At 45.2% G+C, this 576,716-nt stretch overlaps 8 protein-coding genes, 1 long non-coding RNA gene and 2 pseudogenes across 23 annotated transcripts in view; 5 read left to right on the plus strand and 6 right to left on the minus strand.

The window, feature by feature from the left end:
* Nucleotides 1-38,061: 38,061 nt before the first annotated feature.
* brk1 (BRICK1 subunit of SCAR/WAVE actin nucleating complex) lies at nucleotides 38,062-69,516 on the minus strand. Its single transcript, XM_038812300.1, has 3 exons — nucleotides 69,349-69,516; nucleotides 41,495-41,577; nucleotides 38,062-38,698 (listed from the first exon to the last, which is right to left on the minus strand). The coding sequence occupies exons 1-3, from the start codon at nucleotides 69,464-69,466 to the stop codon at nucleotides 38,672-38,674; spliced, it is 228 nt and encodes a 75-aa protein (XP_038668228.1). The 5' UTR covers nucleotides 69,467-69,516; the 3' UTR covers nucleotides 38,062-38,671.
* A 4,516-nt stretch (nucleotides 69,517-74,032) lies between these two features.
* On the plus strand, nucleotides 74,033-87,689 carry LOC119974013 (FANCD2 opposite strand protein-like). Its single transcript, XM_038812787.1, has 2 exons — nucleotides 74,033-75,036; nucleotides 86,672-87,689. The coding sequence occupies exon 2, from the start codon at nucleotides 86,672-86,674 to the stop codon at nucleotides 87,203-87,205; it is 534 nt and encodes a 177-aa protein (XP_038668715.1). The 5' UTR covers nucleotides 74,033-75,036; the 3' UTR covers nucleotides 87,206-87,689.
* Nucleotides 87,690-93,247: 5,558 nt separating this feature from the next.
* Nucleotides 93,248-213,354, minus strand: fancd2 (FA complementation group D2). 4 transcript variants are annotated; one of them, XM_038812302.1, is made up of 44 exons: nucleotides 213,274-213,354; nucleotides 203,876-204,016; nucleotides 200,692-200,759; nucleotides 199,185-199,288; nucleotides 197,873-197,933; nucleotides 197,729-197,781; nucleotides 195,561-195,639; nucleotides 194,974-195,098; nucleotides 193,713-193,800; nucleotides 192,208-192,312; nucleotides 187,530-187,630; nucleotides 186,382-186,490; nucleotides 179,521-179,556; nucleotides 178,248-178,394; nucleotides 176,543-176,677; nucleotides 173,914-174,045; nucleotides 169,237-169,344; nucleotides 168,556-168,665; nucleotides 167,102-167,162; nucleotides 157,852-157,971; nucleotides 155,808-155,881; nucleotides 154,047-154,193; nucleotides 153,830-153,930; nucleotides 146,198-146,313; nucleotides 145,827-145,935; nucleotides 144,367-144,468; nucleotides 141,571-141,689; nucleotides 140,671-140,811; nucleotides 139,740-139,856; nucleotides 137,458-137,586; nucleotides 134,536-134,654; nucleotides 124,144-124,254; nucleotides 119,524-119,651; nucleotides 118,624-118,723; nucleotides 116,616-116,738; nucleotides 115,557-115,650; nucleotides 114,937-115,008; nucleotides 114,268-114,306; nucleotides 110,730-110,804; nucleotides 107,685-107,759; nucleotides 106,223-106,369; nucleotides 104,102-104,188; nucleotides 96,267-96,359; nucleotides 93,248-93,875 (listed from the first exon to the last, which is right to left on the minus strand). In XM_038812302.1, the coding sequence occupies exons 1-43, from the start codon at nucleotides 213,335-213,337 to the stop codon at nucleotides 96,267-96,269; spliced, it is 4,365 nt and encodes a 1,454-aa protein (XP_038668230.1). In that variant the 5' UTR covers nucleotides 213,338-213,354; the 3' UTR covers nucleotides 93,248-93,875. The 4 variants fall into 4 exon arrangements, with proteins under 4 accessions (XP_038668230.1, XP_038668229.1, XP_038668231.1 ...); XM_038812301.1 differs by having other exon boundaries at nucleotides 93,248-94,417; XM_038812303.1 differs by lacking the exon at nucleotides 213,274-213,354 and adding an exon at nucleotides 211,250-211,378 and having other exon boundaries at nucleotides 93,248-94,417.
* Nucleotides 213,355-213,946: 592 nt separating this feature from the next.
* emc3 (ER membrane protein complex subunit 3) lies at nucleotides 213,947-253,333 on the plus strand. The gene is made up of 8 exons (XM_038812305.1): nucleotides 213,947-214,139; nucleotides 228,813-228,870; nucleotides 231,220-231,313; nucleotides 234,309-234,413; nucleotides 235,546-235,627; nucleotides 238,302-238,381; nucleotides 242,363-242,445; nucleotides 247,467-253,333. The coding sequence occupies exons 1-8, from the start codon at nucleotides 213,985-213,987 to the stop codon at nucleotides 247,593-247,595; spliced, it is 786 nt and encodes a 261-aa protein (XP_038668233.1). The 5' UTR covers nucleotides 213,947-213,984; the 3' UTR covers nucleotides 247,596-253,333.
* Nucleotides 227,366-284,405, minus strand: LOC119973836. 2 transcript variants are annotated; one of them, XR_005462387.1, is made up of 3 exons: nucleotides 284,093-284,405; nucleotides 232,965-233,143; nucleotides 227,366-227,880 (listed from the first exon to the last, which is right to left on the minus strand). It is a non-coding gene; the product is annotated as an uncharacterized LOC119973836 (long non-coding RNA). The 2 variants fall into 2 exon arrangements; XR_005462386.1 differs by lacking the exon at nucleotides 227,366-227,880 and having other exon boundaries at nucleotides 233,001-233,140.
* Nucleotides 284,406-284,597: 192 nt separating this feature from the next.
* Nucleotides 284,598-382,572, plus strand: usp4 (ubiquitin specific peptidase 4 (proto-oncogene)). 4 transcript variants are annotated; one of them, XR_005462388.1, is made up of 24 exons: nucleotides 284,598-284,783; nucleotides 293,210-293,337; nucleotides 298,741-298,871; nucleotides 301,818-301,944; nucleotides 309,087-309,232; nucleotides 314,011-314,072; nucleotides 317,121-317,585; nucleotides 325,643-325,798; nucleotides 327,817-327,943; nucleotides 328,354-328,527; nucleotides 335,683-335,841; nucleotides 339,064-339,285; nucleotides 340,322-340,405; nucleotides 341,740-341,834; nucleotides 345,145-345,345; nucleotides 352,696-352,799; nucleotides 361,298-361,549; nucleotides 362,743-362,813; nucleotides 366,190-366,305; nucleotides 371,360-371,509; nucleotides 377,631-377,734; nucleotides 377,834-377,922; nucleotides 381,512-381,741; nucleotides 382,252-382,572. XR_005462388.1 is itself a non-coding variant. In XM_038812306.1 (23 exons), the coding sequence occupies exons 1-23, from the start codon at nucleotides 284,695-284,697 to the stop codon at nucleotides 381,650-381,652; spliced, it is 3,393 nt and encodes a 1,130-aa protein (XP_038668234.1). In that variant the 5' UTR covers nucleotides 284,598-284,694; the 3' UTR covers nucleotides 381,653-382,449. The 4 variants fall into 4 exon arrangements, 3 of the variants coding, with proteins under 3 accessions (XP_038668234.1, XP_038668235.1, XP_038668236.1); XM_038812306.1 differs by having other exon boundaries at nucleotides 381,512-382,449; XM_038812307.1 differs by lacking the exon at nucleotides 317,121-317,585 and having other exon boundaries at nucleotides 381,512-382,449.
* An 8,057-nt stretch (nucleotides 382,573-390,629) lies between these two features.
* LOC119973839 lies at nucleotides 390,630-410,173 on the minus strand (annotated as a pseudogene).
* Nucleotides 410,174-410,271: 98 nt separating this feature from the next.
* Nucleotides 410,272-433,511, plus strand: LOC119973840 (uncharacterized protein C3orf62 homolog). 5 transcript variants are annotated; one of them, XM_038812313.1, is made up of 6 exons: nucleotides 410,272-410,315; nucleotides 410,441-411,642; nucleotides 414,821-415,245; nucleotides 421,909-422,012; nucleotides 422,100-422,218; nucleotides 432,562-432,648. In XM_038812313.1, exons 3-6 carry the CDS (start codon nucleotides 414,830-414,832, stop codon nucleotides 432,613-432,615), a joined length of 693 nt encoding a protein of 230 aa, XP_038668241.1. In that variant the 5' UTR covers nucleotides 410,272-410,315; nucleotides 410,441-411,642; nucleotides 414,821-414,829; the 3' UTR covers nucleotides 432,616-432,648. The 5 variants fall into 5 exon arrangements, with proteins under 5 accessions (XP_038668241.1, XP_038668237.1, XP_038668239.1 ...); XM_038812309.1 differs by lacking the exon at nucleotides 422,100-422,218 and having other exon boundaries at nucleotides 432,562-433,511; XM_038812311.1 differs by lacking the exon at nucleotides 422,100-422,218 and having other exon boundaries at nucleotides 410,441-411,087; nucleotides 432,562-433,511.
* Nucleotides 433,512-433,688: 177 nt separating this feature from the next.
* Nucleotides 433,689-443,385, minus strand: LOC119973841 (annotated as a pseudogene).
* A 26,845-nt stretch (nucleotides 443,386-470,230) lies between these two features.
* Nucleotides 470,231-525,346, minus strand: LOC119973842 (transforming protein RhoA-like). Of its 3 annotated transcripts, none has more exons than XM_038812315.1 (5): nucleotides 525,037-525,346; nucleotides 479,329-479,486; nucleotides 478,062-478,182; nucleotides 473,811-473,941; nucleotides 470,231-471,361 (listed from the first exon to the last, which is right to left on the minus strand). In XM_038812315.1, exons 2-5 carry the CDS (start codon nucleotides 479,482-479,484, stop codon nucleotides 471,188-471,190), a joined length of 582 nt encoding a protein of 193 aa, XP_038668243.1. In that variant the 5' UTR covers nucleotides 479,485-479,486; nucleotides 525,037-525,346; the 3' UTR covers nucleotides 470,231-471,187. The 3 variants fall into 3 exon arrangements, with proteins under 3 accessions (XP_038668243.1, XP_038668244.1, XP_038668242.1); XM_038812316.1 differs by lacking the exon at nucleotides 525,037-525,346 and adding an exon at nucleotides 524,415-524,516; XM_038812314.1 differs by lacking the exon at nucleotides 525,037-525,346 and adding an exon at nucleotides 482,386-482,409.
* A 42,933-nt stretch (nucleotides 525,347-568,279) lies between these two features.
* Nucleotides 568,280-576,716, plus strand: part of tcta (T cell leukemia translocation altered) — a 16,409-nt gene continuing 7,972 nt past the window's right edge. The window contains exon 1 of one of the 2 annotated variants that reach the window (XM_038812318.1): nucleotides 568,280-568,843. In XM_038812318.1, coding sequence (XP_038668246.1) covers nucleotides 568,627-568,843 — 217 coding nt within the window. In that variant the 5' untranslated portion in view covers nucleotides 568,280-568,626. The remainder of the gene's footprint in view (nucleotides 568,844-576,716) is intronic. The other variant, XM_038812317.1, reaches the window with a different exon arrangement.

Raw genomic sequence — 576,716 nt, forward strand, 5'->3', positions numbered from 1 at the left:
TGACTAGGGGATTTTCACAGGAACCTCATTGCAGTGTTAATATAAGCCTACTTGTGACACTAATAAAGATTATTATTATTATCACTGTCCATGCGCTCCAGCTATTGACTGCCAACGCCAAACTTGTTCATCATCTGTTTGAACCGTGTAAGATATCAGACCTGCCTTGGCCAGAATGGTGACGGGAGTCCATTTTTCACTCGTGGTATAATTTCTAGCTAGGACACATTCCCAACGCTTAAAGACTGTACTCTTTGAGTTTTGCTCTCTTCTAACCATTTGTGCTTGATGCTGTCGCCGGACAATTTACAAAGTTGTAGGTGTGTCAAGAGATTCTCAATTCCTCTTGAATAGTCACATCGCCAGTGAGTTTTGCATTGTTGAATGCGTGGAATTTCTATACAACATTAGAAAGTTGTTTACACGTCTGGATAAAGAACCTTGATCCCTCGATGCCTTTACAGTGTGTTTGAGCGAGTGCACAAATCGATCGGCCTACCCGGTGGGGGATACAAAGCCGATTTAATATGGTGATTATTAATTCTCTTTGAGTAATCTTCCAACCCTGTTGATGTCAACCGTGTCCCATTATCATTCACAAGTTGTTCCTGCCTTCCAAACCTTGTGAGTATGTCATCTAGTCTCACAATTGTCTGTCCGGTTGTTGTGGACTTCATGATTGCAACTTCTGATTAGTTCACTATGAACTAATGCCCCTCAATTGACCCAGCATAGTCTATTGGATTCTCTGCTATGTCTGTGTAGGCCACTCCCACAGATACAAAGGTTACAGGTATGGAGTATTCTTTAGTGTAGCGCAGGATTGGCATAGTCCCACCTTCTCCTCAATTTGGGCATCTAATCCCAGCCACCAGAAGTGCCTTTTTGCATCAGGGGCTGTTTAGCACAGGGCTAAATCGCTGGTTTCGAAAGCAGACCAAGCAGGCCAGCAGCACGGTTCGTTTCCCGTAACAGCCTCCCCGAACAGGCGCCGGAATGTGGCGACTAGGGGTTTTTCACAGTAACTTCATTTGAAGCCTACTCGTGACAATAAGCGATTTTCTCTGCTCTTTTCTCATATCCATAGCCTTCCCCATCACTGGAGCGGTTCTTGCATACTTCGGTACTTGAGATGAAGTTACTGGTACGTTTTCAACATGACAGAGAGATCATGGGCGGAATTCTCCATTCGCCGTCTCCGAAATCGGGAAAGGCGATTGGGTAGAGAATCGGTTCCAATGCCGAAATCGCAATGCTCCAGCACCTCGACAGCGGCGTCAGGGCGTTCCAGAACTCGCGAATAGTAGACACCGTTTGCATATTATTAGCGGGACCGACTCGGTATTCTCCGGGACCTCCCCGATTCTCTGCCTCTGATGGGCCGAGTTCCCGACGGCGCGGTTCACTCGTGCTTTGAAAAATCTGCTGAGGAAGAGAGAGGAGGTAAGGATCCAACTTTGCCATAGTTGGTTGACAGTTGTGCCGCTGGCCAGAGGGCTTCTGCCAGGGCCAGGGGCAGGGGGTGGCCAGGAGGTGGGCTGTGGGGTCAGGGTCGTCGGGCACAGAACACCGTTGCCGCAGCCGGCAAGATAGCCTTGCAGCTGCGCAAACCGCAAACAGTCCACTATGAACCTAGTGCCACGGGTCACATAGGTGTCTCCCCAGGGCACCCCCCTGGGTACCCTCTGGCCCAGCCAACCCATCAGCTGTATGGATGCCAGTGCCATCATTTTGACTGCGATAAGTATCTGTGGGGATTTTAATGTGCATGTGCGGCTGCAGCTTGTCAACCTCCCAAGTGTCAATCACGGACCCAGCGAATCCCGCACCGTTTTTCATTGGAATCGATTGTGTTCCACGTGGCACCAGTGCTAGCCCCTCAACGTTAGCAGAACCAGGTGCGACGCCGGTTTTTCTGTCGTAAAAGTCCACGCATTCTGGGTTGGCGTCAACATTTAATCTCAGAAACGGAGAATCCCGCCCAAGAAATTTACAGAATTTTCACTAGATTCTTGTTTGACTTCCTGATCTTGTTTGACTTGTAGCGACAGTCTAAATAAAGCATCCGCATTTGCAAGCTGGTCTGACTTGCAATACCGGATGTCATAATCGTGTGCCGACTAGATCACCTTTGCAATCAACTAGCTGCTAAAGCAGGAATACCCTACTACGGCCCAAAGGTTGTAGTTGAGGGCCGATGGTCAGTCGAAAGTGTAAAATTGCCTCCAGAATGTGAATGGTGGAACCTTCTAACATTTTCTCTAGTTGAGCATAGTTCGACTCAGCGCTAGCTAATGTTATGATAGCAGCATTTCTCTCCTGAGGGCATTATGTGAGAGACAACTGCGCCAACCCCATAGCGTGATGCATCGCAAGCAAGCTGTAACTTCAGCTGTGGCTTGCAATGGGCCAATAATTCCCACTTCTTCAAAACTTCTTTGACTTTTTGATCAGCATTTTAACATTTTTTGGTCCAGTGCCAAGCATGTTTGACACAAAGTGTATAGATGCATCAGCCTCATTGCTAATTTAGGAACAGATTTGCCATAATAATTGAGCAATCCTAAAGATGATCCCCACTGCGTCACAATTTGTGGACATGGAACTTCTAGGATCTCAGCCATTTTCTTTGGTTCTTAATGTAAACTATGGTTGTCCATGATATGACCCAGTTCACACTTTTCTTTCTTGACTCTAAGATTGTGATTTTGCAAATATGCTAGCGTAGCTTTCAAATTCCTAACATAGTCTTCATTATTTAAACCTGCGATAAGAATATCATCGAGGTAACACTGCACAGCAGATCGCCCACTCAGAATTTGATCCATGCATCTCTGAAAAATACAAGGTGCCGACGTTATATTGAATGGAAGTGTCTGATAACGTAAGAGTCCTTTTTATGTGTCATTATAGTAAATAACTGGGCAGCACGCTGGCACAGTGGTTAGCACTGCTGCCTACGGCGCTGAGGTCCCAGGTTCGATCCCGGCTCTGGGTCACTGTCCGTGTGGAGTTTGCACATTCTCCCCGTGTTTGCGTGGGCTTCACCCCCACAACCCAAAAGATGTGCGGGATAGGTGGATTGGCCACGCTAAATTGCCCTTAATTGGAAAAAAATAAAATATTGGGTACTCTAAATTTTAAAAAAATTATAGTAAATAACAGTTGTGAGTCTGCATCTGTAAACATTCATCTGTAGATATACTTGAGAAAGATCTATTTTGCTAAATGTTGGCCTCCTGAGAGTCAAATATTCAATGAGCTGTAGAAGATAATGGTCAGCACACAATACTGAGTTAATTGTGGTTTTAAAATCCCAACATATTCTTACTAAACCATCCCTCTTTAGCACAAGAACGACTGGTGTCGCCCAATAACTGGTGGTAACAGGCTCAATGACACACATCTCAATGAACCTCTCAAGTTCTTCTTCCACTTTTGGCTGGGTGGCATAGGGTATAGTACACACTTTGAAACACTTAAGCACACTGTCTGACTTGACCTTGACCACTTCCACTCCAGTCATGGATCCATGGGACTCTTAAAATACCTTTGCCTACTTATTCAGAAGTGGCTGGAGATCATTTGTAGAATTAATGAGTTGGTTCACTACAGCCCAGTTGAACTTCATCTTCCTCAACCATCAGCTACCAAACAATCCTACAGATGCTGCCAGACCTGCTGAGATTTTACAGCATTTTCTCTTTCGTTTCAGATTTCAGCATCCGCAGTAATTTGCTTTTATTTAATGCTGGAACGTTTCCTTGAAGAACGTGGAGAGGCAGCTCCACTTTTTGACTGCAAACTTCCACATTCTCCTTGATGCATCTCTTCAGTAGTCCGACCTCTTCAGTGTATGTCCTCCGGACAATATCTGATGGTTAAAAAGTTAGATGTTTAATATCTGACTGTATATTGTTTCAGGTATGAATGATGCTGTAACTCCCATATCCACTTCCATCTTGATAGTGTTTCCATTAAATTTTGCATCAACCCAAAAGCGTTTCTGATCTCCTTTAACTGATGAGACACCGAGATTGAATTCTTTAAGCTGACTTGACATATTGTCCCCTAATAGGCCTTTAGATACACTTGACCAGCAGACTTAGCTGTGTTTTTCTTGGTACGTTTCCTTCATGCTGATGAAGGTTGGCGTGACCAACATGCCTTGGCGATGTGGCCCTCTTTACCACCATTTTTGCACTTATTCTCCTTACTTCAACATTTTCCTGCTGAATATCCCTCTTGAGTACAATGATATTTTTTGCAGTCCTGTTTATAATAGTCTCCTTCTTATGAACGTTTTCTCACACGCCAATTAACAAAGCCTCTTTTTCTGCAAATCCCATGGAATTAGCGTATTCCACAGCAGATTTCAGTGTTAAGGCACCTTCAGTCAACAGTTTCCTTTGGATGGCTTCATTTCTGAGACCACAAACCAGTCTGTCTGCAAGTGTATCATCAAGTGGTTGACCAAATTCACAGCTGTTGGCTAAATTATATTGTGTTGCTACGAATTGCGAAATGCTTCCCCTTTCCTCTTGCACATGACGATGGAAGCTGAATCTTTCTGCTATCAGCAGCGGGCAGGGAGAGAAATGTCCTTACAAGATTGTCATTAACTCTTTGTAGGTCATTTCTCCTTGTTTAGCTGGGTTTTCTTCACCTAAGCGAGCTGAGAAAAGTCGCAGCATGCAGGTTTTCTAGTGTCTGATTTTCACAAGATACAATTGGAACCCTTCCTCAAAAGAATTCCATGTCTCATAATCTTCGTCAAACGCATCCATAGCCCCACTTTTTCCCACCCTTTTTTGGATCCCAGTTCCCTGATCTGTGCTTCTTCAGCCTTCAGCTTTTCTTCCTTCCATTTGTTTCCTGAAAGCCAGCAATGTCGAAGCCCACAGGCAAACCAGCTCTTCACTCACCTGGACTACTGGATCCTGAGCACTAGGGGGCAGAGTTGGCAGCTTTCGAGGTTCTCGTTCCCACAGCCTGTTTACGGTGCCACGTGCGCAGTCTCCGCAGCTTCTACCTGGTACAAGCAGTAAGTATGCCTGAAACTGTGATCCTTTTGTTTAAAAGATATGCCCCAGTGACTCACAGTTGTGTCCCGATTAATTTTCGAAACCCTTATTCCGCACTAGTAGCTGTCGCGGGCGATTGACTCGCCAACACCGCTCCACGAACTGAACGTTGTTTTTTTACTTGCCACAAACCCGTCGATGATTTTCAGCCCGAGTGTCGATGGTGGTTTTCTTCAGGTCTACAAATCGTCTTGGTTGGTTATTTATGGTAAGGTGGTGAACTCGAAGCCCACAAAACACTCTGCTGATGTCACTGTGTATCACGTGACTATTCACCAGCCTATAGTGTTACCTGAATACATAACAGTTACAATTATATATTTAGATGGGAGGAGGCTCGAGTAGAACATGAATGCCATTAGAGTTTGGTTGGAATGAATGGCCTGTTTCTGTGCCGTACATCCTTTGTAATTTTATGTGTTTTTGTGCCATTTGGCAAGGTGCATGGGAGGTCTTCACCATTAGCAGCCAGTGAAGTAAAGTGCTTCTGTCAACATTAAAGAGAATAGGGGCAGCACGGTGGCCTAGTGGTTAGCACAACCGTCTCACGGCGCTGAGGTCCCAGGTTCGATCCCGGCTCTGGGTCACTGTCCGTGTGGAGTTTGCACATTCTCCCCGTGTCTGCGTGGGTTTCGCCCCCACAACCCAAAAATGTGCAGAGTAGGTGGATTGGCCACGCTAAATTGCCCCTTAATTGGAAAAAATAATTGGGTAATCTAAATTTTTAAAAAAACATTAAAGAGAATAATAATAATAATCTTTATTAGTGTCACAAGCTTACATTCACACTGCAATGAAGAGCCCCTAGTCGCCACACTACGCCACCTGTCTGGGTACATTCAGGGAGAATTCAGAATGTCCAATTCACCGAACAGCACGTTTTTTTGGGGACTTTTGGGAGGAAACCGGAGCACCCGCAGGAAACCCACGCAGACACGGTGAGAACGTACAGACTCCGCACAGACAGTGACCCAAGCCGGGAATCGAACCTGGTACCCTGGCGCTGCGAAGCGACAATGCTAACCACTGTGCTACCATGATGCCCATACAAGATAACCACTAGAGAACTGGGTAACCATTCTTAAATAAGGCAAATGGAAGGACAGAAGATGATAGAGTCATCTGTGGTTCAGCTGCTTGTGCCCCCATCTGTCCCACTCCAAGAGATTTGATGCCCCAGTGCAACATTAAGAGACTTCTGCATTGCTAGAGGTGCTGCCTTTCTGCTGAGGTATTAAACCCAACGCCACGTCTTCCCTCTCTGATGGACATAAAAATGAAAGTTCACGAGGTTGATCCCCGGTATGGAGGGATTTTCTTATGAAGAGAGGTTCAGTAGGTTGGGTCTGTACTCATTGGAGTTTAGAAGAAGGAGAGGCAACCTTATCTGAGACTTATAGGATTCGCAGAGGGCTTGACTGGGTAGATGCTGAGGGGTTGTTTCTACGTGTGGAAGAGTCTAGGACCAGAAAGCATAATCTCAGAGTAAGTGGTCACCCATTTAAGATTGAGATGTGGAAGCATTTCCTCTCTCGGAGGGTAATAAATCTGGAATTCTTTACCGCAGAGGGCTGTAGCGGCTGGGTTGTTAAGTATGCTTAGACAGATTTTTAATCAGTAAGAAATTCAAGGATTACGGGGATATGGCAGGAAAGTGGGGTTGAGGATTATCATCAGATCAGTCATGATCTCATTGAATGGCGGAGCAGACTCGATGGGCTGAATGGCCTACATTTGCACCTGCGTCTTATGGTCTGATGGTGTATAAGCCCTCGCCATTATTTTGAAAGACAGAGAAGTTAACCCCGGTGTCCCAGCCAATATGTTCTCCTCGGCCAACATCGAGACTAACTAGTTATTGTCACATTGCTGTTTGTGGGATTTTGCTGTGGACAAAAATGGCTGCTGCATTTTCTACATTACAACAGTGACTACACTTCATTAAAAAAAAGTACTTCCTTTTGTGTAAAAAGCCCGTTAGGGTATCCTGATGTTGTAACGCGCTCCATATGAATGCAATTCTTACCTTCACAGGGAAAGCATAAGGAAGTACAATTGAAAAATGAAATGAAAATCGCTTATTGTCACGAGTAGGCTTCAAATGAAGTTACTGTGAAAAGCCCCTAGTCGCCACATTCCGGTGCCTGTCTGGGGAGGCTGTTATGGGAATCGAGCCGTGCTGCAGGCCTGCTTGGTCTGCTTTCAAAGCCAGCAATTTAGCTGTGTGCTAAACAGCCCCTGTTTATTAGTTCTTGTCAATGAGTTCTTGTTCTAGCAATGAACCAGCACAAGATATCATGAGCTAAAAGATCTCCTGTGCTGTAAAATCGCACGATTATAATTAGAAGGGCCACCTCTAATTGAACACAAATACAATACATTGAAAAGACTTCCCTCACACGTCTAGTGAGTAAGAGTATCAGCCAATGAAACATTAAGCCAAACAAACCAGAAGACACCACATCCAATCCCTAGGCTTTTAAGTTTGTTAAAGGTGTGACCCCCCCTCCTCGTTAACATGGAGAGGCATGAGCAAGGAATTCCATTTCAGGTCAGTGACCCCCCTCAGCTGAAAGTATGAATGTACAGACCGTTGAGAGCAGGCAACGAAGACCAAAGAAGAGCAACTTGCATTTATATAGTGCCTTTAGTGTAGAGAAATGACCCACGGTGTTATCAGACAAAAACTGACACTAAACCAAAGGAGATATTAGGTCTCCTTATCTCTGTGACCCCCTAGAGCCTGCCAGGTAACAACATGTCTTTATACAGAATTTTTAACATTGTAAAATATCCCCCTGTACTTCGCAGGAATGATCTCAGGCAAAATCTCTGAGAACTGTACATTCCCCCAACTCTTACCTCTTGTGAAGTCCCCACTCCTTCAGCCCACGATTAGCGGCCGCTAATCAGTTGTCTAGGCCGTAAATGTTGGCATTCCAACTGCTCTGCTTTTCTCTGCTCTTTTAAGACCCTGCTTGACCCCATCGTTCTGACTGTAACATTTGGGAAAAGGAGCAGTGACCCCTGTGAGGCATGCCCTACGACAGGAGAACCTCCTGCCGGTGATTCTGAGTCGCTGGCTGTCCCGCGGTTTGAGGATGACGTTTCATCAGGGTCGAATGTGTCTGCCGTGGGGCTTCATGTGAGTGAACAGGACAATTCCGACCTTTGGGCACATGGGGCAGGGCGTCCCATGAGGTAGTGGATTCCAAAGGATTTGCTTCCATCCATTTCTTTCCTTCTCCGCCACCGCTCTGCCTCAAGGCCTTGGTACCCGAAGCGTGATGTGGTTCGACAGGCAAATTATTGCTATTTTGAAGAATTGACACCAGGTTCTCCCTGATCATTAATGTCAATGCTGTCACGCTACAAGGAGAGCTGGATAGCTTCAGAACTGTAGAGAGCACTTGAGCAAAGGTGGGGTTCCAGAGGGCAGCACGGTGGCACAGTGGTTAGCATTGTCACCCACGGCGCTGAGGACCCGGGTTCGATCCCGGCTCTGGGTCACTGTCCGTGTGGAGTTTGCACATTCTCCCCGTGTCTGCGTGGGTTTCACCCCCACAACCCAAAGATGTGCAGGCTAGGTGGATTGGCCACGCTAAATTGCCCCTTAATTGGAAAAATTAATTGGGTACTCTTTAAAAAAAAATTTGAAAAGAAAAGAAAAGGTGGGGTTCCAGATACCAGAAAAACTTTATCCAGGTGGATCAACGAGAGAAAGGAGAGAGAATGTGGAGGTGCAGAGAAAAATATTTGGTGTAAGTACATCTGCAGCAATGGGAAAAATGGTGACTGATGATTGTCCCGGTCGAATTTTCAGGCTTTGGTCTTGTGAACTGCATTGGAAGCCTTTCCTTGCACCCTGCTTGCTGTGTATAAATGAGGTCTGAGCCCCAAAGTGACGAGGGATTGGGATTGACTGGGGGGGAAGGGTACCTCTTTCCTGCCATAGTGGACTGGCTGAAAACATACCCCCCAACTAATGGGTGCAAACGGGAACTAATGTTGTTTCTCCAGGAATCCCGCCAATCAGTTGCCAAAGTGATAATGGGAAATTTGAAAAAAACACGCAGTGGAAATGTCTTTTAGAATGTCGAGCAAGATGGAGAGAGAGTGAGAGAGAGGAAAGAGGAAAAACAGAAGTGAGTGGAATACAGACAATGTGAGTGAGAAACCACAGGCAGATCAAACACAGAGTCAGAGTAATACAGAGAAAAACAGGGCGAGCGACAAGCAGCCAGAGAATATCAATCAGCTCTGGACTTTCCTGACATTTACTCGATGCGAGAAACCACAAAATATAACATTGCATCTGCCTTGAACAACATCTGTTGATTAATAACTGGTTTCCGTGATTTGGTGACGCCAGGTACCTTCAAGCATAACTGAGCCAAACATACAAAAACAACTTATTGTGCCTTTAGTATATTGAAAAATCCCAAGGTGCCACGCAGAGACATTATAAAACAAAATTTGACACCGAGTTACATAAATTCATATTAGGTGGCGGACTAGTAAGGCTTGGCCAAAGAGGTAGGTTATAACATTTGGCGATTAATTTTCATTGATAAAATGACTTTTTTTATTAATACGTTAATTTTACTACATGGCAGCTAAACTAGCCTCTCACCTTCTACTGAATCACGGAAATTAGTTGAGAAAATAGCCATCACCTATTGGTTTGCTTCATGCAAATGGCCAAAACAGGAATAGCACCAGGTTAATCATTCATAGGAATCATCGAATGACAAATATCCGGGCATTAGAATATTTGTGAGTGCCATTCTCATGGCTGGGACTGGAACACACGTGGGGAACTAACAGTCAATTGTCCTGAGTGCATCTGGACTAGTGGGAGGGCAGGGATTCCAACTCGTGATCACTATTCACTAATCCCTGCCACAAAGTTGCACTTGTCAGTGCTGGGCGCTGGGTTGGGCTCGGTCGAGATGTCCCTCACTGTCCAACGGTTTAAAGGCATCCACTGTCACGGCAGCAGCGCGAAGAATGGCCATTTTCTGATAGCGTAGCAGAGGATCTAGACAGCGGAATCAATGGGTTAGATCCTGACTTTGTACGATTGAGTACACAGCTCATAACCCAAGTGATTTCACTGGAAATAAGAAGCAGGAGAGATGGGCTGCTGACTCACTATCCGCCCTGTTACCCTACCTCACAAAATGAAGATCATCCCCCAAAGTCTTCAGGACAGGAGGGCCGAAATGGGGCAGGGGGTTTGGGATGGGTGGGGGATATTACAACAACGTCCCTCACCCAATTAGCATACTGCACCTTTAAATTGAAAAATAAAGCTTTGATAAGAATATTTATTGTCACAAGTAGGCTTTCATTAACACTGCAATGAAGTAACGGTGAAAAGCTACGAGTCGCCTGTTCGGGTACACAGAGGGAAAACTCAGAATATCCAAATTACCTAACAGCATGTCTTTCGGGACTTGTGGGAGGAAAAACAGGAGCACCCGGAGGAAACCCACGCAGACACGAGGAGAACGTGCAGACTCCGCACAGATAGTGACCCAGCCGAGAATCAAACCTGGAACCCGTGAAGCCACAGTGCTAACCACTGTGTTACCGTGCTGCCCACATGGACATTTGCATTTTACAGTGTGAGGAGAGAAAACAAGACAAAATTCTGCTGTTGTGTTTTGGGATAGGCTTTAATTGGTTACAACATATTAGATTAAAGATTAAATGTGTAGCTGACTGCCTCTTGTAACAGCTAGTTTAATGTATTAGTTCTCCCTGGAATGTAGGCATAATACAAAGTTATTTTAATGTCTTCATTGCTAAATGTGTGTCGGGCATAAAAAGTTGATTGACTTCACGGCGCTGAGGTCCCAGGTTCGTTCCCGGCTCTTGGCACATTCTCCCCGTGTCTGCATGGGTTTCGCCCCCACAACCCAAAAATGTGCAGAGTAGGTGGATTGGCCACGCTAAATTGCCCCCTTAATTGGAAAAAATAATTGGGTAATCTAAATTTATTAAAAAAAAGTTGAGTGACTGAACTAAGAGCGCTATTTTTTAACCTTTCACATTTTGATCTTTCTAACAATTGTTTTTTAAAATTCTTTATTTCACAGTAACTTAATTGAAGCCTACTTGTGACAATAAGAGATTATTATTATTATTGTGTCTGGCGTGTGGGTCCGTTAATATTTTTTAAAAATTGATTTATTCAAATGTTTTCAATTTTACGCATAACACCAAAACAACACCACGCCCCCAATTACAATGCTCCCTCGAAAAAAAACATAGGAACCAACCCCCAAATTCCCTCCCCTCCCCACCCCCAGCCCCCCAGCCCCCCCCCCCCCCATTACCCCACTAGCAACTAACGGTCAACAGCTCTTTGAAGTACAAGTTAAACGGTTGACATATTTGGTAGAACCCCTCAATTGCTCCCTTCACTTGACTTTCGTGAGGTACAGAAACTCCATCAGATCCCCCAGCCATACTGAGGCACCGGGTGGAGAAGCTGACCTCCATCCCATCAACACTCTCCTCCGAGTAGTCAGCGAGGCACCGGCCCTCACCCCTGTCTGCAGCTCCAGCAAGTTTGACACCCCAAATATGGCCTCGAAGGGACAGGGCTCCAGTTCAATTTTCAGAATCGCCAACATGGTGCTAAAGGAGACCCAGAACCCCACGAACTTAGAACATGACCAGAACATGTGCACATGGTTAGCCAGACCTCTGCGACGACACTCACACTTGTCCTCCACTCCCGCAAACAACCTGCTAATCCTAGATCTAGTCAAATGAGCCCTATGCACTACCTTGAGCTGTATTAAGCCAAGCCTTGCATACAAGGGCGTGGCGTTCACCCTCCGCAAGGCCTCACTCAACATCCCATCCTCCAACACCAGCCCTAACTCCTCCTCTCACTTGGCATTAACTCCCTCCATCGATATTGCGTCTTCGGCCACAATCCTTCCACAGATAGCCGAGGTGGTCCCTCCTCTGACCCAGCAAGTGAAAGAACCCTCTCCATCAACGAGATTGACGGTGCCACAGGGAATGTCGAAAAGATCCGCTTTGCAAAATTGCGAACTTGTAGGGATCTGAACGAGTTAGACCACGAGAGCCTAAATTTCTCCGACAACTCTTCCATAGTTGCAAACTGTCCCTCCAAGAATAGATGCACCATTCCTTCCACCCCCTTCTCTTCCCACCCCCCGAAAGTGGCATCCAATGTCGCACGCTCAAACATATGGGGTGGGATTCTCCGTTGGCTGACGTCGAAATGTGATTGGGCGGAGAATAGGTTCTGATGCCAAAATCGCGGCGAGCGCCGATTTGACGCAAAATTGCAATTCTCTGTCACTTTGACAGCAGCGTCAATGCAGTCCGAAACGCAGGTACAGTAAAACCGTTTTCATATCATTAGAGGGCCTCTAGGTAATCTCCGGGACCTCAGCGATTCTCTGCCTCCGATGGGCTGAGTTCCGGGCGGCATGATTCACTTGTGCTTTTAAAAATCGTGAAACCGACATCGTGGCGGCTGAGGGAGAGAGAGGGGGTGCTGAAAGTGTCCAACATCGCCATGGTTTCTGACAGTTGTGCCGCTGGCTGAGGAGCTTCTGCCGGGGCCGGGGGGGAATAGTGGGGGGTGGTCAGGAGGTGGGCTGTGGGGTCAGGGTGACCGGGCACAGAATACCATTGCCGCAGCTGGAAAGGCAGCCACGCCGCTGACAGCCCACGGTGAGTCTAGGGCCACGGGCCGTATAAGTGTCCCCCTCAGCCCCCCCCCCCCCCCCCCCCCCCCCCCCGTGTGCCCTCTGGCCCCAGCCGACCCATCAGCTGTATGGGCACGCTCCAGCACAACCAGTGCCACCTTTTTGGCTAGGATGAGTGTGTGTAGGGAGTGAAGTGTGTAAATGCGGCTGCAGCTTGTCAGCCTCCCGAGTGTCAATCATGGGCCCGGCGAATCACACCGACTTTCATTGGAATCGATTGTGTCCACGTGGCCCCTCCTCGTTGAATCAATCTAGGTTCAGCGCCAGTTTTGCTGTCGTGAAAGTCCACAAATTCTGCGCCAGCATCAACACTTAGTCTCAGAAGTGGAGAATCCCCGTGGAACAAGGCAGGGGTGCCCCCTCTCCCCACTGAAAATGAAATGAAAATCGCTTATTGTCACGAGCAGGCTTCAATTAAGTTACTGTGAAAAGCCCCTAGTCGCCACATTCCGGCGCCTGTCCGGGGAGGCTGGTACGGGAATCGAACCGTGCTGCTGGCCTGCTTGGTCTGCTTTAAAAGCCAGCGATTTAGCCGAATGAGCTAAACCAGCCCCATACTGCTGTTTGCGTTAGCAGTAGAGCCGCCGGCAATTTCCCTAAGAGCTTCTAGGGGCTGGAAGAGGGGGGGTGGAACACAGAGTTTCATTGTACGCTGACGACCTGCTCTTATACATAACGGATCCAGTGGCTAGGATGGATGAAATCATGGGAATCCTGAAGGAATTCGGCTGGTTCTCGGGGTACAAACTGAACATGGCAAAGAGTGAGTTGTTTGTAGTCCAGGTGAGGGGCCAGGAGGGTAGGTTGAGGGAGCTGCCGTTCAGGTTAGTGGGGGACAGTTTTAGATACTTAGGGATACAGGTGGCGCGGGACTGGGGCCGTCTGCACAAGTTGAACTTGTCTCGGTTGGTGGAGCAAATAAGGCTGAGTTCCGGAGGTGGGATGTGCTCACACTGACACTAGCGGGGAGAGTGCAGACGGTTAAAATGAAAAAATAAAAATAAAATGAAAATCGCTTATTGTCACGAGTAGGCTTCCAATGAAGTTACTGTGAAAAGCCCCTAGTCGCCACATTCCGGCGCCTGTTCGGGGAGACTGTTACGGGAATCGAACCGTGCTGCTGGCCTGCTTGGTCTGCTTTCAAAGCCAGCGATTTAGCCTTGTGCTAAACAGCCCCTCCCGAGGGGCTCCCTCGACGATCCTCCCGAGATTCCTGTTCGTTTTCCAGTGTCTCCCCATTTTCATTCCGCGGTCTTTTTTCAAGAAGGTTAACAAAATGATTGTGGGCGGGAAAGTCCCCGCGGGTGAAGAGGGTGATGCTCGAGAGGAACCGAGGGGAAGGGGGGCTGGCGCTGCCAAAATTCAGTAATTACTACTGGGCGGCCAATATAGCTATGATAAGGAAGTGGATGGTGGGTGCGGGGTCGGTTTGGGGGCGGATAGACGCCGCTTCGTGAAGGGGAACCAGCCTGGCAGCCCTGGTTACGGCACCCCTGCCACTCCCGCCGGCGCGGTACTCCGCCAGCCCCATAGCGGTGGCGACTTTGCAGATCTGGGGCCAATGAAGAAGGCACGTGGGGAGAATGGGAGCATCGGTTTGGTCCCCAATTTGCGACAATCACGGTTTTCCCCGGGGAATATGGACGGTGGGTTCCGAGCATGGCGGAGGGCTGGGATTGAGAGGATGAGGGATCTGTTCTTGGAAGGGAGCTTCCCGAGCATGAGGGCGTTAAAGGAGAAATTTGGGGTGGCGAGAGGGAATGAGTTCAGGTACCTGCAGGTGCGGGAGTTTCTACGCAGACAGATTCCGTCCTTCACACGCCTGCCACTCAGGGGGATCCAGGACAGGGTCGTGTCCAGTGGATGGGTGGGGGAGGGGAGTGTCTCGGATATATATAAAGAACTTATGGGAGCGGAGGAGTCACAGACCGAGGAGCTGAAGCTTAAGTGGGAAGAGGAGCTCGGAGGTGAGATAGAAGAGGGCTTATGGGCGGGGGGCGTTGAGCAGGGTAAACGCAACCACAACATGTGCCAGGCTCAGCCTGATCCAATTTAAGGTCATCCACCGAGCCCACATGACAGTGGCCCGGATGAGTAAATTCTTTGGATCAGAGGAGAGGCGTGCCAGATGTTTGGGAGGGCCAGCGAACCATGTCCACATGTTTTGGGCATGTCCAAAACTCAGGGGGTACTGGCAGAGGTTCGCGGATGTTATGTCCCGGGTACTGAAAACAGGGATGGTGATGAGTCCAGAGGTGGCTATTTTTGGGGTTTCGGAGGACCGGGGTGTCCAGGGGCAGAGAGAGGCTGACGATTTACCTTTGCTTCCCTGGTAGCCCGGCGACGAATTCTGCTGGCAATAAGGGACTCCAAACCTCCGAAGTCGGAGGCCTGGCTATCAGATATGGTGAGCTTTCTCGGTGTGGAGAAGATTAAGTTCGCTTTGAGAGGGTCACTGTCAGGGTTCGCCCGGAGGTGGCAACCTTTTATCGACTTTTTCGCAGAAAATTAATCGTCAGCGGTGGGGGAGGGAGGGGTTAGGGTAACGTAGGTAGGTTAGGGGGGTAGTTAGGCTGGTCGTTGTGGGAGGGGAGCTGGGTTTCTTGCACTATAACGATTGTTTTTTTGCACACTGTTTTTTATTATTGTTGTTTATTGTGCCAAAATGTCTTAATAAAATTGTTTATAAAAAGAAGTGAAGAATCCCGCCCATTATTTGCTCAGATCAGTGCCAGCTTCGACACCGCCCCCAACTTATAACGTTGCCGAAATTACCTCCATATCTTCAGGTTGGAGACATCACCGGATTTGCCGAATATTTCACCAGTGAGAATGGGAGCGAGGCCGTCGCTAGTGCCCTCAATCCTGACCCCCTACATAATTCCATACACATCTATCCATACACATATAGCCTCCGGATCCCCACACCACCCCAACACCTTCTCCGCATTCGCTGCCCAGTAATAAAATATCAAGCTCAGCAATGCCAGGCCCCCTGACTGTCGGTCGCTTTGAAGGGCTGTCCTTCGAGAATTCGCATCACTTTGTCAATTATTATAATTGAAATATTTTTACACTTTGGTCGCCGGCTATCGACAGGAAGCACTGGCAAATGAAGAATACATTGATCTAATAATGCTTCTTAACCCCATCCGGGCGCAATTCTCCGCACTCACGACGGTGCGGAGAATAGCGGGGGTCGTAAATTTTTACGGCCACGCTAGTCTGACGCCCTCCCGCTATTCTCCCCCCCCCCCCACGCCTGACTCACGACACGAATCGCTGCCGCCGTTTTTTTACGGCGAGCAGCGATTCTCAGCTGGCCGATGGGCCGAAGTCCAAGCCCTTTACGGCCGTTTTTACGAACGGCAAACACACCTGGTCTGGCCGTTCGTAAAAACGGCCGTAAAGTCTCGATCTTGGCAACCATGGCACCGATTGGCACGGCCGTACCATGGCCATGCCAAGGGTGCCATGGGCCCGCGATCGGTGCCCACCGATCGCGGGCAGCGGGTCCGATTCCCGCACACTCTTTGTCCTTCCGCCGCCCCACTGTATCAATTCGCGGGACGGCTGAGGGGCATCCCGGCCCGCGCATGTGTGGGTTTCGCGCAAATGCGCGATGACGTCATCCGCGCATGCGCGGGTTGGAGTCTTCCAATCCGCGCATGCACGGCTGACGTCATGCGACGCGTCAGCCGTTGCAAACTCTGGCAAGCGGGCTTAACGAAATTCGTTAAGCCCGCGATGCCGGAGTTCACGGCCGCGGCATGCTAGCCCCGACCGGGGACCAGAATCGGTTCCCGGTCGGGGAGGGGGAGGCTGGCGTCAAACCGCCCGTTTTTGACGCCAGCCTTACGATTTCTCCCTGTTTGGGAGAATCGCGCCCAACGTTCCCCAATTTCTGTGTTACTTACCTTTTCCCATCCAAGCTATTTTTAGTGCCTGACTGTTGGCCCTGGCTCAGTGTTAGGAGTCCCCACCACAGCATCAAAAAACTGTGGGCGCGATTCTCCCAAACAGGGAGAAATCGTAAGGCTGGCGTCAAAAACGGGCGGTTTGACGCCAGCCTCCCCCTCCCCGACCGGGAACCGATTCTGGTCCCCGGTCGGGGCTAGTATGCCGCGGCCGTGAACTCCGGCATCGCGGGCTTAACGAATTTCGTTAAGCCCGCTTGCCAGAGTTTGCGACGGCTGATGCGTCGCATGACGTCAGCCGCGCATGCGCGGATTGGAAGACTCCAACCCGCGCATGCGCGGATGACGTCATCGCGCATTTGCGTGAAACCCGCGCATGCGCGGGCTGGGATGCCCCTCAGCCACCCCGCGAATTGATACAGCGGGGCGGCGGAAGGACAAAGAGCCCCGATCGCGGGCCCATGGCACCCTTGGCACGGCCGTGGTAGTGCCGTGCCAATCGGTGCCATGGTTGCCAAGATCGGGACTTTACGGCCGTTTTTACGAACGGCCAGACCAGGTGCGTTTGCCGTTCGTAAAAACGGCCGTAAAGGGCTTGGACTTCGGCCCATCGGCCAGCTGAGAATCGCTGCTCGCCGTAAAAAAACGGCGGCAGCGATTCGTGTCGGGAGTCAGGCGTGGGGGGGGGGGGGGGAGAATAGCGGGAGGGCGTCAGACTAGTGTGGCCGTAAAAATTTACGACCCCCGCTATTCTCCGCACCGTCGTGAGTGCGGAGAATTGCGCCCTGTATGTTCCAAATTCCCTTTAGCGACTTAAGCACTTAATCTAGCAATATTCATCCCTTAACCAAGATCACCAAAACTCTCCTTAAAAAAAATAAATTTAGAGTACCCAATTCTTTTTTTCTCAATTAAGGGGCAATTTAACGTGGCCACTCCATCCAGCCTGTACATCTTTGGGTTGTGGGGGTGAGACCCACGCAGACACGGGGAGAATGTGCAAACTACACGCAGACAGTGACCCGGGGCGAGGATCGAACCCGGGTCCTCGGTGCCGTGACGCCGCGGTGCTAACCACTGTGCCACGGTGCCGCCCTGTGTTTCATTCGTTATAACGGTGAGTGCCTGTCGAAAAATATTCCATTGTCTCCAAAGCACTTTGGGGGACCGGAGATTGTAAAAGCATCACAAGTTAATTCTTTATGTAATGGGGCACCAGACCTCTCTTCTGGGGCACCACTGAGAAACTGTGTGACTTTCTCAAGCTTCCCGGAACGGTAATCACTGCGAGAAATGTTTAGAAAGTTGTTTCCGCAAATAATAGGAAGGAAGAACTTGCATGTACGTAATGCCTTTCGCAACGTCAGATTGTTCCAAGGAGCTTTCGAAATACTTTTGAAGAGCGACCACTATTGTATGGTCGCAGACACATAAATTGGGTGATGAGTGATTGGAAACCGAAAATGTTTAAAACACATATTCCACATTTGCCTCAACTCAGTTGGGTGAGTAAGCAAGCATTCTTAGCAATTTCTCCACTGAACTCAGAACACAACTGCTGGATAAGAACCTCATAGCTGCATTAAGTTATGCTGTGTCTGACTAATTCATGAAAGAATTCTAAACGTGGTGATAGAGAAAGTCTGTAAAATCTTGCACTGCACGGTGGCAAATCTTCATCAGAAATTATATGGGCGGGGGGGTCACGTGATGCAACCATGGGAATAGCTGTGTTTCCATGAGCTCTTGCACTAATTGTTTTATAATCTCTCATTTATCGCCCGCACACAACTCATGCTTAACTAATCCAGGAGTGAGAAGTGTTCACCATGGTGGCCGATACCTGGTAATCAGCAGGAGGTTTCCTTGCCCATGGCCTCCTTCTGCACTGTAAATTCTATGATAATCTAAGGTTCGGCACAACATCGTGGGCCAAAGGGCCTGTTCTGTGCTGTATTTTTCTATGTTCTATGTTTAGCCTGAAGCCATTAGACTTCATGGCGTCCAGAGTCGACGTTGAGGACTCCCAGGGCAACTCCTTCCCGATTGTATCCCACTGTGCCGCCGCCCACATTTGCTGGGTCTGTCCTGCCGGTGAGACAGGACATACCCAGGAATGGTGATAGCGGTGTCTGGGACATTGTCTGTAAGGTATGATTCTGTGAGTATGACTATGTCAGGCTGTTGCTTGACCAGTCTGCAAGACAGCTCCCCCAGTTTTGGCACCAACCCCCAGGTGTGAGTAAGGAGGGCTTTACAGGGTCGACAGGGTTGGTTTTGCCATTGTCGTTTCCGGTGCCTGGGTCAATACCGTGTGGTCCCTTCAGTTTCATTCCTTTTTTTGTGTTTTCGTAGCGGTTGAATACAACTGAGTGGTTTGCCAGGCCATTTCAGAGGGCATTTAAGAGTCAACCACATTATGGAATTTACAGTGCAGAAGGAGGCCATTCAGCCCATCAAGTCTGCACCGGCCCTTGGAAAGAGCACCCTACTTAAGCTCATGCCTCCACCCTGTCCCCATACCCAGTAACCCCACCTCACCTTATTGGACACTAAGGTTAATTTAGCATGGCCAATACACTAACCCGCACGTCTTTGGACATTGCATGGGTCTGGAGTCACATGTAGGCCAGACCAGGTAAGGATGGCAGATTTCCTTCCCTAAAGGACATTAGTGAACTAGTTGGGTTCTTATGACAACCGACAATGGTTTCACGGTCATCATTAGACTTTTAATTCCAGATATTTTATTGAGTTTAAATTTCACCACCTACCATGGTGGGATTCAAACCCAGCTCCCCAGATCACTATCCTGGTCTCTGGATTACTAGTCTAGCGACAAGACCACTACGCCACCGGTCCCCTAAAGTGGCGGGAAATACGGAGCTAAACGTGCTTGCTAGGGGCCTTTGTTCCCTTTTGGGAGAATCGTGCCCCTCTTTCATTCAGATGGCACCGTGACTCAGAGATCCTAGTTACACGCCTGTCTGCTGGCATAGAAGAGGCACTACTGTCATTTGGATCTGCAGCATTTGCCGTGGTTCCACTTGCCAGTGATTACATCTTTTCCCAAAGGTGAAACATCGTGACCTGTTTGGAGGCTGCTGGCCCGTGCAGTTGGTGCAGGGCGCCTCCGGAACTGAAAATACTTCAGTGTTCTGCCGAAATGGTGCCCTTTCCCACCGAAAATCTTTCGGTGATGTTTCAGATTGTTCATCAATTGTGCACCCAGACTGCTGCAGTGGGCACAGAGCACATGCATCTGTGTCCCTCCTAAACCGTGCTGCTTCCTGCCTGAATTCTCTGTTCGATCTCTCGGACTGCTGGTTTCAAGATGCACATGTCTAAAGCAGACTGTAAAGCCTGGCCCCTCTGTTTCAGTACCTGTTTTCGGACTACATCGTTTTCTGTGCCCCTTACCAACCCATCTCTAGCCAATTCTTCAGTAAAGGCTCCAAATGCACTTTTTCCCATTAAGACTGTTAGTGTGTCCACACGGTATTGGATTGATTTGAACGGTTTCTGCTTAGTATAATGGAATATGTGGTGGTCTGAAATGATGTTTTTAAGTGGGGAGCATATTTGGCCGAAGTTCTGCAGGATAGTTGCTGGGTCCTCTTTATGTTCTTCCAAATCAAATTTAAATGATCTAAACTTGCCGACCGCTGCAGGTCCTGATAAATTCAGCAGGGTATAGGCTTGTAGCTTTTTGTTTTTTTGACAGACAGCATCACAGAAGATGAACTATTCCTGCTTGAATCTGTCCCAACTTTCTGCCACATTCTCATCGAGGACAAGTGGGTCAATGTTTCAAAGTCCCTGTGCCATGCTGCCAGTCTTGCCACCATGTGGGACAGCATGTCCCATTAAATCAATAACTAGACAAGGGACTTTCTGCTAATGGGAGATTTATTAACCAAACATACAAACTCTCATTAACCACTTCCTCTGCCGAGGTCCCGGGCAATTCTGCCAAGCTCCATCCCCAGGACGCTCCATGTGACTGCGTCATCACGTGTTCACCTGAAGCCCCAGTCTATAATTTTCAACTTCCAGGATGAAGCAAGACCTGAGAAACCTTTAAATAGTTCAGTGGTCAGAAATTGCCATTGGAAAAACTCCCAGCGGGGAAAATAAACACCCAGGTTGGCGCCTGAACAGAGCTCACTCTGAGAAGTAAAAACAAATTAATTTGGGGGAAAATTGCGAATGGAAAAAAAAAATCAGCTTTGAAGACCGGCAAAGGCCAGAATGCGATGCTTTCGTGAGGCTCAAGCATAGCGTTGAAACAAGAAGTCTGCGGCTAGTCAATCCAAGCAGCCATATTCAACACTGAGCACAAGCTCCACTGCAGCAGGGGCCGACCAAAAGTGGCGAGCACGGGTAAACCATTCGTCTTCAAAGGAATAGCAGTGCCATCTTGAATTTCAGCAACTTCTTAAAGCTGAATCTACTCTGGACCAGGAATCCACTCTTCCAGATCAATTTGGACTTATCCAAGGCCCTGATCGATCGCATAATTGAGCAGAAGTTTGGAGAGATAGATTCCTTAGGGTTTATTCAGGTCTGCATAAACGAAAAAGATGCTGAGCATGTTACTACCCTGCTCTGTTCGGTATGCCCAATAACAGGCAACATTATTGCTGGACAAAGAATCAACAAATTATCTGCTAAATTTGAAGGAGTACTAAAATTATTTGATGCTCGTTTTAACCTAAGAAGCAACAGAATTCTTGAAAGGGCTAAATTTAATAAACGTGCCCAGCAGCCAGGGGAACCTGTTGACTCTTCCATCAATGAGCTCCGCAGAATGATTGAAGGTTGTGACTACAGACATCCAAAAATCTGAACTTACCAGGGACAATTGTAGGCGTAGCAGACAATGCTTTCTCAGACATGCTGAAAGCGAAGGAAGATCTAACCCTTGATAAATCTATCGAGATTGTTAATGTCTGAACTCCATGTGCAACATAGGTCCATATTAAGAGAAGGAAAAAAATGCAGTGCAAAGGAAACCCCACAGTCTAGTTTGTTAAACAGAATGGAAACAGAGACTCTCCAGGCGAAAGGAAGCGATACCCCCTAACCTAACTGTTGAGCAATGCGCACCTGCAATCAACATCCTTGGAGTTACCATTGATCAGAAACTGAACTAGACCAGCCATATTAATACTATGACTACCAGGGCAGGTCAAAGGCTAGGAATCCAACAGTAAGTAACGCACCTCCTGACACCACCCCTCCTTCAAAGCTTGTCCACCATCTACAAGTAACAAGTCAGGAGTGTGATGGAATACTCTCCACCTGCCAGGATGAGTGCAGCTCCAACAACACTGAAGAAGCTCGACACCATCCAGGACAAAGCAGCCCACTTGATTGCTCCCCCTTCCACAAACATTCAAACCCTCCACCACCGATAAACAGTGGCAGCCATGTTACCATCTGCAAGATGCACTGCAGTAACTTGCCAAGGTTCCTTAGGCAGCACCTTCCAAACCCACCACCACTCCCATCTAGAAAGACAAAAGCAGCAGATATCTGGGAACCCCACCACCTGGAGGTTCCCCCCCAAGTCACTCACCACACCGACTTGGAAATACATCGCCGTTCCTTCACTGTCGCTGGGGCAACGGCCTGGAATCCCTATCTAACAGCACTGTGGGTGTACCTACCAAGGACTGCAGCAGTTCAGGAAGGCAGCTCACCAGCACCTTCTGAAGGGTAACTAGGGATGGGCAATAAATGCTGGCCTAACCAGCGACGCCCACGTCCCATAAATTAATTTTTAAAATGTTTTCGATGCAATGATGCAATAAGCAATGTTCTTCCAGAGTTGGAGCTTGGCATCTGGCAATCAAGTGGAAGAGCTTTAGTTAATGTCAAACTAAAATGACAAATCTCTGCGTATTTATCCTTTCACTGACAAGTTTTTTTTTGTCAGCTCAAATACTCAGGTGTCAAGGAGGGTCAGGTTCTAAATGAAATGCTTGATTGGTACCAATCATTTTCGTCGACAGTAACAGCTTGCAATTTAGAAGCAATAGAGCCGCATGAATCAGACTTAGGTCAGTTATTCATAATGGAACAATGTGAATTATCACCCCCTCCCCCAGTCCCCCTCTTTTTATTTCACAGACATTTGCTTGACATTGTGAGTCATTGCAAAGTACAAAACGACTGCCTTTGAATGCAGGCAACTTCCCGGCTGCCAATCATGTTAAAAAGATTTTTAAGAAAACAGCCAATGCCAAAAATAATCAGAAGAAAATGCTGGAAAAACACTTTACATCTATCCACCACTGAAAAGGGGACCGACAAGACTCATATTTCAGACCTGAGTCCTTTCTCACGATTCAATCCGAATGAAACATGGGTAATCTTGACTTTTCTCTTTTTTCGATTCTGTTCGATGCGCCTGTACATTCCAGCGCTTGCTATTAGAAAGGTTCATCTTTTTAACAGTTCAGGAAGCTGTGTGGGGAAACGGCTACATTTATTTTTTTCAAAAAAAGAAACGTTTCTAACCTTCATGAATCTATCCTTCATCCAGACATCCACTTTCCAATCTGTCGGCTGACCGCACAATGCCAATTCTTTGTGTCACAGAATTGTTATGGCGCAGAAGTAACAGCATGCAATTTACAAGCAATGTGCCACGAAGGGCGTCAACGCTGGAAGACAGACTGATCTGTCAGGAATATCACAGAAACAGAACTTTAAAAATTAGAGAAAGAACTTTCAGAAGGAAGTCAGGAAGCACTTTAGTAGACACAGTGTAATAGGAATCTGGAATTCCCTCCTCCCGAAGCTGTAGAGCTTTCAAGAGATGGTTATATATTTTTTTTGTTAGGTAAGAGTACAGAGGGATAAGAAGCTAAGGTGAGTATACAGGGTTTGGGGCAGATCAACCATGATCTGATTAAATGCCAGAGAAATTTGGGGGGATTTAATGGCCGGCTCCTTTTATTATTCTTCCAGGGAGCAGTTTCACTTTTGAGATCTTTTTGATAATTTTCTGATAAGTTTGTTTCAAAGATGTCTCTGAAACCTAAATTAAATTCATATAACATCTGCTTCCAAAGAAGGGAGACCATTCAGCCCATCTGGTTCATTGCCCATTGAATGATTCCAGAGCGTTTATTTTCCCCTCCACCATCTGACCAAGCCCATTCCAGGCGCTGCACACTCATTATGTACATTCTGATACTCTTTGAACAGTTTTTTATGTCCCTCAGTTATAGTGTAACATCAATTAAGCTTTCCAGATTTCTCTTTTCTGTTCCGCATAGTATAAACCTCCACAAGGAAGCCCTATGTTCACCTTTGTTCATGGTGGGGGAATCATAGAATAGAATTTAGTACAGAAGGGGGCCATTCGACCCATCGAATCTGCACTGGCCCTCGGAAAAAGCATGCTACTTAAGCCCACACATCCACCCTATCCCTGTAACCCAGTAACCCGACCTAACCTTTTGGACACTAAGGAGCAATTTAGCACGGCCAATCCACCTAACCTGCACATCTTTGGACTGTGGGAGGCAACCAGAGCACTCGGAGGAAGCCCACGCAGACACGGGGAGAGACAGACAGTCACCCGAGGCCGGAATTGAACCCAGGACCCTGGAGCTGTGAGGAAGCAGTGCTAACAACCACTGTGCCGCCCGTGAATTTGCTTTGGTCTGTGGTGTAAAACATGTGATAGCAAATTGGTGCCTAGTTTAGATTTTAGATTTAGATTTGGATTTATTGTCACGTGTACCGAGGTAGAGTGAAAAGTATTGTTCTGTGTACAGTCCAGGCAGATCATTCCATGCATGAAAAACATAGGTCATACGATAAATACACAATGTAAATACATAGCAGACATCGGGTGAATTAATTGAATTTAAATTCCACCAGTTGTCATGGTGGGATTTGAACCCATGTCCTCAGTTCGAATCCTGAATGAGAACCCAACTATTTTCAATTTGTAAAACTATGGAAATGTTACTGCACCACAGGAGTGATAATACTGACTGACCAATAGGTATCTTTTCTGTTAAAACTAACTTTAATTTAATCACAGAATTAACCACATTAACAACAAAGAAATATATTTACAGTTAACAGTTGCAACAGTTCTTAAGTAAAAGTTGAAACCTTAATTTACTTCTTAAACCTGACACTATATTCCAATTAAGCAAATATATATTATATGCCACTCATGAATTAAGTTAACAACCAGGGTTTTACTTTTTTTCCCTGTGCAGAACCTTTGGAGCGAGAACCTTTCAGGACCAACTGAAACACCTGTTCAAATTAGAGTTTTAGTACTGACTGACTCTTCAGACAGACCTGGCTCCTCCCATTAAATGCATAAGCATAAGGCATTCTTTTGTCTCTTCTCACAAGATGTCCCTTGACTTGTTTAGTCAGGACCAAACACAAAACCCCTCATAAATTATCTACACCCCAGGGGCACTTCAAACCTAAATAATATTCCATTAGTTAGCTATCTGCAAACATATAAATGGTTCTAAATGTATATTAGCTGAACACTTCACCTGCAAATCAATAGGTATCTCACTTTTATGGCACCTTAATCACTATTCTAGTAGTCATACTGTCTATATGCATCTTTAACTCAGGTTGTAATAACATTACTGCAAAAAAATATAAAATATGACGATATATTTCATTCATCACACCTGATAAATTCAGCCAGGTTTCTAAATTACCTATCCAGGGACATTACGATTCTGTCACTGTCTCCCCACGGGAGTATTATAAAATGAAATCTAGCACCAAGCCACATAAGGAGGAATTAGGCCCAACAATGACAATCTTGGTCAAGGGGATAGGTTTTAAGGAGGGTTGCAAAGGGGGAAAAGAGAAGTAAAGAGGTGGAAAGGTTTGGGACAGAATTTCATAGCTTCTAGGACCTGGCAGCTGAAGACATGGTCGCCAATTGTTAGGGATGTTCAAGAGGCCAGACTTCGAGGAGCAGAGATATCTTTGAGAGTTGTGGGGCTGGAGGGAACTACAGAGATGCAAAGAGGCGACGCCATTGAGGGATTTGAAAACAAGGATGAGAAATAAAATTGAGGCATTGCTTGACAAGGACTCAAACTAGGTCAGGGAACAAAGGGCGAAACAGGACTTGGTGCGAGTTAGGACATGGGCAGCAGAGTTTTAAACGATGAGGGTAAAATGTGGGAGGCTAGTCAGGAAATAAAAGGGATTCATCCTATTTTGGGGTTGGGGTCGAAACATTCTTGGAACAGAGCATGGGAAACTTTAGCCCAGTTCATGTGTGATCTGAATACATTAGGTGCTGATGCACAGGATGAGTGAAAACATTTCCCACTCACCCACCTTAAAAGCACAACATATACACTAAAAATGAAAGAGAAAAGACAATGTAATACTGTACTTGCGAATACAGTCTTTGTATGAAGTATATAAGCAAAATCTGACTGAGTTTAATTCACACTCTCCATGTGTCACAGCAAGTCAAACTCCAACTGAGTCATATTTGCCATCTTCTGCAACATTCACGTCCACTTCAATCTAAAAGCAGTTTTCTTGCAGATAATTATAATCAGCTCATCGTGATGAGATCACAAAAGAATACATACAACTCAATCCAGAATGAGACTGAATGTAGATCAACATTTAACTGCAATGAAAATATGACCATGATCTTATCGAATGGCAGAGCAGGCTCACAGGACCAAATAGCACACTCTACTCCTGCTCCTAAATCCCGTGTTCCTATATTCTCCCGATCACCTTTTATTGTCTGACCGCTCTTCTCCTAAAGCAAGCAATGATGCCAGCCTCGGCTATTCCTGATAACAATAAGAGTTCAGTAACCGCAGTAACCAGAGGGCACAGGTTTTTGTTAGTTAGCAAAACAGAGGTGACTTGAGGGGGAAAAAATAAATTTATGCAGCAAGTTCCTGTAACCTAGAAGGCACTGGCTGAAATGGTGTTGGAAACAGATTCAGTAAGAACTTCCTTACGGGAATTGGATTAATAATTCAAAGTGAAGGGCAGCACGGTGGCCTAGTGGTTAGCACAACCGCCTCACGGCGCTGAGGTCCCAGGTTCGATCCCGGCTCTGGGTCACTGTCCGTGTGGAGTTTGCACATTCTCTCCGTGTCTGCGTGGGTTTCGCCCCCACAACCCAAAAAAAAAATGTGCAGAGTAGGTGGATTGGCCACGCTAAATTGTCCCTTAATTGGAAAAAATAATTGGGTAATCTAAATTTTTAAAAAAATAAATAAATAAATAAAAATAAAAAAATAATTCAAAGTGAAGAATTTTCAAGGTGATAGAGCAAGAACAGGGTGTGTGAGATTAATGGATAGCTCGGTCAAACAGCTAGCATAGTTCTAAGGGGCCAAATGGCTCCTTCTGTGCTGTATCATTTTATGTTTCTATGATAACTTGTCGAATATCGAATAATATTCATATATATATTTCTCTGCTTTCAATTTGCTCTTCCAGTAACAGGTTTAAATTTATGATCACTTGTTACTGATTACCCACCTGGGGGTTGGGGAGGGGGGGGGGGGGGGGGGGGGGAGTAGAATTTTCCCTGTCCATCAAAATCTTCCACCATTTTCAAACTCCTTACTAAATCGCCTCTTATCCTTTTGAATGCAAATAGCCTCAATGCCAAAGCCGCTCTCCATTATTATTGTGTTACATCCCTGGCACCATCATGGATATGAAAGCCATTTGTTTATATCCACCAAGCCAAGTGCAAATCTTTGACAAAGAGTCATCCAGACTCGAAACGTTGGCTCCTTTCGCTCGCCACAGATGCTGTCAGACCTGCTGACATTGTTCAACCTTTTCTCTTTTCGTTTCAGATTCCAGCATCTGCAGTAATTTGCTTTTATCAACTACAAATCTTGTCAATCAAGCACACGCAACATAATCCAGGCGGGTATGAATATTAGTCCCACTGTGCCAGTCAATTAGGTGGGGCGAAACTTGTGGCTTTAATTTACAGATTCTCCAACCTTATGATCTAAAGTACAACAGCCTCCCAATAAACGCAGGACTATTTCTAAAGCAAAATGCAATAAGCGGAGGTTAGCGACATAATGCAAATTTTGTGCACAAATCAATCCTAGTCACTTACTTCTTAAAAAATTTTTTTTAAGAGTACGCAATTCTTTTTTTTCCCATTAAGGGGCAATTTAGCATGGCCAATCCACCTACCCTGTACTTCTTTGGGTTGTGGGGGTGAGACCCAGGCAGACACGGGGAGAATGTGCAAACTCCACACGGACAGTTGGGATCGAACCCGGGTCTCAGCATTGTGATTGACGAAGAACTTTTACCCAATTATCCCCATACTACGCGAGCCTCACATACGCCACTAATCTGGGATGATACTCCAATATACAGTACTGGGTGCTGCATTGTCGGCCCTGTGAATAATTTGACCAAGGTTCTCTCTGCCTGGACAGCAATACATTAAAGATTACATGGTATTATTCTAAGAAGGTAAAGACCTTCTCCAGTGCCCCAGCTAATGTTCCTTCTTCAACCCCATAAATAAATCATTAACCAGTTATTAATTTAATGAGATGTTGCTGGCACAGATTAACTGTTGGTATTTACCTATGTGACGCACTTTGAAGCATTTCAATACCATAATAAGGAACTTTAAAGCATTATGGTCGATTAAGCCAAAGAGCAAATGAAAATTAAATGAAAATCGATTATTGTCACAAGTAGGCTTCAATGAAGTTACTGTGAAAAGCCCCGAGTCACCACATTCCGGCGCCTGTTCTGGGAGGCTGGTACGGGAATTGAACCCACGCTGCTGGCCTTGTTCTGCTTTATAAGCCAGCTATTTAGCCCACTATGCTAAATCAGGGTGGTCTTAAAAAATGAGCAAAACGGTGCTGTAATCAAGGAGGGAAAATCAAATCACAGAGAGAGTTTTGTTAAACAATCAAAGTCAGATCACTGTCTCAGACCGGACATGTCTCTCCAGCTCAAAGCACTCAATTTAAAAGCAGGCAGCCTTTAAAGGAAACATCTCAGAACATAAGCTACAAAAGGATTTTATGTAATTATGATCATACATGAACAATGACCAGTCGGCTAACTACAGAATACTCCAGAGTTTTTTTGAGAATGTTATTTTTTTGTTGTTGATGAGCAACCAACTTACCAGAATTTAAGTCCTCAATGAATGCAAACCACTGCGACTCACACAATCAGGCCAGTGTTCAATGGTACAGATAATCTTCTCCATATCCAGGAAGTGAATAATTTGCGCTAACAGCTGCTGTGTGTACTGACCTCTCTCTCCCGCCCTCCAGTTTACACTTTCACCTCGCTCTTATTTCACAATCATTTCAAGATTGCGATTGAAAGCGGCAGGGTGAAACTACTTTCTGGATTTTGAGCAATTACTGGAGGAAGAGACGTTTCCAGAAATACGATGCTGAGAAAACACAGAAAGCTCCCCATTGTCCCACCCAACCTATCAAATACGTCTCTAAAGAAAATAATTTTACAAAAGCAAATCCTTTCTGAATTATCCTTTGGGTTCTTAACAAAAGTCATGTGTCAGGCATTGAAATTTGAGCTAGTCATGAAAAATGCAAAACAACATTTGGCCGGGACATGGTTTCATTCGTTTCTGTTTCCTCCTTTCCCAAAGGCCCGAGTCATGCTGAAGTGAAGTTCAGCAGCACATTTGATACCTTTCCAAAGGAGGGTCTCAACAGTGAGCGCTGTTCAACCACAAAGGCACCACAACTGAGACAGTCTTTCTTTTTCCCCAGTGTCCACGCTTTGCAACAGGAGTGGCTGGGTAAGCAATTAGGAACAAAATCTTGAACTGAGTTGCACCCTCATCACAGAGCGCCCCACCCAACACCCCTTCCCTAACTGAGAGGCTCTGAAAAAAATCGTAGCAAATCCAACTTGGCCCAGGGCGGTACGCAGCACAGTGGTTAGCACTGCTGCCTACGCTGCTGAGGACCTGGGTTCGAATCCCGGCCTTGGGTCACTGTCCGTGCGGAGTTTGCACATTCTTCCCGTGTCCGCGTGGGTTTCACCCCCACAACCCAAAGATAGGGCAGCACGGTAGCATTGTGGATAGCACAATGGCTTCACAGCTCCAGGGTCCCAGGTTCGATTCCGGCTTGGGTCACTGTCTGTGCGGAGTCTGCACATCCTCCCTGTGTGTGCGTGGGTTTCCTCCGGGTGCTCCGGTTTCCTCCCACAGTCCAAAGATGTGCAGGTTAGGTGGATTGGCCATGATAAATTGCCCTTAGTGTCCAAAATTGCCCTTAGTGTTGGGTGGGATTACTGAGTTATGGGGATAGGGTGGAGGTGTTGACCTTGGGTAGGGTGCTCTTTCCAAGAGCCGGTGCAGACTCGATGGGCCGAATGGCCTCCTTCTGCACTGTAAATTCTATAATAAAAATATATGCAGGGTAGGTGGATTGGCCACGCTAAATTACCCTTCAATTGGGCAAAAATAAATAATTGGGTACTCTAAATTTATAAGAACAAAAATCCACCTTGGCCCTCGTTGAAATAAAAACAGAAAATGCTGGAAATACTCTCTAAAGATGCGCGACAGCAACATCAAGCCTTCTTCAACAGCACTTTCCAAATCCGCAACCCCGCATGTTCTTCTCCCAGGCACACACCATCCTGACTTGGAACTATATCGCTGATCGTTCGTTGTCTCATTTTGTTCTTCTTCTCTTGGCTTCTCCCATTTTACTTGGGGTCGTCTCAATGCTGGTTGATCACCTTTCTCCATCTCCTCCTGAGAGTCACCCAATACTCTTCCAATCCCGTTACGTTAAAGTATCTCGCCACCGCATCTTTCCACCTGGCCTTGGACCTTTCTCTTCCCCTTCTACAGTCACTCACCTCGCCACCCATAATAGATGACCATATCACTTCAAAATTGTCTTGGATACTTTCTTCAATGCTCCCACAATCTCCACTGGCCCCCTTGATGTGTGTTGATTGCTGATTTTGACCTTTTTCATTACTCCACGCTTTCATCTCAGCATCTGCATCTTATACATAGAATCCCAGCATGCAGAAGGAGGCCATTCGGCCCATTGAATCTGTGCCGGCCCTCCAAAAGACCACAATACCCAGCCCCCCCCGACCCCCCCCTCCCTATACCCACCTAACTTTTGGACAGGAAGGGCAATTTAGCATGATCAATCTACCTAACCTGCACATCTTTGGACTGTGGGAGTTAACCAGAGCACCCGGAGGAAACCCAAGCAAACACAGGGAGAAAGTGCAAACTCCACACAGATGGTCGCCCATTGTTGGAATCAAACCCAGGTCCCTGGCGCTGTGAGGCAGCAGTGCTAACCACTGTGCTGGCCCCAATTTATCAGTAAAATGTCATTGTTCTTCTCTTCTTGGTGTTGCTCAAGTCCCTGCACCATGGCTGGTCACGTAGAGTTTTCCTTTCAGTCTTACTTTTCTATGACATAACTCTGCACTACAGTTCTTCCAATTACTCCAACCAGAGCCGTTCCTTCACTGTTGCTGGGTCAAAATCCTAGAACTCCCTCCTTAACAGCACTGTGGGTGTACCTACACCACATGGACTGCAGTGGTTCAGGAAGGCAGCTCACCACCACCTTCTCAATGTCACTTAGGGATAGGCAATAAATGTTGGCCTAAACAGTGACACCCACATTCCACAAATAAATATTTTTTAAAACAAGGTAGGAGTGCAAGGGATGATGGTTCATGGTAAAGGATGATGATAATGAGGCCAGGCTTGAAATATAAATTGGATTCAGAGGTGTAAAAGTTTACAGCAGAGTACCTGACAGGAGGGAAGTAAACAGGTGAAAAGGGCCATTGAATGAACAAAGTTAAGTGGACTCCAAAGGTGCTGGAACTCCATTGGCCATGTTCAGATGGAGGAGACTCCACCGTCAACACAGATCCTCTTCGAATGGCTGTGTGGCAGCCATCACCCATCACCAGCTCCTGCTTTCGGCAGCAGAAAGTGGGAGTGGTGAGGGTGAAAGGTTGTTAATCTCAAAAGTTAGGGCCGGAAAACTGTGAAGTTCAGCACGGACCCGGCTATCAAAGCAGGCACCTTTTCACGACACAGAGCTGAGTATCGCCTTAGGTGATGGCCACTAGCTAAGCCACAAGGAAACTGGCACCAAGGGGAGAGATATCCATTTGAAATCCCCCTATCATTTCTGTTATCTGCATTGTGGATCTTGGATGGAGATATCCACGTTCTGCATTTGCAGATACTGCTGGAGGTAAGGCTGATGGCAAACTCCGCCTCTTATTGAATATTCCACTATGTACAATTCTGACTTAGCATGAGGCTCTACATAGAACTCTCTCTCAGCATACTATTTTCATCATATATCACTGATGATGTAGAATATCCATTTACGTATTTTGGATGAACCCTTTATACTACTTTGCTCACTATAACTTTGAGGTAAGAGTGGTGGAACCCCCAGGAAAATGGTCCAGATGCTGTTGACAACACTTTCCCCAGGATTTCCACAGCTATGGGAAAATCTAAAGGACAATTGGGATAATCCCGACAGAAACACATGCTCCATTCCTCCTAAGAGTATATTATTTTATTCCAGGAGGTGCCAATGAGCCCACCTTGTTGCCTGTACAATGTACAGAATTAAGTTTGCTTCTTTTGGGGTGGCAGTGGTCACAGGACTATTTGTGGCACAGGTTACATCACCACATGGTGAAGCATGGCAAAGAGATTTCCCAGCTGTATTCCTGGATAAACAGTGTCCCCTTAACAGCAAAGCTTCAGGGAGAGCTAAGGGGCAGAAAGTGTAAGGTGTAAACACCACATATTTTCATCACTAATCAAATGGCTCCCCAACTTTTCTGAATCTTGGAGAATGTCAAAAAAAAAACTGCAAAACCTCCAGGAAACACCATTCAAACCAGATGAATCAGAGACAGTCAGAGTTAAAGGAGAGCTGTCAGAGACGGTCAGTTAAAGGTAAGGTGCCAGAGAAAGGAGGAGAAAGAGACATGCCAGAGTTAAAGGGGGAGTACAGAAACAGAGTTAAAGGGGAGGTACCAGAGAGAGGAGAAATTGAAGGGGTGATGCCAGAGACACTCGAGCGTTAAAGAGAATGAATGGGAAGAGGATATTGAGTGCATGGATTTAGAAAAATGAGGAACTGATTTTTTTTTTTAAGGAAATGGAAGCGAATTTCAAGGTAGTTTGAGGAGTGAGTCTGAAGACAGGTAAATCTACAGAGAATGGGACTTTAAAATTACAAAATTGGTAGTCATTAAATGTTAAATGGATGAATTTGATGACTTGGGGTTAGAAGTGGAAGAGGAAGAAATTCAACTGTTCACATGCCACAAAGGGTGGCACAATCAGAATGCATACCCAAAGACGTCAATAAGAGGTCCAGGGACTTGGAGCTCACTGGAATTAGAACATAGAACGGTACAGCACAGAACAGGCCCTTCGGCCCTCGATGTTGTGCCGAGCAATGATCACCCTACTCAAACCCACGTATCCACCCTATACCCGTAACCCAACAACCTCCCCCCTTAACCTTACGTTTTTTTAGGATACTACAGGCAATTTAGCATAGCTAATCCACCTAACCTGCACATCTTTGGAATGTGGGAGGAAACCGGAGCACCCGGAGGAAACCCACGCACACATGGGGAGGACGTGCAGACTCCGCACAGACAGTGACCCAGCCGGGAACCAAACCTGGGACCCTGGAGCTGTGAAGCATTTATGCTAACCACCATGCTACCGTGCTGAGCAAGGTACAGATGTCAACTTGTTCTGATTCAGCTTCCTGATTGGAAGCATAGGAATTTTGGCCTGTTAAACCGGCTGTAGGGGAGAGGGAGGAAGGGCTGGGGAGAGTTCTAAACAGTGGGGCTAAGTACAGGCTGGCAATGACCTGTGGTATACATGTGTGTGACCAAGTGGACAAGGCTCACCAAGGAAGGCACCAGGCTCATGGAGAGACTTTGCAGGAAGTTGCAGGCATGGGAAATGAGTGCACAAACCTCCTAATAACCCACCTACTCTTTCCTTCAACTACCACCTGCCCCCTCATGTAGCAGAGTCTGCAAATTGTACATTGGACCTATCAGCCATCTGAGAACTTGTCAAACTGGAGTAGAAGCAAGTCATCCTCGATCCTTAGGGACTGCCTAAAAAGCGTCTATTTGTGCAGCCAGGAGAAACACTTCTGTTTCTCCAGGCTCCACAGAAATTAAACTTTTAAAACCTTTTCTTACTTTAAAAAAAAACTGACCCGACTCCGGTGACTCTAAGGTCAAGTCCTAGGACAACTCTGCGAAGCTTATGGAAGCTAAATGCTACCCATTTGCTGATCCCAACTATGGTCAGGCACCACCATGGGCAAGAGTACACCAACTCGCTGTTGCAGGGTGTCCCATGCCTGTTCCAGGCAGGCACCTGTAACATGGGGAGGCAGTGGCCTAGTGGAATTGTCACTGGACTAGTAATTCAGCGACCCAGGGTAATGTTCCGGTGTCCCGGGTTCACCTGAGCAGGTGGTGAAATTTGAATTAATTAAAATCTGGCAATGAATGCCGATTTGCCGTACAAACCCACCTGGTTCACTAATGTCCTTCAGGGAAGGAAATCCACTGCCCAAGAGTACCCAATTATTTTTTTCCAATCAAGGGGAAATTTAGCGTGGCCAATCCACTTACCCTGCACATCTTTATGGGTTGCGGGGGTGAGACCCACGCAGACACAAGGAGAATGTGCAAACTCCACACGGACAGTGAGCCGGGTCCTCAGCGCCGTGAGGCAGCAGTGCTAACCACTGCACCACCGTGCTAATCTGCTGCCCTAACTCTGTTTCGCCTACATGTGACTGCAGACCCACACAGCGATGCGGTTGACTCTTAACTGACCCCCACTGAAATGGGCTAGTAAGCCACTCAGTTCAAGGGCAATTAGGGATGAAAACAAATGCTGGCCCAGCCAGCGACGTCTTCATCACAAGAACGAATAAAAAGGGAACATCTAAAGTCGTCAGCCAGCATGCGTTGAGGACAAATTAAGCCCGAGAGGTCACAAACTAAAATTCAAACTTGTGAAGCAGCTGCGCTTCACACAGTAGGCGATCGTCATTGGGAGTGAATTTCCTGGAAACACGATTGAAGCTGGGACTCATTTACAAAACAGTCAGATGCTGTAAGAGCAAGAGGGCTGAAGGGACTTCTTCATCTGGTGATCTTGCAATGCATGAGCACAGCACATGATATTTGCAGTGTAAAACATTTTTAACACAAATTATAAATAAAAAGAAACAGCCACAAATCGAACTACAATTTCTGAAACTTATATATGCATGAATTTCCAATGAACTTTTGTTTGGTTTGGCTATTTGTGGTTTGTAGGCTGGAGATGGGTTGCCTGTCCAAATGTTACTAGTTTTTAAATTAGGAAATATCACACTTTTCTAATTGTTTTCTGAGTTTAGCAGCTACTCTGGTTGCCAACAGTGATTAAACGTATTCCTGGAGGATTCATCAGATAGCTTTTTAGAGGACCGAAATTCGTCTTGAATCAAGACCAGCTGTAACTAGCTACAAATGGGGAATACTGGGCAAGCATTATTCAGTGGTTATTAATATTTGAGTATTTTGGGTGCTTTTACTAAATTAAAAATTGTCATGTGAAACTCAGGAAGCATAAATCATGCAAATGTGGATCACAATTTAACTGGGTTCGCTACTCGTTTACAAATGCAAATGAACTAGGTTTGTCCTTCCAGTGCACAACTTGGAAAGTTTGCTAATGAAATCAGAGGATATAATGGTTTTTTGTAAAGGAGGAATTGTTAACCAAACATACTAAAATCGATTCAGTTTATAGGAATTGTGTTGATGACAAAATAAGTTTACTTGCATCTACCCATTTTAAACACAGTAATTGTCCATTGCCACGGCATTGACGCATTGAAAGGATGAATAAAATGGACTGTGGTGCAAAATGGCAACCAGCTGCTTTGCATTGCGATAGGCTGAAGTACGGTTTTGTGTCCAAAGCAATTATTAATGCAGCTGGACTAGGGGGTGCTCCTTTGTAACAGTTAGGGTTGCCAACCTTCTAGACTTAGCCTGGAGTCTCCAGAAATCGAAGATCAAAGTCCAGGACACTGTTGTGTGCAACCCTGGAGAAACATCATCGTGACTTTGAACATCCCTCTTTATCGGGTATAAAAATACTAAAAATGTGGGCCGGGGGGGTGTGGGGGCTGTTTGGCGGAGAGTCAAATGAGTCCTTTTGCTTTCCAATTGGTGTAGGAAGGCAGCGTGTCGCAAGGGTGATGTGTTGGCCGACTAATGGCTGGAGCGTGAGAGTGAGTCATGCGATGAATCCTCCAGGAATACATTTAATCACAGTTGCCGACCAGAGTCGCTGCTAAATTCACAGGAAACAGCGTGTAAAATGTGGGTATTTCCTCATTTAAAGACAAGTAACATTCGGACAGGCAATCTATCTCCAGCCGACAAACCACAAATAACCAGGCCACAAAGAACACAAATTCCACTGGTTATGTCTATAATCCATTGCAACATTTTAATAATCTTTATCTTTATTATTGTCACAAGTAGGCTTACATTAACACCGCAATGAAGTTACTGTGAAAAGCCCCTAGTCGCCACAGGATTTCTTCTCAGGAATTATAAGCACCTTTGAGCATTCACAAATCAACGGGAAAATGAATAGTATTTTTCTAGCTCTTTTCCACTAGGCCAACTCATCAATTAACACGTGAAACAGGAATTCTCGAAAGCAGCCTCGATTCGAGAAACTATTTAAGTAAATTGAGCGAAAGTTCAAAAGGACACCTGCTTCCATTGTCAAACTGCTCTGTCATGAACCTTTTCTTTGCCCTGGTCTTGAACCCCCATATCCCTCATTTATTTCCTCAGGCCCGCTGCTTCTCGTTTCCCGGTTCGACAGCAGAAACATTTGCTATTATAACATACCGCTGAGCGTTAACAAGGCCGCAAGTTACTTTGTATTCAGCGAGAAATCTATTCATGTAGTTGGAAGAGCATTAGTTGTATATTTGTCTCTCTCTTTTCACAACAGAACACTTTCTGGGTGCATTCTTCGCACTGTAGTTTGCACATGCTCTCAAAAGGTCCGGAAGTTTAAAAGTAAACCCGAAAACTGTACTTTGAATACCTTCGGTGTTGGAATTTTCTGACAGCGGATTGGATCTAGAAGTTGACGGCAGAGGCAATGTAAGATGGAGAGCCTGAAAGTGACCCTACACAACTGCTCGCACACAGTGGTTAGCTCAAGTCAATTATTTGCCCAGTTTCCTCCCGAGCTTGTTGCTACTCCACGGTTTTACATATTTCCTAACATCAGTGTACAGTGGTTAAATCAAAACTTCCCCTTTCTGCAGCTTGAGTCTGGATTACCTTGTGGTAACATACAGAGGTCCTGCAAAATTAATACATTGAACAGCCAAGAGATGAATTCCCTCCTCGTCATAATATTCCCAGCCTTTCATTCCGTTGTGCTCCGTCCCAATCCCAAGGATAGCAGCCTGTTGCAAGGCCTGTGCCACCGTTAACTGTTGAGGTCTGCTGGCTAAGTCAAGGGCCAGTGACTTATTTTCTTCCCTGTGGAAATGAATGGAGACTCACCGTACAGCAATATCCCAGGTAATCACAAAGAGCTTAGAAATGAACTCAAGTCAGTGTTGCGAGGAACAGGAGAGTTCCCTCGATGACCTGGACAATATCTATCCCTCAGCCAACACCTAAAAAAAGATTCTGGCTCGTTATCACATTGCTCTTTGTGGGAGCTTGCTGTGCACAGATTGACAACTGCATTTCCTACATTACAACAGTTTACTGCGCTTCAAATTGTAAATCGATTTTGAAGCTTTTTGGGGATGTTCAGAAGTTGGGAAAGTAGCTTTATTCATTGTAGAATCACTAGCACTACTGTTTGACTTCCAAATGAAGTGTAGTGTATAGAATGTTTTGCAAAGGTAGGGGTACAATACTAACTAATCAGTCATGTTTGGATACCAAGGCGGGATTAATAAACTACAGCTATGCAACTGGCCTACTTGCTAAACAACCCTACGTAGTAACAAAACAGGGCATTCTAGCGATTGAGAGGAAAGTGCATTAAGACAGGTTTGGAGGTGCACGAGAACTCTTATTAATGCCATTCTCATCCCCTATCCCAACCTAATTAAATGTTTCAAGTACAAAATACTCCTTTAATGACGCCAAAAAGACTGTTTCATTCCACATATTTATTTTCAATATACAAATGAAGCACACTGGAGCAATGAAAATAAACCACAGAATGATAACATGTGTGTGATACCCATTAGCCCCCAAAACATTGTTGTTAGGTATGTAATGCTAAGAAACACTGTAGTTATTCTCTCATCCAGGAACTAGCTGGATAGCTAGCAGGCTGAACAGTACAAATGGTTAAGACATTATTTAAAGAATAAAATGGAAAGGCAGTACTCCACTTATGTTACATTTCAGTTAGAACACAGTTCTAGAAACCTTTGAGCATCTCAAATGGGGGTGGGGGGTGGGTATGAAATATATCACCATAAATACAGTTGGCACAATACCCCTTCCCCCACTCAACCCTACCCATTCATTGTTTTATTAAGTGCTCCCTCCTTATAAATGTGGGAGTTTACCAAGTTAGTTCTGAATTTGCAGTCTTCATTATTTCAAATTGGCTCATAAAAAGCTTCTAATGATTAGAGTTAAGGTAGAAAGGGACAGAAGTTTGATGGCTTGACTTGGTGATGGTTGCTGTTCATCACTAACATGATTACATCAAGTCCATACTCCAAGCAGTTCTTGGGACGCATTTGTTTTAAGTCAGGGTCTCCCCTTTGGTTACCTACAAAACAAAACCAAGAGAGTATACCATTAACGGCAGGTCCTCCTCACAAACAAGATCACTTCACTGCTTAAGCTGCACCCCAGTTCATCCAGGGACTCTCCATATCACACCCAAAGTATGACCATGAAGGTGAAGTAGGTAAAACCTTCACTTGGAGTAGGGGTGGAGAAAACCGGGAAAAAAAGTCAGAACTGAAAAAGCCACAGAGCGAATCGTCTTATTCTGTCAATTCAACAACAATAAAAATAATCACATAGAAAAATTATTACTTCCCTACAGAATAGCATTCCTGCTACTAGGTTCACATTACTGCAACACCTACATGTCAGACCATCCCTCTTGGATCCACTCCTCGGGGAGTTGAGGAGCTGTGGGGCACACAATACATTTACCATAGAAGCCTTTACATTTTGTTTCAGCAGTGGGGGTTTTCTGGGGCTTGGGGCAGCAGCCAATAGCGCACACCTTTTCTCTGTTTGTACACTGAAGTAGAAACAGCTTCGGTCGAGACAAGCTTCGGAAGTACCTGTTGCGTCCTCCAGATGCAAGGGTCTCATCCAAGAGCCTTTGAGCACTGGGCGTCCATAAATGGTCAACATCGTGACTATAAAATGATCACTGTTGGAGGTTCGGCAAATTGGGACCATTTGAAGTTTTAGATGGAGGAATGAGCTAAGGAACTGCATGTTCCTTAATGGGCGGCACTGTGACACAGTGATTAGCACTGCTGCCTCACAGCGCCAGGGATCCGGATTAAATTCCAGCTTGGGTGACTGAGTGGAGTTTGCGCTTCTTCACAGTGTCTGTGTGGGCTTCCTCCGGGTGCTCTGGTTCCTCCCACAGCCGAAAGGTGTGCAGATGAGGTGGACTGGCCATGCTAAACTACCCCTTAGTGTCCAGGGATGTACAGGTTAGGTTATAGGGCTAGCTTGGGAGAATGGCCCCAAGTAGGGTGCTCTTTTAGAGGGTCGGTGCAGACTTGATGGGCTGAATGGCCTCTTTCTGCACTGAAGGGATTCTATGTTATAAAGTAGTGAGTGGATAGGTACAAAAATTTAATATTGAACCTCAAGTGCACAGAACGTCAAAACAGGTGAAAGTTACACTGACCTGTAAAGTGCAAAGTTTAACATGTGCCACATTTTCTCTTCTTAAACTTTAAATTTGCAAATCTATAGTTCTTGAGTAAACTTTTACTACGATTAGCCAATGACTCCATTATCAATATAACATTTAACAAGCAGGATAAGTGAACTAAATCCACTTTTCCAGTTGTGCAAGTCCTATTTTGGACAGTACATTATCAGCAGGATATCACTCAATAATTTGTCAGAATAAAGTGCACTAATATTGTATAACTAGGCTCACGAAATTGGCCATGCTTCACATACTCCGTGTCAAGTGGCAATCACTTTTCCAGGCTGTTAAAGCGAGCTTGAAGCTGAGCATTTACCGGCAGTGATGCTCTTTGAAATGAAACGCTTTCACTTCTGGAATTGGAGTTTGAGACTGACTCAGGCTGCAGAGTTAAAAGGCTCTTCAGTCTGTTGGAGATCAGGGAACCGTTGTGAAATTAGGTCTGAGCAGCTGTTAGTGGGAAAGCATAAAGCTGTCCTGTCAGAGTCAGGGCTGACAGGGGGTAACCAGCACAGGAAATGGAGAATTCCACATGGTGCAGGAGAGACGTTATTTAGAGGGTGGAATCAAAACACATTGCTAGGGCTCCAGATGCTGCACTTTATCTGAAAACATTCTGACGTTAATGCCGGCTGTCCGCATGAAAGGTTTCATTTCAGAGTCCAAATTTCAAGGAAAAACTGGTTAGAAGATTCACAAGGGCTAGACAGGATAGATACTCGGGGGCTGTTGTCAGTGGCTGGAGAATCTAGAATTGGGGACGGGACGGGGGTACATGGGACATAGCCGCAGGATCAGGCGTCATGAATGAAAAAATGAAAATTAAAATCGCTTATTGTCACAAGTAGGCTTCAAATGAAGCTACTGTGAAAAGCCCCTAGTCGCCACATTCCGGTGCCTGTTCGGGGAGGCTGGTACGGGAGTTGAACCGTGCTGCTGGCCTGCCTTGGTCTGCTTTAAAAGCCCGCTATTTAGCCCAGTGTGCTAAACCAGCCCCTAATCCATTTCAGACCGAGATGGGGAAAATTATTTCTTCCCCCCCCCCCACGGAGGGTTGTGAATCTTTGGAATTCCCCAGTCCAGAGGGCTTTAGCTGGTCAGTCATTGAATATATTCAAAGCAAAGATTAATTAATTTTTGGACTCTTTAGGGAATCAGGAAATTGAGAAAGTGAAGTTGAATTCGGAGATGAGCCATGATCTTATTGAATGGTCCAGCGGGCTCAAAAGGGCCATAGAGCATCCTGCTATTTCTTAGGTTAAGAGTTTTTTAAAAAAGGTAAAAATAATTCCAAACTTATATGAAATTGTACTGAATCACAAACTCCATATCCTGAATTCCTTAACACATCACAATGAAATGTCCATAGCATCATAGAGTCATCGAGGTTTACAGCATGGAAACAGGCCCTTCGGCCCAACCTGTCTATGCCGCCCAGTTTTTTTTAACCACTAAACTAGTCCCAATTGCATACAAATGTCCTTGGTTTATCAGAACAGATTTCACCCAACCACAGATACCAGACTGGTGAAATTGAGGGGGGGGGGGGGGGGGGGGGGAGAAACACTGCTGAAAGCTGTAATTAACCAAAGAATTCAGTATTTTCTCACAATATAATTTTCCAATCCACAATAAATTCAACCAGGTCCCTCTTACCCTTGCTTCGATGTATTCAATCCTCCGTTCTAGTGCTGTCAGTTTTTCATTCAGTGTAGCTAGCCGGGAACGGCAGGACATGTCTGCAAAAGAAAACGCCACACTTTACCTTTCAGTGGACATGTAGTATTCCTTTTGACAGCACAAAGCTGTGAATTAACACCACCCCTAACCACCAAGTTTCTGTGTACTTTGTGCCGGATACATCAGCAATACTGCAGCAAATGCGTTGGATACTTTAAGGCAAGAAGTTTCAGTACGAGGAAGCAAAGATTTCTGGTGCCTTTCACAATGTCAGGATGAGATAAAGCATTTTACAGTAAATCCAATACTTCTGAAGTATAGTTGCTGCAGTAATAATACAAAACATTCAACGAGCTCCCAGAAACAAGGTGATAACGACTAGCTCATTTGTTTTAAAGATATTGGTTGAGGAAAAGCTATTGGCTACAGCACCATGGAGAACTGCCCTAATCTTGTATGAAATAACATTCTCTCCAATTTATTTTAGGATGCGATCTACCGGCCGTGCCTCACCAAAATCGGGACAGGCCACCGCCAGGATTCCCGATGGCCATTTCGCCTCATGAGCTCTAACCGGCCATTGGTCTTGCACGTTTAAGTGAGTTTAAAAATTCGCTTAGCCGCGCTAACACCGGATGGAACGGCCACCCAGCATCAATCGGCCTTGCCGAGGAGACCCCAGTCGACCGCCGATTACTACCGGTCACCGTGCCTGCACGGGGGGGGGGGGGGGGGGGGGGGGGGGGGGGTCTCCCAAGCAATCGGAGGCCCCTGGGCACCCTGGCACTGCCACCTGGGCACCCTGGCATTGCCACTCTGGATGTTCCACTCTGGCATTGCTAGGATGCTAAGGTGGCACTGCCAAGCAGGGGCACTGTCAGGGTAGCAGTGTCAAGATGCCATGCTGGCATTCTGCCCACACCGGGGAGCGGGCTTAGGGTTGTCCTGCCGGTATATGGTGGGGCTTGAAGACCCCACTCCTAACAGATGAGTTGGGACATTGGGGATGGGTTCAGAAGGGGGGGGGGGGGGGGGGGGGCGGCACAGTGTCGAGAGATCGGGTGTCATTTAATAATACCGCCCCTTGCGGAGGAGCCGGGAGTGCAGGAGGCGAAAGAGGCCGGTGTTCTGGCCTTTGCGTCCCTGGTAGCCCGGCGGAGGATTCTTCATCAGTGGATGAACGCAAGGCCCCCAAGCGCGGAGTCCTGAGCCAACGACAGGGTTTCTCAAGCTAGAGAAGGTGAAATTTGTCCTAAGGGGATCAGTGCAGGGATCTTCGGGTTGCTGCACAGCCGCACTACTCAGAGAGAACATTGTCCGAGGGGGCAGGTGAGCCCTCAGTTCGACAACTCGCCCAGAAGGCACGTCCCACTAACAGTGAACAAAGAGAATCCGGCAAGTTTATTTTGTGCCGCCATTCTAATTGCGAAACCAGCACTAGTTCTGGAGCACTGTAAAAACAGCTAGAGGCCATTGACTACAGAAATGCAGCTTGTTTAAATACACTGCAGCTCCACTCCCAGGCTCACTGCACACACTACTGGGACTGTGTGTGTGCATGTTACAAGACAGGCAAAACATGCAGCACTGGTTACTAAAAAATTTGCACATCAATAATTAGTAATGTGGTTTGAATTTCAGTTAAATGCAGTGGTGCGTGTATAAAATTTGCATGCAATGTTCACCTGCACAGTGAAAGAACGAAGACGGGGTGGCGGGGAAGATAATTTGAGGTGAAGAATATCACATTTTAAGCAGCATGACACAATGCATTCCCGCAGTTATGACTCTTCTTACTGAGTATGGGTGCTGATGTACTAAACTGGTTGTTGCTGTCAAGTAGCACTGTAAGAGCAGATACCAGAATCTCCATTCAGGAATATTGGGGGGGGGGGGGGGGGGGGGGGGGGGGGGGGGGAAGAGATCCCTTGGATGATTAATGTGCATCCTTAGCATTCTTGTGGCTGGTTGCATAGCAACATGTGCCTATAAAGTACCAATTAAGATGACTCGAGCATCAAAAGAAATCAAAAGTGGCCACTTTTTCCAAATGGGCACAAATAATAAACTGCAAATCGTAAGCAAAAGGAAACTTATTAAAGTATAATTTGTTCCTTGTGTTAGCAATGCACTCAACTCCTCCGCTGCCCCCACCCATCCCCCAGTTGCATTAATCAAACTTCCCCCAGGCACTATGTACCCCCTTCTCCAGGGACACCGAGAGACAGAATCAAACACACAGCTGTGGGAGAGGGCTAGGCAGTCGAGCCAAAGGAGACCCCTTGGCTGCTTGCTGCTGGACAGCACAGCCACAGCGGCATAGTCCAGGGTGGGAATTTACGGTCGCGTCGGGCATGGAGGCGGGGACGTAAAATGCAGCGAGCCGTTCAAAACTCCATTGACTTCAGCGGGAACGGAAGATCCGGCCGGCCTTTCCATGCAAAACTGAAAGACGGAAAAATAAATGTCTACAATTCATTCAGAAGTCTGGCACACACTGTGGCACAGTGGTTAGCACTGCTGCCTCACGGCACCGAGGACCCGCGTTCAATCCCAGCCCCGGGTCACTGTCCGTGTGGAGTTTGCACCTTCTCCTCGTGTCTGAGTGGGTCTCACCCCGCAACCCAAAGATGTGCAGGGTTGGTGGATTGGCCATGCTAAATTGCCCCTGAATTGGAAACTCTGGAGCAATTTAATAACAGTTCAATCTTCATGCCTCTCCCCGAGCCCTTTAAAAGTACCAAAATAATCCATTCACCTTGATCTTTTAATGATACGCCCTTTTCAAAGTTTGAGATTCCTTTAACCAGCAACTGAGCCTGTGAACAAAATGTAGCCAATACACGGCTGGCTGGTCTGCATCTGAGTTTAGCAACGTTAGCTTCATCCCGCTGAACACTGTTCAGTGTTCAACCTCAAGGGACCAGAAACATGAACATTTAAAATGGAAAGAAAAATTCTAATGGGAGTTCCGGAGACAAGGGTTCGATCCCGTTGAATTTTAAATCTATCTGTTCGCTTTCTAGAAAACAACCAATCTGTTCTTTACCTCCGGCAACTTTATGTTTTTGATTCAGATTGCGAATGTTGGTATTTTTTCTAATTTTAACTGTGTTCTAGAAAGTCACTCTGCAATCAGGCACATCAATCTGTTCACCGTGGCCTTTCATTTCCCTTCTAACCGTCTGAATCTGCAGGACGTGGCCGTGTTATCTAAAGCCACTGTGTAGAAAACTATTTTCATTCCAATCCTCCATCTTGCTCCTCTGTAACTCTCTCGATTCCTCCACACCTCTGAAATCTCTGTGCTCTTCCAATTGTAGATTCCTACTCAGCCTGGTTTTCATTACTCTGCCATCGGTGGCCGTTCTTCAGCTGCCTGGGTCCCCAAGCTCAGGTATTCCCTCCCCAAATCTCACCCACTCCTCCTGAAAGACACCCTTAATAAACCTCTCTTTGTCCAGGTTCTGCTTGTCTCAATTTCTTGTTTTGTGTCTCGAGAGACAAATTTTGATTGGTAATCTTCTGTGAAGCCCTTACTCTGTTAAAGGCGCTATATAAATGCAAATTCTTTCATGGGCTTATTACATCTTTTAGTGTATATTATTTAGAAAACTTTCCTCACCATGTTAATTTGCTGTCTTTAAGGTTATGCGTTTTCTTACAATTACCTATACATTTGTGTTCAGCGACATAATCAATCAAAACCCATCTGCAAATCATTAACCGTTACCTATTATTATTATTAACCTAGAGGCTGCACGGGTGGCACAGTGGTTAGCACTGATGCCTCACAGATCCGGGTCCCAGGTTCGATCCCGGCCCTGGGTCACTGTCCGTGTGGAGTTTGCACATTCTCCCCGTGTCTGCGTGGGCCTCACCCCCACAACCCGAGGGATGAAATTACACTGGAGTGCCGGTCCAAATAATGCTACACTCTGTGTGAAGATGACATTAGGTCTGGTCTCCCTCCATGAAAGAACCACAGAGAGGTGACTTTTAAAGTTTGTTTCAATTTTTGACCTTATTTCTTCTCACCGAGTTCTCTTGAAGAACACTCTTCCTTGAAAGGCTGTGGGCAATTAGAGTTTGGATGGAGAAGGGCGATAGATTTTTGTCAGGCGAAGAAGGTATCAAGGAACATGGAGCGAAGGCAGGGAAATGCAGTTGATTGGTAGACCAGCTATGATCAACAGCCAGGTTTCAAGGGCCTACTTGCGTCCCTACTCCCAGAACAAGCTGTGACCAGTTGCATTTTAAAAAATTCTTGCATGGGAAGCGGATGCAGATGTCATTTGCTGGGCCAACACTCATTACCCATTGTGACTTGCCTTCAAGAAGAGTTGACTGCTGCTTATCCCCTGGGTAAACTTTGGATTTGCTGGGGGCGGCATGCGGCGCAGTGGTTAGCACTGGGACTGCGGCGCTGAGGACCCGGGTTTGAATCCCGGCCCTGGGTCACTGTCCGTGTGGAGTTTGCACATTCTCCCCACGTCTGTGTGGGTTTCACCCCCACAACCCTAAGATGTGCGGGGTAGGTGGATTGGCCACGCTAAATTGCCCCTTAATTGGAAAAAAAATAATTTGATACTCTAAATTTATTTTTTAAAAAGCTTTGGATTTGCTTTGTGGCCAGTTACTGGGGAAACAAAATTAAGTTTCTTAAAAAGAAAACTCTTCTAACTCGGTGAACTTGGTACGATAGTTAGTAAAGCCACCTGGAAAGTTGTCAGACTGAATGCTCATTTAGACTGCATTAGCTGATCTTAGTTCGGACACGGACAGGGGGAAGAGGCATGTAGCTTGATCAAGTAAATCAGAGCCTGTAGTATGATAGGGCAAGTAAATCAACCTCTGGGACATATACACAGATGGGGAACGATTAGCATACGTTTGGCAGAGATAGTGGCAGAGTAGTACTGTCACTGGACCAGGAATCCACAGGCCCATGGCAACTGGTGGAAATCAAATTCAATTAAGAAATCTGGAATTCAAAACCAGTCCTGGGGGGTGGGGGTCACATGATGCAAGCACGGAATTGCAACGTTTCCGTGGTCCCTGGTTCTACTCACAGTTTAATCCTCTCACGTGCTTACATGACCCATACTTACCCAATCCAGGAGTGAATGCTCCATATTATGTCCGCTGGAAGATTTCTGGCTAAGCGTTGGTGGCAAAATGCCGAGGAATCTTAAGAAAATCATCGACAAAAGAGAACAGCCAGAAGCAGCTGGGTGGAGCAGGCTCTGCATCGTGGCGGACTGGTCCTCAGATGGGCTCTCGAAGGTATTACAGCTGATGACTGCTCATATTGTTAAAGTTATTGACGATAAACTTGGCATGTTGGCACAGAATATCAGTGCTCATGAGATTGAACCGCAGAATACTAAGAGGCTCGCTGAAACGACAGGAGAGAATCCTGACTGTCGAAACTGGAACTTCCTCAGTTGAGGCCCGCTTGCAATCCTTGGAAAATCAGCCACGTGGTGGGTCAGCGGAGGGCGAGATTAAATTATCTGGGAGCTGGCTGCCACGTATTCTTAAACTGGATACGAAAGCTGGGCGTCTCAAATTAGAAAAGGCTCATTGTATCCTGTCTGTGATGCCTAGGGGCAATCAGCATCCCCATGATTATTCATTTTCATAACTTCGGAGATCACCAAAGAGTACTGGAAGCGACAAGGCCTGATGGGACCTTGCTGTATATGGGGCAACTGTCCCTTTCTTTCTGATGAAGGCTGTTGGAGTGAATTATGCCCTGCTTGATCCCACTGCACCGACGGTGGTATCCGACAGCTCTGTAAAGACATTCATCAGTCCTGCTCATGTCCTGGCTTTTGTGAGCGCCGTGGAAGGCAAAAATTTTGAGTAACAATCTGCAGTCCACTGTAAAACACAGACTCTATCCCTCGTTATTATACTTCCTGCCTGATCTTATGTTGCTATATATCGTGTTAACAGGGATTTGTTGGCAATCAAGCTATGTAATGAATGTTTTATCCTCAAGAATCACAGGGACTTCCATTTATCTTGGGTGACAGTGGCTAGCACTGCTACCACACAGCAGCAGGAACCCGGATTCAATTCTGGCCTTGGGGCACTCTCCGTGTGGGGTTTGCACTTTCAACGTTGTCTGCGTGGGTTTCCTCCAGGTGCTCCACTTTCCTCCCACAGTCCCAAAGATGTACAGGTTAGGTGGGGTTATGGGGTTGCAAGGGATCGGGCCGGGGCCTGGGTAGGGCGGTGCAGACTCGATGGGCCGAATGGCCTCCTTCTGAACTGTAGGGATTCTATGATGATCTTGAATGGAAAACACCCTTCAGCATGCTTCTTCGTAGTTATGATGTGGAGATGCCGGCGTTGGACTGGGGTGAGCACAGTAAGAAGTCTTACAACACCAGGTTAAAGTCCAACAGGTTTGATTCAAACACGAGCTTTCTGAGGAAGGAGCCGCACTCCGAAAGCTCGTGTTTGAATCAAATCTGTTGGACTTTAACCTGGTGTTGTAAGACTTCTTACTGTCTTCGTAGTTAAGGGGTGTTATGGTACGAGGGCTGTGTGATAGATATCCACCTTTTCTTCTTCTTATCCAGACGTTCGTTTATGATGGTAGACTATGTTTTATGGTCTTCTTGCATTAATAATGATAAATATTACTAGCAGTACTGCTGGGAAAGGATGGGGCGGGTGTGAGTGGATTATCTCCTAATGGGTGGGGTCAGAATTAGAGAAGGCATTCAGTACCCATTCCTATTCTGGCATATCTTATCTCCTCTCTTGAGGTGCCATGAAGGAAAGGTTGTAGCTCTACAGGTCCTCAGACACGTTGGGGAATGTCTCTTTAAAACTAATGTTGTTGCGAATGTTCAGTGTTTTTTTTTCTTTTTGGGTTAAAGGATTCTTAACTGGCTCCAGCAATGGTCCAGGCAAGTCTCCTTTCTGAGAAGACATTATAATGTGTTACTGGTACCTCCCCTGTCTCCAGTAGAGGCATGTTTATATACACCCCTGAACGGGACACGTAAATCTGATCCTATGTTTTCTTTGGCTGATTGAGCAATGGCAGTAACTACTTTGAAAATTTACCCCTGGAATGTGCAGGGAGTACATCATCCTATTAAGAGTAAAAAAGGTCTTCCCTTTCCTTCAAAAGAGAAATTGACATAGCTGGTTGCAAAAAAAACACTCATTTAGATAACAAGGAGTACTTAAAGTTGAAATGGAACGAGGTGGGGCAAGTGTTTTCTGTCCCGTTCTCGACCAGTAGCCGGGACGTTGCAGTGTTAGTTAATAAAATGTGAGGATTGTATGAAGGACAAGGGAAGTAGGTAAGCGATTGTCAAGGGGCATTTATATGGGGAATTTGTCTCGCTACCATCAAATTATTCCACTGGTTTTGTTACTAAAATCTTCACGGATTCTGATTTGGCGTCGGCTAATTCCTTTATAGGTGGAATTCAACAGTCACCGTATCCCTTTGGTGGACAAATTCCCAATAACCAGAAATCCCCCCACCCAACAGGCAAGGGTGCTAGCATCGGTCTATGAGGAGGTGGGGCATTTCAGTGTGTGGAGAACACAGAATCCTACGGATAAAGAGTTCACTTTCTTTTCTGCTCCCCATCAATATCATATGAGAATCGACTATTTCTTCCAGCCAAAACTCAGTCAATTCCCTCTCTGATATTAAGCCACTCTTATCCTGTGGGAAACCTGTAAGGCTTTTTCTAAAGGGGGTGTGGGGGGAGGGGGGGGGGGGGGGCACTCTAGTCATTTCTTATACAGCCAACAAAAGGCATAAAGTGCTGGGGTGGCAGCACTGGCTGGAAGTAAAATTGGCTGAAACAGAGAGGGAGTTCGGCAGGAATCCTGAACTGCGATTCATCCTGGAGTGGTTTGGTTTTGGGCCAAAATTTATTTCATGGCTTAGGCTTTTGTAGAGGGCCCCCGCAGCGAGTGTGCTAACTAATGCCCTGAACCCGAGTTATTTCCAACTGAACAGGGGTACAAGGCAAGGTGTCCGTCCTCTCCGCTATTGTTTGCCTGAGCAATTAAGCCGCTGGCCATTGCTCGGAGGTGATTGACAGGGTGGAAGGGGAGGAAGCATAGGATGTCTTTATATGCGGACAATTTGTTACTATATGTCACAGACCCACTCTCCCACATGGGGGAGGTAATGGAGTTGCTCAGGAGGTTTGGCTCCTTCTCAGGGGTACAAGCTGAATCTAGGCAAGCGTGAATATTTTCCGGTGAACCCCCCCTCCCCCGGACCGGGGAGGGGAGCTGATCTGGGGAGGCTGCGGTTTTGTCCGGCCAGGACTAGCTTTCGGTATCTAGGAATCCGGGTGGTCCATGACTAGTCCGGTGAAGGGCGTAAAGGCCAATTTGATAAGGTGGGGTGCCCTCCCTCCTGCCTTAGCGGGAAGGGTACAGACAGTGAAGATTAATATTCTCCAGAGGTTGTTTTTGTTCCAGTGTTTCCCAGTCTTTCTCACCAATTCTTTCTTTTGCCGGGTTAATAAATCGATATCTACTTTTGTTTGGGTTGGTAATACTCCTTGGGTTCGTAGGTCATTTTTGCAAAGGGATAGGCAGTCAGAGGGGTTTGGCACTATCCAATCTGTTGTTCTACTACTGAGCGGCAAATATCAGTAAAATGTGGGGCTGGTTCAAGCATCTGGACTATATATGGGAGCAGATGGAGGAGGTTGTGTGCATTGGGTAGAGTATTAGGACACTGGTCATTGTGCTACTCCACTTTTCCTCTGCTAGATTCTGTTTGAGCCTGGTGAGCACTTCTGAGAATTTGGAATCAGTTTCGGCAGCATTTTAAAGTGGGCTCTATGTCACTGCTGGTTCTGATTTTCAGGAACCATAGGTTTGTGCATTCTGGCTTAGATTCATTGTTCAGGGCATGGGGGAGGGAGGGGTGGAGAGGTTAAGGGACATGTTTCTGGAAGGTAGATTCGCCGGTCTGGATAAGTTCTTAGAGAAGTTCCAACTCCTGAGAGGGAACATATTCAGGTGAGCACTTTTCACACAAGGAACTTCCTTAATTTCCCTTGGTACCGTCGTCTTCGCTTACGGACAGGGTCCTGTCCTTGGCTGAGTTAGGGGAGGGTTAGAAGAGATAGAGAGGAAGTGGGAGGCCGAGCTGGGTTTGATCTTTGAGTGGTGTGTGTGGAGTTAGGCTCTTCACATTGTCAACTTCACCTCATGTGAGGTTTTGCCTGATTCAGTTCAAGGTAGTGCTTAGGGCGCACCTGACCGGGGCGTGTATAGAACATAGAACATACAGTGCAGGAGGCCATTCGGCCCATCGAGTCTGCACCGACCCACTTAAGCCCTCACTTCCCCCCTATCCCCGTAACTCAATAACCCCTCCTAACCTTTTTGCTCACTAAGGGCAATTTAACATGGCCAATCCACCTAACCTGCACGTCTTTGGACTGTGGGAGGAAACCGGAGCACCCTGAAGAAACCCACGCAGACACGGGGAAAACGTGCAGACTCCACACAGAGAGTCACCCAGCGGGGAATCGAACCTGGGACCCTGGTGCTGTGAAGCCACAGTGCTATCCACTTGTGCTACCATGCTGCCCTATGAATGGATTCTTCTCGGGGTTGCAGGATGAGTGGTGCTCTATGGGGCCAGTGAACCACACCACACGGTGAACCAGAAACCTTCTGGTGAGCTCTCCTTCTTTGATACAACGTCAGGGATTTTGGGCAGTGTGGGGAACATGCAGCAGTTTTGGCTTTGTTTTCATACTTGCCAAACTTCCAATTAATTTTAGAAAGCATCTATTTCTTCACAGTGCCGAAAGCAATCACCATCATCCTTCCCTTGCAATCTGAGGTTCAGTTCATTTAAAATTCAAAAGATGACTGCAAGGTAAGACAGTTAACATCCAACTCTCATTATCAGTACTCCCCTGCATATAACACACATGGGCTTGGCATCCCGATTTGCATTGGCACAATTAACAAAGCCATACCTCAAGAAATCTTTATACTGATTTCAGATTCTTCTTAATAAACTGTTCACCAGAGGCCACGGAGCTCTGCACACAGCACACATTAGCACTGCTCTGTCCTGCCATGAACTCTCCTGACAGCTCACACTAGCACTGCTTTGTCCTGCCATGGACTCTCCTGACAGCTCACACTATCACTGCTTTGTCCTGCAGTGGATTCTCCTGTGCAGCTCACACTATCACTGCTTTATCCTGCTGTGGACTCTCCTGTGCAGCTCACACTATCACTGCTTTGTCCTGGCGTTGACTCTCCTAAGCAGCTCACACTACCACTGCTTTGTCCTGGCGTTGACTCTCCTGTGCAGCTCACACTAGCACTGCTTTGTCCTGCCATGGACTCTCCTGTGCAGCTCTCTCCAACAGATTCAGTTGAGAGATCCTGGCCTGTTTGTGTCTCTGGCCCTCTTTTCCTTATAACAAAAGGATTGATCATCAATTCTTCACAGTCTTGCTTACTGACAGCTAGAAATGGAGGAATCTCTCCTCCGTGATTTTGCACCAAAAGCACAGACGTACAGGGCGTGAGCTATCAGTGTACGTACGGACGCATGACCTGCTCTATGTCGCCACTTCTGGCGGGAAGGCTGCATCATTCTCAACTTAAAAGTCGGTCAGGGCCAGCATTCTGAACTCAAAAGCTGGTTGCAGCTGTTGGGTACTTCTCCCACGATCAGGAACGCCGTGACCGATCGCTCCATGACTCTCCCAACACCTGCTCGCAACGGACCTGCGGGTTGCAACTTTCAATTTGAAAACCCCAGCTCTAGAGCTATTCCCTCTGAGCTAGACCTCAAGGGGAATAGAATGATCAAAAACAGAGGATATCAACAAGGCATTTAAAGGTTTTTATGCCGATTTATGTAAAACAGACCAGTCTGCAGATGCATTCACACTTATGGAGCGTTTCTGCTGCTCCCTTACACTCACAACAATCCCCAAATTCCAACAATCTCCGAGGATCAAAGGTTCGTCCTGAATACTCCAATTTATAAAGGAGAAGTGGCTCTTGCCTTGAAGGAGCTTTAATCTGGTAAGGACCAGGACTCAATGGTTTTGGATATGAATTTTATAAGGAATTTAAAGACTTGCTAATGGATCTGCTAATTAGCATGTACAGTCGCTCCTTTGAATCAAGTCTGCTGCAGCAAATACACACAGAATTGGATATTTCCTTAATTCTGAAGGCAGGCAAGAATCCTGAAGTGTGTGAATCCTATAAGACAATTCTGCTTCTGAACATAGATTCAAAGTTGTCTAAAATGTTGGCGTGGCGCCTGGAAGAAATTCTCCCTATGATACCCAGGACGATCAAACTGGGTTCATAAAGGGCTGTAATTTGTGTAACAACGTCAGGAGATTCTCCGGCCGGGTTGTGCTCACAAGAATACCAGGAGAGGTATTCCCGACAGGGTTCACGTCTCCCAAGATTCTCCGAAGTCCGCAAGATGGCGGAGTCAGAGCCCAGCCCCAAAATTGGCGGGACCAAATGACACTTGTGGAAGTAGGTCGTAAGCCTACTTAAGACCTACCTCACGGGATCCACCGGCCTCCCTCAATTCTTCGGCCTCCCCAGGGAGGTTGCAGCCAGACGACAATCAGTACTGTTCAACACAAACATGGGCCAGGTGGAACAATACTCGATTGATCTCCCGGTCCACCAGAACCCTTTGGGTGGTCATGGTAAATGCAGGGTGGCCACCTGGCCCTCCCCCTGGAACTTGGGCACCTTGGCACTGCCCAGCTGCCACCCTGGGACTGTCAGGGTGCCCAGATGGCACTGGCAAGCTGGCAGGTGCACTGGGTGTCAGCGCAAGAGTACCAGGGTGGCACTTCCACGGGCCCAGGACCAAGAAATGAGGATGGGAGGGGGTTGGAATGGTGGGGGAGTGCTGGGCAGGCAAGTAGTGGCCCCCGGGAGCTTGGGTGGGGGTTCTGGAAGGGAGTGGGTGCTGTAAGGGGGCTTGAAGAGGAGACCCCCAGGGACCCCATAGCTGGATGTCCTTATTTGGGAGGGTGTAGGGGAGTGCCCATGTGTGTGAGGGGTGACATTGCCATGGGTGGGGGGACCCACAAGCTCACTTAGAGACCGGGGCACCTTTTCAAAATGGCGGCCTGATCTCTGAGTTCAGCTCCCCAGTGCTAAAAAAAATTCAAAGTGTGGGCTAAACCGGTGAGAAACTCCCCCAGGGCCCAAAAAAAAGTGACTTAGTGTCATTGAATAGCGGTGGGGAACTCACCTAATTCACATCAAAATTTTTTGGGAGAATTGCTCCCTAAATGTCATTCAGGTTTTTCAAAAGTGGGCGTTAGATGTGGTGGTGATCTCTTCGGATGCAGAGCATGTATTTGACCAGGTGGAATGGAATTATTTATTTTATAGGCTGCAGAAGTTTGGGATGAGAGTAGAGTATGATAAGTGGATTCAAGTGCTTTATAAAAGCCCTCTGGTGGCAGTTCTTATGAGCAGTTATAGGTCAGAGAATCTTTGTCTCCAGCGAGGGACTAGGCAGGTCGCTCATTATCCTTGTTACAGCTCACATCAGCCAATGAACTCCTAGTGGAGACAATTAGACAAGATTCCTCAGTTTTGGGACTGTGCAGTGGAGGGAAGCATCATAAGATTACGTTATATGCGGATGATCTGTTGCTATTTGTATCTAAGCCAGACGTTTCTGTTCTCGCTATTATTGATGTGGGGAGTAGATTTAGCCTCTTCTCTGGTAAAAAAATCAATATTCCAAAGTCTGAGGCTATGCCATTGGGAAGGCTCTGAAGGAGACCGCCCCGTTTATTAATTTCCCGTTTAGGTGGTCCCCTTAGGAATTTACTTTTTTGGGTGATGTGGTTACCGTCCCCTTTAGACATCTGAATGGGGCAAACCTCCCCCATCACTCACGTCCACTAAGTGGGACTTGCACCGTTGGTGCTCCTTGACAATATTGTGGCTGGGCAGAGTAGCTCTGATTAAGATGAATGCGTTGCCTAGGTTATTGTATCCTCTACCAATTTTGTGATTTGTTAGGGCACTGAAGGAAATCAATGGGATGCTTTACTTGTTTATACGGAACAAAAAGAAACCTAGTTTGAAATTGCCATAACGGCAATAGCCTGGCTCCAGGGGTGGGGGCGAGGGGGGCCAAATATTAATATTTCTCAGTTAGTCTCTCATCTTAGATGCATAAGGGAATGGGACAGAACCCCGCCTCCATTTGCCTTGACACTGAAACAGGCCAGTCTGTATACTCCAGCTGTTTCCCGGGGATTTCAAGGTTGGGACTGCCAAGTGCGAAAATCCGATAATTATTAACATTCTAAGAGCATGGAGGCTGCTCGCTCTCTCCAATTCAGGGCAAGCCACATTTCCCCCAGGTCTTATGGACCATGGATTGGATATCTGGAGCGACAGAGGTATTGTAGGTTGGGCGACATATTTAGTGGTTCCGCCTCGTCATCTTTTTAAGCAGCTGGGTCAACAATTTGATATCCTGAGATACCCCTTTTTCAAATATTTGCAACTCAAGAGACTTTATCTTGAATAAGAACAATGCATTGACACGTCTGTCTTCCGGTGGAAAAAATCCAGATCTCTATGGAATCCAAACAACTATTCAGCTAGTTGTCTGGCACAATATGCTATAGATCTTGTATGAGTATATTAGAAACACTATGGTCTTTGGAGAAAGACTTCGCAGTTAGTATTGATGAGGAGACCTGGGGTAGTATATGGGACAATTCCAGTCACTTATACATATGGAATGGAACCAAATCATTGGGCCCAACTGGGACACATCATGTGGTGCTCCAAATGAGTCTCCTCTTTATCTAATCTCATCAGTAGAGCCACTTATCTCCCTGGTGTTTATCTAGTTCCCCCTTAAAAGAATCATCAATTCACCTCAACTAGTCCTTGTGGTTTCAAATCCCATATTCCAATCATTCTCTCGGTCAGGCATTGTCAAACTCGGGGGCGTGACCCGCGAGTGGATGTCGGGAGGGTCGCGGCGCTCCCCATCGCGCAAATCCGCACGCAACAGCCGGCTTCAAGTGACCTTCAAACTAGTCAGGAACAGATTTTTTAAAATTGGCTGCACTGCGCATGCGCACTGATGATCAGGCATGCATGCACAGTGCAGTCGCATTTTTTTTAAAAATATGGTCGCAGCCCTTTTTTTCCCAAGTTCGGGGGGCCCAAGGGACAAAGGGACCTTTGGAGCCAAAGGGACCCAAAACCATTTCCTCCATTTTTGTCAGCAACAAACAAGGCAAGAGAAACTGATGGGTCACGCCGGTAGGTCGGGCAGCGCAGGCCACGCAGGTAGGTCGGCCGGCGCGGGTCCGGCAGGTCAGCCGTTGCGGGTCCCGCAGGTCAGCCGGCGCTGGTCCCGCAGGTCAGCCGGCGCGGGTCCCGCAGGTCAGCCGGCGCGGGTCCCGCAGGTCAGCCGGCGCGGGTCCCGCAGGTCAGCCGGCGCGGGTCCCGAAGTTTGGCTAGTTGGTAAAAATGGGTATCCGGAAAATAAGTTTGAAAAACACTACTCTAGGTAGAGAAGCACCTCCTGAATTCTTGATTGGATTTATTAGTGACTATTGCCTATTGATGGTCCCTACTTTTCATCTTCCCCCACAAGTGCAAACCGTTGCTCTCATGTTATGAAAAGTTGACAGGATAGTCGCAAAGGCCTTGATCAGGTCACTCCTCAATCTTCTCTTTTCCAGTTCAGAGAGCCCAAGCCTGTTCAGTTTGTACCAATTAGTTTCGCTATCATCCTTCCAGGAGGTATTTTGGTGCATTAGGTAGCATCCCTGCCTCTGAGCAAGAAACTCAAGAGTTCAAGTCCCACTCCAGGGATTAATGGCTAAGGAAGATGCATTCATAATATGGCCAAAAAGGTGGATACAACCTTCCAACCCACACAAATGGCAGACAGCAACAGCAAGAGATTCCTAGTCAGACATGTGATGGCTGTCTACCATCATTAGTCATAGCTCTGGACCACAACATGCATGTAAAAGTGTACATTGCCACAGAAACAGACACCTTGAAGAGCACCTTGATACTTTGCATCAGTATTCACCAAAGAGAAGGAATTGGTGGATTTTGAGTCTGGAGAAAGGTGTGTAGATAGCCTGGGTCACATTGAGATCCAAAAAGACGAGGTGTTGGGCGTCTTAAAAATTATTTAGGTAGATAAGTCCCCAGGGCCGGATGGGATCTACCCCAGAATACTGAAGTAGGCTAGAGAGGAAATTGCTGAGGCCTTGACAAAAACCTTTGGATCCTCACCGTCTTCAGGTGATGTCCCAGAGGACTGGAGAATAGCCAATGTTGTTCCTTTGTTTAAGAAGGGTAGCAAGGATAATCCAGGGAACTACAGGCTGGTGAACCTTGCGACAGTGGTAGGGAAATTACTGGAGAGAATTCTTCGAGACAGGATCTACTCCCATTTGGAAGCAAATGGACGTATTAGTGAGAGGCAGCACGGTTTTGTGAAGGGGAGGGCGTGTCTCACTAACTTGATAGTTTTTTTGAAGAGGTTACAAAGATGATTGATGCAGGTAAGGCAGCAGATGTTGTCTATATGGACTTCAGTAAGGCCTTTGACAAGGTCCCTCATGGTAGACTGGTACAAAAGGTGAAGTCACACAGGATCAGGGATGAGCTGGCAAGGTGGATACAGAACTGGCTAGGTCATAGAAGGCTGAGAGCAGCAATGGAAGGGTGTTTTGCTAATTGCAGGGCTGTGACTAGTGGTGTTCCACAGGGATCATTGCTGGGGCCTTTGCTGTTCGTAATATATATAAATGATTTGGAGAAGCAGGGAGCGGGGTCGGCATTGGGGGAATGGTTGGGGGACACTGTGGAGGGTAATTGGGGTGGCGGGAGCAGCCTGGGTCAGCAGGAGTCGGCTGACTTACGGAAGTACAATGACCGGAGTTACGCAGCTAGGGAGGGCCCTAGCTTGGGGGGAGGGGATGGGTAGGGTTGGGAGGGGGGGGGGGGGGGGGGGGAGATACTGGGTTGCTGCTGGAATGGCCAAGAAGGAGCTGGAGCATGCAGAGGGGATCAGGATGGGGCTCTGTCGCTGTGGGGAACAGGCTGAGCAGGGGGCGCGGACTACGGAAGGGTGATGGCTAGTCGACGGGGGAGGGGGGCAGGTGACCATCCGATCCGGCTGATCACCTGGAATGTGAGGGGACTGAATGGGCCGGTCAAACGGTCCCACGTGTTCGCACACCTGAGGGGGCTGAAGGCGGATGTGGCTATGCTTCAGGACACGCACCTGAAGGTGGCGGATCAGGTCAGGTTGAGGAAGGGGTGGGTGGGCCAAGTGTTTCATTCGGGGCTGGATGCAAAAAACTGGGGGGTGGCGATCTGGGTGGGGAAGAGGGTGTCGTTTGAGGCGTTGACTGTGGTGGCAGGCAGCGGCGGGAGGTACGTGATGCTGAGTGGCAAGCTGCAGGGGGAGCGGATGGTGCTGGTCAATGTATATGCTCCGAATTGGGATGATGCAGGTTTCATGCGGCGCATGTTGGGCTGGATTCCAGATTTGGAGGTGGGGGGGCCTGATAATGGGGGATTTCAACACGGTGCTGGATCCGCCACTTGATCGATGCAGTTCCAGGATGGGTAGGAAACCTGCGACGGTTAAGGTGCTGAGGGGGTTTATGGACCAGATGGGAGGGGTGGATCCTTGGAGGTTCGCAAGGCCAAGGGCCAGGGAATTTTCATACTTCTCCCATGTGCATAAGGCCTACTCCCGGATCGACTTCTTTGTTTTGAGTAGGGCGCTGATTGCGAGGGTAGTAGACGCTGAGTACTCGGCGATAGCCATTTCTGACCATGCCCCGCATTGGGTGGACCTCGAGCTGGGGGAGGAGAGGGACCAGCGCCCGTTGTGGCGCTTGGAGGTGGGGCTGCTGGCGGACGAGGATGTGAGGGGCGGGTTCAAGGATGCATCGAGAGGTACCTGGAGGCCAACGATAATGGGGAGGTCCGAGTGGGAACGGTCTGGGAGGCACTGAAGGTGGTGGTTCGGGGGGAGTTGATTCCCATTCGGGCCCACAGGGAGAGAGGGGAGCAGAGAGAAAGGGAGAGATTGGTGGGGGAGATGGTGAGTGTGGACAGGACGTATGCGGAGGCCCCGGAGGAGGGATTGCTGAGGGAGCGGCGCAGCCTTCGTGCTGAGTTCGACTTGTTGACCACCAGAAAGGCGGAGGCTCAATGGAGAAAGGCTCAGGGTGCGGTGTACGAGTATGGGGAGAAGACGAGTAGGAAGCTGGCACACCAGCTCCGTAAGCGGGATGCGGCTAGGGAGATTGGTGGAGTTAAGGACCAAGGAGGAAATGTGGTGCGGAGGGGTGTAGACATTAATGGGGTCTTCAGGGACTTTTATGAGAGACTATATTGGTCCGAACCTCCGGCAGAGAAGGGGGGGGATGGGGCGCTTTTTGGACCGGCTGAGATTCCAGAGGGTGGAGGAGGGACGGGTGGAGGGTCTGGGGGCACCAGTTGAGCTTGAGGAGCTGGTTAAAGGGATAGGGAACATGCAGTCGGGGAAGGCACCGGGGCCGGATGGGTTCCCGGTTGAATTTTACAAAGCGTATGCAGACCTGCTGGGCCCCCTGTTGGTTAGGACCTTCAACAAGGCGAGGGAGGGGGGGGGTTTTGCCCCTGACGATGTCTCGGGCGCTGATCTCCTTGATCCTTAAGCGAGTCAAGGATCCCCTGCAGTGTGGGTCATACAGGCCGATCTCACTCCTGAATGTGGACGCCAAGTTGTTGGCAAAGATCTTAGCCACGAGGATAGAAGATTGTGTGCCGCAGGTTATCCACGAGGATCAAACGGGGTTTGTGAAGGGGAGGCAGCTGAACACTAATATACGGAGGCTCTTGAACGTTATTATGCCAGCGGTGGAAGGGGAGGCGGAGATAGTGGTGGCGCTAGATGCGGAGAAGGCCTTTGATAGGGTCGAGTGGGGCTACTTGTGGGAGGTGCTGGAAAGGTTCGGGTTTTTTGAGGGGTTTGTCAGTTGGGTGAGCCTGTTGTATGAGGCCCCGATGGCGAGTGTGGCCATGAATAAGAGGACGTTGGAGTATTTTCGACTATACCGAGGGACGAGGCAGTGGTGTCCCCTGTCCCCCCTACTTTTTGCACTGGCAATTGAACCCCTGGCTATGGCGCTGAGGGAGTCGGGGGATTGGAGGGGGCTGGTCCGGGGTGGGGAGGAGCACCGAGTGTCACTCTATGCGGACGGCCTGTTGTATGTTGCGGACCCGGTGGGGGGAATACCGGTGGTCATGGGGATTCTCCAGGAATTTGGGGATTTCTCAGGGTATAAGCTTAACTTTGGGAAAAGCGAGCTGTTTGTGGTACACCTGGAGGCCCAGGAGGGGGGGATTGGGAGGCTCCCAATGAAAAGGGCGGAGAGGAGCTTCAGGTACTTGGGGGTTCAGGTGGCCAGGAGCTGGGGGGCCTTGCATAAGCTAAACCTCACAAGGCTGGTGGAGCAAATGGAGGAGGAGTTTAAGAGGTGGGACATGCTGCCGCTGTCTTTGGCAGGTAGGGTGCAGTCAGTCATGATGACGGTGCTCCCGAGGTTTCTGTTCCTGTTCCAGTGCCTCTCCATCCTTATCCCGAAGGCCTTTTTCAGGCGGGTTAACAGGAGCATTACAGGGGTTTGTGTGGGCACATGGGACTCCAAGGGTGAGACGGGTGTTCTTGGAGCGGGGCAGGGATTTGAGGGGGGGGGGGGGGGGGGGGGGGGGGGGGGGTGGGGGGGGGGGGGGGGGGGGGGTGGGGGGTGGGGGGGGGGGGGTGGCTTTGCCCAACCTCTGTGGGTATTATTGGGCTGCCAACGCAGCGATGGTGCGTAAGTGGGTAATGGACGGGGAGGGGGCGGCATAGAAGAGGCTGGAGATGGCATCCTGTGTGGGTACGAGCCTGGAAGCGCTGGCAACGGCGCCGCTGCCGCTCCCTCCAACAAGGTATACCACGAGCCCGGTGGTGGCAGCTACCCTCAAGATTTCGGGGCAATGGAGGCGGCACAGGGGTAAGGTGGGGGCCTCGATGGGGTCCCCGATACGGGGGAACCACCGGTTTGTTCCGGGGAGAATTGATGGCGGGTTCCTGAGTTGGCACAGGGCAGGTGTCAGGAGGCTGGGGGACCTGTTCATAGACGGGAAGTTTGCGAGCCTGGCTGAGCTGGAAGGGAAGTTCAGGCTCACCCCGGGGAACACCTTTAGGTACATGCAAGTAAGGGCGTTTGTCAGGCGGCAGGGTTCCCCCTGCTGCCGCCGCGTGGGGTCCAGGACAGGGTGCTCTCGGGGGTATGGGTTGGAGAGGGGAGGATCTCGGAAGTGTACCAGGTGATGCAGGAGGTAGACGAGGCCTCGGTGGAGGAGCTGAAAGATAAATGGGAGGAGGAGCTGGGTGAGGAGATTGAGGAGGGGACGTGGGCGGATGCCCTAGAAAGGGTGAACTCTTCGTGTGCGAGGCTTAGCCTCATACAGTTTAAGGTACTGCAAAGGGCTCATATGACCAGGACAAGGATGAGCCGGTTTTTTGAGACCGAGGACAGGTGTATTAGGTGCTCAGGGAGCCCAGCAAACCATGTCCACATGTTCTGGGCATGCCCAGCGCTGGGGGAATTTTGGAAGGGTGTAGCAAGGACGGTATCGAGGGTGGTAGCATCCAGGGTCAATCCAGGCTGGGGACTCGCAATATTTGGGGTTGCAGTGAGCCGGGAGTGCAGGAGGCGAAAGAGGCCAGTGTTCTGGCCTTTGCGTCCCCAGTAGCCCGGCGGAGGATTCTTCTTCAGTGGAAGGATGCGAGGCCCCCAAGAGTGGAGGCCTGGGTCAACGATATGGCGGGGTTTATTAAATTGGAGAGGGTGAAATTTGCCCTCAGGGGGTCAGTGCAGGGGTTTTTCAGGAGATGGCAACCATTCCTAGATCTCCTGGCAGAACGGTAAAAACAAAAGGTCAGCAGCAGCAGCAACAGTTCCAGGCTCAATTCCGGCTTGCGTCACTGTCTGTGCGGAGTCTGCACATCCTCCTCGTGTGTGCGTGGGTTTCCTCCGGGTGCTCCGGTTTCCTCCCACAGTTCAAAGATGTGCAGGTTAGGTGGATTGGCCATGATAAATTGCCCTTAATGTCCAAATTGCCCTTAGTGTTGGGTGGGGTTACTGGGTTATGGGGATAGGGTGGTCTTTTCAAGAGCCGGTGCAGACATGATGGGCCGAATGGCCTCCTTCTGCACGGTAAATTCTATGATAATCTATGACAAAGGTTGATGGAATTGCGGATAGCGATGAGGACTGTCAGAGGATACAGCCGGATTTAGATCGTTTGGAGACTTGGGCGGAGAGATGGCAGATGGAGTTTAATCCGGACAAATGTGAGGTTTGGGCAGCACAGTAGCATGGTGGTTAGCATAAATGCTTCACAGCTCCAGGGTCCCAGGTTCGATTCCCGGCTGGGTCACTGTCTGTGCGGAGTCTGCACGTCCTCCCCGTGTGCGCGTGGGTTTCCTCCGGGTGCTCCGGTTTCCTCCCACAGTCCAAAGATGTGCGGGTTAGGTGGACTGGCCATGCTAAATTGCCCGTAGTGTCCTAAAAAGTGGGGTTAAGGGGTGGGGGGTTGTTGGGTTACGGGTATAGGGTGGATACGAGCATGGCTCGGCACAACATCGGGGGCCGAAGGGCCTGTTCTGTGCTGTACTGTTCTATGTTCTATGTAATGCAGGTAGGGAATATACAGTGAATGGTAGAACCCTCAAGAGTATTAAACGTCAGAGAGGTCTAGGTGTACAGGTCCACAGGTCACTGAAAGGGGCAACACAGGTGGAGAAGGTAGTCAAGAAGGCATACGGCATGCTTGCCTTCAGTGGCCGGGGCATTAAGTATAAGAATTTGCAAGTCATGTTGCAGCTGTATAGAACCTTAGTTAGGCCACACTTGGAGTATAGTGTTCAATTCTGGTCGCCACACTACCAGAAGGATGTGGCGGCTTTAGAGAGGGTGCAGAAGAGATTTACCAGGATGTTGCCTGGTATGGTGGGCATTAGCTATGAGGAGCGGTTGAATATACTGGGTTTGTTCTCACTGGAACAACGGAGGTTGAGCGGCGACCTGATAGAGGTCTACAAAATTATGAGGGGCATAGACAGAGTGGATAGTCAGAGGCTTTTCCCCAGGGCAGAGGGGTCAATTACTAGGGGGCATAGGTTTAAGGTGCGAGGGACAAGGTTTAGAGCAGTTGTACGTGGCAAGTTTTTTTTACACAGAGGGTAGTGGGTGCCTGGAACTCGCTGCCGGAAGAGGTGGTGGAAGCAGGGACGATAGTGACATTTAAGGGGCATCTTGACAAAAACATGAGTGCCCATCTTTCTTCCAGCACCTCCCTCACAAATATTCTATCATAAATGTTAACCTCAGTGTCCAACCATTTCATGGTGCAAAGAAAGCAGTGCGCCACTGATGTTATTTTTCACATCAAAATCTAAAGGAAGAATCACAGGAGACATACAATTTTTGAGGTGGTGGATGAGTGAAAGAGTAAGAATGGGAGACAGGGGAAGATTGGGCTCCACTCTTTGGGGCTACAAGGGAGTTGAAAAAGTACATTTTGAATTGGAGATTTGAAAGTTGAACTTATCAAATTTATTAAAATGCCTTTCTTTTACAATGTCTGATTGAACTTCTCCTAAAAACTGTGTGTGTGTGTTTGTAGGAACAAGATGAAGACAAGGGGGGGGGGTTGTTGGGTTACGGGTATAGGGTGGATACGTGGGTTTGAGTAGAGTGATCATTGCTCGGCACAACATTGAGGGCCGAAGGGCCTGTTCTGTGCTGTACTGTTCTATGTACTGTTCTATGTTCTACATCAATAGTTAACTGAAAAAGACACCGGAATTGTGCTACGGTGAAAATAACAGGATTTACGCCCTGGTTGCAAGTTTGGCATTATTTGCATCTGCTTTCCGGAGTTAGTCCTCAACACAACTATGAGGAACTGACCCATAATGGTCTATGAGATAAAGTAAAATGAATTGCTAGACTGAAGTCATTCCTTTCTCTGCTCACAGAGCAAACAGCACTTATTTACATGTGTCAAGAGTTTAGACAGGCGAATTGTGGGTCCACATAAGCGCACGTCATAGCTCAGCGAGTTCCTCACCCCAGCCATGTTTATAGTGAGGGGGAAGTCGGAGAGGCAAGGGAGAATTAGAAATAAGTCACAAATAATAAATCACAAATATCCAAACAGCATGTTTCAGAAAAGCTTGGGCAGATGACATAACACTTCAAAACTCAACCAAATAGGAAATATCATTACACCTAGAAAGTTAACCTTATTCTTTAAAAATAAATTTAGATTACCCAATTCTTTTTTCCCCAATTAAGGGGCAATTTATTGTGGCCAATCCACCTACCCTGCACACCTTTGGGTTGTGGGGGTGAGTCCCACGCAGATATGGGGAGAATGTGCAAACTCCACATCGTGACCCAGGATTGAACCTGGGTACTCGGCATCATGAGGCAGCAGTGCTAACCACTGCGCCACCGTGCTGTCCCTCGTTAACCTTATTCCAAGGCGTGCTTTGCAATGCATTTTTTTCCTATGCAGATCTGCCTTCATACAACTATCAGACCTCCGTTCAAATATAGAATCCAGAATTTGAGGCATTTATACCATTAACCTGACAAGCACGCTCAATTTGACATCAGTTGATACTATATAGAATCCCTGTAGTGCATGAGGCTATTCGGCCCATTGAGTCTGCACTGACCTTTTGAAAGATCACCTTACCTAGATACACTCTCCCACTCTACCACACCTAGGGGGAATTTAGCGCAACAAATCCACCTAACCTGCACACCTTTGAACTGTGGGAGGAAACCCACGCAGACACGGAACGATTGTGCAAACTCCACACAGTCACCCATGGAACTGAACCCGGGTCTCTGGCGCTGTGAGGCAGCAGTGCCAATGTTCACCTTGGCCGTGTTTACTGAAAGATGACTCGCAATCATCAGCACAGTACTAAGGGAATGCTGCATTGGTTGGGGTGGAGGCTGTCAGACTATCTAGTCTGCACTGACCCCGTGAAAGAACACCCGCCTTGGTCCACTCCATTGACCATCCAGCTCTATCCCCATAACCCCACAGCCTAACCTGCACAACCCTAGACACTAAGGGTGAACATATCATTGCCAATCCACCTAATCTACACATCTTTGGACTGTGGGAAGAAACTGGAGCACCCAGAGGAAATCAATGCAGACATGGGGAGAACGTGCAAACTCCACTCAGTCACCAACAGCTGGAATTGAACCTGGGGCCCTGGCACTTTGAGGCAGCAGTGCTAACCACTGTGCCACCATGCCGTGGGAGCCTTCTCATCTAAATATACCATCTTTTTAAAAAATAAATTTAGAGTACCCAATTATTTTTTCCAATTAAGGGGCAATTTAGCGTAGCCAATCCACCTACCCTGCACATCTTTGGGTTGTGGGGGTGAAACCCACACAGACACGGGGAGAATGTGCAAACTCCACACAGACAGTGACCCAGGGCCGGGATTCGAACCCGGGTCCTCAGCGCCATAGGCAGCAATGCTAACCACTGTGCCACCGTGCTGCCCCTAAATATACCATCTTAACCATCTATCCACTTCTCCCTCATATGCTTGTCTAGTATCCCCTTAAATGTACACGATCCACTCCATCCTCTCCCTGTGATAGTGAATTCCATGTTCTGAACCCCACATGGGGTTTCTTGGTGACTATCTTACATTGATGTTCTCGGGTTACAGCCTCTCTCTCTCCGTACCCAATCTATCCAAACATTTCATCATTTCAAAAAACCTCTATTTGGCCAACCCCAACCTCCCCTTCCCTCAAATAACAAAAAGAAACCCAGATGGTTTGAGTGGAAAAGAATCCGACATGGCTAATTCAGAGGTGGAGGGAGAATGAAAAGCAGATACAGGTGCTTTATAAAATGGACAAACCCACCCGATACCTGCACACAGCCATTAAGTCTATTCCGCAAATTTAAAACCCATTCAATGACTAGACCGCACTGAATGGTCTCGCCTTGATGGCTGGGCTGATTAGCAACCACTGTCTGAAGACCAGCTGAGAACTACTACTGCTGCCACGGTCAAACACCCATGGCTGGCTTAACACATGAAAAACTGGGCGAGGTTTCAGGGAGCGACTGATATCCAAGGAGTATGAAACAGTGCAGGAACTCAGCACATTGGAACAACCGTCCACATCCCCATCACCACGACAACTCTCCCCATCCCCATCACAACAACAACTCTCCCCATCCCCATCAAAACAACTCTCACCCATCCCCAACACAACAACTCTCCCCCATCCCCATCACAACCCTCCCCATCCCGAACACAACAACTCTCCCCATCCCCATCACAACAACAACTCTCCCCATGCCCATCACAACAACAACTCTCCCCATGCCCATCACAACAACAACTCTCCCCATGCCCATCACAACAACAACTCTCTCCATCCCCATCACAATTCTCCCCCATTCCCATCACAACTCTCCCCATCCCCAACACAACTCTCCCCATCACAACTCTCCCCATCCCCAACACAACTCTCCCCCATCACAATTCTCCTCCATCCCATCACAACTCTCCCCTATCCCCATCACAACAACTCTCCCCATCCCCATCACCACGACAACTCTCCCCATCCCCACGACAACTCTCCCCATCCCCACGACAACTCTCCCCCATCCCCATAACAACTCTCCCCATCACCACAACAACTCTCCCCCATCCCCATCACCACAACAACTCTCCCCATGCCCATCACAACAACAACTCTCCCCATGCCCATCACAACAACAACTCTCTCCATCCCCATCACAACTCTCCCCCATTCCCATCACAACAACTCTCCCCATCCCCAACACAACTCTCCCCATCACAACTCTCCCCATCCCCAACACAACTCTCCCCCATCACAATTCTCCTCCATCCCCATCACAATTCTCCTCCATCCCCATCACAACTATCCCCTATCCCCATCACAACAAGTCTCCCCATCCCAACTCTCCCCAATCCCCATCACCACAACTCTCCCCATCCCCATCACAACGACAACTCTCCCCCATTCCCATCACAACGACAACTCTCCCCCATCCCCATCACAACGACAACTCTCCCCATCCCCATCACAACGACAACTCTCCCCATCCCCATCACAACGACAACTCTCCCCCATCCCAACTCTCCCCATCCCAACTCTCCCCAATCCCCATCACCACAACTCTCCCCATCCCCATCACCATGACAACTCTCCCCCATCCCCATCACAACAACTCTCCCCATCACCACAACAACTCGCCCCCATTCCCATCACCACAACAACTCTCCCCATCCCCATCACAACAACTCTCCCCATCCCCATCACAACGACAACTCTCCCCATCCCCATCACAACGACAACTCTCCCCCATCCCAACTCTCCCCATCCCAACTCTCCCCAATCCCCATCACCACAACTCTCCCCATCCCCATCACCACGACAACTCTCCCCCATCCCCATCACAACAACTCTCCCCATCACCACAAAACTCTCCCCCATCCCCATCACCACAACAACTCTCCCCATCCCCATCACAACAACTCTTCCCCATTCCCATCACAACTCTCCCCCATTCCCATCACAACTCTCCCCCATTCCCATCACAATGACAACTCTCCCCCATCCCCATCACAACGACAACTCTCCCCCATTCCCATCACAACGACAACTCTCCCCCATTCCCATCACAACGACAACTCTCCCCCATCCCCACGACAACTCTCCCCCATCCCCACGACAACTCTCCCCCATCCCCATAACAACTCTCCCCATCACCACAACAACTCTCCCCCATCCCCATCACCACAACTCTCCCCCATTCCCATCACAACAACTCTCCCCCATCCCCATCACAAAGACAACTCTCCCCCATTCCCATCACAACGACAACTCTCCCCCATTCCCATCACAACGACAACTCTCCCCATCCCCATCACAACGACAACTCTTCCCCCATCCCCATCACAACGACAACTCTCCCCATCCCCAGCACAACGACAACTCTCCCCATCCCCATCACAACGACAACTCTCCCCATCCCCATCACAACGACAACTCTCCCCATCACAACGACAACTCTCCCCCATCCCCATCACCACGACAACTCTTCCCCCATCCCCATCACAACAACTCTCCCCATCACCACAACAACTCTCCCCCATCCCCATCACCACAACAACTCTCCCCATCCTCATCACAACAACTCTTCCCCATTCCCATCACAACTCTCCCCCATTCCCATCACAACTCTCCCCCATTCCCATCACAACGACAACTCTCCCCCATCCCCATCACAACGACAACTCTCCCCCATCCCCACGACAACTCTCCCCCATCCCCATCACCACAACTCTCCCCCATTCCCATCACAACAACTCTCCCCCATCCCCATCACAAAGCCAACTCTCCCCCATTCCCATCACAACGACAACTCTCCCCCATTCCCATCACAACGACAACTCTCCCCCATTCCCATCACAACGACAACTCTCCCCATCCCCATCACAACGACAACTCTCCCCCATCCCCATCACAACGACAACTCTCCCCATCCCCAGCACAACGACAACTCTCCCCATCCCCATCACAACGACAACTCTCCCCATCCCCATCACAACGACAACTCTCCCCCATCCCCATCAGAACGACAACTATCCCCCATCCCCATCACAACGACAACTATCCCCCATCCCCATCACAACGACAACTCTCCCCCATCCCATCACAACGACAACTCTCCCCCATCCCCATCACAACGACAACTCTCCCCCATCCCCATCACAACGACAACTCTCCCCCATCCCCATCATAACAACTCTCCCCCATCCCCATCACAACTCTCCCCCATCCCCATCACAACTCTCCCCCATCCCCATCACAACTCTCCCCATCACAACTCTTCCCCCATCCCCATCACAACTCTTCCCCCATCCCCATCACAACTCTCCCCCATCACAACTCTTCCCCCATCCCCATCACAACTCTTCCCCCATCCCCATCACAACTCTCCCCATCCCCATCACAACGACAACTCTCCCCCATCCCATCACAACGACAACTCTCCCCCATCCCCATCACAACGACAACTCTCCCCCATCCCCATCACAACTCCTCTCCCCCATCCCCATCACAACTCTCCCCCATCCCCATCACAACTCTCCCCATCCCCATCACAACTCTCCCCCATCCCCATCACAACTCTCCCCCATCCCCATCACAACTCTTCCCCCATCACAACTCTTCCCCCATCCCCATCACAACTCTTCCCCCATCACAACTCTTCCCCCATCCCCATCACAACTCTTCCCCCATCCCCATCACAACTCTCCCCCATCACAACTCTTCCCCCATCCCCATCACAACTCTCCCCCATCACAACTCTTCCCCCATCCCCATCACAACTCTCCCCCATCACAACTCTTCCCCCATCCCCATCACAACTCTTCCCCCATCACCACAACTCTCCCCATCCCCTTTACAACAACTTGCCCCCATCTCCATTACAACTCTCCCATCCCAACCCCAGTCTCTCTAAGAGGACAGTTTGATTTTCCCTTCCTGTCAGCGACCAGCTGAGGCGGGTTATGCGCTGGGCCAGGCCCGGCCAGCTGGGCTGAAGAGGAAGCCGGTGCTGGGGGGCTGTCTGGGCCGCCGCCAGCCGCTCCTTACCGAAGGAGTTGAGGAAGTCGGCGATCTTTTTGATGCTGCTGGTGATGACCTCGATGTACTCCCGGTTGGCCCAGTCCTGGTGGATCTCCCTCTGCACCGGGTCGCCCTGCCCCGCCATGGCCGCGTAGCAAATGAGCTCCGCCTCCCGCCGCGCGCGCAGCCGCCCAGCCCCCGGCTCCGGACCCAGGCCCCGCCCCCGCGCCACGCTGCGGCGCCGATTGGACGGCCGACGCCGGAACCCCAAGCTTCCGACAGGGGGATTGGCTGCGCCGCACCCGGAAGTGAGAGCTGTGCGACGCTGATTGGTCGGCAGAGATGCTGTAACGGGGTTCCCATTGGCTGAAGGTGAAAGGGAGACTCTGATTGTCCAATGGTTGAGGTCTGTGTTTCCATTGGCTCGGGCGAGGCTGCGGCGAGGTGTGATTGGCCAGGACAGTTGGCTGGGTCAAGGTGGATGGGGGTTGGTGATTGAAGCAGCTCATGTATGAGCCCCCCCCCCCCCCCCCGTTAGGGGCGGACGACCTCTACCAACCTCTGTATAAAATGTCAACGAGTAGGCTTGCACCAGGAACGCGGCAGCGATCTGCCGGGTAGTGTATATATCGTGCTGTAAATAAAACTACGTTTCTTTATTCTACCCAGTTGGCACTCCCGGTGTCCTTATTAAACTGGCGACGAGGAGCGAACTGGCTTGGTGTCGACGCTGCGACCTACTCGGCTCAGTCGCCTCCCCGATTTTCTGGACCCAGGTTTGGGTTTGCTTGCTTCATAGAACATAGAACATAGAACAGTACAGCACAGAACAGGCCCTTCGGCCCTCAATGTTGTGCCGAGCCATGATCACCCTACTCAAACCCACGTATCCACCCTATACCCGTAACCCAACAACCCCCCCCCCCCCCCCCCCCTTAACCTTACTTTTATTAGGACACTACGGGCAATTTAGCATGGCCAATCCACCTAACCCGCACATCTTTGGACTGTGGGAGGAAACCGGAGCACCCGGAGGAAACCCACGCACACAGGGGGAGGACGTGCAGACTCCACACAGACAGTGACCCAGCCGGGAATCGAACCTGGGACCCTGGAGCTGTGAAGCATTTATGCTAAATGCTTCGGTATGTCTCTCTTGGGGGTGGGGTTAAATTAATTTCACGCCGCTGTCGAAGACTCGGGCAGTACGCAGACAGGATGCGCTACAACATCACGGAGAAGGAGTGCCAGCCGGTCACACTGTTGGCGGCCTGCGGAGCGCACATGTTCGAGACGATCTGGGGCTCACGATCCGGCGGCACCAGAAATGCAATTGTTCGACCAACTCGTGCCACTTGAGGTGCTTCACTTTAACCCAACCCTCTGAGTAATCGTTCAAAGATGTTATTTTAATATGACGGAGAGGTCCCTCTGTGAGTCCGTCACTGAGTTTGTATTGTGGAAGTTAGCTGCGTTTTGTGAGCATAGAACTGCTTTGTCCGAATATGGTCTGCAAACGTTTGGTCTGCGGTATAAACAATATGTAAACACAGAATAAACTTTTGGGTGAAATCCCCCTGACCTTTCAGGCACTGCAAATCTCCTTGTCCCGTGAAAACACACAACGCAGCATCCAAGAGATACAAGGGATGGAAGTGAACGTATTGGAGCGTCACCCCTCACGTGGTATCCCCCACGGCCCGGACCGAACGCCACAGCGACTCCAGCCTCTGAGTGAAGAGCTGGCCATCAGGACGTGCAACCTCATAGATTCGGCTGAAGGCAATTCCGGTCCATGTGCAAAGTGTGGGCGCCGGTCAAGGCATACTCGCAGGCAGCAGGAGGGCCAGCACTGTGGGTCCCCGGTCGAGGTAGGCCGGGCCTTGCATCTGGATGATCCAGAAGATAACGAGGCTGAGATGCAGCTGAACTGTTTGCATCGCCCCTTGTGACTCTGTTCATGGTCCGATACGGGTGAATAGCCATATGCTCGAAATGGATTTGGGTACGGGAGCTTGCGTTTCTGTGGTGGCGCAGAGCACCATCTTATTAAATGGGATGTGCATACTTTGACTTTGACTGACATGGCGGCTCATTTGGCCACTTATACAGGGGAAACTACTGAATATTGTGGGGTCCACCCTTGCTCCAGTAGTTTATGGATGCCAATCAGTTCGCTTCCCCTCATTGTTGTACAAGGAAGCGCTCCTAGCCTGTTGGGCTGTGATTGCCTGCACCAGCTGCAGTTGGATTGGCAACATATTCTTCAAGTGGGAACTGGCCGCCTGTGTGTGGTACTGAGCAAGTTCACTGAGGTTTTCCAGCCAGGCTTGGGTACGATTAAAGGGGCCGTGGCCAAGAATCAGGTGGACCCGGAGGCCCAGTCACAATATTTTTGTGCTTCCCCAGTTCTTTCCGCTTTAGTGGAGAAAGTCGAGACCTAATTTTCTCATTTGGAGAGCGGACCTGTGCGCTTTGGCCGAGTGGGCAGCGCCACTTGTCCCCCTAATGAAGCTGGATAAGATAATCCGCGTATGCGGAGACTATAAATTGACAGTGAACAAAGCTTCGAGGTTGGACAGTTATGCTTTACCACGTATCGAGGATCGGTGTGCAACATTTTCTGGTGGCTGTACATTCACCAAATTGAACATGAGCAATACTTATCTACAGCTGGAGCTCGATGAATCATCACGGCAGGATGATTCACAATTCACGATCAATACGCACAGTCTCCTTGGCGTGTGCAGTGTTCCAGTGCCTCAAGGAGTACATCCTGCGCGGACTGCCTTGCATTGTGGTTTACTTAGACAATGTGCTGGTCACAGGAACCACGGAACAAGAACATCAAAGCGGTGTTGAAACGTTTTTCAGAGTTTGAGGTCTGCCTGCACCGGGCAAAGTGCGAGTTTCATGCGAAGGAAGTGGTATATTTGGGGTATCGGGTGGACCAGGAAGGCCTGCACCCAGTCACCACAAAAGTGAGTGCCATCAAATGGCCTGGTCCCGCGAGACACCACCGAAGCTCGCTCTTTTCTTGGACTAGTAAATTACTTTTGGCAATTTAGTCCAAATCTGGCAACTGTCCTGGTTTCCCTTCACTTGCTCCTCAAGCAGCACCAGCCATGGGAATGCAGCAAGGCCCAGGATGAGACATGTAAGGAGGGGAAAGGGTGGTTGTCCTCTTCGGGGGTTGTTGACGCATTTCGACCCTTCAAAACCGTTGTACATTACGTGCCATGCTTCTCCGTACAGGATTGGGGCAGTCCTGTCTGACCGGATGAGTACTGGCCGTTAACGTCCCATCATCCTTGCCTCCGGGACGCGAGCTGCGGCTGAGGGAAAATACCCCCAAATAGAAAAGGAAGGCCTCGCGATCTTATTTGGTGTAAAACGGTTTCATCAGTACATCTCTGGCTGCCATTTCTTTCAAGGGCCGTCATTTCTTGATCATTACGGATCACAAGCCATTACTGGGCTGCTTCCATGAAGAACAGGTGATCCCGTGAGTTAAGTGAGGATTCAGCATTGGGCCTTGTTGGCTGCTTACGAATACTTTTGAGCAACGCCCAGATATCCAGATTGCGCACGCTGATGCTTTGAGCCATCTTCCCCTGCAGACCGAATCCGCAAACCCCCATGCGGCGGACAAAGGGAAAAGTGAAAGTGAAAATCGCTTATTGCCACGAGTAGGCTTCAAATGAAGTTACTGTGAAAAGCCCCTAGTCGCCACATTCCGGCGCCTGTTCGGGGCGGCTGTTACGGGAAGTAGTCGCTGTCCTGAATTTTGTGGACTTGTTGCCCATCGCTGCATCGTGTATTTGTAATTGGATGCAGACTGACCTCATCCTTGACAAGGTGCGACATCTTCTGCTCCACAGCAGATTACATTGACTGCTACCAGGGGAACTGAAGGCTTTCTCCTCAATGTTCTCTGAGCTGCCCATTGAAGATGGTATACTCCTGTGGGGGACGAGGATTGTTTTTCCAATGAAGGGCTGGGCGATCGTGTTGAAAGACCTTCACAACAGGCAACCCGGAGTGTCCAAAATGAAGGTGCTGGTGAGAAGCTATGTCTGGTGGCCACGTTTGGACATGGATATCGAGACGTTGTCCCAACGTGCTCAATGTGTCAAGAACACCAGAAGCTCCCCACGTGCGACATCATCCCTATACTTTTGAGAGTGGCCAGGAAGCCTCTTGGCCCACGTGCAAGCGATTTCTCCGATATATTCCTGGGGGTGATGTTCCCCATCCTGGTGGATGCCCACTCCAAGAGGCTGGAGGTCCACAAGATGGCGATGATCACCTCCTTGGCGACCTTCGAGCGATTCCGCATTTCCTTTTCCACCCCCATAATCCCTGAAGTACTTGTGACAGATAATGAGGCTTCTTCCACAAGTGAAGAGTTGCCGCTTTTAAGAAAAGCAACGGGATTTTCCATGTCTGCTCTGCCCTATACTATCCGGCATCAAATAGCTCGGCTGAGAGGGCCGTGCAGACGGTTAAACAGGGGCTCAAGAAACAGACTTTGAGCTCGATGGACACCCCGCTGGCAAGACCTTTGTTCTCGTACAGAGTCTACTGCACGCAGTAGCTGGGGTGGCCCCGCTCAGATATTAATGGGTCGTAGGCTCTGTACACAGCTGAGTTTGATTATCCCAGACATTGACGCGAAGGTGCGCCATAACCAAGATTTGCAAGAGCAATGCCCAGTTCAACGTCGAGCTTTTTGACACTTTGCACCTGTTTGTAAGTTCAACGACAGTGCTCGCTGGCTCTCTGCAATTGCCATCTGCCAAAGAAAATCAGTCTCTTACCAAGTTTGCAGCCGGGGTCACCTGATGCGGCGGCATATGGATCAGATTCGCTCACGGAAGTTGCACCCTCATCAGGTTCCATGAAGGAAACCTGTCCTGGATCCTCCTGTGTGAAGGCCTGTTGTGACACCTTCAGTCTCTCTCGACGCCGACATGACCGACGTTGTGTCTTTCGATTCTGAAGTGAAGAGTCAGACATCTGAGGTCTCGGACTCCGATCGTCCGCCATGGCGTTCTTGCTGCAGACGGCGTTCACCAGAAAGATATAAGCCGATCGATCCGGCGTACCAGCTCAATGACGATTTGTCAGAGCCAAAAAGAATTCTGATGTCCTCCACCTGCTCCTTCTCCGCCTCCTTGGTTGTCAAGGGGGTCTATGGACTTTGAGAGGGGGGGAAGCAAGGCAATACCCTGCACGGGGCTTACAGGGTGGGAATGATTATCTTCCCGGTGTCCTTGTGGAATTCAAGCTCCCCCGCTAGGGCCGGGGATCTCTATTAACCTCTGTATAAAAGGTCAGCCAGTAAGGTACCGTCCAGAGCAGGAACCCGGTAGGGATCTACGTGGGCTGTGTATATATCATGTTGTAAACAAAACTATGTTTCTTGTTTACTCGGTTGGGGTCCCCGTCCTTATCAAAGTTCAGTTTCCAAAATGTAGTCTAATGTTCTAGAATGTTTCAACCGGTAACGTTCCATCCATTGTGACGCGGGGTCAATTATTGCTACATGGCTAAATATATGACACACTTCAATTCAGGTAGCTAAGCAACCTAACATAGTTGTCATGACTCACACAAACACACAAATCAGATCAAGAGTCCTGGAAGGTGGGATCTCAAAAATATCCCTACCTTCTGGCATATTTTCTCAACCCCAACCCTTGGATCGCAAAGGTGAGTGTTAACTAAAACACCCGTTCAAGACTAATCACTTCGAATCTCTAACTCTACTCTCCCTCAAACTCCAAACCTACCCCTACCCTCTAGTACTCCACAAATTACTAAAATCCCAGCACAGCATTACTCCACCCCCAAGCCCCCCCACCACCACCGCCTCTGTCACTTCATCAACATTCCAAACAGGACATAGGAACAGGAGTCGGCCATTCAGCCCATCGAACCATATCCGCCATTCAATACGATCACGGCTGACCAAACACCTCAATGCCTTTCATACCCACTATCACCATCACCCTTAACGTTATTGTTAATCAGAAATTGATCAATCTCTGCTTTAAATGTATTCAATTGGCTGAGCTTCCACAGCCCTCTGATGTAGAGAATTCCAAAGATTCACAACCCTCTGAGGAAAGAAATTTCTCCTGGTCTCAGTCCTAAGTCTTCCCACTTATTTTGAAATTGTGCCTCCTGGTTCTAGAAACATCTTACCTGCAATAACCGTGTCTATTCCTTTCAGCATTTTGTAGGTTTCAATGAGGTCACCTCTCTTTCTTTGAAAGAATACAGGCCCAGTTTTCCCAATCTCTCTTCATAAGTCAGTTCTGCCATCCCAGAACAAGTCTGGTGAACCTTTGTTGCACTGTCTCTATGGCAATAATATCCTTTCTGAGGTAAGGGACCCAAACTGCACACAATTACTCCAGGTGCGATCTAACCAAGCTCCTATCCTCACTACTCCTGTACGCAAACCCTCTTGCGATCAAGGCTAAAACTCTGCGAGCCAGCCTAATAGCTTGTCGCAACTACATGTTAGCCGTCAGTGACTTAAGGACATGGAAAGCCAGGTTCCTTTGTACATCTACACTTTCTAATTTATTACCATTTAGGATACACTCTGCACATCTGTTCCTTCTTCCAAAGTGGATTACCTCACATTTGTCCAAATTATATTCCATCTGCCATATTGTTGTCCACTCATAAAGTCTGTCCAAATCCTCCTGCAGCCACTTTACATCTTCCTCACACCACACATTCCTGCCTAGTTTTGTATCATCCGTGAACTTGGAAATATTATATCTGGTCCCCACATCCAAATCATTGTCATCTATTGTGAACAGCTGGGGCTCCAAGTACTGATCGTTGCAGTACCCCACCAGTCGTCAATGTGAGAATGGCACGTATATTCTTACTCCAGGGTTCAGGCAGTAGCACTTTACCCACTCCAGTGATGCAGTCTCGGCATGGCACGGTGGTTAGCACTGCTGCCTCACAGCTCCAGGGTCCCAGGTTCAATTCCAGCCTCGGGTGACTGTACGGAATCTGAACTTTCTCCCCGTGTCTGCGTGGGTTTCCTCCGGGTGCTCTGATTTCCTCCCACAGTCCAAAGATGTGCAGGTTAGGTGGATTGGCCGTGCTAAATTGTCCCCTAGTCTCCGAAAGGTTGGGTGGGGTTATGGGGATAGGCCATGGGCCAAGGTAGGGTGCTCTTTCGGAGGTTCGGTGCAGACTTTATGGGCTAAATGGCCTCCTATACTGTAGGGATTCCATTCCAAAATCTATTGAATGCTGGAAGATCAGCACTAGTGCATCCACTATCTTTATAGCAACCTCTTTCTTTTTTTAAAAAATAATTTTTATTGAAAAATTTAGAATTTATACAACAATATCAAACCATACTAAAATACCAACGATAACAGTAATGACAACAATCATGAACCTTCGCCCCTCCTCAATGAACAACCCAACATATTAACAACAACTTAAGTTAACACAATGTTAAGTTACATAACCGTCGCGAAAAAATATAGAAACTATAATAAGGAACACCCCCCCTTGCCCCCCCCCCCCACCCCGGGTTGCTGCTGCTATTGACCAAGGTACCTATCTTTGAGCCAGGAAGTCCAGAAAAGGCTGCCACCGTTTATAGAACCCTTGTACTTACTGATCCTCTCAGGGCAAATATGACCCTTTCCAACTTTATAAATCCCGCCATGTCACTGATCCAGGTCTCCACACTTGGGGGCCTCGCATCCTTCCACTGCAGCAAGATCCTCCGCCGGGCTACTAGGGACGCAAAGGCCAGGACACCGGCCTCTTTCGCCTCCTGCACTCCCGGCTCCACCGCAACTCCGAAAATCGCGAGTTCCCACCCTGGTTTGACCCTGGATCCAACCACCCTCGACACTGTCCCCGCCACCCCCTTCCAGAATTCTTCCAGTGCCGGGCATGCCCAGAACATATGGGCATGATTCGCTGGACTCCCCGAACACCTGGTGCACCTGTCCTCACACCCAAAGAACCTACTCATCCTAGTCCCGGACATGTGGGCCCGGTGCAGCACCTTAAATTGGATGAGACTAAGCCTCGCACATGAAGAGGAAGAGTTGACTCTCTCCAAGGCATCCGCCCAAGTCCCGTCCTCTATCTGCTCCCCAAGCTCCCCTCCCATTTAGCCTTCAGCTCCTCCACTGACGCCTCCTCCACCTCCTGCATTACCTTATAGATGTCAGACACCTTCCCCTCTCCGACGCACCCCCCCCAAAGCACTGTCCATCGTCCCCCACGAGGGCAGCAAAGGGAATCCCTCTACCTGTCGCCTAGCAAACGCCTTTACCTGCAAGTATCTGAACATGTTCCCTTGGGGAAGCCTAAATTTATCTTCCAGTTCCCCCAGGTCCGCAAACCTCCAGCCAATAAACAGGTCCCTCAATTTACTGATGCCCACCCTTTGCCACCCCCTAAATCCCCCATCCTTGTTCCCCGGGATGAACCGATGATTACCACCCAATGGAGCCTCCATCGAGCCCCCTGTTTCCCCCCTATGCCGTCTCCACTATCCCCAGATTCTTAGGGTCGCCGCCACCACCAGGCTCGTGGTAAACCTCTTAGGGGTTACCATGGCACCCAGGCTCGTACCTCTACATGACGCCATCTCCATTCTTTTCCACGCCGTCCCTCCCCCCTCCATCACCCATTTATGCACCATTGACACATTGGCCACCCAATAGTACCCCAAAAGGTTGGGCAGCGCCAGCCCGCCTCTATCCCTCCCTCGCTCCAGGAAAACCCTCTTCACTCTCGGAGTCCCATGTGCCCACACAAAGCTCAAGATACTGCTAGTCACTCTCCTAAAGAAGGTCCTGGGGATAAAGATGGGCAGGCACTGAAAGAGGAACAAGAACCTCGGAAGCACCGTCATTTTGACGGACTGCACCCTCCCCGCCAACGACAATGGCAGCATGTCCCACCTCTTGAACTCCTCCTCCATCTGATCTACAAGTCTGGTGAAATTATGTTTGTGAAGAGTCCCCCAGTCCCTGGCCACCTGCACCCCCAGGTACCTAAAACCCTCCCCTGCCCGCCTAAGCGGGAGCCTACCAATTCCTTCCACCTGGTCTCCAGGGTGCACCACAAACACCTCACTCTTGCCTAAATTTAGTTTATAAGCTGAAAAGGTCCCAAACCCAGCTAGCAGCTCCATCACCCCCGGCATCCCTCCCACCGGGTCCGCCACATACAGTAACAGGTCATCGGCATACAACAACACCCTATGTTCCTCCCCACCTCGCGCCAAACCTCTCCACCTCTCTGAATCCCTCAACGCCATCGCCAGCGGCTCGATTGCCAATGCAAACAACAAGGGGGACAGGGGGCAACCCTGCCTGGTCCCTTGGTAAAGCCGGAAGTACTCCGACCTCCTCCCATTCGTGGCAACGCACGCCATCGGGGCCTCATATAGCAGCCTCACCCATCTAATAAACCCTTCACCAAATCCAAACCTCCCCAACACCTCCCATAAGTACCCCCACTCCACTCTATCGAAGGCCTTCTCTGCATCCAGCGCCACCACTATCTCTGCCTCCCCCTCAATCGCAGGCATCATGATGACATTCAACAATCTCCGCACATTCGTGTTCAGCTGCCTTCCCTTCACAAACCTTGTCTGGTCCTCGTGTACAACCCCTGGCACACAGTCCTCTAACCTGGTGGCCAGGATTTTTGCCAGCACCTTGGCATCTACATTGAGGAGAGATATGGGCCTGTATGAACCACACTGCTGGGGGTCCTTGTCCCTCTTTAAGATTAACGAGATCAGCGCCCGCGACATCGTCGGGGGCAAAGTCTCCCCTTCCCACGCTTCATTAAGTGTCCGCACCAGCAAGGGGCCCACTAGGTCCACAAACTTTTTATAAAATTCCACCGGGAACCCATCTGGCCCCGGTGCCTTCCCTGACTGCATCTGCCTGATCCCGTTAACTAGCTCCTCCAGCTCAATCGGCGCACCCAACCCCTCCACCTGCTCCTCCTGCACCTTCGGAAAAGAAAGCCCGTCGAGGAACCTCATAGCAACCTCTTTCAACGCCCTGGGATGCAGAATATCAGGTCGCAGGGGACTTAACAACATTCAGTTCCATTAATTTCTCCAATACAACCTTTTTACTTATACTAATTTCCTTCAACTTTACATTCCCTCTTGTCCCTTGGATCATTACATCTGGGAGATTTATTGTATCTTCCTTAGTGAAAGATATAAAGTAATCAACTTCTCTGTCATTTCTCTATTCCCCATTATGAATTCTCCTGAATATGCCTGTATCAGACCCACATTTGTCTTAGCCAAATATTTCCTTTTTACATACTTATAGGGGCTTATACAGTCTGTTTTTGCGTCTTTTGCTCGATTGCATTCACATTCTGTTCTTCCTTTCTTAATCAGCTTCATGGCTTTCCTTTGCGGTATTCTAAAAAAATCCCAATCCACAGGTTTACTGCTGGTTCTGGCAACTTTATAAACTTTTGTTTTTAATCTTCTACAATTCTTAATGTCCTCTGTCAACCACTGGCTTTTTTGCACCTTGAAGTTGCTGTAAGCTATGCAGTAGTTCTTTGAAGATTATCACCTGCCGATGCACAGTCATATCTTTTAATGTATTTACCCAATCCACCGCAACCAATTTAGAACAAAGAACAGCACAGGAACAGGCTCTTCGGCCCTCCAAGCCTGCGCCGACCATGCTGCCCGTCTAACTTCAAACCTTCTTGTGGTGAATGTATAATGCTTAATTCACACTATATACCCTTGTGGGCTGTCTGTGAGCCGTTGTGCGGTTCTGCCCACAGGGGGAGATGAGGAGCTTGTACAGGGCTCCACCCTTGGCTCCGCCCATGGCGCCTCCCACTACCAGAAGTATAAAGTGCTGCGGTCTTGTGAGTCTGCCCTCAGTTCTTCAGGTCGCAGGCAGGCTCAGTTGTAAGTCTATTAAAGCCACAGTTTACTTCCTCTCATGTCTCGAGTGAATTGATGGTCACATCAATTTAATAGACTTAAAAAAAAACTCTATGGAATCAGCCCTCAAACCTGATCGACTAGAACTCGACCCGCAGGCTGCAGAATCGAAGGAATTCTTTCTACACTGGCTTCGGTGCTTCAAGGCCTACCTGGCTGCGTCGACTACCTCCGCTACTACTGCAGAGCAGAAACTCAGTCTCCTGCACGCACGGGTGAGCCATCGCATCTCTATGCAACTCGATAGTACCGACTCGTACACCGAAGCCCTCGCTATACTCGACCGACTATACGTGCGGCCTGTAAATGAAGTCTACGCGCGGCATATTTTCACTACCCGCCGCCAGCGCCCCGCAAAGTCGCTAGAGGACTACCTGCGCGACCTAAAAGCTCTTGCACGGGAATGTAACTTTCAGGCTGTAACTGCCTCCCAGCATATGGAACTCGCTGTCCGTGATGTGTATGTTGCAGGGGTCCGGTCTAACTACGTGCGCCAGCGTTTCCTCGAAAAAGGGGCCCAGAACCTGGAGGACACTGTAACGCTAGCAACCTCGCTGGAGGTCGCGTTTCAAAGTTTGAACTCATTCCCAGCTGACCACGCGACCCCGTCGTGGACCCCCGACCAGAGACTGCCCCAGGCCTGCACTGCGCGGCCACCCACCAACTATGGAGTGCCAGCGTGCCATTTTTGCGGTCAGCCCCAACACCCACGGCAGCACTGTCCGGCCCGCAACGCGACCTGCAGCAGCTGCGGTCGAAAAGGACATTTTGCTAAGGTATGCCTGTCTAAATCTAAACCCTCTAACTCTCCCGCTATCCCGAGCAATCACTCCCCCAACTCGCAGGCCCGCAGACCCCGCAATGTTGCAGCGTGTCTGCCGACTCCGCCTCCGCCCGACATGTGCGACTCATGGGGGCCGCCATCTTGGCAATTCTCCCCCATGCGGCCGGCCATGTGCGAGTCATGGGAGCCGCCATCTTCCTCGCCGCCCACCACGTGCAATCCATGGGGCGGCCATCTTGGACGCCATCTTCTTCATCACCCGCCACGTGCGATCAATGTGGGCCGCCATCTTGGCCATCACCCGATGTTCATCTCGACGACTACGACCTCTGCAGACAGTCATCACGGGGCCACTCCAGCACTGCTGATCAAGCCACCGACTACCCGCAACTCAACTTTGGACCAGTCGTGGCCAAAGCACCTCAGGAGCTCGATGACGTCCTTTCAGGTCAACGGATACAAGACACCGTGCCTCTTCGACTCCAGGCGCATCGAGAGCTTTGTGCATCCAGACCTGGTAAGACGATGTTCGCTCCCCATCTTCCCTGCGCGGCAAACTATCTCCCTCACCTCGGGTTCGCACTCGGTCCAAATACAAGGGCGCACCGTTGCGACATTAACAATACAGGGCGCCAGCTACTCTAATTTCCAGCTGTACGTACTCCCAGACCTCTGCGCCCCCTTCCTACTCAGGCTCGATTTTCAATGCAATCTTAGAAGCCTCACATTCAGCTTCGGTGGACCCCTACCCCCTGTCACTATATGCAGCTTAGCGACTCTAAAAATCAACCCCCCTCCACTCTTCGCTAATCTAACGGCTAACTGCAAACCCGTTGCCACTCGCAGCAGGCGGTATAACCTGCAGGACAGGGTATTTATCAGAGCTGAAGTCCAGCGGTTCCTACGTGAGCGAGTCATAGAGGCCAGTAACAGCCCCTGGAGAGCTCAGTTGGTGGTCGTCAAGACCGGGGAAAAGTTCCGGATGGTGGTTGATTACAGCCAGACCATTAACCGGTTCACATACCTCGATGAGTACCCCCTCCCCCGAATTGCAGACATGGTCAACCAGATCGCCCAGTACCGCATATTCTCCACGGTGGATCTGAAGTCTGCATACCACCAGCTCCCAATCCGCCCGGAGGACCGCCATTACACAGCGTTTGAGGCAGATGGCCGCCTTTTCTATTTCCTCCAGGTTCCTTTTGACATCACGAATGGGGTCTCGGTGTTCCAAAGAGCAATGGACCGAATGGTGGGCCAGTATGGGCTGCGGGCCACGTTTCCGTATCTGGATAACGTCACCATCTGCGGCCATGACCAGCAGGACCACGACGCCAACCTCCACCGATTTCTCCAAACCGCCCAGAAACTCAATCTCACATACAATAAGGAGAAATGTGTTTTCCGCACAACCAGACTAGCCATCCTCGGCTATGTCGTGGAAAACGGAGTCCTGGGCCCTGACCCGGACCGTATACAACTCCCTCTCCCTCATTGTTCCAGGGCCCTCAAGAGGTGCCTTTGATTTTTCTCCTATTACGCCCAGTGGGTCCCCCAGTGTGCGGACAAAGCCCGCCCACTATTTAAGACCACACTCTTCCCACTGTCAGCCGAGGCCCGCCAGGCCTTCAACTGCATCAAGGACGACATCGCCAAAGCCGCCTTGCGGGCGGTGGATGAATCCGTCCCCTTTCCGGTGGAGAGCGACGCCTCAGAGGTCACTCTCGCTGCCACTCTGAACCAGGCAGGGAGACCAGTAGCTTTCTTCTCCCGAACCCTCTCCGCTTCAGAACTTCGACACTCCTCAGTCGAAAAAGCTCAAGCCATTGTGGAAGCCGTACGGCACTGGAGGCACTACCTCGCAGGTAGGAGGTTTACCCTCATCACCGACCAGAGATCGGTTGCCTTTATGTTCGACAACTTGCAACGGGGCAAAATAAAAAATGATAAAATCTTGAGGTGGAGGATCGAACTCTCCACCTATAATTATGACATCATATATCGGCCGGGGAAGCTTAACGAGCCCCCAGATGCCCTGTCCCACGGCACATGCGCCAGCGCGCAAGACGACCGATTACAGGCTATCCACGATGACCTCTGCCACCCGGGGGTCACCCGGCTCGCCCACTACATCAAGGCCCGAAATCTGCCTTTCTCCACTGAGGAGGTAAAAGCCATCACCAGGGATTGCCCGATCTGCGCGGATGCCGCACTTCTATAAACCAGACAAGGCCCATCTGGTAAAGGCTTCCCAGCCCTTTGAACGCCTGAGCATCGATTTCAAAGGGCCCCTCCCTTCGACCAATCGAAATGTGTACTTCCTCAACGTCATAGACGAATTCTCCCGTTTCCCATCCCATGCCCCGATATGACCTCCCATACAGTCATCAGAGCCCTACACAGTGTCTTCACCATGTTCGGCTTCCCCTGCTACGTCCACAGTGACAGGGGTCCGTCCTTCATGAGGGACAAGCTGCGTCAGTACCTGCTCGAGAAGGGTATCGCCTCGAGCAGGACTACCAGCTATAACCCCAGGGGGAACGGGCAGGTGGAGAGGGAGAACGCGACGGTCTGGAAGACTGTCCTACTGACCTTACGGTTCAGGAATCTCCCGACCTCCCACTGGCAGGAGGTCCTCCCCGACGCGCTCCATGCAATTCGGTCCCTCCTGTGTACAGCCACTAATCAGACCCCTCACGAGCAATTATTTGTTTTCCCTAGGGGCACTACTACGGGGCTTTGCTCCCATCTTGGTTGAGGACACAGGGCCTGGTTCTCCTCCGGAAGCACGTCCGGATACGTAAAACGGACCCACTAGTAGAAAGGGTACTACTGCTACAGGGGCAGCAGGGTAGCATGGTGGTTAGCATAAATGCTTCCCAGCTCCAGGGTCCCAGGTTCGATTCCCGGCTGGGTCACTGTCTGTGTGGAGTCTGCACGTCCTCCCCCTGTTTGCGTGGGTTTCCTCCGGGTGCTCCGGTTTCCTCCCACAGTCCAAAGATGTGCAGGTTAGGTGGATTGGCCATGCTAAATTGCCCGTAGTGTCCTAATAAAAAAAGTAAGGTTAAGGGGGGGTTGTTGGGTTACAGGTATAGGGTGGATACGTGGGTTTGAGTAGGGTGATCATGGCTTGGCACAACATTGAGGGCCGAAGGGCCTGTTCTGTGCTGTACTGTTCTATGTTCTATGTTCTACTCAAACCCACACTACACCTTTATACAACACCCCGATGGCCGTCAGGACACCGTTTCCCTCCGGGACCTGGCGCCTGCAGGATCCACCACCACAGCCGAGGCACCCCTCAAACTACACCCCATCCGACCCCCCACACCCTGCGCCCCCACGCCTACAGGTTTACTGCGCCCCCCTTCGCCCGTCGCACCGGTCAGGAACGAAGCTCTGAATGAACCACCCCCGGAGTCCACCCTCAGATCCACACCGCCCATCAGCACACAGCCATCTGAAGCGGCTGCAACCCCAGTGCTCCGCCGATCCCAGCGGACGACTCGGCAACCGGACCGGCTCAATCTGTAGACCCGTCACCCTCGCCGGACTTGAATTTTTTTATAGGGGGTGAATGTGGTGAATGTATAATGCTTAATTCACACTATATATCATTGTGTCCTTGTGGGCTCTGTCTGTGAGCCGTTGCACGGCTCTGCCCACAGGGGGAGATGAGGAGCTTGAACAGGGCTCCACCCTCGGCTCCGCCCAGGGCCTCTCCCACTACCGGAAGTATAAAGGCTGCGGTCTTGTGAGTCTGCCGTCAGTTCTTCTGGTCGCAGGCAGGCTCAGTTGCAAGTCTATTAAAGCCACAGTTTACTTCCTGTCATGTCTCGAGTGAATTGATGGTCACATCACTTCTACACTTCCGGGGTTTGTATCCCTCTATTCCCATCGTATTCATGTATTTGTCAAAACGCCCCTTAAACGTCACTGCTTCCACCACCTCCTCCGGCAGCGAGTTCTAGGCACCCACTACCCTCTGGGTAAAAAACTTTCCTTGCACATCTCCTCGAAACTTTGCTCCTCGCACCTTAAACCTATGTCCCCTAGTAATTGACTCTTCCACTCTAGGAAAAAGCTTTTGACTATCCACTCTGTCCATGCCCCTCATAGTTCTGTAGACTTTTATCAGGTCGCCCCTCAACCTCTGTCGTTCCAGTGAGAACAAACCAAATTTATCAAACCTCTCCTCATAGCTTTTTTCTTTTTATAAATTTAGAGTACCCAATTCATTTTCTTTCCAATTAAGGGGCAATTTAGCATGGCCAATCCACCTACACTGCAATTGTAGGGGTGCGACCATGCAGACACAGGAAGAATGTGCAGACTCCATACAGTGACCTGAGCCGGGATCGAACACGGGTCCTTGGTGTGTGAGGCCTCTCCTCATAGCTAATGCCCTCCGTACCAGGCAACATCCTTGTAAGCCTCTCCTGTACCCTCTCCAAAGCCTCCACATCCTTCTGGTAGACCAGAAGTAATAATAATAATTGAATGCTATATTCCAAGTATGCCCTAACTAAGATTCTATACAGCTACAGCATGACTTGCCAATTTTTATACTCAAATTTGTCCTCATGCCGTCATAATTTATTTTATTCAACTGCCTTCAAGTTAAACTTCCACTTTCAAACATAATGTCTGTCCCAAAAATGGGGAGTGAGTGATATCAAACACATTTTGTCATAAGGAAGGTCAAAAGCCCACTCACAGAGGCAGATATTAAGGGGCGTCTTAAAATGAGGAGAGAAAATTAGAGAGAGGTGATTCGAGAGGGAACCACAGGGCTTCGGGGCGAGGCAGCTGAAAGCAGCGCCGCCAATAGCCGAGTGATTACCAGTGAGGCCAGAGTTAGAAAATGCAGAGATTGTGGAGGCGGTTACAGAGGTAGGGACAGGAAAGGCCACGGGGGGGGGGGGATTCGAAAATAAGAATGAGAATTTAAAACATTTAGGCTCGTTATAATGGGCTGCCCATGAGTGCACTATTCCTTCAACCATGACATACGGTAGGAGTGAGCTATAAGGTTAACAAAAGGCATTATAATCCAGTAGCAGAGTGGTTAGCATTGTTGCTTCACAGTGCCAGGGACCCGGGTTCGATTTGCGGCTTGGGTCACTGTCTGTGTGGAGTGTGCATGTTCTCTCCGCGTCTGTGTGGGTTTCCTCCGGGGGCTCCGGTTTCCTCCCACAATTCCTGAAAGACGTGCTGTTAGGTGATTTGGACATTCTGACATCTCCCTCCGTGTACCCGAACAGGCGCCGGAATGTGGCGACTGGGGGCTTTTCACAGTAACTTCATTGCAGTGTTAATGTAAGCCTGCTTGTGACACTAATAAAGATTATATAATATGCTGAACTATTTTTAAATATACACTATGTATATATTACATATATATTGAAAGAAAGAGCTTGAAACTAAAAATATTTTTCAAATGTAGCCAGTTGGATTTTTAATTGGAATTTATTTCTATTCACAAGCAATAAAAGTGAAACGCTGATAATCAACACTTTCCCCCCTTCTTTTCATGGACCTGATCTTCACATTCGAAGATGACTGCATTTCAGCTCTGGCATCCTTGGTCTCCGTTTGATGAGAATTTTCAGTGGGTCAGATACAGTACAAATCCCTTTGGGCAACTAGATGGAGCAGAGACAATACAGATGCCCTCACCGTCAGACCAGGAGGTGGCCCTCTACCTGCAAGACGACGTTGCAACCGATGACTCGAATCTCCTGCACCTTCTTGGTGAAACGGGAAAGGTTAATCCCGAGAGGTGTTACACATCAGAAGCCGAGTACGACACCACCGTGGTTATACATAAACCTCATCCCATCAAACTCAGCTCTGTTGATTCAGTGTTTGGAAGAGCCATCACCACCAAAGCACCAAAGCGGGCGGGGGACTTCTGTGCTTCAGAAGGTTCAGCTTTCACCGAGATCAACATCAGCCCCCCCATGCCCTCGTTAGCTGCTCAGTATAAATTTAACTTCATCATGATGATTTACAGGCAATTGTTAAGGGCCGTCGCCTTGATTTACACAGCTTACCAGAAATGTTTTTACCTGTTACAACAACAAATTTGATACTTCCAAAACTTGTTTCTTGAAAGAAATTTTTTTTAAAACTTAAAACTGTGTATTCTTTTATCCCCGTTACTCTTCTCTACGGATGCCTTCAGCCAGGTTAGCAGAGTAAACGCTGGACTTTTTCGCAACTGCTGTTGTCACTGGGTAGAAGTGGCTCTGTTTTTTTCCCTTAGAGGTACAAGCTTGGGAGGCATCACAATGGTTGCAACCGTGTCCTTTAAAACATGTTCCTTCAAACAAAATCATGCACTGGGCATAAAATCACTTAACGTTAAGTTTTGCCATTCCTGCTGCTTTGTGTGTATTCAGGAAAAGCTGAACGAATATCACGATGGAAGTGTGGAATTTCATTCATTCCTCTTGCGGCTGAGAATTGAGCGACTCTAGGCCATGATCGGATGTGATGACAAGTGTCTTTTCTCGGACACAACACAGTCAAATAGGGTGAAATACAACAACTTATTACGACACTATTTTCTTTTTTTCAAATCAAGTTTTAGAGAAATCAGAGATTAAGAATGACTAAAATAAAACTGACATTTTTTAATTACTTGCTGTTTCCAGCAGTTTTTATGTTTATTCACACAGTATTTCAAGACATTGAACTGTAGACACAGTTCAAAAGAAAGCTTGATTCACTTTTGCTGAGGCCACATTGCCAAGCACAATCTCCTTCCACTGGGGGCAGTTACCAGGTACCAGGTTTGGGGCCCAGGTGCCTCTGAGCAAAGGAAAGCGTGACAGGTTCTGCTGTTGTCTATTTATTTCCCGTGGATTGCCAACATGTCATGGTGAAGGGGCTTGAGTGTTCCGTTGATCCCGGGAACGATGCGGTCGGGAGTCTTAAACTCCTGGCAGGGTCACCCATGATGGTAAGATCAGAGGGGGAGGAACCAGACAAAGCGCAATCCAAAACAAGTCTTCAACGGCAGATATGGGGCAGAAGATACTCGTATGGTATCAATGGGCTGCGATGGCGGAGGAAGGTTGTAGCAGTACACAGGACTCCAGTCATCAAGGTTCCCTTGCCACAGGAACTATACCTGCCTTCTCAAAAAGAACCTTGGGCTGGATTCTCCATCAGCGGAATCCTCCGTTTCGCCGGCAGTGCTCTCACGCATGCGGATTTCCCAACGGCACGGGCGTGCCCATAAAAGGAAACCCCATTGTCCGGCTGGAGAGACAGAGGATCCCGCTGCCGGCGGGGGGGGGGCGGCGCTGCACCAGAAATCAGTTACGATGGGAGAGAGAATCCCGCCCCGTGTGTCTGCTGATGCGCAACCGCATACCCACATTAAATGACGTCCGGCACCAGGCGTCCACCGAGGGAAAACCACACCACTTCACACAGCTTTGGAATGACATGTAGGCGATGGAGTTTGATTCAGTTTGAATAGCAGCATATGCAGATAAAACACATGTGGCAGTACATTGCAATTTAACACCCTTCTTTCATTTGGGTGTATTGTCGGATATACGCCCAAGGCCTGCGGTGCATTGTGTTACGACACCCTGGGGATCAATTCCAGCCCCACTTGACCCGAAGCCTCAACACAATTGAAATTAACAATTAATTCTTAGAAAATATTCGAAGTCTTTGGCTGCCCATTAACTGCAGTCACCAGATTTGTAAATTTAAACACAAGTTTTATTAATAACAATACATATGAGTAAATAGACAGCAAACTCAACTTGGTAACTATTATCTAGTTCCTGACCCCCATCCCCCCTTTAACTCACCCACACCCTCCTCTATGGACACACAAGATTAACAAACACAGAATACAACATTTGGCCAATTCATTGACCACCAGCCAACCAATCAAACCAAAGTCCTCTGAGCTCTTGGATGCCAGAAAGTCTGAGTTCTGTTAAAAAGCTAAGCTCAATAACACAGTGCACTATTATGCAGCTTTTGAGTTCCTTATTTCGTCTGCTCGACTTAAAAAGGTATATGTTCATTAAATATCCATGGATCAAAACGATGACAACAAAGTAAAATAAAAGGGAAATAAGGGAATCAACAGGAGGGCCTTTACAATTGTAGCTCCAATGTCAGTCTGTACAATTCCCACACATTAATATTCCAGAAGGCATTTGATAAGGTGCCACTTCAACGATTATTGCGGAAAACAAAGGGCCATGGTGTAGAGGATAATATACTGGCACAGACAGAAGACTGGTTAGCTAACAGGAAGCAGAGGGTAGCCATAAATGGTTATTTTTCTGGTTGGCAGGATGTGACCAGTGGTGTGCCATTTAGATTTGGGTTTATTGTCACATTTACCGAGGTACAGTGAAAAGTATTGTTCTTTATACAGTGCAAACAGATCATTCCGTACATGAAAATAAAACATAGGACATAAGATAGAATCACAATGTAAATATATAGCCACAGACATTGGGTGGAGCATACGGATTGCAGTACTATTCAGTACAGAAGATGTGTGAAGAGATCAGTTCAGACGATAAGAGGGTCATTCAGGAGTCTGGTAACAGCGGGGACTGTATTTGAATCTGATACACGTTTGTATCTTCTGCCCGATGGAAGAAGTTGGAAGAGAGAATAACCGAGGTGGGAGGGGTCTTTGATTACCTTGCCCGCTTTCCTAAGGCAGCATAATCAAAAATCAGCCGGGTTATCAGGGTTAGGTTGGAGGTTAATTAGATCGATGGTGGGACAGGCTCAAAGGGCCAAGTGGCTTACTCCTGTTCCTAACTCATATGTTCGCATGATACATGGATAGTTCGTCATTGTTAGACTGAACATAGAATTTCACTAATAATACTAATTAATGGCCTGTTTCAATAGCACCCCATCACTTGCTGTTTGGAAGACCTGTGATATGAAGCCCTCATAGCATTTTCTACCTGTTTTGAATTTAGCTGTGTCAATATTATATAGTAAGGTGGCATGAGACCATGGTTCTGAGATCACGAATAGATCAGCCATGATCTTATAGAATGGCGGAGCAGGCTCGAAGGGCCGGACGGTCTACTTCTGCTCCTAGTTCTTATGAGTGAAGGCACATGTACAGACAGGCCTATCAATATGCATGGGGGAGGGGGGGGGGGGGGGGGGGGGGGGGAGAGAAAGAGAGGGAGAGAGAGAAAGGGCAGATCAATCCCTACACTGTATATGTGTCAATGCTTATGGAACAGTAATGGCCCCCATGCTCCTATATGCTTTGGAGACTATGGATAACCTACAGCATGCATCTCAAAGCATTGGTGAAGTACACACAAACTAGGAACAGGAGGTCACTTAGCTCTTCGAGCCTGCGCCGCCATTCAATAAAGTCACGGCTGATTGGATTGGAACCTCAATTCCACATTCCAGCCGACCCCTGATAACCTTTCACCCCCTTGGCAATTGAGTAACACTGCAAGATCTTCCAAATCTGGAGGCAAGAAGGGTGGTCCAACGTAAGCAAGGCAACATGCTAAGCATCGAGGCGTTGATCCTTCAAAAGCAGCTCTGATGGACATTTTGTTTTATTTATTTTTTTAAAAATCGCTTATTGTCACAAGTAGGCTTCAAATGAAGTTACTGTGAAAAGCCCCTAGTCGCCACATTCCGGCGCCTGTTCGGGGAGGCTGGTACGGGAATGTCATGACATGTCATGTGTATACCTGATACCAGAACCATGAACTCTGAACTCAGTCTCAGCAGGAGGACAGTGGAAATGCTTCAGGGATGTACTCAAAGCATCCCTGAAGGGGTCAAACGTTTCCAACAATTCATGTCAGACCCTGAATTGTGACTGATCAAAATGGAGGAAGTTCATTCGGGCGCGCAGCAAGCACATCGAGACTTTGTTGGGAATGTGCAGAGTCAAAGTTGAGGTGTCAGAGAGAGCATAAAACCCCCCAAACAAAGGGCAGCACGGTGGCCAAGTGGTTAGCACAACCGCCTCACGGCACTGAGGTCCCAGGTTCGATCTCGGCTCTGGGTCACTGTCCATGTGGAGTTTGCACATTCTCCCCGTGTCTGCGTGGGTTTCGCCCCCACAACCCAAAAATGTGCAGAGTAGGTGGATTGGCCACGCTAAATTGCCCCTTAATTGGAAAAAATAATTGAGTAATCTAAATTAAAAAAAAAAAACCCCAAACAATTGGGGGGCGCAGTGGTTAGCACTGCTGCCTCACAGCTCCATTGAGCCAGGTTCAATTCCGGCCTTGGGTGACTGTCTGTGGGGAGTTTGCACGTTATCCCCGTGTCTGCGTGGATTTCCTCCGGGCACTCCAGTTTCCTCCCACAGACCAAAGATGTGCAGGTTAGGTGGATTGGTTGTGATGATAAAAAAAAATTGTCCCTTACGGTCTAGAGACGTGCAGGTTAGATGGGGTTACAAGGATAGGGCGGGGAGTGGGCCTAGGTAGGGTGCTCTTTTAGTAGATTGGGGAAGACACGATGGGCCGAATGGCCTCCTTCTGCACAGTAGGGCTTCTATGGTTCCAATTTGTCATATGTGGCAGTCTGCAGATTGCACATTGGATTCATGAGCCATCCCTGAACCTATCGAACGGCAGTGGAAGCAAGTCAACCGTAATCTCATCTCCTAGACACACCCTAAGGAAGATAACAGGTGACACTGCTTCATGACTGAAAAGACTTGGGCAATGGCTAGATTTAGTTATTCTTGCAGAGCAATGTTTCCAGTAAAGAACACTGGATAATGCTCACACTAATTGTTTAACAAGGATGTCCCATAAAAAAAAATCTTTAAAAAAACAATTAAATTATAACTTTATTAATTTTTATACAGCAGAATAACATGTTAACAAAAATATTAGTTTACAATGGTAATGCCCGAACAATCAGAAACAAAGACACCTTGTTGAGCATCGTAAAAGGGACTGCAGGACCGTATCTATCAAAAGTAATTGTTCTGTATTTACAGTGACACATCTGATGTATTAGAGAGGGCCGTGCAGTGAACTTTGACCACCATTTCTGTCTAGATGCATAATTAAACCAACTCCCTAGGAAGAACAAGGTGGTGTTGGCAGATAATACAGTGCCAATGTACTACATGGAATCCCTCATTTTAAAAAATATATTCCGGTTCCCATAAGTATCCTCCCTGTTAATGCGCCTACCTGATATGACCTCTGATCCCCACTTCAAATTAAACTAGGAAAGTAACTCTCAACGGCAAAATCAGATACACTGTCTGATGATGAGGTGACAGCAATGTGACTTCTCCAAAGAAACGTCATCACTCTATCTTTACAATCTATTGCTACTGTGTGCGCACAGAAAATACTAATTACCCAATCATTTTGAAATAAGCAATGTAAATAAAACAGCTAAGTGGAATGCGGTGTCAAAATTTGAACTAAATTAGATAATTTGAAATGAACTGACTCTAGAGACAGCACAGTGGTGCAGTGGTTAGCACTGCTGCCTCACGGCGCCGAGGACCCGGGTTTGATCCCGGCCCCGGGTCACAGTCTGTGAGGAGTTTGCACATTTTCCCCATGCCTGCTTGGGTCACGCTAAATTACCCCTTAATTGGGAAAAATAAATTGGGCACTTCAAATTAAAAAAAAAGAAATTAACTGACTCTAACTTAACAGTAGAAATTAATGGGTGCAAGGGCTAGGATTCTCTGTTGCTCGTCTGCCCTGCTACTGCTGACGGAGGATTTGGCGTGCCGTCCATGGAGGCGGTATTCTCTGCTGTTGTCAATGGGATTTCCCATTGAAACCACCCCGCCACAGGGCCGCAGGCGGGGTTGCATTGCCGGCGGGACCAGAGAACCCGCCGCCAGCCAATGGCCGGAGAATTCCGGCCAAGACATATCGTACTTAGGTCACCTGGATCTCCCAATAACTTTGTTTTTGTGGAAACTCAGTAAAAATGGCTGCACCGTGTGTAAAACCCGATGATAGAACATAGAACAGTACAGCACAGAACAGGCCCTTCGGCCCTCAATGTTGTGCCGAGCAATGATCACCCTACTCAAACCCACGTATCCACCCTATACCCGTATACCCTATACCCGTAACCCAACACCCCCCCCCCCCCCCTAACCTTACTTTTTACACTACGGGCAATTTAGCATGGCCAATCCACCTAACCCGCACATCTTTGGACTGTGGGAGGAAACCGGAGCACCCGAAGGATGTTACTTCATGAAATCCAGGTCAGGGTGCAGGAAACACGTCACAAGTGGCTCAGCCTAAAAGTCTACAGATTTTTCTTCATTTTTCTTATACATCATGAGGTTAGGCCACAAACGGAATCAATTACTATGAAGTGTACTATTCAAGTCACAAAACAGCCACCTTTGACTGGTCATTCCACAGTTCAAAGCCAATGAGCATTAGCACGTAAGGCGCTCTGGCGGAGACAGACCAGCAGCACTCTACACGCCTCAAACTGAATGAATTAACAATTTTGTAATATAATGTTGTTTTAAGGGATCCTGGGAGATGGGCGTTGCACACAAATGACAAGTTATTGAATTTGCTGACTGAATCAGATTTATTTCCAGGACACTGCCTCACCATCCACGTTGAAAAGGGTCGGCAAGAGGCCTGCTCGCTCGCTCGAGGGCAACAGCTGGCTGGTGGTGTCTGAACAAAGAGAAGGGTTGACTTGCCCTTTCAATTATTCTTCACTTTGCGGGAGTGCCCGGCATTCACTGGGGTATTGTCCCTAAAAAGAAAGTTGAGAATAATTCTGGAGAACGTGGCCTGGACTACACACTTTACCACTTCATGGTGCTGTGCTTCCCATATCAGAGTGCACCGGCACTCTGTACCCCACGGCCAGTGTTCTGCTCACTTCGTCACAGTGCCCCAAAGGACTGTGCTGTTAAATGCAAATTTCAAACACAAAATTGATGGCACTAGTGCAACTGATAAACCAAATGTGAAATGCTCTCACCATAGGTGCATGAAAAAAAAATCCTAATTACCAGTCTGCAGAGAAAACAGAAATATAGCAGTATAAATATAAAAAGGTACATTAGGAATTGGAGCACCATCCATGCTGCACTATATTATTTTACAATTGTATTAATTTGCCACATTGACTTGTTTGAAGTGGTTTGGCAAATTCTCTTTTCTTGGGCACCAGGAGACCTTTTTGGCATATTTACATGGAGACCGTGAATTGCATTACAGAAACCAAAGATACTGCTGGAAACGCTTTGGCCTCACTCAGTCTGTTATACTCGATAGGATACCAATACGGACCTAGAATAAGGGAAGGAAGACAACTGGATTAGGGTAGCTTGTTGGTAACTTCGAACCAGCGGCTCACATAGGAGAAACCCATAGAACCCCTATAGTGCAGACGGAGGCCATACAGCCTTTCGAGTCTGTACCGGCCCTCAAAAAGAGCACTCTACCCAGGCCCACTCCCCCCCCCACCCTATCCCCGCATATTGATTATGGCCAGTCCACCTAACCTGCACATCTTTGGACTGTAGGAGGAAACAGGAGCACCCAGAGGAAGCCCACGCAGACACGGGGGAGAACGTGCAACCTCCACACAGAGTCACCCAAGGCCGGAACTGAACCCGGGTCCCAGGCCTCGTGAGACAGCGGTGCTAACTGTGCCACCGTGCCGCCCTAAATACATAAAACTGTATTTTGATTTCTATTCATACTAGAGGAGGAATTTAAGCTAACAGTCTCTTCTGTCCTCTTTCAACTTTCTCGCCCTAATAATTTTTGTTCACTCCAGGTTATTGCCTTCCTCAGGATTCACATCATTACCGAACCATGATGCTATACTGTTCCGCAACTGACCAGCAGGCTATGAGCAATTACGGGAAATTCCGCTACTGATTTTTCACTGTGCCCAGGAATGACTTCCATCTTATGTCCTTGCCTGCCTCCAGCAGAATGGGCAGAGACCGGCGCTTGCCAAGATGGGTTCTAAAAAACCTGCTTGTCAGTACATTAATAAACCTAGCCACTGGGCTTCCCCAGGCAGACCTCATAATGCTCCTAGCCCAATGTCTGTAGTTGGAGACGAGACACGGGGTGACTCGAGGTAAAACAGGGAAAATTTGGTCTTCAGGTGTGGATAGAGAGGGTGATGATCCATTTATTGCCTGTCCTGAGAAAGCGATTTATGTGGCTTGCTAGGACACCTCCAGAGGGCAGGAGGAATCAATCCATGGAATGTGGGGCTGGAGTCAAATGTAGGTCAGACTGGGTGGGGGTAGCAGGTTCTCGCCCCTGAAGGATATTAGCAACAATTACCATCTTTTCCTCCAATGTGGGCGGCACGGTGGCACAGTGGTTAGCATTGCTGCCTACGGCGCTGAGGACCCGGGTTCGAATCCCGGCCCTGGGTCACTGTCTGTGAGGAGTTTGCACATTCTCCCCGTGTCTGCGTGAGTTTCACCCCCACAACCCAAAGATGTGCAGGTTAGATGGATTGGCCACGTTAAATTTCCCCTTAATTGGAAAAAATGAATTGGATATTCTAAATTTATTTTTTTTAAAAATCTTTTCCTCCAATGCCAGCCTGCAGATTACTAGATTTATTGAACTAATTTCTCACGTTATCATGGTGGAATCTGAATTCACAATATCTGGGTTGCCAGTCCGATATAAAGACATATTAAACTCCTAACCTGAAGGAAAAAACTAATAACATGATATATTTTATCAGATGAAAAATCAACGTGTGACATGAAGACTAAAGTCAGATTATTTACAGGACAATTTGATGGTGCTCTGACACGCTCTACTGCCAACCACATGGTTAGATCAATGACTATGATCTCCCCCTGTAGAAAGGCACCCAGTTGAGGGCATGCAATCCAATGTGATATGGGAAGCAAGTCACCTGAGACCCAGAGTAGCTGTCAAGATATGGCTCAGGAAGCCTGTGGTTGGGAAGAAGTCAAAGAACTGTTAAACTCAAAATCCTCAATGTGAAGAGAAGATACCACTCCCACAGCCCAACCAGCCTCATGTGCTGGATAGTAGGAAGCAACCAGATGACATGTGCCAAGTGATACATGTGCATTTTGAAAACGGAATTTGTAAGGAGCTTCCCCTTACGTTGTGTACAATAAATACAGACCTAATCACAGTCAGTGTCTTCACTAATTCCTTCATCATCCTTTGTAGCTTTCCTTGTATCTGATTCGTCTCCATCCAAATCCTCCTCACTCTCCTACAAGGAAACAAACATATTCTGTCAAGCTTTCTCTCTCCCTATGGTGGATACAAAGAAAATCAAGCTTTTCGGAATAAACAAAGATCACAAGTAATTTCTGGATAAGAGCTCAGTGGGTAACACTCCCTCCAAGTCAGACGATTGTTCAAGCACCATTCCAGAGATTTTGTACTTGTCTCAAATTTCAGATGGGACGTTAAATCAAGTCTTCCATCTCAAATGGATCCCATGGGATTATTTTGAAGAACAGGGGCGTTATCTCGTGGTCTCCTATCTTATATCTATCCTTCAATCAAAGATTATCCAGTCATTATTATGTTCCTAATTGTTGGGCTTTGCGATGTGTAAATCAGTTACCATGTTTCCGACATAACAGCACCCCAAAAGCTCTTCATCAACAGCAAAGGGTTATTTTCTGAAACCATGAAAGGCGCTACATAGAACATAGAAAGATACAGCACAGAACAGGCCCTTCAGCCCACGATGTTGTGCCGAACCGTTGTCCTAGATTAATCATAGATTATCATAGAATTTACAGTGCAGAAGGAGGCCACTCGGCCCATCGAGTCTGCATCGGCTCTTGGAAAGAGCACCCTACCCGAGGTCAACACCTCCACCCTATCCCCATAACCCAGTAACCCCACCCAACACTAAGGGCAATTTTGGACACTAAGGGCAATTTAGCATGGCCAATCCACCTAACCTGCACATCTTTGGACTGTGGGAGGAAACTGGAGCACCTGGAGGAAACCCACGCACACACGGGGAGGATGTGCAGGCTCCGCACAGACAGTGACCCAAGCCGGAATCGAACCTGGGACCCTGGAGCTGTGAAGCAAGTGTGCTATCCACAATGCTACCGTGCTGCCCTCAAGAACAAATTAATCTACACTCCATTATTCTACCATAATCCATGTACCTATCCAATAGCCGCTTGAAGGTCCCTAGTGTTTCCGACTCAACTACTTCTACAGGCAGTGCATTCCATGCCCCCACTACTCTCTGGGTAAAGAACCTACCTCTGACATCCCCCCTATATCTTCGACCATTCACCTTAAATTTATGTCCCCTTGTAATGGTTTGTTCCACCCGGGGAAAAAGTCTCTGACTGTCCACTCTATCTATTCACCTGATCATCTTATAAACCTCTATCAAGTCACCCCTCATCCTTCTCCATTCTAATGAGAAAAGGCCTAGCACCCTCAACCTTTCCTTGTAAGACCTGGTAAATCTCCTTTGCATCTTTTCCAAAGCTTCCACATCCTTCCTAAAATGAGATGACCAGAACTGCACACAGTACTCCAAATGTGGCCGTACCAAGGTTTTGTACAGCTGCATCATCACCTCACGGCTCTTAAATTCAATCCCTCTGTTAATGAACGCTAGCACACCATAGGTCTTCTTCACAGCTCTATCCACTTGAGTGGCAACTTTCAAAGATCTATGAACATAGACCCCAAGATCTCTCTGCTCCTCCACATTGCCAAGAACCCTACCGTTAACCCTGTATTCCGCATTCATATTTGTCCTTCCAAAATGGACAACCTCACACTTGCCAGGGTTCAACTCCATCTGCCACTTCTCAGCCCAGCTCTGCATCCTATCTATGTCTCTTTGAAGCCGACAACAGCCCTCCGCACTATCCACAACTCCACCAATCTTCGTATCATCTGCAAATTTACTGACCCACCCTTCAATTCCCTCATCCAAATCATGAATGAAAATCACAAACAGCAGAGGACCCAGAACTGATCCCTGTGGTACGCCACTGGTAACTGAGCTCCAGGCTGAATATTTGCCATTCCACCACCACTCTCTGACTTCTACTGGTTAGTCAGTTCGTTATCCAACTGGCCGAATTTCCCACTATCCCATGCCTCCTTATTTTCTGAATAAGCCTAGCATGGGGAACCTTATCAAATGCCTTACTAAAATCCATGTACACTACATCTACTGCTTTACCTTCATCCACATGCTTGGTCACCTCCTCAAAGAATTCAATAAGACTTGTAAGGCAAGACCTACCCCTCACAAATCCGTGCTGACTATCCCTAATCAAGCAGTGTTTTTCCAGATGCTCAGAAATCCTATCCCTCAGTACCCTTTCCATTACTTTGCCTACCACCGAAGTAAGACTAACTGGCCTGTAATTCCCAGGGTTACCCCATTCCCTTTTTTGAACAGGGGCACGACATTTGCCACTCTCCAATCCTCTGGTACCACCCCTGTTGACAGTGAGGACGAAAAGATCATTGCCAACGGCTCTGCAATTTCATTTCTTGCTTCCCGTAGAATCCTTGGATATTTCCCGTCAGGCCCGGGGGACTTGTCTATCCTCAAGTTTTTCAAAATGCCCAACACATCTTCCTTCCTAACAAGTATCTCCTCGAGCTTACCAGTCTGTTTCACACTGTCCTCTTCAACAATATGGCCCCTCTCGTTTGTAAATACTGAAGAAAAGTACTCGTTCAAGACCTCTCCTATCTCTTCAAACTCAATACACAATCTCCTGCTACTGTCCTTGATCAGACCTACCCTCGCTCTAGTCATTCTCATATTTCTTACATATATGTGTAAAAGGCATTGGGATTTTCCTTGATCCTACCCGCCAAAGATTTTTCATGCCCTCTCTTAGCTCTCCTAATCCCTTTCTTCAGTTCCCTCCTGACTATCTTGTATCCCTCCAGCGCCCTGTCTGAACCTTGTTTCCTCAGCCTTACATAAGTCTCCTTCTTCCTCTTAACAAGACATTCAACCTCTCTTGTCAACCATGGTTCCCTCACTTGACCATCTCTTCCCTGCCTGACAGGGACATACATATCAAAGGCACGTAGTACCTGTTCCTTGAACAAGTTCCACATTTCACTTGTGTCCTTCCCTGACAGCCTATGTTCCCAACTTATGCACTTCAATTCTTGTCTGACAGCATTGTATTTACCCTTCCCCCAATTGTAAACCTTTACATAAACGAATGCCTTTTTTTTTCCTGATTGAAACGTCAAATATTCAGGTGCAAGCTTTACTGACAAGACTATTTCACTACAGTCGTTACACAAAAGGCCAAGGCACCTTTCTCGGATTTCCCTGATCTCCTCGCACTGATGGTCATTTTGCTGTCCAGGGTGAGGCGCGGCCCAACTGCAGCCCAGTGCAGGCATGTGTCAGCAGAGCCTTAAGCCAGAAAACGGGAGTAAAGTTCAGTGGCGCTGACTGTTGGTCTCAGGACCTTCTAGTTATTGTTGGAAATCAACATGCCACGATGTTGCAAGGCCCTAAAAACTAGTGGTCGCCTAAGAAAGAGAATCCTACCCACTTTTGATCTTCTCTCTTTGGCTTCTCCTCTGAAGAAATGCTAGGCACAAACAAGCCTATCTTCACACCTCTACAGATCAGCCATAATCTTATTGAATGGCAGAGCAGGCTCGAGGGGACCATTGGCCGACTTTTACCCCTATTTTGGAAAAAAAGTGCAGGAAACTGAGATGGAAGGCAGGGGATCTTAGAATTTACCGTGCAGAAGGAGGCCATTTGGCCCATCGAGTCTGCACCGGCTCTTGGAAAGAGCACCCTACCCAAGTTCAACACCACCCTATCCCAATAACCCCACCCAACAATAAGGGCAATTTTGGACACTAAGGGCAATTTATCATGGCCAATCCACCTAACCTGCACATCTTTGGACTGTGGGAGGAAACCGGAGCACCCGGAGGAAACCCACGCACACACGGGGAGGATGTGCAGACTCCGCACAGACAGTGACCCAAGCCGGAATTGAACCTGGGACCCTGGAGCTGTGAAGCCATTGTGCTATCCACAATGCTACCGTGCTGCCCCCATCTCATTAGCTCTGCAGTTCAGGCAAAGTCCTGGAAATATTCAGGCAAAATAAAAGGGACTGAGACCCGATCTTCAGCGTCCGTGTTTTCCTGACTGTCGCTCTTTGGAATATATAATTCCCCAGTGTGATTGTCCCTTCCTCTCTACATGTAAATAAATAGCCACTCCTTGACACTTCCCTTCCAAACATAGTCGAGATGAGAACCATAAATATTGATGGAAATCATACACAAGAACCTGCATCATTCTACTTCCTCATGGGTAAAGACTGAAACCAGTAGAGTGTTCACATCGTTACCTGGTTGAGAGCAGTTAAAATGATGACCAAAGGTCAAGGTCACCATGGCTCGTAATGTCTATTATCTCATTATAGGGCTTATTTATCTACAGACCAATTGGGGGAGTTAATTTTTAGCATTATTCTTGGATGAAGCAGCTAGCTGATATGACCCATTCTCATATGTTTAAGGCACCACCTGAACTTTTAGAATTTGCTCCCTGTTATCCATGATCACAAATACAAATCTTTGGACTCGACTGACTGAATTATGATCTGATTGCCAAAGTATTAATTGGTTCGAACTCTTTCACATCATCTGATTCAATATATGACTTGAATAGGACAAGTGTAATAAGTGCTAACCACTGTGCCACCATGCTGCCCTGTTAGCTGATAATGTTTTTTTTAAATGTTTTTATTCTCCATTTTCACATTTTCCTTCAAATTTTACACCCCACCCACAGACAGTAAACGGAAATAAATACAAAATCAATCCCCTTAACAATAACAACGATCCCACCCTCCCACCACCCCAAACAACGGCCCACCTGTCAATATATGCATCCAATAAAACAAACCCTCCCACGGTGGAAACAAAAAACAATGGAGAAAAAGACAAAAAGAGTCCATGGTCACCATTAACCTAGAGAGTCCACTCCCCCCACCGCCCCCCCCTTCCTACACTCAATGCCATCCAACCTCTGAAAGAGTGCCGTACATGATACCCAAGAGTTGTAAACCACTGCCTCTTGTAAAACTCCTCCCCCCAACCTCGGTTACTTCCCCCCCAACTTTCCACCCCAGCTAGACCCCTCGGACCCTGTTCTGCCAGGCTCTGATGGCCGCAGCCCTTCCCCCCACCTCACTCCCGTTCACTGGCCGGTTCAAACCGGCCAGCGTGGCGGCCCCCGCTCGGGTCCCTTTCCCCGGCCCTAGGAAAGCCCAGAAATCCCCTTTTAGCACACAAGCCCCGCATATCCACCTACCCCCCAAAGAGCCCTCACTTCGAGTGAAAGTCCCATCACTTCCCTTGTCCAAATATATCCAACATTGGCTCCTTTAGCCCATACACCCTCACGCAGTGAAACAAAGAAGAAGAAAATACAGTCATGAGGTTACATCGGCACATGGCAATTTCTCAGTTCTGCCACAGTCCTTCTGCCTTCGCAAACTCCTCCGCTGCTTCCATCGTTCCAAAATAAAAGTCCTTGAGCTTGTAAGTCACCCTCAGCTTCGCTGGATATACAATGTCGCACTGCACCTTGCTAATGTACAGTGCCCTCTTCACCCGGTTGAAGCCTCCTCGCCAGGTCCACCGTAAAGTCCTGGTATACACGTATACCAGCTCCAGCCCACTGCACCACCCGCTTCTGCTTGGCCCAGCACAGGAACTTCTCTTTCACACTGTACCTACGGAAGCACAGAGTCACTACCCTTGGCAGCTCACTCGCCTTTGGTACAGGCCCTCACGACCAATGAGCCCGTTCCAGTTCATATCGGGAGGGATCCTCCCCCTCCCCCAATAGTTTTGCCAGCATCGCGGCAAAATACTCAGTCGGCCTCGGCCCTTCAACTCCTTTGGGCAGCCCCACAATCCTCAAATTCTGTCGCCCGAATCTGTTTTCCAGGTCTTCCATTTTTCCTCGCAGATCCTTGTTAATCTCTATCACCTTCCGCATCTCCTTCCCCATCGAGGCGAGTTGATCACCGTGCTGCAATAATGTCTCCTCCACTTCCTTCAGTGCCTCCCCTTGCTCCCGCACCTCCGCCACTGCGCTCGCCACCGCCGTCGTCACCGGGGAAATCGCATCCTCCACCAGCACACTCAAAGCCTCCCTCATCTCCTTCCTCATTGTCCCCATGCATTTTGTAAACTGCCTTTCGAATTCTGCAGCCATTACCGTAGTCATTTCTTCAGCCGTATGCAATGCGGCCTCCCCTGGTGCTCCAGCCTCCATTTTCCTTGGCGACCCCGCGGTGACCTTTCCACTCCCCGACAGACCTTCAGCTGTTTTTTTTAATGGCTTTTTTTTGCTCACCCTCGACATTTTTACATAGAACATAGAACAGTACAGCACAGAACAGGCCCTTCGGCCCTCGATGTTGTGCCGAGCAATGATCACCCTACTCAAACCCACGTATCCACCCTATACCCGTAACCCAACAACCCCACCCTTAACCTTACTTTTTAGGACATTACGGGCAATTTAGCATGGCCAATCCACCTAACCCGCACATCTTTGGACTTTTCTTTATTTTCTTTACTGTGCCTTCACTGTGCCTCCTCTGTGCCTTCTCCCTGCTTTTGACGGCTCCGTGGACCCTGGGACCGGGCTTAAAGCCCCGAAAGTGCCGTTCCCGAACAGGAGCCCTCCATTGTGCAGCTGCCTCCCGCCCACCGTCACCGGAAGTCCGTTAGCTGATAATGTTAACAGTTCTTTCACTTCAGATCTACAACCACTTGTTCTGTAACTCCATCCTTGAATCCCTACAATACCCTTGCAACAGTACCGAAATAGCTCCCAAAATAACAAATTAAATTCGATAAAGTTAAACTATTGCTCCTTATCCTTCTAGATCTTTGAAAAGGTTGACCGCACGCACTCTCCATCACTGTCTAGTTGAGTGGGACTTAACTCTCCTAGTTCTGTTGTATTTTTAAATTCGTAGTCGGAGGGATTACTTGAATGGCTTTTTTGCCCAATTATGCTCTGATGTGCATGTCCTCCCCCAGTATTTCTTATCTATTTGCTACACCTCTGCAACATCTGAAAAGTGTTAGTTTTCACAGGAACGCCGATGACATCCAGCTCTACCGCGTCAGCCTTGACTGTTTGTCTGACATTCCTTACGGGATGAGCAGAAATTTACCTCAACTAAAAATTGAGAAGATCTTCTGTCCTTGCTCTAAAAGCCCATTCCCAAACTAGCGATTCCAGCTTTCCCCCAGGCAACAGGCTGAGGTTGCACCAGACTGCTCGCACCCTTGGAGTCACAAATGATCCGAAGATGAGCTCCTGACCACATAAGCGGGCCATCACTAAGATTGCCTACTTCCATCTCCATGATATTGCTCCACCCCTGCCTCTGCTCTGTGCTGCTGAAACCCTCACCTGTGCTATTGTTACCTCAAGACTTGACTATTCCAACACATTACTGACAGGCGTCTCAAATTCTTCCCACTGCAACTTGGAATCATCCAAAACATTGTGCCTGTGTTGTTACATGTACCATGTGCCAATCACCTATCATCACATGTGCTCACTGATCTACACTGCCTCGATTTTAAAATTCTTCTCTTTGTTTTCAAATTCCTCATCCTGATTTTAACTGTCCTTTCGGAAGCCTTGGTGTTAAGCTCTGGAATTTCCCTCCCCAAACCTCTCCATTTCTCTTTTTTACCCTTAAGACATTTCTTAAAACCTATCTCTTTGTCCAAGTTATGTACCAGCTGTCTTAATAGCGCCATATGTGGCTTGGTGTCAAATTTTAAAGTTCTGGTAAAGTATCCTGGGGTTTTATGTTAAAGGTGCTATAGAGATGCAAGTTGTTGTTAGTGGAGAGTTTCTTCTATAGTCACAGCAAGTGATTTTACTGTGACCAACACTCTCGCAGAGCTTACCTCTTCTGCATTATCTTCGGGTAACTCGGATTCTTCATCATCCCCACTTTCCTGTTGGGATTCTGCCTGGGACAGAATCTCTCCTCCCTGCGTGAAAACAACAGAACTGCTGAATTATTCACTCTGCTCCAGCGAAGACTTCACTCTGAAACGTTGCTCAAAACAAACATGCACACAATGTCTACTGAGTTGATAAGGATAATATATAATAATAATCTTTATTGTCACAAGTAGGCTTACATTAACACTACAATGAAGTTACTGTGAAAAGCCCCTGGTCGCCACACTCCGCACCTGTTCGGGTACACTGAGGGAGAATTCAGATGTCCAAATTACCTAACGGCACGTCTTTCGGGACTTGTGGGAGGAAACCGGTGCATTCGGAGGAAACCCACGCAGACACAAGGAGAACGTGCAGGCCCCGCAGACAGTGACCCAAGCCATGGTCAAACCCGGGTCCATGCTGCTGTGAAGCCACAGTGCTAACCATTGTGCTGCCGTGCCGCCCGATTGTTGCTCTGTAACAAGTCACCAGGACAGGTATGAAAGCAACACGATTTCACCCATTCCTGGATTTGCTCTGAATTTCTGACGTGAAACACAAACATTCAGCTTCATCTCCCCCCACGTCATGCCGGCTGCACTCGCCCCCTCCACCCATCCAGCATCAAGCAGTCACTTTCTACCTATGTCCTACTAACTAAGCTGCTTTAATAAAAATTTAACTTCACCCGGTACATTGAAGGGTTGCAGCGACCACCATAACTGGAGGTGCGGTAGTGATGGTGGTAATTTAGCCCCTCACCTGACTATGCACAACACAAGATATTTTCAGAAAAGTAAAATACTGCAGATGCTGGGAATCTGAAATATGACCAGAAAATGCTGGAAAACACTCAGCAGCATCTTTGGTGAGGGTAAGAGAGTTAATATTTCAAGTTCCACATGACATTGTTATATTGGACTCAAAACGTTAACTGTTTCTCTCCGCAAATGCTGCCAGACTTGCTGAGGTTTCTCAGCATTTTCTGTTTTTATTACAAGATATTTTCAATCATTAGTTGCCGCACTGTTACACATCTGGAGTGTCCAATAACAAGAGTGTCAAGGACACTGTAGCAGCCAATTCCAGACCAGTACTGATCCTGATATTGAACATTAAGGGTCTTAATTAAAATTGAGAATCTCGGGTAAGGGCTGGTTTAGCACAGGGTTAAATTGCTGGTTTTGAAAGCAAACCAAGGCAGGCCAGCAGCACGGTTCAATTCCCGTACCAGCCTCCTCGAACAGGCGCTGGAATGTGGCGACTAAGGGCTTTTCACAGTAACTTCATTTGAAGCCTACTTGTGACAATAAGCGATTTTCATTTCATTTTTCTCCCCATCTTTTTAGTTGTGTGGGGGGGGGGGGGAATGGAATTGGAACTGCTCATTAAGTAACTATCAAGGCTGCAAAGAATAAAACACAAGGTGAGGCACTAGTAACTAGGTTATGTGATCCCGAGATGTTAAATAAAACCTGCAGACTTAGGGAAAATTAATATTGAAAGGTGCAAGGAATTCATTATTGTAAAGCTCTTTGAAAATAACGAGCTGGAACAGAACACATCCCAAAGTGTTTTGCAGCCAATTCCCACAGACAGAAATGTGATGATAATCTGCTTGTATTGAGGGATAAAATATCGCAGGTCATGAAGAATGACCCCCTTGCTCTTCTTCGACGATGCCATGGCATCCTTTATATTCACCTCAGAGGACAGACAGGGCCTCTCATTTGAAAGACACCACCTCCAGTAGTGCAGCATTCCCTCAGTGACAGCCGAGATCTTTGTGCTGCAGTCTCTGGAGTGCGGCCGGGACCTACAACTTTCTGACTCAGACTGTTGCCATTACTGAGCCACAGCGGATGGGATCATTCCTGCATATCAACAGAATCCAGAAGGAGGGAGGGCTGTGCAGGAGGGAATTGTTATGGCTTCGGAGGAACGAGTCGAGCCCAACCCTCTAAGCCCTGCAATTTCTGAAGCCAAAAATATGGCAAATATGAGACAAACTGATAAGCGTGCAACACAATGCATCACTGCACTCTGTTAAACGTACAAACATAAATGTTTATAGTCACCTGCAGGTCTCTGTTTTTGAGGTTTCCCAGCCAGAATGCCACCTGGCATTTGTTGATGGTTAACATTGCTTTAACTCGACACACAAATAATTCCAACAGCCTCTTCAATGGTGGGACATGATTGGTCAGATTGGTGTCCTGGTTGAGCTACAAATCAATCCAGAAGAGAGAGGGAGAAAGATATTTAATTGACAGCAAAGCCCAGCAAAGTCCATGCACTCCTGATTGATAGTACAGTCAAAAGCATCTGAAAGCTCTGACAATATAAATGACCTCATTTTCACTTCCCATTCTCTATAACCTACAAATTCATTTCACACTCCCATTTTTGGGGTATCTTCATCATAAGGCCCGCGTGTTTTCAGCTACAATTCTTGCACACCTCTTGAAAACGTCAACTAGATTCTCACCATTATCTCGAGATGGATCTCCTCTTCAACGAGATGCTGTACAGACGTCTAATTAAATTACCCCTTCCAAATAGACTGGATTTTCTGATGCACGTTACAACTTCACTCAAAAATGACCACTGACATAAAACGAAGACGGACTGGAAAATCGAGGTTAATGCGGCCACAATTTACTTGTGGTTTATCCACCACAATATTCCAATTTCTTGTCAATTGCAGGCATCCAATATGGTGACAGCAAATGTTTAGTCTGCTAGAACATTTTTTTTAATATAGGTACAAAAATGTATTTACTCATTATAATGCAACACCAACTATGTTAACACCATCAATATGTATTATTCGCATTTCTCAACTGCATTTCAGAAAATCTATTCACTGCCAAAATTTGAACAATCCTGGGTCCATACTGAGCTCTTCCCCATCCAGCGCCAAAGATGACGTGTTTACAATAACTTTCACTATGATGGTGGCAAAGTTTAAAAAATGTTTTTTTTTTCTTTTTCTTTTAGAGTACCCAATAATTTTTTTTTTCCAATTAGGGAGCAATTTAGCGTGGCCAATCCACCTGCTCGGCACATCTTTGGGGTGTGAGAGTGATACCACCCAGACACGGGGAGAATATGCAAACTCCACATGGACAGTGACCCGGGGCCAGGATCGAACCCGTATCCTCAGCGGCGTGAGGCAGCAGTGCTAACCACTGCACCACTGTGCTGCTTCTGCATGTGGCAAAGTTGATATGGAAACTTCTTTCACTATTCAGGAGCTGAATTTCAATCCAGAATAACTGGATGTAAACTTGGTCTTCCCTGGCAAAACGCATTCTCAATTAAATGGGTTCTGTCATTCCAAATGCAGAGATATAGGGGAGAGATGCGCTTCAGTGGACTTCAAACTAAGTCCACTCTTGGGCACATTTGGCAGGTGTTTCTAAGCAGCTGCAGTCCCTGACTCCTGGCAATACCAATCTGGCACCTCAAATTTGTAACAAGAAGGCTCATCGATATGGTCTATTTCAAACTTTAACCATCTTGGTGTTACAGTCATACCTTGGTATGTCCACACATATGGTGCAACTGACGAGTGCTCAGCTGTAGGGTTTTCAGCAGGCTCTGGGCATCCTCCTTGCAGGAGAAAAATAGAGAATAGTTTCAGTCCACGGGCTACAGTTATGGCAAGAAAAAAAAAATCAAAGTTGTTCTAATTTAATAAAGAAAAAGCATTCTGAAAGTGAACTTGTAACATCACTCCCCTGATCTCCTCACCTCTACGCTACGGTAAAACTCTTGCATAAAATCAAAATACGAGCCAAGAGACGTTTTAGTCATTCCAAATGCAAGAGAAGTTCTGCAGCAGCACAATGAGGCAACACAGTCACTTCAACTGAGTTTGTACATGGTTCATAACTCCAGATAAGAGGCACTTCCGACAGGGGCACAAGGATATCTGCACCACTTTGCTCCAAGCAGACCACTACAGAGTAGCATTGTCAGATGCCCGAAGCAATTTTCTTGCCCGATTCCCGGCTGAGGGAACGGTACATTAAAATTGAAACAGTGGAGATGTAAAATAGAAAAACATAGTCATTCTAAACATTTCTTCAATTCTACTTTTTGATGTGGTGTAGAGATGGTTATTTATTGCCTAATTGAACATGTAGTTTTGTCTATTAATTTCCTCGGCATATATGCATTGACCACTGCATGCATGAACTCCAGATTCAATCCTCACCATCTCCATTACTTCAACTCTCAGAATGTATGTGTCAACCTGGCCTCAAAGGCAGAGCTCTCATTTCCAAGTCAAAAAGATTATGGGTTACAGTCCCACTGCAGAAACATGAGTGTGCAATTCATACTGAGTTCTGACAGCGTTCTGCGCAGTTGAGGTATCCTCTTTCAGATGAGGGGCAGAATTCTCTGCTCCCGGGAAAAATCGGGAGGACCGTCGTGAACTCGGCCGACGCTGACAGCTCGGACCCGCGCATGCGCGGTGGCCTTCTTTCCCCTCAGCCACCCCGCAAGACGTGGCGGCTTGATCTTGCGGGGCAGCGGAGGTGAAATAGCGCGTCCGATTGAGACGCCGGCCCGACGATCGGTGAGCACCGATCGCGGGCCTGTCCCCTCCCGAACAGTCGTGGTGCTCATTCCCCACCAGGACCCCTACAAGCCCCAAACGGGCATCTCCACACCCGTTTCACGACGGCAGCGACCGGGTGTGGTTGCCGCCGTCGTGAAACGGTCGCGAATGGCAGGCCGCTCGGCCCATCCGGGTCGGAGAATCGGCAGTCGTTGTGAAAAACGGCAAGCAGCGATTCTTCCGCTGGGGGGGGGGGGGGTGGTGGAATCGTGGGGGGCGCGTGAAATTTGTCGGGGGGCCCTCCCGCGATTCTCCCACGCGGCGTGGGGAGCGGAGAATCACGCCCGAGGTATTACACCGAGGTCCTAACTGCCTCTCAGGAAGATGTGAAAGATCCCATGATACTATTTCGAAGGGAAGCACGGGTTGTCTCTGCAGTATCTTAGTAGATATTTAACCCTCAATCAACATCATCATAACAGATTATTGAGTCATTGTTTCACTGCTGTTTGTGGGAGCTTGCTGTGTGCAAATTGGTCACCACATTTCCTACTCTACAACAATGGCGACATTTTAAATGCACCTAATTGTCTGTAAAAACACCTCGGGGCTTCCTGCGATTATGCAAGGCTTTAAACAAGTTTTAAAAAAAATTTAGAGTACCCTATTCAATTTTTCCAATTAAGGGGCAATTTAGCATGGCCAATCCACCTACCCTGCACATCTTTGGGTTGCGGGGACCAAACCCACGCATACATGGGGAGAATGTGCAAACTCCACAGGGACAGTGACCCAGAGCTGGGATCGAACCTGCGACCTTGGTGCCACGAGGCTGCAATGCTAACCCCTGTGCCACCATGCTACCCTAGGCTTTATATGAGTTAATGTCCTTTAATTATTTAATTCAGTTAGCAACTAATTAATTAGGTGCAGATTTGCATTACTTCTATTTCTGTTTATTCATAGAATCCTACAGTGCAGGAGGAGGCCACCTGGTTCATCGAGTCTGCACCAACCCTGCGAAAAAGCACTCCCCGGTCACCCTGTCCTATCCCTGTAACCTAACCTGCACACCCCTGAACCTTAAGGGGCAATTTAACATGACCCATCCACCTACCCTGCATATCTTTAGAATGTGGTCTCTTGGACATATGGGGCGGGATTCTCCCGTAGCCGGCGGGGCGCCGGGGGGGGGGGGGGGGTGGCACGGAGTGGCGTGAACCACTCTGGTGTCAGGCCGCCCCAATCTGCACCTTCAGGGGCTAGGCCCGCCCCGGAGTGGTTGGCGCCCTGCCGGCCAGCGGGATAGGGGCTTGGTGCCACGCCAACCGGCGCCGAAGGGCCCCCGCCGGCCGGCGCGAGTCGGCGCATGCGCAGGAGCGCAGCACGTGCTGGCGTCATCCCCGCGCATGCGTGGGAGGATTCGTCTCCGCATCGGCCATCACGGAGGACCACAGTGGCCGAAGCGGAGTAATAGAGTGCCCCCACGGCACAGGCCCGCCCGCGGATCGGTGGGCCCCGACCGCGGGCCAGGCCACCGTGGGGGCACCTCCTGGGGCCAGATCCCCCGCGACCCCCCAGGAACCCCGGAGCCTGCCCGCACTGCCAGGTCCCGCCGGTAAGGGACAGACTCTAACTTACGCTGGCAGGACTGGCTACAGGCGGCGGGACTCTGGCGCAGGCTGGAGAATTCAGGTGACCCCAGTGCCCATTGAGTCGCACCAGACCCCGCCATCCTCCGAGGCGGGCGGCGCGACTCACGCCGGGCCGGTTTTTTTTGGGGGGGGGGGGGGAATTGGGAGGATGGCGGGAGCAGGATTCCCCCCGACCCTCGGCAATTCTCCCACCCGGCAGGGGGTCGGAGAATCCTGCCCATGGTCTCTTCTGACCCTCTTTGAAAGTGTCCGCCATTAAAATACATTCACAACCATCTAAACCAACTGTTTAGATTGCGGCTTTCTTCTTCATTTCTACTTATTTTCCATTAAACTTGCATTTTGTCTGGAATTTCATACCCTGTGTTTCTTGAAGCTGTTGTCAAGGAGCGGCATGCCGTGCTTAAGAAACGATTCAATGAAAAGGCGTCCATGCTGCATCACAAAAATATAACCATGCATTACACTAAAATACTGTAGCAATTCCATCTCTGTTAAAATAATTTCTCTAAAACTATACATTATGTGCAAAGTCAGACTTTAATTTGATGTTATCTATGACATCCTGATGGCAACATACTTTGGCATTCCGGTATAAGTTACAAATAGCAGTTAGTACATTCCAATTTCATAATCCCCACAATCAAAGTCTCGGTCACACGCAATGAGGGGTAATCAGCAATCACTATCCTCCGTGGGTTGCAGGAAGATAGGTTATGTAATAGAAAGATACAGCAGTTATTGCATCCTGCCCGCCCATCCTTCTAAAAACAGGTTCAATACTAGCACTGGGATGTTACAGAACACATGTCCATCTTTTGTTTCAGACAACTTGATTTGTTGGATGTTAAGATTAGAATACTTCACTTCTTTTCTCCTTTTATTTTTGAACTATTGGCAGCATGGGTCACTACTGCGAGGCATTCGTATTAAACACATCCGCCACCCAATGTCCAGTTTGATCATTACATTTCGGGCAACAAAGATTTATTAGTGGTCCCAATTGCACAATTATCAGCAAGCTTACCTTTAATAAAAAGGTGGCTATGGTTTTGAGGCGGGACCAAGGCTGACACTCCAGAATAGTAGAGAGTGTGGGTGGTGTCACATAAAATCTTAAATTGTTCCCTGTTCAGATTGAGGTGAAAGGGGCCATTGAAGAATTACAGAATTGATTTTCTGGAAGAATAAGATCAAGTGGAACAACAGGCCCCTTCCATCTGAACCCATCGTGTGGCGGGCCTTGCAAAGTAACTCCTAAATTTTAATTTACAGGGCGGCAGAGAGGAGAAAGAACAAAATATCTCAACACTCTTGTTGGTCAATTCTCTTGAATGTTTCATTAAATGAAGGGTAAAATCCTAGCCACTTCCTTATGAGTCTTTTCAACAGCTTCATTGACACGGCTGTAAACTTTGGAAAGAGATTACGCTTTAAGTATCACAGCCGCAAGGTTGTCGTTCTGTAAACTGCGGAACTTCATCACCCGTGGGTTTTGTGATTACCAGAACGACAAAAGACATCTCAATGTCATGGATATGAGCTTGTAATCTGGTTGACACATCAGTCTATTACTACGGAAAGGATTTTTATTAAAGATGCACAAGGAAAGATTTGCATTTATATCGCATTTTGCATTACTCAAGGACAGCCCAAAGTGCTTTACAGCTAGTGAAGTATATTTGAAGTGCAGTCACTGTAGTAATGATGTAGGAAACTTGGAAGCCAATCTACACACAGCGTCCACAGACAGCAATCAGATAATGACCAGACTATTTGTTTTAATGATGTTGCTTGAGAAATAAATCTTGGCCAGTTCAGCTCGAGATCCCCTGCTCCTCTTTCAATAGTGCCATGGGAAAATGACGGTCCTCCCCAGATTTCTGTTTGTCTTTCAGTGCCTCCCCATCTTCATCCCGAAGACCTTTTTCAAGCGGGTGAGTAAGATTATTTTGGGCTTTGTGTGGGCGAGTAAAACGCCGCGAGTGAATAAAGTGTTGCTGGAGCGCAGTCGGGGGAGGGTGGGTTGGCGCTGCCGAACTTCTGCAATTACTACTGGGCGGATAATATAGCCATGATTAGGAAGTGGGTAGTAGGGGAGGGGTCGGCATGGGAGCGGATGGAGGCGGCGTCATGTAAAGACACCAGTTTGGGAGGATTGGTAACAGCACCTCTGCTGTTCTCGACGGCCCAATACTCTCCAAGTCCGGTGGTAGTTGCGGCTCTGAGGATCTGGGGGCAATGGAGGATACAAGAGAGGGGAAGAAACATCGATTTGGACCCCGATTTATAATAACCACAGGTTTGTACCGGGTAGGCTAGATGGCGGGTTCCGGAGTTGGCAGAGGGCAGGAATTAGAAGGATGGGGGAATCTATTTATAGTCAGGAGCTTTCCCAGCTTGAAAGCTTTGGAGGATGAATTTGAATTGCCAGCAGGGAATGGTTTTAGGTATTTGCAGGTGCGAGACTTCCTGAGAAAACAGGTGCCGGCCTTTCCGCTGCTGCCTCCACCGGGGATACAGGATAGAGCAGTTTCCATAGAATCATAGAACTTACAGTGCAGAAGGAGGCCATTCGGCCCATCAAGTCTGCATCGGCCCTTGGAAAGAGCACCCCACTTAAGTCCACACTTCCAACCAATCGCTGTAACCCAGTAACCCCACCCAACGTTTTTGGGCACTAAGGACAATTTAGCATGGCCAATCCACCTAACCTGCACATCTTTGGACTGTGGGAGGAAACCGGAGCACCCGGGGGAAACCCACGCAGTCACAGGGAGAATGTGCAGACTCTGCACAGACAGTGACCCAAGCTGGGAATTGAACCTGGGACCCTGGAGCTGTGAAGCAATTGTGCTAACCACTATGCTAGCATGCTTCCAGTACCTGGGTGGGAGAGGGGAAGGTATCGGATATTTACCAGAAGCTTTCGGAGGCGGAGGAAACTCCGGTGGAGGAGCTTAAGAGCAAGTGGGAGGACGGGCTAGGAGGAGAGATAGAGGCGGGGCTATGGGCGGATGCCCTAAGCAGTATTAATACCTCCTCATGTGCCAGGCTTAGCCTGATACAATTTAAGGTAGTCCACCGGGCACACATGACAGCGGCTAGGATGAGAAAATTCTTCGGGATTGAGGAAAGGTGTGCGCGGGAAGCCCAGCAAATCATGTCCACATGTTTTGGGCATGCCCGAAGCTTAGAGGGGTTTGGCAGGATTTTGCTGAGGCAATGTCCACGGTACTAAAAACCCGGGTAGTGCCGAGTCTGGAGGTAGCGATCTTTGGAGTGTCGGAAGATCCGCGAGTTCAGGGGGCGAAAGAGGCCGACGTCTTGGCCTTTGCCTGTTAATGTGGAGGGACTTGAAGCCCCCGAGTGTAGAGTGTGCAGCTGACAGCACAGCACTCCCTGGGTTCTCCAACAGAGCATCATCAAGATTTTCTGCTCAATTCTGTGTACAATTTACATCCCCAATCTTCAGACCTGGGAGCAAAACAGCTATCTCTAAGCTAAGGTGGGCACATATTGTTCACGTGAAATGCTAAATTCAGGTGTTGTCTATTTGTTTAAGCAGATATTAAAAATACAATGGCACTATTCAAGGAAGAGCGACAGTTCTCCAGTATCCTGGTCAACAGTCTCCTCTCACCTAATAACGCACATTCTCTTTAGGTGTACGTATCTTAAACATATATTGTAGGATGCTGCTGGTGAGGAATAGCTATTGATTTTGCCTGCGTGATAGACAATGTACCACTTCAAGGAACAAATTGATTACATTATAATGGATTAGCACTTTGAGATGTTTTAACGAAGAAATAATATACCACACAAATTATTTTTCTTTATACAGAAACATTAAAACCATCATTGCCAAACAAAAACAATTTTTTAAGTTGATTACCTTGAGACAAACAGCCAAGACAGGTCTGCTGTCAAACACCTGTATGGTTAGAAAACATTAATTAATGTAAGAACAGAGTTCTTTGAACTATGACCAATGCAAACAACATATACTAAAACAAGGGTTCACAATATAAAGCTGCATAAACAGACAGCTGTTATGCAACCTATTGTAGGCATGAGCATGTGGCACCATAGTAATGCTCCAATCTCCTACTCCCTCAGGCCTTTGATCTCACCTGCACTGGTGGAGGTGATACAGCGTAAAGAGAAAAACAGGAGTGAACATCCTTCAGATCTTTTAAGGATGTCCTTACAGGTGGTTCAGCGACGCTGGTAAGGAGGAGCTTAACCACGTGCTGTCTTAACACAACACTACTCTGTGAAGTCAGGGAGCTGTTCTACACACGGTGGGTGGCAGAAGTTTGGAACTCCCTTCCGCAAGCAATTCTTTAAAGCCAGCTCAAGTGCAATTTTTAAAACCGAGGGGGATAGATTTTTGTGAACCAAAGATACGAAGAGATATGGAAAAGGGCAAGTGAAAGGAGTTAGGTCACTGAATGACAGAACGGGCACAAGAGGCTAAACAGCCTACTGTTTGCCCTGTGTTCCTATCAGAAGGACAGTGGGACCGAAGCAAGGGTAATCAAAAAATACACCGCTTTGTTACCTTTACGAGATTTACTAGGATATGGAAATCCCGCACAGCTACATTCCATCGCAGCAGCTTCTCTGTCTGCACCTGAAACCAAATATAGGTCAGTTACAATAGAAGGCTTTAAAAAAATAAATATGTATCAAAACATCAACAACTTTTTCCCCAGTCCATGTCATGTCAGTTTATAATATCACGTTGCTCGTCAATGGCAGTTCCCAAGTTCACCAATGCAGTTTTTATGTTGCACATGTTAAGTGCAACTAGTCTTGCCCATTGTTCCAAATCTTTGTATAAACAGGTTGGGTAATTATTCAGTTGTCAATATCTACCTGGTGAAGACTGACCAAAAAATAAAGGAGGCAGGCACGTCTCATCCAGAATCCAAGACATCAAGTACCCATCAAATAAGTTGACAACTAAAAATGTTTCTTCCCTCTTCCCTGATGTCCTCTCCATGACATGCATTATTCCTGGACTGTATTATGAATTTCAAGTCAATCAGAAATCCTTGACATTATTAAAAGACGATCTACTGATGTTCATCGATTGCATTTTGCGACCGGTGACAGGTCTTATTCCACATTAGAACTGAAATGCTGCAAGGTAATGGAATATCGAAAGATCAACATTACCTCAGTCGGATCGGACTGCAGGCCAGCTGAAATGCTCTTTACTGACTTGTCCAATTCCCTCATCATCACCCGGTAGAAGACCAGGAACGTTTGCCTGTAGAGAAATTAAGCAGTTAATTTCACTGTTTTGCCAAGTTTTCCTAACTTTAATTTCTTAGTTAACATCGTTGGATTGGTCATCTTCTCCACTTCCCAGTTCATTAATCCCTCAATAGGGCAGCCAAGATATTCCTTGGGTCATTCCACATCAGTCACCAAACTATCCCCATAGCAATTCCACAGATAATTCACAGCATTGGACAATATTGTGCTGGCAACAGGCAATGAAAGATTAAGTTCTACCATCCCAGGGCAGCACGGTGGCGCAGTGGGTTAGCCCTGTTGCCTCACGGCGCCGAGGTCCCAGGTTCGATCCCGGCTCTGGGTCACTGTCTGTGGAGTTTGCACATTCTCCCCGTGTTTGTGTGCGTTTCACCCCCACAACCCAAAAGATGTGCAGGGTAGGTGTATTGGCCACGTTAAATTGCCCCTTAATTGGAAAAATGAATTGGGTACTCTAAATTTATTTTAAAAAAAGTTCTACCATCCCTCTGCTCAAAACCATGTTGCTTCATCTTAGCTTGTACGATTTGATATTCCCCTCCCGTTTTTTTTTGTTGCTGGAGGCATTGACTCAGAATGGGGTTCAATTTTAAAGGCACTTTTGGCTCTTGGGTACATCACCCAGGTGAGACCGGAAAGAGCAAGTGTTACTAAGCTGACAACATGGTTTTCATCAGAAACCTGAAGCAGGTAACACTGTACAATGGATCGGAAGCAATAAAATTGTCATCCCTCTCTGTACTTATGAGCATGGAGATCAATTGTAGCAGGCAATTAACTCCCCCAATTGAGAACTGCTAACTAAGCAGAGGTGGTTGGAGGAGAAGGCGGAGAGGGCGATAAGAGAGTGTTTTCAGCTATTGCAACATCAGGGAGCTGAATGGTCTGATATTAGCTAATGGTGGCGCGATAGCTTCGAAAGTGCAAATGTTGGCAAAATTGAAAATCCATTCGCACCTGGACAGTGTTGGAAATGTATGTGAGCTTCCGTCCTTGGTCGAATTCAACAGCTCAGGAATGCCCACGCCAGCGATTTCCTCCACAGATTTCAACACATCATCAGCATGCTTCAGGTAAATGCTGCAAACATGGCAAAAAACAAAATTTAGCCATCAGTTTACTCAAATGTTCACCCAACAGAGCAATAGTTCACATCACTCACAAACCTCTTTTATTCCATTCCCCTCCACACAACATTTCCTCGAAAAAGAGAAAAAGCAAACAACATTCCCCTGGGCCCGTTAATGCAGCTATTTAAAAGCAAATCAGCAATGTGTGAGTAACATAGAGTAATTCAGTGTCCAAAATCTTCTATTTGCTTTGGAAAATATATGGCCAACACATCACAAAAAGCACATTGAACATAGTTTCAACGAATGTTTCAGCCAAAAGTAAATTTATAGAACACGCATCTATAAATAAACTAACTCCTTGGTCCCAATGTATTCTATGGGCCCAAAACTAAATAGCCACTGACTCACTGGCACAATAACTAAAGGGATAGAGTATAAAAGTAGGGAAGTGTTGCAGCAACTGTACAAGCCATTGGTGAGACCACACCTGGAACATTGTGCACCGTTTTGGTCCTTTGTTTGCGGAGGAATGTAGTTGTATTGGAAGCAGCTCAGAGGAGGTATGCCAGATTGATTCCGGAGATGAAGAGAGATTGAGCAGTTTAGGCCTATACTCTCTCTCTCTCTCGAGATGATAAAAGATGTTGACAAACTAGAGACAAACTAGAGTTGATTCCTCTCGTGGGGAAATCTAGAACGAGAGGCCATAGTTTTAGGATAGGGGTAGCAGATTTAAAATAGAGATGAGGAGAAATTACTTCTCTGAAAGGGTCTTAAATCTGTGGAATTCACTACCCAGAGTGTGGTGGATGCCGGGACGTTGAGTAAATTTGAGGAGATAGACAGATTTTAGTTATGGCAACAGGCAGGAAAGTGGAGTTGAGGCTGAGAGGAGATCAGCCATGATCGTATTGATTGGCAGAGCGGCTCGAAGGGCCGAATTACCCACTCATTCTCCTAGTTCTTATGTTCTAATACACTGATGTATCAATATGCTGAGGTAAAGGGTGATACAATGTGGTTCTGCCTTGTAAGTAGCTATACCTGGCTAAATTGCTAATCCCTGTAAGATTATTAAAATGAGAGAAAGATGAAAAAGGTAGAGAAAAGGTCTGGAGTATTTGGGACTTCTTACTGGTCGGGGGAAAAAAAACAAGCTGCTATGATATACTGAAGCCCACAGATGCCATGGATTGGTTGGAATTGGATTATTACTTAAGAGTGTTGAACACTGATTTTCTGATCTCAGATAGCAGTGTTACTATAGCACCAACCAGGAGGTACTGTTGAAGGAAGTTTGGCGATTTGCTGCAGCACATCTTGTATAAACGGTATACACTCCTGTCTGCTTTGTGTGTTAGTGGTGGAGGGAGTGAAAGCTTAAGGTGGTGGAAGGAATGCCAATCAAGCAGGCTACTTTGTACTGGATGGTGTTGAATATTGTTGGACCTGCACTCATCCAAGGAAGAATGTTCCATTCACGCTCCTGACTTGTGCCTTGAGGAATCAGAAGTTATTTATCTCAGAATTTGCAGCATCTGACCTGCTCTTGTCCTCACAGTATTCATATAGTTGGTCCAATTAAATTTCCGGTCTACCCCCAGGATGTTGCGGATGGTGGGTTTAGTGATGGTTATGCCATTGAATATGATGGGGAGATGATTAGATTCTCTCTTGTTGGAGATGGTCAATGCCTGACACTTCTGTGACCCAAATGTTACTTGCCACTTATCAACGCAAGCAGGACATTGTTCAGGTCCTGCTGCATGTGGACATGAACTGTTGAAGAGTATCTGAGATGTCCCAAATGGTTCTGAACACTAATCAGCGAACATTCCCACTTTTGGCTGTATGGTGGAGTGAAGATAATTGATTATACTGGTTCCACTTACCATAGGAGGGTTTCCAGAGCTTCATTATATTTATTTCCTTTCTCTTTTTCCCCAGTGGGCAGAACCCAAGATTGGCACAAGAAGCCTCGTGCTATTGATGCTGAAAGGAAAATAATCAGTACAACCATTTAAACACATGAAATTGTTCTTTTATATATATATCAACAATACAGAATTACTCTTGCCATATGTATATATATATATATATATAAATTAGCTACTTAAGTTAAGAATATTTTAATATGCAATCACAGAGATGCAATGAAATGAATGTAAGGTCTGATTAGAACAGACATCAAAGTGATAGAAGAGAATGTTAAGATGTGGATGCTGTGTAAATCGTCGGTGTACATTTATAACACTGACAGCCACCAAAAATGCAGGATTATTCATAGTCGAATGGAGGTGAGTGTACTTAAAGAGGCAGAAGAAGCAAATGTTTGTACATTAGCATCCAGTCTCCAGCCTTCCAAGATTTCTGCGCAATTCCAATTTTATTTCCTCAATCGGCACTCGTGTTTTCAGCTTTCTGGGCCTTAAGCTCGAGAAATCTATCCCCACACCTCTCCCTCCATGTGGAATGCCTTGAGAGCTTTTACTGTGTTAAATGCCAGTTGCTACTATTGCACCGTGAAGTGCTTGTGTCGCGTACATCAGCCAAAATGAACAACCATGAAGAAACTAATGAAAACAAATTGAGACAAAGTCATTACCCCCATCTGAGAGGGTTCATAATTTCAAAGCACCATTGGCAGGGTGACATGGCTCTCAGAAATCGTCCGTGGCGGACAAATAAGTTCCAGCTGCTTTTTCATTCTTTTCTTATCCAATCTTGTCCCCTCCCACATCCCCAAGCCAAAACGTAAACATGAAACCAAAGGCAGAAAAGTTGAGACAAACCTATTTTCTCCTTGTACTGGTTATCTAGAGATTTCTTGGCTATGACCATCAGAAGCTGGGTCAGGGTCACTGCAGTGGCACAGCGAGGAATGCTGCTATGGAAATTCTGCAGGTACCGAAAAGTCTGCCTGTCGGGATTGAGAGAATACTCTGTCAGCTACAAAAGAATGAATTTCCTAAATGGACTAATAACAGATTTGGCTAGCTTTGTTATCTGCAAAACGTTCAATTTGAAAGTGAAATCGGAGATCTGGTCTGGTGAGCGAGGATTAAAACAATAATTAAAATAAAGAAGAGGGTCAGTGATCTCTAATCCATTTCCATGCAGCCAGATTAACAGAAACTTTTAAATCTGGCGAAGGGCGAGCGCAAAGGTTGAGAACATATCTTGGAAGGTGAAAACAAATCGGCTAGATTAACGGAAGGTTTTAAATCTGGTGGAGCGCGGTAGTAGGTGAAAACGAGTCTGTTTTTCCAAAGTCTTCAGTAGTTCTTTTCTATTAGATTTAATCTGGGTTTACCAGATGCCCTCAAATTCTCAGGTGTTAAAAGAACCAAAAAGAATGTTGAGATGCATATAAAAATGCACAAGTCCCAAGAGGTCATTTTATAAGTGTTTATTTGGCACTGGCGAGACCCACATTTGAAATGAAATGAAATGAAAATCGCTTATTGTCACAAGTAGGCTTCAATGAAGTTACTGTGAAAAGCCCCTAGTCGCCACATTCCGGCGCCTGTCCGGGGAGGCTGGTACGGGAATCGAACCGTGCTGCTGACCTGCTTGGTCTGCTTTAAAAGCCAGCGATTTAGCCCAGTGAGCTAAACCAGCCATGCACAGCTCTGCTCTCTCTACTTCAAAATGAAACATTATAGGAGGGGATTCAGAGAAGCACTGCATAAATGAACAAAGAATACAAGGGAAGACTCGCTACCCTGGAACTTAACTCTTCCGGCTGGACTGAGGTGGTACTCGATAATGGTGTGCAAAATTATAAAAGGCTGGGATAAATTAATAATCTTTGCTGCTGTAAACAAAATTTAAACATGAAAGTTCATATTTGCAAATTAAACCCTTAAGAAACAAAATGCAGGAGGAACAACATTTTAAATGAAAAGAGCGGTAAATTTTTGCTCTTTTAGATTTTTTTTCTTGGGATGTGAATGTCGCTGGCAAGACTGACACTTGCTGCCCATCCTTATTTATCCTCCGCAACTGGTAGTGGGCCACCTTCTTCCAACACAATTGCACTGACACAACGGAGTGACTTTGTAGGTCAGTTCAGCAGGCAGGTAAATCAGTCACTGTAGTGATCCAGGAGACATGGGCAAGAAGGTTAACTTTGTTTTAAAAGTAAAGCCGCTACCGTGGTGTACAACAATAGACCCAGCCGTGGACTACCAGAACTGCCGGTCCAAGTTAGGGCCGGCATTTTAAAAGGCTGAATAGAGTCCCAGCTGGGCAGGCCTCTGCCCATTACCAAGGAAACGCGCACTCCACAAGCCCCCAGGGAGATCTATTAGTGATCCTCCCACTATGTTCCCATGGGGGTCATCACATTCTCTCCTCCGCCCCCAGTCCAAATGTTCCCCCTCACACCCATGACTATGGGGTCTTCTCTGCCTCTTCGTATGTGTCTAGCGTCAGTGGCCGTATAGTCGATGGGGGACCTTCTTTTCCGTCAAAGGGCTGCCATTGGCAACTCTTCTTTGGTGGCTTCCGGCCAGGGCTCTGTCACCTCTACTGTCATTTCGGAGGCATGTCCTCTTCCTTTTGCTGAATGACTGATCCATGGTGGGCTGCAGCCCCTGTCTGAAGGCCAGTATGAAAGACGTTGAGGGTTCCCGGTTTCTGAGGTGGTCTAGATGCTTTCTTAAGGTCTTCTCTCTGGGTTTGACCTTGCGATACAGGCCCCGTTTTCTCTATCATGGCTCCCGGATTCCAAGGAGGCAGTCTCTGAAGTTACAGACTTGGACGGTGTCTCCCGGACTAAAGACCCTGTCTCATCTCTGGCTGTCATGGTTTTTCTTCTGGGACTCTTGCTTCAACTTTAGCTTCCCGTTTAAGTTGGGGAACATTAAGTTGAGTCTGGTCCAGAGGTATTAACTCACGAATAGTTCTACTGGCACCACTCCTTTTGTTGTGTGTGCCATGGTCCTACAATTGAATGGAATTGTGCTCAAGAGTGCCTGTGGTTTGCCTGCTCTTGAATGTTTTGGGCTACCCATTCAGCTAGGCTGGTCGAGGATGGATGATATGGCAACGTACAAATGTACTTCACTCCATTAGTCCCAAGTGCCTGGAATTCACTACTGGTAAACAGGGTTCTGTCCTGGCAGTATTCAGTGGGTGCTAAATGATGAGCGTCTCTCTACGGTGGCTCTGGAAGTAGTGGCAGGCCATCTGATGCACTCCCATCCATTTGGAAAGGGCATCAAATAAGATTAGAAACTTATAGCCCATGAATGGTCTAGCAAAGTCTGCGCCTACATCCAGGGTCTCCCTGGCCATTTCTGTGGATGCAGCAAGGCCGTCTTTGTGAGTTTCAGATTCTCTTGGCAGGGCAAGCATTGTCTTATCTTATTCTCAGTGTCTGTGTAGATTCCAAGCCACCAGATGTAGCTCCTTGCAAGCATCTCATTTTTTTCTTAGGCTCCTGGGGGCCGCTATGAAGATGCAGGGAAGATGTTCCCGATGGTGGGTGGGTCCAGAACCAGGGGTCACAGTCTGGGGATTCAGGGTAAACCATTTTGGACTGAGATGAGAAGGCATTTCTTCACCCAAAGAGTGGTGAGCCTGTGGAATGCATTACCACAGGAAGTAGTTGATGCTAAAACATTGAATATATTCAAGAGGTGGCTAGATATAGCACCTGAGGCGAGTGGGATCAAAGTTATGAGGAAAAAGCATCAGACTATTGAGTTGGATGATCAGCCATGATCATGATAAATGGCGGAGCAGGCTCGAAGGGCCAAAAGGCCTCTTCCTGCTCCTAACGTCTATGTATCTATGAATGTAGTTCCTGTAATATCGAGCACTGGCCTGGTCGTGGGACAATCATTTGGGCTCTCCACAGGATAATGCAGTCTTCCATACTTAAAACCCTTCTTCACAAAATATCAGGAACTAAGTCCTCTGCGGGGTATTCTTGTATTCCACCACTTGGGACGACATGGCATAGCTTTGCCAGCGTAGAGTCCTTATGGGTTCATGTCTGGATCTGTTGGGCGGATACAGGCAGAGTGTCCATGGAATTAGAGCCCTGATGACTTCATCCAACAATTGGAAGGGGGGGTGGGGGTGGTGGTGTGTGTGTGTGTGGTGGTGGCGCAGGCTCGTAGGCAGCGATAGGTGACCCGGGTCATCTGCATTTCTGGCTGATGCTCAGAAGTGTACTTGCATGCACCAATAACAGTGCCCAACATTGGGTCCGGGCTGTGGCGATGGGAGAAATTGCTTTGTCCACAATGAGGCCCAATGGAGGCTTGTGGTCCATGATGGTGGTAAAGTGTTGCCCGTAGACCTAGTGGTGACTTCTTTACCACAAATATCACTGCCAATCCCTCTTTTTCAATCTGGGCATATTTCCCCTCTGCGTCTGCCAGGGTCCTGGGTGCAGACGCAATTGGCCGCTTGGTGCCACTGTCTCATCGGGGAGATAGCACCGCTCCTACTCTGTAATGAGCGGCGTCACACATTAATAGGAGTAATCTTGAGAGGTCATAATGCACCACCATTTCTGATACTTTTCAACAGTGCGTGTGGGGGTGCCAGCAAAGTGGCTGGATTAGGTGTAAATTTCCCATAATAATGAGTCTGAGGATCGACTAGTTCTGTTGTGTTTCTTGCTGTCGGTGCTCCTTTTATGACCTTTACCTCATCTTCTACAGGGTGTAGGCCGTCCTTGTCGACACGATAGCAGAGGTGGGTTACCTCACTTGCCTGAAATACACAGGCAGACGCCTGCGTCAAGAATAGTCATAAGACGTCCTCCAAATTTTCCAGCTGCTCCTTCTCGGTGGCTCCAGAGATTAATACGTCGTCCAGGTAAACTGCCATTCTGGACAATCCTTGAAGGATGCTTTCCATCACCCGCCATCGTTCCTAATGACATCCGCTTAGTCTCACCAGCCATTTTTGCCTGGTTGTGCCTTTGAGTAGCACCTTGGATCATCTTTATACATGAAAAGTCTCTGTCAACTTTAAGTTGTTGGCGTTGCTACAATGTGCAAAACTGAACATGACAAGTAAAATCCAGAGGTACAGGATGTCGGGAAGCATTATTTTTGTCTTAAGGCCTCTATTTGCACCTCAGAGCTTTAATCATCATTTTGGACCCAAATCCACAAATAACACTATGGTCATAACATTGTAAAGTTTCCGCAGTGGGTTAGCCCAGCTGCCTCACGGCGTCGAGGTCCCAGGTTCGATCCCAGCTCTGGGTCACTGTCCCTGTGGAGTTTGCACATTCTCCCCGTGTTTGCGTGGGTTTCGCCCCCACAACCCAAAGATATGCAGGCTAGGTGGATTGGCCACTCTAAATTGCCCCTTAAATAGAAAAAAATGAATTGAGTACTCTAAATTTATATTTTTAAAAAACATTGTAAAGTCCCTCGTAATACCTGATGAGCTCTTCCAGTTCCAATTCACCATCTCCAGCTTTAAGTCTGTTTGCCAGGACACCAAGGGCCAACTTCAGTAACTTACGGTTTCCATTCTGAGCAAATCCACACCTGTACATTTAAAGAAACAATAAATCAAATTTGTTATTGTGCCATTCTACCAGCCAGTAAACGTTCCTGTTTCCAATTTCATCCCATCCCAGTCAGTAATCAATTGTTCCAATTTTTAATTACTCAATAGTAGAACCTCTATTTCCTCCTCTCTGCAGGAGTTTGTGCATAGATGGAATAAAGAGTCGGGGAGGATGTAAAGGGTTAACATCAGAAGCACTAATACTGATGCCACTGTGATGCAATGTCACATGACTAAGGCTGTTCTGGTGGGAAGCAGAAGTACTTGAGTAGAGTTACTGGATGTATGAAGATCTGTAAATAAACAACTTTTTAAACAAATAACCGCCCGTGGTAGCATTTTTAGGGTGACAGGCAAACCCTATCTAAACGTGGTGACAGCTGGTGGTTTATGTTGGCCATGTGCACCAGATGAAACATGGTGCCAGCAGATAGAACGCAAAGATCCAGAAAAACGCCGGAAGACTGCAGACCTAAAAGACCTACAAATCCGTGGAAAAAGGACAAGAGGAGGAAAGATTGAAGGCTCACCTGAGAACAGAGGACTCTGGGTGCTTCAGGCAGACAGGTCCAGGTAAGTGAGTACAGATCATAATCTGCTAGCCAAATTCCTGAAGCAACAACAGATTCAGAGCTTGGGTTAAGCATGGACTCTACATTGCCACTCCCAGAGCCGTTCTGAAGCTGTGAAAGTTTGTAACAGGCTCAACACCAAGACCATTGGAAGAACAGATTCTCTAGATACAGAGCAGCTTCAGGTTTGCATAAGGAGGAACAGAAAAATCAGGTCAGTACTCTACACAGTAGGGGCCAGAGTAGGCGATGTCATTGCAAGACAAGATGAAGTTTCAAGCTCATTAATAAGCCATCCAGGCATTCGGTGTTAGAAAAATATGATCATCGAGTGAGCAAAATGTAAGAGGCAAGAACCAGGTGAATCCATGGATTCCTTGATAATGACCTGTACAAATTTGTGGAGGACTGAGTATGGGATCTTCAGTTGAATTAATATGCAATCATACAGTGGTTGGGGTCTTAGACAAAATCCAGACCACATCAGATCTTTTGCAAATGATGGAAGAGTTAGCTCGCTCAAAGGCAGTACCAATAGCATGACAGACCAAACTGAGGAAGCAAAACAGAGCGGTTGTTTGCGGGGAAAGATGATATCCTTGGGGGGGTGGGGGGGGAAGAGAGAGAGAGAGAGAGAGAGAGAGAGAGGAGGAGAGAGAGAGAGAGAGAGAGAGAGAGAGAAGGGAGAATGAAGCCATTTCAATGACGGACAAAAAACAGTGAGTTCAGTGATGCAAAAGCGCACCAACCACCATCTTCAGATGGTGGGAAAACCTGACAAGTGGGAAGAATAGCACCAGTGATCTAAAGGTCACAAAAAGAGAGGGATAATAATTAAATCAAATCCAAGAAGTGGAAGAGCCACAGAAAAAACAAATGATCTTCTTAGGTTACGGCACAGAAATTATTATTGGAGCATTACATTAGACGTTGATTGTCACCCCACAGAATGCAAACTCGAAACTGGCACAGGTGTTTCAGTATTCTGATTAAGTACAATGGCTTAATGTGACACTTTGTCATCCACCATCAAGTAGCAAGGACAGGTGGATTAATACAAGGATAAAGAAATTGTGGAACACCTATAAGTGATAAAGAATCAGGAGTCATCAGTCCTGAGCAGAAAAGAGTGTTAGCAACTGAGGCTTATTTACAAGTTTCAATTTGCTGCCAAACAGTCCAGTGAGATGTTCAGGACTGACTTTCCTAATTTTCAGGCGAATGAACCTTCACACAAGATCACATAGGCTTAGGTTTCTTAACAGCATGAAAGGTCCATCACCATTTCTCAGACAATGAAAGCAAGTGGTTATCTTTCCAATAACTAAGCAATGTTCTGGAATGGTCACAGGGTCACATGTTTAATATAGAGCATTCTACAAATGCATCCCCACACCCACTCCCTCACCCCCCAACATATCCATCCGTTTCCAACAACACTATAATAAACATAAACCAGTAACCCAGATTAAAGACAAAGAATTAACAGAGACAAAGAAACCAACCCTCGGGTGTAACCAACAACTTCACTCAGTCTTCCCCCAGTCCATGTTTCGTCACAATTCGCCTCCTCCAGCATGTCGAAGTAATGGCCTCTGAATTCACCATTCCAAACTCCACTTTTCTCTTGTAAAGAGTCTCCTTAGTGAACCCCACAGCCTTTCTGCCAGTTCTGTTTGAATGTCCTGATGAATTCTGATGGGATAGCCCTCCTATCTACATTCTCTAGTGTCCTTCGCCCACCTCAGGATCATGCCTTTATCCAAACACCTGTGGAGGCAGACTATGATTGCCCACGGTAGCTCCCCAGATCTGGGCTTCTGTCACAATGGCTGGTGGGTTTGCGAAAGGGTTTGCAAAAACTCCCTCCCCCACCAGCTCCACGAACATCTTTGCCACAGTCCGCGGAGTCGGCACTTTCTCTGCCGTGTGGCAGCACAACGATCTTCAAATTTTGAGGTCTGGAGCAAATCTCCAGGTCATCGACTTGAGCCTTCAATGCCTTCTGCCCCTCCGCCACCAAGTGGCAATCTGGTGACCACGGTCCGTGACTGTCTCCTCCATCTTCCGAATTGTCGAGCTCTGTACCTCCAACCATTGCTCCACTCTGTACCAAGAGCTGCACAAAATGGGCTCAATCACCGTTGCCAAATTGTCCGCGACTGCCTGCTCGGTTTCCTGAACTCCTCCACCAGGAATTCCACCAGCCTCTCGAGAGGGCAACGATGACATAGAGTCCTCTGCCATTTTCTCCCCTCTTGCAACACGAGGGCCACCCAAGTCAGACGAGGACCCCTTACTCGACTTGTTCCTAGTGTTATAATCTCCAGACATCCCACGCCGGAGGTGGAACCCAGACACCCCACGCAGGAGGTGGAACTCAGACGCCCTATGCCAGAGGAGGAACCCAAACTCTCCAATGACACCACTTTTCCACCTGAACAGCACTCGTTAAACAGGCCAAAACCAAATCCCCAAGCAGGAGCCACCTGATGTGCGACCATTCACCTCATGGCTGCCACCGGAAGTTCCAGACGTGACTCAATTAAACAAGTCAGTAGAGCATGAAATACACCTGATGGTATCAGTGGATAAAAGTCTTGCCAAAGTAGCAAGAAATAAACATCCTCTTCACAAAACTGGATGCTAACAGCAGCTTTTGGCACTTGCCTCTGGACAAAGAATCCAGATTGTTACCTATTTTTGTCACCACATTTGGTCATTATTGTTTTAACGGGTTACAAGAACACAATAAATAGGAGCAGAGTAGATCACATTAGCATGTCGAGCCTGCTCTGCCATTCAATACCACCATGGCTAATTGTGGGCTTCCATTTTCCTGCTCTATCCCTACAGTGCAGGAGGCCATTTGGCCCATCACCTCTGCACCAACCCTCCAAAAGAGAACCCTACGAAGGCCCATTCCCCTGCCCTATGCACCTAGCCCCATCGAATCAGGACACTAAGGGTCAATTTAGCATGGCCCATCCACCTAACCTACACATCATTAGACTGTGGGAGGAAACCGGAGCACCAAGCAGGCACTGGGAGAATGTGCAAACTGTACACAGCCAGCCACCTGGCTCCCTGGTGTGTGAGACAGGAGTGCTAATCACTGTGCCACCATGTCGTTTAATTCCCTGAGACCAAAAATAAATCTATCCCAACCTTAAATCCCATCCCAGTGATGGGAGCATTTAAACCCCTCTGGGGATAGAGAATTCCAAAGATTCATAACCCTTCTTTGAGTGAAGCAATTTCACCTCATCTCATTCCTAAAATTGACCTCTTATCCCGAGTCTATGTCACTGTGTTTTAGACTCGCCAACAGCAGAAAGTCTTTTTTTTGTGTCCATCCTATCTAGCCCCCTCAGAATTTTGTTCAATGAGATTGGAATTTAATTCCAGAGTATATAAACCAAATTTATTTCATCCCTCATCATGGGACAACTCTCATATCCCAGGGATCAATTTAGTGACCCATCGCTGTATCGCCTCCAATGCAAGTACATCCTTTCTTAAACATGAGACCCAATTTGCACGCAGTATTTCATATGCACAGGGTTTTGTTGAGACCATAATTATGGATTTTATTCCCCTATTCTAATCCACTTGCAATTAAGGCTAACATTCCATTTGCTTTCCTAATTGTTTGCTGCACTTGCTTTCTAATTTTCTCCACTCCTTGTACAAGCACACCCAAGCCTCTTTGAACATCTACACTTGAAGTTTAATACCTTTTTAAAAAAAAAAAATTGCTTTTCTACTCTTCGGACCAAAGTGAATAACTTCACACTTCCCTACATTTCACTCCATCTGTCCTTCTAACATCTTACCTTCCCATCCAGCTTGCTATCATTAGCAAATTTTGATACATTACTCTCTATCTCTTTGTCCAAGTTATTAATATAGATTGTAAACAGCGGAGGCCCCAGCACAGGTCCTTGTGGAACTCCACTAATCACTGCCTGCCAACTGGAAAAAGTCCCACTTATGCCCATTCAGCGCCTTCCATCTGTTAACCAATCCTCGACCCATGCTAAAATACTACCCCAACACTTATCTTGCCTATTAATTTCTTGTAGGGTGCTTTTTTTTTTGGAAATAACGTATCTACGGACTCCCCTGTATCTACCCTACTAGTTCCACCTTTCAAAATCTTCAATAAATTTGTTGAATAGGATTTTCCCCTCAGCAAAACCATGTTGACTTTTTCTAATCATGCTATACTTTTCTAGGTGCAGTTAAAACTTCCTTAATAAAGTCCAAAACTTAGTCAATAATGCAGGGAATATGGCAGCCAATATGCACACAGCAAACTCCCTCAAATAGAACTGCATTGTAATTTTAAAAAAAATATATATAAATTTAGAGTACCCAATTAAGGGGCAATTTAGTGTGGCCAATCCACCTAACCTGCACATCTTTGGGTTGTGGGGGTGAGACCCACACAGACACGGGGAGAATGTGCAAACTCCACACAGACAGTGACCCAGGGGCGGGATAGAACCCGGGTCCTCAGTGCCATAGGCAGCAGTGTTAACCACTGCGCCACCGTGCCATCCAGAACCGGATTGTGATAACCCTCAAGAGGATCATTGACCTCGCTATGGGGCTTGTGTAGTAAGAGTTCCCATGGTAAAGGGCGGGGCCCATTCAGTTGGGACTCATTGTCGAGCCTTTTAAATAGCTACCCAGACCAGGAGTTCCTCTTAGTCCCGGGCTAGAACACTCGTGCGACATGCCTCGGATATGTCTTTACATTTGATTTTAAATAAATTTTTGTTTGACTTTCATTTTCTTAATGGATTACTACACTGGCAATAAGAAACAGGACCAGGATTCTGGTCAGCCCTGCTTAAAATAAATGTCTCTGGTAAGAAGTGTACAAAAGGAACCCGGAAATGCCGTTATTTGGGAAACTCGAACCATATGACGTGGATGTGAAGGATTGGCCAAAAGAATGCGCTACTTCTTTTATGCGAACGGCAGAGGGTAACGATCGACAGATGGTAATCCTTTTGACTGCCTGTGGAGCCCAGACATTCAGCATCATCGACTTACCCAGTGACCCCAGGCTCAAACCTTTCCTGAGCTGGTAGACGTAGTGGCAAACCACTACAACCTGAGACCATCAGTTGTTCTCCAGCGGGACAGGTTTAGTACAGCAGGAAGGTTCGCTGGAGGCCTGTAATGGAATACCTGGCTGGGTACTGCGAGTACAGGCCATCCCTGCCAGATATATGACAGGGCCAGCTGGTATGTGGAATAAACAACGTCAAGTGGGCAGCACGGTAGCATGGTGGTTAGCATAAATGCTTCACAGCTCCAGGGTCCCAGTTCGATTCCCGGCTGGGTCACTGTCTGTGCGGAGTCTGCACGTCCTCCCCGTGTGTGCGTGGGTTTCCTCCGGGTGCTCCGGTTTCCTCCCACAGTGCAAAGATGTGCGGGTTAGGTGGATTGGCCATGCTAAATTGCCCGTAGTGTCCTAAAAAGTTCTGTGCTGTACTGTTCTATGTTCTAAGACTCAGAGAAAACAGCTTGCAGAACCCACCCTTGATCTTAAAGAGCCATAGAACTGGCACTGTCCCTGGAAATGCCGAAAAGGGGCCCAAGAACGCCACGGTTCAATGCACTGCAGCGCGATACGTGTCGGACGCCCCCGGGTATCAGAAAAGCGGACTCCCTGTGGACAGCATCTGCACGCCCCGCCCACTACCTGGTCACTGCTCAACCAATGCACACAAGGACATGGGCTGACAACCGCAAGACTTCGCAGAGCAGTCAAGAGAGTGCTGTACCTGCGGCTAAAGGATACGCCCAAGGCAAGGCTGTCAAAATCATCAGTTCGTGTACCGCCCAGGCCAGACACCAAATCCACCTCAGGCCCGGGTCCTGCAAATCCACCAGCCCAAACAGGACAGACTAATGAAGTTGAACCGCATAACCCCAAAGTTGCCTCAATTAAAATTAAACTTCAGGTCAACTGTCACCCCTTGGAAATGAACACGGAAGTGGATGCGGGAGCTGCCGTCTCCATTGTGGGGGACAGACCTTCAGGCGTCTCCAAGCCAGCATCACACCCTGTGCCTGCGGGACACCAGGGCCAAGTTGGTCACGTACACAGAGGAGCCTCTAGGATTCGTAAGAACCACCGTGACCCAGGTTGCCCGTGGGCAACAGTCCAACATCCCATAACAGTCGTGCAAGGACCAGGACAGTCTTCTGGACAGAGACTGGCTGCAAAAAATCCAATTGGATGGGCAGCAGATCTTCAGGATGCAAACCAGTGGTCCATATGAAGTCGTCGGGAAATATCCCGAGGTGTTTCAGGAGAGCTTTGACAAGATCAGAGGAGCAAGGGCAAAGATCTACGTGGACCCAGAGACCATGCCTAAATATTTCAGGGCACGACTGGTCTCCTGTGCCGTACTCATCAAGTAGAGGCCGAACCTAGAGGTCTGGAACGCCTTGGCATAATACACCCAGTACAATTTGCAGGATGGGCTGCGCTGGTGGCTCCAGTATTAAAACCCGACAAGTTGGTCTGCCTTTGCAGAGACTAAATGCCGCGTAGCTGGAGGCCACGCATTTAGCAAGCTGTACATGAGCCATGCATACCTCCAGCTAGAGCTCTATACGGCATCCAGGTTTGACACCAACACACATAAGGGATTGTATGAATACACCCACATGCCGTTTTGGAGCCCTTCGGCCTCTGCGAGGAAACGCCGATCACCTATCTGCTTTATGCCACCAGATCTGACTCCACTGACGATGGACTCCAGGCCATCTGCGAAGGGGCGAAGGAGGCCTCATGGTCATGGGAACGAGGGGGAGGATCTGGACTGGATCTCTCAATTAATCTCCCCGTGGGGTTTATGGAGTAAGAGTTCCCATGGTAACAGGCAGAGGCCCATCCAGCTGGGACTTTTAGATACGTCTTTTAGATACCCAGACCCAGACACGAGTTCCAGCCCAATTGATTAAAATAAATTTTAGTTTCACCTTTTATCTTCGTGTCTCCTGGATTACTACACTGATAATGACCAGATAATCTACGTAATGCTGCCCTAGGGACAATCTTGGCGAAGGCATGGGAGGCACTCCTTTACTCTTCCCGAAACAGCACCACTGGATCCCTCACGTCCACCATAAGGTAAACAGTGCCTCAGATCAATTTATATAACCGAACAACAGCACCTCAAAACAGTGCAAAACAGCACACTCTCAGCACTGCACTGGAGCGGCAGCCTCAACTTCCATGCCCAAGTTTCTGGAGTGGGACTTGAACTTACAGAGCCCAAAGGGAGACAAAAGCAGAAAATAATTTTGAAAAACTTTCTTGGAAATATTCACAGAAACTTTGAAAACAAGCCAAAAAAAAATCACTGACGCTGATCTACTGTGTTGAAGTGTACAGCGGATCCAGAAAAGCATAGGTGCTGCCAAGTAAATGAATGACAAGTAGTCAATTAAAGCTTTTCTTGTTTATGAATGGAAACTACACTTAGCCTATAGCTCACTCTAATGATGTCTGGCCTTCTGTTCATTGCTGGTTGAGTTACCGTTCAGAATTGCTTCTGCGCCTGAGATATTCCAAAGAATGATGTCTCAGATCCTGGAAGGCAAGGGGAGGATAAATGTGCCAGATGGACGATATTCTGATATAATTCATCAAAGAAAAGACATGGCTTACAAGTCCTAAAAGAAGCAGGGTTGACATTGAACGACAAATGTGAATTTGCAAAACCGATGATAAAATTCTTCGGGCATATTTTGAAATTATGGACAACCTGCAGAATATCACAGAATTAGATTCATAGATTCCTTCATATGGTCAATCAAATAGGCAAGTTCCTACCAAAAATGGCAGAAATCAACAAGTTTTTACGACAGCAGTTGAGATGAGGTCACCAGTGGTGCTGGAATGTGGACCAGCAGAATGCTTTTGACGAGATGAAAAATTTCATCCCGATCCTGAGTTGTCAGCAAATGTAGCAGCGGGCGCATCATCTCCAAAGATGGACACAGGCGACCAGTTTACTACGTCTCAAGATCTCTCACCGACACAGAAGAGGTATGCAACCATTGAGAAAAGCATTAGCGACCACATGGGCCTGCGGGAGATTCTGATTTATGTCACGGGATTCAGGTTGAACATTGAAACTGATCACAAACCATTGGTTAGTCTTCTTGATCAAAGGGGAATTGCAAAAATGCCATCTAGTTTTAGACTAAGACCCATGAGATGCTATTCATTTGCGGAATTCATTAAGGAAGGTACCAGATGACAGCAGATGCATTATCAAGAATACCAGTGGAAGGAGTCAAACTGAAAAACTTTGAGGAAGTGGAAACATTTATTTTGCTCATTACTAAACACTCCACAGGCACTGAGAAAAGACTGCAAGAGAATAAGTAAGCACTACAACAGGATATCCTCGGTTGAATGAGAAGCAGAAAGAGGAATACGAACAAAGACATTAACTTAGCCCTTCTTAACTTACAGACCTCATCGCTAATAAACGGGTTCTTGCCATCAGAGCTATTGATGGGACGACAGCCGTGAACATAGCTCAAAACCTCTACAACAAACACTGCAACCTAAAAATACCTCAGATGATTGCGAGAAAGTTAGGAAGGGCGGGGAGCAACAAAAAGACAGTCAAGCTAGTAATTTCAACTACAGGTATGGAACAGACTTGAAATTTCGACAGCCTGGGGAGAGAGTGCGAATGAAATCAACAGAAAGAAGGCATAGTAACAGGAAGAGCTCCACAACTGAGATCTGATAGAATTTAGATGAACCAGGGCAATATCAGAAAAACCGAAGCGCCTTGATCTCATTGGGCAGGAAACCAATGGAACCTTGGACATACTACAGAGATCCAGATGGAGACGAGGAAAAAGAAACAGGCACAGTCGAAAGTTTACAACCATCCAGGTGGAAGACACTCCTATCGAATGATGAGTGCGCGCAATTCATCCTCAACCTTGAAACAAAATCAGGACCAGATCGGGGAGGTTGGTCCAGGCACCAGAGACTAACCCTGCGAAACCGGAGACTTTGTGGGGAGTTGTAGGAGTATGAATATCATCGGGATAAAGACTGGGGAGGTGGTAGTAGACCGCAAACCCAAAATGGCAACACTCCCTTGTTCAATCGAATGCTGTAGGAGGGATTTGCCTGTGTGTGCCAGTGACCCAAGTCAAAGTAACTTCCGAGATGATACATACTGTGGAAGCTTGATTATCTGATATAATGGAAAAGACCATAGAGTTTATGTTGTTCCGCTGTGCTTGAACCACTGATCTAATATCTGAAATCCCAGCTTATCACACATCCACGCCTCAACTCCAGACCCAAGCAAGCCAGCCAGAATCACAGCAACTAAAGCCCCCAAAATTCTGGGATGATTACTAAAGGCAGCCTAGCCTCACTCGCAGCAATTAAGTCTCCACACCACTGATCTCATCGAAGATGGCAACTTTAAACATTAATATATAACCTACCTTTTTATGCAAATGTGAATGGCACACAGGCTGAAAGTAATGTCAGCCATTACATGATTGAATTTTCCTAAACATCTCTGAAAGACCCATTTATTTCACTTCCACTGCAACCCATCAATTTCTTGCAATTAGTATCTATCCATTCTCCACGATCCCAGGCTCCGTACCTACCAAGCAAAGAGTGTGTTCAGGATCTGAAGTAATAACTGATAGCATGCAGCCATCTGCTGCTGCTCTTTCACATCAGCTCCTAGAACGTCTACCACACCATTGTTCTCAGCTGTCAGCACCTGCACACCAAAAACAGCAACAAATTAAAAGGAAAATGGTCAGTCTTCATTAACACACTCCACAAATCTTAAAATAAGGGGTCATCTTTCATAAGTATTCACTGAATTTCCAATAAATTAAATCAATTCCAGGTAACATCAATTCTTGAATGGGATGGTTTCATCGTGATTTATTTTTCTAAAAAATGTTTTTATTAGCATTTTGCACTTAATGTCAAAACTTTGCAGAACAATAGAGACAACAAAAATATTCAACATAGTAACAACATCAACATAGGTAACAGAGGCTGTCCCTGTGTCTGTGACAGTGGTCCCAGTTCTATCTTTTTCCTACTCACATTAGTGTATATCTTACAGTTTTTTTAAAGAAGTGTTCATGTTGGGGCTCTTAGCATTGAGTGATACCAGTTACTCACAACTTTACATATGCATTTACAACTATTATCAGGCCTCTTTACATTGTTCATTATCTATAGTTGTGCTAGCGAAGGAAATCCTGTTCCCTGTTCTGTCCCACCCCTCCCCGCCCTGCCGTCCAGAGTTCTCGGCGGGGGGGGGTTAGGCAGGTCCATTCTCCCGGTTTGGGCCGTATGAGAGGGATCGATATCCCCTCCTGTAAATGGCCTCCCTCCCCGTTCCTTCTCTGCTCTCTGCGGGCACCTTTTCATCCAGGTGGTGTTCCCTGCTCACCCACCCCACTTCCTATCTCCCCATCCCCTATTTGTTGCTGGTTGCGAACAGTCTGTAAAGATGTTTGTGAACTTTTTCCACGTGTCGTGGAATCGCTCCTCCGACCCCCTCATTGAGAATTTTATTTTTTCTAGTTGCAAGAATTCGGCCCGGTTGGAGGGCCACACCGAGATCCTGGGTGGCACTGCCCATTTCCAGGCCAGCAGAAGTCTCTGCCTGGCGATCAGTGAGGCAAAGGCCAGGGCGTCCGCCCCTTTCCCTGTCCAGAGCTCTGGAGGCTCCGACACTTCGAGGCACAGATGGGCACGTCTCCATCTCGACCCCCACCACCCTGGACATAGCCTCAAAAAAAGGCCGCCCAGAACTCCGAGTCTGGGGCAGGACAAGAACATATGGGTGTGGTTGGTCGGGCCTCCCTGACACCACTTGCACTTATCCTCCACCTCCGGGAGAACCTGTTCATGCATGTCTTAGTAAGGTGCGCTCTGTACATCACCTTGAGCTGCACCAGGCGTCGTCCAGTGCAAGAGGAGGTGGAGTTGATCCGTTGAAAAATAAAATGAATGAAAATTGCTTATTGTCACGAGTAGGTTTCAATGAAGTTACTGTGAAAAGCCCCTAGTCGCCACGTTCCGGCGCCTGTCCGGGGAGGCTGGTACGGGAATCGAACCGTGCTGCTGGCCTGCTTGGTCTGCTTTAAAAGCCAGCGATTTAGCTGAGTGAGCTAAACCAGCCCCGTTCCAGAGTCTTCACCCTATCTCCATGCCCAGCTCCTCCGCCCATTTACATCCAGTGGGGTCCTGACGTTTTCCATGAATCGTCCATAGATGTCGCCCCATTTGTCGTCTCCTAGCCAGTCCAGCCACCCTACCATTGTGTCCAGAAATGTGTGTCTGGGGGGGGGGATGTTTTTCTCCCCTTGCGGATTTCTCCGAGTGTTCTCCCAGGGTGGCCAGTCTAACGTCCACGTACATGTCCTTCACTCTCAGTGCCCCTCTGTCCTCCTTCCATGTCCCAAATGTGCTGTCTATCCTCGCTGGTGTGAACCTATGGCTGTGGCAGATGGGGGCCTCTATAGACATCCCGCCAAGTTTGAAATGCCACCTGAACTGATTCCATGATCCTGTGATTTCTAACTTGGTAAATCTGCACACTTTGCAGCAACTTTTTCCGACCTCTGGACTTTGATACACTTGTCACCTGCATGGTTAGAAAGTGGCATCGAGTGGGCCATGGCAGCCATTCCTTCTTGGTTCTGAAGTGGTCTTGGGTTACACACACCCGCAGGTTTTCTTCTTCATATCTTGATGGGTGATAACTCATGCTGGGCCCCGCTGCCAGTCTTCAGTGTCTGGATCAAGTAGTCGGGTTTTACGTGAGCCCAGAGATGGATTGTCAGATGGCTGTTTAACCTCGGAGACCTCATAAGCAGTCAGATCTCATTCTAAGCTAACATCGTGTGTGTATTTTCAAAAATAAAAATCACTGGAATGTAATCAAGATTGGAAATCTATCTGATCTTTCATGTGCCTAGCTGACTTGAGATCAAGTGCATGTGTTGTCATCAGGCTCCAACAGATTGCTTAGCACAGGGTAAGAAATTAATCTGAGACCTTTTGGAATGCACATTTCAGTCTGTACCATGTGTGCGCATAGCCAACCCAACAATATCAGTGGAGTGGAGTATTGTATCAGCTGTATTTTTAGGTGTAACTTTTTAAAAACTCTTCCTCCCTGATCCCAGCCACAAATACACGTTGGTGTTCTGGCCAGAGGTTTTTATAAATAGATGCCGTCATTTATACAAGAGGAATTTATGGCATCCAACCCTTTCATTTTCATCCTTTTCTGTGAGGCTTTGCCTTCAAAGGTTCAGCCCCTTACCAAAAGATCACAAAGTAAAATCACAGGAACAAACTCACATCTTAATAAAGGTTTCATTTACAGGGTTTATGTGCTGAAAATATATCCTATATCTTACTGATCTGGCATAAACAACTCCTGACTTAGAAAAAAGTGGAATGCTGCCTTCAAGGCTCTTGAGTTAACAAATTTCGAAATCTCATTGCATTGCCCAGGCTAATTATATGACTTCATTGACACCAGCCTTTACCTGAAAGAAATTGTGAGCATTTTCCAAATGGTTGCACAATGGATTGAGCAACTCTACAGCAAATTGAGCAAGGGCTTGAGGAGTCTTTTGACGCAAATGGGAAAATCCAACATCTCTATCTCCTTGAACCTGTGTGAAGAGAAGTAAACAGGACAACGGACTTCCAAAAATATACATTTAACCTTCATTTATTCACAGTGTTCCAATCACACTGCAAACAAGATAGAGACCATACAAGCACACTGAAAGAAATAGAGGCTTGCATTTATAAAGCATCTTTAAATACCTTAGAATGTCCCAAAGTGCTTTAAAATCAATGAAGGACTTTTTATAATGTAGGAAATATGGCAGCCAATTTATACACAAAATTTCACAAACAGCCATGTGATAATGACCGGATGATCTGTATTTTTTAGTGATTAGTTTGAGGGATAAATATTGGCTTAGTACACCAGGGAAAACTTCCTCGTTCTTCTCTGGAGTATTGCCATGGGATCTTTTACGTCCATCCGAGACAGCAAATGTCTTCTTGCATTAATGTCTCAACTGAAATATTTTTGGACACATTCCCTCAGTACTGCACCAATCTCAGCGGTGTGGTTAGGAGTACAGTGGACATATACAACAAAGCAGCTTGCATTTTTATAAGCCGCCCTTTACTTAAAGGAATGTATCGAGGCTTCTTTCCTGGTTGAAGAGATGTTTAGGTTTTGAATGGAGAGGTCATGAGAAAAGGCCAATTAGGTGGAGAGTTTCAAAGAATCAAGGGTTAGTGACTGAAACAACTATGAACACGATTCTACCCACTCCATCGTCCTTGTGCCTGGCGCACCTCCCGCTATTCCCAGAGACTGGTGGGAGAACCGCTAAACGAGGCTCGCACCAGGCGCCAAACTGAGTGCAATGCTCTCGACCTGCGGCACCCAACTCCATCTGGTTCATGCCATCGCTGGGCTGAGCGCATTTAAATGAGTCTTTAAACTCATAAATATGCTCAACTTGGTCGAAGTCAGGGTCCACTGGATTCCAGGGTTTGCCGCCCCCGCTGCCTGAGGCTGGCGGGAATCTCTACTGGTTTTCATAAACTGAGACCAAACGTGGGCTCAGAGGTCACTGAGACCCCGGGAGGTCATGGGCAAGGCAGTGCCCTGGTGTGGCCGGGGTGGGGGTGGGGGGGGGGGGGGGTTTGTACACATGCACCTTCGGCGACCCCAGAGTGGGTTGCCGGTCCCAGCGGGAGGGAGCAGTGGTACCAGTGATGGCAGGGGCCCTGATGCCTGCGAGTTGGGGAGGGCCTCTGCCGGTGATTAGGATGGGATAGGCCGGAGAGGGGGTCTCTAGATCGGGGCACCCATGATCACCGAGAAGCAGGTCCTGCCGGTGTCTTTAGGTCCTCACTTCAAAAAAAAATTCGCGTGAGGGGGGAATTAAGCGAGAATCTTCCCAAGCTCCAAGAGTGTGTGGAATGTGATGGGAATCGCACCGGAACAGTCGGTGGGATTCTCACCGGTTTTCCTGTCCCTCATGACACTTAAACATTTTTTGGGAGAATTCCACCCAAATCTGAGAATGTTCAGGATCCTCTTGCTGCAACGTTAAGGTTTTTCTACTTTATCCCATTTTCAAAGTTACTGTTGATGCTGCCTATACTTTCTTCCCTGTTATTATGTAATTCAACAACTGAGAAAAGGAGGCATCATGTGCCCGGATGATTGTTATTGTCGTTTGAGTTGGCTGCAACTACTGCTGGTTTTCTGGCTTCCCCATGATTAAGTGTCTCATTCTGACAGGAACTATCTTCAATAACACTCATTACTGTCACTCCCTGCCTCCCCTCCCTTCAGTCCCTCAGCAACAATTTGACTGAGATGAGGAAGTTATTGTGCGGGAAATATCAGGACGAACCTTTAATCTCTCACAGATGCATGGCATTAGGACAGCAATGTATTTGGCACAGAGTCGCCTTTAACTATGAGTGCAACACAGATTAAGTCAAATTCAAACAGTTCTTCAGTCGTAATGAAACAACAGATGAGCGATGAGAGGATTTCAGTCTTCCTTGTGTATCAAGTAAAAATAGAACAAGAAACATTTGGAAAAGATTTACAAAGCTGGGCACAAGAGTAGAGAATACTGTCTGTGTATTGGAAATTGTTTACGGCTGTTATCTAGCCAAAGATGACAGCATGTGAACTATTTCATTGTGTTTCCATATTCCAGAGAATTAACCTTAGCATTAAAAAGTCATAATACCCTTATTATAATGTATTTCAACTGCATACCTTTAAGAAGAGCATTTTATTAGTAGCAGTTGTGGCCAACATGTAATCCAATTTGTGATACAGGTCTTCCAGAAGAAATACTAGTTCTGGTGACGACAGCTGCACAACCTCAGTAGCCTACAAGACAAAACAACCCTCAATATTGATACTGACCGACGAGTCGACATGAAATTAGCAGCCCATTTTGGTCAATTTAGCTCATCACTTTGCATTTTAACTTGTACTATTAGTAATGTTGCATGGCATAGTTGCTGCCTAGGGTGCTGAGAACCTGGGTTCGATCCCGGCCCGGGTCACTGTCTGTATGGAGTTTGCACATTCTCCCTGTGTCTGTGTGAGCCTCACCTCCACAATCCAGAAATATGCAGGTTAGGTGGATTGGCCACGCTAAATTGCCCCTTAATTGGAAAAAAAAAATTGGATACTCTACATTTATTTTAAAAAATAAATGTCATATTTTCTTGCTGTGTTAGAAGTGTTTTATTATTGTACAACATAATAAAGTGGATAGAATAGAACATAGAACATAGAACAGTACAGCACAGAACAGGCCCTCGATGTTGTGCCGAGCAATGATCACCCTACTCAAACCCACGTATCCACCCTATACCCGTAACCCAACAACCCCCCCTTAACCGTACTTTTTTTTTAGGACACTACGGGCAATTTAGCATGGCCAATCCACCTATCCCGCACATCTTTGGACTGTGGGAGGAAACCGGAGGAAACCCACGCACACACGAGGAGGACGTGCAGACTCCGCACAGACAGTGACCCAGCCGGGAATCGAACCTGGGACCCTGGAGCTGTGAAGCATTTATGCTAACCACCATGCTACCGTGCTGCCCACAATGTTTTTCAAAACTGCTTTGTGAATTTGAAGGACAGCTTTCTTGATGGCAAACAAGCCAAGGACTATCCAAACACTGACCTTGGTGTGTAGCTCAGTGTCCAGCACCGATTTGGTTACCAGACCACACCGTAGGACAATAAATACATCCGTATCCAGTTCTCTAAAGTAGGCTCTGTAATTGTTCAAATTAATCAAGATCTTCCCTTCTTCAATGTTTTCCTGCAGAATACATAATTAATTGCATGAAACATCACCTAGATATTTAAAGAACACGCAGACACACAACATTTCTGAAAAGTGAATTATGGATCTTCACTTCTTAACTTTCACTCTTTTATATTGCAACAGTGCAGACGTCAATGACATCTAAAGCATTTGCCACCAACATCCACCAAGTTAACTAGCTGAGAAAGTCATTCTTGCCCTGACCCAAGAGCAAATATTTTCAAGATAAATTTAGACTACCCAATTATTTTTTTTCCCCCCAATTAAGGGGCAATTTAGCGTGGCCAATCCCACCTACCCTGCACATCTTTGGGTTGTGGGGGTGAGACCCACGCAGACACGGGGAGAATGTGCAAACTCCACACGGGCAGTGACCCAGAGACCGGATCGGACCAGGGTACTCAGCGCCGCAGGCAGCAGTGCTAACCACTGCGCCACCATGCCGTCCTCTAAGAGCGAATGTAACCACTCCACGTAATCTGTAACAATGGTTTTTTTTTAAAGGAGAAATTTCAAAAAGGTGCACAGATTTTGTGAGGACAAGCACCGAATGAGCAATACTTCACACGGTGGAATATTGGAGCAAAGATTTATATCTGCAGATCCTCACCTGTGAAGAGGTGCTGAGTGAAACACACATTATGACAACAGGAAAAACGAGATAAACAGAGAAAAGGAGAATGAGTCATTGCTTCAAAGGAGGGTACCAGTGAAGACCAAAGCCGAACACCTGCCTATCATTGTTAACTGTACCTTCCCTTGTGTATTCTCGGATTGCACTTGACTTTCTTCTGCAGGATCTTCAGTCTGAGAGCTGTCTGTAGAGGAATTCTTGTTATCCTCAGACTTCTGTTTCTTCTTACTCTTTTGATCTTGAAAGAAAAGAAACAAAAAACATTCAAACTAGAAATTCCGCTCCCAGATCGGCTCTGCAAATCCGATCCGTGGGAAAGTGCCCTGGAAGTTGGGATGTTCATTCTCCACGAGGTTCTCTGGGAGTTGGACTGGGCGACTCCAGAATGAACGCGAAGGTTGCAGAGTGTGAAGGTGGGCTGGGTGGAACGTCTGCTTCAGTGCACCGGCAGTTCGTCAAAGATCTACTACAAAGCAGTAAAACAAAAACGGCCCTCATGCACCTCTCACACCTGCTCAACCCCCACACCATTTCCACACCTCATCCATGCCAACTTGTGCCCCTCCACCCGACCCCAGGGCCCGTTATAGCCCCTATGCCAACTTAATGTTAACTCATGTCCCACCACCCTTTGCCCTTAAATCAACCATGCCAACTCACCCAGTATCTACCATGGGCAAACCTCAGGAGCCATGCAGAGATTAAATAAAGTTCCAAGTGTCTACTGCCAACTTTATTTTCAAAATATTCATAAAATCCATTCACTACAATTACATTCTTTATACTACAAAATCCCATATTAGAACAAACATTTCATTCAAGTGCTTAATTCCTTATAGAAACAAGCACTGGAATTTACAGTCCCACTTCAAAGAGTCCATACCCACTTGGACCTGTCAATCAAACTTTGAAATGGAAAGCACTCCATTGGAATAACGGAAGGATGTGAAATCAGCCATGCAGCACAAATCCAGGAATGATAGTCCCCCAGGGTTATAACAACAGTCACAGTGCAATAACAAGCAATGATTTTTTAAACACAGTTTTGAGTTATTCTGGACAGTTCCATTTGACAGTACCTTAACTGTTCTAATGAGTTAATGCACTTTTTACGTACATTCGTGTCTACCTTTTGTAATCCCAAAGGGTACCAGGCCTCCCCAAAAATGTCCGAGGACATTATCTGAAGGGGTACATTTCCCAAAAGGGTACCCCACCTCTCCAAATGACTCTGAAGAGTTCAGATCTGCTTTTACCAGGTCTAATTTGCACATGTCACGCTTCACATCATGGTCACCAAAATCAGACACAAGTGGAGGCAGCCGCTGGTTTATATGGGGAACATAGAACACACAGTACAGAAGGAGACCATTCCGCCCATCGAGTCTGAACCAACCCACTTAAGCCCTCAATTCCACCCTATCCCCGTAACCCAACAACCCCATCTAACCTTTTTGGTCACTAAGGGCAATTTATCATGGCCAATCCACCTAACCTGCACGTCTTTGGAATGCGTGAGGAAACCGGAGCACCCGGAGGAAATCCACGCAGACACGGAGCGAAGCTGCCGACTCCGCACAGACAGTGACCCAGCGCGGAATCGAACTTGGGACCCTGGCGCTGTGAAGCCACAGTGTTAACCACTTGTGCTACTGTGCTGCCCATGGGTTGTCTCAGTGAATGTCATGAAACATGACCTGCCCCATGAAAATGGTAGGTGCTGTGTTTGGGGGTGAATTTCCAGTTTTCTGCCTCTTCCACCATTTTTACAATGGCAGAGAGATTCTGTCATTGTGAAAATCCAGGATAACTTCCACCAGCCCTGAATTTATTGATATTAGATCCTTATACCCAGGAGTCTTATTGGTACTTTGTTTTTTGTTAATTTCCCCCCTTTTACTTCCACTGAAGACATTCATTAAGTTCCAAGGACACGAGAAACCTACTGGTAGGTTTAGGGCGTTACGGTGGTACAGTGGTTAGCACTGCTGCCTCAGTGCCAGGGACCCGGGTTCAATTCCAGCCGAGGGTCACCGTTTGTGTGGAGTTCACACTTTCTCCCTGTGTCTGCGTGTGTTTCCTCCGGGTGCTCCAGTTTCCTGCCACAGTGCAAAGATGTGCAGGTTAGGTGGATTGGCAATGATAAACATTGCCCCTTAGTGTCCAGAGATGTGATTAGGTGGGATTACGGTGTTACGGGGATAAGGCAGGGGAGTCGGGTCGGGTGTTCGTTCAGAGGGTCGCTGCACACACGATGGGCCGAATGGGCCTCCTTCTGCGTTGGAGGAATTCTATGGTACCCTGGTCAAATGGCCATTGCTTATCTGTAAGCCAAGGTAACAAGCACTGGCAGGCCATTCAGCTGAAACGGGGAGTCACGGCAGGGTTTGATCATTTACCAAACAACATCTACATTATTTTCCACAATAATCATTGAATTGCAGTCAGCAGCAGGAAACCTGGCAAACATTCCTCTTTCGTGCCACCTTGGCTGAAATAGTTTAACTCACTGTAGCCTGTGACTGAAGCTTCAGAACCTGCTGCTATGTTAAGCTCAGCTGTTCATTGGTTAAGACTAGCTGGCCCAGCAAGGAAACATGCTTTTTATTTAAAATTAAGTAGGTATTTCAGAACTAATCCAAAGCCTTGGTTATCCCCTCCCTCTCAGAACATTATTGGAGGGAAAGGAGGAACATGGAGACCACTTCACTGGAGTTGGTAAAGTGCTTCTGCCTGGACCCTGGGACCAAACCATGAATTACCTGCTTGGTCACAGATGCTTTACGGTTTGAAACAAAAAAATTGCAATCAGTAAGGGAGGTCTTCTTGCATTGGCTCTCAAAGAACTGTTTAATCCCATTTCCCTGCCTATTCCCCAAACTATTAGAAGCTATTTTTCCCCAAGCCTTGATCACCTTTCTTTCCTTTTTTAGCTGGTGCTGCAGGAGCTGTGGTCAGCGGAGCCTCAGTGATCTCCACATCAAAGTTTGCCAGCGGCGGAACATATCCAGGTGTTGCTGAAACATTAAAGGGAATGACAGCAGGTTAGAACCTTCAAACTTTTTTTTTTTTAAATAATTTTTATTGAAAGAGTTTTTCCATACAGACATTTACCCCTACTAATTTTAAAATTATTTACAACACAATCCCTCTAGGCAAATATCCCTCCCTCGCCCGCCCTCTCGCGCGCACCAGTCTTTCCCCCCCCCCCCCCCCCCCCCCCCAAGCAACAACTTAACAAACAAAGCAGCCTACAGTTTCAGACATGAGCAGCGAGCAGACTTGCCCGCGTTACAGTCGTGCATGTCCCCCCACGACCATTGCTGCCCCCCCCCCTTTTCACTGTACCTCGGTACACGTGACAATAAATCTAAATCTAAACCAGCAAAAAGAGGCTTTCAACCCAAGCTTCACAAATGTTCCAGATTTAATTCACTTCACATCGGCCACTCGGGGGCCGATTTTAATTTCCATTGCCTTTTTATTGGCTATTGGAACACAAAGTTCAAAAATCAGCATCCTGTTACTGCCATCACATCTTTGGTCCCTTCAGACAGGTGGTCAAGGCTCCAGCTGAAATCAGGCAGGGGTCTCAGTGTAAACGGAGGAAAGTCATGTTCCTAGAAATCCATGCCCTATTTAAGCACCAATGGGCAAAATGTGTGCTGGCATGCGATGTAGAGTAGCCTAACATAAGGTTCCTTTAAAAAGGCTGCTCAATAAAGGGGACAGGTAGTTTTTTTTCCAAATCATTGCAGAGTCATTAGGAGCTAAATTGCCGACCCTCTGTGGTCTGTGCCCCAAGACCCTAACCCACCTTCAACTTAACTTGCCTGGCTCATCTCTGCTTCCAGATTTCCTATTCCTCTCCTCAATTGATAACTGGCTTTGAATCTGTTGGCAACTCACCACAACTATAGTACCAAGGCCCAACAGAAACAAAATACTTTGGCCCTCCAGCTGCTTTCATTAACCATGCTCCCAACCTGCGTCTCATGCAATAAAATCAGAATCAACCCCACTATGCTCGATATGGAATTAGCCAACACGAAATTGGCAATTTTGGTTTGAGATCACGTGGCATGCTGAAGTTCAGCTGGTGGAACCAGAAAAAAATTACCATGTCTCACCTGAAATGCTACACTGACTTCAAAAGGAGAAGGCAATAAAAAAAATCGAGATTACTAACCTATTCATAGCATGTCAAGTATAAATGTGGCTTTCCAACCACCATATAAATGCGTATCTCCACCACACAGACTCACCCAGAAAACAGTACAAAAACATGTCTATAATAAAATGTTGTACACGCGACAGTGTATGCAGGTAAAATGGCCAATCATGCAGAGACCCAAGAGCATAAACTATACCAAACCTGCTAGGCACTTCTCCAATAGAACCTGCAAATGTGTAATGTTCTGCAACCGGAGAAGCACCTTTCCCTTCATCTCAGTATCCTGCTGCTTAGAGAATGCATTCACTACCTGAAAAGTAAACCGAAAAATAAATCACAAGGGTTAAAAACACCACAGCTAGAACAGTCATCCTGTGCACCTAGCTGGTCAGCCACACTGGACTGCAGTGTGCAACCATCCTGCCAACTTAAGACTTTGTAATTCAAGGAGTCTGATTAGCAACCAATTCTGTGCATGGCTCTCACAATTTTTCCAAAAGTTAAACAAGTTTTTAAATTCACCATAGACTGACACCAGACCCACTCACTCATTAAGTTTCTTGTTTTGTTACCTCTCTGAACCAGTTGAGGGCGTGAAAAAGCAGCGAGCATAAAAGTTCCTGCTCCTGTTTGGATAGCGACGCTATCTTCTCCACCAGCTCCAAGTTGGTCATGTAAAGTGGACAACCTGTAATAAAGATAGCTGAGTAAAGTCTGAGTCCCAACAATCATGGTGCATGCACTGATCTGTTATCCACAATAAATACCAGTTCACTTTTTTAAACATACAGCAAGATTCACTTATGTATTGTGCTATATGACATTCTAAAAATGATTCATCGTTTAATCAGAACAGCGACTATGCGATTCATATGTATTTTCTATCAAGTGTGCCATTCGTGTTAATGTGTGTTATTACACAATACTTGTTACTCCATATAATCTTCCATAAAGTACATTGTTACATACATTAAGATGCAAGACCAGGTTCCTGGTCTTAATCACTGCATGGCAATCGCTGCCTGAAGTAATCGGGCTTTGTGCAAGGACAGAATTATTGTTTCGCCCTTCTGGTAGCACTGTTGCTTCACAGCGCCAGGGACCTGGGTTCGATTCCCGGCTTGAGTCACTATTTGTGCGGAATCTGCATGTTCTCCCTATGTCTGTGTGGGTTTCCTCCAGGTGCTCGGGTTGCCTCCCACAGTCCAAAGATGTGGTTAGGTAGATTGGCCGTGCAAAATTGCCCCGTAGTGTCCAAAGGTTGAGAGGGGTTGCTGAGTTACGAGGGTAGGGCAGAGGTGTGGGCTTAGGTAGAGTGCTCTTTCAGGGGCCGGTGTAGAATCGATGGGCCAAATGACCTCCTTAAGCACTATAAATTCTACGATTCTAACAAATATGAATTTCTTGTGACGAAATATGGTTCCGAGCAGAAATGGAGATAAAAGTCCCAACAGAGCATAACTGAATCAGAAGACAGTACTGATCATAAGGAGGCCATTCAGCCCATCTGTGCCAGAAGTTTTCTCTTCGGAAAACGCAAGGCTATTTTCATGCAAGCTTAATGGCCAACCTGCTCCTGTTTGAGTGGTTTTACTTAGAGCAGCTACCCCACACTCATCTTAGAAATGGAAACTGCACGAAAACCCAAAGTGCTTTTTCAGTACATGTTTGAATAAGCTCCGAGGAACCCAACACTACCACAAGACTGATGATTATTTTTAAAGAACTTTCATGATGACGCATCAGGTAAAGGCAGTGTACAGCTGCATTGTACAAGCCACAGCCCAAGACACAAACGCCATATTAGGTCAGCCGATGTCTGTCGGTGGTAGAAAAGCAAAAGTAGCTTTGGTTCGTGCTGCTGTGTTTAAATTAAGCAGTACTCCAGCTATCACTCGACATGGGAGAACAGGTGCAGCTGAGGTAGACGATCAGCCACAATCTAACTGAAGGGTGGAGCATGCCCGATGGACTGAATGGCCAACTCCAGCTCGTATGTTCCTAAGCCTAAAATGCCTCCTTGCAACCGCAAGATCGGTAGGCAGCACAATTGGCTTTAGGAACGCTGGGCTACGGGGAGGGTGAAAAAAACCAAATGCCTGCTTCTGGTCTCTGACCCAATGAGTTACTGGAAGAGATGGTTGAAGAAATGGGAAATAATGGGACACGGGAACAGAGCCGGCACATAGGATTAGGACGAAAACAAAAAGTAGAATAACTGCGGATGCTGAAAATCTGAAGTAAATACAGAAAATGCTGGAAAACACTCAGCAGGTCAGACAGCATCTTTGAAAAGGGAAACAGAGTCAACGTCTCAGTTCGTTGACCTTTTATCTGAACAGGCATGAGCCTGAAACGCTAACTCGGTGCTTCTCTCCGCAGATGCTGCCTGATCTGCTGACTGTTTCGAACATCTTCTGTTGTAAATGAGGATCAGAAATACAGTTCAGGTGGAGGATAAACAGCACCACGACCAGGTTGGGCACAAAAGCCTAATTCTAATTTTTATGTAGATTTTGCGATCCTTGGCCAGATGCCCAAGTTGTTAGTGAGTGAGATCCGGTTTGCAAACCAGTAACATTTAGTTTGAAGTGGACACAGTTTGAAATTCAATGCACTTGCGAAGAGAATAAAGCCACAAGATTCCACGGGTTTTGAACAAACAAAAACAAACTTTGGGCCAGAAAGATAATGCAATTTAAAATGTTTACCTTGTACTCTAACATTCAGGGTCAATATGAGGTACATATGACTTGACAGGCAAACTGTGGTCGAATACACCACACCGCACGATGAATGCCAAAAGTGACCAAAACAGATTCCACAAAGTCAATTGGTATTAGAGTCAATTGACACCAATAAAGATCATTATAAGACTATTTCACTGATGAGAGATTTCTCTTATGAGGGATTCCAATCTTCACTTTCAAGGATCTCGCCTCGGAACTCTCACCAAACGTTGCTCCAACAATGGTCCACCTTGCAGGGTTTCAATCTCACCTTCCAAGATTCCACTCCTCTGGGTTTCCGGGTACTCTCGAACATCAACTTATGAGCACAATTTAAGCTCTTCTGTCGCGTCAAGCAGAACACTACTGCTCCAAAGGGATACCTTTGCCCCAAAGGCCTGCCGCATGGAGTCACTAACGTTTGGCTGCCTTCTTCTGAGCCCTCTTTGATCACCAGAGCTTCTCCCAAGTCTACTTCACTTCAGTCTACTCCTTGCAGACATTTCTCTAATTCTGAGTCTGTTTCACTGCCCCTCTCTTTCTCGTAACTTAACTGGGATCAGTTTCCGTCCCCTATCTGGGACTTCTTTTTGGGACTTCTCTCGGTTCCCTATATGGGACACTAGTCTTCCATAGCACTGCACTCCCAGTCAACTGACCTGGACTTTTGCACCATTTCTCCTCGGCACAAGCGCACTAGGCCAGTCCTCGGTGCAAAGAACTTGACGATGCAGCTCTGCACTAGCGGAGAAACAATGAAGGCTGATGGAACTTGAGTTCTCAGCCTCCGAGTTTGGATTTTGTCACAAATTCTAAGGAAAGCCTGTTCAATAAGAACGGATCATTGATACTCAATGTCCACAATCATGTGATGATGTGGAGATGCCGGAGTTGGACTGGGGTGAGCACAGTAAGAAGTCTTACAACACCAGGTTAAAGTCCAACAGGTTTGTTTCAAACACGAGCTTTCGGAGCACGGCTCCTTCTTCAGGTGACGTGCTTCAGGCTTTAGACAAGCCTTTCCATTCACCTGAAGAAGGAGCCGTGCTCCGAAAGCTCGTGTTTGAAACAAACCTGTTGGACTTTAACCTGGTGTTGTAAGACTTCTTACTACAATCATGTGAACATTGGTCACCTGGAAGAGATTCGGAACAATTGAATACTATTCACAGCACAGAAACAAGACATTCAACCTCACAGATTCATGCCAGAGTTCATACTCCCCAAGAACCTCCTCCCACTCATCTTCATCTAACATCATAACCTTCTATTTTACTCCTGTCTGTTTATCTAGCTTCTCCTCAAATGTAATCTACCCAGGAACAGGCTATTTTAGATTTGGTTTGTGTAATGAAGAAGGATTAATGAGGGATCTTGTGGTTAAGGGTCCCCTGGGGGGTAGTGACCACAATATGATAGAATTCCAGATATAGTTTCAGAGTGAACGCCATAGGTCCATAACCAGTGTCTTCAACTTAAATAAGGGCAATTATAATGGTACGAGGGAGGATATGTATAAGGTGAACTGGGTAAACAAGCTAAGACACGTCAGTAGATGAGCATTGGCAGATATTCAAACAGCTGATCCATAATGCGCAGCAGGAGTTTATCCCAATCAAAAAGAGAGATTCCACGAGAAAAAGGCAAAATCCATGGTTAACAAAGGAGGTCAATGGCAATGTGAAATTGAAAAATAGGATCTACAAAGTGGAAAGTCATGGGGGTAGATTGGGAAGTTTTTAGGGTCCAGTGGCAAAAGACTAAAAAGCTCAGAAAAAAGGAGAAAATGAATTTTGAGAGAAAATTTGCATGCAGTATAAAAACAAACATTAAGAGTTTCTGTGGATATATAAATAGGAATCGGGCCGCTACAGCAAATGTGGGACCTCTACTGAACAAGGCTGATGATCTGCGAAATACATTTTTTTGCATCAGTCTTCGCTGTGGAAGACATTGCAAAAATCCCCAAGATATTTGGGCAGCACAAGTGGACAGCACTGTGGCTTCACAGCGCCAGGGTCCCAGGTTCAATTCCCCATTGGGTCACTGTCTGTGCGGAGTCTGCACGTTCTCCCCGTGTCTGCGTGGGTTTCCTCCGGGTGCTCCGGCTTCCTCCCACTGTCCAAAGCGTGCAGGTTAGATGGATTGGCCTTGATAAATTGTCCTTAGTGACCAAAAAGGTTAGGAGGGGTTGTTGGGTTACGGGGATAGGGTGGAGCTGAGGGCTTAAGTGGGTCGGTGCAGACTCGATGGGCCGAATGGCCTCCTTCTGCACTGTATGTTCTATGTCCTATATCAGATGGGCCGATTTCAAACAACATGGTAGAACTTATAAACATCCCAATCACAAAGAACAGGGAATTTGATAAACTCAAGGGGCTAAAGGCGGACAAGTCGCCAGAACCCGATGAACTGGTGACTAGGAGTTTAATGGAAGTGGCTGCCAAGATAGCAGATCCATTGGTTGAAATTTTCTGTAACTCGCTAAATTCCAGGAGGGTAACAAAAGATTGGAAAACAGCCAATGTGACTCCCTTGTCAAAAAGGGAGAAAGGCAGAAGGGCAGGGATCTTTAGATCAGTTAGTTTAGTATCTATGAATGGAAAGATGCTGGAGTCGATAATCAAGGAGGAAATAGCTAATCATTTATGAAAGCTGAATATAATCAAACCTAGTCAGCATGGTAAATCATGTTTGACAAATTTACTCAAACTCTCTGAGGATGTAACAGGGAGAGTAGATAGAGCGGAACGTGTAGATGTGGTATATTTAGATTTTCAAAAGGCATTTGACAAGGTGCCACATAAGAGGCTGGTGCATGAAGTAAAAGGCCATGGTATTGGAGGAAGTGTGTTAGCATGGGTTGAAAACTGGCTGTCACATAGAAAATAGAGAGTTGGAATAAATGGCTCCTTTTCAGAGTGGTAAGATGTTAACGTAAAGTTGCCATAGTCCCAGATGACCATTGGCCTTTGAGGGGAGGAGCTGACTGGTGGTGATTTAACCTGAAGATCACACCTCAGGAGAGGGGAAAGGTTGAGAAGACGGGCCTCAGCTGGTACAGGAATTGAACCCGCGTTGTTGGCCTCGTTCTGCATCACGAAACTAGCTGTCTAGCCAACTGAGCTAAAATTAAATATTTTAAATCAGCTCTATAATGCTGCAGTAATAGGTTTTGCCACTAGAGAACCCTCTTGAGTCACACTGAAATTCTGTCAAGTTTCACATTAGATGACCTTTCTTCACAAATATTTTGAAGTAACCAGGAAAGAAGGGAATACTGTCAAACAGGTGCTTGAACACAATTTATGCAGACAGGAAACGGGATCTTAATCTAGGGAAATAGAACTTTTCTTCCCTCCGCCGTAGTCAGTACTCAATCCCCTCCTGGCTTATATTTTGCACATGCCTATCACCCATGGGGCTTCACCTTACTTTACCCCTCATTCTGGTCCTGCATTGTGGAATTCTCTATCGAGTTTCCTCCCTCAACTCAAAATCCTCCTCTTTGAGCATGCCTCTAATTTCCCATTCCAACATTCCCCTGCTTCCCCACAATATAAACATGTGAACCATATGAACCTTACTGTAAAGGCGTTTGAAGAGTATGACATACAGGCAAGGTGTTCTGGTCTCAGAGAAAGGTGTTCACCCGTGACTGGCAGGCCGCAGCAATTGATGCACTTTCCGATATAATGCCGCAGCAAATTGGAGCATTGACATAGTGACATAGTCCACACCTGCAAATCTCAATGAGTCTCCAACTGACCATGGCATATCACAAGATAGATAATAGGCAGTAACCAAGGAAAGAGATAAACAATTCAAATTTGGATGCGAGAGAGGGAGGTAAACTGGCCTGGATCACTTTAACAAACCTCCTAGTAGCCAAAGTTGGAGAGTGATATTGGTAAGTAGCCTCTTACACGTTAATTAGGGGCTGGTTTAGCACACTGGGCTAAATCGCCGGCTTTTAAAGCAGACCAAGGCAAGCCAGCAGCACGGTTCAATTCCCGTACCAGCCTCCCCAAACAGGTGGCGACTAGGGGCTTTTCACAGTAACTTCATCGTTATTACGACGAGGAGGATAGTCAGCATACAAGTCTGTTTACATTGGAAAATAAATAGGGAGTGAAATAAAAATAGGGCAGCACGGTAGCATGGTGGTTAGCATAAATGCTTTACAGCTCCAGGATCCCAGGTTCGATTCCCGGCTGGGTCACTGTCTGTGCGGAGTCTGCACGTCCTCCCCGTGTGTGCGTGGGTTTCCTCCGGGTGCTCCGGTTTCCTCCCACAGTCCAAAGATGTGCGGGTTAGGTGGATTGGCCATGCTAAATTGCCCGTGGTGTCCTAAAAAGTAAGGTTAAGGGGGGGGGTTATTGGGTTACGGGTATAGGGTGGATACGTGGGTTTGGGTAGGGTGATCATTGCTCGGCACAACATCGAGGGCCGAAGGGCCTGTTCTGTGCTGTACTGTTCTATGTTCTATAACACTCTGAGAATGGTTCAGCAGTCAAAAATTCGAAAGCTGACCCTCCAGTAATCAGTTCGGGCAGCACGGTAGCACAAGTGGATAGCACTGTGGCTTCACAGCACCAGGGTCCCAGGTTCGATTCCCCACTGGGTCACTGTCTGTGTGGAGTCTGCACGTTCTCCCCGTGTCTGCGTGGGTTTCCTCCGGATGCTCCGGTTTCCTCCCACAGTCCAAAGGCTTGCGGGTTAAGTGGATTGGCCATGATAAATTGCCCTTAGTGTCCAAAAAAAAAATGGTTAGGAGGGGTTATTGGGTTACAGGGATAGGGTGAAAGTGAGGGCTTAAGTGGGTCGGTGCAGACTCGATGGGCCGAATGGCCTCCCTCTGCGCTGTCTGTTCTATGTTATTGTATGTTATTTGAAGCCTATTTGTGACAATTAGCGATTTTCATTTCATTTTTCATTTTCAAATGCATGTTTAAATAACTTTTTCTTAAAATGGAGTTGAATCACATTGATTGCAAAATTAGCTTAGAAACCATATTGCAAGAAGCTACTAGCCACCGGACTGCAATAGTTCAAGAAGGCAGCTCACAACTCTCTCCAAGGATGGGTAACAAATGCTGGCTTTGCCAGTGAGGTTCACATCCGACTAAATAAAAACAACTTGGGGTAAAATACCGATTTCAGCTAAAATCAAGCACTGATTTTCTTCACAAAGATCTCACTTTTTCAAATTCAACAGCATTAAGTACCTTAAAGCATACCTTTTTAAAATAAATTTAGAGTACCCAATTCATTTTTTCCAATTAAGAGGCAATTTAGCGTGGCCAATCCACCTAGCCTGCACATCTTTGGGTTGTGGGGGCGAAACCCACACAGACACGGGGAGAATGTGCAAACTACACACGGACAGTGACCCAGAGCCGGGATTGAACCTGGGACCTCGGCGCCGCAGTCCTAACCCACTGCGCCACCGTGCTGCCCCCCCTCAAAGCATACCTAACAAAGCGTCAATCTCTTCCAAGTTCCCATTGTGCTGCACCTCCTCGCAAAATCTCAGTAGGCGGAAAAAGGAAGCAAGACTCACTGGAGAAATACACCTAAAGGTGACAAATAAAAGCAAATCATTATCCATGTTGTCATTCTTTTCTGATCGAATTCCTGTTGAAGCAAAGACGACATTATGACTAAAGACTATAAAAAGAAATATTCTTACTTTTTATTCCCCTGCTTGCCAGCCACATTTTCACTCTCAGTGCTAGTCATGATATTGGATAGCAGTGGCAGAAGATTGATAACAATCCCACCTTCAGTGTCCTCTTCATCCAAGTTGTACATGGACTTCAAGGGCAGCAGGTATTTACTGAAAGAATCAACAACGAATCAATCAACAACAGCCAAGTGTAGCACAATGGAAGAGACAAATGTGTCAGGTTAAACACCGACCTTTCACTTCTAGGTTCAAACCCAGACCGGACCAGTAGATTTTTCAGTAAACAACTTGCGTGAATTTAGTTTAGGCAGTCTAAATCCAGCTTCGAATGGATCATAATCCAAAAGTGCCCCTAATTCAGCATTAATTTGGAGTACTACTTTTGGAAAGAAGATGGGACGGGGCAGTAACCAGGAAATATCACTTGAGGACAGCTAACTTGCATATCGAGATCTCACAAACAGCAATGAGATAAATGATCAGTTCAAATGATTGGGAATGCCTTGTGGGATAAATGTTGGCCAGGACAATCGGAGACTTCCCTGCTCTTCTTTAAATAAAGCTGTGGGACATTTCGACTGAAAGGATAGATGAAGTGTTAGCCCTAGGGAAGTATACAGTGAGCCGGTGGTGGTGGCCACTCTGAAGATCTGGAGGCAGTTTAGGCAGCATTTTAGTTTGGGAGCTGGGTCGGGGAAAAGCCAGTCAGGGGGAATCATGGGATTGAGCCGGGGAGGATGGATGCAAAGTTTCAGGGACGGGAATGGAGGGGGATTAAGGAAATGAAGAACCTGTTTCTAATGATAATAATGTTTATTGTCACAAGTAGGCTTACATTAACACTGCAATTAAGTTACTGTGAAAATACCCTAGTCGCCACACTCTGGCGCCTGTTCGGGTACACAGAGGGAGAATTCAGAATGTCCAAATTACCCAACAGCACGTCTTTCGGGACTTGTGGGAGGAAACCGGAGCACCCGGAGGAAACACGCAGACACGGGGAGAACGTGCAGACTCCACACAGTGACCCAAGCTGGGAATCGAACCCGAGATCCTGGAGCTGTGAAGCAACATTGCGAACCGTTTGCGAGTTTGGAGGAGTTGGGCAAGAGGATTGGGCTGGTGCGGGCAAAAACTTGAGGAAATGTAGGTGCAGGTCTTTGCGGGGAAGGTCTTCCCAACCTTCCCAATAGCACTTGTCTCCTCATTGTTGGAGGCGGTGTTGTCAGCAGGTGGGGAGGGGTTCGCTGACTGATCATAGGCGGGTCTTGATGGGTTGGAGGTCAGTTTCTCCACACTGTGCCTTAGCGTGGAGGTGGCCTGCTTGAGTTTGACCCTGGAAAAGGTGAAATTTGCTTCGGGGGGGCAAGTGATGGGTTCTACAATTGTCTTTTTTTTGCGGGGGGGAGGGTTTGTTTTGTATTGTAAAACTGTTGACAATTTGTTGAATAATAATACTTTCAAAAAAAGTCTAAAATCTGAGCTAAAAGATGGCAAGAATGCACTGGAGCGTCAGAATGGACTGTGTGCTGCTGGTGTCTTGGGAGTGGGGCTTCATCTCACGACCTCAAAACTCAGAAACCAGAGTGCTACCACTAAAGCAAGCTGACACGTCATTGGAACTCATATATCATCAATTATTCTAACTGACGCCCACAGGGGTCGTTCATAGATGTGAATATACCTTGTCCTACTGAACTGAAATTTAACTTTGGCCACACTTGCAACAGCAATAACACTACATGTTTGTTCTCCATCGTTTACCTATCTGTCTCCGGTAGCAGATCTACAACAAAGTCCTCTTGAAAATCATCAAGTACACTTCTTCCAATCAATTCCTAAAAGATGAACAAAAACAGTAATGTTCAATGTTGACTATCTATTGTTGCAAATCTATTGTTAAAAGGTGAATTATGCAGACATACACATGGTGGCACAGTTCATGGATGCTGAATCACGAGGTTGCAGAACACAACTTTCCTAATTCCCTTCAACTTCACTATTCTCTGTAATTACACACACATTCTTGTTTTCCCTGTTTATTGGTCTTCTTAAACCATTTACAATCCTCAACTGAGGACACACAATTTCCATCCTCGATCTCAAAAACTGCCACTTGGAGCTGTGCTCAAATGCCCAGGTTGACTTCTCTCTGGGCGTAAGAACGTGCCTGATCTCAACTTGGCCCCTCCACATGAAACAGATTCAAAGGAAGTGGATGTAAATGGGGAGTGGGAATCGGAATCACGTGGAAACAAGGAGAAGTCAAAGCAGCCCCTCCTTTTAGGCAAATCTTTCAAGAATTTGGTGTACTGAGAATAGCTGGATGCCAGGACCAGCATGTACAGAAAACTATTACACATTTTTGAAAGCCATTGGCCCCACAGTATAGTTATAAGGGTTAGGTGAGGGAGAGGTTGGGCTGGATTCTCTGCTGCGCCGATAGCTCAGGGGTTTCCCGGCGGCGTGGGGCTGCCCACAATGCGAAACCCCATTGATTGGCTGGCGAGATGGAGAATCCCGGGGGCGCGCCGCACCAGATATCTGGTGCGTCGGGACGGAGAAATGAAAATGAAAAGAAAATCGCTTATTGTCACGAGTAGGGTTCAAATTAAGTTACTGTGATAAGCCCCTAGTCGCCACATTCCGGCGCTTGTTCGGGAAGGCTGTTACGGGAATCGAACTGCTGCTGGCCTGCCCTGTCTACAACCACTCGGCAAACACTTTTTTCCTTCTCCCATCTCTTTTTATTTCTCCAAGTCAATACATGTGAAACACAAAGGCATGATTTAAAAACTGTTTTTAATGCGAAACAGATAAAAATATCTTGTATTTAACCATTCCCATGCACGTCACTGGTCTATCAGCCCAATGATAAATATATTTCATGACCACAAGTATCACGTAGCAATGAACTATAAATAAATTGCATCAAGCATCTGACCTGGCCAGCTAATACTTCAACCATTATTCAATTTGACTCGGTTATGAAACCCATGTTGGCACATTAAACAGTATTCTAAAATGAAAGACGACGCATATGGAGGTGCTATAAGGTTGGTACTTGACACTCATGCTGTTGTTCCACTGTTGCTTCCGGTTACATAACCAAGTTGTAGACATCCAAATTAAAGATGTGGGCTGGGATTTTCGCGCTGGGTAGGGTTCAGCGAGAGGAGCGCAAAATACCACGAGAAGTACAAAGTCATGTTTGACGATAGCTTGAATGCATTGACCTGAGTCCCGTCTCCTCCCCCCCCCCGCCCCCGACCTGACCTAAGTCAGTGACTTGGCACGTTTCCCAATGTTGAACGTTGGAAACCACACCAGGGTCAATTAGTTTGCTTGCTATGTGCTGGGGCAGCCATTAAAAACGGCACCATGGATCCTTGAATTGCTAAGTGGCTGGCAGAGCGGGCAAATCAGAGGTCGTCCCGCCAGCAATACGTCATGGGACTGGTCACAAAGTTTTTAAGTCCCAGACTCTATGGCGGAGAGACGATATGGCAGAGAAAGTCACCACTGCAGTCAGCAGCTTCAACGCTGCTTTTCCCACCTGACACCAGCCTTTGACGATATCCAGGAAAACCCTGGCCCCAGTATTCCATAGACACGCATTGCAGTAATTCTTATGACCACTTTCCAGATTTGGTTGTGCAAACGGATTGCTTCAGCACTGACCAATCAGACACCAAATTGAAAACTTAAATCCGTATAGATACAAAACATTTTGACGGTCAAGATAGCGGGAGAGAGATTGGAGGACAGATCTGAGTATCCAACAGTGAACGAGTATTAATGATGTTACCTGCACTTGTGGATCCAGGTTTCCTTTCTGCACCAAGTTAGCCAATTCATCGTAGTAGAGAGCAGCAGCTTCTGCAGAATGCTCACTGCAGGTGCGCACCAGTTCAAGCAGAGCTGTGGCCTTAATATATAAATTGTTTCAGAAATTAGGGCAATGTCAAAACCAAATTAACCATCTTCTTGTTGGTCTTAGTGAAACACGTGCAGCATAAATAAAAAGGCACAATAAAACAAGAACACAACAATAATTACTTCTAAAGATAGAATGCTGAACAAAGTTAGAAAACCATCTTTCATACCCGCCACCTGTATCACTGTGGAAGGACAAGGTGATAGGAAATAGAGAGTTTTAAATTAAGTTATGTTTGCATTGTGGCTGTTCGGAGTAAGATATAGCTTTAAATTCAATTTATAACCCTTATTTATGGGGTAATAAGGTGAAAGCTGGGGCTAGTTTCATTTAGAGTTTTCACTGTGAGAGGGAGACAGCAAATCTGAAGCTTTGTTTGTATACATACATTTCTAATGAGGTTTTACTACTCTGGAAATGATTCAGGGAAGTTAAAACAAAGCAGAACAACTGGGCTGATGCCTAGCAACAGGAGACCCACAGAGATACAAGGTGACCCGAAGAAAGCACCACACCCAAGAAACTGTTACAATAGACAACGGGAACTGCAGACAGCAGATTTCCCCAAATAAAAGGGGGTTTCTGGAAGACCATCGACACGAAAGAAAACAAAATGGACAAGGCTGATAAGTGAAGTTCAGAATGAGTAGCAGAGGAAAAGGCTGCAGGCTGAAAGACGGAGCTGCAGGGAGCAGACTTGGAGTAAAGTAGGCTTGTGAGAAGTCAGATTAGAGCAGATAGTCAAAGGTTGTGACTCCTTACTATGGGCCTGTAAGCAGTAGTGGCTTCTGTTGGTACGGCTAGGTATCTGAGAGTGTGCATGGAAGGCAAAGTTTGAATTCACGTGGCAATCCAGAGGAGAGGACCATCAGAAGGAGAGATGAAAACTCTGGAGGCGGATCCACGTTGAAGATATTCGAGTGAAAGCATAATTCGGGAGAAGATTCCCAAGGCTTTGAGTTTTGAGATTGGAAACCTAGGGTGGCATCGTCACTTGGTTTCATAGAGTGATGTGCCTGGCCACAGGTCACCTATTGATTTATATGGACTGTACTTACGGTGAACAATGGAATACACGATAACTTTTGTAACTTGTGATGACCTACCGGGGGAAGGCCCCAGCGGCCAGGTCTCTGGCACTGAGTCTGGCTCTGGGGCTCAGAAGGGAAGGGGGGAGCATAGAAAAGCAATAGTAATAGGAGATTCAATGGTTAGGGGAATAGATAGGTTTGCACTGAGTGCTGAGCTTGTGGCATTTGAGTGCTACAGTGAGAGTTTGGTGACTGAGGGAGTAAAAGGGTTATTTAAAGTCTAGTATTTCTTTTATTTAGTTAATTAACTTAAAAGTTGCTGTTTGGTCTATAAGAAGGTGAATTTTGAATCAGCTTTAAACAAGGTTCTACTTGGACTTACTTGCAGCTGGAGCTTGTTAATTAGTTAATTGCATTAGGCCAGTTTTTAGAAGCTAGAGTCACAGTATAAATAGGGGCTAGATACAGTGCAGACTTTGTTTGCACTGAGTGCTGAGCTTGTGGCATTTGAGTGCTACAGTGAGAGTTTGGTGACTGAGGGAGTGCTGAGCTTGTGGCATTTGAGTGCTACAGTGAGGGTTTGGTGACTGAGGGAGTGCTGAGCTTGTGGCATTTGAGTGCTACAGTGAGAGTTTGGTGACTGAGGGAGTTAGGTGAGGAGGGAGTAAGGTACTCCTTTCATTTAATTTCCTATATTTATCAAAGAGCGTGAAGGGAACCAGGAGTTTAGAGTACAGCTGACTGGGAGCAGAGTCGGAGGGCGGAGGTCCAGTTGGTCCACAGGGCAGCTAATTCTGTAAAGTAAGAGGGGATGGAGGCTAGGGCAGTTGCATGCTCCTCCTGTAGGATGTGGGTGGTGAGGGATACCACTGGTGTCCCCGCTGACTATACCTGCGGGAAGTGCACCCAACTCCAGCTCCTCAGAGACCGTGTTAAGGTACTGGAGCTGGAGCTGGATGAACTTCGGATCATCCGGGAGGCAGAGGGGGTCATAGAGAAGAGTTACAGGGAGGTAGCCACACCAAAGATACTGGACAAGAGTAGCTGGGTTACAGTCAGGGGAAAGAAAACTAACAGGCAGACAGTGCAGGGATCCCTCGTGGCCATTCCCCTTCAAAACAAGTATACCGTTTTGGATGCTGTTGGGGGGGATGACCTACCGGGGGAAGGCCCCAGCGGCCAGGTCTCTGGCACTGAGTCTGGCTCTGGGGCTCAGAAGGGAAGGGGGGAGCATAGAAAAGCAATAGTAATAGGAGATTCAATGGTTAGGGGAATAGATAGGAGATTCTGTGGTCGCGAGCGAGACTCCCGAAAGGTATGTTGCCTCCCGGGTGCCAGGGCCAGGGATGTCTCTGATCGTGTCTTCAGGATCCTGAAGGGGGAGGGTGAGCAGCCAGAAGTCGTGGTGCACATTGGTACCAACGATGTAGGTAGGAAAAAGGGTGTGGAGGTAATAAACAAGTTTAGGGAGTTAGGCTGGAAGTTAAGGGCCAGGACAGACAGAGTTGTCATCTCTGGTTTGTTGCCGGTGCCACGTGATAGCGAGGCTAGGAATAGGGAGAGAGTGCAGTTGAACACGTGGCTGCAGGAATGGTGTAGGAGGGAGGGCTTCAGGTATTTGGATAATTGGAGCGCATTCTGGGGAAGGTGGGACCTGTACAAGCAGGACGGGTTGCATCTGAACCAGAGGGGCACCAATATCCTGGGGGGGAGGTTTTCTAGTACTCTTCGGGAGGGTTTAAACTAATTTGGCAGGGGAATGGGAACCGGATCTGTAGTCCAGCAACTAAGGTAGATGATAGTCAGGACGCCAAAGCACGTAGTGATGCAGTGGGGAAGGTAACAATGACAAAGGAGAGTACTTGCAGGCAAGGAGATGGGTTGAAGTGTGTATACTTTAATGCAAGAAGCATCAGGAATAAGGTGGGTGAACTTAATGCATGGATCGGTACTTGGGACTACGATGTGGTGGCCATCACGGAAACTTGGATAGAAGAGGGGCAGAAATGGTTGTTGGAGGTCCCTGGTTATAGATGTTTCAACAAGATTAGGGAGGATGGTAAAAGAGGTGGGGGGGTGGCATTGTTAATTAGAGATAGTATAACAGCTGCAGAAAGGCAGTTCGAGGGGGATCTGCCTACTGAGGTAATATGGGTTGAAGTTAGAAATAGGAAAGGAGCAGTCACCTTGTTGGGAGTGTTCTATAGGCCCCCCAATAGCAGCAGAGATGTGGAGGAACAGATTGGGAAACAGATTCTGGAAAGGTGCAGAAGTCACAGGGTAGTAGTCATGGGCGACTTCAACTTCCCAAACATTGAGTGGAAACTCTTTAGATCAAATAGTTTGGATGGGGTAGTGTTTGTGCAGTGTGTCCAGGAAGCTTTTCTAACACAGTATGTAGATTGTCCGACCAGAGGGGAGGCCATATTGGATTTAGTACTTGGTAATGAACCAGGGCAGGTGATAGATTTGTTAGTGGGGGAGCATTTTGGAGGTAGTGACCACAATTCTCTGACTTTCACTTTAGTAATGGAGAGGGATAGGTGCGAGCAACAGGGCAAGGTTTATAATTGGGGGAAGGGTAAATACAATGCTGTCAGACAAGAATTGAAGTGCAGAAGTTGGGAACATAGGCTGTCAGGGAAGGACACAAGTGAAATGTGGAACTTGTTCAAGGATCAGGTACTGCGTGTCTTTGATATGTATGTCCCTGTCAGGCAGGGAAGAGATGGTCGAGTGAGGGAACCATGGTTGACAAGAGAGGTTGAATGTCTTGTTAAGAGGAAGAAGGAGACTTATGTAAGGCTGAAGAAACAAGGTTCAGACAGTGCGCTGGAGGGATACAAGATAGCCAGGAGGGAACTGAAGAAAGGGATTAGGAGAGCTAAGAGAGGGCATGAAAAATCTTTGGCGGGTAGGATCAAGGAAAACCCCAAGGCCTTTTACACATACGTGAGAAATATGAGAATGACTAGAGTGAGAGTAGGTCCGATTAAGGACAGTAGCGGGAGATTGTGTATTGAGTCTGAAGAGATAGGAGAGGTCTTGAACAAGTATTTTTCTTCAGTATTTACAAATGAGAGGGGCCATATTGTTGGAGAGGACAGCGTGAAGCAGACTGATAAGCTTGAGGAGATACTTGTCAGGAAGGAAGATGTGTTGCGCGTTTTGAAAAACTTGAGGATAGACAAGTCCCCCGGGCCTGACGGGATATATCCAAGGATTCTCTGGGAAGCAAGAAATGAAATTGCAGAGCCGTTGGCAATGATCTTTTCGTCCTCGCTGTCAACAGGGGTGGTACCAGAGGATTGGAGAGTGGCGAATGTCGTGCCCCTGTTCAAAAAAGGGAATAGGGATAACCCTGGGAATTACAGGCCAGTTAGTCTTACTTCGGTGGTAGGCAAAGTAATGGAAAGGGTACTGAGGGATAGGATTTCTGAGCATCTGGAAAGGCATTGCTTGATTAGGGATAGTCAGCACGGATTTGTGAGGGGTAGGTCTTGCCTTACAAGTCTTATTGAATTCTTTGAGGAGGTGACCAAGCATGTGGATGAAGGTAAAGCAGTGGATGTAGTGTACATGGATTTTAGTAAGGCATTTGATAAGGTTCCCCATGGTAGGCTTATGCAGAAAGTAAGGAGGCATGGGATAGTGGGAAATTTGGCCAGTTGGATAACAAACTGGCTAACCGATAGAAGACAGAGAGTTGTGGTGGATGGCAAATATTCAGCCTGGAGCCCAGTTATCAGTGGCGTACCGCAGGGATCAGTTCTGGGTCCTCTGCTGTTTGTGATTTTCATTAACGACTTGGATGAGGGAGTTGAAGGGTGGGTCAGTAAATTTGCAGATGATACGAAGATTGGTGGAGTTGTGGATAGTGAGGAGGGCTGTTGTCGGCTTCAAAGAGACATAGATAGAATGCAGAGCTGGGCTGAGAAGTGGCAGATGGAGTTTAACCCTGACAAGTGTGAGGTTGTCCATTTTGGAAGGACAAATCTGAATGCGGAATACAGGGTTAATGGTAGGGTTCTTGGCAATGTGGAGGAGCAGAGAGATCTTGGGGTCTATGTTCATTGTTCTTTGAAAGTTGCCACTCAAGTGGATAGAGCTGTGAAGAAGGCCTATGGTGTGCTAGCGTTCATTAGCAGAGGGATTGAATTTAAGAGCCGTGAGGTGATGATGCAGCTGTACAAAACCTTGGTCAGGCCACATTTGGAGTACTGTGTGCAGTTCTGGTCACCTCATTTTAGGAAGGATGTGGAAGCTTTGGAAAAGGTGCAAAGGAGATTTACCAGGATGTTGCCTGGAATGGAGAGTAGGTCATACGAGGAAAGATTGAGGGTGTTAGGCCTTTTCTCATTAGAACGGAGAAGGATGAGGGGCGACTTGATAGAGGTTTATAAGATGATCAGGGGAATAGATAGAGTAGACAGTCAGAGACTTTTTCCCCGGGTGGAACACACCATTACAAGGGGACATAAATTTAAGATAAATGGTGGAAGATATAGAGGGGATGTCAGAGGTAGGTTCTTTACCCAGAGAGTAGTGGGGGCATGGAATGCACTGCCTGTGGTAGTAGTTGAGTCGGAAAATTTATGGACCTTCAAGCGGCTATTGGATAGGTACTTGGATTAGGGTAGAATAAGGGAGTGTAGGTTAACTTCTTAAGGGCAGCACGGTAGCATTGTGGATAGCACAATTGCTTCACAGCTCCAGGGTCCCAAGTTCGATTTCGACTTGGGTCACTGTCTGTGTGGAGTCTGCACATCCTCCCCGTGACTGCGTGGGTTTCCTCCGGGTGCTCCGGTTTCCTCCCACAGTCCAAAGATGTGCAGGTTGGGTGGATTGGCCATGACAAATTGTCCAAAATTCTATGATTAACCTAGGACAAAAGTTCGGCGCAACATCGTGGGCCGAAGGGCCTGTTCTGTGCTGTATTTCTTTATCTATCTATCTATCCTTACTAATTTGTATATATCTGTAAAAGCAAAGTTGTGCATGAAGGAGTAATGTAATATAGTTCTTTTTGTTGTTGAATCAATGATTTATTGTTTTGTTAAAAGTTCAGCTAGACTCTGTGACTCCAACAGTAGCCATCCTTCACGCTTCTAAACAAAAAATACAAGTTAGGATCTATCTGGCCAGAGTCCACCCAGGGATTGGACTTGTCCAGTAGCAAATTCAGTCGTGAAATTCACTACCACAAAACTAGTAGAGGCGAAAATGTTGGGTAATGTCAAGAAGGAATTGGATATAGCTCTTGGGGACCAAAGGATCGGGGGGGGGGGGGGGGGATCAGGGTATTGAGCTTGATGATCAGCCACGTTTATAATGAATGGTGGAGCAGGCTGGAAGGGCCGAATGGCCTCCTCCTGCTTATATTTTCTATGTATGTTTCCATGTAAAATCAGCTGGGATCACCACAAAGGGCAGCAGGTCAATGGGAACACCCACGTAAGTTCCCCTCCAAGTCACAAACAATCCTGACTTGAAACTGTATCATTGTTCCTTCACTGTTGCTGAGCCAAAATCCTGGACCTTCCTGAACAGGAATGTGGGGTGTCTATGCCTCATGGACTGCAGCTGTTCAAGAAGGCAGCGCACCATCACCTTCTCAAGGTGAATTAGGATGGGCAATAAATGTTAGCTTAGCCAGGCTTAGGGTACAACTGCAGTCAAAGATTAGACCACGGTGGCGCATGGTTAGCACTGCTAAGTCACAGTACCAAGGACCTGGGTTCAATTCCAGCCTTGAGAGTTTGCACCTTCTCCCGTGTCTGTGTGGGTGCTCCGGTTTCCTCTCACAGTCCAAAGATGTGCAGGTTAGCTGGATTGGCCCTGCTCAATTGCCCCTTAGTATCCAACAGTTAGGTGGGGGATACAGGGTTGCAGGACTAGATGGGGAGCTCTTTCAGAGGGTCAGTGCTGGCTCGATAGGCCGAATGGTTTCCTTCTGCACTGTAGCGATTCTATGATTCTATCTTTGGAATGATTTATTGTAAACTTGCATTGCTGCTTTGGAAATAAAATCTATTTTTCTGACCAAATATTTTTGGTTTTAAAATATCAGTTGATTCAGTGGGCAGCATTCCCACCTTGGATTCAGAAAGTCGGGACTTAATTTAAACAGGAACAGACAGTTAACAGCCTAGAACTGGAGCACATAATTTGCCTAATTTTCTTATGTTCTCCCAGTGTCCCAGTCAGCATCAACTCATAACAATGAAAATTTCACAGCCATTTATTTAATGTGAAGCGTATTGGGGATGTTTCTGAGCGCAATCCTAAAACACACTATAACTTCAAGTTCTTTCTTCCTCTTATGAAATAATCATAACACCAGACTGTCAGTAATAATGTTGCTGAAAAAAACCCATGTTTGCGTGGGTCTCACCCCACAACCCAAAGGTATGCAGGGAAGGTGGATTGGCCACACTAAATTGCCCCTTAATTGGAAAAAAGAGAATTGGGCACTCTAAATTTTAAAAAAAGTTGCTGAAAAATAGGCAACTCAAAAATGTTAAAAGGTAAGCATTTAATAGACATATTCCATTAAATAAAAGTTTTGCCAAAGCCCTTCCTCCTGTATATATTTTTTTAATTTAAATGATCTGGACATGAATGTGGGAGGTATGATCAGCAAGTTCGCAGATGACAAGAAAATTGGAGGTGTGGTCAATAGCGAGGATGAAAACCTTAGATTACAGGGCAATACATATGGGTTGGTCAGATGGACAGAACAGTGGCAAATGGAATTTTAACCCTGAAAAGGGTGAGGTGACGCATTTTGGGAAGACTAATAATGCAAGGGCATACACATTAAACAGTAGGACGCAGGGAAGTACAGAGTACCAGGGGGACCTTGGGGGGGGGCATGTCCAAAGATCCCTGAAGGCAGCAGGACGGGTAGATAAGGCATTTAGATTATACTAGAACATACAGTGCAGAAGGAGGCCATTCGGCCCATCGAGTCTGCACCGACCCACTTAAGCCCTCACTTCCACCCTATCCCCGTAACCCAATAACCCCATCTAAACTTTTTGGTCACTAAGGGCAATTTATCATGGCCAATCCACCTAACTTTCACGTCTTTGGACTGTGGGAGGAAACCGGAGCACCCGGAGTAAACCCACGCAGACACGGGGAGAACGTGCAGACTCCGCACAGACAGCGACCCAGCGGGGAACTGAACCTGGGACCCTGGCGCTGTGAAGCCACAGTGCTAACCACTTGTGCTACCGTGCTGCCCAAAGTAGCACGGATTAGGAATTGAATCGAAGAGCGGCGAGGTTATGATGGAGCTGTATAAAACGTTGGTTAGGCCACTGCATGCGCAGCCCTGGTTGCCACACTATAGGAAGGATATGATTGCACCAGAAAGGGTGCAGAGGAGATTCACCAGGATGTTGACTGAGCTGGAGCATTGGAGCTTTGAAGAGGGGCTTGTTTCGCTGGGGTTGTTCTCCTTAGAGCAGAGAAGGTTGAGGGGGGACCTAATTGAGGTGTTCAAAATTATGAAGAACATAGATAGGGCAGATAAGAAGAAACCTTTTCCCTTAGTGGAGGGATCAATAACCAGGGAGAATAGATTTAGTGAGGGACAGGATCTTTAAAACGGATTTGACAAAAGAATCTTTGCACCTAGAGGGTGGTGGGAATCTGGAACACGCTGCCTGAAAGGGTTCAACAGTTAAGAAGCATTTAGATGAGCACTTGACACGGCACAGCATACAAAGCTGTGGACCAAGTGTTGGAAAATGGGACTAGATTGGTGCTGGGTGGCTGTGCAGACTCGATGGGCCGAAGGGCCTCTTTTCTGTGCTGTATAGCTCTATGACATAATGTGACAAGTATTTTTGATTCCATAATATTTTGTAACAGAAACATTTTAAACACCAAGTGCTCAATACAAACATCATTGTTGCAAATAAATGAAAAAAGTGGAAGAGGAAAATATTTCACTTAACACTGCAAGTCACGTCACTTTGGATTGGTCACATGTACCCAGTAGCAGACACCTGAGAAAAGTAAGGCTTGTTCTCAGTCAAGCAGCGTTTTGCCACTCTGAAGACAGGAAAGTAAGGTCATACCTGTCTGAATGACTCCTTGCTCATTGATGGCAAATCTGATGATATGGGTTCAACTTTACTTCTGAAAAAGAAGCAACATTCAGGAATTTAGATATGGCACGTGGGTTTAAATCTAGCTACAGGGTTAACAATTTCATAGTATGCTTTGAAATTGTATACAGAATCCAGCTGCAGTTGGTTTATGCAGTTATAATTCCTCCTGAGCTTTACAACGGGCGCCACATAAATACATCATGAATGGGCATTGTATAGTATCAAATCTACAAAATACAAACTCATAAAGAACAAACCACTTATTTTCATTCCTGACAATGGCTTAATAAACTCTGGAATATAAAGTTAGGCTCAGCAATGGTGGCCATGCCAACTATCGTCGATTATCGTTAAAAACCCATCTCTACTTATGCCCTTTAGGACAGGAATTCTGCCACCACGATCCGACCTATACATGACTCCAGACCCACAGCAATGTGGTTGACTCTAAATGGTCATCTGAAAATGGCCTTCAAGTCACTCTGTTCAAGGGCAATTCGAGACGGGCAACAACTGCTTGCCTTGCCAGCGACGCCTACATCACACAAACAATTTTTTTAGAAACTGAGAACTTGCTACGAATGGCATCATTGGCATCAACTGTGTTCACACATATACACCATGCCGGATATATTGTACTTTCACGCAGTGTCTCTGCCACATCCAAGTGAAAAAAGGAAAGGAAGAACTTTCATTTATATAGCACCTACATAACTCCAGGATATTTCCAGCACTTTACAACTAATTAAGTACTTTTGAAGTGAAGTCACTGCAATAGAAACTTGTGCACATCATAGTCCCACAAGCAGCAATAACACAATGACAGGATTAACTGTTTTAGGGTATTGGTTAAGAGATACATTTTGGGAGCATTTCCCTGCGCTTCTACAATATAGCGCTTTGGAATTGTTTATGTTGGCGGACAGGACCTTGATTTAAAGTCTTGTACGAAATACGGCATCTTTGAAGTGCAGCACCCCCTCATGTAAATGTCACCACACTCCCGGAGGGCCATATGCTGCTCCCCGCTTTGAGAGGTGACTGGTGGTGATTTAACCTGGGGGTCACCACACCTCAGGCGAGGGGCAAGCTTGAGAAGATGGGGCCTTTATGAATAACCTCAGCCAGTATCGAAATTGAACCCGTGCTGTTGGCGTCACTCCAAAGCGCGAACCAGCCGTCCAGCCAACTCAGATAGAGTACTCCCATTGATCCATGGCTGACAAAGCACATTCAATGCCTGTGAGACACACTGCTGGCTGTTGTATTGGCTAAGGAAAGCATGTCCCACAAGAAGGTCACTGGTGAATTTAACTTTAGGAGGCTAATGTCTGCAAAAATCAGTAACAATGAAAAAGAGCCACCCATCCACTTGTTCAACAGCAATCATTAAGCATTAGACGATATGTATATTATAATACCTGTCATGAGCCATGCAGCCCACCATCATGACTGCCCCAATGATCCCAATGCGCTTGTATTTGGACAGTGTACTAGACAGCTGTTTCCTGATAACAATGTGCATGTCATCCTGTGGAATAGGACAAAGCAACTATTAGCAATCCCTCTAGTTAACATGAAACATTACTGCAGGGACTGGTCCATGTGCACAAAGAAAAACTTATAATGCCGACACAAATGCAGATTTGTTTTGGGCAGCACGGTAGCATTGTGGTTAGCACAATTACTTCTCAGTTCCAGGCTCCCAGGTTCGATTCCCGGCTTGGGTCACTGTGCAGAGACTGCACATTCTCCCCGTGTGTGCGTGGATTTCCTCCGGGTGCTCTGGTTTCCTCCTACAGGCCAAAGACGTGCAGGTTAGGTGGATTGGCCATGCTAAATTGCCCTTAAGTGTCCAAAATTGCCCTTAGTGTTGGGTGGGGTTACTGGGTTATGGGGATAGGGTGGAGGTGTGGACCTTGGGTAGGGTGTTCTTTCCAAGAGCCGGTGCACTCGATGGGCCGAATGGCCTCCTTCTGCACTGTAAATTCTATGATTCTATGATTTCAATCAAACCATTGATCCAAACATGCAAACGAGCACAGGGGTACAGGCAAGAGAAGCTGAAGAGTCTTCTGAGATTTTTAGATGTTCTCCTTTACCTGAATGTGGCTGCCATCCTGGCCTCTACTAAAAGCCAATGTGCCCAGGACATAAAACAACTTCCTTATCTGCTGGGGAGACAGGTTGTCCATGTAATCCAAGATACCCTGTTAATTAAAAGACAAATTTCCGTATGACATAATAACAGTCGCCACTATGACTATTTTAAAGCACTTCAGCTGTTGGATATCAAAACAGAAAATGCTGGAAAAATACCGACAGTGCAGAAGACGGCCATTCAGCCCATCAAGTCTTCCCCAACCCTCTGAAAGAGCACCTCACCTAGGCCCACTCTCTCACCCTATCCCTGTAACCCCCACCTAACCTGCACATTGTTGGGCACTGAGGGAATATTTTAGCATGGTCAATCCACATAACCTGCACATCTCAGCAGTTCTGGCAGCATCTGTGGAGATAGAGAGAGAGAGAGAGAGAGGGGGAGAGAGAGAGAGAGGGGGAGAGGGGCAGAACTATCATTTTGAATCTGTAGGACTCTTCTTCAGAGCTGAATAGAGGTAGAAATATGGTGAGTTTTAGTTGAAGAAAGGGTGTGGAGCAGGATAGATGGTCAAGGATCGGTGTGAGCTCAGGAGAGATTATTGCAGAAGCCTGGACTACCCTCATCATTTCTGTGTATGAGAATGTAATTCATAAAATGAAACATTTGCAAGCTCCATCCCTTATCTGATTTAGAACCTTGCAAACCTACCGAGCATTAAACCCTCATAAAGTTGCATGCATTAAACGGTGGGTAGTGCACCTTCTGCGATTGCATGAGAAGGTTATCTGGGAAGGGAATGAGGGATTTAGGATGATGGAAGTGTGAATCAGGGTGTTACAGAGGGGGCGGTCCCTACGAGCATTGACAGAGGGGGCGAGGTGAAAATGTGTTTCGTGGTGGAATCATGCTGGAGTTGGAGGAAACATGCAAGATGTTCCTTTGAATGCGGAGGCTGGTGGGTTGAAAAGTCTGTGCAGAGTTTGTACATTCTCCCCTTGTTGCGTGGGCTTCACCCCCGCAACCCAAAGATGTGCAGGCTAGGTGGATTGGCCATGCTAAATTACCCCTTAATTGGAAAGAAATGAATTGGGTACTCTAAATTTTTTTTTAAAATTGGTGGGAAAGCTCAGTTAAGGAAAAAGGCAGACATGTCAGATGCACCGTTTTCAAAGGTGGCATCAGTGGAATAGATGTGACGGAGGTGGAGAAATTGAGAGAATTGAATAGAGTCCTTACCCCACCTCTTTTCACCTCACCAGCCTCCGCATTCAAAGGATCATCCTCCGCCATTTTCATCAAATCCACCATGATGCCACCAAGAAACACACCTCACCCTCACCACACCCATCAGTCTCCCACAGTGACCACTCCCTTTGTGACACTTTGATGCACTCCTCCCTCACCCCCAACCCCTCATCCCCTTCCCACAACACCTTCCCATGCAATTGCAGAGGATTTGACACCTGCCCCGTTACCTCCTCACTGTCCAAGGCCCCAAACATTCCTTTCAGGCGAAGCAGCGTTTCCCTTGCACCTCCTTCAATTTGGTTTATTCTATTTGCTGCTCCCAATGGGGCCTCCTCCATAAGACAATAAGGCCATAAGATGTAGGAGCAGAATTAGGCCTCTCGGCCCATCGAGTCTGCTCCGCCAGTCAATCATGGCTGATATTTTTCTCATCCCTATTCTCCTGCCTTCTCCCCATAACCCCTGATCCCCTTATTGATCAAAAACCTATCTCTGACTTAAAGACACTCAGTGATTTGGCCTCCACAGCCTTCTGCGGCAAAGAGTTCCACAGATTCATCACCTTCTGGCTGAAGAAATTCCACCTCATCTCTGTTTTCAAGGATCATCCCTTTAGTCTGAGATTGTGTTCTCTGCTTCTTGTTTTTCCCACAAGCGGAAACATCCTCTCCACATCAACTCTATCCAGGCCATTCAGTGTCCTGTAAGTTTCAATAAGATTCCCCCTCATCCTTCTAAACTCCAACGAGTACAAACCCAGAGCCCTCAACCGTTCCTCATATGACAAGCTCTTCATTCCAGGGATCATTCTTGTGAACCGCCTCTGGATCCTTTCCAAAGCCAGCATTTCCTTCCTTAGATACGGGGCCCAAAACTGCTCACAATACTCCAAATGGGGTCTGACCAGAGTCTTATATAGCCTCAGAAGTATATCCCTGGTCTTGTATTCTAGCCCTCTCGACATGAATGCTAACATTGCATTTGCCTTCCTAACTGCCGACTGAACCTGCACGTTAACCTTAAGAGAATTGTGAACAAGGACTCCCAAGTCCCTTTGTGCTTCTGATTTCCTAAGCATCTTCCCATTTAGAAATTAGTCCATGCCTCAATTTCTCCTTCCAAAGTGCATAACCTCACACTTTTCCACATTGTATTCCATCTGCCACTTCTTTGCCCACTCTCCTAGCTTGTCCAAGTCCTTCTGCAGCCCACCTGCTTCCTCAATACTACCCGCCCCTCTACCGATTTTTGTATCGTCTGCAAACTTAGCAACTGTGCCTTCAGTTCCTTCCTCCAGATCATTAATGTATATTGTGAAAGGTTGTGGTCCCAGTACCAACCCCTGAGGTACACCACTAGCCACCGGCTGCCATCCTGAAAAAGACCCCTTTATCCACATTCTCTGCCTTCTGCCAGTCAGCCAATCCTTTATCCATGTCAGGATCTTACCCGTAACACCATGGGCTCTTAACTTATTTAACAGTCTTCTATGCGGCACCTTGTCAAAGGCCTTCTGGAAATCTAACTAAATCACATCCAATGGTTCTCCTTTGTCTAACTTCCTTGTTACTTCCTCAAACAACTGTAACAGATTTGTCACACATGACCTCGCCTTGATGAAGCCGTGCTGACTCAGTCCTATTTTATCATGCACTTCCAAGTACTCCGCGATCTCATTTTTAATAATGGACTCTAAAATCTTACCAATAACCGAAGTCAGGCTAACCGGCCTATAATTTCCCGTCTTCTGCCTTCCTCCCTTCTTAAACAGTGGTGTTACATTAGCCACTTCCCAGTCCTCTGGGACCTTTCCTGCCTCCAGTGATTCCTGAAAGATCATCACCAATGCCTCCTGAGCTATCTCTTTTAGAATCTTGGGGTGGTAGTCCTTAGTAATGGTCACTGCACTCACCTCTGACTCCTGGTTCTCCTGGTGCTCTGGCATCCCACTGGTGTCTTCCACCGTGAAGACTGATGCAAAGTAACTATTCAATTCATCTGCCATTTCTTTGTTTCCAATTATTACTTCTCCAGCCACATTTTCCAGTGCTCCAATGTCTATTTTTGCCTGTCTCTTACCTTTTATTTATTGAAAAAAACTCTTCCTATCTTCCTTTACAGTAAGAAGTCTTACAACACCAGGTTAAAGTCCAACAGGTTTGTTTCAAATCACATAGCTTTCGGAGCAGTGCTCCTTCCTCAGGCTCACCTGATTCACCCGAGGACAACTACCAACCTGACTTTCCCAGTCCACCTGCATATTGAAGTCCCCCATGATTATTGTATTATTGCCTTTTTTACATGCCATTTCTATCTCATGATTTATTTTCTGCCCCACATTCTGACTACTAGGGGGCCTGTACATAACTCCCATCAGGGTCTTTTTACCTTTGCGATTCCTCAACTCTACCCACAGAGATTCTATGCCTTCTGATCCTATATCGCTCCTTGTTATCGATTTAACTTCATTCCTTACTAACAATGGAACCCCGCCCTCTTTGCCCATCTGCCCGTCCTTTCGATAGGACACATATCCTTGGATGTTTAGACCCCAGCCCTTATCCCTTTGCAGTCACATCTCTGTGATGCCCACAACATCGTACCGGCCAATTTCAATGTGCGCAACAAGCTCATTTACCTTCTTCCGTAGACTACGCACATTTAGGTACAAAACCGTCAATCCTGCATTGGCCACCTCCCTTTTCACACTTGTCATCGTTTTTGCTCTGCTTGAGGGTGATGTTGTTCTCTTTTTTGGTTCTCGGTTTTCCCTTCAGTTATTACACCTTCTAAGCTCACATTCTGGTTCCCACCCCCCCTGCCATACTAGCTTAAATCCTCCTGAGTGAATCTAGCAAACCTCCCAGCCAGGATATCGGTGCCCCTCCAGTTTAGATGCAACCCGCTCAACAACTTTCTCCTCTATCTTCATCTTTTGAAAAAAAATACAATCCCCCATCCCCCAATGGGCCATCTGTCACTTGTTCTTCAGTTTTGCTTCACTGAGCACCGACCTTTATTCTGCTATTAACACATTGATATCTTACCGTTAAGCCACTATCAGCACCTTCTATGGTCCTCAACACTGTCGTTAACAATATAAAATCCATCACATTTCTCCCTCTCTTTAGCTCTGAAGAGGTCATATGGACAGGAAACATTATCTCCACGGATACTGCCAGACCTGCTGAATTTTTCAGCATTTTCTGCTTTTATTTCATAGATTTTGCTACATGTGGCAAAGACACAACTCAAATTGTAAACTCACGGGAGTGAGGCACAATGGATATTATTTATTTCTACAGCACATGACACCGGTATATTGAAATTGGAACTTTCCTAGCTAAGCCAGACTCCTCGACATTTTAACTGCTTCTCTTGAAAATAAATGCAAAACAGAGTTCGCCACAGAATTCCTTCCACCTACCTTGACAAATATGGCATAAACAGCCATTGTCGATAAACTTTGGGAGACCAAGTCCATCAGCACATCAAGTGAGATATCCACTTCTGTAGTGAAACCACTACACACGTGAGTCACCAGCGCACCGACAACCTCCTGCACAGAGATACAGAAATCAAAATGCTCTCTGGATTTCCCAAAGTGTGATAATTGAATGGCAAATGGGACTGAGCAAATTTAAGACATTTGTTATGACACTTCTTTGCATCTTGATTAAATGTCAAGAAACATGTTAAAAACTCCTCACAGCAAAATGCAGGAGGTCATTGCTTTTTGTAATAGGTGCTGGACTCTTAGCCAGTGACCCAACAGCACCTGTCAATTAGCATTACAATATAACAATGCCAGCTTGAACACAAAGCTGCGCTTCAACTTTGTTGCTTTAGGTCTTCATCTCCAACTCTGTAATACTGTAATATTATTCAGATACTCCTTGTTGTAGCTGACACTACCATAGTCTGATCAAGGACACTAGTCATAGTCTAGCGACAACCGGAAGGGGAAAAGTATCCAAGCACAATTTCAGGAGGATTCTATGATTCTATAAGCAAGAGTTCAGAGGTGTTAGAACCTGCCCGGATCCTATTGGCTGGGGACAATTGGTTACCCCGTGTTCTTGGGGAACATGAGCTTCCCCAATTGATGTGGGGGCAGCAGTGCAGCTGTATATTTAGAGTTGGCCAGTGTGGTACCGGCTAGAGAGGCAACCAGTAGTGAACTACTAGCCCAGTGCACATATTGTTGTAAATAGTTACTTTCTGTTTGACTTTACAAACCCCATGCTGGATTCTTCATGGCCCTCACTAAAGGATGGTAGCCATGATGTGGAGATGCCGGCATTGGACTGGGGTGGGCACAATAAGAAGCTCTTACAACATCAGGTTAAAGTCCAACAGGTTTCTATGGAATCACTAGTTTTAGAATTATAGAATTTCCAGTGCAGGAGGCCATTCGGCCCATCGAGTCTGCACCGGCTCCTGGAAAGAGCATCCTACCCAAGGCTAACACCTCCACCCTATCCCCATAACCCAGTAACCCCACTCAACACTAAGGGCAATTTTGGACACTAAGGGCAATTTATCATGGCCAATCCACCTAACCTGCACGTCTTTGGACTGTGGGAGGAAACCGGAGCACCCGGACGGAAACCCACGCACACACGGGGAGGATTTGCAGACTCAGCACAGACAGTGACCCAAGCCGGAATCGAACCTGGGACCCTGGAGCTGTGAAGCGATTGTGCTATCCACAATGCTACCATGCTGCCCACTCATCTATTCAGTCCTAACGAAGGAGCTACTCACCTGATGAAGAAGCCGCACTCCGAAAGCTAGCGATTCCAAAGAAACCCGTTTAACCTGGTGCTGTAAGACTTCTTTCTGTGCTCACTAAAAAGAGGCCAGTACTGCAGGAGATTAGCAAGAACCAGACAGCAGAGACAAAACTGCGCTATGTAGTCCGTGCTGCAATTGAGCCATCCGAAATTATGTAGTTGGGACATAACGATTCGGGAAATTTAGCTGATACCTGCTCTACCAGATTGCCACAGATTACCCTGCAAAACACAATCTGGGCTGGGGCATTCCTGTATGCAGACAGTGCTTCAGAATTATAATGATTTTTCATAATAATTAATTAAAATAATTATTTAATTTAAAGTGCCCAATATTCCATCATGTACTATGGTCAGAAATCATCATGTCTGAAAGTGCTTAGCTGTTAGGTGCTGTGTTACAGAGAAGTTAATTTAAGTGTCCTCATAAGAGGATTCATTCTTTTAAATTCATCCTATGGCTGCAAAGCTTGTTTTGGTCACTCCATTTCGCCACATTCCCTAATTGTACACATCCCTTTAAGTGTCACCGAACCACAATTTCCTGGTCCCAGCACCAGGCTGCCTCCTGTATTTACCCAAATGTACACAGAGAATTTTGAATAATTTTACAACAGTGACTCGGAAATATTGAGTGACGAGATTTGGTCCACTTCTTAATTATGCAGAACTGATTTACGCCAGTAACACCAACATTTGGCTCCCATGCCCTTAAGGACTGCCAGTACAAATTATCAGATAATAAATGCAACAAAGCTACATAGTCCAGGATGGTTCCAGGTTCAATCCATAATTTGTTTGGAGTTAGCAGATACATACAGGAGTGGGGTGACATCTAGTCTATCTCCCAAGGTTAGAGATGGGTAGAAAAAATAAATAGCTAGAAGTGCTCCTGTTTCTAATCACTACCCGATAAGAAAGACTTGCATTTTCTAGCATCTTCCAGGAGCTCAGGGCATACTAAAGCAAGCACTTCCGAAGTTTAGTCACCATTGTAATGTAGAAAACATGGCAAGCAATCTGCACACAGCAATCTCCCACAAACAACACTGCTCGAAAAATGAAGTCCCTGCATGTGACAATGGACAGATTTTGACTATGATGCTTCTTACAATCAATTATAATCATTGTTTAGGTTCATACATAACAAATCGACTGCCCAAGTGAGAAATCAGAAGATGCCACTAAAACCATGCTCCAGAAAAAGTCAGCTCCTCACAAGCGGAGGGACAAACACACACACACAGTCACTTCTCTTACCTGCTGACAGTAGGAGTCAAATGTCATAAAGGTATGTTTATACATCTGACTGCCAAATGACACCATACTCCCATCTGGAGATCTCAACAGGATCTGAGCCAAATAGAGCACAGAGGGAAAGTACTCACGGACAACCTGGAAATAAATCATGGGATATTTTAGCAAAGAACTTCCGACAGTAGGGAATAGCTGCAGCAAAATAATAGTGTATACCACAATGTGCTAATAATCAAAGCTTTTAGTAAACTTATTGCCTCAGTCAGTGTGGGGCTGCAAAATAGATATTAGTCTTCAGTTAGGAAGAATCACACTCTCACAAATGGCCGATGCTGTACAACTTCAACTTATGTTTTTATTTTCTCATGTTATTAGAAGGATTGTTGGTTTTAGCTAATTTGCTACCACGGTGATAAAATTACGAAACGTGACAGCTTTAAATCATCCAGAGTTGTTAAGCTTTTAATATTAAAGCATTGAATCAGAACGTTAAAACATAATGGTTACTAGGGCAGCATGGTGGCGTAGTGGTTAGCATTGCTGCCTCACAATGCCGAGGTCCCAGGTTCGCTCCTGGTCCGTGTGGAGCTTGCACATTCTCCCCGTGTCTGCGTGGGTTTCACCCCCACAACCCAAAGATGTGCAGGGTAGGTGGACTGGCCACGCTAAATTGCCCTCAATTGGAAAAAATTAATTGGGTAACTCTAAATGTATAAAAAAAAACATAATGGTTCAGTCGGCAGTTATGCAATTTTAGCATTCATGTCAAGAGGGCTAGAATACAAGACCAGGAATGTACTTCTGAGGCTGTAAAAGGTGCTGGTCAGACCCCATTTGGAGTATTGTGAGCAGTTTTGGCCCCTGTATCTAAGAAATGATGTTCTGGCCTTGGAAAGGGTCCAGAGGAGGTTCAGAAGAATATTCCTTGAAATGAAGAGCTTGCCGTGTGAGGAACAGTTGAGGACTCTGGGTCTGTACTCGTTGGAGTTTAGAAGGATGAGGGAACTTACTGAAACTTACAGGATACTGTGAAGTCTGGATAGAGTGGACGTGGAGAGGATGTTTCCAATTGGAGGAAAAACTCGAACAAGGGGACACAATCTCAGACTAAAGGGACGATCCTTCAAAACAGAGATGAAGAGGAATTTCTTCAGCCAGAGGGTGGTGATGCTGTGCAACTCTTTGTTGCAAAAGGCTGTGGAGGCCAAATCTCTTTAAGACAGAGATAGATAGGTTCTTCATTAATAAGGGGATCAGGGGTTATGGGGAGAAGGCAGCAGAATGGGGATGAGAAAAATATCAGCTTTGATTGAATTGTGGGGCGGACTTGATGGGCTGAGTGGCCTAATTCTGCTCCTATGTCTTATGGTCTGATGGAATGCATTCCTGCTGATTATGCGTTACGTGATGTGCAGTTTGTGCAGGCTTCTGCAGTTCACCATCTTTGATCGTGTGAGCACCATCTCTTAATAAACCTCTCATCGTGTTTTACAAGGATCCAGAGTGTGGGCACCTCCATAAATGTCTTTGTTGCCGCAAAGAGAAAAGGTAAGAAGCTCATGCAGACATACAATAAAAAAATTGAAAGCTGGGCCTGGCTCAAACATAACTTCTGCTGCTGGAACAGTGACCATCTCAGATTTCAGCAGAAGGTTTCTCACCCCAACAGCAGAGTACATAATGTCTACAGTGAACTGGTGGCACTAACCAGAGCATGACTCCTGAATGCAACCTGCAAAAGCTGATCCCCCACATGGCTGAGACGGATTTTGCTACGAAGCAGTTTCTCCACTTGTTTTTTGCCGTTGCTTGTGCTGGTTGTGTGGAGGATCAGGAGAACCAACAGATCTATAACCTTCCAAGGGAAACAAAAACATGACAAAATGTCAGCAGCTCAGTACCTTTAACGGCAAAAGAGTGGGAGATCTCTGCATCCCCTGGCTCACCACAGAAAGAAGCATTTCACTGTACGATCATTTATTAAGTACAGAAGCAATCACTTTGCATCCCAGGTTTCCAACTACAGCAAATCGTGCCAGAAAGGAAGAGGTATGTTTCAGGCGGTTGACAAAATAATTGGAGGCAAGCTAAGGTGAAGCTTTTAGATACAGAAAATTATTGTGGTCTGGAATGTGAAGCAGATCAGATAATTTTCAAAATGGAATTGGATGACTATTGGGAGAGAACAAAATTGCAGCGTGATGGGGAAAAAGTGTCAAGGAAATGAAACTCATTGGATACAAAAAAAAAAAGATAATGCTGGACAATCTCAGCTGACCCAACAGCACCTGTGGAGAGAGAACGGAGCCACCGTTTCAAGTCCGGATGACTCTTTGTCAAACTAATTGGATAGCTCTGACAAAGAAGCAGCACATGGAAAATGATCCAAATGGCTCCACCTGTGAGGAGTAGTTTTTTCATACTGGAATTTGAAAGACTGTGAGTGATAATCTGCCTGCGTTTGCTCTTTATAATCACCAATATTTTGCACTCACTTCAAGCTCCTCACCTATCACCTGATTAAGGAAAAAAAAATGCATTCAGTAACATGGTCTTGCAATCATTTAGACAGTTACTTCCGGGCTGTATAATGCTTTCAGGTGTGAAGCCACTATCCCTCACAGAGTTGGAGATGTGGTTCCAGTAAGATTCTCCCCTTCCATGGCCATGGTTGTGTACTGAATAAATGCTCCATGCTTTGTCAGAATTTTGTATTCCATTAATTTCCCATCACTTTCATAAAGAGCAAAGCCAATGAGCCCCCCTTTGTTTATAATCTTTTTTAACAGATGAAATAAGAACCCTATCGACTATACTTGGCAGGTTAACGCAGCTTATTTGCCTCTAATGAGGTGCTTGCCCTTTTAGTTCACTGGCATTTACGCCAACATATGACACAGTTAACCTACATGATCTATTCTGAAATGCGGAAATTTTGCAAAAATTACCAGAAACCGTAGATAGCGGTAGGAAATAGTTACCTTGTGCTCAGCAGCAGAATCTGCAATTTCAATAGCCTGCAAGAGAAAGTGATATCAGTCTTTATGTTTTCTTTCACATGGCTATCTTAGATACAAGTACTACTCCAGAGAGGTGGCAACAAAATCTTGGCTGACAGTCCAGTGCAAACTGACGGAAGACTGCACTCTCTGCGATGCTGTCTTTTGGGTGATGTGTTTAACTGAGGCCCCGCCTGCTCTTTCGGGTGGTCATGAAATGAAAAATAGATCCTATGGCAATATGCAAAGAAAAGCATGGGAGATCTCTCCGGTGTCCTGGCCAATGTTAATCTTTGAACCAACATCACTAAAAACATTGTCACATTGCTGTTTGCGGGAGCTTGCTGTGCATAGATTCGCTGCCATGCTTCCGACATTATTGACGTAATTACACTTCAAATGTACTTTATTAGTTTGAAAGTATTTTGGGACGTTCTGGGGTCTCAAAACGTACAATGTGAATGCAAGTCTCAGAAGCATTTTGGCAGAAGGCATAGAGCAAGGCAATACAGTCTCAATAGCAGTTTTAAAGAGTGTACAGGGACAAAAGGATCTGGCGGGGGGGCGGGTGCATGCGCCTAGGGATATATTGAAAGAGTGGTTGACAAAGTATACGCGATCTTGGGCTTCTTGGGCATTGAGTACTAAAGCAGGGATAAAAGTCTCCTCATAAGTGGCTAGATTCTGTTTGACTTTATAGGTGGTGCAATACTCAAACTATAAAGAACTGGCAAGTTTCACATTTAATCCCAGGACACCTAGAGTTAAGCAAACCCAGCTGCAGCAGTGGGAAAGGCACTGACACAGGCCTCTTCACATTTGGCTCATCAAAACATGGATGAAACCAGTTATAGCTCTGCTGCTGATCACACTCCATTCCGTCAAACTGGAAAAGCACTTCCCAAGGATGGCGACTGAGCTCCGCGGCGCTGTCTGCCGAAGTTCCGTCCCATTTTTTAATATCCTGAGAACATTCAGGATTTAGGCTCGGGTGCAAAGAGAAAGCAAAGAAAGCAGGAAGGATGCTGACATCCTTAGAATTGTGCCCCGACAAGAGTCAATAGCCGCAATTCTCCGGCCATTGAGATTCCCTGTTCCCGCCAGCGGCGTACCCCCGCCTGCGGGTTTCCCGGCGGCGCTGGGTGTCTTCAATGGGAAAATTACACTAACAAGCAGCGGAACATTGAATCCCACCACCATTACACGGCTGGGGGACTGGAGAATCCAGCCCAGTGTCTTCTAGGAAGGCAGGAGCTAATTAGAAAAATTTAAATTGAAATAAAATGAAGAATCCCCATTTCTACTTTTTAATTCTCTTTTTACTAGAACTCTCTAATGCTGCACGTTATGCTATGAGGGATGTATTACTCTCAACAATTCTACCACTGAGAAATATCTGACAGACACCGGGTCTGGTAAGATGCCGCAGAGAGGCACGTAATTATTAAATAATGAACCTTACTTTACTTTGGACTTAAGATGCCTTTCCAAAAAGAAAACCATACTTGCAAGTTTTTTATTTGGCATCTATTATTCTGTAGGCAAATGTTTCCTTGTACATTGGTCTATTTATAAAAACAGCTGACCGCACAATTTCAGAGTTCAAGATCAACATTATTACTGCCTTTATGCAGACGTTACGGAGTCAGGTAGTTTGCGGTGGAAAGAAAAGAGGGGTTCTTGTTGGAGACCCTGGAGAGTTGAGGGTCAACAGTCAAACTTATAATAGAGCGACAGACTTTCCAAGATAAACAGGATGGCTTATTTCTGCTTTTACAATTTGTAGATTAGATATGAAAAATATTACATGTGAAATAAGTGACAGTAATGATGTCAGCCATGAGTGATTAGGATGCAACTTTAGTGGTTCGGATAATAAATGTAGGTCGGATGATCCATTGACTGCAGCATGGAAAGGTAATAGTTAATGATGCTTATTTTTCTAAAGAGTTTCAGGAAATAGCTTTGGTGTAAACTACCACAACTGTTTACATAAACAGACGGTCTTCAAAGGATTTGGGGACAAACACATGATGATGTCCTATGTGTGACATGTATCTTTGATGTAGGAATTATGTGATCTATAAAGGAGCATGCTCTTCATCGTGGTTCAGAGTGCTTAAAAGGTACAAAAATCAAAAAGCTGCTCTGTCACTATACAGTTTGGTCAATTATTGTGCTGCATTTCGACAAAGCCCATTCCCTTTGTGTCACTGTCAAATGCTTACTTGAAGTGTGTTGCTGTGAACCAAAGAGATAGGGAGGCTGAATGCTAACCAATACTGGGCTGATTCCACAATAACAGCTAGGAGTTAAATTAAAAAGCAGAACCAAAATGGTAATAATCTCTGGATTACTACCTGAGCCACAAACTCATTGACACAGGGTCAATAAGATTAGGGAGGTGAATACGTGGCTTAAAGATAGTTGTGGGAGAAATAGATTTGAACTCATGGGAAATTGGCACCAGTGCTGGGAAAGGAGAGACCTGCTCCAATGGGACGATCTGCATCTGAATCATGTTGGGACCAGTGTCCCAACAAATCGCATAACTACAGCTGTAGATAGGGCTTTAAACTGAATACAGGGAGGGGGGGTTCAGTTGCAGGGAAAATTAGGAAACAAAAGGTGGTAGGAGAGCAGGTTAGTGATGTGGCAGATGGTTACCAGAAAATAAAGGTGAGGGCCAGAATGGGTGAATATCTTTTTGCAACAAGGAATTGTAAAAGAGTGATCAAAATTTGACAATTGAACAAATTTAAAAGCTTTTATCTAAATGTACAAAGCACTCGGAACAAAATTAATGAGTTAAATGCGCAAATAAAGACAAAAGGATATGGTTTGGTGGTGATTACTGAGACATGATTACAAGGAGACCAGGTCTGGGAACGGAACATCCAAGGGTACTCAGTATTTTGGAACAACAGATTTAAAGGAAAAGGAGGAGGTGTACCTTTGCTGGTGATGAAAGGGATAAACAACATAAAAAAGGGTTACTGAAAAAGTAATAAAGAGAGCTAAGGTAAATCACAAAGGAAAACTAGCGCAAAATATCAAAAAGGATAGCAAAAGCATCCATCAGTGTATAAAAGAGAAGAGAGTCTCCAAGTGATCGTTAGAACCTTGGAAGATGAAACTGGAGAGCTAATAGTGGGGAACATAGAAATAGAGGATATGCTTAATCAACATTTTGCCTCAGTTTTCATGGTGGAGGACACTAGTACCATCTCTATAGGAATGGGTTATTCAGAGGTAATAGAAAGGGTGGAACTTAGAATAATCAGCATCAATAGGAAAACAGCACTCAACAAACTATTGGGATTGAAGGGAGACAAGGTTCCAGGGCTTGATGGCCGGCATCCTAGGGTATTAGTATTCCAAAATTCCCTGGACACGGGAAAGGTTCCAGTGGATTGGAAAAATGCTAATGAATAATGCTTATTCAAAAAGGGAGAAGGAGTGCACGGTGGCACAGTGGTTAACTGCTGCATCATGGTGCTCAGGACTCGGGTTCGATCCCAGCCGCAGGTCACCATTCATGTGGTGTTTGTACATTCTCCCAGTGTCTGCGTGGGTCTCACCCCCACTACCCAAAATGTGCAGGGTAGGTGGATTGGCCACGTTAAATTGCCCCTTAATTAGAAATTTGTTTCTAAAAAGAGAGGGAATTACAGACCAGTTAGTTTAACATTGATCATAGAATTTACAGTGCAGAAGAAGGCCAATCGGCCCATTGAGTCTGCACTGGCCCATGAAAAGAGCACCCTACCTAAGCCCACACCTCCACGCTATCCCTGTAACCCCACCTAACCTTTTTTGGACACTAAGGGAAATTTAGCATGGCCAATCCACCTAACCTTCACATCTTTGGACTGTGGGAGGAAACCGGAGTATCCGGAGGAAACCCATACCGGGAGAAAGTGCAAACTCCGCACAGTGACCCAAGCCGGGAATCGAAACTAGAACCCTGGAGCTGTGAAGCAACTGTGCTACCGTGCCCCCTATGTTTTTAGGGGATTGTTAGAATCTATTATTAAGGAAGTAAAATCAGGACATGTGGAAAGTCAAAACGCAACCCATCACAGTCAGCCTGGTTTGATGAAGGGTAAATCATCTTTGACCAATGTCATGTGAGTGTCCCTTCAAGAAATGTTTTTGTCTTATCACATGGCTTCAGTGAAGTCATTGTGTGGTTGGGTCTGTGCTGTGGGAGTTGGTTTCCCCTTCACTTTGGTTTGGGGCTGGTTTGTGGATCTGAGTTTTTGCTTTCATTTTCACATTTGGCTGCTGTACTCAGAGAGAGAAGTATCTTGGCCTGTCTCTCTATCTTCATTTTAAAAGCTGTTTCCAGACCACTTGATACTTAAAAGAAATAATTGTTTTCTGGAACGAATTCAAACCTGCTGTTCTGGAAAGGAAACAAGGCTTTTAACACCAGGTCTTCAGTAATGTGTGCTGGGCCACACCTTTGAAAAGGGGTTTCTGGGATCTCATTATTAAATTGGAACAGTTAGGGGGAATTCATTAAGGGTTATCCATAGATTATTGTAGCCGTGTGGGGTATCAATGTTTGTCGTTGATAAAAGTGTTTACTGCATGTATTTATAAAAGTGTTAACTAAATTCATAGAATAAAGCTTGTTTTTTGATTACAAGTGCATAAGACTTCTGTTGAATAACATCTGAAAGGAAGGCTCTTGTGCTCATCGTAACCACAATCAATAAACAGTTGTAGGTCAGGTTAACTCCATGATATACTTTGGAGTTTTCTAAACCCTGACCCATAATACCAATTTGTTAACAGTTCTTCGAAGATATAACAAGCCAAGTGGATAATGGGGATCCTGTAGATTTAGTATATCTGGACTTCCGGAAGATATTTAATAAGTTGTTGTACAGAAGGTCGATACACAAGGTTAGATCACATGAGGTTAAGGGAATTTATTAACTTGGATAGAAGACTGGCTTATGGACAGAACCAGAGAGTCGGGATAAATGGGTCTTTTTCTGGAATAGCAATGTAACTAATGGGGTGCCACAGGATTCGGTCCTTGGGTTTCAACTATTTACAATCTATATTAACGACTTGCATACAGGATAAAAAGGTTCGATAGCTATATTTGCAGATGACACTAAAATAGATGGGGCAGTAAGTTGCAATGAGGAAATAAGAACCTTACAAATGGATATGAGTGGCCCAAAATGTGGCAGATGGAGTTTAACTTGGATAAGTATGAGGTCATTCATTTTGGTCGGAAAAATGGAACGGAAAGTTATCTAAATGGGGAGAGACTTTGGGGTGCTCCGGTGCAGAGGGATCTGGGTATCCTCGTGCATGAGTCACAGAAAACTAGCATGCAGGTACAGCAGATAATAAAGAAAGCAAATAGAATGTTGGCATTTATAGCTGAAGGAATAGTGTATAAGATAAGGAAGTGTTGTTGCAGGAGCACTCAATTTAGCTTCTCAAGGCCTGCTCCACGTTTCAATACTATCATGGCTAATCTCATTATGGCCTCATCTCCACCATACTGCCATTTCTCCGTAACCCTTCCATCCATTCGTAAGTGGTGTTGCAACTGTCCAAGGCATTGGTGAGACTGTACCTGGAGTATTGTGCACAGTTTTGGTCCCCTTATGTGAGAAAAGATGTAGTGGCATTGGAGGCAGTTCAGAAGAGGTTCACTAGATTCATTGCAGAGATGAAGGTTCTGTCTTATGAAGAGATTGAGCAGTTTGGGCCTATACTCTCTGGAGTTTGGAAGAATGAGAGGAGATCAAATTAAGGTATATAAAGACGATAAAAGGTATGGATAAAGTAGACGTGAAGTGGATACTCCCTCCTATGGGACATCCTAGAATGAGAGGTCACAGTCTCAGGATAAGGGGTAGCAAACTTAAAACAGATGAGGAGAGACTACTTTTTCCGAAGGGTCGTGAATCTGTGGAATTCGCTACCCCAGAGTGCGGTGGATGCTGAGACAGTGAGTAAATTTGAGGGGTTAGACAGATTTTTAATTACTAATGGATTGAAGGGTTATGGAGAAATGGCAGGATGGTGGAGATGCGGCCATAATGAGATCAGCCATGATAGTATTGAAACGTGGAGCAGGCCTCGAGAGGTTAAATTGCCTACTCCTGCTCCCAGTTCTTAGGTTTTAAGAAATAACTATTCTGTCTAATTCCACCTTCCAGCTCTTGGTCTACAGCCCTGTAGGTAACAGCATCTCAAGCACAAATCTGGTGTTCTTGATTGATGAGGATTTATTGATTAATAAGGGGAGAAAGCAGGAGAATGGGGATGAGGATCATATTAGCGATGATCGAATGGTGCAGCAGACTCTTTGGCCTAATTCTGCTCCTTTATCTTATGGTCTTATAACAGGCCTGTGCAGGACAAGAAATGTCCATGTGGGCGGCAAAGTAGCACAGTTGCTTCACAGCTCCAGGGTCCAGCTTCAATTCCCACTTTGGGTCACTGTGTGGAATCTGCACGTTCTCCCCAAGTCTGTGTGGCTTTCCTTCGGGTGCTCTGGTTTCCTCTCACAGTCCAAAGATGTGCCGGTTAGGTGGATTGGCGATGATACATTGCTCTTAGTGTCCAAAAAAGTTTAGGTGGGGTTACTGGGATAGGGTGGGAGTGTGGGGTTAGGTAGGGTGCTCTTTCTAATGGCTCGTGCATTCGATGGGTCGAGTGGCCTCCTTCTGCACTGTACATTCTATGATTCTATGTGCTTTGCAGGTGTCCACAAAACTAAAATGTTTGCAATTCACCCCCCGAACCCATTACAATTTTTGACCTTGAAAACTTCTGCAACATGATACAACAACACTGAGGAACCACCTTAATCCAGGCTTCAGCTGTTGCTTTCTGAAACCGTACAGCAGCTTTGATAACATTGAACATAATCGCAACACAGTCATGACCGCTGTTCTCCTGATTCGCTGAAGCCCTAAAATCAAAAACAGAACATTGATCAGCATCTGTTATCATCAATAAAACTTGTCTGCTGAATGAGTATCGAACAAACCCCTGATGTGGACTTGTTGTAGTGGCCAGTGACCACATTTTCTCTTATGCTTCGTGGGTTTCAACAAAATAGAACAATACAACCTTAATAATAGAGGAATACCAAGGTTTTGGATCATCAATCCTTTAAACAATTTTGGAAACTGGGAATTGGCAGGTTACAAGTGAGAAAAAAAGAAAGACTTGCATTTGTATAACACTTTTCACAACCAGTTGACATCTTAAAATACTTTATAGCCAATGAGGTGATTGTGAAGCATAGCCACTGTTGTAATGTAGGAAACTGAGCAACCATATTGTGCACAGCAAGCTCCCACAAAACAACAATATGGTAATGACCAGATAACCCTTTTTTTCTGTGATGAGGGATAAATATTTGGCAGGACACGAGGAATAATTCCTCCACTTCTTCAAAAGAGAGCTGGATCGGATTTTAACGTCCACCCGAGAGGGCCAAAGGGCCTCGTCTGAAAGGTAGCACCCCCAACACTGCTGCACCACTGCTCGTCAGTTCTACATGGGAATGCCTCAATCTTAGCATCCAGGTCCTGTGTTGGACTTAAACCCACAACTTTATGACTCAAGCGAAAATAATACGAACTGAGCTACAGTTGACATAGAATCCCGACAGTGCAGAAGGAGGCCATTCGGCCCATTATGCTTGCACGGCCCCTCTGAAAGAGCACCCTCCCTAGGCGCATAACCCCGCCCTATCCCCATAACCCCACCCAACCTTTGGACACTAAGGAACAATTCAGCATGGCCAATCCACCTAACCCTGCACATCTTTGGACTGTGGGAGGAAACTGGAGCTCCTGGAGGAAACCCACGCAGACACAAGGAGAATGTGCAGACTCCGCACAGACAGTGACCCTAGGCCGGAACTCCATACAACATTGCAGGAGGAACTGAAAATGACAGCTGGACCATTTAAGCTCAACGATACGGTTTTGGCATTGTACCCCATCACACTCTTCTGCTTCCGCTTGTCCTGGCTCGCCTGCATTTGCGAAGGAAGCACGCATGACTCCAATTCGAGATTCTTGCGCAGTTCTGTAATCACCTAGAATGAAAAACAGCAGTTTGTAGCGAACAAAATTCAAATGAAGGCTCCTTCACAACGGCACTTGCTGCGTTGATGAAAGTGACATTAAAATTGAAAACTGACAGAGGGCACTCTCTTACACAACCTCGCGTTACATCTCCAACTGTGAAATCCAATTATGCAAGAAAATGCAACATAGCCAGGCTGAGACACAAATAAAAACTTAGCAGCTGAAGGTGATTTTATATTACAAGAGTACAGCTGACAGCAACTGGAACATCAACGATAATTTCAAACAAACTTGCATTGGCTCCTATATTTTTGAGTCATTGCTAGGTTCAGCAATCTACTTCTGACCCACTAAACACATGGAATGGGACTTAAAGCACCTGACAGCATAACATCAACTGCATCAAAGCTGGCAAGGAAAATTCTTAGATTGAAATGGGGATACATTGGGCGTGATTCTCCAAAATGGAGACAAGAGTGTTCGCGCCGTCGCGTTTCACGACGGCACAAAATGGGTGCGAAGCCTACCAATTCTGGCCCTCACAGGGGGCCAGCACGGCGCTGGAGCGGTTCACGCCGCTCCAGCCTCCCTTCCCGGCACCATATGGGTGCTGCGCCAACCCGTGCATGCGCAGTTGGGCCGCGCCAACCCACGCTTGCACGGGGACTTCTTTAGCACGCCGGCCCCGATGCAACATGGCGTGGGGCTTCAGGGGCCATCCGCGCAACAAAGTGAAGCAGCGTTTTTCCCCGCCCCACAGGCCGTCCCTGACCCTTTGCACAGAGTTCCCGCCGGCAGCGACCAGGTGTGAACGGCGCCGGTGGGACTCTGCTGTTTCCGCGCGGCCGCTTGACCCATCCGGGCCAGATAACCGGCGGCCCTCGACCGGCGCCGCGCCAAACGCGGCGGCGCAGATTCTCCGCATCTCGGAGAATCGCGCGCCAGCGTCGGGGTGGCGTGGCGCGGTTGTGGCGATTCTCCGGCCCAGTGTGGGGCTGAGAGAATCGCGCCCAATACTTACCATTTTGCAAAAACCTATAATGCATTAAAATGTCTGGGACGCTTCACTTGAACATTATAAAACAAAATATGACATTGGGTTACATATTGGGGCAGGTGACCAAAAGCCTGTCAATGATGTGGGTTTTAAGGAACATTTGAAAAGAGAGAGTCGGAGAGAGATTTAGGAGGGCAGGGGGGCGGAGGGAAAGACTCCAGAGTCTAGAGTTCAGGCAAGCTGAAGGCACAGCTCAGCAACTAAATTCAGGAATGTTCAAGGCGACCAGAATTAGAGAAGCACAGTCATCTCAGAGGTTTTTGGGGGATTAAAAATGGGGAGGGACGTGACCATGGAGGGGTTGTAAACAAGGATAAGAATTTTAAAATTGAGGCTTTGTTTAACTGGGAACCAATGTAGATCGGCAAGAATAAGGATAACGGGTGAATGGGACTCAATGCAACTTAAGACATGGGCAAAATTTTGGACGATGTCAAGTTTCACGAAGGGTACAAAGTGAGAGGCCAACCAGGATTGCGTTAGAAATTTCAAATCTGGAGGCAACAAACACAGGAAGAGGGTTTCAGCAACAGAGGTGGAGTCAGGCGACATTAGAGCGGAAGTATGCAATCTGAGTGATGGTGCAGGTATCTGGTCAGGTCATCTTGGGACCAAACAGTTAAGGCCAAACGAGGATGTCACAGCTGTGCACATTTAAAAATAAATAACAAGTTTCTGTATTCCTCTTATTTGGCCCCTGTGAATCGATACCAAGTAACTCCAGGTACTATGGGGGTCATTGAGTTCAAATCCAATACATCTTGTAAAATCACCACAAAAGTGGATAGACTCGTTAAACTCAACAGATTCACTAAATCCTTCAGGGAAGGAAGTTTGCGCTTCTACCCAGATTAAATGTAATCCCAGTTGGAGACAACAAAATTAATTCTGAATGCCTTTTGTAACGAACTGGCTTCATAGCAAGCCATTCAATTGGTAAAAATCACTATAGTTCAAAATAAAAATTGGTCAGATCCATCAGCCACGAGGCAGACAATTACAACACAGTCAATCCTATAAAGTCACTCTCACTAACATTGGGGACTCGTGCACATACTGGGGCAACTATCCACAGCCTTAAATTGTTATACTCACAACATATCTCTCAGCCATCTTCCCAGCTTTCTAAATTACCATTGCTGGCTCTGTCTTGTCTCACTGGCACAGTGGAATACAGTTGAGTAGGATCGACCCTCCCACTGTAGCACAACTGATGAATCAATACTCCCACCGGTTAAATATCACTGACAAAGCTTCAAAGGAAGCAAGAGCACAGAATTTATCTGATGGGGATATCAATGTCCACTGCTAACATTGGCTCAGTAGTATACATGATGGTATCAGCTAAAATGATCACAGCACAACCCCACATTCTTGTCAAGACAAATCCCCACCGCCAATGCGAGGACATCACCAACGTGCGATGGGGCATTATCAATGTGCTAATGGGACGGACTAAGGAAAATCAAGAAGCACCCATGTTGCAGCGTGGACCATCAGTGGCAGAACTGAACACCACCAAATCAGTGACTTCACGGGCCTGTCCAACTCTTACTCCTTGATCACTACCAAATGGGGGACCAACCCTATTTCATTCAATAGGGAGTGTAGGAAGGCGGAAGCAGCATAGGGAACACTTTAGAATGAGGTACAACTTCTAAAGTTACAGAGAGGGTTACCTCGCCACATTCTACAATGCCAAGTCAACAGGATACTTCCCACTTGGATTGATGGGCACAGAAAATGTTACTCAGGAGGGCAAACAGCACCAGGGCAGAGCAGTTCACTTCATCAATGTTCCTAATACTAAATTGAATATCCTCCTCTTTATCACCATCATACTGCAGTATGTACGATTGACAACAAGCAGAACAACAATTCTCCAAGGTTATTTCAACAGCACTTCTTCTTAGAGCCGGCCATACTACCACCCCTTCCCATTCAGGAGGCCAGGGCAGCAATGCCATGAAATCATTTCCTCGAAATTACTCATCAGCCTGCTTGGGCATACATCACAAGTTCCTTTTAATTGTTACTATCTTATAATTGCTTGGCTAACGTTATGGAAGCACCATCATCGCAGGGGTTGCAGTGTCTCAAGGAGAAATCTTGTCATCAGATCCTCAAGTATCGAGTGATGGATAATAAATGTCTTCAATGAACCAGTCATGTCCCAAGAACAGGTAAGAACACTTTGAAGGAAATGTTGTTTGAATATGGTCCAGTGGAGTGGAATGTACCACTGCTAGAGTACTATTAATGAAGGGTCATTGACCGGAAACGTTAACTCTTTTTCAACACAGATGCTGCCCGACTTGCTGAGCATTTCTCTTTTCATTTCAAATTTCCAGCATCTGCAGTATTTTGCTTTTGTACAACTGTTCAGGAAGGTCCTATGGCGCAATGGGTAGCATCCCCTTCTCTGAGCCAGAGGTTCCGAGTACAAGTCCCACTCTGGGACTTGAGGGTGCGGAAGGAGAATTCACAACGTGGCCAAACAGGTTGATTTTTATCCCTTTAAATCTTTCCAATATGCCTGATGGCAGGCAGTGAGAGTGGGAGAATCTCGAAGGTCGGCCATACTGCAGAAGGCAAGGCAAACCACAGCAGTATTTTGCCAAACATAATCATGGTCCCTGGTTCAATCCCGGGTTTCGGCATTCCCACCGGGTGCTACGATTTCTTGGGGCAGCACGGTAGCATTGTGGATAGCACAATTGCTTCACAGCTCCAGGGTCCCAGGTTCGATTCCGGCTTGGGTCACTGTCTGTGCGGAGTCTGCACATCCTCCCTGTGTGTGCGTGGGTTTTCTCCGGGTGCTCCGGTGTCCTCCCACAGTCCAAAGATGTGCAGGTTAGGTGGATTGGCCATGATAAATTGCCCTTAGTGACCAAAATTGCCCTTAGTGTTGGGTGGGGTTACTGTGTTATGGGGATCGGGTGGAGGTGTTGACCTTGGGTAGGGTGCTCTTTCCAAGAGCCGGTGCAGACTCGATGGGCCGAATGGCCTCCTTCTGCACTGTAAATTCTATGATAATCATAGACCAACATACATCAAAGTGGTATGGTACCTGGAGAGGGACTACTGCTTAAGTTACTCATACAATACAATAACTAAAATAGTCAAAAATTGCATAACAAAGAATAACTTATTAATTAAAAACACAAGCCTAATTGCACTTAATTCCATGGAATGGTGCAGCCAAGAACTATCATAATTACAATCTGATTATTAATATGAATAGAGTCTTGCTATACAATTCTGGGAAAGTACATAATTGTCTCATCTCAATAGTTCGGCCCTGTTGGCCACAAACTCGCCTGCAACAATTTGAGGCTGGCACTTCGGTGCAGTGCACTGACAGTTTCACTGTTAGTGTTGTAGTCTTTCAGAAGAAATATTAAACCAAGATACTGCATACTCACTCATGTTCCTCAGGAACATGGCACATCGAGCAGTTCGTACGTAAGCCAATGGTTGATCATTGGCTGTGGAATTGGAAGAGAAAAGCGTATTTATGTGTTTTACCTCTACAGCATCTGCTGCTGTGATGGCATGAAGAATGAACTTGACAACTACAGGCAGATCGTCAAGTTTCACTGCAGACAAGGTTGACATGACAGAGTGACGTACCTGCAAGCAAAAAAAAAAGAGAAATGAACTACAAATTGTAATATTTTCCTAATGTGAAAATCCCCTAGTTCTTCTGTCTGAGAATATGCAAATGTGAAATGAAATGAAATGAAAATCGCTTATTGTCACGAGTAGGCTTCAATGAAGTTACTGTGAAAAGCCCCTAGTCGCCACATTCTGGCGCCTGATACGGGAATCGAACCGGGTTGCTGGCCTACCTTGGTCTGCTTTCAAAGCCAGCAATTTAGCCCAGTGAGCTAAATCAGCCCCTGACAAATAGAATTTGTCATCAATTTCTTGTCTTAAATCCATACTTCAATCTCAAGCATTTTCAAAGTACTAGCTTCCGATAATCTCCTCTTTCACAATGAGCAAATGCACCATATGGTGTGACTCTAAGTCAGTGGTTTTCAAACTTTTTTCCCCTGGGATCCACTTTTGCTAAACGGCCAACCTTCGCGACACACACCACGTTTGCTCACCTTTAATACAAAAGGCGAACCCAATTGGTGCTCACGATCTCACTTGAATCAGGTTCAAAGGAAGAGAGGGCAATGCCCATTTTAGGTGCAGGCTTCAGCCAGTTCCTTTGTGCCGTCTTCATCTTTATGAAAACGGAAAATCCAACCTTGTACATGTCGGTCATCATATAGGCAATAAAAACAAAATGTTTGTTTTACTCAGCACTGGATACTCCTGGGAGGTGCTACACCAGAATGCTGACAGCCTCATGGGTTTTCGGCATGTTTTTAATGTGGTATCACAGGTCAGCTACAGCAGTGTAGTCTTTTAATTTGAAGTCAGCTGTAAGTTAATAACTGACTCTCGGGTCTCAAGCTCAAAATGAATTTTTCACCCAACACTTCTCTTTCAAAATCTGAAACTTATCCTCTCCTTTGCCAGCACTTCACTGCATAAAGTTCCCTGGTTCATGGGGCAGGTTACATGATAATTATAGCACAAAGTAGTCCAAGAGTGCGACTTCAGATTTCGATCCAGTTGTCCGTGCTGGAAGGACATGTGTAAATACCACGAGGGGACTAGTACAGTTCCCGATAGTCAAAGTGCTAGGTGATAACCACTATCAAGACTCTCACATGAAAAATAACCATTGAACTGCGATAACTAATGCTATGTGTAAAACTGCACCCTCCCAAAGAGGTAGTTTAAAGAAAAAAGTTTCATTGCATTACACTTTGGGGAGGCAATGGCAACAGCGGTATGGGCAGAAGACTGGGTCCCAGATAATGTAATTATCTTGTCACCTCGGACATAAGAACTAAGACATATTACAATTATCAGTCTTCACATTTTATAGCTAAGCGAGTGAGAGAATTTCATACTTTATATTATAATCGGGGGTGGGGGAGAGAGAGAGAGAGAGAGAGAGAGAACCTCACCTCTATCAATAGCTCAGTGCACAGATTGAGGCTAGAGAGAGCATCCAGGATGGGCACCGTCAACTGAGTGTTCTGCTGCAACAAGCAACTGTCAGATAGAATGAAAACAGTAGGACTTACTGAAAGTATGAGCTCACTCAAAAATGAAAAAAAAAACACTGGAAGAACAGTTACATAATAAATTGAATATAATTTGTATTTCAAGACATTTGAGAATAACAGCATACACTTCACTTTCAATGTTGAGACAATATGGAAAAGCAATTGAAAAAGCATGTGGCGTGGATAGGCAAAACAGTGCACTGCAAGTATAGAGGCTATGTTGAGATAGTGTATGTATATATATATATATATATATATATATATATATAGGCCTGACTATACAGGGAGGGGGTGGGTTGTGCACTAGTGAAATTACATTAAAACGTTGGATGGAAAAAAATACATTGCTCTTCTAAACAAAAGGAGGAAACATATAAGCTCTTACTCAGTGTGGAGATTTATTTCCCCCCTTTGAGGTGCATTTTTCCCCAGGGCCTGATGAGATGCATCCCAGGCTGCTATAGGAGGCAAGGGAGGAGATTGTTGGTGCTGTAACCGATATATTAAAATTTTCGCTGGCCACAGGTGAAGTGCCAGATGGCTGGAAGATAGCTAATGCGGTACCTTTATTCATAAAGGGCAGCAGGGATAAGCCAGATAATCACAGGCCAATTAGTCTTATGGTGAGGAGTAAATAGTTTAGAGGGGACCTGAGGAAACATTTTTTCACCCAGAGGTTGATGGAAATATGGAACGCGCTGCCTGAGACGGTGGTGGAGGCAGGTAGTCTCGCAACATTTAAGAAGCAGCGGTCGAGCACTTAATCGCCAATGCAGAGTCGGCAATGGACCAAGTGCTGGTAATTGGGATTAGTACAGATTGGTATTTGATGGTCAGCATAGACATGGTGGGCCGAAAGGTACAACTCGATTTGTTTTATCTGGTCACTATTTTATAGTTTAGATTATCTCTTGGATACTTAAATCTGTACTCTTTGCATATGACTAAAACCTCTTGCCAGGTTAAGCGGTTATAAGATCCAAGTCACTATTCGGTTCACATCTATTCCAGTAATTTCTACAACTAGAAAACCTGCACTGTGAATATGAAATTTACTTTACCGCATAGAAGGAAAAACCTGTTAACTGTACCCCCAGAGAAGCTTAGCTCTCAACAATATTTTAAAAAGCATGCACCAAATATTCCAGATTGATCTTACTTTAGCTCTTTGGCAATTTCACTGTGTTGAGCATCTTCCAGTATTTCCGGCAAGCTGGTGATGATGTGCCGCTGGACTTCAAGAGGGGCAACACTAATAAGCTGTGTGATCTTACTAGTCAAATCCTGGAACAAAAACCATGCATTCAAGTTAAGTTCAGCACTTCAAAGCCATAAACAACACAGAAATACAATGAAGCATTTCATATACCCTCAAACCCCAAAGTAAGCAAACTAAATTAAATAAAAGAATACAGCAGGAATGCGCAAAATTACCAAATGGGAGGGATTACAAGATTGGGAGATTCCAATAATTAATTAGAATGTTAACTTCCAATATTCCCATAACATTCTATGCATTTTGTGGTTAAGTCCTTTAATAATGGCTGGTAACACAAGTATCCATCCAAATCACAGAGGTTTACAGTTTAGAGAGAGACCATTCGACCTGAAGTAACCTTTTTGTTTCCCCCTTTATTTTTTCATGGGATGTGGGCCTCGCTGTGGTGGTGGTTTGGGGGGGGGGGGGAAGAGAGAGAGAGAGAGAAAGGAGACAAAAGCATTAAAAATAAAATCTCACATTCCTACCTTACTATCTACGATCCTGCCCAACCATTTAAACTGATTGATGATGAGTCGCGGCATGTTAATTCCATCCTCTGGGACACTAAAATTGCAGAAAATGACATGAAGGAATTCTACTTTCACAAAAGTACTTGGCTGGTTATCAGCGAGTTGAGACTCTAATTGTAATTCAATAACTCACCTAATCAGTGTCCACACTGCTCTGCACTAATCTAAATCAACATCATTTTACAAGGAGCTATCCTATGGTTAGCCGAATGGTGCGACCACAGTAAAACAGCTTTGTGAAAAGATTTGCAAAGAGGAGTCATAATAGACTCAAAACATTAACTCTGTCTCTCCCGCCACGGGAGATGATGTGGAGTATTTCCAGCACTTTCCATTTTTATTTCAGATCTCCAGCATCTGCAGTATTTTGCTTTTAATATAAATCAATTTAATAGGTGATGTTTGTTACTTACATCTCAATCACTTATCTATAATAAAGAGAGAACTGCAGGCAGAACATTGTTACACCATTCAGATATCCCAAAGGATTTCACATCCCATTCATTACTGGCAGTTACTGGCATTATGTAGGCAAAAGCAGAACCAGGTTCCACAGCAGTAATGTGATGAATGACAGCCCAATTGGATTGGATTGGTTTTGTTTATTGTCACGTGTACCGAGGTACAGTGAAAAGTATTTTTCTGCAAGCAACTCAACAGATCATTCAGTACATGGAAGAAAGGGGAATTAAAGAAAATTCAAGAAAATACATAATAGGGCAACACAAGATATACAATGTAACTACATAAGCATTGGCATCGGTTGAAGCATACAGGGTGTAGTGATAATGAAGTCAGTCAATAAGAGGGTCATTTAGGAGTCTGGTGACAGTGGGGAAGAAGCTGTTTTTGAGTCTGTTCGTACATGTTCTCAGACTTCTGAATCTCCTGCCCGATGGAAGAAGTTGGAAAAGTGAGTAAGCCGGGTGGGAGGGATCCTTGATTATGCTGCCTGCTTTCCCCCGGCAGCGGGAGGTGTAGATGGAGTCCATGGATGGGAGGCAGATTTGTGTGATGGACTGGGCGGTATTCACGACTCTCTGAAGTTCCTTGCGGTCCTGGGCCAAGCAGTTGTCATACCAGGCTGTGATGCAGCCCGATAGGATGCTTTCTCTAGTGCATCTGTAAAAGTTGGTAAGGGTTAATATGGACATGCCGAATTTCCTTAGTTTCCTGAGGAAGTATAGGCGCTTTCTTGGTGATAGCGTCGACGTGAGTGGACCAGGACAGATTTTTGGTGATGTGCATCCCTAGGAATTTGAAACTGCTAACCATCTCCACCTCGGCCCCGTTGATACTGACAGGGGTGTGTACAGTACTTTGCTTCCTGAAGTCGATGACCAGCTCTTTAGTTTTGCTGGCATTGAGGGAGAGATTGTTGTCATTACACCACTCCACTAGGTTCTCTATCTCCCTCCTGTATTCGGACTCGTCGTTATTCGAGATCCGGCCCACTATGGTCGTATCGTCAGCAAACTTGTAGATGGAGTTGGAACCAAGTTTTGCCACGCAGTCGTGTGTGTACAGGGAGTAGAGTAGGGGGCTAAGTACGCAGCCTTGCGGGGCACCGGTATTGAGGACTATTGTGGAGGAGGTGTTGGTGTTCACTCTTACTGATTATGGTCTGTTGGTCAGAAAGTCAAGGATCCAGTTGCAGAGTGGAGAGCCAAGTCCTAGGTTTTGGAGCTTTGATATGAGCTTGGCTGGGATTATGGTGTTGAAGGCGGAGCAGTAGTCAATATATAGGAGTCTGTAGGAGTCCTTGTTTTCGAGATGCTCTAGGGATGAGTGTAGGGCCAGGGTCTTTTGTTTTAAAAAATTTATTGTCACAAGCAGGCTTACATTAACACTGCGATGAAGTTACTGTGAAAAGGTCTTTGTGGTCTTTGATGTTTGTGGAAGGACTGATGGTAAATACAAGGGAAGTACCGTGCATAATTAACTTTCCTCTAAGCAGTGTGGTGACAGGTGTGGTTTCAATAGTAATTTACTACGGTCTTGTCAAGTAATAACACTACCCCTTTAAAGCATCCAACCTGTATAGTGGGTAACTTGCGTTAGCATACTAATCATAAGCTATGGAGACTGTATCAACAAGGCTGAGAAACAAAAGTGAGTCTTACCCATCATACATAAATTCAGGAATTTTTTCAAATAATGTGTTCATAACAGGAGACTATGAGAAAAAGAAATATATTCATGAGTAAACCACAGGAACCATGCACTTGTTATTCACTGTGCTAACACGAATGTTGCAATTATTTTACCTGCAGAATCTCGATCCCGAGCAGCAGCTTTATGAGACTTTCCTGATAGCTCACATTGTTACTGTAATAAATAAATGAACATTTACACATAGAATATGAATAAAACTATTGCCAGCAACGTTGTAAAATGAAGATGGAAACGCAAAACTTCTTTCTTTTTCTCGCCAAATGGTCTAGCTTTTGCTAACGTTTAGCTCCACAGCGCTGACAAGAGACCGTAAGGAACAGAAGCAGAAGTAGGCCAACTGGTCCCTCAAGCCTTCTCTGTCACTCAGGAAGATCATAGCTTTTTAAAAAACAAATAATTTAGTGTACCCAATTATTTATTTATTTTTTTCCAATTAAGGGGCAATTTAGAGTGCCCAATCCACCTAACCAGCATATTTTTGGGTTGTGGGGGCGAAACCCACGCAGACATGGGGAGAATGTGCAAACTCCACACGGACAGTGACCCAGAGCCGGGATCGAACCTGGGACCTCGGCGCCGTGAGGCAACAGGGCTAACCCACTGCGCCACCGTGCTGCCCTTGGGAAGATCACAGCTGACCCTCTGACTCGACTCTACTTTCCCACTCAATCCCCACATTCCTGGATACCATTCATGCTCAAGAATCTGTTGATCTCAATACACTGGGCACCCTCAGCCCTCTGGGTAGAAAATTCCAAAGATTCATAAAACTGGAGTGAAGAAATTTTCCCTAATCTCAGTCCTAAATGGTCAAATGGTTTATTCCTGCTCAAAATTCGTAGGCATGCTTGCATGTATTTATTCTGAAATGATATCCTCTAGTTCTAGACTCTCTAGCCAGGGGAAAAAGCATCTGATCATCTGCCCTGTCAAGCCTTCTCAGAATTTTGTGTTTTAATCAGATCACCTATCACTTATCTGAGCTGGAGACAAGACAGGCCCATTGTGCTCAATCTCTCCTCACTGATTCCTTCGAGGAGAGGGTAGGCCAATGCCCGTTTTCCATGTTGGTCTACAATTGCTTTCAGATCCCTGGGGTCAGCAAAGGGGAAATCAGCTTGAGCTCCCATTTCTAATCACATTTCAGTGAACCTTGCTGTATTTAGGACAAGCAACAAGCTTGGCTGCACTGCAGTTAAACAACCAACATGCACTCGCTGTCTAAACATGCACAATAAAAACGATGACAAGCTGGGTGAGATACCGAAGAGTAACCAATGCCCAAAAGGTTAATGAGAAAAAAAGAACATTTCAAGATGAAGATCTTTTGTAAAAATACTGAAACATTTAAAACTCAACAGAGACAGCACTTTCAAAGCTTTTTTTGATAGAATTGTGATGTACCTGGATTCACCTTCTTGGGACTGCCCACAGGGAAAAAGACAGTTTCTGAACTTTTCTCTGTCCTCGATATGCGACTCCAAACCACTGATAAACTCTTGTACAACCTGCAAACAAGACTGCTCATATTAGTCTTAACAAAAAGCATTAAATTATCCTGCAGCCCAAAATGTAGCACGGTACCCAAGAACCAAACACAAGAGAAGCAGATAACCCAGCGTTGGGCAACCAGCGGCCCGGGGGGGGGGGGGGGGCATATGTTGCCCGTCAGGGTTCGGAGTACAGCCACAGGGCATTTTGTTGACCGTTGCCCACACGCAGGGCTGCCACACTCCAGTTTCCATCGACGTAGCTTTCCTCCTACCGGTATGACTGAAGTGATGCGCATGTGAAGCAAGGGCACATGAAGTGAGGTGCGTGCTGACTGCACACAACATTGACTGTGAGAGCCGTGTGCTCCTACGGTGTCCAATCAAGCGGAAACATTTCTTTTGTTTTTGTAATTTGAAGTTGTTGACCGTACTATTAATATTTTCTAAATATCGTTTAGAAACATTCGGCGTGTATTAAAATGTAATCAATCTTAACGAACATGCCTGATTTCAATCGAACAGCCCACTGAGATGCTGTAGGGCCACTTATGAGGGCCACTCACTCGCCTCAGATGCATTACTGAGCTAACCACTCTCCAATTTCTGAGAATGCCGCTTTCAAAGTTAACCATAACAAAACTACAAGAACAGCAAAAAGCTTTTTTCAGACCCTTGTCCTCTTATCCAGGTGCTGATTACTCACTAATGTACAGCTTCAGTGCAGTTCTTCCCCTATAAGAGCAGACAGTGAATTGTCTGCAATCTGGGCCGGAATTCTCCAACCGTTTGCTGGCTGGCCATGGGATTCTCAGGTCCCACTGGCAGCGCACCCCCCCCCCCCAAACTCTGGGTGTCCCGGCAGCGTGGGAGGGTGTGTTTTTTTTTAACAGTAGCTGGGAGCAGAAAATCCCACCGCCAGCGAACGTTATGCCCCTTCCCGGCTCCTGAGAAACACACGGCTGGGAGGCAGGAGGATCCCACCCCTGATTCACATTTTCACAGCTGAGTGCAATTGTGACTTCAACGCGTATCCACACTCCCGGGAGGTCACTGAATTACAATCAACAGCAGGCACCACAGCCAACTTTTCTCCTCCTTGGTGCAGGAATGTTACGTCTAAGTGGGGCAATTTGCCAGCTAAGACCAAACAACTCTATATCGACCAGGGAATGAAATAGGAATCTTCCGGCTAATGTACTTTAGTCTGCCACCAGGTAAAGGATTTACCCGATGATTCTACAAGGAGCCAGCCAGCCGGATAATTTACACTTGCATTAGAATTAAGTTATTGCTGGTGCGAACGTAACATCAGAAGGATTTCACCAACCAACTGATATTACTAACAGGTTCCTGCACAAACTCAAGCACTATATTAGAATAACAAATTATAACAAGATAAATAAGATAAAGATACTTACGTTGGGATAACGCGGATGTTTCCGTAAAGCTTGATAAAGCTTCTTTTGAAAAACTGCTTGGTCCAAAGCTACAAATTAAAAACAAAATCAGGACAAGGTTGAGTTGAAGGATGGTTTAAACACTCACAGAATATGACAAATATGAGTAAAGAATTCCTGTATTTTCTATGATTTTAGATGCAACAATTAGCCCCCATATTTTTTACTGCCCTTTTATGCTTGCTCACACTCTCTCTCCCCCGCCCTTTCATAACTGCAACACATCACACAAGCTGTTGGCGGCAATGTTAAAACAAGAAACTGATTTGTGTCCACTTCAAAAACTCGGTTGGGGGCATGCCCAAGTTAATTTTATAAAAACAAACAATACATCAAGGAAGGCTTTTATTTAGTCAGACCGGGCAGGATTCCAAGCCTGGTGCCAAAATTGGAAAAAAGCATCACCATTTAAGGGTCAAAAACACCATCAGACCCTGACCCCTTATGGACAAGCAAATTTAAAGTAATGCAGAATCGGAGGTGACTGTAATACATAGATACATAGGAGCAGGAGGAGGCCTTTTGGCCCTTCGAGCCTGCTCCGCCATTCATCACAATCATGGCTGATCATCCAACTCAATAGCCTAATCCTGCTTTCACCCCATAGCCTTTGATCCCATTCTCCCCAAGTGCTATATCCAGCAGTCTCTTGAATATATTCAAAGTTTTAGCATCAACTACTTCCTGTGGCAATTAATTCCACAGACTCACCATCTTTGTGTGAATAAATGTCTCCTTATCTCTGTCCAAAATGGTTTACCCTGAATCCTCAGACTATGTCCCCTGGTTCTGGACACACCCATCATTGGTAACATCTTCCCTGCATCTACCCCGTCTACTCCTGTTAGAATTTTATAAGGCGGGCAGCACAGTGGTTAGCATTGCTGCCTACGGCGCTGAGGACCCGGGTTTGAATCCCGGCCCTGGGTCACTGTCTGTGTGGAGTTTGCACATTCTCCCCGTGTCTGCGTGGGTTTCACCCCCACAACCCAAAGGCGTGCAGGATAGGTAGATTGGCCATTCTAAATTGCCCCATAATTGGAAAAAAATAGTTGGGTACTCTAAATTTATTTTTTTTAAAAAGAATTTTATAAGGCTCTATGAGATCATTCTTCTGAACTCCAGAGAGAACAATCCCAACCTTGTCAATCTCTCCACATACGACAGTCCCGCCATCCCTGGAATCAGTCTGGTAAACCTTCGCTGCACTCCCTCGAGAGCAAGAACATCCTGCCTCAGAGAAGGAAACCTGCTGTACCTGCAAGCTTATCTTCAGCGACTGGTGCACAAGGACACCCAGGTCCCGCTGCACACTCCCCTCTCCCAATTTACAAACATTCAGGTAGTAAGCTGCCTTCCTGTTTTTGCTTCCAAAGTGAATAACCTCACATTTATCCAAATTATACTGCATCTGCCATTGATTTGCCCACTCACCCAACCTGTCCAGATCTTGCTGTAGGATCCCTGTATCCTCGTCACAATTCACCCTCCCACCTAACTTGGTATCATCTGCAAACTTTTAGATGTTACATTTTTTTCCCTCATCCAAATCATTAATATATATTGTGAATAGCTGGGGTCCCAGCACCGATCCCTATGGCACCCCACTCGTTACTGCCTGCCAATTTGAAAAGGACCGATTAATCCCCACTCTTTGCTTCCTGTCTGCCACAAGTTTTCTATCCACCTCAATACATTTCCCCCAATCGCAAGCGCTTTAATTCTGCACAATAATCTCTTATGTGGGACTTTGTCAAATGCCTTTTGAAAGTCCAAATATATCACATCGACTGGCTCCCCCTTGTCAACTGTACTGTTTACATCTTCAAAGAATTCCAACAGATTTGTCAAGCATAATTTGCCCTTCATAAATCCATGCTGACTCTGACTGATCCTGCCACTGCTTTCTAAATGTTCTGCTATAAAGTCCTTGATAATGGATTCAAGCATTTTTCCCACTACTGATGTTCGGCTTACTGGTCTATAATATCGGAGTGACGTAAGCTACACTTCAATCTGCAGGGACAGTCCCAGAGTCTATAGAATCCCAGAAGATGACCATCAATGCATCCACTATTTCCAGAGCCACCTAGACAAGAACTCTGGGATGCAGATTCTCAAGCCAGGGGGATTTATCCACCTTCAATCCCATCAATTTTCCCAGCACCATTTCTCTAATAATGTCGATCTCCCTCAGTCCTTCCCTCTCGCTAAACCTTTCATTCTCCAACATTTCTGGTACCCTATACAGCTCATCAGATGCAGATGGCTGACACTTTAACATGGCAAGTGCTGAGCAAGAAAAGAGCTTCAGACCAGCGTCTGGGAACTTTTTCCCCAGACAAAGTGGAGTGGGAAATTTGGAACCCTCTCCCACAATTTGCAATGAAAACTTATGAGCAGACCAAAATTAAATATTTGTAATGTCAAGTGGTATAACATCACCTGATGCAGTTCCAGTAAAAATGTCACAATCCAAGCCTTCAGGGTGGATACCCACATTTACTGACTGTAAAAAATCATTTTAAAATCCCACGTTTTCAATATCATAGTTTAAACTACGGAGGTTTCACAGTTTGAGATGTCACCTGAATGTTTGGATATAATCATGCCCCACATCTAACAAATACCATGCTGCAAATAGACAACTTGACATCCTCAAGATAAAAGCAAAGTGCTGCAGATGCTGGAAATCTGAAATAAAAGCACAGGCAGGATTCAAGGAAACTTCCTTTAGAAGTCATATTGGTCTTGAACCATTAACTTGGTTTCCCTTTGCACAGATGCTGCCAGACCTGCTGTGTTTTCCAGCATTTTCTGTTTTTATCCCATCTGAAGTCCAGTTGAGACTATTGTTCCATTAGTATTCCTGGGTATCCACTATTGAATCGGCATTTCAGTAAACAAAACAGGAAAGCAGCAAAAATTCCAACAAACATCAACACGGGGTTTTGGATAGCCTCTTTACAGGGCTAATTCGCTGGCTTTGAAAGCAGACCAAGGCAGGCCAGCAGCACGGTTCAATTCCCGTAACAGCCTCCCTGAACTGGCGCTGGAACATGACGACTAGGGGCTTTTCACAGTAACTTCATTTGAAGCCTATTTGTGATAATAAGTGGTTTTCATTTCGTTCATTTCAACATACTTAGTTTATTTGGCTGGTTTCCATATTTCAGAGTCACTCCAGCTGATTTTAGGGACTGTACAAACACTGTACCATCATCCACCTCTTCTTCCTGTGCAGCTATAGTTTGCTTCCTCCCACCAACCTTCCTCTTCTTTGCTCCTGAGAAAAGCAGCACAAAAGGAATCGCTTTATTAATTAATGTTTTATGTTCTCTTTGTAAGTTATGGACTTTTAAAAAATATATAAACACACACACACTTCAGCAGCAATTTATAACCTGAACGCAGAGACACTAGCATCAGAAACTTTGCTCTTGTCCAGTTCAGACATGCTTCAGTTTTCTACGTTTCATAAACACAGGTGAGGGTTGGGCAATATTTCTGCTCTAGAATTATTCCTTTTGTCATGTAATGCCATTGCAGAGATTGCAGCATTCTCCAGTTTTGCTGTCCAGAATTAGCATTAAGTACTCAAGGACAGCAGCATTATTGCCACCAAGGTAGGAAAAGATTAATAGTTACCGAATTGAAATTACAATAGCTGACATTGTGGTCAAGTGTCAGAAATCTGACTATTCCTCATTTTTAAAGTTACAAGATCTTGGTGTGAACACTGTACTTTCTGTGTATCAATTAGCAAGAGTATAAAAGGGGCCAGTTTAGCTCACTTGGCTAGACAGCTGGTTTGGATGCAGAGCAATGCCAGCAGGCCAACCAATGAAGGCTTACCTTCTCACCCTTGCCCCTCGCCTGAAGTGTGGTGATCCTCAGGTTAAATCACCACCAGTCAGCTCTTCCCCACTCAAAGGGGAAAGCAGCCTGTGGTCATCTGGGACAATGGCGACTTTACATTTACAAGTTCCTCTACATATAATGTGCTTTCTTGGAACCTAAATAAGTTTGATTTCTCTACCCATTCATAGTTAAAAAAATAAATTAGAGTACCCAATTGTTTTATTTCCCAATTAAGTGGCCAATCCACCTACGCTGCACATCTTTAGGGTGTGGGGGTGAGACACACACAGATGCAGGGAGAATGTGCAAACTCCACACGGAAGTGACCCGGGATCGAACCTGGGTCCTCAGTGCCTTGAGGCAGCAGTGCTAACCACTTCGCCACTGTGCTGCCCTCCACCCATTCATAATTAATAAGCTAAGAAGAATCCAACGCAAATATTTTTTTTAAAATATTTTTATTCTCCTTCTCTTTCACATTTTCAACCACCAAATAATTAGCAATAACAAATACAATGGCAATCCCCTGACCAACAATCCCTTCATTCCACCCACCCCCAAAACAGCCCCAACATTTTAAATACAAACCACAAAAGAAAAAGAATCAGGAATCCACCATCAACCCATACATAATCAGCAATAACTTATACCCCACCCCCCACAATTCTTGAAAATGCATGATAAATAACGCCCATGAGCTGTAGAACCGTTCCATCCTTCCCCCTCAGCTACTTTTTCTAGCATTAAGAACTCCAGCAGGTCCCCCCACCATGCCGAGGCTCAGGGCAGAGAAGCCGACCTACACCCTAATAGGACCCGCCTTCAGGCGATCAGCGAGACAAAGGCTAAGACATCTGAGTCCGCACCCGCTTCCAACCCCGGCTGATCCGACATCCTGAATATGGCTTCGAGGGGATCTGGTTCGAGTCTCACATGAAACCACCTTCGAGATTACCCTGAAGACCTCCCTCCAATACCTTTCCCGTTTTGGACAGGACCAAAACAAATGGACGTGATTTAGCCCCCCCCCCCTCCCCCCCCCCTCCCCCCCACAGCATTCACACACATCTTCTACCCCATCCAAGGGTCAGCTCATCCTCGCCTTTGTAAGGTGCGACCTGTACACCACTTTCAACTGTATCAGCCCCAACCTTGCACACAAAGTTGAGGCATTCACCCTCTGGAGCAACTCTCACCACAACCCCTCCTCCATACCCTCCCCCAACTCTTCCTCCCACTTCACCTTAGTCCCCTCCAGCGATACCTTATCCTCCTCCAGAATCACCCCATAAATCGCCAACACCACCCCCTTCTATATTCCCCCTGTCGTCGGTACCTCTTGCAACAGTGTGGGGGCCAGCACTACCGGAAAGCTCTGTACCTCCTTCTTCGCGAAATCTCAGACCTGCATATATCTAAACATCTCCCCCTGCTCCAACCCATTTTTCTCCCCCAGCTCCTTCATCCTCACAAACCGGCTCCCCAAAAACAAATCCTTTAATACCCTAACTCCCCTCTCCTCCCATCTCCAAAAACTCCCATCCCAATTCCCTGGCTATTCAATGCAAACATAATCTTCAGAAGCACATCCACTACCGGACCAGTGAAATTTTCCATTTTTGACATCAGTCCAAACTTCTTTTTGCACACAATTACAATTAATAATAAATTAGAAACATTGAAACAGGAGTAGGTCATTCAGCCCCTTGAGCCTGTCCTGCCATTTAATGAGATCATGGCTGATCTGTGGCCTAACTGCATATACCTGTCTTTGGCCCATATCCCTAAATATCTTTGCTTAACAAAAATGTATCTATCTCAGATTTAAAATTAACAACTGTTCCAGATTCTACTGCTGTATGTGGGAGAGAGTTTCAAATTTCCAGCCCTTTGAGAGAAAATGTGCAGGTTAGGTGGATTGGCCATGATATAATTGCCCCTTTGTGCCCAGGGATGTAGAGGTTATGTGGGGTTACGGGGATAATAATAATTATCTTTATTGTCACAAGTAGGCTTACAGTAACACTGCAATGAAGTTACTGTGAAAAGCCCCTAGTCGCCACGTTCTGGCGCCTGCTTGGGTACACTGAGGGAGAATTCAGAATGTCCAAATTGCCTGACAGCCCATCTTTCAGGACTTGTGGGAGGAAACTGGAGCACCCAGAGGAAACCCACGCAGACGCAGGGAGAACGAGCAGACTCCACACAGACAGTGACCCAAGCCAGGAATCAAACCTGGGACCCTGGCGCGGTGAAGCAACAACCCACTGTGATACCTTGCTGCCCAACAGGGCGTTCTTTCAGAGGGTCGGTGGTGATTTAATGGGACGAATGAAATTCTATGATTCCAAGTCACACCTGAATGGTCAAGCCCTAATTTTTTAAATTATTTTTAGAATCTCCAACCAGTGGAAATAGTTTACCTTTATCTACTCTGCCTTTCCCTGTTGATATCTTGAATACTGGATTAGACTGGATTGGATTTGTTTATTGTCACATGTACCAAGGTACAGTGAAAAGTATTTTTCTGCGAGCAGCTCAACAGATCATTAAGTACATGGGAAGAAAAGAAAATACGTAATAGGGCAACACAAAGTATACAATGTAACTACATAAGCACTGGCATCGGGTGAAGCATACAGGGTTGTAGTATTAATGAGGTCAGTCCATAAGAGGGTTATTTAGTCTGGTAACAGCGGGGAAGAAGCTGTTTTTGAGTCTGTTTGTGCGTGCTCTCAGACTTCTGTATCTCCTGCCCGATGGGAGAAGTTGGAAGAGTGAGTAAGCCGGGTGGGAGGGGTCTTTGATTATGCTGCCCGCTTTCCCCAGGCAGCGTGTTGTGTAAATGGAGTCAATGGATGGGAGGCAGGTTTGTGTGTTGGACTGGGCGGTGTTCACAACTCTCTGAAGTTTCTTGCGGTCCTGGGCCGAGCAGTTGCCGTACCAGGCCGTGATGCAGCCTGAGAGGATGCTTTTTATGGTGCATCTGTAAAGGTTGGTAAGGGTTAATGTGGACATGCCAACTTTCTTTAGTTTCCTGAGGACGTATAGACGTTGTTGTGCTTTCTTGGTGGTAGCATTGACGTGGGTGGACCAGGACAGATTTTTTTTGAGATGTGCACCCCGAGGAATTTGAAACTGCTAACCACCTCCACCTCGGCCCTGTTGATGCTGACAGGGGTGTGTACAGTACTTTGCTTCCTGAAGTCAATGACCAGCTCTTTAGTTTTGCTGGCATTGAGGGAGAGATTATTGTCGCTGCATCACTCTACTAGGTTCTCTATCTCCCTCCTGTATTCTGACTTCGATCAGATCACCCCTTACATTGGTATAAAAGGGATGAGGTCCTGAAAGCAGAATATAGGGAGTTAAGAAGAAAGTTGAGAAGTCAGATCTCTAGTCAGAGTAGAAATAGCAGGATATATCAGATGAATATGTGGCTGAAGAGATGGTGAGAGGGAAGGGTTTAAGATTCCTGCGGCATTGAGACCTGTTCTGGGAGAGGTGGGACTTGTACAAATTGGACGGGTTACACCTGGGCAAGGCCAGGACTGATGTTCTTGGTGGGATACTTGACAGAGGGGTTAGGGAGAGTTTAAACTCATATGGCAGGGGGGTGGGACCTATGTAAGGATTCCGAGCAGGGGGAATCAAGAACAAGAGAAAAACACAGCAAGGAGAATAAGAAAAGTGATAGGCAGAGGAACCAAGGGCCATTATCAGATAACAACACTGTACAAAATAGTAGGGACCAGCCAAAGAACTTTAAAAGGACTAGCCTTCATGCACGGAGCATTCAAAATAAAATGGATGAGTTAGTTGCACAGATAGATGTAAAGGGATACGGTATAGTTGGGATTACGGGAACATGGCTCCAAGGTGAACAAGGATGGGAACTAAACATCGAGGGCTGTTCAGTTTTTAGGAAGGACAGACGGAAAGGAAAAAGTGGAGGATTTGCAATTTGATACAATACTGAGGAAAGTTATTAGCACAGACGTTGTGGAATCTGTATGGGTTGAGTTAAGAAACTCCACAGGGCAAAAAACATTCATGGGGTAGTATACATAATAATCTTTATTAGCGTCACAAGTAGGCTTACATTAACACTGCAATGAAGTTAGTGTGAAAATTCCCTAGACCACCAAACTGCAGTGGTAATATTGGGATAGCATTAGACAGGAAATCAGCGATGCATGTGTTAAAGCAACATCTGTGATTATGGGTGACTTTAGTCCGCACATAGATTGGGTGATTCAAATTAGTCACGGTACAATAGAGGAGACATTTCTGGAGTGTGGACAGGATTGGTTTTCTGGACCAATACATTGAGGAACCAACAAGGGAACAGACCATATTGGACTGGGTGTTGTGCAATCAGAAAGGGGCTGGTTTAGCTCACAAGGCTAAATCGCTGGCTTTTAAAGCAGACCAAGCAGGCCAGCAGCACGGTTCGATTCCCGTACCAGCCTCCCCGGACAGGCGCCGGAATGTGGCGACTAGGGGCTTTTCACAGTAACTTCATTGAAGCCTACTCGTGACAATAAGCGATTTCATTTCGTTTTCATTTTCATTTTCAGAAAGGATCAGTTGGCAACCTAGTTGTGAGAAACCCTTGGGGATGAGTGACCATAACATGTTAGAATTCTTTATCATGGTGGATAGTGAGGTAGTTGATTCTAAGGCTAGGGTCCTGAATCTCAATAAAGGTAACTATAATGTACTGGGAAACATAACTGTAAAGAAGGACAATGGACAGGCAATGGTAGGCATTCAAGGAACGAATAGGTGAACTCCAAAAGTTGTTTATTCTTATTTGGTGTAAGAGTAGAAGGGAAATTAGAGATAGTATTAGATTTAAAGAAGAGGCATACAAGTTAGCAAGAAAAAGCGATAGACGTGAGGATTGGGAACAGTTTGAAATTCAGCAAAGGCCGACCAACTGATTGATTAAGAAGAGGAAAATACAACATGAAAGAAAACGAGCGGAGAACATTAAAAACTGACTGTAAAAGTTTCAATAGGGACGCTAAGGGAAAAAGATTGATAAAGACAAATGTAGGCCCATAACAATCAGAAATGGCAGAATTTGTAACAAGGAACAAAGAAATGGATGAGGAACGAAAATTGTACTTTGCTTCTGTTTTCACAAAGGAAAACATGAATAATGTACCAGAGGATCGGAGAGACAAAGTTTTAGTGAGGAACTGAAGGAAATTAGTATTAGTACAGAGATGGTTTTAGGATAATTAATGGGTTGAAGGTGGATACATCTTGAGGGCCTGATAATCTTCATCCCAGAGTACTTAAAGAAGTAACCCTAGAAATAGTAGATCCATTGGGGGTCATTTTCCAAAATTCTTTGGACTCTGGAATGGTTCTTACAGATTGGAAGGTAACTAATATAGCCAGCTATTCAGAAAGGGAGGTAGAGACAAAACAGGGAACTATAGACCAGTGAGCAGTTGGGAAGTTGCTAGAGTCTACTATCAAGGATTTCACAGCATTTGAAAAGTAGTGGTATAATCAAACAGAGTCAGCATGGATTTATGAAAGGGAAATCATGCTTGACAAATCTACTGGAATGCTTTGAAGATGTAACTAGTAGAGTTGACCAGGCAAACCTGGTGGATGGTTTATTTAGGCCTTCAGAAGGCTTTCGACAAGGTCTTACATAGCAGATTGCTATGTAAAGTTAAAGTGTGTGGGATTGTGGGTAGAATGGCTTGAAAGCTGGTTAGCAGACAGGAAGCAAAAATTTGGAATAAATGGACAGGCAGTGACTAGTGAGGTATCACAGGGATCTATGCTAGGACCCCAACTATTCACATTATATATTAATGATGTGGACAAGGGAACTAAATGTAGTATTTCCAAATTTGCAGATGATACGAAGTTGGGTGGAAGGGTGGGCAGGATGCAGAGATGCCTCAGCAGGATTTAGACAAGCTGGGTGAGTGGGCATATGCCTAGCAGATGCAGTATAACATGGGTAAATATGAGGTTATCCACTTTGCTAGCAAAAATAGAAAGGCGGATTGTTATTTGATGGGTGTAAATTGAGAGAGGTGGATACACAGCGAGATCTTAGCGTCCTCATGCACCAGTGACTGAAACTAAGTGCGCAGGTACAACAGGCGGTAAAGAGGATAAATGATATGTTGGCCTTCATAGTGAGAGGATTTGAGTATAGGAACAGAGATGTTTTACTTCAATACTATAGGGCATTGGTGAGGCCACACCTGGAGTATTGTGTGTAGTTTCAGTGTCCTTATCTGAGGATGTTGTTGCGGTGGAGGAAGTGTAGCAAAGGTTTACCAAGCTAATTCCTGGGATGGCAGGACTATCATATGAGGAGAGACTAAATCGGTTAGGATTATAGTAATTGTAGTTCAGAAGAGTGAGGGGGTCGTAGAGACTTATAAAATTCTAACAAAATTAGACAGAGTAGATTCAAAGGGAATATTCCCAATGGTGGGAGAGTCCAAAATTAGCACATAGCTGAACCTTTTCATATTGCACTCCTCAGGCCAAACGTAAAAATACCAAATTCCAAAGGCACACAATTTACATTACAGGAGAAAAGGGTTTTACTTCTGTGTGAAAACAAAACACAAACAAATGAAACACTTCAAAATAAGTTCATGGATTTAGCTACTTGCAACGTCTTTGGTAGTGGGCTCATCGGTACACTTGGACAATCTTCTTTTTGCCACCATGGTAAGAAGCTCAGGCCTTATCCCTCCTCCACTCACTGGTAACCAAACTCATCCAGCCCGCCACTGAAGCCCAGGTACTGCGCAGGCGTCGGCGTGCCAGCCGTACGTTACTACGCATGCGTCCCCGCACCGCCCACACCGTCCGTGGGTGTGCAGTGCGCACGCGTCGTCGCTGGGCAATCGCGCTTGCGCAGAGGACAGGACAGGAAGCATCATGGAACCTGGAGTTCTTTCTCCCATTTGAACCTTCCCATTGTGATTCCAAAACAGCAAGTGCTGGACAATATCAGTCGGTCTCACAGCATCTGTGGAAAGCGAATGGAGCTAACGTTTAGAGTCTGGATGGCTCGTTGTCAAAGCTCATCATTGCTTTGATAAAAAGTCATCCAGACTCCAAACCTTAACTCCCTTTTCTCTCCACAGATGCTGTCAGACCTACTGAGATTGTCCAATATATTTTCTTTCTCTTTCAGAATCCAGCATCTGCAATAATTTGCTTTTATCACTGCGGTTCAAATTAAGAACATTTCATGCTGGAAATGCTTAGCATGCCTGGCAGCATTTATGGAGAAATAAAAGCACAGTAAGAAGTCTTACAACACCAGGTTAAAGTCCAACATGTTTGTTTCAAACACTAGCTTTCGGAGCACTGCTCCTTCCTCAGGTGAATGGAAATAAAAGGAGTTAACTTTTCATACCCCAGTTCCAGCATTTTATGTTATTATTTCAAATGTCAAGCCTTCCCTCTATTTTGCTTTTGTATTAGTGGCTTATTGAAATTCAAACTCCACATTCGATTTTTCAAATAAAAATTACAGGAAACTTTGGAAACATTCAGACAGCAGTAACAGACAAGTTGACATTTAAAGGATGATAGCTTCATCAGAGCATCTGCTGAATATTTCCAACGTTTAGTTTCAGGAAAATGCAAGGTATACTTAACAGGTCTGGCAGTATTTGTGGAGAGAGAAATAGAGTTAATGTTTCAGATCATGACCTTTCTTCAGAACTTTTGGATCAGAACTTTTGCTTTTAGATTCTGTTTGCTTCCCAGCCTCAGCAATTAATATTATTTAATAATCTTTATTGTCACAAGTAGGCTTACATTAACACTACAATGAAGTTACTGTGAAAAGCCGCTAGTCGCCACATTCCAGCTTGGGTACAAGAGGAAGAATTCAGAATGTTCAAGTTACCTAATTGTGGGAGGAAACTGGAGAACCTGGAGGAAATCCACGCAGGCACAGGGAGAACGTATAGACTCAGCACAGTCAGTGACCCAAGCCGGGAATCTAACCTGGGACTCTGGCACTGTGAAGGAACAGTGTTAACCACTGTGCTACCGCGCCGCCCATTGTTTTTTTGCCATTGGCTCTATTTACTCCATCCACCTAACATGTAGTAGGGTTCAACAAAGATTAACCTTCAGAGGTTCAACACTTCATTAAATTCAAAATAAAGCATGGCGGCATGGTGGTGCAGTGGTGACCCGGCCCCGGGTCACTGTCTGTGTGGAGTTTGCACATTCTCATTGTGTCTGCATAGGCCTCACCCCCACAACCCAAAAGATGTGCAGGATAGGTGGATTGGCCACACTGAATGGCCCCTTAATTGGAAAAAAAAATTGGATACTCGAAAAAAAAATTTAAATCATGATAAAACTTGAAGTTGTTGACATCTGTGTTGTTAAAACCTGATTTATCCTACCACCGTTGGAAAAATAATATAGCAATGTTTTTTTCCCAAAATATACATTGTCCATAAACTTTGTAAAAGTACATTAGACATCAACTCGAGAACGTGCAAGAAAATTCAACTTTTCTCCTGAAAGCGTATTCCCGTTTGAGGTGCCTCAGTACAGTTGCAATATGCCTGATATTTACAATATATATTCCATGTCAGGCATACAATCCGAGGGAAAACCATTTCAAATTGAATCTTACAGAAATTGCAATAAATTCACCTTGATTCCATAGATTATTGGGGGCCTCAATATATTTTTGACCCTTGATATTCACAATGAACATTCCTTGTCAGAGGAACCTGGATACCCTCGTACATGAATCAGAAAATGTTAAGTGTACAGGCACACTGAGTCATTCAGCTTGCAAATGTAATGTTATTTATTGTAAGGGGAATGGAATGTAGAAGTAGGGATTTTAAAATGGAATGTTTTGTTACATTTGTAGAGGCATTGGTGAGACCACATCTAGAGTACTGTGTATAGTTTTGGTCTCCTTATTTAAGAAAAGACATAATTGAATTAAAAGCAGGTCAGAGAAGGCTCTCTCAGCTGATTCCTGGGATAAGGCTGAGGAATGTTTGGACAGGTTAAACCTGCACCCATTACCATTTAGAAGAATGATAGATTATTTTACAGAAACTTTTTAAGATCTCGAGAGAGGGAACTTGACAAAAATGGCTGGTGAGAGGATGTTTCCCTTTGTGGGAGAGACCAGAACTCTTTTGGTGGATCAGTGCATGGTCGATGGGCCGAATGGCCTCCTTCTGCACTGCAGGGTTTCTGAAGTATCCAGTGCTCCAGGGTGGGCGGGGCCTGGCACATGGGAAGCCCGCCACACGACGTCCGCCTTGCGGAGCACGTTGCTAACGTCTGACGTACAATGGCACGTGCCGGTGCGTGTGGGCGGCGGGGCGTCATTTCCGGCGGAAGATGGCGGAGCCGGAGTTGCTGTTGGATTCCAACATCAGGCTGTGGGTGGTGTTGCCCATCGTCTTCATCACATTCTTCGTGGGCCTGATCCGGCATTACATCTCCATTCTGTTACAGAGCGACAAGAAGCTCACGGAGGAGCAGGTTTCCGACAGGTAGGCGGGTTACTTTCAGTGGCTAAACAAGGACCTGCTCCATTTCCATGGAGACCATCTTCTTTCTCAGAACCTCTGGAGTGGTTGTCAGAGAACATCCGTGTTCAGTTGGGTCTTTCTGCTTTTGCGTTGCTCGTCTGAATGTTCCAGCCATTGCAGCTTTTCAACTATTTATGTTATGCTTTGTTTTCCCTCACATTTCTGACATTTGCATGTCACTATATATACGGAAGGGGTTGAAATGAAGAGTTTGTCTGGTCCCTGGACCATCTCCCTGGAGGTGCTGATCCTCTAATTGAAACCCAGCTTATTCCAGGCTGTTTTTTGCCTGAGGGACAAATGGGGAAGGAACAATTTACGGGGGCTGTATGGAAAGGAGCAGTTCGCACACGGTGTATGGAAGGGTGAAGGTTAGCCTGCATCTGAGATGAACTTCCAATGTGTTGTCTACGTTTTGACTGAAGAATTGAGACTAGAGTTGCATAATACTGACTCTCCACTTGTAAGAGCCATGTAAATTTAAAGCCATGCAAATGTTGTTGCTGTGTTGGGTGAGCAGCACTATTTTGTGCCCAGAACAAATTGTGTGCGTGTAGAATTTTTTAAAAAAATGATGACTTAGATGGCCAAAGAAGTTTACATCTACATGTGTATACAGAACTTGATTTATTGGTGTCATTTACATTCTGAATGAAATAAATTGAGAACTTATGGTCCAAGATTCCCCTGAAGGGAGCATAAATCAATCTTGAGGAACTTGACCATTCTTCCTTTTGTACTTTTTCTCACTAAAGTCTGAAAGTTATTTTTGATCTTTTTAAAATTATAACTGCAGTTTAATTTTGTCCATGAACTGTAACCTATAACCTTAATGAAAATTTGTGTTATGACAAGTGTTTCTCTGCATCACACCCATTGTCATCTCAGATACATTTTCTCCCTTTTTTTGGTTTATTCAGGAAACACCCACTGTAATCAATTGCAAGGGTCATCGGGGCTGATGTGTCTCCGGTTGAATTGATGATTAATACAAACGCATTTATTCTGCAATAGAGCCCAGCTTCCACTCCTCTCTTGGCTAGGATTTCCATCACAATCTGTCAGTGATGTTTGGCAGCACTTGTTTGGTGATCCAGTGTCATTGATTGCAGCTGTGGTATGCTTAATTAGCAACATTCCTGGATGAAAGGCAGCACGGTAGCATTGTGGATACCACAATTGCTTCACAGCTCCAGGATCCCAGGTTCAATTCCGGCTTGGGTCACTGACTGTGCGGAGTCTGCACATCCTCCCTGTGTGTGCGTGGGTTTCCTCCAGTTTCCTCCCACAGTCCAAAGATGTGCAAGTTAGGTGGATTGGCCATGATAAATTGCCCTTAGTGTCCAAAATTGCCCTTAGTGTTGGGTGGGGTTACTGGGTTATGGGGATAGGGTGGAGGTGTTGACCTTGGGTAGGGTGCTCTTTCCAAGAGCTGGTGCAGGCTCGATGTGGGCCGAATGGCCGCCTTCTGCACTGTAAATTCTATGATAATCTATGAAGTATGAGGAGAGATTGAACAGTTTGGGCTTGTACGCATTGGAGTTTAGAAGAATGAGGGGGGTCTGATCGAGATATATTAATTACCAAGAGGGATTGATAAAGTAAACATAGACCAAATGTTCCCTTTTGTGGGGCCATCTAGAATGTGAGGTCACAGGTTGAGAGGCGGTAGATTTAAAACTGAAATGAGGAGAAACACTTCTTCTGGAGGGAGGTGAATTTGTGGAACTCACTACCCCATATGTGGTGGAGTCTGAATTATTAAATGGTTTCAAGAAGGCGATGGATATATTTTGGATTGTAAAAAATGGGTTAAACGGATGTGGGGAACAGACAGGGAGGTGGATTTGAGACCAGTAAGAGATCAGTCATGATCTAATTGAATGCAGAAGCAGACGCGAAGGACTGAATTGTCTAATTCCTATGTTCGTACGTAACCTTGTTGTCCAATGTATATTGGCAGCTTGTTTAAGGGTCAAACATATAGTCTCTGTGCACATTTATTGAATAAAGATTGCCACAGTGCACACAAATTTTTCATTATGTTGTAAAAGGAGTTTCCTCTATGTTTTAAAAGTAGGCTGACCAAAATGTTTGTTTAGAAAAAGATCTGCAACTGTCTTGCGCCTACTACCTGACTAACTGTATTGTGCCCCAGTCCTCCAAGTACCATTGTTATTCTCCCTACTATGGTTTTTCGTGCTAGATTATGGCCTTTTAACCTGGGTATTCTTTTTCTTGCTCTTCCTTCTCCCTCCTCTTCTTTCCCCATCTAAGTTTAGACTCCACTACACTTTGACGAAAAATTGGGTTTGTGAGCAGTCAACTTTTATCTCCTTCTCCACTTGGTCCAGTTCTGTATTTCCTTTTGAACATGGTGATATGTGCCATGTCACCACGTTCCAGGTCTCACCTTTCCAAATCCTCATGCAGCTCCTGCACTCTTTCCTCAGTTAAATGCATCTCCTTTGATTCCCATTGCCTATCAGGGATCCTCTCAAAATCACCAGTTTGTTTTATCCCAAAATTTCCACAATCCGCCCACTCTTTTTGAAGGTCCTCATATTAAGCCACGGTTCTTCAAAGTGAGGGTGGTGACGTGGGGGCGGTTTTCAAGAGGACCGCGGAACAATGGGTCGCGGTGGTCATGATTGCAGGAGAAGCAACCAAAGGCTATTACCGGCTTTTAAATTCAGAATGGAGGCTGCTACCAGCTTTTAAAAGAACTAAATGAGGTTGAGCGTGCAGTTTTCTGGCCCTAAGTGGCAGCAGTGAGCAGGTCATGCCCCTGTACTTGTGCTTGACACCAAGTGTCTTGTCCCTACGTACTTTTGGCAGGAAGTCATGGAGGAGAGCTTCTTCCATTTTCTAGCTGCTAGCAAGCAAGGCAACAGGACTGTGAAGATGGATCATTTTGTTTCAAGGGAGAGATGGCCAGAGACACACACAGGCAGGATTTCACATCTGAATCTGTTGGAGAGAGCTGCTCAGGAGAGAAAGACAGGACAGAATAGTGCTGAGTTGGCTCTGTGCAGAGTTCCATCGCCTCTGGTGAACAGCCTACATTCCTTACAAAGAAAATCTTAAATCTGGAACAAAGCAGTATAAAGATGATTTCTTGAGGTATGATTTTGTTAATTGTGCCAATGCAAATTAGGATGCAAAGCCCATGTGTGTTAGAAACCTAAAAACATTGAAAACAGGTGGAAGAGAAAGCCATTTGGCCCTTTGAGCCTGCACCACCATTCAATATGATCATGGCTCATCATGCAAATTCAATATCCCACTCCCGCTTTCTCTCCATATCCCTTGGTCCCTTTAGCTCCAAGGACCACGTCCAGCTCCCTCTTGAATATATCCAACGAAATGACCCCAACGGTTTTCTGTTGTAGAGAATTCCACAACTCTCTGAGAGAAGTTCTTCCTCATCTAAGCCCTAAATGGCTTACCCCTTACTCTTAGGCTGCGACCCCTAGTTCTGGACGTCCCCAACATCGGGAACATTCGTCCTGCATCTAGCCTGTCCGGTCCCATTAGGATTTTATATGTTTCTTTGAGATTCCCTCTCATTCTTCTCAACTCCAGTGAGTATAAGCCCAGTTGATCCAGTCTTTCTTCATATGTCAGTTCTGCCATCCCGGGAATTAGTCTGGTGAACCTTTTGCTGGACACCCTCAATAGCAAGAATGTCCTTCCTCAAACCCGGAGACCAATACTCCACACAATACTCAATGTGGTTTCAGCAAGGCCCTGTATAACAGCAGAAAGACATCGCCATACTCAAATCCTCTCGCTATGAAGGTCAGCATGCCATTAGCGTTCCTCACTGCCTGCTGTACCTGCATGCCAACCTTCAGCGACTGTTCCACCATGACACACAGGTCTCATTGTACTTACCCTTTTCCTAAACTGCCACCATTCAGATAATCAGCCTTCCAATTTTGGCACCGAAGTGGATAACCTCACATTTACCCACATTATATTGCATTTGCCCACGCAGCCAGCCTGTCCAATCACCCTGCAGCCTCTTTACATCCTCTTCACACACACAGCCACTCAGCTTAGTGTCGTCTGCAAATTTGGAGATAGTGCATGCGGGGCTGGTTTAGCACAGGGCTAAATCGCTAGCTTTGAAAGCAGACCCAGGCAGGCCAGTAGCACGGTTCAATTCCCGTACCAGCCTCCCCGAACAGGTGCCGGAATGTGGTGACTAGGGGCTTTTCACAGTAACTTCATTTGAAGCCTACTTGTGACAATATACGATTTTTCATTTCATTTTTCATTTTCAATTTCTTCATCCAAATGATTCATGTATATTGCGAACAGCTGGGGTCCCAGCCCTGAACCCTACGGTACCCCACTAGTCGCTGCCTGCCACTCTGAAAAAGATCCGTTTATTCCCACTCTCTGCTTCCTGTCTGCTAATCAGTTTTCTATCCACTTCAATACATTACCCCCAATACCATGAGTTTTAATTTTGCTCACTAATCTCTTGTGTGGGACTTTGTCAAAAGCCTTCTGAAAGTCCAGATACACAACATCCACCCTTGTCCACTCTACTGGCCAAATCCTCAAAAGATTCATGGAAGATTTGTCAAGCATGATTTCCCTTTAGTGAATCCATGCTGACTTGGACTGATCCTGTCCCCGCTTCCCAAATGCTTAGTTATTTCACCGTAATAATTGATTCCAGCATTTTTCCCACCACCGATGTTAGGCTAACTGGTCTATAATTCCCCATTTTCCCTCTCCCTCCTTTTTGAAAAAGTGGAGTTACATTAGCTACCCTCAATCCTTTGAAACTCTTCTAAGATCTGTTGAATGTTGGAAAATGATCACCAATGTGTCCACTATTTCTAAGGCTTCATACTTCTTAAGTACTCTGGAATGCAGAGCATCAGGACCTGGAGCCTTATCGGGTTTTAATCCCATCAATTTCCCCAATACAATTTCCTGACTAATAAGGATTTCCTTCAGTTCCTCTTTCATGCTCGACCCTCTGTCCCCTAACATTCTCCTTAGAAGACAAATCCAGAGTATTTGTTCAACTGGTCTGCCATCTCTCTGCCCATTATGATTTCACCTGATTCTAACTGTAAGGGACCTACATTTTCATCAGTCTTTTTCTCTTCCCATACTTATAGAAGCTTTTATATTCAGTTTTTATGTTTTCTGCAAGCTTACTCTCGTATTCTATTTTCACCTTCTGAATTAAATCTTTTGTTCTCCTCTGCTACATTTTAAATTTCTCCCAGTCCTCAGGCTTGCTGCTTTTTCTGGCCAATTTATGTGCCTGCTCTTTGGCTTTAACACTATCCCTGATTTTCCTTGTTAGCCATGGTTGACCCACCTTCCCCGCCTTACTCTTGTGCCAGACAGGGATGTACAATTGATGAAGTTCATCCATGTGTTCTTTAAATGAAGATGGCGCAAAGGAATTGGCTAAACTCCGCACCTGATATGCATATCGCCCTCTCCTATGAACCTGATTCAGTGATTGTGCTGAGGACCAAACAGGCTCAGCGGTCACATAAAAGGTTGCAGAAAGGCAAAACCCAGTTGGCAAAAGTGGGTCTTGAGGGGTGGGGGAGAGAGTGTGCGTGGGGGAGGGGAGGGCGGGGAAGAGGGGGAGAGAGAGGGGCGGGGTGTTGAAAAACACTATTGTGCTGTGCTTGAGGTCACCCTACTCATATGATCTGATCATGGTCTACCCGTGTCCACTTTTGTCTTTTCATTAACTTGTAATTCTACAATCATTGTACAATTTATTTTAAGACTATTTATTTTATCTCTGCCTAGCTGTTACCTCTGCATCAATTTTTGCCCCAAACAAAATATTACCACTGCTCTGCCATTTGCACTGACATTGGCACCTCCATGAAACTGCATACTCACTCAGAAATTGCTTTGCCTTTGATTCCTCAATCACCCACCAGATCTCTGCAGTCATCACTTCTGGTTACCCATGTTCTCAAGTACATGCGATGAGCACTCTTAACCCTTATATCTAATTTGGCCAGAGCCTTTCTTATCCCTCGCTGCAGTGTGTGCTATTTTCAAAATGCAACTCATCAAAGGTCCTTCAGCACCTTCCAAACCCACAAGACCTCCATCAGAAAGACAAGGGCAGCCGATACATTGGAAAACTACCACCTGCAAGTTCTCCCTTCATGCCATCCACCATCCAGACTGGGTCACTATTATCTTTGTCACTGCATCAAAATCCTGCAACTCCCGCCGCCCCGTAACAGCATTGTGAATGGGTGAACCTACATTTTATGGTTCACCACCACCTTCTCAAGGGCAATCGGGATTGGTCAATGAAAATGCTAGCCTAGACAGCAGCACCCACAATCTGTGAAAAGAACAATAAATGAAAAATAAATCCATTGCTCCAGAGTATTCTGAGCGGGGAAATAATAACTTTGCTACCGCTGATGACTTCCAGACTTCCCTCCCTTACAGGGAGTGGTGCTGGCGTCCTTCTGCCATCCTTACTGCTGATTCAAGTTGTGAGGGGCTCATAGACATCGTTTGAAAGTTGTTTGCATCCACTGCCATCTCCCCTTTGATCCTAGTTTAATCATCCTTAGACTCTGCAATTTTTCTGTTTTCTTCTCCCTCCCTCAACTGTTGTAAGGTTCTCCGCTCATAAAGCTCACTCTGCTCTCCAGGTTTGTCTTGTCTCTGTACTTTGGGAATTATTACATTTTTTCTCTCTTCAGCTGTTGCCCTCACCCTTTTTAAAACCAACCCCTCCCTCCCATTCACTAATTTCTTTCAAACTACCATCCCACTCTCACCATCCCTTTCTTTCGATGGTCTTGGAATTGCTGTGGTATCCAACTCAGTTGCCGTTGTTTGACAACTTATATTATTGCCTCCATTGTCCAAGATTCTCATCCACAGACTCACTCCATATTATTTGGCTAATTGCCAGCAAAATATTCAGGTGACATCTTCCATTCTGATTTAAGATTGCTACTCGTCTTCAACTAGAAGCTGATTTTTCAGCTACAATGTTCCCCTGGGCCTTTCTTCTCAAAATGCGTGTCCTTGTTATCTCTCTGGTTTCCAAAGCACCTCAAAACCTTCTTTTCAATTGTACCTCTGTGTCTTTCCTCCATGTTATCTTCAGCTTTGTAATTCAGTACATTAGTGTCTTTTGGCCATCTGAACTCTTCTTAATTTTGTTTTGGTGATATGATCTCAACGCAAGTCAAAATCTTTTACTGCTGCATTGGATTGTTCTGTTTTAAACGACTGTTGGTTTCTGCAAGTGGTTAAAACCTTCTATTTTCTGCATTTGTTTCATGAGCACCATGTCCTTGCTTGCGAAATCTGTATTAAGCTGATGGAAAGACATTTGTACTCTGACTCCTTACAATGGTTGGAATGGTGAAACAAATTGTACTTTGTGCCTTGCGTCTTTCAAACCACTGTGCATCCAATTAATTACTTCAAGGCACAGTGGCTGCTATGTCAGCAGATGTAGTAGTTATTTTGGGAACAGTAAGTCCCATAAACAACAATGATGTGAATGATCATTTGACATGTCTGATTACAGACACCAGAGCAACTTCCTACTTCTCTTATGATATTGCCATGAGATTTTTTAAATACATATTCATATTAGAATTTTTTTATTTTTACAAATTACATAACAAATCCTCAGAAACGGTACAGCTTGGCATTAGTGCCTCAGCATACATGAATATGCAGGACAACAACACAGTTGGTTCAGTTTAATCACCAAACGTGGTGCCTCCATATGTAGCAATGGATATGCTAGAGAATGAGGGAGAAGAGGATAAAGCAATGAAAACCTGGCAAAATGGCACACACCCTCACATGTAGTGACTGCTCATATAGCCAACCAGAATATAGGATAGAATTTTCATGTCATGTTAGGTTGCGTTCCACAACTAATCTTTCCCCCTCTCCAATCATACTAGAGGCATCAATAACATATAAAGTAGTTTTCTTGGATATAAGACCTGTCTACCGTTGCAGGAGCCAACCAATGATTCTTTAATCCCAAAATAACAAGGGAAAAAAGCAGAAGAAATTAGCCAAGTCATTAGTACTAATCAGAAGACGCAACAAATCCTTAAAATCCAGCACAGTACAGAGGAATCACCATTCCACACAATTTTACAGAGAAGACCTGCAAATATACAGAGTTGGTTCCGATTGTAATCATTGTGGTCGGTGCCTCCATCACACTGACCATGACAGGATGAAAATATACTAACAGGAGCAGAAGATCTCAGGATACCAGGATATAGCCATGAGCTCATGGCCCTATTGTGCATGCTCCCACCATAAGACAAAAAGGAAGATTTTATATATTTGATTTGATTTATTGTCTCATGTACCGAAGTACAGTGAAAAGTTTTTTTTTCTGCAGCCGAGGGAACGTACACAGTACGTACATAGTCGACAAAAAGAATAATCAACAGAGACCATTGACAAATGGTATATCTACAAAGTGATTGGCTACAGTGCGGAACAAGGGGCCAAACAAAGCAAATACATGAGAAAGCTGCACAGAAAGCTTCCCGGAGGGAGGCAGAGACCCACTGCGTCCAGCTGCCTCCAAGACCTCTCGATCATCCGAGGACAAGACAATATAGGAACAGTGGTCCGATTCTCTAACCGCCCCCAAGCATCGAAGACCGAATGCAATGTGTTCCATCAAACTCAACACGCAATCTTCAAATCGAGATTGCTAAAGCATGGCAGTCAGTTCACCAATTCGGCTGGGAATTTGTCCCCGGTTCCCTTAGAAGACTGGGTGTCCTCAGGCCCCGAAACGACCAGGATATTCAATATACCATGCAACAGGATTTCCGAAGACTTCAGGTGAACCCCCACCAAGGAGACTGCCCTAGTGATAGGAATCTTTTCTCCACTTCATCCATTCTCTTAAGAATATCTCGCAGTTCATCAACGTGAACACCAACAAGCTGTGTCAAGGAGCCGAGACTAACATCCACAACATTCACAATGGCAGCCATCGTCTCGACACCAACAGCATCGCTGAGGCACAGGCCCACTCACCAGCAAAACCGCCACTGCAAAGCTTGGCCCCACCCCGGCTGCCTCCAACTGCCCCAATCAAATAAGGATATCTTTGTCTTAACACAGCTCTCCATCACCCAAGATCTAGCCCGGATCATCTAGGAACATAGCACAGGGCATACACCCCATAATTATTTGTTTCTTGAGCGTGCATCGGGATTTTAAAAAAAGGATTGAAACATGAGTAGCGACAGTGCTTACAAAAACACAGCCGCTCCCCATCATGAGATTTTCAACATCTGTCAGATTAAAACATTCAAACCCTTAGTTTCATGGGATAGCTGAAGAATCCGATCACACTGGCACCTTCACGTCAGTACAGTGCTGAGCCTTGATTTTATTCGAAAGAATTTGCCTTTCTTTTCCGTATTTAATAGAATCCCTGCAGTGCAGAAGAAGGCCATTTGGCCCAGCAAGACTGCACCAACCCTCCAAAAGAGCATCCTACCTCGGCCCATTCCCCTGCCCTATCCCCATAAACCCACGCGGGCACAGGGCGAACGTGCAAACTCCACTCAGACAGTCACCCAAGGCCGGAATTGAACCCGGGTCCCTGGCACTGAGGCTGCAATGCTAACTACTGTTCAAATCTGCTGTCCTCTGTGGGATTTAATAAAATGCAATCCTGTCTCCAACACTGACTGTTCAGTGGCCTAATTGAGTATGCGTTAATGTTATAGATACTTGTCTCTTATCTGGCCACGAAACAAATCCTTGTTAATTTTCATAGTATGAGCAAAGCATTCGGCTTTGGTGGAATCCTAAAACCGGTGGTGTCAGGTCAGTTTCAGTAAATAGAAAGGAAAATTGTCTGAGGAGTATAACGGGTAACAGATCTGATACCTCTCTCACCAGAGTTGAAAGAAGCTTAGTTAGGCCACACTTGGAGTATAGTGTTCAATTCTGGTCGCCACACTACCAGAAGAATGTGGAGGCTTTGGAGAGGGTGCAGAAGAGATTTACCAGGATGTTGCCTGGTATGGAGGGCATTAGCTATGAGGAGCGGTTGAATATACTGGGTTTGTTCTCACTGGAACAACGGAGGTTGAAGGGCGACCTGATAGAGGTCTACAAAATTATGAGGGGCATAGACAGAGTGGATAGTCAGAGGCTTTTTCCCAGGATAGAGGAATCAATTACTAGGGGGCATAGGTTTAAGGTACGAGGAGCAAGGTTTAGAGATGTACGAGGCACGTTTTCTTATACAGAGGGTAGTGGGTGACTGCAAGTTGCTGCCGGAGGAGGTGATGGAAGCAGGGACGATAGTGACGTTTAAGGGCGTCTTGACAAATACATGAATAGGATGGGAGTAGAGGGATATGGACCCCGGAAGTGTAGAAGATTTTAGACGGGCAGCATGGTCGGCGCAGGCTTGGAGGGCCGAAGGCCTGTTCCTGTGCTGTACTTTTTTTGTTCTTTGAAAGGTCTGACAATGGAATTGAAAGCAATATAGTTACATTAAAAGATAGATGGGTGTGGGACAAAGAACAGGAATAAGGTGGGTGTGATTTAATTGGTAGGATGGAGTCAGTAGTTTGACGGATGTATTTGTGCTGGGATTTCTGCATTTAATAATAATCTCCATTACCACAAGTAGGCTAACATTAACACTGCAATGAAGGTACTGTGAAAAGCCCCTAGTTGCCACATTCTAGCGCCTGTTCAGTTACACAGAGGGAGAATTTAGAATGTCCAAATTACCTAACAGCACGTCTTTCAGGACTTGTGGGAGGAAACCGGAGCACCCGGAGGATCCCACACACACACGGAGAACGTGCAAACTCCACACAGACACCCAAGCTGGGAATCGAACCTGGGACCCTGCTGCTGTGAAGCAACAGTGCTACCATGTTTAGACAAACATGACTTTGAACTTTATACATCGACATTGAATATAAAAACAAGGAAGTGATGTTGAATTTATATAATGGATTGATTAGGCTAAATGTTTCAATGTTGTGTGCTTTACTGACTACAGGATGATAAAAGGCATGGAACGGAATGGCAATGATGTGTTAGAATTGTACATTGAACGAAAAGCTACGATTGTGAGAAGAGACTTGTAGAACTGGAATTTTGTTTTCAAAGTTAGAGATTTTGAGAGGGTGAAGCATAAAAGATGACTTTCGTATTCTCCACGATGGAGAAGCTGGGGTTGCACTCCTTAGTGCAAAGAAGCTTCATGCGAGATTTAGATGTGTGTACAAGATTATGTGAAGTTTAGATATGGTTGAAAAAGACAATTATTTCCATTAACTGATGGAGCAAGGGCTTGGAGACACTGATATAAGGCAAAAGGTATCAGTATGGGGGGATGTGAGGAACCGTGAGTGACGATTTGAAATTTGCTGCCTGCCAGAATGGAGAAGAAGGCATCAATGATTTCAAAAGGTAATTGGATGGACACTTGAGGGAAATAAACTTATAGGTCTACAGGAATAAAGCAGGGCAATGTAACTGACTGGATGGCTCGACAGAGAGTCAGCATGGACTCACTGGACCAAATGGCCTCCCTCAGGCGTTCCATCTATATATCCAGAAATTATTGTACAAGTTCCTCAAATGTTATTAAATACACAGGCTGGTGTAGAGCTGAGGCATTCTCTCCGTGAAGCTCTCACGGTATTTATTCTGTACTGATTGATCTAAATTGAGCAGGGCACCAGAACGAATTGGCCCTGTCCACACACGGTCAGCACACCTGAAGCAATAGCTTCTCCATCCCCATCACTATCTGATACTTCTGGAGCTTCATTGCACACCACATATTCTGACTTTCATTGGGTGATATTACAGTTCGGGTTCATTTGTACATTAATGTGGTTGAACAACCAACTGTATCATTTCATAAGAGTATCAGAAATAGGAGCATGAATATTCCATGTATCCTCTCGAGCCTGCACCGATATTCAATAAGTTTATTTGATCTACTTTCCTCCCTGTTCCACATAACTCCCTTTAAAGTTCAAGAAACTGTCCATCTCAGCCTTGAAGATACTCTGTGACCCCAGCGTCCACAGCTCTGTGAGATGGAGAATTCCAAAGATTCATAACCCATCTGAGAGGAACTTTCTCCTCCTCTGTCTTAAACCGGAGCCCCTTTTCTCTGAAACTGTGCCCCTCAATTCTAGATTCCCCTAGAAGGGGAAAGATTCCATCATGCACCCGCAGAATCTTCTATGTTTCAGTCAGATCACCTAATTCTTTGAAACTCCAATGGGTATTGGCCCAACCTGCTGAGCTTTTCTGACAACTCCTTCGTCCCAGGAATCAACTCGTGAACCTTCTCTGAACTACCTCTTGATGCAAGCAGATCCCTCCTGAAATAAGGAGACCAAAACCGTACACCAGACTCTAGAAAGGTCCTGTATGTATAGTTGCAGCACAACTTCCCTAATTTTATACTACATCCACTTGCGATAAAGAACAGGTTTCCATTCAGTTTCTTAATTACTTGCTGTACCTGGATGCTAACATCGTGTTTAATATACGAGAACGCCCAGATGCCTCTACTACAGCATTCTGCAGTCTCTTCCCATTTAAATAACATTCTGTTTTTCTACTCTTCCTTGGTGTCCATTGGGAGCAGAACCCTGCCCCCCACAGTTCCACCACATTTGCCTCTAACCTCAAACTTGACCCCACCCCCTCCAATTAGATTGGCCGGCAGCTCTGTAGAGTAGGACCTTGTGTCTGAGGAACAGAGTCCTTGTTAAGGCTGCCCGCAGTACTTTCTCCCCTGGGGTCGAGGAACATGTGCACCCCACCTACCCCTGTGTTCTTTTCGCCAGTTGTTTTCAAACCTATCTTTGTATGATCAGTGGATTTGGCTATAATAGACTTGGTCCCAAGTCAACATTGCTCTTGACTCACTGACCAGCTATGAATTATCAGATAGCTTGATAGGATTGATTGGACTGGGAGAGTTCAAACTTTCTCCAGGTGAAGATCAAAGCCATTTTGTTTAGCTCCTACTTTATATACTGTTTTTAAACTGGATTCTATTTTTTTCTCTACTGCGATGCAACAATAGTAGACAGATAGAATAAGATGATCTGCCTGTCCCTTTTTACCCAGGGAATAGCAAAGGATTAAATTTAAAATTTGGCCAAATTAATTTATTGAGTGAAGTAAGATGAAAATATTGAAAAGTGCGCAGTAGTATCATATTCCCTCAATTTGCTTTAGTGAATCTGTTACTGTAACAAGCAGATCAACACAATAATCCAAAGTAATATACAACACACAAAATTAAAAGCAAAATATTGCAGTATGGTGAAAGGTGCAGACCTGAAACATTAACTGTTTCATTCTCACAGATGCTGCCAGACCCCCACTGGGCATTTCTAGAATTTCTTCTTTCCTCAGAATCAGTTTGGGCAAAAGGCACTGTGGATGTTGAAAATATGAGGTGTAGGGCGAGAGGAGCATGGTGGAGGCATGATTTGTCTTTATCTGTGGTGATAATTATTCTCGATTGTGAGCATTTGGTTTCCTTTCAATAGCCAGTGAGGATAGTGCTCTCGTTCAGTTGCTTGTTTTTAAAGATTCACTTGATGGTCATCATTTGAAACATGATTTGATGTTGAAGCGCAACCGCAATTCATGGAAGAAAATCCTGCAGAGGCATAGAATAGTCCCAGTCAATAATTAATAAACATTTCCGGGTGATCTTTAGCACAATAACAAAGCTTAAACCTTTTTTTTAAAAAAATTTTTATTCAAAATTTTCATTAAATATCAACAACAAAAAGTAACACATTTTTTTTACCAAGAACAAAGAAAAAACACAGTACCCCCCCCCCCCCCCAACGCATACACAAAGAGGTAAATTAACACCCGCCATTCGCACAAAACACGCTCCTGCCCCTTCAACAACCCCCCCCCCCCCCTCGTATACATAGGGAAATAAATAAATCAACACCCGCAAAACAAAGCTTAAACCTAGGTAACAGGGTTAGAATAATGGTCCCAGAGGAGGGGGGGGGGGGGGGGGGGGGAGTAAAAAAAAAATTAAATGCTTAAAAGGTGATGAGTTGTAAATGCAAAAATGTACATCAAACAGTGTAGAATTTTCAACAATTATGCTCTAAGATGTAGTGCAAACGTAGCACAGAATAACCACTGGATGGAGCCTACACAAACTGAAAACCATTGGAATTGCTATCCAAGAAGGTTAATCGGCTGGACAGCTGACGATAGCTCTACTCGTGTAGCAAGCCTATTGGACTGTGGTATGGCCCCCAAAACCAATCTGTGTTTTATTTTTATATACACTATTATTTCCTGCTGTGGTCTCATCAGATGCTGTTGTCAAATTGCTTTGATTTTATTTTCTTTGAAAAGAGAAATAACTTTTAAAATAAATTAGCGATTAACTGAATCACTGTATTGGTACTCGTGTGAAGTAAGTGCAAAACCCTTGACATTTTTTTGGGAGATTACCAAACTGGTACAAATGTTGATATTTTAGTCTGTCTGGAAAAGCATCAATTTCCCTTGCAATTACTTAGTCTGTTAAAATATAATTGATTTATTTTCTTTTTACAGTCAAGTTTTGATCAGAAGTAGAATTCTGAGAGAAAATGGCCGATATATCCCAAAGCAGGTAACTATTACGTTTTCTCCTTCATTACAAAAAGTAAGTTTCCGATCCTTGGATGACTAATGTGAGGTTTTGAGCCGATTAGTTCATTGCTCAATTCAGTGTCAAGTGAGAGACTGTTGACTTACCAGCCTGATTTTATTTCATGAATCTTGTATCATTCTGCTGTCTGGAGGGTGTGTGTGTTCTCGATCCACTACTAGAGGGAGCATGAGAGAGGCCCAATATAACTGATGCAGTTTTTCAGATTTTATGCTAAAACTTATTGGCATTCCCATCTGCAATATGCTCTGAATATAGTGACCTGTGCTGGGATATGGTTCTATAGATGTCAGCTGCACTCCAGCAACTAGTCTAAGTTGCCATTCTTGAACATTGGCAGGCTGTTTGACTGCAGCTAAGCAACATAAATTGGTCTTTTTCAGATTGGCAAGATGTTTAGAGTGGTGTGCCACAGGGATCAGTGCTGGGTCCTTAACAGTTTACAATTTACATAAATGACTTGGATGAAGTGATGGATGGGATGGTTGCCAAATTTACTGATGACACAAAGATTTGTAGGAAAGTAAGTTGTAACGAGGACACGAGGAAGATACAAAAGGATATTGATAGGTTGAGTGAGTGGGTAAAGATCTGGCGAATGGCATATAATGTGGGAAAATGTGAAAAATTCTCAATTTTGGCAGGAAGAATACAAGAGAAGCAAATTATCTAAATGGTGAGGGTTTGCAGAACTCTGAGATACAGAGGGATCTGGGTGTCTTGCTGCTTGAATCACAAAAGGCTGCTGTGCAGGTACAGCAAGTAACTAGGAAAGCTAATAGATATTCATCAATTATTGCAAGGGGAATTGAATACAAAAGTCGGGAGGTCATACTTAAGTTGTACAGGGAACAAGTGAGGCTACATCTGGAGTAGTGTGTACAGTATTGGTCACCTTATTTAACGAAGGATGTAAATGTGTTGGAAACAGTTCAGAGAAGGTTGACCAGACTAATACCTGGAATGGGCAGGTTGTGTTACGAGGAAAGTTTGGACAGGCTCTGCTGAGTTTAGAAGAGCAAGAGCATGATTGAAACTTACAACATCCTGAGGGGTCTTGACAGAGTGGATGTGGAGAGGATGTTTGCTCTTGTAGGAGAATCTAGAACTAGGGTGTCACTATTTAAGAATTAAGTGGTCGCCCATTTAAAACCGAGATGAGGTGAAAATGTTTTATCTGAGGGCTGAGAGTCTTTAGAACTCTCTTCCTGAAAAGGCAGTGGAAACAGAATCATAAGTATTTTTAAGGTAAAGGTTGGATAGATTCTTGGTAAACAAGAGACTAAAAGATTATTGGAGTAGGCAGGATGTAAATTCGAGGTTACTGTCATGATCTTATTAAATGGTAGAGCAGGCCCAAGCGACCAAATGGCCTACTCCTTTTTTAAATAATCTTTATTATCACAAGTCGGTTTACATTAACACTGCAATGAAGTTACTGTGAAAAGCCCCTCGTCACCACATTTCGGTGCCTGTTCGAGTACACAGAGGGAGAATTAAGAATGTCCAAATTACCTAACAGCACATCTTTCGGTACTTGTGGGAGGAAATCAGAGCACCCGGAGGAAACCCAAGCAGACACAGGGAGAACGTGCAGACTCCGCAAAGACAGTGACCCAAGCCGGGAATCTAACCTGGGACCCTGGAGCTGTGAAGCAGCAGTGCTAACCACTGTGCTACCATGACACCTTGTTCGTATATTCACATTGTTTACACTTGCATCCAAACCTATGAACATGCAGCGGACGTAAAACGTTGCCCATTCGGAACAGGAACCCTGGTCATTTTCATTCTCCAGTCTTAACGGGATGCTGAGGCCCATTGCATACATGTACTAATCCATCAATGACTAGCATGCAAAAGAGCCTTTTGAAAAAATCAAAGTCAAACCCATCCTGTTTTCACCTCGTGTCGATACTAGCGCAACTTCAACAGGACTGCTCTGAATTAAAGCCACAAAAACTAGACGCTCACTTGTACTCACTGCCTGATGAGGCATATGGGTGACTGAGTTTTAGTTGACCACTGGAAGATGTGTTAAGAGTACCTTGCACGTTCACCATCTCCAAAAACTGGATAAGTAACTTTATGGGGTCTTTCCCAAAAAGCCCAGATGAAATTGGGAACTTGGCAATTGAAATTTGTTTTTAATGTTTTGCTTTCCAAAGTGCCAAATCTACATCAAACCAGATATCTTGATATTGTCTTCAAGTCTCTATATAGCTTGGATGAATTTCTAACTAACAATTTTTTTCTTTTGTATTTAAATTCTATTCATTTTGACCTGGTTCCCTATGTTTAATATTCCAGTCCTTCCTAACACGGAAATATTATTTTAACAACCCAGATGATGGATTTTTCAAGAAGACCAAAAGAAAAGTTGTTCCACCCTCCCCCATGACCGGTAATACGTTCTGTTTCTTCTAATATGGTGTGCAGAGGCTGCGTAATGTTTCTTTTTTTTTATATAAATGTTTTTTATTGGGTTTTTGAACAAAGTAAATTTACCGTTATGTACACAGGATAAGAAACATATATATATATATACACATATATAGAAGAGAAGGGCACACCCAAACATACCAAAGAAAAGAAAATATTAAATAGTTTTTTAAAAATACAATAAAAAATAAAATTGAATAACTGGTACGGTATTGTGCACCAGCTCAACAGCAGCAACTGTTTACAACACATAAATAGGCGACTGTTTGAGGGAGGGGGGGGGGGGGGGGGGGGGGGGGGGGGTTGGAGACTGGGGAGGTAAATATACATTCGGGTGCCGGAGAAATAATTACAGTGGGCAATACTCGAATGGATTCGGCGTTGTTGTTTGCTTCTCCCGGACGGATCTCGCTGCCGTTTCGCGCTCGCCTCCACTTCTGCCGTTCCTCCCGTCTTTCGTCTTTATTCTCCTCGTTCCCTGCTCCTGGAGATGCCATGTTCGTTATTGTATCCCGTGCCTTCCTTCCGGCTCTCATTTCCCTGCCTCCCCCCACCTCCCTGGTTCTCCTCTCTTCCCTATCTCTTCCCTCTTTTTCCTCCCCCCACCTCCCGTGGTTCGCCTTTCTTTCCTCTTGGGTTTAGCTGTCCACCTCCCTCCCTCCCGGTCTATCTCTCCCTTTCATGCTTTGGCTACTTTCCCCTGATTCTTGGCTATCTGGCTATTCTTCCTCTTGGTCGTTGGCCACAAACAGGTCCCGGGACAACCGCGTGAATGGCTCCCATGTTCTGTGGAAGCCGTCGTCTGACCCTCGGATGGCGAATTTGATTTTCTCCATTTGGAGAGATTCCGAGAGGTCGGACAGCCAGTCTGCAGCTGTGGGTGGTGCTGCTGACCGCCAGCCAAACAGGATTCTATGGCGGGCGATCAGGGAGGCAAAGGCAAGGGTGTCTGCCCTCCTCCCCAGGAATAGATCTGGCTGGTTCGAGACCCCCGAAGACCGCCACTTTCGGGCATGGCTCCGCCCTCACTCCCACCATTTTGGACATTGCCTCAAAGAAGGCTGTCCAGTACTCCACAAGTCTGGGGCAAGGCCAGAACATGTGGGCGTGGTTGGCCAGGCCTCCTTGGCACCTTTCACATCTATCCTCCACCTCTGGGAAGAACCTACTCATATGGGTTCTTGTTAAATGGGCTCTATGTACCACTTTTAGCTGCGTCAGGCTGAGCCTTGCGCACGTGGCAGAGGAATTGACCCTGTGCAGTGCTTCGCTCCAGAGTCCCCACTCTATCTCAATCCCCAGGTCGTCCTCCCATTTCTTTCTTGTTGCATCTACGTAATGTTTCTTTGATAGGAGATCCAAGTTGTGCTGAACTTAAAAAATGCTATAGAACTATTTGTAAAAGAGCAGGCGTGTTATCCTGGCATCTCAACCAACATCCTGAGCAGCCTGTCGTCAAGTTATAGAATAAACAAAGTAAAAGGTGCAGTTGTAAGAGACTGATAATTGTACACATGTCTACATGGTCAAATGCAACATTTTTACAGAAAGTAATCTTCTGGCATATCAGTTGTTAATTAAGAATATGCTCAGGAAATTTAATGTTACCCTACTTTCTTCTGCAAGATGCAATCGTTGCCTTCAGGCTATTGGATAATCAAAACTATTTATTTTGTAGAATGACTGCAACAAAAGCCTTCATGATTTGTGAGCAAACATTTGTTTGAATGGGGAGCGATGGTCACTGATGGGAGGTCTCTCCCATCTTCTCCAGTTGTGCAGGGTACCTCTGCTGGGAGAAAAAACACAATACATGTTTGTTTTCAGTAACGTATTACAACTATAAATATATGGACTTTTAATGTTGGTTCATGAAGCCTGTTAATATACTATTGCATTGTAATCAAAACTTACAAAGAGGTTTACGTTTCATGAACTCAGAATGTTGCAATGTGCATCATAGCCATTTAAGTACTTATTAAAATTTTTTTATTTTTTTCCCAATTAAGGGGCAATTTAGCATGGCCAATCCACCTAATCTTTATATCTTTGGGTTGTGGGGGTGAAACCCATGCAGATACGGGGAGAATGTGCAAACTCCACACGGACAGTGACCCAGGGTCGGAATCGAACCCAGATCCTCAGCACCGTAGGCAGCAGTGCTAACCGCTGGGCCACCGTGCCGTCCTGCCATTGAAATGCTTTTGAAGTGTAGTCACAGCTGAAATGTAAGAAACGCAGCAGTGAATTTTATGCGCAGCAAGGTTCCAGAAACAGCAGTGTTATGTTGATCAGAGTATTTGTTTTGAGCATTGCCGATTGTCAGAAAAATATTGGCTTGGACACGGGAATAACCTACATGCTCCTACTCAGAATGGTACCATGGGTTCTTTTGCGTCCTCTTGAGAGAGCAGGTGGGGCTTGGTTTAATGTCTCATGCAAAATACCGTGTAGAATTCCGTCAGTATGGCACTGGAATGGCAGCCCAGATTTCTATGCTGAAGTTTCAATGTGAAATTGGAGAATGTTGATTCATGCCCATTGTTTTCCCCATTTTAGCTGATCCGTTGAAAGAGATGGGGAAAGAGAAAGTGAATGTAAGGTCCATTCTCTTTCTTCTCAAATGCCAGAAAATACAAAATCTGAGCATGAATCAGTCCAGTATGTTCAGACGCACCCTCCAAGCAAAAGATTGAAGTTGGGAAAATACATTTACCTGCTTTCGACCAAAGATTGGTGCATGAGATAGGAATTTCATCTCTGACTTGCTTTCTTTTTCTATTTTTGTATCTTAAGAGAGACAATTTAGTCCTTAAAATGGATGACTTATTGATTTAAGGTCACAACATGGCTAGTAAATATGATAGAAATGGTACCTGAGCTAGAGTTCTTGTAATGCTTGTGATTTTAAAAAAATGAGACTGAAACATAGTGACTTTCCAATTTCATACTTTCAGATCCCACTATGGTGATGGATATGATGAAAGGCAATGTGACTAATGTACTTCCCATGATCCTCATTGGTGGCTGGATTAACTGGACCTTCTCTGGTTTTGTTACCAGTAAGTAATAACACACTGTTGAAGAGCGGAAGCTAAAATTAATTGTTTAAAAAATCTGTATGTAAATAAAATGTTTTTAAAAAAGCAACTGCAAGTAGCTGACCACCTTTTTACCAATATCACAAAGAAAATTTCCTCCAGTTGGGACGACAGAAGCTATAAAGTTCCATTCCCTTGTAATGACTGCATCGTTTGCCCCAGTATGTACAAACACGAAGACCATTTATTTCATAACTCTATCTGCCTCTAGTTTAGCCTCCAGCACTGAAACCCTTATCTGTGTTTTTGTCACTTCTAGACTTAATTTCTCTAATGTTTTTGCTGGCGTCCTCTCTCCACCCTCCATGAATCCCTAATTGATCCAAAACTCAACCTGCCTATGCCATATCCTTACTTGGCTCATCAACTCCATAATTGCCCACTTGCATTTAAGTGAGATGGTAGCATCATGTTTATGTCACTGGGCCAGTAATCCAGAGGCCCAGGTGAATTCTCGGAAGACATGGATTCAAATTCACAGCAGCTGATGGAATTTAAATGCAACAACTAAATCTGGAATTGAAAAGTTAGACATAAGTTTCCATGAAACTATCGATTGTTTGAAACATTCACCTTGTTCATTACTGTCTTTAGAGAAGGAAATTGCCAGTGGCAGTAGCAACAAATGCCAGTAACACCCACATCCCATAAAAAGAAAACACTGTATAAATACAAGTTTTTATTGTTAGTCATTTTTTAAATTTTCAAAATAGTATTCACTGCCTGTCAATGTAATTTTGGTCCCCATATTTTACCTCTTATGTTCTGTACCCATTCCTTCACAAAAAGTGAAGTGATATACCCTATTCATTTTGAGATCTCTTAATCTACAGGAACTAGTAGTATTGTCTTGATTTCAATCAACATTTTCCCACATGTCTGTTGTGTTGAAATTGGTGCTGCTGATTCAGCATTGATTTTATTCCATTGCACTGTCTTGGTGGAATTCATTTTATTATTTATTAATACAAAGGAAATCTATAATTGCAGATAGTGCTACAAATCTAGACATAGTCTAAAAGTTAAGAATGTGTTCAGGAAATGGAAGATGGAATGTTTTTGCAAATACTATAACGCTTTCTTTTCCCTTCAGCCAAAGTTCCATTTCCTTTGACGCTGCGTTTCAAGCCTATGTTACAGCAGGGAATTGAGCTCCTCTCACTGGATGCTTCCTGGTAAGTTGGAAAGTACACGCAAGAGAAAGTCAGGGCTCAGAAAAAGGTTCCCAAACCATCAGCACTCATCCCTTCAGCACGTATTGTCAATGTGATGCCCCAAAGGCCAGCCAACACATGTTTTTGGCACAACAGGCTTCTCTCTCATCACTAAATTATCCTTACTTGGCTTGAAGCAAACTGCTTATGTTAAATGACCTTAACACTTAAAACATCATTTTTTGCACCATACTTATGATTTTAGTCTTTAAAAAGCCAATAACGCTATCACAGTAATTAAGAAATGGAACCTTCGGGGGTAATAAACTAATTATCATTCACCATGTTAATGGGCCCAAAGAGAAATATTTTTAAAAACAGCGAATTGCTTTGAGTCTTATTTTCATTTTCAAATCCTTCTGTGCTCCCCGACATTTTATCTCGGCAATTTCCTCCAGCTATGCATCTTCATATGTACCTCTTTCTCTGGCAAAGTATTATTCCTACTGTATCATCAGTAGACATTCATAGAATCATAGAATTTACACTGCAGAAGGAGGCCATTCGGCCCATCGAGCCTGCACCAGCTCTTGGAAAGAGCACCCTACCCAAGGTCAACACCTCCACCCTATCCCCATAACCCAGTAACACCACCCAACACTAAGAGCAATTTTGGACACTCAGGGCAATTTATCATGGCCAATCCACCTAACCTGCACATCTTTGGACTGTGGGAGGAAACCGGAGCACCCGGAGAAAACCCACGCACACACTGGGAGGAAGTGCAGACTCCGCACAGACAGTGACCCAAGCCGGAATCGAACCTGGGACCCTGGAGCTGTGAAGCGATTGTGCTATCCACAATGCTACCGTGCTGCCCACTTCCTTCAACATCTACAATTCTCTCCCTAAATACCTTACTTTTGCACCCGTTTCTTTGCTTCTAGCCCTCTCCTGCTTAGTATTCAACTTTTATCATTGCATGTGAACTGCTAAAAATGTTTTTCCTTGAATCGTGAGTGCTTTAGAAATACAGGTCTGCTTCGAAGAGGGGACATCGAAATTTAAAGGGGAGGGACAATGTTTTTACAAGCCTTTTAAAAGTTGAGAGACAGAGATTTTGGGACAAAGTTGCAAGTCTGGGAATAATATCTAAAGGAATGGCCATTAATCGTGAAACCAAGTAAAAATAAAACTCACAAGAAGATAGTGCCTTAAAATTCTCCCTTTTCACAATAGATGGAATGCATCAAAAGGAATCATAATTTTTCCTGAATGCCAGACATTCGATCTAGTCAGTACTATGACATCCATTAAAGCAGAGTAGATATTCATAAAAGCTGCAAGTCAGAGTCATAAACTCCTGCGACTCCAGTCTACTGAAAATTCAGGTCTATTGATTTTTAAATGGAAAGTAGATTAATTGGGTCATTCAAGATGCCATTAAAATCCTGATGAGTTTTATATTAAACATTCCAAAATCTATCACTTCAATTCCATTCTTAGACTCTTTCTGCCTTAGAATCATCTTTGTGAGAAATGTTGTGTAATTGTAAATGGATATTTTTGATCTTGGCAGAATGTAAAAATTCAAATTGTGCGTTATTACCCACAAGTGTTCGGGCCGGAAAGTGGAGCTGAGTCCACAAAAGATCAGCCATGATCTCATTGAATGGCGGAGCAGGCTCGAGGGGCCAGATGGCCTACTCCTGCTCCTAGTTCTTATGTTCTTATGTAATGGAATGAGGTTATTACTGTGCAGAAGTGATGAGCTCTCTTGGTACATCTGGTGTGATAGAATTCCAGTCCTTAACCATAGTCTGGAAAGATATACTTTGTTTTTTTCAATTGGCAAATGCCATCCAATGTAGCAGCAATAAGTAATTGTAAAATGTTAGTTTTAAAGTTGCCATAGTCCAAGAAGACTATGGGGGAGAGCTGACTGGTGGTGATTTAACCTGAGTATCACCACACCTTGGGCAAGGTTGAGAAGGTGGGGACTTCATGAATACCTCAGTATTGAACCCGTACTTTTCATAGAATCATAGAATCTACAGTGCAGAAGGAGGCCATTTAGCCCATGAGTCTGCACTCATGGAAAAAGAAGCCCACTTAAGTCCACGCATCCACCCTCTCCCAGTAACCCCACCTAACTTTTTGGACATTAAGCGGCAGTTTAGCATGGCCAATGCACCTAACCTGCACATCTTTGGACTGTGGGAGGAAAACGCTCTGCATCCCAAGCCAACTGACCTAAACCAACCCCGGCAATAAGTAAAGCAACACAAATGGCTCCATGTTAATATCTGGAAAGTCATTGTCACTGCAGGATTTCAGATTTTCAACAGCCAGCAGCCACTGCCCATTGAGACATATCTTTGTCTGATCTGTCCTTGGTTGAAGGGTCTCGTGAAACTGAAGAAAATAAACAGAAAGCATGAATGACATGACATTTGATTTTCATTTTGATCAAATTTTGCTACTAGTTGGGGCACAATATAGAAGCAGGTTATGAGGGACAGATATATATATATAATGGGGATGCTTTGATAGTCCTTGAACATTCAAATAGAGGACGATGTCTGCTGTAGCAAGAGGTATACAAAGTTGAGTAGAAAAACATTATCATGTTTACTTCTAACATGTTTTTTATTCCTTTCAAACTAATATTACATTGTTCTTTTGTTTATCTTAGGGTAAGCTCTGCATCATGGTACTTTCTGAATGTGTTTGGGCTCCGAAGCATGTATTCCTTACTCCTGGGACAAGATAATGGTAAATATAACCACTTAGTCACTATGTTTTGATGGGTGCATAATGTGTGTTGGAAGAGATGGTGGTGGTGAAGGTACCAGTGAACGAGAAGAAGATGGAATAAAAGTGGTAACTTTTCCCCACAAGGAAAGAACTATAAGTCTTGCTGATCTGTATATCCAGTGATTCATCTGTACCTGGCATTGGTAGAGAAAGCAACTCATCTAGCAATCCTCTAATTGGTGCATCTGTAAAGAGTAATAAATAAAAATAGACATGTTTTATTGGGATGAGGAAGGGGGAAGAGTCTGAAATGAAGCATGGACAATTTATTGTATTTGATTGCTTTATTGGAGGAATTTAGTGTGAAACAGATTTTCAGTTGCATCTTGTACTGTGTGTTAAAGACTATCCTGAGAGACCCATCCGTCCCTTTAGACTGTAACACTGGGAATAGATATCAAAAATAACAGCTGGGTTTCAGTGAGCTATGGGCTCCAACATAAATTAGTTCTAAAGGTTTTTCACTGAGCTGATTTGGCTCTTAGAGAATCCTCAAATTGTGTTGCAGCCTTGTAGTACATCACAATCTAGCCATTGTCCTTTAGTCAGGTAAGTGTGAAGTATGCAATGGAATCATTTGAAGAAAAGCATCAATTCTCCCAATGCCTTAGCTTCATTCCTCCTTTAACCAACACCATCAGGAAACAAATTAACTGGCCATTCATCCAGCTGCTGTTCCTAGGGTCTTGACGTAGCTAATTGGATACCATGTTTCTTTGCATAAATCACTGCTTCAAACAGGTTCTATAGGAATATGGTATGATTTAAATTCTAGTTTTTTTTCTTTTGATTTTGAAGAAACACATGGTACAATTCTCATATACAGTTATGAAGCTATACATGTATATGAAGTGATTATGGGACTATTTTCCATGTTCTTTGGTAGTTTTTGAGAAACAAGACTCTTCAATGTTTTGCTTACAGCTTGTGGAGATTGAAGCTGGTAGGTGTTCTCTAGTCTCAGTAAACATTGATCGAAATGTTAGTACTTGTACTAAAACACATTTCAAAGTGAGAAGAAAGAGAAAGATGTGCAAGTTGTTGGTATCATTTTACTTCAACTTATTTGTCAAAAGAAATGTAAATATGCATGAAAGAAAGAGTTGTATTGATACAGTGCATTACCACATCTTTTGAAAATGTTCCAAAACCTTCCACATTCAGGTAACTGCTTGGGTGTGTCATGTGGGCCAAACACCGTGACTGTTTTGTGCACAGCAAGGTCTTGCAAACAAACAGTGAACTAAATTACGAATGAATTTGTATTCGGTTGTCTGAATTAATGGTTACTACTAGCCAAAATATCAAGCAAAACCCCTGCTCTTCAAAAAAAAAAATGAATCTTAAATGCCCATTTGAACATCTTCTCTAAAGAGCAGTTGAGCATTAAAGATGTAGGTGTATCTTAATGGTGTTAATTATTTTTGTTGAAAACTCTGTGGCCTGAATAAAACTGAAAGGAAACTAAAATCCCTAGGTAGCTAAGGACTTAATGTTATGCATGCTGAGTTGCTCATGTCATCATCTCCAACCCACTCCCTGACCTCTACACAAGCAAAGTCATATATTATGTGGGATGACTTGTTAACCCATGTTTTTCTGAAGTAGACAATTCCACTTTGAATCTCTGATAACTAGCATTTGTTTCTGGACAGAGGTTGAGCTTCGTGAGCTCCGAAACTACAAGGTTCTGTTTTCTATCTACACATGTTTTGCCCCCACCCCCCCAAGAGGCAAATTGGGTAATGGAAAATAATTAGCAGTCGGCAATTGAATTCAGAGGTTGAGATGGTATGAACAGCAGAAACAGCCTCTGATGTTTTGAATGGGCATATAAAGCTGGTCTCGGTAATGGTGACCATGAAACTATCACTGATTGCTGCAAAGACCCATCTGGTTCACTAATATCCTTTAGGGAAGGAAATCTGCCATCCTTACCCAGTCTGGCCTACATGTGACTCCAGACACAGCAATGGTTGACTCTTAACTGCCCTCTGAAACGTTCAGTTTAAGGGCAATTAGGGATAAGCAATAAATGCTGGCTTTGTCAGCCAGCGGTGTCCACATTTCATGAAAGAATGAGGGGAAAAAGTAACTCAAACAAATTTAAAAAATAAAATGCTATTCCATTGTGTTGTATTTTATTGTGAGATAATACTTCTAATTTAGGTCACAATTGAATTTCAGCAAATTGCAGCAATTATTTGCTCACTTTGAATATTAATACAACTCCACTTTTGACCTTTTTGAGGTGTGAATTTTTATTCTCCTGATATAAATAGCTGCGTTATCTATTCTTTTCAGAGCGGAGAAATCGGAATTTGATACGAGTCAGGCTGATAATCCTGTGCACACAGTACATTTGGATATGATCTAAGTAAATCCCACAAAGATCATATTTAGTTCAGGGCATCTGGTGGAAACTTAATATGATATACTCAGTGGCAGGGGAACCATACTCAGGATGCAATGTCCAGTTGCACTGAAGACTGAGGAAGTAATGATGATGATGTTTTGTTCTTCACAGCCGCCGCTCCCCACCACCACGAAGAAGGCCGAATAGCTCCCCTTAGTCTCGTGCTTTTAATATTGTTGCTCCTGTTGTGGCTTAGGTTTGACTCTGACTTTGTTGATCTAGGTTGGCATCAACAACAACTCTGATAAGGAAAATTCAGGCAGTGTTCCAGCTGGAAAGTATGTGGATGTTTTGAGAATGGAACTGAACTTGGCTGTGGTGCCCCTGTCTATGATAAAATAGTCAGCAAATGTTTATCCCTGCATGATTTTTATTTTAAACACAAGTTTGTTACTGGCAGCCTTGAAAACCATGGAAGTGGCTCGAGGGACAGATAACATTTTTGAGGGGGGGATAGAGAATTTGGGTTAGAACCAGATATCAGTTAAAATATTCCAAAATATTGGCACAACTGTTAGCTACATAGTTGTTGGCGTGTATTTGATAAATGGTAAATTTCAAACATTAACAAAGTCTTCTAGTGGACAGCACGGTAGGACAGTGGTTAACACAGTTGCTTCACAGCTCCAGGGTCCCAGGTTTGATTCCTGGATTGGGTCACTCTCTGCGGAGTCTGCATGTTCTCCCCGGGTGCACCGGTTTCCTCCCACAGTCCAAAGATGTGCAGGTTAGGTGGATTGGGCAAGCTAAATTGCCCTAAGTGTCCAAAAAGATTAGGTAGGGTTACGGGGATAGGTTAGAGGTGTGGGCTTAAATGGGGTGCTCTTTCCAAGGGCAGGTGCAGACTAGATAGGCCAAATGGCCTCCTTCTGCACTGTAAATTCTATGATTCCACCTTTTCGGTGTGGACCGCGTGATGGAGAATTTGTGGCTGGGTCAGCAAGTAATGGTACTTTGTATCCACGATTGACATGACCAAATTATTTGCCCTCCCATCAGACAAGAAATGATGGGTTGGTGGTTATGATCTAATTACATCAGCAGGGAAAACCATGAAGCAGCCTATAAACTGTAGAACCTCAGTTTTGTATTTGTGTTCGACAATTTCAACAAGTTATTTGGATGAGTGAAGATACAGCTTAGGCCTAAGTTATTGTTATATGCAGAGGTGTGTTAAAGGAAGATTATTAATCTTTTTTATATACACTCTGGGTTCACCTTGGGGATGGAGGTCGATACTTTGTCTATTTTTAAAGAGGTCTAACTTACTTCACAAATTGCTAGCTTTTAGAGAGCTTTTTGGTTGTTGCAAGAAATAAATTGATTTTGAAAGCATCTTATTAATTGTGGGATTCGCAACACATGCAAAATAAACCATATTTGTGGAAACAACTCTATAGTATGTGTATTTGCTTCTGGAACGAATGGGACAAAACACAAACATTTTGTGTTTTTTGGTCTTTTTTTCTGTTTTGACATTGAATCCAATAAATTCAAAGATTCCTTTTTTTACCTCTTTGTAGCTGCAGACCAGTCACGGGTTATGCAAGAACAGATGACGGGTGCTGCAATGGCAATGCCTCCTGATACAAATAAAGCTTTTAAGGTATGCTATTTTACATACATTTTAATTATATAATTTATAATATAGGAAATGAAATTAAATGAAAACCGCTTATTGTCACAAGTAGGCTTCAAATGAAGTTACTGTGAAAAGCCCCTAGTTGCCACATTCCAGCTCCTATTCGGGGAAGCTGGTACGGAAATTGAACCGTGCTGCTGGCCTGCCTTGGTCTGCTTTAAAAGCCAGCTCTTTAGTCATATGCTAAACCAGCCCCTTTATCCCACTATAGAGTCTTGCTCCGTTATCCTGCGTCAAATTCACTGTTGCTTTGGTACTGGGGAGGTGGTCCTTCGCTGGAAAATGAGAAAATATAAAATATTTCAATTTTTAAAATAAACTTGTTTAGAAGTGTTCAGGTTGGAAATTTATTCCGATATATCTTCCATTGAGCTGTGGCAGTGAATGGATTTGTTGCCATGGGAACTTTGAGATTGGGCTGAGGCAGACTTTCAATGAAACCCACAGCGCTGCAGCATGGGCCCCTGCCAATGGGGGCGCCCCATTAGGAGAGGTGTTGTGGTCGGAACACCATGCGGAATACCATGCAAACACCAATGAGTAGCTCTAAATTTGCTCATAGGCTCGTTCTGACTGGCAGGCAATACGGGACAACATCGGGCTCTGATTGGTGGACACCCCTTTAGAGCAGGAAAATAGTTTGTCAGATGTTGAGAGGTGGGGGAGACTTCAAACAGTTCAGACACTGATCTCCTGAATTGGTGTGAAGCTCTGAACTTTTATTGAGTTATTGAGTAAAGATGCAAAGCAGCAGCCAGGTTTCTGGCATTTGGTCTGGCGGGCAGCCTGAGGCCGACTTAACATTAGAATTCAAGCCTACAAAGCCTTCGGAAGGTGATGAGGAGGCGCTGGACAAGTACTGTCGAGGAATTCAGCGGGGTGATGTGGCCTCCTGATCAGGGCTGAGGAGGGTGGGCAGGCAACTAGCCAAAAAAAACAGACTCCACCAGCCCAGACTGCCAGAAGCAGCAGCAAGGCAGCCAGCGTGCACACTCAGTCATCGAGGCCCGGCCGTGAGACGTGAGCAGAGCAGCAGTCAGGAGAGGCGAAGAATGCCAGGCAAGCTCCAACACTGTGTCTCGGGGAGAAACGGCCAGCAGGGCGATGCAACCAGGCAGCAGGGCTGAGAGTGATATGTCTGCGCTGGGCAGCAACGGGACTGGGTGGTGAGGGCAAGACAGAGCAGAGGCCAGGCCAGATAGCCAACAGCCAGCCAAAAGCACACACGATCGTCAAGGATGCTCGAGGCCCCACCACCCGAACGAGAGCTGAGCAAAGCAGTAGTCGGAAGGTGCAAAGAAGGCTGGCATCATGTCTCGGGGATTCGGGAAGCAGCGGGGCGACTCAACCAGTGCCAGTGGCCAGCCAGGCAGGGTGAGAGCGAGAGGGCTGGGCAACAACCGACATCTTCTTTCTTGTTGTTTTTCATGTTAAACGTACTTCCTTTTTTGGTGTTAGTCATTTCTCTCTCTTGATTGCGGCATCTTTTATGATACCTGGTTTGCCGTGACCATCCGTCGACATGGCAGAAAATCTGTGAAAAGCGTTTGAGGTTCGAATTCAAAACCAGTTAAGAAGTCTTCATGAGTACCATTTTCTGAGGGTGAAGAGAAGTGGCATGGCGGAAAGGGGAAATTGCTTAATTTTTTCCGGAAACCTGTAAGGCAGTCTACTGTTAAGTTTGCAAATTATTCTCTGGTCCTAGTAAAGGGAACCAATCATTTGTGTTTGGGTACTCTATAACTGGAGAAATGTTGGAAGAGATGTTGCTGATCAGTCCAAAAGTCATATTACGGCTACGTGTGCATTCGTTCAAAGATGTAAATTATCTGGAAGAATTGATTGTGTTATCGGCTCAGTTTGAAAAGGAATGTGCCGTGATGTGTTGTTGCCACAGTCAAACTGCTGATTTATTTGGGACTACCTCTGAGAGGACATGATGAGTCATCAGTGTCGAGTCGAAGAGGTAATTTTTTAGCCTGCCTTGAATATCTCGGTGAATTTGATGAGCTTCTCAAAGAGCATTTGAAAAGTTACCAATATTGTGGTTCAAGGAAGACCAGCCTTTTAACACGCACAGCTACAATGACTTCATCACTACAATGGCAGAGCGACTCAGAAACTAATTCATTGATGAAGTCAAAGATGCCAAATACTATTCATAAAAGTTGATTCAACATCAGATGTGAGTCATGTGGACCAAGATATGTGACCAGCGATTGTGAAATTGTCGAGCAATTTCTCTGTTTTGTCCAGCTACAATTCCACACCTAAGTTCGTGGAGACAACAGTTTTGGTACCATTTCACTTATTGATGTTTGGCAGAGCTTTGCCAGGAAAATATTGAGGTCTACAAGCAAGACTGAACAATGTAAGCCTGTGCATTATTCACCCCATGTTCCATTCACTCCTTGAATTTAATCTGTAATGCAGCAGCTGAATTATATGAAGCAGCCATATGTTTCTTGCTTTGTTCAAAGCTTGTATGCCTTCTTTTCAGTTTCCACACATCGGTGGAATATGTTACAATCACGCTTGGAGCAGGCACATGGAAAACATTTGACGGTCAAAAGAATTTGCGACAGCAGGTGATCCGCTCATGTAGATGCTGTTCTGGTTTTGAGACTAAACTGTGTCGATCTAAAAGGTAGCTTATCAGATATAGCCACATGAAATTCGGAGGAACCACATGTGAAAGCTGAAGCAAAATCATGAGCAAAGAATTTTGAAAAGTACGAAATTGCTATTAACAAAGACTACAGGTCCCTCTGATGATAAGCGTACAAGACACATGAAGGTTTATTTGGATGAAACTAGAGACAATTAAATCACTTTAAAATGGAAAGGGAACCTCATCATTGAGACTGTCAGTGTTATTTGTGTCGCAATAATGGTACGACTGCAGAGTAGAAGTGAAAATTTGAAGACTGTTGAATTACCTTGCTTGCTTTTCGGCAGTAGTTTGAACAAGAATGCTAAGAGCCGTTGCAGTAAGAGGTGAATTGCATTACATTGGGAGGACATAGACACAAATCGTTTTGAAGATGAAGTGAAACAATTCTTTCATTTCATCGATAATGATGAACTCTGTGCTCCGAGATCACCAGCTGATTTGTACAGACTTGTACGTGATGGGGTTTGCAGGTAAGCTTTCCAAATGTGGAAACCATTCTGAAGATATTTTTAACACCTGTCACAAATGTCTCCGGTGAACGTTCTTTCTCGGTACTGAAACAGTGAAAAGTTATCTGTGAAGTACGATGAGTCAGGATCATTTGGCAATGAAAATGCATCCTTACCAGATTTTACCTACAATGATGTGATTGATGATTTTGTGAAAATAAAGTGCAGAAAAAAGCCAACTAAGTTGCCATGGATTGCATACAATTGATAATGCAAGAAAATCTAAAAAATCTGGCCCTCTACCATGTTCTCCAGTCTAAATTCTGCTCTTCAAGAGAGAACATATGCTGAACTGGTATAATAGCTGGTTGTCTCATGCAGACAGTTAAACCAGTGAGTACATATCATCCCCCATCGCCCTTTACTGGCCTTCAGGAAAGTCTCCTCTTACTCTTCTGGACAATTAAAGAACTGAATCTTGCCAGACAGTTGCCACTGATATTAGGCTTGGACTGGACGTGCTCCTGCATTCGGCTTTGTCTCATTCTGGTCAGCTGTGCTGTGGTCATATCATTGGCTAATTTCTCCATCCCATTGCTCATCAGCCAGTTCATGTTTGCTCACCTCAAGACACAGATCGCTGGCCCCGAGGACCCGAGTTCGATCCCGGCCCTGGGTCACTGACCATGTGGAGTTTGCACATTCCCCCCGTGTCTGTGTGGGTTTCACCCCCACAACCCAAAAGATGCGAGTTGAATTGGCCACACTAAATTGCCCCTTAATTGGGGGAAAAAAGAATTGGGTAGTCGAAATTTTTTTTAAAAACACAGATCACAATTTTGACCATCTCTACAGTCATGCTGACAACAGGTAGGCTTGGCTTTCAATTTATCAATTAGTACAGGCTTATTTATGACCTAAGTTAAAGAGCACTACTGCAGTGATTTTGTGTTTCTGTGCCTTGTCTTGTGTCAGCTGAGTGGGCGGGGTCAGGGGTGCATTGGAGGTGGAGCATGACATCATTTGGGACGAGGCTCAGTCATTGGAGGGTGGGCCACCACGTCACCAGTAGCAAAGTGTAACGTAGGGCCGCCGCAAAGAGGAGAGCGCGGGGCCCCAAGAGTATAAATGTGCCTCTGGGCGGAGGTGATCGCTCTCTGCAAAGATGGTCTTGGCAGTCATTTTGCTTTTCCCCAGTGCACAAACATGTGAGCCCACCAGTTGATACAAATTGAAAATTCACCAAATGTGACAAAAATGGTCCATGAATTGTAGCCGTATTTGTGGCGGCAAGTTCAGTGAGTAAAAGTATTTTCCTTGGACATGCCTGCAATCTGTTCATGTCTGCCTCTGTGGAATTTGACATCCCCCCCCCATGGTTGGAAGTAATGAATGAAAAACAAATTTATTAGATTTGGTTCTTGACCACCTCATGTTCAAATGTATCACCATCAATGGAATGGAACCATCAAGATAAAATCCCAGTATTGATCCTTAGTCTGTGCAAAGTTAGTTGTTCTCAGCGGTGCTAATAGTTGGGGGAAGCTACAATTAACTCCTGTTCCTGATCACCAAGAAATTACCTTTGCTGAAAAGTGTGCATGGAGAGGTGAGAAGCTTTTATGTTCTTTATATTCAAGGAGCTTGCCAGCATTTACTTGTACATGAAGAATGACTTAAAGTAGTCTGTAGGCATTCGAGTGCCCCAGTATGTACGAGCACTATAAGGAGTGAAGGAAGAAAACTGAAAAGGGAAGAAAACTTGAACAAAAGTTGGGATAAACTATGCAATTAGCAATGCAGAGTTAAATTGGGGAAATTAATACTCAAGTGGTGTGTGCCTCATGTTTTTTATTCTGTAGGCTGAATGGGAAGCTTTGGAAATCACGGATCATCAGTGGGCCTTAGAAGAAGTTGAAGAGGAACTCATGGCCAAGGACCTTAATTTTGAAGGGATGTTCAGCAAAGAAATCGAAACATCAATGTTCTGAAGCATCCGAGCCAGTGGTCCCCAATCATAACCTCCTGCTACCTTAACTTGTGTTTGTAGTAAGACTGACATTTCTCCTGAAGTCTTAAAAATTCACTTGAAAGCATTAGAAATGTTTGTTACAGCTTCAAGTTACACAAACCACTAATTTGATATTTTACTGTGAATTTGGAAGTTCAGTGTAAGTCAGTATCTTGTATAGATACTAGACAAGAATAGATTGTTCTTCATTCCAACACCGTAGGAATTGATTCCCATTCATCCATAAAAGTGCAAGTTACTTAGAAGTTCATGGTGTCTATGACCAAATGTACTGAATCCACTCTTGTTTTTAGAAGTGTGAAACATTATACGGTTACCATGTAGGTAAGTGTGTTTCTTTCGGATAACACTGCAGTTACAATATGTTCCATTAGGTTCATCCTGCATTGGTCAAGAGTTCAGAAGTGACCTGCATTTTGTGTCTGTATGTCGGCATCTATCAAGTTCACTTTTTTCTGTATTACTAATGCTATGGCAATTGAGAGTAAATAACTCTATTTGAGGTTTATTGTGTTGGTATCTTGGTTGATGTAATGAAAAGTTATGTGGAGGTTACATAATGCACAGTTAGGCCTTTTCTGGTGGAAAGGGAACTATTTTGTGTCCAGCATAAACAGCTCCAATTAATCCAATATAACTGTTTTTTATTAAAAGAAAATTCATCTAAAGCTTTCTTCAAAGCTGAGTTTCTTGGCCCTGCAGACTCACGGAAATTGCACAACCACAAGATATGGCAACTAGGATGTCAAACATCAAATGCACCCTTGCATAACCATCAATGTAATTGTACATCTCTTTGGCTTTCCTATTCCTGTAATTTCACATCGTATTGCTGTCATAAATTGGTAACCCAGAGATGACTGCTCACTATCATGCAAGGAAGGAAATTATTATTTCAACCATACAATGGCGCAGTGCTGCAGCGATATTCCACAATAACACAATGTTATTTCATTATTTGCTTGAGAAATGGAAGCTTGCTGAAACTCTAGGCTGAACTTTACAGGCTACCTGCATGCAGGAAAGCAAGCAAGTGGGCACGCAGAGTGCCGTGCCATTGGTGTATTCCCCCCCGGGATTAAAAAATGGCAAGGGATCAAGTGGGTTGCCCACCCATGGCCCAATTGAGGCCTTAAGTGGGCAATTAATGCTAATGAAGGGCCTTATTCAACTGCTGCTGTGGCTGAACAGGCGACAGGAGAGACGAGCACTTGTGCAGCCCAGAAGGTTTAACCCTGCGGATGCCAGCCCATTGAAGTGAGGGGGTGCCTCTTGACAGGTCCGTCCCCCCCCCTTCCCACCAGTACCAATTGGAGACCCCTCCCCACAATTCTTCTTCTTCACATCCCCCACCACCCAGGGTCTGTCAGCCTGAATGTCTGGATCCATTACTGAACATCATCTCCTTGGTCTATCTGTGGCACCAGCAGTGTCTCCTGCCCTTGTTCCCTTGTTGGTGTTGCCAATGTGCAGAGTTGCTGGCCTCCATTGATGGGCAACTCTGAGGCAGGACCTCCCCGTGGAAATTGCCACAAGCCCCACCTCATCATAATTAAAGGGTCATCACCTGAAAAGTCAAAGTGGGGCAAGGTGGCTAAGTGAAGGCGGACTCTCTCTCCCAGCAGTCACACAGGTGTGCGGGGGGCCCACCCTTCGCATATAATCAGACCTCTGTTTTAGCATTTTGAAATATCCTGTTTACTAACAACAAATCATTTATTCGATTATTGTATTTTTTTCTGACACATTAAATCACCTATTGATGTTTGGGATAGCTGAAGAGAAAACGGTCTACTGCCTCCTCAGTCTTCCATCCTACTGTAATCCTATGTAGTGTAAGTGAATAGCTGAGCTACACATAACAGGAAAGTTCCATGTTCAATTTCAGTTTTTGCCATTGGCTGATTTCAGCCATGTTGGCAATGAGAAAGCTTCAATTGTTCTCGGCTTACTTTGTGTAGAGAAGAAAAATCACCCAGGGTTCCTATTTCTGACCACTGCCTAACAATCTATGCTGAAAATACACCTGTGTGGATGTTGGGTTTGGACAGTTTTGAACAGAATTGTGGTGCACACGGACATGCACCACCCAAAGCTTGTTTGTGAAGACTGGGAAACAACTTAATCAAAGCAAAATACTGCAGGTGCTGGATATCTGAAATAAAAATGGAACATGCTGGAAAAATGCAGCCATCTGGCAGAATCTGTAGTGAGAGAAACTGAGTTAACGTTTTGAATCCAATATAATTCTTCAAGCAACAATTTGTTTGGCAATAAGTGAGGAATAGAAAAATAATTGACAATATTGACTTATTTTACTTTTTTTGCCTTGAAAAAGTGTGCAGCAATTCCTGATATAATAGCTCTGATTCTGGGGGAACCCAGAGTAGGAGGTTAAAGGCAGAAATTGTTTATATACTTGGGATTAAGCTGTCAAATTTATACCGATTTTTCTGCACTTATGAATTTGTCCAGCAATCAAAACAAGGACTGAGTTGATACTGGACCAAATCAGATGTCATTCTCATTGTTTTCAAACTAATATGAAGTTTGTCTAAACTTATGTATGAATCCAACTTTCTTTTTGTATGTCACAAGAATTTCAGTTTGTAAATAGGTGTCGCTTCCTGATGTGATTTCTGGCATGTCTCAGGTACAAACTGTCCAACAACGTTTACATGTACGTTCTGGTGTGGCTCACAACAAATGTTGCATTTGACCTTTGGTTTTCCTTTCCCCCTTTTTCTTCTCAATACCCTTCCTCCTTCCTTGTTGGTGACAATTTACGCTTGGATATGGTTTTGCAGATGCAGTTAACCCTCATCGGCACTCTTCACTTGTTAAGTCTAGAAACTAAATGATAAACAATTTGGGGCAGCGCAGTGGTTAGCATTGCTGCCTCACGGCACCGAGGTTCGATACTGACTGGGCACTGTCCATGTGGAGTTTGCACATTCTCACCGTGTTTGTGTGGGTTTCGCCCCCCCCCCCCCCCACAACCCAAACATGTGCAGGGTAGGTGAATTGGCCACACTAAATTGCCCCTTAATTGAAAAAAAATTAATTGAGTACTCAATGCTGAGAGGCATCAAAGTTTGAATTCTTTTACTTCTCGTTCACACCACCCTACCAATTTGTCAAGATCCTGTGGCTAATTCAAATAATTGTTCTGCACCATCCTAGTTGAATTTGGTGAATACAGTACTCACAATTGAACCTGCAGCATTAATAGCTCCGTACTGCGCCTGGCAATACCCCTGCAGCCTGAGTCACCCGAAAACCTGTGTGGTTCAAAGTGATTTTCGAAGTGAGCTGCATGCTATTGTCAGGTGGTTTATTGGTTGTGATGAATGAAGGTGACAATCCCATGTGTTTTTAGTTAATTACAATATTGAATTAGTGACCCTGTGAATGTGACCGTGCACCTGGTGCTGCTGCTCTGTAAATCAGAATGATTATGTGCTGCAGAATTCTACTTGCCTGCCCTGGCTCATGGAAATTTCATAAGTTGCAACAAAAGGCATGCAAAAAGCACCATGTAGCCTCCTTCTGAAACAAGATTGTGGGCTCTTTTTGGCAAGAGGCAAATTTGTGTTTGGTTTTCTTTGATCTTTCAAAACCACCAGTTCTGAGCTGGCAGTTCGGAGATGAGCAAGTACAATGAACCCCCTTTTGTGGTGAAATTTCATACATTAGAATTGGAAGTAACTTGTACAGTAGTGTAACTTGCAAACTGAATTTGGCTTACTTAATTCAAATCTTGTACATTGTTGCTGGCCACCTGATCACTACCCGTTTCTCAGTTTCCAGCACTGAAACATCGATGTTCAAATTTGGCTCCAGTATTTTTTGCTCCAGCACGATGTTTTAGCAGCTCTTGATCGGAAGGTCAAGAGATGTCATCTTGTCATCTTGAAACATGTCATCTTCGTCAATTCAGTGATATGCGTTAGTTTCAAATGTGAGTTTTGAACATGTGAAAAGAGATTTATTGCCATTTCATTCCTGGAGGGAAAAAAAGGAGTCGTCTTTAACCTGACCAAAAACTTGCTTTTATTGTTGTTAGTTTAAAGTCCATTTTTATCGTTTCAATGTTTAGTTGGATGTTCATTATAAAAATTACATTTATGCTTGTTACTAAGTGAGGTCTACTAATCAGTCACATGCTTTGAGTTATGAGTTAAAGAACAGCAGTGATGTTTCTGACAAAATCCTCTTTTGTTGAATCTGATTGCAATTTAAGTCTCCCTGCACCTTGACTTCCAAAAAGTGACTGTGGTTCACAGTTGTCATTCTGAAACTACTTGTAAGCTCATTCAGGGAAGGAAATAAAGCAGATAAAAGATTGTAATATCTGGTATCTGTAGTATGAGTGGTTATCTATTAATACAGATGTCTCTGTGTGAATACCAATTGTAATCGGTTATTGACTGAGCCATAATAAAATGAGTGGCATTTGACCTGAGCATTGATACAGCTACGGGATAGTTTTATGTTGTTTCTAATTCATTTTATTTAAACAGTTGTGGACGGCATGGTGGCTCAGTAGTTAGCACTGCTGCCTCATGGCGCCGAGGACCCGGGTTTGATCCCGGACTCGGGTCACTGTCCGTGTGGAATTTGCACATTCTCCCCATGTATGCGTACGTCTCATCCACACAACCCAACGATGTGCAGGGTAGTTGAATTGGCTACGCTAAATTGCCCCTTGAAAAAATAAATTGCTTACTTTAAATTTAAAATTGTTTTAATTTAAACAGTTGAGGTTGCTGAGGAAACTCTCATCAGTCCTTTTGGAGTGAGAGTATACATCACCTCTAGGATTATTTATCATTTATTTTCCTTCCTCACTCCCAGAAATTTGTCAATTGGAGGAGCCGTAGAAATCATCCTGACCTGTGATAACATTATCTTGTTAAAAGTAACCAATAAACATAGTCATGAAGTCTATCTCTGGCAAATTCAGAGCAGAAAATTAAAACTTTACCTTCTTTGGATGAATGGTCAAATGTAGACTTCAAATTTAGCCAGGCTAATGCTTTCTCAAAGTTTGATGGTAGAGATTGTAATTTAATTTGTTCAAGTGCAGAGGAGTACCATTTTTGTGACTATAAAGATTATGAATAGCTAAGCTCATTGTTAGGTTCGAAAACGAAGAATGGATATAAAAGCAATGCACGAGACAGCTATTATTGACATTTACTGGGTACACCCTCAGAAGAGACGTAGGTCTTTTGATTGTGCATATATGTTACTCCAGCACACTCCAGTTGCTCCATACCATGTCTAAGTTTGCTTTTGGTGCAATGCCACCTCAGCTGCTATTACAATAGTTAATCGCTAACTTTTCTAAACAAATACAAGAAAACACCCAGCTTTTCAAATATATTGTTAAACTTGTGCATGCTCTTCAATCACAAGACCTTCCTAAAGATGGAGAATGTGAAAACCTGTAGAACTTACATGGTTTAATGTGCACTCTGCTAGAACATGACTGATCCTTGTATGAACTGCTGACCTTTTTCATTATCAGGTTTGCAACTGTCTTTTTATATTCACTGTTTAAAAAAAAAAAAATCCCATATTTAAGGACACTATTCTCGGATACTATCTGCGTATTATTTTGCAAACAAAAATAAGCAGTTTTGTACGAGATGTTATTTTCAATATGTGTTTAATAAAGTTTTTGAGTAAGAATACTTTTCAAGTGTAACATTATTTATAATGGCCTCAAGTTGAGAAGTATGTCAGTTTTGTACAGTGCTAGTGGAAATTTATAAACAGTGATAAAACAGTGTTGTTCTCTGAGCATTTGGTTGCCAGAAATAAGACTGGTGGTATTTTTTTAAAAATACAAACATTGTGGTATTCTAGTTGTGAAACATATTGGTTTACTGATTAAGTCTTTTATTGAAGCAGTGGATAAATCATAGTTGTCAGATGCTGATGGGAGATGAGTTCTTTCCTAGATGCAGATATATTGCACTGGAAGCCAGGTAGATGGGTTGCTTTGTGTACCAAGTGTTTGGCAGCCAGATCTCTCAACTTCAAATTAATTCAAGCCAGCTGTGGGTATGTAACAGCATTGTGATCAGTTGGTGGACTTTGTCTTCCCAGATGTCAGGGTTAACGTTGCAAAAATTTTAGGTTTTCTTTAGCGTGTCTTTATAGCATTCTATCTGTCTCTCTCCGGTGAAATATCTGGGTTGCAGCTTAGTGGAAAATGGGAATCCGAGAGTCAAGTGTGGAACTGGTGAGTTCAGACTAAATCTGCTACATCTTTCTTATTGTTACTTCAATTTCAGTTCATGTGATGCTTAATGACCATGTTGGACACCTACGCTGCAACTTGATGCCAATGATGCATCATAACCATTTATGTTTGCGTTGGCTAAGTCATCTGAGCAAGGTAGTAATATTGGTGCCAAACGTGGGGCATCAGCTGATGAAAGCAGACAAATTGAGTACTCAACCAAGTTAATTCAAATTTATACTGCTTTTATTATTTCTCAGACTTTTTCTATGTATTTATTTAAACAGTTACAAGTTTCAAGGCTCACAGCTTGAAACAAAATGCTATAACCCATTGAGAACTTGGCCAGACTTGATCTGGAGGGTGTATGGCTGTGAGCTTTCAAACTCTGATCTCCCCCTGCGAATGTTGACCCCGGGTTCTCACCCTTGAATCTTGGAAGTAGCCCCTATTTTGTAATGTTTTAGCTTGCACTTTATAGGCATTGTTCATCCTTCAGAGTGCCTTGATCTCGCTGTTCCAAAACAGTGGTATCAGAAAAATGTCCAGTTGCAAGTCGTAGTTCTGTCTGTTCCCACAGATTTCATTTTGCAGAGAGCTGCAGCTTTCTCCATTGGCTTCTTTAATGTTAGACATTCTCTTCTTTTCCCATCATACGTCACAACACAATCTGAGCCATCATTTCCACTCAGTACTCCCTCCTTTGATCCACTGAATTGAGCAAATTGGATCACCAAAAACCTTAGCCAGTTCTTCCAATTAGGCAAACATTGTAGTTCAAGCTGCATTACAACTAATCATAACATTAGGCAAATAATCTTCCCATCATTTCAATCGTCCCTGTTTTTGCAAACAACTCCCATCTCAATTTAATTTCCATCTTAACTTTCCAGCGCTTCAAAATTATAAGTTGATACACTAAAACAGTAAGCATGGCTATTATTACTAAATGCGATACAATTCGTTGCCATGCATAAAGCTGTATATTTCTTCCCCAGTTCCAAATAGCCAACTAGTTTCTTTAATTTCATTTATGTCGGTTTTGATTATATTTCTTACCTTTTTAATATTTCTTAAAATGTCTGGCAATAGTGGTTTATTTGTCACATTTTTCACACTAACCCTCAAGATAATACCGTTTTAAATCCTGTTACAGTTCTCACAGTCGATCATTTTTGTTGAAGTTTCCCCATCGGATACTGTTTCATGTTTTCAGTCACCAAAGCTTCAAGATTTGATCTTTAGAAATGTCACCACATGGAAGATCGGACCACTTCCTAGCCCAGACTACACTTCATTGTTGGGAGCTCGTTCGTATCAGGTTGGGCAACCCGATGGTCCTCTACAGATCCTTGTTATTGTCACACGTGTCCATTGGGCGGTATGGTAACACTGGTTAGCACAGTTGCTTCACAGCTCCAGGGTCCCAGGTTCGATTCCCAGCTTGGGTCACTATCTGTGCGGAGTCTGCACGTTCTCCGCGTGTCTGCGTGGGTTTCCTTCAGGTGTTCCGGTTTCCTCCCACAGTCCAAAGATGTGCGGGTTAGGTGGATTGTCCATGCTAAATTGCCCTTAGTGTCCCAAAAGGTTAAGTGGGGTTACTGGATTACGGGGATAGGGTGGAGGTGTGGGCTTGGGTAGCGTTCTCTTTCCAAGGGCCGGTGCAGACTCGATGGGCTGAATGGCCTCCTTTAGCACTGTAAATCCTATGATTCTGTGATCTAATTTTGATGTATAAAGTATCATGGTGTCGATCTTGCTAGCCAATTGGCCAAAATTTCTTCTTATCTAGGATCTTATTAGGTTAGTTATTTTGGTGGACAGAATCATGTTTTTCAAAGTTAGTTTCATTCTTAACACTATACCACTAGTCTGTGGAGGATAGGCTATGTGGACAGAGGAGTCCCCATCCAGTGAACACCTGCTGTACCAGCACATTAGCTGCTACTTTATTCTTGTCTGTCCCAGTAGGGAATGCTTCAATATCAATGATGACCAAAATGTATTTGTAACCCCCTCCCTCCCTTTAAGCGGTGGCAAGGCACGCAAATAGCCTATTTGTAAATTCTTCCATGGGCCATTTACCAGCCTGGTGTGTCTAAGGTCCCCTTTCTTAGCTTAATGGTCTGGATTATTTTGGGTTTTCCATTTGCTATGAGATGCTGGAAACACTCTATCCCTGATCTGTTCCATATCCTCATCTGCCTTCTGTGCCTTGACAATTTTTTTTCTAAGGGTGGGGGCAGGAGGGGCCCCGGGCACGAACAGTCCCTTGTGATTGTTAGCCGTCAAGATATGACATTCATGCTGTTCCCCTTTGTGACTGGGATTGTCTGTGAGGAAGATAGGTGTTCGGATTCTCTTAACTGTAGTGTCAGAGCCTTGGAACATTAGTGTCCACAGGCGGTTAGCAAAGGATGTGTGATGTTCCCCTTCCCTTTGCCTGCACTTATTCAGATTTTCTACCAGGTCCGCTCCACTGTATCTCACAGCCGTTAGGCTGGCCGTTACCTTCTCTAGTGTTCCCCCTGGGTCTGGTATGGCTCATACACCAGGATAATTTTTGCTATTTCTGCTAACTGGGCCACTGTACGTGGCACGTCACAATCTGTGCCCCCAGTTTGTGCTGTTCTGATAGAGGTCACGGGAATCAGTTTGTGGAGCAGTGGGATTAGGATGTTCAGAACAAGGAGGGTCAGACCTCTCGACTACCTCCCTTGGTTAAGACAAAAGCAACACGTTCTCACAGCTGTAAATTTCAAACATTTTTTTTATAACTCCAATGTCTTGGAAAATTCTACTTGGATTGCTGCCAAATTCATGCCATCTTTGTTTTGGAACAGGCAGATCTCAAACTAAAATTTGTCCTGCTTGTTTTGTTTCAAACTCCAGCACAACCCTTGTGAATTCTAGCACTGTTCAACTTCCTTTAAAACAGCCAAGTATCCGAGCAGTTAGAATTAAATGAATTTTCGTCCCAAGCTAATGCTTTGAATCTATGATGCTTGAGCACAACACCCTGCTTCAATAATGACGACTCCAATGTGTGGTATTCATTCAACTGGGCAAACAAACTCGGAAAAAGGGCCATGGATCATGATGGTGCAGACATCATGGCCAACCTCGCATGCCGGCATTCCCTTATCACACAGGTGAAGCGGAAAGAGGGGGCGTACTTTCAATTGTCTTGGTTTTGGAGGTAACTACTAGAACTGTTGGCTGATTTGTGTCTCAGGGTGTTTAATTTTAACTAAACACAGGGAGTGGTCTGCTTTACTCGAGGTGGCACTTTGTGGCTGAATTAACTTCCTCAAAGTCACATGTTCATCGTCTAACTCCTCACTTAGTCTTGTATTTTCTGACTGTAAATCAATATCTTTGTATTCTTCTTAGCACCGCGCATCATATTATATGCCTTCTGTCCCCAACATAACTGATCTACCAGTTCACTTAACTCTTTGCACCTTTTACACAGATGTGAGACACGTGCGCTGTGGACTAACTTATTCCCAACTTTCTCCAACTCTGTGTTTCCTTTCTGAAGCTCTTTCAAAAATCTATCAAGGATACGCTTGTAATCTCCGACACATTCTTCTTCAGATCCCAGGGCATTGTTTGCATTGGAAAGGGTACAGAGGAGATTTACAAGGATGTTGCCTGGTATGGAGGGAAGATCATATGAGAAAAGGCTGAAGGACTTGAGGCTGTTTTCGTTAGAGAGAACAAGGTTAACAGGTCACTTAATTGAGGCATACAAGATGATCAGAGGATTAGATAGGGTGGACATTGAGAGCCTTTTTCCTTGGATGGTGATGTCGAGCATGAGGGGACATAGCTTTAAATTGAGGGGAGATAGATATAGGACAGATGTCAGAGGTAGGTTCTTTACTCAGAGAGCAGTAAGGGTGTGGAATGTCCTGCCTACACCAGTAGTGGACTTGCCAACACTAAACGCATTCAAATGGTCATTGGATAGGCATATGGACGATAAGGGAATAGTGTAGAGGGATTCTAGAGGGGTTTCACAGGACGGCGCAACATCGAGGGCCGAAGGGCCTGTACTGCGCTGTAATGTTCTATGTTCTGATGCTCCTGTCTCTGTTGTTAAACTGTCAATCAGTCGCATTTCTAGCATATGCCAAAGCCATTAATCTTCTTCCACTCTTGAAGCTGGCCTCAAAGGAGACACAGGTCTGCTTGCTCACAAGGGTGGGTGCCCTAGGCAATTAATTGAGCAGTCTTAATTTGAGCCCATCTTGGTATAGAACCACCGTACAAATCACTGTTGTGGAAAGTGAAAATGTTACATTGCTGTAGCCCTGATCTATTCATGGTCAGGCACCGTATGGGAATGTTTGGACTTAATTGCATTCTGTTCCTGATGCTGATGGCTCTCACTGAGAACAAAAAACGTTTTTGGTTTGATGATACAATACAAATGCATCTCCCTTAAAATGTGCGCATTCTGGTGAGTTTCCTACCATGGTCAATTTATATGGGATAGCTGAGATACTTTCATACAGAGAAATTGCCAAAATCAAACCACCATTAAACACTTGAATGAGAAATAGAATACAGCAACTGTGGGGAGACTTAGGGCAGCACGGTAGGGAACACGGTCGCACAGTGGTGAGCATTGCTGCCTCACGGCGCCGAGGTCCCAGGTTCGATCCCGGCTCTGGGTCACTGTCCGTGTGCAGTTTGTACATTCTCCCCGTGTTTGCGTGGGTTTCGCCCCCACAACACAAAGATGTGCAGGCTAGGTGGATTGGCCACACTAAATTGCCCCTTAATTGAAAAAAAAAATTTGGGCACTCTAAATTTATTTTTAAAAAACTGTGGTGAGACTTTGAACAAGGAGAAAATAATGGTAGATTTTTAATTAGAACAGTGCAGAAGGAGGCCATTCAGCCCATCGAGTGTGCACCGACCCACGTAAGCCCTCACTTCCATCATAACCCCTCCTAACCTTTTTTTGGTCACTAAGGGCAATTTAGCAAGGCCAATCTACCTAAGCTGCACGTCTTTGGACTGTGGGAGGAAACCAGAGCACCCGGAGGAAACCCACGCAGACACGGAGAATGTGCAGACTCCACTCAGACAGTGATCCAAGCCAAATCAAACCTGGGACCCTGGCGATGTGAAGCAAGTGCTAACCACTGTGCCACATGTCTTAAGGAATACTGACATCCACACAACTGTATGCCTTTCACTTTAATATAAATTCCTGTTTCACTTCTGTGAAATACCAGTATGGCTACTTTTTGGGCAGCACGGTAGCACAGTGGTTAGCACAGTTGCTTCACAGCTCCAGGGTCCCAGGTTCGATTCCCGACTGGATCACTGTCTGTGCGGAGTCTGCACGTTCTCCCCGTGGGTTTCCTTCGGGTGTTCCGGTTTCCTCCCACAGTCCAAAGATGTGCAGGTTAGGTGGATTGGCCATGCCCTTGGTGCCCAGAAAATGTTAAGTGCGAGTTACTGGGTTACGGGGATAGGGTAGATACGTGGGCTTCAGTAGGGTGCTCTTTGTCAGGGCCAGTGCAGACTCAATGGGCCGAATGGCCTCCTTCAGCACTGTAAATTCTATGCTGCCAGTGTTTGCTGGTTTGGCAGCTACTTGCTGTTTCTGTAACGATGGTGGGTTTTACAGGATATGGGGTTAGCCCCTGCATCCCCTCCCCACCGCCACCATTTTTCCAACCAGCTTGGCACTGACAGGCATAACACTACAGTCAATACTTGGCACAGTCTTCAGCTCTTCAACAGATTGAAAGATGAAGAAGCCAAAACTATCCAAAGAGCACACAGGTTTCTAGAGTGGTAGATCATGCAGCAAGCAGATTTTTATGCTCAGGAGAGCAGAGCTAAAATTATCAGTCTTTCAATAAAGCTTTTAACTGCATCCATCGACAGTTGCTAAGGTGTATTGCAAGACACTACAGGATTCCTGAATTGTGTATTAACATCGTCAAAGCCTTATACTGTGACTCCGTTAGGGGCTGGTTTAGCTCACTCGGCTAAATCGCTGGCTTTTACAGCAGACCAAGCAGGCTAGCAGCACGGTTCGATTCCCGTATCAGCCTCCCCAGACAGGTGCCGGAATGTGGCGACTAGGGCCTTTTCACAGTAACTTCATTGAAGCCTACTCATGACAATAAGCGATTTTCATTTCATTTTTCATTTCAGCTGCTGTGTCAAAACCAGCACAGATACCAATGACTTCAACATGAGTACGGCAAAGCTGCATACTCCTTCCCCCATTTTGTTTCCTCTTGGTTATCGATTTCATCATGAGGAAGGCACTTGTAGGTGCAGGTTTTGGCATCTCATGGTACTATCACCAGTTGACTGACCTGGATTTTGCAGGTGACACCTTGCCGGCCGAAGAATCGCACATTCTCCAAGACATGACTGCCAGTCTTGAATAGAGCAGCCAAGTTTGGCCCATGCATCAGCGAGACGATCAAGACAGGAACCAGGCCCACTATTTACCAATTGGCAACAGAACACTGAAGACATTGATCATTTCTCAGCTTGGAAGCGCCATCTCTAGGGAGTGCGATGGAAAGGTTGACCTCTACATAAGAATCCGAAAAGCAGCATCAGTCTTCTAGCAGCTGCACACATTGCAGACATTCAACAGCATCAGTATGACCATGAAGCTGCGACTCTATATGATCATTGTAGTACCATTTTCAAACTATGCCAGCGAGATATGGAAAGAAGAGGAAAGATGTCACCAGTCCTGCCTATGTAAGATCCTCAGCATTGCATGGAGGATGGAGAGATGCTTTAGCGTGATTTGGGCAGGCTGAGTGAGTGGGCATATACATGGCAGATGTAGTATAATGTGGATAAATGAGACATTCCACTTCTTCCACAAAAATAGGAGGGCAGAATATTATTTGACTGGATAACATCAAAATGACAAAGAACTGTCAGAAGCACCTGCGGGACATCCTGACTGAGGAAAAACTGAGACTAGCAGGGCACATATTTCACCTCCAGGGTGAGGGCGGCAGTAGGATGGATACCTGCAGATTGGAGGGTAGTAAGCCAGCTATTCAAAAAGGAAGGTAAAGAGTAAACCGGGAACTATAGTGAGCCTACCATCGGTAGTAGGGAAGTTGCTAGAGCCCATTATCAAGGATTTCATAGCACAGCAGTTGGCAAGCAGTGGTATAATCAAACAGAGTCAGCAAGGATTTACAAAGGGAAAATGCTTTCAAGATGTAACTAGTAGCGTTGACTAAGGAGAACCAGTGGATGTGGTTTATTTAGACTTTGAGGCTTTCAACAAGGTCTCGCGCAACAGATTACTATGTAAAGTTAAAGCACATGGGATTGCAGATAGTGTCTTGAGATGGATAGCAGACAGGAAGCAAAGAGTTGGAATAAATGGGTATTTTTCCAATTGGCAGACAATGCCATTACATATTAATAATTTGGACAAGGGAATTAATGCAGATGACACAACTGGGTGAGAGGGTGAGCTATGAGGAGGATGGAGAGATGCTTCAGTGTGATTTGGGCAGGCTGAGTGAGTGGGCATATACATGGCAGATGTAGTATAATGTGGATAAATCAGACATTCCACTTCCACAAAAATAGGAGGGCAGATTATTATTTGAATGGATGTAAATTGAGAGAAGTGGATACTCAGCAAGTCCTTGGTGTCCTTGCGCATCAGACACTGAAAGTAAGCATGCAGGTACAGCAGGCAGTAAAGAAGGCAAATGGTATGTTGACCTCCATATTTATCTGAGGAAGGATGTTTTTGCTGTGGAGGGAGTGCAGCAACAGTTTATCAGGCTAATTCCTGGGATGGTGGGACTAAATTGGTTCAGATTATATTCACCGGAGTTTAGAAGAGAGAGGGGATCTCATTGAAACTTATAAAATTCTAACAGGATTACACAGGGTAGATTCAGAAAGAATGTTCCCCATGGTGAGGGAGTCCAGAACTCGGGGTCGTGGTTTGAGGATAAAGGATAAACCCTTTAGAACTGGGGTGAGGATAAATGTCTTCACCCAGTGATTAATCTGTGGAATTCACTACCACAGAAAATAGTTGAGGCTACAACGTGTGATTTCAAGAAGGAATTAGATATAGTTCTTGTGACAAAGGGGATCAAGAGGTACGGGGAAAGGCGGGATCAGGCATCTTTACTTATAGAAAGTGCTTAATTTTTTTAAAAAAAATCTTTATTGTCGCAGGTAGGCTTACATTAACACTGCAATTAAGTTACGGTGAAAATCCCCTCGTCGCCACATTCCGGCCTGTTCGGGTACACCGAGAGAAAATTCAGAATATCCAAATTGCCAAACAGCACGTCTTTCAGGACTTGTTGGCGGAAACCGGAACCCGGAGGAAACCCACGCGGACACTGGGAGACTGTGCAGACTCCACACAGACAGTGACCCAAGCAGGAATCGAACCTGGGACCCTGGAGTTGTGAAGCAACTGTGCTACCCATAATAGAACCAGCATCTACTTCAAGTGGTAAAAACTAAATTAATATTTACACTTTGGATGCAGAGGGAGCGCATGGCTGTTACAGTCAATGTTGTGTTGCAATCCGCATGTATCTCGCTTCACATGCCCTTGCCTTACATGTTTATCACTTCAGTCATACCGGTAGGAAAAAAAACTGGACGGAAATCAGTAGAACAAGGCAACCCTGCACGTGGGTCAACAAAATGTCCCGGGGGCCGCATTCAGAACCCTGAGGGCTCCATATGGCCCTGGGCTGCAGGTTGCTCACCACTACGGGAGCATGATCTTGCAGGTTGTTTGAGATGTCCAAAGATGTGCAGGTTAGGTAGATTGACCATGATAAATTGCTCTTAGTGACCAAAAAGGTTAGGAGTCGTTATTGGGTTACAGGGATAGGGTGGAAGTGAGGGCTTAAGTGTGTCGTTGCAGACTCGATGGGCCGAATGGCCTCCTTCTGCACTGTATGTTCTAAGGGGAATTCATGTCTGTGAATAATCAGTTCTGCTGTACAGTAGGATCTTAAATGTTCGATGTTACTAATGGGCATAGGAAAAGGAAGTTCCACTTTTGTTTCACTCGTGAGGAAGAACTTATCTATCGATGTTACTGAAGCTTCTGTCCTATTTAAAAGAAGAAAACTGTTTCTTTTATTTTAAATTCTGCAAAAGCTCAAAGTGAAGTTGAATCTATTCATTCATGTTTCGTAATAATATAAATTAGAAGACTAAACTAGATACTTTTTGCAAGCCATATTACAAAATGAATTTTAAGTTGCAACCATCCTAAGATGGTTAGTTTAATATCACAATCTTAAGACGACATCGCTGAGAGAATGCAGTGACATGGAACTGAAACACTGAAGCAAAGGGTAGAATATTTCCTGCCACGAGGCAGTGGGCTTCGAGGACGAGGAATGAGTGCTGGGAAAATAGTGGAGACCTGTGGCAGATTGGCACCATGATGCATTCCCAACACAACGTAGGTCTCTTAGAGGGGGCAGGGCTGTAGTTTGGCTGCCGACTAAAGCGAGTTTGGCAGACAATTTAAACAATTAAGGACGAATTAGGGGTGAGTTAGAGGACCGCCAGCATGAGGAGGCTGCCACTACAATGAAAATAGCCTCCCTGCGGCAGGTCGGAAGCTCCACCTCTAAAGAGGGGGCTGCCAACAACAAAGGCCACACCAATGCCCAAATACTGCCACTAGAGGTTTCTCCCTCAGTCCTGCCTGCTTGCCTTTGCTGAATTTATAAAAAATTTTACCTGAGGGTAATTTTCAAGTCAATATTATTATTATTATTATTATTATTATTATAATCTGCTTGTTTCGGAGTGCCCACGTCCCCCAGAAGGGCTGTTTAGGTTCTAGAGATGCTGGTCCTGTGGTTGGACTGAGTTGGGAGACCACCCACCTTAATAGGATGCCACGGTCAGAGTTGGTAAATTAAGAAGTTGCCTCCAGGGAAATAGTTCCCTCAGTCTGGCTCCCTGTCAGCGTGGGCTCAGGGCCCTGGTTTCTTTCCCCACTATTGGAATTCTAAAATCTATGGAGAAAACCTTGCCCAAAGTATCAGTATGTATTAAGATGTGGATTTCCAGCTGTGATCCGACATACCACTGATGTCCTTGCCTCAATAATATCATTGGGTGATGCATCAAATGGAGACTTCACTGCATTTAAGAAATAAATAGCATATTATGTTTATATAGTTGTAATTTTTGCAATCCAGTGATGGTCTATTAAACTGGATGTCGTTGTCTTCGGTAAACACACACTAACGAGTGTGATTGCCCACCTAAAAAACTGCGTATCGCTGGTAAAAGAGGATAACTGTGGATTCTGTTGGTCCATGCATTGCTGATAAGCCCGATCCTGGCTGACCTGCATGGGAATTAGTGGGATTGGTCCTTAGATTTAAGATCACTGGTATTCCTTTCTCATTCTCGTTTTCCGGACTACCTATTGCCATTGGGTATTCTTGAAGAATTATGCCGCTTCAATTAGGTTCTTCCAAGTAGGTCTCTTCTGAACAAGGGTCTCCCAGGCATTGATGTCTATGTTGCATTTATTGCGGTAAGCCTTCAGGGTGTTTGTAAAGAGTTTCCTTTGTCTTGTTGTTCGGGAGCATTCCTCGAGCTAGTCAAGTCGATTTCCTTTGGCAGTCGGGACAATGACATTCTAAGCACATGGCTGGCCCAGTGGAGTTGGTTTCAGATGATCTCTGAAAGCAACAGGTCCGAACGGAGTTCCTGGTTGTGCACTCCGATCCTGTGCAGAACAACTGGTGGGTATGTTCACGAACATCTTCAACCTTTCCCTGCTCTGTTCTGAGGTTCCCACCTGCTTCAAGAAGACCACCATTATATGGGCGCAAAGAAGAACTAGGCAATGTGCCTCAACGACTACCGTTGTGGCCTTGACATTTATCATTATGAAGTGCTTTGAGAGGTTCGTAATGAGACACATCAACATACTCCCAGTAGGGCTTGATCCACTGCAATTCGCATACTGCCGCAACCGGTTCTGAGCAGATGCTATCTCCCAGCCCGACATTCATCCCTGGAGCATCTTGATAACAAGGACTCCTACGTCAGACTCCTATTTATTGACTTAAGCTCCGCCTTCAATACCATAATACTTCGCCCCTACTATACTCCCGATACACACATGACTGTGTGGCAACGTTCGGCTCCAACTCCATCTACACGGTAGAGATGGTTGACAGCTTCACATTTCTCCGTATGTATATCACCAACAATCTGTCCTGGTCCACCCATGTTGACGCTATGACCAAGAAAGCACAACAGCGCCTATACTTCCTCAGGAAACTGTCCACATTGACTCTTAACAATTTTTACGAATGCACCAGAGAAAGCATCCTATTTGACTGCATCACAGCTTGGTATGGCAATTGCTCAGTCCAAGACCTTAAGACGCTACAGAGAGTCGTGAACACAGCCCAGTCCATCACGCGAACCCGCCTCCCATCCATTGACTCTGTTTACACATGCGCTGCCTTGAGAAAGCAGGCAGCATAATCAAAGATCCCTCCTACCTGGGTTATTCTCTCTTCCAACCTCTTTTCCATGGGAAGAAGATACAAAAGGCTGAGTACATGCACTAACCGATTCAAAAAAAAAACCTTCCCCGCTGTTACCAGACTCCTGAATGACACTCTTATGGACTGAACTGATCTCTCCATGCATCCTCTCTACTGTATAGCACTGCACTCCATATGCTTCACCCAATGTCTATGTATTTACATTATGTATTATTCGGGTATCCTATGTTTTTGATGTATGGAACGATCTGCCTGAACTGTACGCAGAACAATACCTTTCGTTGTACCTCAGTACACTTGGCAAATCTAAATCATGGTCTCGATGCTTATGCTCTAGGCTCCTTTAAGGATGCTGATGTTATTGCTGATGAACAGCCAGTTGTCGTGGTGCATATAGGCACCAACGATATAGGTAAAAAAAAGGGATGAGGTCCTACAATCAGAATTTAGGGAGTTAGGAGATAAGTTTAAAAAGTAGGACCTCACAGGTAGTAATCTCAGGATTGCTACCAGTGCCACGGGACAGTCAGAGTAGAAATTCAAGAATACTCAGAATGAATACGTGGCTTGAGAGATGGTGCAGGAGGGAGGGGTTCAGATTTTTGGGACATTGGAACCGGTTCTGGGGGCGGTGGGACCATTACAAACCGGATGATCTACACCTGGGCAGGACTGGAACCAATGTCCTAGGGGGTGCTTTTGCTAACATTGTTGGGGAGGTTTTAAACTAATGTGGCAGGGGGATGGGAACCAGATTAGGAAGTTAGAGGTCAGTAAAGAGGCAGCAACTAAAGCCAGTAAGGTACTAGATAATAAACTCAGTGTGACTAAGGGGAAGAGTAGACAGGGAAGTGATGATGAAGCAAAGGGACAGGTGGTCTGAGGTGCATTTGTTTTAATGCGAGAAGTGTAGCAGGTAAGGCAGATGAGCTTGGGGCTTGGATCAGTACCTGGGAATATGATGTTATTGGTATTACTGAGACTTGGTTGAGGGAAGGGCAGGACTGGCAACTGAATATCCCAGGGTATAGATGCTTCAGGAGGGATAGAGAGGGAGGTAGAAGGGGTGGAGGAGTTGCATTACTCGTCAGAGATGATATCACAGCTGTGATTAAGGAGGGCACGATGGAGGATTCGAGCACTGAGGCAATATAGGTGGAGCTGAGAAATAGGAAGGGTGCAGTAACATTGTTGGGACTTTACTACAGACCTCCCAAAAGCGAGCATAAAGTAGAGGTACAGATATGTAAACAGATTATAGAAAAATGTAGGAGCAATAGGGTGGTTGTGATGGGAGATTTTAACTTCCCCAACATTGAATGGGATTCATGTAGTGTTGGAGGTGTAGATGGAGCAGAGTTTGTAAGGAGCAGTTTTTTAGAGCAGTATGTAAATAGTCCAACTCGGGAAGGGGCCATACTGGACCTGGTATTGGGGAATGGTCCCGGCCAGGTGGTTGATGTTTCAGTCGGTGATTACTTTGGGAATAGTGATCACAATTCCGTAAGTTTTAGAATACTCATGGACAAGGACAAGAGTGGTCCGAAAGGAAGAGTACTAAATTGGGAAAAGGCAGAGTATAACAAAATTCGGCAGGAGCTAGGGAATGTGGATTGGGAGCAGCTGTTTAGAAGTAAATCCATATTTGAAATGTGGGAGTCTTTTAAGGAAAGGTTGATTAGAGTGCAGGACAGACATGCTCCTGTGAAAATGAAAGACAGAAATGGCAAGATTAGGGAACTATGGATGACGGGTGAAATTGTGAGACTAGCTAAGATGAAAAAGGAAGCATACATAGGATCGAAGCAACTCAAAACTGGTGAAGCTTTGGAGGAATATCGGGAAAGTAGGACGAATCTCAAACGCGCAATAAAGAGGGCTAAAAGGGGTCATGAAATATCTTTGGCTAACAGGGTTAAGGAAAATCCCAAAGCCTTTTATTCGCCTGTAAGGAGCAAGAGGGTAACTAGAGAAAGGATTGGCCCACTCAAAGACAAAAGAGGGAATTTATGCGTGGACTCAAAGGAAATGGGTGAGATTCTTAATGAGTACTTTGCATCGGTATTCACAAAGGAGAGGGACAAGACGGATGTTGAGGCTAGGGATGGATGTTTAAATACTCTAGGTCAAGTTGCCATACGGAAGGGGGAAGTTTTGGGTATTCTAAAAGACATTAAGGTGGACAAGTCCCCAGGACCGGATGGGATCTATCCCAGGTTACTGAGGGAAGCGAGGGTTGAAATAGCTGGGGCCTTAACAGACATCTTTGCAGCATCCTTGAGCACGGGTGAGGTCCCGGAGGACTGGAGAATTGCTAATGTTGTCCCTTTGTTTAAGAAGGGTAGCAGGGATAATCCAGGGAATTATAGACCTGTGAGCTTGACGTCAGTGGTAGGCAAACTGTTGGAGAAGATACTGAGGGATAGGATCTATTCATATCTGGAAGAAAATAGACTTATCAGTGATGGGCAGCATGGTTTTGTGCAGGGAAGGTCATGTCTTACAAACCTAATAGAATTCTTTGAGGAAGTGACAAAGTTCATTGATGAGGGAAGAGCTGTAGATGTCATATACATGGACTTTAGTAAGGCGTTTGATAAGGTTTCCCATGGCAGGTTGATGGAAAAAGTGAAGTCGTATGGGGTTCAGGGTGTACTAACTAGATGGATAAAGAACTGGCTGGGTAACAGGAGACAGAGAGTAGTGGTGGAAGGGAGTGTCTCAAAATGGAGACGGGTGACTAGTGGTGTTCCACAGGGTTCCGTGCTCGGACCACTGCTGTTTGTGATCTACATAAATGACCTGGAGGAAGGTATAGGTGGTCTGATTAGCAAGTTTGCAGATGATACTAAGATTGGTGGAGTTGCAGATAGCGAGGAGGACTGTCAGAGAATACAACAAAATATAGATAGATTGGAGAGTTGGGCAGAGAAATGGCAGATGGAGTTCAATCCAGGCAAATGCGAGGTGATGCATTTTGGAAGATCAAATTCAAGAGCGGACTATATGGTCAATGGAAGGGTCCAGGGGAAAATTGATGTACAGAGAGATCTGGGAGTTCAGGTCCACTGTACCCTGAAGGTGGCAACGCAGTTCGATAGAGTGGTCAAGAAGGCATACAGCATGCTTGCCTTCATCAGAAGGGGTATTGAGTACAAGAGTTGGCAGGTCATGTTACAGTTGTATAGGACTTTGGTTCGGCCACATTTGGAATACTGCGTGCAGTTCTGGTCGCCACATTACCAGAAGGATGTAGATGCTTTGGAGAGGGTGCAGAGGAGGTTCACCAAGATGTTGCCTGGTATGGAGAGTGCTAGCTATGAAGAAAGGTTGAGTAGATTAGGATTGTTTTCGTTGGAAAGACGGAGGTTGAGGGGGGACCTGATTGAGGTCTACAAAATTGAAAGGTATGGACAGGGTGGATAGCAACAAGCTTTTCCCAAGAGTGGGGGTGTCAGCTACAAGGGGTCACGATTTCAAGGTGAGAGGGGGAAAGTTTAAGGGAGATGTGCGTGGAAAGGTTTTTACGCAGAGGGTGGTGGGTGCCTGGAACGCTTTGCCAGCGGAGGTGGTGATGCGGGCACGATAGCATCATTTAAGAGGCAACTAGACAGGTATATGAACGGGCGGGAACAGAGGGAAGTAGACCTTGGAAAATAGGAGGCAGGTTTTGATAAAGGATCTGGATCGGCGCAGGCTGGGAGGGCCAAAGGGCCTGTTCCTGTGCTGTAATTTTCTTTGTTCTTTGTATTATGCCTGTCCTCCCAGCTGTATCACACAGTTGGTGGTTCTTCTCTAGGGCCTTGAGATACTGTCTGCACATAGTCCAAGTTTCTAAGCCATGTGGAAGAGTTTGGTGGGCGACTGCCTTGTACAGGAGAATCTTGGAATCAGCATGAATGTTGCAGTCATTGAAGATTCTCTTACTTCCAGCATCCGAAGGAGGAACTTGCGAATTGCATACGATGTTGGATCTCTGTATCAATGTTAGCATTAGATGAGAGGTGGCTCCCTAGGTAGGAAAAATGTTACTGTCGGGAGGGTTTCTCTATTGATCTTGATGGAGGGAAAGACCCGACTTTACCCTGGCGAAAATTGGTAAAAGACTTGAGTCTTCTTGAGATTGAGGCTGAGACCAATTCTTCAATATGCTTCCACAAAGGCATCAGGCATGGCTTGGAGATTCACTTCTGAGAGAGCAGAGATGGCATCCACTTCCTGAAGTTCCACAAGCAACGTCATTGTTGGTATCTTATTGGATTTCAACTGGTTGAGGTTGAAAAGTTTTCTGTCCATCCTGTAGACCATATCCACTCCACTGGTAATCTTGTCCTTGACAAGATGAAAGATGGTGGCAAAAGATGGAGAAAAGGGTGGGGATGCTGACATTCCTGCTTGACTCAAGTTTTGTCCGCTAAGGTTCTGACATTTCCGTCGGTGAGGATTGTCACCAACATCTTGTTGTAGAGGAGACAGAGAATGTTGATCAATTTCTCTGGACAGCCAGCTTTTGACACGGTCTTCCATAACACTTCCCGATTGACTGAGTCAAAAACCTTGGTCCGTTTGAAGGCCACGATAGAGTGGTTGATGTTGCTCCTGGCTTTTCTCTTGAAATTGTCAATCAGTGAAAATCATGTCCATTATTCCAGGGATTGGTCAGACGCCACACTGGCTTTCCGGAAGGATTTTGTTAGAGACTGGGAGAAGGTGGCTCACGAGGATTTGGATAATTCTCTTCCCAGCAATGGAAAGTTAGGAGATTCCTCAGTAGTTCCCACAGCCTGTTTTGTCTCCTTTCTGTGATTGTGGTGATGGTGGCATCGCTGAGATCGGCAGGAATTTCATCTCTGTTCCGGACTTTCAGGTGCAGTTGATGAAGATGACAAGTGATTTATTCAAGTTTCAAAATCTCCGCTAGAATTCCTTCCACTCCTGTTGCTTTTCTATTCTTTACAGGTTTAATGGTGGCTTCGATTTCATCTGTATTTGGTGGGAGTCCAAGATCATCTTTGATGGGGAGTTGAGTGATTTCCTTGAACACATACAATTGTATAATGGTCTAGGAGATATTTGAAGTGTTCACTCCATTGAAGGCTGATGTTTTCACCGTCTCAAAAGGCTTCCTTCCTTACTCCAACAGTTGAGACTTAGGGTGTTGAGTCCATATATTGCCTCAGTGGCACTAAAGAAGCCCTGGGTGTCATGCTTTTCAGTGAAGAGTTGCAGCTCCTTAGCTCTCTCAGCCCACCATTGGTTCTTGATTTCCCTAATTCTTCTTTCTAACTCCGCCTTTGTTGTTTTTTTTAAATATTTTTTAAATTCTCCTCCTTTTTCACATTTTCTCCCAAATTTACACCCAACAATAAACAATAATCAGTAACGAATGTAATGTCAATCCCCATATCAATAACAACAATCCCATCCTCACACCAAACCCAGACATTGGCCCGCATGTTAACATAAATAAGTGACAAAAACGAATTGGGAATCACCCATAGTCACCATTAACACATAGTCCCCCTCCTCCAACACCCCCCCCGCCCCCAATGTTCGATGTGATCCAATTCTCGAAAGTGCAGAATGAATAACACCCATGAATTGTAGAACCCCTACATCCTTCCCCTCAGTTCAAATTTGACCTTTTCAAGCATTACGAATTCCAGCAGGTCCCCCCGCCACTCCAGGGCACAGGGTAGAGAGGTTGATCTCCATCCTAAGAGGATCTGCCTTCGGGCGATCAACGAGGCAAAGGCTATGACATCTGCCTCCGCGCCCGTTTCCAACCCCAGCTGGTCTGACACCACAAATATGGCCTCCCGAGGGCCCGTGTCCAGTTTCACATGCACCACTTTAGAGATTACCAAAAACACCTCCTTCCACTAATCCATCTTTGGAGAGGACCAAAATATATGAACGTGGTTTGCGAGGCCTCCCCCGCAAAGTTCACACACATCTTCTACCCCCTCAAAGTGCCGGCTCATCCTCGCCCTTGTAAGATGCGCCCTATTCACTACCTTTAGCATATCAGCCCCAATCTCGCACACGAGGTGGAGGCGTTCAACCTCCGGAGCACCTCACTCCAGAACTCCTCCTCCATACCCTCTCCCAACTCTTCCTCCCATTTTGCCTTGATCCCTTCTAGTGGCGCCTTCTCCTCTTCCAAAATATCCCTGTAAACCGCTGATACTACCCCCTTCTCCAGGGCCCCTGTCATCAGCACCTCCTCCAGCAATGTGGAAGCCTGCTCTTCTGGGAAGCTCTGTATCTCTTCCACCTTTGTTGTTTAATGAGTTATCCTCTTTGACTTGCTGATGATATTCTCTTGCCAGGCGTGGGAAGCTGATTGCCAATGAGGTCTTGGATGATGTGTAGATTCTTGTCGAACCAGTCTTGGTGTCTTCTAGTCTTGTAGCCAGTGGTTACTTCACAGCTTGAGATTATGGCTGTCTTCAGCTCTTTCTAGTTTTCTTCTATTCCATTAAAATGAATGCTTTGGAGAAGACCTTATTGGATGTTCGCTAGCATGTGTGGCTCTTTAAGCTGGTCAATGCAGGATCTTTTTTCTGAGATGTTTCTTCATCTTCCATTGCTTCTGGTGAAGTTTAATGGACATGGAGGAGGGAGTGAGCTGGTGGTCAGTCCAGCAGTCGTCTTCACTGGTCATCACTTTGGTGATGATGGCATCCTTTTGGTCTCTGGATCGGACAATGACATATTCAATCTTGTGCCAGTGCTTTGATCGTGGATGCATCCAGGAAGTCTTGAACTTGTCTTTTTGGCAGAACATTACTAATGACAAACTGCTGTTCCGCGCATTTGGTGAGCAGTAGAACCCCTTGCAATTCCCAACTCGTTCGTTTCCAGAGTTGAAAGTCCTTTCCAACCCTGGCGTTGAAGTCCCCAAGAAGGATGATCTTATCTTTTGTAAAAATGTTGGAGAGTAAGATTTCCAGGGTGGATTAAAAGCCTTCTTTGGACTCATCGAAGGCATTAAGGATTGGGGCACAGGCACTTACGACCGTTGCTGCTGGGTCTTGGAAAGTTGTAGACGGAAAAGTCAAGACAAGTCCATTGTTGCCGATAGGGAGCTCTGAGAGTTGGTTGATGAGTTTATTCTTGATGGCAAATCCAATTCCATGCACCCTAATCCTCAGGTTTTCCTCTGCAGAAGAAGATGTACCCACTGCATTCTTCCCTCAGCTGCCCTTTGGGTCATTGCAGGGCAGCGAAGTCAATGTTCGAAGTGCTTGAGTTCACTGGCAACAGAGGCAGTTCTCCATTCCAGCTGTTTTGGTTCTTAACCATGAGAGTTCGCACATTCCAGGTTACAAAATTGAATTCGGACTGCAGGTAGATGAGCCCGCTAGATGTAGTTTTCCAGCCAGGTTGGAGACGGAACAGACTTTTTGGGGCACTTTTTCTAGCCCTTCCCCCCCCCCCCCCCCCCTCTTGAGAGGTGAGCAGAATGGATTCTGAATGGGGCTACTCAGTTGTGAAAAATGCTGCTGAAACGCTCTCCTGTTCATATTCCAAGAGCGCATTACTGAATCAAACCCCACCACCTACATGCCGGTCCGAAGCTAGGGACTTCCGGATCTCACGGTACTGCCCTCATCGCCTCTCGCCGAAGAGATTGTTTGTGTGGAGATTGTATTGATTTCCTCAAAGTAAACGCCTTGTGCTGAAAATATTTTAACATTGGAATGATGTTGCACATCAGCAGACACAAGGTCGGTCCTTAACAAAGGTCAGTCAAGTTCAGGTCGGTCCAGTTCAGTAGCAAGGGAACTTCCTGAATGGGGATCTCCTTGCTGCTGTATTAAGATGTGGACTCTCAGCTGTGATCCGACATGCCACTGATGTACCAAATAGAGACTTTACAGCATTTAAGAAAGAAATAGCCTACATTTAGATAGTTGTCATTTTTGCAATACAGTGGTGTCTATTACACTGAATGTAGTAATATCGGTCCTATGCAGGCACAAAGAGTTCATATAAAGAAGCAGAGATTCCTAAAATAGGAAAACATAGAAATGGAGGTTTCCCTCCTTTAATGGACATGAATAATACAGAGCAAACGCGCCTTCAGTACATACGGAGACAATTTGATTGATTCAATGTTGTGAAATAGGCATCACATTTCCAGGATGATTCATGGGGATTCTATTCATGGTTTCTGAGAACATACATGTATTTAGTTTTGTATATCAGTGTCAATTATCGGTTTTAATCTGCTTGACATCTGTTAGTGGAACTCTACAGGTATTTAATTTTGGTTTGGCAGACATGCAAGCAAGGATTTGAGATGGGAATCTTTGGGAAAGACTGCAAAAAAAATGTAAATTTATTTTGGTTATTGGGTTTGCATGTCCTAGAAAGCAAAAGCAAATACTGTGAAATGAACATGTTTTATACATACAATTTGTATTTATGAGAATTTATAGGTCGCATTTGTAATGGATAGTGGTGCCATAGGGAAGATGTGAATTTTTTACAAATAAATTTAGAGTACCCAATTTTTTTTTTCAAATTAAGGGGCAATTTAGCATGATAAATCCAACTATACTGCACATCTTTGTTTTACGGGTGAGACACATGCAGATATGGGGAGAATGTGCAAACTCCACGCGGGCAGCAGTGTTAACCATTCAGCTACCGTGCCACCCTGGGGGGGGGAGGAGAGAGATGTGAGATAATTGCCAAATGTGTTCCACTGTACAGAAATAAATGAAACTTGATGAATAAGATAATGCTAATTCATGGTATTGCTTGAGGAAGAATTGATTCATTCTAACTGATGATATTTGAGGCGGCAGCAGTGAGACTTGAAGACATAATAATCTTTATCATCACAAGTAGGCTTACATTGTAATGAAGCCTCTAGTCGCCACATTCCGCCGCCTGTTCAGGTAGACAGAAGGGAGAATTTGGAATGTCCAAATTACATAACAGCACGTCTTTCAGGACTAATGGGAGGAAACCAGAGCACCCGGAGGAAACCCAAGCAGACACTGGGAGGAATCCCATGCAGACACAGGGAGAAGGTGCAGACTCCGCACAGACAGTGACCCAGCTGGGAATCGAACCTGGGACCCTGGCGCTGTGAAGCCATAGTGCTACCCACTGTGCTACCGTGCTGCCCCATTAAGATGTATTTAGTTTCCAGCTATAGTAGGATGAGCTGAAGAAAATATCAAAAACAAAACACAATAAGTAGGAACTGCTGTCTCCTGGTATCCTCCTTTCTGGAAATGTAAATTGGCTCTAAATTTATTTTAAAAAGACAACTAGTGTCACAAGACAGGGTATGACTTTACTTCCTGTGACACTGCTACACCCCATTGGTGAGTCCCGGAACCTATGCTGCACATTTCTTGACAGGCTCATGTAGGAAGGCCACCAGGAAATGTACAATTCCTGACTAAGCCAAGTATAAAGAAGCAGATTGGCCATCAGACTGTGATCTCCATTCTTCATGCTCATTGATCAGAATGCGGATGCTCATTGATCAGGATATCCGGGCTTGTACCAAGAACATAAATTCACTCTACATTAATAAAAATGGAGTTAGCATAGCGTCAACATTTGAAGTCCAAGCTGAAATTCTATATTATGGCGATGCTAGCTTTGCTGATGGCCCCTTATCTAAAGACATTAACAGGAGAATATTTTCAATTCCCAGTCTTTTATTTGAATTTGCTGAACCTGACCCAGAGTATAGATATAGCTACTCTAATTTTCTTCTGCTCCTTCAGGCTGTGTAAGGAAAATCAGGTAAGTTTCCCTGCTAGAAAGTTCATGCCTGTGGCTGTCTGATGCAGGAATGGAACTGGATGTGGTTCCTTGTCAAGGTCAAAAGGCAGCCTGCACATACTCCCCTTCCCACACATGAAGATACAAGAGAGTGATTTACTAGGGTCAGTTACTTCAGACAAGGAGGGAAGAAAAATTGCAACAGCAACTTGGAATTATGTTGAGCTTTTAACATTGATAACACTCCTATGAAATGCATTTTTGGGACAAAATTTGACACTCAACCGTATACAAGAGCAAATCACAAGTTTTGGAGAATGCCTTAAAGAAGGAAAGTGGATAAAGAAGCCGAAAGGTATAGGGAGCAAATTCCAGACAGGCACCATTGGTGGAACGATTAAAATCAAACCCAGAATGCAAGGAGTGCAAATATCTCAATGTTGTGGAGCTGCAGGAGAATTACAGAGATAAGGACAGGCAAACCTGCAGGAGAATTACGGAGGTAAGGACAGGCAAAGCTGTGGGGAGATTTGAAAATGAGGATAATTTTTTTAATTGAGCCGTTGCCTAAACAGGAACTTGCAAGCACAGGATCTGGTGTAACTTGGATAACGGGGACAGTGGAGTTTTGAAATGACATCAAGTTCATAGATGGGGTGGTGTAGGAGGCCAGACAGGAGTGTGTTAGAATAGTCAAGTCTAGTGGTGAAAAAAGCTTGGATGATGGTTTCAGCGGCAGAAGAGGTGGAGTTAAGTGATGTTGTGGAAGTGAAAATAGGCGATCTTAGTGATGGCTTAGATAGGTGATTGGAAGCTCATTTCAGAGGTTTGGAGGCATGGCAGAGCTTAGTAACCAGGAGTGAGGTGGTAGAGAAAACTAAAAGCAACAATGCAAATTCTAAAATTGAGTTTCCAGACAGCACCAATGAAGTTCAGTGACCACGGGGGTGACATGTGAATAGGACTTGATACAAATTCTGATATGGGAGCAGAATTTTAGATAAGTTCAACGTTATGCGGATGAAGATGAAAGTCTAGCCAGGAGAATATTGAAACTGTCAAGTCCAGTGGTACTAAAATCATGCAGGAGAGTTTCAGCAGCACGTGAGCTGAGGCAGACGCTGAGGTGCAGAAAGAATCAATGTTACAGAGGCTGTCTTGATAATTGAGCAGGTGGGAGGAAGTTCATCTGGGTGTTCAATAGGGGTTGCCAAAGTCTGGTTCAGCCTTGCAGACAATTGCTTTGATCTTCCCAATATGTGGTTGAAATACATTTTTGCTCATCAGGACTGGATATAAGGAGCAGGACAAATCAGGAAACAGAAGGGTTATAGTGAGTATTGGCATCATTCACGTGACACGTGATCCAGCAGAGGGCAGCAGAGCAGAGCTACTGATCAGCTGTTCTGGGGAAATTTGCATATGTGCAGTGCAGTCAGCCTAATTTGAAGGTGAACCTGCGAAGGAGACCCAAGGAGTTTGAGTGAAGGCAAGCATCCAGCAGAGGGCAGCAGAGCAGAGCTACTGATCAGCTGTTCTGGGGAAATTTGCATACGTGCAGTGCAGTCAGCATAATTTGAAGATGGTTTGTGGAGGGGCTGTTGTCAAGTGACAGTTAAACCCGAAACACTTCGTCAGTGTTTCCCACCCTACCTCCTCCTCTAACCAAAAAAAAAACCACGGTTGTTGGGAAGCGGGAGCAGGGACCTGTCGTGAAGGTGAGTGAGTGCCTTTAAATTTGCTTACCTTTCAGCGGCAGCAGGGTTTGAGGGAATATCAGGTAAGCTCTTCCTTTCTTTTTCTTTTTCTTGTTTTTTTTAAATCTAGAGGTGATGTCAGGGAAGGCAGTACAATGCTCCTCCTGCAGAATGTTTGAGGTGAGGGACGCCGTCAGTGTCCCTGCTGATTTCATCTGTGGGAAGTGCACCCAAGTCCAGCTCCTCAAAAACCGTGTTAGGGACCTGGAGCTTGAGCTGGATGAACTTCGGATCATTCGGGAGGCAGAGGGGGTCATAGATAGGAGCTTCAGGGAAGTAGTTACACCAAAGACTGGAAATAGATGGGTAACTGTAAGAGGGACTGGGAAGAAGCAGTCAGTGCAGGGACCCCCTGCGGTCGTTCCCCTGAGTAACAAGTATACCGTTTTGGATACTTGTGGGGGGGACGACTTACCAGGGGTAAGCCATGGGGTACGGGCCTCTGGCACGGAGTCTGTCCCTGTTGCTCAGAAGGGAAGGGGGGAAAGGAGTAGAACATTAGTAATTGGGGACTCAATAGTCAGGGGCACAGATAGGAGATTTTGTGGGAGCGAGAGAGACTCACGTTTGGTATGTTCCCTCCCAGGTGCAAGGGTACGTGATGTCTCGGATCGTGTTTTCCGGGTCCTTAAGGGGGAGGGGAGCAGCCCCAAGTCGTAGTCCACATTGGCATTAACGACATAGGTAGGAAAGGGGACAAGGATGTCAGGCAGGCCTTTAGGGAGCTAGGATGGAAGCTCAGAGCGAGAACAAACAGAGTTGTTATCTCTGGGTTGTTGCCCGTGCCACGTGATAGTGAGATGAGGAATAGGGAGAGAGAGCAATTAAACACGTGGCTACAGGGATGGTGCAGGCGGGAGGGATTCAGATTTCTGGATAACTGGGGCTCTTTCTGGGGAAGGTGGGACCTCTATAGACAGGATGGTCTATATCTGAACCTGAGGGGCACCAATATCCTGGGGGGGAGATTTGTTAGTGCTCTTTGGGGGGGTTTAAACTAATTCATCAGGGGCATGGGAACCTGGATTGTAGTTTTGGGGTACGGGAGATTGAGAGTATAGAGGTCAGGAGCACAGATTTGACTTCGCAGGAGGGTGCCAGTGTTCAGGTAGGTGGTTTGAAGTGTGTCTACTTCAATGCCAGGAGTATACGAAATAAGGTAGGGGAACTGGCAGCATGGGTAGGTACCTGGGACTTCGATGTTGTGGCCATTTCAGAGACATGGATAGAGCAGGGACAGGAATGGTTGTTGCAGGTTCCGGGGTTTAGGTGTTTTAGTAATCTCAGAAAAGGGGGAAAAAGAGGGGGAGGTGTGGCACTGCTAGTCAAGGACAGTATTACGGTGGCGGAAAGGATGCTAGATGGGGACTCTTCTTCCGAGGTAGTATGGGCTGAGGTTAGAAACAGGAAAGGAGAGGTCACCCTGTTGGGAGTTTTCTATAGGCCACCTAATAGTTCTAGGGATGTAGAGGAAAGGATGGCGAAGATGATTCTGGAAAAGAGCGAAAGTAACAGGGTAGTTGTTATGGGAGACTTTAACTTTCCAAATATTGACTGGAAAAGATATAGTTCGAGTACATTAGATGGGTCGTTCTTTGTACAATGTGTGCAGGAGGGTTTCCTGACACAATATGTTGACAGGCCAACAAGAGGCGAGGCCACATTGGATTTGGTTTTGGGTAATGAACCAGGCCAGGTGTTAGATCTGGAGGTAGGTGAGCACTTTGGAAACAGTGACCACCTTTCGGTGACCTTTACGTTAGTGATGGAAAGGGATAAGTATACCCCGCAGGGCAAGAGTTATAGCTGGGGGAAGGGCAATTATGATGCCATTAGACATTACTTAGGATGTGTAGATTGGAGAAGTAGGCTGCAAGGGTTGGGCACACTGGATATGTGGAGCTTGTTCAAGGAACAGCTATTGCATGTTCTTGATAAGTACGTACCAGTCAGGCAGGGAGGAAGGGGTCGAGCGAGGGAACCGTGGTTTACCAAAGAAGTGGAATCTCTTGTTAAGAGGAAGAAGGAGGCCTATGTGAAGATGAGGCGTGAAGTTTCAGTTGGGGCGCTTGATAGTTACAAGAAAGCGAGGAAGGATCTAAAGAGAGAGCTAAGACGAGCAAGGAAGGGACATGAGAAGTCTTTGGCAGGTAGGATCAAGGAAAACCCAAAAGCTTTCTATAGGTATGTCAGGAATAAAAGAATGACTAGGGTAAGAGTAGGGCCAGTCAAGGACAGTGGTGGGAAGTTGTGTGTGGAGGCTGAGGAGATAAGCAAGATACTAAATGAATACTTTTCGTCAGTATTCACTCAGGAAAAAGATAATATTGTGGAGGAGAATGCTGAGACCCAGGCTATTAGAATAGATGGCATTGAGGTGCGTAGGGAAGAAGTGTTGGCAATTCTGGACAAGGTGAAAATAGATAAGTCCCCGGGGCCTGATGGGATTTATCCTAGGATTCTCTGGGAAGCCAGGAAAGAGATTGCTGAGCCTTTGGCTTTGATTTTTATGTCATCATTGGCTACAGGAATAGTGCCAGAGGACTGGAGGATAGCAAATGTGGTCCCTTTGTTCAAGAAGGGGAGTAGAGATAACCCCGGTAACTATAGGCCGGTGAGCCTAACGTCTGTGGTGGGTAAAGTCTTGGAGAGGATTATAAAAGATACGATTTATAATCATCTAGATAGGAATAATATGATTAGGGATAGTCAGCATGGTTTTGTGAAGGGTAGGTCATGCCTCACAAACCTTATCGAGTTCTTTGAGAAGGTGACTGAACAGGTGCACGAGGGTAGAGCAGTTGATGTGGTGTATATGGATTTCAGTAAAGCGTTTGATAAGGTTCCCCACGGTCGGCTATTGCAGAAAATACGGAGGCTGGGGATTGAGGGTGATTTAGAGATGTGGATCAGAAATTGGCTAGTTGAAAGAAGACAGAGGGTGGTAGTTGATGGGAAATGTTCAGAATGGAGTTCAGTTACGAGTGGCGTACCACAAGGATCTGTTCTGGGGCTGTTGCTGTTTGTCATTTTTATAAATGACCTAGAGGAGGGCGCAGAAGGATGGGTGAGTAAATTTGCAGACGACACTAAAGTCGGTGGAGTTGTAGACAGTGCGGAAGGATGTTGCAGGTTACAGAGGGACATAGATAAGCTGCAGAGCTGGGCTGAGAGGTGGCAAATGGAGTTTAATGTGGAGAAGTGTGAGGTGATTCACTTTGGAAAGAATAACAGGAATGCGGAATATTTGGCTAATGGTAAAATTCTTGGTAGTGTGGATGAGCAGAGGGATCTCGGTGTCCATGTACATAGATCCCTGAAAGTTGCCACCCAGGTTGATAGGGTTGTGAAGAAGGCCTATGGTGTGTTGGCCTTTATTGGTAGAGGGATTGAGTTCCTGAGCCATGAGGTCATGTTGCAGTTGTACAAAACTCTAGTACGGCCGCATTTGGAGTATTGCATACAGTTCTGGTCGCCTCATTATAGGAAGGACGTGGAAGCTTTGGAACGGGTGCAGAGGAGATTTACCAGGATGTTGCCTGGTATGGAGGGAAAATCTTATGAGGAAAGGCTGATGGACTTGAGGTTGTTTTCGTTAGAGAGAAGAAGGTTAAGAGGTGACCAAATAGAGGCATACAAAATGATCAGAGGGTTAGATAGGGTGGACAGCGAGAGCCTTCTCCCGCGGATGGAGGTGGCTAGCACGAGGGGACATAGCCTTAAATTGAGGGGTAATAGATATAGGACAGAGGTCAGAGGTGGGTTTTTTACGCAAAGAGTGGTGAGGCCGTGGAATGCCCTACCTGCAACAGTAGTGAACTCGCCAACATTGAGGGCATTTAAAAGTTTATTGGATAAGCATATGGATGATAAGGGCATAGTGTAGGTTAGACGGCCTTTAGTATTTTCCATGTCGGTGCAACATCGAGGGCCGAAGGGCCTGTACTGCGCTGTATCGTTCTATGTTCTATGACACCAGATGTGATTCCAGATAAGGTCATTTGAGGGGCATTGTGCAGATGACAAATAGGAGGGAGCCAACAGGACCTGTTGGGAGACTGCAGTGATAATGATGCAGGAGAGGGAAGAGAGGCCATTGCAACTAATTCTCTGGACAAGACTGGATAGAAAAGAATGGAATCGGATGAAGGCAATCTTGTCCAGCTGGCTGTTGGAGAGTACGGCAGTGGTTAACTGTGTCAAAGACAGATCGAGACGGATGAGGAGGGATGGATCCAAACAAGAGTCCTTTTGGACTTGAAACATTAACTCTTGTTTCTCCCTTCACAGATGTTGCCAGGCCTGCTGAGTGTTTCCAGCACTTTTTTTTTTAGATATCTACATTATTTTGTTTTTATCCCTTTTCATAGATGTTCGACTACCTGCATTATAGTTTCCTGCTTTGTCTCCGTGCTTTCTTGAACAAAGGTTTTACATTTGCTATTTTCCAATTTACTGTGGCCCTTCCATATACCAAGGCATTTTGGAAGATTATAACCAATATATCTACTATTTCTGCAGCCATCTCTTTTAACACCCTAGGATGCAAGCCATCTGGTGCTGGAGACTTGTCTGTCTTTAGGTCAAAAAGGTTACCCAGCATCTTTCCCTGGCGATGGTGATTGATTTAAGTTCATCCTTCCTTTCACCTCTTGATTAAGTCTTCTAATGTGAAGACAGACAAAAAATACCTGCTGAACACTGCTGCCATTTCCTTGGTTTCCATAAACAATTCCAAAGACTCACTTCCTGAGGATCAGTACTGGCTTCATTCTTTTGCCAAATTCTGTGAACTTCTCACCCTGCCCATGGTCCTGCCCTGTTTTGCATATGAACGTCAGAGGAGGAGTTACTAGAATCAATGACTACAGGCAAGAAGGAAGAGAGAAAAAGTGCATAAGTGCTCCTAACACTAAATTGATAAAAAGATCTGTTGACAGACAATAGTGAGTCATGTAATGTCTGTACTGCAAAGACCTGGTTAGAATGTGAAGTTGTGTTGCCTGCATAGAGTGCATGAAACCTCAAAGCTACACAGTAGCAACTGACTGGCTCCAACAGAACCATATTTAGATGCAACCGATTGAGAAGACGTGTGACTCACTCATTGTGCTCGTCAGTCACTATTGGACAGGAGGTCCTTGGAAATTTCTAATGATCAAGGCTTGCTTGATGCCAGGAAAACAAAATAACCACTATCTGAGGCTTCTCATCCAAATATTGCCTGTGGCCCTTCCATATACCAAGGCATTTTGGAAGATTATAACCAATATATCTACTATTTCTGCAGCCATCTCTCTTAACACCCTAAGATGCAAGCCATCTGGTGCTGGAGACTTGTCTGCCTTTAGGTCAAAAAGGTTCCTTTGGGTTCTCCTCCACCATTTGCCTTGCATAAATACAAAGGCTTCTTAAAAACCTTTATGTTTAACTGTGACTTTGGACTACTAAAGTGGCCCATTATTTCCTGTTTGACACCAGTACCATGCGTGAAGTTTTACATCATTAACTGTCCTCGTTGAGGTAGAAATGAAGAACCCACAGATGTCAAAGATTAAAAAGAACCAAAAACAAGGTAGAAAACTGACATATCTTCCCTTTCAGATGCTGACTTCACCTGTTGTGAATTCAATGTGTTGAGAGGGATCCCCTCACCAGCACTCCTGAAAGCTGAGAGATCTATTTTAATGAAGTGTTATTAGCCAATGAAGAAAGCAATTACAGTTCCCACTCTGGACATGCATATTGAGAAGGGGCTTGTCACCGTTACAAAGTAAGACAGACAAATATGACAGTCTTAATATTTAATGGGACACACCTCCTGACTCCCAAAGCCTTTATAGAATCTACAAGGCACAGATTTTGTTTTAAAATAAGTTTTAAAATAATCTTTATTGTCACAAATAGGCTTACATTAACGCTGCAATAAAGTTACAGGGGCTGGTTTAGCACAGTGGGCTAAACAGCTGGCTTGTAATGCAGACAATGCCAGCAGTGTGGGTTCAATTCCTGTACCGGCCTCCCCAAACAGGGGCTGGAATTTGGCGACTAGGGGCTTGTCACAGTAACTTAATGAAGCCTATTTGTGACAATAAGCGATTATTATTATTATTACTGTGAAAAGCCCCTAGTCGCCACATTGCAGCACCTGTTCGGGTACACAGAGGGAGAATTCAGAATGTCCAATTCACCCAACAGCATGTCTTTTGGGACTTGTGAGAGAAAGCTGGAGCAGCCGGAGGAAACCCACACAGACATGAGGAGAACGTGCAGACTCGGCACAGACACTGACCCAAGCTGGGAATTGAACCTGGGACCCAGGCACTGTGAAGCGACAGTGCTAATCACTGTGCTACCATGCTGCCAATGACTCATTGAATGGTGGAGCATATTGGTGGGCCGAATGGTCTACTTCTGTTCCTAAGTCTTATGGTCCACAAGATGCACGCAGCAACTCATCTAACCTCTTTCAGCAATACTTTCCAAACCTTAATTGCCTAGGACAAGGACAGCAGACACTTTGGATCACCACCACATGAAAGTTCCCCTGCACGTAACAAACCATTTGACTTAGAAATATGTCACTGGTCCTTCACTGTCATGGGTCAAAATCCTAAATCACCCTTCCTAACAGCACTGTGGGTGCACTAACACCACATGGACTGCAGCAATTCAAAGTGAAGGATGGACGATAGCTGCTGGCTTTACCAGAGATGCCCGCATCCTATGAAAGAATAAAAAATGTCACTCTCTCTCCGGGAGCTATTAACACACCTCCTGACTCCTTGAAGCCTGTCTACCATCTGGAAGGCACAAGTCAGGGGTGTGATGGCATACTGTCCACTTGCCAGGATGAGTGCAGCTTCAATAACACTCAAGAAGTTCAACACCATCCAGGGCAAAGCGTGCTTAATTGAAACCACATCAAGTAACATTCACTCCCTCCACAACCAATGCACAGTGGAAGCAGGGAGTACCATATCATTCTACGATCTCCAAGATGCACTGCAGCAACTCAACAAGGCTCCTTAGGCAGCACCTTCCAAATCCACAATTACTACCATCTAAAAGGATAAGGGCAGTAGGTATAGGGGATCAACACAGCTTGGATGTTCCCCTCCAAAGCACTCACCATCCTGACTTGGAAATATCACAGTTCCTTCACTGTTGCTGGGGGGAAAATCCTGGGTGCAAGAAGTTAGCTCCCCACTACCCTCCCTCTGGACTGGGCAATGAATGTTGGCCTGGCCAGCGACGCCCACGTCCTGTCAATGGGTTTAAAACGAATTCAGGTCCAGCTCAGGGCCGGTGCCTGGGATCCAAGTCGGCGGGAGGAAATTTACAAAACAAATAAATGATTATTGTTTTTTTCTTAAACATTATGTTCTTCTGAGGAAAGCCTCGGGGCTTTGGGCGACCAGCGACACGTCACAGGAAGCCGGCCGTTGCCGGGCAACCGGACGACGGGCGTTTTTTTTGTTGCTGCCCCTCCGTGACGCGTCGCTGCGCAATGACGTAGGGGTGGAGACCCACGTTGGCCAGCGTCGCGCGCGAGGGTAGGGCGGCGGCTGCGCAGTGGGGAGGGGAGGTGGGTGGGTCGGTCGGCCGCGGAGGGGGGCGTGGCCTGGCGGGGAGGGAGTGCGCGCAGGCGCGCGCTGCTGCCGGCGGTGGCGCGCAGGCGCGCGATGCGGGAGTTGCTCGGTTTACTCGCGCTCCCCTCTGTCGGTGAGAGTAATGGCGGAAGGCGGCGTCCCCGACCTGGAGAGCCAGAAGAACGAGATCGGGAACTTACTGAAGACGGCGCTCAAGAAAGGAGATTCGTGGTAAGGGAGGGAGGGAAGGACGGGGAGTGGGGTGGTCGTTGGCGAGTCAGTGGCTCAGGGTCTCAGAAGGCCCTGGGTGAGAACCCCGCCTCAGCCCAGCCGGGGCCCCCCTCTCTCACTGGCCGGGGTGAGTAAAGGGAGTGAAATGGGGTCGGGGGAGACGGGGAGTGAGGGTCAAATTCCCCCCCGGGGGGAGGAGGGCGGGGGCAGAGCCGGCGGGCAAACGGCCGCTTTGCCATGTCATGGGCCTAGGCCTCGGGATTCCGGTAGTGCAGTGTCCCCGGGAAGCTCCGAACCCTCGGCACCAACTCCCTGGGGCCACCTTCTGCTAGGAAAGCACACCGAGTACCGGAGGAGACCCCTTTACAACCGATCCTGCCTGGAGTGGGATATCCAGGTCCCTGATCCGATGTGTTTGTGTTGAGACTTGGCTAGCACACCCGCAACAAGCACACTTGGAATAACATTTTGCTGTAAATAACCCAGCACTTTAGGCGTGAAGTTTATTTCCACACAAAACAGCTGTCCAGCCCCGACAATTGGGTGGCTCCCCAAACATCCTGTTTCTCTCTGTTGCCCCATTTTAAAGTACCCTTATTGTTTTTAGACTTTCTTAACACCTTGAATCGTTGTTATTTAAGAGAAACGCCTTCCTCTGGAGATGCGACAAATCATTTTTAGTTCTCTATTCACAAACCATCCTACTTTCAGCGGTCAATAATTTAAGAATGTGGCTCTACGGCAGCCAGACTTAAGAAAGTTTAAGGGCACTTCAAAATAGTTCAGAGTAGTGGAGAAGGAAGTCTTCAGCCGGTTTTAAGTCCCAGATGCCTTTCAGAATTTTTAGTTTAAACACGGGTCTCTTGCTGAGTCAGTTTTATTGGGAGATTAGATTCGTTCAGTTTATCAAAGTGCTTGTTTTAAAGTAGTTTGAAAGTGAATTTCTATATATTCTGGAATAGTTCTTTAAAGTAAAATACTGAAGCAGCAACATGTCCAGGAACACTCGATTGGCAAGGCTTTGTTACTGTTGCAGAAGGTACAAAGAGAGAATAGATATTTTACCATAGAGAAGGGAAAACTGAAGAAATTTCACAGGGCTGCCTGTGTACACTTGATAATTGCCATTGTATTCATCGAGGGGAGGAGATGTACACTTGGGAGTGGAGTGTTTTTCCAGTTCTGTCACTCGCTGTCAATGCAACAACTCCCACAGCACAGTTTAGTGCAGATACAAACCGTTGTCCCCCCAAAATACACTTTGAATCAAGATTGGAAGAGCACTACTCACGTTGGTACATAATTCATTGCTAGGTACCAGCTCATGCCATTAGAGGCAACTTTTGTGCTGTAGATATGCAATGCTTCAGGAATACACAACAAAGAAAAGTACAGCACAGGAACAGGCTCTTCTGCCCACCAAGCCTGCTGCCCGTCTAAACTAAAATCTTCTACACTTCCGGGATCCGTATCCCTCTATTCCCATCCTATTCATGTATTTGTCAAGATGCCCCTTAAACGTCACTATCGTCCCTGCTTCCACCACCTCCTCCGGCAGCAAATTCTCGGCACCCACTACCCTCTGTGAAAAAAACTTGCCTCGTACATCTCCTCTAAACCTTGCCCTTTGCACCTTAAACCTAGGCCCCCTAGTAATTGACCCCTCTACCCTGGGAAAAGTGGCTGAAGTTATCAAGAGAAACTTAACATCAAACCTTTGCAATGAGTGAACTTCCCACTGCTGTTTTAAGTTATTTTTGCATCGAGGAAAGATAATAAAATATTTTCAATTTGCACCTGTAAGGGAGAATTTTATAAAAGTAATTTGTGCTGTTAACCTGTGTATGCCAACCAACCATGCCTCTGCTGGCTTCTGAGTCAGAAAGTTGTGGATTCAAGCCGCATGTCACAGATGTGAGCACCGAATCTACATTGATACTTGAGTGAGGCACTGTGGTAGTGCTGCATTGTCAGAGGTACCATCTTTTGAATGAGGCAGTAAATCGTCTATTCTCTGGTGGATATAAAAGAGCCCATGGCACTATTGCAGAAAGTGGTGCGCTCTCCTGTTGTCCTGGACAACATTCATGTTTAATTCAGCATTATTAAATCAGATTATCTGATCCTTTATTGCTGTTATGGAACTTTGCTATGTACTATGTGTCTGCATCTCTGGCCTCCTGTAGATCTGCTTCCCTCAGCTCCCCCATTGATGGCAAAACATTTAAGCCATTTAGCAGCCTCATCTTAGTCCCCTTGCTTTTGCTGTTTCTGTCAGTGGATTTAAAAGTTATAGAAATCCTGTTCAATTTTACGCATGTGTTTTGTTGACTCTTGCGTCTTCAAATACTTGGGTGCCTGAAGGAATTTGTTGAAGTTAAAATTGCAAGAGCGAAGGAATGGGGGGTGTGCGAGGTGGAGAAAGACTGATCGACTTACTGGATGCACTGCTCAAGTCACTAAGACATAATCAGTAACACTTCCCAAACCAATGATATCTTCCATCAAGAAGAACAAGTGCACCAAAATTCACATCACCTCAAAATTGTATCTTGCTTACTCCCTCTCTTGTATTTGTTACAATCACACATACAACCATAACTGCTTGTTGCAAATACATTCAGCTGTTTCACTCCATCTCCATGTGCATCATATCTGCTTCGATGATTCTCTTTTTGTGCAACAGTTTCTGTAGTGCCTTTTTCAGCAAGTTAAACACTTTCCGTGGTCTGTGACCATGTTCAGTTCAACTTTGTACCTGCACACACTAATCCCTCAGGTCTGTCTTGATATGCCCAGTACATTAAGTTTCTTCACTTTAGTAGTACAATGTTATTACTAAATTCAATAACATATTATTATTATTATTATTTATTGACACCAGAAACGTTTTGTCTTCACTCCTACAGCTTGAAGCACATTTTGAAATTTCCCAACGGAATATTAGCACTATGTCCACATAGTTTGACAGGATGTATGCAAATCATTGGACTAAAGATATGAATGTGAGACTGAACAGAGTTGCACTATAATTGTTGACGAGTTGCATGGTCCACAGGCACCAGAACTTCTACCAAACTCTTCTAATTAATTTCTGCAGACAAAAGTTCAATTCTACTCCTCCCAGAAGACTGTCTTGAGTCAGAGACAGTAGAACATTGTGTGACATCATGCCTTTATGTTTCAGTTTCATTTTACAAATATATGAAGTGAAAGAAGAAACAGCAAATTGGTATTCCTTCATGGGATTTTTAAAGGAAAGTTAAAGAGCCAGCAGTTTGATTCCAGACAGCATAAGAAAATTGATGTGAAATCAAGACCACCTTATTTCTGTGCCAGTAGATTGGGTCAAATACTTTGGGGAACAGAAAAAGAGAAATTCTTATTGAGAGTACAATTTCTAAGTGAACATTTCTGCATTTATTGGATTTCATATGAGTGTTCATTAGCATCCAGAATGTTGGTTTATTTTAAATTTTTCCCCCCTTTGTAAATTTAGAGTACCCCGTTCTTTATTTTCCAATTAAGGGGCAATTTAGAGTGGCCAGTTCACCTGCCCTGAACATCTTTGGGTTGTGGGGGTGAGACCCACGCAGACACGGGGAGAATGTGCAGACTCCACAGGGACAGTGACCCAGAGCTGGGATCGAAGCAGGGTCATCAGCGGCATGAGGCAGCAGGTGTTAACCACTGTTCCACTGTGCTACCCCTGCTGGTTTATTTTGATGTAGTTTATTTGCATAAGGAAATTTGGAAGCTCTGGTGCTGAATACACTTTAGAAGAGCTTCATTATGAGTACCTGCTAATTGTTGCACAGTACTTTTTAAAATAGATAGAACAATCTTTCTCCCATCCCCTGGATGCCTGTCTCTCGTGCTCTCTTCTCCTCCACCTCCCCCACTGATCCTTTGCTTTTGGTGCTCACATCTTTCAGTTAAATATTTTTAACAAAAAGTGAAATATAATCTAGCATTTAGCTCCTTTAGTAGCATTAGGTTCTGTACATTTACTTTGCGTAGGATATACGGCACTGAAATAGGCCATTCACCGCTTCTGTTCCACTTACGCCTCCTCCCATCTTTCCTCTTCAGAATCCCCTATTTGCAGCAAGGTGGTTAGCATTGTGGCTTCACAGCGCCGGGGTCGCAGGTTCGATTCCCATTTGGGCCACTGTCTGTGCAGACTCTGCACGTACTCCCCATGTCTGTGTGGGACCTGAAAGACATGCTTGTAGGTAAATTGGACGATCTGAATTCTCCCTCAGTGTACCGAACAGGCATCAGAGTGTGTCGACTAGGGGATTTTATAATATAATAATAATCTTCGGGTGCACAGAGGGCGAACTCAGAATATCCAAATTACCTAATAGCACATCTTTCAGGACTTCTGGGAAGAAACCAGAGCACCCGGAGGAAACCCATGCAGACACGGGGAGAACGTGCAGACCCGGCACAGATAGTGGCCCAAGCTGGGAATCGAACCTGGGACCCTGACGGTGTGAAGCCACAGTGCTAATCACTGTGCTGCCCAACTTCATTGCAGTGTTAATGTAAGCCTACAGTTGACAATAATAACGATTATTATTAATTTCCCTGTCATATGCTTTTTCTAGCTTCCCCTTAAAAGTTACTTTGAATTATTTATTTTGTATTGATGGCCTCTATTATATGCTCTTCGCCACAAGTGGAAACTATCTCTCCGTATCCATTCTACCATAGCTCTCAAAACCTCTAATACCCGGTCACCCCTCAGGTTTTCTTTTCCAAGAGAAAAGAGACCCAGCATGTTTATCCTTACCTCACACATATTCAGGCATTTCTATCATCCTTGTAAATTTAAAACATTTGCCTAATTCACAACAAGAAAGGCTGCAGAAGCAATAAGTGAGAGAAGACCTAATTTGCAATTGGTATACGTGACCAGTGCAGGGAGATGTAAATAAATACTGCTAGTGCATGCCTTATCCACAGAAAATGCTTCAAATACACTAACAGGACAGGCAGAATATAATGAAATAATGGCTGAAATTCAATAAATCTTTGGTCTTCCCATGGAGCTATTTCAGTCTCAGTTTGTACCTGTGCATTCATGTTTTGCCCTTTTTGGAGAAGTTTTATCTCTGCAAGTTGTAAAATCCTGCATAAGCACTTCATTTTTTAGTAAAAAGAACCCAAGCATTAAAGTAGTGAAGAATTATCAAGTTAATTCCCAATTTGCTATTTGAGAGATTTTTAAGTTTGGCTTGTGTATGATTATAAAAAGTTATTGATAGTGACCTTGGAGCCCGCAATGCTGGCAGACAAAAATTGATCAGATTCTGATGTCTGTGTTTATAGCTGCAAGCTCAAAGGAAAAATGATGCTTTGAAAGCTTAGAAAAATCAATCCTGGGGATGCTAGCAAAATGATCTTGTCTTCAACCTGTAACAGTGAGCTGTAATTACGAAAACCTCACAGATGAGATACTTTGTTCAGATAAACTAAAATATTTATAAGCTGTCTTTCATTTCCTTTGAGTGTTCCAAAATGCTTCATGACCGATGAATTACTTTTATGAAGGTTAGCCATGACTGTAAAACTAATGCAGTGTCAATTTTGCATGTAGCAATGTTACACAAACAATGAATTACATGGAGTTTACATCATAGACAAAGCCACTGTTAATGCTCCTCTCTCTTCACACCACTGCCTTCATCCAACCCCGTCAACATATCTTCTGAATTCTTACTTCCTCGTAATTGTCCAACTTCCTTTAACTGGATTTATATTATTCATCTCAACTACTCCCTGTGGTAGAGTTCCATATTCAAACCATTCTTTGCATACATTAAAAAAAAATACATTTTAGAGTACCCAATTAATTTTTTCCAATTAAGGGGCAATTTAGCGTGGCCAATCCACCTACCCTGCACATCTTTGGGCTGTGGGTGCGAAACCCACGCAAACACGGGGAGAATATGCAAACTCCACACGGACAAGGACCCAGAGCCAGGATCGAACCTGGGACCTCGGCGCCGTGAGGCAGTAGGGCTAACCCACTATGCCACCATGCTGCCCACATTCTTTGCATACATAAGCTTCTCCTGAATCCCTTGTTGGATTTATTGGTGACTATGTTATATTTATGATTTATAATTTTGAATGCCGCAAGTGGGAGCATTTCTCCACCTGCCCTTTCAAACTCCTTTATAAACTGAATGACCTCTATTAGATCATCCCTGAGTCTTCTCTTTTCCAGCGATGTACTGATATCCTGTAGTGGAGTTTCTACTCGCAGCCTTCTGACTTGGAGATGAGATTATCCTGAAGGTGACCATTGACCAGAAACTGATCTGAACCAGTCATATAAATACTTTGGTCACAAAAGCAGAGCAGAGGCTGGGAATTTTGCAGCAAGTAACTCGCCTCCTGACTCTCAAAAGCAGTGATAAGGCAATCTAGGCAAGTGAGTGGGTGGTGTGAGTTGCTCTCCTACATCTTACTGGTCTGCAAGATTGAAATCAGGCTTGTTCATTAACTGACCCCATGAATAAGATTAAATACATTGAATACACGGCAAATATTTCATAACTTCTAAAAATGCTTAATCATTTGTATATTAATAGAACTGTCATCAATCTGAATAGATAAAATCAAAAGCAATATTTACGCTTTAGACTCAAAGGGAGTGCATGGCTCTCAGTCAATGTTGTGTGCAATCACCATGCACTTTACTTGCCCTTGCTTTATGTGCGGATCACTTCAGTTATATTGGTCGGGGGAAAAAAACTATGTGTCAGAAATCAGTGGAATGCGGCAACCCTGCACATGGGCAACGGTCAACAAAATGCCTTGTGGGGCACACTTGGAACCCACATGAGGCCCCGGGCCACAGGTTGCACACCACTGCTTCAAAGCTTATCCACCATCTACAAGGTACAAGTCATGAGTGTAATGGAATACCCTTAATTTGCCTGGGTGAATGCAGATCCAACAGCAAAAAATCTATAGTATCGTCCGGACAAATCAGCCTACCTGGTTGGCACCCATCCTGCACCTTAAATATTCACCCCTTCCACCACAAATGCACAGTGACAGATGTGTGTACCAAACGGCCCCTCATCAAGGCTCTTCCATACCTGTGATCTGCATCACCTGAAGGGCAAAAGTAGCAGATGCATAGGAAAATGACCATACATCCTCATTTGGAATTATATTACTGTTCCTTCACTGTCACTGAGTCAAAATTCTGAAACTGCCTTCCTAGCGAGATTGTGGGTGTACCTACACCACATGGACTGCAGCGGTTGCTCACCACCACCGTCTCGAGGGCAATAAGTGATGGGCACCAAGTGCTAGCATAGCTAGCGATGCCCATTTTGTGTGAAGAAATTAAAAATCTATTATTAACACTTGCGCCAGTATTCATGGAATTCTACTGTGATAACATATGTTAATCTCCAGTTTCTAGGCATTAAATGCTCTTTTTAACAATCTGTCAATAAACATATCAACCAATGTGGCACTGGGTCATGCATGTTGGGGAGTTTCTAAGTTCAGATAAGTAACTTCTGCCTGTACAGTTGGAAGAATAATGGCTAAAAATATGCTGCTTTTAGAATTAACTAACTTCTGATTGGAATTTAGTTTGAGGTAAATAGATGATTAAAATATTGGAATGATTTTGAATTATTGAATAAACTTTCACTGTGATAATGACCATTTGCATGAGTTTTAAGAGGCTAAGCCAAGAAACAAAAGTCATTACCTTGAGAGCAAAGAAAGAGTAAGTTCTACCTTGTTGTATCTTCCTAATTTAGTGGTAATGTTACTGGATTATAATTCTGGAGGCCTGCCTATTGCTGCAGAGACATTAGTTAAAACCCAACTATAACATTAATTCCATTAATACAAAATCTGGAATTTAAAATAAAACTAGTCTCATTGATAATGATCATGAAACTACCGGATTGCCCTAAAAATCCATCTGAGGTCCTTGAGGGGAGGAAGTCTTCTGTCCTTCTCCAATCTGGTCGACATGTACCTCTAGCCCACAGCAAATGTAGTTGACTCTTAACTACCCTCTGAAATGGCCCGGTAACTACCCTCTGAAATGGCCCGGTCACCACCCTCTGAAATGGCCTTGGTAAGTCACTGGGTTTCAAAGGCAATTGGGGATGAGCAGTAGTAAATGCTGGGTTTGCTAGAGGCGCTCGCATCCCAAGAACAGATTTTTAAAGTCCTTGTTCTCTTGGTGGCTCACTGTGGAGATGGATGATATCAGAGCTGTACTTTCTGGCACAGCTAGAAGCACATTGACAGAGGTTTGGGAATAGGCCACCTGTCAGCCGTGTAGATTGCTCGAGGTGTGTGGTTAGTCAAATGAATAAGAAGAGAATAGAGATTTAATACCCTCAAAATAACTTGTTGAATGTTCTGATTTCTAGGTTCCTAATAGACAGTAGGTGGTTTAAACAATGGAAGAAATATGTAGGGTTTGACAGCTGGGACACGTACAACGTGGGAGAACGAGGAATGTTTCCAGGCCCAATTGATAATTCTGGGCTCTTTACAGGTATTGAAAAGCTTTGATTTATTCAAACATTGTCTAATCTCGTTTTATATGCTCGTGTTAGATTTTTCTCGTTGTTGAAAATTTAACAGAAGTTAGATTAATCTTTTAGTTAAATGTGGATTCCTCATTTTGTGGAGGAATTTATTTAGTTGAATACAAGACACTTTTGCATGTTTCAATTAATGTGTGATTTCTGGGCAGTCATTTCAGGGAAAAAAACAAAAATCTGTTTAATTATTGTAATCCAGTCAGATATTTCTTGCCTGTAAAAGCTGGATAAGAGCAACTGGATTTAATATCTGAATATATCATGCATTGTATGTGCTGTCGGACTTTTAAAATCATTTTTTAGCTATGTTGGTCGAGAGGGTAATATTGGCTAACTCCCCTCATCTTCATCAAAATAGTACCATGGGATCTTTCATGTCTCGGAGAGGCAGACTGGCCGTCGGTTTCAGGCCTCGTGTGAAAGGTGGCAGCTCTGAATGGGCAGCACTCCCTCTGTACCGCACTGCAGTTACACCAGGTTTCTGTGCTCAAAACCTAGAGTGGGACCTGCACGTGTGTCTCAGAGGTGAGAGTGCTTCCAACTGGCCCTTCGACACTACATCGAAGAGGCTGTGCAAATATTGCAGTGTAATAGGGGGAATCAGACACTTGGGGAGCAGTTTTCCAGCCCTATAATGTCAGAATTGGAGGGAACATGGAGCTGAGTGACCACAATGCTACCAGGGCTTAAAGGATTAAAGTATGAGGAAAGGCTGCATATATATATTTGGGTTGTATTCTCCTGAGTTTAGAAGTTTGTAAGTTATATTATCTGCATATTTCCAAAATTGATATCAACAGATTATTTTACTCAGAGGATATTAAAGATGAAATACAGTCAAATGATCTTGAGATCTCAAATCATCCATTCCCAATAAAATGATGAATAACCTTGTGGGGTTGAATGTTTATTACCCAAACAATGATGATGACGTTCTCCTTGAAGGACTGTGCTTGTAGTTCTGTATCAATCAGCCTCCCCGGACAGGCGCCGGAATGTGGCGACTAGGGGCTTTTCACAGTAACTTAATTGAAGCCTACTCGTGACAATCAGCGATTTTCATTTCATTTCAATATGTAGCTGAACTTTGATTACGTTTGTTACAGCATAATGAGGCTATGCATGTGTAATTTTACTTGATAGGCATGTACAAGCGCGAAGTGGATGCCTATTTTGAAAGCAAAAAGATTTTTCACAAATTAATGACGATAGTGCAGAGTATTTCCTAAATGATAAGAAATTAGAAAGTGTAGATGTATAAAGGGACATGGGTGTCCTTCTCCATAAGTTACTGAAGGCTAGTTTGCCGGCACAGCAAGCTATTAGGAAGGTAGAATGTTAGTCTTTATTACAAGAGGATTTGAGTACAGGAGTAGTGAGGTCTTGCTTCAATTGTATAGGAGTTTGGTTAGATAGCATCTGGAGTAATTGTGTGCAGTTTTGGTCCCCTTACCTCAAAGGATATTATTACCATAGAGGCAGTGCAACGAAGGTTCACCAGACTTTTTCCAGGGCTGGCAGAACCATGAAGCGAGAGTGGGAAAAGTGGGCCTGTATTCTCTAGAGTTTCGCAGAATTAGAGAAACTTTAAAATACTTAAAGGAATAGATAAGGTTATTATCGGTAAGATGTTTCCCTTGGTTGGGGAGTCTCGAACCAGGGGGCACAATTTCAAAATAAGGGGGGTGCCACGTAGGACCGAGATGAAAAGAAATGCAGTTACTGAGGGCTGTGAATCTTTGGATTTCTCTACTCCAGAGGGCTGCGTAAGGTCAGTCATTGATTTGGTTTAAAACCGAGATTGATGGATTTCTTATGAACATTGATGTAAAGGGTTATGGGGGTAGCGGGTGTAAAAGGCATTCCGGTCAGCCCTTATCTAATTGAATGGCGGAGCAGGCCTGGTCGGCTGAATGGCCTACTCCAGTTCCTTTAAACTCTGTAACGGTTTCTTGGATAGTCTGAAAAGGGTAGACTTCAGAGTTTTGAATTGTGATTGTAACTTTCTTTTAAATAAAACTTGTCTCCAAATCCTTGCTTTATTAAATATGGTTCTATAGAGCTATTTAGCGTGATTTAAACTCACCTTAGTCACATGGTTGTGTTGAAACAACCACCACATTGCAATGTTTACAAAACTGAACTGTGCTGCTGTGGGGATGGAGAGATAGAACATAGAACATAGAACGATACAGCGCAGTACAGGCCCTTCGGCCCTCGATGTTGCACCGACATGGGAAAAAAAAACTAAAGGCCATCTAACCTACACTATGCCCTTATCATCCATATGCTTATCCAATAAACTTTTAAATGCCCTCAATGTTGGCGAGTTCACTACTGTTGCAGGTAGGGCATTCCACGGCCTCACCACTCTTTGCGTAAAAAACCCACCTCTGACCTCTGTCCTATATCTAATACCCCTCAATTTAAGGCTATGTCCCCTCGTGCTAGCCACCCCCATCCGTGGGAGAAGGCTCTCGCTGTCCACCCTATCTAACCCTCTGATCATTTTGTATGCCTCTATTAAGTCACCTCTTAACCTTCTTCTCTCTAACGAAAACAACCTCAAGTCCATCAGCCTTTCCTCATAAGATTTTCCCTCCATACCAGGCAACATCCTGGTAAATCTCCTCTGCACCCGTTCCAAAGCTTCCACGTCCTTCCTATAATGAGGCGACCAGAACTGTACGCAATACTCCAAATGCGGCCGTACTAGTTGTTCCTTGATTGCTCTTAGGTGCCTTCTGTCAACTAATTTAGGGCAGCAAAGGCAGAGATATGGAGGTAGATCAGTTCCATTTAAGATGTAGGTCATGCATGACCCACATGATAAGTTAAATTTTTCCAACATTTTCATTACACATCATTGCATCTGAAATTGTCAGTGGGGAAAATGTTTTTGTTTTAATTTGCAAAAAATACTTATGATTCTACTCTTCCGCATAAGACTGCTTATGTTGATCTGCAGCATTAATATTCCTCCCCTGTCCCTGGCCATGTTAATTGTGACTTAGTAAAATAAGATAACTTTTTTTGGAAATGGTATTTATGCCTGTTGTGGGCTTGAAATGTGTCTGATTCAGGCAACCTGCTTCCCAGATACAAATTTGTCCGATGAACTGTGATTGGGTCTAATGTTTGCCTGTAAAATAGTTTTATCTCCTTGCAGTCTGAAACATTGTTTCTTCGTTTATGTCCGTTCATGTTGAGTGTCCTTCCTAAAATAGAACTGCTGAAACAGGCTTCTTGGCTGAAATGCTCCTAGAGCATCCAGAGGTCAGATTAATGCACGGTGACTGCCTGGCATCCTTGGCTTCTGTTGATAGTTATGCAACTGGGTCAGAATAGATGCAGTTGCTACCCATGAAATCAAGCTTGTTTTGTGTGATATCTGCCAACTGGTGATTGTCCTGTAATCAAAGATGCTCATAAATCTCCAGTGGCATCTTTCTAAAGAAACTAATTCTAAATGGTAATTTCACCTAATAATTAGAGACCAGTAAACCTGTCTCTTGAGGAAAGCACAGTACATGATTTGGCTCAAATCGAATGAGGTTAGATTAATGATACCATCTGGTATTTTTTGTTAGACCAGGTTAGTAGCATTTGACCAAATGTTTATAAAGCTGTACTTACACAGCAAATTAGTAAACAGGTTACTGAAAAGATCTAAACTTGTAATAACAGATATAAATGATGGTAAAATTGTCCACAAGAAGGTTTTAATTGCGTGTTTTGGGTCTGTGCTTATTTGTTTAACAACTCTTAATTCTTTTCTCTTATCACATGCAAAAGCTACATGCATATAATTGAGACCCTTCGGATTGTTGATTTGTGCCTCCACCTTGGATGGAGCCATCTCAGAACCACAGAAGTTTGTGTTGATCTGCACTTCATAACCCCAAAGCTGTGAACCAGATTTAAATTGGTTAAGTGCCTTGAGCATATTGAAAAGTGGGGTTAAACTTTTAAGAATACTAAATCCCCATTTGCCACTGTTGAAAAAACTTGAAAGAAAACCCTCTCTGCTGGGTATTTCCTGACATCTTAAAATTACCTTCCCTCAGTTTTCTTTACAAACACTCTGATTTGGGCTCACCACTGTCAACCAATATTTACACACAGCAGGACCTGTCTAGTTCCTGAATCACATTAGTGGTGGTGCAACTGTGAACCCTCTTCGCACTACTGTCATATTCCACAACATAACTACTGCTACAACTTTCCCACTGTGTCGTTGTCCCATTGCTACTACAAGCAGTGCCTGCTACCTCCCCCTCTTTACTTGCATTTTGGGCTGTCTTTCTGATCACCTCTTTTCAAAACAAAGATTTGAGATGAGCCAAAATAAACTAATACTTAAACATAGATCAGTCAAAGACAATGATTTATGAGTTCTACACAAACAATAAGGGGAACAGAGGTGTCATGGTATTGTCCTTGGACTGGTAATCTAGAGACCCAGATTCTTGATCTGGGAACCCGGGTTCGAATCCCGCCATGGCAGATGGTGAAATTTGAATTCAATAAAAATCTGGAATTGAAAGTCTGAACGTGACCATGAAACCATTGTCGTAGAAGGCGGCACGGTAGCGCAGTTGTTAGCACTGTTGCTTCACAGCACCAGGGTCGCGGGTTCGATTCCCACAGAGTCTGCACATTCTCCTATGTCTCCAGTTTCCTCCCACAAGTCCCGAAAGACGTGCTTGTTAGGTGAATTGGACATTCTGAATTCTCCCTCCGTGTACCCGAACCCGTGTGGTGACATGGGGATTTTCACAGTATCTTAATTGCAGTGTTAATGTTAGCCTACTTGTGACAATAATAAAGATCATTAAAACCCCATTTGGTTCACTAATGCCTTTTAGGGAAGGAAATCTGTCACCCTTACTTGGTCTGGCCTACATGTGACTCCAGATCCACAACAATGGGGTTGACTCTTAAATGCCCTCAGATGTGGGCGATAAATGCTGGCCCAGCAACACCAACATCCCATGACCGAATAATAAAAAAAAAAGAAAAATAATGGAATTTTAGCTTAACTAAATTTACTCAGTTACCTTAGTCCTGCATATACGTTGCCTGTAGTATTGTATATTATGTGATAAAACAGCTTATTGTTCACTTCCTCATGAGCTACAGGTGCACAACTTGTCTATCCTTGAGAAAGCATTTGCCTTACACAATAACATCAAGACTACATCTGTGTTAGACATATAACTGCGGTTACATATTTTAAATCTTTGGACTTGCGTCATCGTCCTCTCCAAACTCAACTAAAGATGCTTGGGAAATGCTGAGAAGTTATTAATGTTGCAACATCTTAACTTATAATCTGTTACTTTTTGTTATAGCTGTAGAATCACAAGCCCTGAAGGAACACTTGATTGATGAGCTAGATTATGTCTTGGTTCCCACTGAAGCTTGGAACAAGTTGGTCAATTGGTATGCATGTGTTGTGGGTCAGGAACCCATTGTACGAAAGGTAAGACTGTTAATCCAAGGAAGTGATTTGGCTATGATTAGCAACTGACTTTCAGTTTAATTACTGCCCTTTTAAAATTAATGTTTTGGTAATGAACTCAAAATTGTACCAAAACTGGATGGCATTGTTTCAGTGCACATTGAAAAATAGAAATTAACATAATTCTGTAACACTTAACTCAAGAAAATCTGAATTTAAAAAAAATAATATTTTATTGTGTTTATTGCCTATTCCTAGCCTCTCCTCCTCTGTGGGCATTAGACCAGGCAGGATCATCCAACGACCCCCATAGGCATTAGGAGTAAACTAATGTTGTGTGGGACTGGGATCACATGTAGGAAATCACAAGAAAGTGCTGCAACTTTCATGGTGCTAGCTCACCAATTACCAAGTTGATTGAACTTAAAATCTACAGTTTATCATGGGTTGCTAGTCCACTAAGATAACCACTACACTATATGTATGGTTTGGACATGGCCACTAAAAGTTAAGTCAAAGCTTTCTTAATACAGGTCTCAAACTAAAAGTTTTCCATAACATGTTCCTTGCCCAATGGCACATAATAAAGATCAGAAGAATAAAATTTAATTGGAGCCAGACAGGGATGTAATATGACCGCTGAAATTCAGTCACACTGTTAGGTTTTCGGCTTGTCTGTATTTCAATTCTGAGCAGCCATGTTACTACAGTGAAATCAAGCAGGTTGGTCTGTATGAATGGTTCATTGATTGATTGATCAAAATTTATGACACTATTCTGGAGGTAAACCTCTATGAGGCAAATATCTCCTACACATTCTGTAAAAATAGTACACTTTGAATGGTTTTAATATGGAAAGGAGATGTTGGTGGGCCAACTGAGTTGAGAAAATGTTGCTAAGACGTTAGTCTGGGGGGCAACACGGTGGTGCAGTCGTTAGCATTGCTGCCTCGTGGCGCTGAGGTCCCATGTTCGATCCCGGCTCTGAGTCACTGTCTGTGTGGCGTTTGCACATTCTCCCCGTGTTTGCGTGGGTTTCGCCCCCACGGCCCAAAGATGTGCAGGGTAGGTGGATTGGCCATGCTAAATTGCCCCTTGATTGGAAAAATGAATTGGGTACTCTAAATTTATTTTAATAAAGACATTAGTCTGGATAATTTAAGCTCTGTTTATACTGTATTTTACAACTGTGGTTTGCTGACTCAAACAAGAGTCAAAAGGTAGCTTTTACATTCTATTTTTTGGCAGCTGCTTTTGTTTTTGTCAATGTTTTTTGTCAAGCTCGAGCATCTGAATTCCAAAGCTCCATCTTTTAAATTCTTTGGCATCGTACAATACAACTATGTGCCAGACACTGTCACATATACCCGAGTGTTATGTGTCAGGATTTATACAAATGGTGTCTGAATTCAAAACCCCAGATGTTGTGCTTATTACATGTTCATCGTAATTTGGTATGATGAAAGAGGAGACATAAACATGTTTCTTGAGGATAAAATTTGGAGTTGATTATCTTTTATGACTTTTATAACTTGCATTTTGTTAAATTAGATGAACAGTTATTATCTCTGTTAGTCATTCGTGTAACTAACTGTAGCTTATTAATGAGAAACAGATTTCTAACTTAAACTGCCTGTAAAGGATACTTGCACTGAGTGAAACCTTTACCTTTTTTGGTTACTCAGTACCAATATCATTCACAAATTAGATCTCGTTGGTTTGATACAGACTGAGATTGTTTGGTGTTCATTTGGGTGTGGTTTTATGTTGCAAGCCCATTCCCACTGGGGACTGAGTTTAGACTACAGAGACTTGATTCATAGACAGCCAACACACGTTTGGGCTAAATTTTAATCCACAAGGCAATATCCCCCCACCCGTCTGCAATCTATTTTGCCTTATCTTTGTAAACTGGTGTACATCTGCACCCCACCCCAATCTATCCAGTCCAAGGTAAACAGCGGAATCATTGGAATCTTGTCATGGTTGTATTAGCTACACGCTCACACTTTTAATATCCACTGAGTAATGGATCAAAACCTTTTTTAGTTGAGAGCACAACGCTTTAATGTTGTTGGTAGTGGATGCAGTCAAGATGTTAGATTTTTTTTATTCCATTGTGATGTACTAGCACCGTGCCCATATTTTATGTATTTAAAAGATTGGTAGGGGTGAGTTTGGGGAGCCAAAATTGCTAGTTTATTGTGTAAGCCACATGTAGTTTTATTGTAATTTGTGGACCATAATTGAAATTAGTTTTTAAAATTCCATTTCCTTTTGAAGGGACACATTAAAGAATAGTATCTGAACTTGATTGTTAAATATGTGCGAGCTGTGCTGTGATGCATCCATGTGATGTTTGCAGGATACTATTGCTGTGCATATGAAAATCCAGTTCCTAACTCTTTTGATTAAGTGTTCATCGTATTTATTTTAAAAGTATTTGATGTGCTATATGTATTATAGCGTGGTGCTTTTTAGACTTCAACCGATGAGTAACATCCAGCTAGGTAATTAGCTCTGTTTTAATCTCTGCTGATTGTCAAACTTTTATAGTGTTCAGTACAGTAAATGAATGAATCACACTTGAAAACATGAAATGTACTCATCCAACACAACAAAAGTTCTAATATCGTTGTGTAAATGATGCAATAGTTCTTTTTGAGTTAGCTTTGCAGATGACTCAATGGTAATGTAAATTGTCAGTGAGGAGAGATAGGGCTGTCTACTTCTCCATAACCACATAGGAGAACCTCCTACCAGTTTGAGTGTCCAATTAGCAGAGATCTGGTAGCATTGGTTCAAGGATCTTTGCTTGGAATGGCATTTTGAAAGGCAAAAAATGGGTGACTTTGGGGTGGAGGGGATTGTGTATTCATACCAAGATATAACTTTATTTCTCTGTATTCATTTCCGTAATCTGTTAGCTTTGTGTTTTTTTAATGTAATGATGCATTCTGTTCACAGGTGGTTGAGCATGGAATGTTTGTAAAGCACTGTAAAGTAGAGGTTTACCTCCTAGAATTGAAATTGTGTGAGAACAACAACATGGAAAATGTGGTGACACGCCATTTCAGCAAAGCAGATACCATAGGTAAAAACCCTTCCTTTCTTTGTTACTTCTGGACATTGTTCTGGTGTAAAATGAGATCACATGGTTTTTGAAACTCATGTTTCGATCCTGGACATTGCAATATACATTTATTAATCTTGAATTTGAACTAAAAGCCGTGTAGAAATACAGGGTTTTGTAGAATCAAAGTTTATTATGCATGGCTGTGTTGGAACTCAGTTTAGTTAAAAGTGAATTGTAAATGTTTCCACTGAACACAGTAGTCCTAACGGGTGTGCCTTCAAGCTAGACTTCTGTTTTCTCTTTCCTTTTAAAACTGTTGAAAGGTAGTCAGGAAAAAGTGGGCCGTGGTTAGTGGAAATTTATGCAGAGAAAATTTGTCATACCATCTCCCGGCTGCTTTTGATCAATAATGTGAAATGCAGCACTCAATGAATCAGCAGCTAAAGTACAAACATTGCAGTTCCAACATTGGAGACATGTCTTATAGATCAACTCGATTCTTTTTGGAGAAAAATCTCTAAACCATAATATTCACAAATAAAGGAAATGTAGATAGGATATTTAATAATTGTTATGAGCTCATGTACGTGATATAGGCTTTGAGGTCTTACTAAAAGCAGTTTTTTCAAAACCATTTGGGACTGAGATAAGGAATTTCTTGGTGAATCTTTAAAATTCTCAACCACAAAGGGCTATGGAAGCTTATTCAATGAGAATGTTTAAGGCGGATGGATTGATTTCTTGATATTAAACACATGAAAATGAAAATCGCTTATTGTCACGAGTAGGCTTCAATGAAGTTACTGTGAAAAGCCCCTAGTCGCCACATTCCAGCGCCTGTCCGGGGAGGCTGGTACGGGAATCGAACCGTGCTGCTGGCTTGCTTGGTCTGCTTTAAAAGTCAGCGATTTAGCCAAGTGAGCCAAAGGATATGGGGATAAGTGCAGGAAAATGGCCATTGTCTAGTTGAATGGCCGGTACGTAGGGCTGAATTACCTACTCTCAATTCCCATGTTTTTAAAAATTAATTTGCAAGATGTAGGCATTGCTGGTTAGGCCAACATTTATTACCCATCCCTAGTTGCCCTTCAGAAGGTGGTGGTGAGCTGCCCTCTTGAACCGCTGCAGTACCTGAAGTATTGGTACACCTACAGTGCTGTTATGAAGGTGTTCTAGGATTTAGTCCCAGCGACTGTGAAGAAACGGTGATTTATTTCCATGTCAGGTTGCTGAGTGACTTGGAGTGAAACCTCCAGATGGTGCTGTTCCCAAATATCTGTTGCTCTTGTCCTTCATGATGGTAGTTGCTGTTTAAGGAATCTTGGCGAGTTACAGTAGTGCATCTTGTAGATGGTACACATTGCTGTCACTGTTTGTCGGTGGTGGTGCGTTTGAATGTTTGTGGAAGGGGGAACAATCAAGCGGGTTGCTTTGTCCTGGATGGTGTTGAGCTTCTTGGGTGTTGTTGAAGCTGCACTCATCCAGACAAGCGGAGAATATTCCATTACAATCATGGTTTGTGCCTTGCAGATGATGGACAGCCTTTGGGGGGTCAGGAGGTGAGATTCCTAGCCTTTGACCTTCCTGGTAGCCATTGTAATAATATGGCTAGTCCAGTTCAGTTTCTGGACTAGGATGTTGATTGTGAGGGATTCAGCGATGGTAATGCCGTTGAATGTCAAGGACGATGGTTAGATCCTGTCTTGTAGGAGATGGTAATTGCCTGGTACTTGTGTGGCATAAATGTAACTTGCCACTTGTCAGTCGAAGCCTGGATATTGTCCAGGTCTTGCTGCATTTGGACATGGACTGCTTCATTCTCTGAGGATTTGAGAATGGTGCTGAACATTGTGCAATCAGCTGCGACATCCCCACTTCTGACCTTCTGATGGAAGGGAGGTCATTGATGAAGCAGCTGAAGATGGTTGGGCCAAGGACACTACCCTGAGGAACTCCTGCAGTGATGCCCTGGAGCTGCGATGATTGACCTCCAACCACCACAACCATCTTCCTTTATGCCAGGTATGACTCCAACCAGGAGAGAGTTTTCCTCTTGATTCCCATTGACTTCAGTTTAGCTCGGGTTCTTTGATTCCTGACGTTGATGTCAATTCCTACAACAATTTCAAAGATTTTTTTGTTGGACGATGATGTAGATTATACATCACATTACCAAATTATGTACACCCGTTTACCTTGTGTTTTAAAAAGGCACCAGTTTAGATGGGTGCATTATAACTACTGACTTAAAGTACCTAATTAGAAGAGAACCAGCAAGAAGTGCAGTCACTAAGAAAGCAACCGCAGCAGACAAGTGGAGCAACTAACCCACCACTGCCACCCAACAAAAAACACTTTTCCTATCCAGCAGAAGGGAAGGGTTCAGATTCCGAAGGTGTGGGTAATGGAGAGATGACATGATTGGGAGAAGCAGTGACAAATCAAAGAGAGCTGGTAACAGCAGAGAAGTGGAACAAGCACAAGCTGCATTGCTAGCTTTTTATAATAAATGTCTTGGTTGATGGCAAATCTGAATGAGAGTTTCATTAATAGATGTACTATAATACCAAGTCTCATTTTTTGTGTATAGGGGTTTTAATTCTTGCATCTCCTTTTGCAGCCTGTCCTGTTTCTTTTGTTTTAATAAATTTACAGTACCCAATTATTTTTTTTCCAATTAAGGGGCAATTTAGCATGGCCAATCCACCTAACCTGCACATCTTTGGGTTGTGGGGGTGTGAAACCCACACAGACATGGGGAGAATGTGCAAACTCCACACGGACAGTGACCCAAGGCCGGGATTCGAACCCGGGTCCTCAGTGCCGCAGTCCCAGTGATATCCACTGTGCCACATGCCGCCGAGCCTCTCCTGATTGCCGCTTTACAGTGGGGGATATTATCTTCAGTTTTCATGGCTGCAGACTTGTGGATAACTTAAGGGCTTTGAGAGTATGCAAGAACTCACACTGTGCGTGATGACATCACATTGCAGCCAAGAAAGCAAGTAATTTAGATTTTGAGCTGCTAATCTGCAGAAATAGCAGTTTTGCAGATCTGCAAGTTGTGGATTATTGCCCCCTACTCAGTAAACCACCTGTGTTGTTTCTATTATAATTCCTGGTCCCCGAGATAACAGCTGTCCAAGGCAGATGTAACAAGTGGCAGCACTCAAACAGTCTGTGGATGAGACAAATGTAAAGTTTCACTTTGAGCTGTGTATAACACTCCTTCAGATTCCCACATGGAGCAGATCAGTCCTGCATAGCCATTCACAGTTCTGCACTCAATTCAGCAGGCCATGGGGTTAGATTTACCACCTTTTCTTACAGTTAATGGATGGCAAATGTAGCACTCCAATTTGCTTATTTCTGGTGTTGGATTTGAGTAATTTCATTCTGACACTACTTATGACGAGCAAAAGCAACATTAGAATAGCCAGTTTATTCTAAGGACTAGAGTATAAATTGTGACTGGTAAGTAAAGTAGAACTCTGATCCCTTTTTAAAATTTAAGTACCCAATTATTTTTTTCCAATTCAGGGGCAATTTAGCATGGTCAATCCTGCCTGGTCAATCCTACCCTGCCCATCTTTGGGTTTTGTATTGAGAACACGTAGACACGGGCAGAATGTTCAAACTCCACCCAGGGCCGGGATCAACCCCGGGTCGTCAGCGCTGAGGTAGCAGTGTTAACTACTGCACCACCGTGCTGCCCAACTCTGATCGCTTCTGTGTTAAGAGAGTTAATCATGTCACTCATCTCCAAACCTTATGATCAGTGAAGTATGATATCTTGGTGATCATACCATATAAAACTGAAATGTCGAGCAAGATATTGCTTTTTAATCCAACATATTGGAATTCGCTATTACTAATAATTAATTTCTTGAGTACCTGCAACTCTGGGGTGATTTTTAAGCATTGCAGTTGTTTGAGATATGTTTTGTATCAAGCATTGAATGTATATTGCTTACTGCTTCCGTAATTAACTGCATCTGATTTGGTAGGATATGGGTTGCTTGGATTACTTTCAGCTATATAGCAAATTTATAATGTAACCCAAGACCTGCGGGGATGGGTAGAGAAAATTAAGTTACTTGGGAAAAGTGAACAAAGGCATTCTACAAGAAGGATAGGAGCAGCTCGAAGTGGTAATCCATGTTAAAATCAATGACTTAGAGGAACGGTGTTGTGGTCCTCCAGGCAAAGTTTCAAGAGTCAGGGAAAAGATGAAATAATGGAACCTCAATGGTGGTAATCTCTGGATTGCTCTCTGGTTGTATTTTCATGCTAAATACATAATCAGGAAGATAATCCATGTGAATGTTTGGCTGGAGAAGTGGTGCAAGATGGTAGTTTTTAGACTTTTGGAATTGGTGTTGCAGCCTTTTACCTGCAGTGAGGCAATTAGAAAGCATTTGTGGTTTCCAAAAGCAGATGTTTGCTAGTGCAGGTTAATGGGTTACTTCCTTAATTACGAATATTTTAGCGTGACTCATCAATTTGACAAAAGTAATTTGAATTTTGCTACAATATGTTACAGAATTAAGTGTTATTTACTAAATAAATTTAGTCCCAAAATCCATGCTATTTTGTTTTGCATATATATATATATTTTTTTTAATTTAATGTACCCAATTTTTTTTTCCCAAGTAAAGGGGCAACTTAGCATGACCCATCCACCTACCTTGCACATCTTTGGGTTGTGAGGGTGAGACCCGTGCAAACACAGGGAGAATGTGCAAACTCCACGCAGACAGTGATCCGGGGCTCGGACTGAACCTGGGTTCTCGGCTCCGTGAGGCATCAGTGCAACCCATCGCACCACCTTATTTTTACATATACTCAGAACCATGGAATTTACAGTGCAGAAGGAGGCCATTCGGCCCATCGAGTTTGCACCGGCCCTTGGAAAGAACACCCTACTTAAGCCTCCACCCTATCTCAGTAACTCCACCTAACCTTTTTGGACAGGCAATTCAGCATTGCCATTCCACCTAACTTGCGCATCTTTGGACTGTGGGAGGAAACCGGAGTTCCCGGAGGAAACCCACGCAGACACGGGGAGGACGTACAGACTCCGCACAGACAGCGACCCAAGCCAGGAATCGAGGAGCTGTGAAGCAACTGTGCTAACCACAGTGCTACCATGCTGCCCTTAAGTGAGATTTTGCCAAGTATAGGGGCAGGAAAAGACTTTCAACCAAATCATCATCTCAGCACGGTAGCATGGTGGTTAGCATAAATGCTTCACAGCTCCAGGGTCCCAGGTTCAGTTCCCGGCTGGGTCACTGTCTGTGCGGAGTCTGCACGTCCTCCCCATGTGTGCGTGGGTTTCCTCCGGGTGCTCCGGTTTCCTCCCACAGTCCAAAGATGTGCGGGTTAGGTGGATTGGTCATGCTAAATTGCCCGTAGTGTCCTAAAAAGTAAGGTTAAGGGAGGGGGGTTGTTGGGTTACGGGTATAGGGTGGATACGTGGGTTTGAGTAGGGTGATCATTGCTCGGCACAGCATCGAGGGCCGAAGGGCCTGTTCTGTGCTGTACTGTTCTATGTTCTACTGCTAGACTGTTTCATCCATCTCATAACTTGGAGCCAAACCTCTACTCTACTAGCTCTTGAATTAGGAATTCTTGTTTTTCGTTCAAGGTTTGGAACCGTGGTGGAGCATTTAGTCCTATGAGAATGCTCCATCATTCAATGCAATCATCGCTGATCCTATTTAGCCAACATTCCTCAATACCGTTGGTTAGAAAAGGGTATATCAATGGCAGATTTAAAATTAACAATCGGTTACCATCAATTGCAATTTGCAGACGAGAACTCTAAAATTCTATCACTCTTGATGTGTGAATTCACTCCTGCAATGTTTGGCTTTAATTTGTAAGCTCTATTCCTAGCTCCCCAACAAGTAAAATAGTTTTTGTCTACCTACCTTTTCTGTTCCCCTTAGAACATAGAACAGTACAGCACAGAACAGGCCCTTCGGCCCTCGATGTTGTGCCGAGCAATGATCACCCTCCTCAAACCCACGTATCCACCCTATACCTGTAACCCAACAACCCCCCCCTTAACCTTACTTTTATTAGGACACTACGGGCAATTTAGCATGGCCAATCCACCTAACCTGCACATCTTTGGACTGTGGGAGGAAACCGGAGCACCCGGAGGAAACCCACGCACACACGGGGAGGACGTGCAGACTCCACACAGACAGTGACCCAGCCGGGAATCGAACCTGGGACCCTGGAGCTGTGAAGCATTTATGCTAACCACCATGCTACCGTGCTGCCCCTCTTGATATCTTAATATCTTGAAGACTTTGATATTTGTCTTTGGTTTACCCACCCTCTTCATTCACTATCCAAACCATGAGCATTCCCTGGGAAGTGGCCACATCTTGGGATACTACCAGCTAAGTGCTGTTTCTACCATAATTACCCATTTTTATTGGTTTTGATGCCTCAGTTTAAAATGATTTCTCGGATTTGTGCCACAGAAAAATCAGAATTCTCTCTCGTCTCTGTTGAAACTGCATTGGAGTTCAGAAGATTGAGAGCTGATCTTATTGAGACATAAGATTCTGGGGGAACTTGATAGGGTGAATGCTGAAAGGATGTTTCCCCTTGTGGGAGAGACTGGAACTATGGGGAACAGCTTAAAAGAGGAAATGTTTTCTGAGGGTCATGTGTCTTTTGAACTGTCTTCTCTGGAGCGCAGTGGAGACTGGGTCATTTAATATTTTTACCATTGAAGGAGATAGATTCTTGACTAACAAGGGAGTCAAACATTTCTGTGTTTAGGCGGAATGTGGAGTTAAGGACACAATCAGATTAGCCACAACGTTATTAAATGGTGAAGTAGGCTTGAGGGTCGAACGATCTATTCCTCCTAATTCGTATATGAATAAGTCCCGGGTTGTCTACTCTGCATCAATGAAATGATACACATCATGCTTTCATACCCATTTAATTAAAATGGTCTGCCAATTAACATTGTGACGATAACTCTAAAAATTGTTTACTTATTGTAGATGTTTCCGGAATGATCCTGCTTTCTGTTGGTCAGTTAGCTAATTAGGATTGTTGCATTTGATGATTAATATTTCTGATAAATTTGTATGTTTCATTGACGTTTACATTTGTGTTCTTCCTTTCAACAGATACAATAGAAAAGGAGATGCGAAAACTGTTCAACATTTCAGTTGGGAAGGAGACGAGGTTGTGGAATAGGTACATGACAAATACGTATGAGCAGCTTAACAAGCCAGATAGCACTGTACAAGATGCTGGTCTGTATCAGGGACAGGTGGGTATTCCATTCTACTGTTTTGTATGGAGACAGTGGGGCTGAGGGTGAGGGCAGGTCACGTTTTGGAAGCGTGAAAAGCACAATGTAAGACCATAAGACATGGGAGCAGAATTAGGTCAATCGGCCCATTGAGTCTGCTCTGCCATTCCATCATGACTGATATGTTTTTCTCCCCATAACCCCTGATCCCCTTATTAATCAAGAACCTATCTATCTCTGTCTTAAAGACAAGTGATTTGGCCTCCACAGCCTTCTGCAGCAGAGTTCCACAGATTCATCACCCTCTGGCTGAAGAAATCCAAGTGGGTGTAATTTATGAGAAAATGATTTTGCAGACGTTTCCAGCTCTCTCTGTGCCCCCTCCCACCTTCGACCTGGCCCACATCGATCCCAAAATGAAAGTTAAGCACTGTGATAAGACAAAATGTAGTTCTAAAGAGGATGTTTTAGAGTCAGTTATGTAGATAGTTTTTAGTGGCCGCTAACCAATATATTGTGAAATTCCATATTTTGCTGCTTCTTGTCATCACTATCACCAGGACTGTAAATAGTGCTACTTTCTTGTGACCTAAAGAGGGCACGGCACGTTCATCATAATTTAATTAATTTAGACTAATTAGGTATAATTTATCTGGATTGTGGATGTAATTTATCTGCGTTTTCAATAGGACTTCAATAAGGTCCCTCATACTTGTCAAATGAACAACATCAAGGAACAAGTGGCAAAATATCAATGTGATATAGCCACCCAAGAAATCCAGTGTGGAATTCAGAAGAGATTCCTTTACCTGAAGAGTCGTGAGAATCTGCAACTCTACTAGAGGGAGTGGTTGAAGCGAACAGCATAGATGTATTTAAGGGGAATCTAGACAAGTGTATAAAGGAGAAGAAAATAGATTGGTACGATGGGAGATTTGGATGAGAAAAGATGGGAGAATGCGCGAGTGGAATATAAAAGCTGATGTGGACTGGTTGCCGAATGGCCTGTTTGTGGACTGCACATCCTATGTAATCCAATGTGAAAAAGCAGTTTTGTATTTTGATCTATCATCATGAATTGAGTTTCTATGGAAATGCAACACCAAGTGTAAGGGTTTGAAAAATAAGGGCACAGTTTTCAGCCACCATTACATTTTACGTTTGAATCCTTTTAATAATCAATATTTTTAGTTGTTTTGACTTTGATAACAAATCATGGTACCTGGAGTCATGAAAATTCAGGCATGGAGACTTTTTAAAACCAGTTTCTTGTGATATCCTAGCTGCAATGGTGTGGGTTTTTGCAAAATAAATGAGATGAAACCAGTGTAGACATGCAACCACTGATTTGTGTAATGAATCACACAAGAGGTATGTTTTTGGAGACTTGTAAAACTTTAGAAAATCTTGCATCACACAGATTGTGAAATTTGGGATGATGCCCTTTGCTCAGTCAGCAGTGCATTGAAATGAGAAGTGGCTTACAGCTCTGAAATTGTACAAGACCAGGAAATTCATTATTGGGAAGCCTTACTTTCGCAAAACATCTCTGAAGCCATTGCTGGATCAGGCGGGTTTGGCTATGGTAACATTAGAAATAAAATATTCAGTGTCTGGTGGGGTACTACTGTCAGCCATTAAGTTGCAAGCGGGTTGGGACTTGCAACAAACAGTATTTTGCAGCTCTATCAATTTATTCAGCAAGGCAAGCAAAATCTATTTGGAGTATATTTAAAAGGTTTGCTATGAACAACAATAAACAGAACTGGTGACCAAAAGTACAGCAATTTCTCCCAATAAAGCACCTGATGAAGGAGCTACGCTCCGAAAGCTAGTGATTCCAAACAAACCTGTTGGACTTTATAAGACTTTCTGTGCCCACCCCAGTCCAAAGCCGACATCGCCACATCATGGCTACCATTGCCATCTGAATTAGATTAATATGTTGTAATTACCAACATATTTTAAGATGGTTTGGTAATTTTCCATAAGAAATGAATTCTGTATTTCTTTGGTCACTGATTTCTTTATACTGTTTCTTTTGAAGATGTGGCACGAACGTAGGGCTTTGAATCATGAATAACGGGAAATATTGATTAAGAATGTCTCAAGTTTTCCATGCAAGATTGTTCCTTTTATGCTTGTGGGTGGACTATAAACTAGTAAATATCAACATTATAGACTTGTGCCACTGAAGATTGTATTTGCTTTTTTTTAAATATAGCTGCAAGTTCAGATGGCTTCACGCTGCACCTGAACCTTAATTATTACAATCATACAGTTCTCTCCTAAGATGTCTTGTTTCAAAAACGCAAAGTGAAAAGTACTTGATTTTTATTTTTAAATGTATATCGTGTACCATGTTGATTCCACCCCAGTGGCTTATTGTTTATCCAGTGATTTGGTGATGCAGTAGAAACATCAGGGCTTTGAAATCCAGTCTGAGGTAAGGGCTTTGACCCAGGAAGGCAGCATGGGCACTGGATGGAGAGAATCTGCCTAAGTTCCAGTAATAATAATATCAAGAAAGTGCCCAAAGAGTCATATTGGACTCTATTTGTTTGCTTCCCTGCACAGATGCCAGACCTGCTAAGTTTTTCCAGTACTCTGTTTTTATTTCAGATCTCCAGCATCTGCAGTATTTTGCTATTATTTTAAGGTTCCATCAATCCCAATTTGAAGTGCATATGACAATTTTGAGTGAGTACAGATCAGGCTTCCCGGTCATACAAATAATCATCTTTGTTGAATCCAGGCCATGAATCATCAGGCTGCTGGGCTGAATGGGACATGACAAATTAATCTTTTCTCTCCCCTGAATATCCCCATATGTACTGGGTAATGATCAGGAGGAGCATCCTGGCAGGCACTACTTTTTTCTGGCTTTTTTTAACCTTCATCACCTTTATAAAATCTAGGAGCGCTGAGGTAATTCTACTACAACCACACTGAATCGGTCTAAATGGCTCTCTTAATCATGCTCCTTCTGTCTCCCTGCACCACATCCACCCTACAAGCAGCTAATGGGAGATTACAGTTTATATTTCAGGTACACAGCGCTTTTGCTTTTCCAAAAATAAACCAGCATTTAACTTTCTGCTGTGTAACATGCTTGCCAAAAGGTGTTTTAAGTTCTGCAGCTTTGGTTTCTAAATCATTAACTCCAACCATGTCTTGATGAACTACTGGTAAGGAGCAGACAAGTGGTTTTAAAGTAGATATGTTTATCCGTGCTTGCAGAGGTGGTTCTTGTTTCTGTATAAGTGTTATTAAGAACAGTCAAACATAGTGGGTGATAACGGGTGACGAAGGCATAAAGTCTGGAGTTTGGTGTAATTGAAAAGCAAGAAAGTTATTGGGTCGTTACAGACTCGATGGGCTAAATGGCCTCCCTGCGCTGTAGGAATTCTATGCTTCTAAAGCAAAGGGAAATGGGAACTGCAGAAGCTGTGACTGCCTTTACCTCAAATAAAGCTTGATTTAGCTTTGAGTTGCTGAATTATGATGAACTTTTAGTTTGGTGGTGTAGTCTACAGGCATGTACTGAAGTTAAAGCTGACAATTGCACAGCAGATTTCTAGTCTACAACTGCTGTAAAATACCAGCTATACCAGATTGATGGTTGTAGCTGATTGCCTGTTTGCAATTAGAGGGTTCTTGATTTTGCATCAGTGACATATGGTGCAGTACAGCAGGTAGATTTAATTTTAGTAGGTGAGTTGCAGTTTTCTCTTAATTACCTTATTTGCTATTGAAACAAGTTTATATTTGTAGCTGATTCGAACCATTATGTTAATCTTTCACTGCTCTTAATCATATTCTTTTTATTTCTTCAGTCACAAAACCAATTCACTTTTAAGTGATAGTCTCTGTTCTGTAACTATTTATGATGAAGCGTTCCATGTTCTAACAACCCTGCGTGGAGTATTTCTGCCATTATTGTTCTCTTACTACAAATTTGCCAACTAGTAAAATCATCTTTCACATTTGAAAATGTCTGATCAAAATGCCTTTAATGTTGGTTATTTCAGGTTTTAAAAGTATTTTTCAAACATTTCTTTTAAAATTTTTCATATTTAACCATTGGTCTGGTGATTCTTTGCTAACCTTTCAGTAACCCTAATTTGTTTCTTGTAATGTTCTAAACTTTGTGGCCTGAAATTTTGACCTACAAGGGAGTCGAGGATTCTGGGCAGCACAGAGATTAAGGCCAGAATAAGATCAGTCATGAACTTACTAAATGGTGGAACAAGGTCGAGGGGCCAAATGGCCTACCCTCCTATTTCTTATGTGTAAGATCCGACTTGTGATTGCACCAATACAGATGTGGGAAGGGATTGTAGAATCCGGGCACCACTATAAAGGAAGCAGAAATCATTTGGAGTTTCTGCTATCTGGTTGAGAATAACTGTTGATTAATGTAGGATCAGGTTAGGTGCAGGAGGAAGAAAATGAAGGTTAACCGCATATCCTCAAGTCTGCTGTTTTAGTATGTTGTATCAGGTTCAGCACTACTGATTCTCATGGACAATACACCATGTACAACATCCTTATTTAAAGCATTTGAAGGGACAAGGCAGAAGCTAAGCACTTCCCTACTGTGTCACATTTATTGTTTTGCAGCATTGGCATAGAAAAGAGAGTAGGCTACATGTCTGTTGTCTTGGGTCCGTAAATAAGTGGTAATAAAAGGACAGCGAGAGATGCCACTTTAAAACAAAGGCCCAACGCAGTTAGCCTGGTTTTGCTGTGAAGCACTGATCTGGTATTAACCAAGTATATTGCATCTTTTTCAGGTTTTAGTAATAGAACAGAAGAATGATGATGGAACATGGCCAAGGCAAACATCTCAAGCAAAGTAAGTTATGATAACATGGTATACCGTAATTTCTTAAGGCAGTGTTAATGCGTATTTAACATTAAAACTCTGGAGGCAACAGGAGCATTTTGCATCCTGTTTTCTTCTTGTATAAGACTTGAGACTAGCATTTGAATTGATTCTCTATATAGTCAGTAAGTGTGTGCTTTTAAAGTGTCCACATTTTTTCAGGATATTTTGTAATTCTCAGCATTGTCTTTAAAGATGGTTTCAGGGCAGGCTGCCCCAGTGGTTAAAGTGGTGGGCAGGCTGCCCCAGTGGTTAAAGTGGTGGGCAGCCTAACGATTCAATTTTGAGTCTTGCTGTAGTTGACATTTTTTTCTTTCTGATGTTTAGTGGCACCCTTTCTTCCCTTGTCTCAGTTTAGAGGTGAAATCTTATCAAAAAATAAATTGCCTCCAATCTGCTGACACCAAAACCTTTTAATGGGAATGATGACTTTAAGTTTTGTATCGTCATCATTTAGAAGTTCCACCCACCAGAGCAGATGCTGGCCTACTTTCTTTTTAATAATCTTTTATTGTCACAAGTAGGTTTACATTAACACTGCAATGAAGTTACTGTGAAAAGCCCCTCGTTGCCATATTCAGGCTCCTGAGCTGAGTACGCTGAGGGACAATTCAGAATGTCCAAATTATCGAACAGCATGTCTTTCGGGACTTGTGGGAGGAAACCCACAACCCAGAGGAAACCCACGCAGAACCAGGGAGAACGTGCAGACTCCACACAGATAGTGACCCATGCCGGGAATCGAACCTAGGACCCAGGAGCTGTGAAGCAACAGTGCTACCCATTGTGCTAACCTGCTGCCCTTCAAGGATCATTCAAGGTGCTCGCTTCACAAACTTAACCAGATGAGAGAAGTCATTCCTAGTTCTGAAAATATCAAAGTGAAAAAAATGGTTTTATATTCTTGAACATTTCAAATATTTTGACTTACAATTTGAAATTTGTAGTTCAAATCAAAAGGCAGTTGACTTTTTTTACAGAATGTCTTTTTCAGGATCCACAAAAATTCACTTGTTACAGCAAGCTAACTTACCCCAATAATGTTTGCTACATTCCACTGCTGAATGTTTTGAGTTACGATTTTGTGAAGGACATGAAAGCTGTTGTATTTATAATATATTCTGTTTGTGATCTTGACTTTGAAAAATGGTTTTTCATCCATTTCACTGGGTTAAATTTGAAAGAAAGCATTTTTCTAACACCTTTCACAATTTCTAGATGTTGTGAAACATTTTATAATAAATTAGGGGCTTGTTTAGCATACTGGACTAAATCGCTGGCTTTTAAAGCAGGCCAGCAGCACGGTTCAATTCCCGTACCAGCCTCACCGAACAGGCGCCGAAAGGTGGCGACTAGGGGCTTTTCACAGTAACTTCATCGAAGCCTACTCGTGAGAATAAGCCATTTTCATTTCAAGTATCATTATTTCTTTTGCAGTGTTGGTGCTGCCATCATCCATTGGGTCTCAAAAGTTGAAGTCCAATTCCTGGAAATGAACATATATTCTCAATTTACTGAGTTGGGTTTGAATTTAGTAATTTGGAAATGAGAGCCATTGGTCAACAAGCCAGTGCATTACTCTACTAAAATGCCAGATTTTGGATTAAATGTTGTACAGGGTCTCAGCTATCTTTCCGGGTGGTTCAGGTGTTCCTGAAGCAAACCAATATAGTCCAAATACCACTCAAAGTTTAAAAAACAGGTTTCTACTTGCTTGCCTCTGTGCAGACTCTTTGGACAGAGAACCTTTCAGGACCAAAGCTGAAACACCTCTATTCAGATTAAAAGCTGAGGAAGAACTAACTTGTCAGACAGACCTGGCTCCTTCCCTTAATTACATCATCTGTACACAAAGCATAAGGTGTTCTCTGTCTCCTCCCACAAGAAGTCCCGTGGCCCTATTTATCCAGGACCAAACACAGTACCCTCAAATTATCTACACCCCAGTTGTCCTTTAAACATAAACAATATGCCATTGGCAGAACGCCCCAACCTGCAAAATCAATGATTATTTCACTTTTAGGACCCCTTAATCTCAGCTTTCGCCAACATACTGTCTGTATGCACCTTAACCCAGATTTTAATGACATTACTTCAAAAAAAGACTATTTCTTGCGTTCATCACAAGACATTACTCAAATACCGGGATGTTCTGTTGACCAATATGTCTGCCTTAAAACCACCAAAAAATGATCAACTGCTTTACCATAGTATACTGGCTTTTGGTCCGGTATATTAGCTTTTGGTCCAGCAAGATATCAATTTTGGAACCCTTATCCTTGTGTTCAAATCCCTCTGCGATCTTACTCTTGCCTATTCAAGTAACCTCCTCCTGCCCTACATCTATACGCTTCTTCAATTCTGGACTCTTGCAAATACCCGATTTCTATCACTCCACCATTAGCAGTCATGTTTTCAGCTGACTCGGCCTTATTCTGCCTTGAGGTCGTCAATTCTCCTAGGCCGGATGGGATATGTCCCAGGTTACTGTGAGAGGCAAGAGAAAAATAGCTTGGGCATGAACAGATATCTTTGCTTCATCTTTGACCACAGACGAGGCTTCGGAGGACTGGGGAATAGCCAGGGTTGTCCCTTTGTTTAAGAAAGGAAGTAGGGGTTCCGGTGGCGTTTGCAAGCGGAGTGGCCGCATTAAGGATCGGCTCCTGCCACTCCGCAATGTTCCGGTCATTTTCAGGGGTTCCCCGGTGGTTTTTAAAAAAATTATTGCCTTTCGAAGTAGGCACGCCTCCCTCGCCCTTTCCAAGTGTCAAAGCTCCGTTCCACTGAGCCGGAGATTTCAAAGGGTTAGAGAGCAGAAACTGGTCCCGGTGAGTTCAGCGGAGCGACTGCACATGGAGGAGGATCGGGGATCGCGACTTTGTTCCCTAAGAAAGAACTTTAAAGTCGGTGGGCTCAAAGAGCACTGAGAGGATATTTTTTTCTCTCTCCTGAAATTTTTTTTAAAATCTTTGTTTTTTTTTAATTTAAAAAAAAAACTTTTTTCCCACCAAAATCCAGCAAAGGGCGAAAGACACATGAAAGGAATATGCCTGCAAATAACAATAAATCGGGAGGGCAGCGAGATGTGAGGAGCAACAGCGAAGGAAAAGTGCGGGAGCTGCGGACGCACAGGCAGAAGACCCCACGAGGCAGGAAGGAGGTTCAGGTGAACCAGGAAGGGGAGAAGCTGGCGTGCCGACCAGCGGAGCAGGAACAGGGTGTGGCGACCATCCCCCTCCCCGCACAAGGGCAAGAATGGAGAATCGTGCTGAAAAGTGAACTAAACGGCATAAAGGAGGCGATCAGGATGGAGCTCCACAAGGAGATGAAGGAGGTGCTTTCGGAGACGACAGACCAAATGCTGCGAACCATCGAAGGCCTGGGAAGAAAGGTGGAGGTGCAGGAGAAAACAATCATGGAGTTGGAAACGGCCACCTCGGACCAGAGCGACAGGATTGTAGCTCTGGAAACCGAGGTGAGAAGGTTGGTAACGACCCAGGGGAGCCTAAGTGGGAACGTGGAGGACCAGGAAAACAGGTCCAGACGGCAGAACGTCAGAATAGTGGGTCTGCCCGAGGGATGGAAGGCAGAGACCCAATGGGCTACATTGCCTAAATGCTAGACAAACTAGTGGGGAGGGAGGGCTTTCCAAAGCCCCCAGAAATGGACAGGGCGCTCAGGTCGCTTCGACCCAGGCCCAAAGCCAGGGAGCAGCCCAGAGCAATTATTGCGAAGCTGCACAGGTTCTAGAGTCGGGAAAAAATTCTAAGGTGGGTCCATCAGACAAAATAGTGCCTGTGGGAAGGGAAGAATATAAGGATGTACCAAGACATTGGGGCAGACCTGGCAAAGGATGGCCGAGTTCAACAGATGAAAATCAGCACTCTACAAAAGTGGGGTGCAATTTGGGATGTTATTCCTGGCCAGACTCTGGATAACATTCAAGGGAAAGGAATTGTATTTCAACACCCCGGCAGAGACTGGAGAGTTCGTTAAATCGAACAAATTGGGGGAGGAACAGCCGCAACCGCAAGGAAAACCACAGGGGCGGAGAAAAAAGAACCGGAACAAAGAGTGGAGGACAGAACGCAAACAGAAACAATAAGATCCTGAACTGTACACATTTTTTTCCTGTTTTACGCAGGACTGTACTGCCTCATTTTCAGGCTCGTCTCTTCCCTCAATGTGAGGAGGGGGAGCAGAGCAAGGGGAACGAGGGTGAGGTAAGAAGACAGGAGGGCGAGACAAGGGGTGGAAGGAGGAAGGGCCAGAGCTGGGAGGGGAGCTACCACACTAGCGATGACAGTCAGCATGGGAGGGCAGAAAGAAAGGAGGGCCACAGCGTGCCTCTCGGGGGAGAGGGGGCGCCTGGCACAAATGGGGGGGGGGGGGGGGGGGCGAGGGGGGGGGGGGGGGGAAACACAGGGAGGGACAGGGACTGGGGAGGGGGAGGAGCGCAGAACAAAAAAGAAGCAAAGAGAAGGTTGAGGCAGAGAAGCAGAACGGACACAGGCCTCGGCAAGCATGGAGATGGGTGAAGAACCAAGGTGCCGCCGCAAACAGCCACTCGGGAGGGCATCAGGGCAAAGGAACAGTGCAGGGTTGCATCCACGTGGCGTACACATAGCTGGCGGCCATGTTGGGTGCCCCCTGGACAAAGCGAAACCCTGGAGCACTGGGGCCCGACCTCATGGTGAGAGCGGTGAACATTTTGGACGGCCTCCTAAACCTTCAGCACGATTCTCGGCTGGGTCACTGTCTGTGCGGAGTCTGCACGTCCTCCCCGTGTGTGCGTGGGTTGCCTCCGGGTGCTCCGGTTTCCTCCCACAGTCCAAAGATGTGCGGGTTAGGTGGATTGGCCATGCTAAATTGCCCGTAGGGTTAAGTAAGGTTAAGGGGGGGGGGGGGTTGTTGGGTTACGGGTATAGGGTGGATACGTGGGTTTGAGTAGGGTGATCATTGCTCGGCACAACATTGAGGGCCGAAGGGCCTGTTCTGTGCTGTACTGTTCTATGTTCTAAAGGGAAACCCTGGAGTGTAGGGGCGCATCCACCAGTTAAATATGGATGACCCTGCAGGACCGTGTTGTCAGAAACCCCCCACCAGGATTGTCACCTAGAACGTAAGGGGACTCAACGATCCAGAGTCTTCGCCCACCCAAGAAGTCTAAAAGCAGACATAATCTACTTACAAGAGACGCACCTGAGAGAGAAGGACTGACTGCTGGTAAGGAAGGGCTGGGTGGGACAGATGTACCACTTGTGTTACGGGACGAGGGCTAGGGGGGTAGCAATACTAATTAACAAGAGGACGTGGCTTACAGAAACCAAAACCAAGACTGTTACGGACCCAGGGGGACGATACGTCGTGGTCAGCGGTGTCCTGGAAGGGGCACCAGTCATACTGGTAAATGTGTACGCTCCCAACTGTGATGACACAGAATTCATAAAGAAGAACATGGCAGAAATCACCGACATTGACACACATCAACTGATTATGGGGGCTGATTTTAACTGCGTTCTGGACCCACTGACTGACCGATCAAACCCCAGAACAGGGAAAAAGACTGGCGTAGCGAGGGGAGTAAGTAGCTTTTATTGAACAGGTGGGGGCGGTGGACCCATGGAGGTTCCTGCATCCAGGAGAAAAGGAATTCTCATACTTTTCACAAGTGCACAAGGTGTGCACCCATATTGACTTTGCAGTGGGGAAATCGGTGCTTCCAGGGATCATGGGAGCGGATTACTCGGCAATCGTTATCTCCGACCACACTCCACATTACATGGATGTGAGGTTGGAGACAGGCCATGCCCAGCGTCCCGCATGGAGGCTGGACACAGACCTGGCCGACAAGGCCTTCTGCCACAAAATATCATGGGCATAGTAACAACCAAAATGGGCAGCCTCACCCTCCACGTTTTGGAAGGCACTGAAGGCCGTGATTAGAGGAGAGGCGTAGCCTGCAAGGGAAGCAGAGATAGGGAAGAGAGGATGGCCAGGCAAAAACTGGTGGACTCCAGTTGGTAGTCGACAGAAAATACTCCAAGGCCCTGACTGTAGGAGCTGCTGGCGGAGAGGAAAAACTGCAAATGGACTTAAACCTATCCACTAGGAAAGCAGTGTACCAACTTCGCTAGACACGGGGGACCTTCTACGAACACGGAGATGAGGCTGGCCACCTATTGGCTCACCAGCTGAGAAAGCAGGCAGTCACGAGAGAAATAGCGCAGGTAAAGGGTAGCAGAGGCAGACTGATAACAGAACCAAAGGAGGTCATTCGGGCATTTAAGACCTTCTACCGGGCACTGTACACCTCCGAGCCCCGCAACAAGCATGCGGGGATGAAACAGTTCCTGGACAGACTGGAACTACCAGTTGTGGGGGAAGACAGACGGTAGGAGCTGGAAGCACCAATAGAATTGTAAGAAATCATGGAGAGCATCAGTTCCATGCAGGCGGGGATGGCACAGGGAACCCGACGGCTTCCCGGCAGATTTCTACAAAAAATGTACACCAGTCGTGGCCCCACACCCAAGGGACATTTTTGTCGATTCACTGGCAAGGGGCACTCTGCCCCTCACGCTAGCGCAGGCCACAATTTCACTGATGCCCAAAAACGATAAAGACCTACGGAATGTGGATCATACAGACCCATTTCACTGCTGAACGTGGATGTGAAAATACTCGCAAAGGTCCTGGCCAAAAGGCTGGAGGGTCCTCTGCGACCAGAGGTGGTCGCAGAGGACCAAACGGGCTTTGTCAAGGGTAGGCAGCTCAAAGCGAACATCAGGCGGATGCTGAACGTAATAATGACTCCTCCCAGTGAGAGAGCACCAGAGGTGATCATATCCCTGGACGCAGAAAAGGCCTTCGACAGAGTCGAATGGAACTACCTCCTCGAGGTACTGGAACGGTGTGGGCTAGGAACGGGGTTCACTGCCTGGATGAGGCTCCTGTATAACAGTCCCAAAGCGAGTATCCAAACTAACACCACCAGCTCTGAATACTTCCAGCTACAGAGAGGAATAAGACAGGGCTGCCCCCTGTCCCCACTCTTGTTCGCGCTAGCGATCGAACCCCGAGCAATAGCACTGCGGGACGCGAAAAGCTGGAAGGGAATCCGGAGAGGAGATAGAGAGAACAGAGTTTCCCCTCTATGCAGATAACCTGCTCCTCTATGTCTCGGAGCCACAGGAGGGACTGAAGGCAATACAGCAAAGCCTGAGTTTGGAACCTTTTCAGGCTACAAACTTAACCTGGGCAAAAGTGAGGCATTCCCAGTGAACTCAAATGTGGGGGGACAGCTGGAAGGGCTCCCGTTTAAACCGGACCAGAACAGATTCTGTTACCTGGGGATCCAGATAGTCAGAGACTTGACACAGATCCACAAATGGAACGTGGCCAGCCTTGTGGAGGAAATAAAAAAGGACCTTCAAAGGTGGGGCTCGCTCCCCCTCTCCCTGGTGGGGAGAGTGCAGACGATCAAGATGAATGTACTGCCAAGGTTCCTGTTCCTGTTTGGATCCATACCGATCTTCATCCTCAAGGCTTTTTTCCAAAATGTAAACCGTCTAATCATGGCATTTGTGTGTGTGTGGCTTTACCAAACCTACAAAACTACCACTAGGCAGCAACAGCTGCCCAGCACAGATTAGGTACAAATGGAGGAGGCCTCCTGTAAAGCAACAACCCTCCGGGCCCTGGCTACAAAAGCACTCCCACCCCCCAACAAGATATACAACGAGCCCAGTGGTAGCGGAGGTGGAAAATAAATGTGAGCGATGCCAGAGGGGCCTAGCGAAACACACCCACATGTTCTGGGCTTGTCCCAAACAAGCTGGGTTCTGGACAGCCTTCTGCAAGGCAATGTCCAAGGTTGTGGGAGTGAGGATGAAGCCATGCCCGATAGTGGCAAACTTCACGGTATCAGAGCAGCCAGAACTACACATGGAAAGAGGGGCTAACACCCTTGCTGTCGCTTTCCTAATCGCACGTCCGAGAATCCTGCTCAGCTGGCGATCAACAGCACCATCACGCACAGTAGCAGGCTGGCTCGCTGACCTCTCGGACTTTCTCCACCTGGGAATTCATCCGAGGGTCGGAGGAAGGCTTCCTGGATACTTGGGAGCAATTTATTGGCCTGTTTCAGAACCTGTTTGAGGCCAGCAACGAGGAGTAAATTAATAAAAAACCAAGATAGATGAGGAACCAAAGGATTGCGCAACCCGGGGGGAGTAGGGAGAGAAGACGGAGGAAGGTGGGGAAGCCACAAACGAAGAGAAGAGGAGGGAACTTTCCCGGAAAATAAAAGCAAAACATAGCCCGGCGGGGGGGGGGAAGCATCCTCCAGAGGGATGTACAATGCATACAAAGTCAATTCCATGAAAGACAAAATAAACCTCTCTACAATAAAGTAACAACGTGGGGAAGAAAAGTGTGATATATATAGAACAGTACAGCACAGAACAAGCCCATCGGCCCTCAATGTTGTGCCGAGCCATGATCACCCTACTCAAACCCACGTATCCACCCTATACCCGTAACCCAACAACCCCCCCCCTTAACCTTACTTTTATTAGGACACTACGGGCAATTTAGCATGGCCAATCCACCTAACCCGCACATCTTTGGACTGTGGGAGGAAACCGGAGCACCCGGAGGAAACCCACGCACACAGGGGGAGGACGTGCAGACTCCACACAGACAGTGACCCAGCTGGGAATCGAACCTGGGACCCTGGAGCTGTGAAGCATTTATGCTAACCACCATGCTACCCTGCTGCCCCATATAATATATATAGAATAATTTATTATTCTGGCTTAATATTTCTGCGACTTTGTGGTCAAAGTTTGTTTTAGACTATGTGAGAGCGCTTAAAAGGCACTATGTAAATACCAAGTTGCCATTTACATAATTTATTGCGCCCTTAAGTAATTGTCTGAAGTGCATTGAGATGTTTTACAAAACATAAATTTCCCCCCGCACTCGAGGAAAAAGTGTGAATACCTGAAGTTGACTTGCAATTTGACATGAAGTTTGATTCACCACTTGTCAGATCATTTGGGCACTTTGTACCTACATCTACAGCTGAAGGCAGGAGAACTGTGTGTTTACTTTCAGCTTTAGCTTTTATGCACAAGTATCTTGAGAATTGTATTTTCAATCTGTTGGTTCCTAAAATTATTTTGAATTATTTCTCATGTTAGTATTCATATAAACAATTATCATTTACATTTTTCTACATTGCTGCCATTTTATTCAGATTTTGGATGCTAATATTGGGGAAAAGTGGCTGAGGACTAATATTTTTATGCGAGTACAAATATCTTGGCACTTTCATATTGTCTGCATCAGAACTCTGTAACCCTCATTTAATTTTTTAAAGGCAAATCTAATGAGGCAACATGTTTAGCCAATCCAAAAGTAGCATTTAATGGGATGTGGATGTTAAAGAATGTCCTGTTTTCCCTATTGGCTATGTCATTTACCATGAGATGGATATATAAGTGTGATTATTTAAGCCTGGAATTGCACAAAATCATACACTTGATTTCATTTTTGAACTACCTGGAGGGTAGTTGAGCCATACAGATTTGTGTAGCTGTTCTTGGAGCAATAAACTGTATTGTGTTTTATTTCATATTAACGGTTTAATAGTCTAAGACAATAGCAAATTTTTTCAGTTGCCTGGACACTCCTAACTTTGCCACCTATTTGGTATCAATTGAATGTCTACATTGTTTAGATTTTTATGGCCAAAAAGATGTGTACCGGGCAGTTAAGGTTAGAGGAAAATGTAACCTGGTCAAAAACATTAACATGTGCAGAGTCCACCTCTGCTGTTTCTATTAGTTAGAATCTTGTTGTAATAAAGTTAGAAAATAAAGATTCGATTGAGTCTGCCTTTGAAGTCCATTGTTCGCGCATTCTATGTTTCTGTTGTTTGTTCTGTGGACTATCGTGCATTGTAAACATGCAAAATGCAATTTCTGTGCTTGTACACATGGATTTTTAAAAATGTTGAAGTAGCCCAGGGTGTGGTACATATGCACTGCAGAATGGGGAGAATTGAGAGCACTGTTATGGCATCAGATTACTGAAGGAAATTTGCAGTCAATTTCTAGATTAGACCAATGGCAACCTGGGCTTGATTGAATGATATATGGGAAATACATTTTTTTGAAAAAGAAAGCTTTGTAGATTGTATCAACAATTTAAACCATGTTGTACTTTTTGTTAAAAATTGCTCTTAATACAAATTCCATCTAGATTTTGCGAGAACGCTTCTAAAACTGTAATGAACAACACCAGTTTCATTGGCATTTTGATATGAAAATTTCATAGATAGAATTTCATAGAATTTACAGTGCTGAAGGAGACCTGGGACCCTGAAGCGGTGAAGCAACTGTGCTAACCACTGTGCTACCATGACGCCCAGAAATATTCTTGAATTCTGGGCACAACGTGAATTTTGCTGTGGTTCAGTTTTATTTTCAGATGGCAACTGATAGGTTTTCCATGGATAGTTGAGCCATGTAGATCAAGAAGGCCTTTGGTTTGATTTCTAATCCATGTTGGAATTAGCTGACTCCAGCCATGTGGTAACGGTGTTTTAATTTGCCTCTTGAGTCCAAAGGTCAAAGGGACAATCTTTACCTGCTTCTGATTTCTATCCGATAGCCCTGATGTAGAAGTTCATTTGAATAGATATTGGACAAAAGCAAGGTAAAGTTCAGTTATGATGTAGGGAACAACCCAAAAGCTTCTGTGGAATTGATGGTGCGTGCTCCCATGGAACGACGTCTTAAAGAAGTCCATGCCTGTAAGGATGATGGATTAGGGACAATGTTGGTAGAAAAAGGAGTGAGCAAAGGAATCTGGTTACATTAATTCTCTGAATATCTTCAAATATAGCTTCAACTCAAGCCTGTTATTGTGCAACAGGAAAAAGTGGATTTTAAAAATTGAGGCAATAATTGTCAGCTTAAAATGACAGTCCTAGATAATTCATCCGGACTACTGCTTTATAATTCACAGGAGTGTACGTTGTCCTAGTTTTGCTTTTTATCCAGAGAGGACAAAGCTGTACAGTGACAGGATTGCATCTGTGTATTTGTGTTTGTAATGGGACATGGGTCATCATTTTCCATTGTCACAAGGTAGAACTGTGGGAAACCTACTGAGGTATCTATCATTCTCCCAGTACCCTACAACACAATGACCAAACATCATATTCTGTCCCTTTTTATCTCTTTCCCTCCATTATTTATTATTTCTTCCATTTCGCTTTTCTGGAATCACCGGAGGCAATGAGGGTCCTCGTGATAGATATACATACAAACTCTTGTTCCAGTTACCATTCTGTAGTGATCAATTAACTTCTGACAGAATAACATTTATAATCCCCCTTGCTTAGCTCTTTGAGTAATTGTATTGCTAGGCATGCAAGACTGCTCTTAAAAGCATTGTCTTGACAGTGTTGCCTTGCATCTGGCAATATGATTTGTAAATCCGTGTTCGTGCCTTTGTTTTTATGACAGATCCAGCACTGCCACCAGCAGAAATTTATCTACCTCTCCAAAATCCTCGACTAGCTGCAACTCCTACTTGTCCTCCCCTTCTACAGTCTCTAACGGTGAGAGCAACAACTCCAGCAACTCCAGCTACATATTAAACAGCTCCAGCTCCACCAGGGGGTGAGTGTGTCTGCATGGTGGAAAGACATTGCCTTAAATGGCTCAATCAGTTTTTAATTCAAACTAAAAAATGTGACCCGGTGGCTTTAATTTCAAAGTCTTTCTTCACTCACACCTAACCCTATATTTTCTCTTTTCTGTTCATTTATCCTATCCTTCTGCCTCACACAATTTCACATAAGGATCTTGGCTGTATAAGGGTCCAGTATAACCGCAGATTGAGGACCCTGTTGTGTCTGCACATTTGACCGACATAAAGTTAAATCATAAACTTTTGCAAAATAGAAATGTACATTTTATTAAATCGGTGTTCTCCCTCGCCATCAAAAGCAATTGTGGCAGTATCTTGAAATTTACTAAATTCCTTGATGTAAACATCCTGAGAAATTTTGATTTCTCTGTAGCATGGTCTCTTTATATCTGACAAGCAGTTGACCAATTGCTGCTGCAGTGCAATGACAAATGAAGATATAATTTTGTTATTCCCCGATAATCGTGATATAGCTCTTGGAAGCTTGCCAGTTTTGTAAAGCTGTTGTTTCTTACCTCAATTTTTCTGTTATGAAGAAAATAATTATTTGGGGTCTGTATTTTTAACATTGCTGAAATAAAAGTTGTGAGCATGCTGCAATAATGAATCTAGTTTATGTTCACTATTTCAACAAACCTCAAACTCGAGTGTGTTCTTTCTAATGTTTTCAGATGAATGTTTGTCATACCATTCACTTTGAACTGGTTAAAAGTAGCATTGAAAAATTCCATTGCATGGCCTTATTGTTTTGTCTGGTTCCCTTGATACTGTAGATGTGCTCAGCTAACTTACTGTGTTTAAATTGTCGTTTGGTAATCAGAGTTGCTGAAAAAGGCATTTTGTCAAAGCTTTTCATCTTTCACTCAGGACAGTCACAAGAAAAACAATGTCAGCAGAAACAATAACTTTATGCTGTATGAGAAGAGTGTGCTGATTGGTTGAAAAGTGGACTCTGATTGATGGAGACATTGCCATGGAGAATGCACCAGATAATGGTGACTGACAGTTAACGGCCAAGCATTGTTTGAGAATTTAAACCATGTGGCTTGACTCTGATTGGCCACGGCAATGCCCTGAGGAATAAACCAACAAATAGCTGTCACTGATATTGTTTAACTGTGTACATGTACTTTCTGTCTGCAAACGACAGGGCTTTGTGTATTAATATACTTAGCTTCCAGGACACGCGCATGCACCACACTGCAATCCCAACAGCGTTTAATCTTAAATTGGTTGTAAACCTACTTTTTAGCATATTGAGGATCATTTGACAAATATTGTCCAATCGTGGAATCACGGCAAATGGTGAAAACTACATATATTAATACACAAGGCCCTGTTCTTTTCAGACAGAAAGAACATGTACACAAAGCTAAGCCAAATCAGTGATAGCCATTTGCTGGTTCATTTGAGGGCAATGCCATGACTAATCAGAGTCGAGCTGCCTGGTTTAAATTTTCAAATAACGCCTGGCAGTTAACTGTCAGTCACCATTAACTGGTGCATTCTCCATGGGGCAATCAGAGTCCACTTGCTAACCAACCTGCGCACTCTTCTCATCCAATTTAAAGTTGTTGTTTTCCCTGATGTTGGTGTTCTTGCGCTTGTCCGGATGAGCGCAAGACAAAAAGCTTTGACATATCTTTTACAGTGTTTTGTATTTGTAGGGAAAACCTACAAGAAAAGATAAAAGTGTCTCATGACTGTGAAGACTGGTTGACTTGTTCAGCATTTTGGGTTGCAATTCAGTTTTTACTTGCTGCCATTGTGGTGCACTGTAATTTTGATGTCGAATGATGCTGTTTTGTATGGTTGTCCTAAGTACCACATAATTTTGCTGACAATTTTACACAGTTTGATTTGTTATGTGGTCATTGCCTGGTCTAGCCATTTTCTTAAATTTGCACATTTCATATGTTCTAGGTAGAATATATAAACTTATTTCCAATTGCCATGAATTTAGTTGATATTGTGTTTGTTTTTTCAGAATGAGTGGGTATGGATCTTCATACAATAGTTCTTATAATTATAGAGAATCTCATTCACCAAGCCAAGCAGGTCTCTGTGGCCTAAGTAACCTTGGTAATACGTGCTTCATGAACTCAGCATTGCAGGTAAGACTTCACAAATATTCGAAGTTCTCATCCTGCTTCGATACATAGTCGCTGGCTCTTAAATTGTATTCTTTTTTTCCCCCTTTTTTTAAAATTTAGAGTACCCAATTATTTTTTCCAATTAAGGGGCAATTCAGAGTGTTCAGTCTACCTATCCTTCACATCTTTGGGTTGTGGGGGCGAAACCCACGCAGACACAGGGAGAATGTGCAAACTCCACACGGACAGTGACCCAGGGCCGGGATTCGAACCCGGGTCCTCAGCGCCGTAGGCAGCAATGCTAACCACTGTGCCACCGTGCTGCCCCTTAAATTACATTCTTGCTCCCTAATAATCTTATAATAGTAATTTCATAGGTACAGATTTGAACACGGTTTAAGAGCATTCTCCATTTCTGATCTCTCTTTTAGTGTTTGAGTAATACTGGTCCATTGACTGATTACTTCCTGCAAGGAAAGTATGAAGAAGAGCTAAATCGGGAAAACCCTTTGGGAATGAGGGGAGAAATTGCTGAAGCCTATGCTGATCTTATCAAACAGATGTGGTCGGGGAGAAGCTCTTACGTGGCGCCACGGATTTTCAAAGTAAGTCCTGTTAGATTATTTTGAACTACTTGGCTGCTAATGATCATTGAAGCTTATATTTTAATACTAGTCTAAGGTCAGCACCTCAAAGATGGGATGAGTTTAAAATCTACAATTTCAGTGGCATCTTCTGTTTTATATCAGCAACGTTTTGTCCCCATATCTTTTACCCATCCACAGTTTGAAGCGGATTTACATACTTGTAATCTGTTCATTAGATTTAATGTTTGTGCTATGCTGTATCTTTCATCCAAATACTGAGTGTGCAAGTGGGTCTTTGTAAATAACTTCACTAACAAATTTGTTCATCAATACTTTTATAAAATATGTTTCAGCAGCTTCTCAAATGTAATTTCCATATAACACAAATAATTACCATATAATTCCCAAAATAAGAATGCCTTCTGGTTGTGTATCTGTCCATCTAACAAAAGGAAGACTTGTTGCGTTGTGTTTCTACCAGTTTATATGCTATATCAAACTTGTGGAAAGGCAATCCATGCAGGCCACCACCTTTATTGCCTCAGTTCCTATTTTTAACATCATGGGAATTAAAACCAGCGTTTGGATTTATATATCTCCTCTTTTATCAAATCACATTTATTGCACAACTTTCTGATTAAGGAGGCTCTCTCAAATTAAAGAGTGTTTTGTTTTTGAATATGAAGAATTATCTTGGTGACAAACAACTTTGTAATGGGAGAAAGCAGTTCTGTCAGGAAAAATAAAGAGAAGTTAAATGAACAAACCAATCTAATCTAAGATTAGAAGCTACAATTAATGAAAGGAAACAAATGCGTTGTAATTAAAAGTTTTTCTAAAATTTGTTTTTTTTTCAAAATTTTTCAAGCCACTACAAAAAGAAAAACAACAAAAAGAAAACATAACAGTAAAACAGAAAACAACTTAACCATTTACCAATTTAACAAAGTACGGTGGGGTATTTGCCCTTTACAAATGAAATCCATCCACCGCCCAAGCCACACCCCCTCCCCTTCCTCTCTCTCTCTCTCTCTTCCCCCCCCCCCCCCCCCCCCCCCACTTTGCTGCTGCTGCTGACCTCAACCTAACGTTCCGCGAGAAAGTCAAGGAACAGTTGCCACCGCCTGGAGAACCCCTGCAAGGAACCTCGCAAGGCAAACATTATCCTCTCTAACCTGAAACCCCGCCATGTCACTGACCCAAGCCTTTACGCTTGGGAAATTTGCGTCCCTCCACATTAACAAGAGCTTTCTCCGGGCTACCAAGAAGGCAAAGGCCTCTTTCAACTCCTGCACTCCCAGATCATCTGATACCTTGAATATCGCTATCCCCCAGCTCGGTTTTACCCGAGTGTCCAAGACCTTGGACATAGCCCTTGCGAAGCCTTTCCAAAATCCTCTAAGTGCCGGGCATGCCCAGAACATATGGACACGATTTGCTGGGCTCCCTGAGTGCCTCACACACCTGTCCTCCACCCCAAAGAACTTACTCATTCTCGCCACTGTCATATGTGCCAGGTGCACCACCTTAAACTGAATCAGGCTAAGCCTGCGCAAGATGAGGAGGAGTTGACCCTGTCCAGGGCGTCGGCCCACAGGCCCTCACCCAGCTCCTCCTCCCACTTGCCGTTCAGTTCCTCCACCGAGGCCTCCTGCAACTCATGATATATTTCCGATATCTTGCCATCCCCTACCCACACGCCCGAGAACACCCTGTCCTGTACCCTCAGAGCAGGCAGCAGCGGGAACTCCCCCACCTGCTTTTTCACGAACGCCCGAACCTGCATGTACCTAAAGGTGTTCCCCGGGGGTAGCCCAAATTTCTATTCCAACGCCCTCAGACTAGCAAAAGTTCCATCAATGAACAAGTCCCCCATCCTTTTGATACCCGCCCTGTGCCAACTTAGGAGCCCCCGTCTATTCTACTGGGAACTAACCTGTGATTATTCCGTATCGGGGCCCAGACTGAAGCCCCTACCTCCCCCCTGTGCCGTCTCCACTGCCCCCAGGTCCTCAATGTCGCCCTCCTCCTCCTCCCCCCCCCCCCGACTGCGCTCCAAGAACACACAAATCCCACAATAATTCTATTTACTCGCTTGACAAAGGACTTGGAGATGAGAATGGGGAGGCACTGGAAGACAAACAAGAACCTGGGTCATCTTTGCGGACTGCACCCTGCCCGCCAGGGAAAGCGGTAGCATGTCCCACTTCTTAAAGTCCCCCTCCATCTGATCCATCAGCCGCGCTAAATTGAGCTTGTGCAGGGCACCCCAGCTCTTAGCCACCTGAATGGCAAGTAGCGAAAGCTACTCTCCACCATCTTAAGCGGTAGCTCTTGCAGTCTCTTTTCCTGGCCCCTCGCCTGTATCACAAAGAGCTCACTTTTTCCAACATTCAGCTTATACCCCGAAAAGTCTCCAAAATCCCTAAGAATCTGCATGACCTCCCCCAGCCCCTCCACCGGATCCGCAATATACAGGAGCAGGTCATCCTCATAGAGTGAAAGACGATGCTCCTCCTCTCTTCTTCCTCCCCCCCCCCCCCCCCCCCCCCCCCGAACCAGCCCCCTCTAGTTTCTGGACTCCCTCAACGCCATGGCCAGCTGCTCAATTGCCAGGGCAAACAGCAGGGGGCACCCCTGCCTCGTCCCTCGGTGTAATCTGAAGTACCCCGACCGCAGCCGGTTTGTCGACACACTCGTTACTGGGGCCCAATACAACAATTTGACCCATCCTATAAATTCCTCTCCAAACCCAAATCTGCCTAACACTTCCCACAGGTACTCCCACTCCACCCGATCGAAGGCTTTCTCCGTGTCCATTGCTGCTACCACTTCTACATCCCCCCCCTTCCGAGGGCATCATGATCACATTCAGGAACCTCCGCACATTCGTATTCAACTGCCTGCCCTTCACCAACCCTGCCTGATCCTCATTAATCACTTTCGGGACACAGTCCTCAATCCTCGTGACCAAAATCTTGGCCGACTGCTTAGCATCCACGTTAAGGAACAAAATTGACCTATAGGAGCCACATTGCAACGGGCCCTTGTCGCGCTTAAGGATAAGCGAGAACAGAGCCTGCGACATCGTTGGGGGAAGGGTTCCCTTTTCCTTAGCCTCATTGAAAGTCCTCAACAACAGCAACTCCAAGAATTTCCTATAAAACTCTACAGGATACCCATCCGGTCCCGGGGCCTTGCCCGCCTGTGTGCCCTCTTGCCCCTTAACCAGTTCCTCCATCTCGATCGGGGCCCCCAATCCCTCTACTCGTCCCTCCTCCACCTGTGGAAACCTCAGTTGGTCAGGAACTGCCTCATCCCCCCCCCCCCCCCCATCCTGGGGGCTCTGACTCGTACAGTTTGCCATAAAAGCCCTTGAAGACCTTGTTATTCCTTGCCGAACTCAGCAGCGTGTTACCCCCCCCCCCCGTCTCTAATTCCCCAATCTCCTTGGCCGCCTCTCTCTTCCACAGCTGATACGCCAGAATCCTACTTGCCTTCTCCCCATACTCGTACACTGCTCCCTGTACCTTCCTCAACTGAGCCTCAGCCTTCCCCGTGGTAAGCAAGTCAAACTCCGCCTGCAGGCTCCGACGCTCCTTCAGCAACCCCTCCTCGGGGGATTCCGCATACCTCCTGTCCACCCTGAGTATCTCCCCCACCAATCTCTCCCTCTCCATCCTATCTCTCTTCCCTCTGTGGGCCCTGACCGAGATTAGCTTCCCTCTGACAACTGCCTTCAGCGCCACCCAGACCACACTCATCGGAACCTCCCCATTATCATTGGTTTCCACATAGCTTTGGATACACCTCCGGATCCACCCATAGACCTCCTCGTCCGCCAGTAGTCCCACGTCCATTCTCCACAGAGGGCGTTGGCCTCTCTCCTCCCTCAGCCCCAACTCCACCCAGTGCGGGGCATGGTCCGAGATGGCAATGGCCGAATACTCTACCCCTCCACTCTCGGAACTAGCGCCCTACTTAACACGAAAAAATAAATCCGCGAGTATGCCTTGTGCACGTGGGAGAAGAAGGAAAACTCCTTCGCCCTTGGCCTGGTAAATCTCCACGGGTCCACTCCCCTCCCCCCATCTGGTCCATGAACCCCCTCAGGACCTTGGCCATTGCCGGCCTCTTACCCGATCTCAACCTAGACCGATCCAGGACCGTATTAAAGTCCCCCCCCACCCCCCCCATTACCAAACTGCATGACTCCAGATCCGGAATCCTAAACATCTGCTTCATGAACCCTGCGTTGTCCCAGTTCAGAGCATACACATTCACTAGCACTACCTGGGCTCCCTGCAACCTGCCACTCAGCATATCATATCGACCCCCTTTATCCGCCACAATACACGCTGCTTCAAATGCCACCGCTTCTCACTAATATTGCAACCCCCCTGTTCTTCGCATCCAGCCCTGAGTGGAAAACCTGCCCCACCCATTCTTTCCTCAGCCTGGTTTGATCCGCGATCTTCGGGTGTGTTTCTTGTAGCATGGCAACGTCTGCCTTTTGCCCTTTAAGTGCGAAAACACACGGGCCCTCTTGACCGACCCATTCAGGCATCTCGCGTTCCACGTGATCAGTCTGATCGGGGGGCTCCCCCCCCCCCCCCCCCCCCCCCCCCCCCGCTGACTATCCATCTCCTTTTTTAGGCCAGCCACGTACCCACACTCTCCAGCCCCCCAGGCGGAGGTCCCCGCCCGACTCTCCCCTTTAACATCAGTTCCCTCCCAGTCAGCACAGCAGCATCACAGCCCCCCCCCCCCTTAAGCCCCCCCTCCCCCAAACAAGCATCCACTTAATCCCCCCACACCCCATGCGAACAGAGAGAGAAAAACATAGAACATAGAACAGTACAGCACAGAACAGGCCCTTCGGCCCTCGATGTTGTGCCGAGCAATGATCACCCTACTTAACCCACGTAACCGGGATACCCGTAACCCAACAATCCCCCCATTAACCTTACACTACGGGCAATTTAGCATGGCCAGTCCACCTAACCCGCACATCTTTGGACTGTGGGAGGAAACCGGAGCACCCGGAGGAAACCCACGCACACACGGGGAGGACGTGCAGACTCCACACAGACAGTGACCCAGCCGGGAATCGAACCTGAGATCCTGGAGCTGTGAAGCATTGATGCTAACCACCATGCTACCGTGAGGCCCCAAAACAAAGTACCGTACACTCAAACCCCCCAGCTTCAGGTGCCACCCCCACCATTCCGTGGGTAAACCGCACTCCCTATCTGGGCCGACCCCACCTCCTGTGACACAGCTCTTCCCAACTGCGACCTTGCCCAGAGCCTCGAGGGCCTGGGGCAAAGGGGCCACAAAAACACAACAAAACACGGGGAAAACCCCAACATAACAGCGCCCCCCCAGCAACCCCCATAACATACTGCAATCCATTAACTCAAGTCCAACTACTCATTCTTAATGAAAGTTCACGCCTCGTCCGGAGTGTCAAAATAGTGGTGCCGGACCAGATATGTAACCCACAGCCTCGCCGGTTGTGACAGTCCGAACTTCACCACTTTTCCGTGGAGGACCGCATTGGCCCGGTTGAATCCCGCATGCTTCTTGGCCAGCTCTGCACTCCAGTCCTGATCAATACGGATCTTGGTGTTCTCCCACCTGCTGCTCCGCTCCTTCTTCGCCCATCACAGGGGACACTCCTTGTCGGTGAAACGGTGGAACCTTACCACCATGGCTCTCGCCGGCTCATTTGCCCTCTGCCTCCTTGCCAGGACTCTGTGCGCCCCATCCAGCTCCAGGGGGCGTACCCAGCATCGTGGTCACATACGCCCCAGTATCCGACCCCTCCATGCCTTCAGGGAGACCCAGAATCCGCAGGTTCTGCCTCCTTGACCTATTGTCCAGGTCCTCCAACTTCTCCTGCCATTTTTTGTGCAGCGCCTCGTGCACCTCCACTCTAACCGCTAGGCCCAAAATCTCATCCTCATTATCAGAGGCCTTCTGCTGCACCTCCTTGATCGCTGTCCCCTGCATCTTCTGGGTCTCCACCAGCCTTTCAATCAACGCCTTCATAGGGGCCAGCATCTCCGCCTTTAAATCCGCAAAGCAGGTTCTTAAAAACACCTGCTGTTCCCGTGACCACTGGGCCCATGCTGCCTGATCCCTGCCGGCCGCCATCTTGCTTTTTCCACGCCCGTTCTCCTCTCTTCTCCAAAGCCGCTTTTTTGACCGCCCCACTCCTGGTCCACTCCATACAGCGCTGGAGGGCTCTCACTGTTTCTTCCCACACCGGGAATCATCGTCAAAGTACCGCTGGAGCTCCTTAAAAGGGCCCAAAAGTCCGTTATCGCAGGAGCTGCCGACCGTGCGACCTACCGAGGCATAGCCGCAACAGGAAGTCGTAATTAAAAGTTTTTTAAATGTTAAGTTGGTTGAAAAAAGCAGTATTTTAATAATAACTACCTTGCAAGAAGAAATTGCTCTGTGCATTTCTGATTTACCCTGCGAGCAACATTTTCCAATCATCAGTCTAAGTGTGAGGACCGTGAAGAGGAAGAACGGCAGTGTTAACTTCTGTTGTCAAGCAAAACAATAGTAGAAGATGCAAAAACTATTCAAAACCTCAGAGCACTGGTGGACCTGATGAAATCTCCAATGAACCACACAACTTTAATCTAATAGTGAAATTGCAGAATTTACTAGATCTTAAAATATGTATGTTTGACTCAGCGTTATACTGCTTTATCTTTCTCCCACAAGTGGCTCCAAATTAACTATCCATCTGACCTCAAAAAACAAAGAAAAGCAAAGATGGGCTTTAAAATGTTACTATGATACTAGACGATGACTAAAATATTGGAGCATAAATTGAGGTGGAGAGGATAAATACTTCCATTTTGCATTCTTTGCCGTCTGCCAAATCTGTTTTATCATTTTCAGAGTTGAGTTGTATGATTTAGAATTGGTAGGAAGTAACACATAATTTGACCTTGTTCCCGGTAAATATTTACATTTTTGAGGAGCCCAGAACAAGAGAGTTTCTGGTGAAACATTTGACGGAATCCTAGTCAGTTATTACTAGTCTAATTGAAATTGCTTCTAAAAGTTCTGCCTTCTAAGTATTTTTAAATAAAGTGCAAGTTTAAAACTAGAGATTCATCCAGCTGAGTATGAAACATTTTCTTTCTCCAGACACAGGTTGGGTGTTTTGCTCCCCAGTTTTCAGGATACCAGCAACAGGATTCTCAAGAGCTGCTTGCATTTCTTTTAGATGGTTTACATGAAGATTTAAATCGTGTGAAGAAAAAGCCCTACTTAGAACTTAAAGATGCCAATGGTAGGGAAGATGAGGTGGGTGTGGCTGAATAATCCCTTTAAATAATGCAAGTCTCCTTATTGCATCTTGAACATTGAGTAAAGCATGTTTTATTTGTTTTACAGTGCCTTTCACATCCTCGGGCTGTTCCAAAACATTTCACATCCACTTTGTAGGCTAAATATTAAATTTTCCTCAAAATCACTGTTTAGAAATGTATTGATTACTATAGATCCATTGTTTGGAAATATATCCATTATTATAAATCCATTCAACAGATTTTCAAGCATGACTGAGGGGGAGGAGTAGCTGGACAGTGAATGCCATGTGCATTGAAGTACCTCCTGGTATATTTTCAGTGGATTAAAACTTGATCACCAACTGACTGCGGCAAAACCTTTTTGGCATACAGTACAAATTAACACTATGGCGTCCAGGCAATAATGCAACGCTAAACTGATCATATGTCACCTTCAAGGTTACTGGACAGTTTAACTAGCATTGTCTATTTGCTCTTGTTTAACTTCTTTAGCAGGAGAGTTTTAGACTCCAGCCAGCATTGCATCCACCCAAACAAGCTAAGGAGTTTATTTAATTTGGCTCCTGTGCTTGACTATCAAAATACCCCTCTGATTGAATCCATGAAAATCTCAAGGAGCATTTTAAGGAATATACAATTCTGTCGCATCACATGACATTAAATGACATCTATTTCGCTAGTTCATACTTCTGTTGTCCAATAATTTATTTGCATGCTTTTATCAGTTATATTTTATATGTCGTCTTATATTTCGTGACAATTTACAAACCAGCTCATTCTTTTTTTAATGTTTTTATTCTCCATTTTCACATTTTCCTTCAGAACTTACACCCCACCCACAGACAGTAAACGGTAACAAATACAAAATAACAACGATTCCATCCTCCCACCACCCCAAACAACAGCCCACCTGTCAATATATGCATCCAATAAAACAAACCCTCCCACGGAAACAAAAAACAATGGAGAAAAAAAAAGGAGTCTGGGACTGCCCATGGTCACCATAGAGTCCATTCCCCCCGCCCCCACACTCAACGCCCCCACACTCAACGTCATCCGACCTCTGAAAGAATACCGTACGTGATACTCAAGAGTTGTAAACACCCCCCCTCTCCAACTCCTCCCGTCCACTGCCTCTTGTAAAACTCCTCCCCCCAACCTCGGTTCCTTCCCCCCCCCCCAACTTTCCACCCCGGCTAGACCACTCGGACCTTGTTCTGCCAGGCTCCGATGGCCGCAGCTCCTCCCCCCACCTCACTCCCGTTCACTGGCCGGCTTAAACCGACCAGCGTGGAGGCCCCCGCCCGGGTCCCTTTCCCCCTTGCCCGGCCCTAGGAAAGCGCACAAATCCCCTTTTAGCACACAAATCCCGCATATCCACCTACACCCGAAAGAGCCCTCACTTCGAGTGAAAGTCCCATCACTTCCCTTGTCCAAATATATACAACATTGGCTCCTTTATCCCTTACACCCGCACGCAGTGAAACAAAAAAGAAGAAAATACAGTCCTGAGGTTACATCGGCACATGGCCATTTCTCAGTTCTGCCATAGTCCTTCTGCCTTCGCAAACTCCTCCGCTGCTTCCGCCATTCCAAAATAAAAGTCCTTGAGCTTGTAAGTCACCCTCAGCTTTGCTGGATATACAATGCCGCACTGCACCTTGCTAATGTACAGTGCCCTCTTCACCCGGTTGAAAGCAGCCCGCCTCCTCGCCAGCTCCACCATAACATCCTGGTATACACGTATACCAGCTCCAGCCCACTGCACCACCCGTTTCTGCTTGGCCCAGCACAGGACCTTCTCCTTCACACTGTACAAACGGAAGCATAGAGTCACTACCCTTGGCGGCTCACTAGCCTTTGGTACAGGCCCCCACGACCGATGAGCCCGATCCAGTTCATATCGGGAGGGATCCTCCCCCTCCCCCAATAGTTTCGCCAGCATCGCAGCAAAATACTCAGTCGGCCTCGGCCCTTCAACTTCTTCGGGCAGCCCCACAATCCTCAAATTCTGTCGCCTGGATCTGTTTTCCAGGTCTTCCATTTTTCCTCGCAGATCCTTGTTAATCTCCATCACGTTCCGCATCTCCTTCCTCATCGAGGTGAGTTGATCACCGTGCTGCAATAATGTCTCCTCCACTTCCTTCAGTGCCTCCCCTTGCTCCCGCACCTCCGCCACTGCGCTCGCCACCGCTGTCGTCACCGGGTAAATCGCCTCCTCCACCAGCACACTCAAAACCTTCCTCATCGCCTCTAAGTGTTCTGTAAACTGCCTTTCGAATTCTGCAGCCATCACCTTAGTTATTTCTTCAGCCGTAGGCAATGCGGCCTCCCCTGGTACCACAGCCTCCTTTTTCCTCGGTGACCCCGTGGTGACCCCTCCACTCCCCGACGGACCTTCAGCTGTTTTTTTAACGGCTGTTTTCTTGCTGATTTTCGACATCTTCGTCTACTGTGCCTTCTCCGTGCCTTCTCCCTGCCTTTGACGCCTCCGTGGACCCTGGGGCCAGGCTTAAAGCCCCGATGCCGTTCCCGAACGGGAGCCCTCCGTTGCGCGGCTGCCTCCCGCCCGCCGTCACCGGAAGTCCCACAAACCAGTTCATTCTTATACATATTTTTTAATGATGACCTTTTGCAAATAGTAATAGCAAGAGAAAGCTTATTCCATTCCCTTGGTTGGTTCAAAAGTTGCTGGGGGCAAGTCTGTTGTCAGCCCTGTTCACAAAGTTCTAGCAAAAATTGTTTCTTGCATGTTCATCTATACTATCAGCTTAAGTGCCTCTGGCTCAAAAGGTTAAAGATTCAAAGCTCCAATGCTGACTTGAGTATGTTATTGAGGCCATCACTTTCTCACAATACTGTGCTGTCTGAAGTGCAATCTTTCAGTTGCGATGTTAAACTGAGCTGCTGTCTAGCTGCTCAGATATCAGATGGTATTATTCAAAGAAGAGCAGCAGGTTCTGCTGCCTTGGTCAAACCATCAGCATTAGATATTGCCACCAGAACTGGATTTGCTTTCATCTGTTTGCAGAACGTTGCATTCAAATTGGCTAACTGACTTGCTGATGTAGCAATCAGTAATTACACTTTAGAAAATTCTATTGGTTGTGAAGTGCTTTGGGACATCCTGAACATGTAATGAAGCATGTAATACTGTAGATCCTTCATTAATGATGAACAGCACAATCAAATATTCTTGTCCCCTTTCTGGTTATAGGTGGTAGCTAAAGAAGCGTGGGAAAACCACAGGTTAAGAAACAACTCCATCATTGTGGACATCTTCCATGGGCTTTTTAAATCCACTCTAGTTTGTCCTGAATGTTCCAAAATTTCTGTGACATTTGATCCTTTCTGTTACTTAACTCTTCCGTTACCTATGAAGAAGGACCGTACAATGGAAATCTTTCTTGTACGGGCAGACTCGTCTCGGCCAACTCAGGTAAGATCAGATTCTCTGCAATAAACTAATGCTTGGTGATCAACATAGTAAGGATAAGAAACTATGGTTAGGAGGAGAGATTTGAAATACTGGGAACATTTCCACCAAAGCAGAAAAGGCTAAGACAAAGTTGGCTGTAGGTTTTTAACATGACTGATTTTGCATATGAAAGACAATTTCCTCGAATTGAAGATTCAGTGATGAGGAATGATTGATTTAAATTTTTGAAAGCAACAGGTTAAAGAAATCATTTTATTTGTGCATGAATTCTTGAGACACAAACTGGCATCTTTCAAGGGAAAATTAGATAAAGATTTGAACCAGAGGAAGAAATAAGCCAGTTCCAAGCCACACATTACCCTGACTTGGAACAGTTCCTTCACTGTCATTCGGTCAAAGTCCTAGCATTCCCTTCCTTACAGCACTGTGCATGTACCTGGACTGCAGCGGTTCAAGAAAGTGCTTTACCATCACCATCTCAAGAGCAACTAATGATGGGCAATGCAAAATGCTAGCTTAGCCAGTGATGTCCACATCCGGAGAACTCATTTTTAAACTAAGCAAATGGGAAGAGTGCAGGAAATTAATTTTAGGTTACTTTAGCAAGGATCCGACACAAAAATGAGCCAAATTCGCTTTCCCCCTACTTTTTTTACATTGATTCAAGGAATATGGGCTTCACAGGCTAAGCGAACATTTATTGCCCTGGGGTGTACATTTCTGATTCGAAGCGCTTCATAACACCTGTACAGAATGGCTCAGCATCGTCATTCATATTGGTCCTTTGAAAATCGTTAACAGAATTATTAATTTGCATGATTAGCAATGGTGGGGGAATAAGTCTGTTCAAACTTTTGAGTACAGATAGTAAGGAATAGGTGGCAAGTTGTATTCAGCCAACTTCTGTGCTTACTGGTTGTCCACAGACAAGATACGTGGCTGAGAAAATAATGACATTTCCTGTTCTCACTAAACAGTTGATTTTATTTTTAGAGAATTCTTCTGTGACCTGTTAAATGACGACTTTATTTTACAGTATAGAATAGTTGTTCCAAAGATGGGTGCAATCTCTGACCTGTGTACAGCTCTTTTTCAAATCTCAGGAGTTGCTGCAGAAAAGGTAAGCTGTTCCAGTCATGACTAAAATTTAACATTGGAATTTGTGTATTCATTTTAGAAGGTATATTCCTGCACTCTGTGCAAGCTGGTGCATCAGTGAGTTCTCAAAATACCTGACTGATCTGACTGGGGATACAATCTGAATGTGAACATTTGGGAATATTTCCTGTTTTGTGATAGTTTTGCTTTGTGAACTGTGATCTTTAATAACAGGAATGTATTTGGGACTCTGTTCCTGTTCTGACTTGACTTGGACAGCAAGGTAGCACAGTGGTTAGCATAGTTGCTTTGCAGTTCCAGGGTCCCAGGTTCAATTCCCGGCTTGGATCACTGTCTGCACGTTCTCCCCGTTTCGTCCGGGTGCTCCGGTTTCCTCCCACCGTCCAAAGATATGTAGATTACGTGTATTGATCATGATAAATTGGGCTTAGTGTCCAAAAATGCTTCGATATAGTTAATGGGTTACGGGGATAGGGCAGCGGTGTGGGCTTAGGTATTTTTTCCAAGGGCCGGTGCAGACTTGATGGGCCGAATGGCCTACTTCTACATTGTAAATTCTAGGGTACTCAGTACTGAGAAATAAAATTCTTGGATTTCTCTAATATTAGTGATTGGAAAGTAATTGACCTGGCCAAGTTTTTTTAGTGGTGGTAGTGAGGAGATGGGTGTGGCTGAGGCTCCAGTCAGGGCTTCTTCTTATGATCACAATCTGCTGTGCTTGTTTAAAAAGGAATTGTGCTTTGCAGTCATTGGGGTGGATATTGCATTTTAAAAATAAATTTAGAGTTCTCAATTCCAATTAAGGGGCAATTTAGCGTGTTCAATCCACCTACCTTGCACATCTTTGTGTTGTGGGGGTGAAACCCATGCAAACGTGGGGAGAATGTGCAAACTCTACACGGACAGTGACCCAGTGCCGGGATCGAACCTGGGACCTCGGCGCCGTGAGACTGCAGTGCTAACCACTGCGCCACCTTGCTGCCCCGTTGATATTGCATTAGGCACAGTTGTGATGGCCCCTATGGATAGCCCAGTGACCTTCAATACTTGGGTTCTTTATGAAGTATCAGGAGCCAAGGAGTTGATTATAGATGGAGAATATTCAAACAAGGTACCTATCTCAAGTGGCAGTTAATGGGATTGACAACTCCCTGAACGTGTTACTCACCGTTGCTAACTTTTACCCTAATATCTGCAATATTAAAAATTGGTATTCTCCAAGTACTAAAAAAAAACATCACATCTCAGTGGAGATTTATTAAATTCTAATTGATCTTATGAAGTAATTTTCTTCAAAAGAAATCTATGTATAACTCCTTTATATTTCTTTATCAGATGGTAGTAGCTGATGTTTATAATCATCGGTTCCACAAAACCTACCGACAAGATGAAGCCTTGAACCACATTATGGACAGGGATGATATTTTTGTGTGAGTATAAAAGCCATCTGTTTCCAGTGTCTATTTTAATGGTGACAAGTAGTTTGTAGCTCATGTGGTTTTCTTCAGTTTCCCTTCAAATCTTTCTTTATGCACAGTCTGTTTACTGTACTTCACGTTACTTCCAGATTATTGCGGGCCGAGCAGTTTAGAGGGAACATCGGCCTAGATCTTTGTAGGCCTTAGTTTTGCGCTGTCGAAAATGTTTTAAAATTTGAGTCAGAAAAAAAAGTACATTCATTTAATTAGTAAAAGCATAATGTTTCTATTATTTTGTGGAAAATATCATCTTAATCCATTGGTAGATTGACCTCGTGAATTTAATATATTGGGCCATACAAACTTTAAATTTGAGCAAATATCAGTGATCATTTGGCTATTGCAGGGAGTAAAGTAATCACAGGGTCATTGTTCCTGATTGCTATCTAGTGCCTTAACTGAATTAAGGACATTTGAGGACAGGCGTGATTATTTGGGTGATGTGCCACCAGAGATACGTTAGTGTGAATTGATACTTTTGTGCAGGGCCTTTTTGTTAATCCTGTGAGAGAGTCTAATGTTAAATTCCCCCCCCCCCCCCCCCCCCCCCCGTCTTTAAGGCACCTTCCAAAGTATGAGAGTGTGGGCAGTCTGAGTGAGAGTCATACAGCACACAGGCCCTTCGGCCCACCATGTCTTTGCCAACCATCAAATACCAATCTATACTAATCCCACCTACCAGCACTTGGTCCATAGCCTACTATGCCATGACGAATTAAGTGCTCATCCAGATTCTACTTAAATGTTGCGAGAGTAGCTGCCTCCTCTACCCTCAGGCAGCGATCTCCATGTTTCAACCATCCTCTGGGTGAAAAGAATGCTTCCTCTGGTCCCCTCTAAGTCACTTGCTCCTCACCCTAAACCTATGCCCTTTGGTCTTAGACACCTCTGCTACAGGGAAAAGATTTTTGTGATCTATCCTATCTATGCCTCTCATAATTTTGTACACCTCTATCAGATCCCCCTTCAGCCTCCTCTGCTCCAGGGAAAACAAACCCAGCCTATCCAGTCTCTCCTCATAACTGAAACTTTCCATCCCAGGCAACACCCTAGTGAATCTCCTCTGCATCCCCTCCTGTGCAATCACGTCCATCCAGAGCTGCACACAATATTCCATCTGTGGCCTAAGTAATGTTTTATATAGTTGTACCAAGACCTTCCTGCTCCTATATTCTCCATCTAATGAAGACAAACATTCCGTATGCTGCCTTAACCACCTTTTCTACCTGTGCTGCCAACTTCAGGGTCCATGGACATGTACATAAAGGTCCCAGGTCCTTTTGTTCCTCAGTACTCCCTCGGCACCTACCGTTCATTGTGTATATCTTGCCCTAATTAGACCTCCCAAAATGCATCACCTCACACTTGTAAGTAATAAATTCTACCAGCCGTTGCTCTACCCAATTTACCAGCTGATCAATGTAAGTCTGTAAAATAAGAAGGCGTCATTTGAAGAGCCTTCTAAGACATTCTCCCTAATTACTGCAGTGATGGTCTCTCTCTTTATCAATAATGCCCCCTCCTCTCTTTCCCCCCCCCCCCCCCCCCCCCCCCCCCACCGCCCTTTTCAACCATTTCTCAGTGATTGCCATAAAATTATGTTTCCATGCTCTAAGTTAATCTGCATTACCAGACAGGCTCCTTGCATTAAAATAGGTACAATTTAGCCGTCCAACACTCCCATGTGCCTTATTATGCCCATGCCTATGCCTATCTGCCTGCTGGACTGACCTAGTTTTCTTTTTATGTTTGATTGAACCTCGCTCCCAACTGTACATCTGTTCTGTGTCCCATTCCCCTGTCAAATTTGTTTAAAACCTCCCCAACAGCATGAGCAAACCTCCCTGCAAGGATATTGGACCCATTCCAGCTCGGATGCACCCTGTCCAGTTTGTACAGGTCCCACCTACCCCATAAACTGTCTCAATGATCCAAAACTCTCATGCCCTCCCTGCTTCACCATCCCTATAGCCACATGTTTATCTGACCTATCTTCCAATTCCTATACTCCGAGCATGGCACCAGAAGATTACAGCCGTAGAACTCCTGTTACAGAGCCTCATCCCTTATTCTACCCATGTCGCTGGTGCCGACGTGTACCACCACCATTGGCTGCTCACTGCCCCTTCATAATGAGACATCTCTGACCTAGGCACCAGGGATGCAATTCGAGAGTCTCATTTGCAGCCACAGAAACACTTGGTCAGCACCCCTTACAATAGAATCCCCTAACACAAAAGCACTCCAGAATTTTTTTCCTCCCCAGCAGAGCCAACCATAGTGCCACAAACATGGCTGCTTTCCCCGAGAACACTCCTTCTTTCCCCCTCCCCCAACAGTATTCAACTGTTTGAGGGGAAGATGAGCACAGGGGACTCCTGCGTTACCTGCCTGCACCTGTGACTCTTCCTGGTGGTCTCCCAATGCTTTTCTGCCTGTACATTCATTGCTAGCATGTGACCAGCTCGCGAATGTGCTATCCACTGTGACCTCAGCATCATGGAGTCATAGAGTCCACCCGCAGCTCTAGCTATGCAATGCGGTCATTCAAGAGCTGCAACTGGACATAATTCCTGCACACGTGATCACCAGAGACACTGGGAGTGTCCCTTATTTCCCACATATTGCAGGAGGAGCATTGCACAGGGCTGTGTCCTCCTGCCATACCCTTGAGCTTAGCTCTTCGTTTTTGCCTTCAATTTAGAGTACGGGTTCCGCAAGGGACCTTTGTCTCCTTTAAACACTAGCTACTCCAAAACTAACATCCCTGAAAGAGTTACAGAAGGGAAGAAACACCCACCTGATTGTTACTCACCAGTCAGCTGCCTCCACTGCCGCAAGTCACCTTCTGAATAGTGAAGTCACTTTGAACCCGGCCGCCAGCTAACCTCACTGTTTTTGTTCTGGAGTGCTCTGCTCTCCGCCCAGCTGCTTTTCACAGGTCAACTCTCAATTGTGATCTTCCCAACTGCAAGCAAGCATCCCTTGAACTCCATTTTAGCCCAACTCCAAAGCACTCTCATTTAGCCAAACAGCACTCATTGCTCCCACAACTGATTAACAAGTTTGAAAGCAGCCTACAGACAACTCCTTGCTGTAACACCCCAACGTTATACTGAATTGGGGGTTGCAGAATCGAACCACAGACTTATCAGTCAATTCTATCACAGAATGATGTTCTGTAACTGTGCCCATTTTTTGTTTAATTTCTGTATGAAGTTTATTTTGTTGCAGCTGCTGATCACCACCTTATATTTTCCAGCTACGAGGTCCCAAGTGTTAGAGAGGAAGACTCTGACAGTTCAAAATGGATCAATCTACCAGTTTACTTCCGTGAGAAAAGGATGCGATCCTCGAATACACCTGCTGGCACTATTCTGTTTGGTCAACCTCTATTGGTCTCTATTCCAAGGGATAATGTAACTGTGGACAGCCTGTATGAACTAGTCCTTGCCCGAATTTCGTAAGTTTACCATTATCCTCATGTTGTGAGGAAAAAATCTTTGGGCTGCTTTGTTCAGCTAAGTTTGTTTTTCCACATTTACTTGAGCCGAACTGTCTTATTTTTGCTGCCACATTTGTGGTTCTCCTGTTAAAAGCTCCTTGTACTTGATAAACTTTTAAATAACTGACCATTGTTACAGTCCTCTTCAATTGTGTAAGTGTCTGGTATCTTAGCTACTTCTAATTCGTTTGTGAATGTGTACGTTTCTAGTTCCTGTGTTGCCTTTTTATAATGGTACGTTGCAATTCCAAATCCTTCCAGAATGTCAAGTTGTCCAGGCATTTAAGTGTTCAATTGCATGTTCGCGCAGCTGTGGAAAATGAAATAGTCAACAGTATTTGTATGATAAGCAATGTGGAACAAATTATTTATTTGAACATGTTTTCAGTTATGTGGACAATGCTATTATTGTATATCAGTTTTCTCTGTCGATTGTATGGTTTGTTCAGTCAGTGGGGTATATATACACTATATAGGTAAGGGTGGCAGATTCCTTTCTCTGAAGCAAAATACTTTGTTTTTACAACAAACCAGTTTCTTTCACAGTCATTTTTCTGATACTAGCCCACAAAACACAAGAGTTACTGATCTTGGTTTTGCAAATTGCTATGTGTCACCTCTGCATTGCAGGTTCCATACTGTGCTGTAATCACTACACCACTGCAACCAAATGCCTGACAAATGAGGACCCCATTCGCCAAGAGCAAGTCCGCTACTTCTCAGATTTCATAGAAAGTTGAATGTATCTGCAGTGTGCTATCCATAAACCACCAGCAAAATTCTGTAACCCTTTGTATTAAAATCAGACAAGGTTCTACTTGTGTGTGCACTTGGGGGAATAATATCTAATTTGCCATTTTTAACAAGAAAATTACTGGGACATAATTAATATCTAAGTTATGTTCACAGTCTCATATTATAACTTGGATACATTATTATTATTATCCTTGAAATTTCTTAAAGTAGACATTGACTGTATAATTTGCCATCTACCCTCCAAATATTTCTGTCACAATTGAGGCAGCCCATTATGAAAAATTCCTTTATTGACAGTTGATCAAATACCAAAGATCAAAATGATTTATGTGCTGTGGAGAGCACTTTTGAAAATACCCTGGCCAGTTTTACATAATGGAAACTGTATGTTTGGCTATTTGAAAGAAAAAGTGTGCATTTAACATTTCTACCACTTATTACGCATGCAGTTAGACACTTTGAACTGCAGCTACTGTTATGCAGGATCTTACAAACTGTAATGACTTGAATGGCCACATAATCTGTTTGGTTGTATTAGTTGAGGAAAGAATGGTGGCAGGTCCTCCTTGTTCCTATTCATTTGTGTAATTTATAATACCAGCTTGAGCCAGTGAAGCATGTAGACTGGGTCATCTAGTCCAAAGGTCCACATATGCAAAGATCAGGCTAAATAAATCATTATTTGAGTAGGCATTGAGTTCACAAGCGAGGGAAGGAGGACATTTGATGACCAAATAGATTTAGTTGTTTTGGCACCGTGGCAGGTGCAGCTTGTGGCCATTAGTCCACAGTGTGAACTTTCCCACCTTCTCCCTGTATTGCAGGATTCTCCATGAGACCAAACATTTGGCTATTTTAATGTTAGATATATTCAATGATGAAGCATCCAGAATCCTCCAGGGTAGAAAATTTTAAAGATACACAACTCTTCGAGTGATGAGATTTCTTCTCATCTTGGCCCGACATGATCGGCTCCTTTTCCTGAGACTTTGCCCTTTTTTCTAGATTGCCAAGTCTCGGAAAACAATCCCTTGGTATCTCAAGGCCCTTCAAAATCATCTCTCATTCATTTTTTTTTCTTTTAATAAATTTAGAATACCTAATTCACTTTTTTTTTCCAATTAAGGGGCAATTTATCGAGGCCAACCCACCTAGATTTTCGGGTTGTGGGGGCGAAACCCATGCAAACACGGGGAGAATGTGCAAACTCCACACAGACAGTGACCCAGAGCCGGAATTGAACCTGGGACCTCGGCACTGTGAGGCCGCAGTGCTAACCCACTGTGCCACTGTGCTGCCCATCTCTCATTCTTCTGAACTTCAATTTACTCAGTCTCTCATCGCAGGGACTAATGTAAAACTTCCACTGTTTCCAATGCAAGTTTCAAACTACTTCCCTTCACAAGCCAGGCATTTCTGACCCTGTAGTGCATTCTAAGCAGCTTCCTTCCCGGCACATTTGTGGCAGAGATTATTTTATTAGCTTTGTCCATTCCAGTGCTGTTTGGATTTTAGGAGAGGTGTAACAGAAATGTGACATTTGTGTGCTGTCATCCATCCAGTTTTGTTTTTCCAAACTTTATCTCTGCAGAAAGCATTTTGGTGTTTAACGCAAGGGAAATATACTGATGGTTCAAGATCTGTCAGCGATGATGGTGGACAGCAGCTTGAAACAATGAATTTGATTAACCAATGCAATTCTACTAGGCAAGCTCTCGTAGCTTAGTGACGGGGCTACTTTTTCGCTAGCTCCCTACTGCATCTGTGCAGGCTGGATATGCGTGTCTCTAATTACTACAGTGCAACCATATAGCCATAAGTCTCATCAAACGTTTTTTTAAAATTGCAATTAATTTTGTGCTTCAAATTAAAATTAAATCCACCTGAATACTTTGCAAAGGTAATCAATCCTGTAGGTCCTCAGCCAAAGAAGAAAATAAAATACTAATGAAAGTTATGTTAGCCATTCAACTCAGACACTCGGTCTTCTGGAAATAGGAAATCGACCAAATGTTTTGCCCTTGGTTATTGGTTATACAAGGGCCCTTCTTGTTGACTCCTTATTTCCCCTTCATTTTTGATCCATGGATGTACAAGGGACATGAACGTAGAACATACAGTGCAGAAGGAGGCCATCCGGCCCATCGAGTCTGCACTGACCCACTTATGCCCTCACTTCCACCCTATCCCCATAACCCCTCCTAACCTTTTTGGTCACAAAGAGCAATTTATCATGGCCAATCCACCTAACCTGCATGTCTTTGGACTGTGGGAGGAAGCCGGAGCACCCGGAGGAAAGCCACGCACACACACACGGGGAGAACGTGCAGACTCCGCACAGACAGTGACCCAGCGGGGAATCGAACCTGGGACCCTGGCGCTGTGAAGCCACAGTGCTATCCACTTGTGCTACCGTGCTGCCCTTATATTTTTACGTCATGCAGCAGAGAGAATGAGGAATTCAGGAGTTACAACAGAGAACTCTCTGCTAGCTTTGGACAGAAAACCGCAGGCTTTTCAGCACCTGGTGGGACTTGGTTCGATTGGTTGGCTGATGGCCATTGAATTAGCCAAAAGGCTGTGCTCTACTGGTAACAGCTGGTGATTGGATCCTGCCTGAGTGCGACGATTTCCAGAGACCTAAGGAAAGCAGAGTTGAGACCTGGACACAGGGACATGGGCCGGCGCTCTCTCTCTCCCTCTCTCTCTCTCTCTCCCTCTCCCCCTCTCCCAGCATCGCTGTTCACAGGATCTGAATGAATCTACAGTGAAAACCAGACTGGAAAGCAGAAATCTCGACCTGAAAGCCTTGTTTGAGGAACTGTGTGCTAAAAACAACCATCTGAAACAAATACAGATTAAGACGGGGAAGACGCCAGGGCCAGATGGGTTCCTGGAAGAATTCTATAAGAAGTGCGCAGATCAGTTTGCCTCGTTGGTGTTGGAGATGTTTAACGATTCACTGCAGCGGGGTTCTCTCCCGAAGATAGTGGTGCAGGTGTTCATCTCCCTCCTCCTGAAGAAGGATAAGGACCCCACAGTGTGCTGGGCGTACCACCCTATTTTGCTGCTCATTATGGATGTGAAGCTGTTGGCTAAGCTCTTTGCATTGAGGTTGGAGCCTTATCTCCTGGAGATAGTGAGGGAAGACCAGACCGCACTTCTGAAGGGCAGAAAACTGTCGTCCAACATGAGGCAGCTACTTAACTTGGTTCTTACACCGGTCGTGGGATTGGAACCGGAGATAATCGGGACTCTGAACGCAGAAAAAATGGTTGATAAGGTTGAGTGGAGCTACCTTTTCGCAGTTACGGAGATGTTTGGGCTGGGTCCTAGGTTTATGTCATGGCTGTGACTGTTACACAAAGCTCTGTCATCTAGTGTCTGCACGAACATCACAAATGTGGGGTCATTTCGGCTGCACAGGGGGACAAGGCAGGGATGTTGTCTCTCCTCTTTTTCTTGCATTGGCAATCGAGCCATTGGCTATTGCTTTGAGGCCTTGGACAAGTGGAAAGGGATTGTGAGGGGTGGAGTAAAACACAGGGTGTTCCTTTATGCAGATAACCTCTTGTTGTATGTAAGGGGCTAATTATGGGGATATCATGGGTATATTGAAGCGGTTTGGCTCCTTCACGGGGTATAAATTAAACTTTGGGAAGAGCAAGTATTTTGTGGTTAGCCCTTAGGGCGGGGGAGGACCTAGATTGGGGGCTGCCATTCCAACTGGTTGGGACTAGTTTCCAGTATCTGGGGATCCAGCTGGTTCAGGAATGGGCGTGGCCTTGCAAGTTGAATTACACTAGACTGGCAAGCAGGGTCAAGACGGATTTACAGAGGTGAGACAGCCTTCTGTTGTCACTGATGAGCCAGGTTCAATACATTAAGATGAATATCTTTTCGCAATTCTTGTTTTTTTTTCAGTGCCTCAGTTTTTCTACCGAAGGCATTCTTCAGGGGGATGAAGCAGCTCATAGCAGGTTTCATTTGGACGGGGAGAACTCCTCAGATTCAGAGGAGCATCAGTGGCTGCCACTGCCGAATTTGATGTTTTATTATTGGGTGGAGAAGGTGTTGAGTGGTGTGGTGACCAGGAAGCTCCCTGGATGCAGATTGAGTCAGGGTCATGCAAAGGGTCTAGCCTGGAGGTACTGGTGACACCATCTCTGCCGTTTGCTCTGGCAAAATATTCTTTGAACCCAGTGGTCGTCTCCACTTTGAAAATATAATAATCTTTATTAGTGTCACAAGTAGGCTTACAGTAACACTGCAATTAAGCTATTGTGAAAATCCCCTAGTCGCCATACTCTCTCACCTGTTTGGGTGCACAGAGGGAGAAACCGGAGCACCCGGAGGAAACCCACGCAGACACGGGGAGAAGTGCAGACTCCGCACAGACGGTGACTCAAGCCGGGAATCGTACCCGAGATCCTGGCACTGTGAAACAACAATGCTAACCACTGTGCTACTGTGCCACCCGGCTGGAGGCAACACCATCAGCATTTTAAGCTGGGGGCAGTGTCAAGCTGGGCGCCTAACTGTAGGAATCCAGAGGCCCAGGGTAATGATCTGGGGTCCCAGGTTCCAATCCTGCCATGGCAGATGTTGAAATTTAAAGTCAGTAAAAATATGGAATTGAACGTATAATGGTGACCTTGACACCATTGCTGATTGTCATAAAAACCCATCTGGTTCACTAAAGTCATTCAGGGAAAGAAATCTGCCGGTCTGGCCCACATGTGACTCCAGACCCCCACAGCGATGTGGTTGACTCTTAACTGTCCCCTCTGAAATGGCCTAGCAAGCCACTCAGTTCAAGGGCAATTAGGGACGAGCAACAACTGCTGGACCAGCCAGCGACGCCAACATCCCCAAAAAAAAAAAATCTGTAGGAATCATTTGTTTGAGCCGACTAAATTGGATACCATATTTAAGTGGTGGAACCGAAAGGGGCAAGAGAGGGTAAGGGATCTGTTATTGGAGGGGCGGTTTGCCACCTTGGAGAAGTTGAGGAGAAAGCAGGACTTGTCGGGTCGGATCCATTCAAGTATTTCCAGATAAAGGATTTTGTTCAGCGGACATTTCTGACATTCCCAGTAGCGTCACCATCCACTTTATTGGACAGGATGCTCTCCTATGCAGAGTTGGAAAAGGGCAGCATGCCTGGATATGAGGATGGATCTTGGGGGAAGAGCAGATCTCAGTAGAAGAGGTAAAGTCCGGGTGGGAGAAGGAGCTGGGACTCATGTTGGAGGAGAGGAGTGGAATGAGTCCCTCCACAGGATGAATAATATTTCATCCTGTGTGAGGGTGAGTTTGATCCAGCAGGGTAGTGTTTAAGGCACACCAAAGCCTGAATGAGTCGATTTCTTTGTGGAGGATTGAAGACCGGTGCAAGCGGTGTTCGAGGGGGGCCCACAAACCACACCCACAAGTTCTGATCCTGTCCCAAATTGGTGGGTTTTGGGGGTCTTTCTTCAGCACCGCATCAGTAATTCTAAGGGTTGTTTTACAGTCCTGTCCGTTATTTGGGGTGATGTGTGGGGCGGATGCCCTGGCACTCGCCTTGTTGATTGCAGAATGCTGTGTTAGAGGCAGGCAACGCCATCTAGTTTTGCTTTGTAAATTTTTGATTTAAATGTTAAACGTTCGATAAAAACATTAATATATAAATTGGCAAACCTGCTTTCTGTAATTATTGGGCAGCCAGGGGCTGCCCCTGGGTATTTATCTAAGAATTATTGGTTCATTCAATTGTGTAGCGACTCTGGGTCAAGTCGGGCTGGAATTGACCACGCACTAGCCCAGGCTATTGTGACATTTACTAATCCAGTTTAAGACTGGCAAAACTGCTATCTGACAAGGATATGATTGAAATATACAAGATTCTATAGATGCATGTCAGAATAGATACAGTGCTATGAAGTTGTGTTCCCTGGCGAGGGGGTCAAGAAAACAGGCGTACAGTCTCAGAATAAAGGGCAATCATTTCAGACTGAGATGAGAAATTTCTTCACCTCAAAGAGTTGTGAATCTTTGAAATTTTCTGCCCCATGGGGTTGTGGATGCCCCATCGTTGACCCGGCTGAAATAGGTGGCATTTTGGTGTCTCGGTGAATTAATTGATATGGGGAATGGGTGGGAAGGTGGTGTTGAAGTCCAAGTTAAGCCATGATCGTTTTGAATGGCAGAGCAAGCTCAACAGGTCATATGGTCTATTTCTCATTTCTTGTGCTCTTGCGACTCTCACCAGAGACTAGATTTAAGCTTGTCTGCTCTATACTGTTAGCTTGAAATCACCATTAAGCTGTTTTTGAGAGCTGTAAATAGGAGGGATTTTCAGTTCAGTAAATGAAACAGTATTGCTACATGGATGCACCTTGCCTGTGATTTGCAGTAAAGTTAAGTCTGCGTGTCCAGAAGGTAAACTTGCTAAAATTGAGACTGCCCTTTGATATAGATTTCAAATGGGAATTAAATGAAAGCTTATTTAAACCATAAACTTGATGTGATTGGCCTAACGAATGTACATGCATCCCATTTTCATTTCAGCCGTTACGTGAAACTGTGCAAGGAAATGTATGAAAGTCATAACTCTGGAAATCAGAGCACAGACAACGGCCTGTCCAGTGCGATAAATGGTATTAATGATGAAGGTACGGTTACTCTATATATTAACCTAGGTATGTTTTATAGCAAACAAGAAATGTCAGTTTAAAAGAAAAGCAGCAAGTATGTAGTTTTTTGAGCTGGAATAGTGAAATCTGTTTTCATAGATTACTGTGTCTTCTTGTGATCGTTTCCATTTACTGGGAAACAGTAAGAAGCAGTTGCTGCTTGATTTTCCTTGTATCTTCCTGCTAGGGGCAGGGGCTGGTTTAGCACAGGGCTAAATTGCTGGCTTTGAAAGCAGACCAAGGCAGGCCAGCAGCACGGTTCAATTCCCGTACCAGCCTCCCCGGAATGTGGCGACTAGCGGCTTTTCACAGTAACTTCATTTGAAACCTACTTGTGACAATAAGCGATTTTTATTTAATTTCATATTTGCAAGCAGGTGGAGTTAGATACTCCAGTGAAGTACATTTTTACCAGTGTGCAGGCAGAATAATTTCATAAATGTTTCACAATCTGCAATGAGCAAATGGATGACAGGGTTGAGAAACTATTGTTGTAAGGAGCAATATTGCTGCAAGTCTGTCTTTCTACAAAGATGTGTTGCAAAACCTTGTTTTGATTCTTAATATCTTGCAATCATTGTCCAGTTGACTTTATACCTTCCATTATCTGCAAAACAACCATTCACTTCTACTGTTTCCTATGACTCAGTCAACTTTGTTCCTGTGCTACCACTATCCCTTTTATTCCACTGGTTTTAACTTTGCTGATAAGCCTGTTATGTGACATTTTGTATATCCATGGATACTACATCAACCCCACAACCTTCATTAAATCTGTCTGTTACCTCATCAACAAAATAAGAAGTCTTACAACACCAGGTTAAAGTCCAACATGTTTGTTTCAAACACTAGCTTTCGGAGCACTGCTCCTTCCTCAGGTGAATGAAGAGGTATGTTCCAGAAACATCTATATAGGCAAATTCAAAGATGCCAGACAATGCTTAGAATGCGAGCATTAGCAGGTGATTAAGTTGTTACAGATTCAAAGATAGGGGTAACCTCAGGTTAAAGAGGTGTGAATTGTCTCAAGACAGGACAGTTGGTAGGATTTTGCAAGCCCAGGCCAGATGGTAAGCGTTCTCCAGGCAGCCTTCAGGACGCGTGACAACGCAGAATCGGCGAGCAGAAACTTATAGCCAGGTTCCGCACACATGAGTGCGGCCTCGACCGGGACCTGGGATTCATGTTGCATTACATTCATCCCCTACCATCTGGCCTGGGCTTGCAAAATCCTACCCAATTTTTTTTTTGGACTTGATTCAGTAAATTGATGGCGGAGGTAATTGTGGATTCCTACATTGGTGCATGGAGAGGCGGGCCAGAAGTGCTCGTAAAGGAAGAAATAGCCAAACAGAGAAGGCTTGGGCTGAAGCTGCAGCGGGAGAACGCATATCGGACGACCGGAGTCCTGGCTTGTCGACCCAGTGGTCGACGGAGCAGCTGAAGCAGTTTAATCAGGGGGGCTTCGCCAAGCAGAAACAGGAATGCTTGGACCCGATTAAAGAATCGATTGCGCGGCTGGAACTCAGACTGGATGCCTAAGACCGGGCAATCCAGAAAGTCGAGAAGGCGCTGGCTGAGCAGGAGGAACATCAAACTGCAGTGGAGCTGGAGGTGGGGATGGTGCAAGACCAGCTAAAAAGGCTCCTGGAGAAGGTGGAGGACCTAGAGAATAGGTCCCGCCGGCAGAACTTGAGAATCGTCGGACTCCCGGAGCGGTCCGAAGGAGCGGACGCTGGGGCATACATAGCGGGCATGTTCGAGAAGTTACTGGGGGATGGGACTTTCTCCTGACCCTGGGAGGTGGGTGGTTAGGGCTCACAGAGCGCTCGCGAGGAAGCCGCCTGACCCCCCGAGGGCAATGGTGGTGAGATTCCAAAGTACTTGGACAAGGAGCATATTTTACGGTGGGCCAGGCAGACACGGAGTTGTAAATGGGAGAACAGTATCCTGCGTCTCTATCAGGATCTGAGTGCGGATGTAGCCAGGAGAAGAGCGGGGTTCAATCAGATAAAGTCAAATCTTTTTAAGAAAAAGGTGAAGTTTGGACTGCTGTATCCCAGCCCGTCTTTGGGTCACGTTTGAGGAGCAACATTTTAATTTTGAGTCTCCCGAGGAAGCAATGGACTTTGCTAGAAGGAAAGGGCTGGTGGCGGACTGAGGTCTTTGAACTTTGCTGCAGCGCTCATGTTTTAAAACGTTTCTTGTTTTTTGGATGTTATCCGTAATGCCTTCTGTGTTGATTTGGGGCCTGTTGCAGAGCTGAGTGAGTTAAAGTTTACATTTGCACTGATGGGGGATGGAGGTGTGCTTGTTTGATGTTGGATCTTCCGTTTGATCTTTTCTTTGTTTTTTGTGGTGTTTTCTTGGCAATTGTGTCGGGATTGTTTTTCTTATGAATGTGTGTCCGAGCGGGGGGGGGGGGGGGGGGGGGGGGGGAGAGAAGAGAGACAATAGGTGGGAAATGTCTGGCGCCATGGGCGGGGGTCACCAAGCTAGCTGGGTGGGCTAGCTCGCGGAAACACAGTGGGGGGGGGGGGGGGGGAGCAGATGTTATGCTTGTTGAAGGGGTTGGGTTACATAGTGCTGTTACTGGGGGGGAATGTTCCGCTGACGGGGAGGGGCATTTGCTGTGGGACAGAAAGGAGGTCAGGGGCGGAGGCGGCCTGAAAGCGGGCGGGCAGATGCGTGGGGCGCAGGTTCGAGACTGGCCCAGGAAAGGTGATGGCTGATCGGCGAATAGGGGGGGTGGAGGGGAGGCGATGAGCCCCCCAACTTGGCTGATCACATGGAATGTGAGAGGGCCAAATGGGCCGGTTAAGAGGTCACGTGTGTTTGTGCATTTGGGGGGACTGAAGGTGGACGTGGTAATGTTACGGGAGACGCACCTTATGAGTAACTGATCAGATTAGATTAAGGAAGGGAGGGGTCAGACAGGTTTTTCGCTCGGGGCTGGACTCGAAGACTAGAGGGGTCGCGATCCTGATTAATCGGCCAGTGCTATTTGAGGCGGGAAGAATAATTGCGGATGTGGCAGGTCGGTACATTATAGTTAGTGGGAAGCTGGAGAGATTGCTGGTGGTACTAGTGAATGTGTACATGCCAAATTGGGATGATGTGGAGTTTATAAAGAGGATGTTGGGGAAGATCCCGGACCTGGATTCGCATAAGCTGGTCATGGGAGGGGACTTTTAACACCGTTATCGACTCTGGGTTAGACCAGTCGAGCTCGAGGACAGGCAGGGTGCCAGCAATGGTGACGGAGCTAAAGGGGTTCATGGAGGAAATGGGGGGGTGGACCCATGGAGATTTGGCCAGCCGAGAGTGAAGGAATTCTCCTTCCACTCATATGCATAAAGTGTACTCCCGGATTGACTTTTTTATTTTGAACAGGCTCTACTGACGGGTAGTGGACACGGTGTATTCGCCGATCGCAATCTCAGATCATGCCCGCACTGCGTTGACCTACAGGTTAGCAAGGAGAGTAGCCAGCGCCCACACTGGAGGCTGGACGTGGGACTTTTAGTTGACGAAGAGGTGTGCGGGCGGCTGCGGAAATGTATTCAGAGCTACCTGGAAGCCAACAACACACATGACGTTTTGGCGGCGGTGGTCTGGGAGGCATTCAAGGCGGTGGTTAGAGGGGAGCTGATCGAAAAAATAAAATGAAATGAAAATCGCTTATTGTCACAAGTAGGCTTCATCGAAGTTACTGTGAAAAGCCCCTAGTCGCCACATTCCAGCGCCTGTTTGGGGAGGCTGGTACGGGATCGTGATACGGGCCCACAGGAAGAAGGCAGACAGAGCAGGGACGGACCGACTGATAAAGGAGATATTGCAGGTCGACAGGAGGTATGCGGAGACCCCAGAGGCAGGGCTTCTAAGGGAGCAACGGAGGCTACAGGCAGAGTTTGGCTTGTTAACGATAGGGAGGGCAGTGGAGCAGCTGAGGAAGGTGAGAGGGGTGATCTATGAACATGGGGAGAAGGGCCGCAGAATGCTTGCACAGCAGCTTAGAAAGAGGGAGGTAGCCAGGGATATGGGGAAAGTAAAGGACAGGGATGGGAACCTGGTCGGAGATTCAGCAGGGGTTAATAAGGCGTTCAAGGAATTTTACAGTAGATTGTATGAGTCGGAACTCCCAGTTGGGCCGGAGGCATGAGGCACTTTTTAGGGGGGCTGAAGTTCCCGAAGGTGGACGGGGGGTGGGGGGGGGGGGGAGGGTTGGTAGAAATGTCAGAGGAACTGAAGGCCATGCAGTCGGGTAAAGCCCCGGGGTCAGATGGGTACCCAGTGGAGTTCTATAAAAAGTTCTCTGGGATATTGGGGTCATTGTTGATGAGGACGTTCAATGAGGCACGGGAACGTCGGGCTTCCCCCGACGATGTCACAGGCCACTATCTCATTGATCCTGAAGCGGAACAAGGACTTGGAGCTATGTGGGTCCAACAGTCTGATATCCCTAATAAATGTGGACGCCAAACTGTTGGCCAAAGTCTTGTCCTCTAGGATTGAAGACTGCGTTCCGGACATGATTTGGGAGGACCAGATAGGATTTGTTAAGGGTAGGCAGTTGGCGGCCAACGTAAGAAGGTTAGAACAAAGAACAAAGAAAATTACAGCACAGGAACAGGCCCTTCGGCCCTCCCAGCCTGCGCCGATCCAGATCCTTTATCTAAACCTGCCTCCTATTTTCCAAGGTCTACTTCCCTCTGTTCCCGCCCGTTCATATACCTGTCTAGTTGCCTCTTAAATGATGCTATCGTGCCCGCATCACCACCGGGTGCTCCGGTTTCCTCCCACAGTCCAAAGATGTGCGGGTTAGGTGGATTGGCCATGCTAAATTGCCCGTAGTGTCCTAAAAAAGTAAGGTGGGGGGGGGGGGGGGGGGGGGGGGGTTGTTGGGTTACGGGTATAGGGTGGATACGTGGGTTTGAGTAGGGTGATCATTGCTCGGCACAACATCGAGGGCCGAAGGGCCTGTTCTGTGCTGTACTGTTCTATGTTCTATGTTCATATACCTGTCTAGATGCTTCTTAAATGATGCTATTCTGCCCGCCTCTACCACCTCCGCTGGTAAAGCGTTCCAGGCACCCACCACCCTCTGTGTAAAAAAACTTTCCACGTACATCTCCCTTAAACTTTCTCCCTCTCACCTTGAAATCGTGACCCCTTGTAACTGACACCCCACTCTTGGGAAAAGCTTGTTGCTATCCACCCTGTCCATACCTCTCAGAATTTTGTAGACCTCAATCAGGTCCCCCCTCAACCTCCGTCTTTCCAACGAAAACAATCCTAATCTACTCGACCTTTCTTCATAGCTAGCACCCTCCATACCAGGCAACATCCTGGTGAACCTCCTCTGCACCCTCTCCAAGGCATCCACATCCTTCTGGTAATGTGGCGACCAGAACTGCACGCAGTATTCCAAATGTGGCCGAACCAAAGTCCTATACAACTGTAACATGATCTGCCAATACCCCGTCCGATGAAGGCAAGCATGCTGTATGCCTTCTTGACCACTCTATCAACCTGCGTTGCCACCTTCAGGGTACAATGGACCTGAACTCCCAGATCTCTCTGCACATCAATTTTCCCCAAGGCCCTTCCATTGACCATATAGTCCGCTCTTGAATTTGATCTTCCAAAATGCATGACCTCGCATTTGCCTGAATTGAACTCCATCTGCCATTTCTCTGCCCAACTCTCCAATCTATCTATATTTTGTTGTATTGTCTGACAGTCCTCCTCGCTATCTGCAAACTTGCTAATCAGACCACCTACACGGAACCCTGTGGAACACCACTAGTCACCCTTCTCCATTTTGAGACACTCCCTTCCACCACTACTCTCTGTCTCCTGTTGCCCAGCCAGTTCTTTATCCATCTAGCTAGTACACCCTGAACCCCATACGACTTCACTTTTTCCATCAACCTGCCATGGGAAACCTTATCAAACGCCTTACTAAAGTCCATGTATACGACATCTACAGCCCTTCCCTCATCAATTAACTTTGTCACTTCCTCAAAGAATTCTATTAGGTTTGTAAAACATGACCTTCCCTGCACAAAACCATGCTGCCTATCACTGATGAGTCTATTTTCTTCCAGATGTGAATAGATCCTATCCCTTAGTATCTTCTCCAACAGTTTGCCTACCACTGACGTCAAGCTCGCAGGTCTATAATTCCCTGGATTATCCCTGCTACCCTTCTTAAACAAAGGGACAACATTAGCAATTCTCCAGTCCTCCGGGACCTCACGCGTGCTCAAGGATGCTGCAAAGATATCTGTTAAGGCCCCAGCTATTTCGACCCTCGCTTCCCTCAGTAACCTGGGATAGATCCCATCCGGTCCTGGGGACTTGTCCACCTTAATGTCTTTCAGAATACCCAAAACTTCCCCCTTCCGTATGACAACTTGACCGAGAGTATTTAAACATCCATCCCTAGCCTCAACATCCATCTTGTCCCTCTCCTTTGTGAATACCGATACAAAGTACTCATTAAGAATCTCACCCATTTCCTTTGAGTCCACGCATAAATTCCCTCTTTTGTCTTTAAGTGGGCCAATCCTTTCTCTAGTTACCCTCTTGCTCCTTACATACGAATAAAATGCTTTGGGATTTTCCTTAACCCTGTTAGCCAAAGATATTTCATGACCCCTTTTAGCCCTCTTTATTGCGCGTTTGATATTCGTCCTACTTTCCCGATATTCCTCCAAAGCTTCATCAGTTTTGAGTTGCCTCGATCCTATGTATGCTTCCTTTTTCATCTTAACTAGTCTCACAATTTCACCCGTCATCCATGGTTCCCTAATCTTGCCATTTCTATCTTTCATTTTCACAGGAACATGTCTGTCCTGCACTCTAATCAACCTTTCCTGAAAAGACTTCCACATTTCAAATGTGGATTTACCCTTAAACAGTTGCATCCAATCCACATTCCCTAGCTCCTGGCGCTGCCGAACTTTAGTAATTATTATTGGGCGCCGAATATAGCCATGATCAGGAAGTGGGTGGTGGGGAGGGGGGCGGTATGGCAGCGTTTGGAGGTGGCATCATGCAAGGGCACCAGTTTGGGGGTGCTGGTAACGGCGCCTCTGCCATTCCCACCGGCACGGTACTCCACCAGCCCTGTGGTGATGATGGCCCTGAGGGCTGGGGGCAATGGAGGAGGCACGTGGGAGCGGAGGGAGCATCGGTATGATCTCCAATCTGCAATAATCATCGGTTTGCCCCGGGGAGGCTGGATGGAGGGTTTTGGAAATGGCAAAGAGCAGGGATTGAGAGGATAGGAGATATGTTTATGGAGGGGAGCTTTTCTAGCTTGAGGGAGCTGGAGGAGAAATTTGGATTGGCATGGGGAAATTAGTTTAGGTACCTGCAGGTGCAGGACTTCCTACGCAGGCAGGTCTTAACCTTCCCGCTCCTACCACCAAGGGGGATACAGGATAGGTTCGTTTCCAGAGTGTGGGTGGGAGAAGGGAGGGTTTCTGACATTTACAAGGAACTCGTGGGGTCAGAGGAGATGCAGACCGAGGAGTTGAAACGTTGTGGGAGGAGGAGAGATAGAGGATGGTCTCTTGATGGACGCGTTGAGTAGAGTCAACACGTCCACAACATGTGCCAGGCTCAGCCTGATACAATTTAAGGTCGTTCACCGGGCCCACATTGCAATGGCCTGGATGAGCAGGTTCTTTGGGTAGAAGATAGGTGCGCAAGGTGTGCAGGAAGGTCATTGAACCATGTCCATATGTTCTGGGCATGCCTGAAGCTTGGGGGATTCTGGCAGTGGTTTGCGGATGTCATGTCCAAGGTATTAAAAACAAGGGTGGCACCGAGTACAGAGGTGGCGATTTTTGGAGTGTCAGAAGACCCGGGAATCCAGGAGGAGAAAGAGGTAGACGTTCTGGCCTTTGCTTCCCTGATAGCCTGGAAACTGATACTATTAGCTTGGAGGGACCCAAAGCCCCCAATGACGGAGACCTGGCTAACTTTCTCTGTTTGGAGAAAATCAAGTTCGCCTTGAGACGGTCAATGTTGGGGTTTGCCCGGAGGTGGCAGCCGTTCGTCGACTTCTTTGGGGAAAATTAACCGTCACAGAAGCTTAGTTTAGAGTAGGGGGTTAGTAACGGTGAGGCCTGTAAGGGAAGAAGACGGCTTTTGCACTATGTTTATATTTTCATGTATATTGTTTATTTTGTTGTTGTTGTAAAATCATAAATGCCTCAAAATGTTTATAAAAAAAGACTATTGGTCTAACCCGTACAGTTTGCCTGCCCAGGAGACTAAAAGCTAATAATTCTATCATTGAGCATTTGATTGAGAATGATGTATGAAAGCTTTAAAGGATAAATGTTTTTTGGTGATACCATAATGTGTTGAAACTTCAATTAGCAACTGAATTTTATGAATTTGTTTCTTTTAAGATTTCTAATGACTTCCATCTGTTCATTTTTGTGTTTTACTGTCTTTAGCTGAGGAGGAGATGGATCTTCAAAATGTAGCAGGAGATAATGAGGAAAATAATTCTGAACCTGAAAACAGCCAATCAGATGGTTCTGCAGCTGATGAGAATGATAAAATGGAAAATGGGCCCACCAAACGCACCACCAAAGGCAATAAGCAGAACTGTAAAAAGAAACTCTTCAGCTTCAGTGTGGTGAATGCCTATGGCACCTCAGATTTCAGCTCTATTACGGAAGATGGGGCGTTCCTCAAGTTAAACTGTAAGCCACACAAAGTTTCAGATGATGCTCAACCAAAAATATTAAGTGCTTGGAATAAAAAAAAGACTGTTCAAGACTTTTCTTCCCACAGATCATACACAATTTCTCCTAACAGAACTTGCCCCAACTCAATATCCCAAAGGAGACACACTAAGTTCAAACCTTAAGATATGGCTTAAAGTCAAAGGCTTTATATGCATTAATTTATTAAGCAGCTTCTCAAGTAAATTACATGCATTGGATAGATCTTGTTCAGTAATCTCATTACCACATCAAAAGATATTTGCTATATTTGTACAGAGTAGCCTTTTACTTTGTCTGCTGTCTGATACCTGGGAACATTACCATCTGCAAATTCCCCTCCAAATCACTCACCATCCTGACTTGGAAATATATCGCTGTTCCTTCACTGTCGCTGGGTCAAAATCCTCAAACCCCCTCCCTAACAGCACTGTGGGTGTACCTACACCACAGGGATTGCAGTGGTTCAAGAAGGCAGCTCACCACCACCTTCTCAAGAGCAGCTAGGGATGGGCAATAAAGGCTGGCCTAGCCAGTGAAGCTCTCGCCCTGTAAATAAATTAAAATGTTATCATTATAGTTTATTTTTTTTAAATGGAGACATGCTTGACTAAATAATTTATTGATGCATACACTTGGTGAGTGGAGAATTGTTACATTATATAGATTACAATTTGCTACATTCTAAAGTTTGCTTTTTCCCCTTGTTTCCCTCTCTCTCGCTCCTCTCTCTCTCTCTCTCTCTCTCTCTATCTCTCTCCCCTTTCTCTCTCTTTCTCCACAATCCGAATGCCATTCTGGTTTTCTTTAAAATGAGGAATGGAAATTTGGGCTGGAAATTCAAGTAGTTAAAAATTACAACAGCACAACATGTTTCTGAGGAAATTTGATGCATTTAAAATGAGTCATTAGATTTTATACAGATCAAAATTTCCAATTTATGAACTTTCGACTTAATTTGCCACTACACATTTAGGAATTATAATTATGATTCCTATGTACCATCAATTTGCTGGGTATAAGTCATAAGTCGAAAGGGATGCCTGTGACTTAGAATATTTTATTTTTATATGTGACCACTAGCCCCAGTCGAGTCAAAAGTGGCCTGACACCAATTAATTTGACTGAATTTTCACTCTGTGATTCACATGGCAATATTTGTTTTTCTCCAGCACATTCCACAGTTGCTATAGACTGGGATCCGGAGATCAAAAAGATGTATTATGATGATCAAGAAGCTGAGGTAGATGGATTTTCTTTGGAACTTTTTAACCACTATTGCAGCATATTGTACTTCGTGTGGCTTACTGCAAAAAGTGGCAGGGTGGAGAGGTAAAAAAGGAGAAAACCTTGGGTGGAGGAAAGAAGCTAAAGATACAGCTACAGAGGGCAGCACGGTAGCGCAGTGGGTTAGCCCTGCTGCCTCACGGCGTCAAGGTCCCAGTTTCGATCCCGGCTCTGGGTCACTCTCTGTGTGGAGTTTGCACATTCTCCCCGTGTCTGTGTGGGTTTCGCCCCACAACCCAAAAAGATGTGCAGGGTAGGTGGATTGGCCACGCTAAATTGCCCCTTAATTTAAAAAAAAAAAAATACAGCTACCTGTTGGATAGGATCTACTGATCGCATTGTGCCCGAAAGGCGGCGCAAAGCGACCAATATTGCCGGGAGATTCTACTTCCGTGATCTACCCGACTCGCGAGATCTACCGTGATGTCGCAATACGAATACCGAAAGAGCAGGATTATTTTCTGACAAATTTGCATATTAGAGTGAGACAGTTGGTCTCACACTAATATGAATTCCCGAGATTTATCCAAAGCGTCCTATCCTTCTCGGGTTATAAATTTGGAAAGAGCGAGTATTTTATGGTTAGTCCTTGGGGAGGGGGGGATAGAGAGCTGGGTTGGGGGTCTACTGTTCCATCCGGCTGGGGCTAGTTTCCGGTATCGTGAGTGGTGTCTAGGTGGCGTGGAATTAGGTGTGGCTTCGCAAATTGAATTACACCAGCCTGGCGAACAGGATCAGGGCGGATCTACAAAGGTGGGACAGCCTTCCGTTGTCGCTGACAGGCCGGGTTCAATCCATTAAGATGAACATCTTACTGCGATTCTTGTTTTTATTTCAATGCCTCTCACTTTTTCTACCCAAGTCATTTTTCTGGGAGATGGAGCGGCTCAGCGGGTTTCATTTGGCCGGGGAGAACTCCCGTGATTGGGAGTGGGGTCCTAGAGAGGGACAGGCAGTGGGGGTGCTGGCGCTGCCGAATTTGATGTTTTTTTTATTAGGCAGCCCATGCAGAGAAGCTATTGGGGTGGACTGGTAACCAGGACGCTACCTGGGTGTAGGTGGAGTCAGGGGTCGTGCAAAGGATCTAGCCTGGGGGCGTTGGTGACGGCGCCTCTGCTGTTTGCTCTGGCAAAATGTTCTTCGAGCCCGGTAGTTGTCTCCACTTTGAAAATATGACAGCAACTCTGTCAACATATTAAGCTGTAGGCAGTGTCAAGATGGACTCCTTTCTGTGGGAATCATTTGTTTGAACTGGCTAAATTGGATGGCACGTTTTGGGGCTGGAAAAGTAAGGAGCTGGAGAGGGTGAGAATTTGTTTTTGGAGGGGCGGTTTGTCAGCTTGGAGGAGTTGAAGAAGAAAGCAGGACTTGTGGGTTTGGATACATTCAGGTACTTCCCGATATGGAATTTTGGTCGGCCAAAATGTCCAACATTCCCGGTCATGCCGCTGTCCACTTTATTGGAGAGGATTCTCTCCTGCGTGGAGTCGGCAGAAGGCAGCATGCATGGGATATATGACGGACCTTGGGGAATGAGAGAGTCTCGGTAAAAGAGGTGAAGGCCAGGTGGGAGGAGGAACTGGAACCCATATTGAAGGAGGAGGTGTGGAGTGAGTCCCTCTGCAGGGTGAATGCTACATCATCCTGTGAGGTTGAACTTGATCCAGCTCAAGATCGTCTTTTGGGTGAACCTCATCAAAACCAGAATGAGTCGATTTTTTTTGCAGGGTTTGAAGATAGGTGCGAGCGGTGTTCGAGGGGGCCCACGGACCTTACACACATGTTCTGGTCCTGTCCCAAATTAGTGAGTTTTTGGGGGGTCTATCTTCATCATATCAGCAATCCAAAATGCTGATTTCGAGCCCTGTCCATTAGCAGCTGTATTTGAGGACAGGTGCGGGGGCGGATACCCTGGCATTCACTTTGTTGATTGCTCGGAAGCAAATTCTGCTGAGCTGGAGACAGGCAACGCCACCTAGTGCTTCAGTGTGGCTGGGTGACTTTGGAGTTTTTGTACCTCAAAGGTTAAGTTTACAGTGAGGGGGTTGGTCGATAGCGACCATTCATACTGTACTTTAAGGAATTGGTCACTATTAGCTGTTAGTGGGGGAGTTGTTTAGGTCGCATTTCTGTTACTGGAGTTTATTGTTGTCGTTTGTAATCTTTTGATCCATGTGTTGGTTTTGTTTTGTAACATTTTGACATAAAAGTTCAATAAAAATATTTCCAAAAAAAAGTGGGTTCCATTTACCAATGGAATATAGTGCAATGATTGGAGCATAAACTAATATGCAATTAATCTTCAACAGAACAATAAAACATTAAGTATAAAATAATACAGTATACAGGTACGGGTTTCGGATAATTTCATAATTGCTTTCAGTTGGTAAAGTAATGATTTGTAGTTGGGGAACATTAGTAGAGAATGGTAGTGTGCCGGTTAGCACAAAGTTGCTGTAATATCTTTCACACCTTGAAGTGTCCTGAAACGGGTTTAGACTCAATGATTTGCTGGTGAAATACAGACACTGTAGTCAAATATGGCAGCTAATTTGCACATAGTAAGGTCTGATTTTTAGCGTTTAAAATCTAAATATAGCATCACCTAATTACTTTTATCTTTAATTTTGAAACAGCATGATGAAAGCTTGAAGTAACCCAAATGTTTAAGATCTTGGAGAACATAGATTTCCTGATTACTTTGTCTTCTCTTCTAAGATCGTTGACTTTTGTGGTGACCTCTAGTGTGGGCCTCAGCCTTTTACCATGGTCTTTTCATTTTGAAAAAACGGTTGCTTAGTGAAGGTCAGGCTTTTCTTAAAGATAATTGTGAGGTGGAGATGCTCGCGTTGGACTGGGGTGAGCATAGTAAGAAGTCTTACAACACCAGGTTAAAGTCCAACAAGTTTGTTTTGCATCACTAGCCACTAGCTTCCGGAGCACAGCTCCTTCACCTGAGGAAGGCGCTGTGCTCCAAAAGCTACTGATTCGAAACAAATCTGTTGGACTTTAACCTGGTGTTGAAAGATAATTAGTGGTTGAACTGGCGATATGATCAGATTGACAATCTTACAGCTATTGGCTGGAATGATGCCGTGAAAGATAGTTGGAAAAACTGAAAAATAAGTGGAGATTAAAAATATGTGGGAGTAATATAGTGGTGTAATGATTAGGCTGTTAATCATTAATGATTTAATATGATCTAATTTCTTTGTGATATTGTTGGTGTTACCAAGAAAATAAATTTGGACTAAAGAATTTTGTACGGATGGTATTGTTGAAAAATATGTTATGAAATTAGAATAATTTACCACTTCGTGTCACTTCTACAGGCTTATGAAAAGCATGAAAGTATGTCACAGCCTCAGAAGAAGAGAAGCTCAGTTGCATTGAGAGAGTGTATAGACTTATTTACAACGATGGAAACCTTGGGAGAGCATGATCTTTGGTTAGTACACAAAGCCAATTTCAATCTCCCCCCCCCCCCCTCCCCTCTCCTTTTTTAAAATTCAGGTACCATCCCCTTTCATCTTTCCCATTGTTTTTGCAATTGAGTGCTGTGACCTTCTGCGATTATGGGTTGGCTCAAATCTGAGTTAAATGCAGTTTGTAATCAGCTGAGGGGGCAAGATTTTGTAGCTTGGCAAAAAGGCAATAACAGTGGCAGTCTTCAGGGTATTGGACCAGCCAGAACTACATAAGAGGAAGAAGTCCAACGCCCTGGCTTTTGCATCCCCAATCACAACCAGGGAATTCTGCTTGGCTGGCGATCAGCAGCACCACCCACAGCTGCAGACTGGCTGGCAGACCTGTCAGAATTTCTTCACCTGGAGAAGATCAAGTACACCATCTGAGGGTCGGCCGAGGGCTTCCACAAAGTGTGGGGCTATTCATCAGCCTGTTCCAAGACCTGCTCGAAGCAAACAGTGACTAGGAAGAGCGGGGGCGGGAGGGGGGGGACTGAGGAGAGCAGACAAGAGTACACATAATGGAGAGAAGCAGCGAGGGGAGGGGAGGCAAAGAGGGAATCCAGCCGAGTTGTAGAGAGAGACATGGAGAAAGGGAGGGGGCAGGAAGCTCCCCCACACCACAAACCCACAAAGACAACAACAGGAACCACGAAAGAGAGGAGCAGAGCACAGTAATACACCACCCAGGGCAAAGGTTGGTTCCAGGAAAGAACAGCTGAGGGGACAAGATTTAGTAGCTAGGAAAAAAGGCAATTTTAGTGGCAGCCTTCGGGGTAAAGAACCAGACTACCAATGGTGGGAGGAGGAGCGAAACAGGGAGGGGGGATGGAGAAAATTAATGTAAAATTTGTAAATAAAAAAAGTCACAACATGTAAATATCAGGTGCACTGTATGTTAAACAAAAATTGGAAAAATGCCAATAAAGATATCTTTAAAAAAAGGCGATCTCAACTAATTACAGCAGAGTGACTTCAGCTAATCGTCCAGTGAATCATCACATCTACAAAACTTCATAATTTTATTTCAAGTTATCATGTGGATGCAAGTTTACAGTGTACTGAAAGCTTTAATGTATTTTGACACCTTGGGAAGGTTTATTGTTTTTCACATTAAAAATTTAAAATAACTTAATTATTTGACTTTATTAGCCTTTTGGTGTTTTCATTTTTCAGTTCATCAAGGCTGGGGATAAGGGAATGGCATATTTCCTCTCTGCCAGCTAGTGTCTCACATCAAGTACAGTACAGATTGTGAGGAAAGTTTATTCTCTTTCGACCACCATGCCTCAACCCTATTCTCTGAAGAGCGCCTTCTTCTTTTGTTTAATTCGCCAAATCTGCTACCCACCCAGTAGTGCTCAACTGATGTTGCCTATTAGGAAATTGCTCAAGACTGTTGAAACTTCGTATAGGAATGGGTTTTGCAACCAGTAGCCAAAAAATACCCATTCCATTAGTTTGGGTTAAATTGGATTCCTGGTCCCAGAGATGAAAAGGCTGTGTGTCAATCAGTTTTCCTGTGTTTTAATTTTAAAAGTTTGTGTTCTGAGTCTTTAAATACTTATTTTTTAAAATCCTGTTAGGATCCTGAAGGAGAACCCAACTACTTTCAATTTGTAAAACTGTGAACATATGTTGCTGCACCACAGGCGTGATAACACTGATCAATAGATATCTTTTATGTTAAAACAAACTTTAATTTAATTTAATCACAGAACTAGCCACATTAGCAACAAAGGAATAGCTTTACAGTTAACTGTTCCAACAGTTCTTAAGTAAAGGAAGAAATCCTAACTTAGATCCTAAACCTGCCACTATATTCCAATTAAGTAAACCAATATATATTAAATACCATTCATGCATAAAGTTACCCAGGGTTTTACTTGCCTTTCTATGTGCAGAAGCTTTGGAGAGAGAACCTTTAGGACCAAACTGAAACCCCTCTGTTAAGATTTGAATTCTGGAACCTACTGACTCTTCAGATAAACCTGGTTCCTCCCATTAACTACATCTTCTGTACCCAAAGCATAAGGCTCTCTCGTCACTCACAAGATGTCCCTTGACTTGTTTAGCCAGAACCAAACACAATATGCCTCATAAATTATCCACATCCCAAGGATCCTTCAAATTCAGATTAGTTAGCTCTCTGTAAACAAGTAAATGGTCCTCAAGATCTATTAGCGGAATACTTAATCTACAAATTAATGATTGTCACTTTTATGACACCTTAATCACGGCTCTAGCAGTCATACTATATGTAAGCATCTTCACCCAGGTTTTAATGATATTACTGCAAATAATATATCATCACAATCCTGTTTTTATTTGTACAAAGCAGAAGAAACAGTCCTAAATAGTACAGATGGAAACTTTCAAAAGAAGCATCGTAACCAGTCCAGAAATGTAGAGAATACATTGTAGTTTTAAAAATAAATTTAGAGTACCCAATAATTTTTTTCTAATTAAGGGGAAATTTAGGGCGACCAATCCACCTACCCTGCACATCTTTGGATTGTAGGGGTGAAGCCCATGCAGACACGGGGAAAATGTGCAAACTCCACAAGGACGGTGAACCGGGGCTGGGATCGAACCAGGGCCATCGGCGGTGTAAGGCAGCAGTGCTAACCACTGTGCCGCCCTTGAGAATACACTGGAAATGCATAACTTTAAAGATACTCACCTGATGAAGGAGCTACACTCTGAAAACTAGTGATTCCAAACAAACCTGGTGGACTTTAACCTGATATTGTAAGACTTCCTACTGTGCCCACCCCAGAGATGGTTACTTTTGATTCAAGATGTTGAAAGTTCAAAACTTAATTTTGGTTGGCATTTGAACTGGTTATTTTTGTGGTAAGCAGGGGAGTTTGAGTAAACTAAAAGAATAGAATTCTTAGCATTGTAGTTCCGGTATTTATTTTAAATAGACGAGTCAGTAACTCCCTGGTTCCCCAGTGTCCCATTTAGGGATGTCCAATGATGCACTGGGAAGTCTCTCTAGGAAGTTCCCATGTAAGGGTTTATCCAGCAATTGCCCAGAAGTGCTAACTTCCTCTGGACAATTGCGCTGGGCTGGGAACCGTCTGACAAGTTATTTAAATCGCTAACTTTGGATGGTTCTGCCAGTTTTACCCTGACAGTCACTCTGAAAGAGTTAGTGGAAACAAAATCACTTCTAACTCCAGAGTAACTATTTTTTTAAAGGACGGCACGGTGCCACAGTGGTTAGCACTGCTGCCTACGGCGCTGAGGACCCGGGTCACTGTGTGGAGTTTGCACATTCTCCCCGTGTCTGTGTGGGTTTCATATTGCCACGCTATATTGCCCCTTAATTGGGGGGGAAAAATTGGGTACTTTAAATTTTATTTTAAAAAACTATTCTTTTAAAAACCCAGCCTCACATGGGTCAGCTCCCACACACAACTGCTCCTCTTCCTCCCCCTCCCATGTCTAACTGTCCCTTTAAATACCTCCTTTGCAGTAGCTCGTACTGTAAAAAGGGGGCGTTCTTTATCTCTCTTCCTCCAGTTACTTCATGCCAGTGCAGCCAGTATTGCGCTTCCCTGCTCCAGTGACGAAGATTAGGTGAGACAAGCTTTGAAATCCCACCGTGGGTAAATCTGCTGGAGATTTCCACTCTGAAGTTACAGGCCATCGACTGTTGCCAACCTGTCTTAATCAGAACGTCACTTTGCAAGTTCATTCGCCTCACCTACCAATGGGAAATGCTCCACTGGTGTGCCTGAGATAGTTAATACTCAGAGTATTTCATTTCCACTATGGTTAAAATGTAGAATTTTTGAAAGCTGGCCTTATTCACCTCAATTCAGCTTCATTAATTATCATCCAAGTTATTGAATTTTCAGTGGAAATTATTTTTTTATCTGCCTAAGGGGTGGGAATTCTGCATGTCCAACATTCCGTGCCAGCTCCAGAAATTGTCAAAAATCAAAACACGGTACTTCTTGACTTGAAGTTAATGAATGTATGGGCATTGTAATTCATGCCTACAGTTTCCGGCAGAAAAAAATCCAAATCTATTACTTAGAAAAGGGCATTCTCTTAAAAGGAAATCTAAGTAATAAATTAATGTAGACTTGGTTGGAGTAAATTGTACTTGAAGTCAGTCACCTGCTGCATTTCAATAGGTAAATATAGGATTGAAACTAAAGGTAGCAAAAGAAAAGGACACATGAGTTGGGGGAGGGTGGTGAAGGAGAATTTTACCACATTGAAGTTATCAAACTGCAAACAGCTCTTATGATGGGTTAGCTCGTCCAAGCACCAGGCATCAAGTGGCAATGTATCCTGAGTTAATTTCATAGAATTTACAGTGCAGAAGGAGGCCATTCGGCCCATCGAGTCTGCACCGGCTCTTGGAAAGAGCACCCTACCCAAGGTCAACACCTCCACCCTATTCCCATAACCCAGTAACCCCACCCAACACTAAGGGCAATTTTGGACACTAAGGGCAATTTATCATGGCCAATCCACCTAACCTGCACATCTTTGGACTGTGGGAGGAAACCGGAGCACCCGGAGGAAACCCACGCACACACGGGGAGGATGTGCAGACTCCGCACAGACAGTGACCCAAGCCGGAATCGAACCTGGGACCCTGGAGCTGTGAAGCATTTGTGCTATCCACAATGCTACCGTGCTGCCCCAGTCAGGACTAGAGTAAGAGGAACAATTGATAGTTCTCTTGGGTAAACAAGGTAAAATTGCTCTGCATTCATATTCCACATCTCTACCCCATGACTCTTGGTGGAAGGGCATTTGTGAGGATTTTGGGGTTAGGCTTGGATCAAATAGTTATCTGATAAACCTTTTACTTTGTACAGTAATGGAACTGTCCCAGTAAGGAGTCAACATCTTCAGGAGCTGAGTACTGAAGGAGAACAAAATGGGGAAAGGGTGGCAAAAAGATTGTTAAAATGAATGTGATGTCCAGTAATTAATTTCTGTTTCATATTCAAAGCATCTTTGAGAAAATGAAACATTTGTACCTTACTGCTACTTGTCTCCACAGGTACTGCCCCACCTGTAAAAAGCACCAGCAGGCCACAAAGAAGTTTGACTTGTGGTCACTACCAAAGATCCTCGTGGTACATCTGAAGCGTTTCTCATATAATAGATATTGGAGAGATAAACTTGACACTTTAGTGGAGTTTCCTATAAGGTGAGATTCAGACTGGTTTGTTTTACGGTGTATTGGAGTATTTATTTTAAATTACTGCATTTTTACAACAAAAATCATTAAAATTGCTGTTCGAGAACCTGGGTGGTATGTTCTCCATACCGATACACAATGCACAGGTTGTGGGTTCTCCTATAATCCTTAATAATAACCTGTATACTTCCTGATCTATTAATATGAAAGGGTATGAAACTAAAAATAATTAACAGGAAGAAACTGATTTTTGGATAAACTTTTATTTAATGGAATAGCCTCATTGATGCATTATCCTTTCGAGCTGCTGCTTGAAACTTAGCTGATCTCTTTCCGGCAGTAGAATATGTTTTTATAATCATCATTTTAGCCTTGAGCAGGCCACTAATGCTGTTTCCTATTTACTGGCCTGTACAAACACTCATTCGTCATTAGGCATTGAAAAACATATTGCAGGAACAGAGCATCTGCAGCCTCTTGGGGCAGTTTTGCAAAATAAACACGATATGAAACTTGAATATTAAATTGAAAAGAACAGGTGATTCCAGTTAGCCTGGATCGGTATTTTGCAACACATTGCAATGCTATTAAATTTGACCAGTGGAAGGGAAGAAAGTTGTATTTTTCGTATCAGCCTTGTAATTTCTCTACTTCTAGTTCGTCTGTATCCCCTGCCCGTTTCAATTCAGTTAGTTAACACTTGTCCCTTCAGCTGTCCAAGCACCAGGTTCTGGAATTATTTCACTTAAACCCCTCCATCTTGTCTAATTTTGATGTCACTTCCTAATATCTCCTTTTGGTTCAACATTCATTTTTGTCTGATTAGCTGTGTGAAGTGATGTGGCATGTATTTTCATTTTAAAGGTGCTATTACATGAAAAAAGTTATTCAAGTTGTTATTTTTGCATAGTTAATATTGGCAAAATCAAAGTTTGAAATTAGGATCTTTGTCTTCAGTTTAATCTTGTGCCTCTTGTAACATTTATTGGTTGAACCCTATACATGCTGAGTGGGTATAATGTGCCTTCAAACTATCAGAAAAATGAACTTAATAGCAAAGATGAAGTTCAGTCCAAGTTCCTCTTAAAATTCATTGTCTGTTTCTTTTTGAATGGAGGAAGTAAAGTCTATGGCATTTGTAAAGGCCCTTCTGTCTATTGTCTATATCAATTCTTTGAGCATTCAGAAGCCAATTCCTCTGCCCCCGTGTTCACTATGGTCTTGAAACTTCAAGGTAGCACAGGAAGCCACTCAAGTCGTGTTTGTCTCAACATTCCAGAAATAATCCTTGTGGCTTCCCAGAGATGGATCTGCGTTTGTGTGGCGATTCCTGATCAACAGTACTCTGCTCTTAGATAAACCAGGGGGAGTGAAGCAGTGTGCAATGTGCTGGCTCTGCTGCCCCCAGTGATACCTACCAATTTCCATATGAGATTCACTGATGGCTTGAATTTAACTCTGGTGTTCTGGACGTGTTGCTGGTGGGTCACTGTATGGTCAGGAGTAATGCCAAGATATTTTGGCTTTGGGTTGTGGGTGAGTGGTCGGCCACAGAATTGGACGTGAAGTTCTTTCCTGGCCTTCGAGTATTCGTGTGGAAAGCTGAAACAACAGTCCTGGCACTGTTGGTCAAAATGTCCATTTTCTGAAGTAGGTTTCCAGAGAACATAGATCTTCAGTGAGTCAATGCCCTGAGGTTTTTTTTAACCTGGAAAGCTAGGGGCAAGATGGTGGTATAGTGCTGTTGTCAGTGGACTACTAATCCAAAGACCCAGGGTATTTGTGGGAGGGAAATCACTTGTATATATGTTGAATAGAGCTGGTGCGAGGCCTAATCCGTGTGCAAATCCATTGTTGGTTACCTGTTAAGGCTGATTTGATCTCCCAAGTTGCACACAAATGTCGGCTACTGATCACAGAATTGATTAGTTGTAGAGTATTCATGTTTTTTTTCATGTTGGAGACTTTCAACAGTCCACCAATGAAAATATCTTTCTCTCTTCGCTATACACCATATTCTTGTACAAGTGTGGTTGACTCTTTGCACTTGTTTTCCATCCTTGTTCGTGAAACCCAAAAGGTTGTTGACCTATTAGATATTTTCATTTACTTTAATTTTTAGGAAATTATGTATTTCAACCCTGAGGTCTCTGTTCATTTGCATGCTTTAGCACTTAGCACTGTGTATCATGTCATTCTTACCAAAATACATGACCCATACTTTGCCATATTAATCGCATGTACTATTTACCTGTTTGTTCTGCAGCATCCTTTGTCTTTCTGAAGTTCTCTCTTCCAGTTGCTGTATACTAGAACTTTACTCTTGTGCCATCAGCACATTAAGATCTTTTGTTTTTGATGTTCAAGTCCATTAAAATCATGCGCCTATCCATACTTCTTTGTAAAAATGAGCACAGAATGTATGACTTGGAACTGAATTAGTTCTGGGTGTCCTAGTCTAATTATTTAATGTTCTCTAACCCCTCTCAACCACAAAGGTTTAAAAAAAAAAAAATTTTAGAGCACCCAATTATTTTTTTTCTAATTAAGGAGCAATTTAGCGTGGCCTATCCACCTAACCTGCACATCTTTGGGTTGTGGGGTGAGACCACATGGCAAGTGACCCAGGAGCGAACCTGGGTCCTCAGTACCGTGAGGCAGCAGTGCTAACCACTACACCAACATGTCGCCCATTAACCACAAAAGTTACACATGGTCTTGAATCCCCTTGTGAAAAGTCAGGGAAAATTGACTTGCGGTAATTAACAAACACCTTGCTTCACACAGGCCTTACTGCATTGTGATTTTTGGTTGTTTTTTTGTGTTGATGTTTACTATTGGAATCTGTTGACAGTCCTTCTCATTCAGTTTTCCTACGCCACCTGTAGTTGAGCACCTTAGTCGTTGGCACCGAATTTTGGTAAACTTCTGAAACAGGTTGTCATTCCCTTTAGGTGGTCTAATTCCAAATTATGTATGTGTGTCTTTGTATGTTTTTACTCAGTTTAAGCAAGGCATATATAAAGCTTCCTCTTACAGTTGCAGGCTTCCCTACTATCATCACCCGACCAAATCCTGCTTCCCCTGGTGTTATAGTTACTTTGCTGGCTTACCACCTTGGGCCTTGTACTCACTCCCATTACCTTTTGCAGTTTCCATACTTTTCTGCAGCGCTCATCACTTTCTCGGTCACTTTGCTCATAGCAATGCATCTTTGTAATGACGTAGCCAGTGGCACATTGTTAAGTATAGATCTGCTTAGTCACGGTAGCACAGTGGGGAGCACTATTGCTTCACAGCTCCAGGGTCCCATGTTCGATTCCTGGCTTGGGTCACTGCCTGTGCGGAGTCTGCACGTCCTCCCCGTGTCTACGTGAGTTTCCTCCGGGTGCTCCTGTTTCCTCCCACAAGTCTCGAAAGATGTGTTGTTAGGTAATTTAGACATTCTGAATTTTCCCTCTGTGTACCCGAACACGCACCAAAATGTGACGACGAGGGGCTTTTCACAGTAACTTCATTGCAGTGTTAATGTAAACCTACTTGTGACAATAAAGATTATTATTATGAAGGAAGGTGCTGCTACAGAGGGGAAGGCAGGCAGGGGGTTTGGGTCTCCCGAACCTGATGTACTACTACTGGGCGGCGAATGTGGAGAATGTGCGGAGTGGGTCAGAGGGGTTGATTCCCAGTGGGTCAGAATGGAGGAGAGTTCGTGCAGGGGGTCGGGGCTGAAGGCACTAGCAACGGCCCCGCTCCCGATAGCTCCGGGGAAATACTCGGAGTCCGGTAGTAATAGCTTCATTGAAAATCTGATGGCAGTTTCGGCAACACTTCAGGTTGGGGGCAGGGTTGAGGGAAATGCCGATCCGGGAGAACCACAGATTTGAGCCAGGGAGGTGGGACGGAAGCTTTTGGAAATGGGAAGAGAAGGGGATTAAGACTCTAAAAGATTTGTTTCCTCGGGGTCGATTTGCAGGATTGAGGGAGCTGGAAGCGAAGTATGGGCTGGAGCACGGAGAAGTGTTTAGGTATATGCAGGTTCGGGACTTTGCCAGGAAGGAGATACAGAGCTTCCCGGAGGAACCGGCCTCCACGTTGTTGGAGGAGGTGCTGGCGGCAAGTGGACTGGAGAAGGGGACAGTGTCAGTGGTATACGGAGCTATGTTGGAAAAGGATAAGGCACCACTGGAGGGGATCAAAGCGAAGTGGGAGGAAGAATTGGGAGAGGTTATAGAGGAGGGGGTCTGGTGTGAGGTGCTCTGGAGAGTGAATGCCTCCACTTTGTGTGCGAGGTTGGGGCTGATACAGCTGAAGGTGGTGTACAGGGCACACCTCACGAGGGCAAGGATGAGCTGATTCTTTGAAGGGGTAGAAGATGTGTGTGAACGTTGCGGGGGGGGGGGCCCACTAATCATGTTCATATGTTTTGGTCCTGTCCAAAGCTTGGGGAGCACTGGAAGGAGGTGTTTAGGGTAATTTCCAAGGTGGTGAATGTGAAGCTGGACCCGGGTCCCCGGGAGGTGATATTCGGGGTGTCGGACCAGCCAGGGTTGGAAATGGGTGCGGGGGCAGATATCATAGCCTTCACCTCGTTGATCGCCCGAAGGCGGATCCTGCTGGGATGGAGACCGGCCTCTCCACCCTGTGCCCTGGCGTGGCGAGCGGACCTGTTGGAATACTTGACCCTTGAGACGGTTAAGGTCGAACTGAGGGGAAGCTCGGAGGGGTTCTACAAGTCATGGGCACTATTTATTATGCACTTTCAAGAACTGAATAACATCGAACATAAGTTGGGGCGGGGTGGGGGAAGGGTGGGTGGGGGGGAGGGGGGCTGTGTATGTTGAAGATGGCTATGGGTAATCCCTGCTTCCTTTTTTTTTCTTTGTCATTTGTTTATGTTAACATGCAGGCTGATGTCTGGGCATGGTGGGAGGATGGGATCGTTGTTACTGTTATGGGGTTTGAGATATTTGTTGTTGGTTATTGATTGTTGTTGGGTGTAAATTCGGGAGAAAAATTGTGAAAAAGGAGAATAAAAATTTTTTTTTTTTTAAAAAGATTATTATTATGTGATTTGATAACACTATATAAATATATAGTACTAACTGTTTTAGCTAAAATAGTAAGCTAAGGGGCTCTTTTAAGTTAAAGCTTATCTTTCTGAATTTATTACTTCACTAGTACCCTCCAATTCCTTTATCTACCATTGCTTTATGAATATGTTGATGAGGGCAGCACGGTGGCGCAGTGGGTTAGCCCTGTTTCCTCACGGCGCCGGGGTCCCAGGTTCGATCTCGGCTCTGGGTCACTGTCCGTATGGAGTATGCACATTCTCCCCATGTTTGCGTGGGTTGCGCCCCCACAACCCAAAGATGTGCAGGCTAGTTGGATTGGCCACGCTAAAGTGCCTCTTAATTGGAAAAAATGAATTGGGATCTCTAAATTTTTTTTTTAATTAATATGTTGATGCATTGTGCCTGCCACCCAATTATTTTATTGACTTGGTCTTCTGGTTCTCACTACATTCCCTTTAGTAATTTGGTATGCCTATTCATCCATCACTTTGTAAATTTGTTGCTGTGCCAACACTCAAATTAATATTAATTTGTAAATGAATGACTCTTCATTTTTGGTGTCCCCGCTCTAAATTGCTTGATTTCCATGTTATCTATTACTCTCTCAATTCGCTGGGTCACAATGATATTTGTTCCTTTCACTGGGTTAGGGTTGGATTTTCCTACTTCAGGTAATTGAACTAATTTTCAATATCCTTGTTATTTTAGTGGCAGCTTCTATTATCGGGTTGAGTATCATTAAATTCTTAGGGAACATGGAAATAAAATTCCAAGATTGTACGGGTTTTCATTCAATTTCCATTGTAGTGTTGCTTCAAAGTTCTCCATTGTTGATCTGTATCCTGTTTGCTAACTTTTCTGCCTATTTAATTGTTGCGAGGTCCCTTATCCCTTATTAAAATGAGGTTATTGAAGTATGAGTAAATAGTTAGCTTGCTTCAAGATTTCTATTCTGCGGAACGGAGTTGTCAGTGCATTGTTGAGTCTTTGTAAATGCATATTCTATATTCTCTGAAACATTATTGTTAAAGAGTTTTCTTTTATTGGGCTTGTAGGGATCTGAACATGTCTGAGTTTGTCTACAACCCCAAAGCTGGTCCTTGCATCTATGACCTTGTTGCAGTAACTAACCACTATGGAGGAATGGGAGGCGGCCATTGTAAGTAACTTGTCTTTTCATTTATTAACTGAAAATCGAAGGACATTAACATTTTTTGTGGATGTCAAAGTATAACTTCCCATGTCTTTCTGCCAACAGATACTGCATATGCTAAAAATAAAATTGATGGACAATGGTATTACTTTGATGACAGTAGTGTATCAGGAGCATCAGAAGATCAGATAGTAGTAAGTTACACTAATCACAGTACAGAAAATATAATGGTTCATTTGAATAATTCTCATTAAAAAAATTAATTGAGTATTTGCTTGCATAGAACAGTCGTATGTCCAATTCCACAATCTGGGGACAAACTAATCTGACAGATGCGGAGAGTTTGAGTTTTGGATTTGAGATTATCATATACCCTGACATTTCTTTCCTAAATTTCTTTGTTTTTTTTAAATAATTTTTATTCAAGATTTTCAACAACAAATTTTCTCCCCACGGTTAAAGTAAACAAGGTGTAAATTTACACAGAAAAAGAAATCCCCCGATACAAAGTAATAAATTAATAACGAACAACAATACAAGAAAAACATAACAAGCATACCGTCGCAAAAACAAACCCCCTTAACAAGCCCCGAACCCCCCCCCCAGGTTGCTGCAGAGACTGACCACCCTCTAATCTTTCGCCAGGAAGTCGAGAAAAGGTTGCCATCGCCGGAAGAACCCTTGTACCGACCCCCTCAGGGCAAATGTGACCCTTTCCAGCTTGATGAACCCGGCCATGTCATTAATCCAGGCACCCGAGCTTGGGGGCTTCGCGTCCCTCCACTGTAAAAGAATCCTGCGCCGGGCTACTAGAGACGCAAAGGCCAGGATGCCGGCCTCTTTCGCCTCCAGCACTCCCGGCTCCGATGCTACCCCAAAGATCGCGAGCCCCCAGCCCGGCTCCACCCTGGAACCGACCACCTGGGACAGAGTCCCCACCACCCCCTTCCAAAACCCCTCCAATGCCGGACATGCCCAAAACATATGGGTGTGGTTCGCCGGGCCTCCCGAGCACCTCCCGCACCTGTTCTCTCTTTCCCCCCCCCCCCCCCAAAGAACCGGCTCATCCTGGCCCCTGTCATGTGCGCCCTATGCAGCACCTTCAGCTGAATTAAGCTGAGCCGTGCGCAAGAAGAGGACGAGTTCACCCTTTCCAGGCCATCTGCCCACGTCCCATCCTCAATCTCTTCCCCTAGCTCCTCCTCCCACTTTGCTTTTAGCTCCTCCACCGAGGCCGCCTCCTCTTCCTGCATCAACTGATAAATTGCCGAGATATTCCCCTCACCGACCCACGTCCCCGAGAGCACCCTGTCCTGCACCCCCCTAGGCGGCAGCAGCAGGAACTCCGTCACCTGCCACTTAACAAATGCCCTGATCTGCATATACCTGAAAGCATTCCCGGGGGGAGGCCCCACTTCCCTTCCAACTCCTCTAAAGTCGCAAACTTCCCATCAAGGAAAAGGTCTCCCATCCGTCTGATGCCTGCCCTGTGCCAACTCCCAAACCCACCATCCATTCTCCCTGGTGCAACCGGTGATTGCCCCGTATCGGGGCCCACACTGAGGCCTTCACTTCCCCCCTGTGCCGCCTCCACTACCGGACTCGTGGAATATCTTGCCGGGGGGAAGTGGAAGTGGGGCCGTCACCAAAGCCTCCAAACTCATATCTACACAGGACGCCACCTCCAACCTCTTCCATGCGGCACCCTCCCCCTCCATCACCCACCTGCAAATCATTGCCACATTCGCAGCCCAGTAATACCCACACAGGTTGGGCAACGCCAAACCGCCTGCCTCCCTTCTTTGCTCCAGGAATACCCTCCTTACTCTCGGGGCCTTCCGCGCCCACACAAACCCCAGAATACTCTTGTTCACCCTTTTGAAAAAAGCCTTCGGAATCAATATGGGGAGGCACTGGAAAAGAAACACTAAATTTCTTTGTTAATACATAATTCCAAATATCAATCAATGCCTTAGTCTTCAACCTCCTCCTGACCAGGATGTGCGAAACGCCTAACTGTTTCGCTTTTTTAACAAAATTGTGTTCTCGGTATAGATGCCACTGACAAGGTCACATTTACTGTTCCCACTAGCTGATACATTACAATCACTTTGTCACTGTTGCTGCCAATATGTCCTGAAAAACAGCTCCATAAATGCAGCAAAGTGACATTTTCTCTTCAATATGGTTTCACAGGACGGCATTGTGGCACAGTGGTTAACAGGTTGCGTCACAGCACCAAGGACCCAGATTCGATCCCACCTCGGAGTCACTGACCATTTGGAGTTTGCACATTCTCCCCATGTCTGTGTGGATCTCATCCCCACAGCTCAAAAGAGTGCAGGGTAGGTTGATTGGCCATGCTAAATTGCCCCTTAATTGGAAAATAAAAATGAAAAGGGTTTCACGCCTAAGATTAAGCCAGAACAAATCAAAGTCAGAGCTGCTTGCTGACCTCACTTGATGAGCGAATAGAGTCTTCATATTTTTTACTTTTAACCTTGTATTTCTAGCATCATTTCCTGTTTGTTTACCTTCAACCCAGCTTCTCAACCATATCATCCAGGCAACCCTAGTGAAACACTGTTGTCATGGTGATGTCAATGCATCAAATTGGACTTCATCCTTTGTTTTGAACAACAACTTTTATCTCCTCTACTGCCAGTCCTCCATTTTCAACCTTTGGTCACTGCCCATTAATAATTCCATTTCACCAGGTGCTTGCATGTCTTCCACTCCCATTCAAACATGGTCACCTCAAAGTTCCATCCTCTACTTTCGTACTCTTCACATACACGTTGAAGCACATGGTCAGCTTCCAAGCATGTTCCTTGCAAAATAAGTAGGTAGTGCAAAGTGCTAATGCTCCGAGGGAAGTGCCTGAGTTCAAAATAATGATTCTCAACATTGAATTTCCAACCACTTGACTGAGTGAAAGATGTTTCCCTTAAAGGAAAACTCTGGCAATGAGTGAGGCTCTTGAGTGAGTGCATTTTTACCAAGCAGCCCTGGAGCCTGCTCTGCCATTCAGTATAATCATGACTGATCTTCTGCCTCAACTTAATTTTCCTGCTCATTCCCTTCCTTTGAATACCTGAGACACCAAAAATCTGTTTATTCTTGAATGAACTCAATGATGGAACATTCACAATTCCAAAGAATTGCAATTTGAGTGAAAAGATTCTTCCTTCCTTCAGTCCTAAATGACCAACCCCATAACCTGAGGCTGTGCCTTCACGTACTAGATTTCCCTGCTAGCAGAAACAATCTCCATGTGCACCCTGTCGAGCCCTTCAGAGCCTTGTACATTTCGATGATATTTCCCATTCTTCTGAACTCCAGAGAATATATACCCACATAATATAAGATCAAAACTGAGCACAATACACCTTATATGGTCTCATCAAAACCCTACATTTGGAGGAAGATAACTTTTTATTCTTGTACTCAATGCCCTTGCAGTAAAGCCACTACTATTTGTCTTCCTGTATTGAGTGCTAACCTTGAGTACACCCAAGTCTGAACATCATCATATTTAGACTTTCATACTTTTTTCTGTTTTTCTCTTCACACTACCAAAGTGAGTAACTGGGCACTTGCCCACATTATGCCCCATCTGTCACCTTATTGCCCACTCCCTTAATAGCTGTGAATGACTTGAGTCAGGTGAAGAAATGGATTAGGAAAGGAATCGAGGAAGAAGCAGCAAATGCCTTATTGTTTCATGATTTGCATTGCCCGCAGCATCAGAACATGACACTAACTGATTTCTATTTTTCCTAGACAAAAGCAGCATATGTTCTTTTCTACCAACGTAGAGACCCAAATAGCCATTACAACAGTTCATCTGCTTCCTCGAGTCCTTCTGCTGAAGAGAATGGTGAGAGTAGAAAAAATGAAGAAGACAAAATGGATACCAACTAAGATGAAAGTGCATGATTTGCCAACAAGAAATTAGATCAACTGTTTTTGGACTATGCTGCTCTATATCATCAGCGCCAGCTGCCTTCAGGGTAGGGGACAAAAACCCTCTTGATAACAGCAACTTTTTTAGAACAAAATTGGTCAGATCTGGATCACTGGGTGACCAAAAAATAACAGTTGCTTAACCTTTGTTCAGTCATGCTCTGTTTCAGAATCTACTGATTTCTGATGACAATTAACGAACGTCACTGTACTGTAAAATAAACTACTTTGGAAATTTTTAAGTGAGGTTTTTTCTCATCGGCTACTTAAGATCAGGGTTTTTGGTTTGGTTTGGTTTAGTTTTGAAAAGGGTTGCAGTTTCTACTCTGTTCCTTCCCAGATTATTTTCTGCCCAATTTGGATTTTTAAGTTATGTCACAAACTTGTATTGGTTGTATTGTTTCCTCTTGGTATAATGGTATTTCTTTGCATGAATGACACCTTGCATCTTAACCTGGAAATCTTGCATTATAAATCTGTAGCAGAGCACTGGTTTATTTGTGGTTTGGCTACTGTGACTTGGATAATAAAATTTGTAATATTATATTGTATTATAGGCAGCACAGGAACAGAGGTTTCCAGCCCCCAGGTGAGATACTGATCCAAACCAGCATAAGCTTGCTGGTATGTATTGTAATGTAAATTTCACATCAGTTTCTTCTAGTCTTTTTGCTCAAACTGGCACTTTGTAAGTGGCTGGTTTTAATACATATCTCTACATAAATAAAGACTGCTGATTGGAGCTATGACTTGTCTGACATGTGGGCTCACTGTGTAACTCTAGTGGAAACAATTTTTGTGTTTTTCGAACGCCCGGTTTTGATAAAAAATGAATTAGAGCTGTTATAACTTTTATTATATCTCCTTTCGGTTTCTAACAAAAATTGGAAAGCAGATGGGAAATAATGTAATAAACTGCTGCTACACCCTTCAAGCAAGAACTTAGAAAGAAAACACTGGTTTGACAGTCTTTTGTGACATCTTGCATTATATTGAGAACATTTCTGTTTTCCTGAAGTTCACCAACTCTCTACTATCTTAAGCCTACCAATTTATTGTATATTAAAATTACTGTATGTCTAAATATTCCGTTTCAAAATGCACTTAAGGCTTGTTGGCCATTGTCTCTGGCAAAATTATTATAAATGCGATACTTGCCTATAAGAAAATGTTATAATTACTTTTGCACCATTGTCTTTGGCCTGCTGTACACTTCACTGCACTTGGCGGAGCCACATTATTCTCGTCTATCAAAGTCAGTTATAATGTAACCTCTAGACACTGAGAACCATCCTCTTCCTTCAAGGAGAAGCACTTCAGGTTTGGAGCTGGAATGTGACAGCTGATTTTATCCTCCTTAAACCAGCCCTGAAATGTCTCCCTTTCATCCTTAAATATTCACTCCATTCAAATTCATCGGTCACTGCAATGAAACAGCAATGCTCTGCTGCCCTTCCAAACACATCTCTTTTGCCATTCTTCCCATCACCTCTAACCGTGCTCAATTATGTGTCTTCATGTGCAAAACCACAGATGTAGAGTATTTTTAAAATGTAAAGTTCGATCCAGTGCCCTGCTGAACGTTGAAAACAGCCATATTTTCGATTCAGTTTGTGGATTTTGTTCATGGTTACATCTATCGAAGGTAGAACTGCCACCATTTATTTCTCTGAATCATGGATAGATGTAAATTGAGAAGTCTGTCATCCAGCATCTCAACATTTGGTGAGAAAAGAATCAGGACTCAACAGGACAAGTGCGCATGCAGAAAAACCAGTGCTTTCACCACATAGCAGTGATTTTGTGTGTAATATTTGCAATTGGATCTGCAAATCAAGATTTGGATTAATCAAATCCGAGACAACAGTATTCTAGACAATGAACAGTTGGTTTCCTTGCTGAACACTCTCCTTCAAATGACTGGAGAATCCACCATTTTATTATATTGCATCTTATAATTACCCTGATGTAAACGAGCGTAGGGAAGGGCATGATGTCCTTTGACTTATATCTGTATAACATTCTTTCCCGAGTGAGCTTTTACCTTTCTAGTTAGCTGTATTAGAATTAACTCAACAATTCTGCAGATCCCTTATTTTTCTCCAGTTACAAGTATTGCCTGACACCACAGCAGAAGAGGTACTAAAATTACTGAAATTCTTTCCTGAGGTTACTACCATTTGAGATGTTTATAAATTGTTTTCACAGACTGATATTAAATTCTTATAGGCTAGCATCTTGTCACCACCAGCTTCTCTAGGGCAATTACGGATGGACAATAAGGGCAGCACAGTGGATAACACTGCTGCCTCATGGCGCCGAGGTCCCAGGTTCGATCCCGGCTCTGGGTCACTGTCCGTGTGGAGTGTGCACATTCTCCCTGTGTTTGCGTGGGTTTTGCCCCCACAACCCAAAGATGTGCAGGCTAGGTGGATTGGCCACGCTAAATTGCCCCTTAATTGGAAAAAATGAATTGGGTACTCTAAATTTTTTTTTTTTAAACGGGTCACAGGAGAGATCGAGGACGGGGAAATGCAAGTGAGGATATAGGCAAAGAAAGCATACAGGCAGCGGGCATAAGTTAGCGGGCATAAATTAGCGGCTAGGGTAGGGGAGCCACTGTACTGGCAGGGCCAGCGAGCACGAGAAGACGGGACAGTAAAGGGGGGGGGGGGGGGCCGTGACGTACCTCTTTGCATGGAGGGAGAGCCTGGTCAGAGGGGGGGTGGACACAGGAACACGTAAGAAACAGGACGGGGAAAAAAAGTTGGTTCTCGGATTGGCTTTGGCAGGTAGGGAGCAGGCAGAGAAAACAAGATGGCGCCGCAACCAGCCACTTCGGAGGGTCCCTAAACAAAGGGAAATGCCAGAGTACAGGGACCCACCCACGGTGTGTGTACACAGTTGGGAGCCATGTTGTGTGCCCCCTGGACAAAGTGAAACACTGGCGCGCAGGGGCCCGGCCTCCTGGTGAGAATGGCGACCGCAGCCATTTCCGACGGCCTCCTAACAAAGGGAAACCCCTGAGGGAGAAGGACAGACTGCGGGTAAGAAAGGGCTGGGTGGGAAAGATGTACCATTCATGCTATGGACAAAGGTTACGGGAGTAGCCATATTGATTAGTAAGAGGACGAGGTCCACTGAGACAAAGACGATTACCGACCAAGGGGGACGGCACATCATGTCAGTGGTGTCCTGGACGGGGCACCAGTGGATCTGATAAATGTGTACGTCCCCAACTGGGATGACACAGACTTTATAAAAACCACGGCAGAAATCCTTGACATTGACACACCAACTGATCATAGGGGGGGGGCTTCAAATGCATACCTCAAACCCCAGAACGGGGAAAAAGACAGACATGGTTCAAAAACTGGAACATTCATGGAACAGATAGGGGCGGTGGACTCATGGCGGTTTCTACATGCTGGCGAGAGGAAATTCTCATTATTTTTGCCGGTGCACAAAACATTTTTGAGGATACACTTCTTTGCAGTGGAAAAATCGGTGCTTCCAGGGATAGCAAGGCGGAATATTCAGTGAGTTATCTCCTACCACGCTTCACGTTACATGGATGTGAGGTTGGAGACAGGCTATGCCCAGCACCTCACATGGAGGCTGGACATGGACCTCTGGGTCGACAAGGCCTTCTGCCAAAAAATATCTCAGGCCATAGGCGAGTACATTTCTAATAACCAGAAAGGGGAATTCTCACCTTGCACGTTCTGGGAGGTACTGAAGGCTGTGATTAGAGAAGAAATTATAGCCTGTAAGGCCTGTAAGGCACTTAGACATGGAAGAGGGCAGCCAGGCAACAACTGATTGACTCCATCGTGGAGGTCGACAGAAAGTACTCCGAGGCCCTGACCGGCGAACTTAAGGCGCAAGGACAAAGCTGCAAATGGACTTTAACCTTCTATGCACCAGGAAAGCAGTGCACCAACTCCGTCAGACAGACGGGAACCTTCTATGAGCACGGAGAAAAGGCTGGCCGTTTACTGGCTCACCAGCTAAGAAAACAGGCAGGCACAAAGGAGATAGCGCAGGTAAAGAATAGCAGAGGCAAGATTGGTAACCGAGCCAAAATAGGTCAACCAGGTGTTTGAGACCTTCTACCGAGGGCTGTACAACTCTGAGCCCCCCGAGTGGGCGTGGGGATGAAACGGTTCCTTGATGGACTAGACATACCAGTCGTGGGGGACGATAAGCGGGGGAACTGGAAGCACCAATAGATCTGGGAGAGATCATGGAGAACATCAGCTCCATGCAGGCGGGGAAGGTGCCGAGACCCAACGGGTGAACATCTCCCTGGATGCAGAAAAGGTCTTCGACACAGTCGAGCGGAAGTACCTCTTTGAGGTACTGGAGCAGTTTGGGCTAGGAGCAGGGTTCACCTCGTGGGTGAAACTCCTGTACAATGTCCCCAAGGCGAGAGTTCAGATCAAAACCACCGGCTGTGAATACTTCCAGCTGCACAGAGGCACATGGCAGGGATGCCCACTGTCCCCGATGCTCACCGTCCTGGTAGGAGCGAGGCTTTCCCGGTGAACCTGAACAGGGGAGGGACAGAGCTGGAGGGACTTCCATTCAAACTAGCCCAAAACAAATTCCGCTGCCTGGGGATCCGGATAGCCCATGACTGGACGTGGATCCACAAGTGCAATCTGACCAGTCTGGCGGAAAGTTAAAAAGGACCTACAGAGATGGGATGTATTCCCGCTCTCCCTGGCATGGAGAGTGCAGATGATCAAAATGTCTCCCACAGTCTCCATCTGCAGAAACCACAAATTTCCACCAGCCATGCTCGACACCACCTTTAAAGAATGGAGATAGGACGGGAGGAGGCTAACAATCAGGAATTTCTACATAGAGGACAGACTAACAACCATAGAAGACCTGGAACTACCGACAGGACAGGAACTCGCACCTACAAATCAAATACTTTCTCCGCAAAGAGACGGTAAGATACCCAGTGCTCCGGGAGCCACACTATTAGAGGAACTGATAAACACACAGTGAGGAGGGAAGGAGAACTGTGGAAACATCTAATTGTCATCTAAAGTGGTGCACAGAGCGCATCTAACCAAAACCGAATGAACAGGATTTTCCTGGAGGTGGAAGATAAATGTGAACGGTGCCAGGGAGGCCCAGCCAACCATGCCCACGTGTTCTGGGCTTGCCCCAGACTTGTAGGGTTCTGGACATCCTTCTTCAAAGGCGATATCCAAGGTTGTGGAGGTGAGAGTGGAGCCGTGCCCGAGAGTGGCAGTGTTTGGGGTATCGGAACAGCCAGCGCTACATATGGGGAAGGGGGCAGACGCACTTGCTTTTGCATCCTTAATCGCACGCTGGAGAATCCTGCACGGCTGGTGATCAGCACCACCCAAAGCTTCAGACTTCCTGGCAGAATTTCTCCTCCTGGAGAAGATTAAGTACAACATCCGAGGGCTGGTCGAGTGCTTCCACAAAGCATGGGGGGCATTCGTCGGACTGTTCCAAGACCTGTTCGAGGCCAACAGCGACTAGGAAAAGAAGGAGAGATGGGAAGCACAGACAAGAACACATGCAACGATGAGGGACAAAGGGGAGGAGGAGAGCCACAGAGAGAAGGGGGGGGGGGGGCAGGAAGCTCCCCCACGACCCACAAGGTCAACAACAAAGGCCACAGAAAAGAGCAGTGCTCAGCAGTAGGAGACCCAGGGCGGAAGGAGGGGGTTACCTATGAGGGGACTGGAAGAAGGTGAGGGGGGGAATGGGGAGAATGTATGTTAAGAAATATATATGTAAATACGAGATACACCATTCATTAAAAGTATCATTCTGTAAAATTGGAAAACGGCAATATTTTATTAGTTGCCAAGTCTCTTTTCCAAGACTGTAAGGTACCCAACACAGGATTTAGTACATAGGTATCATAAAACTTGCTAATTAACAGTTAAGACTCTGCAGGAATTTTTTTCACTAGGGAAATAAGAGTCATAACACGATGTTGTCTCATTAAGGATACAGGATCTTTTCCTTTTGATGGAATGTGTGAATAATTTATCATCCTAAGAACATAGTTTAAAATGAGCTACCGCCATTGCACGAGACCCCCCCCCCCCCATCTTAACTTACACCTCAAGCATAACATCCTTGTCACATTCTTTTCTCAAATACAGATGTCTGTACCATTGCAGGATTCATTTTGCAAGACAAAACATAACAAAAATACAAAAAAAGAACATGACCACAATAGTTCTAAGGAGCCGTTCCTCAACACACGAGAGGACTCATAAGGCTATCCCTCCAACCGTACCATCTTTACCATCCGGACAGGTACTCTTTGACAGAGAAGAGAAAAGTCAACAAGGGAATGGAAGCCAAATGTCCCTCCTGCATTTTGACCCACCCATGAAACCTAAACCTTCTGCGCACCTCCTGGCAATGGCGGCACTCAATTCTATCATGAATAAAGTGAAGAAACCAAACAACCAATAAAGATGCGGATAAGAAAACGATGGATAATTGACATGCGGCACAGCTACCATGAATAAAAGTCCGAGATTCTTAGGGATGAGACATTCAGAATAAGTGCTCAAAGGTGTTAACACCTTCCAACAAACAAGATATATAACAACATAAAGTCAGACAAAAAAATAATATAACAGGGAGAAAGTTCAAATTTCAATAAGCTGTAGATTGTCAGTCCAAGGCCTTCTATGGACTTTACAAAAGCCAAGCCATTAGCCAGATTATCGAAAGCCTTAACTGAGTCGTTGAATATCACCCTCAGGGACGCAGAATAAAGCGAGGCACAGTCACTCCAGCTGCCTTGAACTGTTATCTAACTTCATTGAAGCCTCGGCGTTTCAGCTATTCTATGAGATCATGGCTGATCTTTTGTGGACTCAGCTTCACTTTCCTGCCTGAACACCATAACCCTTTATTCTTCAAAAAACTATCTATCTTTATCTTGAAAACATTTAATGAAGGAGCCTCAACTGCTTCACTGGGCAGAGAATTCCATAGATTCACAACCCTTTGGGTGAAGAAGTTCCTCCTAAACTCAGACCTAAATCTACTTCCCCTTATTTTGAGGCTATACCCCCTAGTTCTGCTTTCACCCGCCAGTGGAAACAACCTGCCCACATCTATCCTATCTGTTCCCATCATAATTTTATACATTAAGATTCCCCCCGCATCCTCCTAAATTCCAATGAGTATAGTCCCAGTCTACTCAACCTCTCCTCGTAATTCAACCCCCTCAACTCTGGGATTAACTTTATGAATCTCCTCTGCACACCCTCCAGCACCAGTACATCCAGTGATAACCACTACACCACCTGTTTTACATATACTTAAGTGAGGTTTTGCTAAGTACGGGGAGAATGTGCAAACTCCACACAGACAGTGACCCAGGGCTGGGATCGACCCTGGGTCCTCAGCGCCATCAGGCAGCAGTGCTAACCACTGCTCCACCGTGCTGCCCAGGAAGCAACATTTTCAACTTCCAGGGTTCTTTCCTCTGCTTCATCAAGCCTTTTAGTAGTATGCTGCAGCTCTGTCTTATGAGCACTTAAGACTTGTGTCAAAAGCCGGGTTTGTCGTCAAGTACTCTGATATTGTTGAAGAGGTATGCAGTCATCATTTACAGTGCCTTAGAAATTACCTGGTGGGCAGCACGGTGGCGCAGTGGGTTAACCCTGCTGCCTCATGGCGCCGAGGTCCCAGGTTCGATCCCGGCTCTGGGTCACTGTCCGTGTGGAGTTTGCACATTCTCCCCGTGTTTGGGTGGGTTTTGCCCCCACAACCCAAAGATGTGCAGGCTAGGTAGATTGGCCAAGCTAAATTGCCCCTTAATTGGAAAAAATGAATTGGGTACTCTAAATTTATTTTGTTTAAAAGAAAGAAACTGCCTGGTCAAGAGCCTCCTGAGGATCAGACCTCCAGATTGAGAAGGCGGCTTCACCCCTGTTCCATCTGACCGCTCCCTTTCATCAACAGATTTCTGAGGATTCTGCAGCATCTTTTCTCCAACTTTCATCCAAGAATCCTTTTAAGGGACATACTACAGAGTATTAACTTCCAGATTAGGCATGCATAGGCTGTGCAAACAAGGTAAAAGAAGGCTGACAAAAAGAGTAGCACCAGAGCCTGCAGAAAAGCTGTTATTCCCATACCCGTATCTTGTGGTTCTCCCTGGAGCATTATTCCTGTGCATGACTTCTGATTGAAGTTTGGAGCCCAAGAAGCCCATTATATTGAACTTTGAATGTTCAAGCAAGTTCACCCTGAATAATGAACAAACCCACACTGCCACAGAGCATAGAAGGATACAATGCGCAGACATCTCCCAATCTGATAAAATATAGAGAAGGCTCAGGGTTTCTTTCTCAAATGCGGGAGAAAATCAAGAAGCATATCTGATAATTAGCAAAAAAATTCCAAACCATATATTTTTAACAATTTCTAAATATGAACTATGACTTCCAATTTCATATACAGTGACCAATGTCAACTCCCACTGGATGTCCCCAGACAGCTTCAAGCTATGTTGCAGCCTATTAATATCAAATTTTATATGATGGATTGGCCCATGATGTAAAATAATGCAATTTTCAATTTTAGTAAATGACAGCATGTGTCCTGCTTTAAATACAAAAAATAACATACTCCTATTCCATACATTGCAGGCCATGAGATCCATTCAAAATGTAGTGCAGAATTATAAAACATAAGCTAGATAATAGAGAACCTGAGAATAGTCTTCTCGGTAGAATGGAATTAGTTGAAGATAGATTTATATAGTTATTTCTTTAATACCTTTTAACCAGACTAAGATTATTCCATGCCTGTTATAGAAGAAAGATAATGCAGAGATGAAATTTTGTGGGAAATCCCATGAAAGACTACCTGTGGTTTAAGTCTGTATAATGAAAATGGAGTGAAACAGTTTTTCATCAAAATACATTTATTAGAAGAATCACCTTTATATTGGCTGTAACAAGTTAGTTCCTATATCCAGTTAGAATTTTACAGGCTACATTAAGTACTTTTCAGTAGACCTTAAAAAAAGTACCATCATATAGTAAAATATCTAACATCAGAAACTAACTTGATTCATTCAGTGAAGATATTGGGATCTCACTGACTGAGAAAACGTCTTTTGGGACAAGAATAGGTTTCAATGTAGCTTACATTTACAACAAAATAAATTCTAAACAGAGCCAACAGGCCTATTAGAATCTCACTATAGATAACGTTGTGAATCTAATTTTCATAGATGTGGTGGTTTCTGTATTTCCTTAAAATTTTACAGCTCATCACATACGCTTGGCTCAACTTTTTTTAAATGCCATCTGTAATATAACACCTACCATTCTATATTTAACCTACTAAATTTTAACACATATCTTCAGCATCACCAAGTCATTCGTCCTTTGGAAGAAGTGCTTTGATGTCTTCTTCAAGCTCAATGGTGAGGAAGTTTTTGCTGTATCGCCTATATGGCTCACCATTTGGCCCAATAAGGAATTTTTCAAAATTCCAGCCAACATCAGACCGACGGACTGGCTTCCAGTCTATGAACTTGGGATCACCCATTAAGGTTTCAGGATCATCATAAGCCTCAGGCAACTTCCGCTTCAGAAAAGTGAAGACTGGATTCTCGTCTTCTCCATTCACATCAATCTTTTTCGACAAAGAGAAATTTGGTTCAAAGCCATTGCCTGGACGGACATATTTCAGTGAATTAAGAATCTCTTCATTGTAGATATTTTCCTACAAAATCCAAGATCAAGTACATGAATTATTGATTTGCAGCCATGTTTGGACATGACATAGGCCCGTTATATGGAAACCAAGCCAATCATCACCCGTTTTTGATTTTCACCCTTCAGAACTAAAAGAATTAACCTGAAACCTCCAATGCCTATTCTCTCCACAGATGCTGACTGCCTGGTGCATATTACTTTCCAAATTTAAATACTCTTTTAAGTAACCTGTATATGACATACTTTGAGATATTTCTGATAGATGTGGTAAGATGTTATATGCATGTTACTGCTTTCAAAGTATCAAATGTTGGATTCATCAAACGACTGCAACTCCCTCCCAACTGGTCATGATTTCTGTTTAAGCTTAACTAGTTTGCATATCACTAGTGAGATTAGAATAAGCAGAGATCCCAACTTACTACATTGCACTTTGCTACTCAAGTGATAACTAAACCAGACTCCAAATTAATCTAAGGTTAACAATTTATTATTACAAAATATGATAAGATGAATAAAGAGACTGGAAGAGAAGCTCCTTAAAAATGTTGCCTTGAAAATCTGCCAGGAGGCGAGCCCTGTTGAGTTGGAAGTTAGCGACGCCACCTAGTGCCTCGACATGGCGAGGGGACTTAATGGGGTTATTTGCACCTGGAGAAGGTCAAATACACCATGAGGGGGTCAATTGAATGGTTGTACCGGAGACGGTAACCGCTTATACTATATTTCAAGGCATTGGTCACTTTTGAGAGGATGTTGCGTAGATTAGTTTATTCCTTTTAGTTTACAATTATTGTTGTCTGTACTTTTGTATAAAATGACAAAAGTTTTAAAAATCATCTGAAAATCAAATAAAGAAATAAAAAATATTTGCATCTAAATTGCTATATAGACTATGATAATATTTTTATGATACATTTATCAGAAGTTTATTTTAACTTACTGAAATTTGAAAATGCCAAAATATTACTAAATATAGTAAAGGCTAGGGTCAGGTCCTAAAACTTAAGCTGAAATTTATTTACAACACTTCCACGTGAAAACTCTCTGTCAAATAAAATAAGTGGTGACAAGTTCTGTTCAAAAATACAAAGTGCTGTTTTTCCAGAAAAATATTAGGTTTTACCTGGTAACCAAATTGGTTGCAGGGAAAACCTAGAATCACAAACTCCTTGTTGCCATAGCGACTCTGGAGCTCATTCATCTGATGGTAATCCCTGATAGTTGTGCCTCATAAGGATGCAACGTTTTCAATCAACACAACCTTTCCTACGAAGTTGGAGAAACTGACGATTTCACCAGTGAGAAGTTCGGCAGACAATTCATAAAATTGCACTGCAGCATTCGCCATCTTCCTTGGTAATCTTCTGCAGTGTTGCCTGCAATTCCACTCTTACATACAGATCTGTTTGTACTGTCAAGTAAGTAGAAACACTTGACCAAGGTATCAATTCAGTAATAATCCTCTGACTGAAATATGTGTTTCATCAAAGGAAAGTAACAACAAAGCATCACGGCTCTAGATAAAATATGGAGAGGATAAGTTAAACATGAATTAAAATTCTAGGAATTTAAATCTGACATCTGCATATATCCTATTGTGCTTTTGTCACTTTTTAATCAACTTTTTCCCATTATAAACACCTGATATATTTAAAATGGAATCTGCCGAATTAAACTTGCCATGCTGTGATTAATGTTCACTATTGCCAGAAGTGATGCTGTAGCATCTCAATTGTGCAGCCCCCAGCTCGACATCCAAGGTTGCACGGAAACTCCTTTGCTGCAGCAAACTCAACACCTACTTTAAGGACAGCTGGATGGGCTACTCAATGGTTGGAGAAAGTGACACTGGCATGCCATGCTGCTTTGCCCATTTCTTCTTGGATGTTGTAATTGAGGCCGTACAAGTATAGAATGCTATTTCATATTCAAGAGCATCTAGCCTCTTTTTAACAGTAATGTTAGGCAATCATTTAAAGGACTGCCTAAAAGTTGACTCAAATGAGGAAATGTGTATGCAAATTTCACAACTGCTGATCATCCATTTTTGAGAAAAAGTAAACAAACACTTCAAAGGCTCTCCCCATCACTTTAAAACTGATTGAACTATGTCTGCTATATCTAATCTGTTATGCTATCTGTGATAAATGTAGGATTTTAGACATATCGGATTATTGGATTATGTTCGATAAATTGGATTATAAACATTTGGCAAAATAAACACCTGGGTTAGTGTGTTTGACTGCAGTATTCATTTCTTTTTAAAATATCTTGTTTTCCAAGATCAGAAAGCTTTTAGGAGCCAGAGGTGAAATTGGCCATCGTAAAAGCCTGGGCTAATGCACTGTTGTTTGACTAGGGAGAGCCCCTGGGGAGTTAACATGTTTTCAGCCTGGGGAGTTAATTTGTTTTCAGCTTGCCGAGATAATGTCATTGCTGGGTGGAGCTATGGCATTCAGACATTTTGAGAAAGACTTTGAGTTGAGTTCTGATCTGGCTAATACTGAGTCCACACTTCATGGGCAGGATTCTCCGAGCCTCCGCGGCAAAATCGCTAACGGCGCGGGGGCGTAGAATGGCTGTTGATGCCAAAATCCGGCACAACGCCACACACGCAATTCTCCGGTCCCTGGAAAATTGCCACAAATCGCATGAGCGCGGTCTACGCGGCTCGGGTAGGGGGGCCATTGACAGAGACTCCCACGGCAATTCTCCACCGAAAACTGGCCGAGTTTCCGACGCTGTGGTTCTAACTACGTTTTGCCTATCGGGAACGGCCAGTGGCGGCTGCGGAGTCAGTCCATGGCCGCCCTGGTGGGGGGGGCGGGTGGATCCTTCATGGGGGGGGCCTCACGGACAGCCAGGCGAGCGATCGGGGACCACCGATCCGCGGGTGGCGATCTCGGGTGGCCTATATTTTCGGGGCTGGTCCACGGTGTGATTCCGCCATTTTGCATGGGGCGGTTGCCGAAGACCGCCGCCGTGCGCGGACTCCGACTGGAAGTGCAGGGCCCCGTATCAGCCGATCGGTGGCCCCTGATTGCTTGCCTGGCCGTCCGTGAGGCCCCCCCCTGTGAAGGATCCACCCGCCCCTTCTTCAGGAAAGTCCAGAGTGAAACGCACACGTTTTGATGCTGGAATGGGGACATAGCCCCATTATTGGAGAAGCCCGCCCAATGTCTTTTTCTCTTACAGTGGGATAGTTAACAAAGAGAATAGTATTTAAAGCAGTGGAGACTTGACAGATGGCGAGGGGGAAGCTGAAACAATCCAGTTGAAACAGCTTTTTGAAGACATCCAGCCTGAGTCTGCATGGGTTTTTAGCAGGAGCCAAATCTGCTGTGTCATTGGAATGTAGGATGGATTTACAGCTGCATGTGTTTTTTCTTCTTGTTTAATTGGGAATAGAAATTGTAATTAAGGTTATTGTATTTACTGTATTTAGTAGTATTGTTTAAGGGGTAATTGTAAGCTATTTTCAGGTCTAATGTTAAAGAGTTTAATATTGTATTAACAATAGTTTTGTTTTTAAAATACCAAATCACTATTTTTTTGTGCAATCACTCCTGGAGCAAAGTATTCTTTCCACACAGTCTTACAAAATAAACTAAAATATTGGGGTTTTGGTCCAGTATCCTAGCCACCAGGGTCTGGTCTGGATTATAATAAAATTGGGGGCTCGTCCGGGATGTTAAGTTTTTTCCTTGTTTGTCTTGGGATTATTGAACATAAAAACAGTGTGTGTGTCTGGAACGATTGCATTCGTTCAGGTTTTGTAGTTTAAATAGGAAGTGATTGGAGTTGGCTGTTTCAATTGCAAAGATGTTCCTGGGCATGGAAGAGATTACACGGGATGGTTTACAAAGGGAGACTAAAACAAAACATTTGGGTTTGGCAGAGAAGCTGCAATTAACCTGATCTAAAGGGGTGATGAAGGTAGAAATATTGTAAGCCATAGTTCAAGTTAAATTTGCCAGAGACACAGTCTGAGTCATTGGAATTAGCTAGAATTAAATTATAAACAAAACAATGAGGAATGTAGGATAAAGATAAACAGAACAAACAGAACTGAAGAAATTGGAATTGAAAGAAAAGGAGAGTTTGGCAATGGCAGAAGAAAAGGAAAGAGATAGGGCAGTAAAGGAAAAGGGTTCCATCGGGGCTCTGGTACCGGAGGTGGTGGTGTCCATGGACGCGGAGAAGGCAATTGATCAATTGATCAGGTACTTTTTCGAGGATTTGGGAAGGTTTGGGTTTGAGCCAAGATTTGTGGCATTGGTGAAGTTGCTGTATGTGGCACCAAGGGCGAGTGTGAGGACGAATGATCTCACAAAGCTTTGACTTACATTGGGGTACGAGGTAGGGGTGCCCGTTGTCGCCGTTGCTGTTTGCGCTGACCATAGAGCCATTGGCGATGGAGCTTAGGGGGTCAGCGGAGTGGCAGGCGATTATAAGGGGACAGAGGGAGCATCGGGTGTCACTCAATGCCGATGACCTCTTTCTGTATGTTTGGATCCATAAGAGAGTATGGGAAGGATAATGGGCCTGCCGGGGAGGTTTGGAGGGTTCTCGGGGTGCAAACTGAATGTAGGGAAAAGCAAGGCTTTCACCGTGAATGAGCTGGGATAGCAGGCTAATTTAGGGGGATGCCATTTACGGTAGCGACAGATAGGATTAGGTATTTGGCAGGGCGGCACGTGGCACAGTGGTTAGCACTATGGCACTGAGGACCCAGGTTCGAATATCAACCCTGGGTCACAGTCCGTGTGGAGTTTGCACATTCTCCCTGTGTCTGCGTGGGTTTCACCCCCACAACACAAAGATGTGTGCAATTAGGTGGATTGGCCCCACTAAATTGCCCCTTAATTGGGAAAAAAAATAATTGGGCACTCTAAATTTATAAAAACAAAAAAAAAGGTTGAGGTATTTGGGAATTCAGGTAGCGAGGGAATGGATGGGGCTACATAAGTAGAACTTAACGAAGCTGGTGCAGGAGGGCAGGGAGGATCTTAAGAGGTGGGGTACACTGCACTTAACGTTGGCGGGGAGGGTCCAACTGGTGAAAATGAAAATTCTGCTGAGGTTCTTTTCATTTTTCAGGCTCCCCCGATCTTTAGAACCAAAGGCCTTTTTTCAGAAAGTGGACACGTTCATTTTGGACTTTGTATGGGTGGGGGAAGGTGCTGAGGGTGGGGAGGACCCTGCCACAGAAGCAGAGGCAGCAGGAGGGATTGGCGTTGCCAAACTTGCTTCATTATTATTGGGCAGCGAACGTGGACAAGGTGCGGCGGTGGTGGAAAGGAGAAGGGGTACAGTGGGTTAGGATGGAGGAGGAATCTTGTATGGGGTCTAGTTTGAGGGCTATGATAACGGCAGCGTTGCCAATGGCTCCAAGTAGGTATTCTGGGAGCCCGGTGGTGCAGTCCATGGTGAAGATATAGAATCAGTTGCGGAGGCATTTTAGGGTGGAAGGGATGTTGATGTTAACGCCGCTGTGCGAGAATCATGGGTTTGAGCCAGGGGGGATGGATAGTGTATACAGGAGGTGGAGGGAAGTGGGGCTGGCCAAGGAGAGGGATCTGCATTTGGAGGAAGAGTTCACCAGTCTGGAGGAGCTAAGGGAGAGGGTAGAGCTGCGACGGGGAGTAACTTCAGGTATCTGCAGGTTAGGGACTTTGCGCGAAAGGTGTGGAGGGATTCCCTAGGTTGCCAGTACACGCTGCTGGAGTGACTGCTGCTTCCAGATGTGGATCGGGAGGGAAGGATTGGGGATATAAGTGGCTGGGGGAGCAGGGAGACGAGCGAGTGGTGAAGATCAAAGAGAAATGGGAAGCTGAGTTGGGAAGGGAGATCAATTGGAGAGTATTGAGCGAGGCACTGGGTAGGGTAAACGGGACCTCCTCTAGTGCAAGGATGAGCCTGATACAGTAAGCTGGTGCACAAGATGCAAATGGCTCGGGCGAGAATGAGTGGGTTCTTTCTTGGGGTCGCAGATGAGTGTGAGAGGTGTGGGCAGGGCCAGCGAATCACACGCACATGTTTTGGGATTGTGAAAAATTGGGATGATTCTGGGTGGAAGTGTTCATGGTCTTAGCCAGGATAGTGGAGGAGGCAGTGGACCGGGCCCTTCGGTGGTGATATTTGGGGTTTCAGAAAAGCCAGAGCTCATGGAGAGGAGGAAGGCTAATGGTGTGGCCTTTGCCCTCTCTGATTGTACGTCGGCGAATTGTACTGGAGTGGCAGTCGACATCGTCACCGGGGGTAGTGGCTTAATTGGGTGACCTGTACGACCTCCTGCGGTTGGAGAAGATAAAGTATGAGTTAAGGGGCTCTGCAGTGGGGTTTGAGAAAGGTGGGGGTTTTTTGTTTACCATGATTGAGGAGCTGTTCGTCGCGGGGGATGGGGGGGGGATGGGGGGGGGTGCAGAAGGGGAAAAAACCTGGATGGACTGTATAGTTGACTGCTGGAAGTATGTTTCCCAGGGTATTTATTTGCTGTAAACTGTTTTGATACATGTTTGTAATAAAATACATTTTAAAAAGAAGAAAAGGAAAATGGTATTTCCAAAAGGAAATGGAAAGGAGGAAGCTTGAAGTAGATATAGAAAAATTAGCAAAGGAAGAAATGGATAAGAGAATTTGAACTTTGGAAACTGGAACTGTGAGGAGAAAAATAATAATCGCTTATTGTCACAAGTAAGCTTCAATGAAGTTACTGTGAAAAGCTGCTAGTCGCCACATTCCGGCGCCTGTTCGTAGAGGCTGGTACGGGAATTGAACCCGCGCTGCTGCCTTATTCTGCATTACAAGCCAGCTATTTAGCACACTGTGCTAAACCAGCCCCTGTTTTTTTAAAAGATTGGAGTTAAAGGCAGAAGCTGAGGAAGGTCTAGAGGAATGAGGAATACTTCTTAGTCAAAGATTTAGTAGGGATATGTTTAAATATATTCAAGTATTGCCAAGATTTGATGAGAAAGATGTGAAAGCCTATTTCATCTCATAATAATAGGCTTATATTAACACTGCAATGAAGTTACTGTGAAAATCCCCTAGTCACCACACTCCGGCACCTGTTGGGGTACATTGAGGGAGAATTCAGAATATCCAATTCACCTAACAATTGTGAACATGGTTAACCGATTGAATTGGCCAAAGACCATGTGGGTAGTGTTGTTTCCAACAAAGTTGGTAGGTAAAGCTGCTGAAGTGTTTGCATCACTAAAAGGGAAGGTATCTAGGGATTATGATTAGGTGAGCAAAAATCTTTCTAAGTGCGTAAGAACTAGTGCCATGAGCCTACAGACAAAAATGTAGAAATCTAAGGAAAGACATACATAAAATTCGAAAGAATTAAACAATATAATTTTGATAGGTGGCCAAGTATATTAAAAATATTTCTTAGGGATACAATTATTTTGGAGGAATTTAAAGATTTACTTTACATAGTAGTGAGAACTCATGTGGAAGAGCAAAGAGTTAAAACTGCTAGACTGGCAGCAGCAATGGCAGATGATTTTGAATTGGTTCACAAAGCAAAGTCTGGTTTTCAACATCAATTTCAATCTGTGAAGGATAGAAACTGCGGAAATGTCGGGTAAGGGTAGAGAGTCCTGTGAAAAGCGAAGTGGTGGTAGGAGTAATAGAAAAATTACCTTTTTCAAGGGAACAATTTATCCTAGGTAATGATACACAGGTGGGAGTGCAGCCTACTCTGGTTGAAAAGACAGTTGGAAATCAAACAACTGCGATGTTGCGAGAAGTATATCCTGGAGTGTTTCCTGATTGTGTGGTGACAAGATCACAAAGCCACAGGTTGTGACAGGAGAAAGAGAACTTGAGGAGTACCGATAGGGAGGCTGAGGTTCAGTTGTCAGAAACCATGTTTGATCAGATAGTTGGTAAAGAACAAGAGCAGGTGGTGGATGAAGAAGATATCTTTAGTTGGTTGAATTACAGCAGAACTGTTCAAAGATAAAGCAGTTGTACCACAAAGCATATGTGGAAATAGAATCTAAGTGTATACCAGAGTGTTATTACATTAGAAATAATGTATTAATGAGAAAATGGAGACCTTCAAGCAGATGAGAAATGGACAGGGGTTTATCAAAGTTATTCAGGGAAGTTGTGGCTAGTTTAGGAATTTTTGTGAGGGCCACGAAGAATCCAGCACGAGTTTTCAGGATACAAAGAAATAACATTTATTTACAATAACATATATATACACAACAGCAGCAGCAACTTCCCTTGTTGCTCACTCCTCTCTCTCTGCTGGTTCCAAACTGGCCAGCTCTATTTATGCAGGGAGTCTGCTAATGATTTCTCCGCCCCCCTCATTGGGGAAGCTCATACTCCCATAGGATTGTGGGATTGTTATTAGCACTCAGCCAATGGTAAGCAGGCAGGTTATAACATCCCTCCCCCCCAAGTCCAAGGAATCCACCGAAGACCCTGGCAAAGAAGGGCGTCGGACTCGTTTTGCCACGTGCCGGACACCACTTGCACGAGGCGCTGGATCGGGCGGCGTATAACGAGATGGAGATCGGCGTTTCCGTGATGAACGGCGTAACGGTTGTACATCTACGGCCCGTGGGCCCGAGGATTCCCCCTCTGAGGTGTCTTGTGTCTCCATCTCGGAGTCAGAGTCTGCTGCCTCGTCATCTCGGCGTCTTTATCTCCACGCGGTTCTGTCACAACCTGCGCAGGCTTTGAGTGAGCCACCAGAGGAAGATTGTGAGGAATACTTTGTATTGTGTCTGGTCTCTGCGGCTGTAGAAATGAGCTCCTGGGGCGGGGAATCTTTGGAAGGGATAGTCTTCTGGACCGAACGTGGTCTACATGCTTGCGCTGGAGACGACCCTGGGCTTGCACCTGGTAGGAGATAGGGCCTGTTTGGCGAAAGATTATGCCAGCGACCCACTGGGCACCACCAGCAAAATTCCCAACGAACACTGGGTCACCGGACGTAAACTGCCGAATCGGCCGATGCCGAGAAAAACCATGTCCCTGCTGTTCTTGTGTGCGGCGTACTTTTGCGCCAATGTCCGGGAAAACCATGCTAAGACGGGTGCGAAGTCTCCGGCCCATTAGGAGTTCTGCGGGAGCTACCCCAGTCACTGCATGGGGGGTGGTCCTATATGAAAACAAAAAACGAGCCAGTCTCGTGTCCATCAACCCGGAAGACTGCTTCTTTAGGCCTCGTTTGAATGTCTGCACTGCGAGCTCCGCCAACCCATTTGAAGCCAGGTGGTTAGGGGCAGTGTGGATATGGCGTATGCCGTTCATCTTCATGAACCTCGCAAACTCCTCACTTGTGAACGGAGTGCCGTTGTCCGTGACCAGCACCTCGGGAAGGCCATGAGTACTGAAAGACAAACACATCTTCTCGATTGTTACGCAGGACGTTGTGCCTCCCATCTTATGCACCTCTAGCCATTTAGACTGGGCACGATTAATAGCAGGAACATGGATCTTTGAAAAGGGCCGGCGAAATCCGCATGCAAGCGCGCCCAAGGCCGCCCTGGCCATTCACAGTGATGTTGGGGCGCGGCCGGCGGAAGCTTCTGATGCCCCTGGCAAATGGAGCAGTTTTGGGCCACCTTCTCAATGTCGGTGTCGAGGCCTGGCCACCAGACATAACTCCGGGCCACCATTTTCATTTTGGTCACACCTGGATGCCCATTGTGCAAGTCTCTCAGTATCAGCTCCTGTTTTTTTTCCGGGACAATCACACGGGTCCCCCACAAAAGGATGCCGTCTTCCACGCTGAATTCAGACAGCTTGGAGGAAAATGCCCGCAACTCGCCTAGGAGCTGTCTATGCTGCCCACCATACAGGACTATGTGCCGAACCTTTGACAGGACTGGCTCCGTCTGGGTCCACTCGGATCTGAGATGCCGTGACAGGCAAGGTGTCCATAAAATTTAGGGTTTCAACCACCTCACCGGTCGTGGGGGTCGACATGGGGCTGGTTGATAAAGGCAATCGGCTCAGTGCGTCGGCATTCCCTATCTGGGTTCCTTGTTTGTGCTCCAGAGAATACTCGTATGCAGCGAGCAACAAAGCCCAGCGCTGGATCCGTGCGGAAGCAATGGGCGGTATTGGCTTATCCTCGCTGAAAAGTCCCAGCAGAGGCTTATGATCAGTCATGATAGTGAATTGGTGGCCATATACGTACTGGTGGAAACGTTTCACCGCAAAGACCACTGCCAGGCCCTCCTTCTCGATCTGCGCGTACTTTTTTTCCGATGCAGTCAATGTGCGGGAGGCGAAAGCTATCGGCCGCTCGGCCCCATTCTCCATCTTGTGGGATATGGCGGCCCCAATACCATACGGGGATGCATCACATGTGACGAGCAAAGGCTTTCCAGGGTCATAGTGGGTTAGTAACCCAGACGACGACAATTGTTGTTTTACCCGCCGGAAAGCGGTTTCTCGCGGCTGACCCCAAACCCAGGTGTGATTCTTCTTTAGCAGAAGGTGCAACGGGGCCAGCGTAGTTGCCAGATTTTGGAGGAACTTTCCGTAATAGTTTACGAGGCCGAGAAATGAACGAAGATGCGAAGTGTCAGTCGGGGCAGGGGCCTGTTGAATCGCGCGCACCTTCTCTGCGACGGGGTGCAAACCCTCGCGGTCCACCCAATAACCCAGGTAGACTACTTCCTTCGCCTGAAAGACGCACTTTGTGCGACGTAAACGGACTCCAGCCTCCGAAAAGCGTCTAAGGACAGCCTCCAAATTTTCCAAATGTTCCTGCTCCGACGTCCCTGTGAGCAAAACGTCATCTAAGTAGACAGCAACACGCGATAAACCTCTCAAAATGCCCTCCATAACGCGTTGAAAAATAGCGCAGGCAGACGTGTATATTCATACAGGCCCCAGTGTGTATTAATCGTTACATATGGCCGGGAGGCAGGGTCCAGCTCCAACTGTAGGTAGGCGTGACTCATATCTAATTTTGTGAACGAGAGTCCGCTTGCAAGCTTCGTGTAGAGATCCTCTATGCGAGGCATTGGGTATCGTTCGAGTCGGGAAGCCGTATTCACTGTAAGTTTATAATCGCCGCACAAGCGAACTGTGGCATCTGGCTTCATTACAGGTACAATTGGTGCTGCCCAGTCAGTGAAACGGACGGGCCTGATGATACCCAAAGTCTCCAAACGAGTGAGCTCCCTTTCTACCTTCTCGAGCAAGGCGTAAGGCACCGGGCGCGCCCGAAAATAGCGCGGCATGGCTCCTGGTTCGACTTGGATATGAGCTACACCCCCTTTTATTTTCCCCAAACCAGGCTGGAATACATCTGGGTATTGTCCTAGCACCTCAGTCAACCCTCCAGAAACTGTTTGGAGGATGTGCTGCCACTGCAACCGCAAATGGCGCAACCAGTGCCGACCCAACAGGCTGGGCCCAAGGCCGCGCACCACGATAAGTGGGAAACACCCCTCCTGGCATCCATAAACAACAGGGGTCATCGTAGTTCTTGCAATGTCCAATGGTTCCCCCGTGTAGGTGGCCAACCTGGCCTGTGTGTCGGTTAATGCAAGGGTCTGTATACCCTGCTTGATGCGGTCGAATGTCCAATGGGCGATCACGGAGACCGCTGCGCCAGTGTCCAACTCCATCTCAAGCGGGTGACCATTGAACTGTAGTCACTTTAATGGGGGCCACACGGGGAGCTGCCACACAATGCAGCTGCAGGCAGTCATCCTCCGTCTCCACGTCCATGGGAGTAGTCGCCGCAGGTTCATCCAAATGAAAGGTACGGCCCGTGGGCTGGCCCCAGTTTCGGTTGGAACGACGGCACCTCTGGCGCCCCCAGGACCGGCGTCCGCGACGGGGTCGGCGCCTACAAGTCTGACACGGACATGGCTCCTCATCCATTGGTTCTGGAGAAGGCTCCCTTCGGGGAGGAATGTCCGACGGCCATTGGCGTCGATCCAGACGTCACCTCGCCCAAGGTACCGCAGGGGGACGCTTTAGGACGGAAGGAGTTGTGCCCCAAGGCATGCACCTCCATTCCCTGTAGCTCCTGCACTCCTCGTTCTGCGCTCTCTCGGGACAATACTATTTGAATGGCCTGTTGAAAAGTCAATGTTGGCTCGGCTAACAACTTTCTCTGGGTGGCTGCATTGTTAATACCACAAACCAAACGGTTGTGTAACATTTCTGACAAGGTCTCACCATAGTCACAGTACTCCGCAATCCTGCGTAGCCTGGATAGAAAGTCGGCATGGGATTCTCCTGGGGTCCTCTCAGCGGTATTAAACCGGTAACGTTGGACTATCGTGGATGGGGTTGGGTTAAAATGTTGCCCCACTAAGTTCACAAGTTCATCAAACGTTTTGGTGTCCGGCGCAGCTGGGTACGTAAGGCTCCTAATCACCCCAAACGTATGCGGGCCGCAGGCGGTGAGCAATATGACCACCTGCCACTCGTTTTCGGTGATGTCATTTGCCCGGAAATAGTAATGCATCCTTTGTGCGTACTGGTTCCAGCTTTCCAACGCAGCATCAAAAACATCCAAACGTCCATACAGAGGCATGGTGTAATAGAAAACAACTTCCAACCTGTATCCAACAAAAATCCAGGGAGGTGGCTTCAGCAGTGTAGACAGCTATTCACTTTAATCCTCATCGCCAGTTTTGTGAGGGCCATGAAGAATCCAGCACGAGTTTTCAGAATACAAAGAAATAACATTTATTTACAAAAACATATATATACAACAGCAGCAGCAACTTCCCTTGTTGCTCACTCCTCTCTCTCTGCTGGTTCCAAACTGGCCAGCTCTATTTATGCAGGGAGTCTGCTAATGATTCTCCCCCCCCCCCCCCCCTCATTGGGGAAGCTCATACTCCCATAGGATTATGGGATTGTCATTAGTCCCCAGCCAATGGTAAGCAGGCAGGTTATAACAGGAATAAAGCAATTTAACTCAACGGAGTATCATCTGGAATCATAAGGGGCATTAGAAAGATGACATCAAACTCCAAAAACCATATCGAGGGCCAAGAGTCAGGATTATCCAGAGGATTGGGATAAAGGAATTCCATTTGTACTATTTGCAATTAGGGATGTTAATTAATCAACTAAATTCAGTCCATTCAAATTGATTTTTGGTCACGAGGTGAGAGGACCACTTAGATTGATCAAAGAGAAATTGGCAAGTCAGCGTTTGCAGACGACATTATTGAACTATGTGTCAAACTAGGACTCGTGAGTTGGCTAGGGAACATTTAAAATTGTCACATGTGAGGAAAAAAGAGGTGGCTATGAAATCAAAAATTTGTAGTTTTGTTGGTGGAAAGAAAGTACTAGTATTGTTACCAATGGGAGCTGAACCATTAAAAGCAAGATTTAGTGGGCCTCATCAAATTGAAAGGGAATTAAGGGAGGTGAATTATTTGACAAGATCGCTAGACAGAAGGAAAACACACAGGTGCATCACGTTAATATGCTCAAAAGGTATTTTGATAGAGAAGTAAAGGTGTTAGTCATTGTAACTCAAGGATGAGGTAAATTATTCTGAACAACATTCCTCAAATTAAATTGGATATTGAGGAAGCATAAAGAAATTAGGATAAATTGACTTAACTTCCGGAGGAAGACCAAAATGACCTAAAAGAGTTATTACAATCACATGGAGCTATACGTGCGAATAAATTGGGATGATGTGGAGATGCTGGTGTTGGACTGGGGTGAGCACAGTAAGAAGTCTTACAACACCAGGTTAAAGTCCAACAGGTTTGTTTCAAACACTAGCTTTCGGAGCACTGCTCCTTCCTCAGGTCAATGGAGGAAGGAGCAGTGCTCCGAAAGCTAGTGTTTGAAACAAACCTGTTGGACTTTAACCTGGTGTTGTAAGACTTCTTACTGTAATAAATTGGGAGTATGAGAGTAATTATGCATGATGTAATAATAACAATAATCACTTATTGTCACAAGTAGGCATCAATGAAGTTACTGTGAAAAGTCCCTAGTCACCACATTCCACCGCCTGTTCGGGGAGGCCGGTATGGGAATTGAACCCGTGCTGCTGCCTTATTCTGCATTACAAGCCAGCTGTTTAGTCCACTGTGCTAAACCAGCCATGTAGATGTAGGAAATGCTATTCCCATTAAACAACCATTACAGGCTCAATCCAATAAAGTTAGCAAGGCACAAATGGAGATTCATTGACAGCATGCTTAAGTATGATATAATTGAGTGAGTTGCAATGATTTCAGCATGTGACCAAGGTGGAACACAACAATTGTGTGTGGACTATAGGAAGGTCAACACAGTTAGGAAGTCAGATTCTTTTCCTATTCCTCATTTGGAAGACTGTGTTGAAAAGGTAGGACAAGCAAATTTTATTACCAAACTTGACTTATTTAAAGGATATTGGAAGTACCTTTATCAGACAGGGTGAAGGAAGTTTCTGGTTTTGCGACGATGGAGAAGACTTCGCTTGGAGGAAGTAAAGGGAAAATGGGAGGAAGAGTTAGGTTTGGATTTGGGGGGGGGGGGGAATGTGGAGTAAGGCTCTGCATAGGGTTAACTATACCTCCTTGTGTGCGAGGTTAAGTTTAATATCGTTCAAAGTCATACATAGGCCACTTGACCAGGGCACGTATGAGTGGGTTCTTTCCAGGGGTAGCAGATAGATGTGAGCATTGTTCATGGGGACTGGTGAACCACTCACGCATGCTTTGGTCTTTCCCTAAACTGGTTAAGTTCTGGGTTTCCTTCTTTGAAATAATGTCGGAGATTTTGGGAGTTAGAATGGAGCCATGCCCAATGGTGGTGATCTTTGGAATGTCGGACTTGCCGGGACTGCAGGAGAGGAAGGTTGATGTTTTGGTCTTCGCCTCTTTAATAGCCCGGAGGCAAATCTTGTTCAGATGGAGGGCACCGGCGCTGCCTAAGGCATCGGCGTGGTTGGAAGATTTGTCGGAAAATATTGGGGTATCTTAGCCACCGTTGTGGTCTGGTCTGGGATCGTAATATATCTAATCCGCACATCAACTAAAGACTAGACAACTCCCTATGTGTAATGCTACAGAATATCTTCGCTACTTAAAAATGAATGTATTTTTCTAGTTGGTTAAACCAAGATAAAATATACCCAAAAAAAATCCTAACTTTGTAGTAGTTGCAGGGCTGTGCTTAGTTTGTTCATTTCAAGATCTGCTTTACAAACATACTCGTCGAGTAGCAACATGGTTGATTCAGCTGTGGCACCCATTTCATACCCTTCCTTATATGACTATACTTGCTGTTAAAAAAATGAACGTACGTTGCTTAAAAGAGAGACATGTCACTGAAGTTTTCAGCATCATCAGAATAAATGTAAGAATGCCAAATTTTAATTGATCACAGCAATTTATTCCACAGGACAAGAGAGTGCTGATTGGTTGGCAAATTAACTCTGATTGGTAAAGGCATTGCCATTCAGAAAGGTTCCTCAAGCTCCCAGGTAGTTCAAAAAAGTGTAAGGCTTAAACATATTGCTTCAGTTTGCATGGAACAGATCCTTGCATGTGAATTTATTCTTCTAGCAAGGATAAATAAGGCACATTCTGAGCTTGGCTGAATATCTTAAATTGGTTGCTAATATAGCTATTAGTGCACTCAGGATTGTTCAGAAATTACTGCCAATCACAGAATCACATCTAACAGTAAACATTTTGTTTTGGGTTTTTCAAGCATGGGCTGATATGATCTGCACTCTGCCTATTATAGCCAAAGAAACATGCTGTCTGATTTGATCAGCCAGTTGTTGAGATGTATGGCCTAAGTACTTTACCTGCCATTGCACCAGCACTTCAATTCATACAAAAGGTTGCTCAATTGGGTGGTCGGCAGAACATTTATGAACTGGTGGTAGCATCCTGCTAGTGGAAAATACCACTCACATCGCCATGGAATAGAAATAGCATGAAACAAATTGCTTTTGATGTTGTTCAATCAGAACCCTTTTCTTCTGGAGTATAAATTGAAATATTTGAAATTTGGCATTCTTGCATTTGTCCTGATAAGTGCAAAACAAAAAGCTTCAACATGTCTCTCTTTTCAGCAATATTCAATTCCGTACTTCCAAGTAATCAATGTATCCAGGAATAGGAAGATAAAGTGGGAGAAGGACTTTAAAACATGTCTCATAAGAAATGAAAAGAAAATACCAAGCAAAAGGATATGATTTCACCAAATAGTGATCACATTGCAAAAGGTATTTTCACATCTCAGATTTTCCCAATGTGGTGAATTTGATGTATGGCTCAAGTATAATTTAATTTCTCAGAATTGACTGTAAATCTCACTTGAAATTTTAAACTAGTTCTGGATTTGCAAAATTTAAAATTTCTATTGTTTATCCTTTGTTGACACAAGCCACCAGCCCCATCCACTATTACCAACCCCCAAAGTTACTTTGTCACATTAACAACTGCAGCATCTAAACATCTAACTTTAAATTGTTACAAGAAAATAACTTAAAACATATCCATATAATTTCCTTAACCACAAAAACAAATCTATTGGTTTCCAACCATCAACTGATCCATGACCTTAAGACAAAGCAAGGAGGAGTTTAAGTAATAGCAGTCCGGAACTAATATTTTTTAATTTGTTCATCTGGACTCGAAACGTTAGTTCTTTTCTCTCCCTACAGATGCTGCCAGACCTGCTGAGATTTTAAAGCATTTTCTCTTTGGCCTCTGTAGACTGCCTGACTCGCTGGGGGAACGTGACCCAGTACCAGGCAGACCTTGATGAGACGTTGCGGGACATGTCTCGGTCTCAGATGGGAATGGCCGAGGCGCTGCGGAGCTTGTCCAAGTCGCAGGCACGTATTGCCGAGGTGCTGCAGAACGTGGCCCAGTCACTGAGGAGCTTCACCGAGGACATCAACACCAACGTGCAGCCATTGGACAGCCACCAGGGCTGGCAGGGTGAGATGATGCAGGGGCAGCCAGGACTCAATCCAGCTGCTCCTTCATTCCGAGGTGAACCCAAGGGCCCTATGAGCACCAATCGGGAGGACGGGTGTTGAGTGCCAACACAGACCCATCCTATGAAGTGGCGATGGTGGCCACCAGCTCCCCAGAGTTCCACCCCTCTGACGTTGCCGCGTCTCACAGTCAGCACCCAGAACAGGACGGCACAGCTGTGCCTGTGCCACCAGAAAGTGTGCCAGGACCCTCTGGCCCCAGAGGACCCCCGCCAGGGGCATCGAAGGTCACGGGACATGGTAAACATCTGGCAGCCTCCACCTCTGATATGCATCCTGGGGAAACATCTAGACACAGAGGTAGAGCAAGGGCGGCTAAGCATGTCGAGGATCACCGAGAGGCACTGGGGGGAGGGGGGGGGGGGGAGGGTAAGGAGGGGCAGTGCTGTACCCTTGTCTGAGACCAATTTAAAAGCCCTCACCACAACCAATACGATGCCTCGGGCTCTTCGTTCTGCGATGCGGATGGACCACCAATCCCCTGCCCCCATCCCCTTCAGACATGGGTCCTGCCACTCACCCCGCCCAACACACCCTGCCCACACACACACATGGCCACAGTGTTGGGGGGGGGGGGGGGGGGGTCTGCGCACCGGACACACACCCTGCACCTCAGGCACCGGAACAGAACATCGCCATACCCCATCCGCAGATATATGCCTGGGGCTGGGGCCCATCCCCTGGGTGTTTGGAGGTTGGCTGCTGCGTCTGTTGTGTTGCCTCCCGCAGTGCCCAGGCATCACGGTCTGATTGGGATGCAAGGCAATATGCCCTACATGCTACATGGCCCTCCCACCCACTCACGGGGACCAACTTGGGATGTATGAAGAGCTCACCAAACGATGATTGCCAATTCCCTATTAGAAACGGCCAGAGGCCTCTGCAGTCGGTGGAGCAGACAGCCAGGGCTAGGGTTGCTCCCAGGAAGGGTACAGGTGATCCAGAGGTCGGCATGGAGGACCTGCGCCCGGTTGCCACCCCTCCCCCCCCCCCCCCCCCGCCCAGCTCCGATAAACTCACCCCATCACCTATGGCGGACCACCACAACTGGGATTGCAGCCCCCCCCCCCCCAAGTTGCTGCCCACCCTTCAGACCACAGGGGCAGCAAGCCTAGTGCCCCCCCCCCCCCCCCCCGAGCTCTTTGCCTGTGAGCGAAGATGGCTGCTCACCTCCTCGGCTCCCTGCAGAGGCCCATCCGCCAGGTTCACCTTTTTCAAAAGGAGTACTAATCGGTACCATAGGATATGGGGTTGCTCCCATTAATTGTATGGAAATGGGGTTTAAGCGGTGACAATTGGTTTCTCGCCACATTAGGGCGAAATCTCGATTTCGCTTATGGGGGCGGGCCGGAAACGGTTTTGGCGCCCGGCGCGGATCTGGCTTTCCGCCTCTCCCGCTACTCACCAGCCTCGTCGCCCTCTGGCTCGAGCAAAACGAGGCCACGAACGTCCAGTCAGCACCCAGCTCAACGGCCCCTTGGCATATTCTCCTCAGCTGGGTTGGGACATGGGGTGGAAAGGTTGAGGAAGTATTTGTGAAGAGACATTGGCTGTTCAGCTGAGTGAGCGTTGGCAGCTCTTCTCTCCGGGCAAAAAAACGAGGATGAGGAGTTGGGAACGAATGCACTCACCCATCCCTTCCGCTGGCTTCCCCTCTCTGCGACGGACGGCCGTGTGAAAACGTTCAACCGTCAAATTGGGCGAGGGAGCTGCACCGTTAACTGGGGGGGGGGGGCTTAAATCCGCTCGAGCCGGTGACCGTTACCCCGCCCCCGCGCGCCGGTGACCGTTATCCCGCCCCCCGCGTGCCGGTGACCGTTACCCTCCGCGCGCGCGCGAGCTTCAAACGCTCGAGCGCACTCGCCCAACCGAGGGGCCGGTGAGTAACTGGTGCCAACCCCCGAGGGAATGTCAAATAAATTCCCTCTACCCCCACCCCGGATATATTTTTAGCTGTAAAGTTGTACTGATCTTAAATATATATTTTTTTTAATTTTCATCTAGATCAAGAAGCATTCGCGCCTGGGAGCCTCAGTTCTCTGGATAACATTTTGTCCCCGGATGATCTGGGAGCTTCATGCCCGCAAATTGGTTGTCACCACCCCCCCCCCCCCCAGTTTCCTGCATTGACAGTGTTCACCTTGGCTGTAAAGCACTTTGAGACGCCTTGAGGCCGTGAAAGGTGCTCCAGACGTGGGGAAATATTAGGCAAGTGGGGACTAATAGGATAACTCTTTCAGGGAACGAGTAAAGACACAGTATGCCCTATGGCCTCGCGCTGTATGATTTTATATGATGAGGGTGGGGGGCATGGTACATATTGGCCACCCTCCCTTTACCTCAGTACAATTAAAGCTCCACACTGCATTTGCTATCCTGCTGACCAGCAATTACTTGGATGAAGAACATTAAAACCTTTTTCACATTAACAGGACGATGCCACTGGATCTAAAAATATCTGATGTAATCTGGAGGGCCTTTGTTAGCCTTTACCGAGTTCACTTAACCCTGTTGCAAGAGAAACTTGCATGAGAGGCAGAACACAGAAGGGGACATAATTCATCCCCAACAAGAAGAAGGCCTGTTGGGGAATTTCACTGCCAGTGACTCATTTCAAGCAGCCACAGGGCATTTGTGCAGTAACATCTGTGGTCAGTGAAATCGTGCAACTGCCATTCTTTTTAAAAGAGCTGAGAAATTGATCCAGTTTGACATGAGAGCAAGGTGGTGGCAGCATGATGGGACCATTCAGTTTCATCATGTTATTGGATAAGTTAAATTGCAAGTTCTAATATCGGGCACCCACATATCATTGCATATCCCTTATCATTGTCCCCTCCATGTTTCCTCACCAAAGAGCAGAATTTACTGAATGCACACATTTAAAGAAACGTTCATGTGAATGGCCCATTTCCGGAAGTTGCCATGATGCATTGATCCTCAGGGGTTCTGCCCTCTTTAAACTCTTCAAGGAAGATAGTAAAATAAGAGAATGGTTTGTGGATGACAAAGCATAATCCTGCTAACATTGATAATGCTCCTTTGAAGATTTGCAATAACAGCAGCTGTGGAGCATTCAAACTTGTCACATGCATCTAACAGTGTGATCTTTGAGAAGACCATCTAGTCTTAAAGGGTGCTTTTCCTGCATTAATATATGAGGTGGAACTTTGCAATATGCTCCAAATCATACATCCTGCAGCTAGGTATGGCCTTCACAGCTTTGCCATCCAAAAATATGTGGACATTGAAAACCTTGGGGAAGTAGCCTTAGCTGTTTTAGAAGCAGAGCAACATGGAACAGAATGTTCAGAGGACTCCGCAGTGACAGCTGCAAGAAGAATTTTAACTCATTTTATCAGTGAAAGAGTCTCACCTGTTTAGATAAGTTTAACCATTTAATCATTACCATTACTGCTTTGCCCCACTCTCACAAAAATTATATCTGTTTCAACTCAGTACCCATCCTAGAACATTACATCAGTCCCCTTTGGTCCAATATGACAATGCACGTTTAAGTCAAAAACAGACACACAATCTTTCTCAAAAGCAATTCAAAAGTGAGCACGAGCTGTTCTATTCCTTCATCATGTTTTGCTTATCCTGGGTGTGAAAATATGCCTTGTTTTCTCCTGTTATAGTGCTTCTCTTAGGTGCAGTCTAAGGGTTGGTGTCATGAGAGGTGATTGTCTACTCGGGTTCAAAAAGCTTCATGGGATCAGGATATCCCCTTGTTCCTGCAAGGGAGGCAATGCCAGTTGCTACTCTCAAACTTCTACCGGGCAGCTTAGTCTTATTTCACATGTCACAGGCTATAAAATATTTTGTGAAAGGGAAATCATATTTAACCAGTTGACTGGATTTCTTTGAGGAAGTAACAAGTGCTGTGGATGTACTGTACTTGGGTTTTCATAAGGTGCCACATCAAAGGTTATTGTGGAAAATAAAAACTTATGATATTGGGGTAATGTATTGACATGGATAGAAGATTGTTTGGCTAACAGATAGCAGAGAGTAAGTATAAATAGGTATTTTTGAGGTTAGCAAGATGTAATGAGTGCTGTGCCACAGGGATCAGTGCTGGGACCTCTTTACAATTTATATAAGTGACTTGAATGAACGGATGGATGTAATGGTTGTGAAATTTACTGATGACATAAAAATATGTAGGAAAGTTGTCAAAAGGAGATAAAGAGGCTACACAGGAACATAGATAGGTTAGGTGAGTGAGCAAAGATCTAGCAAATGGAGTATAATGTGGGCAAATATGAAATTGCCCAATTGGTCAGGAAGGGTAAAAGAGAAGCAATTATCTAAATGGGGAGAGATTGCAGAGCTTGAAATGCAGAGGGTGTCTCAGTGCATGAATTGCAAAGGCTAGTATGCAGATGCAGGAAGTAATTAGGAAAGCTAATAGAATGGGCGAGGGAATTGAATATAAAAGAAGGGAGGTTAGGCTTCAATTGTATAGAACACTAGTGCAACCTCATCTGGAGTAGTGTGTACAGTATTGGTCATCTTATTTAAGGAAGTAAATGTATTGGAAGCAGTTCACAGAAATTTTAAGCTTTTGAAAATGAATGAAAATCGCTTATTGTCACGAGTAGGCTTCAATGAAGTTACTGTGAAAAGCCCCTAGTCGCCACATTCCGGCGCCTGTCCGGGGAGGCTGGTACGGGAATCGAACTGTGCTGCTGGCCTGCTTGGTCTGCTTTAAAAGCCAGCGATTTAGCTGAGTGAGCTAAACCAGCCCCTTATCCACCTTATCCACCGGCGTTTAGAAGAAGAGGTGGAGGTGACTTGACTGAAATATATAAAATCCTTGACAGGATGGATGTGGAGAGGATGTTTCTTGTAAAAAATATGGAACTAGAAGTCAGTGTTTAAAATCAGTGTTTGAAACGGAGATGAGACAACATTTCTTCTCTCAAAGGGTCGTGGGTCTTTGGAATTCTCTTCCTGAAAAGGTGGTAGAAGCAGAGTCTTTGAATATTTTTTAAACACCTCATGGATACCCAATTTTCAGTTGCTAGGTATATCAAAATCTATCCCATTCGTTACATTTGTAGTGCCACACAACATGATGGACAACATCATCAAAGTGAAAACAGGACTTAGCTTCCACAAGAACTTTGCGGTGGTCACTCATACTAATACTGTCATGGACAGATGTATGTGTGATAGGTAGATTGGTGAGAACATGGTCAAGTAGGTTTTTTCCTCTTTCTGATTCTCTCGCCACCTGCCACAGACCCACTCTATCAGGTATATTCTTGAGGACTCAGAATGGTCAGTAGTGGTGGTACCAAGTCACTCTTGCTTTTGCATGCCCTGTTTACATCTTTGTAAGTTTCTGCCAAGGTCTCATTTTCTTAGGTGAGCTATCTATGGTATATCCCTAACAATTACCTCAATCTTTCAATATATCGGGTACTTATGGCTGCAGCCCAGTTAATTTAATCACTTCCAGCTTTTTTAAAAGCACGCCAAACAAATTTCCACACGTTCTAACAGAGTGCTCAGATGTTACACAGGAGCTGCACTACTGGAATGCCAATGGGTATTTAAACTAGTTGACCTTGTGCTCTCTGGTAGGATCTGCACTGCAGATGGAATTGCCCCTCTGTGACCCAGGATTAATATAAATGATCCTGTGAATTTTCAGGGTGTTTCTGCTTCTTCGTGTAAATCTTACATTGTCATTTGGTCAGACCTGCATCGAAATGTGCTCATAGTAACCATCCTTTTAAATCAGTAATGAAACCTCAAGAGGGAGCAGATTTGTTCAATTTATTGTTCTACCACTACCAAAGGTGACTCAGCAGTGTAAAGCAAATGTAGTATTGTATTATACTTGTGTTCAATGACAGTTTCAAGCACATGCTCGCTTGCTCCATGATTATTCTGGCTCCTCATTCATATTTCTTATCACTTCAACTACTTGTGCTATGACAAAGCCAACTTAATAATTGTAACCATGTCATATTATTCATATTCCTTCTGTATTTTGTGGAAGAGACAGAGTCTGGGCAAAGGGGGTGCAAAAGAAGAGATAAATATTATCGTGACTCATGAGAATCACTGTTTCAGTTTTAGAGATTATTATTGATTTTTATTGTCTGTGATCCTTTTGATTTTAAAACCACAATTTAATGCAGAACAATTTAAGTTTATGTGACTTAATTAAGTTGAGGAAGTATCAGAAATTACAACAGTTCTCATATGAACATTGATAGTGTGTTGATAGTTTTTGTTTACACCAGTTAAAATATTACTAATCAATTTAAATTTTGTTACTATTTTCCTGTAGTTTCACATTACTTTTGTATGTGTTTCTAATGCTAAGTAGTAAACTAGATTTTGTTGTTATGCTTTTCCATGCAGTGAAATAAAATGTCTGAGAAACTGAAACAGTGCAGGGAGGACCTAGCAGCAGCTCTGGACCGAGCTCTGGAGGACAACATTGTATCTCCCGTGTTCTCTTCAGACTCCGAGTGGCTTGAGTCAGGAAGGTTACTGCAACCAAACACTGGTGCATTCATTAACCATCCCATTGCTAGAATGTATCCATCTTTCAATTCGCCACATCTTACACAGCCAGTTCTGCAAGTATTCTCTGAGAGAGGACCATATTACTGTGTGCCTGCAGAACTTGCCTTGATGGATTGCAATAATATTTCATTTAAAGTAAAGCGGCTTGTTTTTGGAAATGCGGAAAGCTTTGTTGTAAATGCTAATGTTCCAGTGCCTGATGGTCCCTTTGAGAATGGGTGTGAGAACACAGATAACTTTACACAAGAATACATCAGGTACTGAATAGCTAATCTAGGAATTGTGTAAGTTTCCAACATTGATTATACATCTTCCCTTTTAATAGTCCTCAGATGCAGGAAGATGTCTCAAAACACTTTACAAAACAGAGGAAAAGGGATAGAATGGGGAAAGGGCAGTAAACAAATGCCTAGGATAGGAAATAGAAGGTTTTTGAAATCAAGGAGGAGGACAACAATGTGGAAGGAACTGAATAGACTTGGTTAGAAAGCTCTGGCGGGTACATTTGCAATAAATAAGTTGTTGCCCGGGATAGACTGGAGAGACAAGAGGTTAGAAGTCCTGTATTAAAGGACCAAGGTGAGCTTGTAAGAGTGAAGTGAGGTGGTGCCACGAAGAGATTGAAAACAAGGGAATTTTGAAATTAACATACTGAAACATGACGACTCTTATCAAACTTTGAAAGTACAGTGGTTCTATGGAATGTTGGTCTTTTCTTTCCCGAAGAACACAAGGTGTAATGCTGTGCAGTAGTTCAGTTTCTCAAAAAATCGAGATGGGAAGAGAACCATTAAAACATTAGGGCTTTCAAACCTTAAAGTGATGAAGGTATGAACTAGGGTTTCCGCAATGGAAGAAAAAGATGTGGGCAATGTCATGGACATAGAATAAAGCAATCTTCATAAAGTAACAGATGATTGAAAGGAGGTGAGTGTGGAGTCAAGCACAATGCCAAGGTCCCACCTTCTGAAAGTAGACAGTTGAAATGGCAGTAAGATAAGTAGATTGAGTCAAGGCCAAGAAGCACAGATAATAGGATTACCTTGATTATGATGATATTCAGCAAAAGGAGTTTTTGGCTCATGCAGGTCCTGATATCAGTCAGGCATTTTGGAAGTATGGCAATAACTTTTAGGTCCATGGAGGAGACAGTAAAGTAGAGCTCCGAGTCATCAACATAAATGTGAAAGCTGCTTCCATATTTCCAGATATCTCTGAAGGGTAGCATGTGGTTAGTAAAAAGAGAGGAACGAGCACTAGAAGCACTAGTGGTCACTGTGAGCTAGGAGGCAAAGCCACTGGCAACAATGGAGAACCCATGGTAAATAAGAGTGAAACTAGAAAAGAGCAGTGTCTTGGTGGTGGACCAAGGAGAGAAGTCAAAGAGGATGGACTGGCCAATGATGAGAAAGGCAGCAGAATTTCAAGGGGATAAAGAAAGTCATGCAATTATCTTTGCACACAAGATATTTGGCTGTATTTTGACAGCTCTGAACTTACGAACGTACAATATAGGAGCAGGAAAAGGCTATTTAGCTGTTTGAGCCTGCTCTGCATTCAATGAGATAATGACTATTATTTTACTTCAATAACATTTTCCAGGACTATCCCCTGTTGCTCGAGGTTTTCCCTGTATAGAAATCCATCAATCCCAGTCGTGAGAATGCTCAATGACTGACCCCTGCAGACCTCTGGGGCAGAGAATTCCAAAGATCCGCAATCCATCACCCTCTGAGTAAAACAATTCCTCCTTATTTCAGTTCTAACTGGTTTGTCCCTTATTCTGAGACTGTGTCTCTTGATTCAAGAATACCCAGCCAAGTAAAACACGGTTTCTGCACCTAACCTGTCTAGCTGTGTAAGAATTTTGTATGTTTGAATGAGACAACATCTGATTCTTCTGAACTCCAGTGAATAAAGGCGCAATCTATTTAATCTATCCTTATAGGACAAATCGTCCATTCAAGAAATTAATTTAGTGAACTTTTGTTGCACTTCCTCTATGGCAAGTATGGGCGGCACGTAGCACATTGGTTAGCACTGTTGCTTCATAGCATCAGGGTCCCAGGTTCGATTTCCGGCTTGGGTTACTGTCCGTGTGGAGTCTGCATGTTCTCCCTGTGTCTGCGTGGGTTTCCTCCGGGCACTCCGGTTCCTCCCACAAGTTATGGAAAACATGCTTGTTAGGTGAATTGGACATTCTGAATTCTCCCTCAGAGTACACGAATAGGCGCCAGAGTGTGCACAGCGACTAGGAGATTTTCACAGTAACTTCATTGCAGTGTTAATGTACACCTACTTGTGACACTAATAAAGATTATTATATAATCTTTCCTTTGGTAAGGAGACCAAAACTGCACACACAAATCCAGGTGCAGTCTCACCAGGGTCTTTACAATTGCAGTAAGGCATCTTTACCCAATATTCAAATCATCTTGTAATAAAGGCCAACATATCATTTGCCTTCTTCATTGCTTAAAGTACCTGCATGTTAGCTTTCAGTGACTCATGAACAAGGACACATAAGTCGCTTCCAAGCCTCTCACCATTTAAAAAAATCTGCAGTTTTGTATTTCCTACTAAAGCAGAAACCTCACATTTCTCCAAATTTTATCAAAACCTTGCTGAAAATCTAAATATATCAGATCCACTGGTTCCCCTTATCTAATATGCTAGTTACATTCTCACAAAACTCCAACAGATTTGTTAAAAATGATTTCCCTCTCATAGATCCATGTTGACTCTACCCAATCCTACCATTATTTTCCAAGTGTCCTGTATCACATTCTTTATTAAGAATTGAGCATTTACCCCACTACTAATGTCAGGCTATCAGGTCTGTAGTTCCCAGTTTTCTCTCTCCCTCATAAACAGTGGGGTTGCATTTGCCACCTTTCTAATCTGCAGGAAGCATTCCAGAATCTTTAGAATTTTGAAAGATGATCACCAATGAAGCCATTCAACATTCTGGGCTGCAGATCATTAGATCCAGAGGATTTATGTACTTTAATTCCCTTAATTTCTGTAGTACTAGTTAGTTTTACTAATATTAATATCTTGCAGTTCGTTGTTTACAATAGTCCCTTGATTCACTTATTTTTAGGAGATTTTTAGTATTTTCTTCTGTGAAGACAGACACAAAGTACTTGTTTAGTTTCTCTGTCATTTCCTTACTTCTCTTTACAAATTCACCTGACTTCACTTGCAATGGATCCACATTTGTTTTTGCTATAGAATCTTTTACAGTCTGTTTTTATGTTTTTCGTTAGTTTACTCTCATTTTCCAGTTTCTCCTTCTTAACCTTTTTTGGTTCTCCTTTGCAGAATTCTAAAATGCTCCCAATTCTTCGGCTTTCATGTACAATTTCATGTACCTCTTCCTTTGAGCTAATGGAATCTTTGATTTCTTTCATTACCCATGATTGGAACACTTTCCTTACTGGGTTTTGTGTCTAGAGAATATAATTATGTTGTAAACCATGTATTAATGATTTAAATGTTAGCCAGTTCCTGTCATGCCTTTTAACATAGTTTCCCAGTATACCATAGCCAATTTGTTTCTCATACCTTCATAGTTTCCTTTGTTTAGACTTAAAACCCTTGTTTCTTATTGAACTACATCACTTTCAAACTTCATGTAAAATACTATCATATTATGATCATTCTTTCCTAAAGGCACATTTACAATAAGATTATGATTTAGCCCCTTTTCACTGCACAATACTAGATATAACAATAGCTCCCTAGTTGGTTCCTCAATGTATTGTTCTAGAAAACCACATTGCATGCATTGCAATAATTCATCATCCACAATATTAGCACTAATTTTTGTTTATTTAGTCTATAGGTACGTTGAAATTGCTCATGATTTACCTCATGGCACTAAGAACCCCGGGGTTCAATCCCAGCCCTGGGTCACTGTCCTTGTGGAGTTTGCACATTTTCCCCATGTCTGCATGGATCTCACTCCCACAACCCAAGGATGTGCAAGGTAGGTGGATTGGTCACGCTAAATTGCTCCTTAATTGGACAAAATAAAATGAATTGGGTACTTTAAATTCATCAAAAAAGAAATTGCCCATGATTACTATTGTTATACAAACCTCTAATTTCTTGATTTATACTGTGACTTATATTACCATTACTGTATGGTGGCGTATAAACAATCCCCACCAATACTTTCTGCCCCCTGCTGTTTTCTTAGTTCCAATCAAACTGATTGTATATCTTGATCTTTCGAACTAGATAATTTCTCACTGCAGTACTAATACCCTCTTTAATTAACAAAGCTACCCACCACCATTTCCCATCTTCCTGTCCTTCATGAATATCACATATTTTGGATATTCAGGTCCCACCTTTTGTTTCCTTGTAGCCATGTCTCTGTAATGACTATCAGGTCATACAAAAGATTTTCTATTTGAGTTGTCAATTCATATGTTTTATTTCTAATGCTGCAGGCATTCAGATAGAGAGTGATTATTTCAGGTTTTGTTTTTACTGTTTTTGTAAACTCTAGCCCTATCTGCCGGCACATTCTTAGGTTTTCAATCACTGTCCCTTCCTACCATATTTTGATTATCATTACCTTTATTGCTACCTTGATCTATTGCCCTGTCGTTTCCTTATAATTTATTCAATCATCCCTTCCCCCTCTAGTTAGTTTAAAGTCCTCTCTACTTCTTTAGTTAAACCAGTATCTTTAAAAACATTACTGCAGCAATCATACACACACTAACCCAGGTTTTTAACCATTACTGCATCATATATAATACAATATATACCTTAAATTCCTAATTCATCACAATTGGTACCTATATGGAGTACAACCACTGCATCCTGTCCCTCCTGCTGCAAGTTCCTCTCCAGCCCTGAAGATACCCAAACCCTGGCACCCAAACCCTGGCACCATCTGGGCTTACGCACTCAACAGCAGCGCACAGTATAGTATCTATCCCCCTAACTATACTGTTTCCTATAATTATTACATTTTTCTTTGCTCCCTCCACTTAAATGGCATCCTTCTTCATGTTGTCATGGTCAGTCCGTTCATCCACCTTGCAATGCTTCTTTTCGTCCACACAGGTATAAAGCACCTCACACCTTTTGGACAAGGAGGAGGCTAAGCCTCCTGCAGCACTAAATGCTGGTTCCCCTTCCCTGCCTGACTAACAGTCACATCCTCCTGTCCTGACCACTGACCAACACTGAGATTCTACCTAACCTAAGCCTCCTGGAACAAAGTGTCTAGATAATTCACTCCCTCCCTAACACCTCACAATGTCCACAACTCAGACTCCAGCTCAGCAACTCAGAGCCAAAGTTGCCTAAACTGCAAGCACTTCCTGCAGAAATGGTTGTCTAGGATTACAATGCATTTCACAGATTCCCACATGCAGCAATCTCAGCACACCAGCAGCCTGGTATTTTCTGTCCAACCTTATTTATTTAATCAATTAGTTAATATTTACACAAGTAATAGAAAGTTCACTTGGAGACAAGGAAAGAAATTCACCAACCACAGGAGGCTGAAGAAAAAGTAGAAAAAGGGAGAGCCTCTTTCCCCTTGGGCACGATATTCCCACCGGAAAATTCCCACTTGAACCAAATTCCCCAATTTCTCACTCAGGCATAATCTGGTGCCGACACGCCCCTTTCTGAATAATTCCTCTTGCCAGGGTAAAAGCGGAGCTGACTTCACTCTGACAAACGATAGGACCCTATAAGCAGCATTTTGTCGGGGCCACCATCGAATTGAAGATGAAAAACCCTCCTCTCCCGTAGAGCTGCTGTCCAACCAGAAGATTGGCAACTCTGCAGCCTTGGCAGCAATGCAGCTAGCGGTGGTCTCCGTTAAGTCTACAGAACAAGGGAGGGGTCACCTCAGTGCCTCAAAAGCTTGTAGAATTCCTGAGAATGGCAACATATGAGCAATGGACTTTAATGCAGAGTGCAGTAGACCTTTAATTTTTATTCTGTAAATTAAGACTTGCATTTTGCAATGTATTATAATTATTTGTTTGCTGAAATGATCATAACTGTGAAATCATTTTATTATTTTATACTTTATTTTAGTTTTAATGTATAACTATACTTGTTTTATTTGTAATAGTATCACAGTTCAGCAACTGCAGTCATGATGATTTTTCAATAAACCTATTCAATCTATCCAAGCCAGCACCCACAAGCAATCCCTGATAATCAGACTTGCAATGTTTGCAACTCAGGCAGGGGGGGGCAGCCACCACATGGACCAAGGAGCATCCATCAAGGAAAGCACATCCCTACCCCAGAAAACCAGCAAAGAGTCTACCGGGAAGCAGTTTACCTGGAATTCTTTCCATATGGGCATTGGGCCCTCTGATACAGGCTATATTCCCATGGCAGTGGGAAGTGGCTTTTTTGTTTAATTTAGAGTATCCAATTATTTCTTTCCCAATTTTGGGGCAATTTACCTAACCTGCAAATCTATGGGTTGTGAGGGTGAATCCCACGCAGACACAGGGAGAATGTGCAAACTCCACACGGACAGTGACTCAGGGCCGGGATCGAACCCAGGTCCTCAGTGCTGTAGGCAGCAGTGCTAACCACTGCGCCACTGTGCTGCCCCCAGGAAGTGACTTTTAATTGAGCACTCAAGTGCCACTGTGCCACTAATGTTCCCACCATTGGTAATATGCTATGATGGAAGAAAGACATCAGGCTCCCCTCCTGAAGCCTTTCCGTTGCTATGTTGCCAGCATGTCCACCTCATAGCCTGTCTCCAAAGAGCTGGGAAAATTCAGCCTGCTTTTTGTGATCTTAATTAGTGCAGTCTCAGTGCTGTGGGCAAGGCAGAAACCAAATTTTAGGAACTCAAATTATTATTTTTCTTATATTTTATTTTAAATTTTAAAAAATTGCATTTCCCTTTTCTCAAGTCCTTCACAAGAAACCAACAATTATACCTGTCTAGAAGCACAGGAAAATAGTTCTCCGAGCAATTCATGTGAAGAACTGACAAAAAATCTTCTGGAAGTTATAGGTAATATTTGTTTATTGCAGAACTGCTGCATTATTTAAGTTACATGCATTGAAATTATTTAAATATTGTTTGTTTTGTGCTCACCAGATGATGCTGCCATTCCTAAGCCCACTTCAACACCCATTGACATGAGAGTATCTCCACTGGTGGAGAGTGCACTGGGATGTTGTGATGCTGCCTCCTCAGATGTTTCCTCCTCCTCTGAGGTGCAAAATACTTTCACCAGCATGGCTGCTGCTTTATCTTCTAATTGACTTGTGAGAGACGAGCAATGTGTGGGAATTGTGCATTCCAGCACCTCCTTCTGACTACCCTTCAACTGGAGCTCCCTGGAGTTCAATGATGAGCACAAGAGCACTAGTTATTGCTCACTTGAAGGGTTAATGACCTCTTCCATTAGGCTACTCACTGTCCCGGGGCTCCACATCTGCCCTGCTTCCTAGCTGTCTAGTTACAATACCTTCTCTTCTGTCAATCAGTACAGTGAGAAATGGCAGACCTCCTCCAATCTGTTGCCTTTCTCTGCTGCTATGTGCTCTCTTCTGCAATCACAGAAATTCATATTGTCACTTATCCCCCCAGCCATGCCATTCTAGAGTACCCAATTTTTTTTTTTCCCCAATTAGGGGCAATTTAGCGGGGCCAATTCACCTACCCTGCACATCTTTTTGGTTTGTGGGGGTGAGACCCACGCAGGCATGGAAGGAATGTGCAAACTCCATATGGACAGTGACCCAGAGCCGGGATTGAATCTGGGTCCTCAGCGCCATGAGGCAGCAGTGCTAACCACAGCGCTACTGTGCCGCCCGCCACTAACCCATGTTTTTATTTAATAAACATTTTACTAAGTTATTTTTTGGCATTATTACAACACAATAAACAATGTACATGAAACTATAAACATGCGCAAAAGTGCAAAAGCCGTCTCCCTCCCTAACAGGTCCCACCTTTATTAACCCCCTACTCTAAGCTAAACTAAGCCCCCCCCCCCCCCCCCCACTTCTGCTGACAATTAATTTTCCACGAAGAAGTCGACGAACGGTTGCCACCTCCGGGCGAACCCTAACAGGGACCCTCTCAAGGCAAACTTGATTTTCTCCAAACAGAGAAAGCTAGCCATGTCCGATAGCCAGGTCTCCGATTTCGGGGGCTTTGAGTCCCTCCAAGCTAATAGTATCCGTCTCCGTGCTACCAGGAAAGCAAAGGCTAGAACGTCTGCCTCCTGGATTCCTGGGTCTTCCGACACGCCGAAAATCGCCACCTCTGGACTCAGCGCCACCCTTGTTTTTAGCACTGCGGACATGACATCTGCAAACCCCTGCGAAAATCCCCTAAGCTTCGGACATGCCCAGAACATGTGGACATGGTTCGCTGGTCCTCCAGCACGTTTTGCACACCTGTCTTCCATCCCAAAGAATCTGCTTATCCGGGCCACTGTCATGTGAGCCAGGTGAACGACCTTAAATTGTATCAGGCTGAGCCTGGCACATGTTGCGTATGCGTTGACTCTACTCAACGCGTCCATCCATAGACCATCCTCTATCACTCCTCCCAGCTCCTCCTCCCACTTTCGCTTCAGCTCCTCGGTCTGCGTCTCAGTAACCCATGTTGATGGAAGGTCCATCATTGCACCACAGGGTTGCCTGCTGCATTGTCATCCAGTGTCAATCATGTAGTGGAAAACTCTGACAGACCAGAGTTCTCCACTGAGAGGTTTCTATTCATTTGACAGTGGACACTGGTACCTGGCGTTATGGGCCAGGGTTTAGAGAACCCCAAAGCGTATCATGGAGTTCACCTGACCCACAACTTTTAATAGATTGTGGTATGGGGAGCACACGGCCCACTGTACAGGTGTGGTACAGCAGAAATGGAAAAGTATTTTTTAAAGCAAAAGAATGTTTATTCTGTGAACTCAAGTTAACCTTTTCAAAACATACAGTGAACATCTTAGCAACCATCAATTCAAATACAAACCCCAAAGAATACAATACTAAGTAATCCTTAATAACTTCCCAAACAACATCCAGAAGACAAAATAAACACCTTTTAACAGAAGCACATTAGGTTTACATTCACTACTGAGAACATTTATAATTCTGAATTCACCAAATGATCAAGAGATAGTCTTTTGATGGCAGAGAGAACAGCAGTACACCTGCATGGTCTGGCTTCAGCTCCAACACTGAAAACGAAACTAAAACACACCCTACAGCAAACAACCTAAAACGAAAATAAAAAGCTGACAGACAGCCCAGCTCCGCCCACACTCTAACATCACTGATAAACACCCATTTCTTAAAGGTATGTTTCTTAAACACCCATTTCTTAAAGATACTCTCACATTACACCTCCCCCCAAGAAAAAAAAATAAACCATCAACTTCAAGATGGTTTCATTTTTCACCTTTTCACTAACCTTTAACAAATGCATACAGTAAATATACTTTTTCGTTTTAAAAAAAACACACGCAAACAGGTATATTTTTCTTCTTCCTCCAACTGAAATCCTTCTCGATTAATAGTCTCTTTGAACAAGAAGGTCTCTGCACGATCCATCCATTTCTCTACGCCGTGGCATTTCTCTTTAAAGTCAGATATTTTAGTTCAATCTGATCACAGAGTCCCTTGTAATTCTCCAACACAAGAGCATTGGTTATCACAGCTTTTAGGCCGGCAAATGCCTGTTGAAAGTCCGCTGTCCATTGAAATTTTCGATGTTTCTTCAGCAAGTCCATCAGTGGAGCAACCACGCTATAAAAAATTTTCACCAATGCTCGATCAAATCCACTCATGCCAAGAAATCACATTTTTTCCCTCTGCCTTGAGGGTATCAGAAACACCTCAATAACTGTTGTTTTCACATCCCGTGGGACCATTTAACCCTGTCCGATTGTATGGCCAAGGAATGTGACTTGGGCTTTTCCAAATTCACTTTTGGCTAGGTTTATCACCACACCAGCCTCCTGAAATCGATCTAATAACTCCATCAGATGTTTCAAATGTTCTGTCCATATCTGGCTGAAAATTACCAGATCATCGATGTGTATACCGCACAATTGGGTAATCCTGAAACGACTTTGTTAGTTATCCGTTGAAATGTGGCTGGTGCATTTTTGATGCCAAATGGCATAACCTTGAATTGGTATATACCATCTGGAGTCACAAAAGCTGAAATCTCCTTCGCCCTTTCGGATAAAGGTACCTGCCAGTAACCTTTAAGTAAATCCAGTTTGGAAATAAAAGCTGATTGTCCCACTTTCTCAATGCAATCTTCCAAATGTGGGATAGGATAAGAGTCCGTTCTTGTAACTGCATTAACCTTTCTATAGTACATACACAACCGTTGGGTACCGTCACTATGGGTGAGCTCCATTGGCTGCAACCCACTTCAATTATGCCATTTTTAAGTATACTCTCAATCTCTTTGTTAATCTGTGCCAATTTTAAAGGGTTAAGTCTATATGGATGTTGTTTGATTGGAACAGCATTTCCCACATCTACATCATGTATAGCCATTTTAGTACTTCCAAATTTATCTCAACAAACTTGCCCACGTGATATCAATAAATCAAGTCAGTTTGTTTTTCCTCTGGAAGGTAACTCAACAATTTATCCAATTTTTTAAGAACATCCTTGTTTTTCAATTTAATTTGAGGTATGTCAAATTCGCAGCCATCTGTATTTGGTTCATCACTTTGCGTTAAAATCATCAAAACCTCCTCCTTTTTCTCTCCTTCCCTTTAAAAGTACCTTTTAAGCATATTTACATGACACACTCGGTGAATCTTCCTTCTATCTGCTGTTTTTACCACATAATTCACTTCACTTAATTTCCTTTCAATCTGATAAGGTCCACAAAACAGAAGGAGCCATTCGGCCTATCGTGTCTGCAACCTAGCTAGTCTCATTCCCCAGCCCTATCTTCGTAGTTCTCTAAATTTATCACTTTCAAATATATATACAGCTCTCTTTTGAAACCCCTTATGGAATCCACCATTCTCCAAGGCAGCATTCCAAACATTCCAAACCCTACAACTCTCTGAAGTTTCTCCTCATCTCACTCACAGCTCTCTTGCTGACCATCTTGAAATTGTGACCCCTAGTCACTGACATACCAACTAGTGGAAACGGAATATCCATCTTTACCCTGTCAAAATTGTTCAGAATTTTGAACACCTCTTAACTGTCTCTGCTCCAAGAAGAACAAGCCCAATTTCTCCAATCTTTCCTTGTATTTAAAATTCCTCATTCGTGGTATCATTCTAGTAAATCTCCTCTGCACTCTCTCCAGGGTTTCCTTAAATAAAGTGCCCAGAACTGAACACAATACTCCAAATGTGGTCTGACCAATGATTTGTAGAGGTATAGCATCACCTGATTGCTTTTATACTCTATGCTTCTTTATAAACCCAAGGATGCTATTAACCTTCTTAACAACTATTTCAACTTGTCTGGCCACCTTCAGAGAATTATGTACTCCCCTCAAAGTTATGCCATTGAGCCTATATTGTCTCCCCATGTTTCTTCTACCAAAATGCATTATCTCATATTTCGCTGTATTGAAGTTCATCTGCCAGGTGTCTGCCCATTTGGTCAACTTGTCAATGTCCCTCTGAAGTCAATCAGTGTTATCTTCACAATTTACTATTCCCCTAGCTTAGTATCATCTGCAAATTTAGAGATTTTGCCCCTAAACACCCACTTCTAAATCATTTATATAAATCAGTAAAAGCAAGGATCACAACATTGAGCACTGGGAAACATTACTTTCACCTCGTCTCCAGTCTGAGAAATGCCCATCTATACCATTCCTCTGTTTCCTATCCCTTAGCCAACTTCTAATCCATGCTGCCAAGGATTCATCAATCGCAAACATTTTGAATTTGCTAACCAACCTGCCATACGTGTCAACCTACTCCCTAACGCCTGAAACTGGTCCTGCAAGACTTCAAAACTGCACCCCCCCCCCCCCCCCCCCCCCATGTTGTTGGTTTACACATGAACGACAACCTCTGGTTGTCACCCTACCCTCTCTTTCCAGAAGTTTGTCCAGTTAATCCGTTATGTCCTGAACCCTTGCGCCCGGGAGGCAACAGACTATACGGGACTCACGATCTAGGCTGCAAGCTACTGTCTATCCCTCAAACTATTGAGTCACCCACTACTACCACTTTTCTAATTTGCCTACCAGCCTCTCTCTCTTTTCTCAGAGTAGCCTCAGGCACCATGGTACTATGGTTTTCCCCCCAGTCATCTATGCCTGATTCAGTCATGTTGCTAACTTCATAGGCATCTGAAATTTCATACCTGTTAGACAACTCCAAGGAGTCCTGGGTTTCCTGAACCTACTGTCTCTTCTCTTTTCGGCAAATGGTCACCTAGTCTCCTGTCATCCCTACACTCCTCCTTGTTTGCCTATCAATCTCTGGTATGACTGTTCCAGAAACCTCTCCCTCTTCTATGGTGAGCAGTGAAGAGAGTCGCTGGTCCAAATCAGCCACATGTTGATTAAGGACTGCTATCCTCTGGCACTTCTTGCAGGTATGATTGTTCCGAATGTCTTGTGGATCCATAACCTCCCACATCTCGCATGCCACACACATCACAAGCTCTCCAAGAGACTCTGCCATCTTTACTGATCAAGATGATGCACACTGTTGAGGCTCTGCTGTTTCTAAGCTACAAAATTCTACCTCAAAATCTTTTACCCCTCTGCACCATTAACACAATCATTATCTCGGTTTATATTAAGATAACTAAAGGCACCCCATTATCACTACTCTATTGTTTTTGCACCTCTTTGTAATGTCCCTCCAAATGTGTTTCTCTACCTTTCCTACTAATTGGTGGCCTATAGAATACACCTAGTAGTGTTTGGTACCGTTATTGTTTGTGCGCTCTCACCGAATAGATTCTGTTCTTGACCTCCCCAAGATTTAGTGGCTCAGTAGTACCACCACAGACCGAGCTGGCCGGGTCCTTAAGGACATAGCTGCTATACTTTCACTGCAGCAGGTGGTGAGGGAACCAACAGGAGGGAAAAACATACCAGACCTCATCCTCACCAATCTGCCTGCTGCAGATTCATCTGTCCATAATAGTATCGGTAGAAGTGACCACCTCACAGTCCTTGTGGAGACTACATCCTGTCTTCACATTGAGCATACCCTCCATCGCGTTATGTAACACTACCATCGTGCTAAATGAGCTAGACTTCAAACAGATCTAGCAACTCATGACTGGGCATCCATAAGACCCTGTGAGCCATCAGCAGCTGCAGAATTGTATTTAACCACAATCTGTGACCTCATGGTCTGGCATATCCCCCACTCTACCATTACCACCAAGCCAAAGGATCAACCCTGGTTCAATGAAGAGTGCAGGAGAGCATGCCAGAAGCAACATTAGACATACTGAAAAATGAGGCATCAACCTGGTGAAGCTACAACACAGGATTACTTGTGTGCCAAACAGCATAAGCAGCAAGTAATAAACAGAGCTATGCGATTGCACAACAAACACATCAGTCCTGCCATATCTAGCCGTGAATGGTGTTGGATAATTAAACAACTCACTGCTGGAGGAGGCTCCACAAATATCCCCATCCTCAATGATGGAGGAGCCTAGCACATATGTGCAAAAGGCAAGGCTGAGGCATTCGCAACAATATTCAGCTAGAATATTCAGCCAGGAGATGATCCATCTCGGTCTCCTCCGGAGGTCGCCAGCATCACAGATGTCAGTCTTCAGCCAATAGGATTCACTCCATGTGATATCAAAAAACAGTTGAAGGCACTGGATACTGCAAAGGTTATGGGCCCTGACAATATCCCGGCAATAGTACTGAAGATTTGTGCTCCAAAACTGGTCGCACCCCTAGCCAAGCTGTTCCAGTACAGCTACAATGCTGGCATCTACCCTGCAATGTGGAAAATTGCCCAGGCGTGTACTGTACACAAGGAACAGGGCAAATCCAACCCAGCCAATTACCGCCCGATCAGTCTAATCTCCATCATCAGCAAAGTGATGGAAGAAGTCATCAACAGTGCTATCAAGCGGCACTTACTCAGCAATAACCTGCTCACAGATGCTCAGTTTGGGTTCCGCCAGGGTCACTCAGCTCCTAACCTCATTACAGCCTTGGTTCAAACATGGTCAAAAGAGCTGAATGCCAGAGCTGAGGTGAGAGTGACTGCCCTTGACATCAAGGCAGCAGTTGACCGAGTATTGATGGCATCAAGGAGCCCTAGCTAGTGTAGGGTAGATGCCCTAGCTAAACCGGAGTCAATAGGAATCAGGGGGAAAACTCTCCATTGGTTGGAGTCATACCTGGCACAAAGGAAGATGGTTGTGGTGATTGGAGGTCAATCATCACAGCTCCAGGACATCACTGCAGGAGTTCTTCAGGGTAGTGTCCTAAGTCCAACCATCTTCAGTTGCTTCATCAATGACCTCCCTTCCATCATAAGGTCAGAAGTGGGGATGTGCGCTGATGATTGCACAACATTCAGCACCCATTCATGACTCCTCAGATAATGAAGCAGTCCATGCCCAAATGCAGCAAGACCTGGACAATATCCAATCTAGGGGCTGTTTAGCACAGGGCAAAATCGCTGGTTTTGAAAGCAGGCCAGCAGCACGGTTCGATTCCTGTAACAGCCTCCCCGAACAGGCGTCGGAGTGTGGCGACTAGGGGCTTTTCACTGTAACTTAATTGAAGCCTACTCATGACAATAAGCGATTTTCATTTTCATTTCATCTTGGGCTGACAAGTGGGAAGTTACATTTGTGCCACACAAGTGCCAGGCAATGACCACCTCCTACAAGAGAGGATTTAACCACCACCCCTTGACATTCAATGGCATTACCATCACTGAATCTCCTACAATCAACACCTTGGTGGTTACCATTGATCAGAAACTGAACTGGACTAGCCATATTAATACTGTGGCTACCAGGGCAGGTCAAAGGCACAGAATACTATAGCAAGTAACTCACCTCCTGACCCCCAAAGCCTGTCCACTATCTACAAGGCACAAGTCAGGAATGTAAAGGATATTCTCCACTTGTCTGGATGAGTGCAGTTCCAACAACACTCAAGAAGCTCAACACCATCCAGGACAAAGCAGCCCACTTGATTGCTCCTCCTTCCACAAAAATTCAAACCTTCCACCAAAATGCACTGCAGTAACTCACCAAGGTTCCTTAGACAGCACCTTCCAAACCCATGACCACTACAATCTAGAAGGACAAGAGCAGCAGATAACTGGGAACCTCACCACGTGGGTTTCCCCTCCAAGTAACTCACCAACCTGACTTGGAAATATATCGCCGTTCCTTCACTGTTGCTGGGGCAACATCCTGAAACACCCTCCCTAACAGCACCGTGGATATACCTACACCTCAAGGACTGCAGCGGTTCAAGAAGGCAACTCACCACCACCTTCTGAAGGGCAACTAGGGATGGACAAGGGGCAGCATGGTGGCACAGTGGTTAGAACTTCTGCCTGTGGCGCTGAGGACCTGGGTTCAAATCCCGGCCCTGGGTCACTGTCATGTGGAGTTTCACCCCCACAACCCAAAGATGTGCAGGGTAGGTGGATTGGCCATGCTAAATTGCCCCTTAATTGGGAAAAAATAATTGGGTACTCTAAAAAAAATTTAAAACTAGGGCTGGGCAATAAATGCTGACCTAACCAGTGAGAAAAAAAATTATTTTTTTTTAAATCAGCTCTTGCATGTACTAAAATAGACTACTTAATCAGTACTGCCACCTCTCCTCCTTTCATTCCTCCCATATCTTGCCTAATTACCTGGTATTCATGATTATTTAGTACTGAATCCTTCCCTTTTTTAGTGCAAAACCTTTCATATAGCCATGACATCATATTCCCAGGTGATCTACACTTGCATCCCAATCCGCACTCTGTGCATTTACGTATATGTACTGTAAACTGTTATAACCTGCCTGCTTACCACTGGCTGGGGACTAATGACAATCCCACAATCCTATGGGAGTATGAGCTTCCCCAATGAGGGGGTGGAGAAATCATTAGCAGACGCCCTGCATAAATAGAGCTGGCCAGTTTGGAACCAGCAGAGAGAGGAGTGAGCAGTAAGGCTCTGTTGAAGTGCCAAGCTATATGATTTGTATTGGTTCTACCTCCCAAGAAGTGGTCCCAATGTCCAAGGAATCTAAAGCCCTTATTCCTGCACCATTTCCCCAGCTATGCAATCATCTTCTATCCACTTAATTTTATACTCACGGATACATAGCACTGGGACTAATCTGAAGATTACTACCTTTCAGGTCCTGCTTTCTTGTCACCTTCCTAGGTCCCCAAACCTTGCCTCTGCAGGACATCATTCACCTTTCTACCTATATTGTTGGTATTATTATGGACCACAACCATTAGCTGTTCATCCTCCTCCTCTCAAAGTGCTATGCAGCTACTTAATGACATCTTTAACCTGGCAGCAGAGAGCTATCATAACACCCTTCATTTGCATCTGTAGGAGCAGAAACACCTGTCTTTTCTCCCAACAGTACAATCTCCTAATTCTATCCATTTCCCAACCTTCCTCCTGCCCCTGTACAACTGAGATAGATAGTTGTGGACTTGACACTGGCTGCATTTCCCTGATGAATCGTCACTCTCACCATGAATACTAGTTGGAGAGCAAGATGCATTCTGGAGACTTTCTTAACTACCTGCCTTGTTTCACTTTGACTGCCTGGCAGTCACCCATTTGTTCTCTGCTAGCATAGCCGCAATCAGCGGAGTGACAACATCCAGAAACATGCAGTCCACATAGTTCTCAACCTTGTGGTTACCGTGCAATGACCCCAGCTGCTGTTACTCAAGCTCTGAAACCCTGCATGAGCTCCTCCAGTGAATGACACGTGCTTAATAAGAGGTTATCCAGGGCCTGCGTCCTGGTGTTCTCACATGGAACAGAATGTGTATTGCCTGGACTGAGATGTCCTGCCATGACTTTATCTGTTTATTAGTTATGTAAACTAAACAGTAATAAATTAACAACTTAATGTTTAATTTTGAAAGCTTCAACGTTTAGTCTTGGAACAGTACATCCGCTCTACCTCTGTTCCCTTAAGTCAACTTAATGTTTAATTTTGAAAGCTTCAACGTTTAGTCTTGGAACAGTACATCCGCTCTACCTCTGTTCAATTAAGACAACTTAATGTTTAATTTTTAAAGCTTCAACATTTAGTCTTGGAACAGTACATCCACTCTACCTCTGTTCCATTAAGACAACTTCCAACCTTCCCTAAGTTTCTAATAATTACTTTAGCTTACATCTAATTGTTCTATCCATACTAACCTGTATTAACAAATCAAACAATAAAATCTTTTCACTTTAAGTTTGAATTATATGTTTTAATTAAACCACTGTTTTCTGGTACAACAAATATGATTGTCCCACCTTGAAAATACTTATTGGTTTACAGATATTTAAGTAGGCAGCTTTGATTACTTTATTTTACAATTGTTCTACCATATTTAACTAATGCCTTATATTTTAAGAAAGCACCAGTATTCGAACACTTGAAGCCTTGGCAGGAAAGCTGGAACCTTTAAGCGAATCCTGTCTATCTCCCTCTCAATCTGCTGGGTCAGTATCTGCAGAAGACACTCTGGCCCTATTCTTTGCAGATCCACCCTATAGCCCAATAAAAAAAGAACCACACATTGGGAAATACAGAGTCTCAGATGATGACAACTTGATTAATATTGTCTTGGACATGGAGGAGGATTACAACTTGTTGAAAAAGTTATAGATCGATAGATATAAATATATAAAGTGACTGGTTAAAAGGAACACCAAATGCTGAGCATGGTCTGGAAGTTAGGAGAGACTATTTCAAATTGTCTTCCAGTTGGGATTCTTTCTCAGCCTTTTACAGGAGCACGGAAATCAACTGAAAATGCCAAATGAATTGCAGAAGCAATTACTTTTTTAAAAATGTTTTTTTGGACAACTGGCCTGGCGAATGTTGGAGTGAGGATATTAAAAATGATTATTACCATTCTGCTCTTGACTAATGCTCTGCCTGTGAGAATCAACAAATCAAAAATACCTAAGTACAGTCGCAATTCCGTTCTGTGTTTGGCATTCAGGATGAAACAGAAGACATACATTTGGTTCCAATCCCTTTATGGAGTGAGAGCTGTGATTTCCTGTCTTATGTACAGAAGGTCATTGCCAACCCACACTGATGATTTACACAACTCTGGAAGGATAACTAGGGACCGTCTCAAGTCATTCAGAAGTCCCTTACTATTTTATGTTGTCCAGTTACATGAGGTAAGCGAGAAGGCGCAGTTTTCAACACAAGTAGTCCGAGCTCAGTATGATAACGGACACTCCCCTATATTTAAAAACATGGACAAATGTATTAAATACACTATATATAAAAGGTCATGTAATATTGCAAATATGTAAAACAGTTGCATATGCGAAATGAATAGTTTTGTGGAATAAAAAGTGTTGCTTACACATGTTGGATCTTATGATGTCATTTCCCAAGCACAGAATTAATTCCTAGCCGGGAAACACATGTTCAATCGGGAACTTAAGATTTCATGCTAACACAAGAACAAGTTTCTGCCAGTTATATACAGCCTAACTCTGAACAAGTAAGCAAGTGTCAGATTTTTTAAAAATCAAACCAAATTTATTTAGAGTGTCCTTTCTGTTACGTTGTGTTGTTACCTGTTAGGCCTTTACAAGATGCATCAAGTGCTCTTCAGTTAACCGTTCAAAAAGCACCATCATATAGTAAAATGCCTAACAACAGACTTGACTCATCAGGATCAGCAAGTGATCTTCTTTTATTCAAATGGAGAACATCTGCGTCTTTTTCGTTTGCGAGGAGCGCAAATCTAAAACAAGGGACAGACCTATTAGATTAGCACAAAAACAATCCAGAGGATCTAATCAGCAGAATTCTACAGTTCACAACTGGCAGGTTTACGGGTGGGGCCTGGGATGGCTGCCTGCCTTTGCCACAATTGAGGCCCTTAAGTGGCAAAGAGCTTCTCCTTTCTGTCATGAGAGCCCTCACAATTACCTGGTCATGGGCTCAGGTACTGGACATTGCTGAGTATACAGAGCTTTTTAAAAACTTAATTTACATTGTGTATGCGTCACTGTCTAGGCCTGCATTTATTGTCCACCCTTCGTAACCCTCCAGAAGGTAGTGGTGGACATATATGGGTGGGAGAGCAGGGCAAGGTGCTGGTGGAAAGGATTAAGTGGAAATGAGAGGGGGACAGGATGGGGCCTCTGGTGTGAGGCGATGTGGCAAGTGAACATCCTCCTGTGCTAGAATGAGCTTGATTCAGTTTAAAGTGATGCACAGGGTGCACGAGACGGGTACGGATTAATGGATTCTTCCCGGAGTGACAGATGGGTGTGAGAAGTTTGGCAGAGCCGGCGAATCATGTTCACATGTTATGGGGTTGCAAGAAGTTGGGAGAGCATCTCAGAGGTAATATTTGGGAGCTACCGAGGATAGTGGGGGCCGAGGTGAATCCCCATGATGGCGATCTTTGGGATTTTGGAAGCGCTGGAACTGCTGGAGGGGAATGGGACCGATGCCGTGGCCTTTGTCTCTCTGATTGCCCGGTGATGGATTCTTTTGAAGGTCGGATACACCACTGGGGGTTGCGGCTTGGCAAGGGGATCTGTACGAGTTTTTCCAGGGAAAAGATTAAATTTGTGTTAAGGGGGTCAGAAGAGAGTTTTGAGGCCATTCATGATGATATTTGAGGAGCTGTTCATCTCGGCGGGGGGGGGGGGGGGGGGGGGGGGGGGGGGAATGGGGAAAAACTGTTAACTCTGATCTTGTTGGAATGTACAGTAAGAAGTCTTACAACACCAGGTTGTTGGAATGTGATGTTATTGTTTATGTTTGGAATAAAATATTTTTCCAAAATAAGTGGTGAGCTTCCTTCTTTAACCTGAGGTGTTGGTACACCCACAGTGTTGTTAGGGAGGGGAATTCCAGGATTTTGACCCAGCAGTAGTAAAGGAATGGCGATATATTTCCAAGCCAGAATGGCGAGTGACTTGGAGGGGAACTATAGGTGGTAATATTACCAGGTATCGGTTCCTCTTGTCATTCTAGATGGTGTTATTCTAGATGTCAGTGAATTCCTGCAGTGCATCTTGTAGATGGTACACAATGCTGCCACTGTTCGTTGGTGGTGGGAGGGATTGAATGCTTGTACAAGGGGTAGCAATCAAGCAGGCTGTTTTGTCCTGGATGGTGTTGAACTTCTTGAGACTTTTGGAGCTGCACTCATCCAGGCTAGTGGACAGAATTCCATTCACTCCCTGATTTGTGCCTTATAAATGGTGGAGAGGCTTTGGGAAGTCAAGAGGTGAGTTGTTCACTGCAGGATTCCTGGCCTTTGATGTGCTCTGGTAGGCACAGTATTTATATGGTTAGTCCAGTTCAGTTTCTGGAGATTCAGCAATGATAATGCTATTGAATGTCAAGGATTGATGGTTAGATCCTCTCTTGTTGGATGGAGATGGCCATTGCCTGGCACTTGTGTGGTGTGAATGTTACTTGCCACTTGTGAGCCCAAGCCCGGATATTGTCCAGGTCTTGCTGGCCAATTAGATTCCACAAGATATTAAATGGCTGCAGGACTGTCCTGTTTGGTATAGTTGTGAGCCCGGTAACTCTTCAAAATTCTGCCCACATATCTTATATTTGATACTGTCTGGTTTATGATTCTACACTTTACAGATACACAGTTCTGGACTAAACCTGTATACCCATCATATCAAAATATCCTGCGTTAACTTACCGCCACAATTCAACAAAATAAAGGTATATATTTTACAATTTTAAAGTTCATTATTATCGAACCTTTTGCAAAAGAAGTTTGATGTCATCTGCCATGTCAGTGGAGACAAAAAGTTTACTGTATCGCTTGTATGGCTCTCCATCTCCCCCAATGAGAAACTTCTCGAAGTTCCAGGCGATATCATTCCGAAACACTGGACTCCAAACAATGAACTTGGGATCACCCATTAAGATGCGTGGTTCATCGTGAGGTTGAGGCAATCTCTCTTTCAGAAAAGTGAAGATTGGATTTGCATTTGCACCATTCACCAGGGTCTTTTCAGTCATGAAGAAATTTGGCTCAAAGCCATTGCCTGGACGCACAAACTTCAATGCATTAAGAATCTCATCATTTTCGTTGTTCTCCTACAAAACCATTGGCAAAACAAGGTCAACAACAAAATTATTTGGCATGTCGGCCTCATTCAACCATTCTTTAAAAGTTTGGGAAATTGTGTGGCTGATCAGGATTTCCATATGGAGGAGAGATTGAGGAAACTTGGCCTGTATTCTCTAGAGTTTCCAAGAATGAGAGGTGATCTCATTGAAACTTACTAAATTCTTACAGGGCATGACAAAGAAGATAAGACATTTCCCCTGGCTGATGAATCTACAATGAGGGGCACAGACTCAGGAGAAGATACAACCCATTTAAGACCAAGATGAGGAGGAATTTAAGACAAGCCATTTAAGACCAAGAATGGGAGGAATTTCATCACTCAGATTGTGGCAAATCTTTGGAATTGTTGTGGTATCTCAATCATTGAGCATGTTTAAGACAGAAATGGATAATTTCTGGATTCTAATGAAATCAAGGGAATGGGGGTAGCACGGGGAAAGTGGCATTGAAGTAGCTGAATCAACCATTATCATTCTAATTGAATGGGCTGAACGGCCTACTCCTCCATTCCTATGTTCCTAGATCTGCAACATTTTGACAAGCAGCTACATTTCCATTTTAGGCAAGTTCTATTGCACCATTTTCCCTGGATAATGCCAATATCCTTTTTGAATCAAGGTTGGTTGCCGGACAGACGAGCCTTCGAGAGGTTGGAATCTTGTTGGAAACCCAGCAACCCCTTAAAGCCCACAAAACTGGAGTCTTAGAAATGGATAACCAGGGCAGTACAGTGCACAGTGGTTAGGACTGCTGCCTCACGCCGCCGAGGTCCCAGGTTCGATCCTGGCTCTGGTTCACTGTTTGTGTGGAGTTTGCACATTCTCCCGTGTTTCCATGGGTTTCTCCCCCACAACCCAAAGATGTGCAGGGTAGGTGAATTGGCCACGCTAAATTGCCCCTTAATTGGAAAAATGAATTGGGTACTTTAAATTTATAAAAAGAAATGGATAACCATTTAGAGAAACTGATACTACCATGAACATTCATTCTCTCAATTTAGATCATTCTCAAGTCAATAATGTCAACTGTAATAACAGCCTTTGAGATATGCAATAGGGTTATACAAAAAAACAAGTCTCCCCAGGGGACCTTGAACGAATCCTTGCAACGCTGGCAAAAGATCATTTTCGGCCAAGCCATGTCTGTATGAACTGTAGGAAGGGAACTCATTCCTATTTTACACTTTGGATAAAAATGAGAAGTCTGGTCTAAACACTTTGCACTTCAAAGAGTAAACAATAAATGTAACATAGGAAGAGCAGTAGGCTGTTCAACCCCTCAAGCAGTGGGATAATGGCTGATCTGTGACATAGGACGATCTCGGGAAAGTAGGACGAATCTCAAACGCGCAATAAAGAGGGCTAAAAGGGGTCATGAAATATCTTTGGCTAACAGTGTTAAGGAAAATCCCAAAGCATTTTATTTGTATGTAAGGAGCAAGAGGGTAACTAGAGAAAGGATTTGCCCACTTAAAGACAAAAGAGGGAATTTATGCGTGGACTCAAAGGAAATGGGTGAGATTCTTAATGAGTACTTTGCATCGGTATTCACAAAGGAGAGGGACAAGATGGATGTTGAGGCTAGGGATGGATGTTTAAATACTCTCGGTCAAGTTGCCATACGGAAGGGGGAAGTTTTGGGTATTCTGAAAGACATTAAGGTGGACAAGTCCCCAGGACCGGATGGGATCTATCCCAGGTTACTGAGGGAAGCGAGGGTCGAAATAGCTGGGGCCTTAACAGATATCTTTGCAGCATCCTTGAGCACGGGTGAGGTCCCGGAGGACTGGAGAATTGCTAATGTTGTCCCTTTGTTTAAGAAGGGTAGCAGGGATAATCCAGGGAATTATAGACCTGTGAGCTTGACGTCAGTGGTAGGCAAACTGTTGGAGAAGATACTAAAGGATAGGATCTATTCACATCTGGAAGAAAATAGACTTATCAGTGATAGGCAGCATGGTTTTGTGCAGGGAAGGTCATGTCTTACAAACCTAATAGAATTCTTTGAGGAAGTGACAAAGCTAATTGATGAGGGAAGGGCTGTAGATGTCGTATACATGGACTTTAGTAAGGCGCTTGATAAGGTTTCTCATGGCAGGTTGATGGAAAAAGTGAAGTCGTATGGGGTTCAGGGTGTACTAGCTAGATGGATAAAGAACTGGCTGGGCAACAGGAGACAGAGAGTAGTGGTGGAAGGGAGTGTCTCAAAATGGAGAAGGGTGACTAGTGGTGTTCCACAGGGATCCGTGCTCGGACCACTGTTGTTTGTGATCTACATAAATGACCTGGAGGAAGGTATAGGTGGTCTGATTAGCAAGTTTGCAGATGATACTAAGATTGGTGGAGTTGCAGATAGCGAGGAGGACTGTCAGAGAATACAACAAAATATAGATAGATTGGAGAGTTGGGCAGAGAAATGGCAGATAGAGTTCAATCCAGGCAAATGCGAGGTGATGCATTTTGGAAGATCAAATTCAAGAGCGGACTATATGGTCAATGGAAGGGTCTTGGGGAAAATTGACGTGCAGAGAGATCTGGAGTTCAGGTCCATTGTACCCTGAAGGTGGCAACGCAGGTTGATAGAGTGGTCAAGAAGGCATACAGCATGCTTGCCTTCATCGGACGGGGTATTGAGTACAAGAGTTGGCAGGTCATGTTACAGTTGTATAGGACTTTGGTTCGGCCACATTTGGAATACTGCGTGCAGTTCTGGTCACCACATTACCAGAAGGATGTGGATGCCTTGGAGAGGGTGCAGAGGAGGTTCACCAGGATGTTGCCTGGTATGGAGGGTGCTAGCTATGAAGAAAGGTTGAGTAGATTAGGATTGTTTTCGTTGGAAAGACGGAGGTTGAGGGGGGACCTGATTGAGGTCTACAAAATTACGAGAGGTATGGACAGGGTGGCTGGCAACAAGCTTTTCCCAAGAGTGGGGGTATCAGTTACAAGGGGTCACTATTTCAAAGTGAGAGGGGGAAAGTTTAAGGGAGATGTGCGTGGAAAGCTTTTTATGCAGAGGGTGGTGGGTGCCTGGAACGCTTTACCAGCGGAGGTGGTAGAGGCGGGCACGATAGCATCATTTAAGAAGCATCTAGACAGGTATATGAATGGGTGGGAACAGAGGGAAGTAGACCTTGAAAAATAGGAGACAGGTTTAGATAAAGGATCTGGATCGACGCAGGCTGGGAGGGCCGAAGGGCCTGTTCCTGTGCTGTAATGTTTCTTTGTTCTCTTTGTTCTTTGTTCTTTATAACTCTATATGCCCGCCTTTGGCCCATATCCCTTAATATCTTAGCTTAACAAAAAATTATCTATCTCAGATTTTAAATTAACAACTGATCGATCATCAATTGTTATTTGTGGGAGAGAGTTCCAAACCTCTACCAACCTTTGTGTGAAGAAATGCTTCCTAACATCTCTCCTGAATGGTCTGGCCCTCATTCTTAGGCCATGCCCCCAAGTTGTAGAATCTCCAACCAGTGGAAACGATTCATCTTTATCTACTCTATCTTTTCCTGTTAATATCTTGAAGACTTAAATTTTAGAGAAAACAGACCTAATTTGTATAATCTCTCCTCATAACTTAACAAGGCAAACAAGACAATGCTTTTATGTGAAGTTAAACATGACAAAGACAAATTGAGAATGCAAATAAACACTTTGAAATGGCATGGCAACGGGAGAAAATTCCAAATTAGACCGAGCGCGGCTGACAACAAAATTGGGAAACATGACTGGACAGAGAATCGGTTCCGACTCTGAAATTGCGGCGAGCCGATTTGACGCCAAATCACACTTTCTCAGCGGCGTCAATGCTGCCCGGAATGCATGTACAGTAAACACCGTTTCCATATCATTCGCGAGCTCGTCCCGGTATTCTCCCGGGGCCTTCGCAATTCTCCGCCTCCGATTGGCCGAGTTCCCGACGGAGTGGTTCACTTATGCTTTTATAAATTGTGAAACCGGCGTCATGGCTGCTGAGAGAGGAGGTAGGACATGGAGACCATGGGCTGCCAGGCCAGACACTGGCCAGGCTGGAGGGGTGGGGGTGGGAATGGGGGGGGGGGGGGGGTGATCCCCATGGGACTGGGAAGGTGTCCATCCATGGACCACCATCGCTGCGGCCTGCAAGGCAGTCATCTTGCTGCACACATCACTCACCACCCACCTTGACCCCTGATTCTGCAGAGTGACACCACCCTCTGTCACTTCACCCCTCCCACCCAGCCGCCACCTGCCAGTTGGGCAGCACGCAGCCCATTTAAGGGCAATGCCCATTGTAGCCCCTACAGAGGGCACAGGGTGGGAGCTGCAGTCAAGGACAGCGCCATCCAATGGTTCCCCTGGCATCAGAGATGGGCACCAGGGCTAGAGTCCCCGCAGTGCTGGGCAACAAGGGGGACAGGGGTACGGAGATGGGGGGTGGGGGGGGACGGACATGCAGGGACAGAGACTCCAGTGCCAACCAGGGCCAGCATGTAGCCCGTTTTGGCACGGGGGTACGCACCATGCTAACATGTCGGCCTTTCACCCCCGGCAGACAATAGATATTGGAATTCAATCAGAAATGATGGCCTGGGGCAGCACGGTGGTGCAGTGGGTTAGCCCTGCAGCCTCACAGCGCCGAGGTCCCAGGTTCGATCCCGGCTCTGGGTCACTGTCCATGTGGAGTTTGCACATGCTCCCCGTGCTTGCGTGGGTTTCGCCCCCACAACCCAAAGATGTGCAGGCTAGGTGGATTGGCCACGCTAAATTGCCCCTTAATTGGAAAAAAATAATTGGGTACTTTAAATTTATTTTAAAAAAAGAAATGATGGCCTTCCTGCTAGTCATCGCAGCTGTGGGAGATGCCCTGAGGCTGTATGAGCTGGCGCTGCCCGAGGTGGAGGAAGCTGCAGAAGTGGAGCGTGCAGCAGTGGAACGTGCTCCAAAGGAACAGGTGGCAGCTGCCCAGGATGGAGAGCTGGCCGCCCAACAGGCCGAGGAGGCGCTGCATGAGGCCATGTGTGTCCTAATAGCACCTGCCGTTCCATGAGGACGGTACATCTGGGGTGGAGGCAGCCTGTTGTGATTGGTGCTCTGCGACCTGGGTTCCTGTTGGTAGGTGTTTTCTGGGGCAACCGGGCATGGATGGGTCCAGCTGCTGGTCAGGCATCCCAGGTGGCGTGGTGCTGATCTGTTCTGCCCATTGGATGTGCCAGGGACAGGGACGGGGAGTGAGTCCGAAGTGCTGTGGTGTGCCAGCACCTCCCTTGCGGTGGTCACCGGCACTGGCCCATCACCTCCTCCTTCCTCGGGGTGCCCAATGGCAACCCGGGCTACTCCATGGGGGTGTGAGTGGAGTTATCCCCCGAGACTCCCCTGCCACCTGGCACTGCCAATCCTGGAGGCCAGCTCTGGTCTCGACCAGGGTCTGCATGCTCACGGCCATGGAGCACAGGGACCATCTCCATCTGGCACTGCGCCACATCACTCATTAAATGTGCCACCACCTTCTGGGTCTGCGTCACATCAGCCAGTGACTGCGCCATCTCCCTCTGGTCCTGGGCCACCTCCCTCTGTGTCTTCGTCATGTCGGCCAGCACCTGGGCAATGCTGCTGACATTGCCAGTCATGGCCTGCTGTGACTGGGCCATGCTCAGAAGCGCTGCTGCAATTTCCAGGTGTCTCTGGCACATGGCTGACTGTGGGGCAGCAATCCTGTCCTGGGCCTTGGCCAGAGCCTGCACAAAATGCCCCAGGTCTTGAACATGCCGATCCATAGCCAAAGCCCTTGACCCCCCCCCCCATGCCTCCACTGTGGATGCCACCCTGGGTGGCACGCATGGGCAGCACCACCTCCTGCTCCATTGTACTCGAGCTTGGAGGTGTCCTGAGTCTCGGGCAGAGGGCTGGCATCTGGTGGCCTCAATGGCCAGGGCATCCGGCCATGGCAGCCGGCATGTGGTGCAGGGTGGGGGTTCGACCGCCCTCCGGGTGGGGTGTGTCGGGTTATGGGAAGGAGTTTGGTACCAGGGGCACACCTTCTCACCCTGGCCGCCCTGAGGCAGTTGTGCAGTTTTATCCGGCATTGCTGGCCGGTCCAGACGGTGTTGCTGGTGGCCTCTGTCACCTGCACTCAGGCATGGCGCCATCTGGCAGCCTCCTTCCCCGGGTATCAGGGTTAACCGCCTCTCCTACACCCCTTCCAGGTGGGTCTCCAGCTTGCCGTCGGTGAAACTTGGGGCCGCTCTCCTTGCTGCCGTCTTGATGGCTGGGATAGTGTTTGTGGGGAGCGAAGTGTCAGCCTCCTAAGTGTCAATCGCGAAACCAGTGAATCCGGCACCGTTTCTCATTGGAATCGCTTGTGTTCCACACGGCGCCGGTGCTAACCCCTCAACAGTCACTGAATCGGTCCAGGTGCGGCGCTAGTTTTGCTGTTGTGGAACTCCATGAGTCCTTAGTCTCAGGAACAGAGAATCCCGCTGCATATTTCTGAACCACATAAATGTAAAAAGAACACATCTAATGGTCTATATAAACCAGGGTGTTAAAACTTAATATAGCTTTAAAATTAGCAATGTTGTGAAAACCAAATCAATAATTTAAGGTCTTAGCTTTTTTTAAAAAAAACTGTAGTTGAGGTTTCAGGACAACACGAATCAGTCAATATAGGAGGGGGGGGATATCTAGTTAAATACAATGAAGAAAAAACGACACACTTGGTAACCGAACTGGTTGCAGGGAAAGCCAATCACCACGAACCCCTGCTTGCCAAAGCATTTCTGGAGCTGGTTCAAGTGGTGATAATCCCTGCTGGTCGTGCTTCAGAGAGAGGCGACGTTTACGATCAGAACCACCTTTCCTTTCAATGTTGAAAAGTTGAGGACCTCGCCACTGAGAAGCTTGGCGGAAAATCCATAAAATTTCTTTTCACAGCCGGCCATCTCCTACAGCATCTCCTTTAATCCCGGTCGCTCTGAATGTTACAAGTGTCTCAATGTATCCAGTCACAAAGGAAACCTCCAGCTAAAGTACTGATGGAGACAGAATACTCTTAAGGTATATTCACAGCCTGGATACGCTATAAATACGGTTTGAGGTTAGTAAATATCTGGGGCTAATTAGTTTATTTGTGAGTGGCAAAGCTACGTCAAGGGGAAATTGTCACATCAATTGTTGACGTAGGCAGTTGTGTTAATGAATAGATTTAAACCCCCCACCCCCGGGCCAGAGATTAAGTGCAGAGGAAATCGCAGAAACTTCTACCAGACTGGGGTTTGCCCCATTGTAGTTTCAAGAGAATTTTCTTGCGAATTCTCGGTCCAGATGCTTATAGTTCCCCACATGGCCAGGACCACATCCACAGGTCAGCTGGGGCTCGTTGGCTTGAGTAAGGACCATTTGACAAAAAAATGTGCAAAGTTGCTGGTGATTCAAAAGTGTGGACTAATTGTTCCAGAGGCGAGTTGAGGTTTCACAATCTAGCTGGGGAATGTGTAGATTCAGTTAATAAACAAATCTGGAGAAGAAAAAAAACTGCTACAACGTTTAGTATGATGATGATAATGTCTGTGTGGCGTTTGCGCGTTCTCCCCATGTGGGTTTCCTCCGGGTGCTCCGGTTTCCTCACACAGTCCAAAGATGTGCAGGTTAGGTGGATTGGCCATGCTAAATTGCCCCTTAGTGTCAAAATATATGTAGGTTAGATGGGGTACAAGGTTATGGGGATAGGGTAGGGGAATGGGTCTGAAGGTGCTCTTTCAGAGGGTCAGTGCAGTCTCGATGGGCTGAATGGCCTGTTGGGGTTCTATGGATAACCAAGTAAACTATTGGACTGTCACCAACCCAGCTGGTTTACTGATGTCCTTTAGTAAAACAAATCTTCCGTTCTTATAATCTCTGGTCTATGTGAGTCGAGGCCCATAGCAATGTCATTGACTCGTAGACATAGAATTTACCATGCAGAATGAGGCCATTCAGCCCATTGAGTCTGCACTGGCCCTTGGAAAGAGCATCCACAAAAGACCACACCTCCGCCCCATACCCATAACCCAGCAACCCTACCCAACACCTTTTGGCACGAGGACAATTTAGCATGGCCAATTCACCTAATTTGCACGTGTTTGGACTGTGGGAGGAAACTGGAGCGCTCGGACAAAACCCACACAGACGTGAGGAGAGCATACAGATCGCACAGACAGTGACCCAAGCCGGGAATCAAACCTCGGACTTTGAAGCTGTGAAGCAACAGTGCTAACCACTGTGCTATCGTGCTGTCCAATGCTCTCTGAAATGGCAAGCCACTCAGAGAGCAATTCAAGAATGGGCAGTAATCTTGTGAAGGAATAAAAGACTTTTAGAATGTTCCAATCAAATGAAAAAGATGACAAAATTAGCATTAGTTCCCACTTTGCCAACCAAACCAGGATTCTATTATTGATGTGTACAAAAGGGCAGCACGGTAGCATAGTGGTTAGCACAATTGCTTCACAGCTCCAGGGTCCCAGGTTTGATTCCCGGTCTGGGTCATGTCTGTGCAGAGTCTGCACATTCTCCCCGTGTGTGCATGGGTTTCCTCTGGGTCCAAAGATATGCAGGTTAGGTGGATTAGCCATGCTAAATTGCCCTTAGTGTCCTAGATTGCCCTTCGTGTTGGGTGGGGTTACTGCGTTATGGGGATAGGGTGGAGGTGTGGACCTCCAAGAGCCAGTGCAGACTCGATGGGCCGAATGGCCTCCTTCTGCACTGTAAACTCTATGATTCTATGAACAAAGGGTGGCATGGTGGCGCAGTGGTTAGCACTGCTGCCTGCACGGCTGAGGACCGGGTTTGATCCCGGCCCCGGGCCACTGTCTATGTGGAGTTTGCACATTCTCCCCATGTCTGCGTGGGTTTCACCCCCACAAAGATGTTAGGTTAGGTTGATTGGCCACACTAAATTGCCCCTTAATTGGAAAAACGTAATGGGGTACTAGAAATTTATTTTTAAAAAATTGATGTCTACAACTCATTCTGTAGCCTACACTGATTTGCAAAGGACTAGCTGGGCATCAACAAGATGATAGAAGAAACAGGAAGAAAAAGGAACTACCCCCCCTACACCACCATGCACCCTGCCAGCTCTGAAACTACACATTGCATATTTTAATCAGGCCTGGGAGTATTTCTATTCAGCCCATAACAACCTTCCCTCTGCACTGGGTAACCACAGCATCATTGAGGTCTACAGCACAGTAAATGCTTTAAATTGGCCCATCGCGAATGCGCTGGTCAATATCAACCATTCTAATGCCATTTTCCAACCATTAGCCCACAGCCTTGTATACCTTGGTATCACAAGTTGACATTTAAAAAAAAATAAATTGAGAGTATCCAATTCATTTTTTCCAATTAAGGAGGCAATTTAGCTTGGCCAATCCACCTACCCTGCACATCTTTGGGTTGTGGGGGCGAAACCCACGCAAACACGAGGAGAATGTACAAACTCCACAGGGACAGTGACCCAGAGCCGGGATCAAACCTGGGACCTCAGAGCTGTGAGGCAGAGTGCTAACCCACTGCACCACCGTGCTGCCCTACAAGTGCACATCTAAATATTTCTTGAATATTATGAGGGTCTCTGCCTCCACCACCCTTTCAGGCAGCGAGTTCCAGACTCCCACAACCCTCTGGGTAAAAAGGTTTTTCCTCACATCCCCTCTGAACCTCCTGCCCCTGACCTTAAATCTGTGCTCCCTGGTCATTGAACCCTCCAGCAAGGGGAAAGGTTTCTTCCTGCCCACTCTATCAATGTCCTTCATAATTTAATGCATCTCAATCATGTCCCCCCTCAGTCTCCTCTGCTTCAAGGAAAACAACCCCAGTCTATCCAATCTCTCTTCATAACTAAAATCCAGCTGAGGTAATTTCCTGGTAAATCTCCTCTGCACCCTTTCCGATATTATCACGTCCCTCCTAAAATGTGGATTCCAGAACTGCACACAGCACTTAGCTGTGGCATAACTAATGTTTTATACAGTTCCAGCATAACCTCCCTGCTCTTAAACTTTACGCCTCGGCTAATAAAGGCAAGTATACCATATGCCTTCTTCACCACTTTATCCACCTACCCTGCCACCTTAAAGGACAAGCACACCAAGGTCCCTCTGATCCTCGGTGCTACCCAGGCTCCTGCCAGTCATCATGTATTCTCCTGCCTTGTTGTCCTGCCTAAGTGTATCACCTCTCACTTATCCAGATTGAATTCCATTTGCCACTGGTCAGCCCATCTGACCAGCCCATCCATATTCTCCTGCAATCTAAGGCTTTCCTCCTCACTGTTTACCATGCCATCAATTTTCATGATGTGGAGATGCCGGCGTTGGACTGGGGTGAGCACAGTAAGAAGTCTTACAACACCAGGTTAAAGTCCAACAGGTTTGTTTCAAACACGAGCTTTCGGAGCACGGCTCCTTCTTCAGGTGAATGGAAAGGCTTGTTCCAGAAATGTTTATATAGACACAGTCAGAGATGCCCCGGAATGCGAGCACCTGCAGGCAATCAAATCATCAAAGATGCAGAGAGAGAGGTAACTCCAGGTTAAAGAGGTGTGAATTGTCCCAAGCCAGTTCAGTCGGTAGGCCTCTGCAAGTCCAGGCTTGTTGGTGGGGGCCGAATGTAATGCGACATGAATCCCAGATCCCGGTTGAGTCCGCATTCATGCGTGCGGAACTTAGCTATAAGTTTTTGCTCAGCAATTTTGCGTTGTCGCGTCTCCTGAAGGCCTCCTTGTAGAATGCTGACCCGGAGATCAGAGGCTGAATGTCCTTGACTGCTGAAGTGTTCCAGTTGGGGAACACTTCAGCAGTCAAGGACATTCAGCCTCTGATCTCCGGGTCAGCATTCTACAAGGAGGCCTTCAGGAGACGCGACAACGCAAAATTGCTGAGCAAAAACTTATAGCTAAGTTCCGCACGCATGAATGCGGACTCAACCGGGATCTGGGATTCATGTCGCATTACATTCGGCCCCCACCAACAAGCCTGGACTTGCAGAGGCCTACCGACTGAACTGGCTTGGGACAATTCACACCTCTTTAACCTGGAGTTACCTCTCTCTCTGCATCTTTGATGATTTGATTGCCTGCAGGTGCTCGCATTCCGGGGCATCTCTGACTGTGTCTATATAAACATTTCTGGAACAAGCCTTTCCATTCACCTGAAGAAGGAGCCGTGCTCCGAAAGCTCGTGTTTGAAACAAACCTGTTGGACTTTAACCTGGTGTTGCAAGACTTCTTACTGTGATCAATTTTCATGTCATCCACGACCTCACTTATCAACCCTCTTACCTTCAAGTCTAAACCATTTCTATAAGCCACAAACAGCAAGGGCCCCAACACTAATTCCTGCAGGACCCCACTGGACACAGGCTTCCAGTCAAAAAAACACCCCCGACCATCACCCTCGCTTCCTGCCACTCAGCCAATTCTGGATTCAATTTGCCAAATTTCCTGGATCTCATGGGCACTTACCTTCACTATCAGCCTTCTATGTCGGACCTTATCAAAAGCTTTGCTGAAGTCCAAGTAGACTACGTCAAATGCATTTCCTCATCTACACACCCGGTCACCTCTTCAAAAACTTCAATCAAGTTGGTCAGACATGACCTCCCCTGAACAAAACCATACTGAGTGTTCTTGATCAATCCCTATGCAGCTTAATTCTGTCTCTCAGAATTGTTTCCAATAGTTTCCCCATCACTGAGGTTAGGCTGACTGGCCTGTAGTTTCCTGGTTTATCCGTTCCTCCCTTCTTTAATAATGGCACCATGTTGGCTATCTTCCAGTCCTCTGGGACCTCTCCTTTGGCCAGAGAGGAATTGAAAATTATTACCAGTGCCCCTGCTATTTCGTCCTTTGCCTCACTCAGCCTGGGATACATTTCATCTGGCACTGGAGATTTGTCTACTTTTATGTCTGCCAGACCACTCAAAAGCTTCTCGCTGTCTATGTTAATTTCTTTAATTTTAATCACAGTCCTTCTCCCTGATTTCTATACACACATCGTCCCTCTCACTAGTGAACACCAGCACAAAGTATTCATTTAGAACCCTACCTACGTCATCCGGCTTCACACAAATTACCACTGATTTGATTTGATGTATTATTGTCGGTGCTATGTCTTTTCGTCCAACGTCATTTCGTCCAACGACACTTCGTCCACGTCTTTTGGTCCAACGTCTTTTTGTCCGCCCGTCTTTTGGTCCAACGTCACTTCGTCCAATTATCCAATTACAAATAGTTTAATTTAGTTTTTCAATGTTACTGCTCAAGGATCCTCTCCATCTATTTCGCCTCTTGATGTTGAGTTCTGCATTTGAGCTGCTTGATCTCCAGACATTATTAAGATAAGCTGCAGGATATTCACCCATGTATGTTCCAGCGTGATGAGAGCCATTGTATCTGATGGAATATTTGATCATTTCAGACCTGTAATGTCAGAACCCACTGCCAACCAGAGGTTTTAATCACTCGACGAAAGTCGAGTTTAAATCTGCTTCTTTCAGAACTGCACTCATTGTCTAAATCCAATTAGACTCCCACTTATATCTGTGTCTGTCGGAATTGTAGAATATCAAATCATCTTGTCCTCTCTCCATTATTCTCTCTCGGGTACAGTTCTGGAAATCTAACTTTTAGGGAATTTCGGGAATTTATAATTTACATCAATTTTAAGTAATTTTGGGAATTTTAAGTAATTAGTAAACTTTTAGATTTTTTAACTGCATTTTTAGATTTTTTAACTTTTTAACTGCATTTTTCAACTTGCATTTTACTTGCATTTTATCAATTACTTGCATTTTAACAATTAAATACACTTGCTGCATTGTACTTGCATTTTATCAATTAAATGGTTTTATACGGAGTTAATTTGTAATTGGATAATTGGACGAAGTGACGTTGGACCAAAAGACGGGCGGACAAAAAGACGTTGGACTAAAAGACGTGGACGAAGTGTCGTTGGACGAAGTGACGTCGGACGAAAAGACGTGACACGATTATTGTCACATGTATTAGTATACCGTGAAAAGTGTTATTTCTTGCATGCTGTACAAACAATGCATACCGTACATAGGGAAGGAAGGAGAGACTGCAGAATATAATGTTACAGTTATAGCAGGATGTAGAGAAAAGATCAATTTAATGCGAGGTAGGTCCATTCAAAAGTCTGATGGCAGTAGGGAAGAGCTGTTCCTGAGTCGGTTGGTATGTGACCTCAAACTTTGGTATCTTTTTCCTGACGGAAGAAGGTGGAAGAGAGTATGTCTGGGGTGCGTGGGGTCCTTAATTATGCTGGCTGCCTTTCCGAGGCAGTGGGAATTATGCATAGAGTCAATGGATGGGAGGCTGGTTTGCGTGATGGATTGGGCTACATTCATGACCTTTCGTAGTTTCCTGCGGTCTTGGGCAGAGCAGGCTCCATACCAAGCTATGAGACAACCAGAAAGAATGCTTTCTATGGTGTATCTGTAGAAGTTGGTGAGAGTCGTAGTTGACATGCCAAATGACCGTAGTCTTCTGAGAAAGTAGAATCGTTGGTGGGCTTTCTTAACTATAGTGTCGGCATGGGGGGACCAGAACAGGCTGTTGGTGATCTGTACACCTAAAAACTTGAAGCTGTTGACCCTTTCTACTTCGTTCCCATTGATGTAGACTGGGGCAGGTTCTCCACTACGCTTCCAGAAGCCGATGAGAATCACTTTTGTTTTGTTGACATTGAGGGAGAGATTATTGTAGTCGTACCAGTTCACCAGATTCTCTATCTCATTCCTGTACTCTGTCTCATCATTGTTTGAAATCCGACCCACTACAGTGGTGTCATCAGCAAATTTGAAAATAGAGTTGGAGGGGAATTTGGCCACACAGTCATAGGTGTATAAGGAGTATAGTAGGGGGCTGAGGACACAGCCTTGTGAGGCACCGGTGTTGAGGATGATCGTGGAGGAGGTGTTGTTGCCTATCTTTACTGATTGTGGCCTGTTGCTTAGAAAGTTCAGGATCCAGTCACAGAGGGAGGAGCTGAGGCCAAGGCCACGGAGTTTGGAGATGAGTTTCGTAGGAATGATGGTGTTGAAGGCTGAGCTGTAGTCGATAAATAGGAGTCTGACATAGGTGGCTTTGTTATCTAGGTGTTCCAGGGTAGAGTGCAGGGCCATGGAGATGGCGTCTTCTGTGGACCTGTTGCTGCGGGAGGCGAACTGTAATAGATCAAGGCAATCCGGGAGGCTGGAGCTGATTCGTGCCATGACTAACCTTTCGAAGGACTTCACGATGATGGAGTGGTCCTTAATGGTCCTACTCTTTCCCTAGTTATCCTTTTACCCTTAATGTACTGGTAAAAAACTTTGGATTTTCCTTTATTTTACCTGCCAATATCCTTTTGTCCTTTCTTGCTCTCCAAATTTCCTTTTTAAGTTCCCCCTTTGTACATTCTATACTCCTTTAGGGAGTCTACTCTTTTGAGCCATCAATGTCTGGATTAAGCCTCCCTTTTGCTCTTTATCCAATGCTGTATATCCCTCAATGTCCAGGGTTCACTTGATTAGTCTGTCCCACCCTTATCTTTATTCGAACATGTTGCTCCTGTACTCTCCCTACTTCCTTCTTGAATACATCCCACTGTTCTGACAAAGACATACCTAAAAGTCCCTGCTTCCAGTCCACACAGGCCAAATGATATCTGTTCAACCCCATCATTGTTCTTTTCCATAACAATCTTGCATCTAATGGAGTTACGATCGCTGTCTGCAAAATGCTTCCCCACTGATACTTCAACCATTTGCCCGACTTTGTTACCGAAAATTAAGTCCAGGATTACCCCTTTCTCTTGTGGGACCTTCTACGTACTGACTTAAAAGGTTCTCCTGGACGCATTTATTTTTAAATTTAGAGTACCCAATTATTATTTTTTTTTCCAATTAAGGAGCAATTTATCATGGCCAATCCACCTAACCTGCACATCTTTTGAGTTGTGGGGGTGAAACCCACGCAGACACGGGGAGAATGTAACCCATAATATGACCTCACTTGCACATCATTGGGCAATAAGGGGCAATTTAGCATGGCCAGCACACATAATCGGCACACCTTTGAACGGTGGGAGGAAACTGGAAGCATCCGGAGGAAACCCACACAGACACTGGAAGAAAGTACAAACTCCACAAAGTCACACAAGACCGGAATTAAACCTGGATCCCTGGTGCTGTGAGGCAGCAGTGCTCACTGCTGTGTCACAGTGCCGCCCTCTAGACCTGTAGAACTCTTATCAGGGAATCCCTGCAAACATTCACACTCTTCTGTACCGCGATAATATCATTATGCTTTTGGCGATCACCTGCAAATACTGATAGAACCGCGGCAATTTCCAGTTCTGATCTCTGGAGAAGAGGGCCCATTCCCAAAAGGGAGACGTTGCTTTCATTGTTTGAAAATATTTCTTAATAATGTTCAGAAAGCCAATAAACTTAGAAAATACAGAGTTCCTGAGATACTGTGAATCAGGCATACTATACTAATGAATCATGTGTATGCCTGACCTGACCTGAAACAGACAGAAAGTCTATGGGTACCAGTTTGAACACTTTTTAAGGGATGCATTACGTTTTTTCAGTGTTGGAAGATAATATTTTGATAGAAAAATATTTTATTTAGAGTGGGGAAAGACTGGCCGTGTTATGATTTTTTGAATGGTTTGATAATCTGATTTAGTATTTGTTGAGGTTGTATGAATGAGGAAAATAATGGCCCAGCGATCATGACTTAAGTTACAGACATCTTTTTGTAACCATGGTGGAATATTACTTTTTTTTTTTTTTTAATTTTTTTATTGGAATTTTTTGCAGAAAATATAACAAAAAGTATAGCAAAAAGCAGTAATATGCAACTAACAGCCCCATAACACCCACAATTCCCCCCATACCGTAACATCACATGTATCACATTCCCCCACCCCCCCCCCCAAACAAGAGAACTTAACCATAAATTAAAATTAGATAAATCAAATTTAAATAAAATAAGCTAACATAATCAACGCCCCCCCCCCCCCCCCCCCCCCCCCCCGGGTTGCTGCTGCTACTGTCCCAGTACCCTATCGTTGAGCCAGAAAGTTGGTGGAATATTACTGACAGAGCAACTGCGAAGCACACCATTTCATTCATTGCCCTACATTAGGGTTAGCCAAAGGTGCCACCTACTTAGGAACCTGTCGACAACATCTGGCTCATATTTTAGGAGTTTAAGCCACTGCAGTACTATTTATTACAAGCTTAAAAAGTTACCATGTCCACGGGCTGTGGAGAGTTCCAGTGCTGCATTTAAGCTTTCTACTTCTAAATGTTCTTCTTTGTCCTGGTTCAAAATGGATTGTGAACAGTTCTGGAGTGCTTGGCAGCAGCTGAAGTAGGCTTTGGAGGCAATTATACATTTACTTCACATTTTGTTCAGTTCTTTAGCCACTTTTGGTTGCAGGTCCAGCTGCCACTTTGGCCACAGGTTCTGCTATTTACATATTTCGCATTGTTCATATTTCCGGAACAAATCAGTTTCCTGATCGGAATCACATAGTTTTAATGTTTTCAAGAGGAGTTGAAATTTTATCTTCAGCATGTTAACAACGTACACCATCCCAATTTGGCTATGAAAAAAAATAATAATTTCATGGGATGTGGGTGTCGCTGGCCAAGGCCAGCATTTGTTGTCCATCCCGAATTGCCCCTGAAGAAATTAGGCCACAAGAAATTAGGCCAAATGGGGTCAGGACAGTAGATGGGTTTTTACAACAATCAGCAAGGGTTTCATGGTCATCATTGGACTTTTTAATTACAGATTTTTACTGAATTAAAATTTCACCACCTGCCATGATGGGATTCGAACCCAGGTCCCCAGAGCCCCCGGGTCCTGGGTCTCTGGATTACTGGTCCAGCAACAACACCCCTAATCCATGATCATATCCTATCATATATCATTATTCCATCAGTCATTGGATGAAGACCCTGAATTCTTTATCCAGCCAGACGGCAGGACCATTTTCACCATGCAGATCACAAAATGTCACACCAGCACTTGCTCAAGGGCAACTAAGGATGGGCAATAAATGTTTTTTTTATAAATTTAAAGTGCCCAATTCTTTTTTTTTTCAATGAAGGGTTAATTTAGCCTGGCCAATCCACCTACCCTTTTGGGTTGTGGGGGTGAGATCCACGCAGACACGGGGAGAATGTCCAAATTCCACACGGACAGTGACCCGGGGCCAGGATTGAACCAGGGTCCTCAGCACCGTGAGGCAGCAGTGCTAACCACTGCACCACCGTGCTGCCTGTACTGAAAATTGGAAGAATATGACATTTGAAACATGAAAGTAACACTGAGAATGCCTGAGAATGAAAGGGAAAAGTCCCACAAAGGGTTAACAGCAGGACAAGCCGTTTGAAATAACACAAGATCAAGACAACTCCTTTCCAGATAAAGAAGCTTTAGTGAATTAGGTTTTGGTAACACATAAAGTGGTAGTTACAAGGTTACAATTAGTTTTAGTTACAATTATATACATATATACTTTAATTTACATTTTTGTTTACACACATTTTTAGAAGTTAAACTTTTTAGCAAATAATCAACTTAGAAGGGTCAGGATTTACGTCCCTATTTAGATAAGGTTAGAATACATGTGTGACAGATTGATGCCAGTTGAATGCAGAAAAGCGAGCCGCTTCACTGAGCACAAGTTATGGTAACACTAGGGTTTGATATCAGAACATTTGCTGAAGAAGCAGCAACCAAATTTATGACTTGTCAAGCAGAACCCGATAGTTCAAAGACTAAATATCTGTAATTGAAGGTGGTATTAGACAAAGAAGCAACTTGCCGGCGAGGTTCCAGTGGGGTCATGGAGCAGCGAAAGTAATTTGCTTTCCCTAAAATTATGAAGCAGTGAAAGAGAGTTACTTTCAATAAAAGGTCATGGAAAAACTAAAGCTAGTCAAAGGGCTAAATAAACACTGAAAATTCAGCAGCCAGTTCATTCTTCTTCGGTGATGAGACGAGCAGCATTTGAAGACCGAGCAACCCAGAGAAGCGAATAAAGTTAAAGAAAAACGATTGACAAGGTAGACTTGAAAGTCTCACAACTGGTCCGAACAAGCAAAGATGTTTTACCTTTCTGTAAAAGTAGTTTTTATCTTTTTAATTTGAAAATAAAGTAAAGTTTAAATAGATAACCTGGAAGAGTGGTTATTATTATTAGAAAGTTTACCTTACTCTACTTAGCAAGCCGGACCCGTGTATAAGCTACTGAGTGGTAAGTAAACAAAATCTTCGAGGAAGATATGGGTTATACCGAGGGATAACTTGAAATAATAGTTTGACCTGATTGGCATCCACCTAAATCTGCCTCGGAGTCAGGGAAAACAAGGGAATCCCTGGATCACCATTTAGAATTATAGCGCTCTATTGGGTATAGGGGGTATTTTGAATATAGGGGCATAGGGGCTGGTTTAGCACTGGGCTAAATTGCTGGCTTTTAAAGCAGGCCAGCAGCACGGTTCAATTCCCGTACCAGCCTCCCCGAACAGGCGCCGGAATGTGGCGACTATGGGCTTTTCACAGTAACTTCATTTGAAGCCTTCTTGTGACAATAAGCGATTTTCATTTCATTATTCTAAGAATAGTCTTGAGGTTTTTACTTCACGCCCTGATGGGCCATAAATGTTGGCATTGCTAGTGGGGTATCCATATTCCAGGGAAGGAATCTTTCAGGTTGAAGTCTGATACATCTGTGAGGCTGTATTAAGAGCTACACCCACACTGCAGCACAGGCAGGTCACTTTAACTTCTCCATTTTGCAGGCATGTTGCAATATTGCAGGGTGGGTATCCTGGAGTCCCATTGCTCGCCCTGCCAACCTCACAATGATTAGGTGACCGGCGGATGCAGAGATCAATTGCTAAACCATTTTACCATGCTGGCAAAATCAGCGTAAGACAATAGAAACCGAGATGGTCCTAGTCTGTGCATCTTGTTATAAAATCTCACTTGCTTCACACATTCACCGAATTGGACACTGGTGGCTAAGGACTGACAGCCAGTCTGTCATTGTGAAAATCCTGAGCTAAAACTGAGGAAAGTGATCAAGCGTCCACCTTTTTCTTTTTTTCTTACAGATCTCTAGTGACCCCTGCTGAAACTGAGTGACTGTAAGTGTGTTGAACAGAAGAATTAGTTCGTTCTCTGCAATGGCTTCCACAATTCACTGGACCACCAATGTTTCTGCATTACAGCAGAGACTACACTTCCAGAGTACATATTTCATTAGTTGGGATGTCAAAAGGTTGTGAAAAAAGCTCTATAAACACAAGTCTTTTTTTAAAAACTGTCTATCAGCCAAAACAGGGAATTGTCACTTGGGTAAGGTACTGAAGTTGACCACATTTATTTTGAAAAAACACGTTCGATTGAGCAGAGGAAAATATCAGCTTGACAGAAAAGTTTGCAATATAAACTAAGTTGTGGCTTCTCCAAGTAAGAGTGCCAAAATAATGCCATGAAACCAGAAACAGCATCGAGGCTGCTGACACCCGCTGCTCTTGGTGATAAAGATCGAGGGAGGAATATTGGTCAGGTCAACTTTCTGCTCATCTTTAAATAGACCCACTTGAACCAAAACACAGGACCTCATTCTAATATCTTACCTGGAAAAACCTCCCATTCAGCAACTTTCTCAGTGGGTGTAACAAGTGGTTAGGAACGCACTTGCCTGAGAGTGGGGAAGGCAGATTCAATCAAGACCATCAAAATAATTGGATAATGATCTGAAGGGAAATATTGGCAATGTTATAGGTAAAGCAGGGGAGTGGAATTAGGGGAGTTGTTCTTGCATTCAACCATCATGAACCTGACAGGCCAAACGCCTCCTTCTGTGATGTAATCATCCATGAGTAAAATCATTCAGATTTATTTCAGGAGCTTTAGGTTCACGACACTCGGTGATACCCAACCGAGAGAGTTCCGGCCAGTCCCTAACTGGCTGGCTTTATAACGGAAGTGATCAAGTCGCCCCTCTCCATTCGCGGGGATACACCTGTTCCCCCAAGGATTCTGGGATCACAAGATCCCTGACGCGCAAGTCTCATATGGAAAGCGGTTTTGACATCCCCCCCCCCCCCCCCCCCAGAGTCTGAAGGACCCTCCACTAGCCGTTGACGAGGAGGAGGAGGAAAAACAGAGGGGGGAGGGGCAACGGACTCTCATGTGCCCAAGGCACTGAGTCCGATAGCGAATACCACACTGGGGAACGCAGTTTTCTACTGGAATGCAAATAGGACAGTGGCAGGAGGCAGGTGTGCAGCGGATTCTACCTCATGTCCGGTAGACGCATATCGAGGCCTTCGCAAGGCACTACTGTCAGTCTGCGGAACCTGATCCTCCTCGATAGGGTGTACATCAGGAACCGGACAAAGAGGAGGTCTTTGCAACCGAAGGTGATCCAAATGGCGCTGTAGTTGCTGGCTACCGACCTGAATGCAGTAGGAGTAGGGGCAGCACGGTAGCATGGTGGTTAGCATAAATGCTTCACAGCTCCAGGGTCCCAGGTTCGATTCCCGGCTGGGTCACTGTCTGTGTGGAGTCTGCACGTCCTCCCCGTGTGTGCGTGGGTTTCCTCCGGGTGCTCCGGTTTCCTCCCACAGTCCAAAGATGTGCGGGTTAGGTGGATTGGCCATGCTAAATTGCCCGCAGTGTCCTAAAAAGTAAGGTTAGAGGGGGGAGGGGGGGTGTTGGGTTACGGGTATAGGGTGGATACGTGGGTTTGAGTGGGGTGATCATTGCTCGGCACAACATCGAGGGCCGAAGGGCCTGTTCTGTAATGTTCTATGTTCTATGAGACTGGACCAGTCTGGGAGATAACAGCCCTCGAGAGCAAGTGGGCACAGAGAGCGAAATTCCAAACACCTTGTCTTCGGAGAAAAGTGTCGGGATGGACGATACAGAGCAGGGCAATGTCCCTGCTGCTCCTGGGCACGGAGTCGCTGGGGTCACTCCTGTTACTGCATGAGGCGTGGTCCAGTAGGAGGTCCAGTAGGTGAACAATAATTGAGTCAATTGCGTATCCATGGAGCCCAAAGTCTGCTTGCTGAGCCTCCGCCTGAATGGCCTTCTCAACCAAGCCGTCCTTACATGCCGAATTCCATTGGCCTTGCTGAATGCCGAGAATTCCTCACTTGTAAAGGAAGCTCCGTTGTTTGTAATGAGGACCTCGGGGATGCCATGCATGGAAAAAAAGATGTCGTTTGTCGATAGCGCGAGAGATGATTGTCGTCATCCGGCAGACCTCCAACCATTTTGAATGGGTGTCGATCAACAGGAGAAACATGGAGCCTGTGGATGGACCATCGAGATCAGCCTGAACCTGGGCCCAGGGACGGCCTGGCCACTCCCAGAGATGAAGAGGTGCGGCAGCAGGGGCTTCTGGTGTACCTGGCAGACGGGGCACTGCTGAGCTACCCTCTCTGTCGGAATCGAGCCTCGACCACCAGACATAGCACCTTGCCAGCAGATACCTCTGGGTGGGTGCCCGTTGTGTAGATTCTTCAATACGAGCTCATGGCCTTTTGCTGGGCTCACAACCCAAATGCCCCACAGTAGGATACCATCCTCCACATTGAGTTTGGGCATCCGGAAGAGAAAGTCCGTAGTTCTCTGGGCAACTGACGATTCTGGCCAACAACCAAGATGAGATGCCACCTTGGCAAGGGCGGGGGTCCAATCGCGGATGCGTGATGCGGTGACTGGCAGAGAGCCCATCAAGTTCAATACGGCCACGACCTTGTCCAGCGGAGGGGGAGACGAGGCCTCGGTCGGCAGGATAAACAGCTCAGTGCGTCCACATGTGACTTGTGTCTCTGGCCAATGCTCAAAAGAGTACCCATATGCAGGCAGTAGTAGTGCCCAGCGCTGGATGAGTGCTACGCAATGGGCAGGATCACTATGTCCTCATGAAAAAGGGCCAGTGGAGGCTTATGTTCTGTAATGATGTTGAATTACTGACTGTATACGTATTGGTGGAATATCTTTACACCAAACAACACCGCCAGACCCTCTTTCTGGATTTGTTTATTGTCATGCGTACCAAGGTAAAGTGAAAAGTATTTTTCTGCGAGCAGCTCAAACAGATCATTTAGTACAAGAAAAGAAAATAAAATAAGAAGAAAATACATAATAGGGCAACACAAGCCACACAATGTAAATACATAGACACCGGCATCGGGTGAAGCATTCAGGAGTTTAGTATTAATCAGGTCAGTCCATAACAGGGTAGTTTAGGAGTCTGGTAGCTCCCATGATCAGGTCATGTAGCAAGCCTCGTAAGATATTCTCCATGATGCGCTGAAAAATTGCACACTCCAATAAGCCCCCAAAAGGCAACCGGGTATATTCGGAGAGGCCCTACTGTGCATTAATTGTGACATATTGTCAAGAGGGCCGGTCTAGTTGTAGCTGTAAATATTTATTGTTCATGTCAAGCTTGGTTAAGTAGCAACCAGCTTGCCGGTCCTCTATACGATGCATGGCTGGCGGTCTAGCGCGAGGCAGTATTGACCGTCAGCGTGTACTTGCTGCAGAGGCGGGCTGACCCGTCGGTTTCAGGACAGGGATCACTGGCGCTGCCCAGTCAGCGAAGCACATGGGCCAAATCATGACCAGACTTTCCATCGGGTTCAGGTCCATCTTATCCACCAAGGCATAGGGAACAGGACATGCCCTGAAATAGCGTGGCTGAGTCGCCGGATCTACCTGGATTTTAACCACGCTGCCTCTGATGTGTCCCAGAACGGGCTGGAAAACCTCTGGGAACTTCCCGAGCATTTTGCACAAGCTTACCTGCAGAATGCCTTGCCAATCCAGGCAGAAGCGGCGAACACAATGGCGTCCCAGTAGGCTGGGGCCATCGCCATGAACCACAGTAATAGGTAGTCAGGCTGACTGACAGCCATAAACAACGGGGGCCAATACTCTCCCCATGATCTGTAGCCGTTCTCCCGTGTATGTAGCCAAACGTGTCGCATGTCCGTCAAAGCCAAAGTTTGGACGCCCCATCGGATGCGGTTGTTCTCGGCCACCACGGACACCGCCATCCCAGTGTCCAATTCCATTCACAGTAGCATGTGCCCATTCACCTGAACAGGGATACGAATAGGGGCAAGGATGCCACCAGGGGGAGGGTTCCCATCACGGAGGACGGGCCTATGATCACGGGCCAGGGCCCCGCCATCTGTCAGACCAGGTGGGGGCACGACGGGAGGGACCGCATTCGTTTTCCCTGTATTTTCTGGATCCCATACTCTCGCGACATGGAAATCTGTAGTGCCTGCTGGAGGTTCAGGAAAGACTTGGCCAAGAGCCTCTGTTGCACCAATGCCACAGACGAGGCGATCGCACAGCATCTCGGATAGCGAAGTCATGTATTTGCAAGACGTGGCAAGTTTCCGCAATTGGGTTATGAACTTGATAACGGACACGAGAATGTGTCTCGCTCTGCCATGTTATATCGATACTGCTGGATGATTGCGGATGGTGGTGGGCTAAAATGTTGAGACCAGTTGCATGAGCTGGTCAACGGTGTGGGTGTCTGGCACCACCAGGCACGAGGCTCCAGATAACCCCATGAGCATGGACTCCGCAAGTGGTTAACAAGCTTGGGCAGCACGGTAGCATGGTGGTTAGCATAAATGCTTCACAGCTCCAGGGTCCCAGGTTCGGTTCCCGGCTGGGTCACTGTCTGTGCGGAGTCTGCACGTCCTCCCCGTGTGTGGGTGGGTTTCCTCCGGGTACTCCGGTTTCCTCCCACAGTCCAAAGATGTGTGGGTTAGGTGGATTGGCCACGCTAAATTGCCCGTAGTGTCCTAAAAAGTAAGGTTATGGGGGGGGGTTGTTGGGTTACGGGTATAAGGTGGATACGTGGGTTTGAGTAGGGTGATCATTGCTCGGCACAACATCGAGGGCCGAAGGGACTGTTCTGTGCTGTACTGTTCTATGTCTATGTAAGATCATCGTTTGGCGCTCATCCCCCGCAATATTGTTGGTGCGAAAAAATAGCGTATGCTTTCCATCTACTGGGCCCAACCCCAGTCCCAAAGATGTTCAGCTGGCCCAATAGGGGCATCACGAGCCCTATCCTGCAATACGAATACCAAGAGGTGGTTGAGCTGTAAGGTCTCAGCGTTGACAGTTGACCAAGTTTACTCCTCGTCGCCAGTTTTGTACTTGCAACAAGGGGGAGTCCACACTGAGTTGAGTGGAATAATTAAGATTTATTTCAGGAGCTTTAGGTACACAACACTTGGCGATACCCAACTGAGTGAGAGCCAGCCGGTCCCTGACCGACTGGCTTTATACCAAAAGTGATCAAGTCACCTAGTCCCTTAACAGGGAAGCATGCATTCCCCCAAGGATTCTGGGAACACAAGATCCCCACCGCCGTACGTCTTGTAAGGATAGCGGTTATGACAGTGCAGTTTTAAGCCCTGCTCTGCTCTCACTGTTTCCCACCATACACCCAGAGAAGTCTCGCTCTCTTTGCACTGTTTAAAGCCCCAATCCACCCATCGTTGTTTCCCGCTGCCAATGTGCTAGGTTTCTGACCAGCTGAAAAGAATGACTCATTGTGGTGAGAAATCTTGACTGTTGATTCATAGTTATCATGTAGCTAGTTACAATGACAGCTTTATATTTTTAAGTACAGGTAGTGATGATTAAAATGAGAAGGAATTCAAAGATTGCACAGTATACTGGAATACTGACGCTTAGCAACAAGGAATGGGAGAACGTACTGCTTATATTTCATGATCTGAGCTTTGCCAGGTAGGGAGGGGCTGGAAGTAAATGGGAAAAGTTAGAGAAAAATCTGATAGAGGCGCTGCTGCTAAGAACTTCCTGTTTATCAGTTAAACTTGTGAATTCACTGTATGTGGACTGCCGGAGAAAGGATCTGAAAGTAAGCAGATAAAAAGGGACTCAGATGAGATTTTATAATTTGAGGAGCAAAATATGGAGCGGGTGGGTGCCTTTCACTTCCATAAAATACATTTTGAAAATGGAATACGGTGCTTATTTATGCAAATCATTTTATGTACACTTTCTTACTCAGCAGGGGAAGTCTCAATTTTTGCAGTTTGGCCAAAGGCAGAAACTGGTGCTGTAACACCCTACTCCAAACTGGTGCATTATCCCGGCAATATCGTACAAAAAGGTTTTGCCACTGGGAAGCAAAATGGGTTCTTGTACAGCGCGTGTACATGCCAATACTGCCTTTCACAGAATCTCAGTAAGTGCAGTAAATAAACTGTTCAATAGATCAAATTATCTCCACTAAAGGCTCGTGGCCAACAGGCAGCCAAGTTAATCAGAACTCAAACATTGTTTGATCCACAATGTGAGCAACAGAATTGGATACGGTGGTATTAACCATACGAATTCAGCAAGCCCATGGTTCAGCGTTGGATCAATATAGAGTTAGCTGGTCTTAATACTTTTAAGGATCAGCTATACAACACTGGAAATATAAAAACACCTCTGCAATTTTCTATTAAAAAATTACATTTGAATGTGTGAAATAGGAGGAATGGCCATTCAGCCCCTTGAGCCTGCTCTACCATTCAATAAGATCATGGCTGATCTGTCTGTTTTGAATTCCACATTCCATTCTACCCCCGATAACCTTTGATTCTCTTGCCTAACAATGCATCTCCCCCCCCCCTTAAAAATGTTCAGTGATTGAATAAGATTATTTTGGGCTTAGTGTGGCAAGTAAGACCTCGCGAGTGAAGAAAGTGTTGCTGGAGCGCAGTCGAACTTCTGCAATTACTACAGGGCGGCTAATATAGCCATAATTAGGAAGTGGGTAGTGGGGGAAGGGTCGGCATGGGAGCGGATGGAGGCGGCGTCATGTAAAGACACCAGTTTTGGAGCACTGGTAACGGCACCTCTGCCGTTCTCGCTAGCCCGGTACTCCACAAGTCCAGTGGTAGTGGCGGCTCTGACGGCAATGGAGGAGATATAAGAGAGGGGAGGGAGCATCGATTTGGACCCCGATTTATAATAACCACAGGTTTGTACCGGGTAGGCTGGATGGTGGGTTCCGGAGTTGGCAGAGGGCAGGAATTAGAAGGATAGGGGATCTATTTATAGTCAGGAGCTTTCCCAGCTTGAAAGATTTAGAGGATAAATTTAAATTGCCAGCAGGGAATGGTTTTAGGTATTTGCAGGTGCGAGACTTCCTGAGAAAACAGGTGCCGGCCTTTCCGCTGCTGCCGCCACAGGGGACACAGGATATAGTAGTTTCCAGTACCTGGGTGGGAGAGGGGAAGGTATCGGATATTTACCAGGAGCTTTCGGAGGCGGAGGAAACTCCGGTGGAGGAGTTTAAGGGCAAGTGGGAGGACGGGCTAGGAGGAGAGATAGAGGCGGGGCTATGGGCAGATGCCCGAAGCAGGGTTAATACCTCCTCATCATGCACCAGGCTTAGCCTGATACAATTTAAGGTAGTCTACACATGACAGCAGCTAGGATGAGTAAGTTCTTCAGGATTGAGGAAAAGTGTGCGAGGTGTGCAGGAAGCCCAGCAAATCATGTCAACATGTTTTGGGCATGCCCGAAGCTTAGAGGGTTTTGGGAGGATTTTGCAGAGGCAATGTCCACGGTGCTCAAACCACGGGTGGTGCCGAGTCTGGAGGTAGCGATCTTTGGAGTGTTGAAAGATCCGGGAGTTCAGGGGGCGAAAGAGGCCGACGTCTTGGCCTTTGCCTGTTAATGTGGAGGGACTTGAACCCCCGAGTGTGGAGACCTGGGTTAGTGACATGGCTGGGTTTCTCCGTCTTGAGAAAATAAAGTTCGCCATAAGAGGGTCAATGTTCGGGTTCACCCGGACCGGGTGGCAGCCATTCGTCGACTTTCTCGGGAAAAATTACATACGAATGTGTGAAATAGCCATTCAGCCCCTTGAGCCTGCTCCACCATTCAATAAGATCATGGCTGATCTGTCTGTGTTTCGAATTCCACATTCCATTCTACCCCCGATAACCCCAAGGGATGGGGGGGATTGTTGTTGTATGTTGAGGTGTGTGAAGATTGGGCTGGGGGGGAGGGTAAATGTTTATTTTACCATGTTGGTGTCATTGTTTATGTTACTGCTATAAAAATTTTCAAATGCCTCAAAAAAAAATTCTGTGACCTCGCCTCTCTGGGTAGAATTCCAAAGTCGCCCAACTCTCAGAAGAAATTTCTCGTCGCTGTCCTAGAAGGCAGTCCTCTAATTTTATAACAGTGCCCCTTAGTTCTGCGCTCACCCACAAGAGAAAACATCCTTTCCAGGTCCCGCTTGTTAATACCATTCAGGATCTTATAATCTTATAAACTTCAATCAAGTTACAACTCCCACCTCCTGTGGAAACAAGCCCAGCCTGTGCAACCTTTCCTCAGAAGACAATCCACTCATTCCGGTATTCAATCTAGTGAACCTCCTCTGAACCGCCTCCAACGCAGTTATATCCCTACTTAAATAAAGAGATTAATACTGCAGAAAGTATTTGATATGTTGTTTCACCAATGCTCTGTATAATTGAAGCAAAACATCCTTAATGATCAAAAAAGGCGGCTGGTTTAGCACAGTGGGCTAAACAGCTGGCTTGTAATGCAGAACAATGCCAGCAGCACGGGTTCAATTCCCGTACCAGCCTCCCCGAACAGAATGTGGCGACTAGCGGCTTTTCACAGTAACTTCATTGAAGCCTAATTGCGACACTAAGCGATTATTATTATTAACATTAAATACATTGTTAGAAATGCTAGAATTGAAGTACTGTTACTCTGGCAGTAAACTAGGCTGGCAGTAAAAGGCAAATTGGATGGTCAATTCCAACATTTTAACGCTTTCTTTTAACCCGAGATAGATCCTTACATTATGAATCTCTATTTGGCTGGCAAATCCCACCCTTTGATCAGATATCTGGCAAATGTAACCAGTTTGATTTTGTTCCAAACATTTCACAATGGTTTCATTTGCACAGTTGTGTTTTCCCCATAGTTGCTAACATATATATATTTAAAATAAAAATGGCATGTTGATCATTCGACCCCCACCCCCCCCCCCCCGACAAAGCCCCAACTCACCTATGAAGGGGTCCTCAGGGACCCACACCCCATGCGCAGGGTACCCCCGGGCCCGATCCCCGCAGCAGTAAAAATGCCAACATAACACTGCCCCTGCCACCTGCCTTGCCAATGCCATGCTGCCAACCAGGTGGCACTGCCAAAGTGCCCTGGTGGCACCAGCTGTGCCAGGGTGCCACCCTGCCAAGAGGGCAAGCACCTGGGGCCTCCGATCCACTGGGAGATACTCACAAGTGCTGTTCCATCCGTTTTGTGGAAACCAGCATTGAACGTGCTCTCCCGACTTCTCCGAGGCCTGATAACGTGTATTGTTGAACATCAATGGGTGCATCAGTTTAATCCTCAAGTTGTGTTGCTTTCTTCATGTTTCACTGGGAATTTCAGATGAAGGGCTACACTCAAAACATTAACTCTCTAATGCTGCTCTACCTCATTTCCAGCATTCTCTGCTCTTGCCGATAATATTGAAAAGCTACATTCATCAGTCCCAGGTTTAGTTTTTCTCTGAACTATTCTACATCATCGATTTGGAAAACCTTGCAGAGATAACTTTAAAAGGTAAATATGAATATCCCTCAATATGTTGATGCAATTTCCAATCATGAAATGAACACCACATAATAACCTGGGGAGTGTGCGGGCAGGAAAACACTGATTTAGTTTCATAATCATTGCATAACCTCTGGTATATAGTCACACACAGCTAAAAAAAAAGAAAATCTTTTGTTTAATGATGAACGCCTTTCTTTTGTTGCATCTACTTATCTTTATGTGGACAAATGATGTGCAGCTGTTTCATATCAACCTCGTGATTCACAAATAGTTACTAGGCCAAATAACCCTTTTCTGTGCAATATCATTCTATGATCAGCACGTCTTATTTATTGTTTAATTCAAGATACCCAATTATTTTTTTTCCAATTCAGGGGCAATTTAGCGTGGCCAATCCACATACCCTGCACATATTTGTGGGTTGTGGGGGTGAGACCCACGCAGACACGGGGAGAATGTGCAAACTCCACACGAACAAAGCACGTTTTATTTGTTTGTTTAAAAAGAACCTGCTGAACTTGAATCCCAGGTTTTAAGTAAAAATGTTAGGTATCCACTTGTTTGTTAGTCACGTCTGAGGATTTAAATTCATTAACACCTGCCAAGAGTACATATCTCTTACATCTTTAAAACATCTTCAGTCATCGTTTGCTACACACACTCAAATTGCAAGCCCTGCCTTTACAACATCTGTTGTAATCTTCTCTCAATCATGGTCCCTCAAAATGATATGCTCCTTGTCAAATCATTTCTTGTCCTCACCCCTTCCCTATCTCTGTGATTCCTCTAGTTACACAGCCCTCCCAGATATCCACACACCACCGATTCTGGCTTTTCGCGCCCCTCATTTGACTTATTATTGGTAGCTGCTTTCACTGCTAAGGCGTTAAGTCCTGGAATTCTCTCTGCTTCTCAACCCTTTCCTCCTTTAAGATTTTCCTCGAAACAGGGCTATTAGGGACTTCCAGGTTTCTGACTCAGATGACAGTGAAGGAAGGGTGATAAGAGTTCTCAGGGTGGTGTGTGCCTTGGAGGGGAACTTGGAGGTGGTGGTGTTCTCGTGTCCTTCTCGGTGGAAGGTTAAGGAAGGCGCTGTCGAAGGAGACTTGATTAATTAGAACCATAGAACTCTCCAGAGCAGAAGGAGGCCATTCAGCCCATCAAGTCTGCACCAGCCCACGGAAGGAGTATTCTACTTAAGCTGACGCCTCCACCCTATCCCAGTAACCCTATCTAACCTTTTGGACATTGCGGGGCAATTTAGCATGGCCAATCCACCTAACCGGCCCATCTTTGAACTGTGGGAGAAAACTGCAGCTCCCAGAGGAAATCCACGCAGGCTCGGGGAGAAAGACAAATTACACACAGATAGTCACCCGAGGCAGGAATTGAACCTGGATCCCTGGAGCTATGAGGTAGCAGTGCTAACCACTGTGCCGCCCATAATTGCTGAAGTGTACCTTCTCTACTATGCACACTGCTGCCATTGTGCATTGCTGAATGGGAATGTTGAAAGTGGTGGATAGGGTGCCAAACAAGCAGGCTGCTTTGTCCTGTACAGTGTCGATCTACAAGACAGAGTGTTGTTGGAACCACTCATCCAGGCAAGTGGAGAGTATTCCATCACATTCCTGAACTTGCTGTGTAGATGGCAGACAGGCTCTGGGAGAGTCAGGAGATGAGTTACTCACTTCAGATCTCCTAGCCTCTGACCTGCTCTTGTAGCCATGGTATTCATATGGCTGGTTCAGTTTCATTTCGAGCCAATGGTAACCTGCAGGATGTTGATAGCGGGGGATTCAGTGATTGTAATGCTGTTGAATGTCATGGGGAGACGGTTAGATTCTCTTTTGTTAGATGGCCATTGCCTGGCACTTGTGTGGTATGAATATTAGCTGCTAATTATCAGTGCAAGCCTGAATATTATCCAGGTCTTGCTGCATATTACCCCCCCCCCCCCCCCCCCCATGTGCTCCTCCTCCTGCAGGAACACATGCAGGAATTAAATAAAAATGAGGGGCAGTGTATCCTAAATTTCTCTGGATTATTAAAAAATACACTTTTAAGGCAACACGATTTGTTACTGCTTCAACCTGACATGCCACACTGCACTTCCATGTGCCCAGTTCCCAATCTAAGCCACGATAAAATCAAAGCAGATAGTGTTATCGTTGCACAGAAAAGAAGTCACTACCTTCCTTTCCCGAAGCAGTTGTATAAAATGGGACTTCAAACAAGCTCAAAGCTATGCGAATAGCAATACAATTTGGATAAAGCTATTCTTTCTTTTCCCTCCTTGCCCCCAAAACTACGTAGACTTGACTAATGTTTTTAAGCTAAATCTAGCAGGGAGAAGAATATTGCCTGCTTGAACGTTAACTTTTGAAAGCAGTTAAATAATCTGGGCGCCAGGAAATTCCAGATTCACGAGACAAATATAGTCCTTCAATCAAAAGACTGACTCATCTATGATTTAAGTAAATCAATCTTTAAATTCTGCAGTTCAATTGACTGAAAACTGACTACCCTTCCGGATACTATGCAAATTTCAGCATCCCTTTTCTTGAAAAAGGGCTTTTGCCTACAGAGATGAAGAACGAGAGCCAATGGAAAAAAATACAGAAAATAAAAGTAACTTTTTTAAAAATAGGAGAATATAGTATTGAAAGCAGATTTAGTAGGGGAAGTTTTTACGGGACAGCTAGATAACTACCGGAGGAAGAAAGGAATAAGACCATAAGACATAGGAGCAGAATTAGGCCACTTGGCCCATTGAGTTTGCTCCGTCATTCAATCATGACTGATATTTTTCTCATTCCCATTCTCCTGCCTTCTCCCCATAGCCCCCGATTGACCAGAAACCTATCTATCTCCGTTTTAAAGACACTCAGTGATTTGGCCACCACAGCCTTCTGCGGCAAATAGTTCCACAGCATCACCACCCTCGGGCTGAAGAAATTCCTCCTCATCTCAGTTTTAAAGGATCGTCCCTTTAGTCTGAGATTGTGTCCTCTGCTAGTTTTTCCGACAAGTGGAAACATTCTCTCCACGTCCACTCTATCCAGGCCACGCAGTATCCTGTAAGTTTCAATAAGATCCCCCCTCATCCTTCTAAACTCCAATGAGTACAGACCCAGACTCAACCGTTCCTCATACAAGAAGCTCTTCGTTCCAGGGATCATTCTCGTCACCTTCTCTGGACCCTTTCCCAGGCCAGCACATGTTTCCTGAGATACTGGGCCCAAAACTGCTCTCCATACTCCAAATGGGGTCTGATCAGAGCCTTATAGCCTCAGAAGTACTTCCCTGGTCTTCTATCCCTCGACATGAATGCTAACATTGCATTTGCCTTCCTAACTGCCGAATGAATCTGCACGTTAATATCATAGAATGTACAGTACAAAGAGGCCATTCGGCCCATCGAGTCTGCGCCGTCCCTTGGAAAGACCACCCATTCAAGCCCACACGTCCAACCTATCCCCGTAACCCCACCTAACCTTTTTGAACACAAAGGGTAATTTTGCATGGCCAATCCACCCAACATGCACATCTTTGGACTGTGGGAGGAAAGCGGAGCACCTGGAGGAAACCCACACAGACACGGGGAGAACGTGCGGACTCCGCACAGACGGTGACAGGGAATAGAACATGGGAGATTGGAGCTGTGAAGCAACTGCGCTAACACTGTGCTACCGTGCTGCCCATAAACCAAAACCTTAAGTGAATCGTGAACAAGGACTCCCAAGTCCTTTTTGTGCTTCTGATTTCCTAAGCACCTTCCCATTTAGAAAATAGTCTATGCCTCCATTTCTCCTTCCAAAGTGCATAACCTCACACTTTTCCACATTGTATTCCATCTGCCACTTCATTGCCCACTCTCCTGGCCTGTCCAAGTCCTTCTGCAGCCCGCCTGCTTCCTCAATACTACCTGTCCCTATACAGATCTTTGTATCGTCTGCAAACTTAGAAACTGTGCTTTCAGTTCCTTCCTCCAGATCATTAATGTATATTGTGAAAAGTTGTGGCCCCAGTACCAACCCGAGGTACACCACTAGCCACCGGCTGCCATCCTGAAAGGACCCCTTTATCCACATTCTCTGCCTTCTGCCAGTCAGCCAATCCTCTATCCATGCCAGGATCTTACCCTGAACACCATGGGCTTTTAACTTATTGAACAGTCTCCTATGCGGCACCTTGTCAAAGGCCTTCTGGAAATCTAAATAAATCACATCCACTGGTTCTCCTTTGTCTAACTTCCTTATTATTAGAATATACTTCCGTGTTAACAGAATATACTTAGATAAGCCAGGGTGGGTGGAGGGTGGTTGGTGTGGAGCATGAATGCTGACATTGGCCCACGGGTGTTTAAAATGAAGGAGAAAGGTCAAAACCTATAGTTGCCAAACTCAGCATTGAGTCCAGAGGGCCACAACATGCCCAACTGGAAGACGAGATGCTGTTCCTTCAGCTTGCACCAGGCTTCACTGGAGCATTGCAGCAGGCCAAGGATGGACATGAGAGCAGGGTACTGATTTAAAATGGCACACAACAGAAATATTGCGAACTGCATGAAGGTGTTCCGCAAAACTGTCACCCAGTCGACGTTTAGTCTCACCAATGTAGGGACCACCAGATTGGGAGCAGTGAATACAATAATCCAAATTGAAGGAAGTGCAAGTTAAACACTGCTTAACCTGTAAGGAGTGTTTGGGGCCTTGAATGGTGAGGAGGTACAGAGGCAGGCGTCCACCTTCTTACAAGAGAAGTGCTGTGGGAAGGGGATGAGGAGTTGGGCGTCACGGGAAGCGGTCCCTGCAGAATGCTGGAGCTGGTGGAAAAGGCAGAGGATGCTCATTTGAATGCGGAGGCTGGTGGGGTGATCGATCAGTTGAGTTAAATGGCCTATTTTGGTACTGTTTGAAGTAAGAAGCGTAGGATTCAAGTAAAATTTAAAATGGATGGGCAGAATTGAAGTGTTAAGACATTCTTCAAACTGCGCATTGCTTACTTCAACTTAAATATTTTAGAGCAGTATTCTAATATTTGAGTAGCGTTAGGACTATAATTTGCCTTTCAGTGTCCTGCATTAGCTAAAAGCTTCCAAGGCAATGAACTGAATTCTTTCTGATAGTTTACGGGTTAAAACATTTTTGTTAAGAATACACCCACAACACCTACAGGAAATGCAAAGAATAGACCCATGCTCTTTTTTTAAAAAAAACTGGCTTTTATTTTGCTATTAGTATTGCTGGTAACTACTGATACAGCCAAAAAAAACAACACACCTAGTAAACTGCAAGAGGTACATTCAGAACCTCAGATATATCTCCAATGTTAAAAACAAATCATAAAGGCAGGCAGTACATATACTAACATATGATAAATAGAAGGCGTTGAATGCATGGTGCCACTGACCATGCCAACCTGTTTATTGAGCTGATGCTCAGTTTTACTCCTCACAAACTGAACAGCAACTCCTGTTTAAATCAGCAAGTTGTCTGAGAACCAATAGAAACTTCCCACTTTTTCCCAACTCTTAGCCCACCCCTGATTAAAATCTCCATGCTGTACATAAGTATGCTAGAGCCTGATTTGGTTTACATCAGTTATCCATTTCAGAAAGTTACCAAGCTTTTATACAAAGGGAATTCAACTTTTATTTTTTTCAATACACTTTTAAAAATTTCAGTCGAGGCTACAGTATTAGCGTTATGAAATCCAATTATACAAAAGTTGAATTAAGCTACATCTATAAACAATTGTGGCAAATTGACATCTTGGTTTGTTTCTATATTGAGCATTACAGGCTGACAAGAGTGCTATTTCCTACCAGTAAGGCTGCACCTGTTGATCATGTAAAGTAGATAGGTCAAAAGAAAACTTATAGTAATGGCTAACCGAAGTTTAGGTGCATACATGCAAATTGTAAAATTGACCATAGCTATACATCAGCACACCAATGAGCTTGGAAAGAAAAACCTTGATTGGCTTTTAAATATTGATAGCAAACGGAGTCGTCAGGAACGATATTACAGATAAATGAAAGGCTAGTATAATCAAGACCACTATCGTACTAAGTTTAACAAACATCAATTCAAGATTTTTTTTAAAAATCAAGTGATTGTAAATGTGTGGTAGGGTGCACTTGGCTTGCATTCTTGCTTTATAGAACACTGCAAAAAGCCTTATGCCTAGGGCGTTTAGCTTGCAAGGCAGCCCGTGTGGCCATTTCAAAGACTTCTCTCACTCCTTCTTTAGTTTTTGCTGAGCATTCCATGTATCCATATGCACAAATCTTCGTAACCATTTCTTTGCCTTCTTCGGGTTTCACAGGCTCCTGTACAAGAGAAAGAGTGCATGCAAGTGCAGAGACAGAGATGGCCGAGAGAGGGGTGGGGGTGAGAGAGGGGTGGGGGTGAGAGAGGGAGGGGGGGAGGGGGTGAGAGAGAGAGGGGGGGGGCGAGAGAGAGAGGGGGGCGCGCGACAGCGAGAGAGGAGCGCGCGACAGCGAAAGAGGAGCGACAGAGAAAATGAGAGAGAGAGAAAAAAAAGATTACTTCAAATATATTATACAGAAATGTAGAATTCTTACCCTAATTGGCTAGCCTACAACGGAAAATTGAAATTAGTTTTAGACATATCTACACATTTACAACTTGCCATAGATATGGGTCACCAAATTTAGTTATTTGTAGGGTAGATTCTTCTTATTTAAGACCATTAGATATAGGATCAGAATTAGGCCACTTGGCCCATCGAGTCTGCTCCGCAATTCAATCATAGCTGATATTTTTATCCATGATGTATAGATGCCGGCGTTGGACTGGGGTGAGCGCATTAAGAAGTCTTACAACACGAGGATAAAGTCCAACATGTTTATTTCAAACGCTAGCTTTCGGAGCACTGCTCCTTCCTCAGGTGAATGAAGAGGTATGTTGGTGAAGAGGTATATTTATCATCCCCATTCTCCAGCCTTTTCCCCATAACCCCTGATCCCCTTATTAATCAAGAACCCATCTATCTCTGTCTTAAAGACACTCAGTGATTTGGCCTCCACAGCCTTTTGCAGCACAGTTCCACAGATTCACCACCCTCTGGCTGAAGAAATTCCTCCTCATCTCAGTTTTAAAGGGTCTGAGATTGTGCCCTCTGGTTCTAGTTTTTCTTACTAGTGGAAAAAACCTCTCCACGTCGACTCTATTCAAGCCTCGCAGTAACCTGCAAGTTTCAATAAGATCCTCCCTCATCCTTCTAAACTCCAACGAGTACAGATCCAGAGTCTTCAACCGTTCCTCATACGACAAGCTCTTCATTCCAGGGATCATTCTTGTGAATGGACCCTTTCCAAGGCCAGCACATCCTTCCTTAGATACGGGGCCCAAAACTGTTCATAATACTCCAAATGGGGTCTGACCAGAGCATTATACAGCCTCAGAAGTACATCCCAGCTCTTGCACCCTAGCCCTCTCAACAAAAAAAAAACTGTACCCAATTCATTTTTTCCAATTAAGGGGCAATTTAGTATGGTCAATCTACCTAACCTGCACATTTTTGGGTTGTGGGGGCGAAATCCACGCAAACACGGGGAGAATGTGTAAATTCCACACGGTCAGTGACTCAGAGCCGGGATCGAACCTGGGACCTCGGTGCCAAGAGACAGCAATGCTAACCACTGCGCCACCGTGCTGCCCTTGCATTTGCCTTCCTAACTGCCAAATGAACCTGCACGTTAAAAAACACTTATTCAAGTGCTCACTAGAGTTTAGTATGCTGAAAACTGTGGTGACATTCAGTCCCGCTATCTCTCCAGTTCCCAGAACAATACCTGAACTACAGTCAAACTGTTAGGTGCATCAAGATCAACTTTCCCATAGAAGTTCCCCGCTGTGAAAAGTCATCTTGCAAACACAAAGGTGAAAATATACACTCTGGATTAACAACCTCAAAAGTGCTTTTGTTTTGTTTTAGCATCTCCCAAAATATGTATTGTGACAAAACAAATTTACAAAAAATTGCAACAAAAAAAATCGGAGATCTGGATCAAAACAGAGTGTGTGGGATATAAGAAGAAACTTCTGACTGAAGTAGGAAAACAAAGTTGATGCTTTGTGTGGGCATCCTTTATCAACACTAATATGACTCTCAGTCTGAAGCACTAACTCATTGAGCTGAACTTTATTGATCATGGTTAAGTTCCATCACCAGAGCGGAAAGTGGATGCCAACCACGCATTGGACAGCCATGGAACCCTAGAGCATCATAAGCCTCTGCCGCCAGGGTTGCCATCCAATTAAAGATGGTGGCCCACTCTCAAGAACGACCAGGCCAATCAAAAGGCCAGCAACGCAGCAGCACCACAACCAGCCAAGGCTGCATCAGTGGTGCGAAGACGCCCTCAAAGACAGGTCAGCAGGGTCAGGGGCCCGGTGGTGGGGGACTGGGGTGGGGAAAAAGCTGTGATGCACTGGCTGTGCCACTGCTACGAGTTCCAATCAAGGATTTTCTTACCCCCACAGAACCTGACTGTCTCCCCACGTAGCAGCAAAGCCTCCTGATGCAGGCAAAATAACTGGAGGAAAGCAGTGGCCTTTAATTGGCCACATGAGTTTCCCAACACTGACAATATGGCATGTTGACAACAAGACGTCAGGCTCCCCTCTGCCGTCATTTGGCAGTCCTCCGGCCTTCTAACCCATCGCTAATGGGCTGGGAAGATTCAATCAATTGTTTTTAAAAAGCAGATATTGACAAGCCTCAGCTCTTTTGTCCTATATTTCTCCACTAACCTGCTTCATCTTTGCCAGTTCCCTCCTTGTGTGCTCATCATTCCTCAGGTCTTTCTTGTTCCCAACAAGGATAATGGGCACGCTAGGGCAAAAATGTTTCACTTCAGGAGTCCACTTCTCTGGGATATTTTCTAATTTGGAGGGAAAGGTAATAAAACAGATACATTTTACTTCATCTCATGGAATGCTCGAGCACAGAAGGAAGCCATTTGGTTCATCAAGTCTATACCAGCTATTTTGAAGAGCCAACCAGTTAGTTACACTCCCACACTCTTTCCATTTAGCCCTGCAATGTTTTATCCTTCAAGCATTCATCCAATTCCCTTCTGACGGCCAATATAGAATCCGTATCTACATCCCTATCATCAGGCCGTGTTCAAAATCCTTTTTTAAAAAAAAATATTGTAATTAAAGTTTTCACATTTTATACATTGTACACTTGTTCAAGATAGAACAAAGAACAAAAAAGAACAAAAAGAAAAGTACAGCACAGGAACAGGACCTTCGGCCCTCCAAGCCTGTGCCGACCATGTGCCTGTCTAAACTAAAATCTTCTACACTTTCTGGGTCCGTATCCCTCTATTCCCATCCTATTCATGTATTTGTCAAGGTGTCCCTTATATGTCACTATAGATGCGACGGTTCCAATTTACAACTTATTTTTTGGTGTCGGCCCCCCCCCCCCCCCCCCCCCCCCCCCGCCCCGCCTCCCTTTACTTCACCGTGGCTAGTTGTCCAGTGCTTATGTGTGTGCGGTGCCCTTCTTCTCCTTCCTCACCATCACTTGGCCTCCTCTGCCTTCTTCTTCCCTCATCCCTTCCTGTTATCAGCCTACTTTTGAGGGTTCTCGTTTCTATGGCCTTGTATTGGGCCCTCTGGTCTTTGTGGTGTCCGTTTTCTGGCCTCTCCCTTGTTTCCTTTCTTTGGTTTCCCCCATGCCCGGTTTCCTCCCCTCCCATTTCTGTCCGCTCCCTGTGGCCCCATTGGTTCCCATGTCGCCTCCCCCGCTCTATTGGTTGTTGGCTTCAAACAGGCCTCGCAACAAGTTAACAAATGGCCTCCATGCTTTGTGGAAGCCATCCTTGGATCGTCTTGAGGGTGAACTTGATCTTCTCCAGGTAGAGAAATTCCGCCAGGTCTGCCTGCCAGTCTGCAGCTGTGGATGGTGCGGCTGATTGCCAGCCGAGCAAGATTCTCTGGTGGGCGATTGAGGAAGCAAAGCCAAGGGCGTCAGCCTTCTTCCCGATATGTAGATCTGGCTGGTCTGAAGACTGCCACCCCAGGGCACCACTCCACCCTCACAACCTTGGACACTGCTTCGAAGAAGATTGTCCAGAACCCAACAAGTCTGCGGCAGGCCCAGAACATGTGAGCACGTTGGCCGGGCCTCCCTGGCACTGTTCACATTGATCCTCCACCTCCGTGAAGAACCTGCTTATTCGGGTTCTTTTTAGATGTGCTCTTTGCACCACTTTCAGCTACACGAGGGCTTAACCTTGCGCAGGAGGAGGTGGAGTTAGCCTTGTTCAGTGATTCGCTCAGAGTCTCCACCCTATTTCCATCCCAAGCTCGCATTTTCCCTTGTTTTACCCAGTGAGGAGTGTGTCCTTTCTAAGAGTCGTCCATACAGGTCCCTGCAGCACCCCTTCCCTAGACACGCATCCCAAATCCTAACCACTCATGTCGCTTCTTCTGTCAATCAACTGAAATCTGTGTCCTCTGGTTTGGAGCTAGTTTCACTTATTATCTCTATTTTAACCCTTCCTGATTTTAGTTACTGCTATCAAATCTCCTCTTAGCCTTCTCTGCTCTAAACCTCATAACCCCAGTTCATCCATTTTACTATAATCCCTCAGCCCTGGAACCATTCGAGTACATCTTTTCTGGACCTGTTTCAAAGCCTTCACACCATGAGCGCGATTCTCCGCTCCCCACGCCGGGTGGGAGAATCGCGGGAGGGCCAGTCGACTAATTTCACGCCTCCCCTGGCGCCCCCCACGATTCTCCCACCCCCGCTCGGAAGAATCGCCGCTCGCCGTTTTTCACGGTGTCCGGCGATACTCTGGCCCGGATGGGCCAAGCGGCCTGCCCTTCGCGACCGGTTCACGATGGCGCCAACCACACCTGGTCGCTGCCGTCGTGAACATGGGCGCCAAAGGCCCGTTTGAAGCTTGTGTGGGGGCGGAGAGGGGAGTGAGCACCACGGCCGTGCTCGGGAGGGGACTGGCCCACGATCGGTGCCCACCGATCGTCGGGCCAGCGTCTAAAAGCTGGCACTCTTTCGTCTCCGCCGCCCTGCAAGATCAAGCCACCACCTTTTGCGGGGCAGATGACGGCCACAGCGCATGCGCGGGTTTGAGCTGTCAGCCGTCGTGACGTCAGCCGCGCATGCGCGGGTTGGAGCCGGCCAATCTACGCATGCATGGCTGACATCACATAGGCGCCGCCGTCGCGTCATTCTCGGCGCGCCGCCTTGACGCAAACGACAAGGCCCGGCGGCTGAGAATAATGGAGCGCCGCTCCTAGCCCCCCGGGTGGGGGTGAATACATAGAACATAGAACAGTACAGCACAGAACAGGCCCTTCGGCCCTCGATGTTGTGCCGAGTCATGATCACCCTACTCAAACCCACGTATCCACCCTATACCCGTAACCCAACAACCCCCCCCCCCCCCCCCCTCCCCTAACCTTACTTTTTTAGGACACTACGGGCAATTTAGCATGGCTAATCCATCTAACCCGCACATCTTTGGACTGTGGGAGGAAACCGGAGCACCCGGAGGAAACCCACGCACACACGGGGAGGACGTGCAGACTCCGCACAGACAGTGACCCAGCTCGGGAATCGAACCTGGGACCCTGGAGCTGTGAAGCATTTATGCTAACCACCATGCTACCCATTGCTACCATGCTGCCCATACGGTGAGAGGGGCGGCCTCCGAGGCCGGCGTGAAACTCGGCCGAGTTCACGACGGCCGTCCCGATTTTTCCCGGGAGCGAAGAATTCCGCCCCTTATCTTTAACTGCAGTACCCAGAATTAGATACAATACTCCAGCTGGGGATAAACTAGTATTTTGCATAGGTTTAGCTTAACTTCCTGGCTTTTGTACTCTATGCCTCCATTCTTAAAGCCCAGGATTACATTTGATTTATTAGCTGTTTTTTAAGCTGTCCTGCCATCTCCAAATATATTTCCAAGCAACATCCCATGTCTCTGACTTCTTGTATACTCAGAGAGAACCCCCCCCCCCCATCAAAATATCAGTGAACTCAGTTTTATTTTGAAAGGAGTTTAGACAATGTTATGGTAGTTTCCAATTCTCAGACAAGTTGACACACAAGAGCCTTCAATGTCAGGAAGATCCCTTACAATGTTTCCAGAAGACTAGTGAAACATTATGCCAAGACTAGCTGCTCTGTTATTGTTTTTTTAATTCATTCATGGAGCGTGGGCATCGCAGGCTGTGCCAGCATTTATTTTCCATCCCCAATTACCCGAGGGGGCAGTTAAGAGTCAACTACATTGTTCTGGGTCTGGGTCACATGTAGGTCAAACCAGATAAGGATGGCTGATTTCCTTCCCTAAAGAACATGAGTGAACCAGGTGGGTTTTTAAGTCAGCAATGGTCATCATTAGATTTTTAATTCCAGATTTTTACTGAATTCAGATTTCACATTTGTGCAGTGATGGGATTAGAACCCAGTCTACCAAGCATCACCCTGGGTTTCTGGTTTCTAGTCCAGTGACAGTACCACTATGCTACCGCCTCCATGATATGTAAACAGCTGAGAATAGCTATGCAGCAGTAGGATTAAAGCCAATGATATGACACACTAACGGTGGTGTGACTGTAGAACAAAATTTTAGCTGCACACCATCTTACAGATATTACTTTACAAGATAATCAACAATGAAGTCTGGAAATATGTTTCTTTTTAAAAGTTGTCAGTGGTAAATTGGGCACTTTTCAATTGTAAAACCCTTATATGATTGAAATTCTGGCTGTCTTATCTTCTTAAAAATGTGGTATCACAATTCACTTATTTAACAGGCTTTAACTTCTTTAAATATTCTCTTGTATTAACGTTAAAATGATTATTCTTCATTTGAAAGGAAATAATTCCAATTAAGCACACCTGAATTACATCTCAAAAACTAACAATAAAAAACACCAAAACATGCAACCGGTGGATAGGAAAGAGATTGAATGCTCTGATTAAACCCCATATAACAAAAGGTACACCCTTACCTAAACTGTCAGGGCTATCAATAGAAAAACACATTAGAATAACATCTGTATCTGGATAGGAGAGAGGCCTAAGTCGATCATAGTCTTCCTGTCCTGCTGTGTCCCAAAGTGCCAGTTCAACCTGCAGAAGAAAATTAACGATAAATTTTCAGAATCTGAAATGTTCAAATTCTGTCCATGCAGTGTGGTAATGTACAACGGACAGAAGGTCAGCCTGGATAAATGTCTTTTGCCCTTCAAAATAAAACACCCCTATATTAGTGCAACCCCTTCGAAAGGGTCTGCTTGCTGAACAGTTTTCTAAATAAGGCAAAGTGTGAATACTGTTAGGAACTCAAAAGTGCGTGAATGTTCTATTCAAGAGTTAATGAGCTACTAATTTAGTCGAGGCTGTTGAAAAATTAAGCTCAGGAAGGAGGATTTCTGAAGAATAAAGCACATTTTCCTTCTGCATCGTGTTAGGATCAAGATTTCTCAAGTCAGATAGAATATGGAAAAGATAGTTTTACTTTTTTAGCATGCCTCAACCCACCAACTTCACATTTCCATGGATAGTTCCAATGCCAAAACTGGAGGCCATAAATATAAGATGGTGACCAATACATCAAATCGGGATATAGGAGATATAGCTTTACCAAAAGAGTTGTTAGAATGTGGAACTTGCTACTAAAAAGAGAGCTGATGCAAACGGCATAGATGGATTTAAGCAGTAGGTAAGCGTGAGGGACAGAGGAATAGAGGATATGATGATAGGGTTGGATGAAGAGAGATGGGAGGAGATTGGAGTGAAGCATAAACAGATCAGTTGGACCAGAGGTCCAGTTTCTGTGCTGAAAGTTGTTTGCAAGTCCAAGTAACATTTGGTTCTTGACACCAATTCCAAAATTTCAAAAAACATTCTGTTACCTAACTCAAGCACGCAAGATGTCGTGGCTACTAGTTTTAAAAACAAACTGGTGCAAAGAGGGGTTTTGTCTGCAGTATTTATTCAGCGTAGGAGCAAGGGAAGATCATATGGCTTGCAGGAGTAGTTTAGATGAAAAATAACAGCCATCAATGCTCCACACATTAGCACCTTCCTTTCCCACCCCAATCAATTTTGAGAACAAACCTATATCAATACACATAGTTCATCCTTTTTCTCATTTATCTAGGTTTTGGCCTTGCAGTGAATGTCAGGTAACAGAACATGGTCATTAAAATATTGTAAATGATGCTACACCTATAATGCACCAAACAATAGTACCTCCCATCGTTTACTACCAACCTGTTTTCCATCCACTTCAATATCTGCTACATAATTTTCAAAAACCGTTGGAACATACACCTCGGGAAACTGATCTTTACTGAAGACGATTAGTAGACATGTCTTCCCACAGGCGCCATCACCAACTATAACCAGTTTTTTGCGAATGGCAGCCATCACTGTAAAAATACAAAATTACAATTACAAGACCACTCAAAGGAATGTGCGTTCTCTTTTTCAGATGCGAACCATTCCAAATGCCAGGAGATTTTTCTTTGTTTTAAAAAACTGCAGCTATCAAGATCGTTCAAATTTATTTTAAAATTTGGAAAAATTCAAAATGCAGTTGGATCTTAATACTAGTGGGGCCTCTGGCTAGAAACATCAAGGTCAATTGTAGCTGACCAAATGACTGGAAATAACAAATTTATTATAGAACATGAACTAGGACCTTCTAGTGGCCCAGTCAGCTTATTTCTGCTCCCAGTAATCAATTCTCTGGTTTAATACAGAATCTCTGAAAAGTATAAATAACTTTTACATGAACCAATATTTTGGAATACAACATAAATCAGACAGTTGCCAATACATTGAAACACAAATTAGAAATACCATTATTCAGGCACACATTTCTTACCAATAATAAAAGTCCCGGTTTACAGGTTTAGACAATTCTCAGCAAGCACAATGGGTGCATCAGTAAGTTAACTGATGTAATGTCTTTGAAAAATGTGGGTGGCACAATAGCTCAGTGCGTCAGAGCTCCAGCATACTGTGGTGAGCATTCAGGTTTCTGCAGATTCTCTATCGGTGAGGTTGCCCATTACGACAGTATAATTGTATGACAATTAGTATTTGAAGGCCAGGAAATGAGATCCTACAAGCTGACAAAAACCCAAAGGAAGTCTCCAGCTACTCCTCCCAACGAGGTAGTAAATGGAAGTATCGACAGTCAGTCCAACATTATGAAATATTCAGGCTTTTTTCTTAAATGGCGGTGTGTGTGTGTGTTGGGGGGGGGGGGGGATTTAAAAAACCATGGAAATTATAGAAAAGTTACGGTGCAGAAAGAGGCCCATCATGTATGTGCCCGCCAAAAAAGGTGAAGCAACTAGCTACTCATTTTAATCCTATTGTCCAGCACCTGGTCCATAGTCTTTAAAGTTACAGCAGATGCAGATCCAGGTACCTTCTAAATAAGTTAGGTGTTGCAGCCTCAAGCACCAACTTCAGCAATCAATTCCAGACTCCACCAATCTCTGGGTGAAAAGGTTTGCCCTCATGTCCCCTCTAATCCTTCTACTAATCACCTTAAATCCAAAGCACAATGGTACCACAATTCCCAGATCTCAATCAATCCTTACATTCCAGAAATTTCAAACTGTGCAAATGGTCATTATTTTATTATTGCGATGCTTTTTTTTTTTGTAAGTCTAGTACTGAATGGCATTCGTGCATGTTGATTTCATAATCAGTCTGAAAGTCTTACCTTGAAACACAATCTTTGGATTAAAAAGAAACTTCCAAGTTCTCAACAAGAACGGTGCGATTAGAAATGTTCATAGAATCGCTAGAAGGACAGCATTCGGCCCATCGAGTCTGCATCGACCCTCTGAAAGAGCACCCTTCCGAGACCCACTCTCCCTGTAACCCCACCTAACCTGCACAACTGCAGGCACTCTGGGGCAATTTAGCATGCCCAATCCACCTAACCTGCACATCTTTGGACTATGGGAGGAAACCAGAGCACCCGGAGGAAACCCACGCTGACACAGGGAGAAGGTGAAAACCCTACACTAACCCACGGCCAGAATTGAACCTGGGTCCCTGGTGCTGTGAGGCAGCAGTGCTAACCGCTGTGCCACCACGTTGCCAAACCCAGATTTTACGCCAACCCCTGATTTTAAAAATGCTTTCTCAGAACTTAAGTTAATTGATACACAAATATTTTGTATCTTACAAACAAATTTCTGATTCAAAACCTTTGCCACAATGAATTCAGATATCCAAATATCATGCAAATATATCCTTTGCTCACTCAAGGGTATTTGTAATGCAAGCCAAGTATGGCACAAGGTTAGAAAAAAAATCTAGTAAACAAAACAGTTAAAGGAATGCACACACAAGGCAATGTTTTCAGCTGTTGTTACTTAGAAATAGAAGCAGGAACTGCAAACAAAATGCAGACGTATTATGTATAAAAGGTATTGTTGAAATTGTACAAAAAAGAGACAGAGGTTATTTAATATACAGGTAATTATTTTTGTAGTAAATTTGGAACACTTCCCTCCTTTTTTGCAAGATTCTGTGATTTGATTTTGGGTAACTCCAGAAATACATAAACAATACCTTCCAAAACTGATATTTTTCATTTTACCCCCCTTCACTAACTGAGCTCAAATCATCTATCCTAAAGATAACAGGGACTGCTGGCTGAACATTCAGAAGACAAGAGAGATAGTATAGCAAACAAAGTCCTTTCTGTACCACAGATTTCCATACAAATATGTTTACTGGAAACCTGCCAAAAATCATCTCCATCTAATCGCTGCAAACCATTCCTACCAAAAGTGTTCAAACACATTTAATCAGTTTGCAGTACTTCGGTGCTCAAACCCCCTCAACAAATCAACATCATTTTGAAGGTGAAGTGCTCAAAATTGATTTCAGAACTTGATTTTTTTTTAATGCATTTCCATTTCTCCGTATAAACTAACCGTGGTTTGCACTGCAAAATGTTTGTAAACCTGCAGAATGCTGCCTATTATTTTAGTAGTATCATTGGGATCTACTGTTCTTTTGGTCTGCTCAAGCACGGTATTTCCCCCCCCCCCCCCCCCCCCCATATGCAGCAAGAGGACCCCTTGTGCTTGCTGCCTGACCATCCTTGCAGAGGGCCCTCCTTACTGCAGTCATATCCGAGTGGGGGAAACTGGGTGGTGGTTCCTTTAAGAAATCTATTCAAACCAGCAAGGGTGCTGCTGCGAAAAAATATTTTTGTTGGCTCAAAAACAAGTTCTAACATTAAAAGACAAGAAACTGGAAAAAAAAACTTAGAAATGGCAGAAATATACTTACTATTTCTATTCTTTCACCGACCTCCAGGATACTTGTCACTGCCAAACAACCCTGAATACCTGTTCGAATGGGTGGATTGCATGTCAGAACCAGAAGGAAATGGCATGCGGAACCAATAGAGTCATAAATATTAAAAGTAGCCTCCTCCAGGCACTTCTGCTGCATGTGGCACCACCTACTAGAGGGGTGTCTGTGCATAGGACTGAATGTAATTCATAATGTTATAATTCTGTCTAAATGATAGTTTGAATACTTCAAAATCAGCCTAATGTGTGAAATGCTTTTGAGGTGTTCTAACAACATGACTAACTAGCTGCATAAATGCAAGGATTACTATCCATTTCCAGTTCAGTTTTTAGCTCTCACTAGGCCTGTACAGGTCAGAATGGATGCAGATCAATGCGGAGTTGCACTGTTCCCACGAACACCCTGTCCTATTAAAATAAAAACAACTCGACCTCTGGCACTCGACTCTCCAATGCAGGGTCTAAAGAATTGACACTTAGGTCCCTGATTGCAACTCGTCACTCTATCTTTTCTCAAGATTTCTGGTGTCTCAGGGCATCGAGGGATACGGGGAGCAGGCAGGAAAGTGGAATCAATCAGCCATGATCATATTGGATGTGGCAGCAGGCTCGATGGGCCATATGGTTCACTCCTGCGCCAATTTCTTCTTTAGTGTTGCTAATTGTGGCTGGCTCATGCCATGAATTTAAGTGCAGTATGAGGCCATTCGGCCCATCAAGTCTGCACGGGCCCTTGGAAAGATCACCCTACTCAAGCTCATACCTCCACCCTAACCCCGTAACCTAACCCAACCATTTTGGACACGAAGGGTAATTTAGCATGGCCAGTCCACCTAACCTGCACATCTTTGGACTGTGGGAGAAAACCGGAGCACCCAGAGGAAACCTATGCAGACACGGGGAAAACGTGCAGACTGCGCACAGACAGTGACCAAGCCGGGATTCGAACCTGGGACCCTGGAGCTGTGAAGCAATAGTGCTAACCACTGTGCTACCGCACCACCCATATCACTGTGGGGCAAGGTGAGGAGGCAGGCCCCAAAATCCTCAGCCAATAAGGAAATTGTAACCCCATTGGCTTAGCATTACACTACACTCAAGCCATCTAGTCAACTGAACTAACCAACCCCTAATCTCCATGATACCATGTGGAAAGTCAAGCAATGAGGATAAAGAAAACATAGGCTGTTTAGATCTATTGGTGGAATAAACTGACCACGTGCAGTGCAAATAGGATGCTGGTTTCCAATCTTTGGGCTACGTTGGCAGACTTCTTGATAAAGGAAATCTCATCAGTCTTCAGAAACATACACACAGACATCTCTTCCCTTACTGAACAAAGGTGGATGAATTACAGGTGCTCCCAGATAATATATCAACATGCAAATCTACAGCTTATGAAAGCAAGATAAAATCTCAATGCATTTACTGTGAAGAAATTAATTTACATTTTGATCCAACCACATAGGTGAGCAATGGCCTTTATGGCTTCTCTTATGTCATACATAGACTGTGACGAAGGGAAGGCAGTAGTATAGTAATTGTTTTGACCTGCCTAAGAACGTTGTTTGCTGTGGACACCAGCAATCTTAAAACAGTTGCGACATTCCATGAAGGTATGTCAGAATGAATGCTGGCTGACAAGTCAATTTAAAAGGCCGTGATGGTAGAGATTGCAGAAATAAAGTGCATACTCGGAAAGAAAGCAGATTTTTCTTCCTGAAGTATCAAAATTACAGATGGAAGGAAAAATGAAAATGCTCCAAGCTTCTCTACTGGAATTGGATTAGGCTCTAAATAATGTAACAAACATTTTGAAAGTCACCACGCAGTGAGCAGCATTACTCTCATCGAAGCATAGCAAGTTTCTTACAGATGAGTAAAAATAAAGTTGCTATAGTCCCAGGTGACCATAGGCTGCCTTCCTCTTTGAGGGGGAGAGCTGACTGGTGGTGATTTAACCAGAGGATCACCACACCTCAGGAGAGGGGCAAGGCAGAGAAGACATGACCTTCATGAATAAGAAAGTTATAAAGAGACACAAACGAGGTGGAACAAACTGTGACAGATGGCATTCAGTGAGGAAATCCACTTTGGATCCCAGAAACTTAGATCAGAATAATTTGTATTGTATTCTTACTCGGGGAAAGCTAAACTACACACCATTTCTGCTAAGTTTGATACATTACCTGTAGCAGCGGAGTAGCCAACTCAAATAGACTAGTCTCCACTCTGACCATAGTTAATGGGGCATTTGAAGCGTTCTACCGGAACCTGTACAAGTCGGAACCCCTGGAGGATGAGTTCTCAGTGTCAGGGTTTGTAGACGGTTTGGCCTTCCCGGTAGCGAGCAAGAGGATAGGGAGGAATTGGTAGCTCCTCAGCCTCTGGTAATTAAGGAGGGTTTGATGCAGTTGGGGAAGGCGCCGGGACTGGACAGATTCCCAACTGAATTTTACAATAAGTTTGTCAGATTGTTAACCACAGTGCTGCTGGAGGACTCTCTAACTTGAGGGACGTTGCCACCCTCTTTGGTACAGCCAATGTCCAGAGGTTGCTCAAAGTGGTACTGTTCCCCTCTCCATCCCCTGAAATGGTGGTGATTATTTCTCTGGCTGCAGAGGAGGCATTCAATAGGATGGAATGGAGCTATTTATTTGAGGTCTTGGATAGGTTTGGCTTTAGACCTAGGTTTATATTCTGGATCCGGCTTTTTGCATAGAGCCCCTACTGCGGGAGTCCAAACAATTGATTTAAACTCAAAATACTTCCGACTGGGAAGAGGGACGAGTCAGGGATGTCCATTGCCTCCTCTCGGTTTGCCCTGGCTATTGATTCTCTGGCTATCTCGTTGAGGTCATTCACAAAGTGGAGGGGAATAAATAGAGGGGGAGGGAGGGAGCATAGAGTGTCCCTACATGCGGACGACCTGTTACTGTATATGACGGACCCTCTCTCCAGTGCAGAGGAGATAATGGATGTGATCTCATAGAAAAGTGTCATTTGTGGCGGGTTTTGCTGCGAGTTTCCCGCTGGCTGCGTCGGCGAGTTCCCCACTACTATCTAACTACACAGTCACTTATTTTGGAGCCAGGGTATGTTTTCACCGGTTTAGCCCATACTTTGAATTATTTTCATCACTGTAGAGCCAAACTCACTGGCCAGAAAGTTCCTCAGAGATTGGGCCACCATTTTGAAAGGGTGCCCCTATCTCCAAGTAAACTTGTGGGTCTCTCTCTCTCTCTTCCCCACCCCCAACCCACTCATGGTCAATGTCACCCTACATATATGGGCATTACCCCACAGCACCTCCCCCCCCTACTCCCATGTGATGACACCCCACAATGGGGTCACTGAGGGTCCCCCCCCCTTCTTTTTCCTTCCCACACTTCCTTCCTTCTTCCCCCCCCCCCCCCCCCGCCCCCCCAACGTTCCAGAGGCATCTTCATACCCACCCTGCATCCCCACCACTCTCATTTCATGGGCGTGGCCCTCTTCAGACCCTGAACCGTGGCAGTTCCACCCTGGCACTGATACACTGGCACCTTCTGCCGACTTTGCAGTGCCACCTGGGCCCTTGGCAGTGCCTCAAAAATATGGGGACAATTTAGATGGCACTTCAAACTGGTGCTTTGTCGATGTTGGCTCCAATCAGTGGAAACCACTATTTTTGTGTCAGAAGTTTTGGATTCGTCCTTTGGGCTAGGAAAGAGTATGGTTGGAGGGGCTTGGTGATCGGTTTGTTGATGGTATGTTCCTGAACTTTGAGGAGTGGCTGGGGAAGTGCAAGTTCTCAGGACCTAACCAGTGTTGATATTACAAAGTATGAAACTTTGCGCACAAGGAGATTGTTTCATTCGGCAGCAAGTGTAGGGGAGGGAGGGATGCTGGAGATCAGCTGGAATCAACAGATCAGGTCCTGTTGGACAAAATGAAAAGTGGGAAGAGTTGGGCCAGTAACGCGAGAATGGGGAGTGGAGCAAGGCCCTGTATATAGAGTAAACTCTACCTCTTTGTGCACTCGGCTCAGCCTGATACATACAATTCAAGGTGGTGCATAGGGCGCATTTGACTAGGGCTGCATAAGTAGGTTTTTGGAGAACTAGAGGATAGGTGCGAGCAGTGCTCTGGGGGCCCTACCCATCGCACACACTTCTTGTGATCCTGCCCTGGGCTCATGAACCTTTGTTCAGCATCACGAGGGGAATTCTTGGCGTCGGCTTGAAGACGGGCCCTTTGGTGGCTTTTTGGGGATCTCAACTTGACAGTTACAGACAGGGGCGAAGGCAGATGGCCTTTGCTTCCTTGATAGCCCGTAGGTGAATCTTGTTTCGCTGGTGGTCCTCATTCCCACCCAGTGCAGCAAGCTTGGCTCGGAGACCTGATGGAATTTTATCACTTAGAAAAAATTCAAGTATCTAATGAGAGGTTCAGTTGAAAAGTTGCACATCAGATGTCAGCAATTTTCTTTTTCAAAGAGTTCATTACCATCAGATACTTTGGGGGGGGGGGGGGGGGGAAAGAGAGATTGGGGATTGGTTGTCATTTCTTTTGGGTTTGTGGGGGGGGGGGGGGTTATGAAAGGTTGGAATAGTTAACTATTGTGCATAAATGGTTGAAATGGTGGTATTCTGAAAATGTAACAATTTTTTATTAAATGGAAATGGCGGGGGGGGGGGGGGTGTTTGTACGTTGTATGAATCTGGTTCAATATTTTGTATGTTTGCAAGATTAAAACTTTTTTTTTTAAAAAAGGCAAACGTGCAGACTGAGCAGTTAAAAGATATGAGGGGTAATACAACTTGACAGCAAAAAATGGAAACCTCACCTACATCTTAGCAAATGAGAAACTAAAAGAGCACAGGGAACGAGATACTGGTAAACGCAGAAATGAGGATGATTAGAATGTCAAAGTTTCCGCTATAGGAGGTGGTCAAGATAAATAGGTTGCATGTTTTAAAAAGAAAACTGCAAAAGTACAAGGGGATAGAACGATATGACAAAAGATTGAGATGAGGCTAATGGAATGAGACTCATGAGAAGCACCAAAACTGTATTAAAAATTCATTTATAGGATGTTGGCGTTGTTGGTTGGGCCAGCATTTATTGCCCATCACCAACTACTCTTCATTTTGGAGGGCATTGGCGAGTTAACCATATTGCTGTTGATCTGTCACCTGCAGGCCAAACCAGATAAGGATGACAGATTTCCTTCCCTAAAGGACATTAGTGAACCAGATGGGTTTTGCAACAATCAACATGTTCACCGTTAAGATTTATAATTGCAGTTTATTTTATGGATTCAAATTTCACCATCTGCAGTGGTGGGATTTGAACTCGGGTCCCCAGGTCTTCCCTGGGTCTCTGGACTATTTTTTTTGTGCAGACTAGTTGGGCTAAATTTCCCAGTTCCACGCTGCATGTTCTATGAAACTTCACTCAATACGGACTATAGTTCATAGACAATAGAACGTACAGGATGCAGAGGTAAAAGAATCTACACGTCAGAAAATGAATTAAAAATTCAAATTGATGGAAAGGGGGGGGCAGTAGTGAAAAAATGCAAAATGACAGCCAATGTTTTCCACCACGCAATCTTTTTATTTTCCATTGACCTGGAAAATCTTGCCAACATTTTCCATTTCAAAGCAAGTAAAAACAACTATGAAAGAAAGTCTCCACAGAGTTTAAACTTCAGTGGGATGTAGATCGGGTACGATTGATAACTGATTCACTGAGCAGGTTTCCCATTGCTGGCATAGGCCACTTTCACCAGGGTCTTTATTGGTATTAACCTTTATTGCCAATATATATTTTGCTTGAAGATCATAAACTATTCCTCTAATTTGATTTAAGCATGCACTGTAATGTTTAGACAATAATCAGTGTTCAAGACAGGGTATCGTATAAATTTCATCCCAGTATTTACCATGTGCCGTAACTGGTAGAGTGCATCAGCAATAAGTGACAGCAGGATACCCAGAACATCCAAACTTGCAGGTTCACATCATCTCCAATACTGCTTTTAGGTTTGCATCCTACTCCTGAGACTCTACACTGCAATGGTGATGGAGCACTGCACAATCAGAAGATATGTTAAACCAAGGCCCTATTTATTCTCTCGGGGCGACGCAGAAGGTTGAGTGATACAATCAGTCCGTGCCCATTAGCAGCAACACCTGGTCAACATTTGGGCTTGGGCTGATAAATGGCAAGTAACATTCACGCCACGCAAGTGGTGGGCAATGAAAATTCAATCATCTCCCCATGACATTCAATGGCATTGCTATGACAGTCAACCGCATCTACTATCTCAGAATCCCCCCACTGTCAACATCCTGGAGGTAGCATTGACCACAAACTGAACTGGACTAGCCATATAACTACTGCGGCTAAAACAGGTCAGAGGCTGGGAATTCTGTGAAGAGTAATTCACCTCCTGACTCCATGAAGCCTGTCCACCATCTACAAGTCAAATCAGGGCTGTGCTAGAATACTCTCCACTTGCCATGTCAAGTGCAGTTTCAGCAATACAGATTATCTGGTTGGAGAATCTAATCGTGTATAAATTGCCTGTCTTGTTTCCTTGCAGTGACGGTAGTTTAAAAATCCTTTGTTAGCTGTGAAGATGTGAAGTCATGAAAGGTGATATACAAATAAGTTGTTTCGTTCTGCTGTCATTTTGACTGGTATATGTTTTCTCTACCTAGTTTGTGGAAGTTGACAACTTGTGTTTTTTTTTTAAATATGAGAAATGAGAGTCGGCAATGACACAAAGGCAGCTCCAATCCTGTATTAACAATCAGGGGCCATGCATTCACACTGTCTGATTATCCCAGTCAAGAAAAGCCTCCTGCATCATTTCCCTAAACAAGTTCAGTAGCTTTAGTTTGGGATTTAGCAGGCCGTGAGAGATGTATGTTTTTCCAGCTGGCTGCAAAAATGCAGCTAAAGAAAAGCAGCACCTGGCTAAAAATAATTAGAACACCAAACCAGAGAGTAGAATTGGCCATCCAAATACGCAGGGTTGGTATGGAGTTAATAATTCACATTAGCTGCTGATTTAGGTGCAACACATTTTGAGATATTCCTACTTCAAATTTCAGAATTTTCCAACAAAAAAAAAAATCCTTTGCTTAAACAACAAAACTATACTAATATTGACCTAACATGATGTATTAAGACATTGCTTGCTTAGTTCTGACGTCGACTTTGCCAAGCGAAAATTCTACTTTATGGCTAAACTAGAATAGAAAGTCACTGACCACAACAGAACTGCTTGCACCATTTTGTTTTAACAACATTCCAATTTTACAAATTCCTATCTTACTTCTGGCTATAGTTCCCTCGAGGTTGAGGAGCAAGTAGAACTCCTGTTAATGCAAATTAACGGGTGCCCCAGAATGCTAAATCTTTATGCTCAAAAGCCACACCATCTGGAACTGCTGAAAACCAAATTTCAGCAACAAATTCTAATGTTGAATGAACATTCAGTCATTTCAAGCATGAGCTGGAAAGCAACATTGGAGCTGGCAAATGGAAGGTCATACAAGGAAGTGAGGAAATTCATGGATCAACTCATATAGCTAACTTGTATACCTAGCAACCAACTTTACTGTCGCATTTTTAGAAAGAACGGCTTGCATTTAATGACCATACAACATTTCAAACCATAATATAGTAAGGATAGGAAGCATAGAAGCAAATTTGCACAAAGTAAAAACCAACAAACAGGAATCTGATAACATCCAGATAATTCATTTTAAGTGATGTTGGTCGAAGGATCTATTAATATTGGCCAGGACACTAAAGTGGCGGCAAAGGTGGGGAGCATTCCCCTGTCTTTCATCAAAATAATTCCACAAATCTTTTATGTTCACCTGAGATAGAGACTCAGTTTAAGGGTGGCACCTCCAACAGTGTAGCACTCCCTTAGTAGTGCACTGGAATGTCAGCAGAACTGGCAGCAGGTTTCTGGTCAGTGGAGGTTATTGAGGAAAAACATCCGCATAAACAGAAAATGCTGCACAATCTCAGCAGGTCTGACAGCATCTGTGGATGCACTGTAAATTCTACGTAAAAAGATAATGGGATGTAACTCGCACACAAATTAATCGGCTCAAGAGGAACACTGGCACAGCTCTGAAAAAAGATTGCCATTACTTGACCTGTGTGCATTCGGAGAGAAAACAAACTGAAAGTTTAAATGTGTGTATTTATTGTATTGTAAAGTTACCTTCTAAATAAATATATTTTCCAACCACAGATTAAAAATAGAAACGCTTACTTTGTAACAGCAATTATTACTAGTCTATTTTTGCACAGTACACAACAAATTATTGAAGTGTATCACATTTCAGAGGTTAGACTCTGATAAATATTTTAAGAATCTTTCGAGTAAACAAACTGAAATCTTTGCCATAATTCAAACTGAACATTCTTTGGCTTCAAAAGATAAATTACCAGTCAAGCTGCATTAATTCACAGGATGTTCCAACTTCTTGTTATCTGACCCCAGTTTCTAGAAAAAATGAAAACTTACAAGCAAACCCAATTCACAGATTCCAATATCCATGTTCCAGTTCCTATCCCATGTCAAGCCCAAGGGAATCAAACAGATTCCAGCCTACTTTAATCTCCCCACTCATGAGTGAGCTCTTCTCCCAAAAAATAGGAAATCTGCCATTTAAAAAAAAATGAATTGCTACTTTAATTAAGCATCCAATAGTAATGCATGTTTTTCAATGTTTGCAACAAATACTCAATACACTGCCCGAAAACAAAATTGTTCCATGGAATCCCTATAGATCAGAAGGAGGCCATTCGACCCATCGTGCCTGCACTAGCCCTCTGAAAGAGCAACCTACCTAGGCCCAATCCCCCGCCCTATCCTCATAACCCCACCTAACTTGCACATCTTCGAACACCAAGGAGCAATTTTAGCATGACTAATTCACCGATCCTGCACATCTCTGGATTGTGGGAGGAAACCGGAGCACCCATAGGAAATCCACGCAGACACGGGGAGAACGCGCAAACTCCACAGTCACCCAAGGCCAGAATTGCACCTGGGTCCCTGGCGTTGTGGGGCATCAGAGGCACCGGGCAGCACGATAGCACAGTGGTTAGCACAGTTGCTTTGCCGCTCCAGGTTTGATTCCCGGCTTGGGTCACTGTCTGTGCGGAGTCTGCACGTTCTCCTCATGTCTGCATGGGTTCCCTCCGGGTGCTCCGGTTTCCTCCCACAGACCAAAGATGTGCGGGTTAGGTGGATTGGCCATGCTAAATTGCCCTTAGTATCCAAGAAGATTGGATAGGGTGCTCTTTCCAAGAGCCGATGCAGACTTGATGGGCCAAATGGCCTCCTTCTGCACTGTAAATTCTATGATTCTATGAACTACCATGCCACAAGTTATTCCAAATTTCAGTTATGTAGCATAAAAGTTAACTTGCATTGGATTTCCAAAATATCCATATTTTTGGCTGTTGAATATGCTGCATTCAGTGAATCCAATGTGCAAACTTAAAGTCAAACTATTAATATTTTGCTTAAAATGTAATTTCTAATGTGTAATCAAAATAATCACTAATCCTATTGGAAGATTACAAATGGAGCAACATACCTACAAGCCTCTGTATTTCTCATTCCATTCCTTGCTTTAAGAGTGTAGTGATCTTTACATTGGTATGTACATCAGGGGTTAATGGAAATTGAAGGATCACTAGGGGGCAGCACTGGCGGGTATAAAAGCCAGACGCAAGGGGCTCTCTGCCTCTCGCCGATTAGACTGTGACAAGAGCAGGAGCATAGATCTAGCTCAGGGCTACTAGTGTGGTCAGACATAGCTACTGTACATAAACGTTGTAAGCTTTCTACTGGTATTGATCTTAAAGTAAGAACTCCCGCTGTTGTTAAATTCTGGTACTCAATAAACTTTTCAATACCTCTGGATGACCTCAAGCCTTCTTCATCAAGATGCAGAAAGCTTCTGCTGCAACTGGATTGAGTAACGCATGTTACATACAGTAGTGCTACCAAACACACTACAGTAAGGTAACAAAAGATGGTACCATGCTGGCTTTAAACGAACAGTACTAGCTAGATTAGGTTAGAGAAAAGAAAAAGAACAGAAATTAAAGTACCGACCGCTCGACTGTGGAAGACGTCGTAGCATTTGGATCCTAAACAACCAACCGACGCAATGGAACACGTGCAAGCTCCACGGCAACTGAAAACTACCGGGAACTTAAATAGTAACTGGAAAATGTTTAAACAACAGTTCCAAATATACATGGCAGCTACTGACTTAAACACAGCCTCCGACGAGAGAAAGATTACGCTGCTACTAGCAAGGGCAGCCAGCAAGCTATAGACATTTATAACTCACTTACATTGAAAATGAAGACAAAACTAAATTTCAAGTGATACTCGCAAAATTTGAAGAACACAGACTAATGAAATCATGGAAAGATTTAACCTACGCAAACAGGTTCCAAAAAAACGGCGAGACAATCTTTAATTTTGTCACAGATCTCAGACTAATAGCACAAGATTGTAACAATGCTGATTTAACAGATTCCATCATGAGAGATCAATTAATCTATGGACTCTCCGATGAACACTTAAGGGAATCACTAATGCAACAAAATGATCCAACTCTACTAAAAACCACCACAGCAAAGTGTACAGCGCAAGAACAAAAGGAACAGAAGTACTTTGGAGTTTCTTCAGGGAAAAAAACCAGAAAAATTCCTCCATGAGGTGGAAGAAGTTAAAGTGGTGTCCTCTCCTCCCAGGCATCTTCTTCCGGCCACCAGCTCCAATTCAAATATGTACGCGCATGCGCACAGTCATGAGAGACGCGACCCAGTGAGATCCCATTCGGCGCATACATAGGAAGCTGCACATGCGCACTACGCTAAAGACCGAACTCAGCCAGAGGAGCGATTCGCACATGCGCAATTGCTTTCTATGCATGATGTCATGAATGTAATGATGTGCTACTGCTCTGGCAACGCCCACTTAATAGGGAAATGTCCTGCACAAGGGAAAAGATGTTTAAAGTGCTCCAAACTGAATCATTTCGCCTCCCAGTGTAAGTGAACAGCAAAATATCACTCTCCAACACACAAACATGCAAACTTCAAGGTTTGTACAGTGGATACAATGGAAAACCAAACACCCAAAGAAAATTTTTCCAACCACAAAGATTTCCACTCCTGGGAGAACACATACTTCGTCGGAATAATAGATTGGGCAGAGGAACTTCAAGCGCCTACCACAAATCCTCAATAAGTTAATGCCATTGACTCCAAAAGTGAATGGAACACCACGGTGCAAGTGAACAACTTCCCAAATACGTTAAAGCTTGACACGGGAGCGTCCGCAAACTTGATGACAAGCAAAGATCTCACATCCATCCCAGGGACACACGAGATGATACCTGCTGCATGCAAGTCAAAAGACTACAATGGCAACCAGATCACCTCAAGAGGATCATGCCACCTACAAGTAGTCAATAAGAGGGTCACGAAAGGACTACGCTTCGAGATCGTGGACGACAAAGGCATCGCTGTTCGGTGCTCAAACCTGCAAGGACTTGCGGCTGGTCCAGAGAATATTCATGCACACGAATGACTCATCACGACTCGATGATGACATCCAGCTGCTGCTCAGTGAGTATCCTGACGCCTTTCGTGGCATGGGTACGTTACCGTACACATACAAAATCCTGCTCAAGGAAAATGCAAAACCCGTCATTCATCACCCTAGGAGGGTACCAGCTCCCTTGTGGGACAGGCTAAAAATCAGAGCTCCTACGCCTACAATCTCAAGGCATAATATCAAAGATCACACCGCCGACTGACTGGGTCAGCTCGCTGATATGTGTCAAGAAGCCATCAGGTGACCTCAGAATCTGTTTAGATCCCAAAGATCTGAACAAAAACATTCACAGGGAACACTACCCCATCCCCAAGCATAACATGTGAAATGGCAAACGCTCACATATTCACCAAACTTGATGCTTCCCAAGGCTTCTGGCAGATGCAGCTCGACGATTCTAGAAGACTGTTGTGTACGTTCAACACGCCGTTTGGATGATACTGCTATAATCTCATGCCTTTCGGGATCATCTCCGCATCCAAAATCTTTCACAGAGTCATGGAGCAGATGACGGAGGGCATTGAAGGTTTCAGAGTATATGTCGATGACATCATCATATGGTCAATGACAGAAGACCACATTAGGTGGTTTGGCCATGCTAAATTGTCCTTAGTGTCCAAAAAGGTTGGGGGGGGGGGGGGGGGGGTGGTTACTGGGACAGGGTACAGGTGTGGGCTTGGGTATGGCGCTCTTACGAAGGGCCGGTGCAGTCTCGATGGGCTGAATGGCCTCCTTCTGCACTGTAAATTCTATGATTCCCGTACCAACCTCCCCGGACAGGCGCCGGAATGTGGCGATTAGGGGCTTTTCACAGTAACTTCATTGAAGCCTACTCGTGACAATAAACGATTTTTCATTTCATTCTACATTGCTCGATTAAGACAAGTCTTCAAAAGAATTCACCAATTTGGGTTGAAACTCAACAAATCCAAGTGCACCTTCGCACGCTCATTTCTGACCTTCCTGGGTGACACAATATCAGAGCAAGGGTTGAGGCCTGATTATAAAAAGATCCCGGCAATCCAGAACATGCAGCAGCCAAGAGACAAGAAAGCTGTGCTCAGGTTTCTTGGATTCATCAACTTCCTAGGCAAGTTTATCCCAAACTTATCAACAAGGATGTCAACATTATGAAATGTGATAAGGACAGAGTTTGGCTGGACTCCTCGCCACCAAGAAGAGTGGGTGGATCTAAAGCACCAAGTGATGGCAGCTCCAACTCTGACATTCTTCGACCCAACAAAACCCACAAAGATCTCCACCGACGCCAAGTCAACATGGAATTGGTGCAGTACTCCTCCAATAGGATGACCAATCGGAGTGGGTCCCAGTTGCATAAGCGTCTAGAGCGATGACCGCCACAGAGTGCAGGTATGCACAGATAGAGACATCCTGGGGCTGATCACAGGTATAACAAAATTTCACCACTATGTGTACGGCCTTCCCACTTTCCTAGTGGAGACTGATCATAGACCGCTAGTCAACATAATTGAAAAAAATCTCAATGATATGACACCACACGCTGCAACGCATGATGATGAAGCTGAGGAGGTATGACTTCACACTGGTCTACATTCCTGGGGAAGGACCTCATCATAGCTGACACACTGCCCCGAGCTATTGACAATGACAGCTCACCTCCTGCATCCATTGACAATGTTGAAGCTCAAGCACGGTTGTGCAGAGAGACTCTCCCAGCATCTGACAAGAAGCTGCAGCAAATTCGTCTGGCTACACAAGAAGATGTGACCTTGCTCCAGGTCATGCACAACCTTCAGCATGGCTGGCCAAAAGGATGGTGCCCGCAGTTCCAAAACATCAAAACTGAACTGTCAGTAGTGGACGGAGTAATACTGAGAAATTACAGAATTGTCATTCCACTAACACTCAGGTCAGACATGCTCCACAGGATTCACGAGGGACACCTCGGAATCGAAAAATGCAAAAGAGCAAGGCAATCCGTGTACTGACCTGGGATAAATGAGGACATTACAAACATGATACTCACATGTGACACGTGACAAAAACATCAACCGGCACAATGCAAGGAGTCACTCCAGCAGCATGAGATGGCTACATCACCGTGGAACAAAGTTGGCACAGATTGTTTCGCTCCATGGGTCGAAACTATGTTCTTATCATTGACTATTACCCCAACTTTCCGGAAGTAATGAAACTCCCGGATCTCACGTCTGCATCAGTTATCAAATCCTGCAAGAAAACATTCTCGAGGCATAGTAATTCCACAAACAGTCATGTCCGATAATGGTCCTTGCTTTGCGAGCTGGGAGTGGACGGAATTCTCCAAGAAATACAACTTTAAACATGTGACATCGAGTCCACACTTTCCCTAATCCAACGGCAAAGTAGAGAAAGGTGTACACATTATCAAACAACTCATAAGCAAGGCCACTGATTCGAATTCCGACATACACTTGGCTCTATTATCATACAGAATATCACCGTTGAGCTCAGGGCTATCACCAGCTCAAATTCTCTTCAATCGAGATGTGAGAAAAACTCTACCAGCGTTACACTTCAGCAATCCAGATCACTCACAAGTGCTTGACAAGATACGACACCAACGTCACAATCAAAAGCAGCACTATGACCGGCATGCAAAATCGCTGCAACCATTAGCGGTCAATGACGTGGTTCGACTGCGACACCCCGGTGGAGGATGGTCCAACGCAGCAACAGTGCTACGACAAGCAGCACCACAATCATACATTGTAAAGTCTGACGAAGGTGTGCTGTTCAGATGCAATCAATGAGACCTGCTAAAGGTTCCACTTCCTGAACCTGTCTTTCCAACGCTAAATCTACAGGACTCACTCACTCGACAACAATTGACACCATCAGCCGGTGAACAGACGGACATTAAAACTACAGTGTCTCCATGCCCACTTAGGAGATCAACTCGAATCAGACGCACACCCAACCGTCTGAACTTGTGAATAATGGACTGATGCAATCATTGATTTCTGTAATGCATTTGCACACGATCCCAACTATGTTTGTTCCATTCTAGTAACAACACTGAAACTGTTAAAAAAAAGAAAAAAGGGGGATGTCATGATCTTTACATGGGTATGTACATAAGGGATTAATGGGAAATTGAAAGATCACTAGGGGGCAGCACTGGCAGGTATAAAAGCCAGATGCAAGGGGCTCTCTGCCTCTCGGTGATTAGACTGTGACGAGAGCAGGAGCATAGATCTAGCTCAGGGCTACTAGTATGATCAGACATAGCTACTGTATATAAACGTTGTAACCTTTCTACTGGTATTGATCTTAAAGTAAGAACTCACGCTGTTGTTAAATTATGTTACTCAATAAACCTTTCAATACCTCTGGCCAACTTTGAGCCTTCTTCATCAAGGTGCAGAAAGCCTCTGCCGCAACTGGATTGAGTAATGCATGTTACATACAGTAGTGCTACCAAACACACTACAGTAAGGTAACAAAGATTGACCAAAAGCAGTGCAATAGACTGATGTGTTCAGCAATTTCCTCCATTCCATATTATGAATAGGGAATTCTGTTCAAAGTTCAGTCATTTCCAATTATGTTCTCACTTCAAGGCAAGTATTGGCCAAGCACTGCAGAGTCCCTCGTGAATACATTTAAAGCATCATACAGTATGAAGGTAACTGAGAAACAGAGCTGGTAGACAAGTTTATACACAAAATTAAAGATATGTAATAATTCAATAAATTTCCTCTTTACTATGTTTAAAGATTTAAATTTGCATTATATTCATTCGTCTCTGGACCTCACTGCTAAATTTCATTTCGCTCATGTACAGATGCGCAGAGATAGATTTCCACTCTTCACATCTGTTGAAGCGGCTTTAGCTCGAGAAAGGCTCGATATTTGTTCTTTTATATTCTCTTTTGTATGTTTTAAAACTTCATCTGGTGCCCTGGGATGTTCAATTTCCACAAAAACACATAAAAAAAGGATTGCAGCAGCTTAAAATTGCAATTCATTCCTCCGAAAAAACTCAAGGACAAAAAGAGCTTTAAAATCCTAGTCTAAATTATCATGCAGAGTCCCCCACCCCATATGGTTAGCAGGATGATTGAGTTGACACTTTTTTCTTGCAGGAGGAGCAATGTGAAGAGAATGGCTTTCATTTATATAGCACCTTTCACAATCTCAGGACGTCGCAAAGCTCTTTACAGCCAATTAGATACTTTTGCAGAGTAATCACTGGTCTAATTGTTTGGGAGTGGGTTGTAGCGGGAAGCATTTCTATTCCACTTCATTATGCCTTGTTGCAAACGCGTTTACAAAATTGTGATGGATGTGACGGGCTCAATAATCAAGGCAGCTGTCAAATTGCGGGCAGCAAGTTCCCACAAAATGGCAATTGATGGCCAGTTATTCTGTTTTAGGCGTTGGTTGAGGAATAGACCAAGAGGAAAGAAATGAAGCAGCAAAACAAGATTTGTGGAACTGATGCTAACTAAATTCACTAATATTGACAGTGTTTCTCTCCCTTCAACCCACTATTGGCAATGATGTCTTCAGCCACCTTGACCCACATTCGGGAATTCTGTCCTGAATCATACGGCCTCTTCAACTTACCCATCTTCCTTTACTATCCTCTATAACGTTCAAGTTCTTCTAACAAGCTTTTGGTCGCACATCCCAAGATCTCCTTTGGCTTGGCATCCATTTGCTTCCTGGCATCTAGTGAAACATCTTGGAGTATTTTCATCCATTCAAAGCCCTATTTAAATTTGTTGTTTTGAAATTCTATTTCAAACAAACATAGAAAGAAAATGCTTGCATTTACATAGTGCTTTTGAGCCAAAGAAGTATTTTTAAAGTGTATGGTGTAATGGAGGAAGCGTGGCAACTGGTTTGCACACAGCAAATTCCTATTTCCGGCAATCAGATAATGACCAGATAATTTGTTTTTGTAATAATAATAATCTTTGTCACAAGTAGGCTTACATTAACACTGCAATGAAGTTACTGTGAAAAGCCCCTAGTCGCCACAGCATGGCACCTGTTCAGGGACACTGGAGAATTCAGAATGTCCAATTCACCCAACAGCACATCATTCGGGGCTTGTGGGAAGAAACCAGAGCACCCGGAAGCCACGTAGACACGGGGAGAACGTGCGGACTCCGCACAGACAGTGACCAAAACCAGGAATCGAACCTGGGACCCTGGCCCAGTGAAACAACAGTGCTAACCACTGTGTCACCGTGTTTTTGTTTCGTAAATCGTGCAAATTTACAACAAAGCATTCTGGTAGCATTCCCATGACAAGCAATACAGTGGTAGTCATAAAATAAAACTGAACAGGGTGTTGTAATTTTTATATCAATCGTCACAGACTATAATTAGAATTGGACATGAACCCAAAAGTTACTTTAAATACATATGACAACCATCGTTACACATGTTGGCTTTTATATACTGACATATGTGCAAATACATATGACAATTATCGTTACAAATGTTGGCGTTTATATACTGACATATGTGCAAAATGTAGCACTTTTCTTTTAGCTCATTATAATTTCCAGCTACTTTAATTTATTTAGAGACAGCAGTGAACATGTTTCAGCATATATTCCAGCCCAGTTTTTACAAAAAACTGTAAAAAGAATTTATGTCTTTCGAATTGATTTTGACCCCAGACCAAATGATTTGGGGGTGCAGCAGAGAAGCATTTCTATCCCAGTTCATCAAACCTTGCTAGAAATGCGCATGTACTCATTGCGCGAGGACAAAATTGAGATTGGATGTGATGGGCTGAATAACCAAGTACTTGGCTAACACATATAGCCTAAGTTCACACACAGGAAAATCTCTGCTTGGTTGGAACATCAGAGAGATATTCTGCACCTTAGTAAAAGCTACAGTCGTCAGGAGAGGAGAGAAATTGAAAAGTTAAATAGCCTAATTTTTCAGAGAAAATTATACCCAACTCCAAGGACAATTGGTAACGTCACTTCTTGTGGGATCGGTATTTCATGCAATCGATAATGGAAAAACAGCATAACTGAACACTAAACCACAGATTTTAAATGAGCTTCAGTAAAACTATTAAAAATGTGTCATGTTGGCTGTGGGAAGACAAACAATAAATTATACTGAATCTATATTATGCCATTTGTTTTGCCCAAAGTGCTTCAACACTACTTTTAATTTGTGGACAATATTGTTACACCGAGGGTTAGCTCAGTTGGCTGGTTTGTGATGCGGAGCGATGCCAACAGCGCTGGTTCAATTCCCATATCAGTCGAAATTATTCATGAAGGGCCCCGCCTTCTCAAGCTTGCACCTCGCCCAAAGCGTTAACCCTCCCGCTAAATCCCCTCCCGCTAAATCCCCACCAGTCAGCTCTCTAACTCGCTCTCAAAAGCCTATGGTCCCCTGGAACTATGGCGACTTTCATTCATTCACTGTTACACCGACAACCAACACATACACAACAAGATCCCACAACAGCAAATTAGATGAATGACGAGATAATCTGTTACAGGAAGTTTTTCTTTAAAAAGTGGCACGGGGTATTTTACATTCAAACGATACCTTTGACCATGCAACACCACTTAGCAATACCTCAATGTGGACTTGAGCCCACAACCTTCAGAGTCAGAGGGGAGATGCTGACAATGAAGTCAAGCAGACACCAGATACGACTGTATCACTGCTGGTGGGTATTCACTCCAGAATTTTTTTGTGGGAAAAAAAATCTTGAAACCAAGAGTTACAGTGAAATTACATCATTGGCCATGTTTACAGGCCATCTACCTCTCAATTCAATCTTCAGAGGTTTGCAATGTACAGGTAAATATTTGCCTTTAAAAATTGACCACAATTAGTTTTGGCAGTAGCTGCTGTGTTTAACAAAATACTCACTAGCAAGTTGAAAACAAAGATCCACCTATTCCAAATAGAAATAACAGATGATTCCCTAGCTACAACTAGATAGATAAGGACCAGGCACTCCCAACCAGTTGGATGGTGGTGGAAAGTAATTGCAGGAGAAAGGTGCATGGTCAATTGTGTAAAAGGCTGAAGACTGGTTGAGAAAGACTAGGGGCTTACCTTTGTCACAGTCAGATAGAATGTAATTTGTGATTTAATCTATTAGATACATTTCAGTACTAATGCAGGATTGGAAACCTGTTGGAGGGAGTCAAGCAAGAGAGTTCTGGGGCACTAACTTGAGAGGCGACAGCACTTTCAAGAACTTGCGAGGAAACAGTGGGTGGAGATGGGGCACTCGTTTGCAAGGATGGAGGGGCCAAGGGTTTTTTTAAGGTGGATGATAGCAGATATAATAATAATCTTTATTATTGTCACAAGTAGACTTGCATTAATAATACTAACAATCTTTATTGTCACAAGTAGGCTTACATTAACACTGCAATGAAGTTACTGTGAAAAAGGGCAGCATGATGGCGCAGTGGGTTAGTCCTGCAGCCTCACGGCGCCGAGGTCCCAGGCTCGTTCCCGGCTCTGGGTCCTGTGTGTGCAGTTTGCACATTCTCTCCGTGTTTGCGTGGGTTTCGCCTCCACATCCCAAAGATATGCAGGCTAGGTGGATTGGCCACGCTAAATTGCCCCTAAATTGGAAAAAATGAATTGGGTACTCTAAATTTATTTTTTAAAAGTTACTGTGAAAAGCCCCTTGTTGCCACATTCCGGCGCCTGTTCGGGTACACTGAGGGAGAATTCAGAATGTTCAATTCACCTAACAGCATGTCTTTCGGGACTTGTGGGAAGAAACCGGAGGACCCGGAGGAAACTCACGCAGACATGGGGAGAACGTGCAGGTCTCTGCACAGACAGTGACCCAAGCCGGAACCGAACCTGGGACTCTAGAGCTTTGAAGCAATACTGCTAACCATTGTACTACCGGGATATGAAGATGGACAGTACCGGAGGAAAAAGAATCATTAATTACATCAGCTAACCAGGGAGTCAAGAAAAGAATAAAAGCAAATTATTGTAGATGCTGCAAATCTGAAATAAAAACAAAGTGCTAGAAAAACATTGCAGGTCTAGCAGCATCTTTGAGAGATACTTCAAGTCTCTTCTTCCAAACAGGAAAGGAAGTTGGGCAGTCAGCAGCGTAGTGAGAGTGGGGTTGATGGAGCAGGAGGTGGGGAGGATTGTATTGTACAGGCAAGAAGGTGGAGTTGGGACCACAACCAAATCAGTCATGATCTTATTGAATTGTGAAGCATGCTCAAAAGAGGGAGCAGGAGGTGGGTCTTGTGGGAATCAAGGATTATGGAGGGGGAGGGGTTGGATAGGCAGCACGGTGTAACTGAGACCACAACCAAATCAACCACGATCTTATTGAATTGTGAAGCATGCTCAAAAGACCAAACGGCCAATGACTGCTCATAAGTCCTATGCTCCTATAATAATGACAGAAACCTCTACCATCCCAGAATGTGTAGTATATTGCTAACAGTTTCGAGAGTTCTAAAGAGCTTCCAATCAGCAAATGGACATAAATGAAAAAATATTTTGCCTCAGAATAATAATGGGCAAGTAATTCGCATTCATAAGCACGCCTATTGAAAAGTTTTGCCAGGAGCTATGCACTCACCTTGTACAAAATTTCAGTGACCATGAAATTCAAAGCATTCTTTCAAAGCATTTAGTCAGCAAGGTGAAGACTGGGGCAGCATTCTGAAAACTGGTCAGCCATTCAAAATCTAATTTTTCAGAAAAATGGTAATAGCGCACATAGCAGAATCTTAATATGGTTCCACAGCAGACTTTTACGCACTTTTGATGCACAACAGTGTCATACTCCATGTTAACAATAGCACCCTCTGTACGTGCTTCAGAATTAAGTTTGAGCATTAACTCAAGTGATTATCACATTTGCACTGGGTGTAAATTAAATCCATTCACTTAGATGGACGTTATCTGGCAATGGAAGACATTGTTCAATGATATTAACAATACTTCATCTGTTTAATAAACTGAATAACCACTCATGACAAAAGAGTCAACAGTTCTCAACTAACTAAATGCTTATGTTTAATGCATTTGCCATTGGCGATCCAGTACTGCAGTTTTGAGTCGGTTTACATGAAACATTTGTATGGCTTTTGATGAGGTGAAGGCTGCTCAAATATGGCCGCCTTCAGATATTCCCACAGATGGGTCTTAGGGCGAGATCAGAGAAAATAACCATAAATTATAAATACCCACAATTGCAACTCTCCTTAAATGACGACACTTTGTAACTAGTTTGCTTTCAACTTCAAACATGGGGTTAGTAGGTTTCCTTCACTGGCACCCAGAACCTTTTTTCAGTGTTTATACTGGCCTCGTTTTAATGCTATCTTCTGTATTATATATTAAATACTTACGTACTAATGTGTTAATAGATCTGATAAACAGACACGGAAATGAACTCATGGTTTTTTTCATTCCTTCACAGGATGGGAGCATCCCTGCCTCGGCCAGCATTTGTTGCCCATCCCGAATTGTCCCGAATCAGGTGGCGGTGAGCTACCTTCCTCAACCATTGCAGTCCACGTGGTGTAGCTACACCCACAGTGCCGTTGGGAAGCTGGTCCCAGGATTTTGACCCAGACATTGAAGGAACAGCAATATTTTCCAAGTCAGGATGGTGCCTTGGAGGGGAACTTTCTGGGATTGGTGTTCCTCATGCATTTGCTGTCCTTCTGCTTCTCGGTGAAATTTAGGGCTAGACAGGTCCATCGGGCTAATACGTACTTGCCATGAACGAGTTGCGGGTGTACCAGGACCTGGGCGCGGACCTGCAAAGAGGGGGTCTGGGTTTAACCGGGTGATGGCTGCCCTCTTTAAGAAGGGGCGCAGTTTGGGATGCTGTACCCGGCCAGTCTCTGCTCTGGGTGATCTTTAACAACCGAGAACGATATTTTGGAACGCCAGAGGAGGCGACAGAATTAGGGACAATGGACTGGCAGAAGGAGGACACTGAACTTTGGAGGAGGTGTGAGATGTTTGTTTTTCTCGTCTTTGGTAAGTGCACCTTTTTTATGTTTCTTTGGTGTTTGTTACATGGAGGTGTGCATGGGGGGGGGGGGGGGGGGGGGGGGAGAGAAGAGGAGTCAGGGGAGGGTAGGAGGCTCAGAGGCCTTGGGCGGGGGCTGCCAGGCTAGCTGGGCGGGCTAGCTACCGAAAGCACAGTGGGGGATGGCCAGGTGGCAGGTGGTTAGCGTAGGACAGGGGTGGACAAACTACGGCCCGCGGGCTATGCGGCCCACCAAGTCATTAAAAGAAAAAAAACAATCTTTTAAAAAATAATAATTATTTTTTTTTAAGGTTAATGGGGGGGGGGGGGGGGGCTGTTGGGTTACTTACTGGTATAGGGTGGATACGTTGACTTGAGTAGGGTGATCATTGCTCGGCACAACATCGAGGGCCGAAGGGCCTGTTCTGTGCTGTTCTATGTTCTATATGAGGCGCCCAGAATCATAACCGGGTGAAGTTATTTTACTTAATATACTATGCGGCCCTTTAAAATTGTGAATTTCTGAATGTGGCCCTTGCACGGAAAAGTTTGCCCACCCCTGGTGTAGGGGATGGGAATGGGGTTATGATGTTTTGGGGGATACAGGATAAGCTATCGAGGGATGGAGTGGGTGAGGGTAAAGTGTCCAAGATTTATAAGGAGCTAATGGACTGGGAGGGACACCCCTCTATGGGGTCTCTGCAGGTCCCTCCTACGCCACTTTGGGCCTCGCCCGTTCCAGGACCCCCACCCTTCACCACCCCAACCTTCCAGAGGCTCCTTCATATCTGCCCTTCACACCCCCCTCCCCACCCTCCTTTCATGGGCGTGGCTCCCCTCAGGCCCCGACACCTGGGCATGCTCGTCAGCTTTGCAGTGCCATGCAGCACCTTGACAGTGCCAGGATGGCAGTGCCAAGGTGCCCACATAAAGGGAAGCCACCCTGCCCTGTCCCTGACCACCCAGTTGCCTCCAATGGCCCGTGAGACCCTGAAGATGCCAGGAATCTCATGAGGTCTGGGCAGATCTTGCAAGAAAACTGCATTGAAACCCGCAGGAGGCCTCTCCTGGAATCTACTGCCACGCTCCCTTTCGGGCGCAACGCAGCCAGTAGATTGTGCCCTTCGCGCAAGGCTTTTCCCTCTCCTCTACCGTACACCCGGGTGAAGAGGATTTGGTCTTTGTCCAGGTCTGGTGGGGGAGTATTTCAGGTATTTATAACCAGATCCTACCAGTGGAGTTGGCACGGTGGCACAGTAGCTAGCACTGCTGCCTACGGCGATGAAGACCCGGGTTCAATACCGGCCCCGGGTCACTGACCGTGTGGAGTTTTCACATCCTCCCTGTGTCTGCATGGGTTTCACCCCCACAACCTAAGATGTGCAGTGTAGGTGAATTAGCTATGCTAAATTGCCCCTTAATTGGAAAAATAAATAATTGGTTACTCTAAATTTTTTTAAAAATCAGTGGAGTTGGTGCCATTAAATGAGGTAAAGATGAAATAGGAGGGAGAATTCGGTCCTCTTCTGGATGATGAGGTGTGAAGCGAGGCTGTTTATGTCCCCCAATCCATCAAGATGTGCATCTTACCGAGGTTCATGTTCTTATTTCAGTGACGTCCCACACTTTTATACAAGTCGGGTAAATTTTCAGGGGATCGTGCGGCTTATATCAGGTTTCATATGAGCGGGGGAAACCCCAGAGGATTCGGAGCGGGGTCCTACAGAGGGATTGACAGTCTGAGAGGCTTGCACTTCCAAATTTGATGTTTTACGACCTGGTATTGTAATGGTGTGGAGACCCCGGTCTACTTGGGTGCAGATGGAGGCTGGGTCACACAGAGGGTCACGTTTGGGGGGCGCCGGTGACAACATAGCTGCCTTTTGCTCCAGCAAAGTACTCTTCAATCCCGGTGGTCGTCTCCACTTTTATGGAGACAACTCCGTCAGCATTTCAAACTGGGGTCATGTTAAGGTGAGATTCTATTTGCATGAACCACTTGTTTGAACCGGCAAAGTTGGATGCCACATTTGGGGGGGTGGGAGAGGCTGGGGAGAGAGAGAGAGAGAGAGAGAGAGAGCGGATTGAGGATAGGTGTGAGTGCTGTTCGCGAGGGCCTGCCAGCACCATAACGACAATCCTGAATATTGAGTTGGAGCCCTGTCCTTCTAGTGGCTATATTCGGGGTACCAGACCTGCTGGAGCGGCGGACAGGGGCAGATTCCCTGGCATTCATCTCATTGGTTGCACAGAGGGGAATCCTTCGGAGTTGGAGACCAGCGATGCTACCTAGCACCTCGGCGCGGCTTGGTGACTTAATGGCGTTTTTGCACCTTGAGACGGTCAAATATACCGTGAGTGGGTCAATTGCAGTGTCCTACTGTTGATAGCAACAGTTCATATTGTACTTTAAGGAATTGGACAATGTTAGATGTTATGGGGGGGGGGGGGGCGGGGGGTAGGTAACTAGGTTACTGATCTTAATATTTGGTTTACTGTTGTTGTTGGGAATTTTTGTTCATTTTGTAATTTGGGGTATAAAAGTATTTTCAAAATAAAACTCCACGTCCTCTTTTGTCGGCTTTGTCTGATCCAGTTCAAGGTGGTGCACAGGGCTCATCTGACCAAGACGGGGAGTATTTTTTTCTGGGGGTGAGGACAGTGGTGTTCTTGGGGATGTGCTAACCATACTGATGCTCTGATTTTGTCCAAGTTAATAAAATTTTGGGTCTCTTTTTTTTCACACCATGACAGAGATACTTAATCTCGAGCCATGTCCACTTGTGGCCATTTTCAAGGTATCGGACTCGCCGGTGCTGCAGATGGGGGAGAAAACAAATACCCTTGCCTTTGCCTCGTTAATAGCCCGGAGGAGAGTTTTGCTTGGCTGGAGGTCTCCTACTGCGCCGAGTGCCAGCCTGGTTCGGTGACATCATGGAGTTCCTACATTTAGAGGAGGTCAAATACACCATTCGGGGGTCAGGAAAGAGTTCTACCTAAGATGGCAGCCATTCATTTCCTTTTCAAAGAGTTAGTCACAGTCAGTTGTTAAGGGGGTCTTAGTTTCATTTTGGGGGGAGGGGAGAAAGAGGTTTACGGCTGGGTGTGTTCCCGAATGATAATGGAGTTATTTTTACATTGTAACTTGAAGAACCTGTTTTTTACTATTATGTTTTTCTGTTTATAATGAAAAGGTTTTCAATAATATATATATTTCACATAAATTTAAAGTACCCTATTAATTTTTTTTCCAATTAAGGAGCAATTTAGCGTGGCCAATCCACCTACCCTGCACATATTTGGGTTGTGAGGGCGAGACCCACGCAGACATGGGAAGAATGTGCAAATTCCACATGGACAGTGATCCAGGGCCAGGATCGAACCCGGGTCCTCAGCTCCGTGAGGCAGCAGTGCTAACCACTGAGCCACCATGCTGCCCTCAATAAAAATATTTTTAAAGACCTTGAAATTGCTATATAATTGCAAGTCTTTTACCTTTCTCAAGATTCCTCAAATCAGTGGTACCCATTTGCGCCTTCCCTCATTCCATACACATCAAACAATCTGCTGGCCTCTGTATTGTGAATATTATTTATTTGAACCCATCTCCATTTATTCAATCAGACTGCACATCAGTTACAGCCAGTCGATGCTGTTGAGGTCTTACATGCCTCAATCCACAGGCAGGTGGATGATCTTTGCTGTGCTGAAATCATTCAAGAGTTTCAGATTAGTCAGATAATTTTCTATGATTACAGTCACCCTTCTCTTTTACCTTGCCTGTTGATGTGCTACTTCCAAGTTGAAAAAGGTTGTGACAAATCACTGGTGTAGCTGCCTGGTGCATGAATATATTCAAACAACAGATGTTGCGCATTTGCAGATTGACATTGGAGGACTTGTCCCCTCGCTGATACAAGCTTTTCCCTTATACTGCCACAAAGCAGAATGATGATGTTTTTCCCCCAGTAAACATTCCTCCCCATTCTGCAGGCTAACCAATTATGGCATTTCAGATCTGAAAGCCTTGAGACTTCACTGTGCCAGTTTAAACCACAAAACTGCTGTGGAAAGAGTCAGCAAACCACCTTGAGTTTTCCACAAGAAAAATAAGATAGATCTTGTTTGCATTATTTTACCTGTCCTGTTTCCAGTGTAGAAAATAATTGCTGCTTTTTTATGCTTGAACTGAACATCGACTTTGTATTCTGGCACAGTTTCACCTAATTATGCTTTCGTGTCAACAGCGCATTTGGCAGCACACAATAGTTTTGAGCAATTTACATTTTTTGAGGATACTGCTCTGAACCTTGCCCATGGCAGTTAATTTTGTTTAAATTTTCATCCACTTGCTTTGCGATGTGTTTCATGCTCACAAGAGACTCACAGCACCAGTGAAGCAATCCAAATTAGACTGGCTGTAAGTCACACTGGCTGTACACAACCTTAGCAGCAACGTTTGTAATAGAACGCTTCAAGGAACTGAAGGATGTTACGAAATATAATGGCTGAAGAATGAAGCAAAACACTGCTAGGATGCAACTGTAAACACCATGTTAAATGCATAAACGTTGATCTGGCCTTCCTGTGATAGGTTAATAGTAAAAAGGCTGTGAAACCACAAAAAACATTGCTGCATCAAGATTTTACATAATGTATATGCAAGTTAAATTCAGGGAAAGGGGTCATACCTGAATTGTAATACAACTAAGCTTTATATATTATCAATTAAGGGTGGCATGGTGGTACAATGGTTAGCACAGCTGCCTCACAGCACCCAAGGCCTGGTTTTGATTCTGACCTTGTGTGACTCTGTGGAGTTTGCACCTGCTCAGTTTCTGCATGGGTTTCCTCCGGGTGCTCCGGTTTCCTCCCGCAATCCTAGCACAGTGGTTAGCACTGTTGCTTCACAGCACCAGGGTCCCAGGTTAGATTCCCGGCTTGGGTCATTGCCTGTGTGGAGTCTTGCACGTTCTCCTTGTGTCTGCGTAGGTTTCCTCCGGTTTCCTCCCACAAGTCCCAAAAGATGCGCTGTTAGGTAATTTGGACATTCTGAATTCTCCCTCTATGTACCTCAACAGCTGCCAGACTGTGGCGACTAGGGGCTTTCACAGTAACTTCATTGCAGTATTAATGTACGCCTACTTGTGACAATAAAGAATATTATTATAAATATGTGCAGGTTAGGTGGATTGGCCATACTAAATTGCCCCATAGTTTTCAAAAAAGGTTAGGTGGCGTTACGGGGCTAGGGTAGGGGAGTGGGCCTAGATAGGGTGCTCTTTCAGAGGGTCAGTGCAGACTTCATGGGCCTAATGGCCTCCTTCTGCACTGTAGGTGTTCTATGATTCCATGAATTGTATATCTTTTTCAAAGCAAAAATCCAATTTAAAGTCTACTGTTCCAGCAAAAATTACAAATAAAAAACCCATGCTGCTCATCTAAACGTTGACACTAGTGAAAATTTAAGCTTGCTAAGAAAATATCTGACAGTGATTACACCACTACCACCAGTGAACACGTTAACATCTCGGGTTTTTCCACAGAAGCAGTGAAACAATAAAACAGTTGTGAGATTTAGACACAGCACCTTTTTAAAAAAAAATGCATCATCTCAGGAAACATTCATAGCTGCAATTCAAAAGGTGTGATTATTTGTACTATAAGGCACAGCAGGATCTTCAACAAGATAAAACTTGTGATGGGTGCATCACACCTGTGTTTTTTTAAAGAAGGTCATAATCCACCTTTTTATCTGCACTGCTAGACAAACATAAAGGTAAATGTAATGGATTGTCCAACACTAAACAATTTTCGACATCTGTGCATTCCAATGACAATCAGGTATGTGAAACATCACTAATACCACAGCCTTGGGTTCTACTGATATCACAGAGTTCTAACCTCGAAATGCCTCACCAACTAAAGTACTTCAAAACATTATATACAACTGTTTTTTAGACTCTTTTAGTATAATCTGCACTATGCAGTAATGAAATTTTAATTTATTTTTTATTAATAAATTTAGAATACCCAATTCGTTTTTTTTCCTAATTAAGAGGCAATTTAGCATGGCCAATTCATCTACCCTGCACATCTTTGGGTTGCGAGGGTGAGACACACGTAGACACAGGCAGAATGTGCAAACTCCACATGGACAGTGACTCGGGGTCGGGATCGAACCCAGGTCTTTGGCGCTGTGAGGCAGCAGTGTTAGCCATTGCACACTGCATCAGTGATTATGGCTAAATTTAATAATTTGCCTCTTTGTACGCCTGGGAATAAAATTTATTTTTTTCAATAGAGTTTAATCCATTATGTGAACATCAGAGTGTTTATTTTACTTTCATTAGTTGCTCAACAAAAACAGAATTTAATTTCTAATTATCAGAGCTAAATATATAGGTACAAAAGCAATGTAGAGATGCCTATGAGCCATTAGGTGACACTAGATATGCACTACTAATTTCAATACATTTTTGAATTCTACATCTAAGTCATTTGGCAAAGAAATGGCCAGTGCTATCTTTGAGCAGTCAATAATAGTTCAACTAGAGGAGAAGGAGGAAATGATATTATCAGTTGCAAATAAACACTAAACACCGTAAGTCGTTAACTGATCTGTAATAATGGGTGTTTACATTGCACCTTCAATGCAGAAAATGCCCCAAAGTGCATCAAGATGGTGCCTAAGGACCTTGAGAAAATTATATTGGATCATCAGAAGTTTGGTCAATGGGATTGGTTTAAAAGAAGGCCTTTATGCAAGGAGGAATGGGGCGTAGAGCAGGCAGGGTTTTAAGGAGAAAATACCAAAAGGTGTGGATCCCAGGCAGCTAAAGCAGAGCCACTAAAGATGGGCAAAACAGAAGGGAGGAAGAACAGAAGACTGACTCGGATGAATTATGAATTTGCAGGAGGGGTAGGGCTTGTACCTCCAGCATAGAACATACAGTGCAGAAGGTGGCCATTCGTCCCGTTGAGTCTGCACCAACCCACTTAAGCCCTCACTTCCACCCTCTTCCCATAACCCCATTTAACCTCTTTGGTCACTAAGGGCAATTTATCATGGCCAATCCATCTAACCTGCACGTCTTTGGACTGTGGGAGGAAACCGGGGCACCCGGAGGAAACCCAAGCAGACACGGGGAGAACGTGCAGACTCCGCACATACAGTACCCCAGCGGGGAATCGAACCAGGGCCGCTGCCGCTGTGAAGCCACAGTGCTATCCACTTGTGCTACCATGCTGCCCATAGGTTAAGGGTAGAGATGGTGAGGCAATACGCCGATTCAAACACCAGGATAAGAATGAGAGTTTTAAATTTGAGGCACAAGAAAACAGGATCAGAAGAAGAGGAGTGATATTAGATGAGTGTGTGCAGGGTACAGGACTCACCGCAGGACGGATATGTGCAGTAGAATTTTATATTAACTGAATCTTACAGAGGGCGAGGATGGGACGTCAGTCAGAAGAGAATTGAGGTAGCCAAATCTGTTTGGAGCTAGGTATGGGTGAAGGAGGAACACAAGAACTAGGAGTAGACAATTCAGGCCCTTGAGCCTGCTCTGCCATTCAATATGATCATGACTGATCTCATCTTGGCCTCATCTCCAGCTTTCTACCCACTGCCCATAACCCTTCATCCCACTACTAATGAAAAACCTTTCTATCTCCTCCTTTCTGTTTAGTGCTCTGGCGCCTTGAAGGTGGTGTCAGAGGTGGAATTAGATGATCTTCCTCGAGGTGAGGATAGAGTTCAGAAGCTTAGTCTGGGTTTGTATACCAAGATTATGAACTGCTTGGTTCAGATTGAGAAAGAGCTAGAGACCAGAGAGTTGTTGATGGCAAAGGTTGAAGATGACGGATTCAATCTTCATGCGGTTTAGGTGGAGAAAATTGAAGTTCATCCAAACTGAATGTTGAACATGTCACCTAACACCATAAAAGGTGGGGAAGTGGTTGAGAAAAATGATCTTGAGCATTATTTCTCCAACATTGTCGGCAAACAAATGGAAGCTGGCCGTATGTCTATGGATAAAATCGGCATGATATAACAAATTTTTGAAGAGGCAGGTAGCAGGATTGGTCAGTTGTCTGCAAGGACAGAAGCATCAAGAGTTAGGTGGGCGATAAAAATTTGCAATTATATACATGTAAAATATATCAAGGCACTGCACAGAGATGTTGCCATAACAAGCATGGACAGTAGTTAGCACAGTTGCTTCACAATTCCAGGGTCCCAGGTTCAAGTCCTGGCTTGGGTCACTGTCTGTGCGGAGTCTGCATGTTCGCCCCGTGTCTGCGTGGGTTTCCTCCGGGTGCTCCGGTTTCCTCCCACAAGTCCCGAAAGACGTGCTTGCAAGGTGAATTGGACATTCTGAATTCTCCCTCAGTGTACCTAAACTGTGGCCGGAGTGTGGCGATGAGAGTTAGAGTTGACAACAACGGGGAGAGGGCTTTATAAGGGCAGGTGATAGTGGAGGAAAGAACCCAGGGCTCTCTTTGCTCTACATGTTGATTCTAGATTAACTAGGGAGTGCTGTTGACAGACAGAATCACAAGTCCAGAACTTTTTTTAAAATTTAGAGTACCCAATTCATTTTTTCCAATTAAAGGGCAATTCAGGGTGGCCAATCCACCTACCCTGCACATCTTTGTGGGGGCAAAACCCATGCAAACATGGGGAGAATGTGCAAGCTCCTCACGGACAGTGAACCAGAGCCGGATCGAACCTGGGACCTCAGCGCCGTGATGCAGCAGTGCTAACCACTGTGCCGCCGTGCTGCCCACAAGGCCAGAACTTAATGTGATCCAGTCAGTTCTGGTGAGAGACACCTGAACAAGATGTTTGCTGGATATGCTCAAGGCATAGCCCCATGGACTTCACAAGAGCAAAGATTTGTACTGTACATTGAATATATAATTAAGGAAAACAAGATTACAGAAATAATCCAAACTATCTAATTTCTTGCTTAATTGCATCCAAATAAAACATATTCCACATCCATGAAGGTCATCTTACATACTCAGAATAACCAAACCAAGACTGTGCCAACACACAACTCTTACCCATCCAGATTCTGAAAAGAGTCAGCACAGTAGTTGTCGGGGCATGCATCTCCAATACAGAGCAGTGCACTGAGAACCTGTATTTTACAGCCTTTTTAATTACTCATTCCCTGTCCCTATAGCCAGCAAATCATTATTTATTTAGCTTTTTCTAAAAAAAAAATTACGTGCTCTTTTTGCACCATCACGCAAACACCAGCCCATCTATTCCCCCACACTGAAGTTTAAAAATATATTTTAAACACTTTTACTGCATAGATTCGGTGGTAAAGGGCAGCACGGTGGCGCAGTGGGTTAGCCCTGCTGCCTCGCGGCGCCGAGGTCCCGGGTTCGATCCCGGCTCTGGGTCACTGTCCCTATGGAGTTTGCACATTCTCCCCGTGTTTGTGTAGGTTTCGCCCCCACAACCCAAAGATGTGCAGGGTAGGTGGATTGGCCACGCTAAATTGCCCCTTAATTGGAAAAAAATGAATTGGGTACTCTAAAATTTAAAAAATGATTCTGTGGTAAAACAAGCAGATCCTGGGTTCATTATTATGCTAATCAAAACTGCATTTTGACCAATTTCCTTTCAACCTTTTGTTTTTAAATCATTGCTCTTCAGTATGAATAATTTGCATTTCTCTCACTCAGACTGTTTTCTTGCCTTCCCCAGCCTACACAGACCCACTATGTTGACATCAGATCTCTCGAGCAACAACCTAAGAGATCAAATGGCATAATAAAACTTCTAATATATTGCATTCTTCTGAAAAACAATCACAACGTTGTTTAGGGATGGAAATTATCCCAGAAATGTGATAATCAAAAAACCATTATTCAGTTTTGAAATGTTGAACAGATCTAGTTTTTGAGAAACTTAACATACAAAAATTGAATTTTTGGCTTTTACTCAATGATTTCTATTGCAGTTGCAAGTAAGCCTACCAAGTTTCGGACTTTGCTAAAACCAAGCATGATTTTGGGGGGGGGGGGGGGGGGGGGGGGGGGGGGATAAATTTTAGCAGAAAGAAAAGTTTAAAGCATACAGATTACTAATGATGTTTTGGGGGTTGATTATATAAATATGAATGGAGTTGCAGACTTTTGTTTAACTTCACATGCAACCTACAGATAGCAGTGGGTTACAATTCATTCAAGAAGTCCATGTGGCTGTGACAACACATACTTTTTACAATGCTAAGGATAGTGATGATAGAGTCACCAACCTGCTATGGATAGTGATAATAAGAGTCTCCAACATTTTTTCCATCACATGGCTGAACTGGAATCTGTCCCACTCTTACCGCCTACCATCGGTATATGTTGGAAAGATTTGCAGGTTAATACTCAACCTGTTTGGCCATATTAACAATCTACCTTCCAGGACCATCAAGTCCCAGGGTTGGTCTTGAACCCGCAGCTTCTGGCTCAGAGGCAGGGACGCGACTCACTGCATCACATGACCCTTCAGAAAATATATTTTGGTAAACAGCACCAATAACCTGATTAAACTCACATGAGCAAAAAAGCTAATGATAAAGATGATTGATTGGAAACTACCTGATTTCAGTTAGATGAGGAGGCCCATGACAGACTAACTAATTGGAAAATTGGCAAATGAAATAGATCAAGTGGGAGATATTTAAATTTTTAATGAAAGTAGTAAAGATTAAATACATATATAGGAGTAAAAGGAAGTTGTCAAAGACTGGACTTCTATTGTCCAAAATAATTTTTTTTTCAAACGGAGGCATTGAAAAAAGACTTGCATTAAATTAGTCCAAAGGGCCAGCAGATTCAATGAAGCAGTATATTTCACATAAAAACAATGAAAAATACTAAATGATATAATTCATAACAGAAGAACAAAGGGATTTAGGGATAGAGACATTGTCCCGAGATCGTTAAAAATTTTGAATGCAAGTAAAGAGGCCACTAGGAACGGCAAATGTAAATGTTTTGTTATTATACACAGGGGCACTCAATAGGAAAGTAATATTGAGATGGTACACATATTGGTTAGGCCACTGTTGGAATACTGCATGCATGGGAGCCTGGGAAAGGCGTAATGCATTTCTATTAGAATGATTAGATAAAGAGAGATCATTATTCTGAAGAACCCCTTGGAATGTGGGCTTTTCTTAATAAAAAGTAGAGAAGTGACCTCATTGTGATTTCCAAAAGTATGAAACATTTTGACTGGGTAAACGGTGAAAGGTTGTTCTGCCGGTTGGTAAATTGGAATAAGGGACATAAATCTGAGGATTTCGTTATAAGAATGAGAAGTAATAATTAACTCAACCCCCTACCATGAGCCCAAGTGGGCTATTCAAACTTGGAATGCTTCATCACAAGGCGGAGGCTGACATTGAAAATGAAACTGAATTACAGAATTGTTAAGAGTGCAGATGGAGGCCATTTGGCCCATCATGCTGCACCGGCTCTCCAAATGAGCAATTCATTTAATGCCATTCTCACACCTCCTCCCCAGAACCCTTCCTTTTCAGATGAGTCTAATTCCATTTTGAATGCTTCAATTGAACCTGCCGACCACACTATCAAGTAGTGCACTCCAGACCCCAACCACCCGCTGCGTGAAAAGATTTTTTTCTCATATGGCTTTGCTTCTTTTGTCACTTGCTTTAAAAAAGTGCCCTCTCATTCTCAATCCTATTGAGACTTTATTTCTATGCCCTCTCATTCTCGATCCTATCGCAAGTGGGAACAGTTTCTCCTTATCTACTCTGTCCAGACCCTTATAATTTTTCAATATCTCGATCAAGTCTCCTCTCAGCCCCTTTTTCTTCAAGGAAAACAAATCTTTGCAATCTACCTTTATAACTGAAGTTCCTTCAGATGAGAAATGACCAATGTGTTATTCAAGTTTAATGTAATATCCTTGCTTTTGTACTCTCTGTCCCTATTAATTAAACCCAAGATATGGCATGTTTTAATAACCGCGCTCTCAGCTTGTCCTGCCACCTGCAATAACTTCTGCATAAATACACCCAGGTCCCTCTGCTCCTGCATCCCCCTTTATTTTATATTGTTCTTCCAACTAAAATGAATCATTTCAAATTTCTCCACATTGAACTCCATTGCCACTGGTCTGCTCATCCCATTAACTTGTCCAAGTCCTTTTGAAATTCTACACTACCCACCTCACAATGTTTCCCATCATGCGCAAATTTTGAATTTGTGCTCTGTATACCAAGGGTCCCAACATGGTTACCTGGGGAACTCCACTACAAACATTTCTCCAGCCTGTCAACATCCATTAACCATTACTCTTCATTTCCCGTCACTCAGGCAGTTTCATATCCATGTTGTTACTGTCCCTTTTAATCCACAAATTAGCTCACAAGTCTGTCTTTTGGCATTGTATCAAATGCTTTCTGGAGGTCCATGTACACCACATCAATAACAATGCCCACATCAACCCTCTGTTACCTATTCAAAATCTCCAGCAAGTTAAACACGATTTTCCCATTGGAAATCATGTTGGCTGAATTAACTAGCATTTTGTCCATTTTTTTAAAAAGTCGTTCATGGGATGTCAGCATCGCTGGCTGGGCCAGCATTTATTGCCCATCCTAGAGGGCAATAACTGGATCTGGAGTCATATGTAGGCCAGACCAGATAAGGACAACGGATTTCCTTCCCAAAAGGACATTAGTGAACCAGATACGTTTTTGCGACAATTGATAATGGTTTCATGGTCATCTTTAGACTTTTAATTCCAGATTTTGTTTATTAAATTCAAACTTCACCATCTGCAAGATTCAAACCCAGGTCCCCAGAGAATGAATCTGGTCTCTAGATTACTAGTCCAGCGATAAAACCACTATCCCACTGCCTCCCCAGTTATTATGACTATTAAGTTTGTCCCGAATAATTGTTTCTAGAAGTTAGGGGTTGGTTTAGCACAGGGCTAAATCGCTGGCTTTGAAAGCAGACCAAGGCAGGCCAGCAGTTCAATTCCCATACCAGCCTCCCCGAACAGACGCCGGAATGTGGCGACTAGGGGCTTTTCACAGTAACTTCATTTGAAGCCTACTTGTGACAATAAGCGATTTTCATTTAATTTCCCCACCACCAAAGTTAAACTGACTTGGTCTGCAGTTGCTGCGTTAATCTTTACAGCTTTGTTTGAACATGGGCGTAACATATGCAATGCTCTCATTCTCTGGCACCACCCGAGTCTAAGAAACATTGAAAAATTATGGCCATGTCTTTATAATTTCCACTCTATTCCTTCAGTATCCTTGGATGCATTTCATCCGGTCCTGGTGTCTTATCAACTTTAAGTACATTTGAACATACAAATTGGGAGCAGGAGTAGGCCTTTTGGCCTGCTCAGCCAGTGAATAAGATCATGGCTGATTTGATTGCAATCTCCACTCCACAATTCTGCCTACCCCTATAACTTTTCACCCCCTTTGTTAATCAAGAATCTATTTAGCTCTGCCTTAAAAACATTCAAAGACCCGGCTTCCGCCATCTTTTGAGGAAGAAGAGTTCCAAAGACACTCAACCTTCAAGAGAAAATAATTCACTTCACCTCTGTATGAGCGACCCCATTTAAAAAATAAATTTAGAGTACTCAATTATTTTTTCCAATTAAGGAGCAATTTATTGTGGCCAATCCATCTAACCTGCACATCTTTGGTTTGTGGGAGTTCAACCCACGTAGACACAGGGAGAATGTGCAAACTCCACCCAGACAGTGACCACCTCCCGGAGCCAGGATCGAGCCTAATCTGTCCAACCTTTCCTCATAAGGCAACCCACCCATTCCTGGTATTAGTCTGGTTAAACCTTCTCTGAACTGCTACCTCAAATAAGGAAACCAGTACCGTACACATTCCAGTGCCCTGTGCAACTGAAGCATAACCTTCTTACTTTTGTAATCAATTCCCCCCCACAATACACAATAACATTGTTAGGTTTTCTAATTAGTTCCTGCACCTGCATTCTAGTCTTTTGTGATTCATGCACTCGGACATGCAGATCCTTCGGAATCTCAAGAGCTCTGCAATCTCTCATTATTTATGGACAATTACACATTTGCCCACATTATACTCCACAAGCCCGTTCTTTGCCCACTCACTTAGCCTATGCTACTTTGTAGCTTCCTTATCCTCTGCACAACTTACTTTCCTACCCATCTTTGTGTCATCGTCAAATTTAGCATCTGTCCCTTCATCCAAGTAATTTATATGAATTCTCAAAAGTTGAGTCGCCAGCACTGATTGTTGTGGCGCACCACTCATTACATCCTGAGAACCAGAAAAAGACCTATTTATGCCACCTCTGTTTCCTGTTAGCTAGCGAATCTTTTATTCATGCCAGTGTGTTACCCTCTACTGCATGAGCTTTTACTTTCCCAATAACCTTGATGTAGCACCTTACCAAATGCCTTCTGGAAATCCAAGTACAGTACATTCACCGCTTCCTCTTTATCCATAGTAGGGGACTCCTTCAAAGAGCACCGATAAATTGGTTAAATGTGATTTCATTTCACAAAACGATAGGTTTGAACCCAAATACCGTGCTATAACATCTTTAATAATAGCTTCTTACATTTCCCCATGACAGATGTTAAGTTAATTGGTCTGTAGTTTCCTGCTTTCGGAATAAACTTTTGCTATTTTGGAGCCTTCCCCGAATCAAGGGAATTTTGGAAAATGAAAACTAATGCAGCAACTATTTCACTAGTCACTTCTTTCAAGACCCTAGAATGAATTCTATCAGGACCCCAGGACTTGCTCCATACCACTTCTCTGGTGATTGTAACTTTCCACAGTTCCTTCCTTCCACTTTCTGATTTACAGCTATTTCCAGATGTTATTTGCCTCTATAGTGAAGATCAATGCAAAATATCTATTCAATTCATCTGCACAGACAGCCTATCCAACACTTCTTTATCAATGCTAAACCCTTCTGTACAGGTATTTGAAACAAAACAAATGTAAAACAATGCAGGGAAATGGGATTAGAGTGATGTTAAATACCAAAGAGAGGCGCAATGGGATATGTTCTGCCCTATTTGTATAGTTCTAGATCATCAGCACGCTTTAAAAATAACTTTGATTACATTTCTTTAAAACAAATTAGGGGCATCCATTCCAACTGGGACACCTGGCCTGCTTAAAATAGTTACCCTGTTTTTTTTTTGGAATATTTCAGTATAAACAGTATAGAAATTGATGCATACCCAGAGACCAGGGAGTTACAACACAGATTAGCACAGTGGTGTTAACAAAGGAAGTTGCTGCATGACTGCTTCGCCGTTACCTACTACCGGATTAGAATTTGTGTTTAAACTATTCACAAAACCCTCATAACTACAACAGCAAGAGCCTTCTAACTGCTGCTCCTCTTGATTTTAAGCACAGTGGTCTTATCTAACCTACTCAGATGTCTGTAGGACTTCAATAAGCAGAATTATTCATTTGCACACTATACTCATGAACTATGAAAAACAACAGTATAATGACAGATTTTGTACCTCCAAAGTTGAGCTATGCTTTAAACTGTACAACTCTAGGGTAAAGTACAGGTCTGTGGGAACAACTCGAGGTGAACCAAGAACATCACACATTCAAGCTAATTGGGTAAATTGAGATGTCACTTGTAGTGCATTGATACCGATACGCAACACCTAGTGAGAATTCGATTTTCATATACAAATCCTTTCACAGGATGTGGCTGTCACAGGCAAGGCCAATATTTATTGCCCATCCTCACTGTAGCACAGTGGTTAGCACTTATGCTTCACAGCGGCAGGATCTGTGCAGAGTCTGCACGTCCTTCCCATTTCTGAGTGGGTTTCCTCCCGGTGCTCCGGTTTCCTCCCACAAGTCCTGAAAGACGTGCTGTTAGGTGAAATGGACATTCGGAATTCTCCCTCGGTGTTCCTGAATAGGCAATGGAGTGTGGGGACTAGGAGATTTTCACAATAACTTCATTGCAGTGTTAACGTAAGCCTACTTATGACACTTTTATTAAATAACTGAGTGCCTTTATTCATTCGTGGGATGCAGGTAGGGCCAGCATTTATTGCTCATTCCTAATTGCTTTTCAACTGAGTGGCCTGATGAGTCAAACACATTGCAGAGTCATATGTAGGCCAGGCTAGGTAAGGATGCAGAGTCATATGTAGGCCAGACTAGGTAAGGATGGCAGATTTCTTTCCCTCAGGGGCATTAGTGAACCAGATGGGTTTTTATGACAATCAACAATGATTTTATGGTCATCATTATACTTCTAACTCCAGATTATTTTCATTGAATTCAATTTTCACCACCTGCCATGGTGGGATTCAAACCAGGTCCCCAGAGAATTACCCTGGGTCTCTGGATTACTAGTCCAGTGACAATATCAGCATGTCACTGCCTCCCCACCAGGCCATGAGCACCAACTATATTACTGCGGGTCTAAAGTCAAATATAGACTGGATACAGTCAGATGGGGGTTTTTTTGTCTGAAGGGCATTAGTGAGCTAGATGTTTTTTTCCCTGACAATTCGATAGTTTCATGGTGACTATTAATTGAGATTATGTTTTTTAATTCCAGACTAATCCAATTAGCAGCAGCTGTACTATGATGAGATTTTAACTCATCTCTGGATCCAATCCTCTGGATGGCTAGTCCAGTAACATAACTACTATGATACTGTAACCCAGAATCTACCAGACAGATTTGTAGATGGTTTTGTGCATTTTCCAGGACAAAGGCACAATAATGAGGACCCTTTCGCATAAGAACTGTATTTCTCCAGGGTGCTGGTTAAACAGCAGCTTCAGCCAAGTTAATGTCCAAAACCAGAAAGCTGTACGTGTGGGCGCTCCAGAATTCCACATTTGGATTATATACTTGTTATCCACATAGAATACAAGAGCAGGGAGGTTATGATGGTGCTGTATAAAATGCTCATTAGGCCACAGCAAGATACTGTGTGACGTTCTGGTTGCCGCACAATAGGAAGGAAGTGGTTTCACTAGGAAGGGCACAGAGGAGATTCACCACCATGTTGCCTGGGTTAGGGAGTGTTTCAGCTATGAAGAGAGGCTGGGGTTGTTTTCCTTAGAGCAGAGAAGGCTAAAGGAGGGGTCGCATCGAGGTGTACAAAATTATGAGGGCTATAGATAAGGTAGCTAGAAAAAAACTTTCCCCCCTAGTAGAGGGGTCAATATCCAGGGGGCATTGATTTGAGGCAAACAGCAGGATTTTTAGAGGGAATTTGAGGGAAAGCTTTTTCACGCAAACGTTGGTGGGAATTAGGGGCAGGACAGTGGCGTAGTGGTTAACACTGCTGCCTCACGGCACCGAGGACCCAGGTTCGATCCCGGGTCACTGTCCGTGTGGAGTTTGCATTCTCCCAGTGTCTGCGTGGGTCTCACTTCCACAACCCAAAGATGTGCCAGGTAGGTGAATTTGCCACCCTAAATTGCCCTTTATTTTGGAAAAAAGAATCAGGTACTCTAAATTATTATTTTTTTTTTTCAAAAAGGTTGCTGGGAAACTCACTACCCAAAAGGGTGGTAGAGACGGGAACCCTCACAACATTTAAGTACCATTTAGATGAGCACTTGAAACGCCATAGCATGCAAGGCTATAGACCAAATGCTGGAAAATGGGATTAGAACATAATGGCTGGCACAAGCACAATGGGCCAAAGGGCCTCTTTCTGTGCTGTAAAACGGTTTGGCTTTACAAATTAATTTTATATTGCACTTTTAATATAGATAAATCTTCAAAGGAGCTTCACAGAAGTGCAACCTGCAAGGCACAAGTCAACAGTTTGATGGAATACTCTTCTGGATGAGTGTAGCTCTAACCCTCAAGAAGCTCATCAGCAACCAGGTCAAGCAGCCCACTTGATAGGTACATCAAACATTCACCGGCACACAATAGTCACAGTCTGCCTGTACCATCTCCAAGGTGAACAGCAGCTCCTTCAACAGCACTTACCAAACTTACGACCTCTACTACTTGGAGGAACAAGAAGAGCAGACACACGAGATACAGCTACCTCCCTAATTTGGCTATATAGCACTGTTCCTTTTCATCACTAGGACGCAACTCCCTCCCGAATTGAATGGGCACACCACCTACATCGCCAGGGAAATAAATATTCGTCTTGTCAAAGATACCAACATTCATGAAAGAATTAAGAAAAAAAAGTGACCAACTGTCACGAAGCCAAAAGAGGAGATATTAGAAGGGATGACTAAAAGCTTGCTCATACATGTTTGTATCATTACAACGATCAATCATTTCCTTATTATACTGACCATTTGGCTTCTCTAGTCTCTCCATCATTTTTTTCACCAAAACAACCATTTGATATATTCACATCACACTAACATTCGACAGGAAACTGGCTCAGACCTCTGGCCTCCCTGCAATAAACAGTTTTTACCATTTCTCCCACTACTACAGGCAATGGCTTCTCACCATGGGTACCGCTGTATATCACCAGATGCGATCAAAACACTTCAAATGGCCATTTGGTACTGTTGCATATCACCGGATGCGATCAAAACACCTCAAATGGCCAGTATTCATTCAAGTGTGGGCCTTTAGCAGGCTATCCAACTATGGAAGGCATCACAGCCAAGCTCACCATGTACACCTAGCAGGATTCTTTGCACGACGATGAGGTACGAACACCATGCCCAATTCTCCCTTCCCTAACCCAGATACAGAGCAGCCAATTGTACACACATGGCTATCTCAGCTGAGATTAGCTAATTTGCTGAAATCAAACCAAAAACGTTCTTAGTCTCAAGACGACTGCCATCTCTGAGCAATCAGGGAGCCTCCCACCACCCCAACAATAAAATTGGTTTATGCCAGATACTCTGAGATTTACAGGCCAGGTTCAAAATCTTTCCACACAAATAGTTTTGGTGAAATTCACTGCAACTCACATATCATGTCAACTGTCAGGGTACACGGTCAGATGTCAGGGTACAATATAGCACAATAGATTTTGCAATGGTGGAGGACATTGTACATTTTAATTTACTAATAATTTTTTATTTAAATGTTGGAGAATCATTAATCCAGCCCAAATAAAATTGAAAACATTTAAGGGAAGAAATTTCTGTTTTTTTTGCTGTCTCAATAGGATCAGAGGCAGTTCCCTTTTTTTCCCCACTTATGGGGAACAATAAAAGCTTCCTCCATTGATAAAATATCATCCCCCGAGATGTGGCGTTAGCCAAGACTGTTTGGGTTGCATCTCACGGACTTTATTTTGTTTTCTTGCTTCTGTTGATGTATAAACAATTAAAAAATCTACCTATCTGTGTGATGAAAAAGAGCAAACGTGGCTCGAAAACAGAAAAGCCGCCACAGCCATTTCAAAACAAGAATTAATTTGCAAACTGCTGCTCTAAAAGGGCACTGACAGTAACTCAAAACGGAGAGGGAAGGGAAAAAAAACAGATTAAAGCAAAACTGTAGAGGGAAATGACACCACGTCCCAGTGCCTTAACATTTCACTTTTATTGGGGACATTTACGTGAATTTGTTCTGGAGGAAACCTGTGAAAACAACAGACCAAATACATCAAATGATAGGCTTCTTGTTTTAAAAAAACTATCCGAATCTGGGCAATATTTGATACAAAAGACAGGGGGGGGGAAACAAAAATAAACTTTCTACCCCCCCTTTTTAAAAAGTCACAAAGTCTTAACAAAAATATGACTAGTGTGCCAAAAGAACAGAGAGACACTGAAGCCAAAGAAAATCTAAATTTAGGGCGGTTGCCATTTTAAAATAGATTACCTCATTTTAGATGTCCTGATATTTCCGTTTTGTTGAAATATATTAAAAAAAACGTTGATTATACTTCAGATTCGCAACCAAACACCAAATGCATGCCAGGCTCGACAGCATTTCAAAAGACACCTCCCAGTAACGCTTTTACCATTTCAAAAAATAAAAACCCTCCAGAAGCCGACTGGGGGTTTTTTTCCCCCAAAAACAAAAAAAATAAAAGACAAGTCTCCTTCGGAAACACACAAAAAAAGGCCTCCATTTATATTGTTTCCTCTTCGAAAGAAAACCACGTTATGCTTTTGGCCTCAACTGGCATTTTGAGACTCAGCAGAGTCTGACTTGAAAAGTTCAGGAATCGAGGCAAAAAAATTATCCAGCAAAAACATGCAACGACAAACACAACTGGGGGGGGGGGGGGGGGGGGGAGAGAGGGAGAAAGAAAGTTAAGAAGAAACTTCTCCCTCCACAAACGAGAAAAAGCAATACTGACCTGCAAAGGAAACAACAACTTTGTGCTGGAGTGAGTGAGTGGGTGGGTGGGTGGGGGAAGGGGGACGAAGGAACTATTGTTAATTAACCGGCGTGTTTTCTAAAATCTGCCAAGGTGTATATTTATAAAATGTATTTACATGTATACACACACACACGAAGGATCCCTCGCCACCCTCACAAAAGATGCTCACATTTTCCTTGGGTTGGGTCAACACCCACACCCCCCGCGCCAAAACTCCTCCAAACACAAGATGGCGGCCGCCAGCAACAGATGATTAAAAAGAGGGAGACAACCAGGCAATATCACCCATCGAAATCCAACCCAAGACACCCAGAGGCACGCTCGTCAGCTCACTCGTAAGAATCTATGACACGTTTATTTTGTAAAACTGCTCCCCCCTCCTTAAAATCGTGTCAAAGGGACAAAACAAAACATGTCCTGTCAGAACCAATTGAACAAAAAAAAGATCCCCTCCCCCCCCCCCCCACCCAAACAAAAAATTGGGAGGGGATGGGGGTGTGATCTAGATCAAATAATCTTTTGGGATTAATTCATTTTAAGAAAAATAAGGTCTAAGGGTCTTCTCGGTTAGAGGTAAGATTGAGGGAAGGTGACTTACCGACAGGGTTTTTCTTTATCTTTTGCCTCTTGTGTGTGGAGATAGGTTTTGTTGTCCCCTTTCTCTCTCTCTCTCGCTGGCGCCGCTTCCTTTTTTCTTCTCTCTCGATTCGCAACCAACCCAGTCTCAGACAAACGCGCCCTCCAGATCAACGTGGCCACGCCTGATGGGGGGGTGGCAGCCACAATTCAAAGCAATGCAGGCAGGCCTTCCACAGAGAGGAGCTTTCTATTTCCTTCCTCAGCACACTGGATCATGTGAAGGACCCTGCAGAGAGAGTGAAAGAATTCAGATTAGGGTGGTGGGGATTATTTTTGTGCGCCCCCTCCTCAAATTATGATTGTTCTTGATAAAGGCTCTGTCTGGCACTGCACCGGTTAACAGGTTTACAGAGAAAATTCCTCTGTGCCTGCTTTAATGACCGGGTTGCCATAAATCACAAAAGCAATTCTATGCCGACGCATTAATCACCAATATGCTACCAGAGGAAATGAACCCACACACCACTCCCCCCGCCCCCCCGCTTTCCCCCGGTGGCAAAATGCATACAAACTGAATCATAGACATTTGTAAAGTTTCAGAATCAATCCCTGGTCCGTGGCACTCAGGGCACGAGAATTAAATTCAACTTGGTGAGTGTGCCAAGAACTATTTCAAATACTCCAGTAGAGTGACATTGTGCCAACCCAGTGCCAACAAGCCAGAATATGCACTTGGAAATGTCTTCTCAAAAGAACCGGACCACTAATATGAGTTGTCTATCCAAACTAAAATTGTAGGCTGTTAAATTAAAGTAGATTCTCCTGGTCAATGATACAAACAGTATCCTACAGTGTTCAATGGCTCCAGGAGAGTTTGATGGCCACGGTGTGATCTCTTTCCAGGGCCATCTGGGCTTGCATAAGGCCTGAGAATAGTGGCAAACAGTCAGCTTCCCAGTTGACCTGGCAGGACTAATGGATGGTGATTTTAGCCAGACTGAGGACTAGGCCTGTTTGGCCCACTCCATACCAGATGGTTGCAGATGAGTGTGAGGTTAAAATTCAGCCCAAGGAGCAGCTCTTCAAGATAATTGAAGAGGAACTGTAACTTCTGTTACTGCATATATGTGAGGAAGATAGTCTCATACAAGCTGCAAAATGCACAGATGGCATTGGTGTCTGTAATATCGGTCAAATGGATATTGGAGGCCAACAAAACATGCAACACTTTTGACCACCCCACTGTGTAAAATTAAACGGCACATACAAAATTGTCAAGAGAATTTCCTTCCCATCAGGTTTCCATATCATTACTGAAACCGTCCTTGTCAAAGTCACAAATTACATCTTATGTGACTGTCACAATGGTAAACTATACTCTTTTTCAGGGTAGCATGGTGGCACAGTGGTTAGCACTGCTGCCTTACAGTGCCGAGGACCTGGATTCGATCCTGGCCCAGGTCACTATCTGCGTGGAGTTTGCACATTCTCCCCGTTTCTGCGTGGGTCTCATCCCTCACAATCCACAGGGTAGGTGAATTGACCACGCTACATTGCCCCTTAATTGGAAAAAAAGAATTGGGTGCTCTAAATTTATTTTTAAAAGCTATACTCCTTTTCCTTCTCCATCTTTGTGAAACCATTGACATGGTTGACTGCACCATTGTACTTCCAGCGCCTCTCCACTAATATTCAGCTGGGTGGGACTGCCATAATTGTACTTTCATTCTTATCTGTCTAATTGTAGCCAGAGAATCACCGGTAATGGTTCTACCTCACCAGCCCCTTTGTCAACCTTCGACTGCTTGCTTGTTTGCACTGGATGAACAGAAATTTCTTCCAACTAAACATTAGGAAGACTTGAGCCATTCCCTATCCATTGACTTCATCCCTCTTCCTAGCAACTGTTTGAGGTTGAATTAGATTGTTTGCAACTTTGGTGTGTCATGCTCGTAAGTTTTACACGAGGGAGATATTAGGAACTTGGGTCCAGAAATGAGATCCAAGATATAGTAAGCAATTTAGGGGTTAAACAGACTGAGGGGAGAAAACCCAGAAGGATATGCCTACACCTGGCATGAGTTACATTGTCCCATTCAGAGTAAACAGATTACTTAGAATACACAGGACTCCCCAGATCCATTGTACATCGGGACACTTCTGTCTGACTAGCCATTAGCCCATTATAGAGTGTGGCAATGGGAGGTTAGTTGCAAATCAATAGTATGGCTCTGTTTTGTATAAACGGAAGTGGGCTATCAAACAGCCAAGATAACAATGATAGGTTCAAGTCTGGAAACCCCAGGGAACCTTTGTTTTAGGGGCTGGGAAGTCCCCAGAGAGAGAGAGAAAAATAATCCCCTTTGATCAGGTAGGGAGAAGGCTTTGGAAACCAACCAAGAGAGGTCATGAAAGTTGCCCCCGAGGCAGACTTTGGAAATGGGTTCTGAACAAATGTCCCTAACAACAAAACTTGCTTCGTAAATGCAAGTATTGTCTTTGTCTGACTGTGTAATTGGCATGAGAGCTGCATGTTGTGTTAAAGTGCTGTTTAATGGGAATTAGTGTGTTAAGGTTAAGAAACTATATGTAATCTGTTAATGTTAGAGTTGAAGTTTAAAAGTTTAAATATTGTTTTCTTTTGTTTTGTTTTAATAAAGTTTGTTTATAAAATAACCAAGCTCTATTTTTTATATTACCACTCCTGGAATGAATCAATTTTTCCGCACCATCTTAAAACTTTAAAAAGTTCTGGCTCTGGTTTCGTCTCTTAGCCACTGTTGAGAGCTGACCAAGCTCCGTAACACAAAGACATGAAAGAAATTATAAATTGTTAAATCAGTCCTTACATTTTTGCTATTTAAAAAGTGGACTTTGCTGAATCAAAAATTGATTGTCTTAGTTTACAGAAATTTCCATCAGCAGTTATAGGATCATAGAATCATAGATTTATAGTACAAAATTAGGCCATTCGACCCATCGATTCTGCACTGGCCCTTGGAAAGAATGCCCTACTTAAGCCCACGCCTACACCATATCCCCGAAACCCAGTAATCCCACCTAACCTTTTTGGACACGAAGGGCAATTTACCATGGCCAATTCACCTAACCAGCACATCTTTGGACTGTGGGAGGAAACCAGAGCACCCAGAGGAAACCCACGCAGACCCGGGAAGAACGTGCAGACTCCGCATAGTGACTCAAGCCGGGAATTGAATCTGGGGCCCTGGAGCTGTGAAGCAACAGTGCTAACCACTGTGTTACCATGCCGCCCATGAAAGCTCAGTTATCATTATTTTGGGATCTTACATCTCTCATTGTGAGGACACATTAAACTCAGCGAAACCAGGGGCCGGCAGACGATCTGTCGGCCCAGACTTATCCAAAGGGAAAGCTATCAAAATTTGTTATACCTGAAGAGATGCTAAAAGCCACCATTTTCTTTGAAGTCAATAATAGATTTTGACGTAGAATTGTCTTGTTAGCTTCCAACTGACTCCTTAATGGGCAACATTACGTAACCTAAGCTTCTAGCTTTGGGAAAGTTTTAAAATTACATATCTAGACTTGTAACTTAGTTTTCTGTTTAAACTCCAACCGTAAAAGTCTGATCAACAGTCTGCATCAAGTCTAGCTCCTTCGAACACTATTTTTCTGGAAGATTCCTACCAAGCAGACCAAGTCTGTGTACACCAACCATATCTTGTTTCCATCAACTTAAAAGGAATACTTCAAAATCCTGTTTCAGCTAACTGAACTATAGCTGCTCTGTGAAGTAACACTCACTAGACTCTGACTTTTTCTTTTCTTATTTTCTTATTATTTTCTTGTGTATGTTTATGTGTGTGCACGAACGTGCAACCAAAGCCCAGGTTTGAATGTGTGAATAAACTATACTTCTGATTTAACCCCAAAGAGTTTGCTGGGGGTGACTTTAAAAATGGACCTCGCAAACAGAGGATTTAGGGAAACACATCACAACCTATTTCAAAAATGAAGACACTTCTACTTTCAGACAGTTGGCAAAAAAATAAAGGAGTTCAGTTTTGCCTCCTTTCCCTGTCCATAACAGGTATCTGACAGAGGATGAACTTTCAAACATACATTCATGCCAGCAATAAGACCACCTGTTTCCATTGCCATAGCATCACTTGATTCCGCTTTGCTTCAGCTCATCTGTTGCTGAAACCCTCATCAATGCCTTGGTTACACTAAACTTGATTATGCCAACACTCTCCTTTGCATCTTTTCATTTTCTACCCTCTGTACACTCAATGTCAATCAAAATTCGACTGCTCATGTCTTAACTTGCATCAAGTCCCATTCAACCATCATCCCTGTGATGTGGAGATGCCGGCGTTGGACTCGGGTGAGCACAGTAAGAAGTCTTACAACACCGGGTTAAAGTCCCAACAGGTTTGTTTCAAACACGAGCTTTCGGAGCACTGCTCCTTCCTCAGGTGAATGAAGAGGTATGTTCCAGAAACATATATATAGACAAAGTCAAAGGTGCCAGACAATGCTTGGAATGCGAGCATTGGCGGGTAATCAAATCTTTACAGATCCAGAGATAGGGGTAATCCCAGGTTAAAGAGGTGTGACACACTCATCTCCATCAAGGACGGTCACCTCAACACTTCGCTTTACCGCAAGCCCACAGATAACCTCATGATGCTCCACTTCTCCAGCTTCCACCCTAAACACATTAAAGAAGCCAGCCCCTATGGACAAGCCCTCCGTATACACAGGATCTGCTTAGACGAGGAGGAGCGTAACAGACATCTACAGACGCTGAAAGATGCCCTCGTACGAACGGCATATGGCGTTTGACTCATCGATCGACAGTTCCAACGTGCCACAGCAAAAAACTGCATCGACCTCCTCAGAAGACAAACACGGGACACAACTGACAGAGTACCCTTCGTCGTCCAGTACTTTCCTGGAGCGGAGAAACTACGACATCTTCTTTGCAGCCTTCAACACATCATCAATGAAGATGAACATCTTGCCAAGGTCATCCCCACACCCCCACTACTTGCCTTCAAAAACCGCGCAATCTCAAACAAACCATTGTTTGCGGCAAACTACCCAGCCTTCAGACCAGCGACCACGACACCACACAACCCTGCCATGGCAATCTCTGCAAGACGTGCCAGATCATCGACATGGATACCACCATTACACGTGAGAACACCACCCACCAGGTACGCAGTACGTACTCGTGCGACTCGGCCAACATTGTCTACCTCATACACTGCAGGAAAGGGTGTCCCGAAGCGTGGTACATTGGCGAGACCATGCAAACGCTGCGACAACGAATGAACGGGCATCGCGCGACAATCACCAGGCAGGAATGTTCCCTTCCAGTCGGGGAACACTTCAGCAGTCAAGGGGATTCAGCCTCTGATCTCCGGATAAGCGTTCTCCAAGGCGGCCTTCAGGACACACGACAACGCAGAATTGCCGAGCGAAACTTATAGCCAAGTTCCGCACGCATGAGTGCGGCCTCAACCGGGATCTTGGATTCATGTCGCATTACATTCACCCCCCACCATCTGGCCTGGGCTTGCAAAATCCTACCAACTGTTCTGGTTTGAGACAATTCACACCTCTTTAACCTGGGATTATCCCTATCTCTGGATCTGTAAAGATTTCATTACCCGCAAATGCTCGCATTCCAAGCATTGTCTGGCATCTTTGACTTTGTCTATATATATGTTTCTGGAACATACCTCTTCATTCACCTGAGGAAGGAGCAGTGCTCCGAAAGCTTGTGTTTGAAACAAACCTATTGGACTTTAACCTGGTGTTGTAAGACTTCTTACTGTGATCATCCCTGTGCTCATTAAGCTCCTTTGTTTCCTGGTTAGGCAACACCTCCCCAATCCTCCGAGATATTGGCACTCCTTTAATTCTGTCCTTTTAAGCATCTGCAATTTTAATTGATCCACCATTGCTGGCTGTGTTTCAGCTGCCAAGGCCCTAAGCCCTGGAAGCCCCTTTCTTTGTTTCTCTGCCTCTATCTTCCCTCATTAAGACACTCCTTAAAACAAAGCTTTTGGTAATCTGCCCCAGATCTTTTTAAAAGGCTTTGTTTTTACCATGATGCTGTGAATCTCCTTGATTAAAGGTATTAAATAAATACAAATTGTTATTGAGAGAAAGCTCAAGTTGTGAGACATAGATTCCTGAGAGATGTTTCAGGGTCTTAGTGCCCTGAAACTAGAGAAGGAAAGTTAGCCAGGGTGACTTCCAGTGGCGGCCATGGTGCGAGTGGTCGCACATTTGGTAGCTCCCGCTCGTGTCGGTGTTTTTGGACCTTTTCCCCGGCTCATGGGTGGACGTGTTGAGGGAAAAAGGTGCAGGAGTGGTGGAAGGAGAGGGTGTCCCACCGGTGGATGGATTTGTGGATCTAGAGTGGTTTTAAAAGAAAGGAGCAGTGAAGCGAGAAGCTGTACCTGTGACACAGAGGAAGATGGTGGAGGGTAAGAGACCAGCCCTAGAGTTTCAGTGGTCGAAAGAGAAGCTGGTGGACTTCTTGAATGAGAAGTTCACTCAGCAGATGAAGGCGATTCTGGAGGACCTGGCAAGGACGGGGATCCGATTATGGGAGATCGACTGCCGGGAAACGAGGTTGGAGGCTCAGAACCAGGTGATCCAGAGAGTAGAGGAGAGGTGGGGGAGCACGAGGAGCAGCTCACATCGATGGCGGCAAGTTGGAGGTGATGTGGAATACTCAGAGGCGGCTGCAGGAGAAGGTGGAGGACTGGTCCCGGAGGCAGAACCTGAGGATTGTGGGGCTGCCGGAGGGCAGCGAGGGAGCGGATGCTCGTATGTGGTTCGGGTGTTCGAGAAGCTGATGAGGGGAACTTTGAGCGATCCTTGCAGGTAGACCAGGTGCATAGAGTGCTGATGAGGAAGCTGCCTATGGAGGAGGTGTTTACTTTCTGTTCCTTTTGGTTTGGTTTCTCTGGGGGCCATTGTCCTTTGTTTGTTGCTCTTTTCTTTGTTTTTGGATTGGTGTTATTTTTTGCACTGGACAGTGTTTGAATGGGGGGGCGGCAGGGGAATCAATCGGGGGGGGGGGTGTAATGCTAGGTGCCATGGGCAGGGGCTACCAGGCTAGCTAGGTGAGCTAGATCACGAGCCCCCCACCCCCTGAATGGGCCGGACAAGTGGGCTCTTGCATTCGCACAGCTGAGGAGTTTAAAGGTAGACGTGGCTTTTCTGCAAGAAATGCATTTGAAGATTGGGGATGAATTAGTTTTAGGAAAGGGTGGGTAAGGCAGGTATTTCATTCAGGATTAGACTCAAAGATGAGGGGTGATACAATATTGATTAATAAATGGGTAGCCTTTGAAGTGGGGAGCATAGTGGTAGATTCGTGAGGGAGGTATGCTATGGTGAGTGGGAAATTGGAAGGGATATGCCGGTGGTATTGGGGAATGTTTATCCCTCGAACTGGGACAATGTGGAGATGGGTGTTGGGGAAGTTCCAGGACCTGGACTCGTACTGGTTGATAATGACGGGGGACTTCGATACAGTTTTGGATCCAAGGTTGGATTGGTCGAATCCGAGGTCGTGGAGAGTATCGGCGGTAGCAAAGGAGCTGAAGGGGTTTATGGAGTACATGGGGGGGGCGCGTGGATCTGTGGAGGTTTGATAGGCCAAAGGCAACGGAATTTTTGTTTATCTTCCACGTGCACAGGGTGTACTCCCTTTTCCGTGATGGATCGGACGTTATTGGCGGGGGTGGTCGGTTCGGAGTATTCGCCAATTTTAGTGTCAGACCATGCACAGGACTGGGTGGACTTGCAGGTAAACGGGGGCGGGGGGGGGGGTGCGGTCGCAGTGGTGGTCGAATGTGGGGCTCCTAGCGGATGAGGAGGTTTGTGAGCGGGTGAGGGCTGCCATTTGGGGATATGTGGAGCTGAACAACACGGCGGAGGTATTGGTGACCACGTTGTGGGAGGCATTGAAGGCATTAGTCAGGGGGGAGTTTATCTCAATACGGGCACACAGGGATCTAATGGAGCGGGCGAAGATGACGATGTTAGTGGGGGAGATCTTGCAGGTGGACAGGAGGTATTCGGAGGCGGGGCTGTTGAGAGAATGGCAGAATCTACAGATGGAGTTCAGGTTGTTATCCACGGGGAAGTTGGCAGGGCACCTGAGGAGGGCAAAGGGGGCGGTCTATGAATATGGGGAAAAGGCGAGTAGGATGTTGCCGCATCAATTGAGGAAACAGGAGGCAGTGAGGGAGATCGGAAAAGTGAAGGATGGGGGGGAACGGGGAGTGAATGGGGCGTTTGGGGATTTTGACAGGAGGCTGTATGAGTCAAAACCTCCAGCTGGGGTGGAGGGAATGAGGCAATCTTTGGAGTTGGAGTTCCCGAGGATGGAGGAGGACCTGGTGGAGGTGCAGGGGGCTCCCATTGGGCTGGTGGAGGTGGTGGAGGGGCTGGAGGCGATGCTGTTGGGCAAGACCCCGGGCCCATATGGGTTCCCAGTGGAATTTTACAAAAGGTTCTCGGGGATCCTGGGGCCTCTGCTTGTGAGGGTGTTTAACAAGGCAAGGGAGCGGGGTGTGCTTCCCCTGACGTTATCACGGGCCTCGATCTCCTTAATTTTAATGAGGGACAAGGATCCGGAGTAGTGTGGGTCTTATAGGCCGATTTCGCGAATAAATGTCGACACCAAGTTATTGACCAAGACCTTGGCCTTGAGGAGCGAGGACTGTGTGCCGGGGGTGCTAGGGGAGGACCAGATGGGGTTCGTCTTGAGGAGGCATCTGTCGGCCAACATTAGGAGATTACTGAATGTGATAATGATGCCCCCGAAGGACGGGATGTGGAGGTGGTGGTCGCCATGGACGCGGAGAAGGCCTTTGATTGGGTGGAGAGGGACTATTTGTGGGAGGTTCTGGGGTGGTTTGGGTTTGGGCAGGGTTTTGTGGATCGGGTCCAGCTGTTACACCAGGCATCGGTGGCAAGTGTGCGGACAAACTGGGTGAGCTCGGATTATTTCAGGTTGCATCGGGAAGCAGGGATGTCCGCTCTCCCCATTGCTCTTTGCCTTGACGATGGTGTTGAGAGTGTCAAGAAACTGGCAGGGGATAGTATGGGGGTTGGAGCATTGGGTCTTGCTGTATGCGGTTACTTGCTGCTCCATATTTCGGACCCGTTGGAAGGCATTAGGCAGATTACGGGGATTTTGGAGGAATTCGGCTGGTTCTCGGGGTGTAAACTGAATATGGGGAAGAGCGAGGTCTTTCCGATCCAGACGAGGGGGCAGGAGAAGAGGTTGGAGGAGGTGCCGCCTAGGGTGGTGTGGGGGGGGGGGGGGGGGGGGGCTTTCGGTACTTGGGCATTCAGGTGGGACGTGGGTGGGAGCAGCTGCACAAGTTGAATTTGGCTCGGTTGGTGGGACAGATGAAGGGGGCCTTTAGGAGGTGGGATGTGCTCCCGCTGTCATTGGTGGGAAGGGTGCAAACGGTGACGCTGAACGGTCCTCCCGAGGTTCTAGTTTGTGTTCCAGAACCTCCCTGTTTTTATTCCCACGTTTTTTTTTAGGAGGGTCAACGTGGTGATTTCAGGGTTTGTTTGGGTGGGCAAAGCCCCACAGGGTCGAGGGGGGGGTGTTGGCTCTCCAGATCTTCATGAATTATTATTGGGCGGCGAACATAGCGATGGTGAGGAAGTGGGTAGTGGGGGAGGGGTCGGTATGGAAGCGGATGGAGACAGACTCATGTAAACACACGAGTTTGGGGGCCTCTGCCGTTCTCGTCGGCCAGGTACTTCACAAGCCCGGTGGTGGCGGCGGCCCTTAGGATGTGGGGACAGTGGCGGCAGCACATGGTGCTGGAGGGGGCCTCGGTTTGGGCACCGATTTGTGGGTATCACCGGTTTGCTCCTGGGGAGGCAGGATGGGAGGTTTCGGGGGTGGCAGCTGGCAGAGTTTTAACTGGTTTGAGGATTTGTTCATCGACGGCGGCTTTCCAAGCTTGGAGGAGTTGGAGGAGGAATTTAAGTTGCCCTTCGGGAATCGGTTCCGGTATTTGCAGATGCAGGACTTTGTTCGGAGGCAGGTATCGTCCTTTCCTCATCTTCCACTGCAGGGTGAGAGGATAAGGTGGTCAGGAACAGAGGTAGGGAAGGGGAAGGTGTCATAAATTGATACGGAACTGATGGACTGGGAGAGAGCCCCGAGAGGGGTAGTGAAGCGTAAGTGGGAGGAAGAGTTGGGTAGGGAGTTGGAGGCTGGGTTTTATTTTTAATTTAGAGTACCCAATTCATTTTTTTCCAATTAAGGGGCAATTTAACGTGGCCAATCCACCTACCCTGCACATCTTTTGGGTTGTGGGGGCGAAACCCACGCAGACATGGGGAGAATGTGCAAACTCCACACAGACAGTGACTCAGAGCCAGGATGGAACCTGGGACCTCAGTGCCGTGAGGCAGCAGGGCTAACCCACCATCCTGAGGAGAGTTAATGCACCCTCGTTGTTTGCTAGGCTTAGCCTTATCCAGTTTAAGGTGGTCCACAGGGCACATATGACTGTGGCCAGGATGTGCAGGTTCTTTGACGATGTGGAGAATAGGTGTGGGCGGTGTGCGAGTGGGCCCGCGAACTGTGTCCACATGTTCTGGGCGTGTCCGAAGCTTGGGGGATTCTGGCAGGGGTTTGCAGACGTCATGTCGGAGGTCCTGAAGGTGAAGGTGGTCCCGAGTCCAGAGGTGGCGATCTTCGGAGTGTCGGAAGACCCGGGAGTCCAGGGAGCGAGAGAGGCCGATTTCTTAGCTTTTGCATCCCTGGTAGGGCGGAGATGGATATTGATAGAATGCAGGGACTCGGGGGTCCCCAAAATCGGGAGTGTGGGTGAGCGGCCTGGCAGCAGGTTTCTCAGGCTAGAGAAAATAAAGTTCGCCTTGAGTGGCTCGGTGGAGGGGTTTGCCCGTAGGTGGCAGCCGTTTAGAAAAGTTAAGGTGTCAGCAGTGTCGGGGGGGGGGGGGAAGGTAAAGAAGGGGGAGGCAGGGGGAGTTGGGTAGTGTGGGGACAGGTCTGTGAGGTATTTTGTTGAGTTGGCTCTGTGCAGCACTGTTGGTGGAATTGTGTTTATGTTTATTGTGTTAATGTATAAATGCCTCGATAAAATATTTTGCAACAAAGAAAAGTTAGCCAGAAATCCTGGTTCCCATAGCTCATCCTTGCCGTGTGTTCAAAAATGGTAGTGTGGCCTTCAGTTAATGATGAGGTGAATGAAACTGGTTTTATGATAGGCAACTGGTAATTTTTGTAATTGAAAGCTGGGTAGGAAAGTTCTGTTTTAATTAATTTAATTTTACAGAGAGGTTTTCCTGGAGTATACGTGGCAGTTATTAAATTCCACCAGTGCTGGCTCTCTCCTTCCTTTGCAGGCTGATCATCCTTTCACCCCACTGGAGTAAGATTGAGGCATCAGATAATCATAGAATTCCTACAGTGCAGAAGGAGGCCATTTGGCCCATCGAGTCTGCAGCTACCCTCAGAAAGAGAATCCTACCCGGGCCCACTTCCCTGCTCTATCCCCGCAACCCGCAGCTATGGGCAGCACGGTAGCGCAAGTGGCTAGCACTGTGGCTTCACAGCGTCAGTGTCCCAGGTTCGATTCCCTGCTGGGTCACTGTCTGTGCGGAGTCTGCACGTTCTCCACGTGTCTGCATGGGTTTCCTCTGGGTGCTCCGGTTTCTTCCCACAGTCCAAAGACGTGCAGGTTAGGTGGATTGGCCATGTTAAATTGCCCTTAGTGTCCAAAAAAGGTTAGGAGGGGTTATTGGGTTATGGGGATAGGGTGGAAGTGAGGGCTTGGGTGGGTCGGTGCAGACTCGATGGGCCGAATGGCCTCCTTCTGCACTGTATGTTCTATGTTATCTATTTTAACGCGATAATCCCACCTAACCTGCAATTTAGCATGACCAAAACGTCAAACCTGCACTTCTTTCGACAATGGGAGGAAACCGGAGCACTCGGAGGAAACCCACGGGGAGAAAGTACAAATTCCACACAGTCACCAAAAGGGATATTGAACCCAGGACCCTGGCACTGTGAGGCAGCAGTGCTAACCACTGTGCCACATGTAGAAGGTCAGCTCTGCCTTAAGAAACGCATCAGATATTGGCTGCTCACAAATCTCTTTGTGAAATTCAGCTCTTCAACTGATGAAAGTATCCATGTATTGATGGCCATGTTTATTTTTCACATGCTGTTATTTTCAGTTACACTAAAATTTTATCCACTCATGCCAAGCCTTGCCACTTTGAGCCTGGAGCTTAGCAAAAGATAATGGGTGGGATTCTCCATTGCCCAACACCGACACTGATATTGTAATCGACGATCGGACGAAGAATCCCTGCTTATGACCGAATCAGGGGCGGCGGCTGTTTTTGGGTGCTCCGCGCCTTCCAAAACAGCATCATCGACGAGTATGCCGCAAGCCGTTGGGATGGCCCAGGACATTACCTGAAGCCCCTCCCCCAATGCTCCGCCCCCGATGGGCTGAGTTCCCAACGGCGGGGGGCTTGTGTGCTCTCAGTCTTCGTGAACCCGGTGCGGCGGCTGCAGACTGTGTCCAGCACCGCCACAGTCGGCCGCGAGCCATGCCACTGGCCAGGTGAGGGGCTTCGGCGAAGGCTGGGGACTGGTGAGGGGTGGACCGGAGGTGGCGAGGGTGTGTCCAGGGGGGGCACTATCTGGCCATGTTCTACGGCGCAACTGCTGCAGGTAGTCACCGTACGCATGCGCGGCCATGGACCCGGCAATTCTCCGGCCGTTTATTTTGTGAAGGCCATGTGTTTTATGTGGTGCGGCTACTAGCCCCTTACCAGCCGCAGGGTCGGTGCTGGGGCCTCGCCGATTTTTTTGTCGTAAAACTGAACACTTCCGCAGGACATAGCCTCAAAATCGGAGAATGGAACCCAACAGCTCTGATGATAGTGTGATGCTCGTAGAGTTGTCATGCGCAACTGAGTGGGGGCCAAGGGATGGCAAGTAGAAGAAATTATGTCAAGACTTATGCCTACACAATGAATGAGGAGCAAAATAAAAGTAACAGAAATAATATTGTCAGCAGACCCAGCAAATAATACATTTCAGAAGTGAATGTGGATTAATTTAGATTTAAAAGTGCTACTCCTGTGCACCAATTATCTCAGTTTCCCTAATATGCCGTATCCCACTAGTCACCACCTGCCACTCTGAAAAAGACCCATTTATTCCTACTCTCTGTTGCCTGCCTGCGGACCAATTCCTAAATCATGCCAATATATTACCCGCAATCCCATGTGCTTTCATTTTGTTCACTAACTCTTATGTGGGACTTTATCAAAAGCCTTCAGAAAATCCAAATACATCACACCCACTGGTTCTTCTATGAGTTGCGTCCTCAAAAAACACCAGTAGGTTTGTCAAATATGATTTCTCTTTCATAAATCCATGCTGAATGCTCCGTAGGTACAACATTTTTAGTTTGGTGGGGAGAGTGAAAGCTGATCTGGCAAGGTGGGATGGTCTCCCACTGTCACTGGCGGGTTGGGTACAGGTGGGTAAAATGAATGTGCTGTTGCGATTCCTGTTTATTTTTCAATGCTTACCAATTTTCCTGTCAAAGGCATTTTTTAGAGGGAGTGAAGGGATGATTACCTCATTCATATGGGGAGGAAGATGGCCAGTTTTAAAAAGGTGCTACTACAGAGAGAAAGGCAGGCAGGGGGTTTGGGTCTTCCGAACCTGATGTATTATTACTGGGCGGCGAATGTGGAAAAGGTACAGAGCTGGGTCAGAGGGGTTGACTCCCAGTGGGTCAGAGTGGAGGAGACTTTCTGTAGGGGGTTGGGATTGAAGTTGCTAGTGACAGCGCCGCTACCGACGGCCCCTGGGAGATACTCAGGGAGTTTAGTAGTAATAGCTTCGTTGAGAATTTGGAGGCAGTTTTGACAGCACATCGGGTTGGGGGCAGGGCCAAGGGAAATACCGATTTGGGGGAACCATAGATTTGAGCCAAAGAAGTGGGATGGAAATTTTCGGAGATGGGAAGAGAAAGGAATTAGAACACTAAAAGATTTATTTCTTGGGGGTCGTTTTGCAGGATTGAAGGAGCTGGGAGCGAAGTATGGGCTGGAGCAAGGGGAAATATTTAGATACATGCAGGTTCGAGACATTGCCAGAAAGGAGATATAGAGCTTCCCAGTAGAGCCGGCTTCCACATTGCTGGAGGAGGCGCTGACGACAGGGGGACTGGAGAAGGGGGTAGTGTCAGCGGTTTACGGGGCTATTTTGGAAGAGGAGAAGGTACCACTAGAAGGGATCAAGGCAAAGTGGGAGGAAGAGTTGGGAGAGGGTATGGAGGAGGGGTTCTGGTGTGAGGTGCTCCGGAGGGTGAACGCCTCCACCTCGTGTGCGAGGTTGGGGCTGATACAGCTGAAGGTGGTGTATAGAGCGCAACTTACAAGGGCGAGGATGAGCCAGCACTTTGAGAGGGTAGAAGACGTGTGTGAACGTTGCGGGGGAGGCCCCGCAAACCACGTTCATGTGTTTGATCCTGTCCAAAGCTGGAGGATTCCTGGAAGGAGGTGTTTAGGGTAATCTCTAAAGTGGTGCACGTGAAACTGGACCCAGGCCCTCGGGAGGTCATATTCGGGGTGTCGGACCAGCCAGGGTTGGAAATGGGCGCGGAGGCAGATGTAGCCTTCACCTCTTTGATCGCCCGAAGGCGGATCCTGTTAGGGTGGAGATCAGCCTCTCCACCCTGTGCCCTGGAGTGGCGGGGGGACCTGCTGGAATTCTTAATGCTTGAAAAGGTCAAATTTGAACTGAGGGGAAGGATGGAGGGGTTCTACAATTCATGGGCGTTATTCATTATGCACTTTCGAGAATTGGATCACATCGAACATTCGGGGGGTTGGGGGCTGGGAGGGTTGGGGGAGGGGGACTGTATGTGTTAATGGTGACTATGGGTGATTCCTGATTCCTTTTAGTCATTTGTTTATGTTAACATGTGGGCCAATGTCTGGGGTTTGGTGGGAGGATGGGATTGTTGTTATCGATATGGGGGTTGACATTACATTCGTTACTGATTATTGTTTATTGTTGGGTGTAAATTTGGGAGAAAATGTGAAAAAGGAGGAGAATTTTTTTAAAAAATCCATGCTTAATTTGTCTAATCCCGTCGATAGTGTCGTGTTGTCACATCCTTTATTTTTTGTTTTTATAAATTTAGAATGCCCAATTCATTTTTTCCAATTAAGGGTCGAGTTAGCATGGCCAACCCACCTACCCTCCACATCTTTGGGTTGTGGGGGTGAGACCCACGCAGACATGGGGAAAATGTGCAAACTCCACACGGACAGAGACCCGGGCCGGGATCAAACCCGGGTCCTCAGAACCGTGATGCAGCAGTGCTAACCACTGCGCCGCTGTGCCGCTTGTTGCCAATGTAGCAGAAAGATACTTGATGTGTGGCAAAGGATAACGGTCTAATAAAGCCGTGTTCACTGTCAATTTATAGTCTCTGCCGGGGCGGACTGTCTTATCCGGCTTCATGGTGGGGGCCACCGGCACTGCCCAATCAACGAAGCGCATAGGCCTAATGATGCCCAATCTCTCCAAGCGACCAAGTTCAGTCTTGACTTCCTCCACTAAAGCATAGGGAACTGTGCAAGCACGAAAATATCGGGGCTGGGGCCCTGACCGGGTCCACCTGGCCCCTTTAATTGTACCCAAGCCAGACTGGAAAACCTCAGGGAACTTGCTCAGTATCACACACAAACCACTACATCCCACTTGGAGGATCTTGGAGTTGCCAATGCAGCAGGTGTAGCCAATTGCGCCACTTCCTTGCACGTCAATGAGCGGAAGGCAAACTGGTTGGCACCCATAAAATACCAGAATATGGGTGGACCCCAGAATATTCAGTCGTTTGCCCGTATAAGTAGTCAAACGAGCCGGCGTGTCAGCCAAAGTCAAAGTACTTACACCCCAATCAAAGATGCTCTGGGCCATCAGAAATGGCAGCTCCTGTATCCAACTCCATTTGGAGCATATTGCCATTCACCTGCATTGGGACACGAATAGGGGCCACCCGGGCACTGCCAAACAATTCAGCTGCATCTCAGCCTCATTTTCGGCCTCCTATGGATCATCTAGATGCAAGACCAGGCCCCGGGGGCGACGCCTACCTCGACCGGGGCGCCAGGTGCGCTGGCCCTCCAGTTGCCTGTGAGTACGCCTAAACCGACGCCCAGCCGTCACACACGGGCCGGAATAGCCATCAACCGAGTCCGGGGTTAGCCCACGTCTCAGCAGCAGGCTCTTTGCCCAGAGGCTGGAGTCGCCGTGGCGATCGGTCCGGGCCACGGGGATACCACGTGAGGGGCGACACCCCAAAATGTTCACCTCCATCCCTTGCATCTCTTGAATGCCGCGTTCCGCACTTTCTCATGACAAGGAAATCTGCAGCACCTGTTGAAAAGTCAGGGTGGTTTCACCCAAAAGTTTGTTTTTGTGTTTCCATATTACTTATATCACAGACGAACCGATCATGGAGAATATCCGACAAAACAATTATATACTCACAAAACCTGGCTATCTTGGTCATAATAAAACATAAAATATGGATAAACTCATCAGGTTTGGCAATGACCCCGAACTCATGGTGTTAGTACGCAGATTAACAGACAGAGCTTTGTGTAACAGCCGCACCTACAACACAAACCCAGGACCCAGCCCAAACTTCCTTAAAACCACAAATAGATAGCTCCTCTCAACTCTATGCAATGCTTTTTCTGCATCCAGAGACACGATTATCTCCTGCTCCGGCCCCACAGCCACTGTAAATACTCCATTAAGTAGCCACTTCATGTTGGACAACAGTTTTCTTTTCTTTTCCTTTTCCATCATTTGACCAGTGAACATAGGAAGTTCACTGCATCCTCTCGAGTTATTTGGGTTGAGACAGTAATCAGAGAATCATAGAATCCCTACAGTGCAGTAGGAGGCCATTCGGCCCATTGAGTCTGTACCCACTCTCTCAAAGAGCACCCTACCTAGATCCCACCTTCTCCCTGTAACCCACCTAACCTTTTGGACATTAAGGGGCAATTTAACATGGTCAATCCACCCAAGCTGCACATCTTTGGACTGTGGCGGGAAACCGTAGGACCCAGAGGAAACCCATGCAGACATGGAGAGAAAGTGCAAACTCCACACAGTCACCCAAGACCAGAATTGGGCCTGGGTTCCTGACGCTGTGAGGCAGCAGTGCAAATCACTGTGCCATAGTGCTGCCATTTTCCCCCTAAATTTAGAGTACCCAATTATTTTTTTCCAATTAAGGGGTAATTTAGTGTGGCCAATCCACCTACCCTGCACATCTTTGGATTGTGGGGGTGAAACCCACGCAAACACGGGGAGAATGTGCAAACTCCACACGGACAGTAACCCAGAGCCAGGATCGAACCTGGGACCTCGGCGTCGTGAGGCAGCAGTGCTATTCATTGCGCCACCATGCTGCCCTCATAGTGTTGCCTTGAACGACAGTTTACTGCCCTTCACAAAACCTGTCTGATCTTTCCCCACTACCGCCGGGAGACAGGGCTCCAACCTCAACGCTAGCATTTTAGCCAAAATCTTTGCATCTTCACTGTCCATGTGGAGTTTGCACATTCTCCCCGCGACTGCGTGGGTCTCACCACCACAACCCACAGATGTGCAGGGTAGCTGAATTAGCCATGATAAATTGCCCCTTAATACGAATACGGGTAGGGAAACTAATAAAGGAAGAACCGTGAGAGGGAATGGTTACATGGACCATGACAGTTAAGGTTTAGGCTTGGGGGGAGATGGTTATGTTTTTGTGGGTTTTTTGTTTGTTGGGTCACTTTGTTTAAAATGTAAAAATTATAAATGCCTTAATATGGGCAGCACGGTGGCCTAGTGGTTAGCACAACCGCCTCACGGCGCTGAGGTCCCAGGTTCGATCCCGGCTCTGGGTCACTGTCCGTGTGGAGTTTGCACGTTCTCCCCGTGTCTGCGTGGGTTTCGCCCCCACAACCCAAAAATGTGCAGAGTAGGTGGATTGGCCACGCTAAATTGCCCCTTAATTGGAAAAAATAATTGGCTAATCTAAATTTATAAAAAAAAAAAAAAAATAAAGGCCTTAATAAAATATTTTCTCAAAGTACAATTTGCCCCTTAGTTAAAAAAAAAGCTTTGCATCCACATTGAACAGCAAAATCATGTGGTACAACCCACACTCTAGGGATTTTAATCCTTCTTCAGGAGGAGGGAGATGGGCCTATCCCAGAGGACATTTAAGAGTCAGCCACATTACTGTTGAACTGGAGTCACATGTAGGCCAGACCAGGGAAGGACGACAGATTTCCTTCCCTAAAGGACATTATGGACGGCACGGTAGCAGAGTGGTCAGCACTGTTACTTCACACCGCCAGGGTCCCGGGTTCGATTACCGGCTTGGGTCACTGTCTGTGAGGAGTTTGCACGTTCTCCCTATGTCTACCGATGCTCCGATTTCCCCTCTCATGTCACAAAAGACATGCTTGTTAGGTGAATTGGACATTCTGAATTCTCCCTCTGTATACCCGAACAGGCACCAGAATGTGGCTACTGGGGCATTTTCACAGCAACTTCATTGCAGTGTTAATGTAAGCCTACTTGTGACAATAATTAAATTATTATTAGTAAACTAGATGTTTTAAAAAAAATAACCCAATTCATTTCTTCCAATTAAAGGACAATTTAGCATGGCCAATCCACCTAACCTGCACACTTTGGGTTGTGGGAGCGAAACCCACGCAGACACGGGGAGAATGTGCAAGCAGTGTCCCCCCACCAACTGATCCGTGAACTTCTCTTCCAGGAACCGGTCTGGCCCTGGTGCTTTCCCCGCCTGCTACTTCCCTCAAGCTGTTCAGAGGGAACAGGGGACTCCAACCCCAGTGGCACCTCCAATTCCTGCCCCACCTGTGGGAACGGCAAACCCTCGAAGAACTCTGCCATTCCCTGCTCACCGTCTGGAGACACCGACGTATAAAACCCCTCATAGAAGGTCCGAAACGCCTTGTTCACTTTCCTGGGGTGGAGACCCCCCCCCCCCCCCCCCCCCCCCCCCCCCCCCCCCCCCCCCACTGCTCCCTCATCTGCACAATCTAGTAGCCTCGTGCCGCCATAACTGATGAACAAACAGGTGATTAGCCTTCTCCACATATTCATTTACCATCCCCTTTAAGTGCCGCAGCTGGTGCACCGCCCAGCTTGTAGACAACAGGTCCACGAACTGCATTCCTGTGTGCCATAACACCAACATTGGGTCACTCACATACTCACAATCTGCACCCAGAATCTCATCCACCAGCTCCTTGCATTTCTTCCCGGCCTCCCTATCTATGTATGCTTTGTACAAGATGGTCACCCACCCTAATCATTGCCTTTAACGCCGCCTAACGTAGAGGACGAGACCGCCTGGTTCTCATTCAATTCAACGTACTCCTTTATGGCCCGAGAAATCTTCCCACAAAAACCGCTGTCCTATAACAGTCCCATATCCAGTCTCCATCCCATGCGCTACGCCCAATCCACCTCTAACATCAATTCAGAAATAACCCCTGCCAAACATTCAATGTTTTTCAGCCCAGGCAGCAGGTTCTTACCCATGACAGAAAAGTGAATCTTTGTGTACCGGGAAAAAAATGAAAACTCTTTACCCCGCGGCTGTATAAACCATCATAGGTCCGCATCTCCTGTCTCCTCCATGAATGCAGCTAACACCATCCCCAAAGGAGCCAGGGAACTCGGCCTGGAGAGATCCAACTTTGGATCCAACACAGAATTAAAATCCACTCCTAGGTGGCACGGTGGCGCAGTGATTAACACTGCTGCCTCACGGCACCGAAGATCTACATTCAATCCCGGCCCCAGGTCACTGTCCATGTGGAGTTTTCACATTCTCCTCGTGTCTGCGTGGGTCTCACCCCCACAACCCAAAGATGTTCAAGGTAGGTGGATTGGCCACGCTAAATTGCCCCTTAATTGGAAAAAATAATGCCCCCTAAAATCAATTGGTGTGTATCTAATTCCAGACTTGCAGCCAGCAACGTCCCATAAATTTAACATCATCCCAATTTCGGGCGGACACATTCACCAGCACCATGGCCTTCCCCTCCAGTGTATCTGTAACCATCACGTAATGACCGCCCTGTTCATCCAGAACCGTCCCTGCCTGAAAGCAAACCTAATGCTGCCCAGAATCACTAAGCCCCTCTCACCCTCCCCTGGGCCCTACTGTCAAACCCTGAGTGAAAACTGGCTCACCAAGGCCTTCTGCAGCCTAGTGTGGCCCCGCACCCGCAGGTGACTTTCTTGTAGGAACACCACACCGGCCCCCAAATCCTTTAATTGGGAAAAAAAATACTCTTGCCCTCTTTACAAGCCTGTCCAGGCCCCAAACATTCCAGATGACTAACTTTGTTGGTAGTCTCTCACCCCATGTCCTCTTCGAGTCAGCCATCCCCACCATGATACAATACTCGGACACAAATTCCTGGATCCCAGGCCCACCTAAGATGGCTTCCAGTCCCACCCCTAGGGGGTGAGACAAAGGGAATCCCCTGATCACTGTTAGTTCCCATCCCTCCCCCACCTCGCCCACCCCCTCCCCAAGCACGCAGATTGCCTGGCGCCACAACCTTTTTCTTCATTATAGTGCCTCAAAGTTGTTTAGATCCACCTGTGAGTACAAAAGGGGCGACTGTTTAACTTTATATCTAAAAGACAGCACTTCAGACAGTATCAATCCATAATAAAAAAAAGAAAATGCTGGATGAACCCAGCGGGTCTTGCAACATCTGTCGAGAGAAACAGAGGGCGGGATTCTCCGATAATGGGGTTAAGTGTTGACACCATCGTAAATGCCGGAGCGTTTTACGACGGCGTCATCTGGCCCCTAGGAGCAGCGAACCTGCGCCGCGCAGGGGGCCAGCGCGGCACTGGAGCGCTTCACGTAGCTCCAGCTGCCGATACGGGCACCAGCACGGCCCGCATGGGCCCGTGCATGCGCGCCATGGCCAGCGCGAGTTCACGCACCTGCCCCATAGCCGACGCGAATTTGCGTATGCACGTGGGTTGCCTTCTCCACGAAGGCCCCCATGCAACATGGCGGAGCCCTACTGGGGCCCAGCCTGGAGAAACATAGGCCCCACTGGAATAAGCCCCCCTGCCGATCGGTAGGCCCCGATCGCAGGCCTGGCCACCATGGAACCCCCCCCCTCCAGAGTTGGATCCCCCTTCCCCCACACTAGGACACCCCCGCAGCATGAACGCTGAGGTCCTGCCGGGTAGGACCACACGCGAATGGCACCGGCGGGACTCGGCCAAACTCGGCAGGCATTTGGCACGTTGAGCACGGAGAATCGCCAGGAGGGCCACGCTGAGTGGCCCCCGAATGGCGTCGCAGCGACCACGCCGGCGCCGATTCTCCAGTCGACAGAGAATCAGCGGACCGACGTCGCGTGATTCACGCCCCTCCCCCCGGCGCGGGGTTGGATAATCCCATCCTGAATTAACATTTTGCATCTATATAATCCTTCTCCAGAGCCTCAATCCATATTTTTGTGCTCAGGTCCCTGGAGTGGGATTGGAGCTCTCAACCTTTTGACTCAGTCTAGAGCTTAGTCACGGCTGACAGATCAATGAACGGTGTTTAACTGACTCTGGGCGAAACTGAAAGAAATATGAGAATGATTGTAGCGTCAATATTTAATATATCCAGTCGCTGCAAAGATGGGGAGATGGTGGCATAGTGGTATTGTCACTGGAATAGCAATCCAAAGACACCGGGGTAATGCTCTGGGTAACCGGGTTGAAATCCCTTCACTGCGGATGGTGAAACGTGAATTCAGTAAGAATCTGGAATCAAAGGTCTAATGATGCCCCATTAAACCATTGTCGATTGTCGTAAAACCCCACCTGGTTCACTAATGTCCCTTTAGGTAAGGCAATCAACCATCCTTACCTAGTCGGGCCTACATGTGACTCCAGACCCACAGCAATGTGGATGTCCTCTGAAATAGCAAACCATTCAGTTCAAGGGCAATTATGGTCAGACAACAAATGGTGCCCACATCCCCATAAATAAACTTTTAAAAATCGAACAGAATGCTGAGTCATATTACCAAATAAATAACAATTCTCAGGTTACCACATGCAGATCCCTGTCAAGCCACAACTTGAGTGTCCAGTTCTGGTCATTGACGCACAAAGGGAATAGTTAACCATAACAAAAGCAAAATACTGCGGATGCTGGAAACCTGAAATAAAATCAGAAAATACTGCACAAACGCAGTAGCATTTGTGGAGGGAGAAACAAAGTCAACATTTCAAGTCTAACTTGACTTTAAGCTCTGGATTCAGAGCAAAGAATGGTCACATAACTTTAGTTCAAGGAAGCACAAGTACAAACAACCAGAGTCTAAATTCTCAATTAATGTAAGGAAGCACTCATACACTTAGAATGTACTTCTGGGCATGAAAGGAGCAGCAAAACCTTTGGACTCATTCAAGAGACAACTGGATCTTGTAATCCAATTATGTATATGTGCATGTGTGCATTGCGTGCATTAGTGCTTCACACCGCCAGGGTCCCAGGTTCGATTCCTGGCTTGGGTCACAGTCTGTGCGGAATCTGCACCTTCTCCCCATGTCTGCATGGGTTTCCTCCGGGTGCTCCAGTTTCCTCCCACAGGTCCCGAAAGACGTGCCTTGACATTCTGAATTCTCCCTCTGTGTACCCGAACAGGCGCCGGAGTGTTACGACTAGGGGATTTTCACAGTAACTTCATTGCAGTGTTAATGTAAGCCTACTTGTGACAATATTAATCTACAGCATGGTATCAACAAGAACGGCTTGCATTTGTAGAACATCGTAACCACAAAGAATAATTTAAAGACACCTCACAAAGTAGGTGTCAATGAAACAGATCACAGGAAGTTACAGAAAACAAGCAGAAGAGGAAGTGGTATGTTAACCTTTATTTCAAGGGAGTTGGAGTAGAGCAGTAAGGAAGCAAGGACTAAAACATAGATCTACTGGAGGAGACAGAAGGCATGGCTGAGATACAAAGTGAGTACTTTGCATTCGTGTCTACGAAGGAAGAGGACTTTGCCGAAGGATATCGCCAGAAAACTAACAGAGATGTTTTTTAAAGTAGATAAAGAGGAGGTACTCCAGAGTCTGGCAGTCTCCAAATACATAAGTCCCCCTGCCTGGATAGAATGTATTTTAGATTGCTGGAGAGAGTTAGTGTAGCTACTAGCCATAATCATCCAGCCCTCCTTAGACACAGAAGTCATGCCAGAGGACTGGAAGATTGTAAATATACTCTTTTTTTAAAAAAAAAAAGCAGAAGCATGTGGTGATATGATTTGCATAGCTGTCTGCCATTGGTGCAGAACACCGGCTTACCATTGGCCCTGGTCGGTCATGTGCCTCCCGACCGATTGGTTGAGACCAGTCATGTGACTGCTCTCCGATTGGTTGAGAGGCAGAGTTAACCACGCCTCCTTACCGAAGTATAAATAGTCGAAGCACCCGGCGGACGTCCATTTTATTGTAGACAACCGCAGGGCTAAGTTCTAGCTTATTAAAGCCTAACTTTTGTAAAGCAACTCATCTCTCGTGCAATTGATAGCTCATCAAAGCATACCTGGCAATTAATGACTATTTTGTTTAAAATTGGCGGAGGGGGCAGGGCAGCACGGTGGCACGGTGGGTTAACTCTGATGCCTCTTGGCGCCGAGGTCCCAGGTTCGATTCCGGCCCTGGGTCACTGTCCGTGTGGAGTTTGCACATTCTCCTCATGTTTGCGTGGGTTTCGCCCCCACAGCCCAAAGATATGCAGACTAGGTGGATTGGCCACGCTAAATTGCCCCTTGGAAAAAAAATGAATTGGATACTCTAAATTTATTTTAAAAAAACAAAAAAATAAATAAAAATTGGTGAGGGGAAACATTCAGAAACCATCGTCTGGGAGGTAACTAACAGCCGCTTGGATAAACATGAACTAAGAGAGGCTGCTTAGATCTTTAAAGGGCAAATCATGTTTGATTGACTCAATTGTTAACTCATCAAAAAGGGCGTTTACTATATATTAGGCTTGTTCACAAAATTGAAGACCATTGGAAAAGTGGGGCAATAGCATCATTAAAGAATTGGCTAAGGGACTGAATGTCTGTTTTTCAGACAGGATGTGGGTATACAGTGGAGTTTCCCAGGTTAATTACCAGTGTTCCAATAGCCAGGCAGTGAAGGATAGAACCAGAACTTAATCTTTACACACTTATGAACAATTGTTTCCGTAGACCTCCAACTTTAATAACCATAGTTTCAATGTGTTGCCCAACACCTGAATACAATTAATCACTCAATGAACAACTAGGACCAATGCTGTGTTTTGATATGTGTTACATTTAAAAATAAATTTAGGATACCCAATTCATTTTTTCCAATTAAAGGGCAATTTAGCGTGGCCAATCCATCTACCCTGCACATCTTTGGGTTGTGGGGGCGAAACCCATGCAAACATGGGAAGAATGTGCAAACTCCACACAGACAGTGACCCAGAGCCAGGATCAAACCTGGGACCTCGGCACCGTGAGGCAGCAGTGCTAACCACTGCCGCCACCATGCTGTCCTTTGATATGCATTAATACTGACTTTATTACAAATACGTAGTTTACAAGTTTATGTTTTAGGACTGCACCTTTGATTTAGGGTGAAATGGAAAAATGAAAGGGGGGGCTCATGTGACCTCTTTTGAATTCTGTTGACAGTAAACAAGGGTGGTTTGGTTGCTAAATATTAACGGGCACGTAAATTGTTTAACTGGGACGCACGTGCAAGGTTTTCACACTTGTACACAATGGCAGAAGATTTGTGCTGACGGCGGATAGACTGTTAGTCTCCAAAATCCCAGGAAAGTGTTAATCATAATCTTTATTGCCACAAATAGGCTTACATTAACACTGCAGTGAAGTTACCGTGAAAAACCCATAGTCGCCACATTCCAGGGCCTGCTCGGGTACATGGAGGGAGAATTCAGAATGTCCAAATTATCTAACAACATGTTTTTTGGGACATGTGGGAGGAAACCTGAGCACCCAGAGGAGACCCACCCAGACACGGGGAGAACGTTTAGACTCTGCATTGACAGTAACCCAAGCTGGGAATCGAACCTGGGACTCTGGCGCTGTCAGGCAACAGTGCTAACCACTGTGCTACCTTGCCATGTTAAGAATGCCATGTTTAGGGCAGAGCAGTGGTGCGGTGGTTAGCACTGCTGCCTCACGACACCGAGGACCTGGGTTCGATCCCAGTCTCAGGTCACTGTCTGTGTGGAGTTTGCACGTTCTCCCTGTGTCTGTGTGGGTCTCACCCCCACAACCCAAAATGATGTGCAGGGTAGGTGAATTGGCCACGCTAAATTACCCCTTAATTGGAAAAAATAGAATTGGGTACTCTAAATTTAAAAAAAAGAATGCCAGGTTTTGTAAACAGTTATAGTTTAACTGTATATTGGTTTTAAGATAGAATGGAGTTGGGAGTAAAAAAGCTAATTAGCATTTCTACCTGGGTACAAAACATATATGATTCATGCTATTATAGAGATGGGCTTTGAGAGGGGAAGGGTCCATAGGAAACTATTTGAAGGATCAGGTTACAGATTTTCCAAAAGATATTGCTGGAATTTACAAACAAGTCAGTGTGTCAGGATCCGAGAGAGCTATAGGCAGCCAGTCTCTGTGGAAATTCATTGTGCAGGAATGTGGATGGGAACTTGCATTCAGATTGAAAAGATCAAGCTTGTGAGGATTAGAATAAGGCTGGAAGATTCACCTAACTTGAGCTAGAGGAAGAATCTCTTGGAACATTCCTCTCTGTGTAAGTAGACTCACAGGAGTTGAGAGTCACTTTGGACTGGGTTCCAGGAAAATTGAATGCCCATTCAAGAGACAGCATAAAAATAATTGTGGAGTGAGATTTCCGGTTGTGTTAAAAATAAAAAGAGACAGTTCTGTTCTGCAATTAAAGTATAAGTTTCCGACTGAAATAGTGTATAGTTATGGTACTTTTAGTTTGTTTGTTACATAGTGTAAAATCCTGTCTCATCCTTGGGAAATGGGACCAACTGGATTCTTTTATGAAAGAGCCATGGCAGGCTTGATGCACCGGATAGCATCATTCAGCACTGCTATACTTTAGGGCATTCCAATTATATAGAACTTTGCTGAGGCCAGTACTGTGTACAGTTTTGGTCTCCATGTCAAAGTTCCAGAGAGGTCATATTGGACTTGAAACATTAACTATGTTTCTCCACAAATGTTGCCAGACCTGCTGAGATTTTCCAACACCTTCTGTTTTTATTTCAGATCACCATCATCTGCATCATTTTGCTTTTATTGTTAAGGAAGGATATACTTGCCTTAGAATGGGTCGACATGCAGAAGATGAAATTCAGCACAGAAAAATGTGACACATGTTTGTAGGGAGGGTAAGGCTATGAACAGATTTGATCACCATGATTGGAAATTCAAAATTGAGACATTGGTCTACCAGGAGCCAGTGTACATCAACGAACACAGGGAGATAATGTGAAGAAAATTTTATTTTTTACTGTGACTCTATAAAACAGGCTTGTGGGGCTGTGTATGTGTGACTAATTTTATTAAGCTAGGGACTGAGTGTCTACAGAATTGAGACCATCAAATGAGCTAGGTGTGAAAAACAGGCATTTGAACTGAATAGGGTCAAGTTGGATGTTCGACAACGAACACAATCTGAGTAGAAATTTGCATTAGGAGATGCGCAACGATTTGAATTTTTTGCTCTTGAAGTTCAAAGAGGGGTAAGAAAAAGTTTACAACGTAAGGAAAAGTAATAAATAAACTTGGGAAAGGTTTGTTGCTCATTTATCTTTATTAACAATAACCACAAGACACAAGTACATTCTGTGCATTGGACAAATGACCACACAACCAGTATATTAGTTCAATTATTGTTTATTATTAAACACAGGCTTGGTTCTATGCGTAATAATCTACACGTGGCTACACATTAAACTATACCTAACAGCTTAAATGACCTTTACTTAATTTTCAAGTGACCGACTCTGTGCAGGTTAGACAAGGCCTTTGTCTCAATCCCCACTTGTGGCGTCTGGAAGTCGTCAGGTACGTCTAGGCTGTGGCTCGTCCTTCAGGTAGCGATCGTGGGTTCTTGAACTTGGCTGGTCGATGTGCTGCAGTTGGTGGGACAGAGGCCGGTCCCAAAAGAGAAAGAATGTTGGTCGCACAGTTCTTCTCATCCTCCGATCTTTTGCGCTCTTTTGGGTGGTCCCAACTCGGGATCCAATGGATTGATAGGATTTCGATCACCCTAATCGATTCTGGCCAATTAGGAATGGGTACCTTGATAGCTGGGCCGGTCCTAGTTGTTATTGTCCAAGGCATGTAGGCACTCCCAAATAAGGTAAATAGGCACCCCCGAGTCTGTTCCTGCTGCTATGTTTCAATCTGTGTCCCATTGTCCTGGGGAAATTGGTGATTGATCTTTAGCAGGTGCAGGTTTCTGTGTAGGTCTTTTTTCCTCTGCACAATACACAGGGGCTGTGTATCGTCTGTGTCCCAACTTGACCACAATTCCCATTATCCTTTGCGGGTGGCCATTTTAGATGGCCACAGGTTATTATGTTTCATTTGATCCAAGAGTTAGATCATTAGAGAACATGAAAGATTTGATAGTTCAAAGACAATTAAGTTCAGAGAGATATTTCCTAAAGATGAAAGAGAAAAAATATATTCAAGGAAAGGTTGGGAAATATGTTGAGAGGTGTGGTCATGTAAAACCCTGAAGTATACGGTGGAACAGATCTGTGATGAGGTATAATGAACAGCCTTATCCAGAAAGCAGAGTTTTGGTTTAAAGCCTTGGATTTCCACAGTCAAGTGCGAGAGAGAGAGACAGACAGATAGCGAGAGGCCCTATGAAATACCTCCTCTCCAGCACCTGGAGGAAACCCACGCTGACATCGGGAGAACGTGCAGACTCCGCACAGACAGTGACACAAGCCGGGAGTCCCTTGCGCTGTGAAGCAACAGTGATAACCACTGTGCTACCGTGCCACCCATAGTCCGGGTTCTCAGACTTTTGTACTTTCTGCCCGATGGAAGAGGTTGGAAGAGAGAATAACCCGGGTGGGAGGTATCTTTGGTTATGCTGCCCGCTTTCCCAAGGCAGCTGGAGGTGTAGGCAGAGTCAATGGATGGGAGGTGGTTTTGCATGATAGACTGGGCTGTGTTCACGACTCTCTGTTGTTTCTTACGGTCTTGGGCCGAGCAGTTGCCATATCAGGCTGTGATGCAGCCAGATAGAATGCTTTCTATGGTGCACCTTAAAGTGTTAGTGTGGGTTTACATGCAGTTATGTCTCTTCCTATCATAAGTCTGGCCTCTGTTTGCACAAAATAGAATGAATTTATTTTCGAAGCACAGATTATTGAGAAGTCCACTTGTGTTCAGCCTATGACGGTAAATGCTTCTTTTTATGAAAGTTTGAATGACACAATAAATAGGCGTCTTTCACATGTGTACTTTGGCTGATTTGCTCCTTGAGTAAGCCTCTTTGATTTCCTCATGTTAGCTGCAGTGTTTAAGCAAGAGGCTGGGTTCAGGCAGAGCTATTTCATTACTGAAGGGTGTGTGCTGCAGCATTAAATCAGTTTGCATGACTCTACACAGGTGCCCTGTGATACACGACTTCGGCAGAAAGTCGTAAATAATTTCCTTCCATCGAACACTAGCTTTCTTTCACAACTGAGCATATTGAGTACCATATGTGAACAAATAGTGTGTCCATAAAAACTGACTCAGTAACTGAAAAATTACCTATTAGGTTTCTTAGGAGTAATTGAAACTCATGAGGCATCTGAGTGAGCAGGGACTGATTGTACACTTCCAGTGCATCCACCAAAGATCTAATTTCTTGTTCATCATCTGCTAATTCGTACCAGCTATTTCTCTTGGATTTTTAATCACCTTATAGATTTTCTGTCATTTATCTAACTAAATCAATATGCAGACCATCACGTAAATGACTTAAAACCTCTAAGCTGATTAAAAACCTGAGCAAAATAGCTGATGAGAGTTGGCAGATGATCAAAGCAGGACTGCTGTCTTTGGAACAGTGACCAACAACAATCATTTGTATTTACATAGTGCCTTTAACACAGTTCCAATGCAATTCACAGGAATGTTATCAAATAGCGAGCCACAAAATGAGATATGAAGACAGGAGGCCGAAAACTTGATTGGCAGTGAAGCAAATAATTCTCTCCAATCATCTGGTTAATGCTTTTGTCGGGATCTGATTCGGCCTGGACGAGACAAGATGGATAGACCAAGCAAATGCAGAGCTAAAAGCATTTGACCTTCTCAAAGATGGTGGAAGCGGTCACAATCATTCTTTCAAAAGAAACTTGAAGAGGTACTTGAGAGAAATAAACTGGAGAGAGTGACTGAGCGAATTGTTCTACAGAGAGCTGTATGGATTGTGTGGACTGAACGGCCATAATGATTCTATGCATAGAATCTTCCTGGTCCTTTTTTAAAAAATTTAGAGTACCCAATTCATTTTTTCCAACTGAGGGGCAATTTAGCATGGGCAATCCACCTACCCTGCACATCTTTAGGTTGTGGGGGTGAAACCCATGCAGACACGGGGAAAATGTGCAAACTCCACACGGGCAGTGACCCAGAGTCAGGATCCAAACTTAGACCTCGGCACCATGAGGCAGCAGTGCTAACCATTGCGCCACCGTGCTGCCTGAATCTTCCCAATCCTGTGGAGGTGGGCCTCAAGGGAGTAGCAGGAAGAGATTCACAAGTCTGGGTGTTGGGTCAATGGTAGGTAGTCAATTTGAATAATTAAATCCACATTTGCGGGCTGATTAACGACACCGCTGAGCTCTAGCCAACAGTAGCAGCGGCAGACCCTAACACCCCATGCCCCCAGGCCAAAAACAAGTTTCTGAATTCTGAAGTGGTTCACCAACCTGTGAGGTCTCCTGTTCTTATCCCCCAAGTGAGCAGTATTTATTAGCGAGCGGACTTAAGCTGCAGCCACTGGCCATCCTATGGAGAGGTTTCCCTCTGCCTGCTGGCAGGCCAGTATGTGCAGGGTTAGGACCCAGAAATGGGCCAGCTGCACGATCATTTTTAAAAAATATATTTTTATTCTCCTTTTTCACATTTTCTCCCAAATTTACACCCATCAACATTAACAATAATCAGTAACAAATATGTCAATCCCCATGTCAATAACAACGATCCCATCCTCAAACCAAACCCCAAATATTGGCCCGCATGTTCGCACAAACAAATGACAAAAAGGAATTAGGGTCACCTATAGTCGCCATTAATACACACAGCCCCCTCCCCCCAACCCTCCCACCCACCCGCCCCAACTAATTTTCGATGTTATTCAGTTCCTGAAAGTGCATAATGAATAGTGCCCATTGTGGTGAATGTATAAGGCATAATTCACACTGTGTATCACTGTGTCCCTGTGGGCTCCGTCTGTGAGCCGTTGCGCGGCTCTACCCACAGGTGAGATGAGGATCTTGTACAGGGCTCCACCCTTGGCTCCACCCATGGCTCCGCCCTTGGCCCCTCCCACTACCAGAAGTATAACGTGCTGCAGTCTTGTGAGTCTGCCCTCAGTTCTTCTGGTCACAGGCAGGCTCAGTTGTAAGTCGATTAAAGCCACAGTTTACTTCCTCTCGTGTCTTGAGTGAATTGATGGTCGCATCAATTGAATCGACTTTTAAAAACCTGATCGACTGGAACTCGACCCGCAGGCCGCAGAAGCGAAGAAAATCTTTCTACACTGGCTTCGGTGCTTCAAGGCCTACCTGGCTGCGTCGACTACCTCCGCTACTACTGAAGAGCAGAAACTCAGTCTCCTACACGCACGGGTGAGCCATTGCATCTCTACGCAACTCGATAGTACAGACTCGTACACCGAAGCCCTCGCTATACTTGACCGCCTATACGTGCGGCCTGTAAATGAAGTTTACGCGTGGCATATTTTCACTACCCGACGCCAGCACCCCGCAGAGTCGCTAGAGGACTACCTGCGCGACCTAAAAGCTCTTGCACGGGATTGTAATTTTCAGGCTGTAACTGCCTCCCAGCATATGGAACTCCCTGTCCGTGATGTGTATGTTGCAGGGGTCCGGTCCAACTACGTCGCCAGCGTCTCCTCGAAAAAGGGGCCCAGAACCTGGAGGACACTGTAACGCTAGCAACCTCGCTGGAGGTCGCGTTTCAAAGTTTGAACTCATTCCCCGCCGACCACGCGACCCCATCGTGGACCTCCGACCAGACACTGCCTCAGGCCTGCGCTGCGCGGCCACCCGCCCACTATGGAGCGCCAACGTGCCATTTCTGCGGTCAGCCCCAACACCCACGGCAGCACTGTTCGGCCCGCAACGCGAGCTGCAGCAGCTGCGGTCGAAAAGGACATTTTGCTAAGGTATGCCTGTCTAAATCTAAACCCTCTAACTCTCCCGCTATCCAGAGCAATCGCTCCCCCAACTCGCAGGCCCGCAGACCCCGCAATGTTGCAGCGTGTCTGTCGACTCCGCCTCCGCCCAACATGTGAGACTCATGGGGGCCGCCATCTTGGCAATCCTCCCCCCACGCGGCCGGCCATGTGCGAGTCATGGGTGCCGCCATCTTGGGCGCCATCTTCCTCGCTGCCCACCACGTGCGATCCACCATCTTGGCCATCACCCGATGTTCGTATCGACGACTACGACCTCCGCGGACTGTCATCACGGGGCCACTCCAGCACTGCTGATCAATCCACCAACTACCCGCAACTCAACGCAGTCACTTTGGACCAGTCGCGGCCAAAGCTCAGAAGCTCAATGATGTCCGTTCAGGTCAACGGATACAAGACACCGTGCCTCTTCGACTCCTGGAGCACTGAGAGCTTTGTTCATCCAGACCTGGTAAGACGCTGTTCGCTCCCTATCTTCCCAGCACGGCAAACTATCTCCCTCACCTCGGGATCGCACTCGGTTCAAATATAAGGGCACACCGTTGCGACATTAACAATACAGGACACCAACTACTCTAACGTCCAGTTGTACATACTCCCAGACCTCTGCGCCCCCCTCCTACTCAGGCTCGATTTTCAATGCAATCTTAGAAGCCTCACATTCAGCTTCGGTGGACCCCTACCCCCTGTCACTATATGCAGCTTAGCGACTCTAAAAATCAACCCCCCTCCACTCTTCGCTAATCTCACTGCTAACTGCAAACCCGTAGCCACTCGCAGCAGGCGGTATAGGCTGCAGGACAGGGTATTTATTAGAGCCGAAGTCCAGCGGCTCCTATGTGAGAGAGTCATAGAGGCCAGTAATAGCCCCTGGAGAGCTCAGGTGGTGGTCGTCAAGACCAGGGAAAAGTTCCGGATGGTGGTTGATTACAGCCAGACCATTAACCGGTTCACGCACCTCGATGCGTACCCGCTCCCCCAAATTGCAGACATGGTCAACCAGATTTCCCAGTACCACATCTTCTCCACGGTGGATCTGAAGTCTGCATACCACCAGCTCCCAATCCGCCTGGAGGACTGCCACTACACGCCGTTCAAGGCAGATGGCCACCTCTTCCATTTCCTCTGGGTCCCCTTTGGCGTCACGAATGGGGTCTCGGTGTTCCAACGAGCAATGGACCGAATGGTGGACCAGTACGGGCTGCGCGCCACGTTTCCGTATTTGGATAACGTCATCATCTGCGGCCATGACCAGCAGGACCACGACGCCAACTTCCACCGATTTCACCAAACTGCCCAGAAACTCAACCTCACATACAATAAGGAGAAATGCGTTTTCCGCACAACCAGACAAGCCATCCTCGGCTATGTCGTGGAAAATGGGGTCCTGGGGCCTGACCCGGACCGTATGCAACTCTTACAACTCCCTCTCCCTCACTGTTCCAGGGCCCTCAAGAGGTGCCTTGGATTTTTCTCCTATTACGCCCAGTGGGTCCCCCAGTATGCGGACAAAGCCCGCCCACTATTTAAGACCACACTCTTCCCACTGTCAGCCGAGGGCCGCCAGGCCGTCAACTGCATCAAGGAGGACATCGCCAAAGCAGCCATGCAGGCGGTGGATGAATCCGTCCCCTTTCAGGTGGAGAGCGACGCCTCAGAGGTCGCTCTCGCTGCCACTCTGAACCAGGCAGGGAGACCAGTAGCTTTCTTCTCCCGAACCCTCTCCGCTTCAGAACTTTGACACTCCTCCGTCGAAAAAGAAGCTCACGCCATTGTGGAGGCACTACCTCGCAGGTAGGAGGTTTACCCTCATCACCGACCAGAGATCGGTTGCCTTCATGTTCGACAACTCGCAATGGGGCAAAATAAAAAATGATAAAATCTTGAGATGGAGGATCGAACTCTCCACCTATAATTATGACATCATATATCGGCCAGGGAAGCTCAACAAGTTCCCAGATTCCCTGTCCCGCGGCACATGCGCCAGCGCGCAAGACGACCGATTACAGGCTATCCACAATGACCTCTGCCACCCGGGGGTCATCCGGCTCGCCCACTACATCAAAGCCCGCAATCTGCCTTTCTCCACCGAGGAGGTAAAAGCTATCACCAGGAATTGCCCGATCTGCGCGGAATGTAAACTGCACTTCTATAGACCAGACAAGGCCCACCTGGTAAAGGCTTCCCGGCCCTTTGAACGACTGAGCATCGATTTCAAAGGGTCCCTCGCCTCGACCAACCGTAATGTGTACTTCCTCAACATCATAGACGAATTCTCCCGTTTCCCGTTTGCTATCCCGTGCCCCGATATGACCTCCCAAACAGTCATCAGAGCCCTGCACAGTGTCTTCACCCTGTTCGGCTTCCCCAGCTACGTCAACAGTGACAGGGGTCCGTCCTTCATGAGCGACGAGCTGCGTCAGTACCTGCTCGACAAGGGCATCGCCTCGAGCAGGACTACCAGCTATAACCCCAAGGGGAACGGGCAGGTGGAGAGGGGGAACACGACGGTCTGGAAGACCCTCCTACTGACCCTACGGTCTAGGAATCTACCGACCTCCCACTGGCAGGAGGTCCTCCTCGACGTGCTCCATGCAATTCGGTCCCTCCTGTGAACGGCCACTAATCGGACCCCTCACGAGCAATTATTTGTTTTCCCTAGGGGCACTACCACGGGGCCTCGCTTCCATCTTGGTTGAGGACACCGGGCCCGGTTCTCCTCCGGAAGCACGTCCGGATACATAAAACGGACCCACTGGTAGAGAGGGTACTACTGCTACACTCAAACCCACACTACGCCTTTACAGAACACCCCGACGGCCGTCAGGACACCGTTTCCCTCCGGGACCTGGTGCCTGCAGGATCCACCACCACCACCACCGCCGAGGTACCCCTCACACTACACCCCACCCGACCCCCTACGCCCTGCGCCCCCATGCCTACAGGTTTCCCCCTTCGCCCGTCGCACCGGTCAGGAACGAAGCTCTGAACGAACCACCCCCGGAGTCCACCCTCAGATCCACACCGCCCGTCAGCACACAGCCATCCGAAGCGGATGCAACCCCGGTGCTCCGCCGATCCCAGAGGACGACTCGGCCACCGGTCCAGCTCAATCTGTAGACCCGTCACCCCCGCTAGACTTGATTTTTTTTACAGGGGGTGAATGTGGTGAATGTATAAGGCATAATTCACACTGTGTATCACTGTGTCCCTGTGGGCCGTCTGTGAGCCGTTGCGCGGCTCTGCCTATGGGGGGAGATGTGGAGCTTGTACAGGGCTCCACCCTTGGCTCCGCCCATGGCCCCTCCCACTACCAGAAGTATAAAGTGCTGCGGTCTTGTGAGTCTGCCCTCAGTTCTTCTGGTCGCAGGCAGGCTCAGTTGTAAGTCGATTAAAGCCACAGTTTACTTCCTCTCGTGTCTTGAGTGAATTGATGGTCGCATCACCCATGAATTGTAGAACCCCTCCATCCTTCCCCTCAGTTCAAACAACCTTCTCAAGAGTCAAGAATTCCAACAGGTTCCCCCCGCCACACCAGGGCACAGGGTGGAGAGGGTGCTCTCCAACCTATCAGGATCCGCCTTCGGGCGTTCAAGAGGCGAAGGCTACTACAACATCTGCCTCCGCAGCCGTTTCCAACCCTGGCTGGTCCGACACCCCGAATATGGCCTGCCGGGGGCCCGGGTCCAGTTTCACGTGCACTACTTTAGAAATTACCCTAAAAACCTCCTTCCAGTAATCCTCTAGCTTTGGACAGGACCAAAACATATGAACGTGATTAGTGCCCCCCCCCCCCCCCCCCCCCCCCCCTCTCCGGCAACGTTCACACACATCTTCTACTCCTGCAAAGAATCTGCTCATCCTCGCCCTCGCAGAAAATTTCCATCCCACTTCCCTGGCTCAAATATGTGGTTCCCCCGAATCGGCATTTCCCTTGACCCTGCCCCAACCCGGAGTGTTGGCGAAACTGCCTCCAAATTCTCAATGAAGCTATTATTACCGGACTCCCTGAGTATTTACCCGGGGCCATCGGGAGCGGCGCTGTTGCTAGTGCTTTCAGTCCCGACCCCCTGCACAAACTCTCCTCCATTCTGACCCACTGGGAATCAACCCCTCTGACCCAGCTCCACACCTTCTCCACATTCGCCGCCCAGTAGTAATACATCAGATTCGGAAGACCCAAATCCCCTACCTTCCTTCCCCTCTGTAGCAGCATCTTTCTAACTCTGGCCACCTTCCCTCCCCATATGAACAAAGTAATCCTTCCCTCAATCTCTCTGAAAAAGCCTTTGGCAGGAAAATCGGTAGGCATTGAAAAATAAACAGAAATCGCGGCAACATGTTCATTTTAACCGCCTGTACCTGACCCGCCAGTGACAGAGGGAGACCATCCCACCTTGCCAGATCAGCTTTCACCATCCCCACCAAACTAGAAATGTTGTACCTGCGGAGCCCCCCCCACCACTCCGGGCAACCTGTTTGTGCGAACACTCGCCTTCGGCTCCTTATATAGTAGCTTTACCCAGTTCACAAATCTTGGTCCAATCCCAAACCGCTCCAGAACTGCCATCAAGTAGCCCCATTCTGCCCGGTCAAACGCCTTCTCAGCGTCCAATGCCACAACCACCTCTGTTTCCTTCCCTTCTGCCTGTGCTATAACGATTTTCAATACCCTTCTAACGTTTGAAAACAGCTGCCTCCCTCTCACGAACCCGTCTGATATTCACCTATCGAGGCACTCCTCCAGCCTACCCGCCAGTCCCTTCGCCAATACATTCAGAAGTGATATAGGCCTATATGACCACACCCCGTCGGATCCTTATCTTTTTTTAGCAACAGGGAAATCAATGTCTGCCCCAAAGTTTGTGGCAACACCCGCTTCCCTATCGCCTCTTCAAACATCCCCACCATCAGGGGTGCCAGCTTATCCTTGAATTTTTTATAATATTCCACCGGAAACCCATCCGGCCCTGCCACTTTCCCCGACTGCATCCTCCCAATCGCATCCTTTACCTCCTGCTCCACTATAAGATCACTTTTAAAGGGGACAAGACTTGCATTACGACTCTAAATAGTAGTTTGCATGAAGCAGCAAAGTAGCTCTCCAGTAGGGAAAACAGACCTCTGTATTTCTTTACAGAGTGCACAATCTAGAATGTCCATGGACTTGGCCTGACCAATCTTTGTAATGACAACCTCCAGTGGAACCAGAAAGCTTTCTACATCAATTGCTCCTTGCAAACTGTGAAGTCATACTTTAGAAAATGTTTTCGTTATCAGTCCTTTTCCAATAATAGGTATGCTAGGAACTGTCTACAAATTGAGCCTGGGCGCATGGTAGCACAGTGGTTAACACTATTGCTTCACAGCGCCAGGGTCCCAGGTTTGATTCCCAGCTTTGGTCACTGTCTGCACATTCTCCCCGTGTCTGTGTGGGTTTCCTCCGGGTGCTCCAGTTTCCTCCCACAGTCCAAAGATGTGCAGGTCAAGTGGATTGGCCATGCTAAATTGCCCTTAGTGTCGCAACAGGTTGAGCGGGGCCACGGAGATTGGGTGGAGGTGTGGGCTTGGGTGGGTACAGACCAAGGGCCGGTACAGACTTGATGGACCAAATGGCCTCCTGCACTGTAAATTCTGTGGGCGCAATTCTCACCCCCCATGCCGGGTGGGAGAATCGTTGGGGCGCCGGGCGAATCCCGCCACGCCCCCCCCAGCACCCGCACGTGATTCTCCCACCCCCCCAAACCGGCGTGGCGAGATTTACGGCTGGCCGCTCGGAGAATCGCCGCTCGCCATTTGTACCGGGCGAGCGGCGATTCTCTGGCCTGGATGGGCCGAGCGGCCTGCCCAATACGACGGGATCCTGCCGGCGCCGTCGCACCTGGTCACTGCCGGCGGGAACAGCGCGGGAACGCTGGGGGGTGGGGGGGGTGGGGATCCAGCACCAGGGGGGGCTCAAAAGGGGTCTGGCCCGCGATTGGTGCCCACCGATCGGCAGGCCAGCCTCTCTGAAGGAGGAATTCCTTTCCTCCGCAGCCCCGCAAGATCCATCCAACATTTCTTGCGGGGCGCCCGCGGGGAGGAAGGCAACCGCGCATGCGCAGGTGACGTCATTTACGTGCCGCCGTCCGCGTAATTTACGCGGCGCCAAGGCCCGACGCGCGTAAATGACACGACGGCGCTCCTAGCCCCCGGGGGTGGGAGAACAGGGGGCGAGTAGCGGCCTCCGACACCGGAGTGAAACACTGCCGTTTTCACTCCGCCGTCGGGACTTAGTATCCCGATGGGAGATTCTCGCCCTATCATTTTCACCCGAAGACACAAAATATTTTGGAAATGATCTAGTGATAGAAATTAAAACAAAAGTGTAAAATAGCCCAATTCACTTTTATTTTTAATTTAGACCCAATTATTTTTTTTCCCAATTAAGGGACAATTTAGCGTGTCCAATCCACCTAACCAGCACGTCTTAGGGTTGTGGGGGTGAAACCCACGCAGACACGGGGAGAATGTGCAAACTCCACACGGACAGTGACCCAGGACCAGGATTTTAACACAGATCCTCAGCGCCGCAGTCCCAGTGCTAACCACTGCGCCACATGGCACCCCAGCCCAATCCATTTTTAGTTGGGAATGGATTCTCAGAGTTGGGTTTGAAAGGTACCATAATGGTGCAATGTACCATCAAAATGTTGTCAATTACTCCCCTGTCACTATGTTTCTGATTCCAGTGGGAAGGCATCTCTGCGCAGTGGGGCAAGAGAAAAATCAGATGTCTCAGCCTCCAAAGAATTCAAACTGTGTCTTTCCATTTTCTTGTTGGTACATGTCTTGCGGAGAAGGGAGCACCAGCTCTGTGACATTGCCTATCTCAGTTTCTATCTCAGCTCATCAGCCACTGAAACCGCCATACACGCCTTTGTTCATCTCAAGACTCCAATATTCATCCGCTGGACTGCCAGGCATAATTCATCCAACACTTAAATTGCCCATATCATTTCTCAATCCAAGGTTTCACCTGCCCGTTCGCTCACTTACACGCTGGCTCCTCAAATTTAAAATGATCTTCCTTGTGTTTAAATGCAACCATAGCTTCAGGCTTCCCTAACACAGCAATTTTTCCAGTACCGTAATTACCCTGCAAATTTGCCATTCGATTCGTGACTTGTCCCCCCCAAACGTCGGCCCAGTTTAGGCTGCCGTGCATTCAGCCAGCTGGGTTTTGAATTCCAACCCAAAACTTTCCACCTCGCACTCCTCCTTAAAACTATCTTGGAACTTAACGGTTGGTAATCTCTCATTAATAAAAACAGAAATTGCAGGGTAGCACGGTGGCGCACTGGTTAGCATTACTGCCTCACGGTGCTGAGGTCCCAGGTTCGATCCCAGCTCTGGGTCACTGTCCATGTGGAGTTTGCACATTCTCCCCATGTTTGCGTGGGTTTCGCCCCCACAACCCAAATGATGTGCAGGGTAGGTGGATTGGCCATGCTAAATTGCCCCTTAATTGGAAAAATTGAATTGGGTACTCTAAATTTATAAGAAAAAAAAGAGAAATTGCTGGAAATACTCCGCAGATTTGGCAACACCTGTGGAGAACGAAACAGAGTTAAAATCTCAAGTGTTAGCAAGGTGGTGCAGTGGTTATATAATATAATAGCTAGTACCACATTATTTTCTTTTCCAATTAAGGGGCAATTTAGCGTGGCCAATCCACCTAACCTGCACATCTTTGGGTTGTGGGGTTGAAACCCACACAGACACGGGGAGAATGTGCAAACTCCGCACGAACAGTGACCCAGTACCAGGACTCGAACCTGGGTCCTCAGCGCCGTAGCTGTAGTGCTAACCACTGTGCCACATGCCGTCCTATCCGTTAGATAGCCTGAAGCTGTACCATTAAGAACCTTTAATGTAAGCGAGTGACAGGAATTAGCCAAACTCTTTACTAGATATGGCTTACATTATACAGATTAAACCACATTATCCAAAATAAAAACACATACGTAACTATGAACTGATGTTCCAAGTTACCCTTCTGGGTTTTGGGATACCCTTGATTTTAACATCAGCGTGGTTCGCAACAGTTCCTCAATGTTTTGGTCCAGAAAGCCATCACATACAAACTCTTCTCTACAGTATTGTTACTAATTTGATTTGACCAATCTATATGAAGATTAAAGTTACCCATAATTACAGATGTTCCTTTATCATATACTTCTCTCATGTCCTGTTTAATGCCATCCCAACTAGAGTTTGCGGGTCTATATACAACCCCCATTAACGTTTTTTCCTCCTTGGCGTTTCTCTACTCTACCCACAGAAATTCTACATCGCTGCAGCTAATATCCTTCCTCGCTATTATATTAATTTTCTATTTAACTAGCAATGCAACTCCACCACCTTTTCCTTTTTGGTTGTCCTTCCTAAATTCTGGATATTCAGTTTCCATCCCTGGTCACCTTGCAGCCGTGTCTCCGTAATCCCGACTCTATTTAGTTTACATCTATTTGCGTGATTCATTCATCCACTGTATTGCAAATGGTCTGTGCATTAAGGCACAAAGCCTTAATGCTTGTCTTTTTAACATACCTTGTCCCGTACCCATTATTTTTCACTGTGGCCCTATTTAATTCTGCCCCTTGATTTCTCCGCCTGTTACTTTTCTTATTCCCCTTTCTGTCTTTAGTTCTTGTCTGTGTTTCCCTTGCATACAATGTTTTGCTGTTTATGCACAGTAGGGCCCCCAACATTTGCTCACCCTTTAATTGCAACTGCTCTGAGACACTGGTCCCACTCACTCGGGCACATCAGCTCTAAGCTCTGCAGACAATGCTTCCATTTCTCATCTCCCTCTCATTGACTGATTGATTGATTTATTGTCACATGGACCAAAGTACAGTGAAAGGTATTTTTCTGCAGCTAAGGGAACGTACACAGTACGTACACAGTGGTGACAGAAAGAATAATCTACAAAGTACATCAACAAATAGTACATCAACAATTAAGTAATTGGTTACAGTGCATGGGCCAAACAAAGCAAATGCAACACGAGCAAGAGCAGCATTGCGCATTGTGAATAGTGTTTTACAGGGAACAGATCTGTCTGAGGAAGAGTTGTTGAGGAGTCTAGTAGCTGTGGGGAAGAAGCTGTGCCTATGTCTGGATGTTCAGGTCTTCAGACGTCTGTGTCTTCTGCCTGATGGAAAGGTCTAGAAGAGGGTGGGAAGGGTTTCTGACAATGCTGTCTGCCTTCCTGAGGCAGCGGGAGGTGTACACAGAATCAATGTGGGGGTGGCAAGTCTGTGTGATACGTTGGGCTGAGTTCACCACACTCTGGAGTTTCTTGTGATCTTGAGCCGAGCAGTTGCCATAGCAAGCTGTTATGCAGCCGGATATGATGCTGTATGGCACATCTGTAGAGGTTTGTGAGAGTTGATGCAGACATGCCGAATTTCTTTAGCATCCGAAGGAAGTAGAGATGTTGTTGGGCTTTCTTGACTGTTGCATCATCGTGAATGGATCAGGACAGGCTGTTGATGATGGTGACCCACAGGAACTTAAAGCTATTGACCATCTCCACTTCGGCGCCATTGAAATAGACGGGGGCATGCGTCATACTATGCTTCCTGAAATCGATCAGTTCCTTGGTTTTGCTAACATTTAGCAAGGTTGTTTTCAGTACACCATGCAACCAAGTGATCTATCTTCCTTCTGTCATCTGACTTGTTGTTGTTTGAGATACGCTCCACCACAGTCATATCATCTGCAAACCTATAGATCGAATTGGAGTTAAATCTTGCCACTTATGTGTTTATAGGGACTGAGCACATATCTTTGTGGGGCCCTGGTGTTGAGGACTATTGTGGAGGAGGTGCTGTTACCTATCCGGACATATTGCAGTCTGTTGGTGAGGAAGTCAAGGATCCAGCTCCACAGGGAAGAGTCAAGTCCAAGATTGCAGAGTTTGGTTATTAGTCTTTTCGGGATAATGGTGTTGAAGGCGGAGCTGTAGTCTATGAACAGCAGTCTGACATAGGTGTCCTTGTTGTCAAGATGTTTGAGTGTTTATTGTAGGGCCAGGGAGATAGCATCTGCTGTGGACCGACTGCGAGTCTCTCATTATCTCCAGCCTTCATTCCTTGCTCTCCATTCAACCCTAGAGCCCAAACACCATTCCCATTCTCCCCATGCAGTGATTCCCAAAGCCTGTTCTCCTTCTCACCAATCCTCAGGGGCTGGTTTAGCTCACTGGGCTAAATCGCTGGCTTTTAAAGCAGACCAAGCAGCACGGTTCGATTTCCGTACCAGCCTCCCCGGACAGGCGCCGGAATGTGGCGACTAGGGGCTTTTCACAGTAACTTAATTGAACCCTACTCGTGACAATAAGCGATTTTAATTTCATTTCATTTTCATCTCTCCTCTATTTCTGTCACCATCCCCTACCATCTCTATCTGCCCCAGTGCCCATTCTCACTCATCCCCATCCTCCATCATTCCCCAACATCCATTACCTAGTTTCCATTACACTCTCATCTCCACAATCCCTAGTTTCCTATTTCCTCAACTCCGAAGCAGAATTACAATTGTTTCTGCTTAAACAGCCTGGGGTAATCCTACAACAAATGTTTTAGGTGGATGGACAGTCAGGGGTGGTTAATGGCACAACCAGAGACGGGAGATACAGTGGCAAGAAATATGAAGCATAAAGACCTCCTGAGCTTCTCACAGTGGCTCCGAGGGGAGCTTCTCACAGTAGCCCAAACCTCATCCCTTCTGATTCTTGGAACTTCTGGCACAACAGCTACTGACATTGAAACCACAAGAAAAGAAACTTTACTGCTAGGGAGATTCAACCTTATACGGCAGCAACATTTGCAGATGGTCAGAACATCATGTGTGATCAGAAATGCTTCCAGCCAGGGCAGCACGGTGGCGCAGTCGTTAGTGCTGCTGCCTAACAGCTCCTAGGTCCCGGGTTCGATCCCGGCTCTGGGTCACTGTCCGTGTGGAGTTTGCACATTCTCCCTGTTTGTGTGGGTTTCACCCACAACCCAATGTGCATAGCCCCCATAACCCGATGTGCATAGGTTAATTGGCCATGCTAAATTGCCCCTTAATTGGAAAAAATGAATTGGATAATCTAAATAAATAGAAATGCTTCAGCCAGAGGTGGACCCTTAAATGAGTCAGGCTTTACTGGTTTTTGAAAATGATATTGATGGACGCCGCGCTGCCATAACATCTACTATTCGTAAACCAGCAATATCTTGAGAAGCCACTCAGCTGCTTTAGGTCAGAAGTATGGTGTAGGCCATGTTTATTTTTTAGAACAAAATGATTTCCACTTGATGAGATAATGAATGTTTATTTTCCTATACTTCTGTCTTGCTGTAATTGTTAATTTTTCAAAAAATCTTTAACATTCAACATTAGAGATATGCAACAGACTCCAATGGTGGAAAACATGAACATTATTCTGTTGTCTGCCGCAGACTTGGCAGCAAATTGGAATGAGACCCGGACGGAATCGCGGATCCCCGTTGCCAGGGCAACTGCAGATTGTCCGGCCCAGGCTGCCGTCGGGCGGGAGCCACCGGCCCTCCGTTCCGATCGGCAGATTCGCCGACGGCCGAGACCGTTTGTGTGGAGATTCAGGCAGAAATTAATATTAATAGCAATGATTTTACTGTGTCCTCCTCTCTCCCCGATGATGTGTTGGAGGAGAGCGTTGGGATTCACCGGAGAGTGGGGGTGGTTAAGTGGCGAATGTGCGGTTGTTGGGTGCGGCGGTAGTGAGCGGCCAGGCCCCGGGCTGCAGGTAGGAGGAGGCGGCGCCCTGGGCTCGGAGCCGCCAAGCAACTCTCCCCGACGGCCGGTGCGACCGCTGGGCTGATCCGGCCGGGGAGGTTCCGCTCCCGGGTGATGCAGCAGCTGGAGCGGGGATGGAGGCGCCGTCGACGTGGGACCTCGGGCTCTTCTCCCTCCTCCTGGAGCGCCTTGTCTCCTTCTGCGGCGAGTTCGCCCAGGACTGGAGCAGCAACGACATGAGGGTGATCATCTTTAAAGTCCTCCTGATCTGGCTGTTCGGCAGCTTGGTGGCCATCCACATGGCTTGGAAGTTTTATGGGGCCACCGTCAATGACATGTACTACAGGCAAGGTGTGTGTTTGTGTGAACGACTACGTGGGCCAGGGTTGCCAACCCTCCAGGATTGGCCTGGAGTCTCCAGGAATTGAACATCAATCCCCAGGATATTGCTCTGTGCGACCTGTGAGGGGGGAAAAAATCACCCGGCCATTAAAAGAAGATTTTTAAAAAATGTCACTTTCTTTGATAATTTCTCTTTACCAATTATTAGAAATATTGAAAATAGGGAGGGGCTGGCTGACAGGCACCATCCAATTGAGTAATGAGCCTTTTTGTTTTCCAATTAGCGGAGGAAGGCATAAATATGTTGGCGGACTAATGACGAGGGTGGGAGCAAGTTAGGATCATAGAATCCCTACAGTGCAGAAGGAGGCCATTCAGCCCATCATGTCTGCACTGACCCTTTGAAAGACCACCCTACCTAGTCCCAATCCCCCGCCTTCTCCCTGGAGCCCCACCCAACCTTTGGACACTAAGGGGCAATTTAGCATGGACAATCCGCTTAACCTGCACAGCTTTCGACTGTGGCAGGAATCCGGAGCAATTAGAGGAAAGCTACGCAGACACTGGGAGAGTGGGCAAACCCCATACAGTCACCTGAGGTTGGAATCAAATCCGGGTCCCTGGCGCTATGAGGCAGCAGTGCTAACCACTGTGCCACCATGCCGCCTCTTAGCTTATGTGACAAACCCTCCAGGAATACATATAATCACAGTTGGCAACTGTGGTGTTGGTGACGGGCAATGAGGGACATTTTCTAATTTTACCATGCTGTGGTCTGAGTCAAGGCCCCTGGCGTTAGGTTATTGCTCTGCAAATTAATGCCCAGGGCTTGCGCACTTTTAAAATTGAATACTATATTCCAAGTGTGGCCTAACTAAGGTTCCATACAGCTGGTGCATGACTTGCCAATTTTTATATTCATTGCCCCGTATACCTTCTTGACTACCTTCTCCACCTGCGTTGCCACTTTCAGTGACCTGTGGACCTGTACATACAGATCCCTCTGCCTGTCAGTACTCTTAAGGGTTCTACCATTCACTGTATATTTCCCACCTATATTAGACCTTCCAAAATGCATTACCTCATATTTGACCGGATTAAGGCAGCACGGTGGCGTAGTGGGTTAGCCCTGCAGCCTCACGGCGCCGAGGTCCCAGGTTTGATCACAGCTCTGGGTCACTGTCCGTGTGGAGTTTGCACATTCTCCCCGTGTTTGCGTGGGTTTCGCCCCCACAACCCAAAGATGTGCAGGCTAGGTAGATTGGCCATGCTAAATTGCCCCTTAATTGGAAAAAATTAATTGGGTGCACTAAATTTATTTTAAAAAAATATTTGTCCAATTAAACTCTAGTGGCAGGTTATTTTATAGAACAAGAATCTGTTTTGACAGCAACCAGGAATGTCAGCAACAGTGATTTATCCCATCCCCTAATGCCAAATAACAGTCCAACTTTGTCTCTTCGCGTTTCCGTTCGGGAAAATTAGTTACTTCCTAATTTTTGCTGACTTAACTCAGCACAGTTTGAGATTAAAACATGATATCTCTGTTTCTATGGCTCCATTGTTGTGGTGATGCATTGTTGTGCTTTACTCACATCAAGTTGTTGACAAATTAGGTTGGATAGAGAGTCTCTGTTTTAACTTCCTAATTTGGAGATGATCGAGCCATTTGCTGCTTGGAAGCATGTCTGGGAAAAATAACAGTGTGTGAGGTAGTCTTACAGTGATCTTGGACATGGTTACTGACACTTGAGAACAGAACAAGGAGCAGGACTGGTCAAACAGCCCCTCATGTCTGCTCTGCCATTCAGTACAAACGTGGCTGATCTGATTTTAGCTTCAACTCCACTTTCTAACTATGGTTCAAAATTTTGTTTGTCTCAGCCTTGAATATATTCAATGACTCCTCCATTACTCCCTAGGGCAGAAAATTCCAATGATTCACAAACCTCTGAGAGAAGAAATTCTTCCTCCTTTTTCATTTTAAATGGACAATTCCTCATTCTAAAACTGCCCCCTGCTCTGGATTTTGACGTAAGAGGAAATACCCTCGCAGGATCTAGCTGTCAAGACCCCTAAGAAGCTTGTATGTTTCAATGAGATCACCTCTCAATCTTCTAAACTCCAATGAAAATAGGCCCGCCTTCCTCATTAAAGAACCCCTTCATCTCCGAAATCAATCCAGTGAACCTTCTCTGAACTGCCATCAATGCGAGTATATTTTTGCTCCTTAAATAAGAGCAAAACTACATGGTACTTTAGGTGTTGTCTCACCAACACCCTGTGCAATTGTAGCAAGATCTCTGTACTTTGATACTCCAATCCCTTTGCAGTATAGGCCAATATTTCATTTGCCTTCCCAATTATTTCCTGTATCTGCATGCTAACTTTGTGTTTCATGTGCGAGGACATTAAGATCCCTTTATACTGCAGCATTCTCTAGTCTCTCTGCATTTCTTTCTACCAAAGTGGGTAACCTCATTTTCTCCCACATTCTGTAAAATTTTGCTACGGTAGTAATGCAGAGGTTATTACACTTCTGGTTCTGGCTCTTAATGTAGCCCTTAGTGTGTGTCAGACGGGGAATACGCGGCATCCTCCCGACAGGGAATGAGGTATCATGTTCAATTAGTAATCGGTGCAACCGACCCGTGCCTACAAGGGGAAGAGGTAGGAGACATGCATAGGAACTGTGTGCAACCCTTTATTTCTTCCTTTCGTTGCCAGAGACTTTGTCAAGAGTCTCTTCCTTAATTCTACCTATGTCAGTGATATTTACATGGACCACGGCAACTCTTCACAGGAAATGACCATCCCCAGAAGAGAGAATCTATCTCCCCTTGACATTCAATGTCCTTACCATCACTGACTCTCCCACTATGAACATCCTCGGGGTTACTCTTGACCAGAAACTGACTGGACTAGACATATAAATACCATTGCTAGAAGAGCAGGCAGAGGCTAGGTATCCTGTGGCGAGTAACTCGCCTCATGACTACTTAAAGCCTGTCCGCCATCATGAGTATAATGGTATACTGTTGCTGGATGAGTGCAACTCCAACAATACTTAAGCTCAACAACATCCAGCTGCTTGATTGGCAACACTTCCATAAACATTCACTTCCTCCAACACTGATGAACAGTGGCAGCCGTGTGTACCATCTACAAGGTGCACTGTAGGAACTCACCAAGTCTCCTTCGAGAGCACTTTCCAAACCCAAAACCGCTACCATCCAAAGGACAAGGACAGCAGATACATGGGAACACCACTGCCTGGAAGTTCCCCTCCAAGCCACTCATCACCCTGACTTGGAAATATATTGGCTATTCCTTCACTGTCGCTGGGTCATAATCTTGTAGGCCCTCCCGAACAGCACTGTGGGTCTACCTACACCATATAGACTGCAGCAGTTCAAGAAGGCAGTTCCACCTTTTCAAGGGCAATTAGGGTTAGACAATGATACTTGTCTAGCCAACAAAGCCCACATCCTGTGAATGAATGGAAAAAAAACCCTGCTCTTGACGGGCTCCAAGAAATATTTGTATTTGGAATTATAATTTAATTGTACATCTTGATCTTTTCATCTTGAATTTAGTGCACAAGCATTGAGCCAACCAGTGGTTAATTATATAGTTTTAAAAGTGCATTTGTATTGTCATGTGCTCAGGATATCCCATAAGGCTCACAATTAATTTTGTTTGGAGCATAGTCATTTTATAAGCAAATGCAGCAGCCATTTTGAAGAGAGCAGGATCCTGAAATAACAATGAGAAGAATGAGCAGGTAATATGTTTAGTTTGTGTAAATTGAGGTTATATGTCGACTGGCACCCTACAGAATTTTCTGCACTTCAAGGCAGTGTCATGGGAACTTTCTTCAAACACCTGAATGGGGAGACTGTTTTAATTTGTAATCTAAAGGAACTAATTTGTAAAATAATGCAATAATTTTCCAGCCGTGCACTGAGAGTCAACCTGATTAGATGCACAGGTCCTGAAAGTAATATTTTTGTGTCTACAATTTGCGGGCTTAGCACTGACACATATGAAATTAATTATCACATTAATTATCTGAAAGCACCCAACTGACCACTGTCGGCTTATATAGTAGGATCTCCATCAGATAAAACACTTGGCATGCAAACAGAAAAGAAAATTGCACAAACACCTATTTTCCCCTTCCAAAAATTGAATGGGCGAAGAAAAAGTCTGTGAATCGGAAGAAAGCAAATACGGTGTAACTGAAGAGTGAAAACTCACCAGGAGAAGACCATACTTTGTCATTTGTAACACCTAGTGAGAGATCTCTGCATAGCTCTGAGAAGTTGAGCCAGGCTGTCTACCCCTGTCACTTGCTGAGTAAAGCATAGAAAAGCTTTTCATAAATTTAAATAACAAATTTGTAAGAGGAAACTGTTTCTCTCATCTTATTTCGGCGCAATGAATGAGTATTTAGTGAATCTCCAGCTCCCCTCTGATAGAGTTCTGCAAAGAAATATCAACAGGTTACGACAGTGATAGCAAGATGGCAGATGGAGTATAATATCGAAAAGTGTGAAGTTATTCACTTTAGTCGGAAGAACACAAATGCAGAATATTTTTTTAAAGATGAGAAATTTATAAGTAGTGCTGTTGAAAGAGACTTGGGTGTGTGCTTCACTCGAAGGGTTGTGAATCTTTTGAATTCTCTACCCCAGAGTGCTGTGTATGCTCTCGCTGCATATATTTAGGTAGGCATAGATTGATTTTTGGTGTCTCAGCAACTTAAATTATATGGGGAGCAGGTGGGAAAATGGAGTTGAAGCCCAAGATCAGCCATGATCATGTTGAATGGCGGAGCAGGCTCGATGCACCGTGTGGTCTACCAATTTGTTATGTTCTTAGTTGGCAAAAGAGCTCTGTAACTGAACCATAATGATCTTAGGCAGGTGTGCTGGTTTAGCCTTTCTCCAGGATAATATGTAAGGATCCTTCCTGTTTATCCCTTTATTTCCCATTTTATTTTTGCTGTTACATTTTTCACTCATGGATGATTAATGGACACGTGTCTTGAAGGCAAGTGGCCTGTGCCTTTAATTCCAGTAAAGTACTTCAGCAGGAGAGATCACTGTGTTATCCTGTGCTGGTTCAGACTGGAGCTGTAGTCTGACTGGCACCAACTGAGGTTGGCTGGGACTCTGTTTAAATGATTTGGTTGGTGGCTAATGAATTGGCCCAAAAGGCTGTGCTCTGCCTGGTAACAGGTGGTGATTGGATCTGGTCCCACCGGAATGTTTTTCAAAGCTCCAAGGATTGAGTTTGGTTTCAGTTTTGATTCCTCTCCGTTTTCCTCCAGAAAGACTGTATTTCTGAACTGGCAGAGAGACTGTACGAATCTATGTACAAACCGAGTCCAGAACCAACCAACTCTCTCTCTCCTGAAAGGCAAAGGCCGAACCGACCAACTCTCTACAGGAAGATAGAGGCTAGAATCCGAACCTGAAGCAAAGACTTATCTTTTGACCTTTGTCCTTATTTTTTTTTACCCCTTTCCATCCCTCTGTGTTTGTCTGTCTTGTGTGCGTGGGTGGATCGTAGGACCGTTAAAGTGGGTAGTAGGTATTAGCTTGTCATTAACCAGTTGTATTTATTTCCTATTTCCTGATAATCCTTATAAATGAACAATAAACGTGTTTATATGTACAAACCTGGTGACTGTAATTATTAGGCAGCCAAGGGCCAAAAGCTTTGGGTATTTTTATCAGAATTATTGGTTAATTCACTTGTGCTGTGACTCCGGGATTGGAATTGACCGTGCACATGCCCAGGGTGTCGTAAGAAACAGGAGAAGATCGTGCAGAGAGAGCAGGCAAAATCCACTGTTTTCCATCCCTGATCCATTCCTGGAAAATGAATGTCCGTGGAACACAAAATGGAATTTAGCATCTGAGAAATTGTGGACTTATTATGGACTTTTAATAATGGCTTTTAAGGAAAATTATAACGACAGACTTGGAAACCCTAGATATGGATCTTTTTGATGTCTTCTCTTATTGGTTAAATAAGGACTATGGAACCTAATGTCAGGTTTAGGCTCACCTGGGAAACATGGGATGGTTAAAGGAATGGGCTTGGACAAAGGGCTGAATTTAGTTCAACTTAGTTTAAATTAGAATGCATAATGGTTTGTGCTTGGTGTCTGAAAAAAGCTACAATGCGAGGGCAACAATCAAGCTTTTCCATACTTCCGAAGGACAAGGAGAGATAAAGAAACATATCAAAAGACAGCTGCATCCACAAACTGAAAAGAGAGGGGAAAAAATGAGCTATTCAGAGACTTAAAAACAGCTATTTTTACGTTTTCAAGGAAACTGAACCAGGAGAGGTTCAAAGAAAACTTGAGTGAAGAATTAACCCCTTAGTCACTTGAAGCAGAATTTGAGTTTTAGCTTGCACAACCGGCCATGGTTCCTGGCATCTCTATCTCTAAAACCTGTCCCTAAATGCCATTTGTTTAGAAATGTGTTCAGCCTAGTTATCCTTGCCTCCGGTACCACAGCATTTGTTTGCGTCTTCAGGAAAGGAGGAACAGAGAAAACTGCTTAAAAAGGACTATGAAAGAAATTGCATGTCCAGTCTCACCTGAAGGTGACAGGCTGAGGTGTAGTACCACAAGCACCCGCAATCCATCATTACTCATGTGGCTTTCCTCATGTGTGAGAATGACTGATTGTTGACTAGCTGCACTTTTGTGGGGGAATCAACTGAGCTCGCTTCACTTCTTGACGAACGTTTACACGAGCATTTTAAAGAAAGGAGGAAAATGTTGAATTTCTATCACAACTTTCAGAACATCAGGTGATCCTAAAGTGGTTCTTGAGCAACTAAGTACTTTTGAAGCATACCTCTAGACTTAACTATTCCAACACTCTTGTGGGCAGGCTTCCATCTTCCACCATCCATAATCTTCAGCTCATCCAAAACTCTGCCTCTGATCAAACTTGCATCAAGACCATGACACCCAGTGCTTGTTGACGTACTCCTGGTTCATCAACACCTACATTTTGAAATGCGTATCCTTGTTTGCAGATTCTCCTTGAAGATCTCTTGTGCTCCTCCAATTCTGACCTCTTGTGGATCCCTAACCGCTCTGCCATTGGTGGTAGGCTTTCAGTTACCCGGGCCTAAACTCTGCAATTTGCTCCCTCAGTCTATCTGTCTCTCTCTCCTTTAAGGTGCTCCTCAAAACCGATTTTTCTGACAAAACCTTTGGTTATTTGCTCTAATGACTATTTTGTGGCTGGTATCAAATTGATTGGACAACCATTCCTTAGAAGTGCTACGGCGGGTGGCACAGTGGCTAGCTCTGCTGCCTCCTGGCACAGAGAACCCGGGTTCGATCCTGGCCCTGGGACACTGTCCATGTGGAGTTTGCACATTCTCCCCGTGTCTGCATGGGTCACCCCCACAACGTAAAGATGTGCAGGGTATGTGGTTTGGCCTGGCTAAATTGCCCCTTAATTGGAAAAATTAAATATAAAAAAGAGTGCTGTGGGGCATTTTACTCTTAAAGGCCATACAAAAATGCAAGGTGTGTAATTCCTGTTGCAATTTAAGGCCACTGAATAATCAATAGTGGACCTCTATAAATTCCTTGTAGTTTACCCCCAAAGCAAAGGCAGATGTGCTAAACACAGTATCCCCAGTGCTGCCTTGTTGGCAATCAGCTAACTCCGTTCAGGCCTCATTGGACTGATTACAGTTAAATGTAGGAAGGGGACAATGCAGTTGCTTTGACTAGTTTGTGAGTATTGGATTAATGTTGGTTGAAACATGAAACAACACTGAACTCTGTATAGTGAGGAACGGGTGAGCAATTATTGAAAATCATGAGGGATTTGAA

This window comes from Scyliorhinus canicula, chromosome 11 (genome assembly GCF_902713615.1).
Source record: "Scyliorhinus canicula chromosome 11, sScyCan1.1, whole genome shotgun sequence".
Taxonomy (NCBI): domain Eukaryota; kingdom Metazoa; phylum Chordata; class Chondrichthyes; order Carcharhiniformes; family Scyliorhinidae; genus Scyliorhinus; species Scyliorhinus canicula.

Coding starts and splice junctions, on each gene's coding strand:
- LOC119974013 (XM_038812787.1), top strand. CDS start 86,672: ATGACTGCATTTCAGCTCTGGCATCCTTGGTCTCCGTTTGATGAGAAT.
- LOC119973840 (XM_038812309.1), top strand. CDS start 414,830: ATGTCTGAGAAACTGAAACAGTGCAGGGAGGACCTAGCAGCAGCTCTG. Junction 415,246..421,908: donor TTTACACAAGAATACATCAG/GTACTGAATAGC, acceptor CCTTTTCTCAAG/TCCTTCACAAGAAACCAACA. Junction 422,013..432,561: donor AAATCTTCTGGAAGTTATAG/GTAATATTTGTT, acceptor TTATATTTTAAG/AAAGCACCAGTATTCGAACA.
- usp4 (XM_038812306.1), top strand. CDS start 284,695: ATGGCGGAAGGCGGCGTCCCCGACCTGGAGAGCCAGAAGAACGAGATC. Junction 293,338..298,740: donor TAATTCTGGGCTCTTTACAG/GTATTGAAAAGC, acceptor TTTTTGTTATAG/CTGTAGAATCACAAGCCCTG. Junction 345,346..352,695: donor CTAGTCCTTGCCCGAATTTC/GTAAGTTTACCA, acceptor TTTTCATTTCAG/CCGTTACGTGAAACTGTGCA.
- LOC119973842 (XM_038812314.1), bottom strand. Junction 473,942..478,061: donor TGATAGCCCTGACAGTTTAG/GTAAGGGTGTAC, acceptor CCTCCAAATTAG/AAAATATCCCAGAGAAGTGG. Junction 471,362..473,810: donor AACTGGCAAAGATGAAGCAG/GTTAGTGGAGAA, acceptor TCTCTTGTACAG/GAGCCTGTGAAACCCGAAGA.
- emc3 (XM_038812305.1), top strand. CDS start 213,985: ATGGCGGAGCCGGAGTTGCTGTTGGATTCCAACATCAGGCTGTGGGTG. Junction 214,140..228,812: donor GAGGAGCAGGTTTCCGACAG/GTAGGCGGGTTA, acceptor TTCTTTTTACAG/TCAAGTTTTGATCAGAAGTA. Junction 238,382..242,362: donor ACTCCTGGGACAAGATAATG/GTAAATATAACC, acceptor ACCTCTTTGTAG/CTGCAGACCAGTCACGGGTT.
- brk1 (XM_038812300.1), bottom strand. CDS start 69,466: ATGGCGGGGCAGGGCGACCCGGTGCAGAGGGAGATCCACCAGGACTGG. Junction 41,578..69,348: donor CGACTTCCTCAACTCCTTCG/GTAAGGAGCGGC, acceptor TTTCTTTTGCAG/ACATGTCCTGCCGTTCCCGG. Junction 38,699..41,494: donor TTGAATACATCGAAGCAAGG/GTAAGAGGGACC, acceptor TTTGTTTTGTAG/GTAACCAAAGGGGAGACCCT.
- fancd2 (XM_038812302.1), bottom strand. CDS start 213,337: ATGTTCATTGTGAATATCAAGGGTCAAAAATATATTGAGGCCCCCAAT. Junction 195,640..197,728: donor CCTGAATTTATGTATGATGG/GTAAGACTCACT, acceptor CTGCAATTTTAG/TGTCCCAGAGGATGGAATTA. Junction 139,857..140,670: donor ACACTGAGCTACACACCAAG/GTCAGTGTTTGG, acceptor TTTGTCTTGTAG/GCTACTGAGGTTGTGCAGCT.